This window comes from Patagioenas fasciata, chromosome 1 (genome assembly GCF_037038585.1).
Source record: "Patagioenas fasciata isolate bPatFas1 chromosome 1, bPatFas1.hap1, whole genome shotgun sequence".
Classification (NCBI taxonomy): Eukaryota; Metazoa; Chordata; class Aves; order Columbiformes; family Columbidae; genus Patagioenas; species Patagioenas fasciata.
Window position 1 is genome coordinate 11,552,212 of NC_092520.1, and position 546,074 is coordinate 12,098,285.

Consider the following 546,074-nt stretch of genomic DNA (forward strand, 5'->3'; position numbering starts at 1 on the left):
GGATGATCAAACAGGTGCCTCATCACAACATCCTAAAAAAACAGGCAGAATGGGAACCTGGACAATTCAAAGGCACAGAAGGCACTAAATATGTTTCCTTGCAGGCAAAACCACAGGGAGCAGCTCTTTGGACAGGTGTAGCTTTCACAGCGGGCTGTCACAGGCTCTGTACCACATACATAGGGCTCAGCAGCGTAGCTGTGCTCACAGGCAAGTTGCAATGGCACTGGTACCGGGAGCCTGCCCCAGTGCTCGGACGGGCTCATCCCGGGGTGGTTCACCGGCTGCCCCAGCCGCCTCCATCTCCCGCCGCACCCCCGGGAGCGGCTCCCCCGGCACCGCTCAGGGTGCAGGGGAATCCGTGCAGAACCAGACGGGGAGGCAGCCGGTGAGCACAGCCCGGCACTGCCCGGCCGGCCAGCGCCTTCCTCCGGCAGCGCGACGGCAGCAGAGGAGCGGTGACCCCCGAAGGGAGCTTGGGGACACCGGCTGACCCGGCGCCTTCCCGGGAGGGGGTGACCTTGGGCGAGTCCCCTGGGGGGAGAGACTTTTCGGGATCGGTTCAGCGACTCCCCGGGGGCCGCGGCTGGGGCGGTGGGAGCCCCGCGGCGGGCGGGGCCGGGGCGGGCCGTCCCTCCCCGGGGCCGGGAGGCGGGCGCGGGCTGCGCTCCCGGCAGGCTGCGCTGTGCTCGGCGCGGCGGCCGGGCGGGGATCGCCCCCTCTCCCCTGCTCCCGCCTCAGCCCTCAGCGGCGTTCGGGGCGGCATGGAGACCCGGCGCGGGAGGCCGCGGGGCAGCCCCCGGAGCTGAGCCGGCCGGTGCGTACCCGCCTGGGGCTGGGGAGCGGGGCGCGGAGGGGATGGCGGACAAACTTTCCGCCGGGCAAACTCGGCGGTGCGCGGGGGGCGGCGGCCGCGGGGGCGCCGGGGGCTGCGGCCTCGACGTGGGGAAACTTCTGCCCGGGGGGGGTCCGCCGGGGCTCCCTCCGCCCCGCTCTGCCGGGGAGCGGAGCCAGCGCTGTCCCCGTGTCCCGCTGTCATCCCCGCGCTCCCCGAACCTGCCGGCGGCGAGTCGCTCTCCCACTCTGCCCTGCAAGGTGCAGCGCCGGGCGGCTGCCCCTGGGCTCGCTCGCCGCGTCGCGCCGGGTTTTAGCTCGCATGCAGGCAGGAGCTGTGTGATCGTTATTTATTTAATTTTCCTCGTGGCTTTTTAATGTTTTTCCTTTTTTTAAACATTTTTTTTTGTCGCTGGGAGTGGGCGAGGGAAGGAGGGGGTGTGCGTGTCTGTCGCTGCTCTTCAGCTGCAGTTGCTCTTGGCTGAGCCTGGGGACTGGCCGCAGCTGCTTGGGCTGGGGAGGGAGGGATGTTACCGGAGGACTTGCCTATTCGTATTTTTAAATATCTATCTATATATATGTTTTTTTCCCCAAATATTTTTAGAAGCGGGGCGGGGCGGGGGGGGTGGGGTGTCGCCTTGCCCTCCCTATTTGCAGGTACTGGGGCGCTGGTTGGAGCTGGGGGGGAGCGCCCTGCCCCGGGGCGGGGGCGCTGGGGGCGGCGGGGGGAGCAGCCGTGCCCCCCCGGCCTCTGCCGGGCTCTGCCGGGGCTCTGGTCGCTCCGGGGTCTGCGGGCCAGAGGCCGGAGGGTCCCCATCCCCGCCGTGCGACCGCCCTCAGCATCCTCGGGACGCCCGAAACTCGGACGGTGTGCGAGTGTCTGTGGGTGCGTGTCCGTGCGCGTGGGGGTGTCCGTGCGTGGGGCGGCGCTTGGAGGGAACCTGCTCCGGCTGGGATGGGTTAAACGTAGTTCTCCCGGCTCTAACTTCTGCTATTAAAGGAGATAATCCAGCCTCTCTTGCCCACTTTTTGAACCGCGCTGGATTATTTGCAGGAGGAAAAGAGAAGCGTGCTTCCCCAAGAAACGCATCAGTGGGTGTCTTTTTCCTTTTTTTTGGTGATTGTTCGTGGTGGCTTCATGCCCTTGCTTTGTTGTGATGAGGATTAAGAGTTGCCGAGTGTCCTTAGTCCCAGATCCAATTAAAATAAATGCAAGTAAATGGGACATAAAGGGAAGGCAGCACTGGCATCCCGGCAGAGGCACTAAAGCATCAAGGTTGGTTAAAAGGAAAGAGACTTGAGGAGATGAATGCTTTCCTTCTTACTCATTTGCTTTCTCTTTGCAGCGCTGTCAGACAGGCTTAGTGAGGTGCACCGTTTGATCAGGGTTTTGCGAATCCTTAACCAATCTGTCCAGCAGAAAGAAAGAAAAAATGATGTCTTTTGCACAGGCATTTTAACTTATCTCTCATTTAGCAAAGGCTTTGCTTTATGAAATCTGGTTTGAGTTCTCAGCACAGGAATTAAAAATCATTCTTAGTCACTGCCTGGACTGTGTGCTTTCACTGAGGGCTTACTCCTGGTTTGGAGCAGTTGTGGGGAGGGTGTAAGTCTTAACTGGGAAAGCAGAACAAGGAAAAATAGCCTGGCAAGTTCTTGGCTGTCTTGTTTTTCTTCCTGCTGACATACAGAGGGCTTATCCTTCAGTTGAACAGAAAGTTACTTTTGTTGCTTGGAGAGGACTTGGTGGTGGATGCGAGGAGAGAAGGAACGATCCCCCCACAGCCAGCTTGCCTTTGGAGAGTGCTGCTGAGAAAGAGCTTGCAACTGTGATATTTGTGTCCAGAAAACGCTGGAGTCTTGTTGAGAGAGCCAGGTAGGAGCCAGTGTACTGCAGGGCTGGAAACTATGGATATCCCTCTGCCTGATCCTTTGGTGGTGCTAGTGTTGTAGAAAATCAGCAGGTTGGTTGTACTTGCCTTGATGCATCAAATCATACTGTCTTTTTCTTTACCTCTGCTGTTTTTTTTCTTAAGCTTGGTTCTTAACGTAGCATCTGTTGGCATCTTGATGACTGTGCTCTGTACCTGTGTGCCCATGGTATGCAGGATGCTTTCTGAGCCGTGTGTTATGCTGCTGTGTTGTTATCCTGTGTGTGCAGGAGAGGGATGGGGTGTAATCCACCTCCACTTTTCCTAAGTGCTGGCTGGCTTCGTTTCTGACGTGAGGGCCTTCTATTCCACCAGGTTACGTTGTCACGGTTCCTACCATCAAGATGTGCTGTCGTGACCTGATGTGCTCTGGTTGATGGATTCTGTCAAATACAATGAAGTGAGCAGTTAGGAGAGAGTTGGGGTGTTTAGCCACTGCTTGTTAGGAGCAGTTTGTAGCTGCTGTTCCACTACAGATGTACTTCTGTGCTGAGTTCTCAAATGTCTTCTGACACATGCCAACTGCGCTCATGCCACTTGTATTTACAGACAGGTTTTTCTGAAGGACAGAAAGTTGGTTAGGATAAGGTTTGTTTTAGCATGGTGTGCCAAAGCGAGGCACCATACTTCTGGATGCAGGTTTGAATCCCTTACAGTTTGTCAGTGCCTTAAAGTTCTTAACTGTCTGGTAAGTGTTTGGTTGCTTATGTGAAGGGTTTCACGACTTCTGTCTGTGGTTCATAACACAAAAGCTGCTGTCACTGTTAAGACCCTTATTGTGCTGGCTGGAAGTCCCAAGGCAGAATGGGCAGGGAGTCAAAATCTCTGCAACAGAGGTGAAATCCTGGCTACGCTGACTTCAGTGGGAACTTTGCCATAGACAAGAATGGGCCAAAGCTTCAATCCAGAAGTAGTCCTCCCTTCTTGTTGGTAATCCTGATGTATGCTCCAGGGAAGCTTTTACTTCTCTGCTGACACCCCGACTGTGTCTGTTAGTGCAGAGAAGATGTGAGTCTCTTAGGATGTCACGCTGTGTCTTTCTCGAGCAAAGCGTTCCTGGGAAGGAAATCATGGCAAATACGAGTGGAAATAAAACCCCAAATGTGGACACATGCTGACTGTCTTGTTTGTGTCCTGAGTCATTCCCAGGAATGCAGAACAGACACTCTCAACCCAGCAACATTAGCATTTCGAGGCCGCAGCAGAGGAACCGTCGGTAGGTGCACCCAGGGCATCCCCCAGTCCAGGCGTCTGCGTTTGCAAATTATCGGCTTAGTGACAGACATTGAATATGTGAAGCAACAGTACATTCATTAATTCAACTCTGCTTAGCCTGTGCACACTGAGTGAGTTTTCTATGTATGTGTGATCTGGTGAGCTATTCTCAGAGACACTTCATATATCCAGCATCCAGATAAATTTTTATGTTAAATGACAGTGACAAATGGGGAGTGTTTGATACTTTTTTTTTACCACCACGTGGAAGGTGTGTGGTGCAGAATATCAGAATACGCATTTAATCAGTGCTGGTTGAAAGCCAGTCCAGGTCGCGGCCATGTAATAAAACTGGTCTTTTCAACAGGAATACCTTGCTTCGGTTTATTATATTCAGTGGCCTAGAAGGGGATTTGTTAATATACAACAAAAATGTTCATTGGGATTGAGGTATTTGCATCTGTCTGATATATTTGATTTTTTTTTTCCATAGTGAGAACACTTTGGTGCCTGTAATTCCATTGCATACAGTTTTATTTTATGGTGCATTCTTTTACCGTGCATTCACCCCAGACATTTAGGTGTTTTGCTTACGTATGACAATGAAAGGAATGAAATATAAACTAATGTGGAACCGAGTAGCCTGTTTTCCATGTGCATCCTTGTACCCTTAGTTTAAGAGACTTAACTAAGGATATTGTAAATAGCTATAAATTATACGATGTTAGTGTCTCTTAGCGTGTTTTCAATGATAGTTTCTGCATCTAAAACAAACCAGCCCTAATTCTCATTTATTTTAGATAAATGCGTAGCCTTCATTTTGTCCCTGTGTCTAAAATGATAGATATCATGACAGGCATTGAATCAGACCCTGAAGTCATAATATTGATGTTAATATCCTGATGAGCATGTCAGTGGCAGGTAGGTTTTGGGCAGTGTTAGTACTGTCAGGATGCAAAAGATGGCAGTGCTGTGAAGAGGGATCCGAGCAAACCCCGCTGGGCTGCCCTTCAAACCTCCGCTCTCAGGTCTGCGGTGACTTCCAGCTTATGGGTTTGTTGGGGTTTTTTGTAAGTGCAATTCAAAGGGTTGATGATAACCATTAATAACCTTTGCACTGTGTGTTTTCTAAATCCTAAGGACTGTGTTCTCTTTAGTGCTTGGACTTGTGGGCTGAGCTGGGAGCTGGACTTGCTGGGTCCTGGACTAGAATACGCATCATGTGGTGGTTTGAGAGACACACTGTTCTTAGCTTGTTTTTTGCTTAACTTCGTATGAAATCTGCAAAATCCAGAGTAATTTGGAGTGAAATTGGTGTTCCATGGGATTAGTAGCAAAAAACCTCCTGAGTTCACTTTTTTTTTTCTTCAAAGAATCAAGAGCAGACCTTGTTGTGAGTAGTGTGCAGCTTTGTGTTGGAAAATTCCCCATTGTCTTATTGAGCTGTTGTTGATTTTGCTGCCAATCTTGGTGTATAGGCCTGGCTACTATAATAATTATACCTAAACGTGTCTGCGCCTGTACTGCCCATCATCCGCAGTTAATCAAAGCACAGACCCTGCGGGCACTTACAGCAAGTTAACGCAGACGAAAAACACCAGTGGCTTTGCCGGGGAGAAAATAAGATTTTATTTATTTCTTTGACATCAGTGAGTGTTGCTGTGATCATTACACCCGTGCCAACACCACGCGGCTTCTGCCGTGGGTTCGGTGGTGCTGCCCCACTGCTTGTGCAGAGCCCACAGCTCCGTCCCTTGGCTGCAAAGCTGGTCAGAGGGATGCGGCAACACACGAGGTGGCTCCTCTGAGCTGAAATCCTCCTCATTTCCCTGCTGTCTCAGTGGATTTCTCCCTGCTTTAAAAGGCATCTGTGATTTTTTTTTTTTAACTTATTTTTTATTTTTAAATGGGTTTAGCATCCCATCCTGAGAGGTGTTGGGCTTTCCAGGCAGGTGGCCATCAACAGGGCACTCTGTCTTCAGTGGAGCCACTGGTGGGGTTTAACGCTGACTGCGGTGAGAGTTGTTTTTGGGCCATTTAGGGCACTCCTTGCCCTGCAGCATTTCCATCTTCTTAACTTGATCCTGTAGAGAGCATCAGGGGAGGGGAAAATAGTTTCGATGACTTCCTGTAGTGCTGGTGAGAAATGGTCTGTCACCAGCCCTGGAAATGCACAACACAACTTGTCTTTGCTTGCACTGTGCAAACCGGCTGTAAATAACATTTCTTCTGTGTCTTTGCAGACTTCAAAGATTATTCCAGCTGTTTGGAGGAAGCCTAGTGAGAGAAGGTAGCTGGAAGTTTAATTGTAGCTTCAGGACTTGAGCTAAATCAAAATCCAAACAATCTGATAAAAATCGCAGCCACTTGAATGTTGTTAAAGGTTAAAAGTGAGCCCTCTTCAGAAAAACTATTAATGTTTTACATCTTAAAATAAAGGATCTTATTAATATTCCTAAATAACATTGAGCATAGATTATATTTTTGCCTTCAAACCATCTGAGCACTTCTTATGATAATGCAGATTAAATTTAGTGACAAGTGCGTATAATGACAGTACAAATGTCAGTTTTGCTATCAGATGTGTTGCACTGGTATCTTTTTAATATTAAACATGATTCTGTCCTGTATTGCTTAAACAAATCACGGCACCCAGAGTCTTAAGAGGATGTCTCTGTGTTCTGCCACAGGGTGACATAATCTGTTGACTCTTCCTATTTAAATAACTAGTTAATAATTTTGACATGTACATGTCTGGGGTGGGTTTGGTTTTTTTTTTTTTCTCTTTTTTTTTTTTTTAATTTTAAGATGGTGTTTGAAATTCTTTCATTTGTATTCTCTAAGTGGCAATTAAATAACAGCAGCTCATGCTGTGGGTCAGTTGAGTTAAGTCACTGCCTGCATGGCTGCATCTTGGTGGTGTGATCGCATGCGAAGTTGAATTGCCGGCTTGTGTTTCATTGGGATGACCTAGCTTTATGGATTTTCACTGCAGTGCAATACATGCGATGGATACACTGGCAAGCAATAAACCCAGAGCTGAGGTTTTACGTGCATGTTTTTCCTAGAGGCTTTCCGTGAAACTTTTTAGTCAAAATTCAAACACTACCATTCACTGTTAGGATCTTCAAGAGAGCCCAATTGCTAGCTTCCTTTGGAAAAGCCCAGCCTTTTTGTTCTTGTACTTTGGAAAAAATGTCATTTGCTGTTCCTGCTTTGCCCCTGATAGTGTGCGTCCATATGATTGTAGTGGTCTGGACTTAGGAAAAGCCTGTGCTACTCAGAAGGAAATGTTCCTCTGGCAAGGAAGCTAGAGGACTGCATGGAACAACAGTATTAATAATAATAATTACTACTGTTACTTTAAGCTGGAGGTTTTCATTCAGGGCCAGGATGAAAACAGAGTGAAAAGGCAGCTGCTACTTTCCAGTAGCCAAAAGGCTTCAGTTTTATCAGACACTGAATAGCTGGAGGGTGATGTGAGGGATGGTGCAGGGATGAGGGGAGATGTGCTGATAAAGCATCCTTGTACCTCTGCCCATTGCCCAGATGTTGGATAATGCTGCAGTTCTTGCAAGTTTTCTTGGAGCAGGCTGGTTTTGAAGTCTTGCAGTTGACCTCCCACCTGTGGATGCAGCTCTCTCCAAATGATGTGCGAGCTTTGGATCACCTCTGATGCCTTGGACGGGGCTTTGCTGGCCTGCCTTGGTGCCCTGCAGCAGGATGCTGGCTCGCTTCCCTCCGCCTTGCACGGCAGCATCTGTTCGGGAGGTTCTTTACCCAGCGTGGCTTGTGCAGGGAATATTTGAAGATGCCCACAAGGCTCCTTTGGTGTAGTTTATTGCATTAGTAAAAAGCGTTGTGATACAGATCATTAGGAGGAGTATAAGCAAATATTCCGTGTGCTTTTGCAGCCGTGTCGTGAGGTCAGAAATAAGTGGTGAGGAACATACGCAGCTGATGGGGGTTTGAGAATTGACTCTCGCCAATACGTGATGTGTCCGCTTGGCAGCGGTTTGTATTTGGGCAAACTGACACAGTGAGGTTTAGCTGAATTCATGCTGAGATCCTGGTCCTCTTAAGCTTGCACAGTGCATGCTTGGGCTCTGTGTCGGAGCAAGCAGCAGATAATGTAGGCAGAGAAAGCCCGAAGGACCCTGATGAAAATGAAGCTTACGGTGCTTCCCTATGGATTAGTTTGGTATAGGGGAAAAGACCTGCATACTGTGTTGAAGCAGCAGGATGCAGAGTTTTGTTTCTTTTTTGCTTTCTCTCTGCTTCCTCCGCTGTTCCCAGAAGCTGCATCCTGGAACATCCTTCCTAGAGCTATTTCCCTTTTTGATGTGACACCTAAAACGATTCATGAACATTAATAAGTATCAGTTGACCCACTGCTGACTTCTTTGGGTGTAGGGTGTGAGTGTGGGAAGACTAAGGAGAAAGTGGAAGAGAGGAGAGAGAGGATTTCAAGGTAAGGAGTGAGTAGAGGTACTTGTTGTCTGGGCATGGGTTAATGAATGTTGAGAAGCAAAGGATGGGAAAAGAAACAGTGGGAAGGTGCTGTTTTCTGATGGTGATGCCTGAATGAACTTGGAATTTTTGGGGTCCTGGACAATGCTAGGAATGGAGAGAGGGAGAAAGATGGGCAGGGAGTTTTAGCTGTATTAACCTTTACTTTAAATGTTTTGGGGGCTTTTTGTTTAAACTCTCTTACGTATCTGAGATTTACAGTATGGCTAAAATAACATAGCTAATGTCTTTGTTTGGTGTTCTTAGATTGACAAGCCTAACGTGCTTTCAGACCTAGTGTTTCATTAGCTGACTGTATGTGCAAGCAGACAGTGTGTCTGCACATAGGTTCTGGGAGACAATGATGTATGAACTATCTGGCTGAGACTGAACCAGATTTGAATTTCAGACTCTCATAAAAAGTGCTGATAACTTTGGGCATGTTTCTTCCTTTACGTTGTTGGTTTGTTTTATCTGTAAAAATTAAGATGACAATAATAATAAAAGGAATTTTACCACTTATTCCCAGAAGCTTTGAATACGTCGTTATTGTGATAGGCAGACAAAAGCTAAATGTGCGTGTCTATTGCATAAACTCGCATCACTTCTCTCACTAACTCTTCTGAGAGATTTCCTTTTGGCTTCATATTTTCCCTGCTGCGCAAGTACTTTTTAGCCAAAGCGTTTATGAAATGAATTTAGCATTCCATCACTCCTGCAGATGTAACACATCTATCACAGTCTGCGTGCAAGGGGCTGGTCTGCCCAGCGTGCTGGCCTGGCTTGGACCTGCATCGAGAGGGTCATTGGCAAGGGGGGGGAATCTGAAGTATCCTGCAATGATTTGCACTTATACATATAATTTTTCTAAGCCTTTTACATAAGAAAGAGCTAAACATTTTAAATAAAAAGTAATTTGTCTCCCGATTGCTGCATTGCTGGAGTCTTAGGAGCATCGTTACTCATTTGGGTAGTCCTGCTGGGTATGTCAACCCTGTGTCTTGAGGGTTGTTCAGATATTGCCATCAGGACCAAAATTACTCTCTAACAGCCAGAGCTCAGCCCTCTACAGAGTCAGGAGCTTGTGAACCCAAGTACCCGTGGTGGCCGCTGATGCTCCCTGGCAGCTGGGGGCTTGCCCGGCAGCCGTGTGCAGGAGCAGGCTGGACAAGGAGCTTGTCAGGGCCAGGGAGCATGCTGTGCTCATGGCCATTCCTGCAGGTGCCCTTCAGGGGTTGTATGGAGATACGCATCGGCTTTAATAGGAATCGTTAAGCAGAAATTATGTAGGTCATTATCCTGTATAAAGTGGGAGTTCTTGTGCACTGCGTGTACACATTGAGCATTGTGGATGTTATTGTGATATTTCCTTACAGAGTTTAAATAATCGTAGGATAGTTTGGGTTGGAAGGGACATTCAAAGCTCATCTAGTTCAATCCCCTGCAATGAGCAGGGACGTCTTCAAGTGGACCAGGCTGCTCAGAGCCCTGTCCAGCCTGGCCTTGAGTGTCTCCAGGGATGGGGCATCTACCACCTCTCTGGGCAACCTGGGCCAGGGTTTCACCACCCTCAGTGTAAAAAATTTCTTCCTCATCTCTAACCTGAATCTCCCCCCTTGTCCTGTTGTGACAGGGACTGCTATTAATAAAAAGTCTGTCCCCATCTTTCTTACAGGCCCCTTTTAAGCACTGAAAGGCCACAATAAGGTCTCCCCACAGCCTTCTCTTCTCCAGACTGAACAACCCCAGCTCTCCCAGCCTGTCCTCCCAGCAGAGCTGTTCCAGCCTCTGATCATTTCTGTGGCTCCTCTGGCCCCTCTCCAACTGGTCCATGTCTTTCCTGCACTGAGGGCTCCAGAGCTGGACACAGGACTCCAGGTGGGGTCTCACCAGAGCGGAGCAGAGGGGCAGAATCACCTCCCTCCACCTGCTGGCCATGCTCCTTCTGATGCAGCCCAGGATACAGTTGACCTTCTGGCTGCAGGTGCACACTGACAGCTCATGTCCAGTCTTTCATCCACCAGTACCCCCAAGTCCTTCTCTGCAGGGCTGCTTTCAATGCCTTCATCCCCCAGCTTGTATTGCTACTGGGGACTGCCCTGACCAAGGTGCAGGACCTTGCTTTTACATGTTTTAAAGTTATTTGTAATAGAATTGGCCACCTTCAGGATGCACTTTGAGTGGGCTGTCTTTATTGTACCGATGGCATATCTGTATTTGTTGCTGAAGGTTAGCAGAAGGCCTGGTTTGTACTTTATTATTGATTAAGTAGTTCCTGGCATTCACAGAGTCATTTTCAGTCCACTGTAGTGAAGCTGAGATCAGAATCTGGTTCTTCAGATTTCAGTCAAAAAGAATAGCGACTTCTTCTTGTGAGTGTTCATTTCCCTGCCAGTAGAGGCTGGATGACTTAATCCCTGCATATATCAACACATTGATCAAGTTTCACAGCAAAGTATCCAGGGGTAACTTTAACAAATATTTTAAAATGTAAGCCTGGGTTGTAATTTAAGGCCTCACATGGTTATACAGTTCTGGGTGTAATGGGAGTGACAGCTCAGGGCTGGATTTTAGGGTAGCTTTATCTGCAGTAATATTCAGCTGTAGGTCTATGAAAACAGCCTTCTAAAGTCAGAGCTCCCTGTGGCATGGCATTTGATCAAATATGCCTTAATAAAACCAGTGTGAGGTTCCACATGCAAAGGAAAAATAGAGTCTTTGAGAGTATCTCCCTTTCAGGTACCTGTTACGAACTTGTAGGGCTGAGATCCTTCGAAAATGATGAAGTTGGATTCATTTTGGGCGTGTTTCCTGAGGGAGATATGGCTGGTCGGTTTGCTCTTTTCCGTCTTTGTCTTTGGGTGATGCAATGAATGTAAGGCTGAAGCTCATCTCCTGGGTAGAGATTGGTGCAGAGCCCTTTGCGAAATCACTGCTGAGCTACTGTTGTTTATAGAGCAGGATTTCAAACCCAACCATCATGCAGAGTTGCAGGCCATGCCTTGCAGTGGAGGTACTTCAACGTGCTGCCTAGAGGAATCAGGATGTTTTTGAGATCTAGATGTGGAAATGCCATAGGCTGTACTCATCTCTTATTTCCCATCGACAGTGAGAGCCTTTCATTTGAAGTAGTGTTATTTTATCATGAGCCAAACAAAAATGCAGAATTAAGCTAAAAACACACCAGACTGTGCATTTCAGAAATACTGGGCAATCTGTTAATTTCAAATAAGAACCTTTTTCTAGCTTGCTTTCCTGTACTGATTCCTTTTTAGCCCTCAGCATCTCTTCCATGGCCATTTATCAGTTAACTTTGACAGTAGGTCACTGGGACAACAACAGGAATGAGAAGTCTGGGTTTTGCCACCATTTCCAAAACTAGTAACTTTCTTCCATAAGAGCTGAGACCCCAAGAAGAGCAGACTTCATCATATTGTGAACATATAAAGGTTTGGCATCTTCCTCAATATCCTGACTTTCAAGTCCAGCCAGAGATACTCAGTAGTTATGAAAGGAAAAAACAAGTCTGCAGACCAGCAGATCCCCCAAGGAAAACATTTTGCCATCCTCCCGTATGTGCCAGGGTTCTTCCCAATCTGGTCTACTGAAACAAGAAACTGAAGGGAAAAGTGGAAATCCTGAAACTCTTAAAAAGGTTGCAAATATTTCCCAAGTTCGTTTGAAGAGATGTTACTACCCATGACTTGCATGTCTGTTATCGTACACCTCTGCAATATCTCTGGCGGTCAAGATTGCAATGCAGATGTTGGTGGACTTGTTGCATCTTCAGCAGTAAGTCTTAAAGCTGTATATCCTAGGAAGGCATTAGTGACAAGCCCTCATGCTTCATTTAAATGGACAGGGTTGTGCTCCACCTGCAGCGGTACTGCAGAGACATGGGATTCTGATTTATTCTGGCAGTAGCTTTCTCTAATGGGTTCCCAGAAAACATGTAGAATATCTTGGTATTTAGTGTGTGGGTGTTTCAGAAGGTTAACCTTTAGAAGGAGGGAGCTTATGAAGCAGTTTGATAGGAATGACTGATAATGGGTCAAAATGCTGCTAAACAGCCCATAACTGTGGCTATCTGGTATGGTGTTGCTGAGAGCTTCACAACCAGCCCCCTTTGTGGCTTTGGTTGCACTTATGTATTGGGGACACAGCTTCAGCCCACAAACACATTGTTTGTTCAACTGGTAGATACCAAAAGGCTTCATGATGAAGGACAGAATCCTTACACACGTTTTAGAAATGAAGGAATCAAGGCAGATGAGTTGTCTTGCTCCACGGTCATGCAAGGGTTTGTGGTTAAGTTACAAAACCCATCTGTCCTACAGTTTTTGATGAGCTGCAGACCATGCTCAGCAGTTCTGCTCAACAAGAAGAAGTTACTACAAGGTTGTTGTGTGGTTTCCTTTGGGAGGGAGCTTTTTACTTAATGTACAGAGCTGGTGTACCCAGAAGGAGACCAGTCTTGCGATGGGTTTGGTGGTGCTGCAGGCCCCTAAGATCCTTTTGTGTTGGACATAACCTTCTTCTCCTTTTCACCATAGGCTGGCTGATACACTACTTCCTTCCATTTAAATATCTAATATGCTCCCTGTTTTTTTGTAGGATCAGAGGAGCACAGAAATGGATGTAAGGTGTTTTGGATCCTCCTTTTTCTGCCGCTACCATTTTTTTTTCTGTTAATGCAACTTGACTGGAATCACCTATGTTTTCTCTGAAAACCAAAGTTTTGTGGTTTCAGCCTTTGGGGCTCTCTTTTCTGGTGTCATTTTACCTTGCGCTGTCTTGGACTGTCCTTGTGCATATATGTGTATAGCAAGGAACACATAAGGGAAGATACCAAAGAAGAAGAAATCCCAGTTTGCTGCCTTGCATCTCTTGAGTCCCTCCAGCAGCACAAGCCCTGGCTACATCCTGGTCTGTGCATTGTGTAAGCTTGGCCCAGCTCTGTCATGGTAGTGAAGTGAAGTTCATGTTGGTTGGGATGCTGCGCATGTTCATTTAACTCGAGATTCCCTTTCCTCTAAGAGACACTTAATAACAGCATAGAAGTAATTAAGTGGTGTTTCCCTATAAATATTTTCCTCCTTATCATCAGCAGAGCTGGAGATAAATGAATCTCACCTGTGAAGGGTTGCCTCAGCCTAGTAACAGAGGGTCCCTCTATGTTTAATGAGAAGCATTTCCAGGTGGAACCCTTCCCTTCCCTTCCCTTCCCTTCCCTTCCCTTCCCTTCCCTTCCCTTCCCTTCCCTTCCCTTCCCTTCCCTTCCCTTCCCTTCCCTTCCCTTCCCTTCCCTTCCCTTCCCTTCCCTTCCCTTCCCTTCCCTTCCCTTCCCTTCCCTTCCCTTCCCTTCCCTTCCCTGTAGGTGTTTCATGCCACTCCTATTGATTACAGTGGTGGTGGAGTTGACTGACTTCGATACATAACTTCTAGCTGGTTGAAATCAGATGAGAAAAATTCCCCGCTTATCATCTTGGGTGGGTTTAGTGACCTCCAAGAGTGCCACAACACTAGTGCCTGTTGGAAGAAAATATTGGTAAAAGGAGAGTAAATAAAGATCTTTACAGATTAAAAAGAAAAAATAGAGACAGTGCCACTGCTAGACTAGATTTCTTTTAATTTGAAGGCTCAGGATGGTTAGCAGCTACTAATGTGCTGTGCTGAAGATATTCTGCTATAGGAATCATGTGGGTGTTGTGTTTTTTGAAAGTAGTCTTTGGACAATGTTCTTGACAAAGGTAAGCACACTTAACTTACAGAGTCTGTCGTTAGGAAGCAGCAATTAGAAAGGAAAGAATAGCAGAAATTAAATGAGAAAGAAAATTCTATTAATGCCTATCTTTGTGGTAGTAAGTAGGTCAGTGAGCTGAGAAACCCCAGACAGATTTGCAGTTCCCACACAGTGAGGCTGGAAGAAAGATGCTGAAGCAGAGGCGGTGATTTAATCAGAGGTTGGTGGTGTGAAGGAAAGAATACTGGATGCATAGTCAAAATTGTAGAAAACATCTCTGATTTTGGAAATAAACAAAAGCCTGGTGTCTCTGCATTGCCACACAGAGGCAGCCAAACCCCTTGTCTGTGGGTTTTATGGATGGAGGGGCTTAAGCTGTTTAATTGAGGCTGTGCAGGATTATTCTGTTGTGCATGTGATTGCTGGCGATGGTGCGAGGCTCCGTCTCCCTGTATGTCCCGTGCCCGGCAAACCGTGCCGCTGCCTGGGTGGTGCAGGGACCCCCGGCACTGGGCTGCGGTCACGGGGCGCACGCAGGGATCGGGGTGTCCCAATTCGGGACCCACAGAAAACCCTTTGCGTGATGAGCAAGTGGCGACACCAACTCCCTCACCCTGGTGAACACAAGGGTAAGAGTCCAATTAGTTTGCAGATAATGAGGCGGTCACCGAAAGAAGGACTGGAGTTTGGCAGAGCGAAATGGGAGCATTCTCCTGCTTCCATTTTGGACTCAGGAACCTCATTATTTAGTTGTGTGGTTATGAATGAAGTTCTGGCTTTTGAGGTTTTAAAGGAGTCAGTGATCATCATGGTATAGCTGGAGATGACGCAGGGTAGTGTAGCAAATGGGTTGCTGTGGGGGGACGGACCAGATAGCTTTTTTGGGAACATTCCTAGGGCTAACGGAATAGGAGAATAATTCCTGGGTCCGAATATGGGCATATCAATATAAAAAAATAATCAAATATATTAGTATTATTAATTAGCATTAGTATGCTTATAAATATCACCAGGGTGGGTGTCAGGAGGATGGGACCGGACTCTACAGTGATGCACAACAATAGGATGAGGGGCAGCGGGCACAGACTGAAGCACAGGAGGTTCCATCTGAATATGAGGAGAAACAACTTTACCTTGAGGGTTCCAGAGCACTGGAACAGGCTGCCCAGAGAGGTTGTGGAGTCTCCTCTGGAGACATTCAAACCCACCTGGACACATTCCTGTATGATCTACTCTGGTGAACCTGCTTTAGCAGGTGGGTTGGACTGGATGATCTCCAGAGATCACTTCCAACCCCAACCATTCTGTGATTCTGTATTAACCATACTTTATTATTTAGGTAGAAGAATTCCAAACCTATCTTTATGCGGATTAATGCTTATTAAATGAGGGATTAAAATTGTCATAGTTCAGTCTATGAAATTAGAAACAACTGAAAGAACTGAACTATTATTGCACAGAGAGGAGATACTGGTGAAGTGACAGCAATGACTGGGATACGCATTGGCGTTGGTCAGCCAGGAGTGCTCTGGGGCTGACTGGTGATTACAAAGCATCAGGAGGAGACTTGTCAGCACCCTGGGGAGCCCAATCTGCTGTGTCAGTAGAAAATATGATGAGAAATCCTGAGTGATCTGTTGTTCTGAAAATGCTTGGAACCTCTGAAGTTTTACTTATTTTTGTTTGGTTGCTTTGGTTTTGACAGAATCTGTATTTTGAGTTTTAAGAAGTGATAGGATGAGCTGGTTTTGCAAGCTTCTAGTTAATCTGATGGTTTTAAGTGGAATTGTTCAGGAACATTTTAAAACTTAAGAGTGCGCTTTTCCCGTTTTCCAGCTCTTCCAATATTTTTTCCATTCTTTAAGGGACAAGGTGGAAAAAAGGTAACAACAGGTGGTTGTTGCACAGCAAAACCTGTAGTTTTTCTCCAAGCAGTTTAAAAAAAAATCATAAACTTGAATGGGACATTTTAATAAAAAGTAAGCGTGTGCATGAACAGAATTAACAGGTATCCTCATCTACTTTTTTTATACTATGTAAATTTACTTAACGTGTAGAGAGACAGTGAGCTGTGTACCTGTTTAGTTTTCACGTTAATGAAGCTCTAGGTTGAAAGAAGATGAAGTTATAAAAATGAAGTGCTGTATGGCATTGATTTCTCTAGACGCTAACAAGGCAGAATTTGAGTGGATATGACAAGAAAGTAATGTCTCTGTGGGCTCAAATGCCAAATTACAGAAAATGTAAATAAATTAACTGAGTCATCCTGTTACTTTGCAGGCTAAGCAAGTTACTCAATTTCTGGAGTCTTCGAGAGGTATGTAAAACTAGTGATGCGGTACTAAAGGAGTATGACATAGCAAAATAATTTCTTGGTGCATTACAGGATTATATTTTGGAACAGGTTGTTTCGCAGAAGAAATTGTTTTTCGTTTAATATGTGGTTGTATCATGGGATCAGTTGCAGGAGTAATGAAAATCAACCCACCAAATGACTGGGATTAAAAGACAAGTTCAGTCTTCTTCAAGGTATTGAGTGAATCCATAGAAGTGTTGGGATAAATTAACCCAAGTTATAAATGAATGATGAGAGGCATGGCCGTGGCTCTGTTGCCTTTGGAGTGATGTGGCCGTCGGTCTCTGCCGTGGGGTCTTACTCCTGCAGCTTGTCCCGAGGGATTTTAGAACTACCTCATTGCACAGCTGTCTCTCAGAATAACTTTGATATTTTGGGGTGTCCTATTTGTGTGTCTCGGTGGCTTTGTTAGTTGTAAAATTTGCAATAAAAAGGACAGGCATTTTCCTTTTTTTTCTTTCCCCCTCTTCACTGGTGCTTTGTGTTCAACCTGGGGCCGTAGCATCCACCTGGAAACATCCCTAATCTCACATGGCATTAGCTTCTTTAGGCTGGGTACTCCTGCATCAGGTTTTTATTTCCCTGTTTTAAGCGTTAAAAGTACGTTTGTGCTTAAACATCAGCTTTAAGTGGTATTGCACAAATGCAAGTGAAAAACTGGCCTAAGAAAACAAGATGATGCTGTCTGAGAGAAATTTTAGCTTCACTGTAAAATATCAGCCTGAAACTGAAAGGGGAAAATGCTCCTCGCAGTGTACATTGGCATGTTCATTAACATGAAGTAAGCACAACTGGAGTCAGTGATATCATCAGTTTTACAGCACAACTTCAGAGCAGTATTTCATTTCAGGAGGAGCCATCATCAGCTCAGTGGGTAAAGAATCATTACATGTTTTGGCGTGGATTGTATTTTAGTGTAGTATGGGTATTTCTAACTCAAGTCCAGGTTGCAGTTAGGTAGAAGTCTTCCTTTCTGTGATTTCTGCCTGGTTTTGCCTTTCGTAGCTTTAACAAATGAGTGAAAAGAACTCATTTTTCTGTCTTGGTTTTTGTACACTAAAGATATATCCCATCAGTTGTGATCTTATTCAGTCATCTTTGGAATTAATTTTTCAAGACTTAGTTTTTATTTTTAAGAGATTGAAGGTGTTTCGTTTCCCTATTTTATAAATGTAATGAAAAACCATCACATATGCCTTTTAAAATGGATTTTCTGGTTTAGCATCTTTATTCTGATATATTTGGTCTAAGTTCGGAGAAGGCAGGAAAGTGACTTTTGAGACTCTTATTTTTCCTGTTTCTGAGTTGGCCTCACATTTATACTATTTTTTTTATTACTTTCTGGAAATAGAAATACAGAGAGATAATACACCTATGCAGAAGTAATATCCGTCTATGAGGAGGTGAACAGAAAAAATATGTATCTATCCTGCAGAAATAGAATATATATTAGTTTACGTTTCTTTCTATATTTTGAGTTTTAAGAAGTGATAGGATGAGCTGTTTTTGCAAGCTTCTAGTTAATCTGATGTTTTTAAGGTCTGCTTTCCATTACAGTCGAGCAGACTTACTCCACATTCAAGTTGCTAATTCTTGACACGCAGGATGTTTTCCATCTCATTAAAATGTATTTATTTATTTTGCAGTGAGAATAGCTTCCTTAAGATGCTTCTTTTGATCTTTGGTAATGCCACAGACTCAGTAAGACTGCCAGCATAAAGTGGTGTTTATCTCATTTCAGTTTTACATCCACCGTTAATTAGACCTGAATAATATAACCCCATTGCAAAAGCTGTTTTAGTTCGCTAGATCTCAATATGATGTCCAATAAGATGCAAATATTATTAGTGCTTGGAAATTGCTCCCTGTCTGTAATTGGAAGGCTTCTTCATGTGTTTCTGGGATTTTATTTGCATTTTTTGGGTTTTAGGCCTTTTAAGAAGTGGGGGAGGAGGGGAAAAGGTATAGTGAGAAGTGCAAAGTTTTTGCAAAATATATATATATATTTTTTTTTTTTTTTTTTGGAGCTTGAATTTGTAATATCACTTACGTTTCTAGGGCAACAACTTAATGTAATGCAGCTCAGCAGCTGAAATACTTTTCCCAGCAGCTGCAAAGTGAAGTTAGCAGGACCCACGGTCTGTTCTGCAGCTGATGCTGGGAGCGTTGTGGCTGCTGGGGGTGATGATGGTCCCCCCGCTCCCCTTTTGGGTGGCCTTTTGGGGAGCAGCAGGCAGCACTGAGGGATGCTGCAGTGGTCCTCAAGCGAGGTCATGGTACAGGGTGCTGCCAGTTCAGGGGAGTGCATAAAATCAGATTTCCTGTAGCTCTGTCTCAGGAGAAGCTCTGAAAGGAGGGAGGAGGTGACAAAGTTGAGCTTTCTCCAGCAACTTGGAATTGAGAGGAATGTGAAACTTCACAGTTTTCTCCCATCTTGCTCTTGAAAGTTAACACAAGAAATAGATATGATTGGGAGACAGCTTTCTGACAGAAATCCCAGAACCTTCATTCCCAGAAGCTGAGATGGTGACAAGAAGCTGGGTACTCAGCAGGGAGTTACCCGAGAATTTTGTTGACTGAGTTAAATCCTCCAGCAAGCAGGTGTCGGGTAAATGTTTTGATTCTTTGCAGTGCATATTTGCATATTTGAAGCTTTCTGGTACTTATGGCTCATTTTAGTTTGCCAAAATCTTGAAAAGAGGAAACCAGCAAACCCCTTAATTTTTATGGGATGGCTGTGTAGTGGTTTCTAGACCTGCGTGCCCCAAGCTGGGCTTCTCAGTGCAAAGGTCCAACTTGTCCTGCCCACATCATGGGAGGTGATGTACGTGCAGGTCCAGAATGTTGGAATCTTATGGGTAATTATGGATATATCACACCTCAACCAATGTGAAAGGACGTTAATCATTGCTGTCTGAGCTTCTCCAACCCTGTATCCTTTTTGCATCAACACCTCTGATGGATCGCTCTTGTCCTCCCCAGCGTCACTTGTATCTGATTTCTCAACCAGGGTGGGTAGGTGTGGGTGTAGCAGGTCAAGGTGGAACCACCAGCAGCTCTGGCCCTTCCAGACGGTTCCATGAAGCATTTTGAAGCTTTGATGCAAAGCAAAGCTTTATCCATAGCGATGTTTTGTTTATGAACGTAATTTTTTAATTCATGCAAATATGCTGGGAAGGTTCGGGGAGGAGAAAACATGCTGAGAGAGTAACACTTGACGCCTTCAAGCATTTTTATTTTCTTGATAAAAAAGCTTTTTGTGTAAATTTTTCTGCTTTCTCACTTCTCATTTGCTGGGATCATGAAGGATGATAATATGCTCTCTGCAACCTTTGGTGTATTTTCGTCTGGTACATTAATAGATTCCTTAGTACTTGAGGAAAAGCAAGTCTCAACTTACTGGTTGCTAATCAGAACATGGAAGTGGTATTTTTTTTTCTAAAAACTGTAATTCAGGGTTATGCAAGTGCAAAAATAGCTTTAGGCTACAACAAATATTTTCTTCAGCAGGTCTAGCTCATTTTATTGACATATTGTTTCGTAAACTGCGTGTGACTTGCATTGTTCTCAACTGAAATAACTTGCATCAATCAACATAAGAGGGTAATTAATTTACATATTCTCATTGTGGAAAAGTTCCAAACTTTTTGTTACTGTACAGTGCTAGACTTGAGAGAGGAAAAGTGCAATAACATTTTGGGTTTGGAGTTTGTTTTTAAGTTATTCTTCACTTCTCTTTGTGCTGAGGAAAGCTTGTGACCTTAAATTTGAGCTTGACGTAGCATTGACTGAAAATAAAGCAAGACTTAGGAGTGAAATTGTATTTTGTGACTGTGTCGCACATCAGTACAGCCTCCATGAGATGAGGAGAGGTCTGCTATTGCGTGCCATAGCAAAACACCGTCCAAAACACTTGTCAAGAACAAATGCAAGAGTATTAACTGTTTCCTTTCCATATGAGAATATGAGGCCAGCAGGGGAGGCTCTGGCAGGTAGGGAGTCTGATGAATTTTGTTGGGGATGTGCCTGGCACCTCGCCACCTGCCAAAGACAAGTGGATACATGTGCAGTGCATTGTCTTTGGATAGGCACATGCTGGCTTCTGTTTGCCTGAGGCACCAAAGGTCTCAGAACCACCTGAACTTTGTGAGTCCATTGCTGGGGTGTAGTTAGAACACAAGTTTCTGAATCTGATGAAATGCAGAGAGCAGTGTGGGTATTGCTGTGAATGGGCTGGCAGCTGGAGGCTTTTGAGTGAGTGTGGACTTGGGTTTCTGAAGGTGGAGCGTAATGCGTCTTCCTCTCCTCCTCTGCACCCTGAATATACTCTGTGCATGACATATTAATAGCCTTTTTTTTTAACCTCCATAGGGTAACGGAGCATTAATGCAGGATGCTCAAAGCCTCCATGTACCATACACAGGCTACTCGGGCAAATCACTTTACCCATATCATCGTTAAGAATGAAACCTCCTATTTTTAAACCTGAGAAAATGTAATGCAAAAGAGTCTTCATTTTATGTTATGCATTCTCTGTTAGAGTGCTTGGTCTTTTGCCAGCATATCATTCATTGGTACTGTGACCTTAATTCCTCACTTCTAAGCAGGATCCCACCACCTGAGGGGATATCACTGGAGGTGAGAAAACTGCTCGGGGAGGCAGGGCATCGGATAAGATTTGCCTGATATCAACTGAGGATATATTTTGGGAAAAACAAAACACTTCTGTTTCTCTTTGTTTTTGTTCTTTAAACAAGATTCCGGATATTTCACTTGAGGAGCTGCCCATGAACAGCTAGCATTCAGGCTGGTGGCAGTGTCCTCTCCTGCTAGTAGCTTTCTGATGCTGAGTGTTGCATCTCTTGTCCCGATTTATTATTCTCCTGCAAGTGAGAGTGCTGCTGTGATTAAGCTGCTGTAGAGACACGGGCTGCATTTTCTGGCTTCGAGGCCTCGTCCTGGGATGCAAGGTCAGGATATATTATAACTGAGGTGCACAGAGGTTCTGCTCGTGCTAACAAAGCCTAAGGTGCTTCTCCACGACCAGCGCTGAGAAGCAGCAGGGTTGGTCCAGCTCACTGGTAACGTGCCCGATCTGCAGAGTATGTGCTGCCTCCTGCTTGCTCGTAAGCCCAAGTCTCGCTCCTCCTGTGCCTACGCAGAAAACCCTGCTTGTGTGTGGTGAGGTTTTCAAGCTGGCTGTGCCGGGGATGGCTCACAGCCCATATTCTGCTTTCAGTCAAGCTGGTAACTCTCCCACTTCCCAGCGAGGACTCAGGCAAAACCCAGCTGAGTACCAGTTAGCTCTCAAGAGTTTTCCTGCATTTTTCCCTGGGTATGTGAAAGAGTGAATGAATTTCCTGATTTGCTGGCAAAGAATCAGAGGAGTGCTTGACCCAGCAATGAAAAAGTCTTTGTGATTATTCACTCAGGGACGTTAAAGGCAAAGGAAGCCAACGAAGGTTATATAGACATATGGGCAATGTGACTGTTGGCAACTTGGCAAGACTGAGTTAGTCCCAGGTGCTCTTATCTGTGCTAACTCTGCTGGGATGTGTCGAGCTGACTGGAGAAATGCAGTTGTGCTTTCAGTAACCTGCAAAGATTGAGATCTGACTTTACTCTGTACCAGTCTAAATGCACTCTGCTTTCTTTTCATAAAATCAGAAGTGTCAGGTACTGCAATTAAGATGCCTTTTTTGACTCAAACACATTTCTCATCCCAGTTACTTTGAATCAAGTGGTGCAGGGGCTTGAACCAGGGCTGTCCACATCCTAAGTCAGTATGTTTCTCTTCGCTCTGTGCTTAATTGATGTGATGTGCAAGCAAAAGAGAATTTCTGAGCTAATCTAGTGAAAGCCTGTCCTCAGAGCCTCAGTTATTATCCTCTTCCCAGAAGACAAGTGATGGGTGCAATAGATGGTGCCAAAAGCAGGGACCCAAACAGCACACCCACGCTGGCAGCAACCACGTACTCCCAACCTTGCTCTTTGTAATGACTTTACGCAGTATGAAAATTCATGAGTATTTTATTTTCCTTTGGGTTAAGGCATTATCTGATCAGCTGTCTGTCATTCTGAGAGCGTCTGGATGCAGTCTGTTTTACTCTTCCATCTCGGCTCCTTTTGAAAGCTTCTGACTGGTGCCCGTTGTCCTGGCAGCATCCATGGGCTCTGTTTGGAGAACACGCAAACGGCTGGGGCCCAAAGCCAACTGGTGCAAGGCTCACTGAGCATCGCGATGCTTAAGTGGGCACGAAGGCTGGAGCTGGGTTGCCTAAACAGAGATATCTACTGCCGTGTCAGGAGCTTTAGGGTAGCACATCACTGTTGGTACAAAAGCTTCCAAGATGCGTCTAAGATGCCACCGTGCCCCAGTGCTTGGGCGGCTGATACTCTTGTCTGGCTTCTGTTAATTAGATGATAGCTTGCTATATGAAGTGGAAGAGCAATCTGTATTTTAATTCATTGTGGTGCTTCTCAATTTGCTATTCTTTCCTGGCAAAACAGAAATTCATTTGATAATGAATCATTATGCTAGTTCAATACATCCATTCCTAAGGAAGTTGGAATATATTTTTTTTAGGAGAAAATGCAATAAAGATGAGTTGAAAGGTAGTGATGTATTTGAACAAATTTCACTGTGATAAGTCCCATTGGGATGTGCTTTGATCTCATTCTCCAGTAGTGTACCATTGCAGCAGGACAGGCATTTGGCATTTTGCAGGAGTTAGGTGTGCTTTGACATCTTCCACTATTTTAATTTGCTTTGCTGTCATGTCTTGCAAACTTATCTCTAGTCTCCTGCTATCTGGTCCATTTAATAACTGGTTATTGTTAAAATAAATCTTAGCAAAGGGAAGCTGGAAACATAAATGAAAGGAGCTCAAATACTAAATGAGAGAAGAAACCAAGTTCCCCCCTTTTTTTTTTTCCTTTAAAAAAAATGTAGGAAAATAAAAATCTCTCTGCCTGTAATATGGCAATATGGTATGCAGTTTGCATCTGACCCTGTGAGAACACATCTCTCTGAACAGGTTGAATAGGGAAATAGACACAAATAGTGAGTTGGATTCTCTAATCATCTTGGAAGCCCACCTTGAGAGAAGCAAAGTCTAACTTTTTTTTTAATTTATCTTTTTCCTGAGCTTCACCAAACTGCAGCTCACAGCATCTACCTGGTTTTACCCTTCTTGAGTAGGAATGTGTATTCTTCCAAATGGTGTTATAAAAACCAATTTTATTGGACAACTCCTGTGTGTAACTGAGTCCTGACATACACAGGCATGCCATCAGAAATGGCTGAATTTACTGCATACTTTGGCACGTGAACAATGTCACCGTATGATTCTGTTCCCATCAAAACGAGCAGCGTCCCCTGTGCTAAATTCTCCTCACCACAACTCAGAGATGTGCTCAGAGGAGAGAGGTGGGCACATCTGCTCATGTCACATCTCCATCTGGGGATCTGTTCAGGGTGCAGACATTATTTTAGGGTCTGAAATCCTTAATTATACCCTCCAAGTCTAATTGAAGCATCGTTCTTAAATATCTCTGAAATGTGTTGTTATAATACTTCTGTTTTATATTCTTACAGGGAATTCAGTGACCCATGGGGATTCAGTGTGATGTGTAGGGCTTTGGAGGAGGAAGACTTAACTGTCACTGCCATGGAGAAGGTGGAGAGGCAAGAGCATCTTGTATGGTGCCTCCAGGGTGCAGCATGGACCAAATTCCTGACCATATCTGCTTGCTAGAATGTTCCTGTGATGCCTCCTGCAAAAGGGGAGGGTATAACCATTCCCAGTCCCCAGTAAGGAATTATGCTGCTTCCCTCGAATTCTTCTTGGCTCCGGTTGTTGATCTGACCCCAAAGGGCTGTTGTGACAAGTTCCTTCATGTGCAAAGGCAACATGAAGCTGGCTGGATTTCAGCAAACGCTGGTGCTGAGTGGTTCTTGTGTTGTGTATATACAGTTGCAGAACACTTTCAGAATGAATAGTCCACAGCAAAGCTGTTTTAATGAGCTGGAATGCCAGTTGTAGCATATCCTACCCAATCTTGCAGCGCTCCACCGAGCTGAAATACCTTCTTTGTTCTTAAAATAGCCCCCACTGATTCAGATTTTAATTGCAGATATTACAGCTGTCAAAGAAAAGGAGAGATGACCAGATGATTCTGTTGATAGTATAAATTGAAGCTGGGGATATGTAGAGTTCCAGCCTTTAAATCTTCCTTCATTTGAGCGCTATTGCGGAATTGCCTGTGTGCTGCAGTGTTTAAATGGGGCAGACGTTTTCTCTGATGTTAAGATGACCCTGAAGTGCATTGTGTCTCATTGTATCCACCATGTGGACTAAACTAATCCAACAATAAGCACGTAGGGCTACAAGAATTTTGGTGCTAGTAATGGTAACAAACAGGCATAGATATTAAATATGGTGGGTGAAGCCTGCATCTTGATAAATCAAGGTGGAGTTTACTAATGCAAAGAGAGATCGTGATTCAGCAATTCAATTGAAACAAAAAAACCCCAACCAAGTAGGTGATTAAAAAGAGTTTAAAGCTTGGACACCAGACTGCATGTTTGCATTGCACATCAATCAATGCTGGTCAGAGGGTGAGAGCTCTTCTGGGTAAGTGAACTGAATCTTTTCAGCACAGACGTGTCAGGAGCAGCCATCAGCCGAGCCGCCTGCCATCCTTGCTGTTTTACTTCATTACCTATTGATTGAGTTCTCAAGTTTTACAAGTTCATAAATCACCCTATGGAAAGAAGCTGGCTTTGTTTGTTGGTGGTTTTTCTTTTGGTTTCTCATGCCCAGGAGGATAGATTTTTGGCTGGATACAAGAGGTGTCCGGCAGGTTCCTTGGGCTGCAGGAAAGCACCATGAGTGTGGTGTGAGACCATCCACCCTAGCTGACTATGAACGTGGAAAGGAGAGAAGAAATCAGGGGAAAGCATCTAGATTGAGACTGTAAATCAGTGCAACGCTAACCACGCCAAGCAAAGCACTGACACTGCAACACTATCTTAGCCATTCACTGTTTTGGAGAAGGGTAGGAAATCATCTCTTACAGGGGAGAGGGAGCTTCTGCCAACCTTGGGGGACTTCTGCAAGGACTATTAGAGAGGTGTGTATGCGTGGTAGCACACCTTGGAGATCCTTTGGGGATCACCAGTGTCCCAGCGTTACTGGCATATGAAGGTTTCCATTACATCTCCTATGTTTAGTATTAATCACTGTTAGTTACACATTTACACAATGGAAGCTCAAGTCAGGGACCGGTAAGCGTTACACTTAGCAAATCTGGTCCTTAGAGAAATATAGGACTTTCTTTCCTGTTCCTGTTGTGAAAGGTAATATCCTTCAGGGTCGTTGAAAGTTTAATTATGCTTTTGCAACATTCTAATATGCCTGAAGGGATTTTGCTGGAACTTAACAACAACAACAAAAGGCAGAGATGAGATGGAGAATGTGATTTTGTTTGTGTGTTTTGCTTGAAGTGCTGAAAAAGGGGAGGCAGATTCTTGCTTGAGTATCTCTAAAACTTTTGTTTTTTCTGGTGTATATTATTTTGTAAACACAATAATAAAATTAATTTGATTTTATTTTCTTCCCATATATGAATGATAGGTGGGAAACTCTGCTCTGAAGATACTATGTGTGCAGCTAAATTAATTATATAAGCTAAATATAATGATGGTAATTGGTGTCTATTCTCAGGGCATGGGGAGAGGTGTTTGAGTGCTCTGGATGCTCTGTGACGCCTGTCCTGGTGGCAGGATCCTAATCTCCCACGTCATTTTGTTCCTTGACACTCGGTTGAAGTGAAAGGAGAAACAAGATGAGCTTTACTGTCTGAAATCTTGACTGTCTTAATAAGAGTCCATTAGAAGTGGAAAGCAGGATTGGTTTAGGGTTAGAAGAGCCAAATGAGTTATGTTGTAGCTTCACTCGGGAGTGCAGCAGAAAGTGCTGATACACTGGTAGTGTATTACTGGCACTAATTATCTTGAAATATCCTTTCTTAATGAAATTTGCAGAATGAATGTAGATGCTTTCTATCTGTCATGTGTTTTGGTGGCTTTTTTCTTTTGAACAGAATCACTGTAAGTTTTAAACATTGCAGCAGGGCTTTATCCTGAGCAAATCTTTCAGTGGAGGTATTGGATGTTTTGCTTCTCCAAAGACACATACAAACGCAGCGTTTTATTGAAGATGAGTAGCAGGTATTGCTCATTTGTTTGCATATTGCTTCATGTCATTCTGATGGCTGAGCATGTTCCACTCATCTTTATTGCAGGGTAAATGGGAGGAGGGGCTTGGCATCTTCTATCATTTACACCATTTATGAGCAAGTGATTTGAAAACAAAAGCTTTGGAGGAGGCAATATGAACAAAAATTAGGAGCTTAAGGAAATTTCACCTGATGACCAAAGCCTGTAATTTTGCAAGCCAGAAAGTAGGCGTTGTTTTTAGAGAAACCAGAAAAAAACTCCTACAGCCCACTCTCAGATGGAAGAGAAGCAAAAGTAATAATGAAAAAGGTATTTGTTCATGGTCTGTTTCTACCTGCACAGGGAGAATATTACTGAGACTAGGTGGTACTTCAGTGCATCAAGTGGACGTGTAACGAGACCCAGTGTTCTGGAAAGCAGAACTGAAGGAAATAAAGCACACTTGAATTTTACTTTTCACAGTGAGGGCAGTTAACCACTGGGAAAAATTCATCTAGAAATGTGATGCATGGCTGTCACCTGCTTTCACAAGTGCGTGCCTCTGGGAGAGGTGCTGTAGCTCAGTTAGAAGTGGTGGGTTTGACCCAGGAGCCATTTGGCTTGAACTTGTTCATAACCTGAACTGATGAGTCAAGCAGCAAGCTCTTGACCTTAAATTCTGCCAGAAACTTACATGATTCACTCTTACGTGTGTATTTTCAATATAGTCCTTTGAAGTTCTTTTATGGTTAAAAAATGTGAATTATCTCGTCCTAAGGAGGGGACGAGTATAAAGGAAAGACTATTGTGGTTTTTGCTTTGGTGTATTTTTCAGTAGCTGCTTGTCCTCCGTGTGCTCAGCAGTACTGTGTGCTTTCCTTCTTGACCACCAGTTGGACTGCTCGTGGTATCCCTTGCATTAGTGTGCTGGATAAACACTTGATGTGCACTCTCTTTGAGGAGAAAGCATTCTGCATCCAGGTGATTATTTAATGCTAAGTGGGGCTGAAAAGATTAATCAGCTAATTACATTAATAGCATAGTGGGTCTTTTTAAGAGAGGGATTGTGTAATACCAAGTTGCTGTTGCATGATGAGTCCCTTTGCAGAAAAACAAGGATGAGTGCTCCTGGGGACTCTGCCTATTCTCAGTAGGAATCCACCTACCAAAATACTGAAATAGCTTTAGGTGCATTTTGACCAGGGAAGTGAAGGGCAGTGTTTGGTGGGAGTTATGTCTGTTTCTTATTCTGTAGTCATAGGAGGCAAAAGAAAAACTTCAAGGGATCAATATGTTCTTGTAAGACTGGGGGAAGGGGGTTATTTCCTTCCTTATTATTCTTTCATTTAACATTGTATTATATGGTGGCACTGGATGAAACTGGCCTTAACATAATAGGACCCCCATTTGAAGATCCCAATTTAAGTAACCTAATAGGATGTTTTTAACCAGTATTGACTTGAAGGTTTCCCTGGGGCTGCAAGGATGAGTGAGAAATGCTAATGCAGGGAAGCACTGTCATCAGCCCTCAGGAAAGGCTGCCTGGCCAGCTCTTCCTTCCCACGGATGAAGAAGAGTTGGGATCCGAAATGGCCAGGTCTCCTTTAGCCTGAGTTCAAGCCTGCTCAGACAAAGGAGAGGCATTTTTACTATGTAGAAGCTGCTGACACTGGTTTCAGTGCAGGGGCACATCTGGGCAAATGGGCCAAGCTCACCCTGATCAGCCTATGGGCTTGCTCTGGTCCAGAGGATGTACCACTGGGGTAGCACTGCTCTATAACTGCCCAAAAATGTCCTGCTTGGGGTGATGGGGCCACAGCTGGCAGTGGAGCTCCTGTGCAGGACCAGCCTCGTGGTACCTGGAGGAGGCTCAGCTGCTCGATATGAACCTTCATGTGGTGCAGATGCTGCACAGCTGATTTTGAGTTCCTTATGTGGGCCCTCAGCCAACCTTGTCAGACTCCTGTGTTTGAAGTTAGGCTGCCAAATCCACGTTTAGGCACCCATTAGGTAATTTCGGAGCTGTGCTGAGCACCGATGTTTTGTGCTGAAAGTAAATTGCTCAAATAGTTCATAGAATCATAGAATACCAGGTTGGAAGGGACCACAAGGATCATGTGGTCCTAGCCTTCTTGACAAAAGCATGGTCTAGACAAAGATGGCCCAGCACTCTGTCCAGCTGAACCATAACAGTGTCCAGTGTTGGGCAATCCATCACTTTTCCTGGGGAGATTTTTCCAATGGCTGATTGTTCTCATAGTGTAAAATTTCGCTGTTATGTCCAATGGGAATCTCCCTAGGAGTAAGTTGTGCCCATTACCCCTCATCTTTTCAGTGTGACTCCATGCCAAAAGGGAGTCTCTCTCTTCTTTGAACATGATGATAAGGTCTCCCCTAAGCCTTCTTTTCTCAAGGCTGAACAAACCCAGTTCTCCCAGCCTTTCCTCATGTGGTGGCTTCCCAGTCCTCTGATCATCTTTGTGGCCCTTCTCTAGACTCTCCCCAGCCTGTCCACATCTTTTTTGTATAGTAGGGACCAAAACCAAATACAGTGTTCCAGGTGTAGCCTGAGTAGAGTGGGATAATGACTTCTTTGCCTCTGCTGGTGATGCCTTTGCTAGTGAAGGCCAGCATCCTGATCTAGTTTAAGATATCCCTGCTTATTTTGGGGGGGTTGGACTAGATAGCCTTTGAAGGTCCCTTCCAACCCAAACTGTTGTATGATTCTATGACACTGTTGGCCTTCCTTGCTGCACACTGTTTGCTCATATGGAGCTTGTTGTCCACCAGGACCCCCAAGTTCCTTTCCATTGAGCTGTTCCCCAGGCAGGTAGATCCCAGCCTGTGCTTCACTTCTGGATTACATTTTCCCAGGTGCAAGACCTTATGCTTGTTATTGTTGAATTTCACAAGGTTCCTGTTAGCCCACTCTTCCAGCCTATCCAGGTCTTCCTGCAGGGTGGCTCTCCCTTCCGAAGTGTCCACTTCCCCACTCAGTTTGGTGTCATCAGCAAACTTCTTCAGGACTCACGTTATCCCATCATCCCGATCACTTATGAAGATGTTAAAGTGTTGGGCCCAATATCTGTCCCTGGAAGAACCCACTCATGATAGGTTACCATTTTGAAAAGCAACCATTTACCACCACCCTCAGGGTATGGCCCGTCAGCCAGTTCCCCACCCACCCCACAGACCACTTGTCTTAGACCATAATGCATCAGTGTCCCTAGGATGAGTCTGTGGGAAACCACATTAAAAGCCTTGGAGAAGTCCAGGTAGACAATGTCCACCAGTCGCCCCACATCAGCACATTACTTTGTTGTAGAAGGCAGTGAGGTTTGTCAGGCACGACTTGCCCTGCTGAGTCCGTGCTGGCTTTTCCCAATGATGTGCTTCAGCTGATGTGTGATAGCTCCCAGGAGGATTCGTTCCTTCACTGACAGTGGGTCTGTGTTTGCATCAACCTGGATTTTTGTTGCCGAGGTCTGGGGCCCAGCTGTGCTGTTAAAGACAGAGGTGAAGAAAGTGTTGAGACCCTCTGCCTTTTCAGCCTTTTCAGTTGTTGGTAACTAATTCAGCTCTCCAGTGTAACAGTGGGCCAATATTTTCCTCTGTTTCTGCTTGTTGTTTACATACCTGAAGAGCCCTTTATTGTATTTTTTGACATCTCTGGCCAATTTGAATTTGACCTGAGCTTTGTTTATATCTGAATTTCTCTGGCTGTAGGGCTGGCTTCTGTGGCACCAGTATAAGCAACGCATACCAATGGCTGTGGTGCTTTACCTGGTTGTAGCATTAATGGCATGGTCATCTCCATGCCAGGCAACAGGGAGGTGACAGTGGTCTCATCAACAGAAAAGTTTTCAAAGGCAGAGAGGATGGGGAAGGAACTTCAGTGTAGTCACTTAGGGGTAGTTGTCAAGGCAGATCGTGAGGGGGAAGGGGAAGGAATAGCAATTCTGGGCATGCAGGTGGGTAGCTGTGCGAGCTGGCTGCTGTGCCACCCCGGAGGGCTGCATCTCTGGAGCCCGGCATGGTGGAGGCTCCCCAGCAGAAGGCCTGGATGCCAGGGCAGTGGCACAGCATGTGGCCACTTGAAATCCCTCTCATCATCGTTTTGAAGCTGAAATCCAGTGGCAGTTTCACAATGGCACAGTACTCCGTGCAAAGCAGGGAAAGTAGGTCACAGACTGTCCTGCTGGCATTTGTTTGTACGTGTGTAGGGCTGTGGTAAGAGCTGAAGGCACCAAGGATCCAACCACCCAGGATGCATTTCTCACCACTTTCCTTTGTGTCCATGTTTCTGGCATTGGGAGCTGACTGGGGAAGAGATGCTGGAAGCTTTTGTAGACTTCCCTGCTATTATTAATACTTCAGTAGGGCCCAGAAGGTTTTGGGTACCAGGTGTTGTTCAGACTGTTGAAACTGCCCATGCACCAACGAGCAAATGCTTCACGTGGATGAGCCAAAGCACAGATGAAGCACAAGAGCATTTAACTTTTTTGTTAGTACTGAAGTGTGTGCTCAGTATCTAGCTGCTTGAATTGTAGAAAGCACTTCAGGATACCGATTTAAGGCCTTCCAGCCCTAGAGGCACTGACAGCTTAGCAGCATCTGCATTTCAGCAGTGGTATTGCATGGTGTGTGGACATCCCCTGCTCCTCCTTTTAAAGCTGTGGTAGCCAGTGATCTAACGGTTGGGAGCAAAGCAAACAAAGTGGAAACCCAACCCTGTAACACAGAGTTCAGAGTGTTAATTGAAAGGGGAAATAAAGGATGGAAATGATTAAGATACCGCATGGCAGAACTGGCTTCAGTAATTGTCCAGACTGAGGATTTAGCATGCCCTAAGTCTCTCAAAGACTGGTTTAATACAGTTGTTACCAAGATAATCAGAGGAATATTTGGTAAACCCTTGGATGTGCAGCTGTAACTGAGATCTGCATTCGTGCATCAGCGGCTGGAGCTGAGCAGGGTGGAGGATCTCCAGACGTGCTGACCTGTGCTCCAAGGTGTGGATGGGTTTGGGGCTGGTGCCCCTGAGCATGTTGCCTGTGCAGCACAAGCAGTGGACAAACTGCTTCTTGTCCTGGCTGGAGCAGATGGGGACTGCAAAGTGGCACAGAAGGGAGCACAGAGCAGGCTCTCCCCTCAGCAGCAGCACTGGCCTCCCAGTTGTGTCTTTTGGAAGCAGGAATTTTTGGTGTGACATAAAACATGATCAAGGAGAAATTAAAGTAACTCTTCTGTGTTTATATGGTATTTTTCCAGATTAGTTCCTAGCTTCACTTAGCTCAACCATGCAAACCGCTTAAGATATAAAAAGAAACCACCTTAAGTGGATTCCTGTGGGGGATGTCACTGGCTGTTTTGGGGACTGTCCATCACTTTTTAAAAAGTTAACTTAAGCAAAACAAAACATTGTGGCTTCTTCTGACTGCCACAACTTTTCAGCTGTTGCTTGGCTACCACTTGGCAGTGACCTTTCCCCACAGAACTGATGTTGTGAGCCTCCAGGCTGAAATCACCCAACAAAAGGAAAGACCATAAAACGGCTGGATAGGGTCACCCAAGATCTGCATTCTGAGCTCAGTGTTTTCTGTTCCCACCAGGAACTCCTGCATTTTAGGCGTGATTTGTCAAAGCCAATCGTAATTTTGCGTGATAGGGTCTATGGGATAAGATCTTAAATGCAGACTGTGAGGTCTTTAATTTTGGAGCTATCAGAGCCTTCCAGTGGGTTCCTCTGTGAAACTTTCGTGCCATCAAGGTAAAAGCACCACATTTCTGCAGGGAAACAAAGCTGTTTGTCCCAGCTTTCCCTGACATTTGGGCAGGACACTGCTCTTTCAGTCGTGACCCAGGCATCACTTTGGTTTGCTGCTTCTTGCATACAGAAAGAGCATCAACAGGTCTCCCCTGTGGGCCATGGGCCAGGGACCTCAGTGTTGGGGAGCATTGTATGCACAGACCGCTGTCTCCAAGGCCTGGATGGAGCTCTGTGGGATTTCTGCAAAGAGAAGGGCAGCCTGTTGTGTTTGGTTGGTGGTTTGGTTTGGTTTGTTTTTCCCCCTCTCCATTTTGCAGCCTTTTACCTGCTGAAGGGTAGAGCTGAATACAAATGCTGCTGTTTTTATCAGATTGGCAGGTCAATTTTTAGAGAGAAAAAGGGAGTTAGTACAACCTATGTGTTGTACATTTCATTGAAATTGTAAGTATCAGTGTACATTTCATTGAAATTATAAGTATCAGCGTACTAAGAACTTGCAGCTTGACCTTTTTTGGTTTGCTTCGTTTTCTTGTGCCTGTAAGCCTTCCAAGGTAGATTCAGCCCATCACGTGCGCTTGATGTCTTTTATTCTGTTGGACTGTGCTCTGAGCTGTGCCAAATCCTGACTCCCTTTTTCTGGAAGGAGGGTGTTTCTGTTTTTTTGTTTTCAGTGGAGTTGAACTCTCATTCCCAGGCAAAGCCAGTCCAGCTGCACAGGTATGTATGGATGCACAAGGACCAGTTGTTACGGACACAAACAAGCAGCCTGTAAGTCAGGTACGTGCAGCAGGGAAAGGGAAGGGAGATGCGAGTATTGTAGATTTGGTATCTGAACAAAGGCTCCTATTTTCTTAATATGGAATGCAATAGCTTCCCTTGGAAACCCAGTGTCAGAAATCTTCAGCTGGTGTCAAAACCAAGGAGGGGAAAAGATGGAGACTTTATCATAGCTTTCTGTAAGTTGTTGAAGTAGAATTTCATAAAATGGCTGCCACAATCTAGAGTGCTTTTGTTGGACAGGTTATGTAAAATCTGATGGCCCTCTGTTCTGAAATGGTAGAGAGCCACAGACTGCAATGAAGTCATTAAGAAACTGAATTTCTATATCTTCAAGAATAGAGTTATGAGTTAATAAACTGTTTCTTGGTTAAATATAATCTGTAAGTATCAATAAATAATAATAATAAATAAATAATAGTAATAATAAATAATAAATCCTGTACTGTCAGGTCATAACCAAAACGGGTTTCCCCACCACTCGTGGTGGTCCTTGCTTCACTGTATTTTTATCTGTTTGTTGGCTTGAAGCAGTAGCAACCTTGCTGCCTTAGAGATTGACTGTAATGAGTGCAATAAGTGGAATCTATCTAGCAAAATTAAATGAATAGGTTATGTGATAATCAAAAATCTGCCAGTCACAGTTTGAGTGATGGAACCTAAATAACGCTTTGGAATTTATCAGGTTTTGTGCCAGTGTGAAAGATGACGAACAACAAGAGGTATCTAGTTCAGTTTTTGTAGATGGATACTAAACAATTGGAATAGTGGGAGAAAAATTTTCTTATTATCCTTAGGTAGTGCAGTAGTAGTTTATTACAGGAGAGGGTCAGTGAAACAGAAGTTGCATCATTTTTCATATCCCCAACCTCTGACACTGTACTTTTGCACTACAGTATTATTCCAATAAATCAGAAGATGGGATCCCTAGAGGTTTTCATAAAAGATCATATTTTTGAAGGGAGGTAGGGTTGGGGAGGATGCAAAAAATTGAATATTAAAAAGTTCCTACTTGTTAAGCTGCTTTGGAAATGGCTTTAGGAGAAGAAAGCAGCCAGGTTCAAGTTCAGACTCTAGCCTCAAGGTGCTTAGGTGCTGCAGTGTTTGATTTCTCATCTGCTGCAGCACAGGTGCCTGGGACAGGGAATGAGTCAGAGCTTTAGCTGAAATAGAATATGTAAAATCTTTGTCTTATGAAATTAAGAATAAAATAAATAAAAAAAAATCAATAATATTGAACTGCTGCCTGATTGCTTTCATTTGCAAGTGATGGCAATAATGCTGTTGCACTGGAGGAGAACAGCAAGGATGCATGTTAGACTGTATAAGGCTTGCGACGGCAGGCTGCAGCAAGTACCCTTCTAGCCATGTGCCAAATCCAAGGGAAGGGGACAGGGTCTGAGGCATCGTGGCCTGTAGCCCTGACAAAACACCCTGTCCCTCCACACAGCCCAACAGCAGGACCTCTGCTTGGCTCTTGATGAAGAGCTGCCTCCTGCCCTGCTGCCTGGGGGCATGTTCTCCTGTCTCTCTGCAGCTCAGGTGTGGAGATGTCCTTTGGTTTGCACTTAAATTGGTGTCTGGGCACTGTTACTGGTTGTGTTAGTCACGCCATGCTCAGAGGAGAGGGATGATCTCCCCGGCTGGAGGAGTTTCCAGTGTAAGAGTCCAAGTCTGTCCAAGTGCGCTCAGTGGACAGTGGAGGAGGATGCAGGAGAAGGGAGCGCAGGGCTGGCAAATGTGTGTGGTGCAGTTTCTTAGTGTCAGGTAAGTTTTGAGGCTTTCAGAGGGCAAACCAAGGTGGTGACTGCTGGTGCATTACATTCCCAGCTGTAACTTGCTCTGTGTAACTGCCCTGGTAAATATATATCTCTCTCTTTGAGACCTGGCAGGGAAGTGACCTAACCTTTAATTTCAGTGTAGCAAAATACACAAGAGCAGTCAGAAACACGCTGTAGTTTCCCACCTTTCCTTACCTCACATTCTCACACAGGTATGCTTTCAATTATGCCAGTTTTTTGGAAAACATTTAGCTGCCCTCCAGTGACCGAGGGCTTATTTTTTCTAGCCCAATTCAATACCAGCCGTGTGGAGAGCCCTGCAGTTTCTGCAGTGCTGATGGAGGGAGTGGGTTGCCCACCAGCCTGGGCTTCATCTTGCTGAACATCAGTATTCATGAGATGGGAGTGTGGCCTGAGCCAGGCACACTGTCCTCTCTGTAGCTTGTGGAAGGAGAAGGTTGGTATCCAGCAGGGTACCTGCATCTTTGCTACATCTTTGGTGTCATCTCTTTTGGGAGGTGGCACGTTGCCTTGCTAAGGTGCTGGTTGCTTTGCACTGATAAGGGTAGGAGCCTTCCCCAGGACTAATCTTCAGATGGGTTATTTTGAGTGAGAATAATCCCTCTGCGATGAAAAGCTGTTCACTTCCTTGATGTTGGTTTCAACACGCTTTTGTGGGAAACTGCAGTCTGCCATATATTTGCTATAGTCCTTAGGGATGGTACCCTGTATAATTTGTTAACATATGGAACATGTTCTGTTTTCAGTATGTTCGAGGGATTTTTTTGTTACATTTTTGCTGTCCATGCTCTGGCATCTTCATGTACATTTTTGGTGTCAGGGGAGGTGGAAACACACAGCATCTCTTTGTGCCAAGCTTCTTGATAAGATCTTGCGGGCACTGAATCTTCAAAAATGTGCTTTTGTGCCTTTTGTGTCCCTGGAACGGATGAAATGGTTTTGAATGGACAATGGCTGGATAGACGGTTACACGGTTCTGGGATGAGCACATGCCTGAAAGTTTTGTTTCTCTGCTGGGTGACCTCATAGGTACAGCGACAGCAACCCAAAATATACACTGCAGTGTAGAAACACCTCAGCTTGCTTTAAATGATATGTTGGGTACTAGTTGCAATCTAGCAATGACAGCATGGAGCTCAGCATAGGCTAATTTTCCCTGCTGCTTGTGTGTACTAAACATATAGGAAAATAGTATAGATGTGCTTGTTACACTTCTGAGAGAAGCGTCCTATACATAAAAATACTCTGATTAGGTAGCTTTAGGGGGTGTTGCAATTTTCGCCTCCTCCCCGCCCCTGTTTAGACCTGTATGTAGTTGTGCATGGAAGAGTTCATTTCAGAAATTAGGAGTTTAAGGATTAATGGCTTGAATGCCTGAATTTCTATAGCCACTATATTCAGTGTGTTCAACAACTTCAGTTGTTTTCCATCCATCATTTCCTCTTTCTCAGTCCATTTAACTTGTTTCCTTAAGGGCTTTGTCTTATATCCATTTCTGAAATATAAATATTAGTTTCCCGTTTTGCTTGTGAGGTTGGCTTAAGTAGGAGATTTGATTTCGTATGAGAGGTTTATCATGAAGGTGGGTGGGAAGGAAAACCAATCGCTTTGTGCACTCTACGTTGCTGTAGGATACCTTGTACTTCTGCAGCTCAAGGTCCTAGGATTTTCTTTATATTGATTTAGGGAAATGCTTAGACATTTGTATTTGCATATTTAATGTAGTTAGAGTTTCAGTTATTTGCATTAGCAATTGCTCCAACTCCAGTAGTAATAAGGCAGGTGCTTTTGTATAAATAAATTAAAAAAAAAAAGAAAAAAAAACAACTATTAGAGTAGTGCCACAGGTTAATTTTTATATAGATGTAATGACTTCCAGCCGCCACAGTAACACACAATATTCCCCTAGTGATACCTTGAGTCAGGAAAGAAATTAACTCCTGTATATTAAGTTAGCAGTGGCAAACAAAATTGAAGATGAAAAGAAAATGAAGGGGCATGGAAAAGGCTCAGCTCCTTTGCACTGCCACGAGGGACACCCAACTTTAATTTCAAGATTTGGTTATTCCCTTTAATGCCCCACAGATGTGAAAAATACTGTGGCAGCACTGGGCCATAGGCAAATCCCTTTGAAACTTCTGGGGCTTAGATTAGGCCTACCTTTTATTAGTTCTTTATCCTTTATTTTGTTTTTAGGGTTTGGGGCTTTTTTTTTTTTTTCCAGAAACAAAGAGGCAAGAAAGGTCTGATAAAGGAGTGTGTTACAGAAGATTGGGATCTTCAGGCTTATGGAGATCTGCATTACTTAAAACATCCTTTCGATTTAATGGAGTTGAACTTGTTGATTTAGATCAAAGCTGTATCTATGTGGAACTAGCTGAAGTCTTTTGGCTTCATGCAATGCCAACTGCCCACTTACAAGGAAAGCTTCCAGGTGTTTCATTTCGCCTCTTTGTGTATGTGGTGTGTTTGTGTAGCAGCCAAAAGAAGTTGAGAACTGGAGATGTTCCCCCAACAAAGCCTTAGGGCTTCTGGCTCCATGGGAAATAAGGGTTGCTATCCAGTGGCCAGAAGGCCAGTCGTATCTTGTGCTGCATCAGGAGCATGGCCAGCAGGTGGAGGGAGGTGATTCTGCCCCTCTGCTCCGCTCTGGTGAGACCCCACCTGGAGTCCTGTGTCCAGCTCTGGAGCCCTCAGTGCAGGAAAGACATGGACCTGTTGGAGAGGGGCCAGAGGAGCCACAGAAATGATCAGAGGCTGGAACAGCTCTGCTGGGAGCACAGGCTGGGAGAGCTGGGGTTGTTCAGCCTGGAGAAGAGAAGGCTATGGGGAGACCTTATTGCGGCCTTTCAGTACTTAAAAGGGGCTGATAAGAAAGATTGGGACAGACATTTTAGCAGGGCCTGTTGTGATAGGACAAAAGGTCATGGTTTTAAACTAAAGGAGGGGAGATTCAGACTAGACAGGTGGAAGAAATTTTTTACAGTGGGGATTGCCCAGAGAGGTGGTGGATGCCCCATCCCTGGAGACATTTAAGGCCAGGCTGGACGGGGCTCTGAGTAACCTGATGTGGTTGAAGGTGAAGGGGACTAGATGACCTTTGAAGGTCCCCTCAAAGCCAAAGTACAAGATGATTTTAAAACCATCTCCTAAGAACCAAGTTCCAGTTTGAAATGCAGCATAGGTACTCACACTTCTGTCCTTTTTGATTTACCAAGACACTGTCTGGTCTTGCATTTCACTTTTTGTTTTTCTCCCTCCCTCCTCATCCAGCAGCTCCATCTCTCCAGGGAGTTTTGCCAAAGCTTGTCCTGCTCTTTTCCAGGCTGGAGGTGGCATTGCAGGTGCCAGTGCCTACTGCTGATGAGATGCTTTCCTCCCACAGAGCTAAAGTGGACTTGGGAAAACTATCCAATCTCCAGTAATGCAATGGCTGTTTTCCCTTCTTTGGAAACAGAGCAACTCTGTTAGGGCATAGGAAGGAAGCCAAAAAGTCAAATTGGCTGAGAACAAATAATGAAATTAGCTAGTGCTGCTTCCCCGACAGAGCTAATAAATGGGGCAGAAAATCTAACAGAAAACACAAATGAAGATGGGGTTGTCTACATTTTTTTTAAGTGTGTTGTGTGTATATATATATATTTATCTTGACAGTGTCCTCATTTAAAAACAATAGTGTGCTTTTAGTATTTCAGGTTCTTGCCACTACTAACTCTTTCCCAAATTGTTAGGAGACCCACATAAATATAAGGAGCTTGGCACTGCTCTTTAAATGGGCAGGATCTTGGAAAGAGTTCATTTCTCTTGTAATGCGGTTAGTTCTATTTCTGTCATGTACAAATCCTGTCTGACCAAGAATATTGAATTAGAGCTGGCTTGTGGGTGTTAAATATCTCCACAGTTTTCTTTACTTGTGTTGAACAAATGAAAGAGGCTGAAGGGTGGACAGTCCCATGTGTGTTGCTGTTACTTGCAGAGGAGCAGCACGGAAAGTTAAGCAAGGTGCTTGTGCTTGAGTGGAGCATCTCCTTGCTACACAAAGACCTGTTGTCACTTGCCTACTTCTGTATGGCTTAGTAAAACAAAACGTAACCTGTATCAAAGTTGTGGATACTTCTCACACAGCCAACCACTAAGCATGGAAGTCCTGCTAGATAATCTGAGGTAACCAAAAACTGGTGGCTGCCTTTAGATGTGTAAGGGCTGAGGGTAGAAGGTGCAAGGGAAAGGAGATGCTGCATGCATTTGGGTTTCTTCAGGTCAAACCTTTAGGATCCGTTGCTGCTGAACATGTGATGTACTTTATGTGAATTGTGCTACTATATGCTTGGCCCTTGGGACCGATTGCTATGTAAATGCAAATTATTTAATTAACATTATTGTTTCCATATGCTATAATATGATTTTTATGAGCATTTCTAGATTAAAGTTCACTTTAGAAACATAGTGATTGCTTCCCAAATTGCTTGGCTGTGCACTGCATTTTAAACCCCGTTAATGCAGTGAGGAATCCTTATCATTCCTTAAGCGTCAGAGAAGCAGCCAGAAAAAGTATAACCACGATGTGTAAATAGAACACCTCGGAAAGCATAACAAAAGGCCTGTGTGTTTTAACATGGCAGAAACAGTAACTCTTGACTGGAAACAGGGCAAAAAATATTCACAGATTAATCTTGTGTCTTATAGTATTTAAATAATAAACCTAGTTTTAGCTAGATTTCTTTCTTTCCTTTCTTTTTTACTTCTCCCAGTGCTTTGTCAGTAAAAGTTCCATATGTTTTTCCTTCTATGTGGAAAATACGAACAGAAATTGAATGTGACATCTGGGGTCCTGGTGTGCTGGTCAGTGGTGCGATGGTGGCTTGTGTGCAGGATGCTGGCAAGGATGGTGCAGGCAGCGAGGGCAGAAGCTCCTGCATTCCTGCAGCTTTGCCTGTGTGAACATCCAGCCGATTGCTCGGTGCTTTTTGGTTAATTTCCCTCAGGTGGAGAATAACTCAAAGATCAGCTTTAACACCTTCAGAATAAGACTGCATTGTTCTGGACTGTGATTTGCCTTGTAAAGTTGTTCACACTGAGAAATTTGAGGACGATCTCCTTCATTATAAACATGAAGCTGGAGAAGCCTTGGAGAATGTCATGTCGCTTTGCCCAGTGACAGAATTTTCCCAGAGTTTGTAGCTTTTACAAAAAGTTGCTGCTTTAAGTTTCTGTAATTTACAGACTAACCCAATTATGTGTCAGTGCGTGAAATTCAAAACAGAGGAAGATTTCCATAGTAAAATTTTTGTATCCATTTTCTGCTGCGAAATTTTAGCCTGCAGTAATTCAGCAAGGGATTGGGATAATGTTTTTAATATTTACCCTATTCTGCTGTTTTGTGTGTGGGGCTTGTTTTGTTTTTATGGTAGCAGAGCACAAGGCTGTTTGGTGGCTCACACTGAGGGGTGCAAAGAAGGCAGAAGTACTCAGTACTTCCCACTGAATGTAAATAAATCAATGTACATAGTAATATTCAGTGAGCCCGGATTTTTGCTTTGAAAGAAGAAAAAGGTGTCATATTACTGGCTTTGAATTGCTTGGTCTGAGCAGACAGTCTGTAACTGCTCACACTTCCCTGCATACCTCTGATGATGCTCCAGCTGTTGATATCTGTAGAAGCTGAAACTTCTGGGTTTCAGGTCTCACCCCAGATGCCTGTGGCATCACGTGAGCTGTTGCATGGGACTCGGGAGAGTCACTGGCTCTGCTTTTGTTCTCAGAGTAAGCAAAGTGGGCAAAAAATGTTGAGTATCTTTTACATGATGTAAGGTATCACTGCTAACAGTAGCAGGTCAGAATTTTCCAGTCAGAAATGTGGTACTAGCTGACAGCATACCTTTAATCTTTCATTTGCATTTACATTTAATTTGCATTTGCATTTTGCTTTTCTGTCAGTTGACTCATGCAGCAGTAGATTTTCATGATTAATGGTTTATCTGTGTCTCCAGGTGCCAACAAAAATCTGTGTTGCAAAAGGTTCCCAAGTACTTCTGAGTGCAGGTGAGGAAATCTAGATAAAATTCAGCCTTTTGTACAGGACACGTTGCTGACCTGTGACTTCTTTCTCTTTTTGGAGAGAGGGAGCGGGGGTGTTTTCAAAAGCAGACTTCACTACAGTAAATAGAAAAGACAGGGTTTGAGATAATTGTATTTTTTATTTTCAGTTTCTCCTAATTCTGCTTGGCGAGGGGAAGTGGAGAATGAAGAGTTAGACTGTGGTGTGGGTTATGCGGATGGCTGGAGTGCCATGTAAGGTTGCAATCCTTCCCTTTTCCCTGCAGCAGGGATCACCATACCTGCAGCAGCCCTCCCTCAGAGCGTATTAGCCAATTCAGCGTTTTGAACTGGGTCAATTAGAAGGTTCTTATTAGGCTGGGGGTGGGGGGAATCAGGGGTTGAGTTTTCTTGCGGCTGCGATATGATTCAGTATATTGAGAGAGACAGAGGAAGGAAACAAGTGAGAGAAAGTGTGTTTTCAGAGGAATGTCCTCCCGCCCCAGCACTACCCTGGGGCCAAGGGCTCCCTGAGGACACAGGTAACCTGCGAGGAAAAATTGCTGCTCTGCTCCCTCCCCACCTCCTCGGAGAAATTTCACTCGTAGCCAGGACGTCCGATCGGTTGATTTATAGCGTGCGGTGTATTTTTTTTTTTTCCTCAGCTTCTCCTATTAAAAAGCCGGCTGAGTTCACTTCTCCCAAAGCAGGAGGAACGTTTTCTGTCAGTTTGATTGATCTGTGAATAACTTTGATGTTCCAAGACATAACGTTAATAGAGTTTGTGGCTTAAAGTCGTATGAAGAAAATCTAAAAATAAAGAGCAGCTCGATTAACGTCCGCAGCCTAAAAAGAGTGCAGCTTGTGCAGTGGCCAGAGACCGGCAGTATTTGGGGAGGAGTTTTCTAAAATAGGGAGCTGGAAATCCCTGGGCCTGGGCCTGGGACTGAATTGTCTTCTAAACAGTTTCTTTTAATTGAAACCAAATTGGAGGTTTTCTGCGTGGGACAGTGCCTGTCAGCCGTGGGCCTCACGGTGTCTCGCTGGCAGGGCCTTGGCTCATGGGGGGACGGCTGGGAGGAGAGGGCAGGAGGGCTCCAAACCGGCTCACAGCCCCTTGATGCCCACATGGATACTTCCAGGTGAATTAACCCAAATATTTGCATGTAATGATGCTCTTTACTGCAGGATTTTTCTTGTGGTGTTCTCTGCTGCAGTTAAGCATTGGCGCAGTGCATTAATAATGATCATAGAATCACAGATTGTCCTGAGTTGGAAGGGACCCACAAGGATCATGGAGTCCAACTCCTGTCCCAGCACAGGACAACCCCACAGTTCATGCCAGTGTCTGAGGCTCTTACTCAAAGAGAAACCCCACCATATTGGGGAGCAGGATCAAGACCTGATTCCTGGAGTTGTGTGAGAATCCCCTCTTTCCTGCTCCCCTGTCTCCACAATCCAGAGGGAGAGCATGTGTCTGCAGGCAGGGCGGGCGGCAACCATGGCCTGTGGTGCACACCCAGCCTGGCCCGCAGTCTGTGGAGACCTGTCACCTGCCATACTCTCATGGGTGGCAGTGCATTGAATTAATACAGAATAGAAATATTTCTCTGAGGTACAAGCCAAGGTTTTGCTCTTTTGCCTGGAGCTGAGAAGTTGGGGAGAAGTCCCTGCTGGTTGGGAAGTCCTGCTGCTATGAGGAGGGACAGGCATGGTGGTGGTGAAGATGATGGAGTGGAACATCTCCCTTACGAGGAAAGGCTGAGGGAGCTGGGTCTCTTTAGTTTGGAGGAGACTGAGGGGTGACCTCATTAATGTTTATAAATATATAAAGAGTGAGTGTCATGAGGATGGAGCCAGACTCTTCTCGGTGACAACAAATGATAGGACAAGGGGCAATGGATACAAACAGGAGGCTCCACTTCAATATGAGAAGAAACTTCTTATTGAGGGTAACAGGACACTGGAACAGGCTGCCCAGGGAGGTTGTGGAGTCTCCTTCCCTGGAGACATTCAAAACCCGCCTAGACACATTCCTGTGTTCCTGCTTTGGCAGGATGAGCTGGATGAGCTTTTGAGGTCCCTTCCAATCCCTGACATTCTGTGATTCTGTGGTGCTGGGTCTCCTCTGGGTGACTGACACCTATCCAGAAGAGACCAGAAGCCTCCTCTTCCATCCTCCGCCCTCCACACCTACTGCCATTGGCAACAGGATCCCACACAGCCTGGCTGAGGGAGCCATCTGAGCCATTTTTTATTAACAATATTCCTGATGTGGCTGGAGCTCTTCCTCTTGTAGCGCTTGGAAGCGCTGCAGAAATGTGGGTGCTAGTTGGGAAATTCTGGGTGGGGGGCCCTCCCTGGCCCGGCTGTGGGTTCCCCCATCGATCCCTCATGAGGGGAGGAGGGGTCCATGGCTGTGCTGGCCACAGTGAGGGTTTGGCATTGCCAACTGGTGGCATCGGTCCATGAGCTCTCCTCACCAGACAGCTCTGCCTCCTTTGGAAAAGGAACGACTTTCCTTGATTCCCCTCCCTTTAAGTCCATAGTCCCATTCTCTTAAAAATCCTTTAAAAATTTTATCCAAACCAACTGTGGTGTTTTTTTTTGTTTTTTTTTGTTTTTTTTTGTGTGTGTGCGTGTGTTTGTTTTCATTTTTTTGATATAAACTCTGCAGGAGTAGTTGTCCTGTGTTGGTGACAGGGAAACGATGAAGGTTTTCTAAAGACTTGCTAAAACTATGCTTTGCTGGGACCATCTGGTGGAAAGGTTTGTGACCTCATGACTTGAGCTATCACTTTCTGTCATTCCTTGCTGACTTTCTCCTGTGTTTATATGGTTTTGTGAACAGCTGGGCAAAAAGCAAGGAAAAAAAAAAAAGGCCAGGACTAGGAGAACTCTTCAGGAAGAAATGCTTATGCTTGGAAACCAGATGTATTTTATTTAAAACAAAACCACCACAGTTTATCTAGAGGATTCTTTTCTTTTTTCTTTTTTAACAAGTAAAACAGGTTAGGTATTGGTACCTTGTAAGACTGGTAAGGAATTATGTCTTGTGACCACTGTTTTCGATTTTTATGATACTGTTAGAATAGTGTTATGATAGGAAACGTCCTCTGTACCTTTTCTCTCTAAAGGAGTCCCATTCTCCAAGTATATATACAAAAGGGGGTCTGTAACTCATGTGCATCCCAAACCAGTTTGTGATTTCATTTTTAATGATACCATCTGGGTAGGGCAGCTCAGTCCTCGGTGGCTGCTTCAGGCCTGACTTGGGAGAGGACTAGGTCAAGGTTGCTACCATGGGACAGCAGTTCTGACCCATGTGAGGGGGGTGGAGCAGAGAAAAAGTCTGAGATCCTTTTCCTAAAAGAAGGATGACAATTTTATTCTCATTGGCCTTGTCATCAGCGACTTTGTGGTATGTCAGCTGGAACGAAGGATGCTTCCCCACTGAGCACTAGATGTTTGATTGCTCTTGTACAAAAACTAAGGCAGATGGGTTTGAAGAAGTTTGTACAATGACTACTTGCTGTTTCTTCTGTCCCTGAATTTATTGTTCACCAGAGTTAAATTCAGACAAATGCGTAAATTACAGATGGAGAAGTAATAGAGGAAATGCATCATTAAAATATGTGCAACTGACTTCAAGAAGGAATAAAGCCATTAAGCAGAAAAGATACTAAATGTTGAAGAGCTTTTTGTGGGAGAGAAGAACCTTAGTTATTTCACTTTTTGAGTGATAAGGACAGGAAGATTTGTGGCTGGCTGTGCAGCCATTTAATAGTAGGCTGGGATATTGATCTAGCATTGTATCGCGTTTTCTTAAGATATAGGATAATAATGGTACATTATCTTTCACTTCGGGAAATAATGACTTAAAAGGTATGTGAACAAAGAGGCTGTAGACTGTAGAAATAAAGTGAAATGGAAGTGAGATGAAACTGGCTGGAAAAAATCCTGGGATTTAAAAAGGCTATTGTAAAGCAGGTGTTGGCACTTTTTCAGTGAGGGTGTGCTACACCGTAGCCTTTTTTTCCCTAAATTAGAGGTTGCGTGTGCCAGTAGAAATTGAGTGCAAGATGAGAGCTGCTGCCTTTCGCAGAGTCCTTGGGATGTTACAAGGTCCAGATTTGGGCGTCTGCTGGGCTGTTTGGGGTCTGTCCAGGGAGGCAAAACCCCGCAGTGCACAAAACAGATTGAGTGGTGGAATAACTTACTGTCTCTCCACAGATTAGTGTTCATGAAGTGGATGGGCCATGTGTCATGTCTTTGGCTGTTCCTAATGCGATCTAAATTTTATGCCTGGCCTAAGACGTTTCTCAGGAAGACTGTGGAAAGGTTGTGCATTAACTCCAGGGTACTTTGAGCCCTCTTAGAGTAACATCACTCATCCACCATGATGGCATTTATCTAAATGTATTTCTGCTGTGGTAAACGAGTTATGAGAGATCTGTTATTAGCACCTTGTAAATCCCAAGGACAGCTGAACGAAGACTTTACAGTCTATCATAAAATAGTCTTCTGTTCACAAAAATGGGAAAATTATTGTTTTGCATGTAGACTTCTTTATTAAAAACCAAGTTTCTGGTTTGGTAAAGGTCATTATTATTTTAACCAGATTAAGCTTCCCTTAGAGTTTTGGTGATCTACTCTTCAGAAAAAGCCACCTACATTAAGCATTCTTTCTTAATACTTTCTTAATCTTCATGACGCACAGCGCAGTTGGGGAGGATCAAGAGAGGGGAGTTAAAAGTAGACACTTTCTCCTGACTGTTACACTTTTTATTTTTCAAAACTTTTAATGAGAAGCCTTCAGTTTTCAAAAGTAAATCGTGTCTTTCATTTTCCTGCATTCGCTTCTCCAGGCAAAAGCGTGCCATTAAAGAATAATGACTGTTCATGGCATTCTGTGTATTTTGAAATGCAAAGAAATGGTTGGAGTTGGGAATAACATGATTGTGATGCTTTGTCTCTCTTTGTAGGTGCACATGCATTCAAAAGTACAAAGTCTGAACTATATGTACAGATTTCTTGTTTCAGCTGGCAGTCCCTTTGAAGGGGCACTTGTCATTTCTCTTTTACTTTGTTTGCCTCTGCCTGGAGGCAGCGTGTATTAAAAATAATAAATGCTTCCACTAATGCCTGATGGGACAGCTTAGTAGTTTAGGCATCAGATTTAGAAATATCTGGCATTTTCAAGATTTAGAGCTCCAACACCTCTCAGGGTCTGGCTCCTTCTCAGTGCTGGCATTACTGTTTTGTTAGGTTGGGATTTCTCCTGCAGGATAAGAGTCCTGAGTCAGTCTAGGAGCTTTCAACACTGGGTTTCAAAGCATTTCTAAGTCTTGTGGAAATGTTGGCCAGGCTTTCCTTGCTGGAAAGAACGCACCATTTCTGCGCTTCACAGCTTAGGAGATGGTAAGGAAGATGCCTACGCAGGAGCTCTAGGCTTCCTGCCATCTAATTTTACAGCAGCTCGAAAAGCAAACATTCAGTAGAAACAAATGTATTGAACTCAGCCAGCCGGCGAATTGGCTACCAAAGAAAAAAAAAGGGAGGCGGTGGGGGGGGGAAGCTCCTCCCTTACGCTCTTGCCTATTGAGGGAGTTGCCAAGGAAAAAGCTGGAACTTTGAGAAGTTTTTGTCAGGAGGAAGAACAAGGACTGTCAGGAGAGCTCCGTCCCTTGTAAAGAAAGACACGGAGAGGGGAACGTTTCTTCCTGGCTGTGGGTCAGACCCTGAAGGCTCTGGGAAGTGAGGACAAGACGTGGTGCTGGGACACAGGAGATCTGCAGCCTCTGATGGGGCACCGAGGGCCGTCCCTGGCTGCTCTGGTGGTAATGAGTGCATAACTTCATTAGCAGGTAACTGGCTGCTCTCCCACTATATTTTTAATTGTGTGCATCACATCTGTTCTGGATCACTTCCTCCCCACACCTGGTGCTGGTCCTCACCACAGAGGGCATAGAGGAGAGACAAGGGAGGTGCTGCATATGGGTAAGTTTATGTCTGTGGAGGATTTGGGATGAGGAGGAGTGTTGACGGTCAGCTCTTGTATGTCACCTGCTGTAGTTGGTGCTGGGGTTCTCCATGGGAGGCTTGCAAACAGCATTTTCCATCTTATATGATACCTGAAAGAAGAAGAATTAAAAAAAAAAAATAAAAAAAGGACAGGTTTGGATATTAGTCCTGTGTCAATAAATCACACGTCATGTTAAGTTTCGAATAGTGAAGATTATTTTCTTTGACTGTCTATTGATGTCCATTTGCTGAAGCTGAGACAGAGACAGGAGAGTGGGACTGCCAAGAATTTCTTTTTTGTATCTTCATTTTCCTCCACTGTGAAAGCTAATTGAATCTCTTTCTGAGCCACTTAACTCACTGCATGTCATGCTCTTCCCTCTTAGTGTAAACTTCCTTGGGGCTATCGCCGTAGTCCCAGCAGAGGAGGAAATTAGGGTCTCTAACAGAATTAACGTACAGCTTACATAGCATAAACAAACCTTGGAAAGCAAACACTGACAGGTTGGGGAAAAATGTTTTTTCTTTTTTAAAAAAAAGTAATAAAAGATTAAATGCAAACATAGTGCCCTGCAGTGTTTAAAACACTTCCTTATAGTCTGTCAAGCTACATGTTCAGGACCTTTGATCAGGATGGAGGCTGTTTATTTCCTGTACAAACCAGCCTGTACGTTGATCAATGTATTGTTGATATAGTGAAGGTATTCCCTTTACTGGTCGCCTTGACAGGCCTTGGACTTGACAACAATATTACGAGCACTAATGTGAGTATCTGAGTTGTGGAGCAAATGCAAAGAGAAACAAGAGGACAGGGTTGAGAATGACTTGATCCCCTTTTTAAGGGAAGAATGCTTGGAGAGGTTTCTGTGGGAAGAAGCACTGTGGGGTGAAGGTTGTTCACACTTTAGCAGACACCACTTGGGAACTATTGACCTAAATAATCAAGCACTTTCCTTATGGTTACTGCACTAGGATCCTGTGTTGGGAGTTGTTCCTGACCAGTCATACCCTGTGGAAGGGGGAAGACATTAATACTTTCCTGCATTAAAAACAGACGAAAAGCAACAACAGAAAAACCCTAAACAAAACAAAACCCCAAATAAACCAAACCAAGCCAAACAAACACCAAACCAAAAATACCATAAAAATATACCATTTGCTTTAAAACTTTGCTGCCGTTTCTGACCAGAATTTAGCCTTTTCGTCTAGGGTGGACCTGAATGAGAAGTTATGCAAAGAATAACCTTGACTTTGTATGCACAGTAATGGGATCTAGAATAACTATTATCAGAAAGGAAAACTTGCTTAGCTGGAGAGTGAAGGATTATTTACTTTTTTGTCCCAGCTGTTTTAAGTCTGAGGCATCAGGCTTAAAATGACCTGATGGAGATCTGTAATGAAGCTGTGCAGTTTGCTGCTGCTGGACCTTGCGGATGCCAGAAGTTTCCGTGCCAACAGACAGCATCTGTGCGAATTCGTGGAAGAAAAATCCATCAAATGCTCTTAAAAAGAGAGAAATCGCCTGCGGCTCCTGAAGTGTGTGAGCTGCAAATCTCTACGTTGCTGTGTGGACTTATTACAACATATTTTGCCTGGTTTTACTCCTCTTATACACATCTATTGCAGGCTGCTATCGGGTGGGATGTTAGGCCAAGGGAAACCTTTGGCCTGACCTCTGTCAGTCATTCGTGTGACTCACAGAGCAAAGGTTAACTGCAAACCACACTTTGGGAGCCTCTCATCTCCACTCATTTTTAGCAGAGCTCTAATTCAATAATATTATGGCTATTTGGACTACAACTGAATGGGATAAATTCAGTTTTCCGTCTCAGCCCACAGGTTTCCTTTGTCCCATAAAGTTCTGTCTCAGTGAAGCACTCTGTAAAATGGGAATAATGTCTTTTTTTCTGCCTGTGGGCGTTGTTTCACCTAAGTAAAACAGCCTTCCCCCCCACATATATTTGAGCTTTGTTTGGGGGTAGTGGGCATTAAGTATCATTAATATTATCCTGCCAACAGAAGCAGGAGGTGGAACCCCTTCATCCATCCTCTTCCCCAAAACGAGTGAAGCAGAGCAGGAGCCTCCTGTTTGCAGAGAGGGCAAGCTGTTATCTGTTAATATGGCAGCATTTCGCCAAATGATTAGGCTGTCAGAATTATAGCAATTTGAACACGCTGAGCAAGCTTTTATGTACACAGGAACAAGATGCCGGCGTTAGATTACTGAAGAGGAATAACACGCGCTGGAGATTGACAAGTGCTTGGCAAGCCCGCATTCCTGGGGCTCATCAGACATTCACGGCTCCTGTGCGATGCTGGTGAAGAGCATACTCAAGTGGCTGTATCATAGCCTGGGTGACATCTGGTGACATGCAGTTAGGCCTGTTGTGTTTTTCTGGGATGAATTCATTTTCACAATATTTGAAAGGAATCCATTTATGCAGAGTGGAAATATTCTGGCATATGCAAGTGACTTACACGACGGTAATATTTTTGGTCCGTCTTGTATTTGGTGACAAAAGCGTAATTAGCTGCACTTCGCCATGTGCTATTTTATGGAGCGGTTTTCTGGATTTCTATGCTTTTTGCTGGCTCTGCTTCTCCTGTGCTCCCTCCTGGTGCAGGTGGCTACGACTGTGGGGATGAGGAAGCACAGGTACACTTGGCACTTCACTGTGGATGTAGCTGGAGCTCCTGCGTAAATGCATCTGCTGGGAGAAGCTGCCTTTTCTCTCCCTGTAGCAGCTGGAGGGTTTACATTGCGCTAAACAGAGGCTTGGACACTTAAGTGGTTTTTGATCCTCTGGTATGCTCTGCTTTGGTAGTGGAGGATGTTGTCGTTAGAGAAACGGTAGAGAACCAAGTTAGTTGGTCATTCTGCTTTGGTGGTGCTTAATGTAAGTGTTGTGAATTGGGTTGTTTAGGTTTCTTTTTTTCTTTGACCTCTGAGAAGATGACTGTGGGCTTGATTCGGCACTGCATTTGAGCTGAGCTCAGGTTTGGAGTGGTATCTGGTCTCTCTTGGGAGTTCAGCTTTAGCTTGTTCTTCAGCTGTCTGTGACAGAGGTGCGTGGAAAATAGGTTTTTATTGTACAGAAAATGCTTTTTGTTAAAAGTCAAACTCCAAACAGCACATTTTGCTTTTGAGGCACTGTTCTCTCTGACATTCACCAGAGTTTCTGTGGAGAGCAAATGCGGGGAAATGTGTATTTGGAATAAAAATCCAGTTCCTCCCCCGCCCTCCCCCCAAAAAAAAGGCTGCTTTTGGAGGAAAATTCTTGACTAAGTCTATTGAAAAATCCCCTTTCAGAAACCCTTGTGCAGTGGAAGCCCTGCAAGCCCTCTGTGGTGCACTGAGGCACAATGCAGAGCTGGGTGTGCTGGACCAGCGCCAGTCCACAAGATGCTCTTTTGCCAGGGAATCACTTGATGCCGGGTACACCGACTTTACGCTGAATCAACAGCAAAATGTGACTCCGTGAAGGGTGTTGGTCTCTTCTTCCAAGTAGCAAGTGACAGGGCAAGAGGAAATGGCCTCTAGTTGTGCCAGGGGAGCTTTACATTGGATATTAGGTTGTCAGGCATTGGAAGAGGCTGCCCAGGGAAGTGGTGGAGTCACTGTCCCTGGAGGTGTTCAAAAGGCGATTAGACGAGGTTCCTAGGGACATGGTTTAGTGCTAGAGTTAGGTTATGGTTGGACTCGATGATCCTGAGGGTCTCTTCAAACTGAAATGATTGTGTGATTCTCTCTCTGCTTGTAAATAAGAAGAACAAGCCTGAAGACATGCTAGCTTGCTGCCTGACACAGATTTAGCCCACAGCAGCCAGCACTGTCCTGCATCCCATGAACTGTGCCTGTAGCCGATGGGATTACGGCGTCAATGCCAAATCCCTGCTGATGACTTTGCACCCTGGGGCTCTCCTGCAGCCTTCTCCAGGGCATGAAAGTGCCTCTCTGCTGAGGGACAGTGATAAAGCTCTCAGGTAATTTCAGACTTTTGATCTGAACCCCATGTGTTGGATGTGTGTTATGTCCTAGTGCTTCATGTGGGGCCAAAGGATTGTGTAGCTGGACATGGCTGGTCTGTGCCAGGTGACCTGGGGTTGGGTGAATGGTCCTTGCACTTGTTTTATTGGGTGGTAGTATGTAACCTGTGTGCCTCTCATAGCATTAACGGGGAAAGCCTTATGGAGTAAATTAATGCACAAGTGTATGGTTCTTGGTGTAGCTGAGATGTGGTTTATACTAGGAGTACAGTAAGGCAAATCCACTTCAACATTTTGTCCTGCTCTCCGTAGGAGCAGCCTGAGGCTGCTGATGTGAAACACAGGTTTAGCAGCTTGGGTGGGGGTAAATCTGCTTTCTGTAGTCGCAGTCACACCCAAGTGCTAATGACTGTTATGCTGAGAGGGGTCTTTGTGTGTCCAGCTGTTCAAAACAGGATGAACAAGAGGGAAAAATGCTAAAATATGGTTTCCAAATGTTCTTCTGCACGTTGTGCCTCTGTCTTAACGCATGGTTTGGTTTGGTCTCTGTTAAGGAATTGCCCCTCAGAGGCAGGCTGGCAGGGCTGGGGTGTAGCTTGGGTGCCCCAGGGAAGACTTACTTCAGATTAGCCTAATTCACCCTGCCAGCTGAAGAAATCCTGTGAAACTATTTTTGCTGTTTGCTTCTGTATCTTTGGGAGAAAGTTCTGGCTGACTTAGTAATTACTGCCTGCTTGCAGTCTTCCAGCCTGATGATTCTCGGGTGTAAAACGTCATTTTTTTGCAGTACACTACTCTTATGATTAAAAAAAAAATAATAAAAAAAAAGCACCTTTTAAACTTCCCAAGTGCCTATCACAAGGTAAGGATAAAAAAAGTTTCTCATTGTTAAAATGGGCATTTTGAGTGCGCCATCAAGGCATTTTGGAGAATAGAGGTATTTTATTTTTAATGAGAAGAACTAAAGAATAAAAAATTGTAGCCTTGGAGAATTGCAGATCAAAGGTTTCTTCATTGTAAAACAAATGAAAGGTCTCAGTCCTAGAAGTGATGAATAAATTGATAAATTTTTAATAGGAAGAATAGGCTATAAATGGTAATTTAATTCTTTGGGGTAGAGAATCATTTAAGCACTGTTTAAAAAGTCCAGATTTTTTTTTGTATGTGAAGATTATCATGATAAGTAAGGGGATGACTGGGAAAGCGCGTGGTTCGCTGAGGCTGTTGTGCACAGCGGTCCTTGCTCCCACCGCAATGCTCACGTTCTTCCCAGCACAGGTCTCAGCATGGATGTGGACACCTGCCTGCTTCTTGCAGGAGCCTGGTTGTGCCCTTGCCCTGGAAACCAGATGCATCTGGGGACTTCAGCTTTTGGGGGTAAAACTGTGAATGCTTCAAAAAGAGTCCAGACATAGCGTCATCACCATGCTTGCAGCCCCCCTGCACAGGGCAGAGGTGGTGGGGTCAGCCTGTCCCCATGATGTCCCCTGTCCCAAACTGCCCCACTGCTCAGTGCTGGGGACATCATAGAATCATAATAGAGTCGTTTTGGTTGGAAGAGACCCTTAAGATCATCAAGTCCAACCATAACCTGACACTAAACTGTGTCCCTAAGAAGCTCATCTATGCATATTTTAAACACCTCCAGGGATGGTGACTCCACCACTTCCCTGCACAGCCTGTTCCAATGCCTGACAACCTTTTCCGTGAAGAATTTTTTCTTAATATCCAATCTAAACCTCCTCTGGCATAACTTGAGGCCATTTCCTCTTGTCCTATCACTGGATACTTGGGAGAAGAGATAACACCCTCCATGCTACACCCTCCTTTCAGGTAGTTGTAGACAGCGATAAGGTCTCCCCTCAGCCTCCTTTTCTCCAGGCTGAACAGCTCCAGTTCCCTCAGCTGCTCCTCATCACACTTGTGCTCCAGATCCCTCACCAATGTTGTTGCCCTTCTCTGAACTTGGTCCAGCACCTCAAAGTCTTTCTTGTAGTGAGAGGCCTAAACCTGAACACAGGATTTCAGGTGCAGCCTCACCAGTGCTGTATGAGGATGTAGGATTGAAAATGGGCCTTGATGGAAGGAGATGGCCCATGAGTGCTGGGGAACTGGAGTGGTCAGGTCAGGGCAGGCAGGGAGCTGAGGTGCGAAGTGCAGAGCCGGGACAGGAGCAGTGTGGCCTTTGCAGGGGAACAGGAGCATTAGCAAGTGTAGGCTGGGGAAGGGACAGTTAATGGTGTTCACCCAGGGCAGCTCACAGCTACGGGGCTGACAGGCTGATGGGTGCTGCCAAATTTGCATAATAACACCACTAATAAAGGCCTCAGGGTCCCTGCTGGTCCCTCCTCCATCACTTGCTGTGCGCTGTTGTAGTATTGGGCTTGTCCTTCTCTATGTAGCCATGACCCACTTTTCACACTCAGAACCCAATTTTGTTTGTCAGTTGTGGGGCAGCCTGGCCTGGCAATGCAAGGAAACCTTGTCAGCTCCTATAAGGTGTCCCCATGTGCCGCAGCATGGCCAGTGGCCGGGACCACGGCCCAGCGCCACGTCCCTGCCGGAGCCGTGCCCTGGCGCGTTGTCTGGGCTGCCAGCTTCACTGCTTGTGTCTTCCAGCGATGCTGTCACACTCGCTAACTTGTTCCTCTTCCTTCTCTTGGCAGTGTTTTTGAAGTTAAAATAAAGAAAAACAGAAGAAAACAAGAAAATCTTTGCCTCTTGCTTGACATTAATTCCGTGATAACCAGTTTTTATTAATTTTTCTGTTCCCCATCAATTTTCTCCCCTTGCTTTCACATCACACCTCTCAGGAGCCCCATGGATGCTGAAGCTCCACCACAGCTGTGTCTGCATTGAGGTGGACTGGCTTTGCAGGCACAGGTGGCTGAGCCGGGCCTTGTGCCCCTGTGTGGCCGCTATTTTGGAGAGAAAAATGAGCTGCTGCTTGTGCTTGTGATTGAATTCTGACTTCTCGCTGACCTTACAGTAGCGCAGGAAGCAAAATTAGTTGCATTTGCAAGGTTCAGAACAGGATCAAACTGCTTTTCAAGTGGCTGTGTCTCTGTCACAGATGAGTATCTTTAATGTTCTAAACTAAAAAAAAAAAAGAATAAAAAGCCTACTTTGACTTAAAAAAAAAAAAAAAGGTACTCTAAGAAAAGGTGATGCTTTTGACCACTGTTACATTCTCAAATCAATTTGTACTGAAGAGGCTTAGAAGGCATGATGGGACTTGTTAGTCATGGGCATAATTTTTTGGTGTCGTTTCTGATTGCTCGGAGTCAGAAATGTGTGTCCACATTCAGACCTTTGCTGTGTCACTGGATTCTTGATGACATGCCTAAGCTCCAACAGCTGGTCGTGGTGGCAAAAAGCTCCGGACTGAGCAGCAGAGTTGAGCTTTCCAACTTTAACCCTGTGGGGACTGCAGATGGGCACTGATAATACTGTGAGACACTTTAATTTGTAGCTTAAATGGGAGCACTGTCACCCCAGATAAGGAAAGCTGTGCCTATAAGGTCTCATCATTTAATTTCTTTTCCTGTATCAACTTCAGGTGGCAAATTGATCATTCGATGTTATCGCTAAGAGTGTAACTAATGTTGATCCCACTCTGTTGACAGTAATTTCATTTTTTCAGCTCTGCAAAGGTTTGTCAAAGTGTTTGTTTCAGGTAGATTCTCCTATCCCTTTTCAGTCTTGGGAGCTCTGCAGATTTACTTTGTATGGTTGATCAAAATGGCTGTTGTTAGTCTGAAATCAAACCTAAATCCTGAAGAAGGTTAAACGATAATATTTAGAGGTTGCATTGGTACAAAAAAGGTTCACCTTGGGAAATCCGTATCTATATCTCACTAACTGTTCTCTTTAAGAGTTTATGGGTCTGTTCCAGCTTTGTGTTTATTTTGCAGCATTGCTTTGGGTAGAGCTGCTGCTGGTTTTCCACTGATGTGTGAGATCAGAGCAATGCCTTGTGGTGTTTAACTCTTTGCACTCACAGCAAAAAGGTTCTGAAACCTCTGTGAGCGCATTTTCAGCAAAGCAATATTTGCTGCACCCGTTTTTCCCCATCTCTTTGGCATGGCAGCAGTGGGGACTTGAACCTCTGGGGAGATGGCTGTGAACACTCAGGAGTCCACGCTTCTCACTGTAGTCTTTTTATCAAACATTCTTGTATGAATCCACACATTTATGGAAATTTTCTTCAGTTTTAGCCCACTGAAAGGTTTTGCTTCAGCAGAGAAATAAACCCTTTACATCTTGTCAGCTTGGATGTTGCAACAGAGCTAATGCATGAAAACCTGAAGGTTGCACTGAGTCTGGCCATGTTTTCCCCCATCTCCCAGCAGCCTGGCTGAAATAAATCTGCAGAATAAACCAGCATGGAGATTGTCAAAAGACTTTGTACCATGTACATTAGGATGGTATTATTGTGAATATTTTAACTTTACTCATCCTCACTTCCACTCACCATTTTAAATTATTTTTAACATCTGTATATCAAAGGAAACCTGTGGTTGCCTGAGAGCTTTCTTTGTCTGGTATTGTAGAAATACCTGAATTCAGAGGTTTATGAATTTCATTTTCTGTCCCCCAAATATACCTTCTTTAACACTGGTCCCTAGTGACTTGCACGATTGTGTTTGCTGTGCTCACTCTTTATCTTCCAGACTTGTGTGTCTCTAAATATTGCTCGTTCAGCTGTTGCTGTTCAGCTTAGCTCAGAGCTTTTTAAATTCAGTTTACCTGTCCGAGCTCCAGCCCTGTGCTCGGAGCAGAGGCTGGGCTCCTGCCGTTTTTCCTGCACCTCTTAGACCTGTCCAGGAGGCTTGTGATTCCACCTGTGCTGAGCAGCTGGCAGAAATGCAGATGTCACTTAGTTTCAAGTATCCTTTTCATTAGCAGTGATGGCTGAGTAGTAACTATAGAGTTGCACAGTCAGTGCTGGGCTGAGCATCGTTTAGTGATGTGAAAGGGATTTTCAAACTCAGATGGAAGTTGAAGATGCTTCCATGGGTAGCTCCCCTACACTGTAAAGGGCTACATGGTGTATTTACTTTCTTGTATTGTTTTTCAATGGCTTTGCATGGGTTTAAAGCTTGGGAAATGGAGGAAATAGGAAGGGAAGTATAGGAAGTGTGACAGTCAATCAGATGGCATATGGAAATAAAGATTGACAGAAAAAAAGGTGATAGCCATCAACACTATTATAGCGATGTGCAGAGAGAAAACCAGAATCCATGTTGCAAACCTGTTCCTTTGAGTGGAAAATGGAGAATTTCTTGGCACAGTACTTCATGTGTTAGAATATAAGGTATGTAAAAAGAAATGGTGTTTTTCTTTTGGGTGTACTCTTCTATTCGCTAGCAGATATGCAATATGATCACTTCAGACTTCTGCGCGTTTAAAATGACACTTTATTATCTGCTTTACGACCTAAGTTTCCGGAATAGACTTCTTTATTTGTTTAGCTTGAATTTGATATTTAGCCTTAACACAACTGGCAAATTTTAATCTTTGTGCTTAATATTCAGAGAATCGCAGAGTTCCTGAGATGGGAAGGTGCCTCTGGAGCTCATCTTGTCCACAGCAGGGTCAGCAACAGCAGGTTTCTCAGGACCGTGTCCAGTTGGGCTTTGAAAACCTCCAAGGATGGATATTCCACAACCTCTCTAGGCAACCTGTGCCAGTGCCCGACCACTCGCATGGTGGAAAATGTTTTCTTTTCTTCTTTTTCTTCTATTTAAAAAAATAGTTCTTTTGTATTTCAATTTGTGCCCATTGCCTCTTGGCCATAATAATACTCCTCATAAGAATAATTTGTATTCAGCTTTTTGTCGAATTATATTTGTTCAGTTGTGCTTGCAATTTCCTTAAAAAATAAGATTTTTTTTTTAATAGGGAATATGGCTGAATCAGGGTAGAAATAATTTTGTTTGCAGAAATCACAATGTGAAATTAGGTCTTTAAAAAATAGTGTATATAATTGAATAAGAACTCTTAGCACTGTTTTTTTCCCCGTTTTTATGTGTGAGGGGATCGTTGATTTTTTTCTTCTTCCTCCCCCACCCCTCTGATAAGGGTTATATTTATGACCAAATGATATTTTATCAGATCCGTGTTGTAAGTTGTCTCTCCAGTGAATGCATCATGTCATAAAACTGAGTAGATATAAGATCAGATTCCTGGTTTTTTTAAGACTGTCATAAAAAACGTTCTGTGGGGGAAAAAAGAAATGCAGCAGCAGCAGTAAGACCTGAAGCCACTTTCCTTACTTTCATCATCCTTAATTAACTTAAAATCACACCGGACAATCCTTGAGTAATGTGCAAAAGCAGCATCTAATAGATGGAAATTATTAAAAAACTTTCAGCTGTCCCCCGGGACTATGGCTCAGTGCTTCTGTGTGCTTAAGGCTGCCAAAAATATCCTCAGTAATTCTCAAACTCTTTTGGCAGATGAAGGCAGAATGACTGGTTTTACAACAATCAGGATCAGATGGTGGCAGATCTATCATACACTCTTCTATATTAAGAAATACGTACGCTGGGAAATAAGCCGTGATCATATGTTCCTTCTCCTTCCGTCGATTTGTCACCAGTGAGTTAGTGTTAGCATTAGCGTCTCTAAAAGATGGAAGACACTAAAAGTTCAAATCATTCGATTGTTCCACGTGCTTTTTATTTCAAATATTCCTAATGCGGTTTCATTGCTGTCTTGGGGAAAGTAAAAAAAGTTCAGTTTTCTCTTTCACCTGCCTAATAATGAGCCGCTGTCAGACACACTTGAACACTTCTGTGGCTTGGAACATTGGTGGCCATGGAGAAAAATACACCTTTTTCTGCTAAGTCTTTGTGTTTTTTCAGTGAGAGATGAGCTAATACACTGTTGGCAAGAAATACTGCCCTTGTTCTGCTAAGATGTATCATTTTCGTTGTGGATGAGTCTTGGAAAACAAAAACATTTAATTTTCTATCACAACCAAGTGATGTGTGCGAGAAACCATGGCTAACACCGTGGAGCACATCTGCTGCATTTGCAGGAACAACCCTGACTCCTTTTGTATTTGCACATTTGTTTCGAGGAATTCCTACACCTTTTTTTGTCGGTGTTATTTTCCTGAGGGTTTTGTTCTTAGAAGCTGCTCTAGAATTTTTCTGCGAGTTAGCTTTATGTTCAGTCTGTTTCCTGGTCCACCAGGAGCAATTGCAAAGTTGCTTCTGCATAAACTTTAAGTAAGCTTTATGTTTCCACGTAAAATCTTGTCTCCATTCACACTGTGAATGCAAAATCTGCTCTTTTCAGGGTGTGTAGTCAATCCTGCTGATGTTTGCGTCCCATCACAGTGATGTGAGTCATCTCCTATTTAAAGATGTAGTTTGACCAGCTGAAATGGACAGTAGTATCTACATACAGCCTTAATTCAGGATGACCCTTTATTTCTCATGTCTCGAGCCAGACTCCATCTCCATTCAGGCATCTTCTAGATTAAGATAAATGAATTGGTTCAGTTCTGAAAAAGATTATGTACGAGAGGTCATCCTAGTCTCAGTTCCTTTAGGTAGTTTGTTCCAGTGCTACAGTTCAAAGCTTGACTTTTTGCCTATTAGTCATGTTTACGAGTCCACACAGAAGTGAATTAAAGGATTCAAAAATTCCTTTTGCTTTTGGATGGTGCTGCCTAATATAAGCTGTAAACTTTCCTCTGAGATAAAGAACCCAGGTCTGGATTCAGGAGTCAGGGATGCTGCAAGAACCCAGACAGCTGATGGTATATAATGATTATTCAGGAGTCTGTCGACGGGAATGCCCGTCCTGACGTTCCCAGCGTCTGCCCTCTGTCAGGCTGAGAGGGAATCTCCATCCTTTTTCTTTAGTTGTTGTTGTTTTTCTTTCTGATCCAGAGGATACCCGCAGGAGGATACCTGGCTCTCGGCCGAACCCCAGAGCGGTGCCGCTTTCTTGGCAGTTCCCCCATGTGGTTTGCAAGCCCTCGCTCTGCCATCTCCTTAGCAACTCGGAGCACACCAGCAGCACAGAGCCACACAGCCCCCGGGGGCTGCAGCTCTCTATTTATAGGCAGTCAAGCCTGGATGAAAATTTCCAGAGAGCTCCGGTGAGGCCTCTACAGGAATAAAAAAACTTATGGGTCCTGCTAGAGGATCTGGCTTGGTGCTGTATCTCAAAGCCTTGCCTTTCGCAGTGTGCTCAACCTTTGCAATGAAACACATTCACTCTGACACATAGCAAGGGTTTGCTGTTTACATAGCTGCTAATTAACCTTTCAAGAATCATCTTCTCTGTAACCCAGGTTAGGAAGTGAAATGCAGGTGCAAAAACAACAGCCTGGAGTAATATCATGTTGTAACAGGCCAAGTCTCAAGGATGATGCCATGTCTGTGTCTTTTGTATGTTTTTTATTTCAGTGATACTTAGTGAAATCTTAGAAAACAGGAGAGGAAAATATTTTTCTGAGCTTTGTGGTTAGTTTTTAAATTATGTTTCTTCAGGCTGAATTCTACATTGAAAACAAGATTTAATCACTGGTTATATGGCTTAGTGTTGCTCTGCAAAGGTTTATTGATTCAGCATTTCCCTTAGTCATGTGCCTGAGAAATGAAGCAAAGGATGTGTGGTGGTGCTAAGAGCGACTCTGAGTATCAAAGAAATAAACGATAATCCATTAGAGCTGGGTAGATGATGACCCTGAGCAGGATACCTGTTTTCATGAACTATATATACTGAGCTAAGTTTTGAGATGCCCATGGAGGAATTCAGTATTTATTGGGAGAGAATACCTTTTAGGTGAATCTGAGGAGCTTTTGGAGATCCTGAAGTTACCATACCTAATTGTCTGACAATTTTGTACTTTTTTTACTTGGGCAAAATCATAATTAAAGACTTCCATGGGGCGGTGAGCTTTTTCTTCTTAAAGAGAAGAAAAATCCTTGTATTTGGACCTTGTGTCCTAGTGTAGGAGAATTTTGTGTCCTGATCCTAGGGCTTCCCTCCCAGATTTCCCTCACACCCTGCATTCCCTGCCAGTGACTGCTAATGGGAAAAGCCTTGGAGGAAATGCCACTCTGCTTTTAAAACACTTTTTGATGTCTCAGAGTCATCACTGGAATTGTTCTCCTGGACACCATGGTGAGAAAATAGTGTCTGTCTTAGACTGGAGGAGCAAGGGAGGTCCAAGCAACATTTAACCTGTTCCAGTTGATAGGAATGTGGGAATTACATGCTTTTGTGTATGTTCGTGGGGGGAGAAGGAGCCTCTATGTGCAAGGAGAACGTGGGGGGGTGAAGACATGCACTGTATAGGCAGGCTGATTGACAGCCCAGCTGGTGCAGATCAGTAATTGGAAATTCATTGCACATAAATCTTCTAGTACTTATCGTGAGACATGGGAAGGAGAATATCTGAGCTCCGAAGCAGTTAACTCTTTCAGGACCATCTGGGAAGTTGTTCGGCTTTCAAAGTAGCAAGACTGTTCAAGTATTTGCCTTTAAAGCCTTCATTTTTTTTCTTGTAGCGAGAAGAATGCTGGTGGAGGAAAAAGCCACCATGTGCTCCAAGTGATAGCATTTAGGTGAACAGCCATAAACATTTAATGTTGATTTCTTTTACGGTGCAGCTTCAGATTGTCTTGGAAAATTCTTCTTCGTATTTGGTGGTGAACACATTTGTGCCTTTACAAAGTGCATCTTGCACATGTTGCCTGCCAGTTCCATGTCTGATTTACCTGATTTGTGTCTCCACATTGGTGGGCTTATTGTATGTTTGTCCCTGTGCCAGCAGACTCTGCAACTGCATTTTAAGAGGTCTGTTCATGTCTAAATATTTATATTCTTTTCCATGCGGCTGAGACTGATTCTGTGTGCTAGCAACTTTGTCCCCCCACCCCCCTTCTTCTCCCAGTCCAAGTGTCTTTTTGGTACATTTTCCTCCTCACTTGATTTCAACACTCTGGTGGTTCCCACTCTGCAGTTTTGAATGTACAATTAGTTTCTGGTGACCACATCTTTTCTCATTTATTTTGGTCTGCCTCCGTTCTGTTGCACACATATTTGTCTCTCCATTAATGTCAATGTGAATTACAGATGAAAAGCTAAGTGTGGATAAATTAGTAACTATGCAAAACGGAAAGCGGCATTTAACTTTCTGAATTGTTTGTGTGGGCGCAGGACAGCTAATGAGTACCTGAGGACCTGAACAAACCGCAGGGCTCTGCTGCCGATGCCGTTCGCAGCGCGGTGGGTTGGGGACTGTATTGGGGGGTCAGCGCGACTGTGCTGGGTTTTAACGCCCACTCTTCTGGCAAGTCCTGTGAGTAGGTGGAAGTGCTGGTTGACGTTTTGGAGCCAAAATCATGCTCGCCTCTAAGGGAGCAGTTGTCTATGTACAACAAATAGAAAGCTGAATAGTCTGCATCTCAGTCCATAAAGTACCAAGATTTCTCTCTACCCGCAAAATGGTGTAAAAACAGTCCAGAGTGGTGTTTCTTGCTGTAAAATCACAGTGTTTGGATGAAAGCTTTCCTTCAAGATGAGTGTTTGGATGAAAGCTTTCCTTCAAGATGGGCCACGTTCTCTGCTTCACTGCCTGTGGTAACACTTTATTCATTTATGTCAGGAGAAAACCTTTTGTCTTCAGCCGAACACCTTCTGCTTTGCTTGCGGTGCCCTGCAGAAGCATTACAAAGAGGTTTCCTTAAAGGGAAGCACTTGGCTGTTGTCTAAGCTCACTTTCAAAGTACTCTGAATTAATTATAAATGAGTAAAGCTGTCTGGCTCTTGATTACACAACTGCCTATCCTGGATTCCCCGTAATGAAATGTAAGCTGGCCCAGTCGTAGTAAAACGGGAGGTGCTTTTTCTCCCTCTATGATGGAGCTGTTCTCAGATCTACTGTTCTGACTTCTTTCAAGCTGCAATTCTGTCAACCTTACATTTCTTCCCCTCTCTCCCTCCTACCCTATTTTTATGAGGCTTTTCTTTTGGCTGCACTTTTGCCCATATCCTGTTATAATTTCCATTGAAAGCAGTTAACACGGATTGATACAATGCCTTTTGTGCTGAACTAACCCAATGCATTTTATTTATTTAAGGGATTCTAAGTGCCTGTAGTGTCTAAGTGTTTGACAAACACATAAAAATACACAGAAGTCAAGCACTTAGCTGCCCTGAGAGGATGGGTTCCCCTCTGTCTCTGCCAGGAACATCCATAAACACGATTACTCATGTAGCATGTAGTTTAGTAACAATTAAACTGAAGTCTGTGCTTTCTGTATGGTGAACCCTGATCTCTTGTCTCCATTGTTTGCCACAAAATAAACCTCACAGGATATTCTGCGCGTTATCCCATTGCTCTGTCTTTTTTCTGCCTTTGTTTTTGTGCAGTGCTGGATATTGTGGGCAGCAGTTCCCACTTTTGTCACATTTTCACTGGGTTGTACTGTCTTCAGATGGGATGGAAGGTGGTTCAGTGCAAGTGACGTGGATGTCCCTTGCTTTGACATTTTTATTCCGTGCAACAGAGCAGGAACCATGTGTTAAGGAGCCACGAAGTCTTTGTTTGTACTGTAATAGCAGTGTATAAAGACCCCAACCTGAGGTTTGGAGAAGATGCCACTGAGCCCTCGTGCACTCAAGCTGTGGCACATGTGGTGGGGATGGTGCCGCTCTTTGCTCTGCCCATTGAGGTGTCCTGTAGTGGATATCCCAGACGTGCTCTTGACCTGTCCACTTGCTGAGGAAAGGGTGGCTTCAAAAAGGCTTAGAACAATGGTAACTGCCTTTCCTAAGATGTAACAAGTGCAACATGAATTTATCCATCCCTGCTCTTCTCCCCTCTTCTTTGTTTTGGTTTAGGGAGTTGAAGAAGTGCTAGGGAAATGGATGAAGCTATAAATTTTCATCTCATAACAGTAACATGGGATTGTCTAAGGATAATGGATTCTCGTGGGCTTTGATTTTACATCTTTGCTGGAGACAGTAAACCAACAGTATGTAGGTCCTCCAGGTTGTTGGCTGAGGGTCTCCTTGAGAAGCAGACTGTACCTGCTAAGTTATCATCCTCCCTGCCTGTGGGATTTGAAGCCCATGTTGATGAATGCTGTTTACTCCCAGAATTACCAGAGAGCTGATACCTCTCTATTACTATGCCAAGCTTGGAGTCATCTCCCTTGAAATTAGTTTGTAAGGGGATGCCTGATTCCTTATTTTTTTTCCCCTTTTACTGGGAAGTTCCTCACTCCTACCAATGCTTCAAGATTAGACCATCCATGCCTTTGTCTAACAACATTTTTTGACCTGCTCCCTTCCAGCTGCCCTCAAGTCCTGAAGCTGCTTTTGTGGAGCATCCACAGCCTTCAGGGCTTGTTCCCACAGCCGGTGCTTGGCTTTGATAAAGATGTCAGCCCTTCCGGGTTTAAGCTCCCACAACCATGGCAGCCAGCTTTGCAGCCTTTGAAGGAGTAGTCCTAAGCACAGGTCTTTTTAAAGACCTATGCTGTTTTCTTCAGGAGTTCTCTCTGAAATGGATGGGAATTGTCACTCTATAGCATTTAGCAAATAGGGCAGAACTCTTTGAGAACATCTCTTCTGAAGATGACAGAAATTGTCAAAACTGTGAGGCAATTACACTAATCCACCCTCTCCTAATAGCAGGCCCATCAGTCTGGCCATGCTGGAAACCTGTTAGAAAAATATGGTGTTTCAGAGTGATTTCTCTATTTATTTTCTCTTCCTTCTTCTCTAGGGGGTAGCTGAGACCAAATTCCAAATCATGGAATATGAAGTATTAGGGGGAGTGTGCGGGGGAGGGAAAAAAAAAGTGATACCAAACCAGTGGAAAACAAGGCTTTAGAGGAGAGAATTATAATTTTGCCTATTTAGTCTAGGACTAATGTATCTGAGCTACAGCTTGACTTTCAGGAATTCCCCTGAAATGGAAAGGTGGGCTTAGTAGTCATCCCCTACTGGTGTGCCTGAAGACCCCCTGTGAGTTGTATCTTTCCAGAAGGGGTCTCTCAGAGGAGTTGTTTTCCACATGTAACAGGGAGTGCTTTTGAGCAGTCTGATGCAGTGTGTATTCTGAAAATACGTTGTTGAGGATTTTGACCGCCTGACCACTGTGACGGGGTTGTGGTGGTAGGATATGCCAACACACTTAGTGCTGGGGTTGAGATGGCTTGCCAAAGATGTGCAGAAAAGTTGCTGCTAAAATAAAACTAGAGAAGGAGTAAAGTATGCAAGCTTGCAGTGAGCGGGAGACAGAAATCCTCGGCGTTTGCGATCTCTTGCCAAATCCATCCATCTCTTTTCCCACATTCTCTCCCCATTTCTGAAAAGCGATGCTTAGCAGTTACTTTCTGTCTTCAAAAGTAATAGATGTGAGCAGCTGTGACGTGGCAGGGTTTTACATATAAACTGCTATTAGCATGTGTTGGAGGTATATATTCAAGGAAAGTGACACTTAAAATGTATTCCATGTTGCACGCCAATATCCTATAGAAAGGCCTGACGTATCAGTAACCAAAATTAGCTGTGGAGCCATATCATCATATAAACTGGGTTTTTCTCTGTGAATCACAGACCACTACATAGCAATTTGCTTGGGTACTTGTAATGCTTTGATTCATACTTATTTTCCCTCCTCGCTCTGTGGGCCCATGTTGCTGTTTTTCCATCAGATGGTCACTGGTGTGCCCTCGTCAACATGGGGGCTCTTTTGGCTGCATGTTATGATATTAATAATGCTACAGTCAGAAGTGTGAGAAGGGTCCCAGCCAGATATAACCAAGCTTTCCTGGGTGGTTGTGGCTGCCATGAAGCCACAGCGACAGATGCTTTATCACAGTGTGGTCAGTGGTCAGAGTCTTCTGGATCCTGTGATTAGATTTATGTGGTCGGTGCTGATATTTGTAGCTTCACTGGTGTGAACAGCAATGCTGTTCAGTCTAGTTTAAAATTAGTTTAGATTTTCTTATCTGTGCTGCAGTCAGATGTTTGAGTACAGCATCAATACCTTGCTAGAACAGAACAAGAGCATCTCTGGTGGGAATGGTGAGAAATACCTATTGCTTTTTAAATTTGTGTTCTATCGTATTTCACAGTACCTATCTCAGGAGGGTCTGTTTTGTACCCACTAGCTAGGGAGTTCAAAGATGTGAAAATCAGATGCAGCAAGGTTGGTTGGTCAGTTGAAATAAAGTGCTGTTGTGGCTAGCAGTGAAAACCAGGTACCCTAAAAAGATGTCATGACCTGAGGAAAGCTTCAGGAAAACCACATGGGTGTTAGTGGCGGGAGGGACCTCAGGTTCACCATGTGTGTGCCCGCTGGCCTGTGTACTTTGTCAGTACAAAATCCTCCTGGGATCTGGTTTCACGCTACAAAACTCCCTTCCACAGATCTCGCCTTTGGAGAGTTTGTTGGTAGCGCGAGGGCTTAAATGAGATTTCTCAGATCGCAGTTCACCTGCCATCCAGCGAGACCTGGACAGGCTGGAGAGTTGGGCGGGGAAAAAATTAATGAAATATAATAAGGGAAAGTGTAGAGTCTTGCATCTGGGCAGGAACAACCCCAGGTTCCCGTATAAGTTGGGGAATGACCTATTAGAGAGCAGCGTAGGGGAAAGGGACCTGGGGGTCCTGGTGGACAGCAGGATGACCATGAGCCAGCACTGGGCCCTTGTGGCCAGGAAGGCCAATGGCATCCTGGGGTGTATTACAAGGGGAGTGCTCAGTAGGTTGAGAGAGGTTCTCCTTCCCCTCTACTCCGCCCTGGTGAGACCACATCTGGAATATTGTGTCCAGTTCTTGGCTCCTCAGTTCCAGAAGGACAGGGAACTGCTGGAGAGAGTCCAGTGCAGGGCAACAAAGATGCTGAAGGGAGTGGAGCATCTCCCTTATAGGAAAGGCTGAGGGGGCTGGGTCTCTTTAGCCTGGAGAAGAGGAGACTGAGGGGTGACCTCATTAATGTTTACAGATATATAAAGGGTGAGTGTCACGAGGATGGAGCCAGGCTCTTTTTGGTGACAACCAATGATAGGACAAGGGATAATGGGTTCAAACTGGAACACCAGAGGTTCCACTTAAATCTGAGAAGAAACTTCTCAGTGACGGTAACAGAGCACTGGAACAGGCTGCCCAGGGAGGTTGTGGAGTCTCCTGCTCTAGAGACATTCAAAACCCGCCTGGACACCTTCCTGTGTAACCTCGTCTGGGTGTTCCTGCTCTGGCAGGGGGATTGGACTGGATGCTCTTTTGAGGTCCCTTGCAATCCCTGACATTCTGTGATTCTGTGATTCTGGCTGTGGCCTGCCTTGGGAGCACAGTCGCTTTGGCGTGGGGTGCAGTGAGCCCCTCAAGTCTCTCTGGGGTGTACGGACACCCCCAAAAAGCGCAGGCATGGCAGTGGGTGCAATGGGTACCCCAGTTCTGTTTGGGTTTGCTGGGCCTCCATGATGGATGCTGCCACAATGGGAGGTCATCACCCGGCCCCACGGACAGGCAGCTGCACGGTATTGGAACCCTATTCTCAAATAGGAAATTGGCCTTTTATCTTTAGTACTGGCTACATAATGGTGCAGAGCATTAGTCAGCTGCACCTCACTGTGGTTTATTGTGCAGTTGTAAATCGTAATTGGCCGACTAACCTCCTCTGATGTTAAGTGCCTTCAAAGGTTGCTTGTCCTTTATTTTATTTTAGTTTTTGTTTCTGGCTTTATGTGTTCTCTCTGTTTATTCTGCTGCTAAAACATAATTAGAAATTACAGAGAACAAAGGAAAAGCTCCAAGCCTACTGATATAGATTAACATGAATCATCATCCCTTGAAAGTGTGTGTAATCCAAAGCTCTGCAACCTGATATACATCCCCTTCATTTGGTAAATATTTAAAATATCCGCAGACATTTTTTCACATTCTTGAGCAGCAACCACATCACCATGTGTTCACCCTGGTTTCTAAGTATCGATGTTTTGAATCTAGGGTTTATTTAGTTAAATTATTTTCTTTTGTAATTTCTAGTATTTATTATACTGTACGAAACTGAAACCTACCAGTTTATTTGCCTTTTAGTGATCAAAATGATTATATTAGAAAATGTAAGCAACTTTAAACAGTGCCAAAGGCTGTATTCTTTGAGAACAGTGGAATTGGATGGCTTAGATAATACACAGAGTTGACGGTGCCTGTAATAAAGTGGATTAGCTGTTACAAATTGTGTTACAGCATGAATCTTTACACAGATAATCTCCCATATTTGCGATTTTGGTCATAGGTTCTTGGGGAACACCCAGATAGAGTATAGTTCTGCAAAGGCTGTTGTAAATACTGACACTTCCCAACAGAGGTTTTGAAGGAGAAAAGAGAAAAATCTTCATAGCTTTTCCTTTGGGTCATATGGTACTGTCCCATTAGCAGTCATTAGTTCCTGCCCTTGAGTAGTAAATAGTCACTTCTCTTTTGATAGCAGCTCGCTCTTTGATACATCTCTCCAGCTTGGACTTTTGGTCAGTACTGTTTGCAGCTTCCATGGAGTTCTCTTTCATGTGAATAAAGCAAATTCTGAGAACAATGCAAGCATAGGTTCTTCCTCTGGATTATATTAAGCTTAAAATTTACTGTTCTGTGGATTATGTTTTTGGTGTCATCGGAGTGCTCTACTGGTGGCAGCACTGGTGGGTCCATGTGTTGGGTGATGCTGATCTCTGAGGACCATTTATGTTGGGCTGGGTGTGCAAGGGCTCTCGTGGGAGAGCAGGAGCTCCAGGCAGCACCGGCTGCTCACCAGGGTGTCTGTGCAGGGGAGACCCTTTGTAGGAGCCTCTCGACCAGGTCAGGGCTGGCAACACATCCCTCTTTCCTGCCTCCAGCAACAGCGAGGATTCTTCTGCTGGCAGCAAGGGACCAGGACCTTCACTGTGGCACTCAAGCCTTTTGCCTTGCACCAGATGTTAGCTGATGCTGGCACACTTGATTATTTTGAGGAAAGTTTTCTATCCATTTTCTTTACGCATATGAGATAGCCTTCCATGCAATTCCCTACTGGCTTGAAATCTAACAAACTGAGATGGTAATTCTAATTGTAGAATGATATTTGAAGTATTTTCTAGTTAAATAATGTGAATTATGAATTTTTATTTGGAATAAAACTTGTCAGTGTATACGCATGTGGATTTCTTAAGCAGCACAGGAGCTCCTTAAATACCATGAACTGTGCTTTGATTCGTATTTAAGAGTAGACTAGAATGATGCAGATTTTTTTTTAAGGAACAAATGGCTTGACTTTCAAAATATGTCAAACTCAGTTGCTTGTGTTTGAAACAAGAACACTCTTCAGAATTAAGGGACTTGAAAAGCCTGGCATCAGTTCCCTGCTACTCCAGCAGTTCCTGCATCTCCTTGGGGAAGCAGTTTAGGCTTTCAGTGTTCAAATCATCATCTCTAAAATGGGGATAATGAAGACTTTCCTAGAGCTTAGGAGTGCTGAGATGACAGATCGACTGATGGATCATTTATGGGTTCCAAGAGCACGTAGTAAACCCTCTGCAGGTGTAAACCTCAGCCTTTCCCAAAATGCAGCTACCCACTGGACCGCTTCAGCCTGGATGTATTCAGTGGATTATATCCTTATTGCAGTGTTTTCCTGTGAAAATAGTTTGATTGCCAGAGTGAGTTTCCCCTGCGTTTTGTCAGATGGGAGTTGAAGCCATCAACAGTTCGTGACTGTAAGTTGTGGGCATGAAGGCCATTGCTGGATGCACTTTGAGGGTGTTTCCCTTCTTCTGCAAGACTCTCCTGGGGCCTCACAGCTCTCCTGGCTGGAGCTTGGCTTTGGGTCTGATGCTTTCACAGAAGGTGGGCACGCTTTCTGTGACCGATGGAATGTGTATGTTCTTTCATTCAGATGGGATCCCAAAGCACCCGCCAAGTGCTTGGATCTCTTTGCAAAAGGAAGTGTTCTGTACAAGGCTGAGTCCACTTCCAGGCACACTTTAACCAATTGGCATTGCCACCTCATTTAGAGCAGGGGACTGAACGTGGAATGCCATTTTGCAGACTCTGGACCATCAGGTTGGTATGATCAGAAATCTCTATCGCATTCAAATCCAGTATGTTTGCCATGCTGCGGTGCTGGGTCAGTAATGACTATGGAGCATTAAGATCTCCACCATTTTTGGTGATTTCCTGTGAATGGCTTTCTGTTTTCTCTCATTCAAATTGCAGCCCAGCATCGCCCTGTTCAGTGCTGTGTTACTCAGGGATTCTTCTTCCCTGACCCTTGTACCAAAAAAAACATGTCAGATAGATTATATTCGTGAAATCAATACATGTGAAGTGCAGCATCTTTGTCAAGAGCACAGGAGCCTGGAATTGCTGTAGCTCAAGAGACATGGACTTCATGTGCATCAGCAATTTACTTGTGCTCTTTGGAGTCTTCCCATGTAAATAAGCCTTTGGTTTGTGATGATCTGTTGGGGTGGTTGGCCACTGCTCAGGATTTCTGTGTGCTCCACATTTATCTAACTGTGAAGGATGTTACTAGTCATCATAAATAATTTCTGACAAACAGCATGGCACTTGGAGCTACTACTAGTAGTCACTACCTACTACTTAGTTTTTCCTGCTGTTGGGATTTTTCCTGCCTCAGCTAGAGGGAGAATTATAACCTTAACATTATTTAATTAGAAGCTTTTTGAGTTAATTGATTTAACTCTTCACTGCCTTTGGTAGCTTGGTTTTATGAGTATTTTTAATTGATCTTATTCGTATGGAAATGCGATCTCACATTAATTTCACAAGACGGATTCAAGTCACTGGTCAACCCAGCTGTTCAATCACGGATCTCACTCAGCGCTATTTCTTGGGTTTGATTTGAAGATTATGGCCACCCCAGAAACAAAAAAGGAAAAGCATCTTCTGATGGTGAAAACCTGTATTTGTAGGCACATTTGATGATGGATGTTGTTAGCTTGGAATTATCCTGGCCCCAGCAAATAAATATGGTTTCCTTTTATTTCCACTGAGTTTCACAAACACAAATAGAAGTAGGGGAAGGGGAGCTCTTAACCTAAGAATTCAGAACAGTTCTATTTAAGCAAACCACCCATTTACTCATAGATTAATGGCTTGCAGGCAGTATCAGTTGTGGACTGTATTGTATTAATTTGCAACGGCAAGAGTTAATGCTAGTAATTGCTTTTCCTCTATAGAGAGAGCCCATCGTAGATTGTTTTTACATGGCAATCTGTGATTGATAGATCAGGGAAAACAGGACCAAAGAAGGTTACTGCCTCCCAACCGCTTCCCCCTTCAAATTAAAATAATTTGCAATTTGTAGGGCGCCTTGCTGCACGTGCTGCGGGCACGAAGCAGTAAACACACTGGGCTGCATTCCCTCCAAGCACTGAACCTCTTACTGCATTTCTTTCACCAAACCAAACAAGTCATGTTGTCGGGAGCCCGCTGAAAACAAGTGTGCTGCTGAACCAGCCCCCAGACCCCTTCAGCAAACTTCCTGTACGGCCAGGCAGCGGACCTGATGAAAGAGCCTGTTTGTGAACCTTTGGATTCCTTCCATTGATTTGTAAATCCACTTTAATAAAGTGCTGCCCAGGCTACTGAAATGAGCAACCCACATTGGGCTTCCGTCAAGTTTCTAACAAATACCTGATGCAGCTTGTGGCACTGGTGCTATTTTAGTTTAATGTTTTTATTTTGTTTTGCGCCGCGTTGGATCGTTTTGAGATTGGGGGAGTGGGGAAGTGTTGGAGGGGGGGAACAAAACGCAGTCTCCATCAGGCACACATTACATGGCTGCTTTATTTTTCAGCGCTGCTAAAACTCAGCTTATTTAATATCGATCACACCAAAGGAGCCAGCAAAGTGCGGTGTTAATTGGGTCCACTGGAATTCTTGTCCCCTGGGAGGGAGAGGTTCCTGGGCAGGGAGGGCGGAGGGAGGGAGGGGAGAAGGGAGGGATGGAGGGAGGGAAGGAGGCGGGAGGAGGGGACCCACTGCGCGCCGCATAAAATGTAAGTGCACTAGACATCAAGGCTTCTGCTTCTCGCATCGCTGGAAAGCGGTCGCGGCGTTTCCCACCCAGCCCCCCTTTCAGAAATTAGGCAACTCTTTTTTTTTTTTTCCCCCACTCCCGTAGTTCTTGAATTAACAGCTCCTTTCTTTTCTATTATTTTTTTTCCCTTTACAGAGGGCTTCTTTTTTTTTTTTTTTTTTAATTGTTTTCTTCTCCTTTCTGCAAAGCTGCAAAAGCTCTGCTTTGAAAACTGCTGCCCCAGAGTGCAGTTGCTTAGCTGTCCTGTCAGCATTGTTCTAATGCTCATTCCATATGTATGTCACATAGGAGCAGTACCCTCCTCCTCTCCCTTCCCCCCATCCATGCATTGGATTTTTTTTCCCCCTAAAGACTGATTTTTTAATTTTTTTTAAATTTTTTAATGTTTCCCAAGGAGCTTGCAAACAGGGAAATTCAAACTGAATGATCCTGTGCTGTGGTTACTTCGACAGCCAAGACCAGATTTCTCTTAGAAAAAACTGTTTGCTCTGTTCCTTCTTTTCCCCGCTCCCTCTTTTTCTTCCCTGTAAGCACAAAGGCTTTAAAAACTAAGATCTGTAGTTCTTTTTTGCCTTTTCGCGTTACCGTGACAGCATGTATCTCTGTTGCTGAAGAATGAAGCAGGCAGGCTGGAGGTTGGTTTTTTTATGTTCAGTGCTTTTGGGACCACTAAAGAGAAGTCCGCAGAGAAATATGTACAGCAACTGTGCCAACTGAGTTTCTCATGCCTGTTATCTGTCACTTACTCTGACTAAACGGTAAGGGATTCTTTAATATTTTTTGTGAAAGTCTTTGTGCATTGTTTGTGCAGCATCGTTTGACATGTGCAACTAATTGGCTTAGGAGGGAGGTGGGTTGTGAAGATTTCTGTGTTAAGGTATTACAGGTCACCCTTTTTGCATCCAGAGGAGAAAGAAAAATAAAACAAACCACCTTGTTTCTTGGATTTTTTTTCCCCCTTTTCATCTCAAATGGTTCCTCCAGCTTTACTCGCCTCTGATTGAGACATAAAGCCGGGGCGTTATTGCTGCTGCTTATCTTTCCTGGTCCTCTTTCTCTACCTGGGAAGCACATGCACCCAGTTTGCGTGTGCGTGCGCATGTGTGGGGTAACGCGAATCCCCTTTACATGGGAAATACTTGGCGACATGCACGTTCTCCTCTTTTACTGTAAATAACCATCTTCAAGCACTCTTTGCAAGGTAAGAATGCCTTAGTTCAGCACGCTGCAGCTTATGCCTGTTTAAAATTATTACTTGGATTACAGTGCATACTGTGGAAAGTTATTAGTTTCCACAGAGACCAATTTAATTGGGGGTATGTGTGCAGCGGTTCTGTGCTGTGCTTTACATAGGCTGCTTATGGGAGAGTATGAAATGTTATATTTTTCTCGATTCTTGGGAAGGGTGAAGTTTATGCTGTCTGTTAAGCATAACAAATGGAATTACAGCTCAAATCGATTAAAGCTGCAGAGAAGCATAGCCTTACAAGGCTTTTCAACTTAGCCCTGAGAGTCAGAAGATAGTTTATTAAAATGTTTTTTTTTCACTGCATTGTAATATGCAGAAGTGTGAGTGGGAAGGCATCTTCACCAAGCAGAAGTAGCAGCAAATGATGCCTGGACTGGATCATTATATGGTTTATGTGTTAGAAACCTGTTTAACCCACAGCCTTGGCGTGCACTGCTTTTTTGTGTCTGTGTGCTGGATGCATCTTGCAACAGCCTCTTAGTTCAAGAGAGCTTTGTTTTATAAAATGTGTTTCAGCTTTGCAGGCAGGAGTGCACTCTGTAACCGTCCCTTAGCTGTGACACGGTCCGATCTTTGGCATTTTGGAAGAGGCTGAGTTTTAGGGCTTGCTTTGCTTTCTTCCGCAGGTATTTGTGTTCTTACTTCTTAGCTGGGAGTTCTCTGCATAGAAAATGCATCTTGAGGCTGTTCATTTCTCACGCTTTGAAATGATCAGTGACTGAGACAGTTGGGCAGCCTCATGTAATAATATTGCTTTACTTTGAATGTTGCATTGTTTATTTGAATAACTAGGAATCCCACCAAATGTGCAATTAGTTTTAAAACAGGCTAAACATGCAAAATATGAAGGAAAAGAGAGAAAAGTACTGTCTGCAGGCATTAATTTCTTTCTTCTCTGTAGCTGTTTATAATGTCACTTCAAAATTGGATATTTCCTAACACATGCTCTGTGACTACTTTCCCATGATTGTTGCTTTATATCAGCAATGAGAAAACAGTCATTTAGATAACAGGTTTTCATTGACATCCTTTTTATAATATAGAAAAGAAGAAGCAGTAATAAGTTAAATTGGCATCTGCTAATTATGCTGAATACAGATTGTGAGCTCTGCAAGTCGTCCCTTGCCTTAATGTTGTTAGCATATTTTAGCACTGGCAACCAAAGGAAAGAAACTTGAATGTTCCTGCTTGTTTTTTGTTTCTTTTTTCTTTTTTTTTTTTTAAAGAAGAAAAAAGATGACTTGTGAAGAAATGTGAAGTTTTGGGTTTTTTAATGTTTGTGTGCTGATTTTGAACAGGAGAGCTTTACAGACAGTTTGGTAGCATTTGGTAAAAATCATTAGAGATCATTGGGCCACTGACTTGTGATCACTAGAATTAATTTTGACCCTTGGTGGCAAAACTGCCATCATCCAGTATAAAACTTGGTCTTTGGGCAGGAAAAGTTTGAATGTTTCTTAGTCTCCAAATACCTGATTGTTTTAGGTCCTGAGAGGCAGTTAAAAAACAAATGTGCTCTGGACTTAACTGTCGTTCTTCATACTAAATGGCAATTTTGCTCACCTCATCTCAAAACCGGGAGCCTTGGAAGCAGCAGAGCTGTGCATCTGCCCAGATGTGCTCAGTTCTCCGTGTGCATTTTCCCTGTGCAACAACATCCCCGCCTGCCCGTGGCTCCGAGCCCGGGAGACATGGAGGCTCAGCTGGTGGTGGCTTTGCCAGGGGACACGCTCCAGCCCTTGGCTGGTTGGCCGTGGCAGCAGAAGACACGCGAGCTTGTGGTGGGTCAGCCACTAGAGGGGAGACACGAGCCGTGTTCTGTGGTGGCCGTGACCACCGAGCATCGTGTACCACGATGTCTACGTAGGGGTTTGCAGTGTGCACTGGAAATACCTGACCTCGGCTGGAGGAGCATCCAGCGGTGGTGTGGGGTGTACCATGGGCTGACACAGGTCCACTTCCTCAAGGAACACCACACTTCTGGGGTGAAGGGCGTTACAAGTTTAGATACAGCAGAAACGTGTCAGTGCTGGAGCATCTATGTTTTCCTGCACTAAGTGTGCTGTGCAACACTGTATTTTACCTGGCTGGGGCAGGAGTGGATCCAGCTTTGGTGCAGGTGTCCAAATTCACTCTTGTGTCTATGCAGTGCAGCTTTTTGCTGTGAACTTGACAAAAGCAGGAGGCTGTAAGTTTTTTGATTGCTTCTGACATCTGTAGGTGACTGTGGTATGCTCATAGGTTTAAGTGAAGCTGGATGCTGACAAGTGCCTGGTGGGTATTGGCTCGAGACCTCAAAATCATAGCATCACAGAATGTCCTGAGTTGGAAGGGACCCACAAGAATCATTGAGTCCAACTCCTGTCCCTGCACAGGACAACCCCACAGTTCACACCGTGTGTCTGAGGGTGTTGTCCAGTCTCTGCTTGAACACTGTCAGGCTTGGGGCTGTGACACCTCCCTGAGGAGCCTGTTCCAGTGTCCAGCACCCTCTGCATGAAGAACCTTTGAAGGAAGTGTCTTTCCTCCCTTCTTGGCTGCTTGAGTCTTCTGTACGATCATATACATTCTGCTGTTAATGATGATTTGGCACGTAGTTGTTTCATCCTTCTCTAGAGGACAGGTATCTTGAACTTCAAGTATTGCGCTGAGTGATGGGGATGGACCCCTGGGGAAGTCTCCTGTGCAGGTCAAGGTGAGGTTTCCTGAGATGGGCAGCACAGGAACTGTGTGCTTTGCATCTTGGGGTGGTGTGTTATGGCAGCTCTCTAACTCTTGTCTTCATGTGAGCCTAATTTTGCTAAAAGTGGTGTCAGACTCTTTTTAATAAGACATTATAGTTTTGGCTTCGATTCTGGGGTTTCTTCCTCTCTTATGTGCATGTGTGAAACGCAAAGCATATTTAATGAGTGAATACTTCAAATGCTTCCAAATTAATTAAAAACAGTTCCACATCTGGAATAAATCCAATACCTTTCATGGATGGCTTCAACTTCATGGGTTTTCCCTCGTGTGAGAAGCCCTATGAATATCCTTGTGCGGGTGCTTGTGAAAGCCGGAGTGGCAGAATCCATCCAGGCTTATTTTACAAAAGACAGAGATCTGAAGCCCACAGAGATCAATGGGATCTTGGTCTTTATTCCAGCAGACTTTGGATAAGACCTAATAATATGCATAATCGTATAATATGATATGCTTATGCACAGTCAGATATTTTCAGGGTATCCCGTCTTGAAGGTAGCTGTGCAAGTCTTTAATTAAATGTGTTGTTTCTCCTGGTTCAACTGCTGTTTAAATTCATGCAGATTTCAGTGGGGCTTGAATCAGGCACCACAAACAAAAAAAAGCGTTTTTATAATGAACTTTTCTTCTTCTCCCTTCTCTGTCCCCAAGAGTAAATAAAATGATCAGATTTTTCTCTATGGGAATGTTGTGATTTAAACTGACACAACTAAGAGACCTAAAGATAGGCTTATTGCATAGATAAAAAATGCAGGGTTGGGTTGTTTGAACTGCATTAGCATCAGAATAAGAAATGGCAGGGCGAGTTGGCCGAGGTGGCCATGCACAACTGGGGAGGGTTGTTCTTTGGAAATCCTCCGAGCTGGGAATTATTTTCTAAGCCATAAATAAATAAATCTGTGTCCTGAGCAATTAATGAATACAGAAGTCTGGGCAACTTTAAGCTGTTTGGGATATTTAAAAAACCCATATGGTGCTTTTGTCAGTGTTGTTGATTTCAGTTTTTTTCCCCCTGTTATTTCCATTTTAAGGTGGGCTTTTTTTTTCCTTTATGTTTGCTGAAAGATGCTGATGAGAGTGTTTTTGCCAGCACACTTCTGTAAAACCGCTGTTAACTCCCACATCAGTTTCAGCATGTGTTCTACCAAAATGCTGCCCTTGAAACTTTTGATCCTCCAGATACAGATCAGGATTGCAGATGTCGTCGTGCTCCGAGTACCTCGTCTTTGGAGTTGTCCTCTGGCTGCTCGTGCTGGTCACTCCAGGGTTGCCAAGAAAATTCTGTTGCAAAGATCCCACTGTGAATGCATCTACAGCTTTTCTGGGGGAACTTGGTGTGTTTTACAGACCAAAACTAATTAAACCTCATGACATTCACGGCAGGCAGATAAGCATGAACTACAATAAGTAAGCTAAAACAGAGAGCGGTGGAAAGCTGAGCTTTCCCATGGCAGTGAGCAGTGACGTTCCTGTTGGACGGAGCCATAGGTGCCTTGTACCTCTGGAAACGAGGCTGCTGGTGACTTGACTGGGAGAGCGACCCTTTTGGAGATGGACTGTGGGGCCAGTTAATATTTGCAGTTTTTCGTTCCGCACTTGCCTTTTAGAGATCAAATCAGTTCAGATCCCCTCAGTGTTTCCTTGCTGGCGAGTTCTTGGTGAGTCTGCATAAGCAGCAGCAACTTGGAAGGTTATTGAAATGTCCCCTTGCCCTTCCAAACTTGACTTTTCTGAGTTAAACCAGCTTCGGTTGAAATCGTAACTTCTAAGTATAATTTTTTGTTAAGCAGAAAGTCCATGAGCTCTCACAGTGCTGACAGGTTTTCACCATTGCTGGGTTTTGACTTTGTTGGTGTAATGTTTCTAGTGGTTCCATCTCTGATGTGGCTTTTGAGAGAGGATTGATATGCTCAGCATTGCTGCTGTGGTCACTGCTGGTAGTGGGCAAAACAAAAACCAGTGCTGGTGAGGTGGGTGAGCTGGCAGGATGGTAAAATGGAGTGGGAATGGGAAAGTTCACTTGCTTTACTGGTTTGAGTGCACAGCTGCTTCAAGAGTACAAGAGGATGCCTTTAGAAAATAAAGTTTTTAGCCAGTCTGGTAACTGAGTTGTGAAATTATAGAGGGGAGTTAAAGAAAGCAATCTAAAGAGAAATCTGAAGAAGCATCAGATAATGATGGTACTATAAGCCAGACTTGCAGATCTACTGATACAATGCAGAAATTGCCATTAGGGCATGCTCTACAACTGGAATGTATTGACAAAAAGGGAGAAAAAAGGAGTTGCGAAAGAAAGCCGTGGCTCTCATTTCTATAGCCTTTTAAGAAAACATCTTAGGCATAGGAGCCAGCTAAAAAGGTTAATTGGGCAAGATCAGTTATTGTGGTGTGTGAAAGTGAGCTTCAGAGTCTGGGAGAAGAAAGCACCAGACAAAGCAGCGAGGTGTTTCGTGAGATGAAGCTGTTTGTGGTGGTGAGAAATGAGGATCAGCCCTGCACTTATCTGGAAGAGGGGAGGTGTAAGAAAAGTGGCAGCATTTACTGAAGATGTGAATGTTGTTTCAACGATGCAAGACCCCCCAAAACAGTGTGGGTGGAAAGAGAAGGGCAGACAAGTTGGCTTTGGATCTGTGTACAGAGGCAGTGAGGGTTACGCTGGGAAAGGAGTAAAGTTTGCGAAAACCAGAGAAACAAGGCACAAAAGAGGAGGCAGCAAGAAGACGATGGTGCCTTTTTTACCAAATCAGCACAGTGCCTGAGAGCATCCAAAAAGGTGACAGGGTTTTATGACTGTATGTGCCATCGGGCAGGGGCCGGCAGTCGAGTTATTCCAGCACTTGGCTGTCTCCACACTGGAAATACTGTGTTTAGCTTCCACTGCCTACCTATATAAAGAGTGTTACAGTCATGGAAAAGAATGAGCCTAAGGGAATGTAAAGGTCACGGAGAAAGATTACAGGGGCATCCGATGGAAGAAGCAGGGATGTTGAGGTATGTGCTCTTGTAAAGCTGTCACACATACTGGAAGGGAAGAATAACCAAAGGTCATCCATGAACCTGGGTGGAGCTGCTTTGGATTCTGTGGTGATTGCGTGGAATAAACTGCCACAGAAATCAGGAGAATATATGGATGCTTGCTGAAATTGAGCCTAAAAACTAGGGATTTGGCATGATGATCTAAGTGCTAACACCAAAAAGCAGGAGTTAATTTTGCATTGGCTTCCTCACTGTAGACGTGCCTGTCTTCCTAGGAAACATCCCTGAGAGCGAGTGTTGATACTGGAGCATAAGCATTAATTTTTAAATTAATTTTAATAATGTGACCATAAATCAGTTTGTGCTAGTGCTAATGAAATGAATTTCAGACCAACAGGCTCTGAGGAAGATCAGAGTTTCAGTATTTGTCCTATTGCGCATTCCAGTTTGCTGAGAAGTTGGAGCAAAGGACAGCATCGCTGATTCATTTGTTGCTGGTTATGCAGTTTAATTAGTGCCCATCATTACAGATTTCTGAACAACTCTCATGAAGGTGAATACGGGCTTAGAGAAATCTGCAACTCTGCAGAGGAACTCTGTAACCAGATGCTAAGAAGGGGCTGTTCATACACGGCAGACAAAAGGGGCCTTTATGCAAAAGTAGCTTGTTAGCTTTTTGTTTTTAAGCTGTAGCATGTCGAAGCGATCAGGGTGTCACACACTAATAAACTGGCCAGTCCCTCTAGAATAGACATTCTTGGTGGTGATTCAGAAAGTGCATTTATACAGTAGTCTCTAACTTCATTACCACGCTGTTTCCTTGGATACTGAGCATTTTGCATATAATTACAAGAGGGACGTTAACAATGCTTGGTGGTTCTAATGGCTTTAATAAAGTTTTTCATACGACTTGGATAATAATTCTCTTTTTCCTTTAATTTTCCATAGCAGAGAGGAAAAACAAAAGGAAGTGATTTTTTTCAGCTAATTTGCACAACTTCTTTTGAGCCAAGAACAGGTTTTATTTCATAAAGTGTGGAAATCCTGCATGCTATTTGTGGAATTATGTTGCTGAATGGGTTGTAAATAGGAGTTGAAGTGCTACTATTCATTGCAACATCAAATTCACACTGTTTGGGAACAATCTTACAATAGTAAAGAAAAAGCTGTTTAAATGCTGGGCAGTAAACAAAATTTGTTATGGGTGTGAAAGCATTTAAATACTTCATGTGTCTATTTAAGGCTTGAGTATTTTGATAGTGTTCAGTATGTTTCTCGAAGGTACTTTCTGCTCTTTACACACCATCTTGGTTGCCTCAGCTCCGGCTGTTGTTTGACAAACAGTTTGAGCTGCCATGGACATAGAAAAGATCCCTCCTGCCTGCCCCAGGCACCCATTCCCATCTCCCTCCCTCCCTCCCTTTTGTTCGCAGGCATATTTGCAATAGGGCAGCTCAGTCTCCAGTGAGAACAAAATCAACAGAAAATACAGGAAAAAAAAATAAGAAAAGGAAACAAAAAAAGGCAGGGGGGTGAGCCCCGGACATGCTTTGGTGGCCATGGTTGGTTATCGTGCCATAAAGTGATCACCAAGCTGTGGCATGAAATGATTGTGCCTGAATATAATTTGGCTTAGTTGTGCAGAGTGTCTGCAACTCTTGAGAAGAAGAAGCTGGTAGGAGTGTCAGGCTGCAATGCCCAGTGAGGTGAGGTGACATACGGTGACGTATGGTGACATACAGTGACCTACAGTGACATCAGATGACGCACCGTGGCTTGTGGCCCACGGCTGATCCTGCCCGTGAGGGTGCAGCTCGGTGTGTATTCCCTGTGTGCCCTGCAGCACGGCTGCTGGTTATGCTTTGCTGCAAGGGGTGCATTTGTATTTGCTTGAGGAATATCTGTTTGGGAGCAATATTTTTGCATGTCAAAAAAAATAAATGAAATGCTTTCATGTTCTTTGAGCCCCATTGGGCATTAGGATCTCCCCTGGAAACACCGCAACATGCATTTAAACCCTTAAATGACTGTAGCTGTCGCAGGCTCTGTAGTCACATGAGGTATGAGGGCAGCTGAGCATGATGAAATGGGCTATACGTGTATATATATACACCCCTGCTCACACTGGAAGTGTATGCACTTACTGAAAGCATTTTTTTAAGTTCGAACCTGTTTGTTGTATTTTTTTAGTGTTAGAACAGCTACTTCATGTTCCTACCGAAACTTTTTCTTCAGAGAAAAAAGATATTGTGTAGTACATTTAATAAAATATCAACATTTTTCCCAAAAGCTATAGAATACAGAATTTAATACAGTAGGGTTTCAGCCTAAATTCTACGGATGCATATGATGGGTCTTTTGCAGTACACTCAGTTTTATTGCAGTCCTCGTAGTGGCTTTCATATGCCAAAAGATATTGAGAGCCTTTTCTCAGAAAATTGCTATAGAAATATATTATAGACACAGACATTTTCTCCTTATCCATAATAATTTCACAAGCGAGACATGCTTCTTTTTTCCTCCTTCTGTATGGATTTGTAATTTTGCTGGGTGAGTATTAGTAAGCTGGTGCATTGCTATTTTATAAAGCTTAATTTTTTGCTCTATGCTTTCATCTTAAAAATACAGAGGAAACAGATTCAAATCAGGCAAAGTTATTCCTGATGATTTTGATCTTTGACCTGATGCTCTCTGGCACAGCTTTTTTTCTGTTTTTTACCTTTCTGGAGATTTGCAGGGGCCAGATTGAAATGACAGCTGACTTTCAATCCGTGCATTGAGGAGCTTGAGGAAAAACAGCTGTACACAAGTAGTGCCTTGCTATGTGAAACTTCATTTCCAGTTGAGCAACAAGCCTCACTGGGCATGAGCTGAAAGTTATTATTTAGGCTGGAGTCCTTTTTGTTTCAGCTGAGCGGCTTTCCCCATCTCTTGTCAGATGTGAAAAGGTAGGAAAATGGTGAGTGTGTGGCTGGGAGGCACATAGTGTGAGTTGGGTTCTGGAGGGTGCTCTAGGAGGAACATCCATGTGCCTCTTACAGGGGCCATCTCTGGGCACTGGGCACCAACACAGCACCTTTGGCATGGCCAGGAGCGGTAGAGCAGCTTGGCACACCCATGCCCGGGTTTTGGAGGTATCTGGTGGGATGATAACGGGGTTGCTGGCACTGCTTCCTCCCCTCCTGGTGCCCGAACAGGAGACGTGGAGCCAGCAGCTGATTGTGTTTCCAGGACGTGGATCAGCAGCTCGGGGAGGTGCGACCTGCCCCGTTTGCATTGGCGAGTGCTAAGTTGGATGTTCAGCATCATGTGATTTGAGGTGTCCACCTCACTAACACCTCCTCTGCTTGTCAGTGTGTAAAGGATGGGGTGGTTCCCATTAGGAAGATCTACCTGCTGGGGCTGTGGGAAGCTGGTGTGGCACCACCAATGCATGGGCTCCCAGCAATTGTGGAGAAGTCCAGACCAAGGAGGCTGGCAGCAAACTGGGGTGAGGTGTGGTGAAAGCACGGTCAGACGGACCAAGCTTGACCTTGTCTTGTGTATTTGGTGTGCATGTGGTGTTTGCTTTCTGTCCAGAATGTGAGAGTACAGACTTTGCGGCTTGACCTTGGGTTGCAGGTGGTCCTCACTCCAGCGGAGCAAACGGAGAAGGGTGAAGCATTAAGAGATGTGCCTGTTCTTCCCAGTGGCTGCTGTTTTCATCAATGTAATGGAATCTTGACACTGTTTTTCTTGTTATTATTATTACCCCTGCCTTACTGGTCTCTATTTCATAATCAGTGTCTCCTATTAACTTCTGAAGATCTACATGTAACTTTGAAGACTGAACCCAAATTCACAACCAGTGAATAAATGATGTATTTTCAGTGGTAGCCACTGCAGCGATGGTGAGAAACACAACCGTATGACCCTCCGTTTTGGAAATTTAGGGCAGGAATGCTGGTGAACACTGCTTTGTAGGGAAACCTTCCAGCCCGAAATTGTGCAGGTACAGAGGGCAGCGTAGCAAGACAATGAAAGCTGGCGGCTGGAGCATGTCTCCTATGTGACCTGGAGCAAAGGGCTTGAGATGTGGTGCCTGTTTGCTAACCTGAAAGTGGGCTGTGTGTGTGCACTTATCTGCCCTTCAGATACGTGTGGACATCGGGAGACTCGAGGGCACCACTGTCGGGGCTGGTGTGGGTGCTTTGCAGCCAAAACTCTTCTGACAGTCCATAGATGCAGGTGCTTCAGGGAAACCCTGTATCCTAAGGGGTTTTGGGAGGTAGATGTTTGAGGGAACATGCTTATCCCAAGGAGACCATGGAGCTCTATTAGGGAAGAGGGATTAAAAAGAACCCAACAAAACCAACTTTTTGTTTGGTTCGTTTTTATGTTTTTATATTATTTTGACATATGAAACTGGCTCATAAATGAAATTATCATCTTTCTGTGGTTCTGCCTCTAGCACCAAATATTTAAAAGGCACTTTCCAAGGAAATTATTGAAAATCTGCATTGAGATGCTTCATTTAATCTTGCATATGCTGTTTTCCATGAAGGTTTTTTCAACCGACACTGTGCAGTGGTGTCTGTCATTCTCCAGGACATAAGTAACTGCGGGGCTGTAGATGACTCTGTGGCTAACTGATGGCTTATGGGTAACCTCTTTTCTGGCACAGAAATAATGGGTTTTTTGTTCCTCCAGTTGAAATCCTGATGTGTTTTGATGTTTCTGATTTACATTTTCAGCACTGTCCCTGATACCGTTCAGTGTTCTGGGAATGGTCTTTAAACTTTGTGTTTATTTTGGATCATTGGTTTTCCACCAAACAAATATGTGATTAGCAATTAATGGGTTTGCTATAAATAAACAAAAGCGAACAGTTCAGCTTTAAATAGTGATCTCTGCTCTCTGGAGCTTTTAATTGGACTGTGCCTGCAAAATTGGACCTTTCCAAACACGCAACAGGCTTCGAGGGACTCCCAGCTGCGGCAGCTGAACTGGCCAAGTTGGAAAGCTGAAGCCGTAGTGGTTTGAGTTGATGTCCGGTGAGCTAAAAAGTGGTTATCATCCGAAATATCTTTGCGTGATCTGACCACTCAAGGGAGGCAGAAGCATGTGTGGTTTCAGTACAGGTAACTTGTCTGAATGCCATGACCTATTAGAGAGCAGTGTAGGGGAAAGAGACCTGGGGGTCCTGGTGGACAGCAGGATGACCATGAGCCAGCACTGGGCCCTTGTGGCCAGGAAGGCCAATGGCATCCTGCGGTGTGTTAGAAGGGGGGTGGTCAGTAGGTGGAGAGAGGTTCTCCTTCCCCTCTACTGTGCCCTGGTGAGACCACACCTGGAATATTGTGTCCAGGTCTGGGCCCCTCAGTTCCAGAAGGACAGGGAACTGCTGGAGAGAGTCCAGCGCAGGGCAACAAAGATGATGGAGTGGAGCATCACCCATATGAAGAAAGGCTGAGGGAGCTGGGTCTCTTTAGTTTGGAGAAGAGGAGACTGAGGGGTGACCCTGTTAATGTTTACAGATATATGAAGGGTGAGTGTCACGAGGATGGAGCCAGGCTCTTCTCGGTGGCAACCAATGATAGGACAAGGGGTAATGGGTACAAACTGGAACACGGGAGGTGGGACCAGAGGTTAATCTGTGCAGCCACAGCAGATCTCTCTGCCTGAGTGCCACCAGCACTCACTTATGTACATCAGAATTAGCATTTTAATAGACCCCATGCAAAATAATTGGTTTCAGCACCTTGCGTGGATTCAGGTACTTCCGGTGCAGATAGCAGTCCAAGGCCAGCTTTGATGGAAAGCTTTCTTCCTTGCAGTGCTTTGACTTTAGCACATGAGCTGGAAAGGAAATTTCTGTGTTTCTGTCCAGACTTTATTCAATTTAAGTCTGACTTCATCTACCATGCGCTGTCTACAGTGTGGATTCCACTTATCTGAGAGAAACTGTGATGTATTTGACCTAACGTATCTGTGCGTTGCTTCTTACTTAGGTTAACCAATTCCTTTGGCCTGATTTGGATGTAATTTTAAAAAGTGATGGCAATAGCTCTTTCTTTAAATGCTGCCTGTTTGAACAAACTGCATTTGAACAAACTGCTGGTTTTTTTCCACAGGAAGATTTAGAAAGCAGAAAGTGTATTCATCAATGTGGTAGCGGGGTTTTTTGGTTTTGTTTTGTGAATAGTTGTGGGCTTAGGATTGGTCCAAATTTTCTGAAGCTACTTTATCAGAGGGCCAGCAGGAGGCCATTTTTGGCGAGTTGTCTTTCAGAAAGGTGGTTGCTTCTCAGTGCCTGGAAATCAGACCCATGTAGACATCCCAAGCTGGTTGTAGTCAACTCAAGCGTGTTGCTCCAGAAGCAGAAGCAGCTCTGTGTTATCCCTATGGCACAGCAGCTGGTGCCAGAACCCTGCGGATTCCTGCCCTATTGAAATAAAAATGTTCACTCCCTAACCTAGGTTTCATTCTCAAATCTCAGACTTGTTGAGAATCTCAGTCAAAATATTTGCTCCTTGCTCTTCAAGCATGATCTCTCTTTATTGGAATGCGTCACAACCGTCTTGAAGAGAAATGGCATCGCGAACCCAATAATACAGTTCCTAGCCTCAATAAATAACATACTTTTTTTTTGTCTTTTTCTGTAGAATTGTAAGATTTATATGTTTATCGAGTAGTTGTTTTATTTAATTGTGTTGTTCATTTTTTTTTCCTTAATGGCACTGGGATGCATCCATATATCTTCTGATACTACACTTTTGACTTGACATGTCATAGTCATAGTGTTGGAAGGGACCACTAAAGATCATCTATTACAACCTGCTATTCTTTTTGCCTGGTCCCTCATTTTATGCTGTATTTTTTACATGGAACAATCAACTGGGAAGAAGCTTTTGTATATTCCTCTCTTCAACCACCCTTCTTTTGCCCATATAGAAAGGTCTGGAGCACTTGAGCTGCTCTACCTCCCCACACAGAGTGTCTGAGGGAGATATATAGTGTTTTTTCCCTCTGAGAGTAAAAGCTTACCCCAGTCCTTACACCTACATACCTATTATGGCCCTGGAAACAGTAGTTGTAAATCTCATAGACTTCTTTCTTACTATAAACTATACTGAAATAGTTTATACAAGCCCGTGCAAGCTGTCAGGAGGAGTATGTGCAGTATCCTGAACACAGAGCAGACCGGCTGCCCCGTCCGGCAGCGCCTGGATCCAGCGGGAATGGGTTTGCAGGAAAACCACCATGGAAGAGAGTGCAGGATGGGAACTGAGTCTCGTGTGGGAAAGGTGGGAGATGCTTTTCCAGCTGCTGGGACACCACATTTGCATCGGTGCTGCCCTGCGGCTCCCGTGGTGCCTATTCCATTGCTGTGTTGTACCGGGCTTTGTACAAAGTAGAGATCGTATTGCTCTAGGGTTTTGTACTAAAGACTCCCCAGTCTCTTTTGTATTTATTACTTGCGTTATAGCAAGGGTAACATAATTCTGCTGAAGTCCCAATGTCAGGGTGTGATCCTACCTGACAGAGTGTGGGCAGAGACCTTGCCCTGGGGGTTGTGGGATGCAGCTCTGCAAAGAACGGGCTATTCGGGGGGATTCACATTTTAATGTGTGGTGAACAGAGAGCTGGGGAAAGACCGGTGGTGTCAGGAGTGGGACTCACCAGTCCTGGATTTTTTACATTGACACTGTACCAAGAAAGAGCTTGCAAGCCAGGGGTCCTTGAATGAGGATCAAAGTGTATTTATGAGATAAACTTCAAAAAAAAAAAAGCCAAATAGCAAGAAATAGCATCCTTGAGTGTGTTTCATGAGGAAGCACATAGTCCCCGTGATCATAACTGGCTCATTTTGATCCTGCCCCAAAGCTTCCCTATTTTATAGTGATTAAGAAGCAGGAGCCTGGGGGGACTGGAGATACACAAAGCATGAAAAGTGGCAATCAGTCTTTGTTTCCCTTGGGGCAGACCACCAAGGGGCAAGCTCAAATCCCTTGTAAGGTGGCTCCCAGGAATTCCCTTTCAACAGATCTCGCATGGAGGTGAATTATTCCTCCCTGCTTCCCCACATACCATTTCCCCAAGCCAAATTTCATCCTCGAGGGGGAAGGGGGAGTCTGACAGACCCTTTGCACCCGCTCCGTGGGAAGACAAATGACACCTGGCTCCTGCTTGCAAGCATTTGCTGATGAAGTGATACTTGGCAAAAATTGGTGTTGCATGGAAAAATCCTCAGCACCTGCTAGCAAGACAAAGTTATTCATAACATGCGTCTGGGTGGCTAAATCTTCACTTCCTAGGGACAGCCTGGAATTACACTTGCTACATGCTGAGTGGCCTTTCTCCTGTGTGAAATTGTGTGCAGGCAGCAGGAGGATTTGCAGCTCTAAGGAAGGTCAGGATTTATAGCGCTGTCTCTTGCAAGGGCTTACTCTGCAGAAATGGTCATTTGGTCTTCATCTTCTCTTTTTGGGATAAGCACATCAAGATATGATCATATATATGGAAAATCATATTTATGTGCTCATTGGGGAGCAGGTAGCCCCATGAATATATCCCTTCTTGTAAATTTATCAGTATCAGTCAGGTTTGTTTTTGCGCCTGCCTAGAGTTGAAAACACATTTTTACTTCATTTCCGTGTGGCACAAATTTTAAGTTCTTAAACTATATTCTGATTTCTTGTCCTGACTGGTAAATTTTTAGACTTTCCCAGCTGGGTAAGTTATTGTGGAGTGCAGCTCAAGGAAGGTGTCTGACCAGAGAAAGTGATGTTTAAATGTGCTTTTTTCCCTTTTCTCATTTGACAACATGCTAGTTATATTGCCTGTGTAATGAGGGGAGAGTATAAGATCCATGGCTATCTCTAGTCTGTGACAGGTTTCCTGACTTTGTATTAAAACTCCTAGATTGCTATCTTCTGTATGCCTTAAATATGAATTTCCTTGAGTTTGGAAGAGTTTTCCGTAGTTCTGAACTATGAAATAGACTCCTTCTGGGAGAGGGCACTGATGAACTTGGCGTCCCACCTCCTTGTTGCAATATCAACGACAGATTGTAAAAAACATCTTTTCCTATCACTGGTGCAGCTTCATGTAAGGCTTAAATAGGTAACAACTGCAGACCAATCAAGAATGCTTCATTGCACCCTTTCTGCAGGTCCTCATGGCCTGGTCATGCAGAAGTTTTTGTGTAGGCAGGTTGCTGTTAGTGATATGAAGTAGCACGGAGAATAGAGGACTTCATTCAAGCACATGGATTTACCTGGGTGACAGACCTGTAGGTTTGGTGTTATGATGATTAGACCATAAAAACAGATAGGCTACTGCCAGTGTTGTTGTGTGAGTGCGTATGCCTCTATTAAAGAGCAGCATAGGGGAAAGGGACCTGGGGGTCCTGGTGCACAGCAGGATGACCATGAGCCAGCACTGGGCCCTTGTGGCCAGGAAGGCCAATGGCATCCTGGGGTGTGTTAGAAGGGGGGTGGTCAGTAGGTCGAGAGAGGTTCTCCTGCCCCTCTACTGTGCCCTGGTGAGACCACACCTGGAACATTGTGTCCAGTTCTGAGCCTCTCAGTTCCAGAAGGACAGGGAACTGCTGGAGAGAGTCCAGCACAGGGCAACAAAGATGATGGAGTGGAGCATCTCCCATATGAGGAAAGGCTGAGGGAGCTGGGTCTCTTTAGCTTGGAGAAGAGGAGACTGAGGGGTGACCCTATTAATTTTTACAAATATATAAAGGGTGAGTGTAATGGGTTCAAATTGGAACACAGGAGGTTCCACTTAAATTTGAGAAGAAACTTCTTCTCAGTGAGGGTGACAGACACTGGAACAGGCTGCCCAGGGGGGTTTTGGAGTCTCCTACTCTGGAGACATTCAAAACCCGCCTGGACACCTTCCTGTGTAACCTCATCTGGGTGTTCCTGCTCCGGCAGGGGGATTGGACTGGATGAGCTTTTGAGGTCCCTTCCAATCCCTGACATTCTGTGATTCTGTGAAAATGAGTGAAAGGAAGTAGTTACTTGTAAGATTGAGGTCACTTCCAGCAAAATCAGGATCTCCTGCTGCAGATGCATCACCTCACTACCTACTATTTTGACTTCATGTGCATATAAAGTTCATGTCCTTTTGCTTCCTAAAAAAGACCTTTATATTTTCAAATATACCTTTTTTTTTTCTGTAAAGCTGCCTATTTTCTAGATTTTAAATAGCTTCCCATTGAAAGAGAATTGTGACAACTCTCCTGAGATATTTCCAGATTTTAATATTTTTCCATACCATGCCGTCACACTTCTGCTCTAAGTGAGAAGGGACCTTCTCTTTCCCAACTTCTGCAGGAGGAATACCAATCAAAGTAAAAACTTTTAAACAAAGGTTTATTGACTCTGGTTTTTTTCCCTTGCACACAAGTGTATAAATGCCTTAACTCTTGGAAACTTGTCATCCAAAGTTGAGGAACTGTTTTTGTCCTCCCAGCCCAGAGGACCCTGTAGGTAAGAGCTCCACTGGGTCCTTGTGGCAAAGATGGAAGCTGAAGCACAGATTGGTTTGTTTTCTTTTTCAAAGGACCTGTAGAAAGTCTTAAATAGTTGTATTCTATTAGCTAGTCACATTGCCTAAGTTAATTTAAGGAAAAATCCTTATCTTATAGGCTGTAATTGGGCTGGAGGATAAGAAGGGAGAGAGGAAAATACTCTTTTTTTTCTATCGTGGCCTGCTAAGAGCTTATTCATTCTGTCTGCTGAAGACATTTACCCGCTATATTCCCTGTATTCTCTAAAAGACCTTTTGGCACTTTTAAAATATTTTCAGAGTTTACCCAAGAGGTATATGCATTGTTTTCTTTTTTGAGTATTTTATGATATGGAAATCTTTGGGATGAGAAGAATTAGCCTTGAGAGAGAGAATCAAACAAAGGATCGCACAGCACTTGTTTCATATCTGCACATTGAATTAGAGCCACAGTTTTGGTGTTCGGGAATGCTGGCAGATCCTGGGACTCGAGTCTTCCTTCCTGGTCTGGTGGGGTGTTATGTTTGGATGCAGCCCAGCTCAAGGTTGCCAGAGCTAAGATGAGAAAAAAGAATGACGCTCATACACCTCAACGATTCCTCTGAGGAGCACCAGCCAGCTACAGGTCTCTGCAGCTCTTCTGCACGGATTGGCTCACACAGTTAACCTTTGTTCAAGGAGCAAAGTGGCTGAGTGTAGAATTGAATGTTCAAGCTTATTTTAAAGACTGTTAAAAATCAAGACACACCATTCTATTTCTCCACTCCTTCCTTCCCATTTCAAGGCCAGAATATGTAATGTAAGCGTGGAAAGATGCTGTACTCCTACTTCGTCTTATCTTTTCACCTCCTCGGGTAGTTAGAATGAGGCTTTTTCTTTTAGTCTCTGTTCTTGCTAGAGCTGTTTCTTCAGCATAACCATGTTGAGCAGTACCAGGGGACTGGATTTTTGTTTTTTCTTTTAGTAGCTCCTGCCCAAACACTTCAAAATCAAGCACAAGTAATCACAACCTTTCTCTTCACTTGAAACCATAACATTTTTTTGACAAGAAGTGCCTTTAAAGAAATGCCTTTTAATTTACGGTGGGTTGCTTTGTACTTTGTTTCTGTAACCTATCACATTACATTTCCTGTGCGTTGAATATGTATGTATTATGAGCTCTTAAAAACAAATATCCCAGAAGAAAGGAATTCAGTAAATGAATAAAACATTCTTGGGTAGCCCAAGTGGCAGTTTAATAGCTCATCCATTGGGACTTTCAAATAATATAACGATGATGGCCATATAAGTATATGGATAGATGAAAAACTTCGATGAGGAGCTTGTTACAACTCTGCATACCACATCTGAAATGAAATCAAACTCTGAAAGTGCTGCCTGATGTGAAGGTCCAGTTTTTCCAGAGGCAACCCTGAAATTATACCTAAAAATGTATGTTTGTGTATACACATATATATACATAACTAAAACGCACGTTCACAAAGACACACATACACACACATGCATATGTTATTTTTAGGTTGCATTTAGTGTTTCAGGACCAATCCTGATTGCACTGAATGACTACAACTTTTTTTTTGGTAGACTTGACGTGACTGGATTTACAGCAGTGTATTTGAGATTAGACTTTAGACCTGGCTTTCTCTGAAAATAAATAGATAAATGGAATGGCAGCATAAGGTTGTCATGTTATATTGCTTGGGATATACACAACTTTTTCATTAGGTTCACCTAATCACATAGCTTTGTAAATATCTGCTTTGATGCCCGGTTACCCTGGCATTCTGTAACCTTGGGTACGGCTAACCTAAAAGTAAAGTTTTAAATCATTTTTGCTTGTAGTAATGTATTTGTCAGGAAAACTGATTTCTGGTTATGATAGACCTGGAAACCTGATATTGGTGGCCATGAATGACAGAGAGAAACCAACTCAGGCTGAACTACAGTGTGGACAGGAGAAACTAGACCACCAAATGAGACATAAATGGGATAATATGATTTATTTAATTACTTCAAAGAGACCTATTTCTGGGAAGCTGCTGAGCTGTGATGAAATAAAGTCTGGGTTCTTATATGAAATGTAATATCAGTCTCCATCACAAGCCAGCAGAAATTTGCTTTCTCTTAGCTGTGCGGAGAGGCTGGTATTGCCGTGCAGACAGAGGATGCTGAAGTGCTCTTGGTGAAAGGCAGCAAAAAAGATTTGTCTGTTGAGTATTTTAATAATGCCACTTCACAGAATAGGCACAGCCCTTTATTTTGTTATGAGTTGGGTCTCATTAGAATTTCTCATTCCCCTTGGCTGGCTTTTACTCAGGAGCGTACTATATATCGGTTGTATTTTCTACTTGAGAGCATCGTCTCCCACGCCAGGCTGAAGCAGCAGCTTTTAGTGGCAGCGCTCAAAGTGATTCACACAAAGCCCCATGAAAATAAGGGACTTTGGTATTGTCACACTGGTGGATTAAGTTGATGAATGTTTACTGTGCTGAAAAAATAAGATGCTGCTACTCTGATCTTGCGGTTGAATGAAATGGCAACAACAATAAGTAAATCTTTCCTTGCTGAAGTAGAAAAATACAGTCCTGGGTCATCTGGAGATCCACTTGAGCATGGGGAGAACTGGTCCCTCATGTGCACAAAACATGTTGGAGATCTGTACATATTCGATGTAGAAACTGTGTGGGTTCAAGTGTAAGTCACAGGACTCGCATGATACGAGCACAACAATTGAGCCGCATATTCAGAAAAGGACCTGCCACCTGTAGCTCTGTGGGGAATTGCCAGTTACTTGGGAATGCAAGTCCTGGAGCTGATATATTACATTTTCATTTTCAAGGAGTTTCCTTTTCTGTGTTGGTATAATAGAAAATAAAAAAAGAAGGAAACAAAACAGGAAGAGAACTGCATGTGAAAATAAGTGTATCGAAAGATGAGTGCCTTGACAAATTCATCAGATTGATTAATGCTTTAAGCAATGGGATATAGACTGTGGGATCAGGAAGTTAAGTGTTTTGTGTGAACATTCTAACATCAGAGCAATAAATTGATTATCATTCATACTTAAAAGTGCAATAGTCATTCAGTTATATTGGAAGTGATAACTAAGATGAATTCATTTTCCAAAATTTGCACACAATTTATGAATCTCCTAGGGCATGTGGAAATCAGGTTGGAAATTTAAATTAATCCCTGTCATTATCGACAGCTTTTCCTGTCCTTTGCCACTCTGTATTCTAGCTTGGAGAAAACTACGTTTTCAAGCAGCTTTTAAATGACAATGAGAACAATGTATGTGTGCAGTGGGTCTTTCCACAATTGCCTTTTAAAATCGATTTTTGTGATTTTCACGAGTAGCAGTGAATGTACTCTGTGACAAAGAAGCTTATTCACACTGTCTCACTGTAAGCACCTGCCTGGTTTCCTCAGGCTCCTTTCCTCTCCTTTTAGTGGGAAGCAATAAGCAGGAGCCTGGTTCACAGCTTCTGCAGCACCATCCAGCAACCTTCAGCTGGTGTCTCTGCTCACCTTGTCTCCATTTGAACTCCCAATTTACATCTCTGAAGTGAGAATCTGGGACTATTCCACAACAGGACTGTGTGGTGAAACTTCAAATCTTCCCCAAATGCCTGGCTATGAATTGCATTTGAATACTTAAATTTATAATGAGCCTTTCGAAATCAACGGACAGGCTCTTACTGCTTTCAGGTGGCTGGAGAGGGACAAGAGCCTGGAACAGGCTGCCCAGAGAGCTTGTGGAGTCTCTTTCTCTGGAGACATTCAAACCCACCTGGACACATTCCTGTGTGATCTGCTCTGGTGAACCTGCTTTAGCAGGTGGGTTGAACTGGATGATCTCCAGAGGTCCCTTCCAACCCCAACCATTCTGTGATCCCGTGAAACTGGGTTGAGTCAGACTGCTGGCAATGGGGCTGGGCACCTTATGTGTAGCCAAATTCTGCTTGGGGTTGCCAAAGTGGAATGTGGTGGAAGCTGAAATTCACTCCAGGCAAGAATGTGTTTCCACTCTTGCTGGTCAGGTAGCCCATTGGCAGCAGGATGGGTGGTGGACTGGAGGGGGTCTTGGCCTTTCTGAGTTTGGGATGACAGTAGTACCCAGAGAATGAGGCATTTATTGCATATAGAGAAAAAATGTTGATCCATGTTATAATTTAGGGTATGTTGCCCTGTGGATTTGGTGTAAAGTGGTGACCATAATTACAGATGCATTGTGATACATATGCAAGGGTAGAATTAAGTCCTATGGGCTATATCGACTGTGCTTTTTCCTAACCCGAGTCTTCACCTGGCAGCTTTATCAAGCAGTATTATTTTCTTTGTTTTATTTTGCCTGTTCTTAGTATCTGGGTATGCGTATGCATATGTATATGTGTATGTAATTTCATTTAATTAGCTATAATTCTTCCGTAATTTTGATTTTTCTGTAAGTATCTGTAATTAAAGTACCATCTAGGTAGTGATTTTTATGTACTACTTGGTTTTAGTGGCTCAAATTTCAGCAACCATGTGATTTTTCTTAACTATCCATAAAAAAAACCTGATAACATTTGACTATCGCAGTGGTAGATACATAATGAAAATCCTGTCTCCTTTCCAAGTGCTGGGAGTAAAAATGAGTTTTCCAGTATGCTCTGAAAGCAAACTACTTAAGCTTAGTTGGAGCTACTGGTAAATAAATGGAATAATTTCTGTATGTGGTTCATCCTCTCAGATAAATTTATTCAAATTTGTGTGTCTTATTTTAGATTTTTTTCCACTGTGATTATTATTCTGGACTCTCTGCATGCGTGTACAGATGTGATAGGGTCTCATAGGTTTTTTTAATGTTAAAAAAGTGTATATACATGCATATGTATATGTATATTTGCATGTATGTGTGAATTGCACACTCACACATATGTAAAAATACAATTGAAAACTCATATTTTTGTGTGCGCATATATAATGTTCTCATTTTTTTTAATTAAATATGCAGTGAATAGCTATTGCATGTATTTTATTTCTAATTAAAAATCGGATAAGTAATTTTTAGATGACACTTTGCAGTTTTTATGTCTTGATCAACCGTTTCCTGTTTTCTCTCTCTGTCCCAGGGTGAAGGAACGATGTGATGGAGGTGAACATGGGCTGCTGGTCAGGCTCACGGCCACCTCCGTCATGCCTTGCCCTTCTGGTGATCAAGCTCCTGGCCTCTGTTTGCCAGGTAGCTCACGGGACCACCCCGCTTGGCTTTCACTTCACACATTCCACTTACAACGCTACGGTGTACGAGAATTCTGCAGCCAGGACCTATGTCAACAGTCAAACGAGGATGGGCATTACCTTGGCTGACCTCTCATGGGATATCAAGTACAGGATAGTGTCTGGTGACGATGAGGGCTTTTTTAAAGCAGAGGAAGTCATCATTGCTGACTTTTGCTTCCTAAGAATAAGGACTAAAGGTGGGAATTCTGCTATTTTGAACAGAGAAATCCAGGACAACTATTTATTGATGGTGAAAGGGTCTGTCAGAGGAGAGGACTTGGAAGCATGGACAAAAGTGAACATCCAGGTTTTGGATATGAATGACTTAAGACCTTTGTTTTCACCAACCACATATTCTGTCACGATAGCAGAAAGCACTCCTTTGAGGACTAGCATTGCACAGGTGACTGCAACAGATGCAGATATTGGGTCCAATGGTGAATTTTATTATTACTTCAAAAACAAAGTTGATCTCTTCTCAGTTCATCCTACGAGTGGCGTTATCTCCTTAAGTGGCCGGTTAAACTATGATGAGAAAAACAGATACGATCTTGAGATTCTGGCTGTGGACCGTGGAATGAAGCTTTATGGAAACAATGGCGTAAGCAGCACTGCCAAGCTTTATGTTCACATTGAACGTATAAATGAACATGCCCCAACGATAAATGTAGTAACCCACATTCCCTTCCCATCAGACAAGGAACCTACCTATGCAGTTGTTAACATTGATGACCTAGATGAAGGAGCCAATGGTGAAATAGAATCTGTTTCTATTGTGGCTGGAGATCCGCTAGAGCAATTCTTCCTGACTAAAGAAGGTAAATGGATGAATGAGTATAAAATCAAAGAAAGAAAGCCTATTGATTGGGACAGCTTCCCATATGGTTATAACCTGACTCTCCAAGCCAAGGACAAAGGATCTCCTCAGAAATTTTCTGCAGTCAAACTGGTCCACATTGCTAGTCCCAGGAAAGAAAGTATCCCCCTGAAGTTTGAAAAGGAAGCGTATGATGTTTTGATCAGTGAATTTTCACCTCCTGGTGTGGTGGTTGCAGTAGTTAAGCTGATGCCTGAACCACAGGGTGTGGAATATAGGATATCTCCAAGTGAGGATGCCAAGTATTTTAAGATCAATCCCAACACAGGCCTTATTACTGCTGCTCGTTCTTTGAAAATCGTTGATAAGGAACTCTATGAATTAGAGGTATATACAAACAAAGGTGATGATTTAAAAGCAGAGGTTACTGTCAGGTTAGAAGATGCCAACGATCACACTCCGGAGTTCCAGCAGGCCTCCTACAGCTCGTTTGTCAACGAAAGCGTCCCTGTGGGGTCTAGCGTGTTGGCAGTTTCAGCCGTTGATAAAGATAGGGGAGAAAATGGATACATAACATACAGCATTGCCAGTCTGAACTCACTACCGTTTACAATAAACCAGTTTACAGGTGTCATCAGCACATCTGAAGAACTGGATTTTGAGTCCTCACCAGAAAGCTACAGGTTCATTGTGAGAGCTTCTGACTGGGGTTCTCCCTACCGCCATGAAAGTGAGGTGAATGTCACCATCTACATAGGCAATGTCAATGATAACAAACCCCTTTTTGAAAAAGTGGCGTGTCAGGGAGTGATTTCTTCCGATTTTCCTGTTGGTGGTCATATCACTGCTGTTTCTGCAATAGACATAGATGAGTTAGAGCTTGTGAAGTACAAAATAGTCTCTGGAAATGAACTTGGCATTTTTTATTTAAATCCTGACTCTGGTGTCCTGCAACTGAAAAAATCTCTAGTTAATTCTGGCATAAAGAACAGCAATTTTGGCCTTAAGATAACAGCAACTGATGGAGAGAACTTTGCTGATGCTATGTTTGTTAATATTTCAGTAGTCCATGGGAAAGCGTCTTCAAAGACCTTTAGCTGTAGAGAAACTAGAGTTGCTCAGAAGCTAGCAGAGAAATTACTCAAAAAGGCAAAAGCAAATGTGAAGCTGAATTTGGAAGATGGTTTTCTTGATTTTTATTCGGTGAACAGGCAGGCACCACATTTTGACAAATCCTTCCCTACTGATGTAAAGGTTTCAGAGGATCTGCCAGTTGGTGCCACCATCCTGAGGATAAAAGCCTATGATGCAGACTCAGGTTTTAATGGCAGAGTACTTTATACAATTTCTGATGGTAACGTAGATAGTTGTTTCAACATTGACATGGAGACAGGAGTACTTAATGTTCTTATGCCCTTGGACCGTGAAAAAACAGACCTCTATCTCCTTAATATTACAATTTATGATTTAGGTAATCCACCAAAATCTGCGTGGAGACTGTTGACTGTCACTGTGGAGGATGCAAATGATAACAAGCCTGTTTTTTTACAGGACAGTTACTCAGTTAATATTTTAGAAAGTACAAGTCTTCTCACAGAGATTATCCAGGTAGAAGCCAGAGATAAAGACCTAGGATCTAATGGTGAAGTGACTTACTCAGTACTGACAGACACCCAGCAATTTGCTATCAACAGTTCCACGGGAATGGTGTATGTGGCCGATCAACTAGATCGGGAATCAAAAGCAAACTACACACTGAAGATTGAGGCTAGGGACAAAGCAGAGAGTGGTCTTCAACAGTTCTCCATTGTGCCTCTGAAGGTTTTTTTGGATGATGTCAATGATTGCTCTCCAGCCTTCATACCATCCAGCTACAACGTGAAGGTCCTTGAGGACCTACCGGTCGGTACTGTCATAGCGTGGTTGGAAACTCATGATCCAGATCTTGGTTTGGGAGGCCAAGTCCGTTACTCGCTGGTGAACGATTACAACGGGCGGTTTGAGATAGACAAAGCGAGCGGCGCCATCCGCTTGAACAAGGAGCTCGATTATGAGAAGCAGCAGTTCTACAACCTGACCGTGCGTGCAAAGGACAAGGGGCGCCCGGTGTCTCTCTCTTCTGTTTCTTTTGTGGAAGTCGAAGTGGTGGATGTTAATGAAAATCTCTATACCCCCTATTTTCCTGACTTCGCTGTCATTGGATCTGTAAAGGAAAACTCCCGCATTGGTACAAGTGTTCTACAAGTTGTTGCTCGAGACGAGGACTCCGGAAGGGATGGAGAGATCCAGTATTCCATCAGAGATGGCAGCGGCCTGGGGAGATTCAGCATAGATGAAGAAACTGGTGAGTTTTGTTTCTAATTTCCTTTTCCCTTCCTAGAGGTTTTTGCAAAAGCAAAGCTTAAGCATAATTATTTTCTACCCTAACAAGGAGTTCAACTCTTCTTAACAGGCGAGATAAAATCATAAATAAGGATTTTCCAGGCACAGCAATGACATGATTTAATTACCTGGTTACATTCATCACTCTGTGGGTGTGAAATAATACACATTCCTTTTCAGCAGCTCTGTGATGACTTCATTTAGAAAGCAGTGATAGTTACAGAATGACTCACTTCCAGTCACTGTGTTATCTGCTGGTCCTTTTAAATTACTCAGGTCGCCTCCACAAAGCCACAACACTCTTGACCTTGAATGCGGTGTTTAAACCCAATGAAAGGAAATAAGGAGCATGAAACAAGGATTATTTAATCCTAAATCCTGTTTGTGGTTTTGTTATTATTGTTGGTGGGAATAATTTTTCATAGGAGTTAGCAGGCTGGAATGATATGCCATTCTGTATAATACTCTTTCTTGTAGCACCATGTTTATCAATGTTGGTATACTTGTGTAGAGGTAGAAACAGGCAACGGGCACAGACTGAAGCATAGGAGGTTCCATCTGAATGTGAGGAGAAATTTCTTTACTTTGAGGGTACCAGAGCCCTGGAACAGGCTGCCCAGAGAGGCTGTGGAGCCTCCTTTTCTGGAGACATTCAAACCCACCTGGACACATTCCTGTGTGATCTGCTCTGGTGAACCTGCTGTAGCAGGTGGGTTGGACTGGATGATCTCCAGAGGTCCCTTCCAACCCCAACCATCCTGTGAAATACAGGGAAAGATGGTACCTGTAAACCAACTGCATGAGCTTTCATTTGGAAGTAGTAGGATATGAACCTTGGTGTTAGAAAACAGTATTAATAGAGTGAAGAATTTCAAGATGTTGAACTTCACTGCTGTGCCACCCTATTGGAAAAGCTGAGTGTTTAAATGCCTGATATCTGTAGGGAGTAATGGTGCAGGTGTGGTACTAGAAGTAGTGAGGAAATTAGAAAATATTAGTCAACAGTTTCAGAAATTATGTTGCATATGTTAGGTCTGTGGGCTTACTGTGGTTTGAGCAGACTTTGTATGTCTTTTTCTAAAGCTTTTAATTGAGAATGTGGTATTAAAACATAAGATTAAAATGTATGTTTTGGCAAAATCAAACTGTTTAATCAAATGTCAACTTTCTAAACTGAACATTATGAAAAACAGACGACATTGCAAATGCTGTGGATCGCGTCTGAGCATAAGCAGTGAAAAATATTTTTACTCTGTTTGTGCTATAGTCTTTCTGCTGCAGCTGTGCACAGATGATACAGTCAAAACCTTGTGTCCAGAAACATCAGACTTGAGTGTCAAAAGTCAAGAGGGCACCTACTCTAATTTGCAGAAACATTAAGAACTTGCATACCCTGCGGTGCTAATAGCAGTTGAAGGCATTTGAGCAACATTACTTAGGCAGTTGAACGTGAATTTCAGTTTAAGCTCCTGCATTTGAATCTATTTGCCTACCTGCTTTTTCAGTAGCATCAATTTCAGCTAAATGGGTTCTTTGTAAAGGGATAGGAGAGTGGACCAAATGCTGCAATGTTGGTCTGAAAATCTCGAGATACAACGTTTATTGAACTGAAAGGAATTGTTAGGGAGAGTAAGTTAGTCCGTATTGCTCATTACTAAATTAAGGAGGCTTTTTACCCTGTGTCTAGACTAGTAGGAGTGATAGCCTACAATATGTTAGGGTCCTTGTTCGGTAAAGCATGAATCATGTTTTTACAAGAGTGGGAATTGTACTCAATATTCCAGAGTAAACCACTCAGTTTATTTCCAGAACTGAAATCTAGCTGAGGGGGAACCCCTCAAACACAAACTGCACCCCCAGCTTTAAAGGTTGTATGTATTTGTTTCACTCTTTCGCTAGTATTTTCATGAAAATGAACAAACCCTGTCACTTGTCCTGTTTGACTAAGACGTTCCACAAGACACTTGATAATGCAGCAGATCAAAAGACTCTTTTAGGTTCTTTTTCTGTTTTCTTTGACTGTTCAGTACAACTTCAGCCTTCTTGAAACCATCCTGGGGAACATGCGGCTTGATGAGGAGAGCGGGGCTTGGGGCTTCGGGAGTTACTCCAAGTCACGCTGTTGTAACCCAGGTGCAGAATTTGACCTGCTGTGTCAAACAGGACACATCATTAATACCCTGCTATTGAACTGGTAGCAACATAAATGCTGCTGAATCATGAATCACCTTTCTAGCTGTAGAAAAGAGCTCAAGTCACATATTGAATTAATTTACAAAGAGTTAGCTGTTTATTTACTTTCAGTGCAGTTAATTTGTCACTTTTAAACTGACCAGCTCTATTGGCTTATGCACTGTCTCTCCTGAAATTTGTGAAGGTAAGCAGGAGAGCGAAGTACAACAAATCAATATTTTTGGCTGCTGCCTTAATGAAAAGAAGGCTGCAGCATCCATTATAATCATTAGAATGTAAATCGGGCCAAATTCATCCTGATACGTTAGCAGGCTGGACTCCAAGCACGTCCGTGCATTCAGCAAAATTCTGCTCGAGTGCATTATTTTTATTCTTCTGCAATATTCCATCTTAATGGTGTCACCCGTGTGCTGAAATGTGCCTGTGCTCCCCGAGGCAGATCAATACTGAGGGGGGGAAATAGTGCAGAGATACCTAAGAAGGAGCTGGTCTGTGTGGTGGATCCACACTGCATGATGTTGCTGCACGCTTGTTGGCATGGCGGCTTTGTTCTTATCCCACTATAGAGACATAGAAAGCAGCTCTGCGGAGACAGATCTGGGGATTCCAGTCGATGGCAAGTTGAACATGAGCCAACGGTGTGCCCTGGCAGCCAAGAGGGCCAGCTGTGTCCTGGGTGCATCCAGCTCAGCATGGCCAGCCGAGCAGGGAGGGGATTGTCCCACTCTGCTCTGCACTGGTGCGGCCTCACCTGGAGCACTGTGTGCAGGTCTGGGTGCCACAGGATAAACAGGATATAAAGCTACTGGAGAGTGTCCAGAAGGGGTTGTGAAGTTGGTGAAGGGTTTGGAGGGGAAGCTGTATGAGGAACAGCTAAAGTCACTTGATTTGTTCAGCCTGGAGGAGACTGAGGGGAGACCTCATGGCTGCTACAGCTTCCTCACAAGGGGAGGAGGAGGGATACATACTGATCTCTTCTCTTTAGTGGCCAATGACAGAACCGAAGGGAATCGGAGGAAGATGTGCCAGGGAGGTTTAGGTTGGACATGAGGAAAAGGTTCTTCACCCAGAGGGTGCTGGACACTGGAACAGGCTCCCCAGGAAGGTGTCACGGCCCCAAGCCTGACAGTGTTCAAGAAGAGGCTAGACAACATCCTCAGACACACGGTGTGAACTGTGGGGTTGTCCTGTGCAGGGACAGGGGTTGGACTCGATGATCCTTGTGGGTCCCTTCCAACTCAGGACATTCTGTGATTCTATATACAGCTGCCTACAGGTGCATCTTAACTCCATCAAGCTTGACCTTCCTTTTAGTGTGGGTTCCACAACAGGCTGCTCTCCTTTCAGGTTCTGAACAGTGGTTTGTGTTCAGCAAGCTTGGGAGTCTCCTCCATATTCTCAGGTTTGCATGCTGGGTAATTTGTGATGGGTACTCTCTACCAGACCGATGTTTTTAGCCTAATTTCAGGGAATTGTCTCTCAATATGAAACGCGCACACATATATGCACTTCTAGAAATAAAAAGTGGAAAGAAGTGAATGTTACTGTACATAAGGTGTTTAAGAGTGTACAGGATGAGAGTCATGTAACTAATGTTTTATGATTTTTCATTTTCTGAGAATACAGTGCTAGACAGAGCTTCCCACCCTCTTTTCTATTTATAGAAAGTCATCAAGATCTGATGCTTTGATCTTGTGGAGGTGGGTGGTAACCTTCCCCTTATGCTGCTTAGGGGTCATGGAGAAGCTCAAGGCATTTCTTCATCTCCAGTACTGCTTCCCACCTGGTGTATTCCTCCACACTCCTTGCCAGTCTGCTAATTACAGACTTAGAAGTGAATTGTGTAAAAAAAACTTCTATATTTCTAGATTGTTGTAACACAAAATGAGCAGAATTCTGTTAAAAGGTTTTTGTGGGATGACAGTGTGCTGTTGAGTTTTCATCGTAGTGATAACTCTAATAGATAATAACTAGTCTTGTGGAAATGATGTCTGTCAGAGGTCTTCTACTGCCTTCTTAAAAACCTGGATTTTCTCAGCTTTGCTCTGTGCAGCCTCATAGTGCTGGTACCACAGCAAAATGGTGTATTTTTGCTATCTCAGGATCTGGTGGTCAGTCCAAAAAATGCATATGGGTTTATGATACCACTTACATTGGGAAACTAAATGCCATCTAGCAATACCGCTTTTCTGGCTGCAGTAGGGACTTGGTTGACTAGCAAGACTTCCTGACTTTTTAACTAGAAAGGTTGAGTTAGATGAGATCAGTCCTACCCTAAATACTGACGTCTTCCTTCTCATTTTTTAATGATTTGTGGTTCAGCTAAACAGCATTTTTGACTCAAGCTCCAGTTTTTAAGTCTGGCATGTGTTTCTACTCTGTGCACAGTTGATGTAACAGCCTGGCACTCAAGGAGTTTCTATATTTACCCCTACACTACTCATGGATGTACTAGTAATGGCAAATGAACAAAATGAGTTCTAGAGGAGCAGAGACTGTAGACATGCTCAGCATCTGCTGCTGCAGAGGCATCTGTAGGTTTCATTGGAGTTGGTGTGACAGTGCCCTGGGGTGCAAGGCATGACTAACTCTCCTACATAGGTGAGAAAGCTGGAGCAATAAGTCTTTTTCTGCTTCCCAGGAAAGCATTGAAACATCTTCTTAAGTCCCATTGACATAGAACACTGAGATAAAATAGCGGTATTCATGAAATGCTTAGAGCATCCTTAATGTTCTCGCAAAGCCCATATGCATGGACTTAAGCAATGCTTTCAAAACTTATTAACCTCGTTTCCTAAGGTTATTCAGGAGTCTGAGTTCCCCCGATTTTCATTGGGATTTTAAATTTAGGCATTAGCTGGCGCTCATTTCCACCCCCGTAGAGGCCCTTTGGTAAGAACAGGAGCTGCAGATGACCCTGTTAACTTGTTATTTTAGGTGTTTTCAGCCCTGAATAAGCCACTGTGCTGAAATCTTAAGGATACTATTAAATAGAGGCAGAGTGCAAATTATTACAGACTCCTTGGGTTTATTTGTGGTGCCAAGGATAGCAGTCGGATCTTCTATTTGATACCATTTAAGGTACCTCATCAGCAATAGAAATTCTCAGGCGTGACAGAAATTCCTAACAAACTGTGGCTAGAGTCTAAAAAGAAGTCAGTCGGTGTTGGAAAACCCTAATCATATCTTCAAACGGTTAGTAATGCAAACTAGAAACACCAGATGATGTAGTTTACAATAAAACAGACCTGCCTGCACTGTTGTATCTGTCTGGCAGAAAGGAATACATTTATTGCTTCAGACTCTTTGCTTGTTGTCACTGTCTTCTAAAATAGTTTTCAGTTATTGTGTATGCAAGTTGAAGGATACTTTCATTTATTATAATTCGAGTGGTCTGATAAATATTTATGCAGGACCATTACTAGCATTTCCTTGAAACAAAATCAAGTAAAAATGAAAATGGTTTGCGATACATGATTTTTTTTTTCCTCTTGCGTGTTTAATTTTATGAAAGCACGTAGTGGGTAGATCTGGGCAGACTCACTTGTAGAATTGAATTCATTGTAGAGTTTCAAGGCGTTAGTATTACAGGTGTTCTTCATTCTCCTGGTGAGTGTAGGCAAATTTCATTGCCCAGAGCCAGTATTTTGGAGCCGCTTAATTATCCCAGGCTCCTAAACGCAGTTTTCAGAGTAACTTCAGGCCATACAGCCGCTCAGAACTGGAGCTGGTTGGTCCTCAGCCCGGCCGCGGTGGATCTCCTGAGCAGCCTCTCTGGGAAGGAACATGCCGGACGGATCACAGAACACGGTCCTGGCCAGAATCTGATCTGTCATCCTCAGTCTGTGTCAGGAATGAATAAAGCATTCCTGGGAGCAGCTATTTCTGAGTCTGGGGTACGGCGTTATCGTTGTTCTGTGAGTTATCTCTAGCAGCTTTTAATAGTGCAAGCTTTCCTTCATTCGTGATTTCCAATTTTAGGAAAGCAATTGTTAACATTTTTCTTTAAAATTCGTTGTGGTGGGAAAGCAAGGTTTTTGGTTTTTTTTATAAATTTTGTATCTGTGTTCATCATTTCCCTGCCATTTGTATCTGTAAATTCATAAAGGAGCAAGGCTTGTCTTAATCTCAATAGAGTAAATTTGTGTAACTTTTTATTTAATAATATGAACCCTAAACCAGTCTATCAGCTCATGAAAATATTTACTTTAAAGGGCCCATAGTATCATTCTGACATACTTTGGAAGTTTCCTAAGTGAGACCAGTCATGCAGAATTGTTCCATCCCTGCTGTTCAGCTCTCTGGGCTTTATACCTCATAAAACAGCTCACAATGTGCAATTTTTATAGCTAGCTGCAATTTGCATGTTAGCTGCAATTTGCATGTTTTCCCTTCTTTGGAAAATGTTTAGAGTATCTCCTTTATTATTCAGGATGCTCCTGATGATAAAACATTTCATCTCAATCTCCAAGTGATTTATTTGTTAGTAAAGAAATGTGCAATTTGTTATTTCCTCTTGTTACCTTTGTCACCCTTGAGATTTATTTCCAAGAGTATTTTGTACTGTTGCATGTTCTGTTATTCTCTCCCTTAGTGTGTAAGCCCACAAGTGACCCCTACATTATTCTGTGTGTATCGTCCATTAAATTATAGGCAGGTGCTCCTGCAGAAAGCTTATACCCAAAGTGCCAGCTATGGGACCAAGCCACAGGACAGTCAGTTAAATGATACTAGAGGAAAATTAACTTCCAGTGTCTGGTGTTCAGTCTGAGCATCTGAGCACCAGCTTCATCCTGGCATCACTTCAGACCATGATCTGCCTTCCCATGTGAGCAATTCATGGTGGCTCAGCGGAAACTGGAGAAAAATCTGTTTTAGCTCTTCTAAGGCACCAATGGGAGCCCAGGGGCATTGAGAAGTGATGTTGTTAATGCAAAACTGCTGGCTTATGGAGGGCAATACGAGCAGCCCTGTCCTCTCGGGGCATACAGAGGAGGATGTTTCAACAGTATCTAAGATTACGTGGAACCACTTCTGTTGTACTGCTTAATCCTTTCCTGAAACACGTCCAAGAGAGAGGAACCTCCAGTGACCGATAAAATCGAGGCCACGTCCTCCTTTCTGACCCTTGTGATGGGTTGTGTGGCTTTTTAGGGAGCAGTAGAACTGGACAGAGTGAAACAGGAATTTGTGGGGCTGGTTTGGAGCAGACACAGGTGGTAGCACTGGACTGATCCAAAATGTAAGTCTACATGTCTCTTCCCCTGCTTCAGCACATAGGCATGCTCCAGAATTTACCATGGAAGCTGGATTAAAGGGTACTTTTTGTGAAGCGGTTTGCAGTTCAAGGACTACAAGTAATGACAAATCAGGCACTTGCTTGGAAAGCCCTTCCAATCTCATTGCTCTCATTGCTAAATAATTGTGTCATATTTTAAGGCTGTTTGGCTAATTTCAGTGTCAAAGTCTTGGAACTTGTCAGGTCTTTGCCAGCAAAGAAAAAATAGAATATTTTTCAGATATTTTCCTATTCATACGTACGTGTTTACCTGAAAATAGATGTTTGGAGATGAGCTTCTATACCTCACAGAACAGATTCTTTTAATCTGTAGTCTTCTGTTTAATGTAAACATCTTTATTACATTTTGTACACTTATGGTGTCTTATTAGCATTGAAGTGTTGCCAATAAGAAATAACTGAGAGAAAGCCAAACGGAGTGCGTGTGCGGAGGGAGTTTTCATCGCAGTTGGTTTCCATTAGGCGTTTGCAGGGCTACATTTTTGTCTTTCTCAAAACTGTTTACTGGCATTGACCTGATCGTTTTGTCCACAGCTAACAAAAGAGAGGTAGAGCTGTTCAGTTGTGGTTAGGAGTTTGTCACATCCTTCTTTTCTGGGGGCGTGTTGAGGACAGATCTGCAGGCTGTGTCTCTCTGGTGTTTTGCAGAGCACAGGACAGGGACGTGGGGTGGAAAGCTGCGTGATCTCTCACTGTAATTACATGATCTGAGGATTATGTTGGACGCTTCACATGGGGCAGTGTTCATCTCGTATGGCTTTGTTCCCCTGGTTAAATGTCTCATGAAGGCTGGATGTGAACATGGTGCTCAGCTGGGTGAGGTGAGTCCTACCCCAGCTGATGAGATATGGTCAGCTGAGTCCTGCTGGTGGTGCCTGCCCTCTGCTTGGGCAGATGTTGTTGCAGTGTACTGTGGGAGCAGGGAGTGTGTGAACATGTAGGACTGTGCTTGGTTTCCTCTGTGTTCTCTGCACTGGGGGAACGAGAAAGAAAGTGGGGAGTGTGGGTCTGCAGAGAGCTGTGGTACCCTCCAGTGCATCCCCCATCTAAATGGTTGGTCAGGATGCTACGGAGCTTGCCTGCCCCTCCATTTAGATGCACATGTTGACTTCTTGCTCTTTAATGTCTGTACCATGTTCTGAAGACTCTAACCATGCAATATCTTTGTAGCCAGCAACATCTCAACTTTGCTGCTCTCCCCCACTGTTGACAGCCTGGTTACCATGACCCCCCTTGAGAGGGAGGCAGCCTGAAGCTGTCTCTCTTAGGAAACTATTTTTTTTTCAGTTACATTGATGGTATTTTCATCTTGGAGTTGAGCAAAATGTGCTCTGTGTACATGTACGAGTGACAGTTCTCCGAGGTGATGGACTGGAGAGGTGGGCAGCTCCAGGGCTAAGGAGGTGCTGAGGTCTGGGTCTGACTCAAGTGATTGCTTTTGCCATTGAAAATCAGTTTTTAGTTACAAACCTGAGCTCTTGGGCATTAGCACTGATGAGTAATCATCCTAGTGACTATAAGGAATGAAATTAAACTTTCTTGCTTTAATTTATGTCAGGACTAATTATGAAGAAGTGTTTACATTGGCCTGAGCGTAATCTGATTGTATATGGTGTTAGGGAATAGACTGCTTTAGCTTATTGAATTTTTTGGTATAATGCTTATGGCCTCAAGCTACACCAGGGGAGGTTTAGATTGGATATTAGGAAAAAAATTCCTCAGGGAAGGGGTTGTTGGGCATTGGAACAGGCTGCCCAGGGCAGTGGTGGAGTCACCATCCCTGGAGGTGTTTAAAAGGTGTTTAGATGAGGTTCTTAGGAACATGGTTTAGTGCCAGAGTTAGGCTATGGTTGGACTTGATGATCCTGAGGGTCTCTTCCAACTGAAATGACTCTATGATTGTTACAGAACTTGTTTAGAAACTCCTTATATAGAATTCAGTTAGCATGAGTAAGTTTGTTGAGACTGCAAGCTGCGAACTTTTGAACTTTCTGCCTCATTAAGCAAAAAAGGGCTCACAGTGGTTCAGGCTACTAGATAAGGGGAGCTTCTGATCGTGGATGGAGAGCTGCAACCCTGGAGAAAAATAAAAGAATGGAACCATGAGAAACAAGAATGTTTTGATTATTGCCAAGGACTTGTTTTTTCCCAACTGCAGGTGCAAAATGACAACTAAAGGTTGGGACTTTGGTTGACATCTAGCCTGGCTGGTGAAAGACAAACAGCTACCTGCAGAGATAAGAAATGTCCCACTTGAAGGGATCCAGTGAAAAATGGGGAAAACACAGAGTGATTTTACAGTTGGTCTGAATTGATACGTGAGGGATGGGAAGATTAGATTGCAAGGGTATAATTGCTCAAAGGTTTTTTTGACTGGGGTCCCTCTTCTGGAGGCTCCCAGCTCGATCTACTCGACTCTGTACCTTTTAAGTCATTGATTTAAGAAGAGTTTCTGGAATCCATGCCAGAGTTGGTGCCTTGGGATATTCAGAGGGAAGAAAGTTCTCTTACAATGGTTTCGATAGCTCTTTGCTTCCCCAATGTGACGGCTAGATCTGCACATCTTTCACAATGGAAGCCTTTGATTTTTCAGTTTTACTAAAATTTGCGTAGCAAATTCATTTCTGATTTTTAAATCATGTCAGCCCATAATTATTTGAGGATTTTTCCTCTTCTTTGGAAAGTTTTACTGAGAATTCCTAATCTGGAAATGTAACTTTACACACAGGTCGTTTAAAATTGTTTTGCTTCTCACCACTGGTTCAGTTTATAAGGTGAAGATTTTGCAAAAAGAAAAGAAAATGAGCCCTGTGAATCACTTAAATTTTGAATAACATTTTTTCCCAAAAGCTTTGTGTTTATGAGAGGATAACTGTGGGATTTAATTAAATTTGCCAGAAAATTTCACAGTCCCAGAACACCTTTCATCTGAAGTACACAAATTATTTTTCACATTTTAATGAAGGAACCTCTTTGATGTACAACATTTATGTAGTTTCCTGTTTTACTGAAAGGGTGTGAGAGGTGGAGATGAGTTAATAGTTTGAGTCTTTTTCTTTGGGGGAGGAAAATGACAATGTAGAAATTCATTGAAAGCAGTGGGAACCTGTGGTATTCATCATCTCTGTGATGGAGCTGGACTTGGCCATAGCATACAGTGGTGGATGGGGCAGATTTTTCCAAATTCCAGCACGTCTTTTCATGGGAGACCACCCTTCTTACACTGTTCAGGATCTTGGAGTTGTTTTTAGAAGGACTGGATTTTATTGTTTCTTCTTGAAATGGTCTTTAAGGATGAATTGGTTGGTTCTGCACTACTTCTGTTGGCTATATTAGGTAAGGTTTTTTGCTTTGCCTTAATTACCATTAAGCGGTAACTCTTGGGTGATGGCAGATTGCAGTCCAAGCCATCAGCAGTGTTTAATGCAGCTGCCTCTGGGATGATAACCTCATATTTTGCCATCGCGGGGCTGGGGCAGCCTCCCATTAACCATTTGCTAATGAGATGAGGTGCTTTTTGCAAGCGTGTGGCTCCTTTGTATCCCAGTGTGGCTCTGCTGTTAATGAGATATCTTCCTTTTGGGAACATGCTGTGCAGTGTGGGCAGCAAGCAGCTTCTGAGGTGCAAAGTGTCCTTCTGGAGAAAGGCAAAGCAATCAGAAAGGGAGACTGTGCCTATGGTGACATTTGGAGAGGAAATGGGGACTGTTTAGGAGGAAGGAACAGGACTGACATTTAGCTGTGCTGGCTAAAGGGTAAATGGCAAAATCTGTTTAATAAACCTGACCTAATGAATTTAGGACTGCTGACTCTAGGGATTGGCCCCCCATCAATTTATTATCAAAACTCATTGCTGCTTCCCTCTAAAGATGGAAGGTAATTTCTAAATTATACCTGAATTATTTGAACTATAAGGATTGAAATTATTAATGCTGGAAGTGGAAAAAAGATATTCTGCTGGTGGAGGTTGCTGGCTGTAGCCATCACTGCAGTGCCAAGTGCTGCATTCCTATATTGTCAGGAGCACAGAAGGGTTTGTGTTGTCTTTGTGTAAACATATCAGTATTTAAAACTTTTTGCATATGTTTCAGCTCTTTAATGGGGATTTCCTTTGATTGCTTAATCTTTCATAATGAATATTAATCTGTCACTGGCAAAGATAAAATCCAGCTAATTCTCAGAAAATCTGTTTCTCTGTACCCACAAATTAAAAGTCTTCTGGTACCAGTTGGAAACTCTGTGTAGACGTTAAACGTGATCAGATATAACCATGTGGTCACAGGGAGGGTAACCGGGTTGCTTTACGCTGTCAATCGTAACCTAGTCCACTTTGGCAAGAGGGTTTGGACTCTCCTGGAAAGTCCCTGGAGGGAATGGGAGCCTCTGGCAGAGGAGCTGTGATCCCCCTTCCCCAGTCATCCTGGATCCAGGAGGTACCGTCTTCCCCAGCAGGGCTCCTAAAGGGCCAATTTACACAGAAAACAAACAACCAGCTTTTGCTGTAGTAACTTGAATTGCTTGTAAAGAATCGCATCTTTTCGGTAAAGTAAGGCTGTGATTCCCATCTCCCTTTAAACCTGACACGTATCTGTTCTGACCACAACAGAGGCAGCACATTCCTGGTCCTGATGGGTGTTTCCTACCACCACTCTGCAGTGACTCTGATTTTTCACATAGCCACTTGGTGAGCCAGTTCAGGAACACAATGACAGAAGAAAATATGTATATATGTATATATATGTTGTTTGTTTTTTTTTGAGAAAAAGAGTGGGAGTGACAGTTCCTTGATTGGATTTATGGGCCTTGCAAACACTGGCCATTTTGGTGGCGGTAGAGGAGGGAGATCAGTTACAAAGACAAGGGTTGGGTTACCTTTTTGATGCTTGTGACCCTATGGGTTTGAGTGCATCCATGCACAGAGCTGCAGTGGTATAACTCATGTCATTAGAATTCATACTGAGCCATATATAGACATTTACAACTTGTCCCTATAGGAAATTTGTAATTCCCTGTTCTGTAGACATTACTTGATGGAAAGTCATCCTGATGAACCAGAAATGATTTTAGCAGGATGGAGGAATGCCTTGGAAATAACACGTGTCGAGAGCAACTGCTTTGTCCTGGCTTTTGTGTGGAAGAGCAGCTGTGATGGAGCGAGCGGGATGCGTGCTGCCACGGGGATTCGCTGTGTTAGCTGATTAGGATGCTTATTTGCTACGTGGTGTTTATGGTGTGGGCCCCTGAGCCTTGAGCTGAAATTGCAAGTCAGAGCAACTATCAGGTGGATAAAACTGCTTTCTACATGTTGCAGAGAGAGATAAAATCCCTCTGGCAGTACGACTAACCTTTTCATGCCTCACTTTACCTGTCTGTACAATAAGTCTAATGATCATCACATTGTCAAAGGCATTTTTGTGCCAGTTGTGATGCTCGCATGATTAATGGCTTTAAAATGCTATGAGTGATTTTGATTGAAACACGTATCAAAATGCATTGCAGCGGATGTGTGTAATACAGTCACTTGGTATTTGGAGTTGGAGGGTGTTAAAGGAGAAGTCCCTTCGGGAGTCCCTTCTTTTCCAGTCTAATCTCCAAGGAGAACTGTAGTATCACAGTGACCTATTTAAGCTAGTACATTTATTCCAAATAATTAACTGTAGAAATGTTACACTGACTGCACTGTACATACCCAGCAGCCGTGCGCTCAGGTTGCCTGATTGTTCCTTTCCGCCTTCTGGGGCTGAATGATGCTCCAAAACCTGGCTTACTGCAGTGCCGGGTGGAAGCACAACAGAAAATGAATTTCTGGATTATATGAGATGGATACTTACTCTCACTCCTGCCTGCCATAGCCTCTGTGTCTCCCTGTGGCCTGGCCAAGGGCTTGGCTGTAGCTCTATGCTGTGGCTAGTCCTATTATGCATCGTTTTAAGCAGGTAAAAAATGCAGCTATAGTATCTTTTTAGCCACACTTGTGGAGCTGATGGCCAGCAGTGGAAAGGGCTGCTGGACATTCCCCTTGGTGAAATATTCCTGGTAAGGAATAATGCGAGACTGTTCTGGTGGAGTCGGGAACTTATTTGGAGGAGTTGTGCTCCTGCCTCTCAGGTGCTGTGAGAAAAAAGACGCTTAGTTATGAGGCAGCTGATGGCAGAACACGCCTGAAATGTGCTGCCTCTGCATCCGTGCCGTGGTTCGATGGACGCAACGTGAGCATGGCAAGGTGGGAAGGCTGTAGGCGAGGGTGAAGTGCACCGGGGCCACATCTCCTACTCTGGAGACATTCAAAACCCGCCTGGACACCTTCCTGTGTAACCTCATCTGGGTGTTCCTGCTCCGGCAGGGGGATTGGGCTGGATGATCTTTTGAGGTCCCTTCCAGTCCCTGACATTCTGTGATTCTGTGTGATCTGTCGATGTTTCTCTCTCCATTTACCTTAATAAATAGTTTTGGCAGCCACTAGCTAACCTGCCTGCTTAGAGTAATTGCCATGTCAGTAAGGAGCCCTGCCGTGGGGTCCTTCTTTTAAATCCCGTACGAGGTTCGCCAGAGAGGTGACAGGAATTAATCTGAGCAACTAATTCCGGTTTTTGGGCTTGTGGCCAGGTGGTTCGAGGCAGCTCGCAGAAGCCGGGGGAGCAGATTAACGCTGCCTGCGCCACGTGATGTTTTGGCTCCAAAATGTGCTGAAGGGACGCGTTTAGCATGGCTTCGCTGCCTTGCCAAATCGTTTGCTGTGTTATGTGGCATGAAAGACGGTAGTAGTTCTTTTAGGGAAGGATGCTGTGTCTCATATTCCTCGCATTTTTCCACTGTGTTTCAATAGCTATTGGCTTCTACTCCACATCAGAGCTGCAGATCTCTCCTTTCTTTCATGTGATACTGTTTTTGTTGGATTGTTTTTCTCCTTCAGTGTGTGGAAGTGTCTTCCCAGTACAATCCAAATGTAAAGCTACTCCCTGTCAAACCCTGTTGTCTCCACATTGCAGTTCTTTGACTCCAGAACCATTTTTTTTTTCAATTTTTCACTAATCTGAAGCTAAATCTTCCTCAAGATTTCAAGAATCTGTTACTTATTGTGGCTGGGAATAATTTCATGTGCCGGTGTCACAGCCTGGCCTGTGCGTAGGGTCAGGGCTTGGTAGTGCAGAAAAGGAGCTTTTATTTAATGGAAGTGCCTAAGGACAAGGCAAACACAAAGATTAGTGATGCTACAACCTTGGTTGAGTTGCTTGATGTCACTAAAGTTGATTTATTTTTTGAATTGTGTGTTCTAAAGATGTGGAAGCCTTGGGATGGAAGGTATTACAAAGACTTTAAAGAATTATTAAACTGCATCACAGTAAAATGTCTTTCCCTGTCCCTAATCATTCATATATTGTCCTGTTCTTTTTTTTTTTTTTTTTTTTTTGCGAAAATGGCTTTGTGTTTCTGATCAGTCGGTAAGGAGATCTCTGGGTAGCAATATTGCTAATGGTGATAAGCAAAGTCAACACAGGGAGGGAACATGTGCTGAGGGTAGTGTTCCCCGGTCCTTGTCACCAGCCTCCATTTTGACTTTTTCATTTGTGGTGGCGATGAGTGATGTTAAGAGCATCTCCTGGGCAACATAGTGCCTGTGTGGTGTGATTTATGGACCGCTCTTTTAGAGAAGCAGCAATATTCTCCTTCATTCTGAAGAGAGCTTTAAAAACATACAAAAAGTTGGGAAAATATTATCTGTCTTTTAAAAACAAGATTCATGAACAGATGTATATATCTATTCTGTCACCATACAGATGGGCAGAAAACGTTTAGTTGTCATGGCAGCGAAATGTACAGTATCGCAGATGAAAAAGAAATATATATTAAAAAAGTACTGTCTTGCCAGTTGTTGTACCATGGCAGCAGCTGCCGAATTTGAGTTCTATTGTCCTGAAACTTCAACTCAATATCCTCCAGACCATCAGCAGCAATATTTGTGTCCTGTAACCTTCCTGCAGTTTGCTTTCAGAGCTTTAACCCTGGGAGGCATCAGTGTTTTCATCTCTAGTTATTTATTTAGATAGAGTTTGTCTCTTGAATGAGAACTGGGCAGTGAGCAGTAGATGGATATCTCTGTTCTCATGCAAAAACATTATTAATAATAATTATTATTGTAAATCAACATTAACATTTTTATTTTGTTGTTAATTGAGATTTACATATTGCTGAGCATGATGTGTTACACCCTTGAAATTAGGGTGGAATAGGAACTATTTAGGCTGTAAGCAAAATGCCTGTATGTCTATATATAAAATGAGCAGAGCTATCTACATGTTTAGAACAAAGTAAAACAGATACAGTATCCTTTGTGTTATGTTACATAGTTTTTGCTGGATAATATTGACAACATTTTTTACATCTCACATTTTGCTGCCTTGATTTTTATTTTCTCCGCTGCAGATATTTGGAAACGGAACCATAAAACTTTTTTGTGGCTGTTAATTTCCCTTCGTGCTCTCCCAGGCGCGATGTGGCGGAGCGGCTGTAGATTAGTACACTGCATGGCCGTGTTTTACTTCTCCCTTCAACTGCTTAATTAGATTTACAAAGAAATACTGTAGCATATTTGTATTATTCATTGGGATATTCTGCTCTGAAAAAAACAGTCTGTGAGAAAGAAATGAGATGATTCAGAGGGCTGTGGTGGTGGTTGGGAGAGCGCGGAGTCGTGCTGAGCCCCAAGGGCTCAGGCTGTGGCAAGGATGGACTGTGACGGTGGCTTTGGTCCCACCACAACGTCCAAAATGGGACCCGTTGGATCCGCACCCCTGCCAGCACAGGGTGCTGCTGTTTCGCTGGGGTCACAAGTAGAAGATGTGCGCTAGTATCAGCAGGAACTACAATATTCACCAATGGATGCATGAAGGGATAGCAGCGACCAATTGTCTATAGTAAACTCAGAGCCATCATCAAAATTCTTTCTACTGCCATGTCTTGCAGGATGGCTTTAGACTGATTTTGAAATTGTTTTTCAAAGAAGAGAAGTGAGAGTTTTATCTTCCGCCTGACTTCGAGGTGCTGGTCCCTGTAATCTGCTCTGCGTTCTGTGTAATGTTGCGAATGTTTAGGGTGCATCCGTTTGGATACTACAAATGAGGTGCAGCCATTTCCATTTAAATGACCTTTTTTTTTTTGTTTGTTTCCTTAGCTGCTTGAAGCAGTGTTTCATTTTTGGAATAAACAAACAGAGTGCCAGGCCCTCTGAAGGTCAAAACTGTTTACAGAGCTCTTCCCTGCTTGGCTTTTGTTTTCTCAAAAAAATAAAATAAACTGGGATTTCTGGGATTTCAGGATTAGTTAATGTATTTACCCAGCCTTTAAAAGGTAATTTTCATGGGATAGAGAGATCTTGTTTACAATGTGTATAAAAAGATTAAAAGGAATTAATATAATTGTGTTAGACTATTAAGTAATCTCCTGCCTTCTGTCTATCATACCTTCAGCTGTGTTGCACTTTCTATTTCTACTTCTTCTTAATCTTCAATTAACTAGAAAGCTTTCTCCCATTTTTTAGTTCTGTCTCTTATTCCCTTCCAAAGCCTTTTCTAGGAAATCCATACATACCCTGGTATGTCCTCTGCACCTGTCTTATCTGTCACGGTCCTTCTCACTGTCCCTGCGACCAGCATGGGGCCCTGATTCAACTAAGTGCTTTTAACCCGATGAAGCCAGTGGGATTTAAATATGTGTCTGAGTGTTTTGGAATGGGATTAGCTTTTCTGAACTCAGGCCTTTATGAAAGCAATGTTTCAGTCTCTGTCTACAGTTGTGTAGATGGAGAGCTGAGGCTCAGAGGGAAGGTGCCACGGGGAATAAAGATGCGCTTGCAATCAGCTTGCAATCACCAGATATTGAGGAGCCTTCTCTCAGTGTGGTTTAGACTTTTAAATTCCTCTGTAAATCCAAACTGCTATTGCCAGAGTTCAAATCCAGTGAACCAGTCGCAGGACTGGCCCGTCCTGCTGGGTCTGTCTGCTCTTCTTCACCAGCACAATCCTGTTCTTAACCAAAGAAGAGGTGACTGGGCATGGAGGAAGAAGCTAATGGCCAGCCTCGCCTTCATGTAAATGCCAGTGTTTTAATTTACATCACCTAACAAGAAAATGTCCTTGCTGGGGATGATTTCTCTTTCCCATGTCATTTCCTCCTCCTTTCACAGCTGCTGTTTGTTTCTTCTCTTTCCTTTGGATGATCCTTTAGTCTTCACCCCTCGTATACAGGAGGCCAGCACCGTGATGTCTCCTGCCTTTGCTCACAAAACGGGTCCAGTAAATCTTTGCATTGAATTGCTGCCAGACCCTTGCATTGTCACTTGCAATGATACGTCTTCTCCTATATGGCTGCAGGCTATTCTTTCCAGGGCTGGCAGATGGAGTGGTGGCTCCCCCTGAATGGGTCTTGCCCTGCTCAGACCCAGGCTCTCCTCTTGCTTTTATTAACCTCAGCCTTATTATGCTGTTGGTGTTCTTCAGGGTAACCAATGTAAAGAAGGAGCACGAGTGACACCGAAAGTCAGATTTCCTAAATATTTTTTTTTTTTGATAGGTTTGAAAATCCAGCCTTGTTTCTATATGAGTAATAAGACCAAGAGCCACAAGAATGCCGATGTCCTCATGCTGTCCTACATGCCTACCTTTGTCTGTCTCTGGGTCAGACTTTGTGTTTGAGCTTACTAGGGCTAAGTACTTCACTGAGCGTAGTCCTGATTTTGCCCAGCAGTAGCTGCACATGCTCAACCTCCCTCAGTGTCACGGTCCCCCAGCGGAGCATGGCTCATTTTTCGGAGGTGTCTGCTGTGGCTCTTGCTCTGTTTGAAGTGCGGCAAACTTCAGAAGTATGCCAGCTAGACAACTTCGACTGTTGTTTTTCTCTCTGGGTGCGTATTACTCGTGTGATCATTGGGTCTGATCTTACGGGTACGTGCTAGAGCTCACTGCCTTCTTAAAAACGCGTGTGCTGCATGGAAAGATTCATGGATATGAGCCCTCGCTAGTTCACAACCGGTAAATGAGCTAATGATGATACATCTTCCCCTCCCTGCTGCACTCAGAATTTTTATTACAAGGCCAGTGTCATTTGTTTTCATCTCTTGCAGATCCTCCCTCCATCCTTCCCCATCCTAATCATTTCCCCTGAAAAACACCTACTGCAGTGACCTCCATTTGACTACGAAATTGAAGCACTAATCAGCAGGGCTGGTCTCCATGAGGTTTTTGTAAGTGTTGTATAGTACAGACCTTAGCCCCAAAAATCCCACGCTTACATTTTTTTTAAACAATACAGAGCCAGATATTTCCTTATATGTGAACTTCTGTCTCAGCATCAATGTCCTTTCTTAGAAGTAAATTCAAGGAGATGATTTGAGTGTAACTGTTCGCAAAGTGCAAAGTTCACCATTAGTTTAACCCACCACCCTCCAGGCTAATAGAAATTGTGTGAGGTTAACATGTTAGAACACAGCACTTCCCGGCTCAGGAGCAGCCTGCATGGTATTTTCTTTGTGAAAATTTTAATTGTGGATCTTGGTGTCCTCCAGCTCTGCCTGTACAGTGAGCCTTGTCATGAGTGTCTGCCGTATGAATGGCACTTCCACATGCCAATAGCACACAAAGTAGTCATAAATTACTATTTTAATGTCAAATGCTTGGATGTGCATAGCTCTTGTTTCAACTCGGAGCCAGGATGTGAACATTGGAGTGCACGCCTCAGTGGAGAGAGATTTTCTGAATTTTGGAAGGTGACTTGCAAAGGTCATGCTCTTATCTAAGGAAATGGATTTAATCTGAATTGTGAAAGGGACAAATGTGTGTCTGCATTATGTATTTATTACTTAATGTCAAGAAGTGAATTATGGGTTTGGCAGATCTGTGTAATAGATGTCCGTAAGAGATTCTGGCAGCCTAAGCTGAATGAAAGAGCAGATTTGTGGACTAACATGTCTGTAAAAGGAATTATGTTTTGACTTTGTGCAAGATTTGTTAAAATATATTTTTATTCTGTTTTGGTAGTGGTACATGACTAATACATTGGATAAGTGCACGTGTGGGTGTACAGAAACCTGCGAAATGGTGGGGTTTTTGACAGAAATAATTCAGTTCCTGACTTTTTTGAGTGCTTGATGAAGTCATAAAAATCAGTGATCGGAATTGCCTCGACCTCACAGGTCATTTTATGCTCTTCCAGATCCATTGCGTTATTACCTTGGGCCCTCAGTTTACATTTCCCAAACGTGGGGGCTTCCTCCATTCGCACTGCAAGATTTTTATTAATGCAGGGACGTGTGACTGTGTTTGGGCAGAGGGTAAAAATCCAGAGTGCTTCCTCTTATAAATACTTTTGGATGCTCAATCAGAGTTTTCCTGCCCTGCCCATCGCGGGAAGCCTTCTCCTCTTCCATCATGGGAGGCCTTCCCCTTCCTCCTTCTCAGCATCGGCCTTGGGATGACTTTGTGCCCAGATCCCTGCTCCCCTTTTCCACTGCACAGACTGAACTACTTAAGGGGTATTTCCTTTTTGCCTCCCAGCCCCCCCTATCTCAACCTCATAATTCAGTGCCGTCTGAGTGTCTGGCGTGGTGACAAATAATCCCTTTCACACGCCACTAGTTAGAGAGCCGAAGCTGAATCCTGACGTGTCCCTGGGCTCTCCCTAAGACCAAGTTTCTAGCTGCGGTTCATGCATTCTTTTAAATAATTGTATTTTTAGCACACTGGAGGGCCTCCCCTTCTCCCCCACCTTGTCTTCATACCTAATTAGTCATTCCCTAATTAAATACCGTGGTACCTCCCAAATTACTTGCACCATGAGGGAATGCGGTTCTCTGTTTCCCGGATACAATCTGGTTTGTGCTGCATGGGAATGATGAATTTGTCTCACAGATAAATTTACTGGGAACATTTTTCATAACGGTTTAGCTTGAGGCATGTTTATGTTTTGAATCATATCTCACATTTTCGGAGATTTTTGGGTTTTTGGAGACTACCACTGTCTCATTCCTTAGGGAAGGACAGGGTGGAGTTTCTTAGTGTTTCTCCTGATGGTTTCGTTAGTCTTTTGAGGGTACCATTCTCCCTGTTTGAGCTACCTATTTCAAATATTCCAGCAATGTTGTATAATTTGGTAGCTTCTTGGTACCTTTTGGTTGACTGCCAGTTTCTAAACTTGAAGAATGGCATATGTCAGCTTGTAATGTCCTTCATATGTTTCATAGTTTGTGCATATGTATTTAACTCTCAGTGTTGTTCTCTGGATTTAGCTGGAAGCTGGTGCTCACCATGAGATAAAGGTAATCAAATGATGAAGCTGTAGTCACACTCTGAACTCCTAATTTAATGAAAAAATCACCCGAACGATGAAGTGTGTAATTATGCTGATTTTCATGACATTTAGGTCACAAATGGATTCTTCCTTGTGTACAGATGACATCAATTAAACTTGTTACAGCTTTCTGTTAAGTCACGGATTTGGCAATGCTTTTATATTAAGTGGGCATTAATTCTTGCTAAATTGTGAAATGGGTCTTTCTGTATTACTTCTTCCATCCAGAAAAATACCTGGAGAGATCCTTCTTTGTCCTAATGCCAGAAGAAGGTTGTAGCGTGGAAGTGTCTTCTACTGGGAACGTATCTTGGGGAGTATGTCTTTTGAGCTTAAAAAAAACCCAAATCAACAGATTTAATCTTCCATTTACATAGAAGTATGGATTTATATGGAACATCTATAGTGTTCGTGTCTGTATTTTTGAAGGAAGACAACTATGAAAACCGTAGTTCTTTACTTTTACCCCAAAAGTCTGGCAGAGCAGCAGAGATGCCAAGTTCTCCGGGCTAACCAGGGCAGTTCGTTAATGTCCAGAATGAACGGGGCAGTGTTGCCCAGTTTCTGTGCTAAAGCAGATCTGTCTTCTCTACTGAAAAGGTGTGGTAGGTGGCTAATGTGAGCGCTGAAACGGGAGTGAGTTTGCAGACAAATACTGTCCAGGCCATGTCTTGGCAAATTCGTATTACAGATAAGTAGATCCTGCCACCATAGGATAAGAATTGCACAACTACATCAAAAACCAAAGTCCAACTGAGACTTGGAGGAGAGTAAGGAACCATGTTCCTGATGTCTCCTTGCTCTTAGATGGGCAGTTTTCCCCTTGAAATACCTTAGCATTTTTGAAGAAATTACTGTTTCTACAGAATGCACTACATACAGAATATGTAAAGGGATAGTATGTATATGTAAATTTTATATATGTATGAATAAATCTGTGCAAATTGCACAGTAGTAATTTTCCTGAGGTTCTTTATAAATCTCACTAGGAGAAACTGCTTTTTTTTTTCCCTTCAATGTCATGTTTTGAACTTAACTGCTTCCCCTGCTGTGTTATTATTCTTTGATATTTCATTAATTCTGACTAAATTTTGTTGGCTGAATGATAAGCGTGGTTCTTATTTCTGCAGAAATGCTAATAAAGGATGGCATGCCATATTTGGGATTTTTATTGAATTTAATTAATAACAAAGTGAGTTAATCAGGTAACATTCACCTTGAACTTTTTCCTTTAAAGAGAGTTAATTTCTCATCTCTTGCATTTTTGTATTAGGTCGAAAATTTCAAAGTACGTTCTGGCAGCTACATTTGAATATCTTTATAGAGTCTAGTTAAATATTCTGTTTATAAGCGCTGCTGCTTAGTGATCTAATGAGCACAATACCAGTCTCTTGCCATATTATATCTCTCTGTTTCTTTACAGTCAGGAAATGCATCTGAATTCATTCAGCATGTAAAGCTCTTGTCAGTTGGTGTTATTTAATATGATAAGAAAGAACTTTTTAAAAAAGACTTAAGTGCATGCCAAATTATCATTTTTAAGTTTGAGTCCTTATATTTTGTACTCTGAAGAAACCCTTCATTTTAGGGCATTAAGTAGAAAATTAGATCAGTGCTGTAAAATAATGACAATATTTCACAGCTATGTGCTAGTTTGTATTGTAGGGTAGTGCATATGCAAAAGTATTCACTTTTTCCATAATGGAGTAACTGAATGTGGATTTTATTGGAGTGTTGCCAGCCTCAGCTGATTTTCTGTATGAACTATTAGGACAAAAGAAACTCCTTAAAATAGATATTCAGAACATGATGTTATGGACGCAATTCATAAAGCTGCAGGAATGATTTCAAGAAGAAAAAGTAAGGCTGTGTAAAATTACATTATAAATCTCAAACTGGGGGAAGAGGAGGTGGAGGAAGATGTCAGAAGCATAAAGAAATTACCCTGGTTTTCAGGGAAAGAAATGTTAATCCAGCACTCAGTGTCTTTGAAAACTTCACCCTTTGGTATTCATATACTTATGACTGTGCCCAGAATATTGTGCACTGGAAGTACATTGAAAGAGTATGGTTAGGGTTGCAAAGTGAAGAAAAGAATCAGAACTTGGGGAAATGCATGTGCAGTTCTATTCTGTCCCCTCTCTGTTTGCATTAGTTATAGTATTTTTGCATGATCTTACTCATTCCCAAGCACAGTTTCTTGGGGACTGTTCGTTACTTTACTTGCCCCTTGTCATTCACTATTTTTTAACATTCTCGAGAATCTTCTCCAACAGGATAGATACCATTAAATTAATTGGGATTCCTTTGATGCTTTTCACTCCTCTCTGTGTCTTGCTTTCTTTTCATTGCAACCCTAATTGGCTGTGGATTCAGGCCCAGGTTGAGACTTCCAAGTGTAGGCATGTGGGCTTGACATCAGGGGTTTCTGAGTATGAACCTGCGTTTATTCAGCTGAAGAGATAGCAGGATATTTCCTATGCCCCAGCATTGCCTACCCGGTCTCATGCTAGAGCTGCAGAGGAGTATTGGTCCATGCATAATTTCTGTCATATCTGTCAGTCCCTTGAGGATGTCTCAGATACACCGGGAAACCTTAAATGGCGCGGGATGCCAGTGTGGATGGAACTGATTTTTTAGATGTTCATTGAGCGTGAGGGGAGCGTAGGTGTTTGGCTTACATGGAGACATCTACATTTGGGAATCTGAATCTAGACTTGGACTCCATCCCTGATGTTAATGTTATTAACACATTGCAGATGGGAGCAGAGGCCCCAAAAATTGAAGGCAGAAAATATACAGATATTTTAAGGGCTGATTTTTTTAAAAACTACTGCAATCTGTATTTCAAAGCACATCAGAAAATTGCAGAAACTTTTAGATTGGGAGGTCCTCTAGCCAATCCTCTTGCTCCTGTCTGGTCTAACCTCGACGTTAGATCCGTTAGCTCCAGGCCTTGTCCAAATTGGTTGAGAAAACACCTCTGAGCAGCCTGTTCAGTGCTTAACCACACTCATGGCTGTGAGTTTTCATTAATGTCTAACAGGAGTTTCTTTTGCTGCAACTCATGGCTCTTGCCTCTCTGTACTCTGTCTCTACAGCCTCTTTCGGTGAGAGAAGGCTGCAATGAGGTCACCTCTGCCACCATTAACCTTTTATTTCCAATCTAAACAAATCCAGTCACTTCATTGTCTTCTCACAGATTGTATGCGTGGGTCTCCTGACACTCCTACTGGATAGACACCAGCTTGTCATTAGCTTCTTACACTGGGGTGTCTAAAACTGGACCTGCTGTCCAGATGTGACCTCCCTACCCATGCTCTGCTGTCTACCCTGTGGTGGTGCATCATCACTGCCCAGTTTGTTGCCCACCGTGACTTTTTCTCCCAACCTGCTCACACTGGTTCCCAGCCTGTACTGATGCATCATGCACCCCAGTGCAAGACTTGACTTGGGTCTTTGTTGGAGTTTTGAGTGGTTCTTGTCAACCGCATTAATGTCAGCTGATCTTCCATCTTACTGTGATGCCTCTGAAGAGTAACCTGCTCTCCACAACAGCTGTTGCTCCTCCTAAACTGGTGTCATCTGTGGAACTTGCCAAGGGTTTTTTTTATCCTACCGCTGAGGTTGTGTTGGAATAGCAATGGTCCAGGTCCTTTTAGGCACACCAGTCGTGATGAACACATGGATGTGTCATGAGCTAGGGTCACTTTGAACGAGAGACTTTGATTATTTGAGCCCAGCACCACTCCAGGTAGTTACTCATCCACTTTGTAGTCCACCTATCCAGTCCAAATCCATTAAATTAGGCTACATGGACTATGGGAATCCTTTGATAAAGTAGAGCTTTGATTAGTTCATGGTAAATCTGCTGTGAATACAACCACCTATGACTGTAGCTTTCTTCCAGTTTAAAGAGAGCTCCATCCTCCTCCTCTTTTTTCAGAGGACAGTGTGTTGTGGATGCCCACCGTGGTGCCTCCACGCTGATCCAGCACCTCAGCAGCCTGGACCAAGTTCTCCGGTGACGTTGGTTACCTCTGTACCTGCCTGCCACTTCTGACCCCTTCCCCAGTGCAAATCGTGGAAATGCTATGGCATGTCACTCACTGACGCAAATCTTGAACATGGTATTAATTTAGATTGAAATACAGGGAACGGTTGAGTTTAAGGCAGGTATGTGGTACAGAAGGCTTTTTCAAAAAATGTTTAGTGATAGGGAAAACTTTCAAACAGAGATATTTCGGACATGAATTTTTCGCAATTATAGTGTCACTGCTACAACCCAACTTCTTTATCCAAGCTAATAAAACGCGTGTTTGCAAAATTACATGTGTACACTTAGTTTATGATATGCGAGGAATGCCAAGTGTGAGAACTTCCAGGTTTGCAAATTGGCTGTTTCCCTGAGTTATGTATAGAAATAAATGATTGCTGTGAAATGCAAAGGGAAAGCAGACAGGGTTGTAAAGATAACGTTGAACTGAAAGGTGACTTGTGATGCTTGTAGCAAGACATTTCGTTGTCAATCAGCATATGTTAATCAGCATCTGGATTATTTTTTATTAGAAGTTGCTCTGAAATAATTGTTGTATTTACTAGAAAACTTTTTCACAGTGATATAAGTGTCAGCACACTTTTTTTAATCTCTCATTATCCTCTGATATCCAGTATTAACATCTCTGCTGAGTATAGGGCTGGTTTCAGCCCCATGGGCTGAGTGGAAGCAAAGCTCTGCCCAGCTGTAGGAGCAAGAGGGCATCAACAGGTTTATTTGCAGCCTGGTCTGGATTATGTATTTGATAACACTTGCTGGCGTTGTCTTTTGCCAGTCTGATGATGTAGTGCATTTTTAATTTGATGTTGGTTGCCTAGAAATTGCATGTTGTGTCTAATCTAGTCACTCGAGCCGCCTCTGTTACGGACCCTTCTGGAATGCTGCGGGTGGTTTGTCCTTTGGAAGTGGCTGTCTCTCCCCACTGGCTGCGCAGTGGATCTATCAGACCAAATTGGATGAGACAGGAAACTTTTAGACATAAAAGGATAGTTGGAGAGAAGTTGTACCCTTAAATACAAACTGACTTCCAGGACTGCAGAGAATAACACCAATTTTGTTGCTTAACATTTGCCTCTTTCATTAGGAAACCAGACCCAGGAACCTTTTGATTTGTGCTTTTAGGTTCTGTGGTCTGCAGTCTTAATTAATCTTTATTTATTTTGCTGTGGCCAAGACACATTGGTCAGGTAAAACACATTATGTCCATGGAGGAGAGCCCATCTGGGCCCCAGGGTGGGGAATGAGCAGTGCACCCCATGGAGCTGATGTGCTGGCAAAATGATGCGAGTAACAGGAATATCATCCAGAAATCTCTTAACCTTCTGGACACGTGGGCTGAGATTTAGGGATGTTGCACATCTGTTGGTCAACCCTGAGTTATCAAGTCAAGGGTCAACTGTTCTCCCACCAGCTCCATGTTGAGGTCCAGTGAACTTTCTGTTCTGCTCCTGGTTCTGCTGCCATCCGATTTGAATGGACTTCATCTCTTCTTCACTGTATTTTCTTTTTGCCATGATTTTAGGTGCATTATGGGCTCTTGGTTTTGTTGTTGGTCTTGTCAAAATGTGGCAACAGTTTTACATTTATGGGATTGTAGGAAAAAAAAAAGATAATTTTAGTATAGAAGAGTTAGATGATAACATGCAGATAATTTTACTGTTCTTTTGTAGGAACTTCAGTATTTTTACTGAAAAGATTTCTTTTATGATTTTGTCTGCTTAGAGATGAGAAGGGAAATCTTTTCTCTCTCCTCCTCTTTCATCGAGCATCATGTCTGAGAAAAGAGGATCTTCTATTCCAGCAGATTTCAAGATAAGGTCTTGCATTTTTTTTCCACAGCAGATTTCAGGTTAAGGCCCTAATTTAAATGTATTTGAAACCAAAGTATTTTTTTTTTTTTAGTTTGAAAGGAAGATGGATTTAAAAGCAAATCTTGTAGAATAGCTCGGATATGTTCTGTAAATTGTTTGTATAAATTCTATGAGAATAAATAGCAGAGAGCTTTAACTCTTCCCTTCTAATTTTCCTTGGATTTGAACTTGTTTATTCAGAATTCAGAGAGTATCATTTGTGGCATTTACACTGTACTGAAAATCTACTATTCTGCATTTTCATTATTTTTCATGCTGTGAGGTTCCTGGGTTCCTGTATTTCTGTGGTGTTGGAAAGTCGGGGCGGATGGAGAATCAGAGGATCATTTATCCTGGAGTTTTCCCTGTTTTCTGTCTCTACCCTGCATCTTTTACAGCTTTGCCTTATTTTCTCCATCTGGTATTTATAGCAGTTTTAACAATTTCAGATTTCTTTTCCTCTTATGTTCCCTCAAAAAATAAAATTAAGAGGAACCCAAATGCCACAACTTTCTGCTTTAGAAGTTCAAGGGAGGTTCCTGGATTTATGGAGGAGGTTTCCTCACTTGCCACGTACTGCTTTTGTGTTATGGGATTACTTCTGGCAATGTTTTCCAAAGAGGAATTTGAAGAAATGTGAAAGGGCTCATGGTGGAAAGACTTTTTCATTTACAGCCCTGGACTGATAACGTTGCCGTCTGATATCAACTTGATAACTTGCAGGAAGTGATTTGAAAGTATCCTGTATTTTAAAAGGGATTTTTTTTTAAGTCTATGAAGATTTATCATTATTGATGTTAACAATTTTGGGTGGGATATTGGCTCTTGTACTTCAGAGTTTCATCCAATGGTTTCTGAATTATCTTCTGTTGCGGCCTTATGTTACATTAATAATAACCTGTACACCAAGTGAGATTGAATTCTGGATGGCTTGTAACCCCATTTGTCACTGCCAGAACCCTACGTGTGGTTTCCAGGCTCCGGGTTAGACCAATTTGTCACTACTGCTGTCCAGGTGCAGTCTTTCAAAAGAGCAGATTATTCCTTATATTTCTATAGGGACCTGCTGATATAATCCTTGAAGACGACTAGTAAACTGGAGGTATATTGGGTCTAACCCTGTTCAGGTGAAAACATGATGATTTTTTGGTTTTTATGTTCTATTTCTTGTTTGCTTGCTTTTGACTGTTGTTTTTACAGTTGAATCTGGCTCCAGGCACAGCAGTTTGCACAGGGCTGCCTGCACATGGCAGAGGTGCAAATGGGACACCTGAAGTCTCACCTTCCCTGGTGAATTATGGTCCCTGTGAACAGAGATGTGACAGAAGCAATTTCGCTAAAAATGAATAAAATCTGGAACTTTTGGTTTAGATTACCCAATAAATTTCATTCTGTTTCTAAGAGAAACTAGCACTGTCCATTAAGGTAAACAATTTCACAGTCCGTTTGGCATCATGCAATGAAAGGCTGAGTTCAGAGATTGCTCAGGTGCATCCTATTAGACTAGGGAGGGAGCTCTGTTAGTTTGTATTATTATTACAACCCTCTGCTGAAGTTTCTAGAAGTGGAAAACCAAGCAACTAACGAGCATTGGTTGCCTGCATTTAATTTTGCCCTAAATTTCTAGTGGCTATGAGCCGATAATGTGTCTTCTTGGTAGGAATTGGTTTCACCCAGGGGTATCTTTCATATTTTGCAAGCTCTTCCTTTCTGAATTGATCAAAAAAGCCCAAACTGAACATTTTCACAAACTAAGAATCCAGCAAATTTGGGATAAGATTGAGTCAACTGCTTTGATTCAGGGTTTTAATTTTTTCTATTGTAGTTAACGTTGCATTTTAAGATGAACTTTTGCAATGAAATAAGAAACTGAATTTTTCATTCTGAGATCCTCAAAGTAGAAAGTCCTTATTATTTTTAATTTTTTTAACTTCTAAATTGAGAATTCATTGAGTAGTTTTCATTTCAATAGGGAAAAAGAAGGATAAAAAAAGAGGGCAAGGAAGAAAGAGAGAAACAAAGAAACAAAAATGTGTGTCCAGCCACAAAATATTTTAGCAGAATTCCCAACAATTTCCAGTTTCTCCACTGCATACAGCTTCCTATGAGTAAATGTCATATATTCTCTGGAGAGCAAATAGCTGTTGTACTGAGAGAGGAGAGTCTCTGTTTTACACTGTCATCTCTTGGGTTAGCACCAACAATATTCATAGCATTGTAGTGATCTAAGTCAAAAAGTTGTGGTTTTGAGGCACACGTAAGGGGCCTCTTTCTTCAGGAATTACAATGGGAATGGAAATTATTACCTTACAGTAGACTTCTTACTCTTTAAACAGCTAAAATAAGACTATTTCCATCCCTGCTGTTCAGGTTCTGATGTAAAATCCTTGCTCTTTTTATATACCTTTTAATCATATGTTAGTCAAAGAGAAGGCCAAAGTGCTGTGTTTGTGATTGTTAACAGAGACAAATGACATTTTTTTCCCTTCCTCTTTCATGTTGGGTGTGAAGCACTTATCCTGAATGCTGTGTTAGTCATAGCCAAAAATAAACTGTCTTATCCAGCTCCCTTCTTCTTCTCCCATGTCTTCTGGGGAGCTCTTCTCTTCCTCCTTATCTCAGAAGACTCCTGGGTTTTGTGATTCTGTGCAACAGACCCATCCTAGACCTCCATTTCCCGGTATTGTGCTGCAGCTCAGTCTTCAGCAAGTCTCTGTCCATCGTGTGACCAAAAAAGTGAATTTCTTTGCTTTTCATCCCAAACCTCCAACTCCTGCTGGTTTATACCCTGCTAAACAGAGACCAGGACACACATCTCGGTGTCTGCTTGTTGGTTGCATCCCTGTGAAGTGGCTGGTTGAACTGTGCCCATGGTCACCAAGCAGCCGGGACCGGCTGGGCTCTGCTGGGTACCACATCTGCATCACTCACATCTGGATCCCCATGGACCCCTGGGGCTGCTCCCACCACCCTGCTCCTTCCCAGCCGAGGGAGATTTACTTACCTGACCTTCTAGCTACGGGTAAGGTGATGCCAAGTATGAGTGGCTGAAGGTGTTCCAGTGAGCTGTGGGCTCAGATGGGACAGTTTGGAGGCTTGGCAGCAAAGACAAGGGTACAAACCTAGGGAAGTAAGACAAAGAAAGTGTAAACAAAGGAAGCCAGGAGCTTTTATTGATTGTGATGGGATTTGGCCTTGGCTTTAAGGCCATCAGAGTCTTTTCTCAACTCTTAAGGTTTCTTTTTTTTATCATACATTTTTCCAAATTAGCGTTTAATCACAACCAGGGGAAAGGAAGTAATCCTGTGGTATTATGCAATACAGAAGGCTGTAATAGAGCCATCTCTGGGGAAAAAAGTGCCGTGTTTTACTTCCCGTTATATTTTCTACTGTTTAGTCTGTTTTAGTTCTAAGACGCTTGTTGTGGATGTTACAGCACTTTTCTTGAGAGGCATTCAGATAACACTCTCAAGCCAGATGCAGAATGAAGTCATCTTTCTGAAACAGCTCAGGAATAACAAAAAGTCATCTTCAGTTTCCGTGTTACTGAATTGCTACACCCAGAGGCAACTCATTTCACTGTGAACCTTTGGAGCTGCCATGGGCAATGTGATTTTGCTTCATCAGAGGATGTGAAACCTGGGGGTTAGTTGGTTGTGGTTTTCTATTTTTGTTGTGGTTTTTTTTGTTTGTTTGTTTGTTTGTTTTTCCCAAGAAATTATTTTGCAGTTTAAAATTTCAGTTTGCCTTGTTTGCCATGAAGAACTAGGGGTCAGAGGAAATTTGTCTTCTCAGAGCGTGTGTTCTTTATGAAGGGAGAAATGCATGGAGCAGGAAATATGTTATATTTATTCTTCACCTGAGAAGAATTTATTCATCCCTTCCTTTCGTGTTGCTTATAAAGTATGAGTCCCACAGTAGTTGTCAGCTGGGCACATTCCCTAAACTGCTCATATTTGACCCATATTGGCTTGCAGTCTCCCCAGAAACCACTGGTGTCCCGTGCAGAGGTAACTGGGGTAGCAGATGGCCTGGGGGTGCTCAGAAGATGCTGGCGTGGCTTGGACGCTTGGCATCCCGCGGCCTCTCCGAGCAACCTTGGAGGATTTATTTGCAGGATGTCTCTCCCCACAGCTACAAGGTCTGGTCTTATGAGTGATTTCAAGCCCCTCTCAAGAGCCAGCAGTGGGACTAGGATTCAGCAGCATCTCTCCTTTTCAGGACAGTTGGGTGAGATACATGGATAAAGAAAGGCAGCAGAATCCTTCACTAATGTTATATAAAAGTGGGGCTTCTGTCAGTAGTTTACCAAAGTGAAGCTCTTTGGAGGTGCTTTCTGGAAGGTCTTCCCTCTCTTCAGTGACATGCCAGGGTGGGGTGGGATTCATCTAAAATTTAGCCATCTGGAATTGAAATGTGTATTTGTCTGTGCTCTTGCCATAATGAATAGAGAGAGTCCTCTGCAGGAGCCGGTGCCGTCACTCCTAAGTCAGGTACCTGAGGCGGCTGGTTGGATGGTTTTGAGATGCAGTCACAGGCAAGCAAGAAGCATCTTTCCCTTTGAAGAGAATTTCTTCCTGAGTTTGTTCATTGAAAAAGTCTGATCGGTAAGCAAGAAAGGTCACTTCTAGTTCATGTTCCTTCACAGCATGGGATATTAGGTGAATGTTGTGCTTATCAAATAAAGACAATCGGTACTTTAAGGAAATTATTTCCAGGAATGCAAGCAGGTTATTAGTTCAGTTGGAACGTTATTCTTTTCAAAGCAAACGCTGAAACAGCCTTTAAAGGGCTGCAGCAATGCATATCCTTTTGAGTTGAGATCAGCATCTGTGTCCCCCCTCACTCCTCCCAGGCGCTTGATCCAGCTGACTGCTGAATTTGCCCACACTGTTTGCTGCTGCAATGGAATCCAGTCTATATATAGTGACTTAAAATAAACTAGTGGACTTGGTTTTATACATAAGCTCATTGATTTAATACATAGATATTATTAAGCATATAAAGGTTGAAGGAAATCTAGATAAAGAAGCCAGCTAATTAATCATACAGACTGCATATTCGTCCCTGAGCTATATTTGGTTACTGCTTAGCGAGTAAAGGGTGAGCAGATCTGTGCTTGATTACATTCAATGAAGTCTCTGTTTTGGCAGAGGAGTGAAAGCAGGTTTATGTTTACTTTTAGGGACAAAAGCAGCATTCCTTTGACATGCCAGTTGTACTCCTTTACTGTTTACGTCCCTGTTCAGAGTAATTTACACCCAGCCTGCAATTTACTCCGCTGTTTAAGCGCCTGCAGGATTTGGTCCTGGCAGATTAACATGCATTTACAAATCCAGCTGGCTGTTTGGAAGCTCCCAAAGGAGTACTTGATTGCCAATTACACTGTTTCTCCTTTCTATCAAATTGCCAAGAAACAGTAACTCAATTGATTTAAAATTATTTCCATCCCACGCAGTCTCCAAGCCTTGCAAGCAGGTTATTATGCTCACTTGCATGTTGGTGTGTTACCCTCTTGAATTGTGTTTTTGGGGTTGCTCATCATGTGCCTAGTTGGACTCCGTTTAATAACTTGCTTGTGCTACATGAGTTGTGTTTCCTATCAGATAATTCTGCCTTCGTGTTAGAAAACAACGTCTCATAGTAAAAGCAAAGACAACTTGTGTCTAGGTTTGGGCAGGTAAATTTCTAAACAGTGATATAAATAAAATTAATGTCACAGTCATAAAGGAGCCAAGTTGCCTGTTCTTTGTAGTAGTTTTGCTTATCCTTTGCAAATAGTTATGTTGAAAGATTAATACTGTGGCGAAGGCAAGCACTCAGAGTTGAGTAGTGGTGGGATGAAGGCTGCCTGTGGTACCCTGCCTCCCTTGTGCCCTGCATTAGCCACAGTTTTGAATTTAAAGGATCACGCAATCATTTTTGCTGCGAGCTTCTTGCCTTATTTGGTTCCCTCCTTGAGCATTGCTTGGGTTTTGAATGACTGCTCCACTTTTTCTTCTCCATATTCCAAGTATGGCCCTTACTTAATCAAAGTTTATAGAGCATGGTTTGCATAGAGAATGATTAACCTCCCAGAAGACATCTTTCTGTAGACGATTTTGGGTGTCTGACTTGTCTGAACACATACTGCTAGAAAGCACTGGATATGTTCTGGGAAAAGCTGGTGCCAGGTGGAGCTGGAGAGGACGCCCACATCTGGAGGAGCCAGGGTAGGCAGATGTGGCATGTGAGGGTGGAAGCTGCCCATGAAGCCCTTGGTTCAGAGGACTTGTCTGTGGCAGAAGAGCGATTGGGCTGCAGTTGTCCATGACACCTTCAACTGAGCTTCTGTTCTTCTTACCGCTTTCCTCCTCCCTGCCTGCCGTCCAGCTTGTGCAGCAAGTGGCGTGAGCATCCTCATGGACAACAAACCCTCGCAGCTCTCTGGTCCTGACTTACCTGAGAGCAGCCTCATCACCCACAGGCAAGGAGACAGAGATCACGGGAGGAAGAGCTCAGGGTCAAAAGAAGTCGGAAGATAACCTCTGTTTTCCAACACTTTGCAATATGGATTTTTTGTTGTTTCAGCAGAGTTTTCAGCATGGGATTTCCTTGATTTGGAAAGAAAAACATAAAAGAAATACCTTTGTGTGGCAGTAATATATGCAAATGTGTTTACTAACAGACTGTCTTGCATGCACCATCATTAAGGATTGATGCAACCCACTTTTCCGTTGATCTTCACGGTTGTTTTCCTTGAAATACTGAGATTCAGGCTGTGAATGAGAGCTTACTAGGCACAGCCTTTTTCTGCACATCCATGATCTAACGTGGTGCCTGCACTCAGCTCTGGGACGAACAGGTAGCAAAACCTGGTACAGCCAATAATGGCAGTAGCATTAGATGTCCTGTTTGGTACAGAGTGGATCAGGGATATAGAACAAATCAGCTCTGAGCTTTTCAGAAAAGAGCAGCAACCATTTGGGAGTGACAGTTTTTGAAGGCTTATAATTTGGGAGAGAAAATGTACAGCATTTAATAGAGAAAAAAATCAAATACATCTCTGACATGAAGGCTGCCCCCATGCCAGTTCAAAGTCCAGCTTCTGAAAGACATGAACAGTAGAATTTTCAGGCAGGTCTGATTTATTGTCAGTCATAATGAAGTAGTTGTTCAGTCTTCAGTGAATTTTGGAGGTATTCACCATGATGCAGGCAGTGTGGCCTGGAAAATCTCAGCCAGTTACAGTTTGTATGAGTAGCACATAAGCCGCCAAAACCAGTGTTCATATAAGGCATTTTTGGGCAACCATAACTTCAGGTGGTGGTACCGACCCCAGTGTGTACCTTTTGGGGAGGTGCATGTGCCTACATAGCACAACCGGTTATTTTCCCTATAGCATTTAATGCAGCCACCTTATCAACAAAGTCTTCTGTAGGAGTGTTCTGCATTAATGTTAAAATACCAGCTTGGTTTTGGACAGTTGTTACGCTGGAATATAATAAACTCTCAGTTAATATTTATTCAGGAGTAGCCTAGAAAAGCAATATATAGATGTCTGTGGTCGAGTCGGGTGCAGGCACGCTGTGATCTGGATGGGCTGCAGCCTGGCTTCCCCGTCACGGAGCGTTGCTCAGGCTCCCTCAGCCACCAGTTTGCAGTGAAGAGGACAATTTCAGTGATGGACAGACTGCTTTATACAGGCAATTTGTTAAGCCTTTGGAAATAGTATTAGATAAACAAGACACTATTATACAGTTGACCAGCTAAGTTGAGCTTTAGCCAGTAATCCTGCTTAGTAAGCACATTATCAGAAGGAATACACTAGTCTAGACGCTTTTTGTGATTTTTAACTTTGGTATGCAGTTACTTTGAAATAACAGCCTTTGAAAGGAAAATTGTCTGAAATGGCTAGTTCTTTACTGCAAGCATTAAGGACCTTCAAGGAGAGAAAACATTAAGCACTAAAGGGCTCTTCAATCTAGTGGAAAAAAGCACAGCATGAAGGGGTGTCTGAAAGCTGGGGCAGAGAAATTCGCATGGGAAGTGAGACACATTTTTAACAGAATTACCGTCCATTGGAACAAATTATGATTGAAAGTGCCGGATTTTTCTTTCTGTTTTCAAATCAATGCTGGCTGTCTTAGAATCATAGAATCACAGAACAGAATCATAGAACAGTTTGGGTTGGAAGAGACCTTCGAAGGTTGTGTAGTCGAACTCCCCTGGGCTCCAGAGCTGGACACAGGACTCCAGGTGGGGTCTCACCAGAGCGGAGCAGAGGGGCAGAATCACCTCCCTCCACCTGCTGGCCACGCTCCTTCTGATGCAGCCCACGATACAATTGGCCTTCTGGGCTGCAAGTGCACATTGCCGGCTCATGACCAATCTTTCCTCCACCAGTACCCCCAAGTCCTTCTCCACAGTGCTGCTCTCAGTCCCTTCATCCCCAGCCTGTATTGATACCAGTGGTTTCCCTGACCCTGACCGAGGTGCAGGGCCTTGCACTTGAATGCCCTGACATTCACATGGGTCCACTTCTCGTGCTTGTCCAGGTCCCCCTGGATGGCATCCCATCCCTCAGGTGTGTCATCTGCACCACTCAGCTTGGTGTCATCCACAAACTCGCTGAGGTTGTGCTCAGTCCCACTGTCTGTATCTGCTGGTCCCCATACGGACTCCTGAGGGACACCACTTATCACTGGTGTCCATCCAGACATTGTGCTATTGACCAGTAGAGGCCTGCTGACTCTAGATTTAGCCCAGCAAAACTACCCTTTGATGAAACACAAATTACCAGGCTCTGTATGGGTATTCATTCATTCATCTCTGGCTGGGAGATGAATGTTTACCTGTAATGAATGTACAGATAAATTTACATGATTTTATGGAGTTTTCTGAACTTAAATATTGTGAATGTAACAGCAAGTGCTTATCTCTACTTCTTCCCAAGTTATCTGTGATCCATCATGTCCCTTCCCTTGATTTCTAGCTTGCTTGTGCATGGACATTGCATTACCTTTTTGGTGGGTTTTGCCGTCATCTAGTTGACCTGGAGCCTCCTTGTGTCCAGGCACATCTGGCGTAAGAAGTATGATGGTGTCTGAAAGGAGTGAAATAGCTATTTCCCTGTAATGCAGATACCTCAGACATCTCTTGGGACCCTTATCTTGCACTCTGCTCAAAACCTTGTATATGTATCAGCCTCTGGCCCAGAAGGGCTTCTTCTGCATATTGATTAATTGGCTGTGAGATGTGGAAACCGACCTGAGCTAGTTCCAAGGAAGCCTATATTAATCACACCATCATGCAAACCGTATATGGCAAACCTAGTAAGCAGCTGCTTTTGAAATCTTTGTGAGACTTTAAAGCAGAGGGACAAGAGCCATACTTACATACTTTTGATAGCTAAATAAAGCCTTAGTGGTAAGCGTGGAGTTCCAACAGGCAAATGAAGTGAAGCATCTGGATTCTCTTATTGTATCCACCGAAAAAAGAGGGGAAAAATAAAAAAAAAAAAAAAAGAGGTTAATGCCTAAAGAATGAATGATCCTTGAATCTGTGTGCTGAGCAGCAGCCTTATGAGGGAACCAAGGATGAAACTCTTGGGAGGCACCTGTAGGTTTAGGTGATACCAGGGAGCAGGTGTTCAGCATCACATACATGCATTTGCCTGGCTGCCAGTTTAACCTCAGTTTAGATAAATAGTCAGGATCTTGTTGCCTCTTCCTTTATCTTTTAGGTGGCCTGCAATGCCATGTGGCTGATTAAAACATATGTTGAGCGGTAGTTTTATTTCAGGAGCTGTGCCCTGTGAGAGGCTGGGCTGCAAAGTGATAACATATGGGACTAATTGGACCTGGTGTCCCAAGGGAAGGGCACAGAGGCTGCAGGTAGCCCGGGCACATTGAGATCTGGCATTGCTGAATGTTTGTGAGTTGGGCTCTGCAAGGTGCACAGCATTGCACAACACCGAAATGGTAAGCAATTAAAATATGCTTCATTATTAATTATTCAAATGCAATTAAATTATGCTTAATCGACTGTGTAAGGGCACGCCCACACGGAAACTCTGCTGTGGCTCCGCATAATGCACCTATACACCAGCCTTTCTGGAAAGGCAAATCCACTCATTAAGCAGGTGTTCCCTCGCTCACTTTGTTCTGGTTTTTCACTAACATTTCGCCCAGGGGGAACCTGATTATTGCCTTGCAATTAGAGGAACTGACGGCCTGTTGGGCGTGGGTTCATACGAGAGCACTTTTCACCTGCCTTGAAAGTTGTTTTTGTTGGGTTTTTTTCAATTCCATCAGTGAATTAAGCTCTGGGAAGAAGTAATCAGGAAGCCTACGCGTTACGGAGGGTCAGGACTTAATTCCAGGAGGGTTTGTTTTCATTAGGATTTCTTGCTTCCCCTGCCTCTCACTCAGGCTGTCTTATTGCTTTGCTCCTTCCCACCCATCCCATTCTTGATTGCATCACCTTTTTTGTTTTTAAATCTTTCTACATCCCAGCTACATGTTCCTCCTTCACATTTTTGTCAGTCACTACTCATTCCTATTTCTCATTCTGTCCACTTCTGCCCTGGGTGGCTTCCCCTTCAGCCCTTCACTCCTTTTTGGGGTGCTTTTTTTTTTTTGTTTTCCTTTTTTCTTTTTTTTTTTACCCTCTCATACTTCCCAAGCATCACATAATGAGGAGCAGATTGGATTCCTTACTGGGCTCATCAATGAAGAGCACCATGTTGATGCCAGGTTGAGCTGATATGATATGATACTACAGACAGGAGTTGGAAATAAGTAAACGTGGTTATTGTGGCACATTGAGATTCTTGGCTCTGCCTCAAGGGATTTAAAAGAAAAAAAAAAAGAAAACGAAGAAGAAAAGTGGAGGGGGGAGTGAGAACTAGCTAAAAAGGGGAAAAAAAACATGCAGAACATATAGTTTTTGGAGCTGATTTTGTAATGGTTCCATCAATCATGCTACTTTATATCATTGGATTTACACAATAAAAATAATGTGCTTTATACTTCAGTTGATTTCCAATTCCCCTTGTTTGAAAGGTCTCCCAGGACCACCGAGAGCATATACTTTGAGGACTTCTAAAACTGTTTGCAAGACAGGTGTTGGCATCCTATCTGGATATCACACGTAGTTGATATGTGATATTTAAGTTGGCTGCATGCTGTATATACATGGTATTTTCACTTCAGAGTAAGCCTAAGATCTGACAGTCTAGTAGACATATAGTATAAATAGTAATTTCTTATTGATGGAGAACTGATAACCTGCCAGGTACTTCTACAAATAAAGAAAATTTGAGCGTGATCCAATCTTAATGCCACTCTGGTATCTTGGTACTCATATATAGTATTTAGTCGTGGTCTTTGGTGTTTTTCATCTTTTCTTGATTATGATGAGTAAACAAATAATTCAGGAATAAACAACCCATACCAGATAGAGGTTTTTACTTGTGCTACCTGATATTTCTGGTTTTGCTTCAAAGACTCATGTTTTCTTCTCAGAAGTAAGACCTGTTAAATAGACTATCAAGATTTCTGCATTAAGAAGAGATCTCTCTGCTTTGTCTTCTACTGCGTCCTTTGCACTAGAAAGAGCTGGGTCACTGGAGGAGTATGACCTGAAATGAGAGGGTTGTGACCTATGGTGCGACAGTATGTGCTGTCTGCCTACATCTGTACATCCATCTATGTGCCATACATGTCCTATGTATACATGACCAGATCCTCAGCTTGTGCAAGTCAGAGCAGCTTAAAACCGTCACCCTTATCCTCAGTGCAGGAAAGACATGGACCTGTTGGAGAGGGGCCAGAGGAGCCACAGAAATGGTCAGAGGCTGGAACAGCTCTGCTGGGAGGACAGGCTGAGAGAGCTGGGGGTGTTCAGCCTGGAGAAGAGAAGGCTCCGGGAGACCTCATTGCGGTCTTTCAGTACTTAAAAAGGGGCCTGTAAGAAAGGTGAGGACAGACTTTTTAGTAGGTCCTGTAGCAACAGGGCAAGGGGTAAAGGTTGTAAAGTAAAGGAGAGGAGATTCATACTAGATAAAAGAAAGAAATTTTTTACACTGAGGGTGGTGAAACCCTGTCCCAGGTTGCCCAGAGAGGTGGTGGATGACCCATCCCTGGAGACATCCCAGGCCAGGCTGGACGGGGCTCTGAGCAACCTGATCTGGTGAAGATGTCCCTGCTTGTGGTGGGGGTTGGACTGGATGAGCCTTGAGGATCCTTTCCAACCTACATCATTCTATGATTCTATGATAATTAAGACAGTTTCTAGTTCAGCTTATGAATAGACCTATACACATCCCTGCCTACAGTGATACCAGTAACTCTTTGAGGTTTCTCTCCTTTGCCCAGTTAATGTCTTGAGAGCTTCCATGAGCTGATTTCGGGCAGATTTTCATGATGTGGCCAGTGCTCAGTACCTGGGCACTACACCCTGCTGGTTCGTGAGATGGTGGGTCTGCTGGAGGCAATGAACTGCTGTGGGGTGGGGAATTCAGGTTCCATTTCTTACCCTGAAAATGATATATTGGAAGATTTTCAGCAAATATGTAATTCCAGATCCCCTGAAAAGTATATAGGCAGCTCCTTCTGATCTTAGAGGCAGTTTGTTACAGAGTGTTTCCACAGATTTGTGCTTCTCTCTGTGAGCAGGGATAAAAACACTTTTTACAGAAGTGATGCTAATGGTAAATACATTAGCTGTTGTGAGGTCCTCCAGTACAAGGGAGATGAGAGGCCTCTCAGGATAAGAGTACACTTGAGGCTTGATGGTGTTTCCATTGTAATCAATTGGTTGGGACAATGAAACATCAGCTCTCCTGAGGAATACTCTTGAAAATTCAGCCTTTCTTCTAGAGCCAGTGGATATGCTTTGTCATGATGGTAGGGGTTGACAAGCTTTTAAAATTGACCCTCTCTCATTGCATGGATCGTCAGAAAGAAGAAAAAACATCAGATGTCAACAGCCACGAGGCTGATCCCAGGCACAGCAGTGCAGAGGTAATGTGCTTTTTTTGTAAGTTATTCAGCTGCTGAGTCTTCTCTCTACTGTGCAATCCTCCTTCCTTCCCACACGTGAGTGACAGGCTTGACCACACCATCCGACGGGGATTCTCTGCTGCTAAAAGCAGGATCTGAGCATCTTTCTACTCTGGGATGGCATTGCATTGGCAGCGAGGCGAGGGGGTGGATCCACAGTGCTGGAGATTTTAAAAGACTTATTAATGCCACTTGTCAAGACTTCTGAAGAAAATGTTGAGCAGGGCTTTGGCTATAAGCGTATTTACCATGACTCATCATCCTGGGAAGAACAGTGTAAGTGCTTAACAACTTGCTGGTGATCCTGCTCTAGAACGCTCTGGGGGAAACAAGAAAGGAATCAGCGGTGACTTTGATACTGAACCTGCTAAAGTTCAGCAAGTCCATCCTGAGGCTGCTTTGCTCTGTAGCAGACAATATTAAATGGATCGCTGATCATTTAGAAGAAAATTAATATTGACAATTCTAGGTTTTTTGTTAAAAAAAGAACAAAAACTAATGCGCAGACAAACTGCACCACCAAAATCATTTTTCTGGGAAGCTTGCCATTCGTTACATGGAGAAACAAGCAAACTTTTAAGGATGTACTATTTGCCTTCTTGCAGGTGTATTAAAGAGTGGAATCACTCTTTCTCCAGATGAGGTAGTAATATGTTTCTTTTCTTGAAGAGCAAAGTGTTGTCTTTTCTGTCTCAGAGAGGAATGCTCGCATTAATCTCTCCTCCGTGAAATGCCACTTCTTTGGGCAATGTGTCAAATAATGGCCTTATTCTACATGCTTCAAACCCAAGCTTTCTAAGAATCTGTTTTTCACATTCCAGTGAATATTTTAGATCTAATCTTTGCATCGTGTTGATATAGTTATTTATATTTCTCTTAACACCAAAAGCAACTAGGCATCCTCACAAAAATGAGTGGAACTCTTCCCTTCCCTCCCACAAAACCCTCAAACTGTATATTGACTGTATTTTTTAATTGGTCTGATCATATAGCATGCAAACACATACTGCACAAAGTGCAGCTCCGTGCGTGTTATGCATCATATGTCCTTAGTTTTTATGTAGTCAGACCATTTCTCCCTTCCAGTCTAAATACACTTATGAGACACAGTCCCCTTACATTTGCCTGAAGGCATCACTGATGATGTTGTAATGTATCATTGGATCTTCTGGCTCAGCTGCCTCCCGGCTCTTATAGCTGTGATCATTTGCATTAAGTGAGATGGCCAAAATTTGCCTTGTGTGGTTCATTCCCTGCCTGCATGGAACAACGTCTGCATGCAGGGAAATGTTTTATTTGGTAGCAATTTTTTTCTTTTTTTTTTTTTTTAAATAATATGTGTGTCTGCTCCATGTGGTATTCCTGGAAGAATTAAATTTGTGGTCTTGGACTGGGCTCCGAGGATGCTCTCACTGTCGCACTCATTGATTTAACTCTTGTAGACATCTCTTCTGGTTGATGGGCAAACGGGCGAAAGCAGGACTGAAGAGAAGCATCTGTGTTGGCTTCCTCCTTTTGCATTCCTGCTTTATGAGGATAGAGAGAGAGAGAAAAGGACGTATTTTCCTCTCTCCCGTAAGGAGAAGCAGGAACCTGAGGACTGCTATTGAGGAGCAAGGTGCTGGGTGGGGAGGTGGGTGAAGAAGACACTGCCACCACCCCCCTGCACACAATGGCATCTGGTCTGAAGGAGGCAGGTGTTTGTCTGCTGTGAAACTGCCTGAAGCTTTGTCCATCAGTTGGACCTCAGTTCTTCCCATGCTTTTGGCTGCTTTGAATTGGAGCCGTCAGGCCTGCCATGAAAGAAAGCCGTGTCCGCAGGATGGCCAGAGCCACCATTGGTGGCTTTCATTGGGAGGATCCTCAAGGTGGTTGTTCTATGCTGGGATTTTTTGCTTTGTGTGATTATTCTTTTCTTAAATTTTATTTTCCCGTTTCTTCAGGGAAGTGCTGTGTCGCAGAGCAGCGAAGGGCAGTAGCAGCAGGGCAAGCCTGAGCTTTTTATGAGTGGGCACTTTGTTGATTTCTTTTGTTTTCCAGTAAGATCCCTTGAGAATTGTTTAAACACAGTATTTCAGCTTATACTAACCCAGGCCTGTTTGTTTTTCATCGCTTAAGGAGGACTGGGTGAAAGGAACACTGTCAAATCCTCCAAGATTCTTTGGGCTTATGACCAGAAAAAAGGGGTGCGTCATTTCCAGAGTGTATAAATAGTGGGGGGAAGGGCTAGTATTTGGGGAAACATGCACCCATGGAAAATTGCATTGCAATAAATACAAAAATGGATAAAGCGAGCACATACAGTAACTGCAGCATAATGTCATCTGCTATTTATTCCTGAAGTCTAAAGAAAACAAATATGATCTAATGGAGAAAATGGTTGCTTTGAAAGCCAAAAAAAAAAAAGAAGAGGGGATGTGCCTCACTCTGCAGATCATGCCTTTTTTGTTTGTGGTAAAAATAGAAATAATCAAATATACTGGCCAATATTCAGAGAACTTCAGACAAAGAGTACCAGAAAAATAAAGAAAAAAAATGGTTTAAAGCTAAGGAAAAAAGTGTTTGGAGATACTGTGGTATTTAGTGGGAGTTTTAGTCCAAGTAAGTGCCTTATGCTTCATTCTTGTCTACATTGTGGGCTTTGTGGTGAGACCACATTCCTCTCCTACACGATGGTTACAAGAGGTGGTGAGCTGTGGGGGTGAGTGCTTGGGCACATCCTGGGGGATATGAATGACACAAAAATATCTGTAATTACCACAGATTCAGGCAGAGTCATGTTTATTTTAATATCCTGCGATTAGATCACCAAGCAGTTCACTCCCTTTGGGGCAGCATCCCACCATCTCAGCAGTGGCTGATGTGGTGGGACCCAGTACCAGCTGTGTCCTATAGGCATTTTTGTTACTGATAAATTTGTTAGTTATGTTGTCCTACTTTTGTGTTACTAATAACTTTAAATTTTGTCAATATGGTGTCAGACTGAAAATGTCACACTAGTAAATAAATGGTTTTTTGCAACTCTTAAAACAGTCTGGTCAATTTAGTGATCTCTGCTTATAATTTGCATTTAGCCTTCACCCTCCTTCAGCTCTGGGCTGTATGCACATGCATGGATATGCTTGGATCCGGAAGGATTTTTAGAAGAAAATCAGTTTTTCCTGTCTTGCTGGACTTTGGTTCAGTTTGAGGAATGCTCTTGAAGGCCCAAATCTGCTTTCTTTTTGGAAAAGTGAACTGGGAAATATGCGCCTGGTGCACTCCAGCAGCGTGGATACGCAGGTGTGGGAGCAGGGGCTGCAGCACATCCCCTGGTGCACAGAGTGTGGCTTTGGGCTCCTCAAAATTGGACATGAGCCAGCAATGTGCACTTGCAGCCCAGAAGGCCAATTGTATCTTGGGCTGCATCAGAAGGAGCGTGGCCAGCAGGTGGAGGGAGGTGATTCTGCCCCTCTGCTCCGCTCTGGTGAGACCCCACCTGGAGTCCTGTGTCCAGCCCTGGAGCCCGCAGCACAGGAAAGACATGGACCTGTTGGAGAGGGGCCAGAGGAGCCACAGAAATGATCAGAGGCTGGAACAGCTCTGCTGGGAGCACAGGCTGGGAGAGCTGGGGGTGTTCAGCCTGGAGAACAGAAGGCTCTGGGGAGACCTTATTGCGGCCTTTCAGTGCTTAAAACAGGCCTGTAAGAAAGATGGGGACAGATTTTTTTAGCAGGGCCTGTTGTGATAGGACAAAGCGTAATGGTTTTAAACTAAAGGAGAGGAAATTCAGACCAGACACGAGGAAGACATTTTTTACACTGAGGGTGACCCAGGTTGCCCAGAGAGGTGGTAGATACCCCATCCCTGGAGATATTCAAGACCAGGCTGGACAGGGCTCTAAACAACCTGATCTGGGTGAAGATGTCCCTGCTCATGGCAGGGGCATTGGAGTAGAGGACCTTTGAAGGTCCCTTCCAACCCAAACTGTTCAGTGATTCTATGTTTGTAGTTCACTGGACAGACCATCTCCAGTTGCATCATACTATTGCTAAGATAGGCATAGGCTTACTCTAGCTGATAAAGTCACGGAATTTAACACCATTATTCATCTTTCTGAATAATGGAAACAATATATTACTGTGGTTCTTTCAGCTTCATGCTAGTACATATAGTTTGGACAGACAGTTTGGTCTCAGAAACAATGGACTGACAGATTAATGTGATTGGTGTTTTTTTCTGTTGTTTGTTTTTTCTATTTTAATTTTAAAGCCATTACCCCTTGTCCCATCATTACATGCCCTTGTATAAAGTCCCTCTCCAGCTTTCTTGTAGGGCCCCTTTAGGTACTGGAAGGCTGCTAAAAGGTCTTCCCAGGGCCTTCTGTTCTCCAGGCTGAACAACCCCAACTCTCTCAGCCTGTCCTCACAGGAGAGGTGCTGCAGCCATCTCATCATGTTTGGTGGCCTCCTCTGCACTCACTTCAACAGGTCTGTGTTCCTCTTGTGCTGGGGACTCCAGAGCTGAACTGAGTACTGCTGCTTACTGATAAAAGTCACTAAATATCAGAATAGCTGCAAATGAAAGTGAGGGACCCATGACTTGGAGAAAAAGAAAAGCATATTATATATTACTGGGAAGTTGCACTTCATGCTCTTGACCTTGAAATCTACAAGTCATATATCTACCTGCTCACCCTGGGCCTTTTGATGGCCCTTGGAAAGATTAAAGATTACTTGGATAGCCCTCAGGAAATTTTTAATACATGAGGCTCTCTGTGCTGCTGATAAATAAAATCAATTCCATGTTTCTTCTCTCAAACACAATTACCTGGTGATGTGCTGAGTCTCCCTTTCTCTGTTTTGTTGTTTGGTTGTGTTTTTTCTTCTTTTCCCTGGGGAGAGAGGGACCTCATTCAAAAACAGGAGACTGAACATGATGAACAAATGCTTCATCCTACCAGTTTGGCCAAGGAAGCTTGTTTCTGTGGTCAAGAGCACAGCAATGACTCTTGGAAGGGAGGAGAAATTTTTCCCTGGTGTGATTAACGGAGAACTTGGAACAATTTCATCTATCTCTGTGGCAGTGCTCATCTGTTTTCTGGGGCAGTCATTTTTGCCATATCTTCCCCAGTCGTTTCCCTGCCATGACACTCGTAGGAGCTGTGAGCACCCAGGTTATTTTTTTCCTTCAGCCTCGGGGATCTTGAGAGCGGTTCACCTCAAGGTCAATGTTTGAAATGTGTCTGAGCAGTCACACTTAGAAGCGCCGTGTCTGCCTGCAGACTTGGGAGGCTGGGGAGATGAATTCCACCCAAAAGTGGTCATTTCTCTTGGTGAACTAAAATTAGACTCCTGAACGCTGAGCGTAGGTGATTCATATGTGGTTTGGATGTCCACATTTTGGTCCTGTGAATGCATGGAGATTCCAGGAGAAGCTTTGCTTTGCTTCTGCGTATCAGCTTTACACATCAGCAGTGAGAAGCTGATGCTATTTCACTTGGGAAAGACAAGACAACGTTATCTTGAAATGGTTTTCCCCACATAGTTGATTTGACTATGGGGAGCAGTTACGGACCTCAAGAAACCGACACAGGAGGATAGAATTAGAGGATGACTGTGGATCAGTTCATGTAGAAAAGGTTATCTCTACAACCTTTAAAGGCTAGCAGCTTAATTTTTATTTTTAAATGAAAGCTTAGATTCTGCAGATGGCTTTGATAAGGCAGCACATGGATTTTTCATCTCCTGTTTGTTATTACTGTGAGGTCGGGAAAGGGTCCTGTGTTAAGGATATAAAAAAAAAGAAGAAAAAAAAATGTGCAAAATCTTCACAGGCCCAAAGCTATAGAGGGAAGAAAGCCACTCTTCCTAGAAATGGCACATCAAAGCAGTTTAGGAGGAAAGTATCTGTTTGTATTCCCAGTGTAGTTCCTCTTTGCCACTGCCACCCCTGGAGCATGTTCTTGACCTCAGCAGTAAATTATTACAGTAAATACTTTTGGGTTTTTTTTTTTTTTTTTGGGTTTTTTTTCATTTTCAGGAATGAAAAAAAAAGGTGGTGCCAGGCAGGGGATGGGGCTGATAGGCAGTCTCCCCTTGCAACAGAACAGAGTGGTCTATAATTGTGATTTATTTAGTTTTGATGTGCAGCACACCGAACTCCCCTCTGAGCTCCATTTCTCGCTGTGGTGGATCGGGCACTAAAATGTAGCTACTGTTAATAACTGTGATTGTTCAGGTATTTGCAGAATCCCTTAAAAATCACAAAGTGACTTGTGGGTTGGTGTTTTGTTGTTGTTTTTATTTTCAATTTAAATTTTCTCCCACACGGAGATGATATTATTCTGCAATTTGAAGTTTAGCGAGAAGGCACTTTGATGTTCCCTCTCTTTCTTTTTTCCTGCCTCTTCACCCGGGAATGATAAGATAAATTCTCCCCACTGAGCCCCAGCAGAGACAGCGCAGGTTGGGAGGGAGCGGGGAGGTTGTCCCCTGCTCGCCGGTGCTTCTCCACATCTCACCGCTCTGTATTCGGAGCTGAACTTTCTTGGTGCCTCCCCAAAGCGACTCCCTCCAGCGCAGTTTATTCATCCTGCCTGCACTTTAATTTCTGCTCTTTATTAGGCATAAAGGAACAGGTGATTTAAGTTCAGATATTTAAAATGCATGTGCTATTCCTATACAAAACATTGGTATTGTTTTAGTGGCTTTTTTCTTTCTGAGATGAATTCAGCAGAGGATGGTCGGTGAATTTTGGCTGCTTTCATGTGTGTGTTGGCTACTGTTCAGAAACCCTCTTTGCCTGGCCATAATTCTCCCTGTCTCCAGCCTATCTTATGAGAAGGTATTTGCTTTTAATGATTCTTGCCTGTTAGCAGTGCTGGCAGGTGGGATGCCATCCCTTCCCTGAGTGACACCTCTGCTCCCAGACTCTGCTGCAGAGATTAATACAAGCAGTTGCCTCAGAAACATTTTAATCTCACTTTTGGTCGTAATGAAAAATGGGCAATCAAACCCTGTAAATCATCACCAGGAGACAGTAAACACTGCTCAGAAGTGTTCAACAACAGGCATGGATTGCACCTCAACCTTAAATCATCACTGAGACCCCGCATGCTCATCACTTGGTAAGGCAGCATCTTGGAGAGGTGCCTTGTCAGTGATGCTGACGGGCGATGTGCTTGCTGCTGGCCAGGCTTCATTTGAGCTTCATTTCAGTTTTGCATCAGATTGTGGCTGTGGCTGGGAATATGACCCCTCACCACGCCTGGGACGGAAGGGCCATGGCCCGTTTGTGGGGGACCTGCTGCAGGTCTTATAGAATCATAGAATCATTTCAGTTGGAAGAGACCCTTAGGATTATCGAGTCCAACCATAACCTAACTCTAGCACTAAACCATGTCCCTAAGAACCTCGTCTAAATGCCTTTTAAACCCCTCCAGGGATGGTGACCCCACCACTTCCCTGGGCAGCCTGTTCCAATGCCTGACAACCCTTTCCCTGAAGAATTTTTCCCTAATATCCAATCTAAACCCCCCCTGGTACAACTTGAGGCCATTTCCTCTCCTCCTTTTGCTTATTACTTGGGAGAAGAGACCAACCCCCTCCATGCTACAACCTCCTTTCAGGTAGCTGTAGACAGCGATAAGGTCTCCCCTCAGCCTCCTTTTCTCCAGGCTGAACAGCCCCAGCTCGCTCAGCTGCTCCCATCACACTTGTGATCTTGCTGCAGGGGCTGTTGGTGTGGAGCGAAAAAATGCTTTGCAGTCTTTGCAAAGACACAAATGGAAGCTTGTAGTGATCAAGCACCTCCGTTGTCTTTAATAGCCCCTTCTAAAAATGTGCTGGTATTTGAGCTGAAGTGGTCTTTTTTAATGTAATGATGTTGTTTCTTTGGATATAACTAATATTCTGGTGTTTTGCTAATTCTAGTGAGGCGTTTGCTAATTTTTAATGGTTGACTGTATTGATGGGAGTGTATCTGTGGTGAACACTAGGTTAATAAAGAATGATTAATAGTGTTTTTATCACTGTCCTCAACATTTTTTACAATGCTAAATATGCAGCAGTGTAAGTATATGGACAACTGATTGTCTGGCTGGGGATGATGACAAGTTTCAAAACACATTTTATTTGTTAGGACACATCTGCATTAAATTGAAACAGTTTAGATAAATATCCTGCCAAATACTTTAAGTGGGTTACATGCTGACTTTTTTAATATCTATTGTATGTAAATTGCATGTTTATATTTTTGTAATTGCACTTCTAACAAAATGTAACAAAACATTTCTCTCAGAAAAATTCCACTTCTAGCCAGAAACTTATAATCTGTTTCAGGATTTTTGTGATAAATCTGAAGAAATATAAATAATGGGAGAACAAATATAGTAACAGTATAATATCCTGTCCCGAGGGAAAGTAATTTAGGAAACAAACAGTATAAACCATACCATAATTGCATGCATGTGCCTTTATACATTCTCTGTCTGTGAATAACAACAGACCCCATAATTTGAAAGATTAAAAATGAAGACTCCAGATTGATACTTTTGTTCTTGTTTTGAAACAGAAGGTTTCGTATTTTATACAGTCACATGCTCCAGCTGAAAGAGAATTGTGCAGATATTTATAAAAATAAGTACTGTGGCTGGGGGACCTATCATCTGCAGGTCAGGCTACGGTGGGCAGGAGGGGATGGAAGAAGCCTTCAGTTTGCAGTTGTGATGCCGGACAGAAAGACCGAAACATATAAGAAGGACTTTTTTTTACAGTGAGAACAATCAACCCTTGGAACAACCTCCCCAGGGAGGTGGTAGAGCCCCCATCACTGGGGTTTTCAAGATGTGACAGGACAGGGTGCCAGATGAACTCATCTAGCCGCCCTTTCCCATGAAAGGTTGGACCAGATGATCTTTTGAGGTTCCTTCCCACCTGGGCTGTTCTGTGGTTCTGTGATACTAACATCACCTGAAATGTGTATATCAGCATCTTTCAACAGTTCTCCTTCCTGCTCAGAAAGGAGTCTTACCACTTATTAAATCTTTAAAATAACAGAGTGTTTCTACACCTGTATGCAAAGTGTAGATAATGCCATTGGAAGATGATTTGCAAATAGTGATTTCTGATCCATAATCAAGGTGGTGGTTGCTTTTCTAAGCCACGCTTGTGCTCCAGCTCCACTCCACTCGAATGATCCTGACGCTGCCTGATTCCAGCTCCAGTGGCTCATCCCTGTAAAGCAGCGGAGCCTTTTGAGCCGGACATGGCCTTCAAACCTGCAGAGCAAACGAAAAAAAATGCATCCTTAAATAACCTACTTTAGCAGCCCCAGGGAGAGTTCTGAGTCTGCTTGTGCCAGGTGAGCAGTTGGGACATCAGGTTAATGGCAGCTTGCTGAGTTTTAGTTTAAATGCCTGTGTGTGGCTGCACGGGAGGAACAAACCTTGTGACTGTTGATAACTATGATACTGTTATCCTCACATCCAAATACTGAGAGGGTATCACATCGGTACAGACACTAAAATCAAAGACTGTATGGGTATGCTATTTTACTTAAAGACTATTTTAAACACTATTTTACTTAAATATTATTTTACTTAAGGAGTATTTTATTTGTACTTAAAGACTATTTTTACTTAAAAACTATTCTAATGATTTGGGAATCACAGCTGACAAGCTGATTGGTTACTGGGGAGAGGACACAGGAGGGATAAGCTGAGTTGTGTGAACTCTTGTGAAAGCTTTCTTGGGAAAATCTTTCCTTGAAGTACTCGAAATGGGGGTAGTAAATCCTCTTCCGAGAACTGAGTGACAGATACATCAGCCAAGAAAATGCGTGGAAGTTTAGAGTATCTGGGTGCAGGCTGGAGGGATTTCTGAGGTGTGTACAATTTCTTTCTGTTCTTAGATTTACGTTTAAAAGGAAATTTATACTTAAAACATGAAAAAGACCCCTCAGCTTGCAGAATTTCTCTCCCATAACTGGACCCATTTCATCAATGCAGAGCAGACGTTTACAGTGTGTCCTCTCAAAAATTTGGCATGGCAGGGTAGCCTGCAGCAAGAACGGTATTTATTCCATGGACCTTTCAGCTCTGGTCTCTGCTGGTGCTGCCACCTGCCCTGTGCGAGCTACGTTTGCTCTCGCTGCTAACCCAGGGTTCAGACCGGCAGGCAGAAAGATGAAGACTGACACCCTCAATCATTTCACAGAGCCATTCATTCCTCTGAGGGTTTGCTAGCAAATGCTCCTGCTCCTTGGTCTTGTGGCAGGCTTTGATACGCTGTTGAATGGTGAATATGCATGTTAACCTTTATTATTATTATTATTATTATTATTATTATTATTATTATTATTATTATTATTATTATTATTATAATATCCAGTGGCTACCGCACTTACAAAATCAAGATCCTTGTCAGCTGTCCTCATGTCCTTCAGAACTGTTCCCGTGGCTGCGTATTGTACATGTTCAAGGAGCTGTTTCATTTTCCTCAGCTAAGGCGATTTACATGCTTAATTACCACTAGTAGGCTTTTCTGATGAGCCATGTGAAGGAGCTGAATATGTATTTAAAAAATGAAAAAAAAAAAAGGAATAGAAAGGTGAAAGAGACATGAATCTTACCAGCAGATAACCGCACAACAACAGTTCTGGATGCACTCAGTGACCAGACCTGTCTTTCCTCGGGCAGCAAAAGGAATTCTCGGGCAAATGAAATCAAAAGGCAGCACTTAAAGTAAATACTCAGGAACAACAGTTTTCTGGAGAGAGAGATAATCAAGTCTGTAACACAGCCAGCTTGTTTTTTTATCTGAAATTGCCTTTTTTTTCCCCTATGGGTATCGACATGGGTCCTTGTGTTGCTAAGCACTAGAGCCAAATCCAGCAAAGATATACTAGGATCACTGGTCCCATATGACAACCAAATCCAGCCAAATACCATCTACACTGGGATCACTGGTCCCATAATGCCATTTGGTTCTGCTGTTGACCCATTCTGGTCCTGAATCAGTCAGTGTAGGCATCCCTAAGAGACCGTGTAGGATTGGACTTCAAAGGTGTGTCTTCTACCCTAAGTGTCTTTTATGGCTCTTTGAGCTTCTGTCTTGGCATATGTTGCTGGATTCAGTTGGGTTGCTCAGCACTGGATCTGTATACCTTGCATTTGAGCTACTTTCCCTAACAGGTGTTAATTAAAATAGGTGGGTTTTAAGAGATTATTGGATTCCTTGAGACTGTCTTGCTTTTGCTATGGAGAAGTGCCTCCAGTGTGGGAAGACCCTGGCATGCAGAACCTTCCTGGCAGCCCTCGTTGTCCTGGGGTGGGAAGGAGAACATCTTCCCACCAGTGCCCCTTGACCATCCACAAATCTGGGGAGTGAGAGGGTTTGGCATCTTGACTGTCCCAGTAGACAATGTTGATGGAAAAAAGTTGAGTGGTTCTTGAAACAGGAGGGCTTTGGATTGTCAAGAACAGGGCTATGATGGGCTACCATGTACAGCAGGCATGTGTTGCTTTTCCAACTTGGTTCATTTCTCTGAGTGCTTTGTAATCATGGGGAAGGAAGTAATTGGCAAAAAGATGAGTAGTTTGAAGGTGTTACAGTGATTTAATTTCCTGGAGAACAATTTTCCACAAGCCATGTGACGCCTGTAGGAAGATCAAAGAAGAGGAAAGAAATGACTGTAGACATGGGAGTGGGACGAACTCAAAGACACCACAAGCCCTGTGTTTTAAGATCTCATGTGGATTTTGAAGGGGGAAAAAAGCCAAAATTTTCCAGCTGATTGACATAATGATTGCCTCTGCCTTCCTTTCTGAGAATTTTAACAACAGTTGATACATAGCTTCCTACAGTAAATTATATTATGAAGGGGAACCTTTACTGGAAAATAGAAACAAACACAAAACAGCTTGGAGATGTGCACAGTGGGAGTCTGCTGGTTTTGAGCAATTCGTTGTTCCTGGCGGTAACTGGTGGCTGAGCTGCTCTCTTCTGTTCCTCCTTGTATATATATATATCATCCTTCTCTGTGTGCCTCTTTATGTGCATATTTGAATTGTGGTGAGTGGCAATTGTGGCCCTGTGTTGGAGACCAAACTTGGAACCAGAGAAGACATTCAGTCCTGCACTGAAGGCCCTTCCCCAAGTACTGGTGGGGTTCCCTGCGGATGCCAGGACTTGCCGAGGATGTGGTTCAGTCTCTTGACTAAGTAGTCACCATATCATTAATATTTCAAATGTGTCTTACACGATAAAGTAGCAGTGCATTAAAACCTCTTTTCAGCCCAGGTAGTTTAAATAATTGTCAGAACACAGTCTGCAAACTTTTCATTCTGGGATTTGTGCAGGTTACTTCCCAGGTTATCTGGTGCTGGTGTGTTTTCCTTTTTGTCTTTTGTGGCTGATAACTTCAGCCCATAAACAAGTTGCACATTAACTGTCCAGGCTGGGATGTTTTGCTTTGTGTTGGTAATGGTTGGGCTCTCCATCTGCCTTTGTTCCAGAGAGTGTCGGGGAAGTTCAGACCTTTGGGTCACTTGTAACACCAAATAATGCCTTCTTGGAGGTTCCTGGGTCTTCAGGCATGATATTTTAAATAATTTTTTAATTGAAGGGTGAATTTATTTCATTGTCCGGAACACGACTATATTAAGATAGGTCGATCATTCATATCATTAACCTGTAAGCTTGCTTTATTTGTTTTAAAGGACATTGATTTTGTAATTACCCCAGAGATGGCCAGTGAAAACCTCAGGAATTTACAGCTTAATTGAAATCCAAATATTGAAAGCTGTAGGAATGTGTCATTAGGAAGCCCAGTGACAGGCTCTGCCATCTAGCGAAACCCACAAGGAAAAAGGAAATATTTACAGAAACAAACCAACTGCCACATCTGAGTATTTTTAAATTCTGCTTGCTCTGACTAGGGGTCATAACCGATGAAATGCCTCAGGCACGGCCGTGTCACCGCTGACTGATGGCCGGCTCAGCTCAAGCTTGCTTTGGCCTCCTTAGCTTCGCAAGAAGATTTGTGGAGATCAAAACCACCGAGTGTTTTTACTGTTTTGAGTATTTACGCCATCAGGAAATCATCCACTTGGTGATTAGCTCTATAGGGGCTCCGTTCTATACATCTGGAGAGCAGGACCGAACGGCAGTGGCCTGTCCATGGGGAGGCAAAGACCCAACCAGGTCTTCAAATGCAGAAAGTCCACATGAGATCTCACAACACAGGTCTTGTGGTGTCTTTGAGTTCATCCCACTCCTATTTCTAAAGCCATTTCTTTCCTCTTCTTTGATCTTCCTAAAGGCGTCATGACAGGAGCGTGTGTCTGTGTTTTGGGTGGATGTTTGCAACTCTGGTCCTCCCCAGGGACCACCCTGGCCTGTCCACCAGGATGGGGTACCTGGGCAGCAGGTAGAAGGACGTATTTTCTGCTGGAAGCCCCCCCGGAGCAAGTTTGACCACTACGTTGAACACCAATGCAGTGCTGGGCAGGATGGTTTCCCCATGTCCTCTGCTACCTCCTTCTCCTCTTCTTCCTCCTTCTTCCTCCGGAGCACTGCTCAGCATTTGCACATTGCTTGGCTTTCCACCCATGATTTAAGGACACGGGGATGTTCACAACTTCCTAGCGCTGTGAAAATACAAAAGTCTCTTTCGATTTGGAGTCTGACCAAGTGCTGACCAAGTCTCACCATCTCTTCTAATTCTTTTGCCCATCCTGTCAAAACTATTTTCCTGGAAAACCTGCCTGTTTTCTGTTCTGCCTGTATACATGGCCATTACTACCTAGAAATTTTAAGCTATCAGTAATCCCTAAGTTTTTCCAGTGTTATTGGCATCAAAATTGTTTCCATTGCAGACGTTTACCAAATCTTTTGGCTCAGTTCAGGAATGAGGTAAAACCCTCTTGAAAAGTAATGCAGCATGTGAATTGTTAAGCACGTGCCAAGTTGCAGGAGCAGGGCCTCACATCACCAGGTTTCTGCTGTCTTTGATTCTGTAGGGTCTTGTAGCCTCCCCTCTGTCAGTCAATATTAAATAATGTCCTACGAGGAGTTAAGAAGAGCAGGAAGGACTCCACATGCTCAGTCACATCTGTGCAAAGTGGAGAACTGTAATGCTTGTCTAAGCTTCACTCATTTGGCAAAGCTTGGGCACTCTAATCTTCATTTTCCTGTTCTTGCTCTGGCTATGTCGTTATCTCCCTTAGATGTGAATAAATACAAAGATCTTATCAGTCTTGCTGTACAAAACAGCCAAGAGGGGGAAAAAAAAAAAAGAAGAAGGAAAAAATAATGTGATTACGTTATTTTAGATGGCATTAAGGAGCATGATGGCATTGATGGGTCTTTAGGAGCTAATCAGTGTGAAGAGTTGATGTGGTATGGCCAGAGCCCTTTTCTTCAGGGTAGACTGGCAGACTCAGGCATGGTCTCTGGCCACACAGCAGGATTTTCCAGAAGTTTGACTCTAGAAGGACTCTGATAATGCTCAGAATTCCAGTTTTGGCTTTCTTGCAGGGGAATTGAGGGTAACACAGGCTGTGAATGCAATGTCCACCATCTCGTGTGCCCCACACACTGGGGCAAGGGAGCATCTGCTCAGCATCCCGTACCTGACAGCCACTGATGCATTTATACTCAACACAAATTCTTGCTAAATAACAATAGCATGGGGTTAAGGAGAGATTTAAGTGAAACGGGATCCTACGTCAGCATGTTTGTTTCCATTTCTGAAGACCTGCTGTAGCTGGGCTCTGGGAGGTCCATCCTGTGGGTGGTGACACCTCGTGCATAGAGATGTAGAGAGGCTGAGGTGACATGGGAGGACGCCCAGCTGTGGCTCCCAGCAGCATCAGGCCTGCTCAGGGTCTTCTGAAGAGCCGACGGTGGAAAATAAGGAGAGCTCAGGCGGTCTCTTTGATGTGGGTGCCCAGTTGGATTAATCAGCTGGTGACCTACCCATGGGGCAGAGCTTACAGGAGGGAGACATTAGTGCATGGAAATGGGGTGACCACAGGAATGCATTTGTCTTGACAGTGTCTTAATCTGGGTTTGGGAATGCTGGTGGAGCTGGAAGATGGTTCTTCTGGAGATTGGTTCTTCTGGGAAACCTCTGTGTTGGCATCTGAACAGATGTCAAACTGTTGTGGAGTTTTAAAACAGGACGCTTGCCATGCACTATTTCTCCTGCTGCTGTGCTCTATTTTACATAGCGTGGCTCGTCAGCATGCCCAGCATTAGAAAGTAACAAAAATAAACTACTCAGATTCATTGAAAATAGATAAAATAGAAAAATGTGTTGAAACCAGAAGATTTTATCCTTCAGTTATTAAGGTCTAAGACATGTTCACTTGTTAGTGTTTAAACAGCAGCTGTTAACCTCTCTCTCCCTAACACTTCTTCCTTCCCTACCTTTTCCTGCTTGAAAATTTTGCAGTTCAGATGAATATTCGATGACTGGTTTTAATAAATGATTTCTTTTTCATTTTGGAGGTGAGGCAAGGAGCATGAGTGTTGATGTCCCTAGTTGTATTAAAGAGGTTGCAGATAATTAAGCACTTGCCAGGTTCTGGACAGTTAGTTGATGTGTTTTTTCATTTTCTGGTGAATGAGTGATGTTCTTTGAAGAGAACTGTCATTGGGGAAATCAGAGATGTACTGAAGCACACCAGTGTTGTCTGCAGTGTCATTTTCAGTGCAAGTCCAGCAGTATTATGGTGAAGTTTATGGGCAAAATTAATTATGTGTCTGTCAGATGCCCTGACAAATGCTCTGTGTATCCCTGTGCTAAACTTGTGAATATTTGTGTCAGTTGTTGGGGTTTCACATTGTTTTCACAATAGTTTACTGTGTTGTGAGGCGTAGATGCTTCATGCACCATCCATAATGTAAAAGGCGATCATCCATAACATAAAATCAGAGTCAAAAACATAAGACTGCCATGATGGGTGGGACTAACCCATGACATTTGATAAGACAAGGATGGTATTTGATTTGCTGAAGGAGTTGACTCTGTGCAGTGTATGACTGATTTCCCGGTGTTGCTCTGAAAACCCCGTACATCCGTCCCTTGCAGTGCTGCCGCTCAAGAGTTGGGAGTGTGATGCTGAAGCAGCCCAGAGCTGTGTTAGGGAAAGGAGACACAAAGAGAGTGAACACCATTGTTTTGCAAATAGAAAAGGCCAGATTCTGGTTATGGTCCCTTGTGACAGTAGAGGATAAACCCTCGTATGGACCTATGGAGGTTTAGCAGTGGTTTCAGTGGGACCAGGATCTCAACTGTCTCTCCATTTGCTGCCATGCCACAATTCATGCTTCCCAAAAGTTAGTCCTCACAACTGCTGCTTGTCTCTGCGTAGCACCCATTGCCAGGAGTCAAACTATTTCCGAATGCATGGATGCCAATGACTGATTTTCTAGTAGCTGGCTCAGGGTACAATCTCATCCTAATCAAAATTTTGTCTTATTTTGATTAAGGAACACAGCTTTTTCTTCAGAGCAATTTCCATGAGACCAGATACAGGCTGCTCATTACAAACAGAAAGATGCTCGAGCACAGTAACCTGCTCAGAGAGGACAAAGCCATTTAAAGCCCCAAGTTAATGAGAAGTCCACAGCACACATTTGATAAGCTTTGTCATCCTTTTGTCTGCAGATCATAGACCCTGCATTTTAATTTACTATACATAATGCTTTCTTAATGAGTTCCAGTGGATAGCCATTGAACATGACACTGCAGCTGCCAGCGTGATTATGAAAAAGAGGCAGTTATTTGATTTACGTGATATTCTGTTATGGTAACTAATATTTGCAGACAGGATACAATAGAGGAAGAAAAAACCCTCCATTTAGATTTTGGTATCTCAGGACTAAGGTGCTAAATCAATTTATTTTGCATGTACGTGGGGAAACTACTAACTGAAAACTAATGGAATTATATTTGAGTCTTGCAAGTCTTGAGAGACTCCTGTTTGCTTTGCACCACAAAGTTCAAGCAAACCCGGTAACACTACCAGGATTTTACAAGTGCAAACGAGCTTCTTAATATAGTACACAGATTCATTTTATGGAAGAGGTCCCTCATCTCTTACCCAGTTTCAAAAGAGAAATGAAAACAACTAAAACTTGGGAACAAAGTTGTAATGCTATGGCAGAAGTGATGTGTAGTTGATGGTAAGTTTTGTTTTGTCAGGAGTTGCTTTCTTGGCCTCCTTGCCTTTTCTTCAGCTGGGTCCTGTGGGCAAACTCTAATGTGGAGCTTGTCCCCTTTCCTATACATTTTTGCATAGCACCACACTGGTGTAGTTTCGCACAGAGGCACAATTAAAGGCTTTATAGCGTTTTTCTGTTGTTCTTCCTGTTTATTTTTTCCTTTGTGTAAGAATAGGAGTTAGGATGACTTTGTGTGATAGGCAACAAACAGGTTGAATTACTGTGCTGATAATTTAAACTGAGTTTGTGTGTGGTGGGGGAACACGTATGTTTATGGTGGGATGATACTGTGGGACCCAAGTCTAGGAAAAGAATTACATTCTGGTGCCTAAAACAAGATACAAGCCGCTGGTAAAAAATAAATGAATGAATGAAGTTTTGTGTGATAGCAACTTCTGGCATTTTCTCAGTTAGACTGATTGACTTTGCAGTCTTATTCTTAGTATTGATGATTATTGTTACTAGTAGTAGTAGTCATCCCCTATGTTTTGGAAGGCCCTGCTGGGCTAGCAGGAGTAAGGCCTGCCTGTAGGTTTGGCAGATACTTGCAAACGCTCTGAAGTGGTGAGACTGAGATTTCCAGGTTCCAGTCTCAGGAGTGGGGAAAGAGGTTGTCACAAGCCTTCACCCTTGATTTTCCCAGTCTCATTTTTCTGTCCTAGTGTGTCTTTGTCTTCCCGATCCACCGCTCCCAAGTTTTGCCTTTCCTGATCAAGCAGTGGAACAGGCTGCCCAGGGAAGTTGTTCAGTCACCATCTGCGGTGATGTTTTAAATGTGTGTAGATGTGACACTTAGGGACATGGTTTGGTGGTGGACTTGGCGGTGTTAGTTTTATGGTTGGACTCGATACTGTTAAAGGTAACTTCCAACCTAAATGATTAATATATCATGTTAACATATGATATATAAATATATAGCATATATAATATAAAAATATATCATATAAATATAATAATATATCATATAAATAATAATATAATTCATATAAAAATACCACTGCCTCCATGCACAGTGACCAGTGCTGCTGCAGCCAGAGTAGCAGTTACAGCGACATCTCACCCTGGATATGCAGCTCAAACACCAAGAGCATCCTAATGAGTCAAACACAAAGGCATCTCTAATCATCCCATGAAAATTGAGATTTTCTTTACCAAATTTACAAAACAAAGTGTTCCATCCAGAAAAAAATATTAACTGGTTTTGCTTTGGCCTAAAATAAAGAGTGATGATAATCAGTTTACTGTGATACAGATCTCCAGTATGAAAGTTTAAATACTGAATAATTTAAGTTTGGAGGAGAAGAGTCCCACAGCTGAAAGCACGTACATTAATGGTAAATGGACTTGAAGTGCACATTCCCCTTCTGTAGCGTGTGAGCAAATGCATACGTCTGTGTGTGCACCGTGCGAGGCTGAGTCATCAGTATCACCCTTTTGCCAAGACGCCGAGACTCTGAAAACATAAGAAATGCATATAAAAATACACCCATTGCTAGATCAAAAGTTTATGGCAATGGGGGAGCTGCAGCAAGGCGACAGTGATGCTCGCATGCGTGGATGGCTTTTGTGCGGGGGGAGGTTAAATGGACGGGGACTGTGGCTTGTAGAGAGGTGACACAGGGTGGAAGTGCCAGAGGTGGCACTTCTGAGGTGGCGAAAAGAGATGGTAGGAAGGAGTGAGTTTTCACAGATGTGCCTGCTAAAAGGTCTGGGGACTTCAAATGAAATAACCAGGCAGCAGGTTCAGAGCAAACAAGGGGGAGGATGTTTTCCCCTGCACCACGTGTTGGGGTTCCGTGGCCCTGCACCCCCGGCTGCTCTGCCTGTCGGACACCAGAACGGGCTCACAAAACGGCTCAGAAAGTCATGGATAAAAAGCCTTTTGAGAGCTATTACTTACAAAGAAATGGTTATTTCTCATGGCTCAGGAATCCTCTAATTTTAGGTTGGCAGAAGCTGGTAAGGGCTGCCTGGGGAGGTCCCCCTGTACTCATGCCATAGCCTTACATCTGGCTCCAAGCAGCAGACAAAATGGTTTGGTTCAGTCCTTGCGTCTGTTGTTTTGCTGAGCTTTTAAGTTACTCCTTTCTAATATTTTTAGAAGTTCTTGAGGAGACACTGCTTTAATATAACTGCAATTAAAGCCCAGAACTCTCAAACTCTCGTTTGGAAGTAGGTCAGTTTGCACTTATTTGTCTTGTAGGACTTTTTTCTTTTTTCATGTCTTAGTTGTAGGCTGAGTTACCATCTGCCTTCCCTTGGCAAAGCAAAGGAGTGGGAGATAAAATTTGTAAGATATAATTGGGCTAATATTAATCATTTATCTCACGTGAGATGAGTCACTGGCAATTGCCCATGACCATGTTTCTGATTCATCTTCACGGTCTTATGGGAGACTTCAAACTCAGAAAACCTTTTCGGTAAAAAAATCCCAAATAGAAGGCTGATGCTGACTCAGAGGGTTCTAAGATGCCTTAAAAATGTGAGAGAACAGCAGAGAGCCACTTGCAGCGCAGCAGTTGGGTTTTGCACACTTGGAAAATCATGGATGGGGTGATCCCAGGCAGGACAAGGGGACGATGCTCACTGGGGGGATCACTGTGCAGGTTGGGCTGTCTCCCCCTTTGCCCCTTTACACCAGGTTAGCAGTGAGACAAAGCAATATAGTCACATATAGTACATGTTGACTCCACCAGATACAATTATTTATTATAATTTTAGTATAATGAGACTCCATAATCAAAGAATGTGTCATTCCATAGGCACTGTGTCAATCTATACACGTAGTCAGGCTTGCTAATTTCCCCAGTTTTGCAAAGGATTTTTAGTAAAAATCTTCGAAACGGCACATTTTCTGCAACATTCCAAAAGCAATTCTGCTTTTGGTCCCGCTCATTGAGTTTCCTTCCCTCTAGCAGCTGGAGACTAAACGAGCAGCGGGACCTTCCCTCCTCCGTGGAGCGAGACCAGAGGAACGTTCTGTCTCTAACGTCCATGTGGTCCCTTGGATTAATGGCTGCACTCAGCAGCTAGCAATTGCTAACCCTCCTTTATATATATATATATGAAATTAATATTTCAATCTAAGTCATCAAAAGAAAAAAAAAAGATGAGAAGATGCTTTTTCCTTTGCTGTTGGTTGTTCAGGCATCCTGCCCTAAGTTTTCTCTGACTTCAATAGAAACTGTTCTTATTACAACTTTCACTTGGAAATGGTTTCTTTGTTTTATCTGCGTGTGTGTGCGCACGTGTGCTTTTGAAAGCTTGCAGATGGTTTTTCCTCACCTCAGTGTTATAGCTAGCCAGTCTTTTTGTGTTTTGGTTTGGATTTTGGCTGAAAAGTGAGGCCTGCAGGAGGGCAGGAGAGTATTGCTCAGTCCAAGGAAGGGGGGAGATGGACCTTTGGAAGCAGATGGCAGCATGAAAAGGTTTCGGTAGTGGCGGGTAAGAAAACAAATGCCACCGACTATTAAGGCTTTATGAAATGAGGGGCTTGTATAGTTATTACATTTGTATCTTCTAAGGAAGCAATGTGCTGTAAGTATAAATTTACCTTTGTTTATCATAATCCTCCTCTATTGACAGTTATTGTTACAGGATGCAACATTGAGTATCTGATATTTTTTGCTCTTTCTGAGGTCAGCTAAAGGAGCTGATAGCAGCCCACTTTTCCTTTGCTTTCCCATGCGTTTCATAGCTTCTGGACACCACAATCTGCCAATTTGGGTGGTGATTAAGAATCAAACAGGGCAGTAAAGTTTACAAGCGTGAAGCCTCGTAACACACAGTATGGGATTAGGTGTATGGAAATGTGTCAGTCTTCTTGGCTCAACCTGTAACAGCCATTTAAGCCCACTTATTATTTCTCTAGACCTATACCTATATTTTAACTAGTTTTGTATTTTTCAGACTGAATGTTCAAGTTTGGGGTTGGATGATGCCTTAAATAATCGGTCACTGACTGAGAGCAAAAGGAAATAAGAGAAAATAATAATCAATGGCTTCTAGCATGATCCATGAGATCTTGGAGAGGATGTCTGTGCCCGACCTGAGTCAGGAGAGCTCATAAGGAAACAGAAGAATGACTGGAGCTGTGGGAGTAATGGAGACTGATTTTCAGTGAGTAGTCTTAAAATTGTGGAGTTTATTCTGCTTAGTTTGTCAAGGCGGATGAAGTAGTGATTGATGAACAGGAGAAAAGCCTTCACCGAGAGACAGGCCAGCTGCTCTGGGGGTCTTCACTGGAGGAGGGAAAGGGGGAAAGACCCAAAAGAGGGGAGGCTGCAGCTGGATAACTTGAGGTTGGATGTCCGAGCATGAGCCACCACTGGAGCAGGCTGCACCGCATGTCCTTGTGTCCTCAGGAAAATAAGCCTTAAGGGAGTACATAGGCTGCATAGCCCAGGTTTCAAAGTTCAGTCAAGGGTCAGATGAGTGAAATGAGGTTGTCTGTGTTATACGAGGGGTCAGATTAGGTGATCTAATGATCTTTTTTGACCTTCAAAGCTATTATTATGTGCCATTATGCATTTCAGATATGGAAAGCTCACATCTGTTACACACAGTTCATGGTTATGATACTATTTGGCTGGAGAAAAAATGTCAAAATTAATAAGTGGAATCTGAGTTTTATGTCTTTGTACCAGATTTCTTTGGGGAAATTTCCTGTGGTCTTTCATTTTTGATATAGATACAGTCTCTGGCTTTGGTGATTTGTCTTGCTGCCAGATAAAGTTTGTTGAAAGGAGCATAGTGATTAATGGCAAGGACATTTTAACATTTTTGTGAGATGGACTATGATTATTATTTTCATTCTTTGAGTTTTACCATGTAATGCCTGCTGTCAGAAGATAAGCGCTATGTGACTTAATCAGCACTTGGGGAGAGACCATTAGTGATGAATCCAGGTACTACAGGCGATCGTGTAGATGACTGAATAAATAGTGTTCTTCTTTCTGTACCAGTGTATTACACAAATATCATGGTGTTGATTTCGGTTGCTAGAAGTAGAACGATTTTTTTCCAAGGTTAGGAGGAGAGCAAAGCCACATAAGAAACAGAAGGCAGAAATAGGAACAGTGTAGTCCTGGTTTTTAGAGTTGTGTTGGACGCTCTCAAGCCTTTGAAGTGAGATGGGGAGTCAGCAAAGCAAAATAGACATGAACAGACGTGTTGAAATGTGATTCAACTTTGAATAAAGGTTTCATAAGAGTCATGGAGTCAAAGTAAACTTGAGTAGTCTTTGTGTTCTACAAAGGGATAATTTAAAACATACTCCAAAATTAAAATGCAGATAAGGATTAGGGTTTGTGAAAGTAATTTAGGGCTGGGCACATTACAGGGATATTGCAATTATTCCAAAACAATCTTAGTAAGTGCAGTATATCTAGGGTTAAGGTTAACCTTAGAAGAATTCAGACGTTAAGGAATGGAAATGCACAATCAGTTCGCTGAAAGAATCTTGACTCTGTTCTGTGCTGAGGTCTTGTAATATCTATATAATTATGGTGTGTGAATAATAGGGTTTTATTCTTTTTCAAGTCCTGGAACAGATTAAATTGGTCTTTTAAATGATGTTTTCCTCTTAAGTTGTGCCTGCGGGGTGAAGATATGGTTAGAGTAGGGTCTGAGGAAGGTTGCTACCAACCCGTTTTCAATTGATTTTCGCTCATAAAATGACAAATTACCCTATTTGTGAGTTCTCATAAAACAGTGTCTGAACTTTCTGTTGTACAAGGAAGATGTGTTATATTGTCTGCGGTTTAGGCTTTGCTTTTAGTGTAGAACTCAAACTACTCTTTATCAGGGAAACTAAGTGACACTTCTGCAGTGAAAAATGTGTAAAAATGTTAAAATTTCATGTGAAAAGTGACTCAGAGAAACTTTGAACCTGAGATAAATGTTATTATGAAGGCAGTGGAATAAAACTGGATATTTGCCCAAATGTGATATTGCATTGAATCCCTCAATCGGGCTCGAAAGAGAGATGGCAGAAGGAAGAATGGGGTCAAGAACTGGCCAGAGAAATGCAGCGATTTGCTTTTATTCTGGATGGAAAAAGCAAAGCTGATCCTGAGTGGTGGCTCACACAGGAGTGAGCAGGGATGGCAAGTGAAGGTGAGGAATCTCTTCTTGAATATGGGCGGTTGGGCTTTTTGGGTTAGTAAGGGAGCCTGAGTACCACCTGAGAGCTGTTAGTGGGGTGGTCCTGGAGGAAACCGTGAGAAACACCTTCTCCTTCTATAAGGAGACTTGCTCATGTTACTGAGGTCGTGCAAATCCACGTCCCTGGTACATTCTGGGCTCTGTGAGTTGCGGTAGTGGCCCAGATGACCAGGACGTTGGTGAATCTGCTGTGGAAAATGAAGGTTCAGTGATAGGTCCAGAGCCCAGGACATGCCAGGGTGTGTGGAGAATGTCTCATCGGTGGGACTGTCGCTGCCTCACTGGAGCTGTTACTGGAAATAAAGCACCTTTCCTTGGGATTGCAGGGGGATTTTGGCGTGCTGTAAGGATGCTTTAGTGGATTATGAGGCAGCAAAGCATTTCACAACCTTCCTGTAAGAGCAGCAACAGCACAGGACGCCGAGTCCACCATATGTTCATGTTTAATAGCAGTTTACAAGTCTGTGAATTTTGCCTACGGGATGTCTAAAGACTCTGGGGTCATGTAAATTGAAACAATGCAAAGTTTATTGTGGATTTAACTTAATTTAAATACCTAGAAACAAGCACAGGGGGATTCTTACCAGTTGCAGTTATTGGTTTTAATAAATAGTGTTGTAATTGAATGTGATTTAATAAAAACAGTTTATTTCCAGCCTTTTGGAGTGAGAGTGCGACTCCCCTGAGGGGAAGACAGCAGAAGGGGGTTAATCAGAATAACTTTTATTTTAACTTGATCGGTGTTACTGAGCCACTCGAAGAAGCAGGTGGGCATTTGGTTTCATTCATGCCGGCTACCAACTGAGTGTTTGGTGATGAAAAGGTCAGAACCAAGGTTGCTCCTTCTCTCTGCAAGTCCCTTGTGAAATGACCCTGGGGAGGAGGGAGGAGGCTGCTTCACTTGTTGACCAATATCATGGTCTTTTTTCATAGGAATAAACTGAGGAGAGTGGGGAGTATCCTGGTTGACCCTACCGGCTTTCAGAGCTCAGGAGCAGCTGCCCATGGGGCTGTGTGTCCATGGCTTTGCCCATCAATTGTCTTCTTCCTTTGTTATTCAGCTCTGTGCAGTCTTTGATCTGCTGTGATCCAGTGTGATCTCATCTAGCATAATCTATTTGTGTTCAAAATCCCTGTTGAAGCTAGTGGCGAGGTTGGTATTAATGTCAGTAAACCTAGGATTTTAGCCAGTACGGATATCTGCTCACCTAAACACCTGCAGACACACCATTTCTGTGCAATCACAGTCATGGTAATCCTACAGTACTTAAAATACGTGCAAAAATTAATGTAGTTAAAACTTCTCTTCCTGTTTATGAATTCCCAGGCAGATTATGAACCTGGAGATACGTGTGCGATTCCTGTGTGTTGTTTTAACAGCAAATTCCCTGAAGCAAGTCTGTATTGCGTTACTTTTACCCATCTTATTTTATTGAAAACACCTGGGTGAAGCTAACGCTTATCTGGCACTGATTTGACATTCAGCGTCTAAAAAATATCCACTTATTTATGTAGTACTGAAGAATCAGAATAAATGCTTTCGGATTAGGAGAACTGCTGAGGAAATCAGTTTTTAAGGCATGACTCAAAGTTCACTAATAAATTTTGACTCTTAGAGATGCCGCTGTATAAGTAAAAGGGGTCTGTGACATAGTATTTGCGATATTATTCTGCTAAAGATTTTAAACTGGAATATATATTTGCTTAAAATGGAGTACGTGTGTCAGAGGTTTTTTTTATGTTCTATATTATCATGTGGACCATCCATACCTGTTACAGAACCAGAGCAAGAAACAGAATCTCTGAATTTGGGTAAGATCTTTTAGTTCTGTGACCATCATAATAATACCTTTTGCTAAGCTTTGGAAGGTAGTGTGTAGGGTTTTTAAAGTGTAACAGCGATTTCTTCTTTGATGAGGGCTCCAATTACAGTGATTTTATCTTACGATGTTTGATTGTGTAATCTTTAGAAAACCATTTAGACATGCTGAAGCATTAGCACCAGGTGTACAGTACCATGAAATCTGTTATAAAACAGCTGTTAGCGGCGCATTTGCCAAGTATCTCTAAATAATTGAAAGACCTAGTTAAGAAAATACTTATTATTTATGCAATATCACCTTGTGAGTTCTGTGAGCACAGCAGGAGTTGTGTAACCGTCTTGCTGAAACTTCAGGGAGAAGTCCGATGCTCTCGTAGGTAGGAAACTTTGGTATTTAGTAAGAATGGTGATGAAGTAATTGACCGGATCTGGTGACAATGTTTCTTGGAGTTTGGTTGCCAGTGAAATAGAGCCTGCGACAGTGGTATTTTGGTGTCACTGAAGCCTGTGAACCTGCCAGCAGAGGTGGCAATGAATAATAGTACAATCAATTATATAATACTAAAATATAATAACAAATAAAATAATAATCAGTGCTATAGTGATAACTGATATAATAATGATAGTTATGAGAAGTGTGTCCTATCTGCTGTGCTCCCATAACCTGTAAGGCCTGGGAGGTGCCCGTGGGCCATTGTTCTCCTTTGCGTGCACTGACAACAACCAACCAACCTGCCGGCTGCAAAGCTGCTTTAAAATAATTAGAATTTGATCCAAGATCTGAAAACACCACAGAACATGAATAGGAGTAGGTTTGATAATAATAAATATTGTCCTTTGACAAAGCTCTTACCTCTTAGGTGGCCTGTGAATACCGTATTGTCCTAGAATGAAAATGAGATTCAAGATAAAAAGTGAAGAAACAAGCTCTATTAATGCTAAAGAACCTCTGCAGGTTTCCCTATCTGGGCCAGGTTTTTTGTATCTTCCTCCCTCAGTGAGTCCATGTCGGTTTATATTTCATCAGATGATACACATTTTAGTCCTTACAATTTTCTCCCTCTCATTTCTCTCCTGTCATTTATTATTTAACCCTCTAAAGCATTTTATGCCGTGCAAGGTGTCATAAAAAATAAAGTCGATTGGTATTAATATTGTATAATGAAGTTTCTACATTTTTGACCTGGTTTTTGTTGCCCTACATCAGTAAGTTACTAAATATTAGTTCAGGTTTAATAAGTATTTGCTGTAAAATTACATACATGTGTATGCTTAAATTCAATTATATGCTCAATGAAGTTAAAACTCTCCATGTATAACTACATTGATGCCTGTGCATTTTTGTATGTTGCAAGCTGCACGGAGCTTTTGTTTGCAGATATTTCCTGTGGCATCAGAAATTCCCCAGACTGCTGAGATTTTTAATTTAAAAATAATTAAAAAAAAAAAAAATAGAGTTGAAAAGGTAGTTTAACAGAAACCCTCCTCTTGGTTTCATAGGTTTTACTGACAGCAAGTGCTACATATAGCACTTGGCTTTTCTGTTTCAATTAGTTAAAAGAATAGTAGAAATAAAGCGCGAAATAACCTAAATTTGACCTGAGTTTCTCCATTTCTTCTGGATGTCAGTTTTTGCCAGATTCGATCCCCGAACTGATGGATTCATAATGTTTTATTTATGGTGTTTTGCTGAGGTATGGAGGCCTGATGCAGAATCGTGATTTCTGTCTCTCCACCTTGAATATGGAAATAGTTCATCCCTCTGCTTTTACACCCAGGGTGAGGTGACCAGCATCAGTAAGAGAGAAGGTCCCTGTGATTGACGTTCAACACGGATGAGCAGCCTGTGCTATACCGGGACCTCCCTTATCTAAAGTGCCAGGTAGACAGAGCTATGTATTTATAAATGAAAGCATAAAATGGATTATACTGGAAAAGAGTGGCATGTAGGAGAGAAAGTGGAAAGTAGAGATTACTTCAGGTACTTGGAATGAATCTTTCATCAGAGCCATGGAATGAAAATCCAAAGATTTAAAAGGGAGTGTGGACTGGGGCCAATAACAACAGTTTATCAGTTTTAGTGGTCTTAAATTAATCTTAATGCAGATAGAGAATTTCCAATAAATTACTTTTAAAAAAGGGAAAAAAAGGACACCACCACACAGTGTTATGGCTCACTTTATAAAGATAAATAATAGGAAGGGAAGCATTTCTCCTGATAAGACGACAAGTATAGAATAATCCTGAAGATACTTTTCTGCACAGTGCTTTGGTTAAGCAGCCTAAATATTTATGGAAATCGCAGGCAGTGGGACTTCTGTGCTACTTTATTTCCAGATGAACAACATTTCAGTCATCAAAAGAAGAGCATTAAATAAGGGTGGGGTATTTTACGAAATTAATTTGAGTTGTCAGGTGACACCAGGTTCCGTTCACACCATTCATGGCAGAAGTGATCACAGTGGGGTGATTCGGCAGAGAATGTTCTTTCTCGGAGGAAAATATCTTAAATGGAAGTAAAAAAAAAAATAGCCAAGTCTTATAATCCTTTTTGAAATCCGTTTCCACAGGACAATGTTTCGTAGGTCTTTTAAAGCTGTGTTTTCCCTCAGGAGAATTCTCCACCATGCAGCATACGCACAAGGATTTGGGAGATGGCAATAGAGATTGTTTTGACTGTCTTAGTTCCTCATTGTCTTCTCCATCATTGATGAAAGGAAATAGAGTTGAAAAATGAAAATTGTTAAAAAAATCTTTCTGGTAGTTTTCTGCAAAACTTTTTTGTTGTCCTCAGAAAAACCTGGTTTTAACTAAGCTGTTTTGACTCATAGTGAGTAGTCCCATGTTTTCACAACAGGGATGCTCTTGGTATTTGCAATACCTGCAGCTGAAATGAAGGGTGTAGCTTGTGGCTCAGAGGTCCTGCAGTCCTGTTGTTTGCAAACCTAGTCAGAAATTACAAACTGGGGACACCCAGGCCAGGCTTGGAGGTTTTTGTTAAGGTAACATATCTCAGGGGGGTCAGGGAGGTCTTCTCCTCTCATGCATCTCAAGCTTTCCTTGTACAGCGTTTTTGGGAGATCATAAGGTTTGAGAAACAATGCTGGAAGCACTCACCTGTTCTTTTTTCTCCCAGTCTGGAGATGATTTCATCCAGAAAGCTCCTTTTTTCATCTTATGAATATTTCAGGACAATCTGTGCAAAAGCAAGGGGCTTTTCAGCTGAAAAGTATTCCATGCACCGTCATCCTATTGTCTGAAACGTAATTGTTCAGCATTGCCGTTGCTGAGGAGCAGATTGCATGCTCAGCATCCTCAGTGTTACAGATCTCTCCTTCCTCTCTATTTCCCAGTGGCTCAAGGATATCAGCTTTTCTGACGCAGCTGATTTTTGACTACGGCAGAGACCCAGATTTCAAAGCCACTTTGTCCACAAGTTCTCTAGGATGGCAGAACACATGATTTTGTGGTCATTTTATTTTTGCTAAAATATCCATGTGAGAGAGTGTGTGTTTGCCTATCGGTGTCTGTAGGGACTGTCTATTAAGGGAGAAAGTGTGGAAGAGCCAAAAGTAAGGACTGAATATCTGGCATGGTTTCTCTTGAGATTTCCTCCTCTTCTATTAACCTTTTCACCGCAACTGCTTTTGTATTTCTGGTCTTAATTAGAATTTTGAGTGCAGCTATGGAAGGAGCGTATCTATCCCCTAGCTGATTCCTCCATCTGATTTGGCATCCAGAAATATATTTCTTAGGAATTAATTATAATTGCTTTTGATGGAAAGCCAAGTTTTTTCATGTGTTAACTGTTAATTCTTAGCTCGTTTAACATGTGATTAAGTAATGATGATAAGCTTGAATGCGGGCTGTCTGTATGTTTGTGATTTGTGTGGTTGTGTTGTGTACTTCGAACTTGTGTGGCTGGGTGTCTCTGGCATGTCTGTGGTCAGCATGGAGACACACGCTTTGGAGGGGTGAGGGTACCAGACGGTACCTAAGGAGGCTTTGGAGTTGGAGGAGCTGAGAGATTGATTAATGAAAGGTTAAAACCAGTATTTTTTGGACTGCATGACTGGTTTTTAGTTTGCGCTATAGCATGCCTCTCCCCAGCTGTATTCAGGTTAGAGGAATGAAGTGCATTATGGTGGTTTCTTGTTTTTTTCTTCTTCAGTAAGTTGTCACATCTTGACAGCTCCGTGTGACTGAGGTGGCATCTCAAACACCTCGTCTCTCCTGGGGTTTCTCTGTCTTGGTGACGATTTTTAACACCCAGCTCCTGGCTTGGAGAAAGAGACTGTAAACTCTGCTTTGGGACCTCATCTCAAGAGGCTCCTGGAGCTGTGGGTTTTTTGATTTTTCTGCTTTTTTTGTCTATATATCTTTTTGGTGTGCCTGTTATTCCAGTTTCCAAGAGTAACTCCTTGTGCTGGTGACCATGTTTTTAATCCTTGTCCTTCTCGTGACAGTCAAAGATGTCACACAGGTTCTTCAAGACAGGTTCAAACAACTTTTAGACACTTTCTAACAATGCTGCTGGAATTATTTGTGACTGTCAAGAAAAAGCCTTTACTGGGTGATTTTATTCTGAAAACTGCCTTCGTGAAAAGAGACTTGTAGCTGTCCAAGCACATTTCTTTGTCAAATTCACTGAGCTTGTAAGTGAGGAAGTGCTTTTCCTCCTGCCAGCTTTAAAACCCATCCCAGTGCCAATCAATGTGTGGATTGTTTTCAGTCGAGACAGACAGTTTGACAAAGTCATGATGGTTGTGAGTAAAGAACACAAAGGCTTTTCTTTAGCTCAGAGAGTGGAGTTGCGTACAGGCACTCTGAGAATGCAGGATTCTCTTCCCTAGCCTTATCATAAATGGACAAAAAGTAGATACAAGATGTCCTTTTAATCTCAAATGCTCATTTCTCATCGTCGCTTTGAGTCTCTCTTTTGGGTCCGACGTGGTTTCTTTTCAATTAGGCAAAAAGCTATCCCGTTCATCTCCCAGATACTAAGCAGTCAAAGGAAGAGACAGTGCATAAAGAAGTGCCTTAAGTGAGTAGTGAAATAAAGGAGATTTTTAGAGTTGCTTGGAAACTTCCAGGGAACCCATGAAGTCAAGGACACTTTTGGTTTGCAGTCCATAATCAGCCCTGTGGAAAAGGTGTAAAAATAATGGGGTTTGTATAAAATAAGTGTCGGTTCTCTGAACTTCATCATCTCACTGGGAAATACTCTCTCCAGTGCCTGGGATCACCTTCAGCTTTAGTCCTGTCCTGAGAGCTCCTGAGCTCAAGCTAGGGGTAGAGATACAGAACGGAGGTTTTTTGTCTCATGTTGCTGTGGTTTTAAGCCTGTTTTACTTAAACAGGATGAACTGCTTGTCTTTATAAACTTTCAGCCTTTTCTGGCAAAAGTGTGCTCTCTGTTGAAGATGCATGACCGGGGATGATATTATGGAGTGCTACCAACCCGAATGGGTGGTAAGACTGCCAAGAATTTACTGTGGGCTTTTGGTCCAGCTGAAAAGGTGAATTAAGAGCTGATAGCATAGATAACATATGAAAATAGACATATTCCATGAGACCAAACTCAGATGTTTTGCCATGGGTGGTAGCACATACGCAGGAAGGAATCCACATGTAGAGCAGAGGTTTATTTCAGTCTATAGTAGTTACAAAGGGTGGAACAAGCACCACGTTGCAGGAGGAAGGGTTATGATTTTGAGACTATTTGTGCTTTTAGAATAGTGCTTGAGAGATGGTTAGGGAGCCATAAAAAAATCAGTGGAACCTGGAAGTGCCTCATTCTCAAATCTGATGAAACACAGATGGGCTGATTTTCATGATTGGCAACCTGAACTACGTTAGCGTTTGCGTAATTTTGCAGGTTGTGTTCAAGAAGGAGAGAAAGGGAATTGAAAACGTGTTTTGTTTTGGTTTTTTCTGAGTTTGGGCATTTGTCGTTCAGTTTAGCGGAGGAAGGGCTGGTGATGGAGACGACATCGCTCTTGTACCCTCAGGGCCTCTCCAAGTCGGGCTCTGGGGAGCGATTCTCCAGTCTCCTGGCAGTTGCCGTAGCTCCTGTGCACGCTCTGTTAAGCGTCCTCATTTGCACGTGTGCTACTGGTTTATTTATTGCGGTGTAATTACTTGCTGTGTTGGTGCTGTTTTTCAAAGCTCACATGAATGATCCCACTCCATTCAATCTGCTATGGTAAATACTTATTCCAGTGTATTGTCTCTCACCTTGAATGTCCTTTGTCACTGAAGCAATTTGATTCCTTGCTTTTCTTTTCTTGATAATCTTCCTATCCCCTTGTTACACTTCAGCCCAGTGAGCCTTTACCCTTTGGGAAGCTTCTCCTTTTTGTGCTTATCTGCGCTCTATCCACTGCCAAAGTAAGGCCCTGTCTCCTCTCCACCAAGGAGAAAAACCTTCTCTTGCCTTGTCTGCCTTTTTATTTTTTTCACTTTTGCTCCTTAAAAAAAAGAAAAAAAGTGGTAATGATAGCTGTATTTATCTCTGTCTGTGGTCTGCATTCCTCTCCACCCTATGCAAGAGAAACATTATGAATAAAAACCACTTGTAAAATCGCACTTTAAGAGTTACACTGCTGAGAGCACTGCTGGTTGCTGGTTCCTTTCTATTCTTGTTTTAATCTGTGCCCCATCCTGCCTCCCCTGGCTGACCAGCCTTGGGTCCCATGGTTCTCTTCTGCCATCTAACCTGGGAAATCTGTCTTTTTATTCACCTCCTCCTCCGGCATCTCTCTCTTTTCAGTCTAATTCCTGCTCTGGTGACATCCTCTCCTTCACCGCTCTTCTCTTGGATTACAGAGTTTCATTTTTAATCACACCTCCAGCACATCCCTCCAAGTCCCTCAAACAGGTCCTCTGAGTGATTTTCTTAATTTCTTCTGTCTCCTCCTTGTCACTGAAGGTACCAGTCAGGCCGGTAATAACTCTTTATCACATCGTCTCGCATAACATTTTCCCAGTGTCCCAAACATGTTCAACTCTTCCCATTTGGACTGTGGAACATAGTGTTCCAGTGTGCAGCTATTTTTCCAGCTTCCTTAATCCTTCCCTACTGCCTAACCCCCATCGTGATGCTCATTAACATTTAAAATTTTCTCCTTTTCTAGAAGTATTTTTAAAAGTTTTTCTTATGTACTTTCAAAGTCCATGTGGTCACATCAGAGCCTGGCCCCTGGAATTTGCTCTTCTTACTATAGGAGGTGGGCAAGGTACATATGTATTTTTCCTCAGTGGCCCATCAGTTTGTTAAGGAAGACTGTGTGTGATTCAGCAGACACATCAGACCGTCGGTATAAAATTTTGCAGAAAGCACTAGTGTGATCTTTTTTGCCCGAGGCACAATGCACATCAAAGGGAACTCGGGGGGCAGAGCGAAAAGATCAGTCTAATTTGCCACTAAGTTGAGCTACAGTGTGCTGTGGTGATGACTCTGACTGAAACATCAGTTTAATAACACAATAAAAGGCATTTTAGTTCTAGTGTCTGTTGGTGATAAGGAGATAGTTTTTCTCAAGTTAATAAATTTTAATTAAAACTGCATACAGTGATGTAAAAACAGCATTTTATTCATAATCATTGTCAGCTCTTAGTCAAGGAGAAAAATTTAGCCGGCTAAGATGGGATGGAATTTTTCTTTTGAGTCTCCAAATTCATTACAGAAAAATTGAACTGAGACCTTTGGTGGAGGCTGATATGATGCAATAAGGAATTGCTGTAAAATTAAGAAAAGTCCAACTTTCATTCAGCATCCTCCAGATAGGAGATGCTTTTTATTGGCTGTTTCCTTTGGGAATGTGCTCATTACAGTAACCATCAAAATAGGAATCATTCATCTTGAGACACTGCTTATGTTTGCTGTCTGGCTGTTTGGGGAATGAGATCTTTAATTAGTTCAGGATATAAAATATTACACATATTTTCCCTCCAACTCTTCCTTTGTTGCTGGGGTCAGCAAGTGCAGCTTTGTTGTCGTTGTGACTGTAATGCTGTTGTCCTTGTCTGGTCACATCACACTTTTTTGTCCTATGAACTGTCAGGACATATTTCTGCATTATGTACATAATATAAGAAATCATATCCTGAAATGGATAATAAATGTATCAAGTGTGAACAGTGATCTGGTTGACACATACATGGTATCATGACCAGAGGAAAAGTTTCATAGCTACCCTTACAGGAGACTTTTAAAACCGGAGGGTGGGATCTGGATTTTTTCAGAGGGCTTGAGAGATTTAGCATTGGTGTGAATGACGTTATGATTTCATGCAACATTTCCTTAGAGGTAATCGCCATAGTCTTAATGGAAATACAGGCAAATAGACTTCTCCAGAGTGGTACGTGGTGTTTCTCTGTCAGTGTGGTAAGTGCAGATGGTAACAAGTCAAAGTCATTGCTTCTTATAGGCAGAGAGGACTTAAACTAAAAGGGATAGGAAGATAAAATAAGAATATACCACAGAATCGCAGAATCACAGAATGTTAGGAATTGGAAGGGACCTCGAAAGCTCATCCAGTCCAATCCCCCTGCCGGAGCAGGAACACCCAGATGAGGTTACACAGGAAGGTGTCCAGGCGGGTTTTGAATGTCTCCAGAGTAGGAGACTCCACAACCCCCCTGGGCAGCCTGGTCCAGTGTCTGTCACCCTCACTGAGAAGAAGTTTCTTCTCAAATTTAAGTGGAACCTCCTGTGTTTCGGTTTGTACCCATTATCCCTTGTCCTACCATTGGTTGTCACCGAGAAGAGCCTGGCTCCATCCTCATGACACTCACCCTTTATGTATTTGTAAACATTAATAAGGTCACCCCTCAGTCTCCTCCAAGCTAAAGAGCCCCCGCTCCCTCAGCCTTTCCTCATAAGGGAGATGCTCCACTCCCTTCAGCATCTTTGTTGCCCTGCGCTGGACTCTCTCCAGCAGTTCTCTGTCCTTCTTGAACTGAAGAGCCCAGAACTGGACACAATATTCCAGATGTGGTCTCACCAGGGCAGAGAAGAGGGCCAGGAGAACCTCTCTCGACCTACTGACCACCCCCCTTCTAATCCACCCCAGGATGCCATTGACCTTCCTGGCCACAAGGGCCCAGTGCTGGCTCGTGGTCATCCTGCTGCCCACCAGGAGCCCCAGGTCCCTTTCCCCTACACTGCTCTCTAATAGGTCATTCCCTGATTTATACTGGAACCTGCAACTATACCTTGTTTAACCCTGGTGCTACATAAATCTAGTTCAGATTTTAAAACAGAAGGTGTGAACGGATGTCGTTGCTCTTTGAGGAACTCTGGGAAATGTTTTCTCAAACTTCTGACACACAGAGGCCTCATAGGACCAGCCCAGGAGGATGCAGTGGGAGGGCACAGCTCTTCCCCTGGCCAAGAAGCAGTGACCGACTGTTTTGGAATGGAAATTCTCTTTCTTTGCTCTTTCATGTGAGACCTACCAGTGGATAAACCTCATTCTTCCCTCTCTTGACTTTCTGTCTCCTCCCTCGATCCCTTGTGACCTTCTTCAGTTATTCCTGTTCTTGCCACCTCGTTTAACCCTGTTTTCTCTCTTGGCATCACTTCACCCTTCAGATCTGCCTTTGTGTCTCTGGACTGGGAAAAATCCACAATCCTCCAAGCATATCTGCAGCTGCCAGGCGCCCCTTCTCCTTTTCTCTCCTACCCAAGCTCCTTATTCCTGCTCTGTATTCTGGCTGCCTTCATCTTCCCGCTGCCAACTCTTCTCTTTTCTCATCGAGTTTCTGCTCTCTCTACTCCGCTGAGATTACAGTTGACTAAACCCACAAATTATCACCTCCTGGCCAAATCCCAAAGCGTCATGCCTGCCCTTGGCCTTGACTTGTTTTCTCATTCACTGCCGTTGACCCCTCTATCCCCTTCAATTCACTCTTTTCTCTGTAGCTCTTGGCAGCTACGAATGCTTCAAAGAATGGCTGGTGCCTCTTATCTCTGAAGTGTGTTGTTCAGCGACTGCCTTGGCAGCTGCGTCTTCTCCATATCCCCCTCGACTTAATATTTAGCAAAGCTGCAGCCTCAGTTACTTCCCTTCTCTGTTTCTTGTCCTGATCACTTAGAAATTTCACGTGTTTTATTGCATCAGCTTCTCCTTCCGTGCTGACTGCTCAAAAATAATACCCTTTAATATAGAAACTTCCATTCCGGTTGGAATGGAAATTGGTGTCTATTCACAGAAACCCCCTGCTAGTTCATTTGCAAGTTGCTGCAATCAGCTCATGTATTATCCCTTCCTGAAATTCCTGTTTTCTTCTCCATCACAAGGGGGAAAAAAAAAAACCCAAACCAAACTTTTTTTCTTTAACTGAGCACAGATAGGTCATCAAAGGTTACTGTAGAATTTTTGTTCTGCAGCACTTCCAAATGCCGTTGTGTATTTCCACCCTTCGTGCTAGATTGACCTAATGATCTCTGGAGTCGATGCAGGGTATCTTTTGTCCTTTTGGTCTGTTTCTGATTACCTCTTGCACACAAAATGCTGCTTAAAAATCAGTAACAGAGCAAGGAGGTGAAGTTATATTCCGGAGGGTTCGTTCAGGTTAAACACAACCTCTGCTTGTAAGGTCTTACAGTAGAGCAAGACAGGCAACAAGTTTGTGTTAAGAGTAATGGGAAGAGAGAGAAGGCAAGAATAAAGAAAGTGCTAATGAGATTATGTGTTAAGATGAGGCACTTTGAGAAATACTGCTACACGTGTGTATGGTAGGCTTGTTTGGTAGGGTTAAATCATGTACCTGAAATGTTACTGGTGTAAAAAATAGTGTAAAAGATGGCAGAACCAAGACTGTGAACTGTGTCCCAGCTCTGTTTTCAGGAGCCCGTGAGGTTTAGCATGAGACCATCTGAAGTTTTCCTTAAATACTTGATTTCACTAAGGGTTCACCTCCGTGGTGTTACTTACAGATCTCCAGCAATGCTCAGAATCTAATCATTTTATTGCTGCGGTAACAACGCATATTGTAGAGATTGTTGGATAATAACGATAGTAAAAAGTAATTCCAGCGATGTATCCAGTTTATGAATGGCTGTAATGTAGTAGCACAATATTGCTGCTCTGCTGGAAACCATCTAAATGCCTGATTATCTATACCTATTAAAAAAACCCCAATTATTTATAGCAGAAATAAAAATAAAGCATCTGTTTGTCACTGGGGAAAACACACCCTGCGTTGTGCTGTTATAGGCCATGCATGTATTGAGATTTCTGCAGTCTCCAGTCCTTTAATCATGGGAGTTAATAGCCTGTGCCATTAGACTGTGTGAGTTCGAGGGAGGTGATGCTCTGCGGTGAGGTCTGTTTACCCACTTTTGTAAAACTTGATCCATTTTTGCCCATCGAGCAGCTGAACATGTGTTGCAGAAAATTTGCAGTCAATCGGTTAAAGTGAAGCTGCGCTAGTTAGTAATGTGGGAATTTTATACAGTTCTTATGTTCAGTTGGGATGTCAGTGCCAAAGTTAGTAATGTGTGTGTACGCGTGTTTGTTTTGCCTTTTTTAGGCTTGTTTTGTCTAGCTATTGTAAGAATTAGCAGATGTTTCATTTGATTCATGGTGCTGGATGTCACCTCTTGGAACCGGAGTTTTAATTAGGTGGCACCAGATGCTTGTTTGGTAGCAAGCAAGTTGAGGCACGCTCATGCCGGGAATGCCAATGTCATCTCAATGCCATTGCCACTTCCCCTGTCATTTTGTCCTTGCGGTGATGCTTTCTGCAATGAACATCCACAGTCTCTCCTCATTCTCAGCCTCTGCTTTACTTTTTGGTTATGTCTTCAAGTCCCTTGCAAGAACCGTTCCATCAGACCTTGCATTGCATGTCCCAGCATGTTGTGTAAAAATTACTGACCGACCAAGGTAATGCTCCCACGATCTTCTCTGGTGGAGTGCAGGATCAGAAACCTTGACAGCACAGTTCCTCTTGGAATTCCAAACTCGGATTAAGGCAAAAACTGTGCTGCCATTCAATGGCATGACCACATTACCAATTAATAGATATCCTTTCAACTAATTTGTTCCCGTGCCAACAGCTATCCAGACCTAAGACTCTGGGAGACAACTTGGGCATGCAGGTGATGGGTGACAAGGTCTTGATGTGGGATTCATTGTGGCCATCGAACATCCAGATAAAGGGAGACAACACAGTACTACTAACAAAGTGCTCAGCTTATAGATGACTGTAATGTATAATTTAGTATTCTGCTTAGGTGGAAACCATTTAGATACCTAATGATCAGTCTTGCTATGCGTGTAAATGGCATCCACACATAGCAAAATAGTTGTCGTTTCAGTTTTTGGAGACTCTACTGTGAAGAGCTGATTTGCCTGTCACCTTCTTACAGAGAGTAAGATAGAACAGCTCATATTTGTTGTTCCTGGCTATCTCTAAACATTTCTCAAAATGCTCCAGCTTCCCTGGATACCTTTTTCCTCTTTGGATTGAGCACTGGGGGTGTTTGGGGAGATGCCTGAGGCTCCTTCACACCATGGTGTGGCAGCCCTGGGACATGGCCACCCTGATGTGCTTTGTGTAGCCTCCTCCTTGCCTTCCTGGCACAACTGTCAGTCTGTCAGTTCATAGCCTTAACCTTGAATTAAAGCTGTCCGGGGTATGTCAGCACCATTCGCGGTCACACCTCTGGAGTATGAAATAGTAGTGTCCTCTATTCAGACGTTTTGACCATGGAGCTTTCCAGTCTAGTCCCTGGTGTGATGGTTTTGAATGACAAATTTTCCTCTTGGATGTTCGCCTTCAGGATCCCAGTGAATTTGTGTTTTACTTGCTATCACTGGTGCGAACATTTTGTCATTTACAATAAGCATGGAGTGATTCATCTGTTTAGTTTGAGAGGTTGAATGCCTGACCACAATATGTTTTCTTAAATTTTACAATTTAATAGTAGCCTGGAGTGCTGTATTAATTTTACTTCACTGCTCCAGGAGGTTGAGATATTGCTGCTCGATTCTCTCCTGCTTTAGTTTAGCATTACTCCGTGAGATTTAAATGACTGCTTGGTAGCTGGAGCTTTACTCTTTCCCTTCTGTTGTATTTCTGACTCTGTGATGCTGGGCTTACCGCTCCATTAAATAGGTGCAGAAGCACCTGGCTGCTGGGACATTTATTAATGTTTGCTGAGAGCTGCTGAAGTGATGTTGTATAAGGTCTAACTATTTTCTGAACAATGCCATCCTTCAGAAATTCCTGTACACTAAGTCTTGTAAGAAGGAGTTTGATTGCAAACCACCACATTTAAAATTGTTCTATTTGTAAGTAAAAAATGATTGACAACTGAAAGCTGCCTTACATGTTGTTTTGTTTTGTTTTCCCACTGGCCCTGTCACCTCATACCCTCCCAGGGTCAAAACAAATCTAATTCCATCTTGTAGGAGGAAAAACATATAAACCCAAAGATATTATTATTTGTTACTTGGGTTTTGGTCCTCACCACATTATGTTTATAAGGTAAACTCACGTTTAATGGAACAAACTTGCCTGTTCAAGAATCAAGTTTTGAATTGTGCTTTCCTGAGTAAGCTTTCCTGGAGGAGCCACTATTTCTCAAATGTGCCATCAGAGTTTTAGTGCTCAGTGCTGGACAAATGGACACGTTACATCTCAATTAAGAATGGAAAATAAATGGGTGGCAGCAAATGGAGGTCATGGGTTAGAGGCATTTAATGGAAGAAATGAAAATGAAAATTGGAAAACAATCTGAGGGATCTTGAGAAGATAAGAGTGAAGGAAACTCAATTAGAGGGAGACATGCTTCCTCCTGCTCTTGGATCTGGGATAATTTCCTGGTTTTTGTTTGGTTGAGTTTATTGCTTCCACAGTCGGCAAAGTTGCATTATAAATAAATAATTAAATTCAATTTTACAATTTGCTTATACTGATGCATTTCAAATATAATCTCCATTTTAAAATTGTGTATAAATAGACAAATAGAGTTTTTCTGTCTTAAGTGCAACCCATCGATTAGCCTTAGGCAAAGCCCACAATAGCATTACTAAGTGTTTAAGAACTTAAAGTATAAAATACAAGGACATTTTTAAAACCTAAAATATTCATGAATACAAATTCAAATGCTAAGTGTTTATGAAAGCTTTGAACTGCATGCAATGATGGATTTGTAAGGCAATGCATGCATAGAAAGCATAATATGCATTTATGGTATGGCCATTCACAGAAATGAAAATAAATCCATTTTCCTTTTACCCTCTTTCATTTAGAATATATGTATCTGCAAGTGTACGTGCACGTGCTTTTATACGTATGATATCTGTCTGTCTATATATACAACATTTCACCGAGATGAATAAGTGTGATAAAAGTGGTGGAACTCACTGTGGTGCATAATGAGCACATAAGGGTTGTATCCACAGTAAAGCCCTTATTTTCTCTGTCTTATTTCATTAGGGCTCATGCTTGTGGTTTCCCTCAAGGGATCACACGGCGTATATTGGTACTCCAACGTTTCATTATTTACTTTATCAAGACGTGGGCTTTCCCGTCCTCTTTAGGGAGCTTAGTCTGCCTCATGATAAAACACTCTAAAATTGAGCTGCTGCAGTTCATGTGCGTGTAGGTACACACCAGCTGGGGAATGCAATACTCACTCCTACTGAGGGCATCTGAGCCTTGCCCCGAACAAGCGAGGAAGCATCTGGGTGGATGCTGATGTCTCAGCACACCTTGCGTGCCAGACTGCTCATTTTGCTTCCCACCATCTTGCGCAGAACCACAATATCTCCTGGAAAAGAAGGCAGCGAAAGCTGGCAGAAAGTACCGTGACTTTGGAGGGCTCTGATGGAGTAAGGGCTGAGTTTTATGTCTTACATGAAAGGCGTGCTTTGGAGAGCAGCAGCCAGAGCACATTTATTTGCTTCACTGCGCTCAGAGCCAAAGGGAAGCACCCACCGAGTCGCTGGCACCGTTCCCAAAGATCACGGTGGGGTTGTCTGTGTTAAGGCTTTCATCGTGCTGCTCTGATTCACCACAGTCCCCTGTGTGTCTCAGCTTCCCACTCCCTTCTGTTTTCTTGTCTGAAGAAGAATATCCTACCTGTGGAAGATTTTTGAAGATAAATGTCAGACTAATGCTTGCCCAAGATTAAAAGAATGGTAGTTTCCACCAGTATACTCCAGTGTATTCCCATATACTCTTTGAACCTTGGATTTATTACCACACAGAGTATAGAGAGTGAAACAAAAGTATAATTACAGTCTACTTGGGCAGGTTCTGTTCTAGCTTTGCTCTTACAACCCCAGCTCCATTTCCTCTGTGCAAGGTAGCGAATTAAAAGTTCTGACTATCTTTATGATCACGTGCAGGTTTTTCCTGCAGAGTTTCTGTGAGATTGCTCAAGAGTTTTGGAAAAAATCCAACGTGGAAATGAATTCTAGTTATTTCACTGTGTGCAATCACAGATATGGCTATAGGTGAGATGTCTCCTATGCAAAGCTTGCAGCTGTCTCTAAGACCTTTCTATTAGAAAAATGCTTGGAAACATCTGGGATTGCTTGTTGCAATTTCTCTGGATATTTTCTCCAAACTAGGAGGGAGTCAGCTTAGTTGTGAGTGATCTTTGAACACTGATGCCTGGTTTTGGTGAAGGATCTATACTGGTAGGGTGGATGTTGGGAAATGAGAAAAAGAGGTTCAAAGAAAGTTGCAGGACCAGCCTACTGTCTTCCACACCAAATAAGACCATTAAAAAAGCCCCAAACTTATAAGGAAGGTGAGAGTACTTGAGTTACATTCAGGGCAGGATTTTTGGGCCGGTCAGGTTGTGTAAAAAGTGACTTAGAAGCTGATGATTTCTAAGTAGGTGGCTCCTCAGCCTGCCCATTTGGGCTTCAAAAGAGACTAAACTCTGCAGTTAGTTCTACAGGACTAGAGTTAAATTCAACATATAGTCAAGGACTGGACTGTCCCGTCCTACCCTTTTTGCTAATTCTACAGGTCTGCAAGTTCAGGTCTCAGTTAACAGAGGAGCCAGACCCAGTCCATCAGTGGCCTTGATGAGCTTGCCAGCTCAGATGAAGACATCACGAGTTAGCTTTGTGGTTTGTAGTATGAACTGGGAGGTATCAACTTCTCAACCATCAGCTACCAGCCATCTGCAGATGGTTGTGGCACCGCCTTGGTTAATACCAGAATGACAGTATGGGTGAAAACATGATGCCAGCATCATTTCCCTGCAGAGGTTCAGCATCTATGCAAAGGGTGGCTCATGGGGACTGCTTTGTGGAGGGTGTATTAGAAGGGGCGTGGTCAGTAGGTCGAGAGAGATTCTCCTTCCCCTCTACTCTGCCTTGGTGAGACCACACCTGGAATATTGTGTCCAGTTCTGGGCCCCTCAGTTTAGGAAGGACAGGGAACTGCTGGAGAGAGTCCAGTGCAGGGCAACAAAGATGATTAAGGGAGTGGAGCATCTCCCGTGTGAGGAAAGGCTGAGGGAGCTGGGGCTCTGGAGCTTGGAGAAGACTGAGAGGTGACCTCATTAATGTTTACAAATATATAAAGGGTGAGTGTCACAAGGATGGAGCCAGGCTTTTCTCGGTGACAGCCAACAGTAGGACAAAGCGTAATGGGTTCAAACTGGAACACAAGAGGTTCCACTTAAATTTGAGAAGAAACTTCTTCTCATTGAGGGTGACAGACACTGGAACAGGCAGCCCAGGGAGGTTGTGGAGTCTCCTTCTCTGGAGACATTCAAACCCGCCTGGACACCTTCCTGTGTAACCTCATCTGGGTGTTCCTGCTCCAGCAGGGGGATTGGACTGGATGATCTTGTGAAGTCCCTTCCAATCCCTGACATTCTGTGATTCTGTGATTTAGCAAAAGGTGTCTGAGGTGTAAGACCCGTCCTCGTGCTTAGGAGTGCGGCCGGAGCTGCTTTTGTGTCTGTTCAGCAAGGGAAACTGAACTCCTGTCTTTCCTGAAATGAACTACAAGATATGATCCTAATCTTTTTAACGCTGACAGGTGATCTGAACTAAATTTTGGCCTCCAGGTAACCCTTTTGCCATTTTTGCTTCTGCAGTCATCAAAACTTCTGCCCAGAGCAGAAGCAGCAGCTTGAGGTGGTTTTATACCCTCTGGACATGAAGGATGAAAGGGGGGTGTCTCTTTTTCAGACTTTCTAGAAAAGAGAAGAGAGTACGCTTAAAAGTGTACTTAAGAAAAAATGAAACGCTTTGCTTCTGGGCAGTTTAAAGCAATAGTCCTGATTCAAAAAAAGTCACCTCTCTTTTGACTGTCGCCTACCTTGGTGCCTGTATGCAAAGCCAGTGTGATACAGAGGAAGAACTTAAATGTTCTAGACCTAGGGACAACCCTAGATAAAACTTCACGTTTCAGTGCATCCAGTCCACGTTTCATAGTGCAATGCAAAGTTTGTTGCCTTGCAAAACAGCCGTGTTCTGCTACAGCATCATGGACAATATTAACAAAGTACTGCCTGGAGACCCCATATCCAGGGGAAAATTCGTCCAAAGAAACCAAGGGCAATCAATTGTTCTTACAAAGCCACAAGGCTGACTGCCTGAGAGCTTCTTGTAACCTGTGAGTTTCTCCTCAAGCACGGAAGGGGAGCGGGTTGTTCACTGTACGTCCCTCCCAGACTCAGCCCGGACGGAAGCGGTGGATGTTTCTCCAGACTCACCGATGGTCATGGCCAGCAGATGTGCTTCTTCTAAAGCCTTGCACACATCTCAGAATGGGCTCTTTGGTTTCTCACTTGGCTTCGGATGTGACAGGGAGAAGACGCAAGCAAGCTGCTGGCTCATCACCTTACAAAAAGTGAAATGACTTTCTGGGCAGCTGGAGTTTGGCTCCTGTCCTGCGGCAATGCTGGGCTGCTTTACGCTTGGCTCACGTCAGGATGCTCTGCCTGCCTGGGAACCACCCATTTCTCTGTCTGTATTCAGTGAAATTTCCAGTTTGAATCGCAAATTACCATCCAGCGAAGGACATGATGCCTTTCAACAACCAGAACTCATGACAAAGATTTCAAGGTGTGGAAGGAGCTGTTTTTTCATTAGGTGTATTTTCACCCCTCTGTGGGGATGGCAAAGCAGAGGCTGTTGGGGCAACAACTGAGTGACCGTGGGAGTGGGGCTGGGCAGACTGGAGCAGCTCAGCACCCCCCCAGGGAACCTCCTCTGTCCAAGCTCCTCAGAGAAACCAGCTGGACAGTGTTCACAGATCATAGTGCTTAAGGGCAGAAGAGACCAGATTGTTTAGTTTCATCCCTTTTGTATCGCTGTCTATTATAACATCACTTTTGTATCTCTTTACTGAGTGATCTTTCTCCGACTAAAGCATAACATGCATTTGCCACAAAATGTGTCTCCTCCAAGACCTTTTGGCCCTCATTTCCAGATATCTAGAGATAGGAAGAAATTTTTCTGAAAATTAATCACCAGCGTTAGAAAAATAAATAATAAAAAAGGTATCAAGCTGATGGCTAATTTTATTTTTCCTGGCTTTAGTTTCCAGTCAGGAGATGTTGTACCACCTTATTTTGTCAGATTAAAGAGCCCTTTGCTTCCCACTAATATTTTGCCATGAACTTTACATGGTTCATCTAATCAAGTTGCCTCTCCATCTTCTTTTAAATACGCTTAGCAGATTGAAATCTTAAACCATCTTATGGTAAATCATTCTCTCTGCTCCTCATACAGTTTATGGAGCTCCTTTTTTTTTTGTTTTTTTTTAATCTTCTTCAATTTTTTAACATGCTTTGTAAAGAGGACTCCAGAGTCATGCGCGGTACCTTCAAGCAGAGGAAAGGCAGCTGTGGGTTAAATGGTGCTCCGGTGCTTGCTCTGTGCATCACACTCACCTTTTCACTGCCATGTTCATGTTTAAGTGTAGCGTGGTTATTAAGCCCCTTTCAGATGTACTTTTTCTCTCCTTTTTGACTGCTCCTCTGGGTTTATTTTTTGATAGAGAGAAAGCTAAAGGCACACTGCTGGGTTAACGTTGTTACTTCTCATAGGGTTGCCCATTTGCTGTGGGATGAAAGAAACAGCAACAAAGGTGGGCCGGGGGTGGGAAAGATGACTGTTTCCAGTATAGTATATAATAATATTCTATTCCTAGTATAACATATATAACTAAAGGTGAAAGACATTTACTAGGTGGAGTATTCCCAGTAGTCCCTTGTCTGCTGTGGCAAACCATCCCAGGCCGACGCTCCTCAGTGCTGAGATCCATCAGAAGAGCCAGTGCTGGTTTATGTGGCACTTGAGCCTGGGTAAGTTCAGCATTGTCTCCGTGGTGTGGGGAATCACTCACTCCCCAGAGCTGTTTGGCAGCTGAAACAGATTGGCACAGATTTTGCTGAAGTGTTCCCCAAACAATCTCTCATACTGTAGACAGTACAAAAGATACAGAGCTCTGTGTAAAGGAAGAGGACCCTGCACAGAAGTCCCTTGCCAGGACTTTTATTGGAATCTTTTTGAGCATCCTCTGCCTTTTTTCTCCATCTCTTCTTCCTGCTTTAGCTTTGCTCCACTTCTGATCTCATTTCTAAAATAACTGGGAGCAAACCTTTATTTTTAAAATAGCTCCCCCATCCTTCCAGCAGAGGACACATGGGTTGGACTTTGATCTCTTTATTTTTCTACTAAAGAGAATGTGCAGAAAATCTGGGTTACTCTAGGCGTTAGCCAGGCCCTTTATGAAAAAGTGCTTCCATACAGATGAGTCATTATTGAGGTTTAACAGCTTTCATCATTACTGCTAACAACATGAGGATTTCTGCTGGTACCATCCCCACGTTCCGTGTGGTTGGGAAAGCTGCAGAGGTGGGCACAAGGCACACGAGAGTTTTGTAATCCCAATGGTGCTCAGAAAATAAGACTCATGATTTGCTGTAGGGACAAACAAATAACAGAGTAATAAATGCATACAGAGGAGTTATCAAAGTGAAGAGAATTCACTGTTTGCAATTCATGTGTCGCTGGAAAACCTGTGGCCACAAGTACTTTAAAAAAGTATTTTAAAAAGTGTAGTCAGTAGAGTGAAATTATACCATCAACTGCTTGTTCTTCTATGGGGGGAGGCTGAGGAAGCTGGGGTTGTCTAGTCTGGAGAAGAGGAGGCTTAGAGGTGTCCTCATCACTCTCTAGAACTACCCGAAGGGAAGTTATAGCCAGGTGGGGATTGGTCTCTTCTCCCAGGCAGTTAGCAATAGGACAAGGGGGCATGGGCTTAAACTCTACCAGGGGAAATTTAGGCTGGATATTAGAAAGAAATTCTTTCCAGAGAGAGTGGTCAGGCATTGGAATGGCTGCCCAGGGAGGTGCTGGACTCACCGTCCCTGGAGGTTTTTAAACTGAGATTGGACATGGCTCTTAGTGCAATGATCTGGTCAATGGACTGGAGTTGGAGCAAGGGTTGGACTTGATGATGTCTGAGGTCTTTTTCAACCCAGTCGATTCTGTGATTCTGTGTGTGATTCTGAGTTACTCTAAGCGTGTGTTCGACAGTCGATCTTCCTGCCAGCCTTTATAAAATCTTGAGGTATCTGAATTTTGCATAACACCTGCCACAGTCGCAGAATCGCACTTTTAATCTTCCTTGCCTCTTTGGCTGAAAAGCGGAGCCTGTGCATGTCCAGTGAATAGCACAGATTTAATCCCGTGAACAGGCATCACATTTTACTGTGCCTCTGAGACCAAAGAGGAAGGTGCATCTACGCGCAGCAGCCCGTGTTCACTGAAGTTGAACAACACGGCTCAAGCCATGCGAGCACATCCCATTTTTCAGAGCAGTGTCACGGTTTCTCCCATCGTTCTCAAGTTCTTGTTTTGAGTAGGAAACGTTACGTGGCAGTAGTTCAGTCATCGCTGGGGCTCCTCTCAGCCTGGTTTTACTGCAGGGTTTTATTGCATTGTTCGGCAGTGATGGAGTGTGTTAAACTTTGACAGAGATTATTCATCAATGAGAGGGTTTCTTTATAGTACTTGTGCTTTTGAAGGCAATTTGGTTCTTTCAGAGTTTTCCATTGTGTATTTTTTTGTTTTTTCACGTAAGACTGTGGTTTTTTTCTCAAGCAAAAAGTATTAAAGCAAAATGAATATGGGTATTTCTTTTAATTGCTGGAGAGGGTCCAGCGTAGGACAACAAAGATGATGAAGGGAGTGGAGCATCTCCCTTATGAAGAAAGGCTGAGGGAGCTGGGTCTCTTTAGCCTGGAGAAGAGGAGACTGAGGGGTGACCTTATTAATGTTTATAAATATATAAAGGGTGAGTGTCACGAGGATGGAGCCAGGCTCTTCTCAGTGGCAAACAGTGATAGGACAAGGGGTAATGGATTTAAACTGGAACATAAGAGGTTCCACTTAAACTTGAGAAGAAACTTCTTCTCAGTGAGGGTGACAGACACTGGAACAGGCTGCCCAGGGGGGTTGTGGAGTCTCCTACTCTGCAGACATTCAAAACCCGCCTGGACACCTTCCTGTGTAACCTCATCTGGGTGTTCCTGCTCCGGCAGGGGGATTGGACTGGATGAGCTTTCGAGGTCCCTTCCGATCCCAAACATACCGTGATACTGTGATACTGTGGTAATGAGTAGAGGGATGTGATGGAAGATACAGAAACCATAATAAAACCTAGTCAGGTGGAAATGTTGGCACATCTTATTTCATTTAATTCATAAATGGGAAGAAAATAGAGAATTTATTTGACTAGGCCTCTGGTTCAGTATCTTGATGATATGATTGGAAAATTACTCTGAAATTGATGTGTAAGTGACCTTGAAGATGTTATATTTAAGTGATAGTTCATTTTGATGTGGAGATGTGAAGATAAAACAAGCAAAGCAAAACAGCAGCATTAATGTTAAGTCATTTGAAGGTAAAGAAGGAAGAATTCAAAATATAAGTAAACTAAAAGGTCGAGCACCTAACCCGCCATGTGCCTGTGTTACAGTGACATTAAGATGATGGTTTACTGGAAAGTCTGCCCTCATGGCAACAGTCCCATCACCTTGCTGTCGCCTTTGGGACACCCGGCGAGCTGCCATCAGACCCCTGAGAAAATGCAGTCCCTATGGTGGGTGGGACTGCTGCATCAGTATGCAACAACAGAGAGCAGTGTAGGGGAAAGGGACCTGGGTGTCCTGATGAACAGCAGGATGACCATGAGCCAGCACTGTGCCCTTGTGGCCAGGAAGGCCCATGGCATCCTGGGGTGTGTTAGAAGGGGGGTGTTTAGTAGGTGGAGAGAGGTTCTCCTGCCCCTCTACTCTGCCCTGGTGAGACCACATCTGGAATATTGTGTCCAGTTTTGGGCTCCTCAGTTCCAGAAGGACAGGGAACTGCTGGAGACAGTCCAGCGCAGGACAATGAAGATGCTGAAGGGAGTGGAGCATCTCCTTTATGAGGAAAGGCTGAGGGAGCTGGGGCTCTTTAGTTTGGAGAAGAGGAGACTGAGGGGTGACCTTATTAATGTTTACAAATATATAAAGAGTGAGTGTCACGAGGACAGAGCCAGACTCTTCTCAGTGACAACCAACAGTATGACAAGGGGTAATGGATTCAAACTGGAACACAAAAGGTTCCGCTTAAGTTTGAGAAGAAACTTCTTCTCAGTGAGGGTGACAGACACTGGACCAGGCTGCCCAGGGGGGTTGTGGAGTCTCCTACTCTGGAGACATTCAGATCCCGCCTGGACACCTTCCTGTGTAACCTCATCTGGGTGTTCCTGCTCTGACAGGGGGATTGGACTGGATGAGCTTTTGAGGTCCCTTCCAATCCCTAACATTCTGTGATTCTGTGATTTACCCTTTGAATCGCATCATGCATATTTGTATGAATAAATATACACACACACACATCGCTCCCCATATTTGTTGTTCTTCATATATATAAAAATATCTTGTAAGTAAATAAGTATAATATTAATACAATCTATTAATATATATGAAGACCAACAAATATGTAAAAATACATATATACTTTTTGACTTGAGGGGGCACTGGCCAGACCTAAACTGAATTATTGCCTTTGATTGGTTGGACTTCCCCTCTAGCTGTAGTAGATGAAGTTATGTTTGTGTATGGCAGCCTGAGACAGGGCTGCTCAGGGTCCATGCCAGGGCAGGACACTGTCCCCGACCTGGTGTCAAGGTCATGCCCACACAAGCTGCACTGATGAGGCTGCACCTGATTTAGTGACCCCCTGTCAGACCTGATCTACAGTTGCCCTGTGCCTCCAAGTCACCCAAGTCCCCTTGACTGGGCCGTTAGCTGTCCCGAGACCTCAGAGCTCAGATGAAGTTTCCATATGTACCTGATCTGGTTTTCACACCAGCTGTCCGTGCTTGGGTCCAAACCATTGTATGGTGGTGATTTCTTCCATGAGCAGAAGCGGTTTGCAGCCCTTTTGTACCCCTAGTGGGGTGCACACAACAGCAGTGGTGGTCCCTCCTTTGGAAAGAGCCCATGCTTGAAATTGCACCTCAAACACACGATGGCATGTTGTGTCCAATAAGAGTGGTAAACCTGTACATTATCTATCTACTTATCTATTACTTGCAGATATATTACATTTATTAACATGTTGAATTAACTTGTCATGATCCTGGCTGGTAGTGATATTAATGAAATTGTGTGTAATAACATGGTAAAAGGTACATTTGCACACTGATACAGTGTCGGTGGAAACAGCATTGCTGAGGATTGGCTTTCTAATTCCCTTTTACTGCTCTGGGAATGTAGACATAATATTCACTGCAGAAACTGCATTTTGAGGTAGCAGTAAATTTATACATTCAAAACATCAGTGAAAAGAGAAAATTAAAAGTTAAGCCATAGACAGGAATCTTACCTGCCTTACATTGTTTGACAAGCATGTTTTATTATATATGTTTTATATTTGAACCAGATAAAAAAAACATTATTAGGAAGTTACAGGTATATATAGCCTTACAAAGTTAATATTGCTTTTGGACCCATTCCTGGGCATGATCTAATCTCCATTTAAGTCAGTGAGGATATTTCCCTTCACTTCAATAGGAGCTGGGTTCACGTTGTAATATGCATTACAACCTAGAAAATTTGTGCAATAAAATAAAAACGGGAGGCCACACTTTGCATGGTGGGGGGGCTTAAATGAAGGCACTGAAATAGCAGTTAATCACCAGAGTAAGGAGCCCGATTCTCAAAGCCGCCGGCTGCGAGCGGTGGGGGGGATGAGCGATAAGTCTCCTTCATGCTCCGGTTGAGTTTGTGGCCAGTGTGATACAACCATCCCTGCACTGGGGATTCACGGCTCAAGATGACTTTAAAAAGAGGTGAATGTGATGTATGGTTTATTCTGATTCCCACTGGTTTTGATGGCCCCAGTGCGTTGAATCTCTCTGGTATTGATGCTCAGGTTCACGTCTTTGTTGTGCTAAAGCTGTTTAGTCCTGTGGGTTATATTTACAGTTTACCCTTAATGGAAATAACAAAATAAATATCTCCTAAAAGAGGTATGCACACTGCTTTTATACACACCAGAGCCATTCTATGTGGAGGACCTAAATAGAAAAACATATAGGCCAGGCATAATGTTAGCTTTCTTGAAATCATAAATTTTCTTCCTTAATTGAGTGTGAAATTCCTGTCTACAAATCATGCCATTTTGGTTGATTTTACATTCATTGGTTTGATGAATGATGGGCTTGCAGTATTTTTAAACTTTTCTTGCCCACAATAGCTCTCTGCTAAGTGTCCTTCAAAAATCACGTCTTTGCTCAGTGCAAGGAATCTGGATTAGTTCTGACATTTGCCTTTACACTCACAAATCTTTTCATTGCCCGCCCTGTGCATCGATGTGTGGGGCAGGATCCAGGCGGAGCTCAGGGGCAGGGCTGGGGATGGGCGGATGTAAAACCTTAACCTCGGTGAGGACAGATGAGGTGTGTGTAAACTCTTTCTTCCCCTTTGTATTTTAGATTTGCAAGTTTGGAAAAAAAAAAAGTCATTATTCAACTGTTTCCTTCTAAAGCTGCATTTATTTATTATTTTTTTCCCAGCAAGGCAATGCGAGCGAGGACCTTTGGCTGACAGCTCGGTGACAAGCAAAGCGTTGTGTTTGGGGCTATGAGACTCGTGGAGTCTTTGATGAGCGTCATGAATAATTAGTAGCGTTTTGGAATCACTGATTTTTTCTTTTCTTCCTTTGAATTTAAGGGATGAAACAGAGGTCCCAGTACTTTGCTGTCAGTAGACATTCCTGACTCTGCCACATTCCTGTCATTTTAATTTGGGGACAAACGAGATTCTGCTTTGTAGATGGTTTGCGTTGATCCCCTTTGCTTTCTGAAGGAGGGAGGGGCAGACTTAGGGCTCTGGAAATGAGTTTTTGTAGCACTTTGCATGGTAGAAGCTGATGTGGCCGTTGCACATATTGGGGGTGAGTTCTCAGGTGCCCCGGCAGCTGGAATTAGGAAGGTGCATCCATCGGCCCTAATCCTTCAGTCACCTTAAAGATTATGTATTTGTATAGCTACTTTAACCGGTACACCTTGCATTTGCACTAGTGAAGAGTGGCTTTATGTGGGGAGGGTCATGCTGTACTCTGGCAGCTGGGAACATCTGGGTTGTGGTGCTGAACTGTCACCTCCATCCACCCCACGCTGCGGGTTCTGCTGAGAACAGGCTCTGCCTTTGCTGCTTCCCAGCCCTCCTGTCCCCCTCCACGGCCACTCCGGGATCAGGGGCTGGGAATCAATGGCTGTTCACCTTATCTGCCCTGTCTTAATTCCCCAGTCCGAGAAGCAGATTTGTGCAATTAGCTCATGTTCCTGAAAAGGGATGAGAAGAGTGAGCAACATCTTGTCATTGAAGTTCTTCTCAATTGAAGGACTTAGCTGAGGGTATTAAGCACAATGTCCCCTAGCAAAATCACTATAGTATTTTGATAAAGAGATATTTAAGGGATTTTCTGTACTACTTGTGTGTCATAGAAGTTTATTTTTTTTTCCAAGTCAGTTCTCTTTCTGCCTGTGCAGGAACCTCCCCGCATCTTGTTCATCATTTGCTGAAACTGTGAGAGTGTGACTGGTTGCACTGGCAAATTTATAACCCAGGCTACTCAGTCAAATCAGCAAAATCACATGCTACATTATTTTTTGTATCTAGAACAATACTTGGGTAGGAGAATAGGTTTTATTGTCTCTTCCCGGTACCAAGATGCCAAATTATGAGCAATTCTGGCCTGTTCCCGACAAGGAGTTGATTCTTCCAGATATCCTCCTCATTGAGTATTTGCACTCTCCTTTTTCTGCTATTGATTCCCAGCCATCAGACCTCAATTTGCTTTTCTCAGCGAGATTAAAGAGCCTCGTTACTCTCCTCTGACTTTTCCTTGCCCAGCTTCTTACAGACCACCAAGTTGTCTTTTAATCTTGCCTTGGAAAAAACCTAAACAGAACTGAACTCCTTTCAATGTTTGCGCTATTGAGAGTATTCATGAAGGATGAACCGACTTTTAGGGGGAACGTATGTGTGAAGCAGATATCCATGGTGATGGGCACCTATGTAAACAGCCGGGCTGACAGCTCCAGTAAACACTCTCTTGCAGAGCTGTGGCAGGTCCATTCATCACGGGACCTATATACAAAGTACTATCAAATGTGTAAGGTAAACAAACAGGGGGCTGAAAAGAGGTGAGGAAAGAAATAATGCTTTTCTCTAATCCCTTTTTATTTTAAGAGCCTCTTGGGTTTCTCGTTACTGTAGTAAATACATAACTTTCAGATAATTTTTGAGTGGAACGTGTCATTTGGAGTGGTCCACTGAAAGACGTACAGCAAATCAGTGGGAGGGGAGCGAGGGAAATCCAGTTTGCTGATTCTTTGTCCACTTTAATAGCCACTAACTTCTCACTCACTTTTTGCTTTCCCCTTTCACAACACTGTGTCTCTGTGTGTGCCACTTGCAGGAGCCATACAGAAAACATTATCCTGTTATTTTCCCAGGGAAAGAGGGCAAACAAGCCTTTAAGAGAAACGAGCACACAACCTTTGCATTGCTGGCACAATGCCGAGCCCAGGGGCTGCACTTAATTTACATATAAATGTGCCCAGGGTATTAACCAGAGATTAATGCACTCTGGTGTTATTTTTCACTTATGGTGTTTGTAATGCACGTGGTGCTTGGTGATTCGCATGGGGCAAATGGACCTGGAGGGATGCAGTGGCAAGTATGTCGGTGGCACTGCTTTTTGGATCGATGGCTGACTGTATTTTGGAGGCTGCTCCAGGCCTGAGGAAGTGCTGGCTTCAGGGATACTGCAAAATCTGGCCGAGGGTGACATAAAGAGCTGTTCTACAAACTGCTTGGTTGGATTTCAGCTGCCTCATGTAGAAATGCAGCAGCGTCTCTGCGGTGTGGTGTCCCAGTGGACAGGAACATCTGTGTTTTCTGTTTTGTTCAGAAATGCGTCTGCAAAGTCTTTGAACTTTTTGGTTTTTAATCACTTCGAAATTTTCAGGATCTCTGCTGATGTTTCTTCTTACCTCTTGATTTGTTTAGCTCGGGCATCATTACCTTGTTCATGTTTCTCAGCTAATTAGCGGGCAGCTGGGAAGAGTGCACCACAAAAGGTGTCCAAGAGAAACCTTAGAGCTGCTCCCAAAGGCTTTTCCTCTCCCGGCTCTGAAAGCAGAGTTCTGTCTTTCTTCAGTATCTGTTAATATCTAGAGGCTTGAAAGTAAGTGAGGTATTTTTTTTTTGATTTGCTGTGGTCTTATCCAGAGCTATTCTTGGCCTTTCCCGTATTTTTGCTCAGCTGAAGTGAGTGAGCGCCTACCTACAGACTGCCCCAGGGAATATTTAGCAGTTCCTGATCCCAGTTCTATCAACCTTTTTGTTTTCATGCCACGATGATGAAGAAACTGTGCTGATAATCAACTGCTATCATTAGTCCTCAGAGTTAACATGTCAAGTGAAGATGAAGTTTGACATCCATGTGGAAGGTGTCACACATGCCTGCGTAGAGAGATTGACTAAATATTTTGGGAGCATGTATATTCTTGTGTGTACTGAGTGTAGACCCATATTTAGGCAGACAGCGAGGAGGCACTTTGTGCAGGACATTCGGGAGTGCGGTAGAGGGTGTTCCCAGGAGGGTTTCCACGTGGAAAACCTGACAGCGAACAAAGACCTTTTTCGTATTTGTCAAGCTGCTGCGTGGTGGTGACAGATGAAATGACAAGACATATTGAGGAAAAGGAATTAATTCATGTCTGAGACCTTTTAATAAATCAGAAGAAAAAAGAAGAACCAGTGTAGCAGACGCATTGGCAGTTGCTAACACTTGTTCAATGATCCTTTCCTTCTGAAATACAGAAATGGAAAGTAGCTGTTGCCAGGAGTCATAAAATGAAGGAATGACTGAGAAGATAGATTTATTATCAGCTCGGTATTGCTGAAATTTAGCTTCATGAACAGAGGTTAATCTGCTAAAACCTTCTGTGCTCTCATGGGGGGAAAACCCTACTTACTTCAAATTTTTGTTTATAGATCTAAAATAATTCTTCTTGTTTTCTGAATAAATCAACATCTCTAGGAGCACTAATGTTCAGCTTTTTTTGGCCTCTTCTTTGCCCACCTGTATTTTATTTATTTATTTCCACGGGGTGTCATATATTATGGGCTCTTCTCATCCCTGCGATGCAATTTCTCTTCTGGACTTGTAGGCATTTTCATCACAGATCACTACATATTTCACTCATGTTTCTACAGAAAGTCATTATGTAGCACAGGCTGCTACCGACAAGAGTATTTAGAATACACTCAGCTTTTGTCCTCCAGTGCTGCATTGCTCACCTTTGGTGGGTGAATAATATTTCTGAGCAAGAAGGATATGGATATGATGTTACTAGAGAAAGACCTAAGCCCGTACATGGCTGGAACTGCTACTGCTCCTTTACCCTTCCTCTCTATATTGTTGATCAAACTGTAGGAAAATTCTTGTCAGTCCAAACTGCATTAAAAACATAATTTAAAAAATACAAAACTTAAAAAAAAATAGAAAATTAAGACAGGTGCAAGTACATCAGGCATCTCTGTAACCGTGTGGTGGGTTCTGGGATCTGTGCAGGGTTGGGTGGGGGATGTGGGGAGCCAGGACCTGACTCCTGAGTACAGACAGCATCTCTTGATTATTAGCATCTCTTCTCGCTCAGTGGACTTCTCTGTCTTACACCAGGGGTAGCAGTCCCTTGGGACAGAAGTTATGTCATTTGCCTCTTGTTGCTGACTCTCATAAAAGCCGTTTCGCGTGTTTGCCAGTAAACTTCAGTATAGGATGTGTCTTGCTGTGAAATGTCCGGGCAAGTTTGCACCAGGGCTGTTCATATCACAAGGCATCAGAAGCTCTGTCAGGCCATCAAATCCATCCCTTCTGCTGATGACTCAGGAGCACAGGGAACATCATTTTCACGGCTGCTCTTCAAGAAATGGAATAGACTTATCAGCTAACTTTTAAACCAAAGGTCTTGTCTGAATCCAGTGTCATAAAAGGATTCATTGCAGGTATAATCTAAAAAGAGAGATTTGATGTATGACTTACAAGACCGAGGCTGAGGAATAGTGCCGATAAATTACATCTGAACTTTACGTACCCCATCAAGAAGGATTCCCAATAGCACTGGCGAGGAGGGTCCCTTCTTGGCAGTCCGTGCCTTCCTTAGCAGCACCCAAAGTCTTCCCGAAACACCTATCACGTGCAGCCCTGGGGGCTGCTGCTGCAGACTTTGGTTTCTAAAGGATGATTTGTGCCTATTCCAGTGTCTTTAAAGCTTTTCTAAGACTTCAGGCTGTCATAGAAACTTTCAGTGCAGTCCGGTATTTAAAAATAATGAAAGCCAAAAAGACATGAACATTGCTTGTTAGTGCTGACCTTAGAGCACCTCTTCCCTCTGTCATTAACTGATAATGTTGTTCTGAGTAGCATCAAGCACATATGAGATTAAATTCAGGTTTTTCGTGTTTCTGTCTTGCCCTGCAAATTTTCCACCAGTTTCCATCTACTAATGACATGACTTGATGGTCTGCAAACTGTCCTTTTTAGTGTATCTCAAGTTTGAAATCCACTGTATTAATATGTCACCCAAGATTTAATAATGCTGTATTAGGAGAGGAAAGTGTTCTTGGTATATATGTTGTGGAAGTGGTGAGAAAGTGCATTTGCTTATTTTGATGCTGCTGAGGTGGTGTATGTTGTACTGGCATATTTGATCCCCTGTGCGTTTAGGATTAGTGCTCAAGCCAGTGGACGTTTGAACAACACAAGTACAAACAGATCTTCCAGTGCTTGGAGGTGTTTCTGGTTTAAGGGCCTTGTATCTGTTTTTACCTATTGTCTTCATAGTTTTGGTGTTCATTGCAGGAGCAGGATGGATTTCTAAATCACTTTAGGTAGAAATGAGGTGGGTGGAAGTCCTTCATGGCAGGAGCTGTGTGGGCATGGCCATGTTCCTTCAGTGGAGTGGTGGGTACCATGCCTCTCTGTGGCTCTGTTACATACAAACACACTTTCTCTTGTGGTTTCTTAGGAGCAGGTAGGAGACGAGCTGATATCTTCTTATACCAGTAGACAATGTGACCAAACCCTTCCTTTCTCCGTGTTAGAAGAGGATATACTGGTTGTATAGCTTTTGCTATGTCAGCTTTTGCTTGCTTGTTATCCAGGATTTTGGCATTGTACAATGAGGGATCTCATTATTAAATTTACTGTCTATTTTCTGAACTTGAATGGATTTATTTAAAACTGCCACCTACGTTTTCTTCTTTAGCAAGGGCACCATCAATGCTGGTATCTCTCTTTGTCAAAGTGTATACAAGTTCACATCACCAGCAGTAAACGATGATGTTTCTTCTGTTACTTTGCCAGCACAGAACTGACTATGGCATTAGGATGATTACAAAAAGCAATCTTTTCATGTCCCCCCTCAAATTTCGTGGGGCAAAGGACTGAGTTGCTGAGCAGGGTTCAGGGAACAATGCCCAAGTTCAAGTTTCTGTTTTCATTTTATGCACAACTTTAATTTTTCTAAGGGTGAAGCATTTTTTATATGCTGAACACATCTGTGTAGTACAACCAAATCAAAATACCTGTAATGTTTCATTGATCATATTCCTGAGATCCTCCGCTTGCTGTTTTTCTGCAGGAGTTATCTACACAGCAGATATTCTTGACCGGGAGACGACCAAATCGTACTGGTTGACAGTGTATGCGACTGATCATGGTGTTGTCCCACTCTACACTACCATTGAAGTCTACATTGAAGTGGAGGATGTGAATGACAACGCCCCCCTCACCTCTGAACCCATCTATTACCCAGCCGTCATGGAGAACTCCCCGAAGGATGTATCTGTCATTCAGATCCAAGCCCAGGACCCCGACTCCAGCACTAATGAAAAACTGACTTACCGGATTACAAGTGGAAATCCCCAGAACTTCTTTGTAATCAACCCCAAAACAGGTAACAAAATCCTGCTGCCTTACAGTGGTGGGAAAATGCCATTTAAATATTTATCAGCCTGATCCCCTTTAGTATCCGCTGGTGTTGCATTGCTTTCAAAATCTCTGTTTTCTGGTTAGTTCTGTGTCTAAAGCACCTTGTATGTGTCCAAATCATCCTCTTTTGAATGGATACATGAGCACAGTGGCAGGTGATGTGCTGCAGACGTGCTGCTGCAGCAATTGCATTTCCGTAGGTCACTGAATAGCTTCTGACTGTTGCATCTTTCCTGTGCCTATAGGAATGAGACTTTGCTACACTGAGTCTGCAGAGCAGTGCTGGGAAGCAGGTTCAAGTTGTTGCAATTTGCAGAGCAGTGTCTTGTCCTTTGTAAGCCGGCATAGCACCACTGGTGTGAGTGGCATGACAGTTGTCCAGCACATGTAATTAGGCTCCACATTACAGTAGCTGGATGTAGTTCTACAACTTGTTTTATGCAAAAGGACGGTTCAGCTGATATCACAGTCCCACTGGCCTTTACAGAAAATCTGTGTGTTTTCACTGATTTGTGACAACTGGGGATGTAGCCTGTGGGTGCAGTGTCACAGATGTATTGGTGGTTTTAAGCTGCTGTTAGCTGGCAATGGAGAATTGCTCCTGTGCAGACCGGCTCTGTGCATCTCTGTGCACTCAGTGCCTTTGCTGAATCAGGTGTCCCCAGCACCTGGTTGATGAAGAAATTGCCCCAGGAGACATACCCAGAGGTTGTGATATTTACCTGTGCGTGCCCACAGGTGGTCCCTTGCTTATTATCTGACTGATTAGGACCCTCCAGCATGGTCTGGAGCTAGAGAGTTGGGGGCTCTTTTGCTGCAATAAGCTGATCTTTATCGAAGCAATTCAGAGGATTCACACAGATCTCATTATGGTTGTGATGCTCCTGTTTGCATTCTGCGGTTTTGACTAAAAAAAAGAAAAAAAAGTTTATGTATGTGCTACAAATTTCTAAACAGCTAGAAAATCAGAAGGAATAGACCTGAGAAGGAATATTTTTCATTTGGTGTTGGAAAATGATGATCACTACACAGGTTTTCAGCACTTGGCTGGGCAATCTTATTGCAGTGTGTAGCATAAGGGGTCAGGATCTTTTCAGGCATAAGCCCAGGTGAAGAATCATGGAGCATGTTCAATCTGCCAGGCCCTAAGGCACATATCTCACTTATTTTTAACACCTGAAATGGCCAAAGATGGTTCTTCCATCTGCATCCCCTTCTCCCCCTCCCCATCCCATAAATCCCATCTGGGCAAAGCAGCAGAGTTGGGACTCCACAGTGTTTAATGTTTGTGCTTCCCGCCCGTCGGCTCCTCTGTCAGAGCATCCTGCTCAGCACAGCTCAGCTTACCTACACGGTGGTCAGGGTGCCTTGTCCCAAAAGGGAGATTTGTCATTTTGAACGCAAGTTTTTCGTCCTCCCTTGGAAAGTATCGACATGTGGTGAGCTCTGCCTGTCTGGCCTCGACAACAGGAGGCTTTCTCCCAATGGGATGGTGATGTCTGAGGAATGAAAGCATAATGGATTTTCCTATAGAGTGCCCCTGGGTGTCTCTGGCCAGGCTCCTTTCAGACATCTCCCTACAGGGCACTAGTTCCTCCAGACAGCAATTTACACTCTGGCTGTTTTGTACAGGCAACTTCTGCACACCCAGAAGACATTTGTAGTGTGCTGGCCCCATGTGCTCACTGGGATTCAGCCCAGGAATAAATCACATAGCACTTCGCACAGCAGCCCTAAATGCAACAGCATGCTGTATAATCAAGATGGAAAGGTTTAACGTGAACCCAAATATGCGGTGATTGCCGTGTACGTGTGTTGAGTGAGCGTGCTCCTGCCGTCAAGGGAGAGCAGTCATTTGTGAGAAAGGGGAGCTTTTATTTTCCATGTCACTTTGGAGGTTTTCACAGTGCCAACAAACTGACATCTCGCTCCTATGACTAATCAGGTGCTGAGAAGCAACGTGAAGCAGCATCCCACGTTTTCTACATCCTTTCCTGGGAAGCAGCAGAAGCTGGCCTAGCTAGGGATGGGGAATTGACTGCAGTGTGCGGATGCTCTTGGGGTACTAAGAAATTTCTGGGCTTTGCTAATGTGCTCAGGGTTAAACCTTTCGCTGGATTTGCAGCCAAAAATAAGTATCCCCTAAGCCCAGATTATCCAGAGGCTCAAGAAAACAGGTGGGAGCGAGGAGTTTGGCTTCCTCCACTGCGAAGAAACATGGATCATGGTTCACAGATCACTTTCTGAGATCACCTGGCTATATTGCAGCAAGAAATTTCCCCTATTCCTGGAGAATAGGGCATTACTAGCCTTGGCCTTCTGTGCCCCATTCCTTATTTTTAGGAATTGATGCTTCATGCTGGCAAAGTTGGATTTGTTACAAAGTGCAGAGAGTGTACTGGACATGTCATAGTTTATGGTGTGCATTTGGTGGGGGGGTGAGTGACTTTTCAGACAGTTCTGCCTTGACTCCAGAAAATTCAGTTATTTGAAGCCTGTACAAGGTGGGTAATACTGTCTTCTTCTTGGATGGTCCTTGCCATCACGAAGAGGGGTGCCCCGGCTTTTGCTGCACCCTGCTCAGGCCGTATTCCCCTCTGATTTCACACAGTTCCATGCTCTTTAGTGATCACAGGAGCTCAGCAATGACTGTGTTTGCCTTCCTCTGGAACTCACTTTCAGCCCCTTTATGCAGGTCATGCAGATTTCTGGAAGCACATATGTCATTGTGTGTGTTACCATCTGATCAAGGCCAGAGTCCAGGTTTTGTTGCCCGTTCCAATACAGGACAATAACTTCCACCAAATCTTACAGATCCTAATTGTTTGGATAGTGGAAGGAATGATACTCCTTGTGTGCTGTGTCTGTAGGTAGAAGAAACCTTTTAGTAGACAACGTGTCACTTCCTACATTTTTGTAGACTGACACAGCTCTGGGCGGCTATTTTAGGTGCTGTCAAACTGCAAATACATCACATGCATTTGGATCTGTCTGAAGATGCAGTCTTCATACCTTTCACGATTATCACCTGCAATTTGCTCTACAGGTTTTAGAGAGAGGGAGAGTTGCTCCTGCAGGAGCCAAGGGCTGCTAAAAAGCTGCAGAGAGCAAGGCTTTGACACCAAAATCACCTTTGTCAGCCAGTGCTCTCGCCGGGGTCTGGCTCTGCTGCAGGAGTACATGGGGGTGGCAGGGACTCTCCCCTGTGGCTTTGGGATATGTCAGGGTGCTCAGGAGGGGAGTACAGGGACACGAGCAGCCCTCCTGCATGTGGAAAGGCAGCGTGGGCAACCTCCCATGAAGGTCTGTGTTTTCTCACCTTGGTTATTTTTTTCTAAAATACAGCCGATCATCAGTTTGCACCTCGGCCCGCACTTCTATCCTGTGAGCTGATATTCATAGGTACAAGCACTAAGTGAATAATGTAGCACATGAGCATGTGTGAAACCATAAATCATCCACGCTCGAGAACAAGGCAGCCTTGTTCTGCAAACTGGTGGAGACGGCTGCCTGAGCTTAGCAAGTCCAAGAGGGAAGCCTTAGATTTTTCTTCATTTTCAGCAGGCAGCAGGTATTGTGAGGCACAGTTTTGTGATGGGGGTGGGTCACCTGTTTTCCAAATAGCTGAATTGACTCCCCAGGTTACATGACCACAGGGACAAGCATCCCCCTGCTCTTTGCTTGGGGCCGGCTTGGGGTGTCTGTGGCACCCCCTTGGGCTCGAACTTGCTTTGGTGGAGCACAGGATCACAGGGCTATGATCTTAGAGGGGTGGCGTGAGATGGGGCCGAGGGAGAGGAGGAGGAGAAGGAGAAGGAGAAGGAGAAGGAGAAGGAGAAGGAGAAGGAGAAGGAGAAGGAGGAGGTAGGCAGAGCTTCTGGCGGAGCAAGCCGAGCCCAAGGGGCTGCCACAACCACCCCGAACCGAGTGAGTTATTTTAGGGTGAGAGGCATGTGGAAGAAGGTAAATAAAACAGATGATGGAGTTAATAAAAAAAAAAAAGATTGATTAGGACCGTAAATTCTTATTTTTATTTCATATATATGGGTGTTAATTTCACAGCACAGCACCGGGGTAATTTACTGCGTTGATTTATTACTTTTCCGTGCTCTGAAGAAAACAATGAATTTTAATGCAAACCATTACATTATTTTGTTTAGTGTTCCACATATATTGGACAAACCCAATAAACTTCTCTTCAGTCTTACGTAGATTAGTTTGAGAGATGTTTTAACTAACATGCCAACAGACCAAAATTCACTCTGGCGCACACTCATGTTAATGAATTTACTCTAGAATTATGCTGCTGTGTCTGAAAACTTTGGTTACACCTTGCTTAGTCTCTTGCTGGCACTGTTTAAACAGAGGCAGACCCTCGGCATTCCCAAAATAGTATTTTCTGCAGTATTTAAGGCAGACTGCACTAGTGGGTTTTGAAACAGTGTATGTAGGCCAGTCCATCTTTCCAGAGCAGCACTTCTGCTTCTGGAAGTTATCTCTGAACTGTCACATCTGCACCTTGATTTGGAAAGAGACTGGATATTTTCACACCAAATTAGAGTTGATATTTATATAAGCTACTATATAGGGTTAGTGAGTGTCAGGATTTAATTGATATGAATGCTGCTTTTCTCAGTAGACCGAGCTTTGCTTTCTTGTGCACTCATTGTGAGCCATTCGGTCAGCACAAGGTCCTGCTGGGGCCAGATGACACTTTTCCTCTGCTGTACTAAAACACCCTCCTGGCATGCAGACTGATTTTTCTTGATGTTTTTGTTTAATTTGTCCCAAGAAATCCCCACACATGTTTTTTTGCTCCCACAGATTGAGACACCGAAAGATTGCCAGCAGTGTAAATGTTGGCTACCCAGTGCCTCTTCTCAGCCCCAAAATAAGGGTATGCCAGAGAGGAGAGAGAAGGAATAGTGCTTTATATATTCAGGAGAGCACACTTGAGACTCTGCAGTAAACTCTTATTCTCCAAGGCCCATGTTTGTCATGGTTTTTTTTGTTCCAATAGAAGAAGAAAGACACTTAAATAGTGCAGATATTTTCAGTTCTGCTGGGATTTTTGGGTAGATATCTCAGGGGGACACAGCTTGCTCTGGGAGGCAAACATAAGTGATCTTAATATTTCAGTTATTAACATTCCTGCTGTACAGTGGGTGATGCAAAAGGCCGTATAGACAACAAATGAAAGTGAAGGTAACTTAGTCCCTACTGCAGCCTGTTATATCTTTCAGGTTTAAACCCTAGTTGCATTGAGTGGGGAGAAAGACTAACATATGTTGATTCTGTAAAGCAAGGAGCCTTCAAAACCTTCCACCATATAATAATTAAAGGTAAATGCCAGACGTTTTGAAAAGATGAAACAAAGTTACGTTTTGATGACATCCTTAAGGGACTTCGGATCAACAATATCAAGCTAAAGTTACTACTGCTTTGGTCGATTTGTCACTCTGTTCTTACAAGATGCATTTAAAGCTACTTTTTCTTTTCTTAAAAAAAAAGTCTGTTCTTCAAGAATGGGCAACTTTCTGTGTTCATTGACCACCAATTCTCCCAGCTCCCACTCTGTCATGAAGGGTCAGCTGTATTGCTGGGGGACCTGCCTGACACTGGGATGGATGCTGTTCATGCTACTAAACTCTTAACAAATACTTTTATAACTCTTTTATAAATTAAGGCTTTACATTTTTTTGTTTCTTTGGATTGTGCAGTGTAGCCTACCGTCTCCCTCCAGTGTGTATTTCTGGTGCTATAGTGACCAGATTGGGAAATGCATGTGTTGAATGTTGAGGGTGTTGCAGATCACCTCGCTCACAGCTGGAGGTTCCTTCTGAAGGGTTCCTGGAGGCATCTCCTGCATCTGTGTTGGCCATGGAACCCCGTTTGGCAGCTCTGTGTGCAGTGGAAACCAGCTATGCGATCATGTCGTGTTCACTGACCTTCATCCTGCAAGTGTCCCTGAAGTTCAACTGACCTGTCCAAGACCACAGAAGACCCTGCAGAGGATCAAACCATTGATTGTAGGGCTTCTCAATCAAAGGTGAATTTGAGGATATGCTCTCCCTCCCTTCTCTGATCTCTAACACTGTACAAATGTTGAGTTCACCAACAGTTTCAGAGTCCAGCCCAGTATAGCTATCACTGGTCTGTAACTATCCATAACTAAAACAGATTTTTACAGTATAATTCCCATAGCACATTAGCTGGCTTCCACTTTCAGTAATTTATGTTATATCAACACATGCTAAATTATCTACTCTCTTCTCTTTCACTTCTCAGTACTATTTAAAAGTGTGGCTCTTAATGAGTTCTTTATAATATGCTCGCTGTTAAAAATCGAGCTTCTTAGCATTTTAAAAGCTTTAATTTCTGCTTTGAGATGGCTCATTCTCTACTAGACACCGTATTTCCAGCGGATTGAGCCCAGTGTTAGCAGCTAGCAAATCGAAGGACCATGGATATTGGAGTTATGGGCTTAATCACAGTGGAACCTAAAAGCCTGCTAGGAACTGTACAGCATGTTAGACAAAGTTCCTGCCTCAAGGAACTTGTCATAATAATAATAATAGTAATAATTGAGAAAAAGGGAAGAAAAAAAGAAACAACAGGGGGAAAAGGATGTAAATCATCAAGTCCATCTGCTTGCCAGTACACGTTTGTTCCCTGGAGTAAATTTTCAATTAACTCCTGAGCCGTAACCTGGCAGTGACACAGACTCTTCTTTTGACTCTGAGTCACCTACCTCGCTGTTTTAATTTTTTTGAATAAGTAGGAATCTTTTCTAACTTCATGTTGTTGTCCTGGAAGTTAATTCAGAGTAGATAGTTTGCAGATCAAATACGACTCTGGAAATGAAAGCTATTGATTTTTCAGGCATCTCGGCATTAATACCCATCCATGCACAGTCATGTATTCATAGGCATATAAAAACAAAGAGTAGCGTCATTCCTGAAATGGTAGGATGAAGAGGAATGTAAAACCTTTTTAGATTAAATGAGCATAATTTAGTGGCCAGACCACTGATTCTACTGAAAATGAGAAAATTTGGACTCAGCCAGCCCATCTCTTCCCTCCTCCCTGACTGCAATTCTCTCCTTACTGTGTTATCTGCGAAGGGGATAAAGGTGTGAGCTGTGTCACCTTAGTGGAAGCTACAGTAATGCTGCTTTTAATAAAATAATAAATCCAGCTTTGTAATCTCCCCTGAACAGAACTGATCTCTGCTAGCAGTGGGTTTTTATTCATGAAGCACTGAATACAGTTGAGATTGCTGGATGTCTCTGGTATCAAGTGCCTCTTTTAAAATGGCATTTACAGATAGAATACTGCTCATAAATGCCATTTCTTTGTAATCAGCAGATTTAAACATGGCTTATAGAAATTTTCATCTTTCTTAAATTTTCATGATGACCTTTTTTGTCCTCTTTCACAGTAAGAAGCATCAGGAGTATCCCCATTGCCTTCACTGGATTGTTGTGTCCCCACTTCAATGCAACATCAGTTTTTAACCTGAACTCCCCTTTCTCCCCAGCAGCGATGTCGGTGTGAAAGGCAACGGCCTGGTGACGGCCTGTGAGTCAGTGTTTGCTGGTGGAGACGGTTGCTGTCTGATAATCAAGAAGCAACCTCCTGTCCTGCCCCAGCACCCGTTCTGGAACAGGAAGAATTTTACCACTAATCCCATAAATCTACATTGTTTTACATTACACCAGTCATTTGTTTTTTTTTCAAAAACATCAGCAGAACAGGTCTTCTGTCTGATTCAGAAATAACTTTGGCTATGAGCTTAGCTTTGAAACTAATTTTTCTACCTTGTCTGTCAGTCCAGTTTCTCTATTCATTAATTTCCAGAAGCCATGAGTAGTCAGAACTGGTCAAGGAACCACCTACCTTTTTCATATGCTGTACTATTCCTTCGCTAATTTAAAATTAGGGCTGTTGCGTTCACTTCCAGGTAACCAAGTACTCTTGACAGAATTATTATCAATGACAGAAGCATAATTGAGATGATTGGATGAAACCATGTGCCACAAATACTGAGTCACAGCCCCATTAAATGTATGCATAATGCATATGCTATGGATACTTGTCATATCCTGCCATACATTATTATGATAATAGCAGTGAATGCTCCTGCATCACAGTAATTGCTAGTGGTCCAAGCCTGAACCCTGGCAGGATGCATTAGGTTGGTGAGTTAGGGATGCTGAGTTGTGGAGCCCATGACCCTGGTGTTTGTGCAAGGGTGTGGAGAGGGAGGAAAATAAAGATGTGATGTTAGCCCAGATGAGGTGAAGATTTGGGGCAGGGGAGGAGGGTTATTTGGGGTTTGTTTGTTTGTTTGTGGGTTTTTGGGGTTTTTTTGTGTGTTGTGTGGTTGTTTTTTTCTCTTTATTTCCTACTGGTTTTTAGTCAATCAAGTAACTTGCTTTTGGCTTTTGCTCACCCATCAGAGGTGCTACACATGTCTGTGATGTTGAACCCTGCCAATCCCAAGCAGAAAATATTGAATCAGCATTTTTCTCTTTCGCTTAGTTGCAATGGATACACTCATATTATCATCTTAGGACAGGCACATTTAGTGGCTTGAATGGTGTATCTGCACATTATTCTATGAGCACTTTCTAATATTTCTTTATGGATTGGAAGTTATAGGCAAAGACTGTCACTGTTGTGCATTCTCAGTTGATATCTGATGCTTGGTACTTAGCAAAGAAAGGTGGAGAAATTTCCTGTCTGGGAGAATGAGATTGACCTGTGATACATGTGAATATTAAAAAACAAACCAACAAATAACCAAACAAAACATCAACCAAACCCACAAACAGACAAAAACCTGGGAAATGAGAATAAGAGGAGAAGGCAACTATAAAGACAAGTGTGTTTGCATAAGGCATCATGATGTCAGTAATCAACTATTAATCCTTCTTTGTCTCCCATCACATAGGAGGTGGTGTCAGCACCTACTGAACTGCCAAAGCATCATCACCTTGCGGTGCACCTAAACTACTCTGTTCAGAAATAAAGATTAACGTCAGATTTGTGTTATTTTTCCTCTTTTCTCTCTGACTCTCCATCTCCATCAGAGTTATGCTGTTATAACCAAAGATAATTATTTTCTGTTAAATTACTCTCCCCTCTCTTTGCCCTTTCCCTTTATGTTAATGAGAGAGCTTTTCTCTCCCTGGGAAGATTGACACAACTTCTTTAGAAGCTGGTAGTGCTGTTGCCAGTTAAGTACGTGACCTTATCTGTATAATTGTACAGATCGTGCCGCCATATGTCTAGATGCACAGAGCTTAATTTAACAGGAAATGTATATGTATAAAAATAAAGCAGTATCTGGGGGTTAAATATCAAAAGACCCCCCTAATTGCAGCTTGCATGTTATACAAAACTTTCTGCAGAGCTCTAAGAGCTCTGAAGTTAAATCGTAAAAAGCATTTTTCTACAAGGGAAACTGCTCTTGTAACATAGTTTTTACTTTGATTATCATGTGGATTGTGGTGTGCCTGTATTTCCTCACTGTTGTACTCAGGTGGTTTCTCCTCCTGTGGTAGCTGAGTCCTTCACACTGCATGGTAAGGTAGAGCAGCACCATTTTTTCTTTTTTATAAGCAGGGAACTGAGGCAAAGGAAGTGGCTAACTCATCCTATGCCATAATAAAGATTTGGTCTTAATTTGCCTTCAAAACCTCTGGCCATGTGTAATGCAAAGCCTTACTGGTATGTGTCCCATCCAAAGTGCCCTGCTGAACCATGAGTGCAAGACTGACCTGGCGCCAGCATTCTCCACCACACACACAGAAGTTATCTAGGCTCGTGGGAGCCCCAGTAACACCTATTTCCTATCCTCTTTCCAATTACCCCACCACTTCCCATCCCTGCCTTTCAGCCCTTCCTTGCCTTGCCTTCCTTGCCTTGCCTTCTCTCTTGCCCAAAGGCACGCAAGGAAGGATTCCAGTAGCCACAGGGGCAGGGAGACGTGAATGGCTCAGATAGAGCTTGCTGGCCACGTAAGGGCAGAGCTGACTCGTGTCTCTTGGGTGCGTGCTCTCCATCAGCCCAATGCAGGTGCAACTCTAAGCAGCTTCTCTGATGCTGATGTGGAGCAAGGAGGCAAACTCAGAATCCTAAAGTTCCAGGCTATTCCCAAATAATGGCACTCTTTCTTTCTCAATATTTGGAGGCCTGTATCTAGTGGAGTGCCTCAAGGGTCAGTACTGGGGCCAGTATTATTCAATATATTCATCAATTACTTGGATGAGGAAATAGAGTGTACTATCAGCAAGTTTGTTGTTGACACCGTGCTGGGAGGAGTGGCTGACACGCCAGAAGGCTGTGCTGCCATCCAGAGACCTGGACAGGGTGGAGAGTTGGGCAGGGAAAAGTTTAATGAAAAACAACAAGGGAAAGTGTAGAGTCTTGCGTCTGGGTGGGAACAACCCCAGGTTCCAGTATAAGTTGGGGAATGACCTATTAGAGAGCAGGGTAGGGGAAAGGGACCTGGGGGTCCTGGTGGCCAGCAGGGTGACCATGAGCCAGCACTGGGCCCTTGTGGCCAGGAAGGCCAATGGCATCCTGGGGTGTATTAGAATGGGGGTGCTCAGTAGGTCGAGAGAGGTTCTCCTGCCCCTCTACTCTGCCCTGGTGAGACCACATCTGGAATATTGTGTCCAGTTCTGGGTCCCTCAGTTCCAGAGGACAGGGAACTGCTGGAGAGAGTCCAGCGCAGGGCAACAAAGGTGATTAAGGGAGTGGAGCATCTCCCATGTGAGGAAAGGCTGAGGGAGCTGGGGCTCTTTAGCTTGGGGAAGAGGAGACTGAGGAGTGACCTCATTAATGTTTATAAATATGAAAGGGATGGAGCCAGGCTCTTCTTGGTGACAACCAATGATAGGACAAGGGGCAATGGATACAAACTGGAACACAAGAGGTTCCACTTAAATTTGAGAAGAAACTTCTTCTCAGTGAGGGTAACAGAACACTGGACCAGGCTGCCCAGGGGGGGTGTGGAGTCTCCTACTCTGGAGACATTCAAAATGCTCCTGGACACCTTCCTGTGTAACCTCATCTGGGTGTTCCTGCTCCAGCAGGGGGATTGGACTGGATGAACTTTTGAGGTCCCTGCCAATCCCTGACATTCTGTGATTCTGTGATTCACTTGCTTGTACTTATTGTGCAAAAGCATGTTTGCTCGTTACATCCTGTAAATATGAGTCAATGTCATGATCTGCTGTAGGTTTGTTGCCTTCTCAGAGAATTGTTATATTTTTGTCAGATGAGTTACGTGCGAGGAATCTGTGCTGCAGAGATCTCTTTGTATGGTAATTAGCAAGTAGCTTTTCAGATTTTGAAGGGATTTGGTTTGAAAATAAGTATTATTTCCTGAACTTTAACTTAACAACAGTGTATGAACAGCAGTGCACATTCACAATTTTGTTAATGTAGCCACAGTGCCCAAAAGATAAATGTAAGTCTGCTCTGCAAGAGGATATTTAGGCTATAATTAATTTTGCTTCCATTCACCATATGCTTGTGTTTTCTGACCTTCGTTTGAATCACAGACACTATGTAATAAAATGTGCAGTATAAAAAAAAGAAAATTCCTTAAAGAAGCACAGGTGCTTACAAGTACTACAGCTTCAACTGAATTGTATGGTTTGTTCCACCTGAGAATTTGACCATCTTATATATTATTATTGAAAAGATGCTGTCTTTGCTTAAAATGTTCAAGGTATTTTTGTTAACGTGAAAACAAGGTGAGTTTTTTTAAGACTCTGAAGAAACGTTGTAAGTCCATCACTTATATTATTGAGAGAGATCCTTTAGGAGAAGCAACCAGGGATGGAGAATTTTCTCTTTTTCCTTATTATTCTGTGTTTGAGGCAGTTCTTGAGATAGGACCTGGCAACATACTGCAAATGACACAAAGAATAATTGTTGCTAAATTTAATTTATTGAGTAGGTGTGAATTAGGTTGATTAAACACAGAATAAACACACACAAGATTACCCAAAGCAGGCACAGGGGTGGAAAAATGTTAGATGGTATTAACAGCTTAGGTATGTGTGATGCTGTAGATATTTTTCAAGTAAGTCTATAATTTCTTAGGGAATTTCTCTCGTGCTTTTTGTTTCTTTTTTACAAGACTTAATGTAATCCAAACTGATTAAGGGAATGTTATGTATTAAAGGGAGAAAAATAAAGCAAGCACATGACCAGAATTAATTCTAGAGTAGTCTACTGGGGCGAACTGCAGCTTTGACTCAGTCAGATGCACATGACCTGAATTTGTATGTGTGGAAACCCCTCGGTTTGAGTTGGGTTGGCTTGCTGAGGACAGAGTCTTTTTCTGAGCGATGCACAGCCCCATGTCAGAGCAGGATTTAGATATATTCGTTGTCCTTCTCTGGTCAGATGGATGGAGGGTCTTCATCCTCTGCTTATGTTCATGCTTTCTTCCTACGTGTAGAGGAGGGAGGATCTCAAGGGTTTTTATACATTCAACCTGCAGGAAGAGGCTTCCTCCCCAGCTCTAAAACTTATGTTTCTGCTTTCTGCTTGGAATCATTGTGCAGAATTGCCGAGGTTTTACAGACACCCTGCAAGGCACCAGCCGGCCTCCTTACCTGGCTGCTTTGTTAACAGCAGAAGTGCGGCACTGAGAAGGTAATAAAAGATTTAATGGGAAAACAAAAATGTCAGAGAAGGGGACACTTCTGTGTGGAGAGAGGTCATTTTTGCTTATAAACAAACATGAGGAAAACAGATGAAAACATGGAGAAAATCATATATATTGTGTTGAACTTACTGTGTAAAATGGTATCACACAGAAAATAACTCTTGTGTTCAAGACTGTTTCACATATATATGAACTGTACATGGACTTGGTTTCTGCCATCGTGAATGCTCCCCCTTACCTCTGATAGTGCCTTCAGGTAAAAAACAAACTCAAAAACATATCCTCAAGATTACCTTAGTTCTTTCGCATTGAATGCTGCAAGAAAAGGAAAAGGGATTGCATTTTTTCATTTAGTAATTAAAAATAATTCAGAACTAAGAAGTCAGTGACTGAGAACAAAACTTGTGCTGCCCTTTGGTAAGCTGAAACGGTGACTTATTTTTTTAATATTTATTTGCACTATTGTGGCGCCTTTGTAGCTGCAGTCATGAGGCGGCACCCTGCTGTGCTTGGCAGGATAAATGGAGTAAAAGATGGTCGCTGCACCAAAAAGCTCGCAGTTTAAAGGGAGCTTGAGACAACAGATGGGAAAAAGCAGATGGGGATGCGACAGAAAAAACAAGGCGGTATCGATCAGCGCTAAGTTTGTTCCTGCGCACGCTTGGTGTGAGAAGAAGTGGAGACAAGGCTTTTAAACCTGAGGAGCAGGCAGTTTGGTCCCTCGCTGTCATGGTGCTGTCGTGACTCTCTGTGCCATGGGCTTTGTCCTGGGGCTGCAGTTCCTGGCGTCTTGTGGAGCTGGAAGGGAGGAGGTGCAAGGGATTTTCTCCAAATTGTGTATAGAATAAATACATCCTGCTTCTATATCTACAGGTAGATTTCTCTCCCCCTCTTTGACACAGAATCATGGAGTAGTTTGGGTTGGAAAGGACCTTCAAATCTCATCCAGTCCAACCCCTGCCATGAGCAGGGACATCTTCACCCAGATCAGGTTGCTCAGAGCTCCATCCAACCTGACCTGGGATGTCTCCAGTGATGGGACATCTACCACCTCTCTGGACAGCCTGGGCCAGTGTAAAAAATTTCATCCTTACATCTAGTCTAAATCTCCCCTCTTTTAGTTTAAAACCATTACCCCTCGTTCGGTCACAGCAGACCCTGCTAAAAAGTCTGTCCCCAACTTTCTTATAGGCCCCTTTTAAGTACTGAAAGGCCACAATAAGGTCTCCCCAGAACCTTCTCTTCTCCAGGCTGAACAGCCCCAGCTCTCCCAGCTTGTCCTCCCAGCAGAACTGTTCCAGCCTCTGATCATTTCTGTGGCTCCTCTGGCCCCTCTCCAACAGGTCCATGTCTTTCCTGCACTGAGGGCTCCAGGGCTGGACACAGGACTCCAGGTGGGGTCTCACCAGAGCGGAGCAGAGGGGCAGAATCACCTCCCTCCACCTGCTGGCCACGCTCCTTCTGATGCAGCCCAAGATAAAATTGGCCTTCTGGGCTGCAAGTGCACATTGCTGGCTCATGTCCAATCTTTCATCCACCAGTACCCCAAGTCCTTCTCGGTAGGGCTGCTCTCAATCCTGTCATCTCCCGGCCTGTATTGATACCGTGGGTTGCCCTGACCCAGGTGCAAGACCTTGCACTTTGTTTTGTTGAACCTCATGAAGTTTGGGTGGGCCCAGTTCTCATGCTTGTCCAGGTCTCTCTGGATGGGATCCTATCCTCTGGATGGGATCCTATCCCTCAGGTGTGTCATCTGCACCACTCAGCTTGGTGTCATCCACAAGCTTGCTGAGGGTGCACTCGATTCCACTGTCTGTGTTGTTGATGAAGATATTAAACAGTGCTGGTCCCAGTATTGGACCCCTGAGGAACACCACTTGTTAGCAGTGTCCATCCAGACATTGTGTCATTGGCCCCCGCTCTCTAAATGTGACCATCCTGCCAATTCCTCATCCACCGAACAGTCCAGCCATCAAATCCATATCTCTCCAATTTAGAGAGAAGGATATTGTGGGGAACCATGTCACAGGCTTTACAGAAGCCTAGAAAGATGCCATCCATAGCCCTTCCTTTGTCCAGTGTTATGCTCCTGAAAGTCAAATTCCTTTATATTCTGGAAGAGCTGACTATTCTCCTCACCATAGTTTAAAAATAAAACATCTAATGGAGCATCCCCATCCCTTCCTTCTGCACTGTAGCTCAAGGGGCTTTGTAGAGGGGATTTAGAGAGAGACTTGGTGCCTCCAGGATCCAGGAGGGCATCTGGATACCCAGTTTTTCATTGATAACATGCACCAGAGTTAGGATCCTAAATCAGCTGCTTCTCTGTGTAGGCAGTGGGACTCACTGTTAAGTTATGAATTCAGACATTTAGAGCCAGATTTTCATCTCTATTCAGGCATATCTGGATCCTGTGTCAAGCCATCTACTTAAAATAATCACATCATGGGGGTTCTCAATTGCCTTTTTTAAAACCTAAAATTCGCACTACGTTACGATGAGAGGCTCAGTCTGTGTAATTTGTCACAAAAAATTGAAGATGTGATGCCTTCATAGTTTGTATGTACCTACACACGGACAGGGTTTCTGAAGGAAGTTTTCTTTTATCTAACAGATAAAAAGGTAAAAAGTCAGTGGAAGGTGAAGTTAGAGAAATTCAGACTAGGAATAATCTTGTTTTTCTGGCTCAGGATAATTTTAGCTGTAAAGGTCCTATTCCAAAGTTATGGTCCAGACATAGGAGCTTAGTGGTGACATTCCCTGGCCATTATTATCCAGGAGCTCAAAATAGATGATCTGATCTGAACTGAAAATGTATTAATGCATAACAAACCATGTTTAAGCCAGAAATGACCATACCAGTAGAGGGGCTTTGTGGCACAGCTCTGCTTTGCACAGAAAGCTGGGAGGAAAGGCCATATCTCTTCTGGGAATGGATAATGTATATTCATATGTTGTGATTTCCCGTGTTTTCGTGCTCTGGGCTTCTTGAATTCCATTATCGCTGTGCAATGTTATAAATAAATCAACAAAAGAAAAAATTTGTTATATGTATTCCTATGGTGATTCTAACAGGACAGAAATAAGAAAATGTTAACACTGACTTGCCTTACCTAGGAAACACGATTTTCTTGTTCCAACACAGCTGAAACATTTTCAGACCACATTCCTTTTAAATCACTCTCTCTCACTGATAGCAGAGTGTAATGGAGCTTCTCAGACACTTCTTGTTACAAATTTTTGGATTAAAAAGTTTCCTATCTGTTACAGAACAGCAATAAGCACGTTCAGTGAGGTGTGGGGTAGGAGTGACTTGTTCCATTTCTGGGGCATGTAATATTTTATCATCTTGCAGGCTTCCTGCAATTTGGTACGCTGAGAGAAATTAATTTGACTGTTTACAATATTTAATTTTCAATAATTATTCAAGCATATATAACTACAGACATTTACAGTATGTAGTAAACAGATGGATTAGCAATTGTGCATGTAATTAGAAATTACACTTAAAATACAAAAGTGCATTTGAATATTCAGTTGCCTTTAAGAAGAAAAAAAAGGTATAAATGCAACTCTGAGTGCCTTAGGAATGGTTGACAGAGTCCACAAAGTGCCTTTCCTAAGTGAATCTTTGCTGAAAATATTCGCTGAATTGCAGTTGCAAGGTGTGTGTGTATATATATATATATTGTTTTTTTAAAGATAAGACAGAAAAGACTAAGTTGTTCTAATTCGGTAGTATTTTCCATGCTTGCGTGGTTTCAGAATCTCCCCAGGATCACTTTTCCCACCCTGCAAGCAGAGACATCCCGTCTCCATCACTGCATCCCTCCTGTCCATGGTGTGAAACTGGGCAGCTCCCACCTGGCACCAGGTCCTCAGCTCTGCCTCTCTGAGGGGTCCACTTGAGTCATGACACTTGAGAAATAGTTTTGTTAGGACAAGATAAATCTTTCCCAGAAATAGTAGAACTGTCAGGATGTCAAAGTGCCGTAAATGAATAACAGCCCGATCTTACTACTTTTGGGTTTATCCTTTCCCACCTTGAACTGTGTTGCAATATTTCATTCCGTTCAGTCAAAATTGGTATGTAGGATAGGTGGCACAGCAACCCCAGGTAAAATAATCAAAAATGCCCGTGAATGATTTAGAAGTGACTTTTGAAAATCTGTTTTAGATGCTTTTGAAAATATATACTTTCCAGATTTCCGTGTGGTCTCGTAACGTAGCTCCTGGGTTGAACGCTTAGGTGCTGTGCACTTGGCACTTACACCAGGCGGTTCAGGTCTACATCAGAGCTGCTGTAGAAGAACACCAGCATCATTTTTTTCTGCTAATTTAATCTTTAAAAACAAAAGCAAAAGCAAAAGCAAACCAAACAAAAGAAACAATCAAACACGCAAAACCAACAAAAAAAACAAACACCCCCTCCCTTTTTCTTATGTATACTTTCAAAAGAGTAACTACATTTGCACTGTAACACCTTTAAGGAGTGAGTTCTATCCTGCTTTGAATGAAGTCAATGGGATTTCTGCCATTTCTGCAGATGGGTGTGGGATTGAACTCTTAGTGATTGTCTGAGTGTGAAATGAGAAAATATATTTAGCTGGGTTCATATGAGACTATTAGAGATAAATTCTCATCTAAGATAACAGTTGGAGCTGATTTCCATGGCCTTCCAGCGTATTGACCATAAATCATGTCATAAGTGTGAAATACCCTTTCCCCCTTATATAACATCTCCCTTTAAGGGGACAATAACGTAACATAGAAAAAAGTGGCATTTTTTTAATTCTCTGCCCCTCAAAAGTTTAATGCACTTAAAGAATTATTTTAACTTTAGGGAAAAAAAAATAATTAAAGATGGTAGTTGTTATGAGTATTTTTTGATTATTACTGTATTACAATTTCAGTATTGCAGTACTGTTCTGTTTTTTTATTTGCTAATGGAAGTGATTCCTCTCTGAGACTTGGTCCTCTGATTTTCCTGCTTGTAATGTGTTCTGTTGTAGAGGTGGAAACAGAGGTTTTGCAGTGTGATAGCATAGTGAATGAACAGGTTCATAGTCTTAGGATCAGAGGGTTATTAGATCACCTGCTCTGATGCTCTGCATAGTTGTAGAAAGTCACCTATTTGCTCTTACGCTGAGGTGTCTAACTGGTGTTTGACTAAAGCCTGTATTCCGGTATCTTACTGATTTAAAGGCTATAAGGCCCTCTTTTCCCTGACACTCATCTCTGTTCTTTGAAATACCTAGTTTATTTTCCAGTTGAATTTGTCTGCCCCTTCTTTCCAGCTGTTGGCTTTGGTTGTACCTTTCTCTGCTGGAATAAAGAGCCCTTTACTCCCTAGTAATTTCTCCCTGTGCAGGTACTTATGTACATTAATCCAATTATTAATTAATTAAACACAATATAGTTCTTCAATGCAGAGAGGAGAAAGGAAGCGCTGACTTAATTAGTGCCAGATTGTCATTGGCTTATATGGAGGAAAATACAGGCTATTATGCCTCCATAAAGCCATTCATGTTCACAGTCCAACAGTGACCTCCAAAGTCCTTCCTCCCCAAGCCCTTAGCATGAAGGAAAGACCAGGGTCAGATGCAATTGTAAGGGTCCAAAGTATCTCCAAGGACCTTCCCAAGATGAGCAACAGCAGCTGCTGATGCAGCAGAGAAGACATGCCAAGTTATCGTTCACAAAAATTATTGCTTGTGGCTCTGGCTTCTACGGTAAGCTGATAGCTGCTTAATTTCTTTTTGGTGTACAGAGGAAGTGAATGCATATGGCTTAGCCATTCATCATCCACCGTGACTATTCCCCCCTTCCCCAAGGACAAATTACTCCATTGTTTTTTATGGCTAGAGATGAAAGTTTTTTGGCTTGGGTGGGCAGTCACCCCATTTGATGCTGCCTTTACTGTCAAAAGCTGAAAAAAATGTTGTTGCACGTAAATGCAAAACAGACATTTTAGGGATAAGGAACCTAGACATATGTGAGCTTTCTGTACTTCACAATATATATTTAAAGGAAAATATGAAGACCAAAAATCAGATATTTCCGAAATATTGGACAATGCCCTCAGACACATGGTGTGAACTGTGGGGTTGTCATATGCAGGGACAGGAGTTGGACTCGATGATGGTTTTGGGTCCCTTCCAACTCAGGGACATTCTATGATTCTTCATATGGCAGACACTCTTAGTAACTCCTGTTTGTTTCCCCTTTGTTACCACTGATTTCAGGTTTGCACACATCGCAAGTCCCACTGCTGCGGGTTTATCAGCTCGTGGTTGATGAGGGACATTGTATAGAGAAGAAGAGGGATGGTCCATTCTGATCCATCGCCTCAGCTCTGCAGTCACACACTGGCCCACCCAAGCACCAGCTCTGAAGTCCAGGCTGTTGCTTGGTGCTCTCCCATCCAGTCGAGGGCTAATGGCACAGAAACCAGTGTATTAAATCAGGGGGAGTCGTGCTTTTGAAAAACGTGGCATCACAGGTAAGGAGTTGGCTATAGGTGATGTGGGAAAGAGATAGGAGCCGTGAGTTTGAACTTGGCTCCTCTGAAATCCAGCTACAACCCTGAACTGCAGGATGTTGCATCACATTTACTCTACTGAGTTGCCAGTTAGCTCGCTTCTGTATTAACAATTCCCCATTAATGTGAAGTGTGGGGTAATTAAGACCTGGATTCCCTCCTTAGTCCTGCCATAAGGCTCTTGTGTGATCTGGAAATGTCTCTCGGGGTGGGAATATCTGAACCATAAAAAGAAAATACATTTTTGTTGTTTTCATTTGCCTTCTGTCTTAGGGTAGACTGAACAGATTTTTCCAACTTCAGATCCACAAATATAGCTTTTTTCTGGGGATTGTTTTCATTTTGTTTCTTGTAAATGAAAGCTGGGTCTCTTGTAATTACAAAAGTCTGGAGACCTGGAACTTCAGCTAAAATACTGAGCATCAGGAAAGTGGTGATAAATCCTTGACAAGACCTGTACCTGCCTTCAGTGGAGTGAAGTATGTGGTGACACTTGTGCTTGGCGCCTCACGATGAAATTCTGTGTCTGAAAGCACGACTTTATGACTGTGAGCAGCAGCAGTAATGATCCTCTTCTTCCTTGCAGTGGACTTGTGTGAGTTATTTCATTACTGCCTGTAATGTGCTTTGAGACCTTGGATTGAAGAGCAGAGTGATTATTATGGTAGTTTAATAATATTGTTTAGAAGGATGTAAAATGCTGCAGCACTGGGTTTCACAGGAACGCGATCTGCATTCAGTGTTAGTGCTCTGTCACCAAAGTCAACTCGCAGAGTCAAAGTCACACTTGGCGTTGCTGCTGCTCCATCTCCAGCAGCTCTTGAGGACCTCAATGTGCAGCGTGGTGACCTCCCAGCCCCCGGTGCTGCGGTAGGACACAGCTTCAGGTCTGGTTACTCTCACCCATCCTCCGCTTTCATTGAGGTCTTCACCTACTTTTAAGGCTCTCTGGTGCAGGACAAGGTGTTTCACCTCAGCTTTGGGGAACTGCCGCCACTTTGTCTCTTTTGTCCCTTTCTTGTCCCCCATCTCCCACCACTTCTGGGCATCATGGGGCAAGCACCATGAGACGTTTCTTGACCCTCTTTCCCCTTTCCTTTCTAGCCCCATCCCCATAACACTTTCAATAAAGACAAAAGAAGAAGACATGAAATAATATATATATGTGTGTATAAATATATATATATTTTGCATCCAGCTTGTTTTTGTCTTCTGCTTGCCTTGGGTCTGGACCATATGTCGTGGTCCACATTTGGGGCCTCTAAAGGCTGTCATTTTATAAAAGATGAAAATAGCAAAGCTCGTCTCTTCCACCAAAAAGTCATATAGGTTTTTTTACCTTAGTTGGTCACAGAAAGTAAGAAATGGCAAGAAGCTTTCAGATGTGGCTTTTCAGATTGATTGCTGACTGTAAGTGCCGTGCGAGACACATAAGTGCAGCTTAATGATAAATTCCAAAGGGCAAGGAAGAATTAGGAGGGAAGTATCTGAAAATACAACATCTTTTTCAGCCAGCTACGTGCTATAATACCAGTTTTTGACTGATTATCATCTAATAACAATTATACATCTTTAACCTTTTTAACCTCCTGTGATTTGGTGCATTAATGAAAAATGTACAATGGAGCGTGCATCTTTCTGAAGAGGCTGCACAGACAAAAAAAGTGTGTGAGACTTATCAAAGTTTAATTTACATAGCATATCTGGTTATTACTTTAGTTGTCTTCCAGAAGACAGTGTCCAGAGGAAGAATATTCCTCTGATGCTACTTAATGATGAGATTTCAAAGCTGAGAGGAACACGGTGCCGGGAATTGATGGATTTTTTTGTTGGTTTTTTGTCCTTTTCCTGTGTGTTAAAAAAATTCTAATTTTTAAACTACCATTTTAATCAACAGTTCTGACTTTTATCATAATGCCCTTAATCTGTGTAGCTGTCTTTTTGACAGGTAAACAGACAATTTCATGTTTTTAAGGACAGAGAAAATTAGACATGAATTTCACCATTCTGGCCTGGTTTTCCTTGTTCTCAGTAAAAAAACAAACAAACAAACAAAAAGCAAACAAATTCCCCAAAAAAACACCCTCCCACCACCAAAAAAAGCCCAAAACACCAAAAATATGACAAAAAAACCAAAACACAACCAAAAAAAGCTGTTGCCACATGGGCTGAAAAGTAATCTGCAGTGACTAATCGACTGCAAATATACACCACTTGGGTATTGAAGCAGATAAAATTGCCAGTCATTTTTTAAATCGGGGTCTCAATATTTTTTCTTCAGGGTTGCTCTGGGCTCTATCAAATGCTCGCTATTTAAAAGTCACTAAGGAGGAACACATTCCAGCCATCGCAAAGAGCAGATTGATCAGTTTGAGCTTTTTATATAAAGATGAACAGAAAGGGCTGTACATTTTGTTTATTACAATGATGTCCCGAAATGAGTCTGTGCTGTTTTCCTGAGTCTGCAAGTGTTCAGTCTGTTCTGCCTCTGCTGCAGCTGTCGGGGCATAAATAGGCTGTGTGGGTTTCTCCAGGAGTCTGTGCTGCAAAGGCTCCTGTAGATCGTGTTGTCTCCAGCTTTCTGCAGTTTGGGGGTGTTTCCCTGGGGACGTGTAGCAGGGGCAGGCAGCAGCCCAAAGCAACAGGGTGTGAGGAGGTGGAGAACCTCCGCATGAACAGCAGCCAGAGGTTTGGAGAAGGAACTGTAAAACCCCTTGGCTTTTGCAATGGGTGATGCTAAACTGCATTCCTCAGCCTCTCCACAGCAGGGACTTGTCTAACAAGGGAGGATCTCCGTGCCAGATCAAGGAATCATAGAATCATTTTGGTTGGCAGATACCCTGAGGATCATTGGGTCCAACCATAACCTAGCCTAACTCTAGCACTAAAACATGTCCCTAAGAACCTTGTCTAAATGCCTTTTAAACCCCTCCAGGGATGGTGACTCCACCACTGCCCTGGGCAGCCTCTTCCAATGCCTGACAGCCCTTTCTGTGAAGAATTTTTTCCTAATATCCAATCTAAACCTCCTCTGGAGCAACCTTAGGTAATTTCCTCTCATCCTGTCTTTTGCTACTTGGGAGAACAGACCAACCCCCTCCATGCTACAGCCTCCTTTCAGGTAGTTGGAGGCACCATGTATGTGCCCTCAAGACAGACCTGCTTGGCTCTTGCATCTTAGCCTCAGCTTTGCTGGACATCTCACAGTGATTTTCTAACAACAAAACGAAAACTTGATGTTATATTTACTGTTTTAGCTTTTGCACTATAGCCATGACTCCATTAACATAATTTCTGCTATTCTTATATGAAGTATGTGTCCAAGTTTTAAATCAAATGCTGCTAAAACTCAGCCAGCCGGCCAGCACTTAACTACCGATATGGGGAGGATTGCAGAGCCTGACTAAATACGGCTGTGTAGGTGTAGGCGTAAGGTATGGGCTGAAATCCAAACACCGCACAAACTACTGTTGTTCAGGCTCCTGGAAGCAGAGCTTAACATTTTCAGAAATACCACACAGCAAGTGCCTCAGCTTTGGATGTGTGTGTGGGCATGGGGAGAAGAAGGCCAGGGGATGGGTGATGGGTGGGAGGCTTGGCGGTAGGGACGGCACGTGATGGGACAGGAGGGGAAGCTTTTTAAACTTCAAAACTATACATGAGCAGCATGGTAGCACTCACAGTGTCCTGGCACTATGAGCTTCTAGCAGACACAGTGCAAAAGAAGCAGGTTCACCTCAGGCTCGGTTCACCCCCAATCTGGTGCAGCAAGAAGTTAGCAATGGAGAAGAGCCGGATAAAAGGGGACAGGGAACATCTGATGAACTTCCTCATGTCATGAGGTCTGGGACTGCATTTGGAAATCATTGAAAAGGAGAAGACAGTTCATCCACCCTCCCTGTGTGGGGTTAAAGCAAACTCATGGTTTCTGAATTCACCAGGTTGGCAGCACTGATAACAGTGAAGTAGCGTGCTTTGTGGTTTTTGCCTGGTCTCCCTTGGCATGCCGAGAGCAACCCTTTCATGCTATTAAAACATAAAATTACTGTCTTGGACTGGAGTCCCAGATCATACTTCTGTTGATCCAAATTACTTCTGGGCTTATAAAGAAAAAAGAATGGAGCTTCAGAGCACCCTGGGTAGCTTTCTCAGCTCCACAGTAACCTGTTAGGAGGTGGATTAATGATGAACACTGTGGCTTTGCATAGTACTTTTGAACAAGATATAGAGAGACAGTAAGACACAGCAAAGGGAACTCTGTTAGTCATTGGTCATTTTTTATGCTGTCAAGCACCTTCGTACAAGTCACATACAGTTAGAGCTTTCTTCCGAATTGCCCCTAGATATAATTACTGAAGATGCCTCTCAAGGCAAGTTTGACAAAAGGGCAAGCTTCTCATTTTCCCAGCGTTGACATTGACCAAAACATCCCGAAGTCCTTGCAGAGGAGCAGAGCCTGATGGATGTCTCAGCGACAAGGTGAAGGAGGGTTAGCGGGGCTGTGACTGCTTTCCGTCTGTCATTGTGGCACCTTGTCACGCACACACATGCCACAAAGAATGTGGCCAATGCTTTTTTCCTTAATATTAAGAACATTTTTGAGGTTTTTCTCCACTAGGACATCTGGAAATGAAGATCCACTCAGTTGTGCTAGCAGACATAAAGGGCAGATGGTTGGCGTTCTTCATTGCAGAAGAGGCAATGTCTGGGGACTCAAATAATTCCCCCTCATTTATTCTTCGTAGTATAAGAGGAACTCAATATGTAGGATCTTTTAATTACAAATAATTTCTTTCCGGACAACCTTTTGACACCCGATGTATGCTTCACTGTTCTGTAACAAACCAGCATTTGTTTGTTTAGTGTTGTGTAACAAAGTCCAAGTGAGAGAAAATGAGGCATTTGATCATTAAATGACATTGATTTTGTGAAAAGTCACTGAGGTTACAACATACACACTCATCGTATTTTCCGCCCTTGTTTGAAGGATGTTGTAGCTCTATGGCCATCTGGGTTTTGAGACCAAACTTTGTATAGGTCATTTCTTTTACAGAACCAACTAAATCTGTGGCACTTCAGTTCCAGAATGCTACAGGATCACTCAGACTGCAGACACAGATATAGATGGGATTCACTGCTTACACTATAGCCTGCATGGAAGGTGTGTTGTGTATTAAAACATTTAATTTAGTCTTACCAGAAAAAAAAATACTGTATTTTTTGCAAGCATAAGATGAAAAGTAAAAATTGTTTTATATTACAGTTAACCTGGTAGTCTGGTGCCAAAAATGTCCCTAGGGAGGAAGTTTTAGCACTTATATTTTGTGAGGAACAGCTTTGTAGAATTCATAGTTCAGCAACACCTCAGAGTAGTGTTGAATTATTTTTATATGGAGAGACACTCTACTCTGAATTAATTGTCATACACATTGAAAAGGCATATTCACATCTTTCTTATTTGTTGTTATTTTAGTCCCTTTTCTCATGTTTGTCTAGGTTCTCAGTTTTGAATTTATTAGCTGCTATGAGGCAGCAACCAAAGGACACACCTTATACTGCAGTTGCTGAACTGTTCAGGGAGAGGCACAAGCTCTTCAATATAAAAGGAACGTCTAAATCTGAGGAATAGTTTGCCTTAGGCTCTCAAAAATATTCCCCGGGTGCCAGCACATAGAAAGTACCAACAACTCCTGGTGAGAAATGCACATTTGTACGGAGTACGAATGTGTATTATTCTCAGCTCAGGTTTGCATGAGGATAGAGAAGAGAAGGATCCAATACAAACAGTCAGATGAATAAACCAGAGTCTGTTGCTGTAGATAAGGTTTTTGGAAAGGAGAGCAGTGCTCTTGGTACGAGAACCTGGGTTGCACAAGTGACGTTTCTAATGCGGGCGGCTCTGGGAGAAAAGTAGGACATTTTGAGCACATGGAAGAGAGGTGTGCTGAACTTCATTAAGGATTCTAGTCACTCCTTTCATACAAGACAAGACAGACAATGTGTTTTACATGCTAAGTCACTTCTGTCGTTCCCTATGAGCTCCACGTGTAGGTTAAACATCTTTATTTTTAATTCCAATAAAGGCGGGTATCTGTGCAAGACAGCGACATCACTGAGATTGTATTTTAACAAAAGAGCTAAGTGGTGGAATTATTTCAGATTTTCTTTGAGTTCTGATTTAAGGAAGGTCTTTTCACCTACAGCATCTTTTTCTGTGCTGGTGTTATTGAACTAGTTTGGATCAAAATTTACTAACACATTTACTGCTCAAAGGCAGTCTCAACCAGCAGTGGCTTTTCCCACTGTGTTACATGGTACCTTTTCTACAAGTCTCAGAATCACAAACTTTTCTACTCTTTTTAAAAAAGAAGACTATTCCTCCCAACCCAAAGTTCAGTTCTGCATAACCTAGAGCACTGAGAAATATCTCAAAATGTGCTTCCAGGAATTTCAAGTTGCTAAACCTGACACAACAGTCAGTGTAGCTTTTGTAAAGGGTATCATTGTCCCTAATTAACTGGAATTCTGCAAATGAATTGGATGAATGCAGTTGATAGAGTATATTGGGCTTTTTTGGAACGCTTCCTAAAAGATCTTTCACCAAAGTATGTTAGAAACTAGAATCCGTTAAGTGTTCTCTGTCCAATATTTTCATCCCCATAAAGGGTTTCTACAACACAACAGTGTTTTTGTAGTTCTGGGTGGGAATGGAGGCTACACTTATTCCTTTAGTATTTAGAGAAAGAAATAGAGTAGGGTCTTTTCACCAATTTCTTGTATTTATTTTTTTTATCTTTCACTCACTTATTCTGGAAAATCAGTTATGTGTTTCTCAGAGATAGCCACTGCCATCTGTAATGCCGTGTCCATCCTGCAACAGCGCAGCAACTGGAACATCCATGGATATTGAAACTAGTACTTCGAAGAGGAAATTTCTTCTCTTCCTCGAGCCCGTTACCGCATCCATTGGGAACGAAAAAGGGGAAAACCCTGTTCAGGCTCTCAGAACTTTTAAGAATAAGTGTGGGAGACCATCATTGTTGTCTTTAGTGTCTTTACTATTAGGTTATATTTTTCCACTGCAAAAGTTGGAATGGACAGAAGGAGGTTTTTCTTTGAATTAGGTCTTACCCATCTGCTCCAAGACAGGGCCTCAGGGTCTCACATTTGCTTTGATTTCATACCAAAAGAGGATTTATTCCAAGGCCCTTTGGGTTTGAATTTCCCACCCAAGCAAGGTCAGAGGAATAATCTGTCTTACTGGAATAATGTTTCTTGCAATGATTTTATTCAGCGTTGCCCCAGTTTGTCACCAAAGCTGAACACACAAGAAGAAACAAGAACCAGCAGTTCACCTTTGAATGTTTTAAAAATCAATACATAGAACAAAATCTCCATTCTATGGGAAAGTATTTGTATATTCCAGTCTAAGAGTTTTAAATCTCTTTAGCTGTGTTTGTACTTATGAGGTCAGAATTTTATTTGATTATTGCAAAAGGAGAGTGTACAACAAATAAAGGTTGAACATAGCAGAGTGCCTGAAAACTGAATTCTCCACTGACTGCAAATCAGTGTAACTCAATTGATTTAGTCAGAATCATATGGCTTAGAAATCAGCATAGAATTGGTCCCTGGTATTACTAATGACTGAATAGCAAAAGTGGAAAAAAAGATGTTGTGGTATATATATATATATATATTACTGTACTTATTTCTTTGTTAGGTTAAGAAGAAGAATTGAAAAGTGCTAAGAAAAAATGGGAATAACCTATGCTTTGGCATATTTCTATCTGTTGCAGTCCTGTAATTTGTGTTTTGAATATATGGATGTATAATTCTGAATGTGTGCAAAAAACCCCTCAGTATTGTCGGTACTTTACATTAAAAATGCAATTTGATATTCCATTAATAATGCAGAGTATTCTATAGAAAGAGCACATGGAAGATAACATTGATAAGTATGGTTAATAACTGAAGATAAATGTAATTTCAATATTTTACCATTATTAAAACTCAGAGTTGCCATCCTGAGAGTGACTATTAAACTATCAGAACCTACCCCTTCCATTTTATCTAGCTCTGACCACATTTTGAGCTGAAAAGAAGCGAGCTGATGACATTAAGATCCCAAAAGCAGAGTCAATGTTCCAGCACGCTGCTGTTTCCTTTTCTGTTTATGGTCCACAACCCACCAGGAGGTTTAGATCCGACACAATTTGAAAGCCCAACTAGTCCCACTCCAGAATTAGAGGCAGCAATTACCACTGTCTTTCACAATGAGCACAATTATTAGGATATTCTAGTATTATAATTAGTAGCATTATTAGATGTGTTGCTGTGCACAATGTGTTACATTTTCCAAAGAGCCCTTAACACCCTTCTGGCTGCTGTTTGTGCCTTCTGACTGCATTGCATCTGCACACACGTCATTAATAGGTTAGTAGGCAGAGAACTATATGAAATCTTTGTTTTGTGGTGATGCTCTCCAATTGTGCTTTATTTGGTTGGGGTTTTTTTACAACACAGATCCAAATCTGGAGCAGGATCTGTCTTTCATGAAATATCGACTTGTTAAATACCGTTACTATGTTGTTGTTTTCCTCCTGTCAGTCATTTTCTTTGCAGCAGCTTAAAGCATAGTTTGTATCTTCTCTTACTAATGGTTGCAGAGCTGTTTTGAATCCTCGCCCATTGCATAATCCCGTAAAAACCTTATGTGTGCACCGAAAAATCACTTGAAATTTCCAACAAAAAGATAATGTGTGAAAGAGAATGGGTGCTTTTTTTTCTTCATAGTGAAGTAGTTAATTATTTTGGTGGTAGTAATTATGTCACATTTGTTCAGTAGCACACATTAAGCAAGACTACATAACCTCCGTGCCCCTTCACATGTTTCACTGCTGGTATTTGCTGATTGCTCAGAGCCGGGGCATGAAATACCAAGTACCTTGAACTCAAATGGTAAATATTCAGACTGAAGGATGGTGCATCATTAAGCAAAATTAATGACATTTGCATTTTAAATGGGTACAGTTGTGTGTCGATGCTGTCTGGCCGTTACGAGGATGCTCTCTCTTCCTGAGCGCAGGCCCTGCTGCACTGTGGACAAGGCTGGGAGGGTCCCTTGGGTGCCAAAACAGGCTTGCCCTGTATTGATGATGTACTTTTTCCTGGCTGCTGCTGTCTCTGAACTAAGATACACTGAGTGCAAGCAGGAATAAATTTGTGTGAATAATATACCTTGCTTGCAGTGTCACTCTGATGTTCGGCATGATCCCAATCTATTTATGAAACTGATATATTGATATTCAATACTGTACGGATTCAGCCAGCTTCTTGTAAGATGAGTAATAAATTTCTGTTATGTTCTCTAACATCCCTATTTTACAAATGCCTGAAAACCAATAGCCTTGTCTATGCCTTATGTAGAAGCACAGTCACAAAAGGACAGTGATTTCTGGAACGGTGAATCTGTTTACACACAGTTTCTTCTTATTGTTACCTAGAACAGTCCAGTCATGTTTGTATGGTGGCAAACCTTTCAATTTTTTTTTTTTTGCATAAATTTGTTAGGAAATCCAATGAGTTCATCCATCCCAGTTCTAGCAAAACTTATGGTGTGCCCCTTGCTCATGCCTTGGGAGAGCTGCAAAGCTCCACTCCCTTCCCCAGAGCCTCTCATTCCTGAGAGCTGGCCCTGGGACAAAGACAAAAATGCTTCATTTTTCCGGTGATAATTGGCCAACAGAACCCCCTCCTCGCTGTCACCGTGCAGCAGACAGCCCAGACAGCAAGAGGCGAGGTGGAGGATGATGTTCTGCTGCTCAAACATTGTCCTGTTCACCCAAAAGCTAAAAGACAAACATCAAGAAGATGGACTTTGCGTGACATTCGACTAGATCGGGAAAGCAAAGACAGAGATTCAAAAAATCTGAAGTTTTTGAGAGAGAGTGACTAGAAACCAGCCATTCAATTTGCTGACTAGCATTTCTTTAATTTAATAAATCAGTCAGTTTTACCATATTTCTACTATTTTTATTCTATCATTCTGTACTAGGTAATGCATGATTTTAAAACATTGTTTATGGACTGTGTAATTGAATTCTAGTTTGCCTCCCAGTGTAACTTAATAAAGGAGTAAAATAGGAAATGAAGTAATAAAATTAATCTAGCAAATATAAAATTCTAGCATAGCAAAGCATGGAACTGCTTTAAAGTGTGTGCAGACTTAATGTATAGTCCTGGTTAGAAGAAGGTTTCCAATTTAGTGTATGGTTACAGTTTAGTTAAAATTCGGTGTGTTTTAATGATTACCAACCGCTGGACTGAAACTTACTTTAGGGAAATAAGTAAAAAGTGCAGCTGCAAAACAAGATTAGAATTGATTATTTAAATGAATGTTTCCTGCTTGCTGATTTAAATCATGATTAAAATGGGTGATTTAAGTCGCTTCTATTTATATCATTTTACACAGTTTGGAGACTGGCAATCCAAGTCCAGGGACTTTTTTTTCTTCTCCCAGAATGACAGAACTGCCTCTTGTAAACCACAATTAAATTTCAGACTCCTTTTGCCTTCCGTAGTTACTCAAGTGGTTTTTTTCTCCCCATGCTTTAGCAAAGTACATTTGTATCACAGGTTATCTATTTACAGTTTCCTTCAGCCTCTTTATTCAACCTACATATTGATTTTTTGGTTTTTGGGTTTTTTTTTTGTCTGAAATGTCTTTTGCTTTACTTGTCCTTCCTCACTGCAATGCTTTACTTTGCATTTGCAGCAGAGCAGGAGCGTGCACACAGTTGTTCAGTGATGAATCTGTAAACTGCAGCGATTTGTTTGCTTGCCCCCACCTTGCTTATGGTTGTCTGTCTGTCTGATGATTTAGTGTGACTTATTATGGTCTGACTTCATATGATGAAAGTTCTGTGTTACTTTTTCACATTCATTTAAGGGTGTAAACTTATGCAGCTGTGGTCACTGCAAACAGAAGGTATGTGAGCTTGCACTGTAACCTAGAGGTTAATCTCCATCAAGCCATTACTGACAATACAAGAGATCATAATGAAATCTTCAGTTTTTCAAATATCAGTTGCCTAAAGCCTGAAAGAATACATATGAGAAGCTCTTTGACTGACTTTAAAGAGGTGGAAACATCCAAGCTTATTTTTTTCCTTTTTGAAACATCCATAATTCTTCTGATAAGTAAATTTTGTGATGTGTCATGCAAAGGGGACCGTAAAATGTACTGTCTTCTCTTCTTTGTACTTCTGTTTCAAACCTACCACAGGGCAGTAATGACACTCCTGGGGTTAAGGGCATTCGGAAGGTTATCATCTCATCACATACTGTAATTACATGGTGTAGTTTCATAGGATGGCTGGAGTTTTGTTCTGAAAAAAGTCTTTTAGTGAGATCTGGACCTACTTCTTAAGGGAAGGGCATATTTTGAAGGGAAAAACAGCAAAATTGAAGACTTGAATCTTAAAGAACAGATACTATGCTGTCAGTGTCCCTAAATCAACCAAGCAACTGACCTACACTTCAGAGGATTTTTGCATTAGTGTCAGAAGGGATTGAGTCATTCTCCTTCAGCTAAACAACTCATGTGTCCTCTCATACATCCTTAACAGAGAGAATCCGCAGTGGGGCCATTCATGTTTCCATCAGGCTCTGCATCAACAACAATTTGTCATGCAAGGAGGCATAAGTAAAGGAAATCAATCTTGCAGAAGCTAATGAGAGTGCAGAACTCCTACACACCTTCTCCAAAACAGGTTTCCTGACAGCATTTGGGCACAGAGTCAATGGTTCACGGTCCCGTGAATCACAGATCTGGCCGTGGTGGAGGAAGAGAGCCTTGGCAAAGGAGGAGAGCTTTTACTGTGGTTTGCCTGCGCAGCCCTAAGTGGGATTTGTTTGGTCTTCGTACTGCATAGCTTTTGCTACAAAAAAAAAAAAAAAAGAAAAAAAATGGGTTTATAAATGTGTTAAGTAATTTATTTTCTTAAAAATGTTATCAGGCAACTATTGTATCTGAGATTCCTGTGTGTGCTTCTCAGGAAATTTCACATTGCAGTGAAATGATGGATTAGGTGAGGCACTCAGTTTAGTCTCTGAAGAGCAACCATCAGGTTCAAAAGCGCAGGGGTGGCCAGGAGTTGCTTTGCTACATCAAAAGGAAACAGCACCCAGAGGTGTTCTGATCCCTCTGTCCTTCTCACATGGTGAGGCAGCAGAGTAGAGAAGGGTCTCAGATACTACCTCCACCGGGAAGTCATGAAGAGACAGAAAGACCAGCAGCTCCCATGAAGATAATTCAGAGTTAACACACCAACAAATTGACCATACCTGGCGAATTCTTCCTGATATATTTAAACTAGGAAGTTGCATCAGAAACTGGACAAGCATGTACCGTTTGCTTTTTACTTCATTTTCTTCTTTCACAGAATCACAGCATGGTTGGGGTTGGAAGGGACCTCTGGAGATCATCCAGTCCAACCCACCTGCTAAAGCAGGTTCACCAGAGCAGATCACACAGGAATGTGTCCAGGTGGGTTTGAATGTCTCCAGAGAAGGAGACTCCACAACCTCTCTGGGCAGCCTGTTCCAGCGCTCTGGCACCTCAAAGTACAGAAGTTTCTCCTCATGTTCAGATGGAACCTCCTGTGCTTCAGTCTGTGCCCGTTGCCCCTCATCCTGTCTTTGGGCACCACTGAGAAAAGTCTGGTCCATCCGCTTGACGCCCACCCTTGAAATATTTATAAATATTGATGAGATCTCCTCTCAGCTTCTCTTCTCCAGGCTGAACAGATCCAGGTCTACTAGATCTTTTTAGTAGATTTAGTAGATTTAATGAAAATCATGACTTGTGTTATTAGATGTGTTATTTATTGCTGCTGAAGATGATTCTGCTGGTTAAGTTTTTAGAAAGGACCAAAACCAGTCTGTGTCACAGCTTTCAAACAGCATAAGGATGAGTAGGAAGGACAGAGACACATCTCCATGGCACCTTGGGACCTACTGAAAAGATGTGTCTTCCCAGGTCTGCTTTCCGGTGGAGATGCCTGTGAGCAATCTGTTCGGAAGTGCTAACCAGCATTTCAGGTGATGCACTGAGCCAAAGGTTTCTGTTCAGTGTGAATATGGGCTCATTTTTTATAAAAAAGTACTTATTTCCCTAAATTCCTGATTGTAGCTATTAATAACTTAATCAAGACAGCTTTTCAGGTTAAGCTTTTCCTAATGAACCTGATACTAAAACTCCTGCTGACTTCCAGGGAAGTTGCTTTGGGTGCAAAATCTCGTTATTGGGACCACGTGTTCTGTCTGTTTCACTGATGCAACAGAATTTGGGGGAGAGATGATTCTTGGAAATAAAATGTCAAGCTATGTCTCCAAGGTATTTTCTGCTTGTAGTGGAACTGCTGGCAGTTAGAACTTTGTCTATTCTTTATTTTAATGTAAGGAAAAAACAAACAAACAACAGTAGAGTCACTTTCCCACTTTTTTTTTTTAATATTTTTAAATTATATTGACTTGGTCCCTTGAACCTCAGTTGCTTGCTTTTCCAAATCCAACTATTAAATACCAGCAGCCCTCTTCTTCTATTGAGAGAGTTGACAGAGTGGACAAAGTAGGATTAAAAAAGGGAAAAAGACATGGTTTACTGTTAGGTTCTTGAAGGTTTCACCTTCATTCAGACAGGGGTGCTAGTACTAGAGCTTCCCAGAGCTGTGTGCAGAAATCCTGGTGATGTGAAGTAGAACTGTTTCACTTGGTAGGATAAAAATAATAAGGAATACCAGTTTTTCTGTTCTGGGGAGAAAGGGAAGTGATTCAATTATTTTGATACAGTGAAAAAGGGTATTTTCCTCCATAGAGACTTGCCTTCCACTGGGTGGTATATTGCATGGGAAGTGTCCAGCATTGGGCATTGCTGGAAGTGTAATACTAGATCACTCTCAGTAAAACACTGTAGTTCTTCCCAGTAAGAGTGTTATTGTCTTAACAATGCAGAAAGGAATCTGAGAAGAAATTAAGGAAGGGCAAAATATGTCTTACTTAAATTAAAAATGCCCAGAGGGGGTGTGGAGTCTCCTTCTCTGGAGACTTTCAAAACCCGCCTGGACACCTTCCTGTGTAACCTCATCTGGGTGTTCCTGCTCTGGCAGGGGGATTGCACTGGATGAGCTTTTGAGGTCCCTTTCAATCCCTAACATTCTGTGATTCTGTGTGGTTCTGTGATACATTAGAATACGTTCAGTTTTGGGCCTGTCACTACAAGATAAACACTGAGGTGCTGTAGCGAGTTCAGAGAAGGGCAACAGAGTTGGTGAGGGGTCTGGAGCACAAGTGTGATGAGGAGCAGCTGAAGGAACTGGGGCTGTTCAGCCTGGAGAAAAGGAGGCTGAGGGGAGACCTTATCACTGTCTGCAACTGCCTGAAAGGAGGTTGGAGCATGGAGGGTGTTGGTCTCTTCTCCCAAGTAGCAAGTGATAGGACAAGAGGAAATGGCCTCAAGTTGCACCGGGGGAGATTTAGATTGAATATTAGGTAAAATTTTTTCCTGGAAAGGATTGTCAGGCATTGGAACAGGCTGCCCAGGGAAGTGGTGGAGTCACCATCCCTGGAGGTGTTTAAAAGACATGTAGATATGGTGCTTGGGAACGTGGTTTAGTGGTGGACTTGGGAGTGTTAGATAATAGTTGGACTTGGTGATCCTAAAGATCTTTTCCAACCTAAATGATTCTGTGATTCTATGGAATGCAAGGTTCATCATTTATGGTAAAACTCATACATCCTTATTGCTTTTGGGTGTCGACATTCAGCAGTCCTTGTGGCTAGCTGCAGGCAGAGTTCACAAAAGACATAGTTTGTGAAATAGGAATCAATTGCATGGAAGAGATTGTTTGTTTGTTTATTTTAGTCATACCGCAGGGAGTTTCCATGCTGCCTCAGTTGCATACCTTAAAAATCTGACAGGGTAGCTGTGATGTTTCTGGTGCAGTTGGTAATACTCAAACACAGAACAGTGGACAAGGATGTGTTCACCCTGCTCTTTCATCAAGGCTTGTTTCTTTATTTTATACCTAATATCAATATGTGTCCATTTTGACTATGGCCTGCAGTCCAATAAAGAGAAATAAAGCTGCAGAAACCCAAAAGCCAGACTGAGCTTTGTTTATTTGATGGAAAAGCTTGGATGACTGTACATTTAATTATAATGGTGGCAGAAAATGAACTGTGCTAGCCTTAAAACATCAAGTTGCATCTGCCCATCACTTCTCTGTTGCATGTTCCATGAGTTCTTGAAGCGTGAAGAGTAGAAGTGAATGCTCCTATGAGTAGAGATCCCGATTTGTGTATTATTTTTTAAGCATTATAGAATGCTTCAGGATGAAAGATGATACATGAATAGCCAGATGAGATTGATTGTTAACCTTAAGCATCAAGCCAAAAATACCTTGATTTCCTGGAACCATAGATGTAAATCCTGGCAGAATCACCTCAGTGTTTATCCTTTCCTGTTATGTGAATCAAACACTAGCAATTTTATTGTGTTTTCTTCTCTTGGATGAGATCTTAATGACTGAGCCCTCATCTGATATATGTGGCCATTACACTCCATTACCACTTTCCGTAACAGTAGAAATTTGCCAAATCACTATAGACAGGATTTTGTCTTGCACGATGTGCTGTTTACTGATTGCGTTCAGCCTTCAACGCTGTAGCAGTGATCCATCAGGGGAATGCCTCTCTGGCAGTGCACGTCTCATTGAATGACACTGAGTTTCTGAGCACCATAACAGGCCCACTTCTTCCTGAAGGACACGTGGAGCTTGAAGGCATCAGGACTACACATTGTTTCTAAGCTTTCTGGATTCCTCTGCCATAAATAATCATTTTAACTTACTGCTATTATTACATTATCGGTGGATTCCCTAAGGGTTACTCAGGAGAAAGTTCCTAGGGCGTCAAAGGGTTTGCATAATTAGGAAAACTTACTTTCTAGAGTCTCTAGAAAGTTGTTGGCCTTGCCACGCTTCACCTCAAGGTGATCTATTACAGGCAATTTTGGTGAAAACAAATACATAAAAGGACCCAAGCATGCTATTGTTACATGACCCTTGTCATCTCCAGCAAATTTCCTTGGTGAATGTTGTATTCCCAAGTCGTAGACTCTGAGACCTTGAAAGTTTTAGTGTGCTTTTTTTCCTTCCTTTTTGTAAGTAGAGAAAATAGCCACATTTGCGTCTCTGTGACTTAATTGTTCTAGTCTTTCCATTTCAGACAGTCAGTGTATGATTTTTAAGCTTCTAGGCTCTTTCTGGGGCTGGGCCAGGTCATCTTTAACAAGATTGATTTTCTAATAGTTTGCTTCAAAGGGCAAAGATAGCCATCAGTGTGTCTTTTCATTTGATACTTTCTGACAAAGTAAAAGACAGACCCATTTTCACCATTTGCTTAAAGTGGTCTCCAACAGTAAAGCTCCTGTTAGAATATTATTTATGGAACAGAAAAGTATTACAAAGTCCAACCTGATTAACTAAAGTGGCTCTTCTCTGTAATATGTTACTACAAGCTGGTGCTTGATAGATGGATGGTTATTGCCCTGTTTGTATTTAAAGTAGTTATTTCTCCAGTTACAAATTTACTGTCAGAGTTATTTCCATCTCTCTAGAAAGCCCATGAAATTGTTTTAGAAAACTTAGAGTGTTTTGAAATTTAAAAATATGGAATGAGTTCTATGTTCATAAAGAGAACAACAACGAAAATAAATAATACAAAAATAAATGCAGCCATGATCTTTCCTGATCACCGGTGATAGAAGGGCAGCTGTCTGACACTGGCTATCCTCACTGTAGTTGTAGTATTATTGTGTATTATTGTTGAGTGTCGTTTGCCCTCTCACAGAGACCTTTGCCGTGAGCAAAGTACAAAGTGGGTGTGCCCTTGAAATTCTCTTAGTTTACCTGTGCACCCCATTTCTGATCTGGAAATTGATGTTCAGATCTTTCTGCAAGGATAATAAATACTAAATTCTCATGGTAACTGTTCGGTAACATTATCCATCTAGCCCAGTGAATACACAGTTTTAGGGCCTGGTCATTATTTTGAAAGATACATATAGTACACAAGTAGAGTTCAGAAAGCCTGGGATCACTCCTCTGTATTACATTAATTTTCTGTGACATCTCTTCAAGTTGGGGAGATGTTTACAAAGCACAGTATCTTCATAGAAGAAACAGAAAAAATAGATGTCTTAGAAATGTTCTTCTCCTCTCCTCCTAAACCCACTACAGTGTCTTAGAGAAGTTATCTTCCCAAAATTATGTGTCTGAGCTTATAAAACTGTAAAAGTCTTAATTGCTGCCCAATGCTTTAGTCTCCTTTTTACTTATTATTTTTTATCCCCCACAGTCCCAAGTGCCCTTGCGCAGCTTAAGCACGTTAAGCATGTTCTTGCCCAGCACAGGAGTTCTTCCACTGTCCTCAGTGGAGCCACTTGCAAACCAAAGCACCTGCATGAACTGGGGCGTTGGTGCAACACTGGACAAAGGTTTGTGAAGCCTCCATCTGCCATCCAAGGACCCCACTCTTACACTTCCGTTGTGGTTGACGCAATATTCATTGACTTGGTGTAAGTTACTGCATACAGAAGCAGCAAGCAGGGAAACAGACTTGCAGCCATGGTGGACCATTGCAATAGCTTTGAGATGTACACTTTTTAACAGGTTCTTCAGATCTCATACTTCTAAAGTAATGCTAGATTCAGTTTTAAAAGTCTATCAATTTTAATTTGAAAGTCTAGTTTGTGCTTTGATAGGCAGCCTTATAGTAGAGGGCTGTCTAAGAAAACTTACTTTAGGATTATTTCATCTTGTGGCATCAAGACTAGCAAACTTAAATGAGGATGGGGTTTGTAAGTATTCAGCATTTCTGAAAATCAAACTATTTGTGTACATGTTTAGATAAGGGTTAAAATGCCTGGCTTGAGGCAACTCTATTTAAAAAGGCTAATAATCGCTCTGAAGACAGACATTCATGGAAGACTCATGTATCTAGATATCTGCTCAACCTCTAAAGAACTTGTAAAACCTCAGAATTACAGATTCTGATTTATGCCTGGCTGGAAGACTGGTGGATAATTGCACCATTCTGTTGTCTTTCTAAAATTGAAATACATCTATTTCTGTTTGTGATGATAAATCCGATAATAAAATCTTAATTGGAAAAAGGCAATTTGTCGGAGCAGCAATTAGCAGTGGAACAGCTGCTTCGTTAACAATACAGATGCAGGGTAATGGCTTCTGAATCAAATGAGACTCGATGAACTCTCTGGTGAAGAGGTTCCTCCTGACACTATTACACGTTTTGCTTTTTCCGAGAGTTACGTGTTCTGTTGCTCATGAGCTTGACTTGCTTTAATAGAACGTTATTCAAATGTCTCTGGTACCCTTCTGAACGTTATCCAAGCTTTTTCCCTGTAAAATCCGAAGCAATTACATAGTTCATATTCAGATGATTTACTGTGTCAAATTTAGTCACCTTCTCTGATGTCTGAATTCAAGACAGTGATTAAAAATTCAAGTAGTATGTTGAGCAAGGCTGCTGATCCACATGGGTTTATGCTGAGAGTGGTATTTGAACCCCAGCTCTGAAAGCTGCACTCGGGTGTCGTGCCCACTGATTGTCCCTGGGCCGTGCAGAGAATTGCTGTATGGCATCTGGGAGATGACCTTTGAAGGTCCCTTCTAACCCAAATTACTCTATGATTCCATAATTCTATGATTTGTAAGAAAGAAGATGAGGAACTGTAGTCTCACTGGTAGACCTTTGTATCTGTCTGTGAACACCAGACTGTAAGGTTCAGTTTTCAACAGTGCTGGGCAGCCCAGCATAGGCCATTGGAAGAGCTGAAATCTCAGCATTCTGGCACTGCTAGAGTCAGTCCATCTTCTAGAGACCTGCCTTGGAAAGGTTGGATCAGTCTTACCACATGTAAAGATACTTCCTCTGTAGCAGACATTTGATATTACTTGAATGTATAAACAGCTGTGTGGGTTTTAATCTCTTCTCTCCAACCGATGTATTGTTTAGTCCTTTGTTTTATTCTGTTCTTGAAATCTCTTTCCCAGATGTGTGGGAACACCGAACTCACTTCTCTGGTGCCTTGATATGATTGGGGTAACAGTACATGGTTGTTTCATGAGACTAGTAATACCAGAAGTGTTTCATGCTGAAAATCATTTAAGTCAGAACATGAATATTTGGTAGCCTGTTTACTATAGAATCATAAGGATTGGAAGGTGTTGTCACAGTTATGGTGACCGCTGGGCAACCTTGTGAGCAGGGCAGAGTATTAATTTGAGAAATGGTGATACCTCCCCCAGGAGAACCCTCTGTTTTCCAGTCTGGTACTGTGTTTAACTAAAGGGATAGTGAATAAAAATCTCAGGAAAGCCTAAAATCCAATTTTCAAAGGTATTGCTTGGGTGCCTAAAGACACTCTTAGGCACTTGATTGCCATTTTAGTCTTAGTGCATTTAAATATCCTATTGTCTATCTGTGTATTCAGAGACATAAAAACCTCTCCAAGTCAGCTCTTAGTCTAAATGGCATATTCACATTGAGACACTAACTGAGATTTCGACTTCACATAGTTTGTCTGTTGCAGTATTTTTTATGTCTCATTATAATTCCTGTATCTATCAGAAGTGTTGTTGCTTAGCATTGCTTAGTGTCACACCTAGATGAACAAAATAAGAAAAACAATTCCAAGTATTCATTATTAAAAATAATGACAAGTGCATTATTTTCAAAGTGGCCTCTTTGGCTTTCAGAGCACTTTGAACCACAAAGTAACAAGCTGAGAATACTGGCATCAGCTTTCTGTGTCCTAAATTAATAAGCATTTTAAGCCTGACTTACCACAGAGCCCAGCAGTTTGTAGTCATGCCCTTGTAAAATGAACACGACATGCTCTTGAGTTTGGCTTGCAGTGATAAATACTCCCTTTTCACTGTTTGCAGTGACTGTACAGAGTGCAGAGCAACTGAAAGTCTAGGCTTGAATGCTTACTTCTAGGTATATTTCTGGAGTGCTGTTTTTCTTCAGCTGTAAATACTCAAAGGAAAAGATTGTGTTCAGTTGCTGTTGTGAATTACAAGTAGCTCCCATTGTAATACTATATTTGCTTTCAGAATGAAAACCCTCTGGGGATTTCTGCTTAAACACAAAGTGTTGCTCTGGAAGATATTTCTAAATACACCCAAACCTCTAGATTAAAGAAATATCATGGCAACATTTGGAAGGGAGCCTTATGCTCTTCATCTCTCAAATCAGTTATGTCTACTTTCTGAAAAAAGGTTTGACAGGAAGGACATCATTGCCGGTATAAATCAAGTGTATTTCCACCACACAGTGATTTTTTTATAGCCTGAATTCTTCTATGATCATCTGATTTGTGTCTTTGTCTCTGTGGCTAAGTGTATCCCCAGCATTTTTTTGTTTTAATTTGTTGTCCAGCTGCAACCTTGGCAGTGAGATGGACATGTTGAGGATGATGAAGTTCTTTCAGGTGACATAAAGATAAGTAATGACCGGAGGAAAGAACAGACAGAGCAAATGCTGTAAATCCGTGGCTTATTGGACACTGAGAAAGCTGCATGATGGGCAATCAGATCAAAAGGTGGATGAGTGCAAAGCAGAGGGTGTTTGAGATACTGTTACCAAGGCCTTTTTTGCCAGGTTTTCATCCTCTTAGACACCATCATCAATCTCATAGGACATGAAACCTGAGGGAACTGAATTCTGATACTCCTGGACATTGCTGATAGCTGCTAAGTTTTATGCGCATCACTACTGCGAGCATGAGGCACCATTGTGACCCATCCTGGAGTTAGTGATACGCTTCTGGATGCTGCCACATCTCAACTCTGCTGTCAGCACCCATTGGGTCCGGTCCACCTCGGGAGACCTGGACCGTGCAGATTGCAGAAGGGAAGCACCACCGGAGACTGGAATACAGATGTAGATTTATCACTTAAAATGTAGACAGCACAGAGCTGCATTTTCCTGTACTTGAACATTATTTTCTGGACAGTAACTGAGCATGTCAGTGTGTTGATGACATTATTATTTTCTATAAAATCTTTATCAGGTTTATGAGGTTTATCTCATGCCATTTATAACAGACTGGGGACTGGGAACTTGGGCAGTTGTTCCAAAACCATTTGCAATCAGCAGTGTGGTGTTGCTTTTTTGCAATTAGCACTAAGGGCTAAGAGGAATTCAGTATCCCACCTTTTATTAGATTTGAAATCTGAACAGCCTTCCAAGCTGTGTGCAGAGCGGAGCCACACTCACATTTGCAATTACAGCAGAATATCCGCGAGGCAGCCTGCTTGCTGCAATTCCTTTGGATGTGACATGCCAACTTTAATAAAACATAGCAATTTCAGGCACATGGGGATAATATTTTTTGCTTGTGGGCAGTAAGGAGGCGTTAAGTGGTGAGGTTTTGGTCTTTCTTGCACCAAGAAACAAATGTGTCTTAAAAAGTAACTTCAATATTAGCTATTGGTGAAGTACAAAGCCAGCTTTCAGCAGGCTGCAAAATGTGAGCTGCTGATAGCCATTTAATATCACAAAAATATGTTAAATGCAATGTCATGGTTTGATCTCAAGGACTGGAATGGACTCCTTGACACACAGGTCTCTGGTAAGAATAGGGAAGTGACTATGATAGGAAATGTGTTATTAGAAGAGCAGGTGGATGTTGGTGTTGGCTGGGAGCTCGTTGGGGCTGTGATTGGGCAGTTGACCCACACTTTTGGGGCAGAAGATGCTGCAAACCCTCACTGCATCAGCAGGAGCATGGAGGGGATGCCAGGGCCGTCCCTGCTGACACAAAGACACATGCATTATTTTTCCCCAGAGACAGCTGCCGTAGAGTGGTTGCTTGTCTCTAGAATCATCAGTGGTGACAACCTCCCTGTGCTGCTCATTAGCAAGCTAACCAGCAGTGCTGCCCCATACCTCCAGAGGGGCCAAAAGACCTCGTCACCACTTTGTTTCTACACTGGGATAAATCACACAGGTTGTCCTCCAGTTAAAATATAAGCCTTACTGGCTGAATTTCACTGGGGAGCCACAGCTTTAGAAAAGTTTGACGGTACGAAAGGGGGATGAGGGGGAAGCAGTGCAGCATGGTTGCCTTTTTTTGGTGGTTCACATCCTACCCTCAGCCCCAGTTCTCAGTCTTCTTTACTGCTAAACCCAACAAAAAGTGGCTACCGGCGCCCCGATGGCTGTTGCTGTGCCACATCTGTAGGGGAAGTGATAGAGTCACCATCCCTGGAGGTGTTTAAATGGTGTTTAGACAAGGTTCTTAGGGACATAGTTTAGTGCTAGACTTAGGTTAGGTTATGGCTGGATTCAATGATCCTCAGGGTCTCTTCCAACTGAAATGATTGTGTGATTCTGTGATTCTAACACACCTCTCAACACTGTTCATCAGTGGTGAAAGGTGACATTAATTGATGCACTAACCCTTTTCAACACCTCTCGGAGGCTGGGCTCTCACCACCAAAATCGACACCACAGGCTACTGAAGTAGGTGCATTAGAAACTTGCCTCCATGGTGCTGTCAGCATGAACCGTCAGAAAGGCTCAAGCAACAGCATCAAGAGCCAAGCTGTTGCTGCCAAATCTAGCAGCCAAATACACCAGGACACTGCTTTCTCCTTGGTTTGCTTCAAAGTCATCAGTGATGTTGTGCGTCCCTCTGGAGAGCACCATGCTGCATCACGCTTCTCAGTGGCCCTGGAGGCATCTCCCCAGCACTGTCCCCCAAGCTCTGTGGTAGCGTGTTCCATGTCCAAATGTGCCTGGAGGCCTCCTGTTCCCCCTCTTGCAAGACCCCTGGAGCTCCTACAGCCGTTGCAAAGAGGAGAACAGATATTGGGCAGATACTGTGAGTGTTATCTGCCCGGCCACACGCAGAGATGCAGCATGAGGGAGCACCATCTGACCAGGCGGTGCCTGCGGGAAAGTGCTAAATTCCTCTTCAACAGGAGCACAATCTGTTCCCGAGACGATTATCAGCCTTTCACACTCCCTTTGCTCTTGACTTCCCACACATGGATGGGCAGATCCCGAAACGCGCTTGCCTGTGAGCCGACCCTCCGTCTCACCGATGGGGAATCTGCTCCAGTTCTGCTGGGGCAGGGGGGGCAGCGGTTCTCCACCATAACAGATGACCTCTACCAGCAGGGAGGTGGATTTTAAAAAGGTTGGGCTTTCTATCTAAACAATGGCCAACAGATAAAATACAGAACATCTGAAACTACTCTTATTAAGACTGTCAGGGTAGGCTTGTTCTGCTCTGTGGCCTGGGAAAGCCGTTAAACTTTTCACTTCTTGTGAACTGGGCAGCGTGTGTCTTCTCCGTGTTCCTCTCGTTATGTTGTGTGTCTGCCAAAGGCATTTCTCACTCCTCCCTTGGTGGCAACTGGTCCGCTAGCTAAATTCGCTCCTTCCAGCAGATGGTGATGCTGCTGTCCCGTCTGTAAGCGTGTGCTGCCTGAACAGCTCGTATCGCTCTTGCTCTTCTCCTTTACTTGACATTCAGGCTGCAGGCTTCCAAAGGATTTTCTTACATCAGTTTTTACATGACACCTTTTCACTGGACTTGTGATCAGAAGAAAAAAAGCCAGGCTCGTTTTCTCTGTAAGTGTCATGGTAACAAGAGAGATCTAGGCTAAACTTCAGGGGAAACTTTTATAACCATAAAGATAGCTAAGCACTGCAGTGATGAAACATGAGATGCCATGAAACATCCACAGGAGTAGTAGAGTAGTAAGAGAGTATCTGTAGTAGTAAAGACAATATCTGTTGGGAAGGGTTTAGGTATTGCTGATCCATCTTGGGGACCGTGAGATGGACAAAACTTCTTAAAATCCTTCTGGTCTTGTCCTCCATGTTCATTTATTAAATTTGTTGATTAATAGGTTGTTCCGAACATGCTGTTCAGCCTTAATGTGGGTGTCTGAGCAATGAAATGTGTAATAAAAAGAATGGCATAGTAAGGTGCATTTTAAAAGGCAGTGATGACTTTCCATTGATGAGATCAGGACTGTGTATATATCTAGATATACATATACATGTATTTCTAAAAGACAGTGTGAAAATTGAACACGAAAGTGTGATGCAGGTAAAAAGCTTTATTCTCTGCATGATAATTTAGGAGGAGGAATTCATTAAGGATTTTCTAGGATAACTGAGACAATACCTGACCTAAACTGTGTCGGAAGAGGTGTGGTTTTGTACCTACTAGTTCAATAAAAATCTGAATCTGTGACTTTTCAAAGACCAGAGTTACTGGAATGAGGAGGCTGTAAAGGTGATGTGAATAGACCTTGAGAAGGACACTAGAGATTTCCAAAGAGAAATGACCATTTTTCTTAGTCGAGAAGCTCCAGAGAAGACTTAAAAGGGAGAGCATCCAGCCTTGCCAGCATCTCTAAAACCCGGTTGAAAGAAAGAAGCTTGGCTACTGACCTACTTGCTGCCAGATACTGGTGCTCTTCTGTTTCCACTGGGCCCAGCAAACAGAGCACCCTTAGTTTTTGAGGATTTTTTTGGTTTTGTGTTGTTTTGTTTTGTTGTTCTTGTTTCCTGTGGTAAGGAGCAGGAGTCTAGCCATTCTGAAATGCTGCTTATATGAGCAAATAACTCCTTGCCAGCTAACAAACTTGCCATTGTTAAATATAGAAATCAGTAGGGTAAATGAAACATGGAGTAGGTTTTGAAACATGGAGCATTTGTAGGCAGCTGAACTGATCCTGTATAAGTATTAAATCTGCTGACTTTATGCTTGATATAAATGAATACCCAGGTGCATTCTTACATTGGCTTTTATTCCTGAGAATCCCTCTCTGATTTTGTAATCAAGGATGTTTTTGTGCCTGTGTTGAAGTGCACATGGCTATAAATTGCACACAACGTTGAGGAATTTCACTGGTCCTTTTGTTCAGATGTGTTAATACTTAATGTTATTCAGAGTTACTTTAATTGCATTTTTTAAAAATGTTATGTTTTCACATATATGCTTACTTAAATTATATAAATACAAGTAAATCTCTGTAGTATGGCTTTTTCCTCCGCGATGCTAATATATGAATCTGGGAAGCTGCTGATTTGAAGAAGATGGCTTTGCACAGTCCCTAAAGGTGAAATTTCCTGGTCATCCCTGTGTAAGGATGTTTGTTCTGCAGCACGGGTAGTTTGATGAAAAGCTGACTTACACTTACATCCTTTTTTTCCCCAAAAAGTAGGGTAGTTTCAGAATCACTGAAAATGTAGTGTGAGATGGCCAGTCCAGGGTGAATACATGTCCTGTCCTTGGTGTCTACTTTGCATTACTTGAGGGAGCACAAGTTGTATAAAAAACTTGGGTAAGAATAAGGCACTTTGACCTGCTCTTGAGAAATCCCTACTGCCACACCAGGATGTTTGTAGTTTGAGGGTCTACACATCCCATAATGTCTTGCTTCAGTCTTGGCCCTTTTTGTCAAGATCCTGGATCAGTTTTTGTACCTGGTGTAGATGTCGTGGTTGGAAGTTGCTGTGGGCTGCCTGGTTGTAGACTGAGTAGGACAGGGAACTGCTGGAGAGAGTCCAACACAGGACAACAGAGATGATGAAGGGAGTGGAGCATCTCCCTTATGAGAGAAGTCTGAGGGAGCTGGGGCTCTTCAGTTTGGAGAAGAGGAGACTGAGGGGTGACCTTATTAATGTTTACAAATATGTGAAGGGTGAGTGTCACGAGGATGGAGCCAGGCTCTTCTCGATGACAAACAATGATAGGGCAAGGGGTAATGGGTACAAACTGGAACACAAAAGATCCCACTTAAATTTGAGAAGAAACTTCTTCTCAGTGAGGGTGACAGAACCTGGACCAGGCTGCCCAGGGAGGTTGTGGAGTCTCCTTCTCTGGAGGCATTCAAGATCTGCCTGGACACATTCCTGTGTAACCTCATCTGGGTGTTCCTGCTCCGGCAGGGGGATTGGATGGATGAGCTTTCGAGGTCCCTTCCAATCCCTGAGATTCTGTGATTCTGTGAGTTTTGCTGCTGGGGTGACCTCCTGCCTGATCATCTGGACAGCAAGCCTCAGTCTTCATCCGGGCCCTGCTGAGACACAAAATTTCTTCCCTGCCACTTTCCTGAAGTTACCTCTGTCTTCATCTTCCCATGGTCTTGGTTTGGATGTAAAATTAATTCGGGCTCATGAGAGGGTTTGATGCACCATTTCGATACAGCTCTTGAGTAGCTGTGGATGACAAGTTTGTGATGACTACGTTCACAGCCCTAAGTTTTAACTGCGATGGAATGAGGCATGTGGCAAGGTAAATCAGATTAATGGTTTGAAAGCACTGACAGATTACCAGTACTCAGTCATTATATGCAGGCTGTATGTCCAGGTCAATAACATAAGTGTGATAAAATCTGCATATCATTTGACCACAACATGTCTTAAAGTTGTTCTCTTACCAGCTGGTTGTGTGCTGGAAGAGTTTAGAGGTTGGACTAATTTTTCCCTATCAAATTTAAATTTTGTTTTGTGTTTTTGTAATAAACATTCTGATGATTCCTGGGAATTTTGTTTAATAAGAATTTGCAATTATAAGTACCACTGAACACATGAGAAGCCTTAGATTTTAGATTTCACTGGGATTTCCTAAAAATTGCTCCTAGTTGGAAACAAAGTTTCCAAATTTCTAAACTTTGTTTCCAACAGCTTCTCAGGCATCTGTTTTCAAAATTACTACATTGCTGAGCCATTTAGGACTTCTTTAGTAGACTTTATGCCACCTAGTTTTTAAAAACAGTGATGTAGATATTTGCATTTGAGGTTGTTCCTCAGGATTCCCTAAATGCTCATTGAAAACAAACAAGACCTGATTCAGGCGTCTTGTGTGAGGAGGAAGGATTTTCCTCAGTGACTGCAAATTTGTGTTGGGGAGCTAAGCAAGCTGTAGAGATCTGCACTGTACATGCCTGCATTTGATCAGAGGATTCCTACCCCATACATCTCTTGAACTGGGTGTAAACCTTGTCCTTGCAGTACTGCATCTCATTTGAGCCACCTTTCTAGCTCTGCTCTTTCAAAACATGTTGGCTGTTCTTCTTCACTTTTGATACTAAGTGAGAGCTTTCTGTGTATCCTGAGTTCCTCCCTTCTGCCGGTGTAATTTCCTTCTTCCTCTCCTGGTATCATCCTTTAATTTGGAGTTTTAACACTGTTTAATATATGTTGGGTAAGGCTAGTTTTGTTGGCATAAGCTCCTGAAGAAATAGTCTTTGTAGACCTTGTCTGCACCAAATGCTGTGCCACGTCTCATGCAGACGTCTGTGATTCTTTGTTCCCGGTGTTGTGCTTGGGACTGCACAGTCGCAGCCGCACGGCTTATGAAGGCAGGTGAGGATGAAACCACAGGCGGGTATTGTCACAGGCACAATAAGCAGTTTCTTAATGCTAACCTTCTTGGTTAGGAAAATAGAAGAATGACTCTTCCCTTTGAAAATGTAGTTCATCAGCAGAATTCTTCAGTATGTTTTTCACAGTTTCCTCAGAGTTGTCAGTGGCTTTTTATAAGTGAACTGCAAATAGCATGTAGTATTAAATATTTCATCACAGTTAGGTACAGTATATTCATCAGTTTGTAGAGTGAGCTTGTCAAAAGGCTCCTTGTTTTTGTGTTCAACTCACATATTTTTAATCCAAATCTGTTTCGTCTGTTATGTGGACTTAAATTGCTGCTTTGCTTGCAAAAATAGAGAAAAAAGGAACTAAAGCTGTTAGGACTTTAAATGATTTTGAAATATCTTTGGTAAAGATGTAGGATGAGAAGTTGTATCCATATAACAAATGTTTAGTGAAAAACTTAGGAATGTAAAAACATGTATATGACTGGTAAGGAACAATCATTGGTCATGGTAAGTTTGATTCCACCACTAATGCTTTATTCCTTGTGAGCAAGATGGCTTTATTTCCTATTAGGAGCGCCCTTAGAGAATCTCACGTCATTAAGGCATTTAGAATTTTTAGTGTTCATTTTTTCAAGCACTGAACAATCAGAATTAAAAGTAATCCCAGATAATGAACCTGTGCTGCTTGTGGCCTCAAGGTATGGAACTTAATAGGAAACCAGCTAATGAGAATATCCACAGTTGTACTGGGAAGGATAAAGGGAAAAATCAAGAATTATAAACCCTCATGTTCCAGCCATTAATTGACAGGAAGGTATGAAGAAGCTTCGTACACAGGGTACATATTTTGATGGCTTTCTTGCAACTTCTTCAGGGCCATCTGTCAGTCATCCCTGGTGAGGTGAAGGTGGTAGAGTTAAGAATTGCTCAGGGCACTGGTCAGTATCATAGATTTGAAGATGAAGATGCTGATTCTACATTGTTTGGCAGCTACATGTAGCATTAGATTTCTATACGGATATAAGTTTTGTTAGTTAGTCAGAGGATGAATGATTCCCCTTCCTTGGGAAAAAATGGATGAAAAGAGATGATATAGGACTGGAAGCAGGATGTCAGATGATGCTTGAAAACACAGCTGAAATAGTGACCAGGGTATATATGGAATAGGAATCAGACAATGCACAAAGAAAGAAGGTGTAATAAAACCATCTGTACCATATATTGTTAAAAAACCTCCAGTGGTTTAGGATTCCATTATGTCTGCATATAGCATGACTTTGCTATTGTGTCGTAATTGTCTACAGTACAACGTAAAAGACATATTACATCTTGTGCTTGGCTGGAATGTATTTTTAGGAGATTTTTGACCTTGAAGCATTTTGAAGCAATTTGTCCAGCCCCTGAAAACTAGGGATGCCTGCTGCTTTCTGTCTAACCCGTGACATGGTTATCTTCATAAAAGCAGAGCTACTGTTTAGCTCAGCCAGTCCTGTGCTTCTCATTCTTAATACCTTTTGTAAGGCAGAAGCAAGCTGATGCTTTTTATTCACTTTAGATAAGGCTGTAGTGAGTTAATAGCAGCAGTATGTGTACTAATTGGTGATTAAAGCGTTGGTAAAACGGGCACACTTTGCAAGCCTGAATAAATCTTCCTCTGTAGTATTTATAGTAATCACTCACTGGTGCAAGCGGAGGCCAAGAACAAATCTGCAGAGGAGCGTACTGTTGTTATGTTGCCCTCTGAGCAACATGAAACAACAGGGGAAATGAAAAATTTGATTTTACCCTGCAATAGATGATTGTGGTAAGAGCTGGGGATTGACCATCCGGTCCTCTGCTGCACAGTCTAATAATGAACTGACAACGCACTCATTGACCTCTTCTCAAATGAAATTTGTCCCATAATCACAAAGACTTCTTTTCACCTTAATCTATTTTTAAAGGAGATTTTATAACCTTTTGTCTTGAGGAGGAAAAGGAAAATAGTCTATTAATTGGGAAAGTTTTCCCTTAACTGTTCTTTGCTGACAACCCTCAGAAACCTCTTTTGACTGCTTCTAGTGATCATCTTTGTTTGATGATAATAGTTACAATGACAGTGAGATCGATGTGGCTTTAAAAATTAAGAGCATTGAAAGGGTCAGCACTGAAAATCTTTAATAACATTTTTCATTTAGCTAGCATCTTTTTTGGTAGTGATCCTTGTAAGTAGCATAAAGAAAAAGAGACTCTTGGTTTAGGTATTTTGTGTGGATAAGGACTAAATTCAGAACTTTGCTGTTACTCAGAACACTGAACTGATTGATCGGGTCCCTTTTTGCTATAAAAGCAGTTTTTGCTTTCTGTTTTGTCCAGTAGCATCTCTCCTGAGAAGAAGAAGTAATCTTGGCAGCACAAATTATAGCTAAATATTTTTAAGTAATGGGAAGAGTATAATTCATGATAGTCCATTTTAAAAAGCATATTAACTCTGGGATTCAGGGGATAACTTTCACAGATATTTTATGCACTTTATCTACTGCTGTTCATAACAGCATACAGATCTTCCAGCAGTTGACTTAGTCTGATTTACTTTAAATTCATGAATCAACCTTGTCATAGTTTCCACGGCTGCACTGCTGTGTAATAAAAGTCTTATGTAAATCACTTTATGTGCATGTATACATGTGCATATTTTTATATACAGAGTTCCAAATGTTCCCATGCAAAATATAGGCAACCAAAAGAACACATTAATATGAGAATGCAAGAATCAGAATTTATTTTTATTCTAATGAATGTCTTTCCAGCCTAATCAAAATGCAATAACTGCGTATTCTTAGACGAGTTGTAACAACAATCTTGATCACCGAATTTCTGTAATGGGTCACTAGTAGTGCAGTAAAACTATGTGTGCAGTAAAAGTACATGCACAAGTATATTCCCACCCTTAATGCGTTAGTAGGGTGAGCTGTCAGCATCGCATGCTCTTTGTGAGAGCAGTATCATGGAATCATAGAATTGTTTGTGTCAGAAGGGACCTTAAAGTTCCAACCCCCCTGCCATGGGCAGGGACAGCTTCCACTAGACCAGGTTGCTCAAAGCCCCATCCAACCTGGCCTTCAACACTTCCAGGGATGGGTCAACCACAGCCTGTTCCAATGCCTCACCACCCTCATAGTGAATAATTTCTTCATTATATCTAATCTAAATCTGCCCTTGTCCTGGTTTTGACCATGATAGAGTTAATTCTCTTCCTGGTAGCTGGTATAGTGCTGTGTTTTGGATTTAGTATGAGAAGAATGTAGATAATACACCAATGTTTTGGTTGTTGCCAAGCAATAGTTGTGCCAAGTCAAGGAGTTTTTGTCAAGGAGGCTGCAGGTGCACAAGAAGCTGGGGGCGGGGCACACAGCCAGGACAGCTGACCCAGTTTGGCCACAGGAATATTCCATACCACATGACATCATGATCAGTATATAAACTTGGGGAGCTGGCTGGGGGTGGCAATCACTGCTTGGTGACGGACTGGGCATCAATCAGTGTGTGGTGAGCAATTCCATTGTGCATCACTTGTTCTATGTATTCTGTTATTATCATTATTATTCTGTCTTCCTTTTCTATTCTATTAAACTGTCCCACTGCGGGGGAGGTGTGTGAGTGGCTGTGTGGTGCTTTGACAGCTGGGGTTAAACCGTTGCAACCTTCTTTCAGTTTAAAGCCTTTATCCTTTGTCTTATCACCACATGCCCTTATAAGAAGTCCCTCTCCAGCTTTCTTGTAGGCCCCCTTTAGGTATTATGCTGATGATGGGAATTTCCTTCTACAGGGATTGTGGATTACTACAAATTTTTTTAATTGGTGGTTCAACATCACAGTAATTCATAGGTTGCACTCACACGGTTAGTTGCACCACTTTACCTTTGCTAATCCTCTTCCGTATGCAGTTTGATTTCTTCTTTTGAGGGAGGTAAAGAATCTGTGATTACACAAAGTTAAGCAGAACTGAAGTTAATTAGGTAACGATGCAACTAAAACACGTTCAAAACCACAAAGCAGTCAACAGACAAATAATCAAGAGGTAATTTTGCTTTACAGTTGGCCAAAGTAGACGGTGTAGAGCAAGCAACAAGCATAGCAAAAATTTATTGACTTTTGATGGTACATTGAAAAACAAGGTAAAACATGTTCAAGACCAGGCAAAGCCTGACAAGATCTGGAGTGCTGCAAAGCTCACACAGCTAATTATTGTTGTAGAACTTGAGGTATGGGGCAAGCACCAGCATTTAACAACAGGACTCTGCTTGGGTCACAGGGCTGCCATCTACATGGAGTATATTGGGTCCTGCCTTTCTTTAGGCTGCAGGAAGGTGAGTTTGAGCTGAATTTAGTTGCAACAAAAACAGAGTTAAAGAAGACAAAATGGTTACCCCCCTGTACTGTTTCCTAAAGAAATCCTCACAAAGGGAAGATGAGGTTCAGTTCCTTTGTGTGCCTGCGAGGTCTCTAACCCAGGTCTCCTGCCTTTCTAGAAAGTGTCCTGGCCACCGAGTTGTGCTCCAGGATAGATGGTGGCTCTCACTTTGCTAAATCCAGACAGGAGTTCCTCCACCAGCATTACACACAGGACTTCTTTGCCACCCAAACCTGTGGCAGCCAATGGTGCTTGGTGTGCAATAGCTTTCCCACTGACTGCTGCTGGCAGCAGGGGCTCAGTTTCTGAGGCAGCATTGTGTTTATGTGAGGATTTGGATTCGAACAGCTCGCACCTCTCTCTCCCCTCGGGGCATAAAGAAGCCTGCAACAGACTGCAATATGTGTCACGGGTGTCTTGATGGAAGTGAAGGCACAGTGAAACACAAATGCTCAAAGAAACGTCCTTCCCTGGCTCTGGAAGAGCCTGGCAATGAAAAAGGAAGGGTAATAGAGAGTATGGTGGCCCTTTTCCACGGATATATTAACATATATTCTGTGGTATTTTAACAGATTGAAAGTTCCTGATGCTGGAGTGCAGACAATGTGCTCTCAGTAGCAGGCCTCCCATGGTCGTATACATTCATGTTTGGAGTACTTGCAGATACAAAGATCTATTGCCTTAAAGTTGTTGCACACCAATTACAGTGTAGTCTAGTCAAATACAGATATTCATTTGAGATGTCACTGTCATGAAGTGGTAGGACCATTAGGAACCTGAATTCTTTGACAGCCCCTGCTTCTGTCTGAGACAATTCCCTGTTGAAAGTCTTTTCACATTTTCATGAAACTCGAAGCACACAGTGTCACTTCACTATTCTGGGCTTGACTGTGTATTGCCAGGTATTTTTGATGGAAAACATTTGGAGGAAGTTGTTTAGCCTCAGTTCTTTGTTTTTTAATTTGATTTCAACTAAGGGGACACCCCCTGCTTCATTCGGGGGAGTTGGTGTGAAAGAAGGACCGTCTGCAGGGATGGAAGGAGCACAGGCAGCCTCGTCCTTCCAGTTCACATTCCAGGTCCAATACTGAAATGCAGGCAGTTATTGACACGGTGTGAATGGTCATAAAATACCATGAAAACACAGTCTAACTGGAGAACGTTCTCAAACTGGTGGTAGCAGATGCTGTCAAGCTTGTAACAATCAGAAGGGAGCCTGGGCTGAGTGAAGAAGAGGATTAGAGATGCTCCCTTTCTGATCAGAGCTATGTAGCTGATCTGCTCTGTTACAGCTTGGGTTGACTAGAGATTTCACTGAAGCAGAGTGGATTTCTGCCTGCCAGAGCTCTGACCTTCGCACTAGTTTTGAATTCCAGGGGAAAATGGAGTAAGTAGGCAAGTGGTAGATTGACATGTGAATGGAAAAGCTGGGAGAAAGGGATGGAGCCACATAACATCCTGTATCTTGTGTTGAGGTGTGAAGGACCCATTGGTTAGAGCAAAAATGACCAAGTGGGATACATTACATGTAGGGAGCATTGGCTCGACCAAAGCATTAGTATTAGTACAAGAGTTTATGCAGTGCCCTGGCTCATGTATCAGTACTCTGTTCCCTTTGAACTTGCGCTAAATTTGTCATTTCTAATTTGTTAAGAAGCAGCCGTGCTCTGAACCACTGGGAAGCTGGCACCAGCAGCTGTGGATTAGCAGCGCACTGTTTGACGCATGGCTTGGCCTCTCTGTGTTCGCTCTAGCTCAAAGGCCAGTGGAAACTCCACTGAGTTTATCTCTCAGTCATTTCTCTGAAGCAAATCAGCTTGGCAAACGAAACAAGATTAGTTGTAATAATTGTGCCATCATTTCTCCTCCAAAAAGATCTCTTGGGGTGGATGTTTGTGAATATGTCATTATTTGGAATGTAAACCCCTTAAGAACTACAGGAGCCAGTAGGGCATGCATTAACTTCATCCCTTGTGAAAGCAATGCAGCCAATAGAAAAACGTTAACATCTATTGTTGATAGAAGTAAATTGGATTTTGTGCTCATTCCACTTACTTAAATTCATTTTAAGATTCCGCTTACATCTGATCAATGTGTTTGGCTATGGGTGCAAATATTTTGGGGTCAAGTATTGCACACTGCACCTTACTGCCCTCTTGTATTTGAATGAGTTGGGCACCGTAAAACGATACAGGGATTCTTTAAGTGTCTGGAAGAGCTTCTGGCTCAGCTCTGTACCAGAACTGAGAGCACATGCTGGGGGTTTGCCCAGGGACCTCTTTCCTAGCTTGTGGGTTTAGATATATTTCCAATCCGAAAAGGGGCATAAACCTGCAAGCATCATCTGGGGACTTGCTTCTTGAGAAAGATTTCCTTAAAATAGGGTAGATGTGGGGGAGATCCACAACTGAGGGAGGTGATTCTCCTTGTTCAATTGTGTCACTTGGGTGCGATTGCCCTATTATTTTACTGGGCTGAAAGAACAATTAATCTTCTAATACATGAAAGAATGTATTTGGTCCTGCTGGCTCTAGGCACATGCAACCAACCTGTTGAGGTACCTTACGATTGCCCCCAAAACTGACACACATGAACAGTGTCAATACCTGACAACAGTTTATCGGAAAGGCATGCTGCTTAAGAGTGATGATAATGAGTTATAACTATTAAGAGCATTTTTTACGAAAGATTATTTAAAATTGAAGTTTGGAAAACAAAGATTTCCCTCTGTATATATCTCTAAGGTTTCCCTCTTTCACCTTCCCATTCTCAGAGTGTTCTGACAGTGACACATGGGCTTCTTCATACAGCTGCAGAGATTAACTGATGGGATTTTAGAGTTTCTAGCTGTCCCTCTGTCATGCTCGGTTAATACTGGCCAAAAAGGATAAAAAAGTCACAGAAGCAGTGAGGATGCAGCAAATGCATGAAACATGTAATTGTGTTCACCACGTTCTTCCAGGAGAAGGAAAAAAACTTCGTGTTGCTGGTGCCTGATGGGCTGCACGTTTCCTGGGACTCCTCCATTTATAATTCGTTTTTGGCATGTGGATTCTCAGATCACAACTAAGTCAACTGAAGCTACAGCTTCATCACAGAGAGGCAGTAATGTGGGTCTTCGAGATTTAGTTGGCTGCTTGTTTTCATCAGAACTTGGATAGAGAATTCTCTCTTTCTTTCAAATAAAGGTTAAAATTGGCTAAGAGAGAAAAAAAATGTTAGGGAAGAATGACAGGTGCACATAATGTGTTCACTTAACCCTCAGTTCTTTGGAAACAAGGGCTGTCTCAGGTTTATGGTGTGTGAGCAGGTGTAGCTTCCGGTAGGGGAAGCTGCCTTTCATGATTTGGGAAGTATCATCAAGATGTACATATTTAGGAACTCCCTACCTATTCACGTCCTTTTCAAATAGTGAAGCTTTTATGCTGAGGAATTTAGTTCACCACCATTGCATCAGCAGAGTGTGATTGCTTGGCTCTAATAAAGGGGAAGGAGGATGGTTCCCAAGCGATATCAGCTGTACGTGGCATTAGAAGGTCAAGTACCACTCCTTAATCTTCACTTAGGAACCATTTGGCATCCAGCAGAGATTGCAGAAGTGAGGTGTAATGAGCCATCTGGGTAGTAAGAACATTTTGGGTGAGCTGCTACATGGCTAAGCAGTTATGCCAGCCCGCGTTGAGGCACGTATCACAAAGCAGTTTGAGAAGGCATTTAAGCACACTCCTAAAGATAAGCATATTCTTGACAAAAAGGAGGCGAAACCATATGCATGATGTGTTTCCCTGTACAAAAGCCTGAAAAAAAAAAGCTGAAAACCAATGACTGCAAAGGTTCAAATGTAATCACCAGCTTCAAATTTCACAGAGCTGCAGAAAAGACACCTTGTAATATTCCTTATCTGTGTTGTGTTTCCCTCTTGTTGGAAATACTAATTCATCCAAAGTCCAGGGAGGCAGAAGTTTGATTGGGAAATAGCAGCAAAGGTCTCGCAGATGATGGCATTTTCAGGGACTCTATGAGTTCACGAGTCACCTGTCACTCATGGGTCTCACTACTGTCTGTTTGACCCATTTTCCCCCTCCTGCACTGTATTATATTCTGCAGCAGAAGTTTCTGAACCCATGACCAAGGCAATCTCTTGCCACAGCTGGGACTCTGAGTCATGATGCTGTGATCACAAATGCACCTGTCATCCAGAAAAACTGGCAAGCTGGCAAAATGCAGCAGCATCAGTACTAATATCTGATCAAATTTGATATTTCAACCTCCAGTGAAAAAGTGGACTGTCAACTCAATTATTGTTCAGAGCAAAACACAACAGTGCTGTTGGCTGCAAGCCATGCCATTATTGGGACAATTGAGTTTTATGCTGGGAAATAAAATATTGTTATCCGTTGAGTGCCTGGCTGTATGCACAGTGCACTGCAGACCTCCGCGCACCTTCGGTGCAGAAGTACCATGACTGTTTTACTTGGTGTATCTGTGTGTTGTGTGTGTATCCAGATGCTTTAGGTACCCCATGCAAAGGGTGCATGGATGATACTGCATAGTTACTGCTCTCCTCAGCTGCTGTTATTCAAGACAGAGCATGCACACCCTGCATATATCCTATGAATAAGTTACTTCCTATTCCTTTTGTATTTTTTTAAAATTCATTTGTTTCAGAATACAATCTACAGACTCAGGGAAAGGTTTGGATTGAAAGGGACCTCTGGATGTCACCTAGCCCAACTCCGGCTCTAAACTGAGCCACTTAGGTCAGCTTTGGTTCAGACATGAGGTGCTTCCACTGGGCACCAGGGACCTTCTGTAAATAAGGGTGGCTCCATCTTCTCCTAACTGACTCAAATTCTGGTCACCACCAGGGATCTCCTGAGGTTGCTGCGATGACAGATTTGTGAGTCCATGTGCATGGACTCACATGGCTGTGGGAATTGTTCTATTCATCACTTGTTCATTTTTTGGAATGGGAACAGCCTGTTGAGAACTGATACTAGTTTTCCTAGTGGAGTCAGCTCCTGGTAAGGACTGAGCTGCATTCAGTAACTTCAGTGAGAACAAACATCTATTGAAATCCAAGGCCAGAGCATAGTTTCAGAGTGACACATTGGCTGACATGTCCTGGTTTCGTCTGGGATACAGTTAATTTTCTTCCTAGTAGCTGGTATAGTGCTGTGGTTTGGATTTTGTATGCAAAGAATGTTGATAATACAGTGATATTTTTGTTGCTGTCAGGTAGTCAGGGACTTTTTGGCTTCCCATGCTCTACCAGGTGCACAAAAGCTGGGAAGGAGCAAAGAGACCCACACACAGACATCTGCATTTCATCAAATTAAGCCCATCTTTGGGGCCAAAAGCATTACTTGAAGCCACTCCGCTTGCTTTGGACAACACTTCTTATCTGACAGAGGGACATGCAAGGCCTTCCATCTCTTCTTCCCGATTTCACTTCTGAGGATTCTCCATGGTTGTTCGATGTAAAAGGATGCTTGCTTTTTTACCTTCACTGAATGGAGTCTTTCCAAAAATCAGTGTAGAAATGGATCTTAGTAACAGACAGATCGAATTCGCGGTGATATTAACCCAGAAAACCTCTTTCCTTGACCTCGGTATGCGCTGAGGTGTGCAGCAGCAGCTCCGACCTCGACCCAGCTGCGATGCTCAGTTTGTTTTCCTACAACTCATGAAGCAGCTTTTCCTCCTGACTTTTCCAAAGCCTCTCTCAGAAGAGCTTCACGTGTCCCTGATGCAATGCTGTGGCAATGGGTTCAGGAGCACCTGTCTCCAGGGTGCTCCCACGTCTGTTCAGATTTTCGGGGCTCATCTCCCAGCTGGGGTCCGTGCTATAGCCTGGGCATCGGCACATGCATTTGGTAGAGACTGAGAACATATTAAGGGAATATTTTTATGTTGTGAGGTCCCTATATGTTCTGCATCTTGTCTTGTGTCTCTCTTTTTTTGGAGCAGCATTCAGGGCTTTCTGGCCTTGGCGTGCAACACATGGAGGGGTAGGACAGATGTGCCCTCTGTGAGAAACGCTGGGGAAAATGAAATTGTTTGGAGCTGAGTGACTGGGGCACGTTCCCTCCCCTGGTAGGATGCATATGTGCACATAATGTTCGCACATCACGAAAAGCTCCGTTTCCCGGGAAGTAAGCTGCATTTTTCAGCAATAAATTTCCAATTATAAGAAACCTTTTTCATGTAAAATGAGATTGCCTTGCACACAACAAACATCAAATATGCAAGTAAAAATCTACCCCCTCAAAAAAACCGTGATGGACAGGTATCTGAGGAACCAAGCAAGGCTGCATTTTGACATGCTGCACTTCTTAATTGAAGATTAGGAAATCAGCAACTAAGCATGTGTTTATCTTGCTATGGCAGAAAAGATCTTTTAACGCACATAAGCAGTTTCTGTCACGAGCCTGCAAACACAGAGAAATTGGCTGCTGAAGTCAGAGATGATGATTGCTTCCTGGGTTGTGCCTGTTTTCACAATTTTTCTTTTACTTTTAATGTTATCTGTGATATTTCTTTGCATTATTATCTGTAAAGATCTTTTTTTCAGACTCCACAATATTCAAACAGTGAATGGCTCTGTTGTCATGGAAATCATTACAGAATTAGGCCACAAAGAGTGACAGTGACTCAGTAGCCAGGTGATGCAGACTCTCAATTGGGAAAAGAGAAATGTGTTTTTCTGCTCCTTCTCCCATGAATATATAATTATTTTTCCCCTAATGAAATGGATGCACTAAGAGGCGATGTCTCAGAAAACTATCTGGTGACTACAGTGTTCCTTCAGGCCTGGATTCAGATCTCTGGTCCTTATCAGGCAGGAGTGGGGAAGAATCTAATTGTGATTTCATAGATCTTAGCAGAAGGAATCCCTCTCTGGATGAGGAGATGGGAGAGGCAAGATGGCCACACTTGCCTTTCCTTGTCCTGGTGCTTAGGGGGATTTCTAAGCACACTGACCCAATGCTACCTCAGTTAAATGAGATGATAGACAAATGGGTGCCTAATTTTAGCAGCATCAAGATTCAGCCGGGTGTGAAACTGTTTCCTCATCGCGTGACAGATGTGAGCTCAGGAACATGGGCACTGATGGGAATTTGGGTGTCCGTGTGGAAACTGAGAAGGAATATTGGGAATCTCTCCATATCACCACAGGAGCCTGTGTTTCTCTTCTGAGTTTGCGGCTTCAAGGTTTGGTGTTGTGAAAAGAATAAGTGTAATAAAATTGAAATTGTGAACTTCGATTGCACATAAACACACATTTGACTTCAAAAGGATGAGCATCCTGTGGGGAATGCAGCAATCTGGACTTCCTGAGGTCTATTCCAGACTGAATCGTCCTGCGGTCCTTTATGTGAAATATCTGGAATGCAGTCAGGGGTTAAAAATACTTAAACCCTTGTTCACAGAACAGTCAAATTTAAATGTATTTCCAGTATAAGCAGTTCACATGAGAAAGAAGGTGATGTTTGCAGAAGTTTACCTAGAGAAATCACTGGTATTATTATCAGAACGTGATGTTTGCAGAAGTTTATCTAGAGATTTCACTGGTATTATTATCAGAAAGTCAATCTTGGTTGAAACATAAGACCTTTTGCTCTGATTTGAGTAGTGACTTTGATACTCCGCTTATTAGTGATCTTCACAGAAGAAGTAGAATTGAATGAAAACATTTCAACAGAAAAGAAAGGAATTTACATCAAAACTTTGGCCAGCTAGTATGTCCCTTCCTTAGTTGCCAGAAGTGTTATTTCTCGTAGCATCAGTTTTTAGCTCATTACTTTCTTTATTGCAAGAGGAAATGTCAGTGCAGCTCTGTAACCTATAATCATTTGTCGGGGGTGGGGGTGGAAGATGATGAGCTTATAACGTTGTAATCTCATCTGCTACTTCTTTTTGAACAGGTTTTGATTAATTCTCTGTTACACTACTTCAGTGGTGTACATTGTTACAGTGCCATGCTTTTCTGTAGCATTCTACCTTTGTCATGTGATCAGATGTCCTGAGGGCAAGAAACCAATAAAAATGACATTCTTGCTTATTATTTGCACCACTTCCCTTTCATAGCCCATCATCAGCCTGTGTGTTGCCTAAGTCAAAAGTTAATTAGAATGACTGCCACTTCGTTGCACATAAAAGATGATCATAGTATGTACAGGAGAAGTTATATGTCTCCATATATGCATTTGTCAGCAGCTCTGCCAGTTGTGACTCGTAATTTGTTCTTAGTGATTGCTGTCGACAGGAATATGGGTCGTTCAATGACCACAAAGGTGGCAGAATCAAATGCTCGGGAAATCAGCAACCTGTTCACCATGAATGCGTTGTTTCTCAGGAATACTTCAACTCTGCTAGCCAAAAACTCTTCTTTGTACAAAATCATCCTTTTTAAAATTATTTTAAGCTCTTCCATCTTATTTATGTCAATCACTGGAAGAAGATTTCTGAAAAGATAGCAAAGAACAATTCTTAAAATGCGTGGATATGAATTGTAAGATAAAAAACTTAATTGCAGTTTAGACTTCAGATTTATTTGAAAAGGGGATAATGATAGTAATTACCCAGTTTGAGTTTTGTAGAAGGCTAATTAGATCCCAAAAGCATTTGTATGCACAAGGCAAACCATAAATACAAAAGACCATCTGGTCCTTATCAGCTTACAACACTAACAGTGTCTGTAATTATTTTTTCTATATTGTTTTGATGTTGACATTTTATGATGCAATACATCTCGCCATGGTTAGGGAATAACCTGTAAAAGCTTTTTGGTTGTTCCTGGATTTGGGGTTTTATCCTGCCTTTAAAGGCACTGGCTAACTCTAGGAGTGGAGGAAAGGAGTCTAGAGTTTAATTGTCTACTCTATAAATTGGTCAGCATTTTAAACTGAGTTTGATTGTGGGTTTTTGATCTAAATTGTTCCATCTGCCTTTCCCAGTATTCTGGGGTTCAAAACCAAATGCTGAGATGGGTTTATCAGTCAGTGAAGTAGTATTAAGGTCTCCAAGCTGTTTTGTAGCAATAGAGGGACTGATTCTGATGCCCTTGTGCGGGTTTTTGAGCCTGCTGTCTCAGCCTGCCTGTGGTTTTGCTCCCATGTCAGATCTTTCTGTGGTCATTAGCGCTGTGGAGTTGCAGGTTTAACACCGTGTCTGCTCTGGGGACAGCTCTTGGTGCATCTGACCCAAGCAGCTCCGTGATCCCGAGCAGCAGGGCTCCAGGCTGGCGCTGAGCAGCAGGAGAAGTTACAGCAGCAGCTGTGGAAAGGGTTAGTTGAGTCCTGCAAAACATGGGAGGTGAGACCGGCTCCGAGCCTTGGAGAGGTTTTGAACATGGGCAAGATTGAGTGATTTACTGGAGCTACACGGGGAGATGCTGCCAGCTGCTTTCAGTGGCATCTTATGGGTTCTCTGAGTTTTTCTCTACAGGGAAAATTCTTGTGCAGCATTTTAATCAATTCCTTGTTTATGAAAACTGTCACTGACTTGATGACGTCTGACAGTTCCGCTCAGTAGCAGCCCTGCAAGGACCAAGCAGGCAATCCTGACGGCACTGCCCAGGGAGCTCTGCGGCTTCAGGGATCCACCTGTGCAAATACAGCTGCAGATCAGAGATTATAATGAAGTTCAAGATTTATTTCATGAAATAATCCAGTCTCCCTTCCAAATACCTCCTCATCCATTGACCACCTAAATGTTGTCTTAGACCCTGCATCAGTCCAAATCATGACATCTGACAACATTTCCCTGTTTAAAGTAACAGGTCATTCTGAAGTGGAATCTTTTCTAAAAAATATTCTGATGCCAGGTGCTTTTACTTCAATTTGTGCAAGAAACAGACTTTTCAAATATTTTTGTCTTAGATGCAGTGTTTGGAATCTAATTGCTTTAAGCTGTTTCATTCTTATCATTTAATCTCTTTTAAGAGTACTCAGAGTCTCTAACCAGATTCAGACCTGTGTGAACTTTCTGTTTTGAAAGGGCAGTGTAGGGAATTACACAGTTGCACAAGCAATGTGCACAGGAGTATTTTATATGTATATCCTATATTTTCCGTTATTTTTCCGTATGTTTTTCCATGGTGTCTACACGGTCTTTCCTCTTGGAAAACATGGCCTGTGTGGATAGTGAGAATCTCATTTGGTTTGGGCATAGTTTAACCCACATACCCTTTTGTACCCCATGCACACACACCCTGGTGTCCATACAACTGGTATCTCATGCACCTTGTGTAGCCATCAGCCTTCTGGCTCCATAAGGAGGAGAATGAGCCTCCCCTGGCCACAGCATCACTCTCTGCCTCTCCCACAGCCCCTGTCCCATCACCATCCCAGGCAGGGGGATTGCATGACTTAGCCTGGGGGTGAAGGACCATTTCTGCAATCCACACTGTGAAACTTGGCTCTCAGTAAAGAAGCTGAAAATCTGTATCTGCATAGAAGCACGCATATGTTTAAATGGCAAAACATGACTGGAAAATTGGTATGTTTTGCAGGAAGTCTCCGGTGGGTGTATTGTTTAAATTTGTTTTTTAATTTCTTTGAGACGCACTGATGGAATGTTTTGTACAGTAACTACAAACTACCTTCTTTTTTCTTTTTTAATGTTTTAACACAGATCAGATTTGAAGTAGACGGTGTTCCTTAAATAAATACCACAGAGTGCCCTAAGATTTCACATGTAAACTGAGTGTTTTCACAGGAACAGGACAACCTACTCACCCCACGCAAAGTCATGACCCAGATCTTCTTCTGACTGTTGAACCCTGCTCACATCACCTTTGCGTGACCACCGTGTTGTAAAGCACTGAGCACAAACCAGACAGACAGCCCCTGTAAATCACCCAGAGTTTGTAGCGAGGGGCTGTAACCAGGGCAAGGAACAATTTTATGCCATAGAAACATACGACTTCTCAACCTTAAAAAACATGCAGCCCTGTCACTCTGTGTGGCATGCGAAAGGTTAAGCTGTACAGTAGGAACTGCAACGGGTGAGTTTGCTCCCTCACATAGACTGCCAGGAAAAAAAGTAAATGTTTTACTACTGCAATTGCTTTAGGAAGTTTTTGTGGAATCATCCTGTTTGAGTTTTATAACTGTCTGTGGGAAATTGCTTGGGATTGGTCTTGAAAGTAGTGTTGTGCATGCGAGATGGATGGACCTGCTGCATGCAAGGGTGATCAGAGTATGTGCTGTGTACCTGAGGCTGGCACGGGTGCTAGGACTGTATGGCAAAGCCTTCCCTGTAGCTGTCCCCTTCTTCTTCTTCTCGTGGTCATTCCAGCCGTCCCAGCATGCATTGGAGCATCCAGCTCCTACTCTCCCCTCAACATAATCTGCAGATCTGCATGTGCTTCCTCCAGGCCGTGGAAAATGTGGCTTAGTTTTGGGGTTTTGCATGTGGAATGAGAACATGCGGTCAGATTGCTCAACTAAATGTGGACCTCTAGAAAGTCAGTATTTCTGCAGCCAGGCTGCATTGGCTGTGAAGGAACACTCAGGTGGTTAGTCCAGTGGAAAGTAAGTATTATACATGGAGACAACAAGAAATCTGCTTCTGTTGACTAGTCACTAGGGACCAGATGCAGAAAATATTGATTGCTTAAAATGAGACTTGGAATTTAGATGCCTAAATCTGATATTTCAGTCTCAAAAGCTGTCATTACTTACGACCCCAAGGCCACTTCAGTTTTTCAGTACATCTGCATTAATACTGAATGCTTCCACCACCACAGGGTCTTGAGATTTTTCTTCCTGGATCACTGTGGTCTCAATAGTCCTGGTCAGTCCGGACTGTAGTTCACATCTAAAACAGGATGGGCTTGATCCAGGAAGGTTTCTCTGAGCATGAGGAACACCTGTTGACAGCGTTGGGCCCCCTGCACCTTGCCAGGGCCACGCTATTTTTGAAGATGGCTGTAGGAAGGATGGAGGGGCACTGTTTTTGATGGATTAATGATATGGCTACAGCACTTACCCAGGAAGATTAATGTTCTCTTTCCCCAAAGATTCAGGCTGGCATTTCTCCTCTTCCAGATGAGTGTACTAGGTAAGAGGCACTATACTGATGACTGATGTGGCCTTTCTTTTATACTGGCTCTCAGTGCAAAATAAAAGAAGTCATTATTTTCTGTAATGGCAGAAGAGAAGTTGGGCAAAGCAAGCTTTGCAGAGAATGCAAGAGAAAATGTGGCTTTCCATTGCAGTGTTCTAGGCACTTCCCTGAGAGGGGATGGTCCTGGAGGATTTGCAAATTGAGATTATCTGCACATGAGCTCCTAAATGAGTGACAGTTTAAGCTTTCTCTCACGGGCAATAAATATTAGATACTTTGTTTTGCTGTGGTGCAGTGCCCATAGGAGGAAAAATGAGGTTTCTGTGTGTTGCCCCACATGCCTTGAGGTTTGGGTTGGTTGTTCTCTGAGGAGGTAGGATTTAAGGTTTTGGATTCGTCCCCTAGACAGAGTCAGGATCTCAGGACTTGCAATCCCTGCTGATGTCCGCTAGTGCTGACACTTCTACCTGTCATCCTGGGGAGATCCACCACCACCTTCCTCAACTTGACACGTCTTTCCTGCCCAAAACTCCTGTTTTTCTTGAAGTGTATAACAAGTTGTATCGAGTTAGTGTCTTTGAGAACTGCACCCTTCTGTTAAATTCTGTCCAAATTACCTAATAAAAGCAATTGATGGCTTTTATCAGGCAGTGCAAAAGCAATTGAGGGCTTTTATTAGGCAGCATGATCTTGTCATCTTGTTACCTCAAAAAAGCCCCTAAACTAGGGGTACATTATGAAATGAATGTCAGTCTGCCTGTGGCACCTGGATGTCAACAAGAAGTGGATATTGCATCTTGGATTAGTCGATATAGCTAGAATCCATTTAAGTTTCATTACCAATTTTGATTTTATGTGATGATTTGACCTTGGCGGTCAAATCTTGTAAATAAAGCAATGCTAGTTTACCTAAATTTCTGTCTTGACAGGGGCACTAAATTGTAGCATTATGATCTATTATCTAGTATTACTGTTCAGTGATGGTTTGGAGAAGGAATCTCCTTCCAGATATAATTTATTACCTCTTTGTCTTGCTAAAACTCTTTGAGTGACATTCAGACTTCAAGAGAGCCAATTATATTGCTCCTCATAATAGACATATCCATTCACACAGCCTTTTAGCAGTACTTAGGATTTCTTAACTGCATTTGTCTTTTATCTGTGAAGCTTACTTTCAATGTCACTTCCACTTTGCTGCTGGAGATGATCTCCAGCATCAGACTTTTCTTTTCACTCCCGTACCTGGCTCTCTCTACCTTGATTTTCTGGCAGGGTTTGCTGGTGTCTGAGGGGTGTCAGCCACGGCTGTAGCCACGGGAGCTGAAACCTGCTGCAGTTGTAAGAACAGTCGGGAGCACGAAGGCGGCTCGCACCATTGCAGCCCCCCTTGCTACAGCCCTTGCTGAAACCCCGGTTCACCTGCCCCGTCACCGCTTGTCATCAGTTGGCTGACTTCAGGCTGTCTGACTTCGTGTCTTCCTCTCCCATCAGCTGCTTGATAGCTTGCTGATCTGTTTTGTTTGCAGTGTGATAGGTTTGAGCATACTGTATTATTTATAAATGTTTGGTAATTTTCTGTGTCAGTGATGTATTCTTCTGGGCTGCTTCAGTCTTTTAGAAACAGGCTTGACACAACATCTCTTTGTCTCAGCGTTAGAGCATTCCCAGCCGGTTACTCTATGTACTTGCTTCCGCTTGCTCCAGTTTTAAAAATGTTCTTGATGACTTGTGCTGAATGACTAATTAAAATTTCATTAGGTTTCTTGGTCTAATTCTCATCCAAGTTGTAACAGCATGAATGGGAAGTGGCCACAGAGGAGTCAGTGGAGTTAAGCTAGTATAAAATTGGAGAATGAAGGCAGTTGTATTTGGTTTCATTGTTGCACAGTAAATCTTACTGAAGAGTTTCTCTACAAAACTTAACAGTTTGGATTTTTTTTCTTTCTCATTCGATCACCTTTCCATTGTTTTTTTTCTTTTTCAATACCCCAGAGACCAATCCTGAGATACGCTGACCCACCTACGGCTTTTCTCAAACTCGCGTCTCATGTTCCAGACCTGAGTCAATAAAGATTACCTGCAGTGTATTCTGCATTATGTGAGGATTAATATATCTTCAGAGAGAGGAGGAAAGTAGTGTCTGGTAACCCCTAGTGCTGTCCCCTTTGTAAAGACGGGTTGACCTTTTCAGAGCTCAGTGACTGCAGTGCAGAGCTGCCCTCACAGGGTTTCAAAAGGGTTTGCCTTAGGGAAGACCTGCAGAGCAGCTATAACTCAGCCTGTTATCTGCACCAGTCTGCCTTTGTGCTTCTCTCCACCTTTTCCCCACCGTCCACACAGATGCGGATGTAATTAAAACTTCAAATAGAGGTCCCCAAAGTAGCTTTCAGTGAGTTACTGATTGCTAGCTATGTTGTCTAACCACGACAGATCCTCACTTCCATAGGTGCAAGCATAAATTAAGTCCTCCTAAAAAATCAAAGGAACTTGTCCCATGTATCTAAAAGTCACCCATTTTTTTACATCCTTATGCTTGTATATGAGAGGGAGAAAATATTCTGTACAAAGTCTGGAAACCAAGGTATGTAGATACGGGAGCTCAGAGTCAAGTTTGTGCAAATCCTTTCAGTTGTTTATGACGTATTGCACTGAATAACTGCCTTGGTGTCTTGAAAGTGTTGGTAGTTAATAGTGCTTATACACTGTTCCAGTCCTCGGTGTAAGCTGCATCTTAGCCACAGATACACAAAGTTGTCTTCCCAGGGCTGGGGATGGATTTTTGGTAACTCCTCTTGATAGGCCAGTCTTTAGCAGAAAAAGAAATGATGAGACACAAAGATACAGTCCGCTAAAAGCTGATACTATCCAAATGAGACCTCACCTCCTAATTTTGCTGCTAGCAGTGTACATATGAAGATATATTAGTGGCATAGGGATTCACGACCTTTGTAATTTTTGTCTATTAAAGAGGTGGCCTAGCACCTTCAGAAGAAGTAGATTCCCGTAGTATTCCTTTATGAGAGCAGAATAAATCGAGTTATTCCTCAGCTTAACTAAACAAGCAAAGAATACATTGGGAATAAGGAGAACAAAAGATGCCCAAGAATTATCTCGTAAGACCAGATGGGTAAGCAGAAGTGTAGATCTGGGATAAACTTATGCTGAGAAAATATCATCTCGTTTGCAAACAGACAGTGAACAGGATGCTTGTGAAACTACTGAGAAAAGATGTACTTGGTCCCCAAGTTTAAATGATGGATTCCAGTTGACAGAAGCTTTGATTGCTCCTTGGAGCTACCCAAGCGAAGGAGAAACTGATGCCATTGTCAGCCTGATCAGTGACTAACTGGACCCATCATGTTCTGTCAGGTGTATCAAGTACAGATGTTTGTAAAATTTTCTTAATAGGAGAGTCAGACAGGTCTATTGGATCCATCAACTGCCTCATGTGTGGAGAGGCCACCATCACCGTTGCTCCCCCTTGCTTTCCACCCGTCCTTGTTCAGCAGAGAAATCTAGTATAGTCCCTGCAAGACCTATAAAGGTTGTAGCCTCAGAGCTTTGTTATTTCATTCATTACATGTGTGTGTATACAGATATGTTCATATTTTTCTCCTCTAGATTTCTCCTCCTTTCTACCCAAAGATGAGCAATAGTTATAGCTGTTTTGCTCCACTCTGCCCCATTTTGTTTCCGAGGTTGTCCAAGGAGCAGCAGCAGCCAGATTGTCCTTTTGCCTCAGTGTTGGTAAAGATCACTCAGGAGCCTTCAGCTTTTTTATGTTCTCAGGCAACAGTGGATTTCTTTCCATTTTTCCATTGCCCAGAGACGTGGACACTCTTGCCTGGACCTCTCACAGCCAAAGGCACAAGCACTGTGTGTGAAGAAGTGGCTCTATCAGTAAAGCCTCCTCTTCTGCAGTAGGTGGTTTTCAGCTGTAAATAGTCCTTCCCTGTGAGCCAGAGATCTGTAGCCAGAGATGTCACCATGTGGTTACAAAGCACCAGACAAAATGCACAAACTTACATTCAGTGGTTAATGTGAGGAACACTGGATCTGGTAAAATCTGTACCTGACCTCAGCATGAAGACAGGAATTTAGCAGATAGCTCTGACTCCTTAGAGTGGTGCCCGTGTGCCAAATTCAAACACAAAAGTGTTCTCTATCCTTATTTTAAAGTCATCAGTTAAATTTAGACTGATTATGAAAATAGTTCATTATGGAATAGCTACTTCAGTTTAGGGGTAATCAAAATGAAACAAAGAAAAGAAATCTGATTTCAGAAGATACTCGCTCTTCTTCAGTCTTCTGAAAAACTGACTTCTTTAAGGTAGCAGTTCAGATTATTATGCATGAAAATTAAAAGCAGTTATTGAAATATGGCTTTGTTCCTTATGCCTAAGAGCATAATAACTCAGTTTGTCCTGCTGAACCTTAACTTCAATTACCTCCAGTTCCTTCAGGTGCAGATTTGTTTGCTTGGTAAGCTGGCTCAGAAAGGGACATTGCCAGCATGCTGATGCACCGCTGCCATTCAAGGCTTTTTATTTTTTTTAATTTTTCTGACAATAATTTGACCTAGATGTTTGTGTGAACCTGGCGTGGATGCAGAAGAGAATGGAGCCCTGTGCAGCTGAGCAGATGCAGGCCCCAGTTACCAGCGGTCACTCCTCTTGGCCTTTAGCTCTGGTTTGTGAGGGCAGAAACCTCAGCAGCACATCGAGTCATACTCCTGTGTGAGGAAACATGATGAGATTTGACAAAATGAGTGTGGGTGACTGATCATTCATCCCTTTGCCAAGTAGCTAGTGAGCTGATGTGACAGCTAAAACTCAAAGTTTGGCTCACCCATGTCCAGTATCCTGTTCACCGTGTTCTTTCTCAGAGATGTTTCAGGAAGAGGAATTCTAATTTGTCTTTTACTTGGTACATGACCTTTGCTCATTTCAGTAAAATAAGTCTTCAATATCAGACTGGTCATGTGTGAAACTGTTCCCTTAAGTGCCAGTTTAAAAAATAGTGATAGCTAAAATGCTGCTTTCAAATCAAGATTGACCATTCGTATAAACAAAAATAAATGTTCAAGAAATATGTTTCTCAGTTGTAGCTAAAGTGGCACAGTTTTTTTCCAGTTCCATAAGTCATGTCTGTAAATGAATCTTGCGTTTGGACATTTGGAGAGGATAGGAAATATATGGTCATGTTTTATTTCCATTTAATATAGCGCATATCCTTTGGAAAGATGCCATCCCATGCTACGTGCTCTGCACTCTACGTGCATGCACAGGCACACTGTGCAGTGAGGTACAGCAACCAAACTCCTAAGCCACAGCTGTCGTAGGAGGGGAAATTTTGGCTATTGATTTCATTGACACAAAGAGGAGGTCAGCTGTTAAGTGTTTCAACTTACTCCTAAATTGTTTTGTGATCCTGCTGTGTTTGTAATACTTGAACAATAATCATTGCTGCAAATTGATGGCATTCCTGTATCCTGGGTTTACAACCGAAACAGGAGAAGTGGAGGAGAGGATATACTGAGAAGTTGTTAAAGGGAAAGTAACTTGGAGTTGTTCTTCTTGAAATATTTACAGCCTTTCACAGATTTCTTTATGGGCTCCAGGAGAGATTTGAATGAGGTGTTAGGTTGAAAACTGAACTGAGAGGCTGTTCCTTATGTAGGGGAAGATGGTATAAAGGAATTAACTGTTTGACAGCTGGACTTTGACTCATGATGGATATTTTTTACAGGAGAGTGCGAATCCCCCCCTCCTTTGCCGGCTGCTCAAAAGAAGGGGCCAGGTGTGCTGGGGTCACTGCTCGCTTCTCCATCCCCGTGTGGGGATGGGGACCGTACGAGTGGCTTCTCCTCCTGCCTCCAGACTCCCCAGGGAGCCAGGGCAGAGGAGCTGGGTCAGAGGAACCCATGCCGGCCTGTGTTACTGTCACGGGTCCTTGGTGGGCGACTGCCTCTGGGGTGCGATGGGCAAGCATGGGGGTGAGCGGGACTTTGGAGCTCCTCTCCTCGGGCTGCACGTTGTGTTCAAGTCCTTACTCGGGGCTTGGCTTACAGGAACTATCCATAAGCCTATAAAAAGCAATTAAAACGTAGCAGCAATCCCCCCTGGCAACCCTTGTGGGCTTGCAGTAAAAACTCTGCAAATAAATTACTGCTCTTCAACATAAGCTTGTATCAGCCACATAAACCCTTTCCTGAGCTTGGCATGGGGAAAGAAATAAAGCAGCATTCAACCAAAGGCTAGGGTTTTGTGTTGTGGGTTTTTTTTTTAATTCTAAAAGTTCAGTTATTTTTACCTAACAAACATTATTACCCTTATAGCTCTCTCAGTGTTGGCACGGGGGCTCTGTGTCGCTGGTGTCTGACAGCTTGCTAATAATGCAGCGTGGTACGAGCACGTCCTGTGCCAGCAGCGATTACTGCGAGCAGGCGGCAGCGTGATGACAGCCTTGAGAGGTGACATCGGAGGGAATTTCCCAATTATTTCTGCTTCGTTATGCTTAGGGTAATGGGAAGGTCATACAGCAAGCACGCTCCTGCCCAAAAGGTGCAGGTCACCTTTTTCAGACTTTTCAAAATAGTCCCTTTGTAATTAGGGGATGTGATTTATTTTTATTATAATTTTTGAAAGGTAATAAACTATTAACAGCTGAGGTTGCAGGCTGAATTTAGCCATAATCACAACCACAGATGCTCATGTTTTCACACAAGTAACTTAACTCATTAAGTCTTCCTGTATAAACAGTTAAACCTCGGGACTAAATTGCCAAAAAAAGTCAAGACTTCTGAATACCTGTATGCTGCTGCCCAGGGATTTATGATTATATCTGAATGTATCAGAATATGAATATATCTGATCTATGTGTTCCTGCTCCAGCGGAGGGGATTGGACTAGGTGATCTTTCGAGGTCCTTTTGAATTCCTAACATTCTGCGATCCTGTGAATTTGCAAGTGGAGAGAGGGGAGAATGGCAAGGAGCAATGAGGGCAGCTTTTTGTGGTGGTGCTGCTGACCAAAGGATGAGATTAACCTAGTTTAATGTCACCGTTTCAGAGTTAGGCATCTGCGCTAAACCAGACACGCAGACTTGTCTGTAGGCAGTGGAGGGAGAGCGGTGGCCCAGGCTGCCGAGCAGCCCCTCCCGTGCCTCTTACAGCAGAAACTTGGATTAGAGGTTTAGACAGGACACCCAGGTTTACTGAGCTGAAACTAGACAAGATGACTTTCATCCTTTGTGATGTTTGGCATCGTATCAGTTGAAATAGAATCATAGAATGTCCTCAGTTGGAAGGGACCCACAAGGATCATCGAGTCCAGCTCCTGTCCCTGCACAGGACAACCCCACAGTTCACACCGTGTGTCTGAGGGTGTTGTCCAGTCTCTTCTTGAACACTGTCAGGCTTGGGGCCGTGACACCTCCCTGGGGAGCCTGTTCCAGTGTCCAGCACCCTCTGGGTGAAGAACCTTTTCCTCATGTCCAACCTAAACCTCCTCCTCTTATTCCTGTGAATTCCTGCCATGGTGTAGCTCTCATAAAATCATTGGAAATGTGGTGAGGGATTTCCCCGTCAGATCTAGCAAACATCTTCATTTAAGGCTATATATTCTGGTGGCATCATTCCTGTGGAAGGGGATGTGGAGCAAGAATGGAGACACAATGTCTCCTGCGGCTTGATGGGTTTCTCAGACCCCCGTCCAAACCCAACCCACTGCCTCTTCCCTTGGGGTAGCAGGGATGGGAAAATGGAGTGGTTCCCTCCCAGGGGCTGGTGTTGTCAGTGGTGATGTATTGAGGAGGGCAGGAAAACAGATATATCTTCTTGCAGCCCTGAGCACCTGCTCCTTCAAGGGCTAGTTGGGGTATAACTCAGTAACTTAGTCCTTCCAAATTGGACATGTTGCATAGTCAGGGGATGACAGTACTACAGAAATTGAATTTGTATCAGCCAAGAAACACTTGCTGCAAGGAGGATTTTCAGATGGTAACATGCCACAAGGTGATATATCACTGTATAAAGCACAGGAGAGCCTAAGTACTTTCTTTCCTTTTTTTTTTTTCTTTTTTTCCTTTTTTTTCCCCCCCTCATTAAAAACGCCATATAGAAGTTTGAATTTGGGGGGTTTAAAACCCAAAATTTAAAATACTTCTTTGGTCTTTTGAGAAAAGCAGTCCCAATGCGTTTCCCACAGCTCCCAGTCCTCTGGGCTGAGCAAACTGCTCAGACAGCTTTCTCTGAGCAGTATTTTTTGTCCCATTGGAATTCTGGGTATGGGGACTGTGGAAACCTGGACTGCATCAAGGCGTGGAGACTATTACAAGGCACAGTGGGATCCTCAAACCCAAGCTCCTAATTTTAGAGAAAAAATATGGAAATTAAAAACACTGTAATAAAGAAGTGTGGGTTTTTTCACGGAAAAAAAAAAAGCAACCCACAACTGTTGGAAAGCTGAGATTGAGTGAGAAAAGCACTTCATTTGATGCCCAATTTTGTCAAATGCACTTGGGAGGGAAGCTATCACTGATGATGAGCAATGTAGGAAGATATTAATTAGCACAACTTGATGTCAGGTAGGGTCTGGAAAACAGGCCATGTAGGATGAAAATGAAATTAAGGTCACCGAAAGCAGGAACCTAAGTTTTCCTTCATGATTTGTTCCAATCATCATCATGCAGTAACATGCAGGCAAAGTAATGTTTTCTTTTTCTCCCTCAAATTGGGAGAAAAGCACTTCAGATGTGGACATGGAGTGCTCAATGAAAAGCCCTGGGATACCTGAGGTATCTGCAGGACCTGCAGGAGACCCACGTCTCCAGGTCAGTGTCTCAGGGCCAGGAGATGTTCCCAAAGGCCTGGATGCTTATGTGTAAGCAACTCAGTTGAACATGTACTGATGAGCTCCATACATCACATGCAGGCACCTAAATTTAGGTGTCTTAGTCTCCAGATGAGTCCCATCTGATATTTCACATTTAAAGAATTACTAATTTCTCAATTACAGATCTACTTCGTGTAAAGGAAACTTCTATTTGTGTTTCCTTCTTCATCCCTAAGGAAAAAAGACAACTCCAAATGGAAATTTTGCATTTTTTTGGAAATCCATTCAATATATGTCTCAGTGTTTTTTTCCATATTTATCTCAAATATGTTTTAAACATGACATGCCCTTAGTTTATCCTTTGTTTATGACCCACTCAGACATTTGGGAAACTAGAAGATGGTTGGAAATGAGGAGTCTGTGTGTGTAGTTGGTGTCTGTGCTGTTGCAGTGTTTGTAGGCGGCTCTTCAGTCTTTCCTTGCTCATGTATATTTATGTGTTTGACCTTGAACAAGTCACTAAGCCCCTCTGTGCCTTGGTTCCCTGACCGTCCAGGGGCAGCGTTCCCGCCTGTCTGCATTGACAGCCCCTTTTTTTATTAAACCTCATTTTTTTCTGGACATGGAATTTCTTGTATTTTCCCATGAGATCATTCTAGTATTTTACAGGGAAAAGAGATAAATAGACTGCGAGTACAAAGCTAAGCAAAATGTGTATCCATTATCGCATTGATGGGTTCAGCAGCCTCTTGGCAAATCCAGGCTCAGCGGAAAGCGCAATCTGTTTTCTTGTGTTTTGAAGTTGAGTTTAACCCGTGGATCATGCTTACGGGAGAGCGGGCTGGTTTTCTGGGGTTGTTTTTTCTCTCTTTGTCAAGTTACGTACCGTGCAGGGCATGATTTCTCCTGGGACAAGTTGACAAATACACCGTCCAAAGTAATCTTAATGTATATGCAAACCCTTCTCAGAGCGAGGCCGAGCACTTTGGCAGGTCCCGAGTGCTGACAGCCGCGGCCCCACTGAATGGGCCGGCGCAGGGCAACCCTGATTAATGATGCTCACACAGCCCCGAGAAGCAACGCTTGAGCAAACAGAAGTGATGTCAGCCCTGGCAACAGATGGCAAAGCCCCTTCTCCCGCGCTCCCCTTTCTCCTGTTCTCCGTGGGCTGCTCAAGCACTCGGTGCTGGTGAATTAAGAACAATGAGAGTAGCACAGGGTTAACCGCCACTTTTATCAGCGTTTTTGTGCTGGCTTAGCTCTTTCACAGGAAAATGTCAGTGGCTGAATTGATTATTTTTTTGTTTTGTTTCGCTGTTCAGACGCGAGAGAAAAGTGGCCACAAGCAACTTTGAGCTCTTGGAGCCTCCTGCTAAAAGGGGCATAATAAACATTCTTCCTGCAAATGTGGCAAAAGCAATTGAACATGGAGCTGTTTTATAGAGGTTTCTGATGCTGTTGCAAATTGTTATGGGTCAGTTGCTATTTCCAACGTAAACCTCAACTGCTCAGGGTGGCTGGAAATGTCTGTGTTAATTACCATTAGGCTGAGGTCTTGTCTGTAGACACAAGTTGTATTGCTTTAACTACGCTGATATCATTAAAGCAGTACAAATACCCTGAAGTGAATGCAGTTACAGCAGTATAAATGAGCTTATTTATCTCATAATCTATGCTAGTATAAAGCACCTTTAAACCCATATAATTACACTCACTGGGGGTTGTGCCAGTGTAAATATTTTGGTACAGAAATCAATAACTGGCATAGATAGAGGCAGGAGGCTGTCTGGGTCCGGCAGGCTGGAAGTGCAGCGCTGCAGCAGCTTCCAGACTGAATGCTCTGCTATTTTTGTTTTCAATCTATCATTCTTGTCTTGACCTAGAAATAAAAAATTGAATGGAAAGTTGAATTTATCTCAGTGGCAGAAATAGGGGTCACGAGTGCCATGTCCCTCCTTGAACTCCAGTGGCCAGAGGATGCGGGAACCGTCTGAGCCATGGGAGAGGAGAGGTCCCTCCATGCACACAGAGAGAAGGAAGCCAGCTGGCAGAGGATCCTGGAGAAATATCAGTGATGGGAAAGAGAATGATGTAGCTTAAAATAAGGCATTTGAATCTGCTTCACAGCTTTCTGGGGCTACTCTAATTTATATCGTAAGACCACACCGATAAGCCCCAAATCCAGGAGGACCTGGGGTGAGACAGTCCCATTCTGCCTCCCTCATCTGCCTACTGGGTTTTATGCCTTAGGACGCAGAGTGTGGAACTCCCCTTTTCAAACTGTGGTCATCTGCACCCGAGCTTGTTTTGTAAACTGCCTTTATAGTGACTGGAGAGATATAGACCCCCCCTAAACTGCATTTTATCTCCTCTTAGCTTGGCTATCTAAAATAAACCATGTAAATTATGCTTAAGAAGTGCCTGCTTCTCTCCTTTGACTGTGCAGGGATGTTTGTCAGCCAGGCAGTGTGCAGGTGAGTGCAGTAAGTCTTACCTGTACTGGTTAACCAGGGTCCTGTTCTGGTCCATGGCACCTGCACTAACCCTTGGCTTTAGGAGGAGTTTTGGTGGTGTGGCGGGAGCAATACTTGCTGACTCATGGAAAAATTCATGTATTAAAAATGCATTTTATCTTACTTCTTTGTCTTTCTTTGACTGACAAAGCAAAATTATTCTGGGGCATAAGGTGTCTTAGTGAACTTTTACTGAACTGTTGCTCATTTCACTTTTAAATGCACTGTTTTTCATTATCTTGTTACTTTGCACTGTTCTGCCTCAGTTCATTTCTGGCTGCTTGTACAAGCATTGGTTCTGGAAGAGAAAGAGATGCTGTAGCTCTTTGTGCATCCCTGTTTTGTACCACCATCGCCACGCTGTGCAGCAGCTACCAGGATTGTCCAGGTGCTCCAGCAGCGCACTCAACTCTGTGTTACTGTTACCAGATATCATGGCCTTTTTGAAAATTTTGGGGTTTTTTTTGTTAATGTGATTAGATCTGTGCCTATCCTGGCTCATATGAAGCCCCATCCCAGCTGTCAGGAAGCCTCCAGTCTCTGCTTCCAGTTCTTGCATGTCTCCATGATACCCCAGCACACTTTCTCCAAGCTCAGTCCAGTGTGCTAGAGGTAGATTTGGGCTTTAAAGTAGCTGACAGTGATTTAAAACTTCTTAAAATGTTTTAAAAACCTATTCCCTTTGCCTTATCTCTGGGTTGGTTTACTTCACCAAGCACATCCCAGGTACCTACAGCAGGTGATCCTACAGGAGCAGTTTCTAGACCTAGGGCTGTGCTATTACTGTAAAAACAATGCTGCTAGTGAAATGAATAATTTAGGTGACCGAGAATGCCTAATTGATTCATCAAGGGTTATACAGCATAACCACCTAAAAGCATCATCACAGGATCCTGCTGTGAAATGCCACTCATCCTCCTGCCACATGAAGCCCGAGGAGCAAACCTTCTGCATGTTTTAAGGAGGTACTGAGTCTTAGCCTTAAAATCCCAGAAACTCATGGTTTCTCCTTGCCTCAGAACTTTTTGTTGTGTATTTGTATATGATTTTTACCCATATTTACCCTTTTTTTGTCCCAATAAGGAGTCTCAAAAGTGCTTACATTCTTAAAACACAAACCTGAAAGAGTGAAGATAAGTTTTACATATGTTCCTGCTATGTTTTGCTCCAGTCTTCAACATGTAATTTTATTTTTATAGCTAAGATTCCTTGTCTGTGAAATAGGAGAAATCCATTTAACCTGTGGCGAAGTTAACTTCATACCTCACACAGGCTTTCGGTGCTGAATTCATTGACATTTATGAAGTATAATATAATCTTTGTTTGCTAGATGTTGTTAAAGAACAATGATGTTGAGGTTCTAAGATTTTCCTGGATTTTATTTTTTAAAATTATTTTTAAATGCCTGTTGGAAACTAGAAAATCACTGAGAAATGAAGTTTTATTTCCAACTTGATAAAACATATAGAAAACTATGGAGAACTTAAGTAACTTAGTGTTGTTTTTAGTCTGTGTCTGAAGCAGTTTCATTCCCTTTAGCACTGAATAAAAAAATTGTAACTGATCTGTAAATCAACCCTTTGATGCAGTAAAACTGCCAGAAACCAAAACTGCTCTGGCTCAAATGATAGACACTTATTCTGGCTGACAACTTATACTTTTAATTGGAAGCTACAGCTTTTGAAAGGAATTGGACAGGGTGAAATCATCACAGTCTTAGATGTAGACAATGACAGAAGCCAGTATGTTCAGTTCTCTTCGTTGAGGTTTGTGACACACAGAAGAAACTGCTGATCTTACTGGATTGCGATTGAAGATATTTGCCCTTCACTGAATAATGAGCTTGCAATCACATTTTGCTGAAATAGGTTCTTTGTACAAACGAAACTTAAATCAGATGGAAGTTAAATCTAATTTCTTACTCTCTGATCAAAACCTTCATGCTTGAGCACCTTGTAGAGAGGAACATTAGGCTCACATTTCTGTAATCTTATTTGTTATTCAAGATTTGCTCCTGATAGCTTAAACTACTGAAAAAAAAACCCCACCCGTACAGCCTTAAAAATGGAAAACTGATTCATTTTCACCACTTTGCAAAGCCTTTCATTATAAAGGGGGAGCAAAGCAAGTAGAAAAGAACTGCATGCATCCAAAGTCACCAAATCTTTCCACTTGTTCCCATGGCTCGGACAACAATGCCACTATGAAAATCGCTCTGAGGAGGAAGAGCATGCTGGGTAATGAGATGCAAATGAGCACACCAAGCATCCCACTCTGCTTCAGAGCCTTTGTATCCAGTAGTGCAGTAACAACCAGCTTTTGTGTCATGATAGGTTAGCACAGAATAGGTTTCACAATGGGTGTGTGTATTATCCTCATGGTTCTCCTCAGCTTGTGGTCAGCAGGACAGTTAAACGTGGCATCCATTTTATTGAGAAGTCGCCTAGATTAAAACTAGCTGAAATAAGAGTGTCACAGTTAAGTGTAACAAAACTCAGTGTGAGATCTTGTGAAGGTAGAACGGCATTTTATTTCATTTAGCTTGCTCTGTAAGTTGATTGTACCCACTCACGCTCTCATACCCTACACACTGAGGCATCTTTATCAAAGTGCTGCCGCCAAGACAGCTCGTGCAGAAAACTCAAGTCCTCTCTGTGTCTCTTGGGTTCTTCTTGACTGACAAGGAACTCAGTTTTGGACAGGTCTTTTGAAACTTTTAGGAGTTAACGATTATCTTTGCATCACAATCTTGCATATTTCTGCCTCTGTAAATCGTTGCTCACTTTCTTCATCTCCTCATCTTGGATATCTTTAGGGCTATTGTCTGTCTTTCTTTTGGGGTGACAATATATGTGACCTGCTGTCACCTTGTTGCAGTCCTCCTGCTACCAAATCACAGGTCTTCTGCTGACAAGTCATCAGTACAGGGACCTTATCAGAGCCTACTGCCCAGATGTAAACGGCACGTTCCCCAGAGTTCACCTGTTTGACCGCTGTCAGTCATCTCCTTGGTTTATCGATATAGACCATTCTTTTAAACCTGACTGTTGTTTCTTTTGGTGATTTCATATATGTAGTGGTAGCAAATTCGACGAATCCAGACGCCGGCATAAGCTCTTTGATCGAACGGGCGGGCCGGGCGAGAGTAAGGAGTCTAATTCAATGTGAATTTACCATCCGTACTCTTTAATGAACTCTTAAACAACACTGAATATCAATGTCCCCGAGACCACGTTTTTCCAAGCCTTATATACTCTATACCAAAAGGCCATGCGGCAAGTGCAGGCTACAATTGGTTACACTCACAGTCACTCATCCCCCCCCACTATGGTGATTGGCTGCAGGGCACTGTTCACAGACTGTTCATGCGCAGCGGCAACGCCCCTCCTGCAGCCTGGGTCGAGGGCAGAGCGGCTTCTGTTTACTTTCCTTTTGTCTCTGGTGTCTCAGGGAAATCCTTCCGTGTAGCACAGCCGCATCAAGCCCTGGCTTGTTCACAGCACACAGCCAGAGACTCTCCACACATATACATATGTTTCCATTTCATCCATATCCCTCTTATATATTTCTGATAGGGATGTGTACAAGAAGAAGGTAGCTCAGGAGACTTGATTTACTCATTTGGAAGGACTTGGGAAGGAATAGAAGAGTAGCTTCCATTGTTCCTTGGGCTCACAGTTGTGCCATGCAGGTCTGGGAGGAACTCAGAGCTCCATTTGTGTGACCAGGAGAGAAGCACAGGTGAGGCCTGGATCGGGTCACACACATTCCTCTTTCAGCTAGGTGAACATCATTATCTGCATTCTTCAAAGCATGAAGAAGTAGAATATGAGGACTTGTGCACTAACCAAGCATCAAAAGGAGAAGGTAGAAAGTGTAAGGGTAAAGTGTATAAGCAGTGACGGATCAAACCAACAGGGCTGTGCTTCAGACGAGAGAAAATAAAAAGCAAGTGGGGGTTGTCGCTACAATCATAATACTTCCAGAAGCAGCTTGTCACAATCTCTGGATGCATCTTCTGTTCCAAACACAAGTCCTTGTGGTAGCACCACTCCATCCTCATTCATTATAGGGGATGGCTGGCCTTTGCTCCTCTGTCATCAACCCCATCAGTGGCCAAGGCTTGCTTAACATGTCCTGCTTTTGGTCTCCTATGCCGAGATGGATGTAAGTTCACATCCTCACCCAGTGCAAATCTCCCTATTCCTCTGTCCCCTCTGTACTCTCATCATAGTCCCTTCAGGTTCTTCCCCAGTCACTCTGGGAGTTATAAATAAATCATTGTCACTGTTTAAAAGCAGCCAGCGGGGATGGTGCTTGGGATGCTGCTGAGACCCCCCCACTGAGCAACTGAGCATGGGGTCTGCCTGCCCTTCCTCCACTCCATCTGCCTGTGCACATGGAGAGAGCTCAGCCAGAGAATCCCACCTCTTACTTGGTGTCAAAGCAAGAGAGGACTCTTCGCAAATATCTGATTCTGCTCCTCTTCCTCGGCTGCAGATTTACTGATACCCAGGGCCCACACTTGCCTCTCCGCTCTGACAGCTGTCCAGCCAGGCTGAGGCCCTGGACTGGCTTTGCAGACAAAAGCAGCTTCATTCGCGTTCTAGTTCTACTGTGTGCTTTTGTTATGTGCTGAGCCATTGAAGTGGGGGATCAGAGCTAACACTATATTTTACCCATTGATAACAATTTAAATAAATCCCTGCCCAGAGAAGTGGGGAAAAAAAAAAAAAAGCAAGCAGAAAACTCTGGAAAGCAAAGGAATTAGTTTCAGTCTTTAAAGGAATTATTTTCTTTACATATTTAATACATTTTTGAAAATGCTTAGCTGTTATGGCTGAGCTTTATGAGATTGTTAGTTAATAATAATATCTTACTATTACGCAAATAAGTTTTTCCTTTATTGATCACAAGGCACTTTTCAAAGAAAGAGATCAATTACCACAGTTTTATGAGAGGGGAAACTGAAGCACAGAGACATTAAATGTCTCATGTGAAGTTAAGGGCCAAGACAGAGGGTGAGATGGTAGCCAAGCAGAGGTGTCTCAGTATGGTTTCTTAGTCAGGAGGCCACCTTGGGAAGGGCAGGGGAATCTTGAGAGTGTGAGGTCTATCTTTGAGTTGCATGTCATGAAACAAGGCCATATATCTTTTCTGTGAGGCTTCTTCCCACACCTCTGCATTCTGCCTCTGAATCGGGAAGGTCACCTTGCCGATGAATCATTTTTTTATTAGAGATGAAGATGAGATTTACCTGGGGAATCTGCAGTTAGTGTGAGGGGCCACTCTCCCAGCGCTGAGGGTTTGCTGAGCTGGAGACAATTGCTGGTAACAAGGGATCAACGCCTTTCTTTTGATGCAGTTGAGAGAAAAGCTGGGGTTGTTTTTCTGTTGTCAAGAACAGAGCTCAGTTGAGGGTGTGTGTGGAAAAATGTGAAATCACTTCTCTTTAAGAGGTAATGAGGGTGTCTAGATTAGGAGGAAGAACTGACAGCTGTGCCCCGCACACCCTCCACACCTCCTCCACAACTGAGAGAGGAAAATACCAGGACTTCATCATGCTGTGACCCATGCATACGTTATACAAAAGTGTTCATTGGAGACTTCTTTATTATTATTTGTTTCCTTCCTTTGTTATTACATCATAATATGCTAGAGAAAGAGATTGAACAATAATTCATGATGTATTCAGGCCCAAGGTGCAGAGTATTTGCATAGCCCCTTTCCACTGAAAGTGGTACCACCTACCCATGCCGTGGATGTTATATAAGTCTTCTTTCTTGCAAACAGTGAAATTAATTAGCATAAATTAGAACAAGAGTCTAGTTAGGCTCAGTCGTTGCTTTTGCAGAATTATGAGGCCTTTGTGCACAAAAAAATTAAAATTGTATAATGATTATGTGTGCTGGTTACTGAGCTAGCCACCAGTTATATGTATTTATAACTATTCCTGCCAGTAATAATTATATGCTAATTATAACCCAAATAGAATTCTGTAATTTCTCCCTGAAAATGAAAGCAACACAGGGGGATGTTAAAATCTGTGCTGAGGCATCGTATTAACAATTATGTTTTTAGGCAGCACTGCACTTTTTAAGGGAAGAAAACAAAAGAAGATACGAATGCTATTTCTGTTCTTATTGCATTTGTTTGAGCCCAAATAAAGGATTTGAACTTGAAAACCTTCTTATCCCACAAACTGTGAACTGCCGTGTGAAGTGTTTCAGGAGAGCTAAGCTCCTGCATGACAGTCCCTCAAGGGCATTTGCTCAGTTGTTTCAGAGCATCACAGACCTAAGAGATGACCCAGGCTGCAATGACACCACAGAGAAATTACCCATCAGTTGTGCTGAAGGAGACAGTGCAGCTTGGGCACTTCGAGTATTATCAGTCTTTTCACTTCAAAATTGCAGCTGTGGATTGCAGACTGTGTTTGATGGTTGTTCTGCCCCCTCCTCGTCCTTGAAGGATCATTATTGAGGACAGGCTTCTTGGGGTTGCAGTTTGAGCAGTAGCTTCATCCAGCCTGAGTTCAGGCACTTCACAGATGCCTGAAGCTATTTAGGGTCCAAAGTGACCACAGTCAGGTGGTGACTGTGGTTTGATACAGTCACGTTTGCAGACTTATCCTGTTGTCCACAGCTGTTTAGGATTTGGCTTCTTCCAGGCCAAACCCAAGTCACTGTCACCACTTCTAGGAAGTAAGAGTAACTATGATCATCTCTGCTACAGAAATGTGAAAATTCACCTTAAACCGAAGTCCTGTAGCAACTAACTGTTTAGGGGTGTTATCAAATCTGGGATTTGAACCATAAAATTGGGAGGTAACAAAATGTCAGTGGTAAAGAGCAGGAAGACAGGGTGAAGAAATAAGCCTTGCAGTCACAGAACTATTTGTCTGACCTCTGTCATCTGCAAGGCTTTCGAATGTATTTTGAAGGACAGTATAATTAAAAACATGGAAATAAATAGAAAATGGGATAAAAGTGCTCATGGGTTTAGCAGAAGTAAATTGCATCAGCCTATCCTGTTGTCATTGATGAGATAAATGATGTCTTAAGAAATGCTCTGTGTGTTGTCTACATGGACTTCAGTAATGCATTTGATAGGGTCGCACCGCAGAATTTATGAGGTACGAGGACATGGAGATTAATAGTCAAATTGATATGTGCATATGCGACTGGCTAAAGAGGAAATAAAAATGATGAGTCTTGAAAGAGGAATTTGCATGCTGAAGGGCACACATTAGGAGATTATTTCAAGTATTGGCTAGACAAACGATCTTGTTGGGTGGTTTCTTCGATGATGCTGGCTTCAAAAGTGGGAGTTTGCTCTGATCCAGAGGCATCATCCAAACAGGAGAGGTTGGGGGAGAAAAAGAAGAGGAAGAAAGGATCCCTGGGACTTTGTTGATTAGAAATTCATCAGTGAACTAAACAAAATGGTGTGTTGGAGGACTAATAATAAGACTGCAGCTTTCTGCCAGGCTTGCATCCTCTGGAGGCAGTAGTTAGGCTGGTTTAGCTGGGCTGTGTAGGCCTTACCTAGAACAACGTCCATCCACCAGGCTTAGTGGGGATGAGGGCTGGAACTGCCATGCGGAAGGGCAATGGCAGATTCGTCAGGTGAGATGAAGCCAAAGGAGCTTGGCTTGTTTAGTTGACCAAAATTAATGTGCAAATTGCTCATAAACACAGTCTGTCTGGAAACAAGGGCTTTTAACCATGCGGTCATTTTCCCCAACAGCCTTCCAGGAGGAGTACAGGGAACAGAAACCTGGCCGGTTTTTAAATGAATAGGAATATTTAGGAGAGTGGTGGCTTTGCCTGCAGTTGCTGAGGACTTTTCTGGCCGAGTTTTGAAGGGATGAAAGGGAGTCCCTCCGAGTTCCCTTTTCCACCAGGCTGAACAGACTGGCACACCATATTGTCATTTTAAACAGATTCTAGGAACAAAAAAAGCCAGAATCTGCCTTCAAAGGAAAGCATAATCCAAATTCTTCATTGAAGTAAATGTTTGCTGTGCATTTTATGCAGAGTTTTGATATTTTCAGCAATAAGCTAAGGAAATTCTAACGAGAGACAGAAGGGACAACCAGAGAGGAATAAAAAAGTTTAGCTTCAAATTCTCCTTTTTTTTTTTTTTTTTCAGACATAACCACACATTAGAAAACCTAGCTGTTTTTAAAAGCAATCATTTTCTATACCTAGCTTGTTTCAAAGAGGTTGTTTCACTCTCATTGTCACCTCAGGAAAAACAATAAGGCAGCAGTCCTTCACGTAATTGCACAGGCTCGCCTGGTGTGTTCTCTTTCTTGTTCAATGAAGTATCATTCATTTGGATCAGAATACAGTCTTTCTAAATTAGAGGTTTACATGTGTAATTATATAAAATGATATGTTTGTTTACATCTCCAAGTAAAATCTACATCGTTTTCTATCATTTATCTTTGAAATTCAATTTCATTTTGTCGATGCCTAATTTATTGGAGGAGATGAATGTGCTGTTGGAGTGTTTACAACGCCTCTCACTGCCTGTGGGTAATAAAATTACTCTGGTTATTGCTATTCATTTCGACATTTCTGTGGTTAGGAATACACAATAGTTTTACTTTCGTGAAAATATGGGGGAAATCCTAATGCTATTTATTGTGGCTACTCTTTTTTTTAACCTCAAGTCCTAGATTTACTTAGAAAGAGTAGCAGGACAGTTGACAGCTGATGGCTGTATTTCTCAACAGATTTGTGTACTCATTTCTGTGTTCATTATATGTATGGAAAGGCTGTGTTCATACCTTTATATGTACTGTTAATAAATATTTGAGATTTCTAGTAAATTCATCAGTAAACCCATACATTGCCATATGAACTTCTGCAAATTCAACTTGGGGGCTCTGTTGTATGAGCAGTGAGTATAAGGAATCACTGAATTTATGGAACATTTTTTGGAAAAGCAGTGCTTGTTTTACTTATTCCTTTTGTCTGTTTAACTTGTTGAGTTAAAAGGCCCATATTTTCAGCAAACAATCTCAAGGCATTTTTCTCCCCAAGCAGAGCTTTCAAGGATAAATCTACAGAACATTTCCTTTGATATCTTCTTATTATTTTCTTTCTGCATCCTTGTTGTTTACAGTATTTTTGAGAAAGGCAGATTGGGAACTGCATCCACTTTGGACTGTGATGTGACGGCATCAGTGTTGCAGCATGTTCAGAGCATCTTGCAGGACACAAGAACTCTGCAGAGAAAGCTCCCTAATTTTAAATTCTTGTTTCCACATAAAAATTGTTTTATTTGAAGATGAGGATTGATATCTTAATGAGGAGAAAGTTTCCCCCAGCAACCAGGGACTAGAAAGCTTTGAGATGAGACCTCAGCTAATCCATCCAGACCATCTCTGTGGGTGTGATGTATAAGCCCTGACATGTACAGTCTTGTGCTGCCTGACTGCACTGGTCCCAGGCACTCATACTACAAGTAGAGAGGGTATAAACCCTAGACTGCTACGACTTGCAGCCAGACAATATATTCTGAGGTTTCAGTCAAACCCTGTGTAACAACCTGAAGTCCTTGGCCATGCTTCAAACCCATTCTGCACTTGTATTTTTTAAATGAAAATGTTTTTTTATGAATATGTGTAGTAGGAAACATAATTATGTTTTAATAACGGACAGTTAAACATGCAGTAAATTGTATGCTGTTAGTCTTGTGCTAGGGAAGGGGAAGACGTTGCTTTCCTACTCCTCTTCCTAACCCTAGGAAGACACTCTGCCTTCGGCTTAAAACAGAGGAACGTATTGGGCTTCTTTTATTTTAGCCTCCTTGTTACCTGTCAGATACTCTTTTCATATTTCATCTAAACAAAGTTTGGAATTGAAACATTAATAAAGGAGTTCTTTAAAATTTCACTTTAAAAAAAATGTAGTCTTTATACCATACAATTTGCGACACTTCCAGAGACAGCAGTAAAATATGCTGTCTCTCCATATCACATTCTGTTATCTTTCAAGCAGTATTTCAGCAAAAACAGCTCAGGTAAGGTTATCCATCCACAGGTTGAATGAAAATAATTTAATTTCGTAAGGAGGAAGCTGTTGAACTCTCCTTGGCTTCATAGCCATATTAGGGAAATTCAATCTGCGTTAGAAAATAGCCTGTAGCAAACTGATTTTTGGTCCCTAAGTGCCACACTATTGAAAAATATGTGAGCTTCTTCTAAGCCAAAGGTCAGTTTAGTTCACTGTCACACCTACGGCCGTGGGCTGATCTGGATGCATAGAGAATAAGCATCAGAAGCAGCAAATCCACAGCAGTGTTTCCCTCTCTGTACTACTGTTCAAGCTATCCAGGGCTTAGAGATTTCCTCTGCTATAGCCTTTGCTTTCAACAGCCCTTGGTGAATATTAATTCTGTGGCTCTCCAAGTCCATGAATTAATCTGTTTCTAGCACAAATATTTCAAATAATAATTGAAATATGGAAAGAATGGACATGGGTAAACCTCAGAACTAAATATACCTCTGTAATTATGTGTATTTTAGGATAATTTTAAAAATTTACCTCACTTGGTATATGTAAAATGTCACACACATGCACACAGATACTCAAATATTTGACTGTATATACAGTGCATATGTATATATTTGTATAGCATGGTCTACCAACTTAAGCACATACAGACATACGGAGCTTTTATTTGTATGAGCACCCTTCTGTGAAACGAGAACTAACTGAGGGCAGAGCATGGGTTATTCAGCTGGAAGATCCTAATTGGCAATTGGCCATTCTAATTAAAACACTGAAAGCAGAATTAGGAGACAGGTTTGCTTTTGTCCAGGTTCCATCACCGTCTCTGACTTCAAGGACAGAGGTAGCGAATACCTTTTTTCCAGAAGAGAAGATGTTAAAAAGAGCAAAGAAATGTTCAACTCACTGGGGCCAGTATTATTCAATATATTCATCAATGACTTGGATGAGGGAGTAGAGTGTACTATCAGCAAATTTGCTGATGACACCGAGCTGGGAGGAGTGGCTGACACGCCAGAAGGCTGTGCTGCCATCCGGAGACCTGGACAGGCTGGAGAGTTGGGCAGGGGAAAAGTTTAATGGAATATAACAAGGGAAAGTGTAGAGTCTTGCATCTGGGTGGGAACAACCCCAGGTTCCAGTATAAGTTGGGGAATGACCTATTAGAGAGCAGTGTAGGGGAAAGGGACCTGGGGGTCCTGGTCGACAGCAGGATGACCATGAGCCAGCACTGGGCCCTTGTGGCCAGGAAGGCCAATGGCATCCTGGGGTGTATTACAAGGGGGGTGGTTAGTAGGTCAGGAGAGGTTCTCCTTCCCCTCTACTCTGCCCTGGTGAGACCACACCTGAAGTATTGTGTCCATTTCTGGGCCCCTCAGTTCCAGAAGGACAGGGAACTGCTGGAGAGAGCCCAGCGCAGGGCAACAAAGATGCTGAAGGGAGTGGAGCACCTCCCTTATGAGAAAAGGCCGAGGGAGCTGGGGCTCTTCAGTTTGGAGAAGAGGAGACTGAGGAGTGACCTCATTAATGTTTACAGATATATAAAGGGTGAGTGTCACGAGGATGGAGCCAGGCTCTTCTCAGTGACAACCAATGGTAGGACAAGGGGTAATGGGTTCAAACTGGAACACAAGAGGTTCCATTTAAATTTTATAAGAAACTTCTTCTCAGTGGGGGCAACAGACACTGGAACAGGCTGCCCAGGGGGGTTGTGGAGTCTCCTACTCTGGAGACATTCAAATCCTGCCTGGACACCTTCCTGTGTAACCTCATCTGGGTGTTCCTGCTCCGGCAGGGGGATTGGACTGGATGAATTTTCGAGGTCCCTTCCAATCCCTGACATTCTGTGATTCTGTGAACTTTTACAGCTGTCGAGGGTTTAGATTGCGAGGTGACAACAGAAACCCTGGCAGATGTATTGTTAACCTCCTCTCCCCCCTCTTCCCCCTTTTGCCCCTTCCTCTCCCCGCTTCTCACTCAGGACAGGCGATCGGGAGGGAAAGAAGAACAGAGAGAAGAGAGTTGGAAAAATTAACAATGTTTTATTAATGCTACTAATAAGAATAGAGAAAATAACACAGAACATACAAAACCAATCTTCTAAGTCTCAGCAACTGCAGAGCCGGCACCCAAAGTCCTGGATTGGACTCTGCAGCCAACCGGAGCTGGATTCAGTCTGTCACCAGGCCTCAGTTCGCAGGGACGACTGGCAAGGTCCTCTCCTAATGGCAGCCATAAGCAGAAGGGAAAAAGGAAAAAGGGAAAAGGGACGAGATCCTCGTGATCTCCCGCTTTTATATGAGGTATTCACGTGAATGGAATGTTATATACAGTTGGTCAGTTTCTTGATCACCAGTTTCTCGTTGCCCCTCTCACGAGATGTCCATCCGTGCTTATCAATAAGTTTGCATTCCATTGCTATGTTTACCAAAACACGTATCTGGTTCTCCAGGAAAATGCAGCTAACATGAAGGTTTTAGCTGGCAGGCAAAATTCACTAAAAGAGAAACTTGTTTTTTAACAAAACCAAGACAACAACATATAAATTAATGTTTATAAGCATTGTCTACTCTGACAGACTAGTTGATATTTTATGGAATTTATGAAATAATGTTGTCCAATAAATACATGATCCTCAGGTGACAGTTTGGGCTACTGCAGTTTTGGCATTATTTTCCCCACCTTTGTTTGTCACCTTCACTTTGATCAGCATCAAATTCACCTAAGATTTGAAAAGTCGCTATTTACTTTTACTCTGTACATTATCCCACATTTCTTGTCAAGTTAATAATAAAAATATCTATAAACATAAATCTATCTGTTAGCTTTAGACCATCCTATAAAATATATTTATAGTTCCAGCAGTGTACAAAGCAAACTTTGATAAAGATTGTCAAAAATGTCAGAATTCAAATGAAATTTTGGAGCTCTGGTAGGATTACGTGGCAGTATCACAGCCTCCTGAGGAAGGAATAATTTGGGTATGCAAATGGAATATATATACTAAACTCTTTGAAATGAAAGATATTGGCCTCAAATTGCATTTAAATATAAATTTGCTTGCCTTGCTTTGTTTATGTTAGATAAGTTAAGAAATGTCTGTGCTTTTTCAAGTATTCTTGACTAAAAATAAAAATGCAAAGATTACATATGAGAGAGATTCTAAGCTAGCATAAATTTACAGAGCTGCTTTGATTGCCATGGACTTGCACTAGATTGAGCCTGTTGCCTGCATATCATCAGAGAGTGATGTGTACTTTTGGGTATTCCTCCGATATAGACATTTAGCATAGCCACATGGTTAAGCTTCCAAGGAGAACTTCTGTTATAAAATACAATATATCATAAAAGACTCAGACGGAACATTATACCACTTTTGAATAAGAAAGTGTACCTTAGCTGACACAAAAGAACCAACAGGCTACGCATCTCTCTTTCAGGTTTACTGGCTTTATTACGAATAAAGATGTAGTTCTCTACAAAAAATAATTCTAAAGCATTAGTCATACTGTTGAATTCATAACTTCTTGATTTTATGTCATCTTCAATCGTCTGTAAACACACACAGACAAACACACACATGCATCCACACACATACCTGGTGTTGACTCTAAGACATCAGACCTATGATCAAGTTACTGTTCGCTTGTATGTAATATTTCTTCATTGCACTTCAGTAACTGCACGCTTCATTCATTGCAAATGCGAAGTAAATCATGGGGTTTGATCTCTTTCACTGAACTTTCTTATTTTTTTTCACTTTGCATCTGTGCTGTGCTAAAAACATTATCCCAAGCATTGGTGTTAAGTGTTTCTCAAATGTCTTGATCACACATCTGAGCCCTAATAACTGTTGATTTGTTTTCAGGATGATGTTTTGGCTGAAGATTGTATAGGCTTATGTATTGGTTAAAGTGTCAGGATTTCTTATTTTTGGTTGTGTTTTTTCTTCCGTATCACTGTTGCTCTACCTAAGCTGTAAGGCAGGTCTGCCTTGTTGCTGACCCCAAATCTCTGGTTCTCTCATCTAGATTGGGGTGAAGGACACTGCTGCTTCTTCTTCATCCACATACTGAGCTTCCTTTTAGATTGAATGATGCAGGAGAGGAGGATGATCCTACCCAATGTACAGAGGGGTGCTGGATGTTTCCCAGTCGGCATCAGCTGCGACTTGTCACCATGTCCTGCAGTATAATGGGACATGTTGTGTGGGGTGAGCTTATTCGCTTCCAGCATTTCTAAACTAGGTAGCGGGAGTAGACGGATAATTGTTCAGCTTGGGGAAAGTACTCCAATAGCAAAAGTAACAGATATTGTAGGAAAACAAGTTGTATAAGAACATATAGTTTTCTCCAAGCTGAAACACTGGGTCAAGAAATGTTTCAGAGCTTCACAAAACAGTTCATTTATATGGCCTGAGGAGCAGATGTGCCACAATGCACAGAGAGATGTTTTAACTCAGAAAGTCAAAGAAAAGTATGAAGTACTGGGAAGAGAATCACATAATCTTATTTGTGAGCTGATGGTTTTATTGTAAATAACTTTTCTATTGGATCCAGTTTTCCTCTTCATGGATGCTCTTAAAGAATCATCACAGTTATAAATATCTCCTGCCCTTTGCAGGACCGTGATGTTTCCTTGGGTATTTGAGAGAAACCATTTGAGAGGTGTGCTATGACTTTTGAAGCTTGTTAGTGTTTTTGACTATTTTGTGAGAAGTGTGTGCTATATTTCCCAACTGGCTTTGGACCACTGTCCAGATGGTTGTATCTAGAAGAGCTACAGCACATATTGAAGCTAGGAAAAAATAAAAGGTCATTTTTTGTCACTGTGCCCCTGTGATTTTATATCATAACCAGCAGTGAAGCATAACTTCATTTCTTTGGGTTTATTTTTTCTCTATGAGTTATATTTTTTAGATATTGCCATTATACCCTAACAGAGTATGACGATTTAATACAGTTAGAGAAGAACTAAAACTGGGATATATTATATTGTGCAAAGCCAAGTTCCTCTCAGTTTCCCCTCTGTCTTGAAAATAAAGTTCTACATCCTGCTGGCGATTACTATTATGTACCTATGGTACAGAGTACCTTTAAGTACCCTGTGCAAGTTTGTGGATGACACCAAGCTGAGTGGTGTGGTTGACACACCTGAGGGACAGGATGCCATCCAGAGGGACCTGGACAAGCTCAAGAGGTGGCCCCATGTGAACCTCAGGTGCAACAAGGTCAAGTGCAAGGTGATAAAGCTGTGGGTATTCTTAAACATAACTGGAACATATTCATCTTCTGATTTTTTTTTTCAGTTTTGGTGATTGATCTTAAACAGAATTCCTTGAAATACAGTTTTATAATATGAAAGAATGAGATTCGCATCCTTACTAATAATTGACTATAATTAAATAAGTATTTATGTGAGGTAGTTGAGATCTGATTTTATGTATAGTCAGATTTTAAGCAGTAGTGTTGTGTAGTGTGCACTTTCTATAATTTCAAGAATTCCTATGGAATTGAGCAGCCAGGAGACTGCAGTGGGGCCACCAGCGGTGTTGGGTGGGAGAGTCCTTCAGAGAACAGGAATGGAAACTAGAGGCTCCACGGCTTCACACACAAATGACCGATTATTTCTATAGAGTATTGTAACAACCTAATGAAACCACTGAGAATTGGCAGCTGTATGTAGAGCTGTCTTTAAAGCAAAAACAACTAGTTGTGTTAGCACCGTACCTCAGGATCAGGTCTGCAGAAGCGATGGTGATCGTCTGGTTACCTGCGCTTCAGGACCAGCTGTTAAGTCTGGGTGCTAAGTCTTTTAAGATCTGCTACGTTTAAAGTATAGGCAGTTCTGTCATAGAGCCTTGCCATGTGTTCATACACCTCTTTCTGAAGGAAATTCAGGTCTGAAGGCACTCTGATTATTATTGCAGTCCAAAAAGCTATAGGTTGAAAAAAGGAAAAAGAAAATGAAACCAACAAACCCTTTAGTGCTAACAGTAGTTTTGTGTGGAGGACCAGTGGTAGTACTAGTAGTAGTTTTAGTTTTACCAATGAAAGACAAGTACTATTCATTCTGTCAGTGATTTTTTAGTTTCAGATGTTAACTTTTGGTCTTCAAAAGCAAAGTGGATTAGTCTGCCTGAAGAGTGGAGTTCATGGTGGTACATTAGGAGGGAAGAAAGTGGAAGACGGTATAAAAATGATCATGTTCCTTACTGTGGTTAGATTGTGCTTGGTAAATATCCATAATGACCATGCATGTGATGAACAGGGATATTTCAAATCTGAAATTTTTACTTTATCGATTTATTGGGGCTGAGCTGCTCTCATAATCAGGACCTTCTTCCCTGTATCTCTGTGTTCTCTCTAGACATGGGGGGATCTTGTGTGAATGACATCAGTTTGTCAGACATGCTCTATCTGTTTATACTCATGCAGTGAGTAGGTGTCTCCCATATCGCATAACTGTTTTGAATACTTACTATTGCTCAACGCAGTCAATACTGGTTATTTTGTTTTTCCAGCCTTTTGACAGCACCAGGTTCTTCCATGTAATTGCAATGACCCGCTCAGGTTTCTGTGACTTCCCCTTGGGTGTCACCGCTGTGGTCTAATAGATTTTGTAATGAGTCTGAAATGTTGGAAGCAGAGTGGCCTTTCCTTTGTTCACTTCATCCCATTACTTCAAGTAGTATTTCCCCACTCCACACCAAAAAAAGATAAAGTGATTCCTCCAAGGAGAAGACAGAGTGTGAGGAGCTATAGCTATAGAAGCCAGCTGGGGCTAGAGGTGTTGTGTAAATGTAAGATGTTGCTGATGGTTGTTTTAAATGATTTGGGGTCATCATGGATTTGTATTTAGATGTTTGTCTGGTCTGATTAAATAAATAAGTACAATAAGTTATCCAGGGAGAATTTATTTTCTCGTCTTCCTTGGTAATCTTAGAGATGACAAATTCTTGAGAACAACTTTGTTCACTGGCATTGTCTCCAAAACAAGCTTTATTTCCAGGAAAAATTGGTCCCTTTATGCTCGTCAGAATCTATCACAAAACAAACCTGATTCATTTTCCTAACCAAAGAAATGTTTTGTACGAAGGCAAACTCAAATCTCCCTTTAAATCTCTAGCAAGAAGATATGCACTGCTTTTTTTGAGGGAAATTTGGAGTTGTTTCATTTTCTTTCCTTGGTTTAAGTCTCACAAGAGGTTAATCATTTGTGCAAGTATCTTGCTTTTAAAAAAAAAAAGAGGAAAAAAGATATCTTGAGCATCCTCATGTAAAAGGGTATTTTATTTTAAATACTCAATTTGAGCATGGAACAAATTGATGAAATTGTAGTACAAAACCTTTAATGCATTAGAATGATTACATTTGGAAATCATTATGTATACAAGTAGTTATTACAGAAATAACCTCCTTTGTCAAGTATTCTTGGCATGGAAGTAATCAGCATCCTATCCCATTAATTGTTTGAGAACTCTGAGATCTTTAATGAGTTTTTTTACAGAAGGGTTTCAGTCAAATGCAAATGATTCGTTGAAGCACTTAATCATAAGACAAATAGTGATTCTTCGGTAAGTTTTTTTATTCACTGTAATAAATGTAGCATGTTAACTGTAGATACACAGCTAACCATTTTTCAGTTACTTTTCTCACAGCATTTTTCTTGAAAGATTCATTGTTAGTCAGAAAGTCATGATGGCTGCATTGAGAAAGAAAATGCTTGACAGATGTCAAGAAATCTGTGTCTGATATAGCTTCAAATAGATTTTTTCCCTTTGAGTGCTTGAAAAATGAATATATTTCTTCTGGTCGATAGAGACATATTTTTTTCAACAGATATTGACAATCAAATATCATCCTCTTTTCACAGGTCTGATTACAACAACATCAAGAAAATTGGATCGGGAACAGCAAGCAGAGCATTTTTTGGAGGTAAGATTAAGTGGAGCATGTATGTTAAAAGGTTAAGTGTTTTTTGCAGTTTAAAATACCTTCTTTCTTTTCTAGGAGAGTGGTATTCTCCTTTCTCTCAATGTATGATACACTCTCACAGAGCTGGGAATTGCCTGATTATACAGAAGAAATAATACATTTTGTGATTTACAAGTACAGGAAAAAAATGAACAAATTCGCACAACACTTGTTTTCCACCTCTAATCTGCTTCGGTTGAGTCTTATATTGTAGCCCTTACATTTTATTTGTGACAGAAGTTTAGAATATCCAGAGAAAAAGGGATTGTTTTCGGTTGTGTGTTTTGTTTGGGGGGTTTTTTGTTGTTTTTGTTTTTCTGTTTGGTGGTCGTTTGGTTTGGTTTGGTGTTGTTTTATTGTTGTTGTTGTTTTGTTTTTTTGTTGTGGGGGCTGGTTGCTTGGTTGGGTTTTTTTTGAGTGGTGAAATCACCCCAACCCTGTTACAGTTTTCAGTCTCTGAGGTTAAATGTGTTTGAAGTTTTGCATCTCAGATCTAACTATTAATTTGGATGAAAGCAAACTTTAACCTTGCTCACATTCACCGCATCATGAGAATCAATGAGTAATTTCTTAGCTTTCACTTACTGGGACTATCAATTGCAACTTTCAAGTTAAAAATTGCCCTCCAAATAAGATGTCTAAACCATTCCCTTGGTCCTTAGATGAATGTTTCTCTTTATAAGTAGCTCACGTATGTTGGATTTGGAGTGATATACTTGTAAACTACTGGTTTTACCACATGTGTTTTCTGTCACATTGCTGTACACCATGCTATGTTTTTTTTCCCTTTGGGTAGAAGATCATTGAGTCTGTTCTCTTGTCTATTTGTGAAATAAGGAGTTCTTGATTCATGTTGGTACAAGTAAAAAAGAACCATGTTGTCCCACATAATCAATCATTCCTACTATATATTTTAGGAAATTCCCTTCAAGCCCATACAAGTTAAAAAACATCTGGATAAAATAGTTCCCAATGCAACCACTATCTTGCAGCAAAATGTAGTGAAATATACTTGTGCATATTCCATGGTTATTTTAGTTAGTGCAGAACATGGGAGAGAAGGGTTAATTTATTACTGTACAAGTTTTTGGTTTATTTTTTTTTCTTTCCTTGATAATTCACTGTAGATTCTTACACATTCCAGGCCATAAATAACTGGAGGGAAATAAAAGGATTTTACCCTTTTTAGGATTTATTAAGTTGGAAAGTTAGTAAAGCAATCATGTGTTCCAATAACTGCAAGCTTTCCAGTTCATACTGTCAGAGAAGATCACAAACGGAATGAAATTGGCATTGATTTTGAAAGATATTGATGAGAATCTTAGGTCGGTAAGTCTCTTTTGCATTTATGTGTTTGCCTCAGAGACCTCAGTGAAACTTGCCAAATTCACATTTGCCAGAGGATTCCCATACAGATGGGGAAGTGTTACTATTAATAGTAAAAAGAAAAATAATTACTTATAGGTATTAGGCTTTAGTCATCAATACAAGTTAATATATTCCTTCTCTTGAATTTTATCTTGTTTGAAAAAATAAACACCTGTAAGATTGTGAGGACTGAAGATGCATTAGAGGGAAATTGGTGTCCTAGGGTGTGAATGGGGTGTGGAGGGGTGTCCTGGAGAAGTGGGGAGAGGACCACACTGTTGTAAAACCCACCTGGGAATGGTGTGTGGGAAGGACAATTGGTCTCTGCTGGGGACACAGCCCTGATGGCCAAATCACCTCTTTGAGCTGCTGATGAACCATGGACCTCTCGGGAGGCAGCTTCCCTGGGGATCAGGGCGAGTAATCTGCTGGGGATCCATACCCAGGCTGGACAAGCTGTACTCGTTCTTGTGGCACATTCAGAAGACGTTTTCTAAAACGCCTGGCTGTCTCTGTGTGTAATTAACCCCCTGGGGAGGCCTTAATTGCCGAGACAACCGTGGTCTCCCAGTAGTACGGTATTTCCCTTCCGGCTCCATTTCATACCCTTCTCCCAGCAGTCTGTCTGGTGTAAAAGACAGCAAACTTGGCTCTGTTTGAAAAGCTCTGATTAGTGCTTGACCTGGCAACCCCTGTTCCCCTTTGCCCAGTGCGTGTGTGAGGCACTGACAGACCTTTCCTAGGTACAACTTTTTAATTATTTTTAATAAGCCTGTCTTTTTCCTACCTGAATTTGACAGGGATGCTATCCCCATACCAGCCAGTTCTTACTGAGCAAATTCCATTAGTAACAGTGTTTCCACCTTTTTCATGAAAGCTGTTAGGAAAATGAGGTGAAATAAGACAGCAGATGTTAGTCATAGTAGTTGTGTGTAGTGCCAATGCTTGTCTCCACACCACCGCCCGTGATGGCTTAGAGTGACTCTTCTGGAGTCACCTGTCCCTGTCTGTATCGGAGGAAACACGAGTTACCAGCAAGGACTGGATGTGTATTTTTAAGGCTACCATGCACAGGAAAAGTGAATCTAAGTGACTCCCCTTGTAACTGCATGAGAAGTCTGTTGCAAAGGAAGTACTGAGCCCAGGTCACCCCTGCGTCTCTTTCTTCCTCCTTTCATTAACTTCTTTGGATGTATGGACCTCTGTCCTCATGACTTCTTAACGGTACCCGAGGCCACTGTCACAGGACTTGCACTCACCAAAGAGATTGTCCCAAAGTGAGCACAGAAACTTGTCTAGACCCCAGGTTAAAAGATGCATCAGAAAGTCAGAAATGGTCTCCCCTTTATAACAATTGAAATTGGTTTTTGTTTTGGAGACATTGGGGAGCTTGGTTTTTTTTGTTTGGGGCATTTGGGGAGTAGAAAGATCTATTAGATCTTTCACTGAATGTGGCATTGTCAGTGGTATATTTTCTTCAGCTCCCAAATTGAGGGGTTAATTATTTTGACACATTTGCAATGTCTTGCAAGGCTGCAGGTCTTATTCAGCGCTTGTTATCAGGTAGAATTTTCCTTCTTAGGTTTAAATTGGATGTCACTGGATTTCGTACAGCATGGTCTCTTGCTTTAGTGGATTCTTACTAATGGAATGTTTCTGCCTGAAATAGGAGGAAGATGATCACTTGATTACATTTCTATCTCACATGAAGCAAGCCAAAATCTTTTCATTTCACAGACTTCCTTAAAGGTTCTATAGTTGAGATGAAGTATTTAGATATCCATCTGAAACAAGAAAGGCAATTCTGAGAGTTACCTGCTTGTTTTGCAAATAAATGAAAGTAGTGATGAATTTCCCAGTGAGGTGCAATTACAGGTTTCAGGTGATCTGTCTTTATTCTCCTTCAATAATTGGGCACATCATCCTCTTCTTCTTTCCTTCTTTTATTTGCTTCTTCTGGGTATGTGTTGTCTTCTAATACTTTCTGAGTTAACACTTAACTCTGTCTGCTCTCGTATTATGCTAACTGACTAAAAAGGAGCAGCCAGAAGTGGAGAATATTGGTGGAGTTTGGGGTATGGAAAAACACAGAAAGCAGTCTGGCTGCTTTTTTCTGCCCACATTTTTTGTAGATGCTTCCTAATCTTGGTCTGACAGCTTTACAAACTCTTGTGATTTTGCTGTGTGATTTTATGCAAACAGCTGCTGGAGTGATGGAGGTCCGGTAATAAGTGTAAAACATAAACCACTTCACACAGGATCTGCATCCTCGTGTTGTGCCAGCTGACTCTGAGATGTCCAGAATATGAATAACTCCTGGTCTGCTCTCCAGTGTACACGTGCAAATTGGCAGTAGAGGATTGTTGAATCCAGGCTACAGCTCGTTGACTTGCGCGTTCAACCTGGAAAGTGGATCTGAGCTCCTGCTTTCTCACCCTGAACACACTGCTGCAAAAGCTGAATTTCTTACACCTCCAACACAGAAAGACTCTGCAAAACGCATGTTCTGCTGGGGAGTTCCATTTGCTGGGAATTGCTGGGGCAAGGCCTGTATTTAGCAAAAGAATTAGCCAAAAGAGTTGCAGGATTCATTGTACAATTCAAGCAACGATCTTTGAAACTTTATGATTGAAGAGATAAATTGTCCATAGAGAGAGGTGACCTCTTCATCCTCTTGCTAACGCTATATAATAAGTTGGTGCTTTTAAAGTGCTGAGGCTATTTGGTCTTTCCTTGATGAGCACATGTGGTACAGGCTCTTAAGTCATTTAGTCAGTTTTGAAAAATGGTATCCATAGTATCTCATTGTTCCTCCAAACTATGTTTAAATTTACCACTGTAGATTCATTCAGAAATTATCTTTTAACATCTGTTATGGTGGAAAACTTGTCTATTCAAAGCCTCTCTAAAGAATAAAAATAGTTGCTAATGAGCATGATCAGAACTTTAAATCTCTTGAAGAGTTACAAAGCAACTTTTAAAAGTTTTTAAAAATACGGTTACAACAGCCTTAGCCTTTCAAGTTCTGAGTCATGAACCATAATTAATGAGGAGGAGAAGTGGTAGAAGAGCGTTGGCTTAGCGCAGCTAATTTTTAGCCAACTAAGTGCTATCAGAATAGGAACAGCGACTCTAAAGTGCGTTACTTTTGTCACAAATCAGTATATACAAACGTTTTCAGTCCTCCTGCTGTGAGGCTTGAGCGCAGCTCTGAGAAGGATGTCAGTAACAGTGCAAGGGGCTGTAATGAAGATAAATTGATAAATCCGATGTGTCAAAATACATGGGCTGAATGAAGCCTATTGGTTTCTGTTTACTGTAAGTACACTAACAGGGTACAATAAACTGTGTTACATGGTATGTATTTATACGCAGTAATTAGAGGGAAGCATAATAATCTGCCGTAATTGTAGCCTTCAAAAGAATTAAAATTTCCACTCATTTAATGGGAAGTTGTAATTGTGAGGGGAATTTTGATGGAGAGACTCTCATTTTATTCCACTTGAAATTTGGTAGGGGATATAACAGGGGAAATTGCGGGTGGAAACTTTATGGCTACAGGAGAGAGCGTTTCAAGTCTTGAAAAGCAGCATTTTAAAATAGCTCTGCCTCTCAATTCTCCCCACAAACACCGTGCTGGTGGTCCAGCATTGGACCGGTGCTGCGTTCCCTGCCATCCTGCTCTTTTCCTCCATCATCTCCCATGCAAGAACTTAACAGATTTCACCTTGTTTTGCTTTTGGGCCTGTTCAGTCAGGCTGCAGCCCTTGCTGGTGGCGATGCCCTTTGTGAGAAACCGCAGCCTTTGCTGAAGAATATAGGCAGCTGTGTGGCAATATGCTCATGTATATTTTTTACAGGAGAAGCACAAAAACTGAAGTTCATTGGGTTTATGTAGCTGAATAGTGCTCTGCAAAACATTGATTGCTTAAATCCTGGATTACGAATCTGTGTAAGCATTTGTTTCATGGATCTTTAGCATTGCCCACATTTGGCAGGGAAAGCCACATTTTTCCTCAGTGACATGCTGGTGATGGGGTAAAAACGATGCAGTGTGTCTGATTAAACATTTTGTCTGAGGTTTAAATGGTTCCAAAGGCACATGCCTTTTCCTTTTTAACGTTGAAGCCTATCAGATGATGCAAGGGAAATTAAAAAGAAAAAAAAGGTAAACAGGTTGAGCTTAAAAAATATTACTGGCTGTGCTTGCTGGAGATAAAATAACTGCTTTTTTTTGTTCAAGGACACCTGAAAGGATTTTTAGAGGAAGAGTAAGTATGTAGAGGCAACTTTCTAAAAAGACAATGAAAGCTATATTATGCTGTCAGCTTCAAATGGTGATGCATTTTACTTGAACATCAAACTTGAAAGTTGGGGAAAAAAAAGAAGGGACAACAGGAAAGAAAGGGTAAGAAGGCAGGGAAGAGGAAAAAGGAAAGAAAGGGATGAAAATAAAGAGTTCCAGACAAAACAAAGTAAAAGGTCACATTCATCTCATACTACCCCTCCATGGGTTTTTGAGTAGAAGTGGCCAGGTTGGTGTGGTGGTGGATCTAACAGAGACCCGGGTTCCTGGCGTACAAGGCACATGCTGAGCTCGCTCATCCCACACTGCAGATTTCCATCCTGCGCCCTGTGTTCTTTCAGGAGTTATTATTCTGCACCAGCTTTCTGGAGATGCATGGGCTGCCCTTGCTCCCCTTCCCCTCACAATTACTGTTTTCTTTTTCCATCAAGTTGCTATTTTCAGAAGTCACCAACAACTTTCCAAAGGCAGGAGATGACCGGAGGTTAAAACTCTCTTTCGGAGACAGATTTGCATTTGACATTGCACACTGCTTCTCCTGTGTGTTCAGGCAGAAAGTCTTACACAGCAAAATATGGGAAAAGTCCTGGTGTGAATCATCTGTCTGCACTGATAAGTGGTCTCCTCGGTAGGACTGTTGTCTCTAACTAATGTGATCCAATAAGATGAAGAATTATCAAGTGCATTGCTGCAAATATTATTTCGGTTGTTAACTGAGTGGCCTCTGTGCAAAACATATGAACAGGAATTTTAAACTGCAAAATAATTAAGGCATGATGTTTTTACGGATTACTCTCTTTTCTTTGATTATTGCGAATTTCAATAGCCCCCAGATGTCGCTTTATTTTAGATAGTGAATTGAGAAGTAACACAGACAACAAAGCCTAAGCATTGGGAAAACTGAGTTTAATAACACTTTTCTTCAAGCATGTGGAATTTTAATTTTGTTTTCTTATTAAATGAGAAAAGCTACTCATAAAATGATAATAACATGACAAAGTAAGTTTGAATTGAAAAAAATATATATTTAAATTCCTTGATATTCTGTGTTAAATTCAGATAGCCAATGGGAAATGTACATACAATTCTGATGACATAATATATACCGAAGGCAAGGGACAAGAATGGGTTTTCAGATAACAAATAGTAGCGGTGACCCTCAGCTCACTGCAGATATTCAATGAAATACCAATAGCCTTGAGAGACTGGATGTGCAAAGAATGTCTGTGACATTTCCACAAAATTTGTAGACTCTAAGTCAACCCTGAGGATGCTCTGTTTGCTTTTTGCCTTCTGCTTATGGTTGATTTCAGTCTTTATTTTTTTAGAAACTATTCATCTAATTCTTCTAGCTCTCTCAAGATTAGATTGTTTCTCTTAAAAATGTTTTGCACACACTAACACCAATATGATGTCAAGGATAAATACACTACTGAGAGCTCAATTAGTGCATAATTTATATCCAAGTATCTGACTTTGTCCTCTCTTGGAGAGTGCTTAAACTGTCCAGCTAGTCTGATCCTGTATGGAAGTTCTCACATGGCAGCATTTTAATCCAGCGTTAACAATCTCACGCTTGTTTGGTTAATCCATTCTATTGATTCAGGATACCAATAGTAATGAAGAAAAGCAATCCTCTACTCTATATTTAATGAACTTCCCAAAGCAAAAATCTTTGTAACTCAATATGCAAAGCTTTGGTTTTTGTTTTGTTGTGTTTTCCTTAACAATTACAGAAATTAGTCAAATGGTTTGTAGACATTTTGTGGATGTATTGTAAGCTTATATAAATTTATTTGGGTGTTAAAATAAAAAATCACAACTCATTTATTATTTAGTCCCTCCTTAGCTCGTGGAAGAGATCTGATTTTCCGAGTTCATCGATATATACAGTGACAGTCACCATCTTCAGTGGAATACTGCCCCAAGTATTTTTGTCCACAGGATCCCATTCCACCAGACATTCAGTCTGCTAGAAATGGGCAGGGAACAAAAGATTTTATGATTCATGTTTAAAAACCTGTCAGCCAGTTAGATGAAGATTTGACCCGATATAAAGGTACCGATGATTTTGCAAGTACTAATTCAGGTTCATATTTTGAAGAGCAATGGCAAGATCAGGGTTGTGTGAGGCTGGGGCTTTGGTTCACACACTTCGTCCTACCACAGTTGTTGTGTCTCATTAGAAAAATCACATTTCTGATTGCCTAGAGCTTTGCCTTAGCTAAGGAATGATTTGCATATTTCCAGAGTTTGCAGAGGAGGAGGAGATTGTTTTACAGATTTCATAAATCACTGACCTGAACTGCTGGGTCATGAAATGAAGAAATGAAAATCCACAAAGCACAGTGCTGTCGGCTTTTTCATGCTGGGCATCAAATGCCTCTTTCAGGATTTTCTTTGGGGATGTACAGCCATCCAGCAGCAGGTCTTGTCTCTAAGCACTGCATCACATGCAAGAATGGCAGGAGATACTCAGCGTATATAGGCTTCATGTGCTGTCCTTTTGGGCATTTCCCACCTCTTTTGAAGGCATAACAGAGAAAGTGGAATTGTGCCAGCAAGCAAATCCAGCCTATGGGCTGCCACCTTGCAAGGACTTGAGCATCCCTTGGGAGCCTAGATGTGTATCAGCATTTCCTTGACCCTCTGGACCTAATTAAAATCTCCCTGGACTTAGCATCTTGCAGTTGCCAAGTCAAACAGTACAAAAAAAGCAACCTTTCGGTTAACTAGCCTGAAGTTAAGACATATGTTATGACACTATGGAGAGGGGAAAGTCTTTCTTGTCCTGGGGGCTAGTTGAGTTCCTTTGCTTACTTTGAGTGGTCTAATTAGTCTGGCTTCAGTAGCAGTGATTTTCTTGAACTTATCCCTGATAATCCCCAGGATGAGATAATTAGACATCCACACCCATGGCTGCGTTTCCCCAGGTATATCTGGAAATGAGTGACTGAAGACATGAGAGAAAAGCAATTTCAACACCTCTTTTTCTCTGTTTGCAGAACTATGAGATGGCAGAGCATTAGATCAATGCAAATGGGATGGAAAACTATTATTAAAACACCAGACATTATTGTGTGGTTTGCAAATTAGGTCTGCACCCATGTGTTAAGTGGTGTTGAAACAAAGAGGGATATATTAATGGTCTTCCTTCTCGTTCTATAAATCATTCCTCATGCTAAGCTTGTCTAGGCAAATTCTGTGGTTAATCTATACCAAGTTCTTCTTTTCTGTCAGGATTTAGGAGTTTGGTCTAATGTTGCTTTCTCACTGAGGGATTAGCTCCCAGATCAGCTCAGGGTTAACAGCTTTTTTCTTCATTGTATGTTTCTTAAGATCTGTATCTCTCTTTTTTATAAATGAGAGCCCACCTACAAGGCCCAAATTGGTCAGATATACTCTTTCAGGATGTCTCTTTTGCCGGGCTCCATGCTCAGCGAGACAAAGAGTCATTGTGAAGGGCACGCTGCTTTGCTTAAATCTTCACATTTGTTTTATGAATGCACCAATGTCTTAATCTTCTGCAGAAGCAGCAGGAAATCTTTCACATGATTTGAATCTATTTTAGATGTACAGAACCTTTATGTTATCTGAAGCATGTCTGCTTTAGTGCTATATCATGTTTTCTGTAGCATTCGCAATACCCATCAGCTGCCAGACTGTTAATTTACGCCTGTAAGAGTTGGAGCACACACACATTTTGTGGAGGTCTCAGTTTCCTGCCTTTCTGGCTAAGACCGAGCTAAGTGTTGCATTTAAGGCAGAGAAGCACCTTCCTCAGTTAGGAATACTTTGCATCTGTACTAAAATCCTTTCTGGGCATAGAAAATCCTAGTGTGCCTTTTAATTAACCCATCATTTAGAAACATGCCTTTATGCAAGTTTTGCAACCATTTGTCCGTTCTCCCAGGGTGATCTGTGCTCAGCTGTTCAGAAGTCATGCTTGTTATCTCTAAAAAAAGGTTAATTCTGGGATATTTTTGCAGTGAATTCACTTGCCACCACCATTTATATGCACCAAAGCCAACCACCCTCCAATTCGCCATGCAGGCATCCCAGCACCAAATCTCCAGTTCCTTTGAATGGGATGGATTTGGGGCTGGTTTGAGATGTGCCCTTTGATCACAGACCATCAAAGTGTCCATGGAGTCTGACCAGAGATGATTCCCAGGACACTCACAGCTTCAGTGGTCCCTTCCACTGATCATCTTCTGAGCCCCTCAGTTTACAGGCAACCTCCCCACAAGGATAAAACTACAACAACTCTTTCCTTTTGCAAGTTGTATTAGATTTTGCTATCATCTTCCCTACAGCTCTTTTTCTCTCTCATGGTGAAGATCATCCTTATTGTTGAGGTCTACTCTCTTGAATCATATGGTCCATCTAGGGTAACATCATTTGAGTTTGTCAGTGCTTCTTCCTTTGATTTTTTTTTTGTCTCTACCTTTTTAATGCTCTTATTATACAGGGTCTCGTAATTTCCAGTATTTCTGATGTACTAAATAGTCTTCTTGCCCCGAAAGCCTCCCCACTAGTCTATGCACTTGGTGAGAACGTCTTCATAGTATACCTTGGATATACAACATTTTCTTTGAGTCTTTTCACATGCCTTACAGTCTTCTCACCATAGCCTGTAATGTCTTGCAATATTACGTATTTTCCCCCTTTATCTGGTCTTTCATATCACCAGATTGCCAACCCGTCCCTCTGCCACATAATCCTTCAACATTCAGCTTGAGCAAAAAGACATACTGGAAAGGGTAGGAAAATGTCATGCAAAAACATGGTAGCCTAAAAAAAAATGGCTTATATTTTTCTTTTAAAAATAATTTGTTATGGCAAAAGTGCATCATTGTGTGAAATGTGCTGAAATGAGATTGGAGTATTCAGTGTAATTTGTAACATGACACAAAGTATTTACTAGACAACTAGAGATAAGAAAACCTCTAATCGGGTCGAGAATCAATTTAATAAGCATATTTGACACCTTTTTTCTCTCTAAATTTATTATCGTGGAACATAAAAATCCTAATGGTTTTCTTATCTAGCTTCAGCTTGATAATAATCAGAGAACAAACAATTATTTTGCTTTTTATGAAGATATGATTTAAACAGAGAAGTACAAAGGCCCTGAAGCATCAAGTGCTATAAAATCTGCCCTCAAAAGCAGTAATTTTCTTTTCCCAGTCTAACAAATTTGAGTTGTCAGGAAACAGATTAATGTCCTCATTTTGAAATGTAATATTGCTGTTTGTTAATCTCTCATGATACAGAGACACTGCAAATGTTATCATAGCAGTTCTAGAGTACATTTTATGTTTTGGCAAAAAATAATACTTTATTTGGCAAGGAATATTCTAAATATTCAAAACCAAGGATTAACATGAATAACTGAGAGCAAAAATGTCAGAATCAAAATAATGGATTATTTTTTCTCACATTCCCTGGGAAAGTAAAAAAGAACAAATATTACTAATAGCAGTCTGTCAGTTTATGGCCTCAACTTCTCTGAGGACCAGCATGTTATCTTTAATCCAGATGCCAACAAAATAACTTTATACTTTCTGTCACAGCCTCAAATATATTTGTTTTTCCTTGTGCATCTTGTTTCCTTCCACTGTCTTACCAGATAATTTTAAGGTGTTGTATAAATAAGAGTGTGCTCTTGGCCCTCAAGGCCAAGCAGCTCTTTTAAAGACATGGGAAAAGAAAATGGAGAATTGGAGAATTTAAACACGTTTTTATGTTAACAAAAACTCGAAAAATTACTAGAAAGTCATAAGTTTTAGACTACACTTTTTAGCAAAGCAGAAATGGTGCTTTATTAGGTGATACATCAAAGTGTGCCAGAATGGCATGGCCTCTGTTGACTGAGAGGGATGCAGAAGGCAATGAGTCAAGTCCACTCGGTCTCGAGAAGACTATCATATATAGCAGAAGGAATAAAAATATTAACTGACATGTGAAGTACACTTGCATATAGTTCTCATCCTCCTCACCAAAACCCTGTTGTTCAAATTGACCTGCACATGCTCTCTCTGCATAGCTTTGGCCGTATGTTTGTGAGACTAAACTGAATACTGAAGCCCAGGTTTTGTCTCTTTTTTTTTGTTTCCCCACTGGTGTTTACCAAGTATATGTACAATTAAGGATCTTTCACTGTTTTTTGCTGCAAATCACTAGATTCTGCTTGAGTGCAGCCTTAACTGTAGCACCTGAGCCAGAGGACGGCATTTTAAAAGGTAAAATAATGTTTGCTTTAAATGCCTTCTCTTCAGGCATTTAATCCTCATAATATCCGACTCTCAGTGTGAAAGTATCAACTGAAAGCTGTGGCTTTTTTAATAACAAGAAGTCTGAAGGGTACAGAAGACGTTGTTGTTCTGCAGCACGGGGAGGGTGCCTGGTAATGGATCACGTCAGTGATGGGACGCCCAACTTCCAGCGAGCTGCTGGCTCCCGAAAGAAACCCCTGCTGCTGCAGCCCGGAGCTCAGCGTGAGCCCGTCATTTATCCTGCTTCTTGACAGAGCAAATTACCCGACTCGGAGCTGTGGGATGTGTTTTCAGTACCTCTTTCAGTTCTTGCAGGGCTAATTTGATGTCCCTTTCCTCTCCTCCACGCTGTAGCACAGGCTGAGAGCTACCTCAGGACTTCCTAACTTGAGACCCCCCCCACCCCGTTTTCTCTGCATGTGCAGTGTGCTCCACTACCTCATGGATGCCTAAACAGTAGCAGCTGAATAAATTACACATTCATGCTCTATTTTCTAAAGGTTACTGAGCGCACATTCTCCAGACTTACATAGCAAAACGGGAATTGCATCTTAAACTCCGCTTGATTGACAAACTGCCTTTGCCTCACTGAGCCTGTAAATAAGATTTAGATATTTTTGTCAGATCAGTAATCCTTGGATTAGACTCACTCTTAATACCCCCATTTTTAAAATGGGATGTGCTTTTGGAGAACAAATATATTTATATTTTGTATACAATTTCTCAAAGGAAGCAGCAGCATCATCTATAGATGGTGTCGGCCAGGGCTCCACATGATGAGTGAGCATCTGCAGTCCTGACCCCAGCATCTAACCATGGGGATTAGGCTATTGGGGCTGACACATCCGATCTCCCTGTGCCAAGGGATCACGCCTCCTGTTCGGATGCTGACAGGATGCACTTGTGCTGTCAAAGGGCTCCCATAAATCAGGAGCTTTCTCATGGCTCTTTCCAGCAAAGTGCCCAGCCCCTTTAACGCCTCCTGGGACAATCTCAAAAGCAAAGCAGCTCCTAAACCGTTTATTTTTCAACCTCTTCTGCTACAAACCAACAAAGCGACTCATTAGAGGCACTCCTGCTTCCCCCTTTTCGCTCCCTTTAACTAGTGAGGGCTAATTGGATCCCCATAAAATGAATCCGGGAGAATTCTCCTTCTTCTCCCATGTACCAGTCCTGTGCTACCAAATTGGGTATATTGTCTCATGCAGTGTTTTATTGTCCTCCAGAACGCATTATCGGTGGGGCAATCTCACAAAGGTTAATGGCGTTACCAGGTTGTCTCTCAGACTGACATTCTTACTCATCACTCTAAATCCAGCCGTTTTACCGGTGGCATTGGACATCTCTGCTGAAGTTAATTAGGTGCTGCTTGCCACTGACTTTAAACCCAACTCTATAAATCGTAACTACTTGTAGCTGATTGTCCCTGCTCTTAACTTTCATTTCACAACTGGGAAAAGTACGTGTGAGTTGATATGCCTGGCTTTTCAGCCACACTCTTTGACATTTGCAATCCAATTATCAGTCACCTTGGCCACTCGTTCAGTACAACTGTCCTCCCATTGGTATGCCATGTGTCAACACCTACTCCTATACTGCCCTAATGGGAAAATAAACAGTAAATTATGAGCCTATATAAATCCATTAAAGAGTTACTGTGACTCCATGAACTGTGGAAGTGAAACTGAAGTGTTTTATGTAGTTGCTGGTATCTCAAGTTGGAATTGCTGCTCTGTATTTTTAGAAGGCCCCAGCTAAATGAAGTCAGGCAAAATAAGTATCTGTTAAGGCCCTTGGTGTCCATACAATAAGAAAATGGACCTTTAGGGGTTGTGCATGGTAAGATTTTGATACCACGTTCTTGAATAAATGGTTGTCATCAGTAGAAAGCAGTAAATTTACAGTAATCATTTTTGATTCAATATTTCCTTTCCTCAGATGTAAAGTATGCTTCCTAAGCTCTACTTACGTTTCACTGACCCTTTGCACAGCAGTGAATGCCATCCTGTGGCTGCAAAACCCAAATGCATGTTAAAGACTACAGCAGAATCAAAGTGCTAAGAATATTTTAAAAGTTGCGATCTCTTAAAATTCCTCCTGCACTGCAGGAGTAGAATGTCATCTTCTTATTATTCAGACACATGAAGATCCCTTTCCAGGACTCTAGGCACTGTGTAATTAATTAATTATAATAGTATTAATTGCTTAATTAATATTAATACCCTGAACATTTTTAATGCATTCTGAGTGTTACTCAGGGAAATTAACTTTTCAGGCTAGGATTTTTTTTTTTCGGTAACACATTTGGAATGTTAAAACTTTGGGATGGCTTTTCCTGTTGTATCGTTACCCCCAAATGACCCTGTTCCTACATGCACACCTCTCTATTTATGTCAGCAGTACGGTCTTAGCACATCCTGGAAATTATTCGTATACATGATTGTTCACAGGATCACCGGCTATATGTGTAACAGATTGAACCAACAGGGAAAAAAATCATGTTAAAAAAATGATTGCATATGAAATTGCTGTTTCTTTAAAGTAAACGGAAAATCCCTCATTTGCCTGGGTATTAAAGGAAGATTCTTCCCAGTCGGTTATAATGCATACAGTGGTGGTGGAGCTGTGGTGGTGCACATCTCTACCATTTAGGCGAAGGTTTACAGTGCAACCGGAGCCCAAGAGCTTGCATGAGAAATAAAAACTACTGAAATGAAGTTGTTGAGCGCCAGGTGCAAGCCCATTCTCACCAAAGTCAATAGGAATATCCCCACTGATTTCCAAATTGGAGGATTTCACAGGTGCTTCTCCACCAAGAAGGTACCTGTGATTGTTTGGCTGCTCAGACACCATGAGCTGGTTCAGCAGGGGAACGCTTGTCTTTAGGCTTCCCCTCTGTGTTTCCAGCCATGCAGCATGCACGTACCCCACCGACCGTGGAGTGGTTGGGGATGCTGAGGCTATTCAAGTGCTTGTGGACATTTGTAGAGGTTCAACAACCTACAGGAAAAACAACGCTACAGTGAACTGGTCCCTAAACACGTGCTTAGCTATGTCTCTCTTGTTAAGTGAAGAAAAACCAAGGTTTTTACTATGTCTGATGGAACATGGAGTCTTAATGCACCCAGCAGGGGAGGAGCTGGTGACTCTCATCCTTTATCACCAGAACAGTTATCCGAATTTCAGTTTCATATATTTTGCGCTGGACATAAGACCCAAGCCCATTTTTCAGGCTGAGTTTTCAAAGCTGGAAACTGAATTTGGAAAAAGCAAAAAAGTGCTCCAAGAATATGAGTTTTTCTTCAAAATCAGAATCTGCATTTTTTTCTCTGTCAGTAATACCATGCTGATTCTCAACCAGCTTGTAAAATTGACCCCATGTCAATGTAAGCTGGATGGTGGCTATTTTCAGGACACTGAATCAAAGACAGGTAAAAATTGAGATAATAAGGCTTGTCTGTGTTGCCTATTAGATTAAACTGTGATTAAATACAGCCCAGTTAATGCTTATTATATGTCTAAAATAAATTTGTCACAGAAAGTTGGGAAGTAGGCACAAAGGAGTCAAGTAGAAATTTTTATTGCTAAAATTAAAGCAATTATTGATGTGATTTCCTTGGCCTGAAAGAAACAGAATGATATTGTCACTGATAAAACCTGCCTTGGGAAGAGCCCCAACTGCCATGCTCCTTATTCATCGTTATCTATCTCCTTTACCTTATTTTACTTATTTTTCATACTGATTTTCTAAGCATTTTTATACTACTTTGTATGATATTGTAGGATGTAGTCCTCATCTGACTCCAAAAATTACTTTAATCAAACATGAGTAATTGCTATCATATTGTCCTCTAAGTCGATTAAAATTTTACTTTATACCTCATCGCTAACCACAGAAACTTCCAACAAATAACCTGAATATCCCACACAAAAAGAAAATCACAGCTTCATTTTTTCCATTTAGATTAATGAAAATGGTCACAGCAATCTCCCTGAGAGAATGTTCACTAAAGGCAGGTCAATTTCTGAGGCTGAAAATGCACATTTTTGCTTTTGCAAATTTAGAATATCTCTACAAGATAAAAAATATGGAACAGCCTGTACCCCTTAAAGGTCTGATTTTATATACTTCTTACCTGGCTAAGAAATCAATTTTTTATTAATCAGGTTTTTAACTGGTAAGCTTTATTTTGAACATAAAACTCTAGAAGCTTCATTTTTTGCCCTGAAAAAGCTAAATTGCATTTAAATGTCAGAGGCTACTCGTCAGGCTATCAGCTATAAGACTGTCTTTGAAACGTTTTACATGTGTGTGTGGATGGAGAGCATTCATTATTTCTTGCATATTGCGGAAAAATAGTGTAAGATGGAAATTGGGTATTTTCGACATTTACTAGTGGAACACAAAGTCTTTTACCTTAAAATCACTGGTACTTGCTTTGCCTACTGGGATATTGATCAAAGGTTTGTTGGTAAGTGATGAATTCCACAGTAGCAATAATTTTTGGGAAGGGTGCAGGGAGTGGGTTACTTTCTATAGTGAAATTGCAGAATTCATCACTGTTGTGTTTTAACCCCAGCTAACAGTCAAGAACACAACAGATGCTCGCTCACTCCCCGCTCAGGACCCCCAAGTAGGGGAGAGAATTGAAAGGGAAGGGAGAAACTTGTGGACTAAGATTAAAATGGTTTAATAAAATAAGAAAATAATAGAAGAAGAAGAGGAGGAAGATGAAGAAGAGGAAGATGAAGAAGAGGAAGATGAAGAAGAAAAATAGAAAATAATATAGAATAAGTGATACTCAATGCAGTTCCTCACAAACTCTGTCTGTGCTGAGAAGCCAGTTCCAGGAATAGAGAGCACCCTGGGACCGAACAGCTGATCCCAGGGAGAGAGAGCGAAAAAAGCCGAAAAGGTAACAAGGCCCAGAGGCCAACTGCAAAACGGCAGAATAGCAAAGGGCCGAACTAAAGGAACTCCTGAACGGAACTCAACTGAAATGGAGCAGAACCAGAACGGGTCCCTTTAGCCAGAAAACCAGACTCCTGTTAAATATGAAGCATGATGCTAATGGCGTGGAATATTGTCATTGATCAGCCGGGATGTCAGCCCAAGTCAGTCCCATCTATGCTCCCCTTCCTAGCTGCTTCAAACCTTCAGATAGAAAGCCCAGAAAGACCTTGATCTCCCAGGAAGTTCTTATGTTCTCTCCATTCCAACTCAAACCCACAGTTACTTGAAGAAAAACATTAATTCCGTTCCAGGGTGCTGTCTTATTATTCTTAAAAATCCAAACAATGACTGTGCTAGCTATGAAAAATAAGAGTTTGTAGCTGGATGAAGAAAATTAACTTCATTTCAGTTAAACCAGCAGTCACCAAAATTGTAGTTACACAATGTGTTTTCCTTCAGTAGTGCAGTAGCCAAAACGTCTTAAGCAGTGTCCCCCACCCTGACCTGGGGGCCTGGCGTGCCTCTCCTCGTTTTGCTCTCTCACCACCATCACTCATTAACCATCTGCCTTTTGGGGGATTTTTGTTTTCTTGAGGCAGTTTGTTTTAAACCCTGATTATTTCAGTCGCCCTGTTCGTAGCACAGATGCACAGACAGTTTATTGACGGGTGAAGGTGGCTGCAAACTGATGACAGGGGAAGAACAAATGGCTGGAGGAGGAGCTGGAGATGGGGCTGAATGCATCTTAATCTGCCTTTCTGCCACAGACAAGGTGGTGTCACCCTCCATTAGCACAACCAAGTGCTGCTTGATGGAGTAATTAAAAAAAAAAAAGTGTAAAAAAAAGTGTTATCTTTTGAAAATCATTGGTTCTGCTTTATATAGCACCATAGAATTTGGAATCGGTCCATCTATAAAGTAAATAACTTCAGGGAATTACAGTACATATCTTTTATCTCATTGGTGACCAAATAAATGAATTACCTCCTAAATACTTACAATAGTGTTTCAAGACTGACCGTCACAGAGTCTCACCTAAGGGTGTTTCGTCCAACATCAGAAGGGACTGGCTGGCAGCATGACAAAAAATGTTTAGAAGTAAGTTTTCATATTATAGTTTAGGAGATAAGACAGTAATTCATTTGAAAACTGAAAGTTTTAGATTAAATGATTACTGTGTTGTAACAGGAACCGCATGCCACAATATTTCTAAGGCCACGCCGAGCAAGCTCCTTCATACTGTGTATTTTCTTAAAATAAGCGTGTCCCATCACCGCACCACATTGGAGAGTTTCTGCTGAGAGACTTACTGTACCTTGTTTTCCCATCCATTTGAATATCTGGGGACCTGTAGTACAAACTGATACAGCTGCACACCCAAGCAATAATGTAAAGTGTGTATCATTTTGCTACTTGATTAATTAACTCCACAGTGACTGGTTCTATAGCTTGATTAAATTCTGGCAATGTATCAGCATGTATTTTTGAGCACAGCATTTCTGCTGGTAGTTAAAACAGAAATTATTGATATTAGGAAAATATCTGGGAAGCGTGGATGAAATCTTGTGTCTTTATTAACAGCCAGAATGTTTTTTTCTCACATGATTACACTTATTGACTGGTCTAGCGTGAAGAAGGAAAGACTAGGGACATGTAACTATCATCTTCGTAATTTTGAGGAAACTTTGAAGGAGGTATTTGGCTCCTGCTTACAGTGAAGGTAAGAATCAAGTGACTTTTCTGGACAGAAAATTGAGGGTAATTGAATATTTGAAAAAAAACCAGTGCAGTGAACTTAGAAGCTGATGCACGCCACTTTTGAAGCACAAAAACTGAGAGCTACTGTATGTCCTGAGTGCTGAGATTTTGAAGAAGGGCATTATCTGTAGCAGTAGGTCTGGTAGAGGGGAACTTACCAATATTTGATCACAGGTGTTTCTTATCACAAGAAAAGCAAAATCCACAAATGACTGAAGTAGATACTCAGGTGTGAAAGGAATGACAATGGACATAGAGATTACTACTAACATTAAACTGTATGAACATCTTAATTTGCAAGCTTTATGTTATTTAAAGCTGCTTGAAGTGAAATATTCTCAGATTTGTCTACTCACACAAAATTCTCTGATTATAATCTTCACTACCAGCAGGAGCTAAACACCTTCTTCAAAGTTTATTGTGAAGATCAATACACAACTTTTATCTTCTTTCTCTTTAGAGTCTATGAAGGTAGTTATACTTCTGTTTAGTAATATCTTGTTCCTAAAGAGGTTCCATATGCCTACAATAATTATTTTTAAGCAATTGCAAATCGGTCTTTATCTTGTTCGTGAGATGTCAGTCTGAAGGTGGGTAAACATCCTTGGGTCCAGATATTATCATAGGACTATTTGGAGTGTATTCTTCTGCTTTAAAATTTTTCTTCATTATATGCTGGGGTAGTGAGATTCATTGTTGCAGCCTCGTGAACAAAGAAAGGGAGTTCTTGATGTACTCGAAAGACCTTTACAGTTGTTATTTGGCGTCTGAGGTTGATGTTGCTACTGCAACCATCTCAATTTTTCCGATCTTCCAGTTACAAACTTTGCAAACTGCTCAACATGGAATATGATACATGCAGTTCGAAGCACCACTTCTGATGGTGGTGGTATCATCTAGACGGTTAGGAAAAGTCCTAGCTGAGCAATGGTTTTTCTTACCAGATGATTTCTGCTGAATCATAAGTGATTACACGCTACTGTTAGGCATTAGAGCTGAAGATTTTCTGTATTTAACTCCACAAGTGGAAGTAGGATGCACATTTGGACTTCTGGAAAGTGATCAGCTTAGAGTCACTTCTGGGCAAATTTTATCTACAGTTTGTCAAAAAACAAAATTATATATATATATATTCCTAAGGACTATAGTTTTCATTTTACTTAGTGAAGAGGAAGATACTTCCTGAGATTGCCTTAAGGAGTTTAACGTAGGACAGACTGCTCTGTGTTGCTGGGAATTTAATGGAGTAGTGCATGGTTCTGCACTTAGCACATAGTGATTGAAGAACACTGTAAATACAGCACCATGCACAAAGATTGCCAGGATCTCCAAACTGCAATGAACTTTAAAAGCAGTGCCCATGGAAAATTACTGTTTTTCTTTTAAAGAGTCACTGTCAAGAGCTGTGCAGATCCTTCCTTGTGTTGCTTCTGAAGCTAAAATACAAGTCTGTTACAACTTTTAAAAACTCATAGAAAAAAGTATGACACTGAATAAATGCAGCAGTAGTAGTAGAAATAATAGTAGTAGTCGTTGTTGTTGTCATAGTAGTGGTATTTTGGGACCTTTAAGTCACGCATTCTGATATTTCATTTGCCAGGTCATTTGGTTACTATCTACTGGTCTCAGTACTGTGATTCTCACAAAAGTTAAGATTTGAAACCTTTAAGACTTTCTTCAGTATGCTCTTCAAATATTTAAGTTTACAGATGCTGCAGGGAGTATTTAACCCCAAACAAAAAAGCCTTCCTTCCTTCCTGTCTTTCGGCAATACAGCGTTGAAATTACCTGATGTCATCATTAATTCTCAAATGGTATAACAGACCATTATGCATCATTTTCTAGCTTGAATGTGGCTGGAAGCCATTGACGTCTCTAATCAGCCATCTAAAGTGTTTGTGTCAGTAATAGCCTCTATTCAAAATGTACTCTAAATTAGTTATTTCTCATAACTGGCCAGAGTGAATGGGATTTTTTTTGTTGTTTTTTGTTTGTTTAGTTGGTTGGTTGGTTTTTTATTGAAAACAATAGTTCCTAGATTAGCACATTGTAAAGGATATAAGGAGAGAAGGATCGTATTGGTATGATTGGCATTCTTTCCTTCGAGAAGTGTTTACCTTTTGGGACAGCACTACATTCTGTAAGGGTAAGTGAAATAAGCAGCTGCCGACTTCTTTTCCACAGTTGCCAAATAAAGGATTAGAAAGCTATGGCCAACTCAATATTTCTGTTGAACTAAAAAAACCCCAAAACTTATTTACCTTTTTTTTCTCTCCTATTCCGTGTGTCTTTGAGCTACGCTGCCTCTATTTGTAGCAATGATCCAACATGCAGCTCAGTAATATTATGCATTTTAAAAAGAAATATTTTCTTGTAAGAATTTATCCACGAATTTAGTCTCTCTCTGAAGTGGGCAGAGATAGTAATTCAGTGTATTTGACTTTAAAGTTTCATTCATCTCTCAATGAGCTCTCCTTTATAATCTTTTATTTCTCTTGCTTGGGCTGAATTCCAGAGTGTCTTACAATAGGTATTGCAGCTCGTTTGTGCATTGGCAGAAGAAACAAACCCATTAGTCACTAACAGCAGGGATATGCCTCAGCTCTCAGGCTCCCTTTGATCATTTTTCTGTCTCCAGTAACTGAACCAGATTCTCTTTTTCTAAAGTTTTCTGAAGCAAAATTGGCATTTCTGATTGGGGAAAGGGGGAGACTTTAACCTGAAAACCTCATTATGCACACTCCTCAGATGAGACGCAGGCATCTCAGCTCGCGCTTTTTGCATTAAGCAGTTATCACATGAACAAAAATAAACAAGCAAATATGACATCTTCAGCATTTTGCAATGCAAATGACAGTAATGTGGCAGTTCCTCTTAACTTAAAAATTGGGTAGGCTGAGTATTTCCTTCTGCCAAGGAATGATGTGGGAAGAAGATTCTTGTTCTCTTGAGGCTTGATAACTGAGATTAAAAACCTGCTGATTGTCTTGCTATACTTGTTGAAGCAAGATCCCTGCTAGCTGCTCTCGCCAGCTGAGTTAATAATTGTCTTGGAAGTCATGAGCTTTTGTTAATGAGACTCAATATTGTACTTTTAATTCAGGAAGGTGGTCCTCACAGTTGCAATCGTATTCTGAAGAAGTTCAAGAGCTAAACCTTCTTCAGTTAAGTGTCACAGTCCAATTCATAGGAGGAGTGACCATCTCAAGGCAAAACCATTTTTGCCACCAGCATTGGGGTCTTCTAGACCGAGGCTGTATTTTAGCCAAAGGTTTCACAGTAGATGTCTCCTCCATGCTTTCTCAATGGTCATAAAATGAAATTTTCATATCTAACATTCCAGCTGTTGTATGTCAACAGTTAGTGTTGACCTTGGTTTTGACTGGGACAGTCTACTGCTATGGGACTTGCTTTGTAATTGATCTGTGAACTTGAACATAAACATGAACATGAAAGATTATCTCTCAGTCCTGTAGGAAAGGTGGTGTTAATGTCTGCAGAACAAACTTACTGAAGTAAATCCTGCAGCAGAAATGGAAATTGCCTTACTTGGATTTTGAAAGTTCTGTTATACTGAATGTCATATGCTGCAGGGGGAGATACTTTTGTGTGTTTTTCTCCGAAAATAAATGTCTGGTCAAAGTAGAGGGAAATAAATTCAGGAGGTCTTGTTCTGGTCCATCCAGCTAAAGGAAGCATTGTAAGGGATGTGTGAATATTGTTAATCTAGTGAAGAAATTTCCAGGTAACCAATACCTATATGTGTATTAGCTTACATGGTTCAGTAAAGTCATAAACATTAAAACCAATGGGTAAATATACTTTCCTGACAGAAAGTGTTTGTTTTATGAAGAAAACTGTAGTGGAGCTGTCTGTAAGTGACAGCTGTGATGCTCAAGATTTCACCATGAAAGTGGTTCTGTAAAGTCTGTATTATTATTGCTGTCTGCTGCCATGAGACCCCATTAAACATGCCATCACATTCCTTTTAAGATATTCAACGGCTAGTGAATGGACCAACCCTTTGTATGGTTGGTCAGAGAATTAAAATTCAGCAGCTTTCATGGCCATATCCGATCTTTGGGAGGTTGTATCCTGTGTTTAGGCTGTGTTGACACAGCATGAGCAGCAATATCTAACCAGAAGGGCAGAGGGGACAGTAGCTGGCTGACCCATCTCAGGGTGCACATGGGCGAGCAGCAGCATCTCTGCACACATTGACGTCTGGATACCAAACTCAGCACAGGGACTGGAGGTGTTCAGCATTTACGAAGGCACATTTTGACCAAGCAGCCATTCCTTATCTCCTCTGGGAAAGCTTTAACTCTGGCCCTCACTATTTCCCCATCTCGATTACTGTGAGATTCACTTCTTGTTGGGTTTCTGATGGCAGATCTTGACAAGCATATATTGAGACTGTCTTCTTTGTCACTCATCTATATCACCTTTCTTCTCTGTTTTATTTTGTTTGCCATGACATCTGCAGGTTTCTAAACAAAAGGACCTATCTGGTCCTGAATGACATCTTCTCTCCTGGCAAGCTCTCCTGTGCCTTGCACATCTGCCTTTCGCATTTCCAGAGATACCAGCTGTGGGTTAGCATTTGTGTCTTTGTCCTAAAAATATCCCAACCTCCCTCCCTGGTTACTTTTCACTGTAATTTCCAGCTGTTTAAGGATTTTGCTGAGAACTATGGTAATGTTTGAATCAAAATTGCCTTGGTTAGAGGGGCCCCTGAGGGCTGGTGTGATAGAGCACCCTGATGGAAACGGTATTTGCAGAGCAGTGTGCTGAACGACCTCTCCGGTCCTCCCCAGTTTTGTCTGGGAACAATTTTAAACTGGCAGCAGTTTGTTATTTTGTTTTAACATGTTGTCATGTGTTTTGGTTTGCTTTGGTTTGTCTTTTTTCTGCAGGGGCAGAGAAAATTTCTGCAGCTCTTTTACCATGTTTGTAGCTGGAACCTGTAAAGCCCAGGCTGGGGTCAGGCTGATGGAGCAGAAAAGAGGGGTCAGCCAGGGCGCAGATTTACAGTTAGGGAAATAATCAAATTGCCGGTGTGAGGGTGGCTTAATTAATTAATTTGCATGCCTGCAAAGAGAGGGCTTTAACTCACACTGCAGCTCCCGTGTCTGGCACTCAAAGCTTTTCACATGGAGCTGGAGCCTGTCACTGTGAAAAGTTTCGAGTGTCACCCAGAGAAAAAGGCTTCGCTGGTACATACCTAACATTTTCCTTCCCAGGGACGTAAAGTTTTAGACAGAGTAGAACTGGCTAACTGCAGGCCTTCTATGTTAATTTCTGTTTATTAGCTGGCATGACGTGTTAAAGCCATTACTATTTTTAATTAACAATCAGCAAATATTTTCAGTGCAACTTTTATGTTATTGAAGGGATTTCCCACAATGTTTGGCTTACAAACACAAATACACGGATGTATTTACTGCCACAACACCACATTAGTCAGGATTTCAGCAGTAGCCTAACAAACTGTGAGACTACATTGGTGAGACAGGACAACTTCACTTATGGAGCAGTCTCTTGACTTGAGTAAGTTTTTCATCACAGTTGCTTGACTGTGGTTTTCAGAGGTATTTTAACTGCTGTTATTTGTAAACTTCTTTTCATCCCTCCTTAGTTTTGTAGGTCAGTGCTAGAAGCTTCAGAAAAATATACTATTTTTAAAAAAGTTGAGTCATGTTGTATTCAGAAAACAAGAGTTTCCTGACTCTTACTAGTATTTTCAATGCATTAAGATCATTACCACACAACATAAAAGGCATTTTGTTGGTATTTTAGACCAGCATTTGTTTCTGTGTATTACAGCCTGTACTGTCTGGCATCACTGATTACTTTATCTGTAGAGTCAGCAGAAATCCTGAAAAAGGATTTTCTTTGTTAACCTGAGCTCTTGCCTAAAGCCTGGCCAGTTGCACCGGAGCAGAACAGAAATAGAGGGGATTAGCTTTTAAGTGGGGCAAAAGTTACTTATTGCTGAAAGTCTGTAATAGGAGAATTGGCAGAATTGGCTTTTTGTTTGCTGCACAAGCTCTGAGGTTCTCCCGGTGCGGCAGAGTGGAGAGGCTGAGGTCCTCAGTGGTGTTACCCTCACTGTGTGGAAAGGCAGATTTGCAGCCATGTGTGCAGCCTTTTGGCGTTACAAATGCTATTTTGGAGAGTGTAGCGTTTGGGAACTGGATGGCTGAGCGCACCGGTAATGAGCTGCGGGTCCGCTCCCCGCAGCCCCTCGCTGGTGACGGGCAGATGGAGCGTTGGTGGCTCTGCAGGATGGGGATGGTCCCCGTCCGGCTCTCAGCAGCCGTCCCCATCACGAGGCGGCGATCCCAACAAGTGCTAATTGCCAACCCTGGTGACAGTCTTGCGAGAGAGAGGCCTGAGGCTGATATGTATTATGGGCTGATTTGAAGGATTTTACATCGCCACTGTATGTTGCCATACCGTTTATTTTTCTGTGAATAAGAGGTTTCAGTCCCTAAGGTTGTCAGTCTTCTCTCTGCTACTGTATCAGTTTTTAAAAGTGTAGTTAGATACAAGAAATTGAAAAGGTCCTTTACTGTACTTATAGAAAACAAGGTATTTCTGCTGGTTGCAGTACTAAACCAGCGTTACCCAAGTTCAGACGTCTGTCGCAAGGAGGGGACAATGGCAAGGGACGTTGTTCCCAGAAAAGGTTGCTTTGCCAAAGGATTGGACATCAGGACTATATGATTTATAAGGGGAAGGAAAAATGTAAAGGGGGAAAAAATGTAAGGGGAAGAAAAAATAAATATTGAAGGTAAAATAAAGCATCAAGGAGTTAACCAGCAAAGCAATGGGTGTGCAGTGATCACACAGTGCAAGCAGGGAAGGGTATGTAAAATCTTGGCTCACCATCATCAGAAGTTGGTACTGTGGCACTTGGCATGTTAGCATATGTAGCTGAAAGTGAAATTCGAACTTCTTTCATGCAAACAGAAATAACTTTCTGCCTTATTTCTTTCTCTTTATAAATGCAATCGAAATATTGAGGGAGAAGTTTGAAACATATTGATTGCATTTTGAAGGCATATTATTAAATCTCTTGAGTGCTTGTTGATCTTGGATCGTTTCATTTTCACAGTGTTTCAGACTGAAAATTATTAGTAATTCTGTTTAAGCTGCAACTAAATTACTAATTAACTTTTATCTCAAAGATTTTATTTCTTCCGTGCTTCTGCCGGCACAGTGTGCTCTTTACACAATGCAACAGAAATTTTTTGTTACCTGTCTCCCTGTTCTCCTTACAATCATATAAAGCAGTTTTGGAATTAATGAGCTGTCAAATCTCAAGTAATGAATGAAAAGGACTGACAGAAATTCTTTTGTTGTTTAAGAAATTCAAAATAATTAATAGGAAAAAAAGTGACAGAGCTTCCTTCAGGATTTAAGAAGATATGCATCTTTCAAATTCATTGAGTGACTGAAGAAACTTTAAAATATGTTTGAAAAAAAGCAGGGATCCTGCTTAATGAGTTAATTCCAGTTCTCTCGTCTGAGATAAACTTCCAGAGTTTGAGATAAAAGGATGTTATGTTTTGAGAAACGAATTCCTAGTCCTCAGGTTCCCTGTTCCAGGTTCATCTCAAAAGTAAAAATATCTTTGTGATTTCTTTATTTACAATCGTGGGCGTATTTGAGTTAAATACTGAGCACATTTACAGTGAGCATGTCTTGTGTATAGAGAAGACCATGTAAACTGCATGGTAGGTTTGGGGAGGCAGAGATGTTTACTTATGCTTTATATTTTTTCCAATTTATGAAATCCCACTGTACCTATTCAAAATAATGCCTGTACTGCTGTTGTTTTACAGGTAACTGTCTCCGATGGGGGCACATCTCCCAAGCAGTCCTCTGTTTGGGTGGTGGTCCAGGTTCTGGATGAGAATGATAACAAACCTCAGTTTCCAGAGAAAGTCTATCAGATCAAGCTGCCCGAGAGGGACCGTAAGAAAAGAGGGGAGCCCATCTACAGAGCTTTTGCTTTTGACAAAGACGAAGGCCCTAATGCAGAAATCTCGTATAGCATTGTGGATGGAAACGATGATGGGAAATTTTTTATTGATCCCAAAACAGGGATGGTTTCCTCCAGAAAGCAGTTCACTGCGGGGAGTTACGACATCTTAACAGTAAGTGCTGTTCTCTCAACATATGAACCCGTGATTTTACTACCTTTGTTGTAGAAATAAGCTTACTTGTATGAAGACTGATATATGGCTATGTGTAATGTATGACCTATATGTAAGATGTGACTGTATTAAGAAATCTAGTATTTACATACAATCAGTGGAAAATAATTAGTCTGAGAGAGTGTTTATGCTGTTGCATGTAGTGAACTATTCTCAGACTGTTCAGTCAACTCGCACATTGTTGGTGCACATCGTTCCCTTGTATACACAGGAATGAATTGTTGGTCCAAATAATTCCCTTGAATACACAGAAATGAAGACGAAGGGCTTGTCTACTCACAAAGTTATATCACATTGAACTGGGCTGATACCGCTGTGAATGGTTATTCACCTTTTGTGTGGACACAACTGCTTGCCCTCCTGGACAGGTCCTTATACTGTCCAAGTTCTGTGGCTTCAGAGAGGTGGAGTCTTGTGTAGAGCGTGTGGTAGTACCCTTGTCATCACTTTAAAGAGTATATCGGCAATTTTAGTTAAAAGAAATCTCAAAAATACTTCAAAAATAAAAAGTCAAAATACTTATGGCAGAACTCAAACCATATAGAATCACAGAATCATTTAGATTGGAAAATACCTTTAAGGTCACCTAGTCCCACTGTTAACTTAAAAGAAAGAATACAAGATAGTAGTGTTGATGTAAAGCGATATAAGACTCGAATATGCACTCTTCATCTACAGCAATGAGCCAACAATTTGTAGTTTAGAATTGAAAAAATTGTCAGTTTTCCACAGTCTGGCCTGTGGTAAAGGAAGCGATGGCACTTACAGTAACAGGTCTCCGTTGGGATACCTTCATAGGGTTGGAAACTTTGATGGGAAAATGAATAAATATCAAAATATTGAGAAATACCTACCAATCAGACTAGGTATAATTAGAGTAGACCACCATTTGGATCGGTGAGTGCCTTTCCCTGTGCAGAGCTAGAACTCACGTCGGGGATCTGGCCCTTATTATAATGCAACAGCTGAAGATTTTCTACCTTGAAACTGCTCATCACACCCTCAGCATCTTTTCACTAAGGGCTTGCCCACCTTGAACATAGCAGGGTGGCGAGTGTTAGCACCAAACCCACTTAACACATTTTCAGAGAAGAATACAGGGTATGGTGTTTCAGGAAGATAATTCCCATTTTTAACAGGCATAGTAACAGCACATTTGCACCAGTGGTCCTCTATAGCCAGAAACACTTCCTTCAGTTTTAGAAGAAAAACCCTGTGATTGACATCGACGTTATACATCAAAGCACCTGTTTTGTAACCTGCATTCTCCCTTTGCTCAACTTCAGTGTTTGTTGCTGCTCATTTGTGTTTGCTGTGCTAAAACCATAAAGCATTCCAGGCAAATATCAAGTCTATCCATCCCACTACAGGACATTATAATAAAAAGAATTAGCACCAAGCTGGGCAATCTTAATGAACATGACAGAGAGGAGAAAGCAAGGAAAATATATATGGATAAAATTTCAATTATGTTTGTTTAGGAGAATGGGGGAAATGATCTGAAACTTATTTAACTCAGTTAAAGATCCTGAAGAAGGGATTATGAGGAATACCAGTCTCAGCTGCAATACAGATGCCATTTAAAAGCAATCAAACATGGTCTGGGTGAGCATATTTTGTGAGTGCATGATGTCCCATGGGGTCATTACAAAGCTCTGGGATTTGCTGCAGGAGGGAGCTGGAAGGAAGATGGAACAGGAGAGGGAAACTGGTTCTGGAGAGGAGGACCTGTGTGGGGAGCGCTTGAATTGCATCTCCAGGAGGATTCCCATCAGCATTTGTCAAACAAAACATTTCAGTTTGAAATCAGTGTTTTCAGTAAAAGTCAAAGTTTAACGGAAAAAAAAAAACACAAACAGGTGAAAAATCAATGTTTGTCTCCCTCTCTTTTCATGGGATTTTACACAGAGGATTAAAAAGGCCATTTTCCAAGCAGTCATGTGATAGAATTAGCTCTGAACTGCCAAGCTGGGATGCTCATTCTGAGTCCTGTTTCTTTGTACCTGCCAGATAAAAGCAGTGGACAATGGCCGGCCCCAAAAATCTTCCACCGCGCGCCTGCATATTGAGTGGATAAAAAAGCCGGCGCCCTCGCCCGTGCCTCTGACTTTTGATGAGCCCTTTTACAACTTCACCATCATGGAAAGCGATAAAGTGACAGAAATCGTTGGGGTGGTCTCTGTGCAGCCATCTAACATTCCTCTCTGGTTTGATATTGTTGGTAAGTTGGGAGCCAGTGGTGTGATGAGGAGGCTGCAGAAGCAAAGCGTAGGGATGTGTGGTTTTTGAGAGCAAGAAAACTAACCGTGAACCGTCCCCCCCGAAACGGAACTTTCGTAATGCTGAAATGGAAATGCTATTTTAATGTAGCGATAACAATAATAATAATATTCCTGCTTTTGTTATGACTAAGCTAAGCTGAAAAAAAGCGCTGTATGGCTGAATTGTTTTTTTTCACACTATGTTATTTACTGCAATCTTAATGTTGTCTGTCATTTAAATTCTATTGTCATACTTTGCTAATCTCATTTCTAAATGTATTTATGGTACTTAGACTTGCTGTCCCTCATTTCTCTCTTTCTTCACCTTTTTTTCTGCATTCTGTTCTTTTTTTTTCTGCTTCCGACTGCCCTGCTTCAAGGTGGCAAGCATGCTCGAGAGATGTTCTATATTCTACAGACAGCTTGTGGGCAGAACTGTTCAACAGAAGGTACCCTTAGTGCAAACACATTTGCTAAAATACAACTATCCAGGCTGCCTTTTATTTTTGCAAGTTCTTTGAGACAATTTGTATTACATCTTTCATAAGTGCCTGTGACAGGATGCGATGCGACACATGGATGTGCTGCGTTTCTTTCTATGACAGCTTTTACTGTATTTGTGTCCAATTATTATCATTTTATTCACGGATTTTCCGCAGTTTATCACAAATAATTAATTCAAACTTTTCACAGTCCAGTGCCATCCATTTAACTGTGAAACAGAATGGGATGCATCAACATATGGGTTGCAAATGGAGCCACCAAAAGTTTGTCTTGAATGCAAGCTGAAAAAGAGAAATGTGTTTGGATGTGAGATTTCAACCACAAAATTGCCTTACATAAAATTGGTTATGAAAATAAGGAAGGAAAGATATCCTTGGCAAAGAGGAGGAGAAGTCATAGAATAATTGTCTTAAAATCACAGGAAAATACAACTAAGGATGTAGCTGCCAAAAAGACAAGGAGTAGAGGGTCTCACTTGGTTGCAGCGGAGAAACAGGAATCATTGTTCCTAAACATCTCTTTCCTGGTTCTGCTGCTGGATCGGTTATGTTATTCAAAATAACTCATGTAACATCTCCAAAATGAGACTTTCCCCAGCAGCACAACGATCCTGGAAAGTTGTTGTGCTACTTAATATTTGCAGATGCTTGTACATAGTATTTGTATACCTTTGGATGTAAAACTGTCTGCGCAAAGCGATGTTATTTAAATGAAGGGTTATAAAGCAGATACTGTATGAAAGATTAGAGAAACAAAAAGCATTTGCCACAGACTTAGTGGAAAGGATGCATCAGCAGTCTCTGTTTACAGGGACTGAGCCTGGCTCTTGTTTTAGCTTAGATATTTGCGGAGGGGTTTAGCCAACAGGAAGGACAAGGACCACAAGAGAAAGGGTCTGTCAGAGTTGTTTTCATCCACCTTTTATTGCCAATTTTTCCAGATGAAAAACAGAAGCAGCAACATTTCCTCTTTGAATTTGTAGCACAGTTTCTGAAGTGCCAACTGCATTAAAATGAAACCCAAAGCTATTATCATGTTCCAGGGTTCCTGCTAGCCCCCAGGGAAGCACAGCGTATGTTTCCTACGGTTTTCTTCCCATTCCCTTGGTTGTTTCAGTATGCTACATGCAATTTATTAGCTAATGTTTACATTCCCTTTCTCTTCCTCACTGCCCCAGCTTTCCTCCTGGGAGAAATCCATCTTTATTAATGCTGTTGACACTTTTTCCCATTTGAACCTTTTGTTGGACTCTTCTGCCTTTTGCAGCCTTTTGGTCCTTTCCTTGCTGAATTCACCGACTCTCATTTAAATGCTGCCTGTGTTAAGCACTGAGAGAAGCCCCTGCTCTTCCTCTGCGTTCTTTATTAGACTCACTTGCAATGTAGCAACACCTTATAATAATATTTCTTTTTTTACCTACCAAACAGAGATGATGGGGAGACCATTATGAAATTTAAGCCTTTAATTTGTCATTTAATGTGACTTTTATGGCTAAAACAGTTCAAAAAGTTTAGAAGATAATTTTCGCTGTTTAAACAACCCTGATGGTTTCCCTGAAAGCTGTAGCTCCTGATGCTGCAAGATGCTGCATCACTGCAGAGGGTCACGGAGACAGAGCTTCCCTAGACTTAATGAGAAATCTGTGACCTGAGAATACAGTTCCATGCTGTTACCATATGAACGTTATCATGAAATATTACTGCTGTTAAAAATAATAGCACTAGCAACAGCACCCATTTCTGCAATAGGAATAATCAACAGTCCTGGGCATGCAGAAGACCTTGTTGTTCCAAACGCTCTGCATACAAGGTACAAAGGCAAAACCTACCTCAATAGTTTTACAGACAGAACACTGTATATTTAGATTACCTTTTCTGCCTTTAGTGTCTCTATGAAAACCACTTTTCTTGTTCTTCAATATCATCATGTGGAAATAAAGATGTTGATATTTTCCTTTTGGAGGAACACTGAGGTCTAGCACTGAAAAGCACAATGAAAGACAGGCAGTATTAGCAGAAGTTAGTTGTCATGTATGGAAAGCTGTATGGGATTGCTAATGCAAGAGATGGTTTCTTTGCTGCTATAAAACCTAGACCTGATCTGGCTCCATCTGTTATTTTGTGATTTTGGACCTCCATGCACAGTTCACAGTAATGCCAACAAAAGCCCTGAAGGCTTATGTAGAGGCATAGTTTAATATAGAGTTTGCAGCCTGACCTTTATATTTATGACCTTTTCAGACTAAATGGGCATTGGAATTCCAGAGGACCTCTTTTTCAATGCATAACGTGCGCTTTCTCCCAGCTAAAAGAAAAAAGAGGGAGGCCAGATGAAGTTTGGCTACGTAGTATTCTGTCTGCTTAACTTCAGCATCTGATTTGCACCTAAATTATTTACACTTTAAATAACTGTTGAAGTTCTTGAGTTAATTAGCTCCAAGAGAGGAAGATGCCTTGCAGGCAGGGAGATCATCTTCCCCCCATGGACTAGAGAGGAACAGGATGCTCGCCTCAGTTTTCGTTTGTTTGTTTAATTGGGAATGGTTGAGATGTCATACTTGATTTCTGTTTTCAGACTGCATTCAACGCCATTCTCAGTTCCTGCAGATCCCACAATGTGAAAGACATGAAAGTAGGTTGTTTCAGTTGTGTTAAATTTATTCAGTCGTTCATGAGAAACTAATTTTCAATGGTAATGCCAAAATAAGTTGGAGTTATTTATTTCTCCCCAGTAAATGGAGCCCTTTCTGTCTCTTCCTTGGAATAGTGGTGGGAATGGTGTGATGACTACTTTGACACTGGAGCTAAGCTGCATGGTGCTGGTTTTTGCTTAAGTAGCATGTTGCACAACATCTCTCTGATTCTCTAAACAGGCCTCCTTCTATCTTTCCTTCTTCCCCCAGCCTGTACCTTTATAAGAACAGCCGAACTTTAAAAGCACGAGAACTTTTTATCAATGGTGCTTAAATAGCAGTGATTTTAATACCTATTAATTTCAATTAAATGTCTGTTTAGTTCATAGTGCTGCAAATTTTCATTAATGTTAAAAACATGTAGCTCCCTAGCCTCCTTTGAATTATCTTCTCTGAGAACTATCTAGAACACCTTTCTGATTTCTTTTCTGCTTTGTATGCCCTGCCTTCAGCTTCTTAGCAGTAAACCCAAGTCTTTTACTCTCTTTACAATAGTTTTATTTGAAAATTCAGAGTCTGGATTATATTCCTCTTCTTAGCATTTTATAGTACCTAAAAGGAATAAATATTTGCATGTTATGTTACTAATAATTATTAAGTTATGATTAACAAAAGTCTGTAGTTGTATTTCTTGAGGCAGTCACTGTTTATTTCATCTTTTTTGAAAGCAGAAAAGTTAAAAATTTTGGCTTTGCTTCTTTTTCTGAAAATCCTAGAGGTGCTTTAGATTCACCTTAGTGTTTCAGGGTGAATTTGTTTTCTGCATTTTCGTCTGATTTTCTGCTCTGAGCAATGTGAGAATTGTAGCAATTGGCTCAATTTATCATCATTGTCCTTGGTGGTGTTAGTTTACTTTGGGACAAGAAAAGTAAGGATCTTCTCTGCCCTGAGACCGTTCTCTAAATTAGATTGTCTGCCGTATTTCTCTTCTTCTTCTTCTCTTGTCCATCATGGCATGGTAGGCCAAAGGAGACTTGTGTGAGCATCTCAGTATGTCCTTGCTTTTTTAAGTTTGAACATGGAGCATATGTGCTCTTCTCTATCTACCAGTGAAGGAAGACTTGCCAAGTTTTAGCTGTATTTGATTTGGGGATGCCCTTCAGAGTTCAGTGTGATCCATCTTTTCATCTAAGAATGAACAATCTCATTCTCCAAAGTCATCAGATATTTCTGAGAATGTGTATTCAAACACACTCTTCTGGATCATTCCACTGGAAAAAAAGCAAAAAGGCCCTCACGTGGGACTCATGTGCATACAAGTCCTACAGATTTGCTGACATGTTTTCTTCCCAGAGGAGCGAATCATTTCTTACAGCAGCATAATCCCATCTTAAGCTGTGTATCAGCAGCTGATGGGAACATAGGAGGCCCAGCATCTTCCCAAAAAGGAACTTCATCTAGGAAAAGCACTACAAAAGGTTACAACAAATGCGATAGTCAAAATATCAGCAGAATATGCTTGAAAATAGTTTTTTAAAAGTAGTAGTAATAATAATATACAATTAAAAGAACACTGAAATTCGAAAGTGACAGAGATGCAGAGCCCACATTCTGTGGGAATGCAAGGTCTGCATTTCATCTTGACTTAGGGAAATTCTCCAGCTGACATCTAGAAGCCACTTTTAGCAGTTCAGGAAGTTTTCCTTGGCCTGTCCATTGCACCAGATGAGTGGTAAGCTTTACATCAGATCCTTCCCATTAGTTACCTATAGTTCAGTGTTTTGTTTATTTGTTTGTTTTTAAACTATCTTTTTTATTACAAGGAAAATTAATTATTTCCAAAGTGTAGAGGACTTCTGTCAGAACTAAAATATGTTCATTGTGACTGTGAAGCCAAGAATCAAGCCAAGAATGAAGGTAACACTTCAGATTCAGCCAGAACATGTAACCAAGGTGACTCTATACCAAGAACAACCCATAGACTATCGGCTCAGAGGTGCCCGGCTCAATTTCCTGAGAGCTCCTCCTTGCCCATACTACCCCATTTGTTAAACTGAAAATTAGGGCTGTGCTGGAAAGGTGTCATGAAGCTGTAGTAACGGCCAACTAATAAAATCTTTTGTACCAGGGACTATTTCTACAACCATCCTGATTTTGATAACAACTGGAGTTATATTGGAAGATCCTATATGAACTATAGCATGCTTTCCGATAAAATGAGAAAATTCCCAGTTTTAGAAATATAATGCTTTCAGCGCTTATGCATTAAGATCAATTTCAAGAAAGTAAGGGTGGGAATCATTTCAATTTAGTTGTCCAAAGTGTAGACATGACAATCTGTGTTAGGTGTCTTTGGGAATCTTAACAGTCAAGTAGAGAGAAAAAACACTTTCTGGATAAATTTATATCATGCCAACATGGCAAACCTCATCCAGAGATGGCACTGCAAGTAGATGTGGACTTTTCATTAAATCCCATTCTAAGTGCTTCAGTTTAATCTGAGTAGTTTAAGGGAAGTCTTTAACATGTATTGAAGATGTATCAGCATTACATCTTACACTGCACTGGTGGGACAAACAAGGCTAATCCACATCTCTCTGAGCTGATTCACTGGATAAGCTGTCTGGCCAACTTGCCAGTTCAACCATTTTGCCAGCTCAACCATCCTGCCTTCTATATTGTTCTGTTTCCCAAAGTGCCTGAGGAACTTACAGTGGATTATCTTGATTTGAAATAGTTCTTGCTAATGCATTTGAAAGCACATTAGAAAAGACAGCTTCTATATATATTGTATCTGAATGCAGGTTTTGGTAGACAATAAAAAGGAAAGCACGTACCATATGTTTGAAAGTGGAATAAGTAATAAAAGTTCACATTGATAAAACCGAGCAGCTGAAAAAATTTCATCTTCCTTAGCCCCTTTTCATCCTATGATTGTGATCAAAGAAAATGTTAAATGGCCGATAGTAACCCTGTAAAACTGATACTTTCAGGGACTTAGAGCGCTGCAGGTGAGCTCGCTTCAAAAGGGTTGGTAGTTGCCTAGCAGCTTAATTTCAAAAACCAGCCTCAAGTACCCCAGCAACGTGCAAAGCTGACACCTTCTCAGCTGTCACCTCCTACGGGCTCAGCTGTCCGCCCTCAACGTGAGCACCTTCAGAAGGAGGTGGTTTCACGTGGAATTCCCAGAATAGTTTTTAAGAGAAGAGTCCTGTTTGTTTTTAACACAGGAATGTTCTCTCTTTGTGTCCATCCAACACCCCTCTTTGAAAGATAATTGTGTTGGTTGCTTCTCTGAGTACTTCATAGTAGGCCTTGCATAAACTCAGACTCTTAGAGTTCAGCATTTATACCTAATGCATTAATTATTCTTCAGTGCTTTAAGTGCAACTTCAGAAGCGTTCATCACATGATGACTTGCTTTGAAGGTATGTGAAGTCTGAGGAGCAGTGCAAAGCATTTCCAGACTACCTCTCGTACTCCAACCGAGAGGCAGAACCCAATATCCCAGAAGTTCAGCCATCTGAGTGGTTCTTCGTTGTCAACATCTGACCATGGTCTGTTAAAATATACCAGACTGATTCAGGAAGAAATCAGGGCTTCACATCTAAAGATACTATAATCACAAATCTCACAGCAGGATGTTCTCTGATCCATCTTTCTCTCAGTCTTTGATGCAGTTTCTGCCTTGTTAGTAAAAAGTGAATCAATGTAAAATAAAATGCATTTCCTGTTTAGTTACAAGTGTAAGCTAGATTGGGGTGGCTCGCAACCAAGATTTATTTATCACTAGACCACTTTGGAAGATCTGAATAACATATAAAAAGCTCATATGATAGATTCAGTTCTTATTTTATTGGAAGAACATAATGAAAACGGCTTGAAGAATTCAGTGTATTTGCAATACACTATGTAGTGCACTGCAAACCCAGCTCTAAGCCAACTGAGGAAGGGCATTTAAAACATTTATTGCTAATCCCTCCATATTCCTTCTTGGAAGTTTTAAAGACAGTGTTTCTTTGGAAGTGTATGCCAGTTGATAGCATATAATTTTTGATTGCTCATTAAGATGGTTGTTAAGCGTCTTGAAGTATAGGCTTTCATTTTGTTTTCATGGTTATCAGTGAAAAACATTGTCTTTGTAAAGTGCCTGCTGTCCCAAGGCTAGCTTCATTTCAGCAGAGATTTCCTTGCAAGAATCTCAAAACACTTTTCTTCAAAGAAGGCTTTTTTTCAGAGTTGATTTTCATGGTACGATTTTTCTCAAGTAAATCAATTTAAAATATTAATTGGGAGATGACATCTTTTTCTTCCAGAGTAACTTTAAAATAAAAATTAAAAAAGAAAGAAAAGAAAACATACTGAAGATATGGTCAATATCCAAATACCTTGCTATTGCTTAAATGTCAAGGACAGTTATGCTTTTTTTTCTAATACCAAATAATGTTAAATATATATATATTAACTGAGAAAAATATGCAATCTGAGCTTGCAGAAGGAGGTTAGGGAAGAAGCAGTATTTCTTTTCACCATAAATCACAGCAGATCCAGTGTCAGTTTTCCTGGAAAACTACAACTGCATCTGTTAGGCTTAGAGCTGCATAGATGAGTATACATATATTCACTGTAGGGAAGTGTGATGGCACATCTGAAATGACTGCATTTGGATCATTTGCATGGGTCAACTTCACCCTTATTCCTCCTTCCAGTTTCTTCTCCCCATCCCTGAATGGCGTAGGTCACCTGCACTCTTATATCAAGAGAATAAGAGCTCCCAGGGAGCTCTTACTCCTCCTTCCCCTTTCTTCTCCCCATCCCTGGATGGCCTCCAAGGCAGGCATGGACACAGCGGTGCTTCTTCTGGCCTACACTTTCTATGAAATAGTCTGTGAAAGAGGTAGAGACAAGTGAGGGTTTCCTCACATTAGGGAATTCAGGGGCTGTGACTTCACTGTGATTCCTTCTAATCTTCAACTTCTTGGAATCCTGAAACCTTTTTCCTCTCATTGAATGCATGGCTGTTTCTGAGAATACCGCCGGTTGTTGGTCAGCAAACCGTGCAGATGCCAGACTTGATGGCAGAGCAATAACTGTCCTCTTCGCTTCTCCATCCCCAGCCCTAAAATGAGAGCCATGTGATAATACACCAGCCATTCAAATATATATCTCTATATACATATTGCACAAGAGCTAAGGCAATGGAATGGATGTTTTTCTACCTGTGGATGTAACCTCAAGAGCTCTGACAAGTCTTATAAAGACTGCGGTTCCAAAGCCTTTTCTGCTTTGTAAACTGGGTTGTCAGAGACTGTAGCCAGTGGCATCGCATTGCTGCGTGATGAATATACCATAAGAGTCCGTTTGTCAGCGCTGTTGTGTTCCACCTCTCCCTGTCCCCAGCCTCCAAAAATTTCAGACTCAACTCTTAATACATTCCACTTTATAGATGAGTGAGTAAGAAACAGCAGCAGGGAGAGTGTGCTTTACTTTTGAACATAATGAGTGGTTCTAATTTATAAACTATAGCTGTGGCCGAGAAATCCTGTAACCCTTTAATCTGAAGATATTTATGGCTTGCTCTTTTTAATTGATTTTTTTTCTATTTTTTTTTTTCTTTCACCTGAGACTCAGGAGGGTTTTCCCACCGCTGCATCATTCAGTGTATGACAGGATAAGGGGATATTAGTTTCAGAACAGTGCTTTGTGAGGTTTTTTTTTTTTAATGGAAAGGAATTTATGATGTGTATCCTGTCAGAACTATTTGAATAATTCCTAAAAGACTAGTAGAATTTGACCTTTGCTGCGAGTAATTATCATTGTCCTTGAAATTAACATAACAAATCTCTATTTGCATTTTAAAATTTGATTATAATTGTAATTTTTAAAGACTCAGTTGATGGTCTTTGCACCCACAAGCATTGGTAAGAATTTCCTGAAAATAAAATTTGCAGAATACAACCCTCTTAAAATGTTTTTTTGTACAAAAAGATAATTGTGCTTGTTCATTATCCAAACTACAAGGGCACACATCTTATGGGCTTATAGCCATTTGATTCTTTTTATAGACTCAGTTATGGTTCTACTTAATATACTGCTAGACTTTTTTTCTTGCAGTGCATTTTAATGATATCTGCTTTCTAATATACAAACTGTGCTTTGAAATATAAATGAGTTATGAACAAAGAAGTATCAGTAAATGTACTGTGTATGCTAAGGCAAGCCATTACGGAGGATGCCAGTAAACAGATATGTCCGCTTCTAGGAACATTTGCAATGGAAATTTTCCAGAGATGGCTAATTTAATTGTATTTTTGTGCAACAATTAGGAGGGAATTACGATAGTTCTTTCGACGCGGAGAAGGGAGTGGGCACTATTGTCATTGCAAAGCCCTTGGATGCAGAGCAGAGGTCAATATATAATATGACTGTGGAGGTCACCGATGGAACAAACATTGCCACGACTCAGGTAGATTATCACATTCCTTTCTTGGCAAGTTTTTCATCTGTTAGTGGAATGTACATGCTATAAAAATTAATAATTTTGCCATTGAAGTAAAACCTCATGCTTTGAGACCACGGTTAACTAATGGAGGGAATCTTTTCAGAGCCTTTCCATCTGGATGTGAAGAATTGGCTGTTTAAGGTTTCAAAGCGTTGTTTCTCCTTTTGTCCTCTCCATGTTCACATGAAAGTAATTCACCTTCCTCCAGCTAAGGGAGTCACTATCACAGGAGGTGAAGCTTCAATTTTGACAATTGTATCACCCCATAATGGTCCAAAATACAATAGTGCTTCTGTGGTGGTGGGAAATATTGCTATTGATTGTATTAAACATAGTTTGTACCTCTCATCCTCCCAAAACCCAAATGTGGGACACGGGATCAATTGTTCAGAAAAGTTTTTCAAAGGCGAAACTTAAAATTCGAAGGATCTCTCCTTTAGTGTCCCTGGCCGTGATTACATTGTCTGCTGGGGATCAGCCCCCGCGATCCCTTTAAAACCAGACGTGCTTATCAGGCTCAGTGCCTTTCAGCAATTAAAAAGCCAGGTCAGATAAACACGAAGGGCTGGGATAATGCTGGGTCTGAGATGTCCTTGTCAGAGAGACCCTGGTGCAGAACCTGGGGATCTGTTCAGTGGGAACCTGTCTGGAGCTGGGACACAGTCAGGGCTGTGACACAGAGACAGGGACTCTCTGCTCCAGATGGGACCAGGGAGACTATAAGGAGAAAAATTCTTCAATACGAGGTAAAGTTGTATGGTATGAATTGGCTAGGACCTGAAATCCTACATCTGGGTTACTGCCCAAGTGCAAAGTGTACCTATAGCCCAGATATTATTTGACGTATAGGGAAAAATACATACTGGTAGAGGACACCTGTGTGCAGCCTCACATCCAGATAAATGTGGTTTACAGAGGAAAGGAAAAAAATAGGTTTGTGGTGTTATTTGCTTCCTTATAAAGCAGAAGGATGACCTGAACATTTTTTGTATTTACATATATGCATGCACATGCAAATGCTTCTGTTTTACCTTGCCTCTTTACAAAATGGCTTAGATGTATATCTGTATTCACTGAGTCACAACACCAACTTTCCTGAGAGATTGTTAAATCATTGAGTGCTCTCTCGACCTGAATTTCTGTTTATAACCAGCCTTAAAATCTCTAAACATGCCTATCTGATAATTTCTCCTGATAATCCACCTATGATAAGAAAGTATCAGTGATTAGTGAGTTAGGTGGAAGGAAATCTGCTATTTTCCCTGTTACTTTCAGTAATTAATTGTATCTCTGCTAAAAAAAATCCCTTATTTTTAATGTGATTGTATCTGGCCTGTATTCCCTGTTATACCTTTGTCTGGTCGATTAAAAAGCTCTTTGAAAACCAGTATTTTCTCCCCACACAAAGAATTTCAAACATGCTGGATACAAGTAGTTTCCCTTCTCATAGATATTATGTTTATTGTTTTTGCTGGTTTTGATTTAATAAATCAATTTAATAAATCAGTCCCTGTGACAGTCCTCAAAACCTGTTTTGATGAAAACACTACATTTTTAATTAAAACGTGGTAAAACCATATTTCACTAGAGCTGTTGCATTCTAAAAGAAGCCTGAGCATTCTTCATAACAGTGATGTGACCTATTTAAAAATGTAAGATTTAAGATTTCAATAGTATAGCATTGGATAATAATTGGTGGGTACAGATCCTTCTTTCTTACATCTTCTCTCCATGTGGATAGTGTTGAAGTATTTAATTGTGGCCTGGACAACATCTGAGAATGTGCTTCTTTTGGTCTTCACAACAGAGTTTTCAAAAGTAATCATTATCTCAAAGCTGCCAGAATTATGGCCTGCCTAATTATCTCTCCCTTTTACAAAACTTTCGCACTGTATTTTTGGCTGTCCTTTGGAGCCTTTCTTGACCTTATTCACCTTTATTTCCTTTTAGAGCAATAATTAAAAAATCAAACTGATAGGTTAAGTAAAATGTGTCACAGAAAGAGTCAAAAAAGCATTTGCTGGTGGCTCTCAGTAGCCTTGTTCTGAGTTTTGATAAAATGGCATTGGAAGCATTTTGCCTCATATACATAGTACCACCTGCATTTTTTACTATAACTGCAAGAAGATATGATAGAAGAGGCAACAAGAGGAAAGCAGATGTATAAATTCATCCACTTGTACAACAATAAAATAATATAGCCCCCCTCAAAAAAGTGCAGTGGTTTATTACAAAACAGCTGATCATTGTTGTGCCAAATGAAACAGCCGTGCTTTTTATTCCACCCCTCCTGTTTCCCTTTACCTCTTCCCAGCCTTTTGTCTAACCTGCAGTTGGAGGTGGTAAAATACAGCGTAAAAATGCCAAAGATTTTTGCTTCGGTAACATAATCACCTGGCACAGACTTGCATAAGTTTCTTCAGGAATATTCCTGCACGCCTTAAACTCCGATAAACTGTTCACTTCCTTCGTGCCTTATTACAAACATGGTTCTAACGGTTCACTGTTGTGAATAGAGATGAAAAGAACGTAAGGAATATTAAAACAAACAAACAAACAAAAAAACCCACAGCACCACAAACTTCCTTTGCAGCTGAAAGCCTGTTTGTTTTGGGCATGGTCAGGAATGCTGTCTCTGAAGTGAGAAGCAATGAGACAGGACTGGCGGAGCCGCTGCCACTGTCCCCATCCCGCTGAGCCCCAACGGGGAGGGATGGAGGGCATGAAGATGAATATGAATTTGTATATTCGGAGTGTTATAAAGTTTCCATCACATTGATTAACTTCTAGGAAGGCCAAGTCTCCTGAGTTAGCCAGAGAGGGCTTTTGTTGGTTTTTTTCCCCTTCATTGCTCAAGGCCACGCGGTCATTTATTAAAGGCTGAAGGCGTACGTTGCCTCTAAATCCCTGCGAAACGCGATTCCTGCAGCTGCCAGATGAGCTGTTGGCGTTGGGGAGGGGACAGGGCTTCTGCATCTCATAGAGAGAAGGGACAGGACAGCAGGTCCATGCAGTGACCCTGCTCCTCACCACCACCACCACCTCCCTTCGGGCTGGGAAAGGGTCTTTTGCCCTCGCTTGAGCACGGAGAGGAACCCCATGGCAAGAAATCAGTGTAATGGCATCTAAACACCTGCTCCTGACACAATTTTGACTATGACTGCATAATGCTAGAGGTTCTTTTGGTCATGAATCACATTTATCGCAAAGCCTCCTTCTTTTTTTTTAATGAGCGACTCGGATCCTTTTCATCCAAACACAGCATAGCATGTATTTATTTCTTTGTAGTTTCTACTGTTGAGCTTTGCTAAAATATTCACAAGATCACAGTATGGTGGGTAAGAATCATCTAAGTGATGATAATTTTTCACTTTTATTGAGAAAGTTGTACTAGTGGAAAATTAATTTTGAAGAACAGACTCCTGGAGTCATTCTATTTTATGAAAATACAGTTTTATTTCTCGCTTATTTTCTTGCCTTCTCCTTGTTTCTCATCATCCTAACGAGTATAAGAAAGATGCTTTAAAGTGTGAAAGCCGATGCATCTGAGCTAGGAGGCAAAAAGTGCCTCAGTTGCAAAACCATCTCACTGTTTCCCAGTGGAGTGGCCACCCAGAGAGGAATAGGCAGTTCCCTCTGAAGGGTTTTGTAGATCAATACCTGGTTGCTTGTAATAGCTTCAACTGGAGCCAACCAGGCTGGATCAGCAGACGGCAGAAGTTACTGCTCATTGCCTCTCTGTGTCTCCTTGCAGAAGCCTGTGCACTTCTATTTATTCTACTGCCCAGGATTGACCTTTAGCTGTGAGTTTCAGGATGCCAAACCTGGTCTCACCTTTCAGAGAACACCTTTTCTTTATAAGATTGTTTCGTAATAAAGAGGAGCTGATCAATCACCCTGAGTGAGGGAGGTTCTTTTAACTGAACAGTGAAAAGGTCTTTGTAGAGGACCATGGCCAAAATGTAGTTGAGACATTAGAGCCTGACAGAAGAGGTTCTGGGCTGTGGATTCTTCAAGGATGGACAAGAAGACGTGGTGTTTCAAATCAATTTTTCACTCTTGCTCAGTTGAGTATCTGCTCCAAACTAGAACCAGCCCAGTCCTGGATTTTTTCCTGTCCCATCCAGTGATCTCAGCACTGTCTTGCCTGTGAAACAAAGACTTTTTCACCCATTTTAACACAAGGGGCACAGTAAAGTATAAATAACAGGCCACTGAGATTGGTAGGGAAACTGTTTGCATTTTGATGTTCAGGTTGAGGTTTGGAGGACAGAAAAACTTGTCAGGAAGTACCAAATAAAGCTGTGTGGCAACACTGTTGAAAGCAATATTAAATCAAAATGGGTTTTCAAAACCCGTACAAAAGCGTAACCTGAGTTTAAGCAATTCAGGCACTTAATAGGTTGTACCACAACATTGTGCCCATACCAAGCAATTAGCCAAGCAGATTCTTCCAGCTTCCAATGACTCTAAAGCAGCTCCTGGCATTTGTCCAGTTTTCACTCAAATACATTTGTGCCTAAACCAAAGGTATTTGTGATGGGCAACATTAAAAACAGCTTTGGAGAGACTTCCTGCGTTAGGTTTTGTCCTGCTTTGGGTTGATTGTATTTCTCTAGGCCTTTCACTTACCATTTTGAACACAAAGTCTTTGCTAATGCTCTGAGTGTTACTTTGCCTAATTTGTAAGCTTGGAGGCCTGTGAATCCTTTATTCGAAACTTGCTTTAACTGTGGGAAATAAGAAATGAGCAGGGAGAAGCAAATCTTTTATAGCGAGGCGCTTGTTCAGACTATAAATTAGGCTCTGCACAAAGGAAGCAGAAGGAGGCAAGCCTGCCTTTCTGGAGCCCGCGACACGCTGGAAAAGATATGAGCTTTCAGGGATAACCAGGCAGAGGCCGCTTTGCTGCATGTTTGCTTTATGAGCGTGGAAAAAAGACTTGCAGCTAATGTTTGTCTATGAAAAGTGGCTTAGTCAGTAACCTTGCACAGTCCTCAGCAAAGAGGAATCCCTACTTAGCAGCAAACAAATAGTAAACATTTCCATTCGTCACCTTTCAGAGGTGTGTTGGGAAACTTTTAAAGCCCGTCTTTGATTTTAGACAATAAGTATTGTCACAGCCTAACACCCCAGGCACCTACACAGTAATAAAAGATATTTATACAATACATCTCATTCTTGCCATATTATCTGTTTGGAAGTAAATATGAAGAAACTATTAAATTACACATACACTGTGAGTCTTCAAGTCCCTTCAGTGGGATAACACTTGATTTTGGATGGTGTAAGACATGCTACAGGCTGGCTAAAGCTTAAGGCTTCAAGAAGCAGAATGTTGGCCCTTTTGAAGTCACTGAGACGTTTATGAGTAGTACCAAGACTTTATGCCTAAGTCTGGGAGCCATTAAACGAATTTGAGTAACTTGCCTCATATTAACGATCCAGTGGAATTCCCCTTGCTCAACATCACGTGTTTGTAGGATCAGGTTTTCTGTGAGCCTGCTGTTCGTGTCAGTGTAACATTGTCTGTTATTAAAGGAAAAAGTTGCCCCGTTTTTAAATAACACCTTACTAGAAGTCATCCTGCTGGAGCAGGAAATCTTCTGCATAGGAAGGTGGCATTTTAAAGTGACCTAGTAAAAGGGGAGTGACCCTTTTAGGCCTGAAATTAAGCCTAAGCATGCAGCCCTGAACTTCATCCCCAGCTTTGCCAATGCACTTCTCATGTGGCTTTGGTTATTCATTTAGGCTTTGCTGCCACACAGTTTTCCTGGGCAAAGGATGGAGATAATAACAGTCACCTGCTCCTCCAAAAGTCTGTAAGGACTGAAGGACTAGTATCTATTAAAATAGCACTTAAAGTCCATTTTATTTTACTTGTTCTTTTTTTTCAGAGCTCCCAAAGCTGTTCAATTTTGAAGAACACAAGAGAGTTCCATTTTCTCCTTTACCACAGTCTGTGAATTTAACAGAGCTCAAATAATCAGTTTTCCTGTATATAATCTAAGTTTATTTTGTTGCAAGGAAAATCCACCCCCCTCTAATAAAGGAGAGACTAATGCTGAAATAACTATTAACTCTTAGGGACTTTGAGGGACAGCTGACAAAAATGAGAAATAACTGCTTTAATAGGAGAAATTTTGAATCAATAATGACCTCTTCATTCATTAGCATCACTAACCCACCGCCTTCCATCTCCAGTTGGAAGTGGCTGTTGAAATGCAGAATATGTAATAAATAATGTGTATTTAAATGTGGATCACTTGACAAATCATTAAAATATTGTCACCTCTGGGGAGGAAGATACCTGCCACTTCAACAGGCACTTCATCAGTTTTACAGTAGGTATGAAGTGAAAGAAAAAAATAACCGTTCTTTTCTGGAAACTACCAAAACAGTTCTAAGTGCATAGTTCCCCGTAAGTTTGATGACCACAGTGAATGAAGACCTCTATTTCTTAATCTTCTCCCTTCTCCATGCCTCCAACTCCCCAGATGCCATCATGGACCATATCTGTGTGTTAAGGCATTAATTTATATCTTTTCCAGTGGTAAGAAATGCTGCTTTCTGAATCCACACTATATTTTCCATAGTCCCATGGCTTACCCTTGGTCTCTGACGCTGTTTCAGTCCCACGCTGTTTTGCTTTATGCAGTCTATTGAAGGCATAAATCACGGAGCTCTGGCTTGCACAGTCACGGTTCAAGCCTTGTGGTGGATGAAGCTTTCCCAATTTCCTAATGATCCCCAAATGCATTGGATATAATGGGAACTGAAACCCAGCACTGGGCTGATCACACATCATGCAAACAAAACAGCATGGAACCAATGTGACAGCACCTTTAAGACACATTGGTGTGCATCTGCACTTATTTTTTAAATAATAGCTTGGGCTTGTAGACAGCAGTGTTAAAAACAGATTCACAGATACAAGCCTGTCCCTCACATGGTGTCTTACTTGTTCAAGGTAGACTGTGTTGTATGAGCTTCAAAAGAATCAAACAGTCTTGGTATTTTCAATCAAATCCATTTGAAAAGTTTTTACTTCTCTATTAGACTATCTAAAATGATACGCGACAAAGATTTTGGCCACTAACTAAAAATGAAATAAATTGTACTGTTGTCTGTGTTAACAATCCAGCAGTAAAATAATCCAGCCATGTTAAAGTGGTACCTGAAAAGGACTGAGGATATCAAAACTGCTTGAGAAGATCCCTTTAAGCATTAAACACTGGTAATCAGATTATCCCCAACTCAGATTGCATGAGTGTCTCCTCCTTACACTAACGAAAAGGGTTCAGCATTGGCTCTATACCCCATAAGAGCTGAAGCCTTTCATTTTAACTTGGTCTTTCTTTATATTATTATGACTGATTTCTTCACATATTTTTCAGATGTGGGTTTGGCTTTTTTTTTAATTCTGCCGATCAGAAACGCATCTTGTATAGCAACAGTAAAAATATAAAAAGCTAAGTAACTCTTCATCATTATTCCAGGCCCAGCAGTGTATATTTTGCCCCAATTTTATTGCTATCTGTCCAAGACTGAAGCATAACTTAATATACATTTCTCCCTACTTCACTCTGGTGTACTATAATCTGGTGAAAATTAAATTGCATGGAATGCGCAGTTGAAGTCCTATGCCATTTAACTTACAGAATATTTTATTTCAGCTGTCTTTTAAACAGTTCCCAGGCTAGTTCATTATGACTGCCGCTTACAATTACTCATATTCCTTCTGGTAATGTGTTCTGCAAACCCTTCCAAATATCATGGAAATGTAAAGTTTCATTTCTCTCTGAGGCCAACATCTGTTTGTGCAATATTGCAGGAAAAATGTAACTGTTAAGAAAGTATCGATGAACGTGAGTTGATCAACTAAAATAATAAAATATTTGCTTAAAAAAGTGCTTTTCAGAACAACAAAGAAAATATTGTGAGGGACGGGTCATGTCTCCCGGTCTTAGGGAAGAGTTCTGTGCATGGCATTTCCCATGTCGTTCATTGGGCCATTTCTTATTTCAAAGCCTTTGAATAAAAAGATTGTTCCATTTCATACACTGTAAAATTAGGCATGTACTTTCACAGGTGTATTCTGCAAAGGATACTTTTTGTTTCCAGTACTGAAAGAGAGGCAACTCTTTGCATTTCGTCTTTCAGTATTACACAGTTTGTCAAGGGCTTTGCTGCCACGCTGCCCAACATAAGCCATAGCATACAAAGTCTGGAAAGCAAATTTTCTCCAGGCAGTGGCTCCTCCTGTGGTGAAAACCACAAAACCTCATCGGACCCACACATGAGGAACCATAGTCACGTAACTGTCCAAAGACAAAGCTTGGAAAATAGTGATTCTTATTACCGGGGGCAGTTTGTGACATCTAGAAATGGGTGTCACAGGCAGCAACAACAGCATCCTGACTGACTTCCCTCTCTCTGAATTTCCTTGGGGGTCAATACAAAGGTGTTAAAGACAGACTTGAGGCAAACGGCACAGCAGTCATTCACATTTTTAGCAGCAGTCCTACCGTTCATAAACTGCAACAGGAAGGAGGAAAATAGGTGTTTGAGGGGAAAGTGAATTAGTTGGCAATAAAGACAAACATCACTGGCAAAGGAAGAGCAAGGATGAAACCATAGGAATAATCCTTCTCTGTCATGAATTCCTTGAGATTACCTGTCCTGGGTGGTACGTATTGATCTGGATGGGCTGGGCTTCTCATCACGTCATCGTTCCTAACACAGCCTAAGGTGTAATGGCAACTTGATGTCTCCACTGCTGTCACAATTTGACATTACTGGTATGTCCCAATGCAATATACGGGGCAGAAAACAGCACAGCATTTAGTCAGATCTTGGTTGTATAAAAAGCAGATTTAAGTAACATGAAAAGTGTTCTTTTATAGCCTTATTAATAGTGAAGGGAAAAGGAAATCCCATAATAGCTCTAGAAGTCTGTTGTAAGCGGAACAGTTACAAGTGACAACAAAATCTTTCCTCTTACCATTGTACAAAGATTATCCAATTTATAGATACTGAAAATATGGACTGCTTTGTCAGGCTCTGAATAGGTCATCTAATTAGGTACATTTTCTCTCTAAAGTGACATCCTTATTATTTATTTCAATCTGGACAGTCAGCATTTGGTATTAGATGTTTCTGAGTCCCACCATAGAGCAGCGTAACATCATCTGAAGTAAAATTATGTTTCTCTAGGTGCCTATTCAGTAATCTAACTAGACTTCAATAACTTCATAATTTTTTTATTAACTTCAGGTTCATATCAAAGTATTGGATAACAATGATAATGGCCCAGAATTCTCTCAGCCAAGTTACGACGTCACCATTTCAGAGGACATACTGCCTGATACTGAAATTCTGCAAATTGAAGCTATAGACAGAGATGAAAAGCATAAGTTGAGCTACACTATTCACAGCAGCATCGATACAGTCAGCATGAGAAAATTCAGAATTGATCCCAGCACTGGGGTGCTCTATACTGCTGAGAGATTAGACCATGAAGCTCAAGATAAGCACATCCTTAATGTCATGGTAAGAATTCAGTATTAACTTGGCTGAGGACACAATCAGGTGCAGATGTGCCTTAGTCTTTGCATGAGCAAAAGACTCAGTACAGTAAGTAGTCATTAATTTCATCTTGCATGCCCTGCTGTGTATTTCTTTTTTACATTTTTTATTTGGGCTTTTAGGGAAACATTGTGAATTCATTGTGTACAATATGATATGATTTTCTGTCTCAATGGAGAGCATGCAGGAAATTATTTAATCTCTTGGCATCTGGTCCTCTCACTCAAGGTAATTTTCAGAGTTTCTGAGTGAGGCTGAAAGTTATTTGAGAAGTTATTCACAGGGAGATAACTACTTTCTTTTCATAGAGAATACTACAGCCTTTCTGAATGAAAGTCTCATTTTGAGTTTAGTTCTATGGATTTATTTCAGTATATAAACTGTTGATATACAAAATAGCTTTCATCTACATTTCCAAATGTTTGGGTATGCTCAAAAAAATAATTACCTTTTTTTTGTTCATTGTGACTAAATTACAGAACATAACTCTGTCTGTTTTCAAGTGATGATTGTATATTACAGACTGGAGGTTAATTAAGAAAAAAAAAATCTGTGTTAGTTTAAACATTGTAGTCTGCTATTTTCTTTAACCTCTGAAGGAACAACTCATGATGTATTTGCTATGGGGCCATCTTTGGGTGGGGAACCCTCGGAATCATGGAGCTGCTGTGAGATTCAGCAAGCAGGAGCTGAGTGGGGTCTCAGCTCGCAGAGAATCAAGCTGCAAGTCCTTTGGCAAACAGGCTAAGAAATAAATGTAAACTGAGTCACAGAGAGCCATGACTGATGGATATAATTTCCTGGTGTTAGGTTTTGGTCTCCATGTGATACAATGTTTTTTTTTTTTCTTTGTTTAAGAACCAAACATTTGGGGATTGTGTTGACAGGCTGATCAGTGTAGCAGTGCTGAGATATTTTATGTGGAGTTGAGAGAGGTGTGATAAATGAGACCTCAGTTAGGAGTGCTCAGCACTTCTTGAGGTAATTCCTACTCTTCTTACCATTGGTATCATCATTTCAAAAAGGTGTGCCAATAGATAAAGATGAGGAAGTCCATTGGCACTAGACATGACTGATTGTAGTGGGTGAAATCGTTTGTAGCTCTTTGAAAGACAGAGCAACGGGCAAGTTGTATTTGCCTCTGTGCTGTAAAGCAGGGAATGGCAGGGAAAAGGCATGATCATTTAGCATGTGTTTAAAAAAGGTATTTCTTGCAAACCTTAAACCAAATTTGTCATATGGTTGCCACTTTAAAAATTCACGTTATGATTGTTAGTTGACATGCATTTTTTCACAAGTGAAAAAAAATTTCCTAAAGTCTTCCTGTTTCTTTAATTTTACTATCTACCATCTTGCACAGGAATTTATTTTAGACTGTTCTTTGGTACAAATGGATTTTTTTATTATTTTGTATTAAATATAACTGAAAGTACTGTTAGCACTCAAATCCATAATATTTATGAAGTTTTACTAGATGGATATCAAGATGTGTATTATGCACTTATTCTATAGGTCCGAGATCAAGAATTCCCTTATAGAAGAAACCTGGCCAGAGTCATCATAAATGTGGAAGACTCCAATGATCATAGTCCGTACTTTACCAGCCCGTTATACGAAGCCTCAGTGTTTGAATCAGCAGCAGTTGGATCTGCAGTGTTGCAGGTTACAGCTTTGGACAAAGACAAAGGAGAAAACGCAGAGCTTATCTACACTATTGAAGCAGGTTAGGACAGAGGCTGAAAATGTAGCAACATGATTCATGCCATACACAGAACAGTTCTGTGATGGTGATCTGTCTTGACACACAAGTCAGCTTCTTCTGTCTACCTTCTCCTGTAGAGCTTAGCAAAGGAGACACATCATTGGTTGTGGTTTTTGTTTGTGTTGTTGTTGTTGTTGTTGTTGTTATTATTATTATTATTATTATTATTATTATTATTATTATTATTATTATTATTATTATTATTATTATTATTATTTTGAAGCAATATTACACCAAACTTGTCAGAACAGAATCTCATTCACATTCACTAGGTGGTTACAGAGGTTTTACCTCTAAGTCACTGGTTCAAAACCATGACAGACGATAGTTATTGAAAGCTACAGCCAGTGACTCGTTTTCGGGTTGCTGGCTTCAGTCTAGTATACAGTGGAGCCTCCATAAACAAACACCACAACAGCTGGTATGTCCGGGCATCTTTGCTGGTGTTTGGATCAGAGGAGCATGGAGATTAACACCAGGGCTATGCTAAAAACTTCTGCCAGCAGAGCCATACCATTTTAATGGCACAAGGTCTCTTGAAACTAAGGGAGGGCAAGGGAGGGCAGATTAAAATAGCTTTTACTTTTAAGCTCTGCATATTTACATTCACCACATAGTCTGTACCAGCAAAAGCAACCCTCTGCCGGTGCAATAGCACGGTCATGAGAAATTTGCATTATCTCTGTTGCACATGTGAATGAATGTAGCTTTCTCCAGCTCATATGGATCTGAAGTTAGGAATTATCTCTGAGTTAAGCCATTAACATGTATACAACAGGGATGCCTGGAAAAAAGAGACGAAGTACTAGAAGTTTGCAACCTTTGAAATTTTTAATGTTTCATTTCTAGTTTGTTGGTTTTTGGGTTTTTTTTTAGTAATATGAATCGTTCCATTGCAATAATAGAAAAACTTGAAACCTATATTACCCTAAAAAGAAGCTCAGGTTCCTGGGGCAATGTTTTTCAAGACTGTTCCCAGCCTTTTCTTGACACTTTATTACTATTACAGGCTACAACCCACGCACCTATAAGTGCCACCACACTGTAAAGCACAACCTGACACAGTAGGAGTATGGCTTCCATACAGTGGTAATAGAATCATACGTGATGCAGACAGAGAATTATGTTGATTGGAAAGGATGCTTTAGCTATTAGATGGTCCTTTTTTGTCTGCATGGTTTTCTCTTTTCTGGAGGGTCTCTTCCGTTGCAACCTGTTTCTGTTTCATCAAGAGCTCTCCCTGCAGTGTCAGACTTCAAACTTCCATTTACTGAAAGCCAGACACACTCCCAGTTTTATCATCCACTTATGTTCCCATCTCATATACACCCAAATTCATTCTTCTGCTGTTGTAGTATCTGTGATCCATAAAATCTGCAGTTGAGGAAACTGGTATTAGTGGTGGCGTTCAGATTGTACACAGCCCTTTCATTCAGGGCAATTACATCACCTCACACGTGAAGAAAGCAATTGTTAAAGAAAGTTGCTTTTGTGTAATTTCATAAGAAATTCCTAAAGGAGAAGAACCAGCTTTGGCATTATACGAGGCAGTCAGTGGGTAAAAATTATTTGTATTAGCAAGCACTGACAAAATAACTACAGCAGTATTTGTAGTGTCTGCAAATGTGACAGATACTGTGATCTTTATGAGAAGTTGTAGCTCTGGCAGAATCTCAGCTCCTCAGTGAATAGTAGTTTTTGTTTTAGCTAATGGAGTAAACTTTACTGATCTGAAAGGATGGCTATAAATAGAAAGCCACTACCAGTATTGAACTACATACAGTAGTATGCTGAGTAGTACATAGCTTAAATTAGCCTCCAAGCTCCAGAATTTAGAACAGATAGTGAATCACATCTTAAAAATAGTTCACGTCGTTTAGGATTCCATGTATTTGGTATTCCAGCTACAATTTTCGCATTTACTGCTCTGTGCACAGCATCTGTAACAATCACCATTAAAGGAAAATTTCTTGTTTATCACCAGTTGCCTCAGACATATTTCTCTCCAGGTCATGGATGGATGCCTGCCTGTAGACTGAAAGTAGTTCTGGATTTTAAAGAGTAAATTACAATAGAAGGAACATGTTATAGTGATTGGAATCCCTGTAACTCACTCATTACATGCTGTTTGTGTTTAGAATCAAATTCAGAAAAAGAGTCTGTATGCTTATACATGTCCCATACACACACAGCATCCTGTACTTTAGGCAGACACTCAAGCAACCAGCAAAATAGAGATTGCCAAATAAAGATGATCCCTAATTACAGGGTAAGGATACATATCAAAAGTTTTGAATCTATCTTGCTAAAGAAGAGATTGGCAAAAACACTAAAAAGAAAAAAAGACCCCAAAGAAGGTCCTTGATCCAAACTCACTGTTTTCACCTTTTATGCAGCCACTAGTATCCCTGCTTTCATGTTGTAACAGGCATTTCATGACATTTTCTGCTAAATCTCATTCATCTGGATTCATCCTCCTCAGAGATCATATGATAAACCTTTGTGCCACAAGATACTTGAATGTCTTTTCTCTGCTATTTGTTCTGTTTTATTTTTGTAAATGCCACTTTAACCTTCTTATATTCAGTTCTTAGAGGCTTGAGCTACTGTAATCTTCTCTACGGTTGCTTAATAACCCCTTCAATTAGGAGCCTGAGTTGTTATCCATTTGTCATGTAATTGGCTTGTTAGCCTCTGATCTAGTTTCTTTGCCTTAGGTGTACATGTATTTGACTAATTCCCTTAATTTAGGGATGCTTTTTCCTACTTCAGTAGGATGTACAGGCAGCACTTGCTCAGATGTTGATCCTCAGAATCAAGATATAGATAGCAGCACCTGCGTTTCTGAAAGTTTGAACACCTCTACCGTCCATTGAGGTACCTGATTTTCAGAAAGGAAGGCTAGAAGGGCTTTTAGAATTATTTTATGTTGTTGAGGTGGTTTTTTGTTTTGGTTAGGTTTTTTTTCAGTAACCGCCTTTAACAAATTGCAACTAATTGCTCTGGATTTTAATTATCGTTAAGTGTGCTGTATTTAATTTCTAACTTGCTCCCAATATTTGTGTTTTAGGAAATACAGGAAACTCATTCAAGATTGAACCAGTTTTAGGGATCATTACATTACAGAAGGAACCAGACTTAACCACAATGGGACAGTTTGTTTTGTCAGTCAAGGTGACTGATCAAGGTTCTCCACCACTGTCTGCAACAGCAATTGTGCGGATATCTGTGACGATGGCAGATAACTCCCACCCAAAGTTCACTCTCAAAGAATACCAAGCAGAGGTTAATGAAAATGTGGATATTGGTACTTCTGTCATCTCTCTCTCTGCAATCAGTCAGTCCACATTAGTTTATGAGGTCAAAGACGGGAATATGGATGGAGTCTTCACTATAAACCCGTATTCTGGAGTGATCACCAGTCAAAAGACCCTTGATTATGAAAGAGCTTCCTTCTATCAGATCATTGTACAGGCAACAAATATGGCAGGCATGGCATCGAATGCCACTGTGAACATTCAGATTGTTGATGAAAATGATAACCCACCAGTTTTCCTCTTCTCTCAGTACTCAGGCAGCATAAGCGAAGCCGCTCCTGTAAATAGCGTAGTCCGGAGTGTGAATAACAGTCCCCTGGTGATACGTGCCACTGACGCTGACAGCAACCAGAATGCTCTGCTTGTCTACCAGATTGTTGAATCGACTGCAAAAAAATATTTCACGGTAGATTCCAGCACAGGTGCAATCAGAACAATTGCGAATTTAGATCATGAAACAATAGCCCACTTCCACTTCCACGTGCATGTTAGAGACAGTGGGAACCCCCAGCTTACAGCAGAGAGCCCAGTTGAAGTGACCGTCGAGGTGACTGATGTCAATGACAACCCACCAGTGTTCACCCAGGCTGTGTTTGAGACAGTCTTGCTCCTGCCCACATATGTTGGTGTTGAGGTTCTCAAAGTCAAGGCTACAGACCCCGATTCAGAAATCCCTCCTGAACTAACATACAGTCTAATTGAAGGCAATATGGACCATTTTTTAATTGATTCGACCACAGGAGTACTCACCATTAAAAACAATAGCCTCTCCAAAGACCATTATATGCTAATAGTAAGAGTATCCGATGGGAAGTTTTATAGCACTGCTATGGTGACAATAATGGTAAAAGAAGCCATGGATAGTGGGCTCCATTTCACACAAAATTTTTATTCCACTTCTATCTCAGAAAACAGCACCAATATTACAAAGATCGCTGTGGTGAATGCTGTTGGTAACCGCCTCAATGAGCCTTTGAAATACAGTATACTAAACCCAGGCAACAAATTTAAAATCAAATCCACCTCAGGAGTCATTCAGACAACTGGCATCCCCTTCGACCGAGAGGAGCAAGAGCTGTACGAGTTGGTGGTGGAAGCAAGCCGTGAACTGGATCATCTTCGTGTCGCTCGAGTGGTGGTGAGGGTTTACATTGAGGACATAAATGACAATGCCCCAGTGTTTGTAGGGCTTCCGTACTATGCTGCTGTGCAAGTCGATGCTGAGCCTGGTACTCTGATATATCGAGTGACAGCTGTTGACAAAGATAAGGATGAAAATGGTGAGGTGTCCTATCTTCTGAAGGAAGACTATGGACATTTTGAAATTGATAGGGGAACTGGCAGCGTCACTTTGAAAGAAGCTTTCAATTCTGATTTATCTAATATAGAGTATGTGGTTGTCATTCTTGCAAAAGATGGCGGTAACCCCTCATTGTCTGCTTTGGTAGAGCTCCCCATTACGATTGTTAACAAAGCGATGCCTGTGTTTGACAAGCCCTTCTATACAGCTTCTGTGAATGAAGATGTAGAAATGCACACACCAATTTTAAGCGTAAACGCAACCAGCCCAGAAGGCCAGGGTATCATTTATATCATTGTTGATGGAGATCCCTACAACCAGTTCAATATTGACTTTGATACTGGAGTTCTGAGTGTCATCAGCCCACTGGACTATGAAATAAATTCTCTTTTCAAGCTGATGGTGCGAGCCAGCGATGCCCTGACTGGCGCTCGAGCTGAGGTCACTGTGGACCTGATCGTTAATGATGTGAATGATAATCCTCCACTTTTTGATCAGTCATCTTATAATGCTACTTTGTCTGAAGCATCTTTGATTGGGACTCCAGTACTGCAGGTTGTTGCTCTTGATGCTGACTCTGACAATAACAAACTTGTGCAGTATCAGATAGTCCAGGACACCTTCAACAGCACAGACTATTTTCATATAGACAGCAGCAGTGGCCTAATTCTGACAGCCCGGATGCTGGATCATGAACTCATACAGCAGTGCAGCTTGAAAGTCAGAGCAACCGATAACGGGTTCCCACCACTAAGCAGTGAGGTTCTTGTTAGTATCTCCATAACGGATATGAATGACAACCCTCCAGTTTTTAACCAGTTAATATATGAATCATATGTGAGCGAACTGGCACCTCGAGGTCATTTTGTGACTTGCGTCCAAGCCTCTGATGCTGACAGCTCTGATTTTGACAGGCTGGAGTACAGCATCCTATCGGGAAATGATCGAACCAGTTTTATCATGGACAGCAAGAGCGGTGTTATCACCCTTTCCAACCATCGCAAACAGAGAATGGAGCCCATGTACAGCCTAAATGTCTCTGTGTCAGATGGTCTGTTCACCAGCACCGCTCAGGTGCACATTCAGATCCTCGGGGCCAACCTCTACAGCCCTGTCTTTTCGCAGAGCATTTACGTTGCAGAGGTTAGAGAAAACGCTACTCCTGGAACTAAGGTGATCCACGTGAAGGCAACAGATGGGGATTCAGGTGTATATGGCCAGATAAGCTACTCCATAATAAATGACTTTGCCAAGGACCGATTTTTGATTGATAGCAATGGACAGATTCTGACAACTGAGAGGTTAGACCGGGAGAACCCGCTGGAAAGTGATATCGGCATATTTTTGAGAGCCCTCGATGGAGGTGGCAGGACCACATTTTGCACTGTGAGAGTGATAGTAGTGGATGAGAATGACAACGCTCCCCAGTTTATGGCAGTTGAATACAGAGCAAGTGTCAAAGCAGATGTTGGGAAAGGTTACTTGGTGACCCAAGTGCAAGCAGTAGATCCAGATGCTGGAGCCAATTCCAGAATTACCTATTCTCTGTATAGTGAGGCCTCCGTTTCTGTAGCTGATCTGCTTGAAATAGATCCAGACAATGGATGGATGGTCACCAAGGGTAGCTTTAACCAGCTGAAAAACACTGTTCTGTCCTTCTTTGTCAAAGCAATTGATGCTGGCATTCCTGTAAAGCATTCACTCATTCCTGTCTACATCCATGTTTTGCCTCCAGAAACAATTTTACCTTCCTTTTCTCAACCCCAGTATTCTTTTACCATAGCAGAAGACACCCTCATAGGTAGTACGATTGACATTCTGCATGTTTTGCCTAATCAGGGTGCTTTGTATAGCACAGTTAATGGTGAGCTGACTGAAAACAACAAAGATGGGGTTTTCATCATAGAGCAAGACACAGGGCTCATTAAACTGGATAAGAGACTTGACCACGAGACTAATCCTGCTTTTCACTTCAAAGTTGCAGCAACCATTCAGTTAGACAAAGTAGACATTGTGTTGACTGTGGATGTGGAGGTTAAGGTATTGGATGTAAACGACAACAAGCCCATGTTTGAAACAGCAAGCTATGATGCTATAATAATGGAAGGGATGCCTATAGGAACAAAACTTATGCAAGTTAAAGCAGTTGATGCAGACTCAAGTGCAAATGGGCAGGTCACCTATACACTTGCGGTGGAATCAGAGCTAGAGAAGATCACAGAAGCATTCACCATTGACAGCAACAGTGGCTGGATCAGCACACTGAAGGATCTGGACCATGAGAAGGATCCTGCTTTCACCTTTGCAGTGGTGGCCTCAGATCTGGGGGAAGCTTTATCCTTGTCATCAACCACCTTGGTCTCGGTTACTGTGACAGATATAAATGATAACGCACCCGTCTTTGAACATGAGGTGTACAGAGGGTCAGTGAAGGAGAGTGACCCTCCAGGGGAGGTTGTGGCTGTCCTTAGCACCTGGGATGAAGACACATCTGATGTCAACCGACAGGTTAGCTACCATATTACAGGTAAGAAATAACTTGCATGCTTTCTTCCTAAAACCAGCTTTGCTGAAGAACTGTTCATGTATCCACTTTTAAGTGAATGTTTAGCAAAGTTTCAGCTAAATTATCACTGTGAATCAGACAAATGCACCTCTCTTTGATTTTTATTTTTTTAATTTGAACAAAATTTGCAACAACTAGCAAAACTGAAAAGAGGGGGAGTATGTGTGTGTCTGTCTGCCCAGGTTATTCTCTCTCTAATTTACAAGATTAATGCCTCATGGTTTGCTAAATGCAATGTAGTGTGACCCATCAACCCATAATAATTGATGTGTCAGCTTGGAAATCATCATGACAACGTTTCAGCCAAGGGAAGTAAAACCTTCTATTCTTAAGAAGAAAATCCTTATACTTCCAAACATTTAAAATATTTTGAAATAGCATTTTTTCTTTTGAGATAGGAAAGTGCATGCAGGAGCCACTTTGAAATACCACTATTTATGGGGAGGGGAGAGCAATTAAACAATTTTACATTGGAAGGAGTGGGGGGATGCCATTTCTTATCAGCACAGATTTCTGGCCACAGAAACAGTAAACCACTTAGAAAGTTGTACACAGCATAAGGAAATTTTGATTACATTACTAACATATTTTTCGAAGTGTGGTAACACTGCTCTTTCCTATTGTGCAATATTTATTACCATTTTTTCTCCTAGATTCAGACTGTTTTTTCTGTATCTTACAAGCGATGGGGTGCTGCAGTTATTTTCCTGCCTACAGCTTGCATTCTCCAATAGATTTTGTCAGGGAACAACTTGATCACTCCCTCCAGACCTTCACCATCCAAGAGCTAATATTAATTGCATAGTAATAATGGGATTATTGGACAAATTGATATTTTTCTGGCTGTGTAGTATTAGGATTACAGAAAACTGCATGTAAGCAGCAGGCTATGGGCAAAAATGACTTAACTGACTGGATAACACCGTGTATATTTTGCTCTGGAGGGTAAGAATCCTACTTCTTCATTAGTTATCAAATTGGAAGTGGCTGTGGGATCATGTGTAGGGAAAGGTGTGATGGCTCAATTAGCCATATGTTATCCGTGTTACTCATCAGAAGTAGCACCATTTTCAAAGCAGCCAGAAATACATTCTGACTGTTTACTTGAAAGTCTGGATTCAGTTTAAAGGTTTGCAAAGACTATGTGCTTATAGTGTGATGTGTTATAGGACGTTAGAAGTAGAGGCAAAAATAATCCTGTGGCTAAAGCACAGGATTTGGAGGCTTTGGGCAAGGTGCGTGAGCTGCTATTTCCACAGTTTTCAGACAGCTAAAAGCAAATAAGCAGTGCCTCATCCTAGAGATTTTGTGGTATTTGAAGGAGTTTTGGGATCCTGGTATAGAAAGTGCTGTAGGAAATGCAAATTCTTCATGTTTGTAATAAAGATAGTTAGTGCATCGTGACCATTAGATAAAGGTACTGTTTTCTCTTTGTTTTGGAGTCTTTCGGTCATCTCCCATAATTAATGATGCTTTTAGTTACATCATAATCATAGCATCAATCACAGAATCACAGAATAGTTTGGGTTGGAAGGGACCTTCAAAGCTCATCCAGTCCAAACCCCTGCCATGAGCAGGGACATCTTCACCAGATCAGGTTGCTCAGAGCCCCGTCCAGCCTGGTCTGGGATGTCTCCAGGGATGGGGCATCCACCACCTCTCTGGGCCAGGGTTTCAACAGCCTCATTGTAAAAAATTTCTTCCTTATTTCTAGCCCAAACCTCCCCTCCTTTAGTTTAAAACCATCACCCCTTGTCCTGTCACAACAGGCCTGCATTGCTGGCTAATGTCCAGCTTTTCATCAAATCTCTCTGCTATTAATTTAGTAATAACTGGACTTTTAAATAGTAACTGTCACATCTGACTCAAAAGTTATAGATCATTCCACACCTTAATTTGTATCACAGTTCAAAATTTCTCAGATATTTTGCTGGTATTTTCTTTTCTAAAAAAACATTAGATGGCAAAGCCCAAAACTTTCTCTAATGCCTGCTGTACAATTACTGAAGTGTATGAGCTCAGAAATTCCACTGTCTTTTAATATATCCTTTGAATTTGGGAAATGCACAAGGAGAAATCAGATTATTTTGATTAAAATGTCAAAATGTATTAAAGTATCATTTAACTAGCAAAATAGTCTGTTCACACTTTACCCCAAGTTGAGCTCAGGAACTGCACTTGACTATTTCGTGGACTCAAATTAGCCACATGATTATTCAAATGCCGTTGCTTTCTGGGGGCATTTTGAGCCATAGAAACTTCTGCAAATACAATAAGCAAACTCTGAGAAAAAGTGGGACACAGACAAAAAGGCTGAAGAAAACAAATTATGAGAATGACATGTGGATCTACCAAAACCAGCTTTGTGCAAATGTGCCTGTAGAAAAGTAGCACACAGAAGATAGATGGAAAATGTCATCATTTCGGAGAGGAAAGCAATAAACAGTCCGGATCAGATATGATCAGTGAAGAGCCCTTCGCACTCTTTTGAAAAGTGCAAACACTTACGGCATATTTTTGGTCAACTTTGAAAAGTTTTAGACACATTCTGGTGGATAAATACATATTCTGGCAAGTAGTTGCCATTTTCAAATCCACCTTCATCTGCATTTTATGGTGCGGAAAATATTTTGCACTTACCCTTATTTGTTTGATAGCAATGGGAGATGTTCACAAAGGGAAACTACCATATACAAATCTTAATAGAAAATGGGAAAAAAAAATCAATAGGAAGTTCTGATGGCACAAATGCACTTAGTGAACACAGTAGTTTTCTTTTGAAGGCTCATTTCAGGTCATTGTCTATATCATTTGAGCCAGTTTGGCTAAAATCAGGGCTCTGCTGATGTTTAGCTAGGGTGTTTAGCCAGCCCAGATCCAGCCAGATATTACTGAGATTTAACAGTGGTAAACTAATAAAAGCCAGAAAAATAATGTCATTTGCCAAGACTTTGGTACAGGAAAGGGCTTTGTGTTCCTCAGTGATGTTAATTAGGATGATGATGTTAATGAAAGGACAGGCAACAGTCTTTAAGCTTGGTTCAGCTGAATACGGAGAAGATGGACAGTGTGTTTTGGAAGACAGAGCTGGTATTGTACCCAGTAGGTTTTTTGCTGGGTTGATTTTATGATTGCCCAGTATGAGCAAAGTGACATTTTTTGTTTGTTTTTATTTTATATTTGAGATCTTGGAGCTCTGGAGAAGCGGATGTTTCAGTATTTGGGGAGAACTTGTGCTGCAGGCTGAAGAACAGCATCTGCATTTTCCGATAGTAAAGCTAAGAGGATTGGGTTTATCATTTTGGCAGCTCAATAAACATGCAACATCTTAAACTGGGGGTGAGGGATAAATCTATTGATTTTATGTGATGTAAATGCCTGAAGTTCTAATTGGGAATTGAAAGTATCTAAATAAATGCATAAATATAAGAGAGAAACTAAATAAATCAGTAAATATTCAGTTCCCCCTCCCCGATTGGGACATTACACTGAAAACTGATACTGTTGGCTTCTAGTTTTCACTTCCCTTTTAGCCGTTAGAATTCCCCCTGTGTGTGCTTTAGTAATGATGTGTGTCAGGATTTGTTTATTTTGGATCACTGTGTCTCTGCATTTCATTTGTATCTGGCTGTTTTCTTTCTTTACTTAAACTTGAGCTTGATTTGGCTTTGTACTATTTGCTGACTAGGGAGGGAGAGCATTAGTTAAACTTCAAGTAACAAAAGATAAAAGATAATGCTGCTTCTTTTAGCCTCAAAGCCTTTCTCAAAAGTTACTGGAGTGTCTTTTGTAGCTGGCACTTCACTGTTTTGACATTCAGAGTAGAACATAAGAAAACTGCCAAAAGATTTTAAAGAATGCATTAATACATGTAGTCAGGAGGCTTCAGTTTAGTAAAGCTACATTATTCAGAGCAAAAAACTAATTAATTACAACACCCATAGGAAACTGAATCTGCTTACATATATTAGTGAAAAAGTTAATTAATCACTGCAGAATGAGATCTGTGTCAAGACATACATATAAGTACTAGAAAATGGTTCCCTGGGCCACAATGTGGATTTTTTTTGTGTTTCCTTTTGTAAGGATGTTTCCTTGATGGTATTTTAGCGTTTACATCTCATTATTTCTGTTACACTTTATAGTACGACTTCCACCTTTGTCTTCCATCAACAAAGCGTATCACCAGTCCTGAGAAGCAAAAAAAAAGTGAAAGGTAGCACTAATAAAAAAGGCATGCAGATAAACTGTTACACATGTTCACTGATTATTGCACAGGCTTCTTGGTCGTTTAAATTGATCCTTTTCTAGTGGAGTAAAGGGGGGGAAAAGGCATCCCAAGGACCTTTTTTTTATACATACTCCTGAAATTCCTATGTATGATTTAAAAGCCATTCCATCAACAACAAAGCAGCAGTGATTTTAAAATTGCTCCAAGCTAGTGTTACTGCCAGCCATAAAAGCCACCAGCTGATTTTAATTAGATTTTACCTTTCCTCTTTTCTTAGCAATAGGATACCCATACCTTGAGTGTATAGCTTCATAGTTGGTTGGGACAGTTAATAATTTCCTTTTACAAAAGGACTAATATGCAGGAAAGCACTGATTGATATCACTAAGCTAAATAAGAATATTGGAGACCTTTTTTTATTAATGGTTTACAACATTAAACTCACTATGACAAGATTACAGCCTTTTATAAAGGAGAGTGAAGCTTTTGTATGCAGGTTTTGAACTGAGTAGAGAAAATTTAATGGCAATTAGCAGGGGTCTACCTTTGAAGTCACATTAAGACTCAAGTCAATAGAGAGGTTCTTGTTGCCTTGAATTGTATTCAGATCTGGCCTGTAGTGCACATCGACATACTGTGTAACCCTATTTGGGAGAAATGTGTGTTTATATCACACCACTGATTAAACAAGGTTTAACAGAGTCCTCTGATGATTATTGCAGACTGTCGTAGAAATCAGGAGGAAAACTGAGATCTACTTGGTTTTGTGATCGAAAAAGGTGATTTTCTAGCAACAAAAAATATCTGTGTTTGATATGTCAGTTTTGTGCTCTATGTGATTAGAGGACCGTTTATAATTATAATGCAAATCTGGCTAATTTTCTGGAAATCTTATTCATTACAACATGCTTTTTTGACACAGTTACAGCTATCACAAATGGTGATGCCTAACAAGAAAGATTTACCCAGCCTGTCTCAACTGACTTAGTTTTCATATTAAATAGAAACCAGTCTATCTTGTCACTGGTAGCTCATGAAGAAGGCATACATTACAGCCTGTGACCTCTTTTCTGGTTTTTGATGTAGAAAGGAGGTATGAAATGTGCTTTACACTTTTTTTTTTCTTGGTTTTAAGCTCAGTTTCAAGTTCAGATCTTCTCTGCCTTGTTTTTTTTTTGCTAAGAAGATCCCTGGGAACTGACAGAATTGTGACACCAGAAGCAACAACAGTGACACCTAATCGCTTGACAGCAGAGGCAGCTCAAATAAATTCAGCTTTGGATTTTTATTTTTTAAATACTTATTACTCAATCATTCAACACAAGTACTGGATCCCATGACACATCTTAAGACCCTGAATAAGTTGTAAGCAGAAGTAGACCAGCATGCTTGACATTCTTCAGCCTGTTACAAGAAAGAATAAACATTCCTTTAATACCTTTATGCCACTTTTATGCATGAGAAACGTGGAAAATAGTTCTCAGATTGCATTTCTGCATGGGAGAGCACAGGAGAAGGCTTAATATGGTGGAGAAAGCTAATATTGAGTTAGCTGGAATTAAAGTTCACCCAGGGGACCAGCGTGATGCGTTTTTCCATGTCCTCACTCACTTTCTGTAGGACAGTTTCCTGAGGACAGTGTGAATCAAATCTTTCCCTCTCCCAACCTGCTTTTGCCACCAGTCAATGTAATGATGTGGAAGAGCAACCCTGCCCGGTTCAGTGTCAGTGCTGCAGCAAGATAAAAAGCTGTTCTGCTTGGTCTCCTGCGCTCCTTTTGCCAGCTCTCACTCTCAGATACATTTGATCTAATTATACTGCTTATCTTTCAGCTGCTCCTCAAATGACCTCTTGTTAGGACTATTTAATACTAATGTGTCTTCCTGTGTCATGTAAACTTTTTTCAAAACTAGAATTTTAATGAGCAGAAGAGCAGCGCAGCTGTATGATAAAGCTTTCATTAGAGGATTCCTTAATAGAACCCACTTCCAGTCCTTGATTGCATAATCAACAGCTAATGAAATTGTCTTGGTAACAAGAGCTACGGTGTATTACATCCTCTCCCGAGACTAAGTGGAAAGACAATTGTACCAGCCTGAGAGGACTATTGATTGTTCACAGTTTGAATTTGATTGCCCTTACGGGGAACTAAACAAGAGATCATCTTCAGCTCTGCTAAATGGATTTTGTTTCCAGTGGCAGTTATTGGTTCAGGTTCACACAAGGCATTCGGGGGACAATAAACACAGGGAGTGTAATCTTGTAACAGATTTCCTGAGTCTGAGTGTTTGGAAGCTCTGATCACAGTAAAACAAATGACGGCTGCTTGGTTTGGGTCCTCTGCAATGTGTCTGTGTGTTTAACCGCGATGGGAGCTCTGAAGGGATGCCCCAGCCCGTGGTGTGTTGCTTGTCTCCTTGCAGGAGGGAATCCCAAAGGCAAGTTTGCTCTGGGACTGGTGCAGAATGAGTGGAAGGTTTATGTTAAAAGGCCTCTAGATCGGGAAGAGCAAGACGTTTATTACCTGAACATCACCGCCACTGATGGCCTCTTTGTAACCCAAGCTGCTGTGGAAGTGACCGTCACCGATGTTAATGATAATAATCCAGTTTGTGAACAGGTGAGTTAGCAACACCAACAGCAATTGACTGTTGTGTTAAAGTGATGGTTTCCCTATGGGTGTCCCTGCTGTTGACAGATTTCACAGGTGATGCTCATTTTCATCTTCAAGGTCTTAGTTAAAGAATCTGGAGTGATCTGTGAGAGGAGCAGAAGAAAACAGTCCTGTGAAACCAAGATGGAAGGATAGTGGTCTAGTAAAGGTAGCAAAGGAGTCTTGTCCATGGTGGCCTTAGTTGTCTTTAGAAAATATGAAGCATTGTCAGGTAGCACTGGGCAGGCAATCCTCCCCTGCAGAAAAAAATGTGCTTTCCCTTCACGAACCAACATAGAAATGCCTTCAATGTAGTTTAACTTCAGTCTTCCTGAACCTGGCAGGTAAGAGACCCTCTCGAAAAGTCAGATGAAAGCAGCTTGCTCTGTTGTTGTCAGGCGTGCATTCAGTGTGGCCTGACTGTGGTTTTCACAGCACTAGCTGGGTGGCTAATGTGGGAAACTGATATTACTGCAATAGAAAGGTCTGTGTGAAAGAAATGATACAATAAAACCCAGAGTTCCTTAATGGTACTCGTGCACAGAATCTTTTGTATACGTGTCTGTATGTATGTACTTGCATAATTCCCATCATTACATTATCACTGATAGACCACTATCATTGCAAGCACCACCCTGGGGAATTGCAGTCTGTATCTCCCTCAAACACTGCTGGATGAGGTGATAAAAACAGTTATCCTCGTTAGCACGCTCATCAAAGTTTCCATTTCATGGATGTTGATGAAACTAACAGAAGATAGAAAATGAGAGCGCGTTTAACACCTAAGACGGGACCTATTAAGAGTCATAATTGGGCATTGTTTTTGTGACACCTTAAAATGTAGCAGTGATTTGAATTTCTAGGAATGTGCTAGCTGAAGGAAAACAGGTTCCTATGTAGAAAGACACACTACAGAGAGTTTAAAAAAAGGTTCTGTGTAAGATACTGATACACTATAGCTTACATTTCTCTTTTTGTCTCTAGGTTGCATACACAGCACTGTTTCCTGAAGACATTCCATCAAACAAAGTCATTCTTAAAATCAGTGCTAAAGATGCTGACATCGGGTCCAATGGTGAAATTCGCTATTCTCTCTTTGGTGCTGGGAACAACAAATTTTTCTTAGATCCTGAAAATGGTAAGGTGACAATATTTCTAAATAGCTTTCTTATTCCCTCGACACCAGTGGGTGCTAGATTCCTTAACTAGAGTTAGGTTACACTTGGTTGTCAGCCAGTTGTTGCAGTTACGGCAGGCATGGATGACCACATCTGAAGTGGTGGTGGTGGTAGGAGGCAGAAAGAGGGACGTCTTTGTTGGCCAGGTTGATTGTTATACTCATCCCTTTGTTTCCCTGACAGTCCTCAAGTTAGGTGACAGATGTGTCACAGAATCCTAAAATCATAAAATAGTTTGGGTTGGAAGGGACCTTCAAAGCTCATCCAGTCCAACCCCCTGCCATGAGCAGGGACATCTTCACCCAGATCAGGTTGCTCAGAGCCCTGTCCAGCCTGGCCTTCAGTGTCTCCAGGGATGGGGCATCCACCACCTCTCTGGGCAACCTGGGCCAGTATAAAAAATTTCATCCTTATATCTAGTCTAAATCTCCCCTCTTTTAGTTTGAAACCATTACCCCTTGTCCTATTGCAACAGGCCCTGCAAAAATGTTTGTCCCCATCTTTCTGATATACATATATATATATATATATATATATATTCTTTCTTTTAAGTACTGAAAGGCCACAATAAGGTATCCCTAGAGCTTTCTCTTCTCCAAGCTGAACAAGTCCTTCTTGGCAGGGCTGCTCTCAATCCCTTCATCCCCCAGCCTGTATTGATGCCAGGGGTTGCCCTGACCCAGGTGCAGGACCTTGCACTTGGCCTTGTTGAACCTCATGAGGTTCACAGGAGCCCACTTCTAGAACTTGTCTGGGTCCCTCTGGATGGCATCCTGTCCTTCAGGTGTGTAAACTGCACCACTCAGGTTGGTGTTGTACACAAACTTACTGAGGATGCACTTGATCCCACTGTCTATTCCACTGATGATATTAAATAGTACTGGTTCCAATACGGACCCCTGAGGGACACCACTCATCACCAATGTCCATCCAGACTTTGAGCCATTGACCACTACTCTCTGGTTGTGACCATCCAACCAGTTCCTCATACACTGAACAGTCCACCCATCAAATCAATATTTCTGCAACTTAGAGGGAAGGAAATTGTATGGGACTGTGTCAAAGGCCTTGCAGAATTCCAGACAGATGATATCTATATCTCTTCCCTTGTGCACTGATTTAGACACTGCATCATAGAAGACCAGTATGTTCATCAGGCAGGACTTGCACTTGGTGAAGTTGACTGTCTCAAATCACCTCTCTGTCCTTCATGTGCCTGTCCTGGAGTCTTTTTGGCACAGAAGAGAGGAAGATGCCAACGTGGTCATCCTTCACCTTCAGTCTTCACTTCTACCTTACTCTAGATATATCAGTATTTAGACCCTGTAAAAATGCATTCCTTTTATGCACAAATTTTGGGAGAGAAAGAATATCGGTAATTAATTTGTGGACACAGTGAAATGCTACAAAGGTCTTGTACGTTTGGCAGTTGATCTGGAAAAATATATTGATCTCTGCTAAGATCCAGATTTTTATGGTTATTGAAAGTAAAGCTAAATAAAATAATTATCCCAATAGTAAAAATCCCACCCCTATGTTATTCTTAGGAGTTTGGTTTCCCTAACGATAAACTACGAAGTCCTTCCCTGTGCAATGCGTCCTCCAGTTGACTGGCAGGAGGCAGTGCCCAATATTGCCGTAGCATTACTGATGAAATAAGAGGCATTTGGAGGTCGATGCAGTGTGTGGAAGGGGAAGTATTGCCCTCTTCAGTAATAGATTTTGCATTTAACTGTAAATTATACCCTTTACAGAATTATCCCAAAACTTATCTTCTGACTAGTAGTGGCTGTTTGTGTCAATGTTAGGCAGTTGTTCATCTGTGCAGTGGAAGATGGATCATGGGTGAAGCTTTCACAGTTTGAATAAGCTGGCTTTTTGTTGCTTTAAATATTATTGTGATACCCATCTCTGTATGAAAATATGAAGCTTGTTTCAAACTAGGTGCCAGAGGTATCTACAGGAATTCAGAGCTGCTTTGTGGGAAGAAAAGAGAGGGATGTTGATGCTATTTTTGAATGGTAGCATTATGGCTACTATCATCATTTGTAAATCTTGAAAGCAACAGAAAAGCAGACTTGGAAAAACAAGGTGGTGTTCATAAGGGTGAAGTTGTGGGTTGTTAAGGCCACTGTGAGTGGCTTGCCCTCCGCACCCTCATGGTGGCAGCTCACTTTATTGGATAAAGATGAGTGAGAAGTGACACTGCTGTGATTTTTAATCCATTCATTGGAACAAGTAAGGCTGAATTTTTTGTTTTTTCTCCTTCTTATTTCTGTGAAACACATGGTTTTGAGATAGACTGTCTAGAATTACTGATGTTACTACAGCGGTAATGATAGCTGATACTTTTACTTAATTTCAGGTGAGCTGAAATCCTTGGCCCCCCTCGACCGAGAGAAAATCCCTGTGTACAACCTGGTTGCCCGAGCCACAGATGGTGGTGGCAGGTTTTGCCAGTCAGAAATCCATCTTATCTTAGAAGATGTTAATGATAATCCACCAGTGTTCTCATCTGATCACTACACCGCGTGTGTCTATGAGAATACAGCCACTAAAGCTTTGTTAACAAGAGTCCAAGCCACAGATCCTGATGTTGGTGAGTAACGCTGCGAACAATAATTAATGTTCAGGGAAACTCTGTGCATTGGTGGAATTGCAATACCATTTAATTTTTCTGTTGCTCCCTTTCCTCATTCTTTCCTCCTTTTGCTTCTGCACCCTCCCCATTTTTTTCTCTTCTGTTTCTTTACACCAAAATGCCTGTGGCTGAACTTGACATAATGGTGTTACAAACAGAAAAGCATTGCAGGAGCCACAAAAGCATGTAATCTTTTATTGTCTTGATCAGCGATAGCTGTGTTTAGGGGTAAATGATACTTTTGGGCGTAAATTAAAACTTCCTTTCTCCAGTGGTCTCACCTCTTTTCTTGAGCCATGATTTTGAATACTCATACCTCTATTTATGCAAATATTAATAATATAGTTACATGCCATAGGGACCTATACCTGTTTGATCACAGCTTTTCTAGAATTTTATACTGCTATAGCTCTCATTTGTTCCAGCTGGTTACCTTAGCATAAAACTATTGTTGTACACTGAATGTACATTATAATTGTTCTGGTTATTTAACTGTGCATTCTTTTAAAGTGTAATACTTTATTACATGAGGATCATAGCCTTGAAATCTGGGCCCAGTTATAAATATTTAAAGGGGTTTTTTTACATAACACAGTGGTAAAACCTACAAAATATCAGATTCTTTTTTGTTCATTCATTTCAGCTGGAATATATGTCTCATAGTTTATTCTTTCTTCCTGTGGTTTTGGAGATGTTTTTAAAAACCGTGGCCTGAGTAGCTTCACATACAAAGCATACCTTTCATTGAATGAAAAAATACTTCATCTTAAAATCTTTTTTTCTGAAGTACAGTGCATGCTGGAAGTCTCAGTTGTTACTAAGGCTGATAATGTAAATATACAGGAATCAGTAAAGAAGCGGCAAGCATTCATTAATGTATTTCTGAAGAGCTGCATTATATGCCCTGGTTGAAAAAATCACAATTAAAATTATGATACTGTCCTGCAGTGAAAAACCAATTACTGGTAGTGAACTACTGAAAATTCTGAAGATGCAGTGTTGTTGTTTTTCACTGTTGTCTTAATTACCACTTTTCTCATAGGGGAGATGACATTCAAGGATAGAGAGGAGACAGAGTTAGAATAAAAAGTTGTCAATAAAAGTTCTTGCTAGTGCCGACTTTACATAATAAGATGGTTAGCAATGAAAAACAACACAACAACAACAAAAAAAAAAAGAAAATAAAAATGACAACCCATGAGCTAATTGCTACATCTTCCTTCTGAAACTAGATAAATCAAAGGGAGGGTGCATGAGAAGGGGCTATGTACTTCCTTAATGATTAATCCTGAAAATCAAACAAGACATTGTATCATATGAAAGTAAATCTGGTCTCTAAAGCTGGATTTTATATTAATTACTGTTCTATTAGACCATACTAACATCACCAGTTCCCTATTTCTGCATAATGAATGAGTTCAGGTAATGTAATGTTCCCATCACAGAGAAAAATGTATTATTGATATTCCTGATGGGCTATGATATTCCAATAAGGTTTTGTAGAACATTATCCTGAAAACTTCAGTGGTACCAGTAATCATCCTATGAGTCAATTTTTAACATCCAGGAAAAAACTTGCAATCAGTCTTAGAATTTGCCCGTTCTTCTGCTTTGGGCTTTGAAGAGCTGTGTTCTGTAAGGATAGGAGTATCCATGTTGAAGCCATTGAGATAAAACTTGAGAGAAGTCAATTTGTGGTCTGCAACTAAACGTAATTTAACGTAAAACTGAAAAGATTGTGGTCAGACCGTGGTGGATAATTAAGACAATTTCCAGCTAGCACGAAAATAGTGTCATATCTGCCTTATGCCTTTGATATCTCTTGAATATCCTGAACTCCTAATATCCTAGGAAATTTCAGGACTGGAACATAAATTGTTGTGTAATATATTTGTAATTTGGATACATGCTTAGAAACTAGCTGTACTAGCTGGACACACTGAAGGAGAGATGTGATTCTTCTTCATGGTATTCAGCAGAAGAAAATGGCTTTAACAGGAATGAATGAGAACGTGGTCCAAGCCCAGCAGTGCTTTAAGTGATGGGTAAATCCTGCCTCACTTGCAGCTGTTTTTGCATTGTGAATGACCTCCACGCTCAGGCCTGTTTCCATGATGATTGATGGTGTAGTATAGTCAAGGCAGAAGCACTCCCTGTACTAAATATGAGCAGTGTGTCATCTGTCCTTCTGCAGTCCTCTTCATCACCATTGGGGATCAGAAGTTCCACACCATCCACATTTGTGGTGACTTTAGTGATTTCACTGACCTATTGATTTTCTTTTGTGATGAATGCAGGGTTCTAATTTTTGCTCAAAGTGGGAACGACCTTGTCTGCCAGGCCTGTCCTGCCTGCCACTGCTGTCCTGCAGCCTCTGCATTTTCCTGTGGAGAAAGCCATGGCTGGTACCCTGTCATGCAGATCCTCCCCCATTCCCTGCACAACCGACCTGTATAGATGGACAAGGCTGTCTTGGAGCCAGCACTTGTATTGCATGCACCCAATGTGCAGGAAAACACAGGCATGTAGGCAGACAAAAAATGGTCAGGAGTGGCCTTTATTTGGTTGCGAAGAGTTCCTGCAGTGTACAGATGTCCCTGCTCTGTCTTCAGCTGTCCCTCACTCTTGTGCCCCTTCTCCAGTCCCAGGGCCCATACAAGTTCATTGCACAGGAGGAGCCTGGAAGGAGCCTTGTGGTGCCCAGGTTATGGTGTGGCCAGCCGAATCTAGGAGTTTCTCAGAGACACAATTCAGACCGATCTGATTCTTCCATGAACAGCAGTTGCACCTCAAAAAGCAAAGGCCTGCACCCACTCACTTTCCCAGCTGGGCAGTCTTCCTTTGCCAGCTGCCCTATTCTTTGATGTCATTTTGTCCTTGCCTTGTATTTGTCGCAGTTCATGACCTGCTTCCCAGCAGGGATGACCCTGTGTTCCCCTGTCCCATTGCTGTGGCATGTACAAATAGCAAAAGAGCCAGGAAGGGCCCTCGCTGTGGGCTGAAGGTGAGGACCACAGGGTTGCACATGGTGACGAGTCAGCAGTGAAGCATTTTGGACGGCCTTGCTAGAAACATGTCTCCTGGCCTTGTGGATACAGAGGTGTCATGCTACAGGGTTCACACTGTCACACAGTGGTTGAGGTTGGAATGTCATATCTTCCAACCACCCTACTCAACCAGGGCCACCTACAGCAGTTTGCCTAGGGCTGTGTCCAGATGGCTTCTGGATATCTCCAAGGATGGAGTTCTGGAGATATTCCCTGAATGCTGTGCAGCATGGGCACCCCAGGGCCCCTCTGGGAGTAACCAGAGACCTGCATTGTGGGTACAGACAGAAGCATAACAACCTCACCATGATCTGGTAGAGCAGTGCAGACAGACAGCAAGCCCACACCAGTGCCCTCTCTGACTCCCAGTTCTTCCCAAACTGCATGTAATTAAAAGGAGACAGATTAAGGGCAGATGAGATTTTGTAGAAAGTGTAGTTTTGGGAAATACTCTCCCATATCTGATTGCAGATTTAATAGCATCAAGTAATGCAGCCTAGAAAAATAATGAGCAGAATGCTACTTCTTTCAAAGCTATTTTCTCACTTTTGTGCACAGGATTCCAAGAGTTACAGATGTGGGTGTGAGGGGAAAAATGGGTGTTAAAAGCCTAATTCAGGGAGCCAGGATAAGACTTGAGGCTCTCCCATAGGTAAGTTAATAAAGCCAGGTTATACAGGTCAATTGTGGTTGAATTTGGTTCTGTTTTTTGAAGAGTTGTATTGAGCTAAGTATCATTTGGACTAAGATTTATGATAAGGATTCTGTAGTCATCCAATTAGTGCATTTGTGTTTACTGTGGAGAGTTTAAATCAATCAAGTCTCCAATCAGTCTGGTTCTTGGTGTGGGGAACTAATTATTCAACTCTTCAAAGTGAAAGAGCTGCAGCAGAAGGGACTCAGCCCACAAAACCTTTGCTCATTACCACGTGTAATAATAAGGCAGGTGCACAGGAAGTAAGAAATGTCTTTTCTAGGGAAGAATGGTAATATAACTTCACCTTCAGGTTTCATTCAGTCCAGTCTGGAGTGTACCTACCTCCAGGAGGGTGGTGAAGCAATTATAGTGTATCTTCTTTTACTTCCTGCCCTCTCCTTGTGTCAATGAGAACAATGAAGAAACCATCAAGACCATAAAAAAGAAATATCGATCAGAAATGACAACTGAGGAACCATAGGTATTTCTCCGGGGTTTATCACTTATTTGTAGAAAGTGACATCAAAGTGCTGCTGGGACCAGCACAGAAAAAAAACACGCCAGTAGGATTTTCAGTTGCTCACCAGCTTTCAAGAACCTGCACGGAAGTGATGAATACAGGCTTCAACCCTATCAATGGTGGGCTTTGCTCTTGAAGGAATTAGGGCAACTGAGCCTGTTGCACACGCAGCTGGGCATGGGGCAGGGCACAGTGCTGCCAGGTGAGATGGCAGAACTGTCAGAGAGAAGTGCAAGACAGTCACAACCTGATTAAAGAGCATTTCTCTGAATCATGTGTAGTGGCAAGTAACAAAATAACAGAAATGCTGAAGCAGATATTGATTTTGGCATTTGTTGGCAAAGCCAATATGCAGCAAACGTCTACTTTGCATGTTTGTTTATGTCGGGCAGATCCCTTAAAATGGATCTAGAAAATGTTGAGGCATTCAGGATCTGAAAAAGTAGAAAACAAGGATTGAAATTTTAAAAATAATAATAACAATAACAATAATAATAATAATATGTAAGATGTACTAAAATCCAACAGCTAACAGGTAGATAACTTTGGCAATGATGCCAGCACTAGCTAGATGACAATTCTGGATATTGTCTGAGTTTTTGTAAAATAAGTATTGCAAGATACATTCCAGAAGATGGGTCGTTCTCTTTAAAACATACATGGAGCTTCCTATATCTTTACCCACGTCTTATCTCACTGACTTTTAAAATCATCCAGGGGTTAGTGCACTAATGCAGGATATGGAAGACCTGAATTATTAATTCCTTTTTCTGCAGCTATTCGAATCAGCATTGCATAAGTACGGGGTTAGGGTTGAAGAGGGGTCTTTTCCACTGTCACTGAAGCTGTTTTGGAAAGGACTCAGGAATCAGACAGAGGAAAAAAAAAAACACCATGAGAGAGCATTGCTCTGTAGCCTAGTGAGTGTTGGGTTCTGAGCTCTGCTCCCCAGGGTTTATTCAATGAAAAGTAATAGTCTGTGGCAATATAACCTCATATTTCTTCCTGGAAAGCTGTCCTTACTGATAGACTTCTATTCCATAAGAAGAGTGAGAAGGCAATGCCCTACATTCCCCAGTGGGATGGTCAGGACTGAGGACATTTACAGATCCAAGTTCACCAAGGGAGTTGTTCAGGAGAAAGTTGGCATTTGCCTTATTAATAAAGGCAGAAGCACTTCTAGAAATGCAGAGATACAGCGCATTGGGCTGCTGAAAAATTGCCAAATAAAAAATAATAGTCAGGCTCTATGGAATTTAGACTTACTTAGTGTTTGGAGGCAAACAAACAAGGTGTTTGGGGATATGGTGGAAAGTTTATGTTTCTGCCTAAACAAGCCCTACTTCGTATTGCTTATTTTGCTTCCCATGCCTAGGCACCCAGGAGACCTAATGCTGTAAGTAGTCAGGCTATATGACCCCGTTGCCATATTTTTAAAGCAGCAGATAGGTAGTCAGGGGAACTCAGTCACCCAACTTGCATTAAAATAATAAGTATATATATGTATAAAGATGACTAAGAGCTACTCTGTGTTCAGCAAGCAGAAGTCATCAAACCAGTCTCATTTCCTTCTGTAACATGTGAAGAGGCCATATAGAAAAAAAATACTATGGGAGATATGGCTTAGGTTTAGTGAAGTCTTTGACATTGTACTGCATATTTTTATAAGCAAGCTAGAGAAATGTAGTCTATGCAAAAATGTTATCAGATGAGTTTGTAATGACCGTTAAACTTGAGGAATAAGTTAAGAAAAGTACTGGGTGCAGCACTGCTCTTATTTTCATTCCTGTTTGGATAAGTAGGCATAAGGTCTGTGTTACTAGCTGTTAGAAAGCAAAATGGGGCTGCAAGTACCTGGGATAGTGTCAAAGCCCCAGTTGTGGGATTTAACAGTTGGAAAAGTGGTATGGAAAAATACAATGCAAGTCATCAAGATAAATGTGAAATTGTGTGTTTGGATAAGAATAACCAGGTGCAGCAGTATTGTCTGGGTAATAACGGCTGACTGGGCAGCAGAAGTGCAGAGGAAGCAGCTGTACTGTAGTGAATCACAGGCTGAATGTGTATTTATACTTTCATACTGGTGTGAAAAGGCAAATACTTTAATGAGATGGGTAAACAAGAGCAATGATGGAAAACAGAGGTAGTTCTTTCTGTTTACTTGGTGCTGGCTTATCCTGACCTGAAAGGCTGTGTCAAGCTTTGGGTGCAGCACTCCCAGGAAAATGTGGGTTACCTGGAGATTTACGGGGAAGATCACAGGTCTGGAAAACATGTGCTACAAGGATATATTAAAACAGTTGAGTGGGGGTGCCAGGAAAAAGAGAACTGAGATGATAAAGTATAACAGTCTTCAGATATCAGACAAGTAGCTCTGAGGAAGGAAATCAACCTTTGTTCTTTTTTCTCCCCTTGTCTTTTATTATTTTAATTCAGTCTCAGCAAAAAGTCAGGACAAGGGTTTTAGTTGTAAGAAAAGTGAGGAATTGGAGCGTGTTATCCAAGGAGGTTGTGCAAGGTCACAATCAAAGGATAGGCCTGTGTTTGGGGATAAATTGCATCCATCCTTTCTTTGCGCAGGGATAAATTAGATGACCTCATGAGATTCCTGCTATCTCTTTGCTCTGTCATTTCTATTAATTTCTATATGTTTGAGATTTCCAAGACATTGTTAACAACATGAAGGCAAAGAACTAGACAAGGAGAATTATACCTCTTGGATTATGTTGACTGAATAAGTCCTGTATTTAAATTGGATCACTGAAACATAATATATGTGTGTCTGTATATATAAATGCATACATACATACCTGCATATTTTTTTAGATAGATAGATAGATAGATAGATAGATAGATAGATCTGCATGTGTATTCCATTGCTTCAAGCTATGTTGCCCTATGTTGTCAGATGCCATGTGTAACTCTAAATCAGGTTTATCCAAAATCACTCTCTCACTTCAGAAGAATAATCAAGCTTATTCCTGATCAGCACAAGGAAATAAATCATTCAGGGCACTGATTGAAACAGGTGTTCATGTCATGTAAACCAGTATTGTATGTAAATCTCTGCTAGAACAGAGAGCGAGGGTGAGCCAAGCATCTACATCTCACTTTCCCACCAATGGCAAGCAGGGCTTTTAGCACCCATGGGAAGTGTCATACCACTAAAAGCTGATGCTTGCCATTTCTGTCCAGTATTTCCCTTCAGAAAGGGGTTGGTATCTTCATCCCTGTCCTCTGTGGCCCTGCTTTCATCCCATGGTACTGTGACCCTGCTGGAGTACTGGTGTGAGCAGAGGCCTTTGGGGCTGAGACTATCGTTTCCCCACATAAAAGGGACAAGGCAGTGAAAGCCTGTCTCAGTAGCAGTGTTATGGATTGAACTTGGCCAGCTTTTCTGCTTAAGTTCTAAAAAATCACTTGAAATATCTTTCCCTATGGGGCTGTATATTCTTCTGCAGTTCAGCAAGGTACTTCTGGCAAGATTTTCGTCTTTCATCTCAAAATGATGGAGTAGAGTATTATGAAATATGGTTTAGTACTCATCTTCTGTCTTGTTAGTTGTTAATGAAGTTGTGGACTTTTAACTTCCAGTAATTTGTGTTGTGATTAATGTTTGGGTAATCGGGAATGGCCATAGGTACACACTGGTGTTAATAGTCACACCATGAAAGACAGAGACAACAAGAAGCCAAATAATCAGATATTGTGCGTGCAAATCACTACTAAATTGATAAATAGCTTGTTTTACAACTCTGTTTCTGGACAGCTTTCTGTTTTACTTCTTGTTTGTTTATTTTTAATGTTTACCATTATTTTTCTGTTCGTAGGTTTTCTAGATGAAAATGAGCAGATGACAAAGTTAAGCATCATTTTCCAGAGATAAACAAGAATGAGTGGGCTTGCTATACTTGGGTAAACGCATTAGCTAATGGGTTCAGGGTGACGTATGAGAACAGAAAGGAAAAACACACTATGTATGTCCTTTAACACATGTAAACTTTAGTCAGTTTGATGCAGTCAGCAGGTAATGCCCACTGCAGAAACTCACTGTGATATGGGGATTGCACTGGTTCTGTTGATACTCAGCCTTTTAATTGGTGTCGCACTGGATCAAACCATGTTGTAACTCCACCATTTTCAGTGGAGCTGCACTTCAAATCCTGTGTTCGGTTTTGGGCCCCTCACTACAAGAAAGACATTGAGGTGCTGGATCAAGTTCAGAGAAGAGCGATGAAGTTGATGAGGGGTCTGGAGCACAAGTGTGATGAGGAGCAGCTGAGGGAACTGGGGCTGTTCAGCCTGGAGAACAGGAGGCTGAGGGGAGACCTTATCACTGTCTACAACTGCCTGAAAGGAGGGTGTAGCATGGAGGGGATTGGTCTCTTCTCTCAAGTCACAATTGATAGGACAAGAAGAAATGGCCTCAAGTTGCACCAGGGAAGGTTTATATTGGATATTAGGAAATAAGTTTTCACCTAAAGGGTTGTCAGGTATTGGAACAGGCTGCCCAAGGAAGTGGTGGAGTTACCATCCCTGGAGTATTTAAACACTTGTACAAGTTGTGCTTAGGGACATGGTGTAGAGGTGGACTTGTCAGTGTTAGGTTACCAGTTGGACTCAATGATCTTGAAGGTCTTTTCCAACCTAAATGCTTCTCTGATTCTGTGAGGACAAATTTGGTATTCCTGAATTATAAAGAGAAGTTACTTTATTTCGCTGATGCTATTTAAAGTAGTAATGGCACAGAAGATGTCATTATGTGACATTCAGTGCATGCCCCTTTGTTTTAGTACAGCAGAAAACAAGAAAAAAACCCTGTTTGAAGGATGGCATTTGAGGTACTAGACAGCTGTATGTTGTACAAGCTCTTCACACCAGAGATTTTGCAAAGGGCAGTGTTCTATCATATGCTAATACAAGTCTAAATAGAAAATGTGCTTGCTTATTCCTTTACTTAAAAAATGTACTGCAATCCTCTTACAGTAGTAGTAATTCCTGCAAAGCTTTCCATGTTCAAATAGCTTATGTTTGTGATTGGCACCTTATAAATCTCAGAAGTTTGAGTAAGTGAATAAACACAAAGCAGTTTGCAAACATTAATCCCCCAACAGCTGTGGGCAAGCAGTGTGGGAGGATTGCTTTCTTTACCAGCATAGGAACCATGGTGTCAGAGCAGTTGTTTCCCTTCCACAGAACACATCTCCTTTGCAGTCCCAGCAGAACCTGACTCTGCAGCAGGGATGCCATTATTGACACACACTGGACGCTTTTCTGCCAGCAGATGGTTGCTCCTGTACTAAAGGATTATGGATTTCAGTAGGAATAACTTCCTACTTTTACTTTGCTTCATGCCCATTTTGTTTCCAGCCTTGGGTTGGGAAGCTGAGTGGAAACAGCTATTGATGTAACACAACACTTACCTTCACAGTGCTATTTCTGCCACAGCTTCTTTTTGAACTCATTTTCCTCCCAAGAAGCAAGCATTGAACTCCATGCCCACAAAATGCTGTGGGAGAAGGTCAGCAGGCAACTAAGATCTCTGTTTCTCCTTCTGTTCTGGCTCTGCATTCAGGCTGAAAGCCACCAAGGGTGGCTGTCTGTGATTGTCCCAGCTCATGTACTCTGCTCTGATCATCTGTCTCTCCTTGCATAAAATGACACTTTCACTTGTAAGAGCCTTTTCTCCAGGTCCCATGGGCAAAATAAGACTGTTTTCATCATCAAACCAGACTGCCACAAGATAACTCACATGCCTGGAACTTCTGAGTTTCTCTCTTGTTTTCTAGGAAGGAAAAAACCCCACATTTGCCTTCAAGAAGTAACTCTCTTAATTTCTGCCTAAAAATCCCTTATATTAGAGTTAGCAATCAGAACACCATAACCTGTATCTGAGCTGTCTCCATTGTAGGATCGCTAGTATTCACTTATCAAAAAACATTTTTTGTATTTTGTTCATTAATCGGAGTCACCCTTCAAAGTAGAATACAGGGAAAGTGGTCTGTTCATGTGTCAGTCCAATTGCAGTCACCAGTTACCACTTCTTGTATGTAAACTCACCCTGATGAGATGTCGCATGCACCACATTGTCTCTTCCTACTCCCCCTTGCAAGACATTCTTATTGAAATTTGGGAGTGTTTCAAGACACAAGTTATGGGTAGGCCATCCCTTTTCTAGCTATTTATGCCTTTAAAGAGCATGGTATGTGAAGCTTCTGTGTTGTACCCAGCTGTGCTGTCATGAGTATCAAACAGGCTCTTTGTGCCAGATAAAAACCCAGACTAGACTAAGGCTCTCCTGCAGCCACAGACACGGATGTGTGGAAGGTGGGCCGTAACGTCCCTTTTTTCAGACAACTTTTTAATTCTATGTAGGAACTTGCAGACATCAAGAGAGCCGAGAATACTAAATGGCTTTACAGTTGAAACTTGTGTGTATGTTGGGTGTTCGACTGCGTGGTCTGAATCAGGCAAAATCCCCTCTTCCACCATCTCCAGGGATCAACTCTAGTTACTAGCTCATTAACTATTCTGGTCAAGTTTGTCCCTTTTTGTAAGTGGAAGTTCAGGGAGGATGTCTAGCAGGAGAACCTCCTCTGCTGGAAATGCAGACGTGCCCTCCAGCCATTCATACTTTCAAAACCTTCCACTTCCCAGAGGGTTTTACCCCTATTCCACTTTTGTCAGTTTGGTTGATTGTCAGCTGACAGAGCATTTGTATAGAGAGGCTAAGTGAAGAAGTGAGTGTCGTCTTCAGCAGGCTGTAGGATATTCAGGGTCGAGACATTTCAACACATGAAAGTCTGCAAGTTGTTCATGGGCTGAGATCAGTTCCTTGTCTGTAGGGCAGAAATCACCTCCTCAGCTGCCTCATGTGTTTTGCTGAAGAAGGGCTTCTCTCTATGGCTCACATTTGAGATGCCATGCTGAACAGAGAGATTATGCTGTGATTAAAAAAAAATTAAACAAAACAAAACAAATCAATCAATCAAACAAAAAACCCCACCTGGTTCATTGCAATATTGCCATTTAAACTTTTCCTTATTTTAAAGACATTTGAACATTTGAAGTATGCTCTGGTGTCTCAAGCGCTGCATAAAAACTTTATTCCCTGAAGAGGCCAAATAGTAATTCCTAATGCTCTCCAAGTAGGGTCTGGGACTTTGTAGTTGTTCCAGCTTTTATGTGCCTGTGATTGAAGAAAGAGTCTCCCAGCTCCCCCTTGTGTGGATGCTCTACTCCTGCTACGTCAAGCAGAAAACAACTGTGATTTGCGCTGCTTTTGATCAGACATTTCTACAATGCTTTGCTGCTGGAAAGCAGAGTAATACTGTCACAAATTTTAAATTAACAAAATATGCCTAGAAGGGATTGGTAACTCTTGTTCTTCTGATTAATGTCAGGCTTGTAAATCTGTTCTGCAACAAAAAGGGCAGCAAATGCTCTAGTGAGAGGTGTTAAAACCAGAGACTCTCTGTTTTAGTGGGTCTTTGTGTTTTAGTTATAATCTCTTAGTGAAGCACCCAGGACTAAATCACAAAATCAACCAGCATTAAGGGAGTTGAATTAAGTTGTATCTGTGTTCACTTTTAATTAGATTTGAAATGGCTATCCCACTGTAGTGCAGCAAGCAACTAAGTCAGTGCCTTCCCCTCAGGCCTTATTACTGACAACAACCTTAGCATAGATCTGCATATCCAGCAGCCATGTGGATAGGTGTTTTGTGTTGGGAAATACAGGCAGGATTTGAAAACCACAAGATGTCTTTCATACAACTCAATTTTTGCTCTCAAATTGGGCAGGGGGGGACTTTCCTTTATAAAATGTCCATAGGCTGGCAGGAGTACTTTGATGCCGCTTTTGTCTAACAGGTATTGTCTTATGGTAATTTTGCTGCTCAACAGTGGAATCAAGGCAGCAGTGGTAGAAAGTACATTCTGTGCCACCTGATGTATTTTTATGGGTTTATTTTTCCCTTATGTACATTTCTATTCCTTCAAGATGTGCTTGGAGACATTTCCAATTTCAGCATTCTGCCTGTCTCATCTAATTCAATTGTAAGCTTTTCTGGGCAAGGACCATATCTGGATTCTGCTTTCAAGTTTCATTACACAGCAGTTCTGCGAAGTGATCTTTTAAAAAAGTATCATGATGAGGGAAGCAACTTAACTTATCCACGGGGACCTGACATGTGAGAAGAGCACGTCCTGATCTCCCAAACTTTCAGCAATATTGTACCCACAGGCACTCCTACCTCCACGTACTCCACTCCCATTGGAAATGATCGGTGTGGCAGAAGATTCTGCTTAGGGTTTCTGTTATATGGGAAGACATTTTTGTTTTCTTTATTTCTCTTTATAATTTTCACATTTACTTCTATTTCAGGTGTGAACAGAAAAGTTACCTATACCCTGGCAGACTCTGCAGATGGTTACTTCTCAGTTGACCGGTCATCAGGAATCATTATTTTGGAGCATCCACTTGATAGAGAGCTTCAGTCTTCCTATAACATCAGTGTAAAGGCCTCAGATCAGAGCATTGTGCTGACCTTGTCCTCGTTTGCCACCGTTACCATTACAGTGCTGGACATTAATGACAACCCACCTGTGTTTGAAAGAAGAGATTATCTTGTTACAGTACCTGAAGACACCTCACCTGGCACTGAGGTCCTTTCTGTTTTTGCGACAAGCCAAGACATTGGTACTAATGCTGAGATTGCCTATCTCATCAGATCGGGGAATGAGAAGGGGAAGTTCAGGATTAACTCAAAAACAGGTTTGTAAAGTGGCTTTTCTTTGTAATGCAAAGTGGAAGCATCAGGAAGATATGAATGCTCTGAGGAAGGCTCTTGGACCAAAAAATTTCCAAGAACAGAGCCTTGGAGCTTGTCAATGTAGAATTAGTTGCACAGTTAAGAAATAATTTTAGGTTGGAGAGTGCTGTAAGTTACAGTCACACTCAGCTGCCCCGGCTCGAGTGGAGAATACTTTTCTCCGATAGTATGTCTGTTGAAGTCAATGCAGATGTGAAAACCCATTAGCCAAACTGTGCAACCCTACAGTTATGAACACTTCCAGTGGTTACCTGCTTACCATCTGGGTACAGCCTCAGCTGTCTGGACCTTAGCAAGCATCAGACAGTGCTGTCAGGAGCAAACAGCTGGCAGTCCCAACATGTGACTGCTGTTTATACAACTGTATGCAACTTCACTTAGGTTGTTTTCTGTTTGGCAGTTGACTTCAACCACCGTTTTGGGTGGGGTTTTTTTGGTTATACATCATAAATTTTAAAAACATGCTACTGCTTCTTTTTAAGGAATAGTAAGAAAAGCTGCAGTATTTGGTGCAAATGGCTTTTTTTTTTTTTTCCAATTTCCTTAGTGGTATATATTCTTTATTGAGGTTTTAATCCATCAACAGTAAGCAATGATTCTTCTGCGCTTGCTGTAGTGAATCCCTGTATTCTCATAACATTCAGGGTGACCAGTACAAATCTGCCACTGGAGCTCCAGAGCAAAACAGTCTTGATTTTGAAAGCTGAAGGTAACACTTGTTTGAGTGCAGCTGTAATAACCAGTAACCTGGAAAATCTCAAAATGATGCATTGTGTCATTTATATTACTGTGTGCAAAAATCTCTTTCCACTCTGCAGAGGCCACTGCCTTACATGTAACATAGCGGTGTGTTGTCTGTTATCTTCATAATGTTGATTAGTACTAACAAAATTTAAACATAAATACACCTAGACAGCGATACTTAACTTCACATTTGACAACGAAGCCAAGGAGATAAATCAATAAAAACCCATAATGAAGCTTAATCACACAAGTAAAAAACAGAACTATTTATTATTCATTAATGTGTGACAGCTCCATTATTATCAGTTTAGAGGCAGGAGCTCAGTTTCCAGACAGCTGGGTGCTGATGTAGCATGCCTGATCAGGACTTGAAAAATAATGCCCTTGACACCATTTATCAGTGGGAACGCTGTGCTGCCCACTTGGAAGCTTCTCTTCAGGGCTCCTGCTTCCAGCAAGTCATGCTGAAAGGTAGGAGTCATTTGGAGAGAGCCCAGACGAGATTAAGAAGAATGATCTGAGGTCTATAAAATGTGGCTTACCAGGTAAGACTGGAGGAATTGAGGCTATTTAAGCTAGAAAAGAGAAGGCATGCTGTTAGTATTCAAGCTTGTAAAAAGTACGTACAAAGAGGAGGGGAATAAACTGTTCTCCATGAGAAAAGAAATTGTGAATGGTCTTAAACTGCATGTGGATTATTTCACTTACATGACAGGAAGAAATTCCTAACTGTAATGATTATTGAGTACTCAAATACATTACCTGTGAAGGTTAGGAAACTGATGTTGTTGGAGGTTTATAAGAACATGAGAGATTGTTACCTTCAAGAATGTTTAGGTTTAGCTCACCTGTGTTGGGCAGCAGTTGGACTAAATGACCTTTAAGCTCCATATATCCCTGCTCCTGATGTGTCTATCTTGAAAAGGATTTGGCTTGCCAGGTTTAAGGATTTACTTTTAAATCTTTCCTACCATGCCCAGCATTATCTCCTTCAAGGCATCAAGTCCACCCTTCTTGTTGTTACGGGTACATGCAAAACAAGTGGAGGGCTTGCATAAAAAGCATTTCTTTCCTAGAGGGGACCTGGGGGTACATATTGAATCACGTTAGTTTTGATCCTGTGGTGAGGAAACCCAAAATTTATACACCTAGTTGAGTGGAGAAGTCCCTGTTTATTCACATAAATTATAGACAACTGATTTCTCAAAGGTATTCACATCTCATTCATTTGTATTTAATTCATGAGAAGTTAATTACATGGGACTGAATTTCTGTTGACTTGTCAGGGCTGATTTCCACAGTCAGCATCCAGTTCTCCCACAGGCTCTGGGCATGAGCCAGGCAAATGGGTGGATATGGCCCCCACTTTTCCAGCTACAATGCTGGTATAATAAAAGTCATTTTCACAGTAAACCATTTATTGCTTCATGCCTTGTGAAGGTCCTTTCTGCAGAGTCAATCCAAGTGCAATTGGCGTCACTCTTTAATCGAACGACAGCAGTAGAAACCTGACCAAATTTTTTTATTGGACTGAGCAGCATTACAGTTAGAACAACATCTTTTGTATGTGTGCCATGGTGATAAATAGCATGCTGTACTGTTTACTACAGTCAAATCCCTTAGTCCATAGCGTTATTTATTTTTCACTGGCTGTTGACATTCCCTCCCTTGCTTCAAAGGAGCGATTTCCATTTTTGAAGCTTTGGATTATGAATCGTGTAAGGATTTCTACTTAGTAGTGGAAGCGAAAGATGGAGGAACTCCAGCCCTGAGCGCCGTTACGACTGTGAACGTAAACGTGTCAGATGTCAATGACAACGCACCGAAATTCAGCCAGGCGGTCTACAGCGCAGTCATCAGCGAGGATGCCGCTGTCGGTGACTCGGTGATAATGGTGAGCGAGGCCGCGGGCAGCACTTAGGTGGGAGGAAGCCCTTTGCTACAGGACCTTTAATAAAATACTGCTGCACTAGTTAATAACGATAACTACTGCATCTGAATTACCCGAACTGTTCTCTAGCCAGTATTGTTTGTCTGCTGCTGCTTTCCAGGCTGCTGCCAGTTTTTCCCAAAAAAGAAAGTAGCAGTAGCACCGACTGTTTCTTTTCAACCCCGATACGCTGCCAAGGAACAACGACATGTTTAAGGCATTACATTTCATGAGTCAGCTCAAAACAAGTGTTTTTTTTCTAGAAGGCAGAATTCAGATTTTCAGTAAAATACATAATATTTCTATCACGTAGTATTGGTGTCTGTTGAGTCGGGGATGCGATGTGCCATACCCACATCTCACAATACTCACATCTTGGATCTTGTGGATGCAGAAAGGAAGTGTTACGTGGAATATTAAGATTAAAATATTTTGTATATTTTAGAGCTACAATTTCAAAAAGGCCCAAGGGAAGCATCCTAGCAAAACTGATTGGTGTGGTGCTTGGCTTGGCGCTGTAGAGGTGTGCAGTTCAGATGTTACTAGTCTGATGGAATATGAATTCTCCCTTTTCAGGGTGTTGAGCAATTAATGCAGCATACGGATGACTTAATATTTGTTTTGCTCATTTTCACTCTTCTCTTCAAAAAGTTGATAGCAGAAGATCTGGACAGTCCTCCCAATGGGCAGATTCACTTTTCCATAGTGAATGGGGATCAAGACAATGAATTTTCAGTTGATCCTGGTTTGGGACTCGTGAAGGTTAAAAAGAAATTGGATCGAGAAAGGGTAAGACCTGTGGGACTTCTTAACTTATGATGACTTACAGATGTTTATTGATCTCAACTCTGCTGCCAGTTCATTTTGAAGAAGCTTCTTTTAGACTCGGCAATGATCAACCTAAGATGCTTCAACAGGTCTTTCTAATTTTATTCCATTTCTTCCCACCCCACCCCTCTCCCTGATCTTTTCTGCAAGCCAGCTTCTCTGCTCTGTTCCCATCCTGCACCAACACAGCAGCTGAGGCCAGGTTGGGGAGAAAGCAACCCTGGATTCCTCCTGTGGTGCCACCAGCAGCTGTTGCTGCGTTAATGAGCTGCCTCCTCTCTCCTGCGTGTGCAAGCACACCTGTGCAGCAGTGTGTGCAACTGAGCGATTACAACATCCTCCAAACTGTGGCACCAAGCACCGAGCTGAGACCTCAGCCATTAATTAGTGCTCTGCAAAACATGTCACTGGGGAGGTGATGTTATGAAGTGGCCAGGCTGTACCAAAAGTGAAGGAGTGCTTCGTTAAACAGATTTTGCTGCTTTGTTTGCCCACTAGATTGTTCATCCAAGGTGAATTATCACCATTTTGCCATAGCTAGCAATTAGCAGCTTTTCGAAAAACAAACGAACATAGTTGCCTATGCTACAAGCAGGGCAGGAGAGTGCTATGTGGCTTCAAAAGTCTTGCAACACATAAAGAAATCAGTGCCTTCTGCTTCCAAGCAATGCATTCACTAGACTGGGAAAGCTGATTGCTATCCCAGAATGTGGGCTCAGCTGGAAAAGCTCTCTACGGGAATCAGGGCTACAGCTTAAAACAGTGACGAATATCCTTTCTGTACGATCACAAAGGCAGGATTAAATTGTCAGTGTTTGGTGGCAGAATGAGTTTACTGCAGACTGCTGAGGTCAGGAGCGTAACAATGGCTTTACATGTTACAAATTTTCTGTAAATTATTTCTCTTAAATGGCAAAGGCTTAGTTTCTTAATATGATTTCATTTAGTTTCCTAAGTGTACTCATGTACATCTGCATTCAGACATACACATTCACCCACACCACTGTGTGCATGTTTACTGCCAGCTCGGTTAGGTCTGCATTTTCCAAAGTTCCCCTCCGTTAAAATAAGCTGTGATACTGTCTTTTTCTTTGCTTCCTTGGCACATTTCCTAGACACAGGTGTTTCTGACCCCTTCAGGGACAATGATACATGAGGCCCCATCTGCTGTAGATCCCCAGAGGCAGTGCTGACTCCCAGGTTTCAGTGGTTTGAAGAAACCAGAGCTGTAATCATATAGAAACCATGACTTTTGCCATCTACCTTTCTGGGATGCATTGAAGTGAAAGCAAACACACACAAAATTTGAGAAAGATCCCACCAAACTGTCAGTCTTTATTATATCTATTTGTAGAAATTATGGGTTAAAAGGGGAAAAAATATATTAGTTCTGCTCAATTTCTTGGCTTCACATAGTTCAGGATTCTTCTTCCCTCCTTTGTTACTATGCCCCCATGAAACCACAGTCTTTCTCTTCCTACACCCCCCCAAAAATGCTTCCATTATCTTCCCTTATCAGAAGATCTCCCTTGTTTAATACATTTAGCCTATACCTCTCCCCTTTACCCAAATGGCTGTTATTTTTCAGATGGCTTTGGATTTCCTCCCACCCCAAAAAAGCACCTTTAACATTACTTCATTCTGTGTTTTTCCCCCTTTCCAGCCCTGCACTGAGCGGCTGGACCTTGGTGTTTCATCTGGTACACGTTTTGCCCTTTGCTTATTCCCTTAGAAGGATTTGTGGGCAGACGTGTCAGCAGCAGACGCTGGGGAATGTCAAGAGATATACAGTAAAAATCGGTTGTAAGACGTAAGGAGGCCGCCATAAGGATGCAGTTCATAAAATCAAACTGTCATCCATAAGCTGTGCATAGACGGAGCTTTTGCAGATTGTCACACATGCTCACACCTCAGGCACAGGCACATATGTACATAGAGGGCCCACGGGTGATGCACCAAACTGCCCACACTGTGCTGAGTAGTTTGTGGTTGTTACAAACAAGTACGTTCAAAAAAACCCTTATATTAAATGGTGGATAATATCCTGCTGCTACAGAGACTGTGTTGTCCCTAGTAGTCCCAAGTGTTTTCCAGTGTGTTTAAGCCAACTGTCTGTGAACATTTTCTTGGTTCTCCGTCACGGTGTTAGAAACACTGTGTGTCAAACTGAGGTTAGCTCTGATAAGTAATTTATATAATATCCTGGAAACCAACCATAAGTTACATAGAAACTGGTCACATATCCCAGCTGACACCCAGGAGAGATGAAAATGTTAGTTACAGTAATGATAACTGAGTTTGGATATTATCCACTGTTTATTTTTTGTCTGCCCCTTTGTTTCAGGAATGCACCATCTGATACAGTTGTTTTAATACAGTGAAGCTGTTATGTTTATTGATAGTCTTATAAAACAGAAGTTGGGACACAGTGTGGCAATAAACAGGGTAATGTTATACTGAGGGTGGGGAAGGTAATGAGGCCAGACAGCTTTCTTTAGAATATGGTAGGTGGTGCACTGGATGTAAAGAACACAAGTTAAAATTTAGGACTGCTTTCACAATGATTCAATGTTTTCACCTTTCTGCAGATATCTGGTTATTCATTAGTTATCCAGGCAAGAGACAGCGGCACCCCTCCTTTGTCTTCATCTGTGACGGTCAACGTGGACATTTCTGATGTGAATGATAATGGCCCTATATTTACTCCAGCTAACTATACAGCTGTAATTCAAGTAAGTTTATCCTGCACATCCAAAACTTCTCTGACTTTTTAAAATGCAAAAGTATTTGGTTTCAGTTAAGTAGCCCTTGATCTGCCAAAGATTTATCAAGTGATCTTATTTAAAGTATAAACACATCTTTCTTAACTCTTTGGTAAGTTTCTGTTTGCTGAGGCTCTTTAACCTCAGGATCCATCACACATTTTACCGTTCATCCCTGCTCCACCAGAAATTATACTCTGGCCTCAAAAATTCTGAGCTGGCCCAAGCTCACACTTCTTTGCACCTTACACGAGGTGCAAGTCTTAATGGTCAGTCAGTTGTGATGGGATGCAGTGTCAGGCAGAGCTCGTCAGTCCCCGGAGATGTGATGGCTACCTCCATCTCTGCTACCGGTCCATGGGGCATAAGCAGTGCCAAATAACCACTGTTTGTGAAATACTGCCTTGGGCAAAGAGCGTTCATTTGGATATTCTCCATAGCAATATGTGGTGTTTTATAATTGTGATATATATCATTTTAATCCTTTTCTTTATACGCTGTGTATATGTGTAAAGGAAAATAAACCAGTGGGCACAAGCATTTTGCAGCTGGTAGTGACAGACAAAGACTCTTTTCACAATGGCCCCCCTTTTACCTTCACCATCCTCACTGGCAATGAAGAGGAGGAGTTTACGCTGGACCCTCACGGCGTCTTGAGATCTGCAGTCATCTTCAAGCACATGGTTGCAACCGAATATGTGCTCTGTGTGCAGGTATGGCTTGATGTTTGCGTCTGCACAGAAACAAAAACCCTCATTGTGGTAGGTCACCTGTGCATTGAATGTATAGATTGGTTTTAATTGACTGCATTCTAGGAGTAAATACCATGCATTCCAGTTTACAAGTGTACAACATGGCGTATTTCCTTTGATGTCCTTAAACCTAATTTCATATAAATATAAATACCTAGCCAGCCACCTTTCCAATTTCCTCAGCATGAAATGGATTTTCTGAGCAGCAGCCGCTATGATTTAAGATTTTCATCTTTTTTTTTTTTTTTTTCTGTAGCTAAGAGAAGAAAATAAGCAAAAATGCATTATATACATATAAATACACCACAGAATGAGTGACAGCAAAATATTGTTCTAGGAAGGAAAATCACTTCTGCTTTTAAGTCGTAAATTCAATCATAAATTTTTGGAAGCTTACCAAGAATTCATGAAATCACATTTCCAAGGTCAACTTAGCTTTTTAGGAATGTGAAAATAAGACATGCAATAGAAGTCCAGCTAAAACTTAGCTTTAGAGTCACTGTTGGGGAACTTTGTAACCAGGGTAATTCTGATTACAAAAAACTGTAAATCCAAAAGTAATTTGTCCACATTTCTCAGGACTGCCAGAGAAAATGTAGTAGGGTTCAGTAAATAAGCAAGTCTAGGGAATGAATTCTTCCTCTTCATGGAAATGAGACATGGTCCTATAAGCTAAGCCTACGATGCAGGTTTCCTCCTCTTGCTTTACTGGTGTTGATTTCTCTCAATCCAGCCCGTCTGGTCCTTTACAAGAACATTTAATGCTATTGGCAGCAGTAACATCCGCAGTTAGTTGCAATTCAAGAAATATAAGCTCTGATGCTAGCTGACAGTTCAAATCAAAGTAATGTTTTACAAGTTTGCCATTTAATATTCCAGCAGCCAATTTTTTGAGCCTTGTAGGAAGATTAAAAAAAACCTCACCTTTTTCCCATGCCTTCATCCTAAAATATCCTTCTTCACAGGCAATTTGCTAACCAAAGTTCCAGTATAACCAAAATTGGGCATGAGAGTTAAATCTAAGCAGCATCCTCTAGCTATATAAATCCATGTCACAGAAATGAAATATTAGACAGACCACAATTTCTGACATGCACCAACATGTTCAGAAAACCACGCTGTTGGATTTTGAAGGCCTAATTCCTCCCAGGATTATTTTCTTTAGGGATTTCTGCAATGAAAACATATTTTATAGTTTCCTGTTGTGTATAGACTGTAGCAGTGTTTCTTTCCATTCGTACATGCCAGAGTGCTGCTTTCTCCTTTTGACCATTGGGTTCCTCCTCTGTGTTAGGTTTATTAAAAACTAATGTTAAAATTGAAAATGGAATGGAATGGAATCTCTGTGCATGTACGTGTGTATGTGTGTGCACGTACACATAAAATCTTTTTTTAAATACTCCACCCAGCCTTTTCAGTAGTGAGGATGAATGATTTTTAGAAAGTTTTAGATTTACTTATCCTTTACTAATAATGTCTATTATTGTGGCCATCCTGCCTTTTTTTTTTCTTCAGCTTGTAAATGTTCCTCCTGATGTCCAAAGATCTTTGCACGTGTAGTACATCTCTGCCCCGTGGTTTTTTAGACTTTTGTTCTTTTCTGGAGCAAATAAATATGTGGAGCTGTACGTCTTCATAGTGACCTCAATGAAACGTTTTTCTTAGTGCAGGAGAGGACACTAATTCAAGTTTGTACATCTTTCTGTCAAGTTGGCCTTGGGTTTTTCGTCATACTTGCACTTTTACTCTCTATAAAAAAGTGCAAGTTATGCCATCATACGTGCTCTAGGTCATACAGTCATCTGTTCAAGTGCAGTGCTGCTCTTGTATTTTATCATTAGTAGCAACCCAAGCACGTATTTCATTTTTGGAGGGTGATAAATTTTATTTATTTCAAGCATGTTTCTTGATCACTTCAGGTAAAGTAGTACAGAGTGCTGTAGAAAACTCTAAACTCCCTCACACCCACACAGACTAAACAGGGTCTGAGACTCTTTGGAGGACACCAAGCAAGGCAGGAACTGTGCTGCTATTTCACTGGGATTCAGCCTCTTTTCCAGAGCAGAAATGAGCCCAAACTCCATTTGGTGCAGAATATACCACATTCAAATGTCTGTGTTGTGAAGAGGACAAGTGATAGCTGTGGGATCCTGGGAACATTTCAGATTGAGTAATGAGACGTACTGCTGACACATTTCTCTCTGCAATCCACTTAGCTGAGATATCTGTGCTTCCCTAAAGGGTTTGTAAGTTCCACTGCTAGAAATGGCTGAGACGTTTCTTTACATATGTATTTTGCAAATGCTTTTGGGAAGTTCTTTGGAGAGGTCTTCAGAATTACTGATGCTATGAAAATATGTATAGCAATAAGTTACGGTTGTTGGCTCTTATATGTGGTTTTTATTTTGGTTTTTATTTTTTTTTCCTGGATTACATTAGGCAAAGGACTCTGGGAAGCCTCAGCAGGTTTCCCACACCTATGTTCAGGTGAGAGTTATTGAAGAGAGCATTCACAAACCGACTGCCATTCCACTGGAGATTTTCATTGTCACCATGGAAGATGATTTTCCAGGGGGAGTCATTGGGAAAATTCATGCCACAGATCAGGACGTGTACGATGTCCTCACGTACACACTAAAATCAGAGCAGAAAAGTTTGTTCAAGGTCAACAGTCATGATGGGAAGATCATTGCCCTTGGAGGGCTCGATAACGGCAAGTATGTCCTGAATGTCTCTGTCAGTGATGGCCGGTTCCAGGTGCCCATCGATGTTGTGGTCCACGTTGAGCAATTGCTACAGGAAATGCTGCAGAACACAGTTACCATCCGTTTTGAGAACATTTCCCCTGAAGACTTTGTGGGCCTTCACATGCACGGGTTCAGGCGTACCTTGCGAAACGCAGTGCTCTCCCAAAAACAAGACAGCCTACACATCATCAGTATTCAGCCGGTGGCAGGCAGCAATCAGCTTGACATGCTGTTTGCGGTTCAGATGCACAACGGTGGTTTCTATAAGCCTGCCTATTTGATTCAGAAGCTTACCAATGCAAGGAGACACTTGGAAAATGTGATTCGTATTTCTGCTATCTTGGAGAAGAATTGCTCTGGACTGGATTGTCAGGAACAGCACTGTGAGCAAAGTCTGTCTATTGATTCGCATTCCTTGATGACCTATAGCACAGCACGAATTAGTTTTGTGTGCCCACGCTTTTACAGGAATGTGCGCTGCATGTGCAATGGTGAGTACTGCTCCCTGTTCCCCTCCCATCTTTACACATTATGCTCTAGGATCGGTTTTATTCTCTGATGCAGATTAGAAGGGGCATTTCAATTCAGTCCGTTACGGCACGACTGGCTGATGTATTGTGGGAATTGATTTCTCAGGCTCGGGAAGAATTGTTCATGTTTACTGATGTAAATGGAAGTTGATGAACTTTGGCCTTTTACGATAAAGACTGCTTTTCTGGAGGCCCCGTAATCAGAGCCATCAACCAGCTTCCAGGGGAGGGGAAGGAAGGGGAGAGGAGAGGGAGGGATGTGGTTTCCCACCCCCTCGGTGCCGCCACTGCAATAAACCTGGAGTGTGGCCACAGCAGAACAGCCTGGTCTGCAGCAGTGCACCAGCAGCCTCCAAGGAAAAGGACCCCTGACCAGAGCCGTGCAGGTGGAAAGGCCTTTTCCAGTCCCATTATTGCAGAGAAGCATGGAAACCAATGAAGTATTTTATTAAGTAACTGCAAGCAAGCGCTGTTCCTGACCTTTAACACTGCGATAGGTGACAGGGTGGTGTTTTGTCTGCGTTTCAGGCTGCTCCACGCTTTGGCATGGATTTCACATGGGCAAGTATGACAAATAGACCCGAGAGCCCATCTTCCTTATGACTCTGCACTTGGAGGATAAAACCTCAGGCAGTTATAATAATAGCTCTGTTTCTTTTGTTTGCCAGGCTGTTTGGTCCTCATTCCACTTCATTTAAGAGTGGAGTAAAAAGCTGCTGTAAAATCAATACATCTAAGTCTCCCTCATCTTAAGCACACATGCACACAATCACACACGGAGCAGTACAAGATTTCAGCAGCCGTGTCTCTCAGTAGCCAACCTTTGTTTCTGCAGCATTCAGCGGTATTTTGTGTCTTACCATCGACCTCAGCGGGGATGAAAATAGGCAGAAATTGCATAAAACTTAACCAGCAATCATTATCTCCTGCAGCACATGAATAATAATGCCATAGAAGTTCTGTAAAAATATCAGAATTCTGTATCTTAGGTATTTTCATGTACATCCCAGAGCAGACTGGTCAATTTTTAGGCAATAGTGTTATAAGTTTTGAACAGATATATGTATTATAACAATAGTCACCATTTTGTTACACATGAAAGGCTCCAAAATAAAGGATTTTCACAGGTTTAAAAGGGACAATGCTGCAATATCCTCCAGATGAGTCCAGGAGCCAGTGCAGGAGCATCATCTGCAAAACTCTTTTATATTATCTAAATCATAGCTTTGTCTCATTTTCTTACCAAGAAATCACAAATCCTCATCTCCATGGGGATAGTGATAGCCCTCACTATCAGAAATTGCTTTTCTGGCAGACAAAATTTTCACTGTTTGTAATTTCATTTCACTACTTATTAAAGTCAATAATGATGTATTACTCCCTTCAGATCTTAATAGTGTGTGCATCTGCCTCATAATCCCTTAGTTTAGTTCCTAAAAACGACTTTGCAGTGCAGTACAGTTCTGATCCAGCAGCTTACTCCCTTTTTCTCCCTGCACAGCAAGTTTGCTCTGGAAGCACAAAAATTCAGCTGGGACAGAGATTTCCAAATGTTTCTGTCATGTACCAATCAGTCCTCAAAGCAGCTGGCGGGCTGCTGGAACGGCAGTGTGATTGTGCAGGCTGTCTGTGCTCCCAGCCTCTGGACCATTTAGAGAATCATAGACTCACTGTGGTTGGAAGAGACCCTCAGGATCATCGGGTCCAACCATAACCTAACTCTAGCACTAAACCATGTGCCTAAGAGCTTCATCTACGAGTCTTCTAGACACCTCCAGGGATGGTGACTCCACCACTTCCCTGGGCAGCCTGTTCCAATGCCTGACAACCCTTTCCATGAAGAAATTTTTTCTAACATTAAATCTAAACATACTCTGGTGTGACTTGACACCATTTCCTCTTGTCCTATCACTTGCTGCTTGGGAGAAGAGACCAACACCCTCCATGCTACAACCTCCTTTCAGGCAGTTGTAGACAGTGATAAGGTCTCCCCTCAGCCTGCTTTTCTCCAGGCTGAACAGCCCTAGGTCCCTCAGCTGCTCCTCATCACACTTGTGCTCCAAGTCCTTCACCAGCTTTGTTGCCCTTCTCTGAACTCAGTCCAGCACCTCAGTGTCTTTCTTGTAGTGAGGGGCCCAAAACTGAGCACAGTATTCAAGATGTGGCCTCACACGGCCCTCACATGGCTTGAAGGCTTCTGTGTGGGAGCAGTTGCAACAGGCAGCGTGTCCTCCCCTTTGAGCCACTGTGTGCTGATTTCCATTGGGTGGCTCACAAGGCTTGGGGTGGGGTTGTACATGTCCAATCCACCATCCAGCCTGTAACAAAATAATTGTCCAGAGCTGCTGATTTAACTATAGCTACCAGAGAGGTGAGAACATTGGTGCCTCTTACTTGCACAGAAATAAGAGATCTTGGTGGGAAGTAAAACAAAATCTGTGCTTTGCCCTTCTCCACATTAGTTAATGTTTCAGCCTCTTCTACTGTTTTTAATTAAAGGACCCACAAGAAAAGTCTTGGTATTTAGGTAAATACACAAACACTGTTTTATCACATAGGAGGTAACACAGACTTCTGAGGGCATATTAATTAGAGAATGTATGTGTAGTTTTGCTTTCATGAAGGCTAAAGACTAGGCCCAGTAAAAGAGTTAGAAAAATGCAAATACTTCTTTGATCAGTGGTTCTTGTACATACACATAACTGCAGCAAGTCAGGAAAAAGTGCACAAAATACTAGAATAAATTTCTTCTGACTTGTTTAACAAGACAGCATTAGCAAGATATTACCAGTATAATAAAAGTATTATACTTCTTTTGTTACTAGGATAGTTTTATGATCCAGTCCAGTAAATATTAATAGCTTGAATTACGACAAAGCCATTAAAATATTGCATATGTTTACAGGGATCTGATTCAATTATGACCCAGAAAGCTTGAGTTTGAACTAATTCTCTCATTCTTGAAATATGTATCATACTTGGAGTGTTTTTCCCACTGGCAGATGTCACAGATTTGCACAATTTATGCATGCCAGCTGTGCATAACTTACCTAGATTACCTTTGTGAGCAAACTGAGTTATCTAACATGAAAATGCGAGAAGTCTGTGAAGTGGGCAGTGGGTGAACTTTGGAGCTTCAGCAGCTCAGCTCTGGAAGGACAAGTTCGAAAGTTCAGGTGCATCAATCTAGGCCTTTACAATCAATAAAATTGAACTAAAGAGTTTTCTAATAACAGACTGTCTCCTTAGATTTCTGGCTCATATACTTGTGTTTGTATGAAAAATACTGTAACAAACTGGGGTTTGTTTCAGTGCGGCTATAGGGGCTCCGCAATTGCCAGCCTCCCACCACGTGATGTGAGGTATGCAAACATATGTCAGCGCTGTGGGAAATAAAGATAGGAGGACCAGAATAAATTTATTAGTGTAAAATAGTTCTCATGACATTCTCATTTTTCAGAAGCAAAAATCTATTCTGCATTTTTATTTTTCATGTAATTCTCTTGTGTTGAGACAAAGATACAGAGAAGAAGCAGGTTTTGTTGGGACTACTTTGCTATGGAGCTTATTATAATCTTATGAAAGTGAGATTACAGTAATATGTTTATGGGAAAGGACTAGATTGAAGTCACTTTGACAAATGTAGGTATATATCTACATCTGAACTGGTCATTCCAGGCCCCATCTGCAGACAGTGGAAAGAATGAGGTATTTTTAATGATGTTATACATCTCTCCCTAGATGTCTAGAATCAGTCGGATGAATCATGCCCTGAAGTTAGATGAGATGAATTTCATTTCAAGTGTTTAATATGGTTCTGGCTTAATAGTTTGAAAGAATTTTTCTAATAGACCCAGAAGTGTTCAACAAATGTGCAGACATTCACATCCACGTTATTTAATCAAGTGAATAGCAATCCTGGACCACTTTCTCATGAAACCATGCAATTCATACTCTGTGAAGCCACTTCTAGTGTTTTGTGAGTGTTCAGACAAAAGGAAATGGTAGACTGTGATGAGCTGCTCATAATATGGGACCTAGTCTTCAGAGGTGGTGTGTGTCCTCAGCCCCACAGAGCACATGTTGCCTCTTAAAGAGTACTGGGTGTTTTGCACGACTGGGCATCAAGAACCCAATTCGTACATGTACAACACACCTTTTCCATTTTTCAGGAATCACACACATACTAATGAGCCTTGAGTTGTCCTGGCGAGGTAGCCAGAAGATCAAAGGTGTCCTGTCTATGACTGAGAACAAAGAACTGCAGATAAATTTAATAGATTTGATTTTGCTGTAGTCCTTTTAGTGTTGCCCTTGAATAAGGAGAGTTGTTTCTCCCTGTGAATATCACCCATTTCAGGCCCACACTGAGAATACACCATATGGTATAAAACCTGTGAGAATTGAAGCGTGAAGCGGGGACATGAGAACTGTAGAACTGGGGCAAGTGGGAATTGCTCTCTAACACTCAAGGGGTCTTAAGGGAAACTGTGATCAAAGAGTGGCTGGAACAGGTCAAATATCTCCGTTTGTCTAAACCCGGGAGGGAATCTGATTCATTAGGACATACTGTGTGACACACACTTTTCCAGGGGCACTTGAGCTAACTGAAACCCATAGTTCAGTTGTGCAGAAAGAAGTTTGTGGTATCTGCACTCTTCTGTATACAATTATCTTTGCGTACAATACCTAGTCACCATGCTCCAAAAATAAATCAGATTGCAGCTCATGAGTTGACTGTCCTCCCTCTCCACTAACGTAATTATTAAATTATTTTAAAGGTAACAGTTTGGAGCTTTGCTTTGTTTACTTTCTGGGACTTTGACTTTCAGTAGTCACCCTTCAAGATTTTTTCTGCAAGCAAAAGAAGCGGACTTTATTTTTCTTTTTTTTTTTTTTTTTTTTTTTAAATATTCGCACAGATTTAGAAGAATGGGCGCACAGAAAAACACCAAATATCTCAAGGCTCAAGTTAAAATTGTTAAAGCATTCAGTTTTCAAAAACCTATTTACGTTCCTGCAAGTGATCGTTCTCTGGATGGACACAAATTAAACGAGTGTCCCGTTTTGCAATGGAAGAATGTTTTCTTCCTCAGTATACTAGTAGGGAGATGGTAATACTTTTACATATTTTTTGAGAATTAAACTGAAGATGATCTGTCAAAATCAAGGGGGTCTATTCTGCCTTTTCCTGTCATGCACTGGCTGACATTAGCTCATGTGTCTCTTTGATACCTTATAGAGAACAACTTTATTATTATCAGCGTGAGTTTCAGGGGAATGCTGTGGATTGCCTGGACTTGCCTGCAGAAAAAAAAAGAGATCAATTCAAATCCATATTTCTCAAATCTCTTATTGGATGGTAAATAGGCTGCTCTTTGGAGTGGCAATGCAACATTAGAATAATTTTATTTAAACTCAGGCTGTAAACCTTTGATGTGGACAATGTAGCCTTGAACGATTTCCTAATTTTGCTCTGCGTAGTTGTGAAATCATCCTCAAAGTGTTAGCTGGGGCAATGCAATAATGCAGATTTGTACCTTATGTGCTTATAACCATATAGACAGGCATAAAGCATTTCTTCTCCCAAGTCTGAATATTTTAAAACTTTTGTGACAGCTATGAAATTCTGCTGCAGCAGGATGAATAAAAAGTTGATTTGCTTGTAGTTTACCAGAATAAGTGTTCTTGACCTGGAAGGATAAGCAGTTCCTTAGTGTATCACCACAGTTGCACTAAATACATTAGATCCTTTCCATATATTTTCTTACTGTGGAAGGATGACTCTAAAGTACAAATCAGAGTTTGAATCAGCTAGGAAGACTGACAGAGATGGATAACAAAGGAAGCTATTGCTTTATTGCTTCGTGTCAAAGATAGTCATAGGTTAGGTGATGTGAAAATTTGCAGAGCCGCATTTGGAGATCTCAGTGCCCCTTTCTGCTGCACACTGATGAGCTGTGGGGCTTTTGTCCAAACAGCTTGTCTGTCAGCTACACAGAGGCTCACTTGAATTACAGCCCCACGGAAGGTTTGAGCGTGTTCAGAGGGGAAATATACTCCGCGTACAGCAGAATGCTCTGTATTTGTCACATAAGAAGGAATTAAAATAGTCAAAAGAACCAAGTAGAAAATGCAAGGCAGCCTATAGAATATTTAATCACTTGTTATAATTTCAGAAATAATTGTTACTTGCCATTGAATTCCAAAGCATGAGGGCTTTTTCCCCCCAAAAAAAAATAAAAAAGCTATAGGAAACATAATATCTCTCTTAAATTCTGCAGACTTTACATTTAAATAGAGTATAGTTCTCTGGTGCAGAACCCTATTAAATGACATTTGTTTCTTGATTCCATAAGACTTAAAATGTGACCGTATATTGCAGCTGTTATTCCCAATAATGTTACCTACTAAAGTGATTAATAAAGATTGCCATGCATCATTTTCTAACAGTGCTACAGGCAGTACTTTAAATCGTTTACTGCACAGACCTCTCAAACAAATGTTTGACAAAGGAGGGGAGGATGTTAAAGATTAAATTGACTGTGCTGTACGTCAAGCAAGACATTTACAGTCATTGCCATATTTGTAGTCAACCCATGTCCACTTTGAAACCCACAGTAGTAATTTTTCTTTTTCCAGAAAATACTTACAGTGCCAGATAATTTCAACTATGCTTACAAGCCCTTCTTGCCTTGTACTGAAGTGTGAGAGCAATAAGATTCTTTCTTTCATTGCTGTCAGAGATATGCTCTCTGACAAGTTGATTTCTTCCTTTATAAGTTGTAAATAAAATACACATGCTCAAAAAAATAAAGCAGTTTTTGAATATGATAAAGGTCCTGTAATAAACAAGAACTGCCAGTATTCAGAAAGTGATGGGTAGGAAGGTGCTGACTTTTTATTGTTAAAATCATCACCTGCATGTATTAAGTAAATGAATTTGACAAGCAAACCAAGAGACGCCTCTCCATTCCCAGCATCCGGCTTTCACTCTGCTGGAGCTCTGGCTGCAGATCAACAGAAGCAAGGGCAGGAATCCCTTTTTTCCTCCACTTAAAGGCTTTAATTGCATCCACACACAGATGTCCAAAGGTAGAAGCTGACCCTGCTTCTGCCAGCTTCCTTCTGGCACCCAACAAAAGGCTCTTGTGGAAGTCCTGAGAATTCATATATTAAGGAGCAATAGTTGTATAGTGCTTTGCATTATTTCTAGGCAGTGTTTGCAAATCTTTTAAGATTAGAGCAATCAGAACAGATCTATTTAGACACCTTTAGACATTTTAGACAAACCCCATGGAATGCTAGTAGTTCCTTTGACACCGACAGGCTTTAATGTAAGCCCTTGGCATGCTCAGCTGGATAGGTGTTAAGAATTTAGGAGGTTTTGAAAAACCTTCATGTAATTGCATCACACAAATATTTGAAGCAAAATTAAAACTCACTTTTCCTCTGTCCCTTCGGATTACTTTCCTTATGAAGTTAGTGGCAGTTCTGTATTCACCTATTCTTGGGCAAGATTAGATTCCATACTAATAAAAGATTTTTAGGGAAGAGCTGACACTAGCATTTGAAATAATTTTATCCAAATTATGTTCTTCCCCAAATACAAAAGGACATGAATGTTTTGCTCAATTTATAATTATAAATTGCAGCTGGCTATTTTGAATATTAAGCTTCTTCTTTCTTCGATTAAGTAATGACGACTAATACAGTCAACTTATTTTTGGTTTTCAGAAATTCTTCACTTTGAGTTCTTTGTGTTCAGAGCAAGTAATCCACTTTTTTTTTTTTCCTGGGCATGTGCAGTTGCAGATGTAATGGTACCTGTGTAGTCACAACCAGAAGAAAGGAGGATAGATTTTGGCAGCCTGGGCAAGGTACACAATAGGATTTGAGATCTCAGATATATCAGGAAGAACATGGGGACAAAGCAAGTTTGCCTGTGCTGTGCGATCAGGCTGGCAGCATGTCCTGTGCAGTACGAGGATGAAAAGCCCAACTGTCACTCTGTATCCCAGGAATGGCTTTTTCTTATTTTGTCTCCTAGAGAACTCTACCTCCTTAAATTAGCTTCTCATGGGTGTGCTGGGGCAAAAGGAGTGCATAGCTTTAGTCGTTTGTTTTCTCATATCTCTAAATCCCCTGCACAGGAGGCTTTGTGAGAAGATGAATGGCCTGAGAGTAACCACACGAATTATAAACCAGTTACTGCTCATAGTACTTGGTTTTTATAATACATTGCCATGGGTTTTAGGGCAGCCTTTCAAGAAGAACCATAACAGTTTTTCTACGTACTTGTCCAAAGGACGTTTCTTCCATGAAGGTTATTATTGTTAAGCCATTCTTTGCTTGTACTGAATGTGAGATCAATAATTGTCTTTTATTACTCTTGTAGTGCTGAACATCATGCTTTACACTGTGTATACGTGACAGTATTTTAACTTATTGCAGGAGGACTCTGCCCGGGGTCTAATGATCCCTGTCTGGAGAAGCCATGCCCAGGGGACATGCAGTGTGTGGGCTATGAAGCCAACCGGAGACCGTTCATCTGCCAGTGCCCACCAGGAAAGCTTGGCGAGTGCTCAGGTGTGTGTCACAGCGCTAAAGGGGGGTATACTTGAAAAACAAGGTACTGCCATTCTCATTCTGTAGGCAGAGGTACCACTGAAGTCAACAGAAGATCGTAGAATCATACAGTAGTTTGGGTTGGAAGGGACCATCAAAGCTCATCTAGCCATGAGCAGGGACATCTTCACCCAGATCAGGTTGCTCAGAACCCCGTCCAGCCTGGCCTTGAATGTTTCAAGGGATGGGACATCCACCACCTCTCTTGGAAATCTGTTCCAGTGTTTCACCACCCTCATTGTAAAAAATTTCTTCCTCATGTCTGGCCTGAATCTCCCCTCTTTCAGTTAAAAACTGTTTGTCCTGTCATAACAAGCCCTGCTAAAAAATCTGTCCCCATCTTTCTTATAGACCTCTTTTAAGTATTGAAAGGCCACAATAAGGTCTCCCTGGAGCCTTCTCTTCTCCAAGATGTACCACTTAACCCTCCTCAGCACTGATACTGGTGCGTCTGTTTATAAGCCTGTAAAATACTTGGCTATGGGGCTGTATGAAGACCATGATGCGGTTTCCATTGGGAAATTCCCACTGACTTGGTTGAATCCCAGATCAGTAAAACAAACTGCTGAGAAAACAAGACTTTTGCTAGACATTGTTATGCCAGATGTTTTCCTGCCATGGGCAAAGCTCTATAATTAGCTCTTCTGGTTATGATTTAGATTACCAAAATTCCAATCTTTATTAGTTAAAACACTACACCATCCCAACAAGGAAGTGTCACAACAATTGTTCGTTAACATAATACCCTGTCTTATTTTCGGGGAAAGAGAGTAGTAGGTGCCAACTTTTTTTCCCATCAAAATTTGGTTTGGTTTATTTCTTCCTAGATATTCTCATTATTTCTATAAATTCTCTAATTAACTTGACAGTTGAGGAATTATTTAAGGTGTCACTAAAAGAACATGTGTCTTTTCAAAATGGTTATTTCAGGCCACACTTCCCTTAGCTTTGCTGGGAATAGCTACATTAAATACCGGGTTTCTGAAAATAGCAAGAAAGAGGAATTCAAGTTGGCTCTACGTCTGCGAACCCTGCAAAGCAATGGGATTATAATGTACACCAGAGCGAATCCCTGTATAATTCTGAAGGTAATTAAAATAACTTATCTTTTCCACAGTTGTTTTTCTTGATTATATGTTTTCTGTTGGCTCATGATTTGGGGAATGCTGTTCTCATTTCTGCTGTAGATTGAGAAGATGAAGTCTGATCTGTTTCTTGCTAACAGGGAAAAACAGCAATTTCCACAATAGCAGCAGCAACAACAATCAAAAAAGCAGCTTGTTAGTGGTACCGCACTTAGAAAATGCTCCATTGGGTGCTGTTTGTTATAAGAACATTATGTGTGTCTGCATGCAAGAGCCAATCTGCACAAGATGTAAGATTTGGCCGTTTACATGACCATAGAGGCAAAACGATGCGTGCTGGAATAGCTGTTCTTCCCCTGTGCCCATGCCTGTTGTTACAGGATATACCCTCACTGCTGTCCAGTTAATTCCAGAAACCAACTGCTTAGAATGTTTCTCCTACCAAATATGAAGACTTCTTCACTTTTTAGATTAAGATTATTTATCCCAGCGCCTCATGCTTGGCTTTTAGGTAGGGCAGGATCTGCTGTTGCAGTGGGTATCTCCTTTTCCTAGGTATGACCCTTGGCTTCCGTAAGTGTAGAGCTTAAAAAGAAGCAAAGCGTTACATTCAGCATGTTTGTTGAAGAAATGGCATCACTTAAAAGATGAGAAATTGCTTGAGGTTTGTTTGTGAAGGTCATTTAGAAGAGGAACATCAGACCAAGGTCTCACAGAAGTGCTCTGTGGCAGACAAATGGCATTATGCTCAAGGGATGTAACCCTAGCAGGTCTCTTCAGGGATGGCAGCTGATTCATGAACTGTACTTTTGGGATCCCTGAGATGCCTTCAAGTAAGTTACACTTAGACTTTCCAAGCATATGTTTCTTTGATTTGTAAACCAGAGGTAAGGCCATTTTTTTTTTTTTTAACCAGGTATGTATGTTGTGAGATAAGGAGGTGCTCGAAATGAGGCCATTAAGGAGATTAATTAGAAGTCTATAAATGTGAAGTTGTTATCATTTGAGCATTGCTTTCAATTAAATTAAACATGAGGAGAAGCTTTCCAAATAGAGGATAAAGAATGGGATCCTGTCCTCTTCTGAGCACTCTGGCATCATTCCAGTAAAGCACTTAATCGCTTGCTTAACTTCCTGTATTTGAATGCAATTGGAAATACTCACATACCTTAATTTTAAACATGTAGTTAAATATCTGCCGGATTTGCACCAGAGGGCCCAGCACCAACGCTGAGCTCCAAACACTGGCAGAGGTGGAAGAAATTTAGACCCACCACATAGTACGGGCCCATGGGAGAAGGAGCAGAAAACACGACCGCTATTGGGGCATATAGTGGCACTGATTTTTTTTGAAGCAAGTCTGCCCCATCGCCGTCTATTTAAAAATTAATGCTGCAATATGGTTTTCAGTGTTTAAATGACCAGCTTAATTTTGGGAGCTCATACATTAGAGATAACTCCAGGGATGGGAATATTTCATAATCATAACACAGTGTCCTTCTTGAATGAATAATCAATTCCACAGAGCAAACTGCTTGTCTGCTACTTTGCTGAAAGCCTACCAGCTACACTGTGTTGATGCAATATAATAAGGGTGTTATTTATTCAGCTGTTTCAAATAAAGCATCTCATCCATCGATTTTGAGAGGTTGGCCATTTTTTTGGTTGTGTGCTCTGGCTTTTAAGACAGTTGGAGCAAAATGAGACGCAGGTCAATGGCCTTTTTTTTTCCTTTGAAAAGATTATGTGTGCCAAAACCAGGATCACCATTTCCTTTTTCCTATGGAGCATCTATCTGAGTAAAGTAAGATTTAACAGTTTAAAGCATTACAAGGCCATTGCCGAAGAGAATTCCATATTTTATTTCATTTTTTTTCACTGAATATAAGAGAAATTCAGCTTGTTTTGTGAAATTTAAAAGATTAAAAATGCCAGAAATGTAGTTGTTAAATGGTAAAAGGCAAGCATATGTTCTTCCATCCAGGCAGTTAATGTGAAACTTTGCATGTTTTAGTTAAGTGTGTATTATACATTTTAATGCATTACTGCTGCATGGCTTATGCTGGATAAGACTGAAGCTTGGATATGATACGCGTTATGGCGGGAGTTGAAACGAGTAATATTTTAATTAAATATACCGTTTTACACAAACGAACTTGAAATGTAATTTGGCTAACGAGATATTTCCCCAGATAGATTAGTAGGCAGCACGCTGTATCCGTGGCGTGTGACTGCAGATGGACTGTGTGAGCCTAAGGGGGTCTCAGAGGAACCATTTGATCATTTTATTACCTGTGTTGATACACAAATATGGATGTTAGCCAGACACCTTAGCCAGGCTAATATTCTAATATAATTTACAGTATGTGTTTGGCTCCGTTTTCCTCAACAAATGAAACTGTTGAAACGTAACAGCTTTTGGAACCTTGGTCTGTTCTTTGTATTTCTCTACAGGTGAGGAATTTTGTGTCTGTAAGAGCACACATGCCTAAGGATGCGTTAACCTCTCTGTTCTAGAATTATAATGAGAGATACTGTAACTAAGCCTGGAAAGCTCTGAGAGGTGGAAGCGTGGGAATTGTTTGCCCGGGTAGGATGAAGCAGTATCGCTGCTTTCATCTTGGTGCAGAGGTGTCTGCTGGCATCGTAGGCTGCATTAGTGAGGGGCTGCAGAGTTTGCATCTCTCTGCTGTGAGATGGAGTAACTCAAGCTCTCTTACATCACACAGATGGCGGAAAAAGTAGTGGCACATGTTCAGTCCTGAACTGAGACTCTGATGCTACCAGCCCTCAACCAGGCCAGCCATCCCACTGACATTATTGTCTGGATAACTGCTGAGCCTGGGCAACAGCATTGGCCATTCATTAGATTTCCACACTATTTGCTTGGATGTACCTCATTTACTAAGAAATTAACTTGAAGTTCAGCTTTTCTTGGTACCGAGGTCCAGGCTATAATCAACGAGCCCCTTTTGGGGCCTGAACAGTGTCCCCAACACCACAGGGGTTACAGGGAATCACGGGAACACCAGGGATTAATTCCCAAGTCACAGATCCATGGTCGAATTCTGCATGCTTAGAAGTGGATACATCGTTTTGCCCTGTTGAGTGATGAAACCTTCTCCATGCTGCCCAGCTGTTCAGCAGGCAGGACCTTTGCAGCCACTGCTCCTTGCAAAACATTCCTGCTCTTCCTCCTCCTTCTAGGGCTACAGGGCCAACAGGGTACAAATACATCCTGCTTGCCCTGATACATCAAGGCCTGTGACCATCTGATTAATGAACATATTTTTATGATCCCATTGCTAGGGGTATCTAGGCATGTCTCAGTATTTAATGTATGTATCCATAACGCAGTGGTGTGAGGTGGGGAAATGACGTTATCCCTCTTCCACTGATGGAGACCTGAAACTAATGACTTGCTTGAGATCCCAGAGGAAGAGTGTTGCAGAGTGTGGATTCCCATGGATATCTATCATATCTTAGGCTAGTACTGTAAGCGTCGGGCCATCCTTTCCAGCTTCCACTCTAGCCTGAGCTGGGGGTTACTAGTGCTGTTTTAATAAAAGGGAGGAAACATAGTGTTTCAGGCAATATATATTTACTGTGTATGTCAGATAATCTGCTGGTAAAAAAAATAAAAGTGGATGAGAAAGACGTATAAAACATATTTTAATGGCAAATCTTTTAGAGCATCATTTCCCATGTACAAATGGTGTAATATTTATCCCAGGTGCTCATACGTGGTGTTGTATTTATAAAGATAATTGGAAAAGCATGTTCTATGAGTAAGGGTAATAGCCATGCAGGCAGTAGGTCCTTCAGGGTATAAGTAGTCTTAGGGGAGGTATATGTATATTATACGCAATCAGTAGAACATTTTCCATAGGAAAAAGCCTTTTGAATTAGAAGTAAGTTAACTGCTTATCCAATTATGGCTGTTTTTCAAAATGTAATAGGTTGGCATGTATTTTTCTTTTTGATTTGTGTTCTTGTTGAGCCAGACCACACTTTCTGAGCAGCGCCTTCAAGGTTTGTGGACTATTTTGTTGTGCGGGGAGAAAAGAAACTACCGCTTCATCTCCGGAGAGAAACCAGCTCAGTTTATCAGGGCATCTTGTTTACCGAGATTCCTCCTGAGCAGATGCTTTAGGCCCAATTTCAATCTACAGAAATAGTTTACAGCTGAGTTTTGAGTCCTGTAAGAAAAAATTTAAATGAAAAATGATCCAGACATACTTTTCTATACACCCATTAGCCTTTTTTGATTGAGCTGTAGGAGTACCAGGCAACATCCATCCCTCAAGCATGTCGTATTGCAATCATAGATCTCACTTCTCAGTTTCATCACAGCCTGTGGGTCAAGAACTTCAAAATAGTTAGCTGCCCATAACAGGGGACTAATTCTTGTTCTTCTAGCTCTTTCTACATGTGTATTCCTTTAGCACCCCTCATGCCATGCCAAGTAGGTAGGTGGCATTGACAGGGAGCCTGTCACATGCTTAGCATCTCTGTGTCCCCCCCCTCCAAACAATTGCAGAGTGTTGGAGTGGTGTGGTTTGTACCCTGACTGCCCAGTGTGACTTGGCTTGAGGTTACAGCCCAGTTCAAATTCAGTTGGTCAAGAGACTGAGGTCTGGAAAGGAGAAGGAAGTCCAGAGATCATCAGAAGTCAATATTTTACCCTTAGCTTTCCTCCAGGTAGTTTTGTGAACCTCCAGGGCAGTAAAATGCTGATAATGACACAACAGCACAGTCTGCTCCTGTAGATTAACAGTATCCCATTTACCTTCGAGCCACATCAGAGAGCTTGACAGAGAAGAGTTTGAGCACCAGTTCAGACATATGCCAAGGGATGTCTCTAGCTAACGCAGTTTTAAACTGTTCACACCAGAAACAGCCAAAAATGGCCGAAGACAGATGGACACAATGCAGCATGTTCACATCTGCATTAGTCATGCCAGTTTAGCAGGCCACCAAAGCTCTGCAGGGGTCTTGCATTGACAGCTATGGCAACTCTGCTTTGTTGGAGGAGAGCAATAGGTTTGTGTTACAGATAAACCAGTGAAAGCACAATGTGTGCTGCAAGGAAGGATGAAAAGGACACAGCGCCTGAACTTTTCAGGGGGATAAATAATGGGACGAAACTGTCTTGAGATGGGGTTTGCAGAAAAAAATACTTCCTAGAGCATGACATAAAGGTAAAATAATTGCAAGAGCTTTCAGAGAGCTTGAATCCAATTAATGTGTCATAAGAAATTATTTCCAGCCTTGTCAGCCATTTTAAACTTATCTGCCATCTGTTAAAGTAACCTAAAATCTTTGAGTAAACTACTAATTGGGGAAGCAGCACTTCATACCTATTCCCTCACTCTGCACTTTGCCTGCCCTATCAGGCTGGCACAGATTTTCCCTTTATGAGGACCTCAGATGAGTGAAAGGTAGGAGGGAGAGTGAGAAATCCTAACAATTCCTCTGAAGTCATGAACCCAGAATAAATACCAGGAAAGGAAGAAAAGTAGAAGCCATCTTATGTCATCGATGAATTATACCCAGAACAGGTAGTATAACATGCTTGGAAAATAACTGATTTTTGATCAGCCAGATTCTTACTATTGTCCATAGAGGAACTGAACTTGCCACACTTAAGGACAAATCCACACCTTGCTGAGATGCTCCAAAAGGTTAGTGAGACGAGGATGGGTGCGTGAGCAGAGCACCCAACATCCCCAGCTGAAAGCAGTGGCCACTGACCTTTCCACAGCCTCTCTCAAACAGCCGCTTGCCCTGAGGAACTGTCCTTCGGTAGCATCAACAACCAGGAGCAGATGCACAGCACATGGGTGGATGGCAGGACTTGCTCAGAGAGACACGACTGCTTAGCAGCAGAGCCAAGAGCAGAACATGGGTCCTTGAGTCTGTGCCCATTTCAGTGAGAGATCCTGTTATCTCAATCCTCTCTGTGTCTGCATCTGTATTTTTGTATTTTTTCTGTATTTTCAGTTTACCTACAGTAACTGGCTTTGGATAAATTCTAAGTAGCCTGATATTTATCACTTTATATTTTTGCTGATGACAAAGGTGCAGTTTTTTTGTAGTCATATCAGAGAACAGCTTTAAAACTGTATGGAGACTGTCTAGAAGTTCTCTGTGTCTCCACATTCCCTGTGCAAGCATATTACCAGACAGCCGAGTGCCTGAAGTGCTTTGATTTCTGTTTTCCTCCCACAGATTGTCGATGGCAAACTGTGGTTCCAGTTGGACTGTGGAAGTGGCCCGGGAATCCTGGGAATTTCTGGCAGAGCCGTTAACGATGGGAGCTGGCATTCGGTCTTCCTGGAGCTGAATCGCAATTTCACCAGCTTGTCCCTGGACGACAGCTACGTGGAGCGCCGCAAAGCCCCCCTTTATTTCCAGACCCTCAGCACCGACAGCTCGGTGTACTTTGGTGCCCAGGTGCAGGTGGATAACGTCCGCAGCCTGACCGACAAGAGAACAACGCAGGTCTTAAGTGGTTTCCAGGGCTGCCTGGACTCAGTCGTCCTAAACAACAACGAGCTGCCGCTCCAGAACAAGCGCAGCAGCTTTGCAGAAGTGGTTGGTCTGACGGAATTAAAGCTTGGCTGCGTCCTCTACCCCGACGCCTGCGAGAGGCATCCCTGCCAGAACGGCGGCACCTGTATCGGCGTGCCATCTGGTGGTAAATGCTTTGAATTGCTTTATGGGTTCCCACCCCCTCCCCGTTTTCCCCTACAATTTATTGCCAGAGATGGTTTAATGCAGCAACATGCTTGAAAAATCTCATGAACTCTATAAAACTCTGATAGGTATTGCAAATTGTGTAAAAGCTGTTTGCTCTATAAATAACGGTGAAATGGTGCCCCTTCTCATTGCATTAGTGTTCCAGGAGGAAATTGATTTATTGGCTGTTGGGATAATCCAATTTCTATAGAAACCAATAGAATCACAATTACTGTAATGCTCAGCTGGATTTTTCAGGATACATTTACAGCATCGAAGGCTGTACACAAAGTGTTGTGTGGTGATTTTAAACGTCCATCACAGATGCAACGACACTGTTGCCTTTCTGTGTTTCTGAAGCTGTCACAAATAATTACTGAGCTGTCTGCGAACACCTTGGTCCTTTTGTGAGTGAGTAATTTGATTACATGTCTGCAAGGAAAATAGTGAATCCACACGATTATAAACCCCTCCCCAGAAGTGTGTTTTACAGCTTCCTCAGAGGCCTGAGTGCTTCAAGGTCTAAGTAGTATTATCCAGAGTTTATAGGGCATTGATTTAAACTGTGTTGTAGTTTCTTATCCAGTGGTTATACAGTGGTTTGTGTGATTTGGTGCCAGTAACGTAGTATCCAGTAGTGTAGGACACAAATTACCAGACCATTAGAATGATCAGTGTCCTGTCAGGAAAAAAGCAAATGATATATGCGTAGGACATTTCCTCTAGGACTGTTCTCTCTCTGCAGTGTTCAGGTTTCTTGTCCAGTTCCTCATATTGTATGAGCAGGCAGCACTGCTCACCTTTTCTGGCAGACTCCCAGTGAGCTGGCAAGATCTTACCACCCTACCTCCTAGCAAGGACATTTCACAGGCTGAAGAGGAGGATGCTCAGCAGAAAGGTCTTCTGCAAGTTGAGAGCTTTCCATCCACTTATTGTCAGTGGTTTTGGCCATGGTTCCCTAGGGAAGTTCCCACTGAAGTATTTTCTTATGGAACATTTACCCACTGTCCAGGACTTTCTACTTTAATGTGTCCATGCAGTTCCCTTGCACCTGCAACTGTTATTTCTGTTTTTCATTGTTTTAAGCCTTGTTCTCATATTTCCTTTCTGACTCTCCTCCCTCAAAATTTTTTTTCTGAACTTTAGAAACTTCCTAAACTTGAAAACAGTTTAATTTTCAAGGCTGAAATCTGGTGAGATCTGAGCAAAAGAAGAAGTTTCTCATTTGGATAACCCTGCCCCTATAGAGGAAGCCCTGACAGTGTGAATTTTCTGATGCTGAGATGTCTCAGCTAGCATCTCCTGTGGATCCTTGGCTTTGATTCAGCCACCTCTTTTCCATACCATGGCAAAGGATGTGTTAGGGATGCTCTCAGCTTTGCTGTCGCCGAAAGGAGATGGGAGAGCAGTTGGGAGGAATGAAGCTCAGCACTGGCAGGCCAGGATGTGATGTGCAGCACAAGAACAAATGTTGCTGCATGTCTGTGTCATTAAGTGTCTTTATTTACCAAGGGAAGGAAAGAAAATGAGGGCTGCACAACAAGGGCAAAAGAAAAACATTCTGAGGCAGAAGGATGCTGCAGCCACTGTGAGAATTGCTAAGCAAGATTATTTAAATCCCTAGGAAATACTGCTGTAATATGTACATGGACGTAGCATGGCTTTGATTCACACTCCATACTTAATAAATGAGGTTAACCATTTGCCAAGCTAGCATCCTAGGAAGCATGAGAACAGCTCCTTCTATTGATTTTGTTTGAGTCTATTTACAATATTGCTCAGCAATCTCGTCATGAGTAAATTGAAACCTTTCTAATGAAACGCTTTACAGTAATTCTTTTCCTCCCAGCACCATGTGCATGCCAATTCAAAAGCAGGGGAGCAGTGGGGCGGGGGAGAGACAGGCGGTGCTGGAGATTGGGCCTGTTTTGTTAGTGGCATGGCACGCACCATTTTCACGTCAACAGAATTCACCACTGGAAAGCAGTCATGGATCTGATTTAACTTGCCTGCGTTCCTGCCTCGGCGAGGGGCACATGCCCTGCGGGGATGTTTCGGCTGCCTGCCGTTCAAAAATCTGTTCGCTGTTGTCACTGCCTCAGCAGTGTATGTAAATAAAGGATTGTTATAAAGCCATCATTCCAGCGCAATGGGCCCTGACTGTACGTCAGTGGTTGTGCAGCCCAGCCCACAAGGAGAAGGCATGGGCATTTTTGTTTCCACCAGGCAGAGAGATGCTGTTGTTAATGTCGTCCATAGTTAATGTCGTCCATATGCGAAAAGGCCACGTAATTACATTCCATACAGCACAGAGCCCAACAGCATTGCAAACACTAGTTCTGGACCCATAAATTGCACGCATGTAAGAATCATCAGCCGTTGTATTTGCTGACATAGATGTTAGCAGCTGACTTTCATTTAAAATAGAAAGAAAAAAAAGTAATAACTCTTCATTTTTTATCTTAATAAAGAAAATGGCAACATTTTTCTTTTTTGGTGGGGGAAAGCATTCAAAAATATACCATGCAAAGCTCCTTTTCCCAGTCTGAGGGCATTCAGGAGCATCACGATCTCCTGACTAATATTTTCTGTGATATTATCCTCCTATTAAAGTTTCTGGAGAATAATGCACTTTTCCTAAACAGGCATAATGATAGGATTCGTTCCAATAAATAAACCCTCTAATTTGAATTTTACAAAGCAGATTTCATATACTGTTAACATCTTACAAAAACCCTACTGTGCTGTACAAGGAAATTGAGAGGAAAAGAAAGCTCAGATTTATAGCTAACTTTTAAAAGTAAACAGTCAAGCAAAGGTTACCCCACATTATAACATGAAAGAGCTGCTGGCTACAGGCCAGAAATCAAAGGGCCCTGGTCAAATTTACATATAATTTGCATAAATTGATCATCTAAAACCCAAACCTCAATAATAGTATTCCTGTTGTGAGTTCTTCCTTTTAATAGAAATGCCTAGTACCCTGTTCACCATTAATAAGAAGCTTCCTCTCATTACCTTCCACTTCATCCCGCGGTTATGGGAACAGGGTAATATTACGGCTCCGTTTGGGGAATTGCTGAAGTGGTGCTTTGTATGCACTAGGAGTGTGTCCACGCTGCTGCTGCCAGGGTTCCTATGGGTAAATTCACAGGAATGTCAAAGTGCCTGGCACTGTGTATGGGTTGCACAGAGCTCAGGACCAATGGCAAAGGTTTTGCTCCAAAAGAAGAGTCAGCGTAGGACTGGTTGTGCCGTGCTGGCTGTGTGAACTTTGGGGTTGTCCTATGCAGGGACAGGAGCTGGATGCGATGGTCCTTGTGGGTCCCTTCCACCTCTTCTATGATTCTTTCTGTCTGACCTCTCGGCATATTGAACAGGAGGACAAAACAGGAATCTCAGCCTGTAGCAGGGAGCATAGGCAGCTCAGGTGCTCCAAGACATCACCAAGAGTACAGAGGAACCTCTCTGCTTTCAAAGTCTGGTATCTGGGCCAGCAGAAAGCGACCATGATGTGAACCTCTGCTTGTGCTCATCTGTTGCCGAATCAAGTCCCGCGGCAGCAGCATCTGCCCGGTATTGTCAGAGGTTGAAGGGAGGGCACTGTGTGTCCAGGACCCCACAAGGAGACCCCATATGTGCTTAAAAGGGGCTGGGAAAGGAGTAAGAGCATTCACCAAGTCTGACAGCTCAGGAGACTCCTGGCAGAAAGAGCTATATACAATTTTAGGACAATTTTCTTGGAGACACTGGAAACCACAAGCTTGAAATACAGGCTACATTCTTCCAGACTTTTCAGTCCCTACATATAAGTATGGGTTGGTAAAGATATTTTAAAGATAGTTTTTGCATTTTGGAACCTGACAAACAGCACGACTTTCAGAAATAACTTGGCTCTTTGTACTGAAGTTTCCCAAGAAAATTCAACCAAGTGTTTAAAGTGCGGTTAAGCTATAAGCTGCTGAATTTGAGGTCTTAAAATGGGAAATGTCATACAACCTTAATCACAGAGTGTTGTTACCAGGTCTGCCAATAGTAAATGCATGTTTATCTGCCTCAGTAACAACATCAGCAATCACAGCAACAGAAAGCTTTACTGTAATCAAATCTGAACATCGCACCAAGCTTTTCAACCACAGAGACAAGCCTTGTGCTTGTAAAGCCTGCAATTATAAGTATAGTTACTTCCTTTTAATTTGATCAGCCTTATATACATCTGGCTTTGATTGAAGTAAATGGCTTATATGAGCAGGCAATCCTATTTGAACATGAAGCGTTTGAGCAGCAACATCTCCTGAGCAAAGGACCGTGGACAGTGTGAGGATTGAAAGTTCTTGCTTTCCCTCTCCCCCCCTTTTTTTTTTTTGAAAACCAGCACTTTGGTGGTGGTTTTAATACAGGTTTTAGAGCAGCACGTTGACAAGATTAACATACAGGTGGTTTCAAGGATTAGGTAGTTCATAAGAATGAGATCAGGGAAAAATGGTGTATTAATACCACGGTCATGAACTGACCTGGTCTTATGTTTTTAATCTTGCTTTTCTCACACACAAACACACCAGCATGCTGTAATGTGAGTATACCAAATGCACATCAGTTAATTTTTTTAAAAACTTTTTAGAAATTTGGAGAGTTTTATTCTTTTTTATAACTATGCTTTTAGAAATCTGGATTTAAATTCCCAGTTTCAAAGCACATACATGCCAATCCTTTCATAGAAAGCACCAATTTAACAAAGACTAAGGTTAATTTTCGTACCAGCTAGAGGCAAGAGGCAATCATCTGTTTGAAGACAAATTAAATCTGAAGTGGCAGGAATATGTATGGCTGAGGAACATAGAGTTCTTGAAGGTGGCCTGGTATGTCTGTAAACACACTGAAATACAAGCGCTGAGCGAGGTGCTCTTCACCTTCAGTTCTTCTCATCGATTAACTTGCCATGACACACTGTGTGAGCAGGGCCGAGGGCAGGCCTGTGTCTGGACATAGAGTTTGTCAGGTCTAGCTGCACATCAGGTAAAAAAACTACATGGGGAGATCAAATGGAAAAGCCAAAGTACATAACAGATAGAAGCCAGCTCCTCTTGCCTGTGATAGATAGAAACAGGAACATACACATGTTCAAAAAAAAAAAATTGGCAGAGGTCCGGAGCATTCTTTTTAATACAGCCAAGTAAACCTGAGGACAGACAGACGTTCAGATGCTCAGGCTGGCAATGCTACCAACGGAGACATTCGCTGCGTAACAGCATCCCATCTGCTGATGGCACCATGCCACTGTCTCTGCTTATTAAGTGCCAAGCAAACATAGGTGTAGGCAGGAAGCCTGTATAGTGTCCTTGCTGACAGCACGGTGCTCCTCGGTAACGTCTGGGATGAAAAACCCATTTTCCTCTGGACAGAGACATGTCAGCAAAGCAGGGGGAGAAGCTGTTGGAGTGAAAGTGAGAAGGTGAGACTCAGGTGCATAGAGGGGACTCAGATTAGTGGAGGAGCATGAGAGAAGTCTTATAAAACAACCAGAAAGCCCAAGACTGTGTAAGCAGGAGAGGACTATGTCTACATGATGCCGTAGATCACTAATGAGCTTTGACATGAATCTTCTCATCATCCCCTCTTGCTGTGCTTTGGTTCCCACTGTGGAGATGTGAGGTCTCAGAGAGTAGGACCAGGTTTCCCTCTGGAAGGTGTGCACCAGGAGTGCAGCTAACATGATCCTGAAGCCCTGAAATGTGTGCACTGAGGATGCTGGGTCCTCAGCACCAACTGTTTTGCTCCACAGACCCACTGCCATTGCTTAGCAGGCCTTGCTAACATAGACATAGCCAAAAAGGGGTGTAACGTTGCTCACAGCTTGTTGTTGCTCTCAGGTCAGCTGTTGGTACAGGATACTGTGGCACATGCTGAGGGTGTTGGGGTCCCACTCCAGCAGCATTGCAGATGTGTTTACCAGAGCCTTCTGTCTCTTTCCACTGGTTCCCTCTGAAGAAATACAGTGGTGACATCACGAAATTTGCTACCTTGGAGAATGCACATCAACATTTTCAAGCATCAGTGTGCAAAATGAAATATTAATATCTCTTGGAGAGATGAAGATGTTCTGTATGATCTTAAAATGTTGATGAATTTCCAGAACTTTCCAGTGCCTTCATGATGAACAGGAACAAGCCCTAGATTGCTTGAAAGGGTATTTTCATCCCCTGCCGGAAGGACAAGGCACTTGGCCTTTTTTTCAGCTTGGCCTTGTTATTCTTATGCTAAATGACTGGGAACAAAAACATGATACATTACATGGATATTAAATGAAAAGTGTAATAAAAACCCTTTGTTAGACCTAGGTTGCACTCTTGACCAAAAGGGTTTTCTTTATGATTGCTCTTTGTCCATGGCTGTGTGGCTACAATGTGCAGCAGTGGGCAAAATTACAGCCTCTGCTGAGAGATTTGGAGGGGGATAAAAGGTCTGGCAAGTCTGCTGGCCGAGTCGAGGTGTGCTGCTCTCTGAGCCATCACATTAGCTCTTCGCTGCCCTGCTCCATGAATTTCGGCATATGCTTTGCTGTGTTGGAGACCTCCCGGGCGAAGCCTCTGCAGCTCAGAGCACGTGTGTCACAGGAAGCTTCTGCAGCTTTTGCAAGTGGCTCAGAGTCGGCAGGAGCTTGGCAGCGCTTCTAACGGGAGGAAAAGTCAGTGATACACATTGTACTTTAATATTCTCTCATTTCATTGCCTTTTTTATTTCTAACTTTGATCCCTAGACTTAGAATCTATACTGAGTATTTCAGTCTTCTAATACCTGACCATGTTTCACCATCATTAAATCAAATTCAGTCAGAAATGTAGGCTTTCGGAAGCACACTTTTCATTTTGGTTCGTAAATTACCCAATACAGCTCTGACCCATCTGGAGCATTTGGTTTATCCCCTCATAGTATAAAATGTTAATTGAAGTTAGTGCATCTTTAATATAAGCAATAGGCAACAACAATAAATAATAAATCCATGTTCCTTTTATACATAGTGATAAAAGGATTATTGTTTTTACCAAATCAAAAATTTTTAAGTTGTTTCTGCAGTGAGTAAATGTAGCAGAATGTGTCACAGACTGAGAACTCAAAACTTAATCAGCTGAAACAAACAAAAGACATGGAAAGAAATCAATTCAAAGGCTCTGTCTTATGAATGATCAGCATCTAGTAACTTAGGTATAGAAAGTTGGTTTTTAAAGTCACTTTAAAGTTATGTAGGTTTAAAATATCAGTTAGGAAATAGACCATATCTATTCTGCTATGATATAAGGCAACAGATTTGTTTATGAATAAACTGTTTTATATTTGATGTGAACATTTTCATTTCACTTCAACTCATTGAGACCATAAAAATATATAAAACGTTACTGCAAATATTTGAACTATAGATGTCACTGTTCAGTCATAAAATGAACCACCGAAACGGCCTTATTTATTCATGCTGTGATTTCTACCTGCAGTATTTCTAGATCAGCTACTTTGCCAGCTGGCAGTAAATCCTTCATAGGGATTGCATCAAAATTCAGCACCCGGTGCAGTCACAGTTTTGTATTTCTTCAGTCCCAGATCTCTTCAGGTCCAGAAAGTTGTTATGACTGTTGGTGTGAGATATGTAAAAAACATGAAAAAATAGCCCCCATCTTGCTGATGCTGACCAAATATGGTTTCTAGGAATCCCCAAAGGCAAATCATTTATCTTCTTGACTTTGCGATCTTGAAAACAGCAGTGCTTCTGTCTCCCCTCTTGTATCAGGGCAAGAAAACAGCATGATATTTGAGTATCTATTTCATTTATCTTCAATTAAATAGGATTGGACTCTTGACTGAATACACTAGTAAGCCTGGTTCCAAGTTTATTCTTTAAATCCTGTCCTCATGAAAGAATTTAATTAGGGTAGCAGAACAAGGTGAATTGAACTGGATAGGACATAAAAGATGTGAGAGTCTTAATGCAAAATTGCTTTTGCCTCGTGCCTCCACTGGGGTTTTTCCACATTGTTTCCATTAAATTCTTTTCCTTGTATTACGAAGTTTATAGCTCATGCCTGGATGAGGCACTCTGTGAAAGTGATAATTATCACTATCAAGTGTTTTATTATTGTCACATCCCTACTATGTCATCTTTGTAAAAGATAGATGTGGAAAGCTCTCAGCTCATGTATTTATTCTTCGGTGAAGCCCCAAATGGAATGTGGGCTATGGCTATCAGCAAATATGGTCTGTATTTTCAAAAGTATTGGGAGATGCACACTTGATCTAGAATATTTCTTGTGCCCAAAGTGCATGGATGGCATCTATTCTTATCTGAATCATGATGATCAGGGTGGTTTGGACTGCAGCTGTTCCTTTGGTTCCTGGTTGTAGAGATGAGCTCCAGTTGTCCAGACATCACAGATAAGCAAACACTCCACTGACATTACTGTGGACCACACAACCCTACCAGAATGAATATAAACCTCCCCTTTCACTCATAGTTCAATATATTATTTTAGAGTAAAGTAGCATAATGGATCCCCTTGCTTCTAGACAGACACAGTGGTAGGCTTCTGATGTATTTCTCTGTGTCCCTCACCTCCTAGGCTACCAGTGCAATTGCCTCTCCCAGTTTACGGGAAAGAATTGTGAGTTGGAGATCACAGCCTGCTTCCCCAATCCCTGCCGGAACGGAGGCTCGTGCGACCCCATCGGCAACGCTTTCATCTGCAACTGCAAAAACGGCCTGACGGGAGTAACGTAAGTGACCCTCCCAGCTGGGCAATGGGAGCTTTTCCATTCAGTGACAGTGGGATTTTCGGTCAGGTGTTTTGTACCCAGAAGATGTGATTCACCTAGCAAAAAATAGCTTAAAACTTAGGGCTTATTTCAAGTCTAAGCTACTGACAGCTGAGAAATCCATGAAGGTTGCATGTTCAGAAATGCTTTTCTGAACTTGGCCTCCTAAGTTATTATTTAAAGATGTAACCTCCAGACAATTTTCACTGAGATATGCACACCTAAGTGTTAAAGGCTGTTGAGCAATCCCATAAAGCCTGTGGAAGCTGCTATGTAATCTGTTTTTTCGAAAAGGGATCAATTATTTAGTCACTTTAGCCCTGACATAAAAGCCTAATTTAACGTGTTCATTTTTTAAAATCTGAGCCTTGATCGTGTACGTGGTGTAGAAACAGAAAATCCCCTGACCTGCCCATCAACATGCTTTTTTCTCATCTACTTTGTCTACTGTTTGTACTTTTTGTTCTGCCTTTTTTTAATCACCTCTTCTTCTTTACAATTCTTCTCTCTCTTTAAGGTTCCTGTTCTTTTCTTTTCTCCCGCTTCTCTAATATTTGCTCATTTTATATCCAGCCCTAAGTAATTTTACAGTCAGTATATCCTCCTCTTCTCTTAAATAAGTACTGTAATTTAATTTTTCTCAACTATTTTCTGCTTGAATCCTCCTAGTATTTTAACGAAATCCCATGGGATCATCCAAAAACAATATAAAATGACTGAGATTCTGTATTAGATTCAGTGAACTTCATTAGGGTCAAGGACCCTCTTCCTATCTGATGCTTTATCTCCTTCTTGATGTTTCCGTGTTATTGTCTTAAAAAGCCATGTAATAGCTGTAGAAAAAAAAGAAAATAAATGACATTAAATAACATTATAATAACAAGATAATCTGCCAAGCACCAACAAGTTGTTAACTGTAATGGTACCACTTTGACAAGATAAGTCATCCTGTACAAACTGGGCTGTTTCCTAGCTGTTCTCCAAACTCTCCTTTTTCTTCTTTCAAGGTGTGAAGAAGACATCAATGAATGTGAAAGAGAAGAATGTGAAAATGGTGGCTCCTGTGTCAACATATTTGGTTCATTTCTGTGTAACTGCACCCCTGGCTATATGGGACAATACTGTGGTCTTCGCCCTGTGGTGGTTCCCAATATACAAGCTGGGCATTCATACGTCGGCAAGGAGGAGCTGATAGGAATAGCTGTGGTACTGTTTGTCATATTTATGTTGATCATCCTCTTTATCATTTTTCGCAAGAAGGTTTTCAGGAAGAACTATTCCCGCAACAACATCACGCTCGTGCAGGATCCAGCTACAGCCGCCCTGCTCAACAAGAGCAACGGCATCCAGTTCAAGAACATCAGGAACAGCGGAGACAGCAGAAACATCTACCAAGAGGTTGGGCCTCCGCAGGTCCCGGTGAGGCCGATGGCCTATACCCCGTGCTTCCAGAGTGACTCGAGGAATAACCTGGACAAGATAGTGGATGGGCTTGGTGTGGAGCACCAGGAGATGACAACGTTTCACCCCGAGTCCCCTCGAATCCTGACGGCCAGGCGGGGGGTGGTGGTGTGCAGCGTAGCTCCAAATTTGCCTGCCATGTCTCCTTGTCGCTCTGACTGTGACTCCATCAGAAAGAGCACGTGGGACGCTGGGACAGAAAGTAAGTATCACTGCTTGCTGCTCTTGCTCTTCCCTGCCATAGGTAAGGGTTACCTTCAGCATGTAGAAGTACAATGGCACAGGTACTCTTAATGCTCCAACCTCAAACACTTAAAATTGTTACATTTCTCCAATAAGTGATTTGGTTTACTTTTGAAAGGATGTAATTAACCGTAGGCATAGAAGACTTCTTCTTCTATGCATAAAGTATGACTAAACACTTTTAGTTCACTTGTTCAGAAAGCACGTATGAGTAAGTGCTCTGAGCATTAGCCCTTCAAGTGATACAATGCAATCATTTTCTATTGGAGAAAGATAATTTGGGGCAGATTCTCAAATATAAACTCTGCTGTGTTTGAGAAGTTCATCTTCTGAGGGAGTTAAAAACATTTAAACCTTCTGCAAGAATCATAGAATCATAGAATCATTTGGGTTGGAAGGGACCCTTAAGATCATTGTTTCCAGACATAACCTAACTCTGTCACTGAACCATGTATCTAAGAAGCAATCCTACTTTGCAATGGTAACAAATGATCCCCACAATTACTGTGGTAACACAGTGCCCCCTCCATTCCTGAAGAAGTTGCTGGAGATACCATAAACTTCACATATTCTGTCATAGCAGGAAATAGCAGTTTGCTGAGATGGAGTTATGGCCCTACGTTCTCTATCCTTGCAAGTCAGAACATGTCATATCGACTGGGAGGTGTTTGCTTTAGCATACAGGGGCCTTTATGATGCTTTATCTTTTTAGTATTTTTTCCTAGTGCATGCTCAACCCCATTGCAAAACAGCTTTAACCAAAACGATCAAGTAAAACTACACGGTCAAGAAACTTTCATAGTTGTGTATGTCTAGGCCATAGGAACTGCAGCATTGTCTCATACCTGTACCCTGACCTGCACACTTTTATCTAAGGCAGCACAGTGACTCAGGTCTTCTAGTGAAAAGGAGGAATAAATCTTCATTTCTTTGGGCTGTATTTCAGAGTTGTGTTTCAGTTGACCTTTTTAACCATTAAATATAGTTTCAGTGATCGAAAGCATCATCATGCCAGCCCCTCTACGTGTTCTGTTCTGTATTTCCGTGGGCGTTTCTGCCACAGACACTGCTTGTATCTGTATGAACTTCTGCACAGCGTGAGGCCACGCCATGGAGATGGACCTGAGCTGTCAAGGGGTGGGAAGCAGTGCGGCTTCGTTACTGCAGCACTGACTCCATCTCCTGCCTACCTTCCTTCTCAGCAGGAGCAAATCAGCCCTTACTGTACAAAGGTGCCCCATGCTGGGTAGAAATTTTAATATCTAGAGCTAGTAGGTGGAGAGCTGTACTGACATGTTTGCAGCACCTGAGCTTGTTCATTGGTAATTAACTCGGGTATCTATCTCAGTGATTACTATGGATGATAACTTTTGGTGTTTCTTATTAGCACTCATATAATGTGTAGCTAAATGTGTTCATTCATGTGTGTTTAATTACGTGAGAATTTATACCATAGGCTGCAGTTACATTTCTAAAATGTAGAAGAGTTGTCAGGACTGAATGTCCCTGATTGAAAGCAATGTAAATTGAAGCATAATCTATTATATGTTGGTGGTGGAACCATTAAAATCTGATCTAAGGGCCACTGATATGAATAAAAATATGCATAATAGGTTTATTGAGCATTGAATGAGCCTTTAATGAAGCTCTCAAATTAGGAAATGAACAGTAAAGATAAGTGTAACTGTAATCTCTTGTATAAGATGTTTATACCACATTTTTTCAGTCATCATTTTTTTTATTACTGAGACTACATATCATCTAAAAAGGCAATACTGAATACAGATGTTTCTTCCTTGATTATAGTGGTGTCAGCCACTTGAAAGATTCTTGGGGCTTCAAACACTTCAAAAGTCTGAGTATCTTCATCAGCTGCCTTCTTGACCAATAGACCATTTCCTCTGTCTGGAGAAAAAAAAAAGTTATTCTGGCAAAAATAATAGAAGGCTACTTGCTGGCAGGATTTAAGTGGCTTTGTGGTATAAATGGACAAATGTACATACCTGGACAGTACCATTTTGCTTTGTTTTTGCTGTCAATGAAGGTAAAGGGGTTGATGACGCTGAAGAAGTGACCTGTTTTGCAGGAAGTAATAAAGGCAGCAACTCCGAAGTACAGTCCCTCAGCTCCTTCCAGTCTGATTCCGGTGATGATAATGGTAAGAAATGGTTTTATCTTTATTATGCTGGAGACAGAGCTATTTAACTCTCTCTCTAATATTATTAAAAATGATTAGGCGACATCTAGAGAACCCTTTAACAATGATGAAAGTCAGAAAGTACTGGGCTCAAACCCTCAGTTTGTGGCTATTTTTTAAATTATAGGAACATAATTAAAATCTTGATACTTGTAGCCATTGTATCAGTGCCAGACCTTATGGTGAATGAGAGGTGTGATACAACAGAGCCACGTTGCCAAGATATAAGTTGATTAATAGGTTGCAAGTGAAACTAGAGTTTCTATCATCATTTTATCTCTCGGAATAGGATGACTTTCATGTTTTAGCAGCCAAATTAAAGGGAATTTCTGTGCCATTTGCCAGGTTTCATTCACAGTCCCAACAAAACTCTGCTGGTGCTCAGGATGCAACAATGATGAGCCGAGCCAGGCCCTGGTGGCTCAGCCTCTCCCTGGCAATCACAGCTCAGCGGACAATAGAGCACCATTAAATCCTTGCTCGGTGCATGTTCTCATGTCCTACATCATTATCTCAGTGGGTGACATGGGCTGAGCCGTACACAGCCTGAAAGCGGCCTACAAAGTCAGAGCAAACCTTTGTTCCTACAGCCCATGTATGTTGAGCAGTGGGCCTGAGAAAAGGTGAGATGTTTCTGCCCAGGGAGGGATGATGGATGTCAGGGAAGCCTCATTCAGATACACAGAAAAGATAAGCACAAAGAAATTGCACTTAGTTTCTTCAGCCACCGGTTAATGAACTGTCCAGAGACTCAGTTCGTCAGTCATGTCGTGCAGCTCTTCCCTGGGTGCTCCTAAATGTTGGAAAACGCACTTAAAGAGAAGTGCACTTGCAGTTCCTTTTGGTTCAGCTGTGGCTGAAGCATCACGAGTTTTTTTGTCAAGCATTTCAGTGCTTTTCTGCCCCATAGCCCTCAGAAAACCTTTAGTGTTTTTTAGAATAATTATTAAAATTATTATTGTTTTAATTATTTATATACTTATTATACTTACCTTTAGAATTACTATTCAGGTGGTCATTTATTGTGCCTGGTTACTTTTTGTATCTATCTCCCAAATTCCAAGTAGGCTTTTCAAGCAGCTGATCCTGCCCCGCTTTAAATCAGTGCCACTGTACCCTCTGAAGCTGAACCTTCTGTGCCCGTTCATTTTTTGTGAAAGCTGCATTTAAAATACAGCCCTCAAGATAAAAATTATAGTTCGGGGTCTACGAAAATCCATATCTTCAGAGAGAATGATGGAAGAAACTTAAATCATCTGAGTACTTTGCAGAGGTCAATGCAAGACTGCACACTCTGGTTTTCTTGCAGAAGCAGGGAAAGTTTGCAGTTTAAGTGTCTAAATGTATAAATACAGGTGTAAGTAAGCATCTGCGTGCTCACATATATGTACATAAGGGCTAATTGATACCCTATGCTGTTCAGTGTGTGTCAGGTGCAGGCAGCCTGTGCTCATCCTCTCCACAGCACCTGAAGCCTTCTCTGGATCAAATGGGGGTTGTCTGACTGTGCAAACTCTTTTTGCGTGTGATTTTGAACCTACTTTTATTTTTTTCCACCTTATTTCTACTGCATTTAAATTGCTCAGCTCCCCTAGTCTTGCTGAGAGTAGTTAGCAGTATTTTTTGTGATCAAAAAGCAAAAATTTTTGTTAGCCACAAATTAAAAAAAAAAGTTACCCGCTTTCAGCAATAGTATTTTGAGAAATCATTTCAAAGACTCCCAGCAGAGCCCACCTTTCATTGACATAAAGACTGTGCTGACCCTGATTTTTTACCTTCTGTTTTTCACTCTTGATTTTTCTCCTCTTAGAGTTTATATCTGCCTTCCATCTCTTTTCCCATCCATGCAGCAGCTGATTACTTGTTTTTCCATAATGTTTATCTTAAATTAGCCAATACGAGTCTCCCTTGTACAACTACCAATGCTGATGATGGCATAAACATGCTCGATGTAGACATAGAACATGGTTTCTTTGGTTTATCAAGGGTCTCTTTGCCAAGCCTTTAGAAGGACTGAGGAAATTGGATGAGATCCTTGATCCCATGCTCAAAATTTAACAAAGATGTCAAAATATTCAACGTATATTTGAATGGCACTATTACGTGTTTCTTGTGATCTCTGAGTTTATTGGCTGTGTGAAACAAAAAAGTATGTCTTGCCCAACATTTCTGGTCCACTTCTTAACTGTTCCAAAATAATCAGTTTTCTCATAATTAAAGACAAAAGAAAATGGATCGAGTACCCCCTGGACCAGAGCTTTCAGGTCCTCAAAGGTGGGGGTGTTAGTTGGTCCAAAACGCAGATCATCTAGAGGACCACACATTGTAGGCCTGTTGGACTCCACATTAAACAATTTCACAGGCTATATTAATTATTTCACCTGCAAAGAACACACAAAACATCTGTGTTAATATTCTCTCAAACACAGATCAAAATTTGAACCAAACCTACTCAGATGTGTCCTCCTAATTATAGCAGTAGTGCTTAATGTCCCAGAGGTATTACATGGCACAGCACAAACAATAAACAGGTAAAATATTCCTCTTAGGAAATAGATGGAGCTTAGCACCATTTCAGATGGTGTGATGTTCTAAAAGATAGCGATCCCTTGGAGCACATGGCACTGTCTCTGGAGACCTTTAAGCAAGAATGAATTAGAAATTAGTGTCAGGTAGACAAGATAGTGCTTTGGTTAATTCAATCAGCTGCCCAGTCTGCTAGAATTTATGAGGTGATGCACATCATCCCTTATGCCTTTCTGGAAATGCTGGTTTGGAATTTATCACCACTCGGAAAATGTATGGGATTATCCGAAATGAAATGTCCTGCAACCCAGTGCATAAATCATGTGCTGGTTGACAGCCTTTTTTTTTTTTTTTCAATGTCAGTTCTGTCTGTTTGTGAGAATTTGTAGTGGTAACATAATGTATGTTTTTAATACTAACCTGAAGCTGTCCTTCCCTTCCCTTTATTTTCCACTTTCCCTCCCCTGCAAGCTTCCATAGTGACTGTCATACAACTTGTCAACAATGTAGTTGACACTATAGAAAATGAAGGTATTTAATTTTTTTTTCTTTCTTGTTATGCAACAATGCTTCTTGTTTTCATTGTGAAACATTCCAGCAGAACCTCACTAATCTACACTGACCAGCAAGCCTGTGGCAGGGACTGGGTTTTGCAGATCAGCATGTTCACCAGCAAACGCAAAAAGTCCAGAGGGATGTGCCATAAAATGTGGGTAATTGGAGTTGGTAGAAAAGGTGTCAAGGTCTTCATCCCCCTCAAATCAATGGTTTTGCTTGCTTTCTCTTGAGAGAAAAGGATTAGGTTGGTAATGGAGCCAAATCATTGAGATTATCCTGGCTGCAGAGACTAGGAAACAAGAAGGCACAGGATGATGTAAAGGATCTCAGACTGCAGTAGAGTTGGGTTGTGCACTCCAACGGGACCACATGGAAAGGAGCAAAGTGGTAGTAGGCGGGTGACTGGTTTCTCCCAGGTAAAACTGTCCAATAGAAGACACAACTCCATGGGTGCCACATATCGAGGCAGCCTGTCTGCCACTGCCTTCCCCTGGGGTCAATCACAGAATCACAGAATGTCAGGGGTCGGAAGGGACCTCAAATGATCCTCCAGTCCCAATCCCCCTGCTGGAGCAGGAACACCCAGATGAGGTTACACAGGAAGGCGTCCAGGCGGGTTTTGAATGCCTCCAGAGTAGAAGTCTCCACAACCTCCCTGGGCAGCCTGTTCCAGTGTCTGTCACCCTCACTGAGAAGAAGTTTCTTCTCATATTTAAGTGGAACCTCCCGTGTTCCAGTTTGTATCCATTGCCCCTTGTCCTATCGTTGGTTGTCACCAAGAAGAGCCTGGCTCCATCCTTGTGACACTCACCCTTTATATATTTGTAAACATTAATGAGGTCACCCCTCAATCTCCCCTTCTCCAAACTAAAGAGACCCAGCTCCCTCATATGCCCATTGAATAGACCATGGCTCTTGGGTCCAAGAACCCAACACGCAGCTCTGCCACTGACCACCTGGGTAACCTCAAGGATATCATGTTACAATTGAACTAGTTTCTGTACCTGTAAAACAGGAATATCATTATTTTCCATTTCCATAGAACACTGAGGAAATGAGGTTTGTCATGGATAAACATTAATTTTATTTATTTATACAACATTTATCCTTGGGAAAATGTCAACTCAATATGAACTCAAGTTATCCACAAGTCCAAAATTTCATGTTTTTAGCAAATTTAAGCCAGGTTATGCAGACTTCAGGTAAATGAATCTGCATAGTACTTAAAGATTATTAAATAAATTAATTTTGTGAAACAACTGGTGTTTTTCTTGACCCAGTGTCCTGGTAATTTTGAAAAGCACTTTTACTCCTAGCTAGTGATGGCACTGGAGTATTTATTTATAGTATATTTACCTGAAGTGTAGGAGTGCCATTCTTCTCTATATCAAAGAAAATGAACTAGCCAAGGTTAATCAGAAAGAAAGTCCCACTCGAAAAATAACAACCTTGAAGAGAAACCACAGACACTGTCAATGGCCTTGCCTTCCTAAAGGAGAGCTTAAGCAAACACATTGGCTCCCCATCATGCTTTACGGGTCAGAAAAAGCCAGTCTGGTAGCTGGTTCAAGAGGCTGTCACTGAAAATGCTTTGCCCGCTCCCCAGTTCCTTGTATGAGACTTAGGAACGGTGCCAGCTCTGCCGCGGAGCCGGTGCCACCGGTGGGTCGTGAGCTGCACCGGAGCTCCCACGCACGGCGGGCAGAATCGCAGCCGCGGGAGGATGGGGCTTCATCCCCAGGGAGGTGCCGGGGGTGGTGCGAGTCAGCAAATTAGTGAGGTTCTCCTGGATCCTGAAACCACACAGCTGGGAGGGACCTGACATATCTCGGGTGCAATGTCATTACACTGACCGAAAGGCAGCAAAATCTGCTTATGAAACAGAAGTGAAGAAGGAGAAGAGTGGTTAGGGCCGGTTCACACACTGCGGCTAAACCTGCAGTAGCCCCAACCCTCCTCACCCCAGGCTAGTGCAGAGCAGGTAGAAAGCTGATGTCTGTCTGATGAGCTAACGAAGAATTTACCATCACCCCATAAGCCATGTGATGATAAGCAAGGGCAGGAGTGGTGGTAACAGATGGAGGCCTGGAGGACAGCCTTCTCTGCCCTTGCATGTGGCTGACCCCCAGAGTTTAAGTTCTGTGATGCCGTGAAGGTTTATTCATCTGGCCAGACCTCCAGCAATGCAGTCCAGAGACCTTGCCCAGTGACTTCTTGCATGAAGCCCAATAACATGTAGCTGAACAAGAGCATCCCATCTAGAAAACGCTGCAGCTTACTCCCTGCTCTTGTCTCACGTAAAAACTCTTTCCCGCTCTCTCCCCCACCCCTGCACCCTCTCCATACTGGAATGCCTCCCTCCCCACCGGCTCGCATGGCAGTGCAGGTGGGAGGTGGGGATGGGGTTGTGGGGCACTGTAGCTGACGGCCGCATTAAATGGCTTTGTATTCTATTCTATTCAGGTTCTTATACCGTGCCCATCACCATGGTATCTGAGCCCAGGTGGGCCCAGATTTGTTTGAACCGGCCCTGAGAATGGTAGATTCTTATTTTTCTGTTTCAAAGTGAACAAGTGAGAGAGAAATGTACTTTGCAATTATAAACCATAGAGATGGTGGATAGCCCTTTTTGTGTTAAGAATTCGAGCTCCAATGTAATTCCATATCTGTTCAGTGAGGGTAAATAATTAAGATATGATAGAAAAGGAATATGATACATGACATAATCATTTCTCTATGTATGTCTGCATTTGACTGGGCAAGCTTATCTTGTACAGTAAAATAAAGAACAATTTAAAGTCCTATTAAAAAGACACTGAGGCAGCTGTACTGGAAATATGCATGCACAGTTTTCTATTTTCACGTGTACTACTATGCTGGTAACAAGTTCCAAGTTACCAGTTTTTACTTTTCACTTTGTATCTGACAGTGACTGTTATGGATCAAGGACAGAACTACAACAGAGGTGATTTTTCTGAGACACTTTCTGGCTGGGGTGGGCAGGGCACCAACTTGATCTGTTTTTCCCTTGAACTGCTTCACCTGTCCTCTTTTGTTTGAAGTCTGTTGGGTTCAAATACTGCATGAGAATGGCCAGACATTTTTCTTTTGTTTCAGAATCCAGTTTTCAGTCAATCACATTATTTGCTTGCACACTTTATTTCTTGAAACTAAGTCATCGGAGGTGGAAGGGGAGACTGGATGTGATACCATAAGCATGCTGACTTCATTTATAGATTTTTTCGAATAATTATGAAGAGCATTAATTCAGAGAATTTTATGGTTTTGATTTCTTGGCCTCATAGTTTCTAATAGAACCCAGTAGCATCCTAAAGAGTGAAATGCCTGAGAGTGGCCATGTTTTGTTTCTTTGTTTGTTTGCATTAGCATCATAATACCATTTTTTTCTCCTCCCCTGCCCCTCCGGTCAGAGCATGGCTGACCCGTGTCCATGGCCTGTGGCGCATGCTGTGTTTTGAAGGTGCTGTGAGGCCTACGAGGCGAGTGCATGCAGGACACACTGTTCTCATTAGCGGTCCCATCCTAACGAAGCGCTCTGGTTCTTTCCTGCTGCAGCGTATCACTGGGACACCTCTGACTGGATGCCAAGCGCTCGCTTGTCCGACATCGAGGAAGTGCCCAACTTCGAGTCGGCAGATGGAGGCTCGGCTCATCACGGCAGCACCAGAGAGCTCGAAACAGATTACTACCTTGGTGGCTACGACATTGACAGCGACTACCCTCCCCCTCACGAAGAGGAGTTTTTAAGCCAGGACCAGTTACCGCCTCCTCTCCCAGAGGATTATCCGGACCAATATGAAACCCTCCCGCCCTCGCAGCCCGTCTCGATGGCAAGTACGCTCAGCCCCGATTGCAGGCGACGGCCGCACTTCCACCCCAACCAGTACCTCCCTCCTCACCAGTTCCCCAATGAGACGGACACCGCGGGGTCTCAGACTGGGAACGAATTTAGTACTTTTGCTGTTGGCCCAAGCCAGAACACAGAAAACGTTAGTGCAGGTAAGATGCCCTTATCCTTGCACAACTCTCTAGATGCCTCCTCCTCTGACGTCTCAGCCCGCTGCGGCTTTGATGACTCCGAAGTAGCCATGAGTGACTATGAAAGCGTGGAGGAACTCAACCTAGAAAATGTTCACATTCCATTTGTGGAGACCCAGCACCAGACGCAAGTGTAAAGGACTCTCCCTTCTTCCTCCTCTTCTTCTTCTGTTTTTTTTTTGGCATTTGGTCCAATTAATAGTATAAATACTGAGAAGAAATTTTGCTGAAGGTGTATCTATATATATTGGGCAAGGCAAAAATACGGTATAATCCATTATTAACTTGTTCAGAAATTATACTGTATGTGCAGACACGAAGAGACCAATTGTGTTAAGTATTATACATCACAAAATTGTTACAGACAATCTGGAGAGTATGTACCTTCTATTTATTACCAAGAGTAAAACTCATCTTTTGAGGCAGGGGAAAACAATAATTGCTAAATAATTTCTCTGCCCCGAAGTTTGTTTATTTTTTTTCTATTGTATTATTAAAAGTGTTACAGTGTTACGATCTCCCCACAGTATTAAGGAACTGGTATGGATCATTCCAAGATGCATCGTTGCATGAAGTTTTATGTCAGTGAAAGAATGAAAGCGATTGGTGACTGAGGCTGCTGTGTAAAACGTCAGATGGCTGAAAAAACAGCATTTACAAATTGACATATCACAGACAAGTGACAAGTCACTTGTCCATAAATATTTACCTATGCATTTGTTTGTTACATGGCATTTCATTCTATTTTGTGTGCATATAGAGCAACATATATACAGCATGTATTAATAGTTACTCCAAACTGGCCTACTTTGGTTGTCATTTTTTAAAGCCTGATGTCAAGTGCGTGTGCGTAACTTCACCCATGCGGACTTCTAGAAATGTCAGAATTTGACTCATTAGTGGCCCAGTTTTGCCCAAGCTGCGTTTGTACAGCCTCCCTTGACCTGTGTGTACAATGTGGACATGTCTCTGAAAACATCGGGAAACCTAACCATCTACAAAGCACTGCTGATTTTCTTTTAAATTCCTTGCTTGGGCCATCGCCTATTTAATGGCAATTGTTGTGCTACTATTATTGCAGTAAAATTACGTGCAATTAAGTTGCACAGAAAGCTGCTTTAGCCTCGAATCATCAGCTTCATGTCATTGGCAAAGGTCCATCCTTAGAGTTTACAGGATGAGTTCTCAGCTGCTGTAAACTAACTCAACCAGTGGAACCACAAGGGTGGGCTGCAGCCAAAGATCTGGCCCTGGATTTTCTGTTGGATGTGTGATTTCATAGGATTTGAGGACTTCCAAATGTTTGCAGACTTCAGAATGTTGTTGTGGAGTGAGGAAAATGACAGCATCAGGATGCTTTTCTGCTTCCCTCAGCCTGATTCAGGTAAAGCACCTTCCACACTGATTGGGCCTGAGCAGCTAAGTGTAATATGGAAATATGGATTTTTCACTCAATGTATTAAAGCAGATTATACATAGCTGTTGCTCCGTACTGTGAAAATGTTTTTACCACTGTGTTTTACAGCATCTGTATACCTTAAACAGCGAATTCGTTTCTGGAGTCTGCATTACTGCTGGGGTTTCATCCATTCCTTCCATGGCATAATTCAGTCATTCTGAAAAACTATTGATATATAATTCATTGTTATAGATTAACAGGTTTGTTAACGAGTTTTCTCTGTTGCTTTCCATGCCCTGTCTCTTGGCCAGACATCTTAACTGAATAGTTTCAGCAGTTGTATTTCAGGACATGTTCTTTATTGGTTTGAGTTTCACCCAAATTAAAGTGCTGGCCATTTCTTGACATACAGGATGTGTTTATTCAGAAGTTTCCCCCAACTCAAATAAATTATTAATAGAATGTAATTTAAATATTGGCAGCTTGTAACACTTTTAATAAAACAGGATTTCTAAAATTCTCAGTGTAGGTGCGGTATGTTGCTGCTTCCCTCGAGTAGCTTGTGTAGCAGTGAAAGATTGGTGTAGATACTTTCTTTGGGATCATGCAGCAAATCTTCACTAGAAAACAGCTCATTCTACAGGTACATGAATAAACTGAGTGAACTCCTAGAAAGACCAGGTACTGCACATACAAGTATTATCAAGTACTTGTCTGCAAGTGGTTTCTGTCCATTGAAATTATGAATGTCAGTTGGTCTTCTCAAAGTAAACATGCTTCTGTAACAGTGAGATGTTCTGAATGTGCTCATGGTACGTTTCAACCTCTTTTTCCCTGCTATTATCCCCATGTTTTCAAGAAGAAAAAAGTATGGAAATTTGTATCACGATTGCAAGGAACTAAGGGATTTGCCAATAGGCCATGAAATGGCTTGGCGAGCCCAGAGGCACAGAGAGAGGATGACTTGCCTTGTTCATGAAGTCTGTGTTGTAGGAAAACAATGCAATTAGATTGTTGTCTCTTCAAGAGTAGGAACACCTCAGTTTGATAATCAAAGCTGCAAGTTTAGCTGCCTTTTTAAAGCTGGTATGACTTTCTGAGAACATAGTACTCTTTTAGCATCAGGCTGCAGTTTACATGGGGTTTGCTCCTACTCGCTTTTGGTGTGAGATATTTTTATCCATTATGCAATTAGTTCTGTTTGAGACCCTAGCTGGTCATGAAGTGTACTTGTCATCTGTTTTCTGTAGTGAAAATCTCGAGTAAACCTGAGATACCAATACCAGAACTTTGCTGGAACATATCAAAAGTGTCATGAGGGAGAACACAATGGGAACCTCGCAGTTGCCATTCAAGAAAAAAAAAATCCATGTTTCCTACCAAGCTTGTTGCCTCAGTAATATCTTGTTGGTAGTGAGTTTTACTAGTGAAATATGCATAAATACGATGTATAGTACTTCTGTTTTGATGTTGTTGCCATTTCATTTCACTGAACACCTACTTATTAAAGTGCTGTTGGGAAGGTGCCAAGGTTCACCTGTTCAGCCTTCTCTGGCCCACTCATGATTGCGATACCTCAGTATCTCCTCCCCTCCAAATCAAATGGGCCTAATCCATCTTCAAACAGATACCTCTCTGGGAATATTGGTACCTCGCTGGCGTTTCTGGCTTTGTTCTGGCTCTTTTTGATAATTATAAGACCTGAAAGCAGATCTCAAGTTGAAACACCTCTCAGGCAGTAAGATGTTCATATTAACATCTCTCTTGTTAATCTGAACAATTTGTTTTAATTACTGCTCTTCACAGACAAGCCCTGATCCTCTAACCTGGACAATAACAACACATTCATAACCTAATGTAAGGATGAGTGTTCATATTATTCCATCCAATATATAATTCTTTTTCAGTCGTATGATTTATATATTGTCATTGCCAACTCACTGGTTCTGTTAGAGCTTCCTTTCACATTTCTGCTTATCCTGTGTGTCTGTATTTCAATTCACGTTCCTGTAGATGGCTCCACTGCACGGTATTTTCTTTCAGAATCATCTATAGGAGATGTTTCATGGACTTAATAAAGTACTTTTGAGTATCAGTGGATTAAAACTCTTAGGATCAAGACAGTCTTTGCTTTTTGTAAAGAAGCAACAAATAAATAAGCAACTTGTTAAAATGCAAATACATGCTTGTATCAAAAACCACTGACTTTGCCAGTGGTGCGAGTCTGAGTAAAAGGGTGCTTTTTCTCTGTGTTTTGATCAGGTCGAGAATGTCATGCACACTGACAGCCTTTTCGATAACTCTGGCGATGGAAAGAGCCTCGGAGTGACTGACAACGTAATTAATGCTGCCAATACCACATTAAATGGCAATGTGCAAAAGGAAAAAAATTAGGCTTATGTACCTTTATTAAATAAGTTAATTATTTTGCCTTTGTATTGTAAACATCCTAAACATCAAAAAAAAAGGCAACACCCCACCCGCCCCCAAAACCACAAATGCTGGATATAATTGCTATCCTGAGCCAATATCTTATAGCAGGACAAAGATCCAAAGGTGACACACCAAGAAGCTGCAGCATCACTTCCCTCCCATGGGTCCAAATGCACCGCTCACTAGAAGACCACCGTAAAGTTGCCTTCCTTTAGGACCCTCCTATAGGACACAGCATATGAAGGCGTTCAGGAAGATGTTGCAATGCAGAAATGCATTACAGTGCTGTGATTTCCAAGTAGTCAAGTAATTTTCCTAAAGTTCAGTGACATCTTTGATCCTGAATTATCCCATAGGCTTCCTTAGCCTACAGTTGCTGTACAAGGTTGGAAGGAGTCAAAGGCTTCTCACTGCCACTGTTTTCCTGAAGTCAGAAAGTTGTGTGCTCCACCTCTCCCTCTGCACGTCCCACAGATAAGTTATGTTTTGGTCCTCAGAATTTTGAGCTCCTGCTTGAAAAAGCTAAATGGGTAGTATAGTATATCCTTATAGCTGATAATTGCAGTCATGGGGCAGAGAGCTGAAGGCACCCTGGACCAGTTCTGCTAAGCTTTGTTTGAAAAGGTAGTATCCTTGATAATGGAGAAAAACAGCTATTTAAAAACAGTTGTGAAAGTACAACTGTGCTTTGTTGGTATTTTGAGAGCTATTCATTGAGTAATAATGGATGTTTTGTAGGTTTCCAACAAGGGACCTAGATCTTCAGGTTCATTCTCTAGTGATTTACTGTCATTTATCATGCAGTAAAACTGTGGTTTTTGCATGTTTGCATCTCTGTTCCTCTCGATACACCAAACTGTGGTTTGAGTCTCAGAAATTTAGACTATTGCCCTTTATCCATGGGTTTTAGCCTGTGTTTCATTAACTTGACATTTAGCATCTCCATTGCCAGAAAGGCCATTCAGTTAGGAAATTAGCTGCATCATCCAAGGGATGGTCAGATGGGGAGGAAACAAAATTAAATTCATTTCTTTATGTAACAATGAAAAGCAATAATTGCAAATATGTCGTACTACATAAAGGCCATAAGTAATCTTTACCAGTGTTGAGTGCACTTGAACTGTATCATGAAAAGAGATTGGAGCCCTCAGAACTGTAGCATTCTTCTGTCATAGGAATACCTGAATTGCAATTATTTAACAATGCAACGAGCCCAAACTGCAGCTTTTCAGGAGGTGACAAAGAAGTTTGGGAGTGAAAGCAGTTCTCTTTAAAGCACTGTATGGGAAAAGATTGTCTTGTACATTTTACCTGTTGCAAGCAGGTTGGTTTGTAAAAGATGTATGTTTTGGTGTTTAAAAAGAAGTTTATAAAATAATGTATATAGTGGTTTCAAATTACCAGGCTTTTGTAGATATTTGATGCCAATCAGGTTGCTTTAATTTTCTTTGTTTGTTTGATATAATTCTGAAGAGTCATCAAAGTCGGTTTAGACTTTCAAAGTAAGAGAAAAAAAAAGTTTAGATTTGAAAACTTTTAAATCATTTAAAAATGTACTGTAATTTTCCTTTGGGTTCAACTCTTTTTGTTTAACTTTTTTCTGTTTTTAAGAAGATGGTTTTTATTGACTTTTTTTTTTAATTAATGTGTTTTGCACAAAAAACTAGAGATATGATTTCTATGCCATTTCAAGTAGGTATTAAGAGACGTCATTTCTCCAATGACAACAAATTCAACCTTATGCAAAAGGGAAGGTTTATAATTTTGAGTGGGTATAGTCCTTCATCTGAAAACTAATTGTTCCTTCATAATTGCTGTTGGCAGTATTGTCTTGTGTTCTTTTGCTATAAAAACAAAACAACAACAACAACAAAAAAAAAAGTGTACAGGTTTGTAACTGCCAAAATTTGCTAAAGTTGATGGTTCAAACAAGTTTTCCAAGTAAACAAAAAGAAAAGCCCAGTTGTGTTGACTATTTCTTGATTTTTCTCCTACTTTCAAAGGAGGGAACAAGATAAGACACATCAGTTCTTCAAGGAATATAGTACTTCACTGCCTCTCTGCATACAGTATTGCAGAAAATGCTACTTTTTAGAACTCTTCAAATTGATTTCCTTATTACATGGCAATTGCTCAGTAGGAGCCCCTACTCACACTGCAGAGCTCTCTTGCCGAGAGTTGTGTGGCTGCTGTGTGTATATTAAGGCAGTTGCCTAATTAAATCCACATCCTCAAATGATGCAAAATAATGCATTTGCTTTTCACAAGCAGCAAGTGATAGGACAGGAGGGAATGGCCTCAAGTTGCACTAGGGGAGGTTCAGATTGGATATTAGGAAAAATTCTTCACAGAAAGGGTTGTCCGGCATTGGAACAGGCTGCCCAGGGAAGTGCTGGAGTCACCATCCCTGGAGGTGTTTAAAAGGCATTTAGACGAGGTTCTTAGGGACATGGCTTAGTGCTAGAGTTAGGTTATGGTTGGACTTGATGATCCTGTGGGTCTCTTCCAACCAAAATGATTCTGTGATTCTACAAAAACTCATCATCACATCATGTAGCCACCTAGACAGTGAGCTCCATCGACTGAGGCAATTTCAGGGGACAATCCAGCTGTCCTGTGTTAGCTGCTTAGACATGTCTGTCCTCCAGCATCATGGCACTGGTGGCTAGGACCAGCTGGGACAAATTCAGGTGAGAAGTCTCAGGAACGTAAGCACAGACCCAGAAAAGAGCTGTCATTGTGCTAGACATGATACTCAGCCTGCTGAGGGGATTGCATTTGGGAATACCCTGTTTACTCCTCCTTCAACACATGTCCAGCTCCAAAGCTCAAGCTGCCCCAGCTGCAATGTAGAAAGAAGGGGGGAAGGTCGCCCTGGCACGGTGCACATGGAGCACACCTTGCACTGCCGGGAGGAGGGATGTATCCAGTTAAACCATGTGAGACTCAGAGTGGTGTCTGAACCGAGCTCACCAGATTGGACATAAATACCTTTTCTCAACATCTTTGAGACAGAAATTTAAACTGTGGAGAGGCGAAATACAAAGTCAATGTTAGAAGTCTCTCTTCCCTGAAGAACTCCAAGTTTTTTTCCTAGAATGGAAGAGTTCCCTACTTAAGACAGTTTCCTACTTATTTTTCTATTTCTATACTCCCTGCTTGTAGAGGAGCTCTTCTTCTTTTCTGCCTTTCACAACAGATATTTACACAATCTCAGGAAAATATTTATGGCAGCAGAATTATTAATAGCAGGGTAGTTCAGCAAAGCTCACTGGTATAGTGAGCAGGGTAGTATACAAGGAAGTAAGACTACTTTGGAGAACACGCAAGATGGAATGACTTAAAATTCTTGCCTTTGTTTAGCGTACAGAGCTAGAGATGGGAAATGGCATCAGTATTTCTTTTAGGATGGAAAAGATGAAAATAGAGATGGCAAACAGGTCAAAATGCACATAAGTGTGCTGTCAAAATGGAAGCACAACCGCAGGTTGTCCCCTAAACTTGGGCCAAAAAGGAGCTATTTCTTCTTTCCATGTATTACATTAACAGGTTGTGTAAACTTGCAACATATCCAGTCCAACATGGTGGAAACCGCCTCCTCCCAATTCACACTGCAGTGCAGCTAGTGAATAAAAAGTCACAGAGCACCAGAAGCCATTGTGGTCTAAAACTAAGGAGGTAAAGTTTGATGAAAAAAAAATGAAAAGGAGGAGACACTAAAGCCACAGCTCGAATCATTTCACTGGACCTGGAGTTATTTCATAAAGAAACTTTTTTTTTATTTCCACAGAAACTTCTGGTATGCAAAATAATGTGGAAATCAGAATTAGGCGGCTGGCTGTGGCATTTCCAGCCCTTTGGAAACAATTGATGTGTTGCCATAGTATTCTAGGGATCAGGCAACTGGATATGAATAGAAGAGAGTCCTTTCCTATCTGCAAACTTACTGAGCATCTCCCTTTTCAGATTAAAGACCTTTCCCTGCTGGTAGTGCCCATCTTGCTTCTACTTTTCATCCTGACTGCCCTCAAATCTTATCATCCAATTAGGGAAAAAATCAGTGCAATGACTGTGTCTTTCACGTTCAGATAAAGCAATTTAGAAACCCCCTGCCTCCTCCCAGCCAGGAGTCATATGCCACAAGGAAGAAAATCTTTTCCAAAAGGCATGTTGTTCCACTGGAGGGAAGGATCCAGGCTGCAGAGAGAAACATGCATGGTTTTCTAAGAAAGGCAAGGAAAATCAAGAGCAGGTGAACACCGGGTTCTTCCTCTCTTAGTTTAACTCTTTCAGGTGTACGTTCTCCTCAGCAGTACCAAGGGTCTTCTGTGTATATATATATATTTAGTTCATATCCCCAGTTAAACTTGCTTTTCTAGGCTTTCAAAGACTACTTTAAGTTCTTCCTTACAGCATGTGAGACCCTCATGCTCTTTGATCCTGGGGTGGAGGAGACATCATCTTAGTAGGGCTCCTTACAGAACCTGATGAGCCAGACCCATGGAGATGTGGTGACCATCCCTGGCAGAGAAAACACAACAGCATCCCTGAGGCCACTGCCCTGTTGCTTATAGGTGAGGTATGGCCAAGGACAATCAAATGCAAGCCAGTATTTGAGTCTTAATTCACAGGCATCCAAACTGTAAGTCCGCTGCTAGATTAATGTGACTTTTAGCTTTGGGATAACTTTCTAAAACACATCTCATCTGAGCCCCCACTAACGTGCAGCCCCAGACACCTCCACGGGTGATGTACTTTACAAGCTGTGGTAAACCCACTGAGCTCTGTGGACAGAGCTACTCTGAAACTATTGCTTAGTGAAGAAGGCACAAAGAACCAGCTGCACAGAAGCTAATTCCAGCTGTCCTGCTTGGCTGGTTCTTGGCTTGCTCAGACATGTCATGAATCGCTCTCAAGGGAAAAATGCTGCTGTAAACTGGCCAAGCAGAGTAAGCAGCTGCCTGCTGCAACCTGCTGAGTGGTTATGTGGAAGTGTTTGCAAGGCCATTTATAAAGAGAATCAGAAAGAGAAGCCATGAAGAGAAACTTTTATTTTTTCCCAGTCACTTTAGGGGATTTATTTTATTTAAAATAACGTAGAAAATTAAGTGCATTAATTACTGTTATCACAATGTTTTAAGGTAGTCACATCTTTAAAAAACAAAGTGTAAGGATTCAAGCCACACTAGTAATCCAGCCTTAATACACATAAAAGTAATGTGCTGATTTTGTTAAGTCCATTAGGTCACTCCAGTTATCTTCAGTGACTTCATGGGGTATCCCTGAGAGTGGGATGTTCATCACCGAGCAATTGAAGCATTACCACTGCCTAAATAGAAGCAAGAAGGATTTCTCCTGAAAATCATTGTTAGGGAAACTTAAATATCCTACTTGTAGTTAGGTGTGAATTGACAGGTTGCAGGGAGACTAAGTTCCTGCCATTTTCCATCCTGCTTAGAGCACAGCAGGGTTAACAGTTTATGTGCATTTTGTGGTCAAAGACTAATATGTAGAGCACTCAGGCTGCTGCCCACGTGGCTTTCAGTGCAAAACTGCGTGCCTTGTGTTTCCTTCCCAGCAAAGACCAAAATTTAGTCATGGGGAGAGGATTCCTGTCACCTAACCTCAGATTTCTGCGGTGGTGGTGCCTCCACATGAGCCAGTCATCCTTGGCTTCTTTATATTCAGTGACTGGTTCTGGGATGAAAAGGATTCTAACCTATTGATAACATCTAGGTTAAAAGAACACCACATGAGAAAAGATTATTTGTCTTAAATGGCCATTAAGGAGTCCAGGTTATAAACTCAGCCATGAACTCCTATGTGGATTCCACCTTCAGAGAATGGGAAATGATGTTTCATGTAACTTTTTAAGTATATTTACTCATATGAGAGAGATTAGAAAACTGGAGAGAGGTCAGAGGGCAGCCATTAAGAGGGTCGATGGCTGGAGTATATGACATACGGGGAGAAGTAAGGAAACCAGCTTACCTTGTTTTGTGATTCTATCTATTTCTGTGCTTTCTATCCTAAGAAATAAAATGTTTCCTATTCTACTGAAATTCCGCCATTGTCATGTATAAATATTATTTGCCTTTCATGAATTACTGCAAACATTAATCTTATTTAGTAGGTCCTCAGGAAAAAAAATGCCTTGTGTTATCTCTGCTTCCTCTTCAGTTTTAATAGTGCTAATTAATGCAAACCTCCAAATCATGTTACTCTATGAAAAAAAAAAAAAATCCTTACTCAAGAGGACAATGCTTTGATTAGGGCCTGGTTTCCATTTCAGAATTTTGCTAACAGATGCTGCCGTATTGTATGCTGTTGAATGCATCCACACATAGCCTGATGAAACCAGCAATGCTTAAGCTGTACACCAGTGTACCTGGGGAGACAGGAAGACCTGCTCAGCACTCAGGCTTAGTCAGGTTATCCAGAAACCCATCTTTCCCTCCCTCCCTCCCCCTTCTAAAAACCTGGAAGTGTTTAGAGATGCTGCTTTCTCTCCTGGCCTGCAGTTGTGCACTAGGCAGTATGGGTTCCTGGGCAGTTATTCACTACATAAATCTCATGCTTCCAGAGCAGGAAAAGAGAAAGATTTCATAGAATCATAGAATCATGGAATCATTTCAGTTGGAAGAGACCCTCAGGATCATCAAGTCCAGCGTAACACTGGCACTAAACCAAGTCCCTAAGAACTTCATCTAAATGCCTTTTAAACACTTCCAGGGATGGTGACTCCACCATATCCCTGGGCAACCTCTTCCAACACCCAATGTGAAGAATGTTTTCCTAATATCCAATCTGAACCTTCCCTGGCACAACTTGAGGCCATTTCCTCTTGTCCTATCAATTGTTACTTGGGAGAAGAGACCAACACCATCCATGCTACAACCTCCTTTCAGGTAGTTGTAGATAGTGATAAGGTCTCCCCTCAGCCTCCTTTTCTCCAGGCTGAACAGCCCCAGTTCCCTCAGCTGCTCTTCATCAGACTTGTGCTCCAGACCCTTCACCAGCTTTGTCACCCTCCTCTGCACTGTCTCTATTGTGTCCTTCTAATGGTGAGGGGTCCAAAACTGAACACAGGATTCAAGGGGGGTCCTCACCAGTGATGAGTCCAGTGGCACAATCACTACTCTAGTCATGCTGGCCACACTATTCCTGATACAAGCCAGGATGTTGTTGGCCTTTTTGGCCACCTGGGCACACTGCTGGCTCATGTTCAGCCACTCCCAGATCCCTCTCTGCCAGGCAGCTTTCCAGTCACTCTTCCCCAAGCCTGTAGCGCTGTCTGGGGTTGTTGTGACTCAAGTGCTTGTGACCTGGCACTTGGCCTCGTTAAACCTCATACAATTGGTCTCAGCCCAATGACCCAGCTGGTCCAGATCCCTCTGTATGGCCTTCCTACCCTCCAGCAGATTAACACTCCCACCCAATTTGGTGTCATCTGCAAACTTACTAAGGATGCACTCAATGCCCTCATCCAGGTAATTGCTAAAGATATTAAACAGAACTGGCCTCAATACTGAGCCCTGGGGAACATCACTCATGACCAACTGAATTTGGCTCCATTCACCACAACCCTTTGGGCCTGGCCCTTCAACCAGTTCTTTACCCATCGCGGAGTACACCCATCCAGGCCATGAGCTGCCAGCTTTTCCAGGAGAATGCTGTGGGAAACATTGTCGAAGGCCAACAACATCCACAGCCTTTCCCTCATCTACTAGGTGGATCACTTCTTCCACTTGTGAGCAAAACAGTCTGCACAAACCTAAAATGGTGTATCTGCAAGAAGTGGGATGCTTATGTACACACAGAGCTGATGCTACTATTCAAATAAGAAGCAGTGGAGATGCTGGATCAAGAGGTCCTAGGTTAGCACACTAGCTTTAAAGCTGAAATGAAGAGTCTAGATCAAAGTACAGAAAGTCTGGAGGCAGTCAAGAAAGCATACCTTTTTTACAGGAAAAACTACTGGCCATGCTCTCATCATTTGCATTATCATCTCCTATTAGTTAAAATGCATAAATTCTGGTATGGCAAAAGGATGTGAGCTTACCCTGCCCTCCCAGAGATGCAAGATTTATTCAGAATACAGCAGAACCAGAGGTACCAGGAGGACAGCAGTGCTACATGATCACATGTAAGTACAACAGTGTAATATTTCTAGATGCCAGCCTTTCTTTGTGCTATACAACCCTCTTGTTTTAATAAATGGCATTATTTTTTCCCAGGCCAGAGGTAAGACTACTTAAATTCCTTTGAGCACCTCCTCTTCTTCCTTCCCCTGAGATCCTGGTATTTCCTTCTTTTTGCTATGATAACAAAACTTCTCATTATCTTCTGCAACAGTCACCATATATTGTCTTAAATATCTGCTTAAGACACAGGTCAGACTAGCAGAGAGTCACTTGCCACCTCTTCCCACAGTGTTTACTACCCTAAAGAGTGCTGTGCTGCCTCTGAGCAAAGTTTCTGAGACCTCAGCACTCTAGCAAGTGACCTGGCACCTCTGGTACTGACATCACTTTCCTTCAGGCTGAGCTTAGAAAAAAGTGCCTGACCTGCTGTGGTTGGTCCTGTTAAGTTGTGCTGGGCTCTGATAACCCCAAGACACGCTGTCCCTTTTCTGTCTGGTAAACTCTTCAAGGAAATAGGTTTTGTTGTTGTTGTGCTCTCTGCTACCACTGTATCTCTTCCTTGAAACCTACAGCCTCCATAGCTGCCTACCTTTATTCCAACCCAAAAGATGTTGTATCAAAGTATTACTAGCCTTACTGTTGAGAAGATATTAGAATGAAACTGCAGAATACATACTCCTTTATAGACTATAGACCTGTGCAGTGTTACTGAGTCGAATTATCGTTACACTGTATCTTTCAACGTAAAGGAGGAAATGTAAATGCCCTTTGACTTTTTTGTCCTTAAGGTTTGGGTGGTTCAATCTCTGCCTAGAGTAATTGACTACTGACTAGATCACCGCTAACTATAATCAGATTTTAGACACCTGGCTGTCCCATAGACACCTACACTTAAATAAGATTATGATAGTATTCAGTTACTTATTGTTGGGCTTCAGTTGCAGGTGCATGATAATTAAGGAGTCCACAGCCATCTCTTTGCTTCCTTCTTCTCTGCCGTTTTGATAAATCTCATTAATTCAGCCTGAAATTTTCATCCAACCATAAATGAGTGACCATGGCCATGTCCATCCAGTTCTGCAGCCAAGCTCCAGACTCCTCGGCCTACAGAGTCTGATATTCCCTGCTCTTTGTGTATAGAGTTGTCATGTTCCTCCTTACTGTTATAAGTTTTGAAGATATGGTCACTACGTATTAGGCTACTGTAAAGTTCAGTGAGTGAATGGCAACTAATGTGCCCAACCTGATTGAGGTCTCAACTAAAAGCCATGGAAAGGCAGATATGTTCAGCGTTTAGGGTTGAATGAGACTGCAGAGATTGACATAACTGATGAAAATATACTAGCACTAAAGAAAAAATAAAGTTATAGAAGTTCTTCTTTAAATAACTTAAACATCATATTGGTAAATTAACCAACTGTGAGTCATCATCCAGTAGACACATTTCCAGAAGAGCATAGTAGGGCTCTCTCCTTGACCAGTTCTTATTCATAAAAATGATCTGGAAATGTATAGAGGTCTTTGCTTGTGTAATTAATATGTGGTGCAATGACACAGAACTATTGTGTGAATGGTAAATATATATTTTTTTTAATAAAAGCAAAGTAATTTATCTTAGACAAGTGAACACAGATGTCTTCTACAAGTTGTAGGAACTACGAGTTGGTATTGTGTCTTAGTAAACTGAACGCATAAATAGGGTGATAGATAATCCTTTGAATAAGCACTTTAAGTGTGATCATAGGAGCTTGATCTATGGCTAAGAAGCAATCTTTGGCTGCATAAGACTGGAAACACCAAATGGGAGTAGATAAGATGATATTTCCAGCTTTCCTAAAACTCATTCAAATCCTCACAGTTCAGAAAGGGATATTGAGAAGCTGCAAAGCATTCAGAAAAGCTGTAAGACTTCAGAGATTTTAAGCCAGTCTGCATCTCTCTTTCTAAAATATAAGCTATGCTTCAGGTAAAAGTTACAGAACTGACTGATCACCCAGGAAACCTGTTTGGTCTCAGGTAAACAGAAAGCCAGTCAATGTGGCCAAAATTTATCATATCTGTTATTTTAAAAAAATAAAAAATAAAAAATCATCACATAGAGAGGAAATGAAAAGTCTGTGACATATCCTGCCCTACTTGGCCAAGAATTCCAGCTGGGCAGAAGAGCTGCGACAGTTCTGAACTTTGCTAGTGACTCTTGAGGGAGAGGGGGCTGTTTTATGAGTACTCATTCATCAGTTGTAATCCTTCTCCCCTATTTAATTGCCCACTTCTTTTCTTTCCTCAATCATATTGTTAAACCAGGAACATTTCATTATATTGAAAGCATAAGACTTCAGTATTGCTCCAAATCACTTTCTGAGGAGATTTAGCATTTGCAAAGAAATTACTCATCATGCACTCCGTAGGTAAAAAGAAATTCTCCAAATTGCCAATAAAGTGGGTTTTCTTTTTCTTTTTTTCCTTTTTCTTTTTCCTCTCTGTCTTGTTTGCTCTTGCTTCTTGAGCCAGAGATGTTTTTGACATGAGATCACTGGTTTGACGTGGTTTCTTTGCAGGAGACTAATTTTAGGGGGCAGTGGAGTTCATCATGTGAAGGAGAATTACTCATCGCTTACAGGAACTGAGGGAGAGAAAAACTTCCAATTGTCAAAAACATTCAGCAGTAGCTCTGACTTTGAATGTTTTAGATAACAAAAATGGCTCTGGCAAGTTCCCTTACATGGGTAGATGAGGAAGGATAATGGCTGCACTCTTGGCAGCAGCAAAGACAACAGTGTTGGGGCTTTCAGCTAAATTCCAGGATGGTCCTGAGAAACTTAACAAAATCCAAGCTGTGTATTTTAAGTTACATCTACATAATTGACTGTAACCAAGTCAGAACGCCTTAACAAGTTACCATATCTCACCTTTTAACTGTCTTTCAGCACATTGTCAACACCCCTTTCCAGTTGTGAAGCAATGCACAATAATTAGAAACCCTCACAAAATTGTGGTCTTGTATCTAGTATGTGATAAGCAACAATGAAATAATATACATCGACTTAATCATCTCAGGCTTATCCAGTCCATAAAATGCCTCCTATGAAATACTCAGCTGTTGGTTAGCTGCCTTAGGTAATCAAAAGTATCCTTCTCTCTGTTGTTTTACGGCCCTTCTGAATTCTCCCCCCACATCACAGAATCATATCAAAGGCCAAAGATGGAGAAACTGTACTCCTACAGCTTCTTTCTTTATTTGTCAGGAAAGGTGAAAATCATTGAGCAGTGCTTTTTCTGTCATATTTTCCTACCCTCCTATGTGGAGCACTGAGCGACCTGATGGGCAAACAGCAAATCTCCACCAGCTGGGGAAGCCGCAAGGCAGAAGGTGTCAGTTCTGCGCAGCACTAAGACATCTCCATGATTACTTGGGTCTTTTCGTTGTTTCTATTTCAATATTCTTGTTTCCTTTTTCCTGAAAGGCTGTACCTTACATAAGTCCCTACTTCAGTTCTTGTCCTTTTTCTAACATTTACTTTCCTGTCTGGATGAAGAAACAGAAGAATTTATAAACAAAAATGTAGGATGAGATGATAGGAAAGAATAGACCAGAGAAACTACATTAGAGCTGTGTATGAAAAGGCAGCTTTAGCTAAAATAAGGTTCAAGTAGGAAACAGCAGTCAAGTTGAAGGAGCCGTTTTTCCTCTGCAATATTTAGGCTGGCTGGAGATTCTGTCCATGACCTGGATGAGTCATAGCAGCCCCCACAAACCGGGGTAGTGATGCTGGCATTGATGTGGGCCGAATGCACAAATGCAAGGTGGCTTACCAGCCAAGTTCATGTATAATACAATGTATGTCCTTTCCTTCCCATCCTGCTTCCCAGTTCCCTCCCACACGTCCTCCATCCTTGAAGCCATCCCTCAACAAACAACCTCCACACCACCCCCTATTGCTGTGTCAGTTCTGTTGCTCACACCAAGGGTGTTCTTGTCTTCAGACTGGGCTCGTGGTGTCAGTTGTAGCATGGCTTTCTGTCAGGACACCTGGTTTTGTCCTACAAACTATTTTCAAAGCTAAGCTACTTCGATCATCTAGGGACAGAAAGGAGCAAATTGCCTGGGAGCCACCGTTCAGGATGTGATAAGATGGTGCTGTCAGGAGCCAGAGTGCCTGTGGTGGCTGTGATAAGCAGAGCCATCTCTCCTCCCTGTGCTCTTTCTGCCCAAGGAGATGGCGTGGTTTGTTATTTCAGGTGTACATGTTGCATCACTTCCCAAAACGCAGGGTAGCAAAGCCTCCGTCCTGCAAACACAGAGCAAGAAAAAGCTGATTAGGGAATTGCTGCCAGACATACAGTCTCTTTTTTTTTTTTTTTCCCATCCCAATTCCTGACTGTAATGTAAAAACTTTGCTTCTCAGAGCATTTGGTTTATTCTCTTTCTTATCTTTTTCTGAAAGTGGATTAGAGTGGCTAAAACACCCCTCTGTGCCCACAGAAGCTGCCGTGTACCGAAGTGCAACACGAGCAGTAAATAAGCAGCATTTCAAAAAGTAATTTGTGAATTAGGCTGGAATGCAATTGAACATCACGCTTCAGAAGTGTGGTAGAAATGTTTGCACATAACCACAACATAAATGCAGGAAACTGGTTGCCAGACCAACATGGACTTCACAGCCCTATTGGTAGTGATTTCCTAAAATCCCGTGAACATTTTCCCTACTTGGGCTTTGGATTTTCATTCAGTTAAAATGGACGATTTGTGAGATCCCTTATTACAGATCATGTTCCTCATTTCCCTCTTAGGATTTCCAGATTTTTACAACGAAAAAATATCAATATATCAATGTTCAGGGAAAAAATATAACTTTGTGAAACAGCAAATATAATGCAATCTTTATTGGATGAAGGGATTTCTGATAAGCAGCCAAATACTACTGAGAGAAATAGAAAATCTGATGGCAGATGCTGATCACAAAGAAAACTTCATTTATTATCTTGACAGGTTATTTTGGTGCTTCAAACATTTTTAATAATTGTCAAACAAGAACAAGAATCCAAAATAATTAGCAGCTGCATGGTTCCATTTTTCTTGGTATGGAAAGGAAATCTTTGCTTTTACTCTAACTCCCTGGATAAATACTTTCTATCATGGGTTTTATTTCATTCCAGTCCTCCTGGTGTATATGTGAAAGCAACTGTGTGTATAAATACACAGAGCAGCTGTAGCCATATTGGATAATAGGTCTGTAATTACTTCTCTGATTTAAAGCCTAACAGTTTATTCCACAACTGTTGTGATGCATTTTTATTAATATTGCAATAATTTTGCTGCCCTTTTGCTAAGTTAGGTATTATTGTCTCCCAAAATAAATGGAGTACTTATAGTATAAGGGATAATTAGAGTTTAGCTCAATGTGGAAATACTTAACTCTCAATGAACCAAATCCATCTATTTAGAACAGAAATTTAGGAACTGGGTAGCACTAAAAGTCTGTGCCTAGCTGGGGACAGATTCCAGTGCTGATCAGTTTATTACTGTTCACCATGCTGCTCTCTAAATAAAAATCAAGTTTTGAGTTGTTTATTTGCACCTGCAAAAAAATACCTTACTGCTTAAAATTCAATATGCTGGACAGAGGGACAGGGAGAGGAAAGACTGAACTGAGAGAGAAAGGCTTGAATCCATTTAGGGACTGTATTGCTGGGGGATTTGCCTAGGTGTGTAAGAATGTAGAAAAGGTCATAAAAACTCAGATGAAAGGTCCATCTGGATGCAGAAGTTGTGTGAGGACTTGAAGCACCTATGGAAACCCCAGCACACGGATGCCTACTCCTCTTCTGTAGTCTGCACAAGGCTAATACACAGTGATCTCTGGCTGCTTTGACCAGAGAATAGGTGAGTACGATAACTCTTAGGGGCAGGGAGCTGTGGTGTAAGGGGGAAAAATAAACCCTCAGTGGCAATAAATGTGTGCCCAGGGAAGGGCAGCAGCAGGATGAGCAGGTGTGACGTTTCCCACTAGTAGTCTCAGCCTTCAACTATGTTAATCTCAGGAGATGTCCCCAGCTGGATGTGGTTTGTGCATTTGGTAACCCTCGATAGGACTACAGCTATTTCCCTGTATTATCTGTAGAGGGGAAACACTGGTGTATGAATGCTGGTGTCACTTTGTGTTGTCTCGGACACATCTGGTCATTCACTTTATCCTCCTGGGTTAAGCTCCTCTATCACAGGAACAATCAAACACTGAAAGTTTGGAATGACTTAGCTTTTGCTTCCTGGTGTAATATAAACAAAGTAAAATATGAACATGGATTAAAAATGAAGTTCTTTTGTGACACTTTATTGAAAGACTGCAAGATGAATCATGGGATAAAACTACTCATTTAACTGGGGCTTTAAAACACCATAGGTTTCTTGAAGCAACTTCTCATTGCCCCAGATGTGGACAAGAAGTGAAATTTTGCTTCCTGTAAAGGTGAACACATTTACTGGTGGGCTAAGATTGTCCCAATGTGAACTGATGACCTGAATTTCCTAGAATTTCCCCAAAAGTTCTAACAGCTACGAATTTGCTGCAATTAAAACTGATAAGCTTTAGTTAATAACAATACCAGGGGAACAGAAGGCAGCAACTGTGATGCCAAATTTTACAGATTGTTCCAGGTAACTGCAGACCAGTAAGACTGACCACTGCACTAAGCAAATAACTGAAAACTACGATGGAGAATAGAATTAGAGGAGAGTTAGTATTGATTTGGTTGATAGAAATAATCTCTCAAAACTCTACTTGAGTTCTTTGGAGAAGTCAATGAGGATGTTGTAATGGGTGTTTGGTCAACATGCTGCAACTGGGGTCTTCAAAATTTTTCAATATGATCCTGCAAGAAAAAATCATGTAAGAAATTAAGCGGATGGGTGAAGACAGAGGTCTCCCTGGGACAAACCTACTTAAAACATCAGGAATAAAAGCTGAGGTCATGGGTTTTAATATCACAGTGAGGTTACAAAAATAGTTTCAGAAGGATTTGTGCTCTAATCTGGGCAGTTGGACATATACATAAATTATTCACAGAAGTGATGTGCCAAACTGTGCAAATTATATAAAATTATTCTGGATAGTCAAAATTAAAGCTGACTGCAAACAGTTGCAGAAGGTTATCACAATTTTGGGTAATTGCATGAAAAAATGTCAGATGAAATTTTATGTTGATAAATGCCAGGTACTGCACATTATAAAAAATAGCTCTAACTATGTGTACAGTGGGTTCTAATGATGTATTTTTATTCAGAAAAGAAATCTAGACGTCATTGTGAGCAGTCACTGTGAAAACTCTTTCCTCTGAAAGGTGAACTTATTACTTAGAAGTTGTTCAGAAACAATTCTCGTTAGGAATTATTAGGAAAGTACAGGTAAAAATATACTTTTATCTAAATTTATAAAGCACCCTTGTCTTCAATTCTGTGTATTTTTCTGGTCTTCCATCTCACATAGGACATAGCTGAACTGCAGAAAGTGTAGCAAAGAATAGCAATACTGATATTCTACCATACAGGAAGGTAATGTATATTAATATATTTCATCTTAGAAAGAGCAAAATGTTTTATGACAAAGACCTATAAATATTTGAAACATTGAGCATTTGTACAGGGAACATGCATAGGAAACAATCATTCACTGCTTTTCCTAATACAAAGTTAGAAGGACCCAGTGAAATTATTAAGCAATGGTTTTGAAACAAACCGAAGGAAGTAATTTTTTTAAACATAATTAATTTGTGATACTCTGCTGAAATAGTTATGGAGTCCAAACTACAAATGAAGCTTAAAATAGGAACATATTCATAATTAAGTTTAAAAAGCAAATGTTTTCTAGATCCCTTGATGACTATTAAATGAGATTCTATGAATGAAAACTTGGTTCAGGTATTTCCTAGGAGGCTTCTCCAGGCCTCTCCAGTACTAAGGATCACTACATACTGGGAGTTATTTCTTATATTTCTTATATACTGAGAGTTATTTCTGATTTTGTTTCTCTGAGCATCTTCTACTAGTCACCATTGTAACAGGACATACAAGTTGTTAGTGTCATCCTATGTTACTGTGTTTGTAATCTAATAAGCTGTGGAACACAAAACCTCATTGTTCCCTTATAGTGTGTCTTAGCAGTATTAATCTAATTTGTATCAATTTATCTTCAAGAAGTACCTGCTTTTTCATTTAGCTAAGTGATCTGACTTCAGGTAGGCTTCTGTAAGATGACATTTGTCTTCAACAAGATTAATTACATTACCACTGTTGAAATCACAACTCTATTTTTGAACTATCCTTTTTGAATTTATAGCTGATGCACTCAGTGTGCAACAAAGTGTTTCAAGATTTTGGATAACTGCCTTGCTCATCAGGTCTGATCTGAATATAAGGCACTGTAAAACAGTTTGTACTGATGTTCACTTACATTCATTTCCATTGCTGACTTCATTTGCCACCAAGTTCTTGGGAAAGGTTCATTTGAAGTTCAGGTGTTCTGTACGGTTCCTGGGTTCAACTGACCCGGGTGACATGCTCCCAGAATAAATTACAGCTTTCACCGATGAGACGGATTCAAGTGCATCTGTCAGAGCTGCCAGAGATGCTGAAATACCAGATCATCGAGGGATTCTGATGTGTCCTGGTTTTGTTAAAAAACAAGTTTCTCTTTTAGTGAATTTGCCTGTCAGCTAAAGCCTTCATATTAGCTGCATTTTCCTGGAGAACCAGATACTTGTTTTGGTAAACATAGCAATGGAATGTGAAGTTATTGATAAGAACAGATTCACATCTCATGAGAGGGGCAACAAGAAACAGGTGACCAAGAAACTGACCAACGGTGTATAACATTCCATTCACGTGAATACTTCATATAAAAGTGGGAGATCACGAGGATCTCATCCCTCTTTCCCTTTTTTTCCTCATGGCTGACATTAGGAGAGGACTTTGCGAGTCGTCCCTGCAAACTGAGGCCTAGTGAGTGACTGAATCCAGCTCCAGTTGGCTGCAGAGTCTGATCCAGGACTTTGGGTGCCGGCTCTGCAGTTGCTGCGACTTTCAAGATTGGTTTTGTGTATTTTGTATTCTTTTTCTCTATCTTATCAGTAGCATTAGTAAAACATTTTTAATTTTTCCAACTCTCTTCTCTCTGTCCTTCTTTCCCTCCCGATTGTCTGTCCTTAGTGGGAAGGGGGGAGAGAGAGGGGCAAAAGTGGGAAGAGGGGGGAGAGGGGGTTAACAATACATCTGCCAGGGTTTTATTGTCACCCCGCAATCAAAACCCTCGACATGATGCAAGCTATATGCTTAGTACTTTTCAGTACCATGCACAGTATAAAAAAGCAGTAATTTGTCATTGAAGCTGATTTTCCACCTGTTCACCTCTCATTAGGATTCGACACTGCCCAGGAGTGCTGAGGATATGCCGTTTTACAAAACTTATTTCCATCGTTTCACCCTCTTCAGTTTTATGTTCACTGGCTCTTACTGGCATGGCATGGCGTGGGTCTATGATACCTTCTGAGAAGCACAGAGGTGGTTCATGGTTCTCTCAGCCTCCAGAAAACCCTTCACAAACCTTGTGAGCACCACCTGTAGTTTAGCTCCGTACCTCTCTGACAGACTTATTTAAAATGCAGCGATAAATTAAACATCATTATTGGGTGCTGACAGATACTTGCATTCATACAAACACAGACAGAGAAAACTTATTTCCATAGGAGTGGATGGGGAGGAAATACATGTGCTTTTCATTTCCCCTTGACCCATCTGTTGACAAGAAAATTGTAAAAGGAAAGTGGGAGCTGTTTTCAGACCTAGATACCTCCTGTACCTACTTAGCTATTGCATTGCTCAAAATTCAGAGTGTACTTTGCTGCCCTGTTCACTCATGGAAGAGATGCTGGTTCTTCTTGACAGTAATTTGAAACATCTGCTTCTCTATATGGACTAAATAAGGTACCTAAGTAGTTTACAACAACTGATTCACAACATCTTGGCACTGAGCAATGAAGATACCAAGAACCAGCAGGCAAGAAAAACTAACCACAGAGCATGGCTTCATGTGGGCTTGAACTGGACCTGCATGATGGGCATTGCTGGCTACAGTAGAAATAATGAGGCCTTTCAGAGAATGAGTGTTAACAAAAGAGGCAGAGGAAGATGCAATGATACAATAGTCCTTGTACATTAATCTGGAAATTGTTGCACTTGCCCAGAAATGAGCTGATTGGGAGCATGAGGGGTCTGAGGTCCAGCAACTGAAGACAGGACCATAGGTCATAAAGGCCCATAGGTGTGCAGTCCAGCAGCCGCAGGGCTTCGGAGACCAACCTAAACTGAGTGTCTAGTGGAGGGAGGGATGGATGTGTGTGTGTATGTGTGTGTTTGAGACCATTGGCAAACTCATGCCCTCAGCAGTGAAAGGGAGGAACTGGATTGGACTGTCTCTGTAGTTCCTGTTTATATGAGTCAAGTTTGTTTTTATGTAGGTGTCAGTATTCCAGCAGTTGTATCTATTGAACCGGGGCTGGAGGAACCCCAGGGGTGTTAGATCCAACTGTCATCAGCTGTATTGGACTGGAAAGGCGAAATCTCGTGAGTTTGAGAGTCCCCAGCTCTGGTTCCCTTAACAGAAAACTTATGGTACCAACCCTTCAGGGACTTAAGGAATGCCTAGAGCCAAGCCATTTGCCCCTTGAAAACTACTTGAATCACAGTATAGTAAATCCCATTGGCATTTCTACCACATCACCCTCTTTGACGCATCACTTTAGGTATGCGAGGAACTGAATGAAGTGGGCTGACTGTGCAGCTGCAGGGGGAAGAGAGCATTTGAGAGTCTGTTCAAGCATCAACACATAAACTTTGATTTCAAATTAAAAATACTTTGAGCTTTAGGTGAGTAAGAAACCACTCAAATTAGGATATAGGAAAGTATTGGTGGTTTGTATATCACCCAGTGTCATACTATTTTTTCCCATTGAGACCAAGCTTCATTTCCATTAGCTCTTTTCCTAAAATACTGGGTTATTTTCTAACTCTATTCCTTTCAACCTTTTGTTATGGTGAATAAAAGCTTTTTTCATCTCAAAGAAAAACATTTTTTTTTTGGAAAAAGTTACAATTGGCTCCAATAATTGTAGTCCATAATGGGCACATGAAAGCAGCTCTTCTGATAATTTTCATTCCACAGCAGAATAAATGCTATTTATAGAGAACTGTCATTGATAAACAAACAAAATGAATCTCACATCCTTGTCTTATGTCTCATATATGTGGTAGTAGTACCAAGTGCCTACAGCCATGCAACAGGAAAAGAAGAAATTAATTTCAAACCTGACGATTTCTTAAAAACAACACCAACTGTGATCTAGGAGGCAAGTTGTCTCATCTCATCTGAAAACTCTTACTAAAAATGTGGATTTATTACACCAAAGAACAAACTTCTGATTTCTCTGTGCTCTAGGATAATGCTCTTTCTCTGGGAGGCCCCTTAAGTTCCACACTAAAAGAAACAACAGGAAGGATCAGGAAACAGAGGAGACAGCGAAAGAAATGAAAAGTGTGAAATTTACTCAAGGGTGTCTAGTTATTTGTTCAAAAGGAAAGGGAATTTAGACTCTGCAACTCTCATACCATGTCAGTGTGCAACAGGTGACTGGTAAAAGAAGGCCACTCCTCTGCATTGAAGCTGAGTCTGATTTCAAGCATCTATTTTGACATTTGAGTAGATGACTCATTATCTGCAGCGAGTATCTGGAGACAAGGATGCACTTCAGCTGTTTTTTTCTCTTGGTAGCACAATATATTCTAACATATAAGGATGCTTAAAGAGTTTGCATAAGTGGATTCTACTTACTTTAAAAACAAAATCAGAAACTTTCTTTTCCAAGTTTTTTTTTATTAGAAGTTCATAAGAAGACTCTTGAATTACCTCACCCTCCTTCTTTGATCAGAAACAGTAGGGCTTCAGCAATTGCTCATTTTTGAATGACTATGGACCTCAAATCCAAAATACTTGATAGAGAGACTGCATTGAAGATTACATCGTTAAGCATATACCTATGTTTCTGCAGTACTCACTGAAATGGGAACGGAAGGAAGAGCAATACAGGTGTGCAGATACATGTTATCCAAGAGTCAGGCACAACAGTCAGTTTATGGCTACTTATTAACTGATAGATTTAAAACTATGAGTTTTACAGTATGGCAGTATATATCCATGGTTGAACTGAACCACTTATATGCCATTCTGATCTCTCAAAGAATAATACTGTCTCTACCAGCAGACGAAGTTCTCATTTCTTCTCTTCAGTAGTACCTGCACATCCATATCATCTCCATCTCTCTGTAAGGAATGGACTGAGAGGGAAAAAACCTTTAATTTCAGGAGACACGTAATGGAAGAATGTAGTATATGTAGTGAAAGAAGCAAGCTGCAATGCTGTACTGATGAGACTCAACATGATGTCAGTATATGTGAAATTAGAAACCAAATATATTGGGTGAGAATGGCAGATAGGGAAGACGGCAGAAAGGAATAGGGTAGCACAGGCTGAAATGTAGTTAAAGTAGTACATCAATTTCCTATTCTAGACTTGATGAAAACAGTGATGATTTATACCATCTTGAAATAATACACTGGGAGTAAGGAGGGAACCACACAACTAAAAAGTTTGTAGGAGTAAGACTCATGTCTCTTTTGTCAGGTAGTAAGAGGAAGAGGCAGGAACCTTTGTGTCGTGCTTACACAACTGCACAGTCTTTACATGACTTTCAAAAATCAACCACGATGGGCCAGAATAGAACAGTGAAAAATGAGAAGTCACGCTGCCTTCATAATGGGAGATGATAGTGCCCTGGTGTGCTAGGAAAAGGTCATAAGAGACAGCAATGGTATTTGCACAGCTCTCCAAAAGCGTTTTCAATCCACAAAAAAGCTATATGTTGAAAAGTTGCATTTTTTAAACTTATGATAAAGAAATTATTAACACTGTGTTGCCATAACTAGCAAAGCTGATGGCGAGGTTGTCAAATTGCAGTGGAGCATATGAACTAGGGACTGAGGGGGAAATTCAAATTGTAATTGTTTAGCAGCGGTAATTTTTGTCCATGGAATGATCCAACATGGAAGGTAAGAAGGCCCAGCTGCAGAAGGCTGTAAACAGGAATGACAGAGACAGAAGGACCCCCAGTAAAAGAGTGAAGTTTCCCTTGGTGATAAGATAGGAAACAGCCTCAGCATTGCCCTGTAGGCCATCCTGGGATGGGAGGGCTCAGGGGACAACTTTGGACAACAGAACTGGTTTTGGGGGATGAACCAAACAATGGTCTGAGATGCCCCATGGCAACAGTTGCAGGAATGGTGATGGTGCAAGTGTATATAAGAAATCAGCTAATGATGCATCTCTGCAGGCTTCTTGTAGAACCACTTGTGGCGGTAGGACTCTGTTCAATGCATTGTCTTTTTTTTTTTTTTTTTTTTCAATATTTAATGACAAATGTGTTTAATTTGCCTCAAGGGGCACAACAAAAATTCCCCAACAGTGTGCAAGCTACATGAAGTCAAATAAGACAGGACACAGAGTACCCACAAGCATTGGCACAGACATCAGACTGAGCAAGGCTACTGAACAAGCCTGCGTCCAAATGGAATTGTTAATAACTGGAGAGATGATTGATCAGTAGCCTGGTGAAAGCAAAGATTACCAAACTGTACAACACAAATAAAGGAACTTAACATAAGTTTGTATAAAAACACAAACAGAAATTAAGGGAAGATAAGTGACGCAAAATGGTGAAATCATAGAATCACAGTAAAATATAAAAGAGAATATAGAAAGGTTCTGCATATGAAGTCACATACAGTGGTGTTTGTGTGAAAAAAATTATTATGCCAAAGTCTCCAGCAAGAAGAACAGACCAGTTAATGCATAAAACCTCAGAAACATTGGTCCAAAAGATGAGATTTTGCAGCTAGAGGCGTACAAGTTGACTCTTTATTCTCCATTTGTTTGTGCTTTTGCTCTGCCTTTGTCTCTGGACCTTTGGCAGACATATGGGAATTAGGAGACAGGAGCACATAAAGGATCTACCTGGTCACAAAAACTTCCTACAGGAAAAGGAAGTGAGACATCACCCAGGAAAAGTCCAAGTCAAACAACAGGGGGGCATGATTATGTGTCCACAGCAGCATATTGAAGAACCTGAACTTAGTCTTGCAGCATGGAAACTCAGGGAGAGGTTGGCAGGGATGTGTCTGCTTTCAGCTAGAGGGCACCTGACCCTAATACTTAAACTGGAACAGGTATCTACAGGACAGGTGGAAAAACTAAAATATCAAAGCACATAGAGAATTTTGGCTCCTCCACAACTAAACTGCTAAAAGATTTCCAAGACTTGTTTGAAAGATATTGCCTGAGAGTATTACCTCTGAAAAGATACAAATGATTCAGTGGTGTATCGACTACTTCACAGAGTAACCAAACAAATGCAGAAAGTGCTTGGTTTTACTAAGGAAACAGAGCACATGACCCAGAAAATATTAAGGTTGCAATTTAAGCAAAGCACTACAGAGAACTTACTGCTGAATGCCCTCCACTGACCCAGGACAACCTCATTGGGGAAAAAAAAAAATATATATATATCTATATTTTCAGTACAGAATGTTACAGACAAATACTGGCAATCTCTTCTAGATAAAGCAAGCAGCTACCTCACCACACACTGGACAACAAGAAAGATATGGAAACAGTCAAAACCACTCTTTGGAATCCACACCAAGGCAAACTGTTGTATGGTAGAAAGCCTGGCAGTAGAAGTTCTAGGGTCTCTGAGTGGGTGACATTTCCAGGCTGCTTCCGTGAAGAAAACAATAGCAGTTCATCACCAAGACCTTCTGTGTCTGACAGAAAGTGCCCGAGAAATAAATTCAAAATGGATTAAATGTAGATAATGCTGTGATTGCCTTCAGGATCACACATGTATACAACATGTCAGTACAACTATCTGGAGATGAAAAATTTCCAGAGCATTTCTCTGGTACCCTGATCATATGGAGTGTACTATATCTCTCCTCCTGCCCACACAAGTGAGTTTTTTTCAAAGCAAACCCAGTGAGGGAGGTGGCCTCTGCACAGCTGAACCTTGTTTCAGTGTCAAATCAAGAGATGGGCACCCAGTTCCTAAGCCAAGAAGCATTGCTAGATTTCACCAATGCTGATCTTTTTTCCTGGGATCTATGATCTGAACTCCTTTCCAGGTAAAAGCAAGACAGAGGGACCTCGTATCTGATGCAGTAAATGCAAGTTCTCAGAAGATGTTTTCCAGGACTCTTGAAGACCCCAAGAAGGCACTTCTAGCTGAGGAGATGGGAGGTGGGAGGAGACTGAGGGGTGACCTCATTAATGTTTATAAACATCTAAAGGGTGGGTGTCATGAGGATGGAGCCAGGCTCTTCTCAGTGACAACCAATGATAGGACAATGGGCAATGGGTGCAAACTGGAACACAAGAGGTTCCTCTTAAATTTGAGAAGAAACTTCTTCTCATTGAGGGTGACAGACACTGGACCAGGCTGCCCAGGGAGGTTGTGGAGTTTCCTTCTCTGGAGACATTCAAAACCCGCCTGGACATCTTCCTGTGTGACCTCATCTGAGTGTTCCTGCTCTGGCAGGGGAATTGGACTGGATGAGCTTTTGAGGTCCTTTCCAATCCCTGTGATTCTGTGATTCACAGCATTGTCCCCTCACATGTAGCCATTTCACATAGCAATGAAGTGGTGACACATTAACCAAAGGCATATGGTGTATCTGAGGACATACCATTGTGATGCGAGTCCCTACCCTTAGAAATGTGGGGAGTCAGCAGATCACAACCTGTTAAAAGCACCAAAGATAAGATCCTTTGAAAAAAAAAAAAAAAAAAAGATATATATATTCACTATTAACATCCATAGTAAATACAAACCTACCAGGGAAATGCCATTGCTAGCAGGTCTAGGGAAAAAATGAAAGTAAATCTTATTTTCACAGCAGACTGCACAAGCTGTAGCTCCTGTTCATACACTGATATTCACCCTCAAAGGAATGAGAAATTACTCAATGGTATCTAAGTGGCCATTGCAGGAAAAGCAGGAAAGTGTTTCAGCAGGCACAGTGTCTCCAGCCGTGCCATTTTCAGAGCAAGGATCGCTGTTCGCTTGGAATGACTTTGTGCATTTTCCTTGGAAATGGTCACTGAGTCATCGCAACTTTGTCACCACCAGAGCATGGCCAGTCAAATGGTAAATCTGCATTGGGAGTTAAAATTGCTAAAGGTCAATTAAAGAACATGGTGGAAAGCAAAATAAATATACAGTAATTACACTCCTGGATGGAAAGAAGTCTCTCCAGGGCCCTCCATAATAGCATGGCAGATAGTTCAAGATATAATCCTACATGCAAGTGCACAACCCCAGGAGTACTTGCAGCAGACAGGAAGACACAAACCTACATAGTTGAATTCTGGTTATGACAGACAAGCAAACGATCTCCCAGAATAACAGTTTAGAGACTCTGCCAAGATGAAATGACTCCTCCAAGAAAAACTGTGTGTTTTGTTTACTCCAGTATGAAACTACTATTCTTACTGTAAATGCCATTTCCTCTTTCTTGGGGAACCTGAACAAGGAGGACTCCAAGCCTACCACCTGGAAACAGGAAAATACATCACTACTGACACACTGCCTGGCAGCTCCTACCATTCCTGGTGCTCTTTATTTTAATTTGAATATTTTTGGTTTGCCTCATAATAACATCCCTTTTTTCCAGTAATGTCCTGACAGAAGGATAGGAAGCCTATGTTCTGAGCAATTCCCATGGATTTAGAGTTTGGAAAAGATTTTGTGTTAGATATTAAGAGAACATTCAACAGGGTAAGAAGAGTGAAGGGATGGATCTCCATCACTGCAACCTTCACAAGAATAGTCTGAGCAAATGCACACAGATAGTGTCATAGTGGTGAGTCTGATCTGGAGTGGGAGAACATATTAGAGAGCATCATGTGGTTCTTTTTAAGTCTGTCTTGATAGCTTGGATTCTATTTAATGGATGAGATTTTCATACAATGAACAGCCAAATCCTCATTCATGTCACAGCACAAAACTGTTTCTTATGTTGCTCAGATGCATTCCCGAGACCCATTAGAGAAGCAAAATACAAACACAGGCATGGAGGACCACCAAGTATGCACAGGTTGAGAGATTCTTAGCAGGATACAGAAGGACCAAAGGCGCTCAGTAGCAACAGCTATCAGAAGAAGCTCTCCCAAGGTGAAGAGCTAGGTACAACCTTGCCTATTTAAGGACCAGCTATGTTTGTTACAACCTCAGGGTACAGTTTAGTGGCAATGATAGGTTAGTGATTTGACTTGATGATCTTGGGGCTCTCTTCCAACCAGAATAACTTTATGATGCTATGATTCTATATGCATGAAGAACTAAGAACAGCCTATAGAATGCACAGCTGAGCTCCCAACCACAAGACTCACCATTAAGGGAATCCTAAACAGGAGAGAGCAGCTGAGCTGCTCCAATTGGGCCAAGAGATACGCCCTGTGGGTCCCTCAGAGTATAAATTTCATCCTCATTAGTAAGTTCTTTCTGATAAAGGCTGTAGCACTTCAGTATCTGTGCAGGGCTTCAGTGAACAGCTCAGAGCCAGGCATCTCAATATGCCTCTGTAAGCAGACCTCTGAAAGCACTACAGTCAGGGATGGAAAATTACAGTCTCCAGGTTGCAAGGAATAAATCCTAAATTTTGCCTTGCTCTGCTTTTCTTTTTCTTCATGGGTCTGAGCAGTGGACATTCGCAGTTACTTTTTAATGCAAAGTCTTAGCAGTCTGTCTTTCTGGATTAGGTTTCTAATCCAGTTCATCAGGCAAGTGTGGATTTTATCTGCTAATAGTATATCTGTTGCGGACAGCACCTGGTTTATAGAAGTGCCTGAGCAATGCTGTTGTCAGCAGCTCATAGACTCATTAAAGCATCAGTTCCTTATCAGCTTTTATTCCCAGCAGGAATCCCTTTGTATGTTATCTTAACCTAAGACTCCTGTCTTCTGGTGAGGATTTTCTTTTGATATTGAAAAGTATGAAAAAGGTAAAGGGAAAATCTGGCCTGGACTAATGGATGCACTGTGATTTCCCTAATCCCCTAGCTAGAGTTCTTCAACTCATTTTGAAGGGGCACATTGGGGGAAAAAGGCTTTTAAGAGGCAGGGTGTATGGCTAAGGGGACAGAAGAAGGTAATATGGCTACCTGGATTCCTCTCTCCATTTCTCTACCCTTTCCTTCTTTTCCCAGGTCTCACTTGTTCTCTCCTCCTTGTGTCCAAGCCTCTACTTTCTTTGCTGCCTTATTCTTTTAAACATGGACTCTGTTGGCCCTCAGTTCCCATTTGATGTCCATGACACATTTGGGGCTGAGACATGAAGGTGTTCATCAGGTGGACTCTCTTGCCAAAGGAATGCCTGCTGACCCACCCTGAGGCTGATACAGTCTGCTGCCCACTCCTCAACAAGGAGTTCCCAAACCCCCTTCTAGTCTACTGCATGGCCTGTCTTCTTCTGTGCTCTCTGCTAAAAAGGACCAGCTGTATCCACAAACCATTTTCCATTTTTGTCTTTGCTTGTTTCCACCAAGAGCAATATTTACCAAAATGATAGCAAGTTTGATGATTTTATCAGCAATGCCCAGCATGCAGCAGCTGCTGCTGTTTCCAGCTCCTAAAGAAAGCTGATGCAAATGCAGCAAACTCTGAGAATCTGCCAGCAGTATCTGGAAGCCATGAACCTGTGACAAATGAAAGCTGGGGTCTGATTGCTGCTGCACGGACTGCCAGCACCCCAGCAGCACCAGCGCTTGGCAGTGGGAATAATGCAGGCATGGAGGTCTGTTTACCAGTAGGGACTAGGTTTTTGTTGTTGTTTGCTTTTAAAATACATACCTGCACTGGTGAGTTCTGGTTGAGAAGAATTACCAAGCATGTCAGTCAAATCCATGAGTTCCCCTTTTTTTATGTACCCGTTGTCAGAAAGAAATGGAGCATAGCATGGAGTAAAAATAGCATATGTGTCACCCAGTGTCCCGCCGGCAAACACAGCACTCAGATCTCTTTATGAAAGGTCAAGTCACCTCCTGATCGTGGACAAAAACCCACTCACTTGAAGGAAAAGAACCAACTGTGCACACACCTACACTGAAAAATCAGGGGCATTATTAGATGAGCTCAGGACAGCATCTCAGCTGCTAAGCAGGGTATCCATGCTGGCTCCCTCCCACGTCACACACACATGTGGGGCTTCCAGGCTGGCTGCGCAGGGGGGCACCACTTGAATGAGGCAATAACATTGAATGAGGCAAAGGAGAACTTGGGGATATTTGATAAGAAAGTAGGGTTTAAGTCTCTATGTTGAACTCAACAGAGGTATTGAACCAGGGGAAAAAGCCCTTACTAATCATTCCCTTGGTGAGTCAGGCTGTAGTTGTGACCTTGATTATATTAAGGACTAACAGTCATCTATCAGGTATTAGCTCAGATTTCTCACTGAGATCTCTTTCTGACTGTTCTTGCCATAACAGAGCAGTTTTACCCGGATCCATTTATCTTTAACTCCCTGCAGTTTGTTTTTCTGAAGGCTGAGAGTCACCCACAGATCTCTTGGCAGGTTCCTGGAATACAGTTTGAAAAAACCTGTATCCTTTGGGTGTTTACTAAAGCACAGTCCTCACCAGCCAAGGGACATTTGGGTCTCTTGGTGATGATATGGGATGTGCAGAGACCTGCTGAATGACTGGCATGAGCTTCAAGGCAGCATGAGAAGAAGCCAGTGGTGGGGAGAGAATGAAGGGACATCAATAACATGCACGACTTCTGTATGCTTGAAAAGGGAAAATGGAGAGAAGCAATTCCCTGGAGCTCCTGGCCTGTAGAACACTTCTGTCTCACCTAAGCACAAAGGCCTGTCACAAAAGGATTTCAGTACTTAAAAGATTTTTTTTCCAGGACACTGTTTTGGTAGGAAAAGAGGTGATGGTTTTAAACTAAATGAGAAGAGATTCAGGCCAGACGTGAGGGAGAAATTTAATACCATGTGGGTGGTGAAACACTGGCCCAGATTTCCCAGGGAGGTGGTAGATGCCCCATTCCTGGAGACATCCCAGGCCAGGCTGGATGGGGCTCTGAGCAACCTGATCTGGGTGAAGATGTCCCTGCTCATGGCAGGGGGTTGGACTGGACAAGCTTTGAAGGTCCCTTCCAACCCAAACTGTTCTATGATTCAATGGTTCGATGATTCTGTGATCATTGTAGCTTTAGGAAATTAATGTCTCTGCAGCTGAAGACAGAATGGAAAGCAGTCCCTTACATAGTGCTGCCAATTATGGTTCTTCTATTTGCACACAGAAATGATGGACTGATACACATGTGTCTAGAGCAGGATGTTTCTGCTCATAAAACATTTACTTATCTCTGTTTAGATCCCTTCCTAGCCTTAGATACCAGGCTAACTTCTACCACTTTTGGTCAGATGAACAATATAATGGAGTGTGACCTCTGTGGTAAATGCAAGAAAAGATGAGGACGAAAGTACTAGTCCCGCAAGATAAGGTTGACTGCAGTCTGGAAAAGTGGAAAGCAGGCTTATCTGCCATGAAGCATAATGTCTGATGGCACATTTTATTTAGCATAAGCCCAGATTAGTATTCCTATTTTATTTTATCACTAACATACAGAGACTACTGCAGATAGTATTTTTACTGGCAAGCAGTATATTGCTATGTAAACTACTCCATTATTCTTAATGGTTCAACTTCCAGAATAATATATTCAATTCATATTTATTGTAAGTAAGAGTATCAAAATTTGGACATGTATAATTGTGAGGGTACTGTGAGCTTTGAAAAGTGAGATCTTTCCTTTTAATATGTTCTGAAATATTATGACTTGTTTAGCAACATGTGCAAGAAAAGAGAACTGTTCTCTTAGTGTTAATGATCCTTGTTAGATTAAATATAAAGCATCTTAAAAAACAGATCCATAAAAATACATCAATATTTTCTAATGTTCTTGAAGAACAATGTAATAAAATTAATATAACTTTCTATTAATGGGGCCATTTTCATTTCTTGGGCTAAAAGCAATGTGCCATGTACAGAATCAGAATCTGCAGCCTAGGAAACATGGAAATGCCTTGATCAAAGAGGTAAAAAGATTTTTAAATATTTTAGGGGTTAAAATGAGTATTAATACTAATTTCAAACCTCCTCTCACTCATGGTATAGTCTCCTGAGCATCACGATTCCCCTTCCCCACTGTTGTGCCAATAGAGCTACAAAAGGGTCCGAAAGGACTGAGGTATGGTTTGTTTCGTGATTAAAACCAAAAAAGGAAAAAAACCCAACACTTTCCTTGGGGACCCTGAGACTGTGAAAAATGCTTTGCAGCTTTATCGTAAGGTGGCAACACATGGTTCAGAAATGGGATGATATTGTTGCCCAAACCACTGGAAGATTCAAAGCAGAAATGGTCAGGACCTTGCAGTGAATAAAAACAGAGATGAGGCTCTGCAGGGACTTCAAAGGTTTGCTCACCTCTGTTTGAGCTAAGGACAAGTAACATGATGTATGTGATGCAGCAGCTCAATTTAAGAGAAAGCTTTGCTTTTCTGACTAAATCCTTTACTGTGACTCCACCCTATATTCAATCTTTGGATACAAAATGGTAATTTTATAGTGTGCCCATCTACATCTAGCAGTTAAATCAGATTAATATATGTTATGAAGATAAAGGGCAGTAGCTATTTCATGCTTGAATACTTATTCCCAAGTAAAGGTCTACATAGATAGTTATTCAGGAGCAGTTATGCTGAAGTAGCTATTCCAATGTGACTACTTAGCCCTGAGCAGTTGTGAACACACAACATTTGCACTGATTCACTTGCAGTTATCTTACCTAAACTGGTGCAACTACTGTGGACTGGATCTACTGTGATGGAGGAAAAATGTACAGGTACAAGCTGTCCTTTGGTGAACCCCTTTGTTAAAACATGACAGTTTCAAAAAAGTTCAAGTGTTTCATGAACATTTCTGACTCTGAAAAAATTACTTTTTTGATACAAATTTTTCCATTTAAAATGCACTAGCTGTCCCTTCGACACTCCCAAGGCATCCATGCGTTTTGGACGGAGCTGGTATCCAACACAAGGCAGTTCAAACCTTACTTACCCTTTGCAATTTACATTTCTTTACTTGAATACTGTTAGGTTTTGTCCCCTGGAAAACATACATGGCAGATAATCACCTCCATTGGTGTAAAAGAGCAAGAGAGAGATATCATAGGCCCCAATTTTACATTTTTGCTTTCCTTCCTTTCCAGTTAATTATTTTATTTTATTATCAGAATAATACTTCAAGACCCAAACTGAGAGTAAAGCCCCTGTGGACATGATGTTATGCAGACATACAAAAAAAGATTTTATCATAAGCTTCAATGATTTTACAGTCTTTCCTACTGGGACTGAGCCAAAATATCCAGTTGCTGATTTCTAAGACACTGATAGGGAAGTTAGGCTAACCAGGTCCTTATCTGCCTAGTATCACTCCACCCTCCCTACCAACACAATTGAGCTGGTTAATGTTAGAGAAAATACATGGTACATTCTTCATGAAAGCAAATAATAATTGCCAGAAAAATACTGTATTTTTCTGAATAAATGCCCATTCAGTGAAGCCAAACTTTTTTTCTTCTAGAAGAAGATCTAGACAATAATGGTTTTCTAAACATCTAATTTCAGCATTGTTGGATTTGCTTTTCCTTTAAGGCTTTAATTTGAGCCATGAACATTAAGAATTAAAACTAGGATTAAAATGTGCTTAAAACTCTCCAGATTGTTTCTGTTAGCTCAAAGCAAAATATCATCATAATTTCTGTTGACAAAGAAAATTTTAGATTTTGAGTAATCATTCAGATTTGAAGCTAGTGGTTTTTTTCAACATGCTGAAACATTTTTGCGAGAGAAACAGCAGCTTAACAGTTAGATTCTCCCATCTCTATAGAATGGAGTTATATGCATCCACATGGAACAACAAAGAGATACCTGGTGTCTCTTTACCCTACTCTGCAGCTAAGTAGTTAAGGTAAAGGCTACTGGGGAAGAACAAATTCTTTTCAGGGAATCCCTGGAAACTTTTAGTCTGATCTCACATGAAGTATAGAACTTTCTTGAATTCTTCTTTAAATGCAATATATAATAAAAGTATGATATCTTCCTGTAATAAAATTACTCTTAATAAAGGCTCTACTGTGACCTTAATTACACTTTTTGAGACACCCTGCTTTAATGCTGGTGGTCTTCAAGCAGGTGGTTGGACAAGAAACCTGCAGAGATCCCTCCCAACCAACGTTAGTCCTGGTTCTTACATAGATGTAGCCTAAGGCTTTCATATAGCTTCAGGGAAATTTTGCTGTAGGGGTGCTGATGTCTCTGGTTGCTCGTTCCACCTTTCTGCTGGTACTTACTGAACAGTAGGCAGAAAGGAGCCCAGGTCTTTGCTGCAGCTGCTGCCCCACAGTTACGGTAAGGACCCTGAGAACTGAGACCTATGGACACACTTGGCTTCACCCACTCCAATGGAGAAGTTGTTGAACAAACCTTTGAAGACACAAGAAGATGTGACACCACCACAGCTGTTTGTGAGGCTAATTTGACCTGGCAAACTAGGCTTAACCACACTTCCAAGCACAGCTTATTTGAGCCTTGCTGAATAGAGCAATAAAGCTGTTAACCATCTTTTCACAGTATCACAGTATGTTTGGGATTGGAAGGGACCTCAAAAGATCATCTAGTCCAATCCCCCTGCTGGAGCAGGAATACCTAGGTGAGGTCGCACAGGAATGTGTCCAGGCGGGTTTGAATGTCTCCAGGGAAGGAGACTCCACAACCTCTCTGGGCAGCCTGTTCCAGTGTCTGTCACCCTCACTGAGAAGAAGTTCTTTCTCAAATTTAAGTGGAACCTCTTGTGTTCCAGCTTTTCCACTTGTACACTTCTAAATACGTGGTTAATGAAGTCATGAAATGATGGTGTTTGTATCTTTGGGCAGATATTACAAAAATGTGTTTGCTGAATTAGCACACAATAGGATTATTCTACTTTTGTATCCATCATGTTTGAAATTCACCCAGTCCTGGGGACACGCAGTCATAGGAAAGGTAATTGCAAGATTTTTACTTGGGGCAGCAAAATACCACTTTTATCAAAAACAAGACAGATTACAAAATGGCTGATTCTGCTCTTTATGTGGTGATTCATTATCACGTTATTGGAAACAGATTTATCAATTCATAGATATAAGGAAAATTTATCTTTTCTAATGATACCCTATAAATCCTCACTTGTCAGTTTTACTCTGAAAAATGCAAAGCATCCCACAAGAAGTCCTATTGTGCCCTCCCAAGCACAAAAGTTCTTTTACTCTCACTGCAAACCTAACCTTTCCAGGAAATACAAACAGCTCAATGCACTCCAGAAAAGCAAGTTAATTTATATCTCGTTTGGCAATATGAGTAATCATTCATGTGACTGTCAAGTTGGATGACTGCTGCTCTCCTTTTATATCTTGAATTAATTCAGTACCCAAAACATTTGCGTGGAGGCAAGCAGTACTGACAGGGAAGGTTGATTTGCCTTGGATAAGCAATTGGAGTGTAAAAGCAGCAAACTGAAGCAATGAGCATGTCAGATAGACCATCAGACTGTCCAGCTCAGGTGAGCACGCCCCTCAAAGCCCAGGTTCATGTCTGCTGGTAGAAGCCCACGAAATTTCTTTATTCTTCCTTCTTTACACAGAGCACCAACCCTCCCCAAGTCCATCTATGCTATGGTGGGTGGAGGCGTTGGAGATCATTGTCCTCCCTCAGACAATGTCATGGGTGCACTCGCTGTCTCCGCTAGTTTGGGATAAGCAGAGTGAACACCTATGTTTTGATGTTCCGCTCACTTGAAATGCCAAGTACCTTCAGATCAGACCTCATACAGTGCAAGGACAGTTATCACACTGCGATGATCATCTCTCACTACGAGAAGTGGCATCCGTTGTCTACATTGTTAGCAAATGTGCAGGGTGTTTCAAAAAGATGGACATAATTTGAAATCACTGTATCTCTGTGACCATGAACTGTCAACTATTGTCTCTATGTTGTCCATACAGCAGGTGGAAGGAATATAGAGCATTTATAAAAAGGTTACTAAATCCTGATAACTCATTAAACAGTTTGCAAATTTTAGTATAATTGTAACATATTGGGTCCATCTTTTTGAAACACCTTGTATATTGATCTAGGAGATGGCCTGTTTAACCCACCATTATTTTTGGATATGGATATGCTTTTTCTTTTTCCCCCCATAGTGGCTAAAAATAAACCCAATGTTGGACACACAATGTAATGTCTCCCTAAGAATGACTGTAGGTGGGACAGTAAGCTGCTGAATACAGAAAACAAGATGATTGCAACCTTCTGGTCTCCAACCCTCCTAAAACACTAACCCTGTCATTGAGACCTTAATTGGGATTTATCAGACTTGATGTGTCAGTCACCCTCCCTTGGTGTCCCAACATGTGGAGATAAACAGGCAACTTGAGGGCACAATTCACTTTATCCTGCAGACATGCAGGATACCCTTTATCCTTTATACATGCAGACATGTAAAACAAATGCACTGGTTGAATTGCAAAAGTTTTTGTTCCTCTCCATTGCATGGAAGGGGATGCAGTGGGCTAGCTCAGGTGTAGATGTCTACACTGCAGACACCTCAAGCTGGGTGAGACTGTTCCTAGCTCTGATGTGGGCTGTGTTCCCACTTAATAACAAGTAAGCTGTTTGTGGAACTTCAGACTTTGTCTGTTAACTATGTAATTATTAAAAAACAAACAAACAAACAAACAAACAAACCACCACAAAACCAAATAAAAAAAAAAAAAAAACAAGTAGGAGACTTACAATCACAAAGAATTGTTTCCTATTTTAAGATCTGAGATTTACCTCTTTATTCCAACAGATGCAATTTTCTCCTCACAATAACCCATGTTTTTGAGCCCCAGTAGTCTATATATGTGTGTTTCCTTTGTCTTCATAGCAATATTGACACACTGGATGTACCTGTACCTTGAACAGCTCTCACAAAGAATTCCGATTCTCTAAGTAGACTAGGAATCCGTTTCTTTAAGTACATTCTTTCCTTTTTTGAAGACTTTTGCAAAATAACTGGTTCTCACAGGCATGCTGGCTCTCCTCAAAATAAACCCTCACTTTGTTTATCATGCTTCTCCTTGCAAATCTAAACAACTTGTATTTTGTAAATCCTTTCTTAGGATATATGGTGGGTTTTTTTCCTTTGCACATACTGTTGTATCTTGCGGAGCCTGCAGTCCACTATGCACTATTTTGTTTTCCTTCTGAAAGCTATTTTTTGCAGTCTGACAAGTTCTGATTGCTTTTCCTCAGCTTAAAAAAAAGAACTTTAGCAGTTCTGTTTCTCTTTTGAGTCTCTGATACCCCATCTGGGCTCAGATTTTGCAAAACATCCAAAACTGCGTATTCAGCTCCGCAGTCTCAAATCTGTTATAAATGATGCAGCAATTCGCCCCTTTCTTTCAGCTTCTCCTGTCAAGTTGATATCTTTCAAATGAATCATTCTTTCTCAGAGCACAGTACTCTTCAAATATCTGTGACTGTCTAGCTGTCATACTCTTCCTCACTTAAATACAGCTATTAAATCTAGTGTATCCAACCATTAATATTAAAATAAAAATAGCTACCTTTTGCATGTCTTCCTTTCCAGTGGTCTATTTGCTTTCATTAATAGATAAAATTCTTGCCGGTGATGTTTCCAGTTGGCAGCATTTCTGGAGAATCTGAGGTGCCTCAGGGTTTTTACCTTCTGCTCCAGTTTCTCAGGTCTCCCCTTCCACTTTTCTTGTTCCACCTGCACTACTACCATGTAGTGTGGCTAATGTGATGACTCACATGAACCTTGATTCAGAGTACGTATCTCTGATGAGTCTTCTGTATAACATATGATAAATGAACAAAAACTGGATAAAAAAGCTTGACAGAAAGGGAGAGGGAGGAATTCTCATGCCTTATTCTTAGCCAGATTGTTCATCAATTAACTCTAATAAGCCGCAGTTCAAAAGCAACGTGAGCCAAACCTCTTAAATGCCTAGTCAGTTGTTCAACCCAGAAATTTCCGTATCTCTTTTACAAAGGCAGAGGTTCTTTCTGAGGTTTCTTACAGCTTTTCTTTTCTAAATCAAGGTAAAGAAGATATAGTTGGGAATCGTTGTTCTCTGGACAGGACTCAGACAAGAACTGCTGGGAAATGGAAAGATGACCTGTTTTGAATAGAATACCTGAATTCAGCAATTCATTTCTCCACAAAAGAAAACAACATTGGGAAGAATTTATGCCAATACTTTTTCTCCTAGCCTGGAGAAAAGAAGTCTGAGGGGAGACCTTATCGCTGTCTACAACTACCTGAAAGGAGGTTGTAGCATGGAGGGGGTTGGTCTCTTCTCCTAAGTAACAAGCAATAGGATGAGAGGAAACATCCTCAAGTTGCACCAGGGAAGGTTCAGATTGGGTATTAGGAAGAATTTTTCATGGAAAGGGCTGTCAGGTATTGGAACAGGCTGCCAAGGGCAGTGGTGGAGTCACCATCCTTGGAGGTGCTCAAAAGATGCATAGGTGTGGTGCTTAGGGACATGGTTTAATGGTGGACATGGCAGTGTTAGGTTTACTGTTGGACTTGATGATTTTAAAGGTTTTTTCCAACCAAAATGATTCTATGATTCTATGAAATTCAAGGTTTTGATGTATCAGCTACATCTCAAATTATATTATAAACACTATGTTATATGAATTGCATGGACATAGTTTATTATTTCATGCTATAAAGATAACTATCTAGGTTTTTGGTTTTGAGATGGGCTCTCTCCTTCCAGATTTTGAAGCTGTGACTTCAGTAATTGCTCTGATTAAGGGATCTGACCTCCTTCAGTGCCATGGAAATTGTCAGTGAGATGCATTGTGTTTGGTGACTAAATCAACCTGGGTGGTCTTGGCTGACTCAGAAATCAAGCTGATATTTCCAGGAAGACAAGAAGAGAATATTTGAAAGGAAGAGGTTTTCTGATCTGGAAGAGAGTTCAGAGACATAAGGTTTGCATGTCTTTGTTGCATCAACATCCTTTTTTACTTGTCTTGAATTAGCTGTGGATAAAGAAATGCCCCCACAGTTTAAACTTATAAGTAAAATGTTTTTTCTCCATTTATTTTAAACAGTAACAGTGGTAACTGTATGTATTCATGATCACTATTTTTTGTAGGATGTAGCACACCACATTTCTCAAACGAACCTGCAGAACTTTTAATTTCCGGAGGCTGCAAGCTTTAATTTCTAATAGGCTGGAGTGAAATTCACTAAAACAATTATCACAAGAAATAGACAAAGAAAAATCTCCATGCAAGAGAATAATTATTATTCAAAAATTGTGCTAACAAAGTGATTTATAAACGAATGAACATTTTGTTCCCTGGAACATTACAATATGCGTAATGTTTTCTTTTTCAAGTGTCACCTAACAGCCCAGAAGGGTTACGTGCCTCAGACTAGCTCTGCCACAGGCATAGATAGCTCTAACTCCAGGCTTGTGCATTATACCCAAAGAGGTCTGTGGCGTGCCCCTTCTCTGGGAGCAGGACAGTTCTTTTGGGGTGATGCTGTGCCTGAACTCCTGAGTTGGGAAGCAACATTTGGACTCATTTATCCACTTGTGCTGGCAAGTCAGCACCAAAGTACATTACCAGCCTCCTAGAGGCTGTATTTGTGGTGGGAGTATGACTACTGTCCTTGGAGGATTTATTCAGACCTGATTTGTTTGTGGGAACTAGTTCCCTCTGCAGCTGTGTTCCTTGGGGCCAGCTGTTTTCTAGACAGACGCGATGTTACTCTAAGGAAGCAAGGTACCCTGGCTTGCAGACGGCATGGTGGAAGCAAGGCTCTGCTGTTACCAGGCACAGAGAAGCAAGTCCATGCCACCTTGTGCCTCATCATGTCGCTTTACTGCTTCAGGTTTTTACTAGTTCTGTATCTCTGCATTGAATTCCAACTCCGATGTGTCCAGAGGTGATTTGTGACTGACTACCATTTATCTCCAGGTAGTGGACTCCAAGGCATGTGACAAGGTGCCCCTGTTGATAAGCCACAAAACACTCACAATTTGTTCACCAGATGGAGCTGACTCAATCATGTCCACCAAATAAGGCAAGTCTTGCTTCTCCCTCCTCCACTCCAAACCATGCACTCATTCTGTGACTGAGTGGGCTGTGGGCTCCCTGGAGCATACTGTGATCCACTTGGCTTGCTAAGATGAAAGAATATCCACCATTTTTTACTGGGTGATTAAAAGTTTTATGAGCAACAGAAATGCCTGGCAGAATATAAGCAGCAAATGTGTGGCCAGAAGGGGGAAGCAGGACTCCCTCTTTTTGGCAGCAATCTGATGTTATGTTTGATGGAAACATAGCTCCATTCAGGATTGATCCATGAGACTGAAGCAGCTGCAGATGAAGAGATGGGGTCACAATGAATAGGTACAGCTTATAAAACTGCAAAGAAAGTCTTCAGCAAAAGACCCACATGGATTGTTTCCATTAACAGGGATGTTGATCTGGACTGAGATGCTGCAGCACCCCAGGACACTGTGCTGCCAGCAGATAAACCACAGGTACAGTCAGACTCAGAAGCCAAGTTATCAGCTCTCCAAAGGAGCAGTTATGAAGCTTTCAGATATTTGGGGGAAAGGGAATAGAGCACAGATTTTGTGGCAACTTGCACATTATGGCATGTAGAGTGGACTTCAGACATGAAGTTTGCAATCAAGAAAGCAGGAGACAAGCTATTTAATACGCCTATTTATTTTTATGCAAAAAACAGGGCATGGAAAAGAGGGCACTCGTTGGTAGTGATGCTATTGTGAAGACGTGAAGAGGAATGAAAGCTAAAGACCAAAAAAGCAGTAGATATTTTCCCTATAATTTTTCCAAAACTGTAAACTTTTTTTGACTTTGCACACAGATTTCAGCAAGACTGAAATAAGCTCTCTCCCCTAGTAGTACAATGTAGTGCACGTAATGTTTATGCCTTGATAGGAAAAGGATTGCTGTGTTGCACAGGACCTTCAGCACAGTGATGTCTATCCAGGACTTCTCTCACCATGTGTTACCAAAGACAGAGCCACACTTTCCCTTGTTGGTCCCCTTGTACTTTGTGAGCAAGGTGGATGTGGCAGAGAAGCCCTTCAGAGACCTCTGTTAGGGAGAGGTTAAAATAACTGGAGGTTTCTAAAAGGGATTTGAAGGTGAGGGGGAAGCATGGGAGAAACTGTAAAGTTGAAGAGATTCATCATTAGGTTCATATTTCACTGACTTTCAACATCTACTGATTCTCAGTTCCCTTTCAGCAGCTCCACCTTATTAGGAAGGTAAATTACAGTCAAGAACTGAAGAAATCGCTATCACATACTGCTACAAAAGTACTGTGTGATTAGCTTGAAGTGAGTCATATGTTTTTCTCAGTGTGAGAGAAACGTTACCTGCCTGAAAATATTTCTATGTCATCTCATATAATCCTTTTGACAGTACACTCTAACACAGAAAAGCAGGGTTACAGTGCTCTCAGAGATCTCACAGGTTTCAGCTTTCTCCTGAAAACACCAGCTCCTGGTACTTTTAATCATTAGCACAGTAGTAAAAGGAGCCACTTTCTGCAGGGTGCCTAATGGAGTCTTCTTTGACAACGGGACAATTACAGGTAGGTTAAATTATACCTAAGGAATTGTAGATCAGTTGACTAGAGCTCTGTGGCATACATTCCATGATGTATATCATAAAAATAGTATCAAAATAATTGTTTACACCCTCACGCCGTAAAATTATGTACGATTTCATATGGAAGATCTCTTCCAAAAGTGTGACCCTAGTAATTTTTTAATCAAAAGGGTATCCTGCAAAACAAAGGTAGCAGCTGAAAGGCCCTGAAAGGTTATCTGGTGTTGTGCATGCCAGTCCACAATACTTACATTAATATTCTAATTATCTTCCTTCTTGAGCTTGCTGCCTACAAAGAGTAGATGCAATTGTTTTATGCAGGTCCTACCTCAAACATGTATTCTCCATAGGCAATATAGCACTATAGTGTGAAACTTCCATATAGAATATCACCATTTGGACAATTAAGATGTTCACAGCCTTATTCTTCCTTTACTTACTAATTCCTGTAACAACTGGATTTAAAACTCTGCTTTATCACAGGTTGGTTTCTTTTTAAGGCATTTTTTTGTTGAGTAAAGCCCTGCACAAGGTTCAAGTTTCTGGTGAACTGAGCCCTGGTGCTATAATAACCAGCTATCAGAGGAAAGGAATGAAAAGTCAGGCTCCTCCATCTCACAAGGGTGAAACTGCTGGAGTATGTAAGCATATTGTTTTTACCCTTGTGTATCCACATTACATTTTCAATGAGCTTGATTATGTTTTATGAGACTGCTACTGTTATTTTTTTCCATTTTTTTCCCAAGAATAGTTTAGCTGTTTAACAGTTTGGCCATGAGGCAGAGCACAAAGACGGTATTAATGTGTAGGTTGCACAGTGCAATGCTCAACCTGGAGGAGGAATCTCCCTGTCTTCAGTTCTCTTTCCAGATACCAGTCATTGTATTTCATAATCTCACCACTGCATACTTCTGTTCTCCCCTAATCCTCTGTTTGCATTCAGAAAGTGAAAGTTACTTGAGTTTTAATTCATTCTTTAATTTACTTTAACCCTAAAATATCCTCAAATGGTACAGAAAGAAATCCGTCATGATAGTACCAAGCTGTAGTGATAGCCCCTCTAACCCTAGACCGGGTACCACCACAATATAAATTAATCACAATGGCAATGATTGTGAGATGGCTTGAAGTGGATTGCAGAGTGAACAGATACTTCCAGCTTCACCTCGGCATTAGACTATAACATTTAAAAGCTAATGAGCTAAAAAGGAATGAGTGAGAAAATTAATAATGCGCTGCAGAGTAAAGCATTCACGAGAAACTTCTCCTCCCCTCCATGCCAGGGCTAATTAATGTGATCTATTCTAAAAAAAAAATAACCATAAGCACTACTTATTAGTTTTTAACACCCCTAATTCCAAGTTAATGTATAAATATTCTTTGTAAAACTACAGAATTTGAGGAGTTATGAATCATGACACTTGAAATGGCACTTTCAATTGTGCAAGAAAATCCAAGGGCACTGATTTTTCAAGTGGTTTACTGTATTCATATTGACATTAAGGAGTCCGGGTGGTTGCTATTCTACCACATAAATGCTTTTTTTTCTTTTGTGTGTGTGTGTGTTACATGTTCTCAAAAGAAGACAAAGTTTGAACCAATTTTTGCATGAATTTATAGTCCATGCAGTGTTACTGAAGTCAGAGGGGTCGCACAGGATATAATTGGTTGCACTTCTGACCTACTCTGTTAAAATACCAGCAGTGAGCAAGAAATTGCTCTAATGATCACCACAGAATGCAAATTGGCCAACTCACCTTAAAGGAAACTTTGTCACACTCTAAGAAGAAAAACACGACTTTCAAGGTGAAATAAACTTACAGGAAAACTAAAGGGGGTCATGAATCAGTGTGTCACACCTAACCACTCCCACATGTACAGACACTCTCGTTTTCTTAAAGGATAAATAATGTCTCACTGTCTCTTTATTATGCATTCAAGTGCTTTTGATCAGTTTATTCACACATGCAGACTGTTATGTAATCATTTTCTTTCCCACTTTTACATAAGAATGAAAGAATTCTAGAATCATAGAATGATTTAGATTGGAAGGGAGCTTTAACAATCATCTAGTCCAAACCCCTTGCCATGGGCAGGAGCATCATCCACTAGATCAGGTTGTTCAAAACCCTCTATAGCTTCCCCTTCAACACTTCCAATGATGGGGCATCCACAACTTTCCTGGACTACCTGTTCCGGTGTCTCACCACACTCATTGTAAAAAAAAAAATCCTTTCATATTTTTAAGTCCACTGTATATGTTGAAAGTCCACTGTGTGTATGTACAGACACACCATATATGAATGCTTTCCAGGAAATTTTCTGTTGAAAAAAATATATCAAGAAATAATGGAACTTTCTTGTCAGTATTCCACCGTGGGGATGAGCTGACAGCCAATGTGATTTTAAACTTCATACTTACTATAACAGAGAGTAAAATGATGAGAAGATAAAGAAGAACATGGTAAATTGACAACTAAACTGATTTTTTCCCTTAGTTTGGCAATATCTTCAGTAAAATAGCACATACATACTGTACATGGGTAGATTTGTTCTGTAGATATAATTATAGCAGGTTAAAATGTTTTGGAAATGGGTTGAAGCAAATGCCAACCTGATTGTTGGTTGTACAATTGCATGTGACTGGGGAGTATTAGTTCTGAGGAGATGCTAGTTATTTCTAATTAACTTAAATTGTTCCTATGCCAATACTTGATATAAGGAATCTTCATAGGAAGACTACTGAAAATTAAAAATGGAAATCGCTGAGTAGACTAGCTGTCTTGTGAACTTTGCATGACGTGACAATATCCATGAGTCACTAGATGATTTTCAAGGCATGGAACTCACAATTGCAGGACTTTATTATTAATACATGGATTGTTAAGAAATTTTGGCCGTTAATAAAACTGCATGTATTGAAGTTTTTTTGGACCTTCTGCTGCAGACATACTTGAAATATGTGGCTGTATGTACACATATTTGTGTTATGCTTGTATAAGCATTTAAATACATGTATTGGTAAAACTTTCTCCCTACCTTCCTTCTGGGGCTAACAGGATGAAGAAAACCAAGGGAAATTCTTCTCCCATTTGAGGAGAGAGAAATAAATGTGCATCCACTACAGTTTTGCTTCCTTTTAGGTCTTCAACAATCTTTGCACAGTACATTTGTAACATGTGAAAGGTGTATTATGTCAGATCAGCATAAGACAAGAGAGGACTTGTCTGTTAGCTGTGTCCTGGTGTCTGAACAGATCACTGCAGCCTGCACTCAAGAAGACAAGAGAAGTTATGATGACTGAGTGCTCAGATGTCCTATACTCAGTGTTTATGCAGGCAATCTGGAGATAGAAGCAAGAGAAGACACAGCTGTAGGGATATAAGACAAAATACTCCATGATTCACTAAGCCCTGCATAACCCAGGCCACTGCATTTCAACCAGGTGTGTAGTGACAAGCCCTGTGCTAGACTGAAGGGAACCTTCTGGGTTGGCATCTAGTCCAAATATGAAGATATCTGTGAACAGAGAGCCCATCCCTTCCCTTGCTGGTTTGTTCCTTTTGTTCATCACTTCCCGTAGAATAATTCCTAATTCCTCATTTGCAAGTGATTGATTCCATCTTCTGGCATTGATTCTTCTTACTCTTTTCTTTCTAATTCTTTAAAGTTCAATATTCATCTGTGATGGTCTTAAAGATTTAAAACAAGCAATTTGTCAGGTTTTGTTTTAACAAACTAAACGCTCAAAGCTCATTAATTTGTTCCCAGAGGAGAAATTCCTTCCACCCTCAAATATTTCTGTGGCTCTTTATTGATCAGCTATAGATTTGAAAAAACAATCCTGAAAGGATGCAGTACTCCAGTGCTGAGCTCATTTGTCCCAAATGCACAATGGGAAAAGTACCCTGACTATGTCTGCTAATTATTGTCCTGATTATAGATTCAGCTGTGATACTAGTTCTTTGTACCACCACATCTGTTTGTTCAACATTGTAAAACACTTTCACAACTTCCTAGGAGTCACTGTTCCATTCTCTGTATTCTCTATATGGTGTTACCACCTTTTACTTGTACTTGTACTTGTACGTTCAACTGTGCTGTTGGCTGCATTAGAACACAGCTTGGATGAACTAAGGATACTAAGCAGTCCTGATCAGTCATTCTGTCGGCACATTCTTGTTTGTGGCGACTATGTCGATCTGCAGTTTGTCAGTCTACAGTGATTTCAGAGGCTGGATGAAGTGATTTAACGTCTTAAACTACCTCAATGGACTTACACTTGGTAATACCAGCGTTTCAGATGTCATTCATGTTTCCTACCACCTCTTATATTCAAGAGCTCTATGTAGAAGAGTGAGCCAACCCTCTTTTTGATTCTTCATTGTAATCTGCTTTCTTGCTTGGATCTACGTCGAGGGCGGTTATGAAGCAAATCTTGAGACATGTTGCCAGTGCTTCCTGGAGAGACCCCACATTGTCTGCTGCCCAGATTGATGAAATGGGTGGAAACTGCCTTGAACAGTCTGGACACCAGACCCGTGGCTCTCATGCTGCCTGTAAGTGGCACTGTGGCTGCATGCAAGTGCGTAAGCAAGTAGATGGTCTCCAGCAGTTTTAACTGTGTTGGTTCTGAAAGATGTTGTGAATGTAACCTCATTTACCTCGGGCTTAATCCATTTAGTTTGTACTCTGTGGTACTGATTTTTAACAGGAATGCTCCAAAGAGATACCATTAGCTTTAGCAGTAGAATGGAAACCTAGATTAGAATGGAAATATTACTTAACATTTCATAACCTTCCATACATCAGCACTGTACCCTCTCCACCTAATAATGGGACTTTGCCATTGCTAGAGTTTCTTTATTGCTAGCACCATTCTATTTTTCCTCTTTCATTTCCTTAGTTTTATGCATTTTACATAGTGCTATTTTTATTTTTCATCAGTGTCTATGTTCATCTTCACTGGCTGATCTCCTCTACTAAATACGGGACATGAGGTCGACACTCTTGGGATCCTGATCACGTAAGGGCTCGCATTCCCTGCATATGGACGCACTGTGAAAAGATAGCATTGACTGATTCGTTATACATGGCCACGAGAACATATTAAATTTGGTTTTCACAGCTGAAGAGCACACTGCCTAAACCACCAAACTCTGCCACTTCCTCTGCCACCTCTGAGCCCTGCCCTATTTTGCAATGTAGCTATAATAAATTCTTCTTCAAGGGTTCTTCATTTTCACCCACCTTCTTGTGGCTATACTTTTCCTATTATCTATTTCACTAATAGTTTTCCTTAGACATGAAGAATCCATATGAAACAGAAAATATGTATCTTACAGTTGGGACCATCTCTGTCTTTGTAAGTTCAGAATAAGGAGGTCACGGTTGCTGGTACCCAGATAGCATTTAGCTTCCATTTCAGAAATTACTTCATTTTTCTTATTTCAACATGGCTCTGTAAATTCTCAGGGCTGATTTAGGAAAGGAAGTTGTAATAATTTTTACTTAAAAGGAAAAAGTAGTTCAAGGTAAGATACTTGTAATTATATTGCATTGATGGTGAGGGAAGGGCATGCATACAGGAAAGTACCCAGCCACTCATTAACCTCTGCCTCTTATGTCATCGTATTAAGGTATTGCTTAACATCTGGTAAGGAAATCAATAACAAATCTTAAGATTTTCAGTCCTTAGAGGTGACCTTCTCAGATTTGAGTAAATATGGTTACTCATTATAGTGAATTTTAAAATAATTATTTTCTGCAAAGTACAAGTGCCCAAATACTTCTTAGAAGTTGCAGTTATATTTTAGTGCTCAATATGGGAACACCAATATGTCTCCATAATTTAGATTCCTTATAAAAAGAAGTTTTTTCCCATAAGTTGCAGACAGGTACATTAGGTGGAAGATGTCATGGTTCCTCTGGTTTGATTTAGGATTGATCTAGAATTTTCCACATGCCACTATGATTTTCCACCTTATGCCTCTGGTTTTCCTTTCTCTGTGTTTACTCTTCTGAAGTGTTTATGGCTAGCAAACATATTCAGTCTTAGCCTTCACTTTGCCAATACTTTAAGATTTCTCCCATTTTCTCTCATATTAAAAAATATATGAGACTATACATGCTTGAAGTTGTTTTCATCTTCCTTGGAGATGGATGGTTGCAGCTCTGTGGAACATGTTAGATAAATTCTCTCAGGATTTGTAGATTGTACCCAGCAGCAGTGGCTCTGCATATCTGGGCCTGCTATCCAGTAAAGGTACAGCCAGCTAGCGAGATACAGCAAGCTGAGGTGGGACAACTTCGGGAAAATAGATTTCTACAGGTCTCTGAAGAATATGGCTTAGATAAAAGAGAGCTTTAATGAAGTAGAATTGACAAAAAAGAATAAAACATTGATGTCTTGATTGGTGATTGATTGACTGATTGATTGACTGATTGATGCATTGAAGACTTTATAAGGCAAGGGCTGGTGAGAGGGACTGGAGTTAGCAGAACTGAATGTCCCATTGTTTGCTAGATGTGACTGAAAGAGGAAGGCTGAGAGGTCCGTTTAACATCTGTTCAACAGGAAGAAAAGTGAGACCTTTGTTACAGCAAGAACTGGGAGCCCATGCCTAAATAGCAGCTGAGAATGCGTAACAAATGTGTAAATGGAAGGGAGTCACTCTGTAATAGAGTCAACTGAATCCTGCTATTAGTAACAGACAGAAGACTGTAGCGACTGGAATTTCAGCTTTTTTTCCATTTGTACTGCAGTGGTTGGCCTTCACAGGTTCAGCCCAAGGCTTTCAGTCTGGGACATTTTGTGGTTAACAGCTTCTGATTCTCCTCCTCCTTTTTTTCTCTTCCTCTTTTATTCATTGTGCTTCAAGCCAAAGCTTGAGGCAGCAGATGGATTTAACAGCATGGGATCAGCAAATTCCTGTTATGATGAACTCAGAGAGAGAAAAACCCTCACTTAGCTCTGTCAAAGCAAAGGGCGATAATTGCTTGTGAGTCAGTGGAACCAGGATTTCACTCAGTGCATCCAGACTCCTCCTGAGTACTTGAAAGTGGAAGCTCTGGGAGGATCTGGCTCTTTTAATGGTACTCTTAAGGATATTGCAGAAGATGTTACTGAAGTAAAAATATATCAAGACAGTAATACTTATTTTCCATGAAAAATCATATTAACAAGTTGAGGATTATGATATTTATAAAACAATGGTGAATAAAGCAGAGCAAGTTCTGTTTCTGATGTACAGTAACTTCCTTAAGGAATATCAGGAATACTTTCTGATCATTAAGGAAGGACTGCTCTCTTGGACAGTGCCCTATACATTAACACGTAGGTGTTTAAAGTAAACAGTAGGTGGCCTCAGAACATTAGTATTGCTCTTCACTGGAACAGATGTCAAGTGAGAACAGGATCCCTGCTGTTTCTCTGTGCCTGGATACAGGTTCTTCCCTAATTGCGTGAACCACGCTGAGATGCATTCTGCAGGCCAGCGCTATTGCTTTCACCTCGAATAGGGCCAGGTGTTAAAGCTTAACATAAGGTCGGGTGACCTACTTTGTCTTTTGTTGTTTTAAACACATTTTGACCATTGTAATGTCTCAGACATTGGAAGAAATATCACAGAATCACAGAATGATGGGGTTGGAAGTGATCTCTGGAGATCATCCAGTCCAACCCACCTGCTAAAGCAGGTTCACCAGAGCAGGTCACACAGGAATGTGTCCAGGTGGGTTTGAATGTCTCCAGAGAAGGAGACCCCACAGCCTCTCTGGGCAGCCTGTTCCAGGGCTCAAAGTAAAGAAGTTTCTTCTCATGTTTAGATAGAACCTACTGTGCTTCAGTCTGTGCACGTTGCCCCTCATCCTACTGTTGGGCACCACTGAAAAGAGTCTGTCCCAGCCTCTTGACACCCACCCTTGAGATATTTATAAACATTGATGAGATCGCCTCTCAGCTTCTCTTCTCCAGGCTGGACAGACCCAGTACTCTCAGTCTCTCCTCACAAGGTGCTCCAGACAAATATCTGTGTTGCACAGAAAAAAATGATGAGGTATTATCTCATTATTTGATGTGGCATACCAGACATACTAGCTGCCTGTGCTAGTGAAGGAAGACGGGAAAATCTACTTGCTGCTTTACTGACAAATATATTCTACTCACATGCCTTGCTTTTCAAGCGTACGATGAGTAACAACATCTGGTGGTTTTGGAGATGATGACTGATTAACCACCATGAACCAGTCCAAGAGTTGGCTTTTAGCCTTTAGGGAAGTCATTGCAGGTGATAAAGAACCCAGACCAAACCTGAGAGTCAGTTTTCAACCTTGGTCCCTTCAAGTACAATTTGTATCCTCAGCCTCTAATCCTGGGCCTTAGTTCTTGTGCTTCAGGAAAATCCTTGATTGCAGAGTCCAGACCCCACATATGATGAATGTCAGTTTGCAACAGCGTAATCTCTTCCATCAGTGCTCTTCCTGACTGCCAGATCCTTTCAACAGCTACAAGAGGGATGGTCTGCTATTGAATCTACTGGTTTTTGTTGTTGACTCCTTAGGGAACTAAAAAAAAAAAAAAGTTGAACAAATCAACAGAAGCCTTGTGCACTAAAGAAGATGCAGTCATTATAATCCATATTGACACACAAGGAATGAAAGTAAAGCAAGTCACATGTCAAGGTGAACACTATTGTGCCACCATAAAAGGACTATTTTTTTTTGTAAAAAGCAGGGTGTCTGTCCTCAGTTCAATGAGGACTTGCAGAGACTGACCCAGCAGAACAGGGGGCTGGGGAAGCTAAGGGAAAGCAGGACCCTGCTGCACACAATCCTTGTCTCTGCAGGACCATTCAGCAAGAGAAAAATAGCAAAATATTGGAATTTTCTATATGAAAACTAGTAAGCATTTTCCAGCACAGTTACAGGTGGAGTAATTGTTGCTGTAAGAGCCACCTGCTTTGCTTAAATACAGCCAAGACCTTTCCAACTGTGGGATAATCCTCATATTTTCCAGTGTAGGCTGTATGCAATGGACTTGCTACTTTGTACTCTACCCTGTGGTATATACACAGAAGTATTTAACATGCCCATTCAACCCTCTATACAAATTTTAAAAGAAAAGCCGCTCTTTCTGTTAGAAACTGTGGGAAATCCAGTGCTTGTATCACTCCAGTACCGTTGAATATTTTGCAATGACTTGGAACGTTTTATAACAAGCATATCCCATGTAACATATTAACTGACTGCTGGTTGATTCACTGACATTTATTCCTGTTCACTGGTCTTGTTTTTCACTGTGTTCTTCGGTAAAATTTGACCAGATTTAGCTTGAGTATCCTACTTTTAAGTTGAATGGCACTAGAGTCCAATGTTCAATGTCTCTTCACATTTGCCAGGAGAAAAATCAGCCAAGAGAGTGTTACTGAGACAGTGACCTATGGGGTGCTATATGAAAAGTCCTCTGTTCCACAGCTTTTGCCTCTCTTGCCAGATTTATTTGCCCATTCTAACCCCACAAGCAGGGAAGGCAAGCAGACTTTCAGCAGGCATTTGAATGACAAAGGAACATTACGTTTGCCAACCTGGGATAGCAAATTCCTGCCAATTCTGTAAAATACCATAGATTTTAAAGGCTAAAATGTTGTGCTTGGAGCAGGAGGGGAATATGTTCTTGGTTTTTCCACAAACCCAAGTTGCCCTTAAATGTATATAGTCTTTCATGAGAGAAGCAGACAGAGAAAAGAGCTTTGCCTGGAGACGGAGTTACCCTTCCTCCCTCTTCCTACTTTTACAGTGCAGTATCAAAGATGCTACCAAGACATGGCATTAAGCCTACTTTTATTGCTGGTGGATCTTCATGTCTCTGCCAGAGAGAAGGAGCATTGCAGAAAACATGCTGGCAGGTCCAGCCTTTCCGGAAAAGATCTACAAAGGAAAAACTGCTGCAGGAGTGCTGCCATGAGAGTAATGGAACTCTTTGCCTGAGAAAGAAGCATTTTATTTTGTATCTGCATCCATACACAGAGCCACTTCTGAACCTTGCATCCACGAGGCAAGGTCGCCCTGCACGTCAGGAGGGTTGGTAGAGACTGCCCTGCATGTCCTCAGATGTTCCACTACCCACGGAGATCCCTGTCTGCAGAGCACGTCCTGCGGCTGGGTCCACCCTGTGTAAAGAGGTGCCTGTTCAACCTGCCCCCTTCTTTTCACAGCTCCTGTGACATGCTGTATGCCTTTGTTACCTCCCCTGTATGGTAGTTATTGGATCTAATTGTAGCTGTGTGATAGATACTAAGTTAGCTCTCAAAGCAGCAGGGACAACCATGAGGTTAATTATCATTTGACCTGCTTGGAGAGTGAATACATTAACAATTCATTGAGCCTGTCTTTCACTCAGTATCCCACGTGGAGCAAAAGATGGGCCTGGACAGCACTGAGCTGCTGTGGCAATGGAACCAATCTGCATTTGGCTCTCTAGAGAACATGATTTGACCTGCCCGAATTTCAATGAGTGCTGACATTTAGCTGAGAATGGAAATCCTCCTGAAATGCCTTGAATCCTGTCCTTTCATTCAAGTTCATCTGCATTATCCTGCTGCTGGCTGTACTCCAGCGCATGGGAATCCCCAGTGTCCTCCGCAGCAAGTGATTAGCTGGCAGTGTAAGGCAGAGGGAGAGGATGTGCAATTTTCCCTCACCACGGAATTATCATCCATGTGTGAGATAAGAACATCCCTCCTTCATTAAAGTAATTTCAAAAGAACCCTGCAATTTCACTTGCATTACAACTGACACTGGCCTAACAGTCTGAAATATTGCTTAATGAGTTATCAGCCCAGACAATTTCAGCCACAATTTGATGATTTTGTTTTGTTTATTGGGCTAGTTTTGTACTAGGATTTAATTGCTATAATGCCACTGGCTTAGCTGGAGCTATGCCAGTTCAAACTGTTGAAGATTTGACTCTTGTTTAAGCATCCATATTACTTTTGCACAGACTGAAAATGTCTTAAAAATGTAGGAAAACTCAGAAAGCATGGAAGTACAGGATTTCAATTTAAATAGCACATTCTTATTCTTCTAAAAAATGTGAGAATGTTTTTCTTCTCATCCTCTTAGTTTTATTGTCTGAGGTGATTAAATATTGGTCATCTTCGGCTACTTTGATGCAGAGCAAAGCTTTCATGGTTTAGCTCCAGCCAGCAACTAAGCACCACACAGCTGCTCGCTCACTCCCCTCACAGTGGGATGTGGGACAGAATCAGAAAAGTGAGAAAACTCGTGGGCTGAGATAAAGACAGTTTAATAGGCAAAGCAAAATCTGCGTGCACAAGCAAAGCAAACCAAGGGATTCATTCACCACTTACCATGGGCAGGCAGGTGTTCAACCATCTCCAAGGAAGCTGGGTTCCATCACACATAACGGTGACTTGGGAAAACAAACACCATCACTCCAAATGTCCCCCCTTCCTTCTTCTTCACCCAGCTTTATATGCTGTGCATGATGTCATATGGTGTGGCATATTCCTTTAGTCAGTTGGTCAGCTGTCCTAACTGTGTCCCCTCCCAAATTCTTGTGCACCTCCAGCCTGCTCACTGGTGGGGTGCTAGGAGAAGCACAGAAGGCCTTCACTCTGTGTAAGTACTGCTCAACAATAACTGAAACATCCCTGTGTTATCAAAACTGTTTTCCACACAAACCCGAAACTTAGGTCCATACTAGCTACTGTGAAGAAAATTAACTCTTCTCCAGCTAAAACCAGCACAGTCGAATAATCTTCATATGGTACTTGTGTAAAGAGCTGCTATGTTCAGGATGTATGAATCGATACACGAAATTCTGAGCCTTGTTTATATAGTTTTGACTTTATCATAGATTACATCTGCATCATAGACTGCATCTGTTTTGCTATATAAAAAGGAAGTCATGGACCATCTTTCTGGGAGGGCATCTTGCCATGAGGCCAGGGACAATGGCTACAAAGCCCTAGGGCCTAAGTATCTTCTGAGTTGTCTGATATATCTCTTGGAGACCCTAAACTATCATTGCTACTTCGTTCATGGGGGTTTTTCTCTGAGTTCAGATCTGTAGCCGCTGTAAGGCTGTGAGTTCTCAGTCCAGAGAAAGGTGTTTTCACAGGGTTTGTGTTGCATACTCCAAAAAGGGAGATCTGGGGCAATGCTAGAGGGCTGTGCACAGCAGAGGGAGGAAAACTGAAGCAGTGGTGCTCAGCTGGTTTAACAGGAGTGGGCCAGGCCACATGCTGCTTCTGTACAGTGTTTGGGCAGCGTGTCAGAGAGCACAGCCCCAGCCCAACCTATGGGCACACCAGAAACGTAGCATTGGTCTGTGCTTGGAACACTTCAGCAACATAAACATATCCACCTCCTTCTCCTTTTTGATTTTTCCTTTTGTCTTAAGAAACTTCTCAGGTTTCAGTAATGACATGGTAACCAACACTGCAATTCATTTGACCTGACTTTTATTATATAAATATTAGGCTTTGGTCTGTTCCAGCATTTCATTGCACTCAACACCAAAAGCTACATTCCAGTCCTGAGACTGCTAGTGTGAGATGAGCTGAAGCCCACTGAGAGTTGCTCATAGAGAAGCAAGTAATGGATGTCTGGGTCAGGTTTTAGCCCAGCTTTTGACAAATCAAGCAAACAACTGATGTTCAGTGTCTGTCAGAAAGCAATACAAAACTTAATCTTTCTCTTAAATGGGGTACTACAGGTCTTCAAACCTTTCTGAAACCCCTGGCTTAGAAGTGCTGCTGTGCAACTATAATCAGAAGGTGTGATAACTGTTTATAACTGTGACATGCTGGCATGATTGTTAATGAGAACAAAAATTTTATTTGTACAAGAAAAAATTAAGCACAGAAGTTAAACTTTTAAATAATTCCTATAGTATTATAAATTTCTCCACTTCTCCACACCAAGTTAATAGGTAGGGCCTGTGTCCTGACAAATGTGCTACCTCATTGAGACAAATATAATGCACCAGAGGATTTCAAACACAAAATGTACTTGGAAAAGACTTATAACAAAGCCTTGAGGGAAGATATGATTTAAGGAAAAGCTTGCAGGAGGAGGGAGAGGATAAATGATACACAGAAGTGGGAGGCTGGTTGGAGAAAAAAGATAAGAGTGGGAGAAAGAGATATGTGCAAATTTTGTTTTCAGTTAGACTAGCATGAATGATTTTTTTCCCAAATAGTATTTGCCTTTGGAGAGCCTAAATTTCTTTTTGTTGTTGTTCTCTTAATAACCAAAGACCAGTCAAAGCCAGAAAAAGAAAACCATAAAGTGTGGTTAATACTATGATGTGGGCTTACAGAATTTGTCATTTTACAAGCAAGGAGGATGGGTGGGTTCATTTTCTTCCCGTGGGATAGGATACAGAATTATTTTCTAAGAAATAAAATAGCTTATTGTAATTTACAGTTTTGACCTTAACAAGATGGTGAGGAATCTGGGTTACTTTTTATTATCTTTAATAGACTAGATGACCTGAAAGTTATTCAGCTCTCAGACTTCGTGCCTATGTCTACCATGCAACTAGAAATACAGCACATCCAAAACTATATTAGATAATTTTTTTGAAATCAGATACGTAAAGAGATAGGAAAATTGATAACATAGGGACTTATCACAAATACCTGACTGCACAAACACCTGACTGCACAAGCGTGGCTCACATGTTCTCGCTAATTAACATCTCTCACTGTCACTAGCTGAGGTGCAATATTAGGCCAGATGGATCATAGGGCAAGGCAGAGCATGTCTTATGTCCTTACACTCTGTAATCTACAGATCACACTTTCCTTTGAGGTTGAACTCTCCTACAGACTTAACCAAAGTTTATAATCATGAGATCTTGGCATAGACAAGGGAGACCAGGCGTTTGAAGGAACTGGGTCAGATGGGGAAAGCAGTGCCCTGTGAGGCCAAAGAGATTCAGGTATCACCTGCAAAAGTAGGGGACCTGCAGGAGCTTCACTGGATCAATGTAAGATTTGACAAACCTAGAATTTTGCCAAAAGGGAAATACTAGGATGGCATTCAGAGGAGTGTAGGGAGTGCAAACAGAGCAGAATGAAATGCCAGTTGACTGAGAGTTTTTCTGTTGTCTCATCTAATGTTTAATACCCTTTTCAAAGTGTGACAGATACCAGCCAAAGTGTGGGAGGTAATTCTCTATCACTGGCGTAAGTTTCCTCCCACACAAAGCAAATGCTTTTACTTTGGCCTATCCTTGGCTTTAACTGTGAGGATATACAGAGCCGGTTCTTCACCTTTTGGAAGATGTATTTTTAATTCAAGAGTGTTCTCGGGCACACAGTTGCAAGTAAATCTACACTAAGCACATTGCAAACAACAGCAGGTACAACAAGCCATGCAACCTCTGGCTCCTGAAACTGTTATTCTCTAGAATAGAATTCATCCTCAATAACAAAGACCTCACAAAGATAGGTGAACAGTCTCGCAAACTGCATTTCGTTGCAATGCCCTTACCTACAGTCAAAAATCTAACTGCCTTGACTACTTGGGCAGATGTCAATCAAGCAAGGTAAACAATCCAGGGTAGTCTGTCTGCCCTTTAGGTAACCTTTCAGGAATATGTAGGTATCCTATAGGCAATGGGCACAAACTGAAGCACAGGAGGTTCCATCTAAACATGAGGAGAAACTTCTTTACTTTGAGGTGCCAGAGCCCTGAAACAGGCTGCCCAGAGAGGTTGTGGAGTCTCCTTCTCTGGAGACATTCAAACCCAGCTGGACACATTCCTGTGTGATCTGCTCTGGTGACCCTGCTTTAGCAGCTGGTTTGGACAAGATGATCTCTAGATGTCTCTTCCAACCCCAATCATTCTGTGATTCTGCGATACTGTGACAAATCTACAAGCCCCATGAACACATTTTGGATAGAGTGCAACTGGGAATAGATGTGGGCACTGAGACTAGATGTAGGCACCTGGATTCAAGTCTTCATGACTGATCTCTACTGAACTGCTTTCTACTCTCACTTGATTGTATTGATTAATGGAGGGATTCGCATACCTAGGCAACTATAGTGCCATTTGAGCCTTCAACCACCTCTTTAAAAATATATGGGTTTCCTATAGGTTCTTTATCATGGTTGCTAGCCCCATCTGGGTATCTTGCATAGGGAAATTCTAATGGGGTTACATGCTATGTTCTAGGCATTTGGATGAAGATCCAGGTCTCCATTGTCTACAACAGGATTTTAAATACCTTAAGCCTACTTTTAGTGTCTAAATCTTAATTGAATACCACTAGGATATGGAAAGTGGATTTTTTTCCACAAGGTAGGCCCAACACTGTGGTCAGGCCTCCTCTGGGCAGCTAAAGTACAGTCTTCCAGAGAACAGATTTTTTTTTTCATTGTGGATGAACCCCTTGTGTATAGCAGAAATCTTTATGACATGATGACATTCGCTACAAATTACCATGAATTAGTCAGTAGGTACACAGGTTGAAACTCTGTGTGGTCTTTATGTGGTAGCATTGTGAAGGAATGGCTTCCAGATGTTCTCAGAATCACACAATAATTGAGGTTGGAAGGGACCTCTGGAGGTCATCTGGTCCAATCCACTGCTCAAGCAGGGCCTCCTAAAGCCAGTTGCCCAAGACCATGTCCAGACAGCTTTAGAATATCTATAAAGAGGGAGACTCCACAGCCTCCCTGAGTAGCCTGTACCAGTGCTCAGTCACACTCACAGAAAAAAAGTGTTTCTTGATAGTCAGAGCGAAACTCTGTGTTTCAGTTTGTGCCAATACCCCCTGGTCACTGACAGGAACTGAAAACAGCCTGGCTTCATCCTCCTTGTACCCTCCCTTCAGATTCCCCCTGAGCCTTCTCTTCTCCAGGTTGAACAGTCCCAGTGTTCTCAGCCTCTCTCTATATGTGAGGCACTTTAGTCCCTTAATCATCCTTGTGGCCCTTTGTTAAACTCTCTCTAGTATGTCCATGCCCTCTCTTGTACTGGGGAGACCAGAACTGAACAAAGTACTCCAGGTGTGGCTGAGTAGAGGCGATCAACAGTCTGGTAATACATTGCCTAATGTAGCACAAGATTCCATTTATCTTCTTCGCAGCAAGGACATATTGCTGGCTCATGTTCAACTTGGTGTCCACCGGGACCCCCAGGTGCTTTTCTACCAAGCTGCTTTCCAGCTGGGTGGCCCCCAGAATACATTAGTGCCTGGAGCTGTTCTTCCCCAGGTGCAGGACTTTGCATTTCATGAGGATAAAGTTGAAGTGCATGATGGAATAGAACTTCAAAGGTAGAAGAAATGTAAGTTGACAAATATTGATGAGTTTCTTCATAAGTTCAGAAACCATTGACTAGCTATTAATAGTTGGTGCTGAAAGGAGCTTGTGACACAGTGCTGGCACACAGAGATGATGGTGACTTTGGTTGGACTGTTTAGAGGAAAGCCTTTCCAAGGAAGTCAAACAATAATTGAATGGTATTTTTCTTGAACCTGAAGCTTGATGCAGTTTGCCCATGAAGCCTAAGAAGTGGGAGCATGAAGAAGTTACCACAGGCAGAGAGTTACTCTCCTTCTAAGGGGTGAGAAGCAAGGGCATTCACCAAAGTGAACATGCTGGCTAAGTCTACATCAGTGACTTAAACAGTACTTAAGAATATGTGGAGTTTTGGACTGTGAAATTGTTTCAATGCCTTCAGCGTGATTCTGGCCAAGGCCAATGAACACTCACCTTACCAAAAACTGAACAGGGTCCTGAACTCAGAAAAGACGCAGGATCATTCCCATTGTTGGAGGGATAGAAAATGATTGTTTCCATCTGCCTTTTCCATCTCAGACAACAGTCCAGAGTACATTAGATACAGGGAAGATTAGGGTACATGTAGCAGTTGACCTGCCCTCAGGTTTTGCATATGGCCTCCACCCACCTTGTTCTGCCTCCCTGAGCCAAATTCTCCATGCTGCACTTTCCCCATCTAACGATCTGCCCTATCTCTAGCCTAGTCCATATTCAGATGCTGAAGTCCCACCAGCCACAACAACTTAAACTAAAGGGTCTGGGGAAACTCCTGTCCTTGCTGTCCTCTCTTCCTTGCAGCACAGATCGAGCATGTTTTGTACCAGAGGTTGTTTGCAGGTTGCCTTTTTGGTGTTCCACAATCAGCACAGAAGATAGACACGTGGAAAATAGGAACTCTGGTGCAGCGGAGCTGGATGTGGGTTAGATGTCTTTCTTTGAGCTGTTATGAGTGAATACATGTGAAAGAAGTTTTTCAGACATCTAGAAACCCTTGTGAGTTGCCCTAGATGCAGGTGCTGAAAGAAGGAGAAAGAATTACAGGTGAAAACTTAACCACCTAAGCCACTTCAAACATCTGATTTCAAGCAGGTGAATCTTACTTCTACTGTCAGGCCTTGCAGAACTCCCAAAATTGTCTTTGAAAAAAATCAAAACAAACAGCCCAACGACAACAGAAAAAGCACAACAAAAAAACCAACCTCAACAGATCATTTCATCAATCATTATTATTTTTTTCTATTAAATGAAAATGACAATGTATTCACCTTGGACTTTTAGAGTTCAAATACTCAGATCTTGAAGGATTTCTACCATTTTTCTCCTCCAGCTATCAAATTCCAAGTTTCTTCCTTAATCCTGAGAAAAAATCTACAAAGTAAAATGCACTTGTTAGTGCATTTCTCATTAGTCCCTGTTGTTACTAGCATCACTTCCTCTGTCATATGGTTCACATTTTAAGCCTTGCTTTAGATACTCCTAAATTCTCCACGGAAAGTATTAAAATAATTACGAAAAAATTGAAGTATAACACATTCTTGATGTGATTTTAATGTTTGCCATCTTGACAGATTGGAGCAGTGGAATCTCAGTTTTACTGTTTCCCCTTCAAAATAATTTTAGCTTGCCTTGAGGAAGAAATTAATGAAAATCAGATTTTTTTTTTAATCTTGAAAATGTGAGATTTTTTTGTCACAGGATGTCATGTGCATGAAAATGCAGAGCTGTTCTGCTGAATCACTCCCACAGCTGCACCACGTCAGTTTTATTGATTCCAATTCAGAAAAACGAAGAAGTATTAGGCTGGTGCAAAAGTAATTGCGGTTTTTGCATTGTTGAAATTTGCTGTTTGATATTGGAATACTTTCTTAAATAAACGTGGTAATGTTACATATCATTTTAATGTGTTTTTCTCGCTTTATGTTTTTTGCTACTGACTTATTACTTGCTGTTTATTTTATGTTTATTTTATATTTATTTTAGACCATGGAAATGACATTGGAGAAAAAGCAAATTCGAGTGATTTTCATATTTGTGTTCAAAATGTCTGGTAAAGCAGTGGAGACAATTCAGAACAACCACAATGCATTTGGCCTAGGAACTGCTATTGAATGTACAATGCAGTGGTGGTTCAAGAAGTTTTGCAAAGGAGACAAGAACGTTGAAGATGGAGTATAGCGGCTGGCCATCCAAGTTGTCAACGACCAGTTGAGAGCAATTATCAAAGCTGATCCTCTTACAGCTACATGAGAAGTTGCCAAAGAACTCAATGTTAACCATTCTACAGTCATTCAGCACTTGAAGCAAATTGGAAAGGTGAAAAAGTTTGATAAGTGGGTGTCTCATGATCTGACCAAAAATCATCATTTTGAAATGTCGTCTTCTCTTATTCTATACAACAACAATGAAGCATTTCTTGTTCGCATTGTGACATGTGACAAAAAGTGGATTTTATATGAAAACCGGTGACAACCGGTTTGGCCAGAAAGAATCTCCAAAGCGCTTCCCAAAGCCAAACTTCCATCCAAAAAAAAGGTCATGGTCACTGTTTGGTGGTCTGCTGTTGGTCTGATCCACTGCGGCTTCCTAAATCCTGGTGAAACCATTACACCTGAGAAGTATGCCCAACAAATCAATGAGATGCACTAAAAACTGCGATGCCTGCAGCTGGCATTAGCCAACAGAAAGGGCCCAATTCTTCTCCATGACAATGCCCAACTGCACATCACACAACTGGCGCTTCAAACGTTGAATGAATCGGGCTACAATGTTTTGCCTCATCCACCATATTCACCTGACCTCTCATGAACTGACTGCCACTTCTTCAAGCATCTTGACAACTTTCTGCAGTGAAAACGCTTCCACAACCAGTAGGATGCAGAAAATGCTTTCCAAGAGTTTGTCGAATACCAAAGCACAGATTTTTACACGACAGGAACAAAAAAACCTATTTCTCATTGGCAAAAATGTGTTGATTGTAATGGTTCCTATTTTGATTAATAAAGGTGTGTTTGAGCCTAGCTACAGTGATTTAAAATTCACAGTCCAAAACAATGCTTGCTTTTGCACCAAACTAATACCACATTTCTCAGAGGCAGAGTACACAGGAGGCAAGACACAGGAAGGAGTTCCTCGACATAGTTGTGCTTAGCTGGGAGATATATAATTTGTGGCATTTAAGGCTGCAATGAAAATATTATGTTACCATGTCGGGCTGTCCCCACATAGCATTTATGTATGCTTTTTATGTGTATGAACTTAGTAAATGGAAGAGGAACCTTATAAGCTCAAATAATACCTGACTACAAGCTGTACGTGTGACTTTGAGGCACCAGCATGTCACTATATCCACGCACTCTATATATGCTCCAAATGACAAAGGAAGTCCTGGTCATGTCATGGAGATGTATAGCATGCCATGTAAATGCAGTCATCAGATGAATGATCTGCAGTCTCTTATCCCACTCTCTATAGCAGATGTAAAATGAAGTTCTAAAACTTTGTAACTGGACAAGGTTGAAGAACTATTCAGAGAGATTTCAAAAAGCAAAACTTTGTTGTGAGACCATCAACTAAATTATAGTACTTTTTCAAAGCACAGAAATGCTGGACCTTCTCAATGAATGAATTTTTAAGAATGTTTATATTAAAGCAGACATTTCATTTTTATTAACTTTGTTTTTTAATTAAGACTACTGAGATTTGTTCCAAAATGTCAGACGCAGGAGCAGCAGGTTTCAGTCTGGATCTTAAGTTGGACATAATTTTAAGCATCTAAAAGCCAGCATGTAGGAGACTCAAAAACTGGTGAAAGCTGGGACAGTGAGATAAGGCAGAAAACATACACAGTCTGCTAAGCCTGTCGTGTGTATGCCATGTAGGGATGCTGTTCTGTGGTGAGTTGGCCTTGGCTAACAGCTTAACTCCCACCCAGCTGCCTGCTCACTTCCCAGCTCCCTAGAACAGGGGTGGGAAAGGGGAAAAAGGGAGAACAGGAATAAAAAAGTTTTTGGTTCAAGATAAAGACAGGAAGATTGCTTAGGAACTACTGCCATGGGCAAAACAGTTTCAATTTGTGGAAAATGAACTTGATTTATTGCCAGTTAACATGAATGTGTGTAGTGAGAAACAAAAATACAAACATTAAAGCAACACATTTCCTCTTCCCTTTCCTAGGCAGAACTTCAGTTTTTCATTCCAGACTCTCCTTCCCTACCCCCACCATAAGTGGCATGGTCAATACACAGCATTTTTTCTCTTCTGCTCCTTCCTTCTCACACCATTCCTCTGCTCCAGAATGGGTTACCCATGGGTTGTAGTCCTACCAGGAAAATCTGCTCTGGCATGGTGTCCTTCACACCACGTCATGGAGCACGTCCTCCTCCTCCTCTGACCTTGATGTGCCCTTTGTTGCTTCTCACTTTGTATTCCCTTCTTGTCTCTCCATCTGGCATTTTCAGCCCTTTCAAATATGATTTAACAGAGGTGCCACCACCTTGATTGATGGGCTTAGCTATGTCCTTCGGTGGGTCTGTTGTAGAACTGTCTGGAGCCAGCTATGTATGGCATGGGGTGGCCCCGACCTGTGTTTACAAATGCCACCCCTGCAGGTGTCCGACAAACAAAACCTTGACACAAACACCCAATATATAGACGTTTGTCACTGCAAGTTCAGAATCATGCTTTTAACAAATTACTTTTTCCATGGTTTATGACTTGCGATAACTTACCATCTTGAAACTGCTGAAAACCAGAAAACCTATCTTAAAATTAGAAAGACTGAACTGAATAAAGAATACAAAGAAATAAATTGTTACAAAAGTTAGAGAAAAAGAGGAAGAAATCAGAGTTCTTCCATACACACAAAAAAAAAAATAGTAAGGAAATGTCCCTCTAAATGTCCCTGTATTAAGTTTATGTACCCCAAGAAATGGTGAAGGATGTATAAGTGCTTGCAGCTGTAGGTGGTATAAACTATCATATGGATATTATACCAAAAGGCATTCTATCTAGGAGGAAACTCTTATGTATTTAAGAATCTTTTATAAATGTGATCTTCTGTATAGAAATTTCTGCAACACTTACTAACTTTAAGAAGCAAAAAGAGTGGCCAGCCCCTCGGAGCAGCCAAGACATTAGAAGATCTTTAGGGAAGAGAGGACCAGTTTCAGCTCCATCAGTATCACCCCAGAGGGTGTAGGAGCTGCTGGAGCTGTTCCTTCTGCACAGTCAGCCAAGACCGCTCCTGGAGTGGAATCCCACAGAGGAGCAAGGAACAAAGCTGAAATTCAGATAGGTTGTGCTTCAGTGAAATATGTTCTAGTTTGTGTGTCTTTCGTAACTGTTTTTCTTTTTTGTAATCAATTGGTCAGCTTCACACTTTGCAGGAACAAACTTGGCTTTTCCTGTAATCTGTCCCAGTAAGAAGAATGTGCTTGAAGCTACCTACCATGGCCTGCAGCCTCTGTTTCCAATGGACTGATTGGTCTCCCCATCTCAGGCACTGCTGATTCACTCTTAGCTCCTGCTTGTCAAAATGTTTCAAAGCTCTGAAGGGCTCTGCACTCAACTGTGAGAGTCATTCTGGGTACTAGTGACATCAGCTGTCAGGTCAATGGAGAAAAATGCACCATGGCCCATGTAGTTCAGTGTTTTGCAATAGCAGGAGTCAGAAGTGGAACAGGTAGCTGTTCCTGCACTGTCTGGTATCAGCAGAGAAAAACATTAGCCTGTAAAGAAATGTTGCCAACTTGGAACAGTAAAGATTGATTCAGTCTTAGTTCAGTCTCCTTCCTATGTGGACCTGTCTTGCCAGACTCAGTTTTTATCCAACACCAATCATTATCTACACTGCATATATGTGGAGCTAGTTCACCAGCATGGTCAGCAGCCTGGATGGTGGGGTTACCTGTCTGCTTCACTGCGAGCCCTGTGCAATGTACATATCTTGATATACCTGTCTTGACTACAGACAAGAGTGATACATACATTAGAATGTTATTGTTTCTTGTATCAGCATGAATGACAGCAGATTTTCCTCAGAAATCTATCACATCCTCTGAGGTTGCCATATGGTGGAGTTGCTACCAAGTTTATTCCTATCCACACTCTAGGAACAACTCCCTTTTTAGACCTCTGTTGGTCTTTTTAGCCTTCGCACTCTTCAGGAAAGCACATGTTGGGATACCATTCCAGTGAATTATCATTATGATTCTTCCCCTGCACAGTGCATTCACACTTCTCTTCAGGATTATTTGATGACACATTTCCTTGTTCAAAACTATGTAAGCCAAGAGAACATATGCTCCATACTTTATAATATACCCCTGGCAATCTGCCTCTACGGATGTTTTAGCACATTGTGGGGACTTGATAGCTTGCAACATTTCCTTCTCAGACAGATCATTTCCTCGCAGTTAGCGTTGGCTGTGTTGACAGCTGCAAGTTTGTAGTGGGACAAAGAAACATTTACATGTAATGAATAGCGGTAAAATGCCTATGTGATACAGTGTTGAGAGGTACAGGGGTTTTCAGTAAGAGCTGAACTGCTGGACTTCTTGAGACAACAAATGAAGAGATTTCTCTTGTTGTAAAATGCAAGTTTTCATTAGATCATTCATAACCCTTTTTCTTAAACACGGTGGCAACATTCATACAAGTCCATCTTTGAGATAGATGATTTCCAGATTCTGAGCTCATCTAAAGAAATTTCACACACATTTTTCCCTAGGTTTACAGATGATATGAAACTGCTTCTCTAGTCACTCTTTCTTGTCTCTGATCCACAACTTACTGCCCTGCCTGTGCATTTGGCTGACACAAGTGCTTGCTGGTTTCCCTGCTGGAGTAGTCCCACAAGCAGTTGCATTGAATGGAAGGGCAGCTGAACTGTACCACGTGTAGGAAGGGATCTACTGGAACTGAGACTGAAACCATATCACGTGTCCACATAAATCACCACTCCATTCATAGATACTCTTGTCACTTCATCTGTCTTCAAATCTGTATTTTCGCTTTACCTTTGCAGTGTTCCTACTTCTTCCAAGACCCAAATTATAGTTAAGTCCCTTCCTCCACCAAAAAAAGAGGAACTGGACTGGAGGCAAGATTAGTATCATAGAATTATAGAATCATACAGTGGTTTGGGTTGGAAAGGACTTTCAAAGATCATCTATTTCAAACCCCCTGCTGTGGGCAGAGGCATCTTCCACTAGATCAGGTTGCTCAAAGCCCCATTCAACCTGACCTTGAATACTTTCAGTGATGGGGCATCTGCAACTTCTCTGGGCAACCTATTCCAGTGTCTCACCATCCTCTTCAAAAATCTTCTTCCTTGTGTCCAATCCAGATCTACCCTCTTTCAGTTTAAAACTGTTGTTCCTTGTCCTGTCACTACAGGTCTTGGTAGAAAGTCTCTCACCACCTTTCTTATGAGCCCCCTTTAGGTACTGGAAGGCTGTTGTAAGGTCTCCTCAAAGCTGAACAGGCTGAACAACCCAAACTCTCTCAACATTTCCTCATAGAGGAGAGGTGCTCCAGCCCCCCAGTCATCTTTGTGGCCCTCTTTGGATCCACTAGAGCAGGTCCATGTGTTTCTTATGTTGGAGATCCCAGAGCTGGGTGCAGCACTCCAGGCTGGGTCTCACAAAAGCAGAGTAGAGAGGGAGAACCACCTCCCTCAGCCTCCTGACCATGCTTCTTTTGATGCAGCTCAGGATGCAATCAGCTTTCTGAGTTGCAAGTGCCCATGGACAGCTCCTATCTAATTTTTCATCCACCTGAGATGCCACAGGGTATCAGGATGCTATTATGTATCTGTACCAATGTAACAAATATGGCAGAAGCCCTATATAAGACCCATGCTTTTCTAGGTGTGCAGTTGGAAGACAGCCAGAATAGTCTGTTGTGACTAATACGTCCTTGAACACCCATTCAGACAACAGAATCACAACCATATGAAATGTAGCTCCTAGGGTTAGTTTGGTCTTGGTCTTGCGATTCCTCTTCAGGGACAGGAACTTGTCTTTTTGCTGCTTTTATTCAGCCAGCTGTAGAAAGTGGATTGTAAATAGAGATCAGCTACTTAATATTTTTTGCCTTTTTTTTTTTTTTTTTTTTTAGGACTCCAGGCAAATGTTCCGCCTCAGCATCTTAAAAAGGATTGTGTTCTTACAGAGAGCCAGCTGCATGCTCTGGCAAGGTCTCAGTCAAAGAAACAAGACTGAGAGCACAGAAAAAAGCTTATTCTATTTATTACACCAAGTTGAGGTGGTTTCCACCCCCAACCCATCCCCATCCATTCATTCCTGCTTCTGCCAAATTATCTCAGTCTCGAAAATACTTCTCCTAGAATTGTATTTTTATGATCTGGATTATTTCACATCTCTGAGTCTATGCACAGTTTTATGACTCTGTAAATACACAGAAAGGAGCTAATTGTAACCTCTGATGATGGGGAGAGAGAGGCAAAGAAGAGAGGTGCATTCCTTGGTGGGGGAATGCTGAGAGCAGGAGCTGGGTAACTAGCTCTTAGCATTATCCTTGGAGACTTGATCCATCTGGGTCACGTGCTGAATGCCTGTGATTCAATTATTTGTTGACATGAACTACCACATAGTTTGGAGTTTTGTTGCTTGTTTTTCACAGGTGCTAAGCATAGTACAAAGGAAACACAGACAATATCTGGCACTTGACCTTTACCTTGTAAGATTTCTCTTCCCAACCCAACCCAGAGCAGGTTCTTTAACCTTATCTGGGAGTTACTGTCCTCCAAGAACAGGTTTCTTCCCGTCTTATAGCTACAAGTGACATGTCCAATCTCAGTGAGACATCCAGGGTCCTCTGAAAAGTAAAATGGTAGACACCTAGTTTAAGTATCTAACAAAGTTATTTTGCTAAGAATAGATATCGGGATTTCAGTCAGTTGAAGCTGATTGACTCAAACCATCAAGTCCTTTCTGAACAATGAATCTAATGGAATTTGTGCTCTGCTTCCTATAGAATCTTATTTCACCTCCCTCTTCACAACACTCTCATATAGCTCAGTTCACTTTTCTCTTAGAACAAGGTCATCATTGCCAGTGACAATGTTCTTCTGCCCCTGATACCTCCCGGAGCAAACTGTCAGGGCCGAGGAGCGGCTGAAGCAGCTGATCTTGTGTAGATATAACATGCTGGTGGTTTCTTAAAGTAGCCTCCAGCCTACTGCACTCTACTGCAGCCCATGAATACATCAAGATGCTAGTAACTCCTTTCCTGAGGACACTGATCTCTGCTATTCTGCATAACTGGGTGCACAAGAACTCTAGCCATGAAGACCTAGATAGAAGTATCCATCATTTAAATTGTTTCTCATCAGTTGTAAGGTGGATATTAGATGCTAATGTATGACCTCAGATGAAATGAGCTTTGAATTGTATATTTACTAAACTTTTTTCCTCCCTGTTGTTTTTTATCTTTCTACCTTCTGCCTCTAACAGGTCATTAAAGCTGCTGAGGACATACAGTGTGACTGATAAAGGTTGAAAATTGGTCCTGTGCACTAAACCGTTCAGGTGTATTTTGAAATGACATTTTGAGGAGATAGCTGTGTATGGTAACGGTACACATTATTTATCAAGGAGGGGGAATATCAGATTTTGGGGAAAAAAAAAAAAAAAAAAAGAGGTTTCTGAAATAGGATCCTCAGTTGAAAAGCTTTGAAAAGGGAGGATGGGAAAGAGATTAAAAATACAACGGCATTGTACCTCACATGGATGACTGACTGCAGGAGGAATCCAGGGGAGCAGAAAATGAGACTGCATTGGTGTGAGGTAAGGAGGCAATAAGATGAAAAAAATCCAGACAGAGAAAAAAGCATAGTCTTGAGAGTGGTGGTGCACTGTGATAACAATAAGTGATGGCATGTAAACTTGACTGCAAACATCTTTTAAACACCTTTGAAATTCACTTTGTTTCTCAGCCATGTTTTTCGCTTCCTACTCCTCCTGGACCACACTTCTTAAGGTTGGAGGTTTCCTGGGTTTTGTACAGTGTATATCACAAAGGAGCATGAAATTTTGCTGTTTGGCAATGCTGTATAAGCGAATTTAAGAGTTCAGGGCTCCATGCTGGTTTATGACTGTACTGGGTGTCCCTGGCAAGGTGCTGGCAGCAGCGGGGGATGCAGGGGTGGCCTCAGGGTGGAGGTCCAGCTGCCTCTGCAACAGCCCCACGGCAGGACATGGCTGAGCCCATCAGCCCTCACAACACAAACAGGGTTTGCTATAACATAAATTTGATGTGCAGCAGCTGGTGGCACTGCACAGGGAGCCATCTTTTCCGCCAGCCTCATGGAACGTTCTGTCTCATCAGACAGGGCAGAGGAGCCCAGTGAGGCTCCATCAGAACCCTCCAGCACTGGCTACTCAGAGCCCAGCAAGGCTGCAGAGTCTCTGTAGAGCAGAGGTCTCTTTAGCCCTCCCTGGAAATGAATGCGTGTCTGTCTTTGGAGCAAGCACCTGTTTGGCTCCTCCTAGGAATTATGTGTCTCCCCTTAGGGTAAAGGCTTGTTCAGCCTGTGCTAGCAAATATAATAGCACCCGACTGTCTGTGGAGTGGGGGCCTGTGCAGCCCCTCTGGGAACCAATTCGTGCCTATCGTTGTCCTGTTCCTTTGTCTGCTGCAGAAACAGCTGGGGCACACTGTCAGGCATCTTCCTTGACCTGTGCAACAACAAGGTGCTCAATGCACACAGACTGCACCAGTGACACCTTAGGAGTCTGTCTGTAGTGTTCTTTGTGTCATATTTGTCCTCAGGCAGAACAATCTTTGCTTACATACCTCGTGACCTCCTTTATCTTGTTTAGTTCAGCTAGCAAGACAGACCAACACCTTTCTGCTGGAGCGATCAGAGGAGGAACAGTTACACTTTTTGGATACTGCTCTTTGGGTTCTTCATACAGAGGAGAGAGGGTGGCCTTTTCAACATTCTCAGATATACAGTCCGCTGTGCATGTATCTGAGAGCAAATTTACCTGTCTCAGAGCAGGGAGGCTACTCAGCCCTCCCTGGGAATTAATGTATACTTCTTCTTGGAGCAGGGGCCTGCCTGGCCCAAGGGTATCTATGGAAGCAGGGAGCATTCAGCCCTCCCTGAAAATTAATATGCCTCTTTCTTTGCAGTAGGGACCCATTCAGCACCTGCCTACCATTTTTGTGGGAGCCTGTTCAATCCTCCCTTACATGTGTCTCTCATTAGAACAGAATTCCTCCACAGGAATTTCTGCACATCTCTCCTTGCAGTGAGAATTTATTTAACCCTCCCTGGCAATCAGTGCCTGCTTATTGCAAAAGTGTGAGTCTATACAACTTTCCCTAGGAAGTAGTGTGTATCTCTTTGTTCAACAGGCCCCTGGAGAACAGCACTTGCCTGTCTGTGGAGTGGAAGACTTTTCAGACCTCCCTGGGAATAAAAGGATATGTCTTCCTGGAGCCAGGGCTGATGTCACTCTCCCTGAAAATCTGTGCATTTTTTGGAGTGGAGGCCTGTTCAGGCCTCACTTGCACATAGGAACCATCTATCTGTGGAGCAGGACTGTGTTCATTCCTCCCCAGGAGTGAAGTCATATCTGTCTTTTTACTGGTGGTCTATTCTGTTAAGGGAACTTCGGACATGTAGTCACCACCTCCACCCTCTCCAGTGCAGGACCTCTCCTGTCCAGCTGCTGGAGCTCATATCAGCGTGCCTGGGAACCTGGGGCTACTGCACAGACTGAGGGATGCGGCTGTCCTTTTTCTGTTTGTAGGTTCAACCAGTGGTGAAACTGGGCACATATCCCAGAGACAGACATGCACAGGGACACACCCAGGGGACACCAACACAGCCAGGCACACAGATTGCCACAGACATGGTGGTGCCTTCAACAGCAATGGGAATCACATGAAACAAAATAGACAACCAAGTTCCCTGCACCTCGCTCCTCCTCTCCACCTGGTGGCCCTGCCCAGATCTCAGGCCCCCTTACCTGCTTCTCATGTCCACTGCTTGCTGGCCAGTCCAGCTTGATGCTCACTAGCAAACCCACTCACATCCTCATCCCATACTCCACACTCACAAGGCCCCCTGGACATACTATCACAGACTCTTGTCTGCCTGATACCCTGACCCAGAGCTGAGGCCGCTCTACTCACCAGCTGGTCAGAATGAAGTTTGCTAGTGAATACATACACTCTCCACACACAGCATGTTTGGGGAAGATACAGTTACCCCCCCAGCAGAAGGCACCAGGCACAGGGGCTGTAACCTGCAGTCCTGCTCCAGATGCTGGTGCTGAGCCCTTCACCTTCCTCACTCATGTTGGTCCCTCCCAGCAGCTGGTTTTCAGGACACACAGCATTCTCACCCCGGTGGCTGGTGGCCAGGACCCCTATTTGCTCCAGGAGCTTGAGACTGCACTCACTCCAGTAGCCAACACCACAGACCAGGGATGTCTACACCCCATCTGATTCCAGTAACAGGCACCAGTCCACTCACACTGCTCGCCTCGCCCCAGCAGCTGGCACTCTAGGCACAAGGTCTGTAGGACCAGAGGGCTATGGGCCATCGAACCAGGGACTCCCACTCACTCCAGTAGCTTACACCACAGGTCTCATCTGCAGCTGGCTCTTAGTCCTTGCAGCAAACATACACCTGGGATAAAGAGTGAGATTATGCAGAGAGATAGTTGAGAAAAGATGTAATAAGCAGATAGGACAGACTATGATGATCAGGTGCAAGGATCAGCCAGACAAGCATACTGACCAGCCCCGTTTCACACACAATGGGCCCCTTTTATACTCTTTTCTTTCTACGCACCCCTGCTTTGTTCTTCCTTCCTCCCTCTTCCCCCTGCACATCGCCCCCTGGGGTTGTACAGCTCTATCGATTCACACACCCCTCTCAGCCCTGTGTCTGGGTTTCTCCTGGTTTACCTGATAAAGGTGCAAAGTCCAGGCTGATCTTCAAGGAAGTGTTGCCTGTAGTTTCCTGATAGCCCATCAGTTAGTATGACTGGCAAGGCTTGTTTCTTGTCATTGTCTCCTTGTTTGTTTTGTTGGGTCTTTGTATATTTTGGATTCTGTCTTCCCCTTTTCCCTTCATTAACAAGGTCCCCGATCAGATAATCTTGCTGGAATAAATTCAGGCCTCTGCTGGAATCCAACAGCTGGAAGATGAAGGTAGGTATATTCTGACTAGAAATCATAGAATCATAGAATGCTAGGGATTGGAAGGGACCTCAAAAGCTCATCCAGTCCAATCCCCCTGCCGGAGCAGGAACACCCAGATGAGGTTACACAGGAAGGTGTCCAGGCGGGATCTGAATGTCTCCAGAGTAGGAGACTCCACAACCTCCCTGGGCAGCCTGTTCCAGGCTCTGTCACCCTCACTGAGAAGAAGTTTCTTCTCAAGTTTAAGTGGAACCTCTTATGTTCCAGTTTAAACCCATTACCCCTTGTCCTACCATTGTTTGTCACCGACGGGATGAGAGTTTTTAATAGTGAGAATCGCTAAGCAAATTAGCTAGCAAATTTTGTGGGTCGTCTTGCACTATAATCATCTCTTCTGGATTTGAAATGCACTAAATGAGTCAGAGCAGCTGTGGGACCAGAATGATCTTAACGTTAAGCTCTTCCAAAAATCCGCCTTAAATTATAACAGAGAATTTTGATAGTGCCTCAAACATTTCTCCATTGTTGCCATTCTAAATTAATTCTTTTCATACTGCTGTAAAGCAAAATAATAATAAAATTTTATCAGATAAATTGCGAAGAAGATGCTGATAAGCTAACAAATTAAGAAGCAAAGGAAGCAATTTAGGAGGAAGCCCTCCCGGGATGACCTGGCTTGGGCTCAGAAAAATGTGCCTTTGTACAGGCTGGAAAACAGTATCACCGATATCCTACCACATCAGTCATGCAAGCAGGAACTAAGATGACAAAAATAAGACCTAAACAGTGGGTGATTCTACAGTGCAGGAAGGTACATCATCGAGGTGAGGTGTCTGCAGCCATCCCTGTGCAACCGCACTGAAATCAATGTGGTTGCATGGCTACAAGAGAGGACAGCCTCTGGCATAGCATTCCAAGAGGTCAGAAAAACAGAGCAGTTACATCACTTGTATTAAATAACATTTGGAAAATGTTTGTTTCAGAATCAAATGAGCAACTCACTCGAGAGATGTCAGTCTTCATTTCCGAGTGCGTCCCTTACGTGTGTCCTCACAGTTGTGCAGATGAATTGTGTAACTCAACACTTAAATATTACTCAATTTGGTCCATTATTGAGTATCTGTTGAGCATTTTTTGTATAAGTTACAAGGGAAAAAACATTTAAAGGTGAAGATTTGGAGGGAGGGGCAGGGTGAAGAACTTACGAGGGCCTCATCTCCAGGTTGTGGTGGGTTGACCCCAGATAGCAGGTAAGCCAACCCCACACCCAGTCACTTGCCTACTACCCACCAGTGAGATGGGAGAGAGAAGGGCAAAGGCAAGCAAAATTTGTGGGTCGTGATAAAGACAATTTAATAATTAAGGCAAAGTGGCACATGCAAGCAAAGCAAAATAAGGAATTTGTTCACCGCTTCCCATTAGCAGGCAAATGTCCAGCAAAAGCAGGGCTTCATTGTGTGCAAGGGTTACCTGGGAAAGTAGGAAAAAGAAAAGTCCTTGTCATTGTACAAACACGATTCAGCAACAGCTAAAACATTGGTGTGATATCAACACTGATTTGGTCACAAATCCAAAACACAGGCTGCTGTGAAGAAAATTAACTCCATCCCAAGCAGATCCAGTACAGAGGTTTATTTTTTAATTTAACACAGCTGGTAGCACAATTAATGCTATAGAACACTGCTGACAGATGCCTTTTATGAATTCTACCAGAACCTTCTCCCAGCTCTGCTCACACTGATCCCTCCACAGCCAGGAGGCTGCAGTTCTATCCCCAGCAGCTGCAAGGGCAGGAAGACAAAGAATGTGTCCTTACTGGCAAGTGGCTGGACAGGGACATACCTCTCAGTTCCAACGTTTTGCTTTCAAGATATTTTGGTTATTTCACCATCCTGTTTACTCAAACTCAGTTAATCAAAATTCCTAATTAAATAAAGATTAGTTTTACCCCTCAGGACTCGACAGTGCTATTTCCTGGATCCAGAGAACCAATATCCCCTGGGCAGCTTCCCAGCGCAGTGCTTGGAGAGCCACGCTGCAGCTCGCTGAATGCCAGTTATGCCCTAAGTTCCCACAGATCTCACACTCATATGAGGGATGGCAGAACCGGCTTTGAATCTTTGGTTTCTTGTCAAGCGTTTAATTCAGCAAACTCCCAGACTCCTTGTTGAGTTACCTGAATGTATATATCCCAAATGGCTCTCCCAGGTTTTGTACATTTCAATGCATTTGAGTTCCAAATGACTGTATTTATGCGAATGCTTTCTTGCCTTCCTGTATACCTCACCTGAAAAGAGAGCAGTAGGTGCAGTGTATACAGTTAAGGAATCCTTCACTACTTGCCTTTATAAAGACTTCAGACTACTACCCACTGCTGGTCTTCCAGACAGATGGGGAGGAAGTTGCTTCCCGTAGTCTGAGGGGAATGAAGAATGACTTCAAGGTCTTGGGAAGGATGGTGAAAGATTCAGGGGCTCAAGTGATCTTCTCTTCACTCCTTCCCTCTTCAAGTGACGATGTGGGGTGGAATGGGAAAATTCAATCTCTAAATGGTTGGCTCCAAGACTGGTGCTACAGGCAGGGCTTTGGTTTTTTTGATAATGGCTGGTTTTATAAGACTCCAGTCCGGACAGTGTTATGCAGGAAAGGCTTATCTCGCAGAGGCAAAAGGATGCTGGGGCAGGAATTAGCTGCGCTCATTTGGAGAGCTTTAAACTAGCCTCGAAGGGGGATGGGGTTGTAGTTGGGCTTGCCCCAGAGGGGCAGCATTCTAAAACAGATGAGGACCGGGTGGCCTCCTGTGCCCCTAGGGAGAAATTGGTGTGCTCTGCTCGCTCCCTGAAATGCCTGTACACCAATGCGCGCAGCATGGGGAATAAGCAGGAGGAGTTAGAATCCTATGTTCGGTCGGGAGATTATGATCTGGTGGCAATTACAGAAACGTGGTGGGACAGTTCACATGACTGGAATGTGGTCATGGATGGCTATGCCCTTTTCAGGAAAGACAGGCCAGCCAGGCGTGGTGGTGGAGTTGCTCTCTATGTGAGAGAGCAACTGCAATGTACTAAATTCTGCCCAGGAGCGGATGAGGAACGAGTTGAGAGTGTATGGGTCAGGATCAAGGGACAGGCTGGTAGGGGTGATACTGTTGTAGGTGTCTATTACAGGCCACCAGATCAGACTGAGGAAGTTGATGAGGCCTTCTATGCGCAGCTGAGAGTGGCCTCACAGTCACAGGCCCTGGTTGTTGTGGGTGATTTTAACTTCCCTGATGTTTGCTGGAAGGACCATTCAGCCAGCCAGCCACAGTCCAGGAGGTTCCTCCAGTGCATTGATGATAACTTCCTCATGCAGATGGTGGAGGAGCCGACTAGGAGAGGTGCACTGCTGGATCTCATCCTCACTAACAAAGAGGGTCTGGTTGAAGCAGTAAAGGTTGAGGGCTGCCTGGGTTGCAGTGACCACGAGATGGTGGAGTTCAGCATCTCGTGTGGCAGGAACAGAATAGCAAGTAGAATTGCAACCCTGGACTTTGGCAGGGCTAATTTCGGCCTTTTCAAGCAACTGCTGAGGGAAACCCCATGGGCAAGACTGCTTGAAGGAAAAGGGGCCCAAGAGAGCTGGACTGCATTCAGAGATTGCTTCTTCCATGCTCAGGATCAGAGCATCCCCACACGTAGGAAGTCGAGGAAGGGAGCCAGAAGGCCTGCGTGGTTGAATAGGGATCTGTTGGGTATGCTCAAGCAGAAGAGGCGAGTTTACAGGTCATGGAAGCAGGGGCTGGCCAGCTGGGAGGAATATAAGGCTGCTGTTAGAGGATGCAGGAAGGCAGCTAGGGTAGCCAAGGCCTCCTTAGAATTACAGCTGGCGAGAGGGGTCAAGGACAGCAAGAAGAACTTTTTCAAATACATAGCAGATAAAACTAATACCAGAGGCAATGTAGGCCCACTGATGAATGAGGTGGGTGCCCTGGTGGCAGAAGACACAGAGAAGGCAGAATTGCTGAATGCCGCCTTTGTCTCTGTCTACTCCGCTGGAGGATGTCCTGGGGAACCCTGTACCCCTGAGACCCCGGATGAAGCCAGGTTAATGGAGGAGTTTGCTTTAGTCGATGAGGACTGGGTTAGGGAACAATTAAGTAGTCTGGACGTCCATAAATCCATGGGTCCAGATGGGATGCATCCGCGGGTGCTGAGGGAGCTGGCTGAAGTCATTGCTAGACCGCTATCCATCATTTTTGCCAAGTCTTGGGAAACGGGAGAGGTGCCCGAGGATTGGAGGAAAGCAAATGTCACTCCAGTCTTTAAAAAGGGCAAGAAGGAGGACCCGGGTAATTATAGACCGGTCAGCCTCACCTCTGTCCCTGGGAAAGTAATGGAACAGCTTATCCTTGGTGCCATCTCAAGGCACATCAGGGATAAGAGGGTCATTAGGGGCAGTCAGCATGGCTTTACCAAGGGTAAGTCATGCTTGACCAACCTCATAGCCTTTTATGAGAATGTAACAAGGTGGATGGATGATGGCAGAGCGGTGGATGTGGTCTACCTTGACTTCAGTAAAGCCTTTGACACAGTCCCTCACAGCATCCTCACAGCTAAATTGAGGAGGTGTGGTCTCGACAATAGAGTAGTGAGGTGGGTTGCAAACTGGCTTAAAGAGAGAAGCCAGAGAGTGGTGGTCAATGGTGCGGAGTCCAGTTGGAGGCCAGTATCTAGTGGAGTGCCTCAGGGGTCAGTACTGGGGCCAATATTATTCAATATATTCATTAATGATTTAGACGAGGGAATTGAGTGTACTATCAGCAAGTTTGCTGATGACACTAAGCTGGGAGGAGTGGCTGACACGCCAGAAGGCTGTGCCGCCATCCGGAGACCTGGACAGGCTGGAGAGTTGGGCGGGGGATAACCTGATGGAATTTAACAAGGGAAAGTGTAGAGTCCTGCATCTGGGCAGGAACAATCCCAAGTTCCAGTATAGGTTGGGGCATGACCTATTAGAGAGCAGTGTAGGGGAAAGGGACCTGGGGGTCCTGGTGGACAACAGGATGACCATGAGCCAGCACTGTGCCCTTGTGGCCAGGAAGGCTAATGGCATCCTTGGGTGTATTAGAAGGGGGGTGGTCAGTAGATCGAGAGAGGTCCTCCTTCCCCTCTACTCCGCCCTGGTGAGACCCCATCTGGAATATTGTGTTCAGTTCTGGGCCCCTCAGTTCAAGAAGGACAGGGAACTGCTGGAGAGAGTCCAGCGTAGGGCAACAAAGATGATTAAGGGAGTGGAGCATCTCCCTTATGAAGAAAGGCTGAGGGAGCTGGGGCTCTTTAGTTTGGAGAAGAGGAGACTGAGGGGTGACCTTATTAATGTTTATAAATATATAAAGGGTGAGTGCCATGAGGATGGAGTCAGGCTCTTCTCAGTGGCAAACAATGATAGGACAAGGGGCAATGGGATCAAGCTGGAACACAAGAGGTTCCACTTAAATTTGAGAAAGAACTTCTTCTCAGTGAGGGTAACAGAGCACTGGAACAGGCTGCCCAGGGAGGTTGTGGAGTCTCCTTCCCTGGAGACATTCAAAGCCCGCCTGGACACATTCCTGTGCGACCTCACCTAGGCGTTCCTGCTCCAGCAGGGGGATTGGACTAGATGATCTTTTGAGGTCCCTTCCAATCCCAAACATACTGTGATACTGTGATAAAGCTCAGATAGTTTTCAGTAACACGCTGTGACTGGGAAGGTCCTTGCTTTGCATTTGTTTCAATGTACAGCACATAAGGTGATTCAGCAGAAGCTTCTCCTGGGGAAATGCATTTGCAGTGACAACTATTCAGTTACAGTACTTTTGTTCCGTGAGATGTCACCAGTGATGTTGCACTGCATGCAGATAGCCAGGATTGTTCTGCAACTTTTATACCAATAAGAATGCCTTTCTAAATGCATCTAGATGCATATATCATTTAAATCATGTGTTTCATGAAGTCATAAATCTTAGTTTGAGCTTCACCAGCATCTACTTTCCCCACAAAAAGTCATGTGGCTAGGTGTAATTATTAGCACTTTCCTTGGGACTTGAGTCACTCTTGTATAGAATATGTACAGTAAAGATGAACACTAGCAAAAGTTTTAATTAGATTAAAAAATAGCAGAATATTAAATTAGTAACCATCCAAATTTCAGGAGACTGTCTTGATAAAAAAGCCTGGAGTCCATGATTTTGAAAGCAAATTACTTATCAGAAAGTTTTATCCTTATTTTGAGACATATTATCTACACTAATTTCTATGTGGCCAATTGCTACTTTTTGCCTAAATTACAGTGAAGCGAATACTATAGATAAATGGCATTTGAAAATACCTGCTCAATGTATTTGCTTCTCATTGGGTTTTTTGTCTTGTGTTCTTTGTGTGAAGAACTCCATTTATGTTAGAAATAGGTTAGAGTTTTGTCATGGAAGATGATACAGTTTTCAGAACCTTTTCCAGGTGAGTGCACACTGATAAATTCTACCTTCAGACATTTTGAAAACAAAGTTTTGAAGACTATGGAGCAAATAGCAATCTGCCAAATAAATTTAAGCTGTTACACATAGGTTACATTAAAAACATTTTAGATGTTTTACAGATATTTTTCATGCTTAAAATGTTCAGATTTTGTGTCCTTTCACACATGCAGCTAGATGACTGTTTTCATTAGCCTAAGAAGTTGAGCTTGGAAGGATACATAAAACCTCCTCAAAAGTGACATTTCTATATTGAAAAATGTCACTTTCAAGAACGATAGACTGACACCTTCAAACTTCCAACAAATACTATATTTCCATTTCAGATGCTCCAGCTCTGTGCTTCTCCATGATGCAATACAGTCTCCGGTCTTACAGGATGATGAGGTTTCAGACCTTGAAACCGGTATATTGGAAACATGGTACTGGCCCACAGTGTTAATCATCTTCCAGTGAAGCTGATCTAAATAATAATTCACAGTAGGGAGAAATAATTTCTCTACAAGGACAAACAGAGCACCATTTTCTAAGAGAGAGGATTTTAAAAGGACTGGGTTTTATTCTCCTCAGGAGAATAGAATATCAGAAAAGGAATGGATTAGCAAGCAAATGTGACTAGAGTCAAAGGGAATACACTCCTAGTCCCTTCAACATCCAGTGTAATTTTCCAGTTTGACATGCGACTGCTCTTTTTTCTTGGGTACTTCACAGAGTTCCTCTGCTTCTGTATTCTGGTTCTAGGAATAGTTCCTTCTGGGAATCTGCCAAAAAATAAAAGTAACACAAACGCACACTCAAAAAACTTCCAATAAAAAGAATATAAGGGAAGAGTGAAGCTACTGTGTATTAAATGCAGTGTTGGCAGCAGCACGGTCAAACCTGCAGGAGACGAGTATCATGAGTGCTTAAAGAACACACTGATATTTCAATGTAATGAGCGTTTAATGTCTTGGACAACTTTCTACAGAAGCAGAGAAAAAAGATGCAAAGATGTTTAAGTGGAGGAAACTATTAAGTCTAGCCAATAATTACTATTAAAGTCAAAAGGTAGCCCCGTTTACTAAATGAATAGTTGTATGTTCTAGTTGTATGCTGTTTTCAAAGGATAGGAAAGAATCTGAAACTGCATAGTGTAAATACCAACAGTGCAAAAAAGTTAAAAATGTGTCACTGTTCCAGAAGTGATTATTCAGACAGGTTCTGATTCATTGCTTTCATCAGAAAGAGGTGAAAATGGAATACGTTGTATCACATTTTAAAAGAGTACTTTTAAAATAAAGGCTCTTTAATTTTTGTTAAAGCAACTAGTGACATTTCTTTCAGTGAAAATTACTTGATTGCCTGTAATTTACAAGATGTGTTCCTTCAAGAAAGTAATAATATTAACACTAATGCTTTACCCTTCTTCATGTGGCACCTTCTTAAGACTTGCTTCTGCCTCCAAAAATGATCAGCTTCTTATGGCAAGGTGACCATTAGGTTGAATTTTAGCAACAGCAACTGATGGCTGCTGTCATCACACCTGATAGCTTTGCAGTCACGACGGAGTACCGCTCTGTGGCCTGTAATGGTCTGGCAGGGTTTTTTTAAAGTATTCATAACTGACATATTTTCTTTTCCTGGAGATCACCCAAATTCCTGCCATAAAAATACTTTGCCTGAGGTGACACTGGGAAAGGTATATAAGAACACATTTTTCTTCATTTGAGCTAGTAACCTTACCTAATGGGTTTTATAGTTGTGTTGAAGGAAGTGCTGGCAGGAAAAGAGGTATATATAAGAATAAGAGTGGACACAGACAATAAAGTACATGTGAAATTATGTTTTGTGAATAAAACTATCCCTTAACAGGGAATCTCATAGACTGTGCATAGTGCTTCCTGTGCAGTTCTGATGAAATGGAAGTGACCGATCGCCTTTTGCCTAAATGAATGTAGCTTGGCCAGGCTCGGGACTCTTGCTATTAAAGCACAAACAGCAGCTTAAGGGTTAAAAACAATCTTTAACAAGGCCTGTCCCACCATCTTTGCTGTCACCCAAGAGCTGGACCCATTGAACCCACTGCACCCACCTTAGTGGATGATTTTTCCTCCTTCGTATTCAGATGTGGACTCCAAAGTCACTTTTCCAATCATATTGCATGTGTGTGTGTGTTTGTGTGGGCACAATCTCTTATAGCTCTTTTTTATTTGCCTTGCAATCACGTCCCCAAAGGCCATCTCTGGGACTGGCTGATATTCAGTGCACCCTCAACAAGTTTGTTGATGACACCAAGCTGTGTTGTGTGATCAACACACTGGAGGGAAGGAATGACATCCGCAGGGACCTGGACAAGCTTAAGAAGTGGGCCCATGTTAACCTCATGAGGTTCAAAAAGGCCACGTGCAAGGTCCTGCACCTGGGTCAGGGCAACCCCTGGAATCAATACAGGCTGGGTGATGAGTGGATTGAGAATAGTCCTGTGGAGAAGGACTTGGGGTACTGGTGGATGAAAGGTTGGACATGAGCCAGCAATGTGCACTTGCAGCCCAGAAGGCCAATTGTATCTTGGGCTGCATCAGAAGGAGCGTGGCCAGCAGGTGGAGGGAGGTGATTCTGCCCCTCTGCTCTGCTCTGGTGAGACCCCACGCGGAGTGCTGTGTCCAGCTCTGGAGCTGATAAGAAAGACGGAGAAACACTTTTTTCAGGGCCTGTTCTGACAGGACAAGAGGTGACAGTTTTAAAGTAGAGGAGGGGAGACTTAGGTTAGGTATGAGAAATTCTTCACTGTGAAGGTGGCAAATCACTGGAACAGGTTTCCGGGAGAAGTTGTGGATGTCCCATCCCTGGAAGTGTTCAGGATAGTTGGATGTAATTTTAAGCAACCTGATGTAGTGGAAGGTATCACTGCTCATGGCAGGAGGGGTGGAACTAGATGACCTTTTAAGCTCCCTTCCAATGCAAATTGTTATATGATTTTATGATTCCTTCAGTGTGTGCTCCTGGACAGGATCAAGTTGCATGGAGTGGCATATGTAGACAAAACATCCCTGAGTTATAGGATTAATATGTCACAAAACTTTAGTCTGTTGCTTTGACCATATACTTTTCCAAACTAGAAACAACTGTAGAGATGAGAGACCCAGATGATGTCTAATTGGAGCACTCAAAATCTTGAAAATGAACCAAAATAATTACATTTTAAAATAATATATTCAAAATTTTATTTACCTGGCTTATTGCTTTTGAAAATAATTGGGTTATATATTGAATGATCTTTGTTTGCTTTTTTTTGTTTTTTTGCATATAAACTTTCTGATAAAGCATCTAAGCTGATATGGCATTCTCCTGACCCCAAAGTGTAAGTACTTACATAAAATAGCAGAACCCACGACTATACCAAGAGAAGCTTTGGTATAATAAACTTATGTACCTGTACTCAAGTAATTTGAATGACACACAGTGTGGATGGATCACAGGGTAGGTAAGATGTGGACAGGTGCTCTATTGTGTTGCAGTTTAAGCTGATCTCATTTGGATTTGTACCAAAATGCTAATTACTATGAGTTACTTCGGCTAAGCTGACAAATATTAACTTGTTATTGTGGGGTTATGTTTTGTTTATTGCACTCAGTTCATACCAGTATGAATACAGCAGAAGAAGATACATTTTTGGTCCCTGGCTTAATTTGCTGCAGACATTTGTTGCACAGAACCGTATTTGTCAACAGAACAAGCTTCTCGATTTACACCAGCTGTGAGTTCATCTATGAAACCCTGAGGACTGGGGTGATTCAAGTGAGATTCTGAGCAGTGGAAGAGGATAATTTGGAAATGGGTCCAAATTGGAAGAAAACAGAGAAAATAGTATCTAATCTGGGGAAAAGTATAACTCAGAAATGCCAGGAGGACACAGGCCTGGCTGACTAAGGAGGACAGTTAAGCCCACAGAATTAATATCTGATTTTATGACTCACAGGGGTCTATGAAACATTCGAGATGCATGGGAAAGGTTAGCAATCAAGGGTGTACAAACACATTACTTAAAAAAACAGAGAAAAGTATACACTTTGTGTCAATTACTTCATTTTTACACGGATTGGAATTTCTTTGCCTTTTCTTCAGTGCAACATTTTCTCATATTTTTTCCTTTATAAACCCAGTATGCTATAAGGTCCTTTCCTTCCATGTTTCAGAGTGATTTTAAATAAAAAATTATCTATTTAATTTAATTTATCGCATTCCATGTGTCAGGGCTTAAGGCCAGGTGGCAACTAAACACAACACAGCCATTCGCTTACTCCCCACTCAGTGGGATGGGGGGGGAGAATCGGGAAAAAGATAAAGCTCATGGGCTGAGATAAGGACTGTTTAGTGGGACAGAACAGGAAGGAAAAATAATGGTAATTATAAAGGAATATGCAAAGCAAGGGATGTGCAATGCAATTGCCTATCACCCACCGAACAATGCCCAGCCATTCCTCAAGCAACAACCAACCTCTCCAGCCAGCTGCCTCCCAGTTTTATTGTTCAACATGACATTATATGGTATGGAATATTCCTTTGGCCATCTTAGGTCATCTGTTCTGGCTGTGTCCCTCCCAGCTTCTTGTGCACACCCAGCCTCCTCACTGGCAGGGTAGTATGAGAAGCTGAGAAGTCCTTTACTTAGTAAGCACTGATCAGCAACAATTAAAACATCAGTGTGTTACCAACATTATTCTGATCCTGAATCCAAAACACAGCACTATACCAGCTACTAGGAAGAAAACTAACTCTATCCCAGCCAAAACCAGGACACCATAGATATTGTAATGTACTGGAAGTTTTGCTCTGTGGTGCTATTTTTGAAATTTTTATTTATTTGTAATACACTCTATTTCTAAAAATGCAATCTGAAAAGCTGACTGAGTCCCAGGGATTCTGTACGAGCAAGTTAATACTGAACCAGAATATCATACAGCTTCTCCCATTGCTTCATGGTCTCTTGTGATAGGCCCATAGAGGTATGACAGGATACATTAAAAGCACTGACAGAGAAGACAGACATATTGCAGAATCACAGAATGTCAGGGATTGGAAGGGACCTCAAAAGCTCATCCAGTCCAATCCCCCTGCTGGAGCAGGAACACCCAGATGAGGTTACACAGGAAGGCGTCCAGGTGGGTCTTGAATGTCTCCAGGGAAGGAGACTCCACAACCCCCCTGGTCAGCCTGTTCCAGCGTCTGTTACCCTCACTGAGAAGAAATTTCTTCTCAAATTTAAGTGGAACCTCTTGTGTTCCAATTTGAACCCATTACCCCTTGTCCTACCATCGGTTGTCACCGAGAAGAGCCTGGCTCCATCCTCGTGAAGCTCACCCTTTATATATTTGTAAACATTAATAAGGTCGCCCCTCAGTCTCCTCTTCTCCAGGCTAAAGAGCCCCAGTTCCCTCAGCCTTTCCTCATACAGGAGGTGCTCCACTTCCTTCATCATCTTTGTTGATATACAGTACTTCTGAATATCAGTAGTAATGGCTAAAAGGGATATCCAGATCTTCATTCAAACTTCAAATGACACAGAAAGAAATTGTTCTTCTCATGGTAGGAAGGGACCCCTATCCATGGAAAGTTGCTCAGGAAGTGTCTTCACACAGAGAGCTACTGTGGGCATGCTGGTGAGCAGCAGCTTTCGGTCCAGCTGGGGCAGAGATCACGGTTATTTGAAGACAGAGGGGTATATGGTTTGGGATGGGAGTGTAGGATGCCCTGCTTGAAAGATGAGGCAAGTAAAGCAGATAGAGGTTAAGCTGGAGTTCAGACTGGAGGTGATGGAAAGTGGTCAGGACATGGGATGGGTACTTATGCACATTTGCTTTTTAAGGGAAGCACAAAGAGATTAAAACTGTAAGGGTCTGTGTGCCTGTCCCATCTCATATCTGAGGAAAGCAGATGTCCAGGGATCCTCAGAGAGCAACAGAGGACACCTTCCTCTCACCACTGATGTCAAACAGCTGCTCCTGCTTTGGGAGATGGCATGATTTTGATAGACAATTTTTTTTTTTACTTCTTGCAGAACTGAAACTTATATGATTTTACTGTGTCATTTTTGGCAGCAGATTATACATCTTTCCTTTTCCTGGCTTCCTGCAGTGTATTTTTAGATTATGCAACTTTGACAGAAATGAAATGATGGAAAAGTTAACGTGTAGATTCTATGTCGTGTAGACCCAGAAGTAGCTTTACATGTAACTGCATTATTATTTCTTTTTCTGTAACAATTCTACCTGAACTAACAATGTTTAGAATAATAAATTGCAAGTATACTAAAGACAAATTATTGTATATACATATATTTATAAAGCTGTGTTTCCTCTTTGCTCATAAACAAGATTTGAGTGTTGACAGTGACAAGTAGAAAAAGCTACAGATGAAATACCAGATCCTACCTTCACTTTCATCCTTGCAAACCAATTGTTTTTGCTCTGTGTTCTAAAGCCAATTAGGATACAAAATTAGTCATATTCTTCCTTTTTCTTCATTACCACTAACTCCAAGGTTAGTTGTCACTAGCTCCATCCCTGCCTTGAGGAATCAAAGGGAGAAAGGGGGATAGAAAACAGTGATCTGAGCTCCCCAGTAAACTGGGCACATGGGAATGAACAAGCTGGGAGGTCCATCGTCATGTTTCTGACACTGGCCAGCACTGCGTGAGTGGGGACGGTGAGTGTTACCAAGACACAGACAAAGTACAATTTGCCCTCTTGCATGTGGTGATGAATGGTTTGTGCACAGTCCTGGCTGTCAACGTTTTTAAACCCTTCACTTAGTCTGTGATATTTCTTTCACTTCCACGCTGGCCAGAAAATCCTCAGTAGCAGTGAATAGGATAAAGAAATAAAGAATTTTGTTGCAATCACAGAGACAAAAAGGCAGGGAGGGAGGGAGGGAGGGAGGGAGGGAGGGGAAGGAAGGAAGGAAGGAAGGAAGGAAGGAAGGAAGGAAGGAAGGAAGGAAGGAAGGAAGGAAGGAAGGGAAGGAGGAAGGGAGGGAGGAAGGGAAGGAGGAAGGGAGGAAGGAAGGGAGGGAAGAAGGGAGGGAGGGGGGAAGGGTGGGAGAGAGGAGGGAAGGGAGGAGGGAAGGAAGGGAGGAAGGGAGGGAGGAAGGGAGGAAGGAAGGGAGGAAGGGAGGAAGGGAGGAAGGGAGGAAGGGAGGAAGGAAGGAAGGAAGGAAGGAAGGAAGGAAGGAAGGAAGGAAGGAAAGGAGGGGGGGAAGGGAGGAAGGAAGGGAGGAAGGGAGGAAGGAAGGGAGGAAGGAAGGGAGGAAGGGAGGAAGGAAGGGAGGAAGGGAGGGAGGAAGGGAGGGAGGGAGGAGGGAAGGAAGGGAGGAAGGAAGGGAGGAAGGAAGGAAGGGAGGAGGGAAGGGAGGCAGGAAGGGAGGCAGGAAGGGAGGCAGGAAGGGAGGAAGGAAGGAAGGAAGGAAGGAAGGAAGGAAGGAAGGAGGGAAGGAAGGAAGGGAGGAAGGGAGGAAGGAAGGGAGGAAGGGAGGAAGGAAGGAAGGAAGGGAGGGAGGAAGGGAGGAAGGAAGGGAGGAAGGAAGGGAGGGAGGGAGGAAGGTAGGAAGGGAGGAAGGGAGGAAGGGAGGAAGGAAGGGAGGAAGGAAGGGAGGAAGGAGGGAAGGAAGGGAGGAAGGAAGGGAGGAGGGGAGGGAGGAAGGGAGGAAGGGAGAGAGGGAGGGAGGGAGGGAGGAAGGAAGGAAGGAAGGAAGGAAGGAAGGAAGGAAGGAAGGAAGGAAGGAAGGAAGGAAGGAAGGGAGGAAGGGAGGAAGGAAGGGAGGGAGGAAGGAAAAGAAAGAAAGATTCATGTCACTAAGCATTCCTGAACAACAACATGTAGAGACTGCTTAGGGTGATCTCTGACATTACTGTTTTGAAACCCTAAGAAAACTACTTAATTTGGATGGAGTTTGGATGAAATTTAATCATTGAAATCACTGTCAGAGTTACCAGTATTTATTTTCTCCATCACTGAGTAGGCCTGGTTTCCAAGAATTGGCTAAGTAGCTGAAGACACTAAGACATGTTTTAAAGTTAAAGTTTTAATGATTTATATCAGATTTTAGGATGGGCACAGATGTTCCTCTTCACACGTATTTATTCTGCAAACTATGGGCATACTACGATTTACTCCTTAGCTTTTTAATTCTTTCAAGATAGAGAATATATGTAGGTTTACATCCTGTATGAAGGGTGGGGAAAAGGAACTCCAAGATTTGTTGCTTTTTCCCCTTATCTGCTATGGTCACACTGAAGTTAGACTTCAGATAAAGCCAAGGTGAAGACTTGTCTTATATTCTGCTTGACAGTCATTAACTTAATGTATATTTAAAAACAAATAGAAAATACTAATACTAATTCTTGTCAGGTTTGGAAACAGCTTGGGTATTGCAGTAGACCATAAACTGCCAGGGTGAAATTGCTGAACATGCAATGATCAAAGACCTTCAGAAAGAGGCACGTTTTAAGAGAGTGGGTTTCTGGAGTACTCAGCGAAGAACATGCACTTCGGTGGAATTACATTAAAATAAATCTGCAATTCTGAGTAATGACAGACTTTGCTGGGTATCATATTCCAATAAAGAAACTGCTATTAAGCATGGAGACTTCCTAAATATTGCAGCTCTTATTAAACCTGTCAGCCCACACAAGCCTTCTTGTCTCACACAGTTATCTGATGTTTTAAATACCCCTTAGGCTGCCTACCCCCATGTTCTCCTGGGCCTCACAACTTGAATGGGAGGGAATTTTTAATGTTTGAATACCAGATGTATAAAAAGCGGAACAATGCTTTTATTGCCTGATGGGAAGGATGACTGTCATCAACTTGAGGTTTAAAATTCTTCCAAAGACAGTATTAAGACGTCAGATACTCAAATTACAGATTTTTTGTGTTCATCACTGTGGAGAGACAGCCTGTGTTACAAAACAGTTCACATAATCATGTTACCTGAAAGACTGTTAAATCGTTGTCTATAATTAGAAGTCTGTTAAATTAAATAGGGGAAACTGTAAATTTTAACCAAAAGCAAAATTCTTGCCCCAAGAAGGAGCAGTCAGTCAGGGGTAGTCAGCTTCATGTTAGAATAGCTTCCTTAGTAAGAGACTTCATCTATCACAGTTTGTCTTCACACACTTTTCATACAGTTCTAAAAAACAAAACAAAACAAAACCAAGACAAACAACCAAACCAAACCAAACCAAACCAAACCAAACCAAACCAAACCAAACCAAACCAAACCAAACCAACAAAAAACAACAACAAAAAACCAACCAAACTAACAAAACCAGAACAGTTTCACCAAGGCTGCTTCAAGGTAAAGGGGCCCAAGATAGCTGGGTGGCAATCAGGGATTGCTTCTTCCAAGCTCAGGATCAGAGCATTCCCACATGCAGGAAGTCAAGGAAGGGAGCCAGGAGACCTGCATGGTTAAACAGGGATGTGTTGGGTATGCTCAAGCAGAAGAGGAGAGTTTACAGGTCATGGAAGCAGGGGCTGACCACTTGGGAGGAATACAAGGCTGCTGTTAGAGGATGTAGGAAAGCAGCTAGGGTAGCCAAGGCCTCCTTAGAATTAAACCTGACGAAAGGGGTCAAGGACAGCAAAAAGAGCTTTTTCAAATACATAGCAGATAAAACTAACACCAGAGGCAATGTACGCCCACTGACGAATGGGGTGGGTGCCCAGGCGACGGAAAATACAGAGAAGGCAGAATTACCAAATGCCTTCTTTGTCTCTGTCTAGTCTGCTGGAGGCTGTCCTGGGGAGCCCTGTACCCCTGAGACCCTGGATTAAGCCAGGTCAATGGAGGATTTTGCTTCAGTCAATGACGACTGGGTTAGGGAGCAATTAAGTAGTCTGGACATCCATGAATCCATGGGTCCAGACGGGATGCATCCGCGGGTGCTGAGGGAGCTGGCTGAAGTCATTGCTAGACCGCCCTCCATCATCTTTGTCAAGTCTTGGGAAACGGGAGAGGTGTCCGAGGATTGGAGGAAAGCAAATGTCACTTCGGTCTCCAAAAAGGGCAAGAAGGAGGACCCGGGTAGTTATAGACCAGTCAGTCTCACCTCCGTCCCTGGAAAAGTAATGGAATGGCTTGTCCTTGGTGCCATCTCAAGGCACATCAGGGATAAGAGGGTCATTAGGGGCAGTCAGCATGGCTTTACCAAGGGTAAGTCATGCTTGACCAACCTCATAGCCTTTTATGAGAATGTAACAAGGTGGATGGATGATGGCAGAGCGGTGGATGGGGTCTACCTTGACTTCAGCAAAGCATTTGACACAGTCTCCCATAGCATCCTAGTTGCTAAGTTGAGGAGGTGTGGTCTGGACAATAGAGTAGTGAAGTGGGTTGTAAACTGGCTTAAGGAGAGAAGCCAGAGAGTGGTGGTCAATGGTGCGGAGTCCAGTTGGAGGCCAGTATCTAGTGGAGTGCCTCAGGGGTCAGTTCTCGGGCCAATATTATTCAATATATTCATTAACGATTTAGACGAGGGAATTGAGTGTACTATCAGCAAGTCTGCTGTTGACACTAAGCTGGGAGGAGTGGCTGACACGCCAGAAGGCTGTGCTGCCATCCGGAGACCTGGACAGGCTGGAGAGTTGGGTGGGGAATAACCTGATGAAATTTAACAAGGGAAAGTGTAGAGTCCTGCATCTGGGCAGGAACAACCTCAGGTTCCAGTATAGGCTGGGGAATGACCTATTAGAAAGCAGTGTAGGGGAGAGGGACCTGAGGGTCCTGGTGAACAACAGGATGACCATGAGCCAGCACTGTGCCCTTGTGGCCAGGAAGGCCAATGGCATCCTGGGGTGGATTAGAAGGGGGATGGTTAGTAGGTCGAGAGAGGTTCTCCTTCCCCTCTACTCTGCCCTGGTGAGACCCCATCTGGAGTATTGTGTCCAGTTCTGGGCCCCTCAGTTCAAGAAGGACAGGGAACTGCTGGAGAGAGACCAGCACAGGGCAACAAAGATGATTAAGAGAGTGGAGCATCTCCCATATGAGGGAAGGTTGAGGGAGCTGGGGCTCTTTGGCTTGGAGGAGACGGAGGAGTGACATTATTAATGTTTATAAATATGTAAAGAGTGAGTGTCAGGAAGATGAAGCCAGGCTCTTCTCGATGACAACCAATGGTAGGACAAGGGGCAATGGATACAAGCTGGAACACAGGATGTTCCACTTAAATATGAGAAGAAACTTCTTCTCAGTGAGGGTGACAGACACTGGAACAGGCTGCCCAAGGAGGTTGTGGAGTCTCCTTCTCTGGAGACATTCAAAACCCGCCTGGACACCTTCCTGTGTAACCTCATCTGGGTGTTCCTGCTCTGGCAGGGGGATTGGACTGGATGATCTTTTGAGGTCCCTTCCAATCCCTGACATTCTGTGATTCTGTGATTCTGTTGTTTGAGGTCCTGATCTTGGTGGTGGTTCTAAATGCGAAGATTTCTAAGACTGTCTCACGTTCCTCACTGGTGTCAACACAGCATCTCACAGACCTGCGGGGATGTTCAGAGCCCTGAGTAAACCACGTAAAGTGCCTAAGAAGTGGCTAGCAATCCCCATTGCCAATGACAGAAATGCCAAAGAGTTGTGGCAAGTTAATTATGACTTATAGTTGGATAACCCAGTAAACCCTGAAATAGGGTTATATTGTTAGAGCAGTCTTCTCACACAATTAAGAATAAAAACCATCAATGTGTTCAGACAAAGCAAATGTCAAGAAATTGGTGGAAAGCAGTGATTGGAGGTGTGTGTGTGGAGAATAGGTGAAAAGGGGAGGGGAAGGGAGGGAAGAGGAGAGCATAAGCAGCTGGTATTCATGTGAAGAGCTGCTTCATGTTCCCAACCATGGCTGAGCCTGTGGGCTGTACTACTTCCTTCTCCCTCCTCCACTCTTGTCAGGATTCAATGGTTTTGATCAGATCTGTCCTGTCTTCTTTTTATCATGCAACTGAAACCCACAATTTCCTCATGGGAACTAGAAGCCAGAACCACAAAGAGATGTACCACCAGCAGCAGGCATATCTCCTGCTAACTCACTAGTGTAACCAGCCCTCCTATGTCCTTTTCCATGCTTTTCCATGCTCCATCCTATTTCACATGCACTGTGGCTTCTCTAGCCAGTAGTAAGAGCAGTGGCCATACGCTCTGGGAACAACATTTGACCAACTTTACGTTCCCTAACAAGCAATGCAAGTTTTCCGATATTTACAGGGTTTGTTATTTTGTTTATTACAGACTTTTTTGTCAGAAATAAAGTGTTACTTTACTCACCTAAATAATACTTTGTCTCAGCTGATTTAGTCCACTTTTTTAATGTTCTGTAAAAGAAGGTTAAGCAATAGGAGCAGAACTTTATTTTGACCTTAGGATGTTATAAAATATTATATAAAAGATAGATATGGACTTGTCAGAGTCAATTAAGAAGCTACATTGAAGTTAGAAGGCTCAACTGAGCTGATAGCCAACCCACACAGCAGTGAGTCATTTTTGCCCCATCACCAACGAAAGCACGCACATAAGGCGGGTGGAGAGTGCGTCATACACATCTAGCCAATGGGTGTAGCTCCTCTTCTGGATTAAATAAAGTTACTCACTGCACTTAGCATCTCCTGAGACTCCAATACCCTCTACCCAGGATGCCACACCGACATTTCACAAACAGGAGGAAGATACTTTTGTTCCGCTCAACCAGCTCAGTTATGCATAAATGCAGCAGCCAGAGAAAATAGAAAGAATGTGCAGAGTTCCTGCTTCTGATTGAAATGCCCCTGTTTAGAACCATTACCAAGTAAAGTGATCTAGTATTTAATATTTAGAGTAGAAAAATAAAACCATATTTAATGAGCATACAGAGTGAAGCAGAGCCTCAGGGATCTGAACACATGATGGCCAGAGTGCTTATCAACAGAAATGACAAATTAGTGTTGTAGTCAACAACAAAGGATTGACTGAATTGCCCAAACAGAGACATTTAATGTCATTTATGACAAGGTTATCGGTGCAGCCATTCAAGTCTGGCACAGGTCCTGGAAAAGTCCTGTAACCAGTACTTAGGCACAAAACTTTGCAGCATCTCGAATGCTACTAGTTGCTGATGTTCAGGGAGGTAAACTGATGCTTAACAGAAAGTGGAGCCTCCTATGAATAAATACATCAGTTTGCAGTGATTTATTTTCAGGCAGTTGGAAGCAGAAACCAAACCCTGAATGACTTGCCCTGCCTCCCTCTGTTAGACCTGACCCTTCTGCCCCCAGGTAGGAGTCCTGTCCAACTGAGCTCATCAGGGAGACCTGACACATTCACACAGAATTGGCATGTAGGACCCATGTACTTCTGCCCAAGCTCCTGGAGGTCAAAGGTGATGTCAGATGGCCCTAGACAACCATTTAGAAGTAACTGAATGGTTTTAAGTGTCTAAGTTCCCATTATAAGCAACGAATGAACAGTACAGTGAACACAGGCTACAGAGCAATGTAGTGATGTGTGCTGCAGGTTGAGCTTTGCTGCTCTCTGAGCTCCTTTGATCGGTGTGGGAGCTCAGACTCTCAGCTCTTCTCTAGACATCTACATTTAGATCTCTGCCTCTGGAGCTGCATCCTACTTAATTTCTGTCTTGCATTTCCCCAAATACAAATGAGGATAGTAGCTCCTGTCCTTTATCAGTGGCACTGGGGGAAACATTCATTAGCACATCAGAAGTATTGCTGTCATGTACCATCAGTACAGTACCATTAGCAGCTGAAGAATGCAATTAAAGTAGACAGCTGGCATTCAGTAAGTTCAGTGTTCAAGAGGGCTCATAGCTTTAGAGGATGAGATACCTACAAATACCTGTCATCTACAGAAGTCATTGAAATCCCTTTCTTGGGACTGGATGGGGATGGAAATGGATCAGAAAGTCCATTGGACTATCCAATCTTTCATTCAATCAGTTTCCAACTTCCGGCGATCTCCAGGCCTTGTCCAGCTGACTTGTGGAAGTGTGCACAGCCAGCCCTAACTGGGGACACTACTATGACTTGTGATCAGTTGGATAATGCTTCCCATGCAATCACAGCAGACAGCTTGAGAGAATTTTTCCTGTTTTTTTTTTTTTATATGTGAAGTACAATATTTTTTTTGTTGTTGTTCAGGACACGTTGTGAATAAAAAAATCAATATGATTCTTTGCTGAAAGATTCTCCACTTTTATCAAGATACCATGCTTCAGTCCCTTAAAGGAGGAAACAGAACACAAAATTTTTATATAATAGGAAGATTAAGCACTTTCCTTTCTAATTGCAATTCCGTCATCTTCTGCTGAAAGACTCCTGTTGTTTCCTCATATTTTTAAAATAACATGACAATTTTGTTAGTCTGGTTTTCAGGCAATCTACTGATATTTTTTAGTTCTTTTCCTGCTTGGGTATGACACGAAAGCGAAAATGAGGAAAATCACCACAGAAAGAATCGTACACCTTGAAAATTGTTTTTTCATTCAATGGGGACAAAACTCTTCACATTCTTAGAATCACAGAATCATAGAATAGTTTTCATTGGAAGGGACCTTCAAAGGTCACCTAGTCCAACCCCCCTGCAATGAGCAGGGACATCTTCAACTAGATCGGGTTGCTCAGACCCCCACCCAACCTGACCTTGACTGTTTCCAAGGATGGGGCATCCACCACCTCTCTGGGCAACCTGGGCCAGGGTTTCACCACCCACATGGTATGAAATTTCCCTCTTGTGTTCAGCCTGAATTTCCCATCCTTTAGTTTAAAACCATTGCCCCTGCTAAAAAGTCTGTCCCCACCGTTCTTATGGGCTCCTTTAGATACTGAAAGGCCACAATAAGGTCTCCCAAGAGCCTTCTCTTCTCCAGGCTGAACAACCCCAGCTCTCTCAGCCTGTCCTCCCAGCAGAGCTGTTCCAGCCTCTGATCATTTCTGTGGCTCCTCTGGCCCCTCTCCAACAGGTCCATGTCTTTCCTGCACTGAGGGCTCCAGAGCTGGACACAGGACTCCAGGTGGGGTCTCATCAGAGCAGAATCACCTCCCTTGACCTGCAAGATTCACTTTACAAGGCTGAGTATGTAACAAATCCATATAAACACAAAGATGTGTCTCTGAATTACCTAGTCAGACTGCAATCATATTGCTTCTTAGAATCATAGAATGTCCTGAGCTGGGAGGCACCCACTAGGATCATCGACTCCAGCTCCTGTCCCTGCATAGAACAACCTGAAAATTCACACCATATGTCTGAGGACATTGTCCAGTCACATCTTGAATACTTGCAGGCTCACAACCATTACTGCCTCCCAGGGGAGCCTGTTTCAGTGCTCCACCACCCTCTGGGTGAAGAACGTTTTCCTAATAATGTCCTAAACCTCCCCTGGCACATCTTCCTGCCATTCCCTTGGGTTCTGTCACTGGTCACCAGAGAGAAGAGCAGACTGCATGGTATTTTTAGATTTAAGCTTGAAGTGAGACTGCTTGCTTGCAGCAGTAATGTTGCAGTTAGCAGAAAATTTAACTGAAATGGGGTCCTCTTAGGAAGAAGGAAAACAGTGCAGTCCAATGAAAAATTAACTGATCCAAGAATAAGGAAATCTGGCATTTCTCCCTAACCTTTTTGTAGTTCTAAGGAGAGAGTTTTGCTCTCTGTGGTCAGCAAAAACCCCAGAGACCACAGACATGACTCAATACTGCCTGCATGTGAAAGGAATACTGACCCAGTGCCTCAAGCATCAAAGTGAGAATAAACTCCTTAGGAATAATTTATAACCCTGATAACTAATGTCTAATGCTGACTAACTAATAACTTATGAGTCTGGATCTGACCCTGCACAACATCTAGGAGTTCAGTTAGCACAAATCTCAGCCAGCTAGAGACACCTGCATCTCAGCCAGTCAATAGAGGGGTGTTTCCAGGGAATGATTCATATGACCTATTTTAGACATGAGATCAAAATGAGATGAATCATGCCCTAGATGTACCTTGGAATTGACTATAGACAGAAACTGGGGTGACTGCCTGCAATGCAGACACTTGGGAGCGGTCAGATGAGTCCTGTCTCCATGGACCAGAAAAGTTTGCAATCTAAGCACAAGGCAAGAAAACAGGCAGAAGTGAGTATGAAAAGCATTGCAACACAATTAGTCATCCTGATAGCTACTGGTGTAATGGAAAATGGATCAATCTTTAATTGCATCCATCCTTCTTTTGAGGAATGGGACTTACTAGACTTTCCCCTTCTCTCACGTTTTGTCTTGTCAAGCTATATCAATCAGTGGAAAAATTTCCCATGGAATTCAGAGACCCTAAGCATCCATACCAAGAATTTGACAACATTAACAACAAATCTAAGAATTTAACTCTCATGAAAGTTTGGATGTTGATTCTGATCACTTCAAATCATCAGATGGGAGATAGAATTTAAAAAAAAAAAAAAAAAAAAAGGACAAAAAGCTAGGGAAAAAAAGATAAAAGTAGTAACAGGCATCAATCTTCTACCCTACAAGGACCAACATTTTTGATGGTTATTACCGGGTCTTACAAGGGTACAAAGTTTTTCACAAATTTTCTAACATAATAATTTAGGTACATTCATTAATTCAGAAAAACAATATGTTGTTGGTCTTTTTCCTCAGTCCTCGTGTATTTTCTACTTGTACACAAAATTTGGATATCACTGAAAGACTCCATGCTGAGAATGCACTAGAAGATATCTCTAATAGTACTTTCTCTACTCAGACTTGATTGAAACTTTGGGGGTTTTTTTTGCCGGAGGATCCATGGCAAACACTTGTTGGTCACTCTGGAGGAGGTCGTGTGCTTCAGCGGAGCTTCAGCCAATGGAAGGTGCCCTAGTGACGGACAATTTTTTTGCAAGGGGTTGGGGAAAGGAAACACATGACAATCCAAGATGTGAAGGCTGGACAAAATAATGGGTTGATGATCAGGATGTTCTGTAATCCAGTCAGCCCCCACTGCTTAACTACAGCCATTGTAAACTCTTGCCCCAAGCACTGAAGGTTTTGTCTTGATTTTCTTTATTTCTGCAACTTGCCTACTGCTTGGATTTGGAAGTACACATTGCTCCTGTTCCACCCTGTGAATAATACTCCTCTTCCTCTTGCAAACATCTGTCTTACCATCTTGTCCTACATTTACGTTGTGATTATAAAAGGAAACTTGTCCCTGCATAGTATTCTCAGTACTACGGCAAAAAATTGGATTGTAATTAGTAGCATTCTGGTTTGAATAGAAAATGTGGATGGCTGGTGACAACTGAGGGGTTGTCTGGGAAATAAGCTGGATCAAGATAAGATGCAGGTGCTCTGAAATATCCTTGTTCATCTCATCATCTCATCTCATCTCATCTTCTCTCAGGCCTTCAATTTCAGCTTCTCTATTGTCCTAATTTTGTTATGTTTGACTTTGGTTCCTTACACTTGGCAGTCTTCAACGTGAGAAACTTACCTTGACACTTACTTGCAAGGTATCATGTCCATTTATGGTAATACATGAATATTTTATATAAATGACTGTCATGGAGGCACCCCAAAAATCAATTTAGGCAGGTGCTAAGTTCCAAACAGACTTTATTCTAACCAGCATTGTTTAGCAGAGAATCAATTAGAAATTATCCAAAATTATTTAGCACTCTGACAACATTATAAAACACAGATTCAGGTACCAATTAGAAGTCAAATTATTACACAGTAATTCAGACACAAGGGATCCCAAAACTCTAGAATGATTATTGAAAACGTGCATCTTCCCACTCATATAACGTGAGGATTCTCAAGTGTATGCAGAAGATATAATTGCTTACCAACAAGTCAAAGTGCTTTTGGGGCAGGGAAGGGCAGGGAAGTGCATCTGCCAGAATTACCAAGAATAGATTTATTGGCAAAGCTCACAATATTAAAATTATTATTATAGTAATGGAATATGAACAGGAAAGAGAATTTAGCATACTCTGGGGCTAGTGTACTTATTTCTTGGGCAACTCTTTGACTCTTTGCTGTCTATGTGGAGGCTAATATTGACTTCTAGATATGATTTTTAAAAAGTTTGATTATTATTATTATTTTTGTTCACATTAGTTTAGCACCATTTGCTACCTGCAAAGAACTTTCAGTTTGCCCAGACGCGTTTTTTGCCACCACACCAGCACCTTCTACTTGCCTTAGAAGAAAAAGAAATGCAAATTCACTGTATGAATCATGAAGGGAATTCTAGTATTTATTTATAGTTTTATATTTCCCTTTATATATTTCCCTTTATACAAATAGTTTTCTATTTCCCTTTATATAGCCACAGCAGTAGTGGCCAATAGGCCATATTTACTGTTCTAGTGTGAGTCAAAGGTATAAAAAATACCTTGCTTTGTGAGCTTCTGTTGCATTTTAGGAATAGACGAGGAAAAGAAAATTAGGTTCTTGGAAAGGAATATGTCTGTCTTACTGACTTCCGTTATTTATTGTTGATTATAAAAGAGAAATGGGAGTAAGAGGATACTTTTCTCGAAAAGAGAGACCTGTTCCTGAAGGGTTGTAAATGAATGCATACCAGTGATTTCAGTGGAACTACATTTTTTTTGCACTAATTGGGAATTTGGGCCAAAGTCTCTAAATTTCTCTTCTCTCTCTTTGCAAAAAGTCCAATATTTTAAATAGCAACAGGGCTCTCTCTGGTCACCAGTTTGTGTAGCCCATTGAACAAAGCAAAAATACCAGATGCGAATGTTGTAGGAGGGTTAAGAGAGGAGTGATAGGATGTGAGTGTGGGAGTAATGCAAAAGGAAACCAGAGAAGGGCAAGCATCTCTAAAGAGGAAACATAGGAAGAGATGGGGAAAGAACTCTCTGAAGATGGTTGACATGTATTTCCCTCATCTTCAGTGAGGATGTGGTAGAAAGAAATGTGCCATAAAAGGGACAACTCAGTGTTGCTGGAAACAGATTGGTTAGTGGAAAAGGTATTGAAATACATCAGGGAGAGAGCAAGACTGCAAAGGAAAGAAGGAAACGTATGGACCTTGCAGCTGTTTCTCCAGAGGAAGCTTGTCATGTGTTTCAGACCAAAGTCTTGGAAAGCAATCACTAGTGGTAGGTAACTGAATAACATTTATGTACACTCATTAATAAGTTACAGAACACATTTTCTGGGTCTTTATATGACAATATTATCAGATAATTCCCTCAAAAATTATTATTTGGTGTGTGCATGTGATTTCTCATTTTTGTGTAGGCTGAGGAAGAATACAGCTTGCTACTAATACGTTGGAAGTCCTTTCAAATTTTCAGTAGCAACCCTATTATCAAAAACTATGCAAATCTCCTTGCTATTGCATGTGTTACCAAATCATTAGCAGAGTATCTTTGGTAACTACATTGTTTCTTACCAGGTTTTCCAAAGGTTCGTGGCTTGATTGATTTCATAGAAGACATTCTGATTTTTCACAGACAACATAAACCCAGCTGTTTTCCAGCATGTCCAGCATTTTCTGTCATTTAATAAATCTATCAATCATATAGTAAACATGACAGTTTAATCTTAGCAGAACTGTCAAATATTCACCTAAGTCCTGATGGTTTTATCACTAGGAGATCATAGATGCTAATTGCAAAACATTCTGTAAAATGTCCTGCATTGGTGTCAGGGCAGGCCCGGGTATCAATACAGGCTGGGGGAAGAAGGGATTGAGAGCAGCCCTGCCGAGAAAGGCTTGGGGGTACTGGTGGAGGGAAGATGAGATGTGAGCCGGTAATGTGCACTTGCAGCCAAGAAGGCAAATTTTATCAGAAGGAGCATGGCCAGCAGGTGGAGGGAGGTGATTCTGCCCCTCTGCTCCGCTCTGGTGAGACCCCACCTGGAGTCCTGTGTCCAGCTCTGGAGCCCTCAGTGCAGGAAAGACATGGACCTGTTGGAGAGGGACCAGAGGAGCCACAGAAATGATCAGAGGTTGGAACAGTTCTGCTGGGAGGACAGGCTGAGAGAGCTGGGGTTGTTCAGCCTGGAGAAGAGAAGGCTCTGGGGAGACCTTATTGTGGCCTTTCAGTACTTAAAAGGGGCCTGTAAGAAAGATGGGGACAGACTTTTTAGCAGGGCCTGTTTTCATGGGAAAAGGGGTGATCATTTTAAAAGAAATGAGAAGGGATTCAAGCTAAACATGAGGGAGAAATTTCATACCATGTGGGTGGTGAAACCCTGGCCCAGGTTTCCCAGAGAGGTGGTGGATGCCCCATCCCTGGAGACATGCAAGACCAGGCTGGACCGGGCTCTGAGCAACCTGATCTGGTTGAAGATGTCCCTGCTCATGGCAGAGGGATTGAAAAAGATGACCTCTAAAGATCTCTTCCAAACTACTCTATGATTCTATATCTAAGTTATATTAAATCACACTTTGGCTGCATGCATACTTTTAGACAAGCACTAAATATTCATTATCACTTCGGGACGTCTATCAGCATATCAGTCCTACATTAGCATATCAACAGATTCATGAAGTCTGCTTTGTAGTCCAGGTATTCATTGGCGCATTCCCTTCTGGAAGTGCTGTAATACTAAAGAAACATAGCAAAATCACGTTGAAACAGAAAGTTACAATGACATTTGTGTGCCACCTCTGATGATCTGCCTCTTCCCGGTTTCAGAGGGGTTTCATCTATTCTGACATTGTCTCTTTGTAGTATGTAATTGTTAATGAAGCCTGGGAGATTATTTGTTTTGTTGCGTCAGCTGATCATGTCCTGTGGCTCCATTCCTGCCAAGAAGAAACAAAACCCACAGACGGTTCTGTCCCACACACTCTGACCTCTCAAAGGACACAGATGAGTCATAAGCTGATGATGCCTCGCTTTTGAACTGCCTATTGTTGTAGCAATTGCATGGTAGATTTTGGATATTTTCCATCAGAATCAGTATGTACTGGGATTCATTTATATGAAACCTTTACTTCTGACAAGATAATTATTGTTTTTAGCTACTCTCTGGAACATGTAATAGTTTTACTAGTAATATACAAGCATCTCAGACTTCAGGAGAACTAGTTACTTTGATCGTAGAAGGCCAAACACAACTAAGCTCCTCCTTAGTCCTGCAATTAATACCTACACATTGTAAAGCTATATTTATTGGTTTAGGAACATGTACTACAGTTTTTTGTGTATGTTATAATATACCTCTGCTCTCATTTCACAAGGCATCATAAATGTCCTACACATTCTTGGAGGGGATACTTACAAATTGCCTCTGTTCCATAATCTGTTATTTCAAAGTGACATTTACTGGATCTCGTACCTTTTCATGCTAGAACAAATAAAAAAATAATGAGGTTTGTATACAGCACCAGATGACTTTTTCAGAGCTGTATATGAATTTTCTTATACATCCCCAACCCCTGCACATCTTAATGCTCAGGAACTATTTTTGTGTTGTAGAAGGTCTATTGAACTCTTATTTGGAGTAGAGTCAGACTTCTTTTCACTCAATTTCTTACAATAGAGTAGCTCATAGACCTCCATTTATGTCATAGTCCCCCACAGTGTGTGTATCATAAAGGAAGTTATTTGCCCCAAAACAACAAGTGGAGGCATAAAGAGGGCAAGATGCCCAAAACTAATAATGGAGGGAGGAGGAGAGTAAGATGCAAGAAGAATATGCACCGTTTAAAATTCAGTTTTGAATCCTTACATCTAAATTTTAAATCAAATTTCTCTTATTTACTTCCCCAAATAGTCAACTTTGGGACAATGCTACACGAAGATTCAATAAAAAGAATATACACAATTTCATGTATATCCTAAACACACATCAGTAGCTTATATAAATTGAATATCTTCATCAATGACACAGACAGTGGGTGGGATCCAGTGCATCCTTGGCAAGTTTGTGAATGACACCAAGCTGAATGGTGGAGATGGCACACCTGAGGGATGGGATGCCATCCAGAGGGACATGGACAAGGTCTATAAGTGGGCCCATGTGAACCTCATGAGGTTCAACAAGGTCAAATGCAAGGTCCTGCACCTGTCTCATGGCAACCCTGGTGTCAATACAAGCTGGGAATTGAGAGCAGCCCTGTGGAGAAGAACTTGGGGTACTGATGGATGAAAGATTGGACATGAGCCGGCAATGTGCACTTGCAGCCCAGAAGGCCAATTGTATCCTGGGCTGCATCAGAAGGAGCGTGGCCAGCAGGTGGAGGGAGGTGATTCTGCCCCTCTGCTCCACTCTGGTGAGACCCCACCTGGAGTCCTGTGTCCAGCTCTGGAGCCCTCAGTGCAGGAAAGACATGGACCTGTTGGAGAGGGGCCAGAGGAGCCACAGAAATGATCAGAGACTGGAACAGCTCTGCTGGGAGGACAGGCTGGGAGAGTTGGGGTTGTTCAGCCTGGAGAAGAGAAGGCTATGGGGAGACCTTATTGCGGCCTTTCAGTACTTAAAAGGGGCCTATAAGAAAGGTGGGGACAGACTTTTTTCAGGGCCTGTTATGACAGGACAAGTAAGAAAGGTTTTAAACTAAAGGAGGAGAGATTCAGGCTAGACATGACAAAGAAATTTTTTACACTAAGGGTGGTGAAACCCTGGCCCAGGTTGCCCAGGGGGGTGGTAGGTGCCCCATCCCTGGAGACATTCAGGGCCAGGCTGGATGGGGCTCTGAGCAATCTGATCTGGTTGAAGATGTCCCTGCTCATTGCAGGGGGTTTGGAAGAGATGATCGGTAAAGATCCCTTCCAACCCAAACTATGCTAACTATTCTATGATAAAGCTTTATGTAAATTAATGTTTTTAGTCAATTGGACAATGACCTTTAGCTTGAAGCTTATTTATTCATAGTAAACTTCATGAAAGTATTGAATGGCCTTTCTTCAGACTGTCATTATTTTCTATTATGCCTTTTTTAATTACAGAAAGTAAGGTTGAGATGATATATAAAGGTCTGGTAAAGTTCTTCATGTGTTTGCTGCCCTCCCACAATAATTCAAAGATGCAGAGAAGTGATCTCTGAGTTACCTACAACTTGTGGAGAACAGGGAAACAATGCACAAGTCCAGGACAGTTATCACCCAGATGCTATTTTAAGCACCAAATAGGTGCATTTCACATTTTGCTGAAGGGCAGCAGTCCACTTAGCAGCAGATTCTCACCCCTTTTATCTACAAACTCTAATTTGAGAAAGACTTTGAGCATGCTAAATGTACTGCAGGTGTTTCCCCCTGTGCTACTAACCGTTTCATCAACAAAAACAGTAAATGAAGTGGTTGCACTGGGGTAAATTCCTCATGTGTTGATGAAGTCTGGTAATGCCTTTTTGACTCTAGATTTCCAATCTGTCAGCAGAACTCAGTGACCTTGCAGTGCTATGTACCATAATATCACGTGTGAAGAAGGGACACCAGGACTGACTCACCTCAGTGACACAAAGCCTTGTCCCACTGCTTCTGAGCAACTCACAGAAACTGGGGATGCAACATATGGCTATATTTTGACTGAGGTGAGCTTTAGACAATTATATATAATTTGGACAACTGTAGAGCACGTGCTTACACGAGAGAAATGAAAGGATTCACACAAATGAATGGCTCAGTAACCTCAGTATTAATTTGTAATCTGTTGTCGATTCTCAAAATATCTTACGTGCAGACACATGTGGCATGTTCATAACCTGAGTTCTACCAGGTATCAGAGCACACAGCTCACCTTGGGGTGCTTCCCTGGGTGCGTTTTGCTGTGGCAGCAGAACAGTCCTGCCCTCAGATTCCAGAGTCATATGATAAAGTCTGCGGAGTTCAACACCAAGACTGGTCTGTTTTGTGAGACATGGAAGGACCACCAGATAAACATATCAAAGTCTGATTTTGAAGGGGAAGAAAAGATGGTGCTAACATGCCTTTGACAGCTTAGTTACTTTTATATATTATACATCATTGCTAGTCTTTTTTCTGTTGTGACTGAAAACAGAGAAAAGAGATCAAAATATCAAAGGCCTGATTACATCAGAGCCTTAAGGATTATATGTCTGTCTGGTTATATATCTGTCTATTCATATACTATTTGATCTAGATGAATTAAAATTCATGCCACTTTCCAACCGAGTAAGATACTTCAGGTGTAGTAACATGAGTTACAGTAGGAATGTTTTAGGTAATTCTTTTAGAATTGCGTGTTCTCGAAGGAATTAATATTTCCATCGCTTTTATAGAACTGGCTGAGGCAGATGCTACACTATACAACCAATGGACAGCATTATCCTGTGACAGAAACAAGAAGATGGGAAACTAAATAATGGTCTTTAATTCAAGCCTTAAAATAAGCAAAACAGCAGTATACACACACTGAAAACTACTTATTTTCAGATATAAATCTATTACAATCCTCCCTGGTAGTTTATTTATTCTGATGAATATCTACCTTAAAAGTCAGAAAAATAATTTAGAAAGTATCATCACCTTTTGACTCACCAAACTTCATAAAATAGCTGAAGATATAATGGCAACCATCCATAGTTTTTTAAAACCACTGATAGAAAAGTGACTGAGGCAGAGATACGTTACTAAAGAAAATTAATAGCGCATCTCTTGGATCTTTCAGTAACCCTGCTGGCAAAGAGGCAAAGGACTTCAGTACAATATAAAAACTCGGCTTGAAAGAAATTAAGGAGAAGAACCATGTTTGAAGCTGGCGTATGTTTTCAGCCTAACTAATGGGCTTGAATCTGATTTATGCAAAAAGATAGCTGCCACTTTCCAGAAAAAGTACTTTGAAAGTAAGGTAGCTACAGGCAATAGGTATAAATATAAAACCAACCAAACAACCAAACAGAAAAGTCTTCCCATACAAATTTTGCAACCGCTTAATGACTAAAGACTTATCTATAAAGCATGAAAGACTGAATGGGCAGGAGATGCTACTACATCTGCCTTATACATGTCAAGAGAACATTGTTCATCCAAGTTCTGATACATACTGCATATGTGATCATTTCCTAAGGACAAACAGAAGCAGAGCAGCAAAATACTGTAAAATACTATAAAATAAAGAACTTAACAGACACTTCACTTTCTTTGCTTTGCTATGAAATTTCTTAGTTTCTTAGAACTTTCGGTTTTCATCTGTAATTGCAGAGATCGGTGAAGTCCATTTACTCATAGAGAACATTCCTTCCATCCAGAAAGCACATGTATCTAAGACTTTGAGTCATTCTGGCAAACTTGACCCAAAAAAAGCCTTGTAATCTTAACCACAAGCCTGTCAATTACATGTAAAGGTCATGGCGTACAAAAATTGCTACATAGAAAAGTAATTGCAAAATTTTCTTTCTGCTAATACTACTATACATCCAAGCTCAGCTCAACCTCTGCTTCATCAAAATGTCACCAAGTCGTCACCAAATGATTCAAAAGGACTTTACTTGTTGGAGCGTCCATGCTCAGCCATACTCCCAGGCATGTGTCTTTAGCATCAGCCACACTAAAGGAAATGTGAGTGGAAAGTGTAAATTCAGTCAGGGTTGTTCAACTTTTTTATAGACTGTAATTTGAGAAGAAAGTTTACCCTTTTTAAACCCACCAGGATGCACCACTTCTCACTTCTTTTTGTAAATGAGAAAACATGTATTTTGCAAGAATCTGCACAGCTCTTATTTTAAAGAGCTGTACAGTATTGTTTGACATGAGAATGCTAGGGTAATTTGGAGCTTTAAAGGTTGGTTGCAGTTTCTCATTGTTCCTCCTTGCTTCTCCAGTCATTAATGGCACTTGCCATCAATTCAATTTTGCTAGAAGTCATGGCTCCATCTTTGGGTGTTCCCAACTCTTACATTTGGAGCAACTGTGAAAGAAGAAAGATCAGAGTTTACATAAAATACGTTTCCAGTTCCCCTCAAACCCAGGATGCATTTGAATTGCAAAAATATATTTCTCATAGCTCCTGGTTTTGGAAAGTTCCCTCAAGGTGGTATCTGTGGTGTGGACATGACTCCTTAAGACAGCATGATACCTAAATCTTCAGTGGTTTTGAAGTGCTGGTTTCTTGCCAGGTAGTAAAATTCTCAAATGTTCTATTTCAGGAAGGGGCACCTCATATTTTCAAGCTGAAGCCTAACACTGTAGAAATGACATAATTTCCCAGGCCAGCCTGTGTGTGTGTGTGTACGTGTTTAGCTAAATGGTTTTATGGAGCAGCAGCTGGATACACCATTGACTTTGTGAGCCTGTTTTACCATTGTTCTGTTATTTTCCTGCTGCTTGTAGTAACCGTTCCCAGGAAGTTTGTGCTTCTCAGAGTTGCTCTGGAGCTACTCCCTCCTTTGCTGTCATTCTGCAGGTGCAATTTTTCTTTTGTTAAATTATTTATTTCCCCTCTTATTTCAGCTTCTGCTGGGGCCAGTATATATATTTTTCCTTCAGGTCTGTACAGGAGAGGTATAGTTTGGACATTAGGAAAAGACTCTTCACCCAGAAGAGGCTGGAACCTGGCTCTCACTGGAACAGGCTCTCAGGAAGGCAGCCATGGCCTCAAGCCTGACAATGTTCAAAAAGTGATGGGACAAAACCCTCAGACACACGGTGTGAACTGTGGGGTTGTCCTGTGCAGGGACAGGAGTTGGACTCGATGATCTTTGCGAGTCTCTTCCAATTCAGGACATTCTGTCTCCGTTTACAAAACAGATTATTACTCTTTGCTCTTCCAATTTTTTATTTATTTTTTTTTAATTATTTTCTGTCTCTTACCTGACCATTCCCATTTTCCCTATGCTGATCATATGTTTTATTCTCTTCCCAGAGTTCTCCTCTGCCTCCCAAATGTTGTGTCATGAAACCCAGAGCTGGGTCCTCCCTGCTGACTGTAATCGCACATAAGACAACAATACTCTGACCTCTCCAAACCTTTGCCTTTTAATTAATGTGAATGTTAGGGGAAAAAGGCAGAGAGACAATCTCCAATAAGTGATCTTAAAATAAGTTGTGATTCATTCGTCCTAACTAAATACTGAATGACATTACTCTTCTGCAACCTGTGGTGAGAGAACAGGAAGTAGGTTTGGTGACTGCAGCTCCTGGGACTTTGCTTGCACACCTTACTCCATGAGAAAATCTGCAAAAGCAAGGAAAGACGAGTAAAACTAAATGACAGACAAGGCCTTTAGCAACCTCATTTAACTGTGAAGTCAGCCCTGCTGTGACTGGTGATCTCCAGAGGTCCTTTGCAACCTAAAATACTGTTATTGTCCTGTGATTCCCATGGCATCAAGCTTTTTGCTGAACAGCTCACATTTCAAAGCACTGAGCTGGAATTCACTGTGTATGCCTCTAGTGCAAATGACTTGAGATGACCTTGTCCCCCAGTGAAAAATTTCCAGTTATCTGGGAAAAATGGGCATTTTAAAGGTGTAATTTATCTCATCTGATTCAAAAGAACTGTAGAACAAAGATCACCCATGCACTAAGGTATATCTGTTTATCAGTATTCACTACAGGTTGTTTTGTTTGTGTAAGTGTGAGTACAAATCAGTACAAAGTTTTTCACTACAATGGGGAGGCCATAGTCTATGTTTTAGTATTTCCACTGCAAAAAGATGTGCAGATATAGACACCAGCAGTGCTTTATGACTTGTACAGTAAAAAGAGGAAAAACAGAGAGACGTCAGGCCAATGTTATTAAAAAACAATTCAGAAGTATGCACAGAGGTACTAGCCGAAGCGGAAATTACTGGGATACCTTCCTTTCAGTTCTTCAGGCAATGCTTAACCAGCAGAGCTACTGAGTATGTGATATCATACAGACAGGTAACATCTCTGTATTTTGATGCCATTTCCCAGGTTTCACAAGCTCAGTTGTAGGCCACTGGTATTTCTTAGCTTCCAAGGAGAAGTGAAGAGAGTTCATTATCACATGAAGGCCCCCACTTAGTGGTTTCAGAGCTCATAGGGTATATGGTCTATAGGCCAGCCAGTTCCTGAGGTGGGGTTAGTTGGTGGCTGAGTTTTTACATGTATTAACATTAAGAAACACATGTCTTATTCCAGTTCTTCCTGTTCTTGATAAATTTTTTGTCTGTGCTCATCAGTGTAATTTCTTAGCACCGTCCCACCTGAGGCAATTCTGATGTGTGAGGACTTAATTGCTTTGGAATGTGTTGTTCATTGCTGTATGTTGCTGTCTGCTTTGTTAGAGAACGTCTGGTCACAGAAATACCCCTTGCACTGACAGGAGAAGAGGCAGCAGTGTTTCCAAAAGTTATTTGCTCTGATGGAGGATCTTTCCACAGCCTGGAGAAGTCTCCGAAGAGGCCCTACACCTTGGTATATGAGCATCCTCCATGGCAAAGGTCTGAAGCTTGGCAGGTATGAACACCAGGACTCCAGAGGTAACCCAGACTGCCTGGTTCTTGTTCTCCCAAAGGTGCTTCCTCTGGCCCAGGAGGTGTTCCCAGTGCCCTCCCAGAGCTGACCACCATTTCTCCTCTCCCTCACCAAGGTTTCATTTAAATGATATGTTTTCATCTGGAGATTTATACAGACCCTTGATGCCATCTTGTGCTAGTTATTCCCACCAAATGTAGGGAACAGAAAACACTATCAACTCAAAATCTTCCATGTAAATCTGCACTAACTTTGATTAGACTGTTCCTCTTCCATTTTTATAAAAACTTACATAATGAAACAGTTATGAAAACAAACTTCAGAGCTCAGAATTTCAAGCAAGATTTTGACAAGTAGAGAAAATATCCTACATGTTGCTCTGAAGACCTGAAGAAGCCTTAGAATTAAGTTCATTGTAGAATATAGAAAGGGTCAACCCAGGGATACTTACCAGAGAAAAGAGGGTATTTATGTGCCTCAGGTCTTCCTAGTGTCAGAGTTTTCCTGTTCACATGGCATGGAGCCATCTGCTTTCCCCTTGCCTCCACTCAAGCCTGAATGCACTGACCTCACACTGTTTGATGGTGGATTTGTGTGCTCCTCTAAAATACATTTTACACCGACAGCACAAAATAGTGTTCCTGAGCTCCCTTCCTGTGATTGCATAATGACTGTGACTGTCATCAAGGAAAAGACTGCCTGTAGTAAAATTAACTTCACATGCAACCTGGGGTATTTATGGAGGACAAGCCACTAGTGAAGTACAGCTGCCTCTGTGAGTGAACTCTGATTTAGCTGCATTGGCTCATGCCACTTACACATGGTGCTGTCCTTTTTTAGACGGTTTCAAATATGAGCATCTGGGAAAACCCATACAGTCATCTTTCTAGATGTCTCTTTCCAGGAACTCTACAGAATGGCCATATGCTATCCCTTCAAAAATGGCATTGCTGTTATCCACAGAGAGTAGAGAAACAGTAAGTGGAATGCTCAGAAAGCCTGGCACTGAGCAACATCTTGTTTAAGTAACCCAGGTCTCTTCTAATCTGTGCCATTACTAAATCTAAAGTGTAGCTCAGTTAAATTCTTTAACGAAAGAAATACATGTAGTTCTATGAGGTTGTTATATATTTTTCTTAACTCATAATTTGTTTAAATTTCCCCAAGTAACTGAGCACTATCCTATATCTTTCACACAGTGATTTAATTATCTTTATTAATTAATTATATCTTAATTATATTAATTAATTATATCTTTCACACAGTGATTCAATCATACTAGCCAGCCAAGATGCAAATACCTGCCTTTAGTTAACCAAAACAAAGTGATACGAGCATTTAGATGAGCTAGAATTTGTAAACATTATTTTTAAACACTTAGCCCAACAATGCTTGCTAGGAGAGCATATAAACTGTAATACACCTAACTGTAAGTGAAAAGTTGTTTTGTCTTTTTAATAATGCCTCCTGGACACATTCCTGTGCGATCTGCTCTGGTGAACCTGCGTTAGCAGGTGGGTTGGACTGGATGATCTCCAGAGGTCTCTTCCAACACCAACCATTCTGTGATTCTGTGGTTCCGTGGATCAAGTGTGTGCCACTGTACTCAGCACTGGTGTGGCCACACCTTGAATACTGTATTCAGTTTTGGGTCCCTCATCATAAGAAAGACACTAGAATGGTACTAGAGAGAGTGCAGAGAAAGTGCAGAGAAAGGCAACAAAGCTGGTGAGGGGTCTGGAGCACAAGTCTGGAGCAGTTAAGTGAACTGGGACTGTTTAGCCTGGAGAAATGGAGGCTGAGAGGAGACCTTACCACTGTCTACAACTACCTGAAAGGAGGTTGTAGCATGGAGGGGGTTGATCTCTTCTCCCAAGTAACAAGTGATAGGACAAGAGGAAATGGCCTCAAGTTGTGCCAGGGGAGGTTTAGATTGGATATTAGGAAAAATTCTTGATGGAAAGGGTTGTCAGACATTGGAACAGGCTGCCCAGGGAAGTGGTGGAGTCACCATCCCTGGAGGTGTTTAAAAGGTGTTTAGATGAGGTTCTTAGGGACATGGTTTAGTGCTAGAGTTAGGTTATAGTTGAACTCAATGATCCTGAGGGTCTCTTCTAACCGAAATGATTCTATGATTCTAAGTGCAGCAGAGGGCCACCAAAAAGTTCAGGAGATGGAGGACTTGACCTGTGAGCAGAGGATGAGGAAGCTGGGCTTCTTCAGGATGGAAAAGAAATGGTTTCTGGGAAACCTAACAGCAGCCTGCCAGTACCTACGAGTGGGCTTTTGAGAAGAGAGTGCCAGGGTCCTCACAGCTGTGTATGGCATGTGGACAAGAAAAAACATTCATAAGCTGTAAGAGGAAAAGTTCCAACTAATATAAAAAGAACTTTCTCCATATTTGGACAGTCAGGTTCTGGAAAAGGTGGTCCATAAAGGCTGTGGAATCACTATCCTTGAAGGTTTTTCAAGATCAAACTGAACAAAACCCTGAATGACTTAACTTGGTCTGATCTCATAGCAGGTCGTGCTTTTGGCAGGGAATGGACTAGTGATCTCCTGAGGTCCCTCCCAAATAGAATGATTTTATGATTTTTTTGCTGCCTTCATGTTTTCTTGCAATCAACAAACTTCAGTATGTGTCAAATTCAGGGAGCTATGAGGTACATTTTCCTGGGATAATCCAGGAGATACACAAAAGCAGAAGATCTGGAAGTTACTGAAATAGATGTAACATAGCAAACCATCCTACCAAAGAAGAAAAATACAGAAATTGTTATTATTGCATCAGAGGTCTTTAAATACTTAAAAATCAATAGAGAATCATACCAAATGGCAACTAGAGAGCATGACTACTGCAAAGGATACAAAATGTCATAAGTTTGTATAAATAAAAACCAAAACAAACAAAGAAACAAAAGAAAAATAAAACAACAACAGGCAAAAAACTGGAGAAAAAAAGTTTTATTTAGTGAAAGACTCTTACAAATATGCTTGAAATGAGCACAAAAGGAGTGCATATAGTCTAGTAAGATCTGGTATCATTTACAGAGCAAATAATAGATGATGCAGAGAAGGCTGAAGTATTCAGTAGCTTCTTAGATTTTTGTTTGGACAAAAAGGCTTACTAATGATTAATGTGAATTTCAACAAAGAGATAAGACTATAGGCTAGAATGCAGAAAGGACACATTAAGAAATGAATTTCAGTCAGCACAGCCCAATGGAGTTCACGCTAGAAATTATATGGAGCCTGTCATCTGTGAACCAATTTTTCCTAAGTGGAGAGGAGCAAAAGCAGTACTTAAGTTATAAAAAGGAAAAGAACATTCACATAAATAAAAGCTCCACCATTTAGAAAAGAATTTTGAAACATCTGACAGTCTGCGTAGCACTTGTGTAAGTTGATAGGGCCTGATTTTGATGGAATTACAGAAGTAAAGAATCAGCCATGCAGTATTACTCATAACTTGAGCCCTGATTAAAAGCAACCTATGGGAAACAAACTCTTACTGAATTCAGCTTTTTTGTAAGCCAGGCCAATTTCTTTTAGATTTAATTTGAAAGACAGTTTATGAAAAAGATGTTCACTTGTCAATTATGAAAGCTGGTTAATTCAATTTTCTATAGAACGGCAGGTTCAAAAAGAGGCAGAAGATACACTTAAGTTTAAAAAAGAATGAGGTAATACAAAACATTTGTGCTTTCATATCCTCAAGTTTAAAACAGTTCTGCACCAGGTACACTTTTTTCCAAAGCTCGTATCAACCTCTATTTTAAACTTTATCATAAATTGCTAATTTTCTCGTATGGAGCCTAAGCTAAAGAACTTACCACTTTGAATGCATCCTGCTCCCAGATGATTTTGCCTGATCCAACGCAGAACATCTCTGAGAGGCATGCTCATTTAATGATCTCATAACTGATTAAATGCTGCATCCTGCAGCTCAATTGAACAGAGTTCAGGGCACATGACACCTGATTACCTTTTGGTGCTTAGGTATGCTAATGACCTTAGTGAATCTCCCAACTCATTCACACATTCCACTTCTTCAACAAATTCTTTGGTTAAATTAAATAATTTGACACAACTTAGCATAGAAAAGAGGCGTAGGGGAAAAAAAAAAAGGCTTTAATCTGGAAAATTTTCACTTCACCTGAATTTTAAAACACAATGGATCTTGCCAAGTCCAAGAGCTAAGTCCTTTCTTCAGTTCCTAGAAAAATCAGTAGAGATCGTAAGGTTATGCCATAATTTTTTGTTCATTCAAATTGCCCAGAACTGAGACATTAATACTCTAATCTTAAGAACTAGAAAACCAAAAATATTGGCCAAATCACCATCGGGTTTATGTTATGAAGTCAATTAAGCTGCAACAGTTTATGCCAGCAGAGGACCTAGCATTCCTCCTGGATAATAAAAATTAAACAAGTGGGATCATCTGATAGTTCTGAGTCTCATGAGTTTACAGCAGGTCCTTATGTTTTGAATGCTCAATGCTAAATGCTTTAATACCAAAGAGTGTAGGGAAGCACACTAAGTACCAACACAGTTTATCAGATAAATGCTATTTGCCTGTTAGATGGTAATTGTCGTTTTAGATAATGGCTGGTGGATTAAATGCTAAAAGTAATCTTCTCTCACATCCCTTTTGCAAGTGCCTTCCAACATTCTCTTTTGGAAAAAAACGTTAATTGTGATTGATTATAATTTAAACTTCTGAGATAAATCAGTTAAGCATAGCTGCAAATAATAAACATAGTGATTTTCAAAACAAGATTATAATACATACCAATATATGAAGATTCTGTATGACTTACTGCAGTTCTTAGTTTCTGGATTTGGAACCATTTTTTTGTGTGTTCTAGGAAATAATAACAAAAAATGTTATTGAGACCTTGAAGCACTTAAAAAATCTAATTAAATCAACATTAAAAACAACTCCAGTGACAAATTCTGGTAAATATCCAGTCAATTTCATTGATTTCAGCTATATATTTATCCTAATATTATTAGGATATTTTAAAAGTTCAGAGTGACCTAAGGAAAGATTTTTAACTCATTTATCTTAGTGGTCTTTGAGCAGTGTATTATTATACAAACAGTAGGAACATTAGAGAAGAAGTAATAAAAGACTGTACAGAAAATGTAAAACTTTGTTTTGTTTTCCTAGAATGACCTAACTAAATGGCATAGCAAACGTCCAACACCAAAGAGATGGAGACAGGAAAGTCTGAAGGGGTGTTAGGTAAAGCAAAGCTGATGAATGTTCCTGTAGAGTGTGGGCCTGAATTCCCAGTGACAGGGGAAAAAGACGAGTGTTCAAAACAGGTATGCGATGCTCACAACTCACAAACCGCTCCAACAGTTTCAGTGCTGGCTTGAGAGACAGAAGACGATTCCAGCCAGCATCTTGCCTGGGTCGGTCTCTCTGCATCCCAGTATGGGGGTGTGCACAAGGCACAGCCTTGTAAAAGGGGCTTGGGTAATATCTGATAAAACAGGAATGTAAGTGTAAAAAGTATGTATGTGAATGGAATACACCCAAGCTGCTTGAGAGGATGTTTGCCCCAAAACTGGGATGATGCTAAAGAGAAAGGCAGCCATAAGCTGAGTTAAACAGGAACTAAGGAAATTAAAAGAAGTTTTTGAAATAAATAAAGAATCAGCATGAAAAGATGTATAAAAAATGTATGATCCTTTTTAATAGGGTGAAAAATCTGAAATGTGGAGTACTATGAAGATGATGTGATGAACCTTCATCCAGCTGGTAGACTGACAATGTGAAGTACAACAAGTAGGGATTCACACCACGGGTTTGTGTCTTTGTGGGCTGCTTTGTCACCAGTGTATGGATGGATGGATTGCAGGAGGCAGCACAGGTGCAGATAAAACCAGAGCACCACGTCTCCACGGGGTCATCTCTTAGAGATAGCAAAGTCTTGGGGGCTACAAGTCTCAGTGGGCTTCCTCCCATCCTGGCAGTATTGATGGAGGTTGCTGTGGCTCTGTGTCCACACAGACACACAATTTCAGCTGGCCACACAGGTCAGTGCAGACAGAACATGCTGTCATTCTCAGCACCCACAGAAATGAGCATCCTGCTCACACAGACACGAAGAGCCCTCAACAGCTTGGACCTCTTTCTCCTCTCCTGTTGACAACATTGAAGGCTTCTAATGAGACAGGCACGCACATGCTGTAGGTCTCTCCAGGATCCAGTCTTAAACCCCTGGTGTCTCCAGGAGCTGCACCCAGACCTGGTTTCTCCTGGTAGCTGGCCCCCAAACCTTGAGGCCCTGCAGGTCCTCAGCATCTCCCCAGCATGACTACCAAGAGCTCTCACCTTCCTAATTCACATTCACGCACACCAGCTGAGAAGAGAGAGAGTGCCTCCATCGAGGAGGGTTTAATAAGAATGTAGGGTACGTGGCAGTGACCAAGCACAGGGCTTGATCAGACAATCATGCTGACCAGCCCGTGTTTACATCCAACCTTTCAGCTCCCTTTTCTCTTTTTCCCCATGCTTTTTCCTCTCCCATCTATCTTAATCCCTCCCTTTCCTTGCTTTTGATCCCTCCCCTAAGTATCCCATAAGATGTTTCACACATTCCCACAATTCCTTTAGAACATCTTGTGAGTTTTGCACAGTTCCACATTCAGCCCATAATGAATCCATAGCCCTGCAGGCAATAATCCCCTCAGTCTGCAGAGCCTTCTAGAAACAGATTTTCTTCGGCTGCCGCAGCTGTGGGACAGTGGGCTGATCCTGCTCCTTCGATAGTTCTAGGGATAGCCAGTTTGGGGTGACCTTCTCCCTTAGTAGGTATTCCCCTCCCAGGGTCTTTACGTTCACTGTGATTGCTCTATCTTCTAATTGTAGGGGACTCCACACTCCTAAAACAGTAATTGTTCTTGTAAATCACACTTTCTAGCAATGTGTGTGTCTGGAGGGGGTTAAACATTTTAGGTTTCGTTATGGAAATCGATTTAGAAAGGGGAGTTACCCACTGGGTAATGCAACAGTGGAGCAGAGATTTTGAAGATTACCACTAACTTGGATAACATAAGCATCTAGTGCCACTTGAGATTTCCAAGTGTATCCTGCCTGGCCTCCAGCCCCAGGTACTGGTATCTCAGACATCAAATGGTATTCAATGCTTACTTTTACAGAGACTCTAAATGCTGAACTTTGTTCCTAACTAGAAAGCTTAGTATTTGGAGATTTAGCTGGATGAGAGCAATTACAGGCCAACTTCCTATCTTAGACACTTCTGTGCATGTCTGCCTATAAAGTAAGTAAGTAAATCTCTAGTGCTGTTGCAGATCCCCTGTGGTATGTAAGGCACCTGAGTGGGTTAATTAATACAACAGAGAACCTAAAGAAGTAATTCCTTCTGGACTGGTAGCTGGTAATAAGGTGGGATACCTTGGATACTCAAAGTAGGTGAGCTATCTTGCAACAACTGAAGTCCTAACGAATGGCTAGCAACTAGGTGCCTGTTTTAGGATGAAATTAATCAGTTTCTCCAGTCTCCTTTGACTATAATGAAAAGGAGCTCAATTCATCTGCCTAAGCAGATGTGTCTAGAGATGCCATCTGAGGTGGTACAAAGGTGCTATTTGGAGCTGCCACTCCAAAGGGACGCAGGTTTGTTGTAGGACCATTGTCACATCTGCCAGCCCCGAGCAGAGGTTTTGGGCATCTTCAAGGATCTCAAATAACACCATGTACTGAAGTGCAGGCAACTGAAAGGAGCCCTAGATCTCTCCAAACTATAATCAGAGCCTAGACATATAGCTTACATATAGACATCTCTGTGAAGACACCCTAATTTAAAAAACTTAATTTCAAACCGAATCCTTTGCAGTTTTGTCTCAACTGTGGTGTGCACTTTAGCAAGCTTGGTGTACCCAGATGCCACAGATGAGGTCAGCCAACTTCAGAAAACTGTAGAATGGCCTAAAACAGTCAATGATGCTTAAACCAAGAGAAAGCAAAACTAGTAGCTGTGTAGGGGAGGCAGTGAGGTTATATTCATGCCCATTATACTGTATAATGAGGAGCAGTGACACTCAATGTAATGAGCAGTGATGACTGCGGTACATGATCACACTCTCGCTGGCAGTCTGAGGAAGAGAGTGTGAAATACATGAACCAGTGACCCAGTGATCTTGAGTCAAGAGTCCTGTCCCACTCATCATTAACACCCATATGAGTCATTAGACCATGGTGAAGATATTACATGAACTTTTAGTCACTACCTTCTGCAAACTGCATTGTTTAGCTGCTGTTCTGACTAGAAAACTAATTTATACAAAAAAGCATGAAAAGAAAAATAGGAAAGAAAAATGAGAGCGAGAAACATTTCTGTTTGTCAAGAATAAATGATCAGTCAGACACCCTCTTCACTGTCATACATATCCGTCGGCTTAGTTAATTAGCAAGTCATCAAAGAAAATAATTCTTCAGCTTCCATGTAGCCTGAATTATAACTATAATTTGACAGGATGGACTTCAGTTCAGTCATATTTGTGATAAACCCAGCTATGTTGTGTGAGAGATGTTTCTCATCATCATTTCAAGGAGTAAATGTTACTGGAGCTCTAACTACCAAAATCACACGGACCATGGTGAAAATACTCACTGGTTTGTGACAGGTATATACTGACAAACTGTTCTTGCTCTGATGAATCATCCTGGACACACTTCATTTTTTATGAGCATTTCATCTACTAAAGTGTAAGAGTGGATGTCGTGGACCAAGTAGATGTTGTGGGATCTCATGTGTTTAACAGGTTACATAGTTGCCCCCAGTTACAGAGAATGGGATTTGATTTGATAACCCCAGTTCTGTGTTCCTGTACAACAGTAGAGTCCATGCATGCATAATGATCAATGTGTGGAGAGTGATATTTATCATATGCTGTATTATATGAAAAAAGTGCTGTTTATACTGAAGCAAGGTACATCTGGGCCAATATGTGTCTGGAAAGAAGCAGCATTAAGAAAGAAGACAAAGCCTCCTTGGTGGTGGCTGTTGGATCCTCAGATCACAGAAGGGCTGCATGTAGAGCGCTGGACCAAGCTAGCAAAGGTAGATGAACTTTTTTTTTCCCCACTCAGCAGATCTTTGCTTCCTCCCTCAGCTTGGACAAATGCTGCCTTTCTCACCTCTCGTACATCATCCCTGCCATATCCAGCCTCAATTTAATCTTTGCAGTCACAACTTTACAATATCTCTTAGCGCTGGGCTTCCTTTAAAGAGAGAAACTGATTTTACAGGTGTAGATTTCAATCTAGGCAAAACGTTTTCACCCCATGTTTCTACCCTATCAGAGACTGACTATTACAGGTTTCATATCTAATACCCACATAACATAGTTTGAAAGCAGTTAAATGCATATCATTAATGTTGGCAACATCTAGTACATAATTATTATTAAAAAGCCAGCCTGCTTCCCAGTTTTCCCATTCATCTGCTTCTTTGAAGGTCTGCGCTGTGGCCAGAATGCCTCTTCTTACACCCAGCAAGAGCAACCCATCAGTCATCATGAGCAAGCCATCAAGGATCTAATGCAACTTAAATGTAGATGTCTATAGTAAAAGCACTCTTGACATGTGGTTCATGCGAGTTATGTTAAATATCTATTTCAACAAAAAAATAATGTCACCAATTTACAGTTAACAGGACTGTGAATAAGTGGTTCAATAGTAGTCGAAAATATCACAGTCAGATGAATCAGTCTCTTGGTTTCTCTGACACATTGTTTTCAATGTAGAAGACACTTACCTGCTATGCTAAAGAGTAAACTTCTGAAAATGTAGATATATGGAATTACACAGTTCTCTTAAGCTTTATCCTAGTTGCATTATATGTAACCATACTGGCCTCAAGAGACGGGTCAATAAAAGTTATAAAAATGCATCATTAGAAGTCGTGACAATTCTTATTTTGTAATTTCACAGTGAGATTGCATGTTGCATACCAGATCCTTCAGAATTTTAATTTCTAACAGGAGAATTTATTTTTCATGTCTTGAACAACACTAAACACGGTCAATGCTCAACAGACACTGTGTGGTATTGATAGCCTTTGCAAGACGATGAGACAGCAAAGAAATTGCACAATCTTCCTTGGAATAGTAGTTCAGTGACTATCATGAGCACAGTGACAATACAGCAAACTAATCTGCTTCTCTCAGCTGTTTAGCATCAGCATAATCACAATGAGCAAAATACCTTCTGCAAATATTCATAAATACTTCAAATCACCTTGCAGATATTCTGGAAGAACCGCCACTCAAGACGTCAAAGAATTAGCATGAGCGAGTGCGCTGAATTAACACAAATTCCTTCTGGCTTGTTCTCTGTGTTTACGTACAACCTGCCACCCCTTACCCAGGACAGAAAATAAAAAAAAGAATGCAATGAAACTGAAGAATCATTCTGCTTCTCAGCTTAGCTGTGAGTTCATAAACTTATCCTTCAGGGAAGAGATTACTCATGCTGACCTTGGATTTACTTGTCATCCAGAATGGATGCACGGGCATTCAAGCACATTGACACTGGTAGATAGACTTTGAGGCACACAGACACACTGGCTTCTTGTAAACTTTCACTGACATCACAAAACCTCATCTTCACAGGATAATAAACCTCCCTTCTTAGCATTTCTTACCCTATTAACAGAGAAATAATCCATGAACTGCTGTCCTCTGGACAAATGTGTTGATACATCCATTATGCAAGCAAAATGGGGAAAAAATCACTTTGTTTTAAACACATTATTTCCTTTAGTGGCATAAATTATTTCGTGAAATCACGGATAAAATTATTTGGTTGATGGAAGGACTGAGTTCTGCAGTGCATGGAGATGTACTACAATCTACTTTAAATGACAAACTTGGGCATTTTTTTTTAATATAAAGAGATATTAAATGATACATTCCTATTCCTTGTTTTTTACAATAGTTCTTAATGCAGCCTGCTGATCAAATAGAATGTGCTTATACACATATGCAGACCTACAGACACACAAACCAGATTTAATTCTGGAGGAAGTTTTCCTTTGAACATATCAGAGGCAAGATTCCATTAACCTTGGCAATTCTTCAAACAATAACTAAATCCTTTCTCTGCACATGAGATGCACATACCTGATTCATGGGGATGTCAGTCTTCCTCCTGTAAATCAAAGTTTGAACTAATTGCCATTTATCCATTAGATTTACTTATACATAATATTTCACACTTCTGAAGACTCTTCAGGCATGGAGCTGCTCCCCACTGAGCACCAGAGGTGTTTTTTAATACAATTATCCATCCTTACAGAATATTTCACAATATTGTAAACTTCACACCTTAATTATCTTTTCCAACACTTGCTGTTCTGTTATTAGCAAAACCAGCTAACTTCGGCCTGTCCCTCTTTTATTTGCTCCTAGATCCCTCCGTTCCTCAATAAACCCAGGAATCTTTTACTACATAAACCTCTTTAAATAGTAACATTTCATCCCTACTGGATTTCATGGGCAGGCATATGGGGTGGGGATGGGTGTTACTTTGACAGCAGCATCACTTCCAATTAAAGGATTCTGTAACAGCTCTGTAGTCCTTCCTGCCCTCACAGATGCAAACCTTGTCACTGAGTGCAGCCCTAAACACAATCTCAGCTTCTCCATCAGTTTGCTTTCCTGGTCCTCCACCCTTTTCCCCTTCCAGCACGAGGATGACTCCTGGAGTAAGCTGCCAACAGAACAAAACGGGAATGTAATTACAATGTGGAAGAGAGTGGGAGTAATGTTAAAATATTTCCATTTTCTTTCAGAACTAATGGGCCATCTTGCACTCTGTATTTCCATTCATAGTCCATTCATTGTTTAACGTGCATTTTGCTCCATATCACACTCCACGTTTCATACAGTATGTCATTTCTTACACAGCCACCCTCTTTAACTTCAGTGTTGCCAGGCACATTGGTAATTAATTGCACATTTTACAGGCCCGACTGTGGGAGGACATGAAAGAGTTACAACCTTCTTTGATTTATACTAAAGTGCTTCCATAAATTCTGGGTTAGAGTACAAATTTGCCTTGTTCCTAGGACCTCAGTCTCTTATAGCAAACCTTAAGCCACCTTTTTGAGCTTGGTTTGCTTCTCTTTATCTGGATTTTTTATTATCTCCACACAGAAAGCTGTCTCCAACCCCAGTTAAAAACTTTTCTTAAAATATTAACCCAATTTTCTTTACTGCAATCATTCAGATTTCTTCTTCTTGTGTCCCCCAATCATAGTGAATGTGGAAAACAATTGTTCAATGTCTATTTTATAGGAACTTGTTACAACCAGAATACTATCTTCATACTTGCTCTCATGTTTTCTTTTCTTGAATAAACATATTCGATTTGTTTAGACCTTCCTCTTCAGCCTTGTTAAATAATCTTTTAATTATTCTTGGAAAGAACTCTAAGAGCAATCAGAATTCGTCTACATTTTACCTAAAATATGGTGCTCAGACCAGACAGGGTATTTCAAGAAGGCATGGGTTAGCTAAGTACTTAGCAGGCTGAAAAAAATATCTCTATTATAATATTTTCTCTTTTGTTAATGCAGAACACAACTTGCATTTCTGGAAAAAAAAATGCACTGTGCCTCAGTTTCTCTGATACGTTAATTTGTTGGGTTTGTTTCTGATTTATTGCACCCCTAAATCCTTTTTCTGCAGTTCTTCATCTACATTACTCACCATTTTTATATTTGTGTGTTTGATTTCCTCTTCCTAATGGTCATTCTTCGTGATTGCCTCTATTGAATATGATCTTGTTGATTTAAAATTTTGCCTTCTGCAGTTTGCTAGGATTTCCTCAGTTACAGAAATTCCTGCAGGCAATTTTTAATGGTTAAGTTCTTTAATGACTTCAGAGTGAATTTCAGTATGTGAACAAATTGAATCCATCTAACTTATCTAAATGTCTTTAATGCCTCCCTGCTCTATCTTGCTCTGCACCTCCATATTGTCATTAAAATTAATTTAATTACCTGGTGGCTGTTGACATTCCCTTTTTTTTCCATTCCTTCAAATGAATCACTGAGTACCTCTGTCATTTCTACGGCATCAGTCATATGTGCTTCTTCACCATTCCTTTTTTTCCACTGCTACCATGGTGAAAATACACGATACAGGTAACAAGCGAATGTGCAGACTATACTTCCCTTTTAAAATGAAATGTAGGTGTCATCACAATGAGACATCAGCCAGATAAAACACTTATTTCTCATCTCTAGCGTGCTTAAAATGTAACCAAAGTCAGACAAGAAGATACATAATAATGTCACTTTCTTACTTCGCAGAGTTGTTCCACCCCCTCCCCTTTTTTGAGATGGTAGAATATGTACTTACTGAGAAAAAAAAAATCTTCCTTTTCTAATTAAACTGCATTGATTCTGAAGTGCTAAAAAAGACAGAGTCACATTCAGGTCTCCTGGCTTGAAAGCAAAATTCCAATATCACAATCTTTTAATTCTTTTTAGTGAAGATAATGAAATAGCCAAGAAGAAGACAGTCTCATTTTTCTTTTTTTTCAGATTTTGAGTTTGTTGCTGGCTATAAGATACATATTTTGAAATCTGAAAAATAGAGGAGAGATATGGAAGAGCATGCAACTGTCATGATATATGTTTGAACTTTTATGCTCATTGCTGCCCTGGTTCCGCAATGATCTATTGGTGGGTGCCTTTTTGTACTTGAAAGATTTTCATCACAGGGAAAATAGCCATGGGCTGGAACAACAAATCCAAAAATTATTTCTGATAAATATTTGAGCGTCATATAATCACAGAATAAAAGTTTGAAGGGGACCTGAGGAGATCTCTAGCCCAACTTCCTGCTCACAGTAGGGTCAACTACAAGACCAGGCCAGATTATTTAGACCTTTATCCCATTGTGTCTTGACAATTTCCAACAATCCACATGCTTGGACTCCACAGTTTCCCTGGGCAACCTTTTCTAGGGCTCAGTGACCCTCACTCTAAAAAAGTGTTTCCTGATGTTCAGAAGGAATCTTCTGTGTTTCATTTTGTGCTGATTGCCTCTGGTCCCAGTACTGGGCACAACTGAAAAGAGCTTGATTCCAACTTCTTTCCACCCTCTCTTCAGGTACATAGAGATATTGATAAAGTGCCCCAGGACCTTCTCTTCTCCAGGCTGAACAGTCCCAGCTCTCTCAACATTTCCTCTCATGTTCCATCGCTCTGATCATCTTTGTGACTTCCTCTGGACTCACTCACAGGTCCATGTCCTTCTTGTGCTGAGGGCCTCAGAGATGGACACAGTACTGCAGGTGGGGCCTGACAAGAGCGGAGTAGAGAGGACAATCACCTCCCTCCACCTGCTAGCCACAATTATTTTGATGCACCCCAGGATGTGGTTGGCTTTCTGGGCTACAAGCGCACATTGCCAGATCATGTTGGCCAGCAACACATCAACCAGCACCCCCAAGTCCTTCTCCTCAGGGCTGCTCTCAATCCATACTCTGCTCAGTCTGTATTTGCACTTGGGATTGACCCCACCACACAGCTTGATGTCATTAGCAAATTTGCTGTGGTTGCATTCAATCCCACTGTCCATATCCAGTCCTCTGAGTTCAGCCTTTCAGACATTGTCTGCTCATCGCTCCCTTCTCTAAGATGTTATGGAAAATAGTGCCAAAAGCCTTTCTTCAACATGGCTATAGTTTTCACCTTCTTCTGACCTTTCTCTTCCAGTGACTTCTCCCCTTGTAAGACAATATCAATATAACAGCCACTCTTCTTGAGGTTTGCTTGTGGATGCTTGAGGTCTCCAACTGTTCACTGTAATCTTCTGTTCATAGAACAATGTTACCTTTGAACACCTCCGTGATTTTGCTGTGTAAGGTGTCCTTCTTGGTTTTAGGATGATTCACTCTTGCTGATGAGCCTGTGTACATTGTGGCAGTGGTTCAGGTTCTGTGCAAGAAGTCTCTGGCTCTTTGCCTCACATTTTCTGGACTGCACTTGTCTCCAGACATCCATTCTTTCCTAAAATGATTTTGAGCTTTTGCCAGCTGCCGGACTTGGAAATAGAGACCTTCATAAGCTCATGGCTTTCCGAGTAGTGGCACAAAAGTTGTATTATAGGTGAGGTGTAAAAATTGCATGGTGGCAAAGGAGTGAGTGACAATGAATATTGTTGAAGGAAGATAAACTGGAAGGAGATCAGAGTGGACAAATATGCTGACATGAACACAAATTGAGCTGGCGTTAGCAGTGTGGAAGAGACTGAGGTACAGGTGAAGAAATAGGTGACCCTGAATAACGAAAACAGGATAAGCATTGAACAGTACAGAATGGAACTCTGGCTACCAATCAGCTAATGAGAACTTTGTCTGGAAGCTAAGAGGTCGTCTCCTGGAAGCAAATGTAGACTCCAGTTATTCCTCAGGATAAACATAATCCACCGAAGTGGAAAAGTCAAATCAGTCCATGAGACTTCCATACAGAGCATGAAGCAGTACTCACCTAGAATGCTTTACAAACTCTCTATTCATGCTCAGATGTGAATTTAGACTTAACAGAGGAAATACAAGGACTCTCAGAAGCAGGTGCTGTGTTTGACACGAGCTATTAAAATGCTACTGTATTGATATAAAAATGAGATTATTTTTATTTCTTCCTACTTCCATTTTCAGTATTATGACATTCCCAGTATTATAAATTATTAGCATTTTTGATTTTCCAACAATGTCTGGAAAATTCTTTGGAAAGAAAAAAGTCCTGGAAATAATTAATCTTGAATATTTCTCCAAAGAGATAAAAGGCAAGACAATAAGGAAAGGGAAACATATATGCTGGGGGAAAATGACAAAAACAATCTTTTGTTTATTCAATTTCTTTTTCTTATGTGGAGTGACTATTTAGTGTCTCCTGCTTACTGGTAGTTGGTTGACTTTCTGTAAGAATGGAAATAACATTTAGAGAAGTACTTGAATGAGAAAAGATCTGTAGGCTGATAGATAAACTCAGAAAAATCACTCCTAGGGTATGATCTGCTATGTGAATAGAAAAGGCAAAACTTAACAATTTAGGAAATGAAATAGAAGTGACATGATGATGCAAGATCCTAAAGGTACATAGAAAAGTGACAACCTTCATGTAATAAAAAGGAAGAAAGATAAAACAGGATTTCAAAGATAACAAGCCAGTTTTATTTTAGAAGTTACAAAATGACTTGTGTAACTATCAACAACCACAGATCTGTTATCTGAAAATCACCCACAGTCTTTATTCCTCTTCTCTTATTATCAGCAATGAAGATTCAACAATTAAAATCCCATTGTTTCCTCGCTGGCTGATGAGGATGATGAGAATCCAGCTCAGTCTTCCAAAGCACTGAAGAGCCAATGAAGTTTAAATGGAGAACAAGCTGTTGGCTTGCTGTCAACTAATAACAAAACTGGTCAAAAAAAGTAGCTCTGGTGGGTGATAAAATGGACATTTGTAAAATCATCTTTCTGTGTCTTCTTGCAGTCTTGAATTATTTTGCATGTACTTTCCTGTTGGCTACTTTTCCTGCCATTTCTCATCACTTTTGCTTTCTTGTGTAAATTACACCAATTTATTAGATTCCAATTTGTTGGCATGTAAAAAAGCCAAGTACCTTGAACAGCTTCACTGAACCTAACTCTATCTGATGAGACAAAGTCACAGGCTCACTGCATGTGGTAGAGACAATAGACATATGGCCATAACAGTCTTGTGGAGTCTCCTTCTCTGGAGACATTCAGAACCCACCTGCGCACATTCCTGTGTGATCTGCTCTGGTGAACCTGCTTTAGCAGGTGAGTTGGAGTGGATGATCTCCAGAGGTCCCTTCCAGCCCCAACCATCCTGTGACTCTGTGATTCTGTGATGTGATACATCACGTGACGATAAAGCAGAGCTAACAGTTGCTTGAACCTTCACAATAACAACACAGCTATGGTCCCCCAGTTTTCAGATTACCTTGGGAGCAGTTTTACAATCCATAATCTATAGAGGGGAAATTTGTGTCAGTTTGGTTTCCCTTAGTTTTTGAAAAACCCTGAAGCTGTAGTGTGTAATCTAATGAAGTCTGCAAAACCATATTAAATGGTAGGGTTTATGGACCTGCTGTATGTTGCAGTGCTGGGAGCTCACAAGAAACTCTGAGATGTCCTCTGAGCTAAGAGTTTGGCAACCGTGACTGTAGAATATTCTTGCAATGACTCTAATGGAATCAGTATACCATCTTCAAAAAGCTTAACCAGTTCTGTAAATTTGGTAATCATGCACCTAAACTTATAGTTGACTGAAAGCTTATTCCTTTTCCTCTTTTCTATTAGATAAGGAACAAATTGTAAAATCCAGAAAATATGCTGCTTGTGGCTCTTAATGACTTAATAAAAATGATACCATTTTTTGAGAATGCCCTGTTGGAACAATTCCTTCTGAATCATGACTACATGCAGGTTAGCAATTAGAATAACAGAGCTCAGAGCAAAGGGAGTTATTTGCCTGTTCACAGAGAGAATTCAACACAAGCCCTACAAGACCCTTGTGATCCTTGTGTTGTATATTAAAAAATTAAAACTGGAGAACAATCCACAAGCAGCAGCAAACTATCACCCTGTAGTGCCCTTTCCAATATTTTTTCTTTTTTAAAGAAAAAAATCATTGCCTTTCAGAGTTCAACCACCCAACCATTTTGTGGAAATAAAGAGAAGTTTCTAACCGAGCAGGAATTAAAAATCATTTTTCTTCTGATCCAGCTACTGTCTAATCCCTGTGGCTAGTAGACAGGGAATGTGTCTTATTAAACAGGCTGCATGCAGGTGCATTGGTCTGTGAAAACGGGTGTGATTAAGTAGAGGAACTGCATTAATTCCACCATTAACAATATTGATCTCTTACCTATAGGTAATTAGCTTATTTAAAACAAATCATCCTTCTAGTTTATTGAAATATATATATAAGAGAGCAATCCAGGGTATGTGATTTTGAGCTTATCATCAAACAACCTCGTGAAGGGATTGCTCACTGCAGCCGTCTGTGCTCTGAGGGATTCAGATCACTACCAAGATTATCACTTACCTCTTGTAGAGCTGTTCAGGCACAAAGTCAAACTCAAGCACATTCAAACTTCAATACTTATTTTCTGGATCAGAATTGGCGATAAAACAACTCAAGTATTACAGAAATCTGCAAGGTGACTGGAGTTCTGCACTTACTCTTTCACTTATTAGTTCCAAATTTTAAGAAGCATGGGGTTTTTAACTGCAGATGCTGTTTATTTGACAGGGGTTCTAGAAATCGTGGTGAGGTTTGTCCCTGCTAATCACAGTCTCACAGTCATTTCAGAAATATCTTCAAGGAGAAGGCAGAAGTCTGTGAGAGCAATTTCACAGGTAACAAAAAGAACACAGAATGTGGTATTCATTTCAAAGAGTTTTCTTTAGTAGTGATGGAGATAATAGGGAAATCAAGAGCACAGTTGACTATCAGAGTTGAAATTGAGTTTGCAGGACTAAAAATGAAGGGGTTTTTGTCAAGTCAGCAGATCTGCTGCTGAGTCACTGAGACACAAAAATATTACACCTCTTCATATTCCTCTGACAGTAATTTTTTCAGCCTGTCCATTACAAGCCCTTAATGGATTTGATATAATAGCATTTGAAAAGGGAATAAAGATCAAAACTGTATTGCAACCTGTATATATCCTACCATTATGTTACCAAAATAAGTGTTGCTGCTTCTAGAGTAGTCAGAAAGTAAAACATTAGAGTAATTTTGGCATGCAACAAGACAGGTGAGACTATTATTAGTATGGTTGAAAATAAAGCTGAAACATTTTTGGTGGTGGTTCAAGACCATTAGGGATAATATGGTCTCATTTAATAATTAATAGCACACTAACCAGTTTCACCAAAATCTGTCTGCAATAGGCTGTGAAAGTGATGAAGGAATTCATGCACCTTCAGCCATCTCTGAAAACCTATAGATTTAAAATGATAAAGCTCCATTGCTTAGTGATCAGAGAAAAAAACCCTCGCTTTTTCATGTCAGTTGTGCCACTGAAGTCTCACAATACCCCTTCAGATTTGTATTCCGCTGAAACACAACTTAATCTAAAATTAACCTTCCTTTGCCATTTGCGAGCACACTGTGTAAATATTAATGTGTGAAAGCATTCCATTTATAATCAGTTGGCAATCTCTCCTGCCACACACATCCCCACCGCTGACAGGAAAGAAGCAAGTCAGAAGCCAGCTGAAGACAGAAACAGTACTTTGCTCACATTTACATCACTCTGAGATCAAATACTAGGTCCTCTTTGCACAGTTCTGCCTGGCCATTTATCTTAAGATGTATTTTCTGAAGCAAAACTAAAGTCTATGTGTTTGCGAGGGCACTAGCACAAGAAAGCAGCATTTGCTTGTTCTGGTTGTGAGGCCATGTGCAGGCAGGGCTGAAGAGCTGCCTGAAGCTAATGTACATCTGTGTTGCATGTGCTTCCTTGTGTCTAGGACTGAGGTCATTCCTGTCACACTGTTGGACTAGAACTTGATTAACCTTATTGTGAGGATGCCACTGCTTCCCATGTGCTTGGTGGCAATTGCTCAGATGCACTCAAACGACCCTGGTCAGAGGAGCTATTTCAGAAAGACAGGTTTCCATTTAGAAGAATGCGCCAAATTGGGGAGCGCCAGATTTAGCGTTCCCATGTGGCAATGTGGCTGTGCAAAACAGAAGGCTGTTTCTTCACCCTGTAAATACAAATGGTGTAAGGTGACTAAGTAAATCTCCCAGGATGCTCAATGAGACGGAGCAGAGTGAGAAGGAAAGACAGTATCACAGGCCCAGGTTGTAAACATAAATCACAGTAGGCAATTACTGATCACTAAAGGAGTGCAACCTTGTGGGTCAGGCAAAACTGGTGTAAGAAAGCAAAATACCCCAGATAAATAAGTTTAAGGTAGATCTGGGAACCACTGAGGGAAGTGCTAGCAGGCTGAGTAGATGTCTTGCACTGTGCAAGCTTTAAACAGAAGATCAGAAGTTGAATAATGATATTACCTGGATGAGCATAAGCTAAATAAGAGCAGAGAGGCATAAGAGGGGTTGAAAAAGTTGTTAAGCTCTGTTTGTGGTATTCTGAACAATAAGGCAGATAAGTCGCAAGTTATGACTAGGTCACATTTAAAACAATTGCTGCGGATGGCCTCGCCCTGGGGACTAAGGGTCTACAACTTCAGGGTCTGTAATTGTGGAAGCCAGTCCAGAATAAACTAGAAGCTTGGTTAAGAGACACAGCAGTGATATGGGAAAACAAACAACAAACACCCCGACAAGTAAATAATAGGAACTTAAAGAAAAAAATCCAGGGAGAGGAATAATTTAGAGGCTATATGAACTGTTACCTTTGACAGTATAACTCCCTCGATACCCTTTATCAGGTTAAGTGGTGAAAGTGTGATGGTGGAGTAAGGAGTGGCAGAATAATACAACTCCTAAGGTAGTGCTGAGAAATAACACAGCAGATGATATGCAGCAAGACTAGATATATATGAACTGCTTCAGAAGCATTGGGAGGGTTTGGATTGCTGGGATAACACCCCAAGAAGCATTCTGCTGTACTGCTTGTAGGATATCAGTGCAAGCAAAGAGGAAAGCGGGCCCTGTATTCTCTCCCTCTTAGCCATGATCTTGGGAGACCTGGCCCTCCCCTTCCCATGCTCATGGTCACATTAGAACTGGATCACTGGAGAAGGCCCAGAGCTCTGGTGGAGCTAAGGGTAATCAGAAAACAAACTGCGAGATACCAGCACATTCATGAATGTAACAAAGGAAGCTTGAAAATCGGGGTAGGCTGTGCCGAATGCAATCAAGAAGCTACTCTGGTGGAGTAACTGTAAGAATCTAGTGAAGTACTAAAGGGATGTTTTGGTTTTGGTTATTTTTAGTGAAGGAGCATAAGAAAGAGAAGTTGAAAATTCTGGAGTGAGTTCAGAAAAGGACAGTGAAGCTGGTCAGGAGTGTGGAGCACAAGTCTTATGAGGATCAGCTGAGGGATCTGGGGATATTTAGCCTGGAGAAAAGGAAGCTGATGGGAGACCTTATTGCTGTCTACAACTACCTGAAAGGAGGTTGTAGCATGGAGGGTGTTGGTCTCTTCTCCCAAGTAACAAGCAATGAACAAGAAGAAATGCCTCACCTTACGCCACTGGAGGTTTAGATTAGCTATTAGGAAAAATTTTTCATGGTGAGGGTTGTCAGGCATTGGAACAGGCTGCCCAGGGAAGTGGTTGAATCACCATCTCTGGAGATGTAAAAAAGATGTATAGATGAGGTTTTTAGGGGTGTGGTTTAGTGAGGGACTTGGCAGTGTTAGGTTAATGATTTGACTTGATGATCTTGAAGGTCGTTTCCAACAATAATGATTCTACGATTCTATTAGAGTGGGCGAGGCTGCAGATCCCTGCCACCTAGGGGCTGACCACACAGGAGGACAGAAACACACAGTGGCCCTGCAAACACAGTTTCAAAGACGTAACAGGTTTGCTACAACTCTTTGGGAGATACAGAACGCTAGGATGAAGACAGACAGAGTGATCCAGACCCACCCCAACTAGGAAGTGATATGAATAATTGTTCTGTGGAATCTGGAAAACAACAGTTACTCACCAAAATACACACTATTGCAAAAACAGCTGTGCAATATAGACAGCCATGCAGAGAAAACCAATATCTCTTTTATTAATCAAGACTAGCAAAAGAGGAGGTCTAGAGATGTAAGAGCAAATTCCTGTCACAAGGAACTGAAGTCCCAACCAGATTAAAGCAATAACAAAAATGACAGTGCTCTTAAACAGGGATACCTATGCAGAATGGTGCGTTCAAGGAGAGAAAACCATTGGGATAGCAGTATGGGAAGCCAATTTGAGAAGCAGCAACTACTGAATCAGATTGGTAATCATATTTTTGGTTGAATCAGCACAGAGGTTCCAACAAACAAAGAAAATTTTGAGAGATGAAAAAAAGCTCAAAGGGATAAATAAACACAGGAATGAGTCAGAGCTCTAACATTTGCTAACAATGATCTGCAGCAATCAAACCTAAGAAAGAAGGATAAGAATGAAGCATCATATAAATAAGAGACCCAAATATGGTATGAACCCCAGAACTAGAAAATAAGAAGTGAAAGGGCAGCATCAGCTTTGAGGCTCCTCTAAAAGGCATTCTGAAAAGTTTCGAAAGAAAAAGAGAGCCATATGCAAAAGAATACCTAACTTGTAGAAGAGGTTAAACATTTAAAACTGCAGAACAAGCCAAACAAATGCAACACAATTAACATGAAAACAAGCAGTTAAAGCTTACAGATATTACTGTTAAGTCCAGTGAAGCATGTGAGTATGTGCATTAAAGAAACATAGCAGGGGGGTCAAAATCAGGAGAAAAAAATTTTAAAAAAGAGAAAGAAGAAGGACAAGTTTGAAAACAAACACCAACAAAGGGCATAAGGTATATAAGGTATAACCCTAACCCTAATCTTAACCCTAACCATAACACTAACCCTAACCCTTAACATTACAGATACATTAAAACTCACAATGACAGTAACAATAACTATCAGCTTCACAATGACACTGACACTAAGATTCAGAAATGAGGTTCACAACTTACGTATATAAGAATTTAACGGCTGAAAGCATGATGGATTAGTTGTTGACTGTAGGAGGGCAGAGTGAGACAGAGAGGGGCAGGTATCAGGTATTTCATTGAACTCAGAGAGACCTAACCCTTGAAAACTGAAGTTAGCACTGTAACATATGAATTAACATGATATGTAAAAAACAGTAATTTTTTTTTTTTTTTTGCGCCAACAGCGTCCCTGGCAGCCAAGAGGGCCAATGGTGCATCCAGCTCAGCATGGCCAGCAGTCAGGGAGGTGATTGTCCCACTCTGCTCTGGAGCAGCCTCACCTGGAGCACTGTGTGCAGGTCTGGGCACCACAGGATAAACAGGATATAAAGCTACTGGAGAATGTCCAGAAGAGGTTGTGAAGTTAGCGAAGGGTTTGGAGGGGAAGCCGTATGAGGAGCGGCTAATGTCACTCAGTTTGTTCAGCCTGGAGGAGACTGAAAGGAGATCTCATGATGGCTACAGCTACTATGGGCTTATAGAATCATAGACTCAAAGAATGTCGTCAGTTGGAAGGGACCCACAAGGATCATTGAGTCCAACTCCTGCCCCTGCACAGGACAACCCCACAGTTCACACCGTGTGTCTGAGGGTGTTGTCCAGTCTCTTCTTGAACACTTTCAGGCTTGGGGCCGTTACACCTCCTTGGGGAGCCTGTTCCAGTGTCCAGCACCCTCTGGGTGAAGAACCTTTTCCTAGTGTCCAGCCTTGTCAAGGGTTTTAATTGTGGGGTGACAATAAAACCATGGCAGATGTATTGTTAACCCCCTCTCCACCCTCATCCCCCCTTAGTCACTCCCTCTCCCCCTTCCCACTCAGGACAGGCGATCAGGAGGGAAAGAAGGACAGAGAGAAGAGAGCTGGAAAAATTAAAAATGTCTTACTAATGCTACTAATAAGAATAGAGAAAATAATACAAAATATACAAAATCGATCTTGAAAGTCCCAGCAACTGCAGAGCTGGCACCCAAAGCCCTGGACTCTGCAGCCAACTGGAGCTGGATTCAGTCTGTCACTAGGCCTCAGTTCACAGGGACGACTCGCAAGGTCCTCTCCTAATGTCGGCCATAAGCAAAAGGGATGAGATCCTTGTGATCTCCCACTTTTATATGAAGTATTCATGTGAATGGGATGTTATACTCTGTTGGTCAGTTTCTTGGTCACCTGTTTCTCATTGCCCCTCTTGCGAGATGTGAATCTCTCCTAATCAATAACCTCGCATTCCATTGCTAAGTTTACAAAACATGTATCTGGTTCTCCAGGAAAATGCAGCTAATATGAAGGTTTTAGCTAACAGGCAAATTCACTAAAAGAGAAACTTGTTTTTAACAAAACCAGGACAAACCTAAACCTCCTCTGGCACATCTTCCTGCCATTCCCTCAAGTTCTGTCACTGGTCACCAGAGAGAAGAGCTCAGCGCCTGTCCCTCCTCCTCCCATTGTGAGGAAGTTGTCATACACAGTGACAGGAATTTGAGTTGATGATCCTTGTGGGTCTTTTACAACTCAGGACATTCTATGACTCTATGATTCTATTCTCTAAGTGCCAAAACCTCATCACAACATAGCAGTAATAGCGCAGTGAACTTTTACTATTTCTGCAGGAGTTACAAAACCAGGGAAGTGCTATAACACGGCAGTGCAGGACTACTTTTTCCTCTTTTTTTGAAGCCTTTCCAATCTCACAGAAGACAATAAGATCTTATTTTGGTGAATAAGATCATCTCTTACAGTAGTCTCCTTAACCTTTCCAATTAGATTTTTTTTCACAGCTTTGTTCTGTTTCAGGGACACAGTTTTAGTTACACCTGCACAAAGTAATTTAAATGCTGCCACTCTGCTACACCCGTTAGATTATCCTCCTCCAGCTTCCCCTGCTTGGTCCCATGGTCTCTGAAAAAATTGCAGCCTCCACAATCATAAATGGAAACCTGAAAAAGCAAACATACACAGCAGTGTGAGCCATCCTGATTAAAACATTGGAGAAAA

General features: G+C 42.0%; 1 protein-coding gene and 1 pseudogene across 14 annotated transcripts; both read left to right on the forward strand.

The window, feature by feature from the left end:
• Window positions 1-677: 677 nt before the first annotated feature.
• On the forward strand, window positions 678-419,836 carry FAT3 (FAT atypical cadherin 3). Of its 14 annotated transcripts, none has more exons than XR_011737022.1 (30): window positions 678-817; window positions 93,880-97,191; window positions 193,434-193,748; window positions 286,231-286,292; window positions 312,846-313,160; window positions 315,231-315,441; window positions 315,862-315,930; window positions 324,944-325,083; window positions 334,396-334,671; window positions 336,220-336,430; window positions 339,540-343,613; window positions 350,307-350,503; window positions 351,521-351,674; window positions 354,080-354,313; window positions 367,005-367,394; window positions 369,876-370,090; window positions 370,778-370,915; window positions 373,543-373,686; window positions 374,232-374,429; window positions 376,908-377,706; window positions 386,200-386,334; window positions 387,304-387,461; window positions 393,690-394,158; window positions 402,806-402,959; window positions 404,006-404,661; window positions 406,747-406,860; window positions 409,897-409,956; window positions 412,913-412,948; window positions 413,560-415,426; window positions 417,704-419,836. XR_011737022.1 is itself a non-coding variant. In XM_071803302.1 (30 exons), the coding sequence occupies exons 3-30, from the start codon at window positions 93,897-93,899 to the stop codon at window positions 414,177-414,179; spliced, it is 13,839 nt and encodes a 4,612-aa protein (XP_071659403.1). In that variant the 5' UTR covers window positions 678-817; window positions 16,513-16,549; window positions 93,880-93,896; the 3' UTR covers window positions 414,180-418,343. The 14 variants fall into 14 exon arrangements, 13 of the variants coding, with proteins under 13 accessions (XP_071659403.1, XP_065688651.2, XP_065688617.2 ...); XM_071803302.1 differs by adding an exon at window positions 16,513-16,549 and having other exon boundaries at window positions 413,560-418,343; XM_065832579.2 differs by lacking the exon at window positions 417,704-419,836 and adding an exon at window positions 412,447-412,522 and having other exon boundaries at window positions 413,560-413,647.
• Window positions 419,837-475,270: 55,434 nt separating this feature from the next.
• On the forward strand, window positions 475,271-476,284 carry LOC139826963 (histone-lysine N-methyltransferase SETMAR-like; annotated as a pseudogene).
• Window positions 476,285-546,074: the final 69,790 nt, after the last annotated feature.

Coding starts and splice junctions, on each gene's coding strand:
- FAT3 (XM_071803302.1), top strand. CDS start 93,897: ATGGAGGTGAACATGGGCTGCTGGTCAGGCTCACGGCCACCTCCGTCA. Junction 315,442..315,861: donor TCTCTGGTTTGATATTGTTG/GTAAGTTGGGAG, acceptor CCCTGCTTCAAG/GTGGCAAGCATGCTCGAGAG. Junction 354,314..367,004: donor AGCCACAGATCCTGATGTTG/GTGAGTAACGCT, acceptor CTTCTATTTCAG/GTGTGAACAGAAAAGTTACC.